Consider the following 435,521-nt stretch of genomic DNA (forward strand, 5'->3'; position numbering starts at 1 on the left):
CCGCTTCAAAATTCATTTCGAAATTGCGCATTTGTCATGAGTCAGGAATTTAGAAACGTATACCATGTATTTATTTATATTCATAACAATATTCATATAGAACTTGTTGCGTTTCGAAAACAATTAGCCCCAAATGCAATTTCGTATAAATTTGAGACTGGCGCATAAATTAAATTGGTTTTTACAGTTCGAAAAATATATGTGGGGTTTATTTAAGAAGAATTGTTTTATTCTAATTTATTATTCACAAAAAAGATGATTTGTTTTTGGGTTTGTTTGTTTCGAGAACTTTGCTGATTAACCTTTTTTATTTCTTTACTTGCACAAAATGACACATGAAAATAAGTTTATGGTCCGAATGTTTTAAGTTTATATCCTCGGGGCGTCAGGTTAAAATTGCAGTATTTTTTTACGGTGCACCCGAAAGGTCGACAGCACATAAAAACGCCGGTGGGTGGGTGTGTGGGGGCCGCGAAAAACCAAAAAATTATAACAACATCATCGGGGAGGTGTCTCTAGTGAGAGCGGGGATTCAGGTTCAATGGCCAAAACACAAACCCAACACCCAAAACACACAAAACAGAAAGCAGAAAGCCAAAACTCAACCGGCCAGATGGGTTGGCAAATGGAACCGAGGTAGACAACAGCCCCAAGTTCAATGTTGTATGCTATATGGCGTCTCTATAGTATATGGATCCGTGTATATATACCATATAGTAGGGGTTGTGCAAAGGCTAAGACGTCACCCAGAGTCATTAACATTGGCCGGAGTTCGGACAACAAATAATTCGTTGAACCCTAAAAAACCCAGATAGAAAGTTGGGGGAGGCACAAGGGCCAGACAGCGTGTTTCCCAAGACAATTGGCTCCCTTTATTCTCCGTTTTTCCTGATATGATGAAACACCCCTCTGAAATCGCTCGACGGGATTACACATTATAATTGCCCAAGGACACGTGTTGTATCTTGCGAACAAAGAGTACGATGTACACATTTAGATAGGCATTATCTCTCAGAAGGCCAGGCAATTACTGAAATGCATTTTTTATCCATATACGGAAAAGAAGTTTCTTCATTTAAGTGAAACTTTAGGTAAATCCTTTGGAAGTTTCCACTGGTTTTAGCTGCATATTCTCAAAAAATAGTGAAATTGGGGAAAATTCTTGCATTCCTTATAATTTATTCTCATGTTCCCTTGTCCTTTCCCATTAATTCCCATTAGATTTAATGAGTTCCAATCTTGTGTAACCCCCGTCAAGCGCCACGTACACTAATCCATCAATAATTCAAGCGTTTCCCAGCGATGACAATGTCAAACTTGTTCAGCTGACGTGGCCTAAAAGTGAAGAGTTATTAGTTTAAGAGGTGGGTGGAAAACTGGGGTCCTGGCGTCGAGGCCTATTCGATAGGATCAGCCAATATTTCGTGGGGGGGGGGGGGGGGGGGGGGGGGCTGGGGCATTTTTCTAATAACGTCAATAAAAATTCGCTGACGTAGTTTATCGATAGTTCGTATGTGGTTAGGGGTAAAGGTTTTTGGGGGCCGTCAAAGGGGTAACTTAGTGGGTGGTGGTGGGGACACAGTTGCGTGGGTAAGGTGCAGACAATAGTACAAGTACGTGCAGTGAGAGCTCTGAAATAGCGCAGTTTATACGTACGTGTTTTTTCAGGGTATTCGACCTACAACCCCCTGTCCACAGCCACTTGGCATTTTTTTTAGCACCATCGAAAGTAATTCTACACACTTTTTGATCGCCAAAGTGGGGCTTAGTCTCGAATTGCACTTGTTTCATCAGCTTTTTTCGAAAGGAACTGCATGTTTTAAAGGAATTCCTGACATGACAAAATGCATATTAAATAATACAACAAATTGGAAACTCACTATTAGAATAAACGAAAAAATATTTGATTTAGCACATACAATCTATTATGCTGCAGGAGATTTAGCATCGGTTGCAGCCGAATAGAAATGCCTCACGTGCTTTGCTAAAGTACAGTGGCCAAAACTCTTATGTAGAATTTTAAATTTTATTTAAACCCTAATTTGGCGTTTTTTAAATGGCCAAGATAAGTAAAGCACCAAAATGCCTGTTAGATGATATTGACAATATTTTATTACCGAGTGAACTGAAGAAAAATAACCAACTTGTGTGGGAAATATATCTTCTGAGATATCTATATTTGTTTAAGCGCTTTTTAACCCCACTGTGCGATCGCGACCGCGTGCTTATTTTTGGGAGAGCGGAAAAGAGAGATTACTCCACTTTCTACACGGAGAGAAATTGTAAAATTTTTGTGATAGAGTCAAAAGGCACAAGAAGAGCAAATAAAAAACAAAAGTAGGGATAAGTATCATTTTAAACACTAAATAAACATTATTTTTTTTAGATTAACAACTTAAAGCATTTGCCTAGAATCTTAAATAAACATTTTGATGTCTTTTGAAATGGGAAAAGAATTATAATTTAAATCAAAATAATTTTTGGTCTTAAATTATATATTAAAATGATTTGAAACGGTTTTTCCGCCGCCCCTTTTCTCCCAGTGCACGAGCTTGGCTCTCTTCTCTCTGCTCTGCTCTGCTCTGCTCTGCTCTGCTCTGCTCTGCTCTGCTCTGCTCTCTGTTCGCTGCGACTTCGACGTCGTTCGCTGGCGTTTCGTTTCATTCATTTTCATTCGACGATTCGCCGTCGCCGCACACGCAGCGAATTTACTGCGCGCTCCGCCGACGAAAAAGAAAGCTGAAAAATAAATCAAACAAAGTGATTTTTTCCCACGACGCGCGTTTTCCTCGAGTGTTTTTTTTGGCAATTCGCTGATTTGACTTTTTTGGATTTTCCCCCCAAACCGTCCACAACACACTGAGCTTTTCCGAGTCCCGAGAGTTCCGAGGCGTTCTTGCGTTTCTGGCCACCGATGCAAATCAATTACGCCAGATTTGCAGTGCAAAACAATGGCGTTATTTGTGCAACAACAACAACAATTACTAACACAAAGGCAGCAACAACAGCAACAGCGACAGCAACAACAAGAGCGAAGAAAAACAACAACAACAAAGGCAAAGGAGCAGACAGCGCAGGACATTCAGTTAGTTCCACAAAAGGAGCCGCCGCAACGAGTTGTGCAAAGTTGTGTATACAACTAAAAAATTTAAACAAAAACAAAAACTAAAAAATAAACGTGTATCTAAATAAAAATAGATAAACAGCTAAACTCGAAACGAAATATATGAATGAAAAATTCAGTTGCGCCTGCGCAGAAAAAGAAAGTTTGAGATATACACATATACCCCCGAACTCCCATATTTTGTGGCTTTTTTGTTCGAGTGCATTTCGAGAGTGTGAAAAATTTAAAAGTTTAAAAATTTAAAATTTAAATTTAAAATCCTAAAAAAATTGAAATTACAAAATGGAGCAAATAACGAACTACTTCGAACACATGGATTACGTGTCCTTCGTGGTGGTGGCACTGCCGTGCGTCGTAATCGCCGCCTACGGATTCCTGCAGGTGGCCAGTGGCCTGGCCAAGTGCAAAAGTAAGTCCCGACCGACAGGTGTGAGTTTTCACCTGAGTCATTATATAAAAAGCGGTGAGCTGACTAAGCCACAAACCGCGAAGAGCCGTCCAGATGTTACGCGAAAATAAGTCCCCCGAAAAAGCTTAGATTGCCGAAAATTATACTTGGGTCACTCAGCAAATAATCTTGGCATTTTGAAACTAGTTTTCTAATTAAGCTGCTACTTGAAATTCCTCATTTACAACCAAATTTGAAATTCACTCGTTACAAAATAAAACCTTTAAGGAGAACCCACACTGAAAACTAAATTATAAAATTATAAAATACGAAAATAAGTCCTCCGAAAAAGCTTAGATTGCCGAATATTATTCTTGGCTCACTCAAAAAATAATCTTGGCATTTTGAAACTAGTTTTCAAATTAAGCTGCTACTTGAAATTCCTCATTTAAAAGAATAAACATGAAATTCACTCGTTACAAAATAAAATAAAGCCTTTAAGGAGAAGCCACACTGAAAACTAAATTAAAAATATACTTTGGCTTTACATTTTACACCAAATGCTTTAATGTTAATTTATCTCATAAGTTGCACAAATTTTAACGAGCCATTTTAAAAATATGGCTATTTGGTTTGTTTTCTTTATGCAAATTTGTTATGAAATTGGCAACTGGTTTTAAGATCTTTTTGTTATAAAAAGAGCTCATGGTCCATGTTTTAACGCTTGAGTTATGCTATGAAGACTTTATGTTTCTGGAAAATAGCTAAAGTGTTTGGCAACATGGAAATTATGGGCCATATTTTTTTCAATTTGGCTACCAAAACTTATTGGCACTTTTATAAATGTATACAATGTTGCAATTTCAAAAAGGGTATTTTTGGGTATTTAGTACCAGGCATATGGGGAAAAAGGATTATGCACTTGGTGTTTTTTCATTGGGCGACTGATTGATCGGCCAAAAGCATTGTTAACCACAAGTAATATCAAATCAATTACGCTATCTTTACGGTTTATGCCCCGTTGTCATTAATCAAATTGCCAGCGGGCTATAAATGGAATTTAAGCGATTTATCAAGATGTGACTATGGAGGGGACTCTCTTCCCTGACAGTTTAAAAAAGTCGATAAAATCAAGGAAACGTTCTGAGGCCCATTTATTGTGGCCAAGTGACCGCAAAGATTTTCCCACATGATGGATCAATTAACTTCAAGTTAAGTACAATTCGCGACACGTGAATTGGGATTTTTAGAACTCAACCTAATCCACTTTTGGCTGTGAAATGGAGCAGCTTTGGCATTTCCAAAAAAAAAAAATTGCTTAACCATATTTACTTTAAAGTAGTATTTGGGGAAGGAACAGCTGCGGGTTTTTCTCACACTCCCCACAACTGACGTATGTGCAAATAACATTCGACCAGCCTTCCCAAAGCTTACGGTTCTCGGAGTGTGTTTATTTATAGCCCCAACTATGGGATCGTATGGTATCGTATGGGAACCGAGCCGGGAACCGGGTAGCGGGAACCGGGAACCCACGGGAAACGTTCGCTACTACTATAGTACTTCCTGACCTACCCCTCGAAATTCAGCGATAAGAACTTCAATTGCAATTAATCAGAGAGTTTCTGGATAGAAATTACGACGTTTCGGGCTTTGATGGGAACTCGAAAGATATCGATGGTGGTGCTGCTCGAGTAGGAAGCAATCGCAATCAAGTTTTTCGTGTCACTCTTGATTTGATTTGGTCTTATATTTTGTGCAAAAAGTGTAAATAAAAACCCGATGTTTACATAATAATCTTCCGATACCAAAAGCCCGCAGGCAACTTTCATTCGACAGACTAATTTGCATGAAGCTGGGTATTAAAAAAATGTCTTTAAGTTGCTTACTTTCTTTTTGGTTGAGAAAGGTCCGCCCTCGGCAATATAAGCATATATGTATGTATCTGCAAAGTACATAATATCTTGGTATATAGTTAACATTTTCCTCTTACTCTGCCTTATTTTCGCACTTTGTTATTGTCTTTTTTTGTATTTTATTTGACTTTTTTGCCAGCTATTTTCGGGTTTTCGGGTTTTCTCATGTGTGTTTATTTCGCCTTGCTCTTGTTATGGCCGCCTGCCTCTTTCAGCAAATCGAGTTCATTTATTTTTACGTGTAGGCAGTAAATGAATTTCAATAAATTAGCAGAGATACGAACTGCAATTGGCCAAATTAATCAGTGGCGGGAAATTGGCTAAAAACTTTCGAATAAGTCGGCCAGATAATGCGGGCATTCTCTATTCGTCAAGTTGACAGGGCCAGCAATTACTTTCTGATTGCTTAAAGGGTGTACCTTTTATATTGATTTTTACGTAAGAAAAATCTTTAAAAATTACTATCAAACTAAATAAAATTAATGTTGATAGTTGATGAATATTCTAAAAAAAAAAAAGTATTGTCCAGCAAAACAAACAAATGTTGTTTATTGTGTTAATAGGCCTTATAAAAACACTCCAATCTTTAGTTTCAAGTACTTGCAATTCAATTTGTGCTGGGTCATTTAACTAGGAAGCACTTTTCGCAGGGTACCGAGTTCGAGTTCAAGTTCAATGCTATTTATCATTTTTAATGAAGAAGTTAAGCCATGGTGGGTGGCGCTGTTTCAAAATGCCTGAAGGTAATTGATTTTATTTTTCACTTAATAGCTTGCCTGGATTTCTAGAACATCTGGAGCAAATTTCACGCGCAATTTCTTCTTATCAGCGGACCTCGTATTATTTGTTAATATGTGTACGGCTTGTTGTTTAATTTGTTTTCCTTATATTTTCTTCTTTTTTTTTCCTGCCCTGTCCATGGCATTCCATTCCCATTTCCATTTGGCATGCATTATGCAGCACCATGCCTAATAACAATTTGCAGTTAATATGGGGCTTTGGCAACTTTGTGTTTTTTTATATTTTGCGGCGCTTGTGAATTTGTTGCAGATTTCTGTTCGAGAATCGAGACTCTCGGATTATAAAATCCCGCCGAGGCGTCATTTATTATTGTTTATATTATTTTTATTGCCAGATGTGGCGATTGAGAGCCAGCCGCAAGTTCAAATCAATCATTTGACGATTAAAGCCCCAGATAAGGCCAGTTCTAGTTGTTAAGTGTTCCTTAAGATTCCGAAATAAAAGTAGAATCATAATCAGTTAAGAACAATTTAGAGCTTGTCTGGATATTTTGCATAGAATTATCATTTAGTGAGAAATAATTATAAAGTTTTAGTTAGAGAGTAGAGCGGGTTCTTAGAAAATCACTATAATAAATTTAGTTTTTCCCTAAATATACAATTAATCTCTAAAACTCCAAGTTCCTAAATATAGTGGAAAACCAATAACTCGTTTGAGATTTATAGATGCACATATACATATGCATAATATATATAATATAATGATATTCTAAGTATTCTAGTTCAAATTCTCCCTAGATTTATTGCAAGCTAATTTAGCTCATGTATTTTCCCCTACGCGCGCGACAGCATTTAATCTACTCGAATTTGTTATACAACAATTTATGTTTATTAATCTATTAAATGGTGTCAGCTGGTGTCTTGCTGTTATTTTTAACATACACTTTTATTACACAATTTGCTGGACAGAATTTCGGTTTCTGGCAGAGTATCATCATATGATTTTGATTATGCTGATGACGGTTCTCTCTGTGTGTGTTTTGCGCCACTATTTACTTAATTTATTGGAACTCTTGTGCTAATTTGCGTTTCGATTTGAGATCACGAATACAGCATGCCGTCTACGTGTGGAATGATTGAGATATTTGAGTTCAAGGGTCGTGACATAATACGGCCGGTCCATGTAGCCGCGGTAAATTTGCATTTTGGTCAAAAGTGAAAAGTCAAGAAATTCGGTTTTGCCTTACTCTGAAGACCAGCGAAGACGTGACATAAGAAAGGTCGTCGCGAAGACCCAGACCCCGGCGATCGCTCTTCCATTTCCATTACCAGTTTTTTTTTCTTTCTTTCTGATGATGGCCAAGTCCAAAGCCAAAGTTAAAGCCAAAGCGAAAGTTTTCGCCTCGCTGGTTTTTTGTATACTTTTTTTTTTTTTTTGGGTTCGAACTTCTTATTTAACAGCTTCGTTTTCACTTTGCCTTGTTGTGCTTAGCTGTTTATTTTTTTCTTGCCGGTTTCTTTTTTCTTGCTCTTTTTTTTTATTTGGATACGTGCGACAATCCAAAATATGAGTCAAAATGTTTTTGGAACTGATTTTGAAATCGCTGAACCAACAAAATTATGAAATTCTCATTCATTATAATTAATTTGATTAATGACCGTACTAGCTGTCGTCGATTCTCTAGATATATATTTGTTTTCAGGTGTTTTAATTAAGAGTGTAGAACTTATTTAACACGATTTTCGATATAAATAGATGTCATTGAATAAGTGATCACTGATCATTGGGGAGTTGTATTATATACGTCTTAAAAGGGGTTTTCCTAAGTATGTGAAAACATCAATGATAACATCTTGATTTACCACACTCTCCTCTTTGAACCAAGATAAACTTTTTTGTTTGGAAAAACTCTTGTTTATTTGGATGAAAAATAGCTCGATGTTTGTTTTGGTCGTTATGCAAGCCAGATTTCCTAATTAACTGTGACCGATTCGCCAAAGAAAACACCAGCTACGCGACTCGAGCCTCTGCCACTTGTTGTCGCTGTCGTTTTCAGGTGATGCAAGCCAAATGGGATTTAGACACAGACATTTGTCAAGGGGCCCGGCAGTGGGCACTATCAATACCCTACCCTACCACCATCCCCAAGTAATAAGCCAAATTGGCCGATGTATTCGGAGTTGTTAGCACTTTGAACAGCTCAGCTGGAAAGGCACATAGTCGTGAACACTTGAAAAATAAATCATATTTTTTAAAGTCTAGATAATGAAAATAACTCATTATTATTATGCTATTATGCGATCCCTACTACAACATTGTCTCTTAAATAATCTTAAAAAGGAATCTAAAGTCTTGCAATAACATTGTCGAATATCTGGCAATTTTTTTCCCCAGTGCAATAATTTATGGTGTGTGATTTTTCATAGTTTTCACAGTAGAAAACGAAACGACACGAGAAATGAAGTTAATTGACAGTGGCAACAGCACTTTTACTCTCACCTGCAACATGTTGCTAGTAACAGGTCCCAAAAGTGTAGAAAACCTTCTATAGGTATTATAGAACCGACAATCATAACAAAACATTTTTTAATAAAATTATATCTTCCAACAAAGATAGCCCAATTGTTTATTGATCCTATCGATAAATATGTGGGTAAACACATATTAAATCACAAGCTAATCAACATTGTCAGTTTTATTGCCCGAATTCCGTATATTTTATATTAAAAACATAAACAAAATGAAACAGTTTTGCGGTAAAGAACACCATGCTGATATCTGCCCCCCCTGGGACTACGCACCTGATTTACATATAAACACATATTTTTATTTATGTATATGAATGAATTTATCTGTTTGGCGGTGAGAGGCGAACAACGATTTCAGCATTTTATTAGGAAATCGTATTTTTAAGAAATCACATTAAGAAATGGGTCTTTATGGTTTTACTTTTAAGGGGTGATTTATGCAGGAAATGTTTAAACTTTTAAAATATCTAGAATAGATATGAAGGGTACTAATGAGTGATTATTCTGCAGATAGAATAGATGGTCACCTGAAGAATAGGTAAACATATTTGTATAAATAAAGTAAATATAAATTCTGTAGGTTCTCTTTCCTTTTCCTTATATATATGTTCTTTGACTATTCGATTTACTTATTAGATAGGATTTCCTAGTACCTAAACAGATTTATATGTGGATATACAATAAAAACACATAGACATATGCAAGCCTGTTGGTGTATCTAGAACAATTTATAGATAAAATCTATTCAATTGTTGATCTTTATTTAGAACAACGAGTGGGTTGTGTGATGCCGTGATTTCCTCTCTATAAACTTATTGTTAGACCCATCACCGCCCCATCTATATGCTCGGATCAAAATATCTCCCCCCGATTTCTGATCGCATTCCAAACAAATTTTCACAGCAAATTTGTACACAAATTTTCCACTTTCGCGTTTTTCTTCTTTTTTTTTTTTTTTTTTTTGGTATTTCAACTCTCTTGCATTCTGTGTTCCTATCGTTTTTATTTTGCTCGTCGTCAACTTGTTGATTTGCATTTGCACATTCAACGCCTCGTATGACAAGCGTGACAAAACCGAAGAAAAAATCGCAAAACCTGCGAAATATTCAAAGTAGTTAAATAATTTGGAGAAATATTACTGTTCAGGATTTTCCGTTTCATTTTGGGCCCTTACACTTACTATATTGTATTATTGTATGAATCATTGGTCATAAAAAGTCATCTCTTAATCCGAGTTTCTGTAAGTCTGGTGATTAATTCTTGACACTCGTTTTGGATTAATTACTCATAATATATTTCTGTTCATTCTGCCTTGAAATTGATAAACTCATGTCACATAACACGATAATATTCCTAAAAGTCTTTATTGGTCTTTGTCTTGTAGGCTTGATATTACTATATAAGGATTAATATTCCTAGAAGTTCTTATTATTTTTGTAGTAGTACTATGGCATGCTACATGAGAAATTAAGTATTCTGTTACTAAAAGACCTCTTAAAATTATAAGAAATTTTCTGCTTTTTAAGTTGCTACCGTTACAGCAATTATTTCCCTCTGTTCTATCATGCAATTCACTTTTTTCCCGCTTCTCACCATTTTACCACATTTTCCCGTCTTTCAGAGCATTTGATTTGTAAGCCGAAGGGCCTTTCACTGCCACAGAGTCTACAAAAATTGGTGGTTCGGCCTTATGTGTGTCTGTATTTACCTGACTTCTCTTTCGTATTTCGTTATGTATTCGATGGCGCTATTTACTTATGTTTTTTACAAGTGCAATTGAGGTTACTTTCTATTTAAAATTAAATAAATAAGTACGTGCATGCAAATGGAGGTTTGGGGCCAGCCAGGCAGGCGATCATTTTGGTTTTCTTCGTTTCTCCACTTCGTCGTTTATTTCTTGGCCAAAATGTCTTTGGCCACTTTCGGGTCACTGAAAGAATTTTTGTTACATTTTTTTATAGGTTTTTTTTGAAGTAATAAAAGCCTATAAAAATAATGTTATTTTATTTTGATGAATGAAATTCCTTTAAGGAATTGCATTTTTCACTTTCACAGTAAATATGATTATTGCTAAAATTTGTATTTCATTGATTCGATTTCGCTCTATATGTACTAATAGGTAAACATTCGTTTGTGTACCCAATTAATATTCACCCCTACTCTCATCATTTGGCCAATAAGCAGCTGTTATCTGTTATATTATATTCTAGAGTCGATATATTGAGCATCTGTCAAAGGGAAAGATGATCAGCTGATCTCAAAGAATCTTAACGAACCATAAAGAAATACTTTCTTATCTTAATTTTAGTTAAAGGCATTAGCTACCAGTGAAAGCTCTAAAATTAAATCCTAAAGAATTTCGTAGAACCCGGAATGCATACGAAATTGCAAAATAACAAACAAATATAGAAAAGTAAATCCATTTTACGCATGAAATTATTGCATTGTTTTGGCCCCTTTCCGTGGGGACAACTCGAGTTTGCTTTGAGATTCTAATTTGTTTCAAAACACTGCTTACTTAACATTTTTTCAATGTTTTGGTCTATTTTCTACCAATTTTGTTGTGCAGGCAGCACAGCTGGCGACGTGCATCAAAATCAAAATTTGCCATCATTTCTCTAGCTGTCGTGCCCTTGTTCACTCAAGATTTTGTTAGTATTTCGGCTTTTTATTTATTTATTTTCCCACTTTTTTTTTTTGGGAGGAGGAGGAGGATGGGTATGGGGATGGTGTTTACTGTTTGTGTTTTCGCTTTATTTTGTCTTGTTCGGTTTGTTTATTTTTATAAAAATGTCCGCTGTGTGCGCCCATTTGTATTACTTTGATTACTTGGCTGGCTTTTGGGCGAAATAAATCATCGAGGTTTGCGGTCGCTCTGCACTTTGTGTGCGTGTTTTAAATAATGATATCCCCCGAAGAGCAATGACAGCGATAACAATAATATATATCATACGTCAGCCGATTCTGCATACGTATGTATATATATAATAATAATAATTACCATAAATATTTTATTTTTATTTTTCGGTTTTCGTTTTTCTCGCCGCGCTTTCTTTGTATGAATGAAGGCGAGAATCTGTCGCGTTTTCGCCCCCAAAGAAAAATGCAAAACATACCAAAACAAAATGCGAAAACATTTTGTCAAAAGTAATTTCTCAACAAGCGATCAAAACAAAATGCTTTGCACTGAAAACAATCAGTATATGATTTATAATTCTAGGTATAAAAACGATTATTATATGATCAGTATGAGGAATGCCTATGGGGATCAAAAAGGATCATTGATATCAGATTATTCCTAACTATCCATAGTTTATGGTTAACAACATATTCTTATTCTTATCTAATCTCAGGATCGTTAATATAAATATGCGAATATTTTCTCTACGTGTATATATATCACCAGAGAGAGCCAAGTTTGTGTGGGCCGTGAAACTGAGAATAAGAGGAAGAGAAAACCGTGGACGTCGAAAGCAATTGCAAATTGTGATAAACTAGAGAAATAGAAAAATATGGGTCATCCTCAATAGATAGAAATCTGTTGAGCCACTTGTTCTCTGGCACGTTACTATAGTGAAGAAATATCTTAAATATAGCGTTTTGAGGGGCGGGACCTGGGTAATTTAACGGGAAAATCTGCTGGAAATTCTAAGTATTCTTAAAAAAAAGCAATTAACATATTAAGCCAAGCATAAAGCATACAAAAATAGCCACAAACAAACGATTGGAAATAAGAAATAAAAGAAAAATAGGAAAAATTATTAAAGAACAAAGTTTAAACTTTTTAAAGCAATGTTATTAAAGTAATATGTATTAAATAATAACAATAATTGTTTAAAGAGAATATTCCCCCTAAGAACTCCTTGAAATGATATTTCCAATACTAAACAACAAAGTAATTTTCAAGTATCTTGAAAAAATGAAATTCTACGTGCTAAAATGCAAAGGCTAAAAATAATTTCACACCACAGATACATGGAAAATGCTTTGATTAAATTGCATTCATCACACTCAATTTAAGTGTGGATGGAAATCCGTATTCATGTTCTTCGCAGAGCCACAAATAAAATTTAAATAAAGACAGCGCTTAATGAAGATGATATGTTTTGACAAGTGTCAGGATTTTTTGGTTCACAATATTATTACGATACGTGGATTGTAGTTGCCTATGGGCTGTTGTTGTTGCTCTTGTTCATTTCGAGTTGTCAGAAAAGTGTCAGAATCGCAAAATTGTGACAGCCAGCACGCGGACTCTCATCTTAAATGAACTCATCCCTCCAATTTAAATTTCGAGACCCCCGAAGACCAGCAAATAAATAAATATAAGTCTAAGGAAAATAAATCAAGAAAGAAGAAAATTTTGTTCAACGAAATTAGTTGATTAGTTTGGTACCGTTTGGGTATTTGAGTAAACAGCAAATTCCATAATGTTTTCAATTAATAACAATTGCCGAATTATGTGGGAAAAATGTTGTAGAATGTTGTATTTGTAGGTACTGCTACTGGTCGATTTCTTTGAAATTACTTTTAATTTTAAAAGGTTGCTTTTTTCTTGATAAGCCTATCAATACCACTTTAGATTGTAATGTACAGGAAAAGTCATCATATTTTTGTTAAAACAATTTTTCCGCCGAAAGGGTAATTGAGTTTTTCATAAACAAGGTGAATCAAGGTTTAATACTAAAATCAAAACATTACGTGTTCAATCAAGTATAAAAAAAGGCTGTCAATAAAATTTTTAAATGTATATATTTTCTATATTATGAACTTAAATACATCCAGTGCCATTTTGATAAGGTCTTAAACTGAATTAAGATACAATTCCGAAAAATAGCGGAAACAGCTTTTTGGACAAACTTTCTTGCGTTCCAGAGAACTTATAGAAAATTGCTTTGTTCACCGATAAGCACAAACATAAATAAAGCAAAAAACCCCTTAAATTCGACAAAAGTTGATACCAACATTGCGCATACGCCATGTGCTCAATGTCGTCATAGGAAGCGATTTGTTTATCGATTCTCGAGTAAGGCCCCACACCCCTTTTCCATTTATATTTTATTGAATGCCACACAGGATACATAAAACACTCACGGGGCCATAAAAAATGTATTAAATAATTAATAAAATTTTTTAACAAGTCATATTAAAGTTATATGTATAACTTTGTTTTAAAATAGTTGATACATTGATTCAATAGCATAATGTGGAGAAAGAGGCCGGGCTTTTGGCATTCCGGCATGACAAACTCAGACATCACGCTCGATCGTCTTCCTTCTTCCATAAATATCAATAAAAAAAAAACACTTTTGATTAGACCAATCCCCGAAATAAAAAGCAAACCCAACGGCACGTCCCAGGCTGATATGTCTTCCTGTTTTTTTGGCACTGCCTTACATCAATCTAATTTACGTTTATGTGGCCACAATACGAAATGGCAAAAAGTTCTAGATGTTCGCGCTTGGGGCACGTAATTGAATGCGAATCGCTTAATTTTCTATGGATTTCTATTCATTTTTATGGCCTGACCGCAATTATACAATGCATTAAGGCGGCATTAACATTTCCGGTCCGCCGAAACGAAACATTGGTTATTACAAGACCCACACACACGTGTTTCTTTCCGAAAGCCGAAAGACGAAACTGAAACTGAACTCAACTTAAAACTGAAAACCGAAAACCCAAAAGCCGGGGGGCTGCGGAGAAAAGTTCGTTAGCACCACAACCCCGCTCGTAACCCCGATGGAGCCATTAAACCCATTAGGGGAACTCGTTTCGTGTATTTGTGCGCCGCACTTTTGGGGTCTTGGGAAAATTTCCACTCAATTTTTGTGTTGGATTTTATTTTTATTTTGATTTTGGAAAACTTTCATGCGAAACTCGTCGCGAGTATCAAGACATTTTGGTGTATTTGTAGCTATGAAAATGTATCCGTATCTGCGCAGCACACACGCATGCGTCGAATGCGCATCGTCATCATCGGTTTAAGTTTAGGTTTACAGCTGTTGCCATGCGCACAAATATATTGGCATTCTTCGCCTTGGTCCCCTTTTCTCAGGATACCCTATAATATAACATAATCGTCGTCAGGACGTGTGACACTTTTCAAGAAAGTACACATTTGGTATAAGAAAATCTGTTTCATTTAACAAAAGTATGAGACTATTATAATCTTTTACATGCGATGATAAGATCTGGTAATTCTTGCTAAAATAAACTGTTAAAATATGAAATTGTACCCCTATACTATACAGATAGGGACCATAGAGTATACCAAGTTTGCTGTGATCTGCGCAAAGTTTCGCTTGAAGTTTCCCCCATTGTTCGGTTCGCTGTGATGGTCTTCCCTTAATGATCCGCTTCAGTTGGCTCCCCTATATACCATGTATATTCGCTCTTAATGTCTCGTTTCCTTGCCTTTTTCCTTTCGCTGGGATCTTTACTTTTTATATATATATATACCAATATATATACCCATATCTGCACACTTATTTATGCTTATATGTGCACATATCTTCGTTGGAACTCATTCAACTTTGGCGCGCTACATTCGCTGTGTTGCTTGCTGCTTACTTGAATGAATATGAATGAATCGTATTTAGCTATTTGATGATTATCATATTGATAGTGATGATGCAGTTGATGAGTTCGGTGGCCACAAAAATAGAATGCATTTCCGTTTTGGCAAGAGGGCAAGAAAATCGGCAAAAAAAAAAGGAAAAAGGGGTATTGAACGAGGGGGTACAGTGGAGCCTGGGGTGATTGCACACACGTGCCCACAACAATCTTAAGAACTTGTCGCCTTTATAAGCCTTTTCCCAAACTGGTTATTCGCAATATTATCATTCCGATTCCGATTCCGATTCGTATGCCGATTCATCGCAATTCAGTGCGGCGCCTCCATAAATCACACGCCCTAATTGACGATGAGCGAGGGGGCGTGACCAGCAGCGAATTTCACGATTTTGCATTCGCCAAATTAATATTACCAAGAAATAACATCAAATTACCCCATAATTTTAAAGAGTTCTCCCACTCTCTTCTTGAAAATGCACTGGGCAAAAATTGGTAGATGAATTTGATTATAATGGAAATTGATAAGAAAAACTCCATAGCTTCTAAAATTGTTCATTGATCATAAAATATACGAAACATGTGAAGATATATTTGCTACTTTTGATATCTTCATATATCTTTATATATCATACGCAATCTTAGTTGTAAAAATTCAAGTTTTCGGCATGCTTTTTTTCCGGTGTGGTGGGTGGTGGTGGCGGGGGCTTAAAAGTGGGCGGGACGGTCGGTTCGGGCGGTACGCACATGGAGCGGCGCTAGGCACGAACTGGTACCTGTTTCGCCCAGTCGTCATTTTGACTGTCTTTTGCTCGTCTTGTGCTTTTTGACAGACTTTTTTGTTTTATTCCTCTATAATTTTTACTTTTTTTGTTTTTTTGTTTTGCTTGTGATTTCTGTATTTGTTGTTTCTGGGACTTATTTCTCGCCATAAGCAACAAATTGCCGAAATTCCAAGATTCATTTATGATCCACCCAGTGAAAGCGAACCAGATGATGAACTTTTCGTTTATGTGCTCGTTGGCTAAAAATACCGGCAAAAGTTCTTATTGAGTGTTAAAATTCACACGCAAACATGAAAGACTTCACGAAAATAACAAAAATAATTTTTATTTTGACCAAAAAGCAAGGAAAAATGGGGAAATACTTGGAAAAACAATTTTTTGGATAGCATTTTTAGGAAGCAATAAATTACAGCCAGTAAATTAGACATTTATAAATTAAGATTGCCAAGAAGTAGATAATGTTTTTTTTATAGTTAACCTTAAACAACAGTAAACATTTAAAATAGAGAAATAAAACTTAAATCAACTTTGTATAAATAAATGCCTGAAATAAGAGACTTCAAAACATAATAAAATGGTCCCCCAAAATCAATTAAGATTTAAAATTATAATGAAACTAAGAACTCGAAAACTAAAACCAAAATGCATACAAGAAACTATAGTCCAAACGAGTTGTTCCACTCACACAGCAAAGATATTTGCCGGTTGCCTTTTGTTTTATATAAAAATATTTAAACTGGATCTAGCCGGTCAAACACCGGCTTCTTTATAATAGCTATGCGTACATCTAAATGCGGCGAGCATGATTTGCCTGCCCTATTAGTCAACTCATTCCGTACCGCGGCAAATTATCAGGAAAGGAGGTTTTTGGGGTTCGGGGAAAAAACATGGGATCACATGGCCCTGTAGATTTCTGTTTTTCGGGCATTGGGCACCTTGGCAGTTGACGTAGTTGCTGTGGAATATTATTATCAACATGTTATCGGAACAGTTCAAGACATTTTCAAAACAAACAAAACATTTGCACAAAAGTATCAAAATTTTTGCCGTTTGTTTCGCTTCGTTTATTCATTAGCAAACACACCCAACACACTACCAAACAAATTCGAATCGAATCGAGCTAAATTTTTCCGAATCCTTGAAAAATCGGGAAAAAGCGCAAAAATTGCATACGTTAATGAAAAGGTTTAGAATCGTCTAAGACTTGCTAACTTCGGCCATTCGAAGAATACGAAAATTATTTTTAAAGCCAGATAATACCAATACAAACGCATGGGTAGCGCAGATAAAAGTGGTCTGATTTTGACAAAGCTGGGTGTTATCTTTATAAAAGTTAACAAACGGTCGTGTGTACCAAGCTGAATAATATTTATCTATGTATATCTAGTTGCGCCGATCTGGTGTGATCTGACTTAAAAACGATCGTGCTTCTGATCGATTTTTTTTCACACTTTCCACATTGTAATAACCCCAAAGCACACTCTTCGATTCCGATGCCCATGCATATGGCTTATACATTATACCACCCACAACCCAAACTATACCTTATCTAAGTAGGAAGCTTGTAGGGGGCACGTGGTCAAAACCTGGTCGAAAAGCCCCATAAAAACACAGTGTGACTTGACTTGGCCTAGGTTTTATTTTCCGACACCCAGCGAAAGAGTCGGCAATAGGAGATATAGAAAGAGACGGGCAGTGGCGATGAATTCGCTGTATTCCCGCTTTATCAGCGGGTGATTCACTGTGTCGTCATCGAAAGGTTGAATTGAACGACTCTGTCTCTCGGGGTTTTTTCACTGTATTATTCTTGGCGCCCAGCTTTTTGTTTATATCGCGAGCGTTCGCTAATCGCGCCATTTAGTTCACTTTCAACTGCAAGTGCAGGCGGTTTGTGCTTAGGGTTACCGCTTTCCCCCCACAAGATATACAAAAAAAAAAAAAAAAAACACAAAAATATAAACAAACAAACAAATAAAGACAAAGTTCTTGTTTTCAAACCAATTGCAATTAATTCGAACGCGTTTATGTCTGCAGCGGTGCCATGCATTTCTTTCTCGAAGATTTCTTGCAAGTACATCTGTTTAAAATTTGTAAGTTGTCTGCCATGAGAAGTACTTCATTATCATTATAGATTTGTTTTTGTAATTGAATAGTTGGTAATGTGAAAAAATAAAAAAGTCTAAAATGTTTCGTCTCCTTCTTCCAGATGATAAAATGCAACGTTGCAACCAGAACAACAGCAACGGCAACATTCAAACGACTAGTAACACCAACGGCAGTGGCAACCACAACAACAAGCGCTGCCCACCGAAGTACACCGGCAACAACTTAGCAGCAAATACAAATGGCATGATGGGCGGCTACCAGCAGCAGCATCCACAAGCTGCGGCATCAACACTGCAGCACGGCGGCAACAAGCATGCCACTCGCAAAAGCCGCTACAATAACAGCAACAAACAACACCAGCAACAGCAATACGCGAATATTCAGAAGCGGAATGGAATCGCTGGGATCAACGGAAGTGAGTCCTCATCCTCGCCCTCGACAGCCACTTCCGGTTCCTGGCTGGATCGGGGCTACGGACATCGTTTGGCCAATTCTTCATGCATCGAAGGTGAGTTCTTACAAACAGTTCTTAAAAACAAATACTATAGAGGTAATACTTAGATAAAAACTATAGTTTATGCTAGAAACATTCGCGGTACCATTCCAACACTATTATTTACAAACAAAGAGCTTAGTAATTTTAACATTCCGCATGTCCAACATATTTTTAGTAAACAATGCAAATCAGCTATTAATCAGCCGAATCGGCGATTAAACCATTCGCTTGAGTCACTTAAGCAGCATTATTTGCTTAAGAATTTCGATATCGATGGTTCTACGGGGTATTAGTTTTAGTCAGTCTTACACCCACATGCATGTATGCATGTTACCCATTTGTACATATCTTGGCTCATGGGTATCGTTATAAAGACGACGGACCCCGGAGACGCTGATTCACGATTTCGGTTTGTTTTTAATAAAATTCCAAGCAAATCGGGGCGGCATCTATGGTGAATCACTACCAGACGCGAATTTAACGTCATCGCCGCTAACGGCAATGAAAACGGGAACGGGAATTCGGATCGGGTCGAATCGGAACGGATCGGGTATGTGGAACGGGAACGGTGAGAACGTCATTGCCGATTCGATCTATTTTTCTGGGTCAGTGGGTGGATGGGCGTTGGACCTGACATTTATTACGGAAATATCTCTGAATTGGAGTGGCCTCCCTGTCGAAAAACACCGTCGGCCATAACTATAGGCACACAGGCGCAAAATTATTTAGAAACCCCTCAACTTTTTTTTAGAAAAAGTATTTTAATGTACACATCAGTTCGTATCGCAAAAAAATTGTATTCATATCTAATTTTTGTGTACAAACGTTGCGATTACTGTACAGGACAGCCCATTGTAATCATAATATTGATAGGGTAGAGCAAATATAAAACTTGAGTGTTTTACCACCCTAAATTTTCCGTATTGCGTTTCGAGGTAGACTTATATAAAGCCCCCCATCACTTCAAACTGGAAAAGTCCACTCGAGCTGAAGCGCGATATCTATTTATGGTGTCAGTGGAAAGTTCTTATCAAAGTGGGTCTATCTATAAGTAGCCATTCGATGGGGGGTAAAACCTCGGTTACTAGCATTTCAATTAACTTGGAGATATCCGAGCACTTCAAGGGTAAATATATATTTTTATGACTGTCACTGTCCACGAGACACCAGCCTTGTTCACAAATAAGAAAATTGCAGGAAATCTTCGCTTAAGCTTAATAGAAACCTTGTATCGGAACTATTCAAATGGGATATTATGGATATGTATGCATAGAGATAGGGAGATGGCCGCCTTTCATTCTATTTTGCCCCTGGCTTTCGCTTTCGCTTTCGATCGCATTAAAAATCAATTAAAAATTGGGCGGATCGACGAAAACAAAAAGGGGAAATTAAATAAACAAACAAAGGCATCTCCCCCCGAGAAAGGCAGGCCGTTTAGGTCATAAAAATATCAGCAAACTATAATAAAAATTCAAATTCTTTGGCCAATTTTATAATTTATGCGCTCGGGGAATTACGTGTGATTTACAAAGGAGCTTTTGCTGGCCAATTCATTGATCGGCAATCATGATTGGGAACAGATTACTGATTAAAATTAGACATAAATCTATTGACCTTCATTTATTTGTTTATTAGAAAAAAATTATTTCTATTTATAAATTGCTTTCTACAAATTTGAACACAGATCTGATCAGATTTAAATCCTTTAAAGGTTATATTTAAATAAAACTAACTAAAAATGTAACATTCAACACATACAGGTAAATTTAATCCTAACTGAATGATCATTAGTGATATTATCTGGGATTCTTGTGCAATTGTTTTGTGTTAGAACTTTCCATAATTCGTTTTTGGCATTGATCAGCAAAACTTTCCAGAATCAGGTTCGAATTTTTGTTGCTATCGTTGGACTAGAATCTAAACGAGAATACGCTTTATAGGGAAAGCTGAGACGCAATAGAGAAGCAGCTGATTAGAGTTCAGATTTTTCAGTTCTCAGTCAGCTGGCGCCTCTTAACCATTTGGTTTTTTCTGCCGTATCAGGTGTATTATTGGTCGTAGTATCAGTCGTCGATCGATTTTGGTCAAACGATGAACTGATAATCGATGTGGACCCGAACTGAACGTACGTATTATGTACATACATACATAAATACATGTGTTTTTGCTGACAATCATTACATAACCGATCGTTTTGTCATTCAGAGGAAAGAGGTGGAAAGAGGTGGTCGAGAACCGATTTCAGAGATGTGGGATCTCTGGGATTGCTCGAAATTTGCACCGCGACGTTAAGTGCCAAAAATAATACGAAACCATCCGTTTGGGTAATTAGAGTAAACATATTGGGAAGGACAATGGGGTGACTTCCTCCTAAAGATATAATTGATAATTAATCCTTAAACTAGTTGAGTAAGATCCCAGTCTTTTGACAACATATCCTTAATTGTTTTTGATACCTCACACAATTTAACATGATATGGTCAAAACTTCCAGGTTTACAACATTGTTCCAATTAAAATGTTATGCCCAAAGTCTGTCATTAAGCCATCTTATATGGCACACACTCATTAGATAATTGTCTTGGCCAAATGGAATGACTTCCCCCAGCGGTTTTTGTGGCCTGGCATTTTGCGAATGCGTTTTTCACGCCCCACTGAATCTCACACGGATTGGATTTGAGGCTATATATGGTATATGTACAATATGTACATGTATCTCTTTCCTCGTCTCTTAGCCTTTCTCTGACGATTGTTTCTCTGTAGGCCAGTTGCAATTCGAGTCCAAAGACAACTTGAACTCATTTTCGCTTGCCATTTTAAGTGGTGCCAACTAACGGTGCAACATGCCACAATAAAAAACACAGTCACCTCGTTGTAATCGGCTAACACCACACACAACTACAGTGCTGTCCATGAGTGTATGCCTTGAAAGTATTTCTTTGGAGGCAAAGAGAAACGAAAAATGTAGTGTTAAATCTATCCATCATCTATACGTTCTTTCTTCTAAAACTTGATATAATATATTTGTATGATCCATACTGTAGTTTGCACACATACTCGGATGCCTGCTCGCATTATTAACCCATTAAAGACCCACTGCCGCCTGAAATCTCTAGCCGCAATACTTGTATAACAATCGTAAAAAGTGCTCGCAATTCCGTTTATTATTGCTTAGCTCGATCATCACATCATCGTGATCACCAACCCCAACCTCATCGTCATTCGCATTTCTTTGCCGATCTTTGGAATAGCTGACAACGCAACGCAACGCTTCTCCACTTAACCCCTCGTTGCCCCAACCCGCTGGCCGTCTGCGACGTCTGTGATTCGCCGCCGCCGCCGGCAATAGTCAAGGTTAACGTGTTCGCCGTTTAAGCACCGGGCGTTTACCCAATGTCTGAGTCCCCGTCCCCCGACTCCAAAAACAATACGATACGATACGATAAAATCCGATCCAAACTTGGGGACCAAAGATCACACCGAGATCTTCGCACCGTGGAAGTGGGTGAGGCCCCCGGGCCAGATTAGGGGTTAAGCGTGGGGAGAAAGTTCAAAAAGGAAAGGGATTTTCACTTCTTATGTCAGCACTATAAAATAGATAAATCAAATGGAAATGATATAATTTAGGATTATATTTTAAATCATTTCCAAATATCATCTTGACGTAACAAAAATAAAATACGAAATGATAAAAATTCTAGTTGTTTTTAGTTATGCTATGTTTTTCCCTTAGTCCTCATTGATATCTTCATCAGTGTTTCTTAACAACAAGCCTTAATTCATTGCCCTTATCCATGGGTAAATATTTTCTACACCTTTTTAGTAGAAGGATTACTTTTGGGACTATTTTGGTAGAACAATTAAAAAGAACCATATGTTTGTAATCTGAAATGTTCTAGGAAACTGTTTTACAATATTTTCTAAGAATATTTCGATCTCATAAAACATAAAATATATTCTTATAGATACTCACTAGTAACGAACAAACAAAGCAGACCCCATAACGCTATACTTAGAACATTTATCGCAGGGTAAATATTGTTGTTCATTGTTTTTTAGAACACACCGAATAAGCACATAAAGATATAAAGATTATTAATCGGACTAATTCGAAATGAGTTCCAGAATAAAGGAACGCCTGATAAAGCAAATTTACGGGCTTGCATTTCAAAGTGAAACCAGCAGATCAGTTGGCAGCTATTATCATTATCCAATGATTCTATTATCATTATCCAATGATTTGATTACAACAAAGTGAAGAGATTGCGTGCACAGGTAGTAAATATGCGACTAAATGTACATAATATCAAAATAGTTTACCCCTAAATACAGTCAGTCATTTTGATGGCTTTTAAACGACTCGCAGTTTTTGTTTTTGGCTTGGAAATTATTAAATCTTTGTGCCCCTTCTGCTGACCTCAATGGCCACGTTTTGCATACGCATATAGCGGCCGTATGTATTATACATATTTGATTAATAAAACTCATATTAGTTTACATTAAAGGCGTCTATTGGACTATACCAAAAAAAAACTTCGGACTGACGACGGGATGTTGTGACATACGTGAGCGTGCTGTGTTCGGTCACAATTAACTATCGCGATGATGTTTTACGAGTATTTTAGTTATATATATTTTTTTTTTAATTTTTCGTTTTGCTCAAAGCCAAGTTTTCGAGCTCATTAAAAATGCACAAACCAATTGCGAGACGAGTAATTTCGTTCGTTGTCTTGGCACAGGAAGCGCCACATAAAGCCGAAGGTCGTTTTTAAGTCGTGGAAAATTATACTCTCAGTACTACCTGGGATGCTGTTTGGATCTGACCAAAACGAAAAAAAAATATGGGTCGCCCAATGACGTGATAGCTGGGTATTATACCATCGATTGCGTCACTCGTGTTTGCTAGAATGGATTGATAAAAACTAATGCATATTTATGGACAGATATCTAGACAGTTGACTGTTGGGCGATAACTAATTAAATATCAAAGTTCCATCGTTTAGTAGTACTTTCCTGGGATGAGTAAATATATACCAGTGACGGGTTAATATATGACCTTCTGGGTTCCTGCGATTCATCATTTTAACAGCTGTTAAATTTATAATTCCCATGCGAATCGATTTGATTTGTTTCTATTTTTTCGGGGTTGCCGCATCAGAGGGCTGATTAGAATGGCGACTTTCGGCACTCGACCAGGCTCATAATCACAATTACAATCAGAATGGGAATGGGAATGGGAGTCACAATCACAGGTGCGGAGACAATCGCGACACTCGAGGGAACTTTTGGACGCTGTTGCCGTAGGTAACTGCAAATTGGGCAGCCGGGAATAGGAATATAGGAATATAATTGTGGGGCCCCTGGACAACACGCACATCTTATCGCTGCCCGGTAACCAAATGTGGGTAGCCTTCAGTTTAGACTCTAGACCGAGAAACTTAAATCTGGCACATGGCGCAGGGGTAGAGTTTCAGATTTTCTTTTTGGGTTTGCTAAATGTTCTGCCTCAATTTTCTATATAGATAGAGATATAATGGGTTTTGAAACAATAGTTGAGCGATCGTTTAAGTGTTCCCAATTATTCAATTTACATTTTCCCTTTGTCAGGTTTGTCTATATAAATCCAGACACTTGCGTGTTTCCATGCCCGTAATATGATGGTTAAATTTAGTATTTAAATAAATTTCTACTCTACTCGTATTTTATATCACGAGCGCTTTATACCATGTATACCTTATGTATGGTGTATACCTATGGATTATCATTTGTCAGCCCGACACGTTTGTCTCACTTATTTAACTAAACTATCTAATCGCCGGCTCTCAAGTGATTTTATGTACGTTCAGTCGTACCCCTTCTAAGGTTAAGGTCTGCTGATGAAGAGAGATTAAATGCCCTTGGAAAACTGCGTGAAAAATGGCCAGTTCTTAGAGTATGACATTAATTTATGAAAGACGTTATAGTATTAATCTCGGTAAATTATACTCACAGATAAGTTTCTACTTGTAGAGGTATTATGTTAAGAATTTCAATGCTAAGGGCAGCAGTGTGACCACCACCGAAAGTAGAATATCCTTAGCTAAAGATCCTTTGCAAGCTAATAAAAAGAACCTCGATCGAACCCCCAACTTGGCTATGTTTACCTTTTAATCGGATGTACATATATTAAAGGCATAAATGTATATTCTTATATGACTTTTCAAGGCTATTTGGAGAGTTTGGCACGTGCGTGGGCCAGCGATAAAGCCATGTTATAGGGCCTGTCGTAAAAGCGTTTAAAAACAAGAGTTGAACAGATGGCAGAAGGCGAAAAGACGAACCGAAACACGCCCAAAACTGGCCACGCCTTATCTAATCGTTGACCACGCACTATGTACCCGTACTAAGCCATACGTGATGGAAATACATATGTACATATCTAAATGTTTCGCACATGTGCTGCGGGTACTATACATATGTAAACAATAACTCGATCCGTCCGATATCATTTCTTCTCCCCCTGATGATCCCATTGGGGCTTTGGGTTTCCAGCTCACGTCTGGGTGCTTAGTGGCCCGGCGTCCTTCGGCTCGGCGAAGTCAACAAACCCACCTCGCCATATGATTTATCTATGTGCGCTTTGAAATTCAATTTCAGAACGAGGGGCCCCAAATCAGGGTATATGTACGTATATACAATATATACTAAATGGGGAGTACACGAGTGTTAAGGAAGTGCTCGCGCGCATTTCACTAAGAGGAAGCGTTTGGCATTTCACAAATCAGCAGGTAGGAAACAGATAAGAAAATGTCGTCGACATTAGAGGGGTCATAAGACCCCCTCTCTGAGTGACGGACGTCACTTGACGTTGTAGGAAGACGCAACATGGTCGAGTTAAGTGTGCTCAAAGTGCGTCAATTTAAGTATCCTCAATAGATAGGTAGATATTTTGACGTTAGGATTGCTAAACAAATGTTCAGGGGTAAGGTTTTCTTGACTTATTAAATTATTTAAGCTATGATTGGACCAACCAGTTGATATATTGCCTCTTATAGTGCAACTCTAGGTGTCATATTAATATTTAATATATTAAGTGTGCTCAAAGTGCGTCAATTTAAATATCCTCAATAGATAGATAGATACTTTGACGTTAGGATTGCTAAACAAATGTTCAGGGGTAAGGTTTTCTTGACTTATTAAATTATTTAAGCTATGATTGGACCAACCAGTTGATATATTGCCTCTAGTAGTGCAACTCTAGGTGTCATATTAATATTTAATATATTAAGTGTGTTCAAAGTGCGTCAATTTAAATATCCTCAATAGATAGATAGATATTTTGACGTTAGGGTTGCTATACAAATGTTCAGGGGTAAGGATTTCTTGTCTTATTTGAGTTATATAAACTATGATTGGACCAACCAGTTGATATATTGCCTCTTATAATGCAACTCTAGGTGACATATTAATATTCATACATTCAGCTTAAGTAGTTCCATTCAATCAAATGGGCTCTTTGTTTATAAAGCGTGATAAATCCTAAGCAAAATGTAAACCCCAAAAAGTTTCAAAGTAATCTTCGACAACAGGTCAAGCCAGCTTAAATCCCTAACCCCCTGCCCCCCTTTATAAGCCCCCCTTTCGGCGCTTGGCAACACCCCTTTGGAACATTAATGATAAGTTGAGAACGAGAATTAAAATGGGAATGGTGAAAATGATGAGCTGAATGCGGAAGCACAGGCATAAACATAAAGCGCTTAATTGGTAGAAGTAATAATAACAGGCGGCACATAATATTCATAATAAAGAGTGTATAATTGTAATGCGTCAACAGGGGCCCCGACCACCACCACACGACCCCCTTTCAGGCACGCCCGTTGGGTGGCAACCAAATAAGCTGTATTAGCAAAAACTCGAGGTAGGAACCCCGCACATGCGTCGATTTCCAGTCATGCGTAGCCTTCCCTAAATCAAAATACACTATCAAAAGTTAAATACGTACAATTGCACTGAAAGGTTTTCTTTTATATATAGAAAAAATATTTGTTAAATGTACTTTAAAAAGATACATATGTAAATAGTTTCATACAAATTCATCTTATATCAAGTAAACAACATATTTTATTCATTACAAAATACATTCTTAAAAATTCTTAAACTTTTTCTCAGTGTAATAACTAATAAAACAGAGAGAGAACAATATAGAAACAGCGGAAAAGAGAGGAAATACTCAAAAGCACGTGGCGTTTGTTGATAAGCGTGTGTGCTGAGTATTTGGGATCTAAGCTTGTGTGCGTGAGTGTGTTCTACGCTGTTATCAGAAATTTGAATTTCTGAAAGAATATTTTATTGTATTGCTAGAAATTCAACAGATGTGCTTCATGAATTGAGTTACGCGGAAATATAAAAAACTAAAACCATTCATGGAAAAGGTTTTTTTTTTTTTGTGAAATAACATTGAGATTCCTCCCAAGATATATAAATATAAGTTTATATAGCATGCCTCAAAATAAATGACACGAAATGAGCCAGCGAGATTCGTATTAAATAAATTGATTCGTTTAAAACTAATAACTTAATTAGCGAAATATAATTGAATAAATTGATGTAAATATTAAATTGGCTTTTCAGTCTGTAAATACTTCTAAATAGGGATTACTATTATATGTACATTTGTACCTTTATAATAGGTATAGGTTTATGAAAATCTCCAAATAACTATCTCAATTAAAATAAAAATGCATCAATCATGGATCATTAGTTTATACAAGACAAAACATACAAAATTGCATACTAATTTTAATTAAATTCCGTTTCTTTCCAATTTTACAGACAAATTCCTTGGGCAGCACAATCCGGGCCATCGCAATAGCACCAGCAGCGAGGCGACCAGCGAGGACATCGACTCCAGCAGGGAGCACCTGAACAAACCCAAGGGCAATTCGGGCGGTGGTAACGGCGGCAACGGTTGCAACAACCATGTTGCAGGCGGCAACAAGGGCCGCCCTAAGCGACAGCAGAAGTCCTCCGGCCAGCATATGCGTAATCCTGACCAGATGGGCCAGAAGGCCGGAGGCCCCACCTCGATTGTGGGCCAAAAGCCCAAGCAGACAAACAATAACAAGTGGCGCCAACAGCAGCCCAATCACAACGGCAACAACCCACACCAGCAGCACCACCAGCAGCAGCACCACCAGCAGCAGCAGCACCACCAGCAGCAGCAGCAACAGAAGCGTGGCAGCAACAAGAAGACAGGAAAGTACAGCAACAACTTTGGACAACATCCCGGCAGCAACAACGCCAAGCACGGCGGCAACAATCAGCGCAAGACCTGCGACAGCAGCTCCTCCTCGGCCCTGAGTTCACCCACCAGCTCGCCCACCAGTTCGCCCCATGCCAACGGCAACCGTAAGCGTATTGAGCGCTCCTTAATGCCGGGAGCCGCTCTGGAATGGCGCCGGGAGCGCGAACGTTATCGTCAGAATGCCAACTTTATGGTCCCACCACTCCGGCAGTACGAGCAATTGGATCTGGACGATAAGACCCTGGTGCAGCAACTCCGGCGTCATGTCATCGATCATCATCTGCTAAGGGTCTATGGGTTTCCGGTGGAGTCTGTGGTCCATGAGGGCGCCATCGAGATTTTCAAGTGCCTGCCGCACATGAGCTTTGCAGCGGCCCTGGCGGAAACTGCACCGGCAGTCACCCTGATTAACTGCCACGACGGACTGACCAACCAGGCTGCTGTGGAGGAGGAGGTGGCCACATCGAGCGACTCCGGGAATAGTTCTCCACGCTCTCTGGACTCCGAGTCCGGCGGTGAGTGGAGTGGCAGCGAATGTGAGTCCTCCAATTCATCATCCTCCGCCTCCTCATCAGGCGATGCCGAGCTGAGTCTGGAGCTAAAGTACTGCCAGTACGTCCAGGTGGAGCGCAGCCTGGCCAAGCCGTGTGCCCGCTGCAAGCGCCACTTCCTGGTGGACGAGCTGACAGGGGAGTATTTGACGCGCGAGGAGTGCCACTACCATTCGGGCAAGTACCAACGCTACTTCGATGGCGTCTGCCACGGCCGCTGGACATGCTGCAACGAGGGTGATGAATGCTCGCCGGGCTGCTGCCTGGGCGACCGCCATGTGTGGACTGGTTCGGTGGTGGGCGTCAATGGGCCCTACTATGACTTTGTGAGGACCCAGCACAGGGAGCGGATGACAGCAGACGACGAACCGGCCGTGTATGCTCTGGACTGTGAGATGAGCTATACTGGCCGTGGCCTAGACGTGACCAAGGTCTCACTGGTTGCCCTCAATGGGCAGCTGGTGTACGAGCACTTTGTGCGTCCCGAATGCGACATCATCGACTACAATACCCAGTATTCGGGCATTACGGAGAGGGATCTACGCTTCGGCGCCAAGAGTCTGGCCGAAGTGCAGCGTGATCTCCTCGAGCTGATTGCGGCTGATACCATACTGATTGGACACGGACTGGACAATGATCTGCGCGCCCTGCGCCTGGTGCACAACACCCTGATCGACACCTCGATTAGTTTCCCGCACTGCAGTGGGTTCCCGTACCGCCGGGCACTGCGCCACCTGACCAAGGTCCATCTGAAGCGGGAGATCCAGTGTGGTGACGGCACCACAGGACACAGCAGCTTCGAGGACTCAAGGGCCTGCATGGAGCTGATGCTGTGGCGCATCAACCGGGAACTGGACCCCACATGGAGCTGGGACGATTAAGGGAGCGGGGCGGGGAAGGATCGAGGATCGAGAATCGATCGATCGATCGGGCGGGGGCGGGGTTTGATCAAAAAAACAATTGGGGCCAGCAAGTACTTTTAGTCGTTAAGCCAGTTAGGATCGCCTAGTTTGTACTGTAATCAAGAAAACACAACTCTAAAATCTCAGCTGGGTCGCTCACCTGGCAATTGGTCTCTATAACACTGGTGTATCCGTTGTATCCGGGTTATACACCCTAGTTATAGGGCCCCATTGCCAGGTGCCAGCCCCAGCGTATACATACATATATCAAGTAAATCGCAAAATTGAAATGACAAAATATGGCAAAAGCAGAGCATGCAAAAAAAAGGAGCATAATCATATATTTATATGCGATACATAAGGTACATTTTGTAAGCGTATATTTATAGAGAAAAATAGAACTTTAATCTACATATGTATATACACTAATTGTTTTTTTTTTTTTCTTAATTAATTTCGAACCATGAGAAAATGTACTGAAGTTTTAGCTGTGATGTTTTTTTCACTTTCTCACATATTTACACGACAAACGAAAATGAAAAGTAAAAGCAAAAAAAAAAAAAAAAGAATAGAAAAATACAAAAAACATATACATACGCGCATACATTATTTTTTTAAGAAGCACAGAAGAAAGGCAATCCAAATACTTTTTAATTTTGACCAAAACTTTCAACTAAAATCACTCCATTTATCATAATTTACCATTAGGTTTCGTTCGTTTCGTTCGTTTCGTCCGTTTTACCCCTATCATTTCTTTTATTATTTCACGAATATAGCATCTCATATACAAATGGAAGCGATGAAAAATTAAAGTTTAACTTTAACTACTTTATACACTATGCATAAACGTAAGTTAGGTTAATCCTATGTTTTTTTCCAAAACTCTTTGATTATTTATTTAACGAATTCACGCGACAAGTTCATTGAAAATTTCTTCAAGTGTATAATTTTTCACATTGAACTCCATTTTAGGATAAGGTTTATTTTTTGTTTTCTCGACGATTAACCATTGTTATTCCTTGATTCTAAATGTCTAAATCAAGAGGGGGAATACTTTATGCGAAAATCGATGTTCCTAGCGGCATACGTTTTATATTGAACGCAAAAAACAAGAAGAATAATGCAAATGCACAACGACAAAATTTGAAGAGAATAAAAGAAACAACGATTTGTTTAAAACTAAATATCACCTCAAAGCAATGGTTATTATTATTGGTATGGGAACTGGTACAAGGGGTTCAAATATGTAAAATAAAAAAGGATCAGAAATGGCAAATTGGAAATCTATTATGATGAGCTCTTATTGAGCAATGTTTCGGAAGTTTTTTGTGCAAAGGTTCTAAACATTACCGAAGGATCCCTAGGTTTTTGGACCCAGCTGTTCGTATCAAGCGAAAAAACATAAATTCATAGCGTAACGAAGGCACATTAACCCGCGGAAAAAGTATAGACGTCATACCAGCGAAAATCTCATCGATCTCAACAAGTGGTAATTCTTTGTTGTTGTATGTAAATAAAAATACAAACTTTAAAAGCTGTTAACAGTGTTAACAAGAATGCCGGCGCATGTCTCTTAATTTAGATGAATTTATTTACCTTGGACAATCGTGTGTTTTTACTGCTTCACTATATAATACTTACAGACCGCGTTAACTTAGTGCGGCGATCAAGATCAAACCGCATATGTTTCTCAGCCGACTGGCGATGCTGGCCCTGCGATGCGAGGTCACTGGATAAGGAGATATAAGCCCGAACAACCAGACAATATACAAGTACCAAAAGGTATATCACTTTTACGTTGCCCCACCCCCACATAACGTGTTGGTCAAAGGGAAACTTTGAAGATGCAGCCAAAAAACGTTCATGAGATCAGGTTATACCAGGTGTATGTGTCTTTTTACAGACTACAGGCGCTGAGATGATCTGTTACATTATTAAACTGGGTAATATAATATATTCCAAAGTATTGCGGTGGATTGTATTTTCTTTCTTCCCGTTAATATCCATTATATCCGAATGTCTGAGGTGTATTTTTTTTACTTTTCCCAAGTACGATTAAGAATCAAAACCAAAATCCAAGGAACTTTTAGCTGGCCCGTGCTGTACTTTATCTGCACCTGCGGTCAACAGCTGTAATGCCAACTTGCGGAAGCACCGATCTGTGTGATCAGCTGAGGGTTCTTAAAAAAAAAAAATATACAAAAAGTGTTTGCCCAACTAAGTAATTAGCAATCAGCGAGTGCCTAAGATCAGGTATTTCAGGCATCTGCGTCGCAGAATCCACTTAAGGTATATGCCATATACAAATATATGTACCGCTTACATCGCAATGTTGGGGATGTGATCGGAAAAGTTAACAATAAACAGCTGCAAGTTTACACACAGAGTATCTGATGGTCTGTTTGGGCCAAAGGGTTACCAGCCTGCTGCTGACGTCAATTTTTGCCAAATTAACGTTCAAGTGCGAAATGAAAATTATGCATTGGTCTGCGTTTCGGTGCGATGGTGTGCGTGTGCAGCAGTGAAAGTAGAAAGTGATTCAAGAGGTGGCGGCATGTTAATGATGATGCTGATCTGATGCTCAGCTGATGACGAAATACCGAGGCACTGAACAAAAAAATTGGATCAATATTTATCATACAAGATGTATAGCTCTTACATATTTCAAACTTCATTATATTTTACTTCTATATCTTCTTTTCATATCATATGTATGTATGTATATTTATTATAATAGCAAGTTAAATTTAAAAAACACATTTTATTTTACTAAGATTAAGATCTTAGTTTTCAGAAAATCGATCAGTACAATGCAAGTCGCACCACGCCCCCAGCGAAACCCAGAAAAAAATGTACTGATCGATTTTTAATCGATTTAATTTCTTTCCATTGGTTCGTGACTGAAAAAAGGGGGGGAAATCGGGGAACTCTTGATGATCATTTGACGGATGAAGGCGATCGACTAAATATAAATTGAACGATCGTGTTTGGCACATTTGTGCGAGAAATCGCATCAATTGTTTTAATTGTCTGGTATATATGTGGGCAAAGTTGGGATGTGTTGGGCGATACAATATATGCGATCTATAGGTAATGCCCCGTGCACGGAACCCAAATCTATAGCAAAACACTCGCCAGACGCGATTATGCAATCGCCGCCCGAGAATCTGAATCGGGAAAGTCAATATAGGAAAGGCAAAGATAACATCGGGGCATTGTGTGTATTTTTTTCTCACTTAAGGCCTTTGGCCAGACAAACAGTCGACTCCCATGAGTCGCATGCTAAATTTCGCTCAAAGTGAAACAATTAATGACCGATACGGAAGATGACACACTTACCGATAACGAATTGCAGTAAAAAATGCACTTAAATTCTACAGATTATAGTGATGTAAAAATGAATATGTTAAAAAATAAGATTATAACTCAGATATAAATTAGATATATTTAAAACTAATGATTGTTTATTGGTACTATATCTAAGCAGATGTCCAGTTAGGCCTTACAAGATGCTGCATACACAAAGATAGCATATGGTCGAGTAAAACACCCATGATTCATGAAGCTTGTGTAATAATCTCAATCAGTGTTGAAATTAACCAAATATGGCGAAGACCCGAAATCGAGTTCCCCAAAACGTCGATGATGATTCACAGGCGTTGGCATTTCTCAAAAGAAGTCGGCGTCACTTAGATATTTTTATTTATTTTTATGCGTTTTGGCGTCACCTGCTGACCCGCCTACCACTTGTTTACGATCAAGATATAGAGTCATAAAAATATGCCCATTAAACTATTTTCACTCTCGATTCTGGCTATATTAAATATCTTAACAATAATACGCATTGCCATTAAAAATCCTAACCAATAAAGTTACATTTATTCCCCTATGCATAAAAATGTTCTCAATTTGAAATCAACCCATTTTAAAAGTTAAAGAACCTACGTTTTTTTCACTTGACCAGTAAAATGCTTTATGTTAAGGCCAAAAATCAAACGAAATGTATTACCAAAACCAATTACTTATTTATTAAGATTGTTCAATTTAGCTGAAACTAAACAAATAATTTAGAACCTGTGACTTAAAATTATTATATTTTATATTATTATTATATATATGTTATTATATTTTTTTAAACAAGTCATAGAACTTTTAATGAACACATTGAGCTCATTTGGATATCAGTTCCAAGCGTTCGATTTATTTATCTGCGTAGCGGCAGAAATGTAAACAAAATCAACATATTCGAAGTCCAAATGTCGTCATTTCGTGGCATGAAGCTTATATATGATATAGTATGCGTATAGCATAAACCGATGACGCGATGACGTGATAGTTGGCATCGGCTAAGGGAATTTCGCGCTGGCGATTAGCCGTACTCCCCATGACATAATTACCCAAAACGGAGCAATATGAGTGGTGAGATGATTGGCGCCCCATATGGACATGTACATATCGTATGGAAACGCTAACGGATTGCGTTTCCGTTCGCCAGCTCCGTTGGTGGGTACACACGGCGAAAATAGATGCCGCAAATGGTATTACCACGAGCATTTAAAGGTTTACTCTTTGAAATACCTGAATAGTATACTCATATACTTCATATTAATTAATTTTAAAGAAAATATCCCTTTTAATATAATACAGAATACAAGCAACTCTGCTGGCGCAGAGAAACTTTCATTTTGTAAGTGATAACAAAAAAACCCTTAAGATTTTCCCTGTGCAGATGTTTTCCACACCCCGAAGTGAAACCAATTACTGGCCTAATCGAATTGCAATCAAGCATGGAATTGATCTATTCACAATCATACGAATCGATTGACTGTAATGCGGACTACACTTTTATTTATCAGCTTGGCTGCACATAAAATTCAAATTCTGTGCTTCGATTGCTAAAAAGATACAACCATTATTAATAGATCACTTAAATACATACAAGGCTAAAATGTGTTGATAGATTTGTCTAAGAGAACCGAACAAATTTGATTTAGAGTTTGGCGTGCAAAAATAATAATAGTAAGTTGCTTTAAAATGTGGCCTTAGATATCAAATTTTAATAGGAATTAAACGAGATATAAAATTCCATTCTGGATCAAGACTTTTGAAACTTAAATGGAATTTGTCAGCACCCTAAGCTAACGATCCAAGCCATTTTAAAGGTATATTATTATAAACAATGAACACAATGTAATTAAGGATTCGGTAATAATGGATAATTTATGATTCTTGTAAGAAAGCTCTATTAGTATCGAATTTTTGATTTCATGGGAATACTTTATTTATTTATCGCATTTTTCCTTCACCCAATTTATGTTGAACGGTCGGTCATAACTCAGGTTATTTTCTGTGGTCTCGAAAGGGGGGAATTTTCATGTCGGACACATATCGTAATTCTTTACGCCCGCCAGCTGTTCGCTTAGTGGTTTTCGATCAGGTCCGGTCGGATCGGATAAAGCTATGTGAAAAATGCAACGGGTCGCCGAGGAATTTGGAATTTCTTCTCGGCTGCACCGTGAATCATCTTGCCTGTGGCACTTTCGCTGGGGGAAAGGTAACCAGTTTTTCTCGTCGTCTTTACAGTTCTTTAAAAGCGAGAGTGTAGACCCCGAATAATGTGGGTTAATGCTCGAAAAATATCACATTTTCTAATTCCTGACGTATGCTTACAATTTTTTTGTAAGCCTCATATCATTTTATTATGATAGCATATGTATATATTATGTGTGTATATCAACGCTGCATATGAGTAATAAAGGGTTTCAACACAGAAAAAGGTTCCGAAAAGTGAAGATACCTAAAGTTCTGACCTATGGAAAAGAAACAGCTAGATAGAACCTCTGTGCTTCCATGGTGGATCCATACAATTGAACGCTTAATTCAAGTTGAAGGCTTTACTGCGGTGGCTAAACAAACGCACCTTGGCTGCCAATTTCGGTGTTCATTTTTTTTGTTTTGTATTTGTCATGTTTTATCAACTTTGTTGTCTCTGTGGTATTTACCTTGCACAGCCGCAGCTTTTCGACACCCACAGAAATGGGGAAAAAGGCAGAAAAAAGAAACGGAGACGGAGGCTAGACGCCACACGTGGGTCGCCAATGGCCCGTGGTGAAAGTTCAAGGCTGTTTGGGTTTAGGGGCTGTGCAACAGGTAAACACGAGGCACAAACAGAGTGGGTATTTTCTTGGCAGATGTGCATGAGTTTTGCAGGTTTTTTTTTTTCTTTTGTTTTCTTTAAATTTCTGGAGTTTTTAAAATTCACACTGCAAGTGATGGGTGGGATTGCATCACATGGCCTGCCGCCCATCTAAGGCACGAAACCAGCCAAGCGAGCTCCTCCTCCTGGCGGTACCACTAGGAACCAGGGACCTGGGTCCCAAGACCGGGACTAACATCAGGTGCCGTCGGAGATTTCCCATAGATTTTAGGCGCCGTTCGTGTTGAACATTTTTGTGTGTTGTCATACTACTTTCGAAATACAGTCAACCCTAACTAAATCAAGTTGATTGTATTTATCTTTTCCTGGGGATGCATTACAAATATTCTCCTAATAAATGATCACCAAAGAGATATTTACTCTATGCTGTTAAATATCTAACAACAAAAAAACAAATTCTATTATTTTTAAATGGTGTAAGCTAATCGAACAATACACCCAAAAAAACAGAGGGGAAGGTTTTAATACCGCTAAAAATAATACCAGCGGTCGTTTTTAAATTAAAGTATAGATTCAAGACTAAATAATATAAAGTATATACTTTGCAGTTTCATTTCCATTTAAAAAGTCTAGAATTTAGATTTTTGTTATTATTTTAAAACCAAATAATTTAAATTGAATATTTGGGAACAATAAAACTTAAGAAAGTTGTCTTTAAATAAAAGTAAACCAACGCTGGAACCCAAACGTTGGGTCTACCAATCGTAAGATATCATACTACTACTTATGTGTCTTTTTAAATTATTAAAAATCTTTTTCGACGATTTTTGATATAAAATATTTGTGTTTCAGCCTCATTTAATGTTTTTAACTGAAGAGGTTCGACTGTATTACAGAAACCATGGCTCGTGGGCTGCGGAATGCGCGGCAATTTGTCTGCTGGCACTACTGATACCGCTGCGATGTTGCTGCCTCGTTGCATGCAGCATGCCATGTCCACGTCCATGCATACGTATATATGTACCACTTCTTCTTACATGACGTGGGCGGCGGCATTTCCTCGATGCGGTGCACCCAACCCAAAATGCAAACCCGGAAAATGTGCAAGAAACTGCAGCACGAACCACACCACTCCACGCCGTTATGATTGAATAATTACGGCTGGAAATCGAGAAAACTGCCAAGTTCAAAAGCTTGTTCGCCGGTTTGCATTTGCTTCGTTGCTATAATTGTAATTGGTTTATGTATGTATGTATATATATGTATATGCTTCGATCACTTTTTGGAGCTTAATCGTACAAAGTCTATATGTACATGGTGATAGCGCTAGGCTGGATTAGACATGGCGATTAACAGCAGTGCTTAATGCGTGATGCATAATGCGTAATCGTAATCGTAATGCTTAATGCTATGCGAGTCGTACAAAACAATGGTTATGGTTATCGATTAGAACGAGAGACAAATGTAACAGGCGCTGCCACCGGGCATCTAAAACGAATCGAGCGAAGCTGGCGCGTCTTGGAAGATATATGTATCTGTATCTGGTATCTGCATCTGCATCTGCATCTGACTTTGTATCCGTATCCTGACTTGCGTATTTGGCCTGAGAGTTGCGCTTGAGGCCCCAGCTTCTGTTAGTTGCTGGCGGCGGTCGCCGACGCAGCCGTCTGCTGCTTGAAGATCACTCCCGTGATCTCGCCATCCTTCTGGATCACACAGCGTCTGCAGGGTTAGAAATGGGCTTTGACTATGGCACTGCCAGAAAAGTAATTAAAAAAAATATGTGGGCCACCTAGCTCTATGCCAACAACAAAAATCCTACTATATTAGAGATGAAAAGAATGCAAATAAAATCTTACTCCATAAAAAAAAAGTACTCAATTACGATTTAAGTGATAATTATTTGAAACTTCTATAATATTTCATAATTAATATATGAAATAATTATGTAATATCAATTTAATTTGAAATACACATGCATAGTTGAATTAAGTAAAGCTAACAAGTAAGTAGCCTACATAAACACTGTGCAACAAATAAAAGATTTCATATTTATAATATGAAATAAATAAAAAAATACTGCCTTCATTGAGAATACAGATGAAATAGTCGAGGGTAGCACTCCTGGGAACTTGAGGTATCACATTCAGTACCAAATAGAAGTACCAACATAAATACGGTTCAACAAATAAAAGATTTTATAATTATCATATGAAATAAAGAGATAATAAGTTAGTTAAAAATACACTCGAAATAGATGAAGCTAACACTCCTTGGAACTTGTTGTGCTAACATAAGTATCAAGTAGAAATACCTATAGCCATAGGCTCCTGGTACGCCTGCCTATAAAAATTACTCCTCTACAAATAGCATAAATAAAAAATCCTTGCAATTTGATTGAAAATCTATAAAATGATGGTACAAAGCTCAAGGTGAACTTGTTGAACCACTGGACGTATCAAATGAACTACCTATGTATAGCCTATGGGCTTTAGGTACGCCTAGTACTAGTACTTCCCTAAAAATAGCATAAACAAAAAACCGATGTAACTTGTTTGAAAAGGTATAAAATGATAAGATTTCAAAGACGTAGTGGAAGGCAAAGCTTCTCCGAATAAGTTCCCAACTCTTTAGCTAGGCACACCCACTCCGGTCCACCCCATCGATAAGGATTCTCCACTTACTTGTTGCCGCTGTACAGGCAGATCGTGGCCGGAACCGTGGTATTCGGCTCCAGTTTGGCCACCTGCTCGGAAATGGCCATTCCGATGCCGGATACGTTGGGGTTTATGTTTCCCTTGGCTGGAATGGAATAGTCCATTGACATTATGCTAACCGATTAGTCAGACTAAAGAACAATGATACTCACTGCCCAGACACAATCCCTGACGATTCGCCAGCAAAGCACCCACCGTGTCCTGTCGCGCGGCGCTGCAATGAGGTAATATTGGTTATTAGCAGAGGTCTTCATGCTCCGCGGGATCCCTACATTTCCGCCAAGACCTCCTCCAGTTGCTGCTCCATGGGCGAGGCTTTTAATTCGCAACGTAGTCCAGTGAAAAGAAACAAAGCAAGAAGAAAATAACCAAAACAATGGCTAGTGTGACCGAACACGAAAAAGGTCAGGAATACCAAAAGGTCCAGCGCAAAAATACGATATACAGTGGGCCTGATGTTAAAAACATCACTCAAATTACAAAATTTAACTTTCATTTATTTATACAAGAACCTTTTATAACTACAATTACTGTTTGGGAAGAAAAATTACCAACCATCTCAGCAAATGAGTAACAACACACCCTCTTCTGTTATCAGTAATTTTGTGTATATTGTATATAGTTTATTCATAGCATTTTACATAAAAAATACTCCAAATGAAGGGGGTGTGACGAAGCGCACGAAACAAAACAATCGCCAATTACAACTAATTGCCTTTCATTTATTATATACCGTTATACGCAGCGCTTGGAGTGCACAAAATTAGTTTAATTAATTGGTTTTTATGATTTTCCGCAATTGTTTTTTTTTTTTTTTTTTTGGAATTACTCGCTTTGAGAAGCTGTTCGCGCCATAAATTTCCAAAGTTTGAAAAATATAAAAATAATCTTTAACATGCTGCAGCAGTTGAATCAATCGTATCGTATCGCATCGCATCGAATCGCCCCGGAAAAATAATGGATTTCTAGGTATATTTATGTACTACTTAGGTGGGCGTGGCCAGCGGCGCGGCCTACACGATCTCGTACTTCTCTACGAACAGAATGGATTCGCTTGAATACTTGACCGCCGCCTCGCTGTCCACTTGCACCACATCCTGGGCGACGACGCCCGCGTACGGCGTTTTCGAGACGAAGGACACCTGCAAGGGGAAGAAATCGCCCGGAATGGAGGCACTGCAGCTGAACTCCATGGAGCCGGACTTGTTGCCGGCATCGATGATGGGGATGTGCCACTGGAGCACATGTTTGCGTGAATCGTAGTTGTAGGTTCCGTCGTACTCGGCCACCGAGGGCTGAACATTCATCCTGTAGTGTAGCGAAACGAATGAGTAATCTTTTTGCGTTCATTAACAACCATCTACTCACGGCAAGGGGATGACAATGGCCACGTCCTGCAGCTCCAGCTGCTGCGCCTCCAGCTCGTACTCGATGTTCACATCGCATCCGCCCTCTCCATTATCCGATGGCCAGCAGTTAACTGGAAAAGAGCGAGAGGCACAAGAACGTGAATGAAGAAGAGCCAAAGTGCGGTCCAGACGCGGACTTACTGGTTAATGGAATGGCCGACTCGTCCTGCGAGACGAAGCGCCACTTGAGCACACCCACGTCGGTGTTGAGGGGGAACGGCTTGCCCAGGTTCTTTAGCCCAATAGTGGTGCGCGACTTGAACAGCTCCTTGTCCACGTTTGGGTGGGTCTGCAGCTGCAGGCCCTGTGTGTGGTTGGGGGACAGCTTCAGCAAAATGCGGCCATAGGCCTCGTCCGTGATGCGCAATGTCAGCAGGCCGGAGTTCTCGAACTGCTGCACACCGCCATCGCGTCCCAAACGCACCACCAACTTGTCCTCTATCTTTAGATGCACACTGGAAGGAGAGGTTCAGCATTAGATAAAGGACTGGCAAATCAAGAGGAAACCACCCACCTCTCCTTGTGAATATCCGCCGAAATAGCTGCCTTGGCTGCTGCACTGGCGCTGGCTGCAGCACTCGAACTTCCTGCGGACGCCGCCGGTGCCAGATTAGCAATCTTCTCACCCTCGCTCTTCAACTGATCCACAAAACTGTCTACGTCCTTGGACTTGCCGCCCAGCTTGAGGGCATTGCGCGATGTTGGTTTACTGCTGATGAAATAGCTACAATTAACCGAGAAACCAGATGAAATTGAATGCGGGACTTACGCAGCCGCCTTGGATTTGGTGTCCACGTCGATGGAGGTTATTCCGATGTTGGCACTGGAGCCGCCGGAACTGCTGCTAACGCCACTGCTGCCGAAGCTGTCGGCGCTGAAACCGCCACTGCGTCCGCCCATGCCGCCCAGTGAGGGACCGCCCCGCTTGCTGGCCTCCATGCGCTGGCGCTGCAGCTCCTTGGCCTTCTCGCGCATCTTCTGGCGCGCCTCTCGCTCTTGCGTCTGCCGCACTGCTTGATAGACCTTCTCCTCGTGCGAGTCCATCTCCACGAAGGTCTTAATCTGGGCCAGATTGACGCTCTCCCTGTAGCCCAGTGCCACGATCTCGTCGAAGGCAAATATCAAATTAAAGGCGTTCTCCACGATCTCTTTTTCGTCCAGGGAGTGGCTGTACTCGGGAATCTGTTTGCGGGTTTTATGAGAGGATGACCAGTTTAAGCACTTGGTTTTGTGGCCACGAGTCCGGAACTCACCACTTTCGAGAAGAGGCGCAGCGTCTCCAAATCCTCCAGAATGTTACTGGCCTTTGTGGTGATGAGCAGCATGTAGAGCTTCTCCATCGGCTGGTAGACATAGCGTACGGAATCCGTCTCCACGTAGGTGTGCTGCTTGCCAGCGGTCATGAGCTTGGGGAAGGCGGCCAGAAGTCCCTCGATGCGTGCCTTCGTCATCTCGACGAACTGACGTGACAGAATCACTGTGCATAGACGTTATTTGTTATTAACATGGATCAGTGTTCACGGATAGATCTGCAAGCCAACTCACCTTTGCCATTCTTCGTGCAGACTGCCGCAGCAATGAGTACCTGCAAGTCGGATATGGATATGTAGGTTTAATGACAATTCCGGAACACAATATACCCCAATCCGATAAGCCCCAAAATCGCCGACGTGTATGTGTGTGCGTGTGTGCGGTTCGGAACTCTTACCATTTTGCTGCTGCGCTTGACGTTTTAGCCCTGGGAGATACTTCGCGGATCGGATGCGGACGGCGCAGGATAGACTGCTGCTACGGATCGGAATTGCGGGGCGCTCGAAAAGTTGTTTTTCAATCAATCCGCGTAGCTGACGTGTTCGGTTCTGCGACAAAATGTTTACGCTGTGTGTGTGCAATGTGGTGTGACCAGAGCATTTGAGATAACTCACCGTAGATACGGCAATTATGAGCCAAGGCAACGGTCGCGGGATACCCTGTAGATTCCTATTTTTACTTGACAAAGTTTTCTTTCAATCAATTCCTTGCGGGCCGTGTCAAAACTTATTTACTCACCTTAGATAATTACACCCATCCAATAAATTAATATAAGTTATGTGAGTTTATGTTATAACATATATATTTTTAATGTTTCGACACATTTATTTTAATAGTTGAGTTACACACATGATGATATGTAATAACCAAAGCTGCTAGTGCTCAAAACTTATTAATTGTCAATACATAAATATTTGAAGTCACTTCAAAACAAGCATACCCTAAACGTTTACAGGGTGTGTTATTGTAGCCTGCACACTCTCCCATTTTCCAACACCGCCAGCAAACACCGGCTATGCAAGAACGTGTTACGCAACACTGAATTTTAAACGTCCGTTGAATTTCAATGCTGCCCTCTAAACTTTAATGGAAACTTTGTTTTTTGGTCAAGTAAACAATATAAACTATAAAATAAAATACATAAAACAAAATATACATCTGTAATCCTTATTTCGGTTTTCAACGAACTGAGTTTTGATCGGATTTTCCGATATTTTAAGGCTCAAAGAGCGCAATGCTTAAAAATTGGTAAAATCTTCAGCTTTTTATCCGTAGTCCAGTTAATTGGACTAGTCGTCTAGTGTCAGCGTTTCCACTTGGCTGGCGATCGACGCCGCTGTCTCCCCCGCCGGCTGACCCTTCTGCTTGGCGTACTCCACGCTGAGGATTCGCATAACCTGAGCGGCAGTCAAGTTCTCCCGCTTGTGCTTCTGAAAGTTGTCCTTGACGAACTTGGCGAATCCTTTGGCCTCACCCGCCGGCGTGGACACAGTATTACCCTGCTTGTCTTTTTTGTTCAGGAAAAGGGTGATGGGACCACGGCAGATCCTGCAGCGCAGGTCCTCCACCTTACGGGAACGGGAGTGCGCATGTGATCTGTGGTGCAAAAAGGAAACTCTCTACACTAATATCCTTTATAATCTCGCTATGAACACTCACGATTTGTCGCAGCTCAGGCACTTGTAGGTGTACTTGAACTCGATATTGTAGCTGTGGCAGACCTTTATCTGCGGCAGATCGGGAAACTTGTCGTTGGCCCGTTGGGCCCACATCTTCCACACCCGCCCGTGGCCGCCCTCGCCATTGAATACCCAGGCCGCCGCATGGCACAGTTCGTGTATCAAGGTGCAACGTAGACGATCCGCCGTTGTCAGAACTTTGACGCTCAGTTCCACCACGCTGCTGCGCTGGTTAAGTCTAAAGATGAAGCAGAATTTTGGTTTTAGTTGGATATTCCAACTATCAGGGTCTAGAATCACTCACTTGCGCTTGTTCATGCATCGTCCTGCTGTGTTGCGCAGCAGTTTGGACCAGGTGATGGGTACATCCAGCTCGTTGTTGAACACCTGGGCGTTGAACATCTTGTAGAGATGATGGGCCAACTGATCCTTATTCTTAGCGAAGTTCTCCCGATAGAAAAAGGCCTCATTGTCCGCCCGATCCCGACTCACTTGTCCCTCCAGCGATTTCAGGAAGCTGCATTTGCCGCTGGTCAGGATTGGTGGAAGTTCCTTTTGCTTCTTGGGCTTGCGGGCAGTGGATTTCGGTGGGGCGGTGGCTTTGGGCGGAGCGAAGGCCTTTGGCGGCGCAGTTTGTGGCGTGAGCAACTTGAGGATTGGGCTCTGCTGGGGCGTTGTTTGTACTTGCTGCCCAATGCCCAGATTCTTCTTTACCTCTTGCAATCGCTTATGGACAGGAGTGCCGGGCAGGTAGTCGTTCTCCAGTTCATCGAGCATGTCCAAGTCTAATGCCTTGTCCACTATCGCTCTAGCCTCGATCTCGTCCTCGAAGCCAGCGTTTGGTGTAAAGAGTTGGCGGCGAGTGGTGGCCTGGGGGGCAGGCGTCGCAGGAAGTTTAGCTTTAACGCTGGCACGACAAGAGCGTAGTATATCGTCCAGTCGACGATGAGTCTTGGGCGCTATAAAAAGTAAACGAATTTCTTGAGCATGGCAAAGAATGGATTCAAATTACACGTTGCTCTTACAATGCGTATCCTCGTCGGGATTGCTAATGACCTCCACCTCGTCTTTGGTCAAGTCTAGGTAGGTAAGGTCACCGCCCTTCTGCTTGCCCTGCTTGCCGGAATCGCTGTCGCTGTCACTGCCGCTTTCGCTGAACGTGGCATCCGCATCCTCGTCGTCAGAGGCATCTGTACCGCTGTCAGAATCTATAAGCTTCCGCCAGCGATCTTCGTCCACGTGATTTGTGCGTGGCCTCGTCACTGGCTTCTGGGTACGCGGACGTCTCTCCGTTTGGACAGCTCGCACAGGAGGCAGGCGAGTGGAGTTCAGAGGAGTTTGAGTTGCGCGCAGGGGTCGGGTAACTGCAAATGAAAGAGCGTGTTTCTTGATGTTTTACAAAAAGCAATCTAAATTCTTACATATGCTAAAATCCTCAAGGACACTTTCGTCTGGCCTAACGGGCGGAGGGCGTGGCTTCTTCTTTTTGGCGGTGGTAGCCGCAGTTGCTGGAGTATTCCTGGGCTTTAGGGGAGCTGTTTTCCCGCCACTGCCACTGGATCGCTTTAGAGTGCGAATTACGTCTGGTGTTTGCCAGGATTTGCCATACAATTGATTCAGCAGCTTCTCGGCGTGGGTGAGGAACTGCTCATCCTCGGAAGCATCGCCCGTGGACAACATGGATTTTTGATGAAGGGAATTCTGAGGCTCCCGCTGCAGCTGCTGCTGTTCCTGGTGCTGCACCTCCTCGGAACTGGGCAGGGACTTTGTTGCCCTGGGCGACGGGTACTGATCATCGTCATCCTCCGCCGAACTTGACCCCAAGGTGGGAATGCTGATCTTGATGTTGATCTTGGCTGATATATTAATGCTGCTCACTTGAACGGATCCAAGCTCGTCCTCGCCCGATGTTGAGGAACCGGAACTGGGTTTCTGCGGCGTGGGCTCGGCCTCGCTGCTGGTCTCTGGTATTTCAATGGATTCCTCTGGAACGGGCTGCTCCTCGTGGAGAGTTGAGTTATGACTACTAGAGTTATCGGAACACAGGGTGTTGAGTTCGGTGTCATTGTCCGCCAGTCGCTTACTACTATCCCTAGGCTCTAGATCCCCTGATCCTAGGGTATTCGCCTCCGTCTCGTCGTCCGCCAGTCGCTTGCTGCTGTCCAAGCGCGACATTTCCGCAGAGCAGATGGTGTCCACCTGCGTCTCGTTGTCCGCAAGTCGTTTGCTGCTGTCAATCGGCCTGGTAACCGGTGGCTGCCAGTCCTCGTCGGGCGGCGACATAGATTCAGTGTCCGCCTCGGCTATCCGAGATTGCCGCTTGGTGCACGAGATGGGGGATGGTGTCAGGGGGCCATTCTGCTCCATCTCGCGCCGCTCAATCGACACATCCCGCAGGAAGGCCTCGATGCGCTGCACTTTGTCTGTGGAGAGCATGGGCGGTGGTATGACCTCCTGGTCGGGATCGGCCGCTTGTGTTCTATCACTCACTGCCATGCTATCGGGGGGCAGCGGCTCATCTTCGTCCTCGCTGGAATCGGAAATGGTGATACAGGAAGCGCCGCCGTCGTCGCCGGAATCTTCCTCTTCCGTAGTGGAGGAAATGCAAATGGAGATCTCTTGCTTGGGCGGCTGCGGTGGCTCCTGCACTGTCAAATTGCTGATGCCAGCGGACAGATGCTCCACATCGCCCACATCCTGGCTGCAGCTCAGCTGCAGGGGGTCCATGTAATCGGAACCATCGAGATCGTGGTGCTCGTTCTCCATATTTTCTACGCCGGGCGGCGCACCCAAATTTCCACGCATGGGATCTGCCGTATGATGATTCTTCTCCCGAGGATTTATCTTCGCCTGCTGTTTCTTTGGCACCAAGGACACCTGCTGTCGATTTTTATGGGAGGATAGCGTCAAATTGGCGAATTTCTGATTGAAAGGAACCTTTACTTTGCTCGGATCGACCGCATTGAAGAGCCTATACTTATGATCCGCCATTTTGGGGGCGTCGTTGAGATTTACGGTAAACTTATCTTTAAGAATGTGTTTTAAACAAATTCGTAAAATTTATATTTTGTGCGCGTCGGTTTGCTATCATCGATATCGATATCGATTGTCATTTGTACTCGCAGGCCAAGATATAGCTATAGCTAGAAGCAACTCAGATTTTTGTCCAGTGAGCAACCTTTAAAACTTTAATGTTTCATTATGGGATTGACAAATGGTTATTAATAATTGGTTCTTAATTTTGTTTGAAACAAAATGATCTTACCTTAATACATTTGTATGAATTTATGAGTAAATTTATTATTTGGACTGTCAAACAAAGGTAGAACTGCAAATAAAATGTCTAAAAGGCCAGCTCTGGGGAAACCAAATGCCAGTGTTGGTAAACCACTAAGTAATATAAACAAAACAAAACAAAGCCGGTATCTGAAAGCCAATTTGAAATACTTTAGTTAATAATCCACGCAAAACCAATTTCATCCATGTCCATGTCAGGTGTATCATCAGCGCGCGAGTCCCTCTCCCACGCGATGAACAACCGCTTCCTTCCCAACCTGGAGTACTTGCTGCAGGGCTCCATCCTGGACTCCGCCGTGGAGCACCTGATGCACAGGTGAATATACCTTTGGATTTAACCCACTTAAACCAATTAAGAATATTATTTAATCGCCATCGCACAGGCTCAAGGGACTCTGCGACAATGTGGACACCTCGCCGGAGCACTTTCACGACCTGGAGGTGTGCATGAGCCTGCGCCAGCCCAACGCCAACCAGCCGCTGCTGCTTCGAGTGCGCCGGGCCCTCGGTCGCGATGCTCCGTTCCAGATGCGCTACTTGGGCAACCCCGAGGTGGACCAGCGGCGGCCCACGCTGGTGCGCAGCTGCATGGACTGCGCCTGCACCAATGGCATCTTGGAGTTTCTCACAGAGATGGGCTTTCGCCTGGAGTTCGAGTACATAGCCAAGGGTGAGAAACAACATCTCAATTATAGCACACTTTTCAACATATCAAAAAATTTCAGGCTACATGTTTCGCAAGGGTCGCATGAAAATCACCGTCTCCAAACTCATTAAAATCGTGCCTGGCAAACAGCAAGATATGGCCAACGAGCCCATCTCGCAGTCTCACATAGTGGAACTCTCGGTGGTGGCGCCCACGGGGCAGGAGAATGTCGGCGAGGAGATGCGCGTGTTCGCCGAACAGCTAAAGCCGCTGGTTCAGCTCGAGAAGATCGACTACAAGCGGCTGGGCGGAATGCCATAGTAAATGTAATAAAGGTACACTTCGTGTTTCTTCAACAGTAATTTTATTGCTTAACGATAAGGACATAGAAAAATATACAGACAACAAAGAATCGAAAAGGAATGGTTTCATTACAATACCGAACTGAAACATATCTCAATTTTATGCTTAGATACCACAGAAATATTAAATTGCTTACAGATTAAACCATAGAAAAATATATATAAGAACAACAAAGGGTTTTCCGAAAGAAAGAAGCTGATGGTTGGTTAGTCCTTGAAGGCCTCGTTAAGGGCCGCCAGATTGCGATCACTCACGTGGCCTTGGAGATCGCTGCGACCCATCAGCGAGATGACCATCTTAACTGTGCTCCAAATGGACTCGGACATTTGGTTCTGACCACCGCTGGTGGCCGCCATCGCCGCATTGGGCAACTCCCGGGCGGCGTTAGTGTGAGCCTGCATGGTGAGCGCCGTTAGCAGATGCTCCACAGCTTCCTTGTAGGCCTTAAGGTTCATGCAACACACTCCCACGTTGTAGCGCACCCGGATGAAGCCCGGTTGGAGCTGTAGCGCACGCTGATAGGCCTCCACCGCTTCCACGGAACGCGAACCGTTGGCCAAGCTGGCGCCCAAACGGTTCCATGTTTTGGCATTCTGCGGATCCACCTGCAATGCGGACTGGTAGCAGTCCACCGCCTTATCAAACTCCCCGGAGAGATTGTATAGCACGCCGAGCGCCTCCTGAACCTCGGCATCCACCTCCGCCGGATGCTGACGTACCGCCTCCAAGTAGATCTGTTGGAGATCGCGCAGCTTACTTGGACCAATCAGCGACGAGGCCAGCGAAGTGCCCTCGTTCAGCAGCTCCGGATAGGCGGCGACCAGGTGCTGGTACTTGGGATGCACTGCAAGCCAGCTGCACAGCATACGCACGGCGTTGTTCTGTAGACCCTCGTTGGTGTAGCAGACGGCCAGGGCCATCAGGACCTGCTGGTTGTCCGGCTGCAGGTCGTAGGCCCGCTTTAGAGCCGCTATGGCCTGAGGATCCATTTCGTTCTCCGCCTGCGAACTGCCCAGCAGCTGCCAGACCTCAGCGCGCTCTGGCTGTTTCTTGGCCGCCACCTCGAAACAGAGAACGGCGCTGGGTATGTCGCCCTTGGCTAGATACTCCTTACCCTTCTCGAACGCGTTCTCCAGCTCGGACATGGGGTTCTCCTCGGCGAACTCGTACTCCTTGTAGGCGTCCATGTTGTCATTGTATTCCGATAGCCACGGATGCTCGTTCTCATCGGCCAGCTTCTGCCACTCGTCCTGCAACCGCTGCCAGAACTTCTCGTTGAAGTTGGAGGCAGTCTGCTCCTTCTGCTCGGCACTGCGCTGATAATCGCTAATCCAATCTTCCAGCGACTCGCCCTGCGGCGCCTGGGGGAGGTTGTCTGTGACGATGGTCTCCATGGCCGAGTCGAAGAAGGGGTCCTGCTGCTGCTGTCCGGCCGTAATGGCCATCAGCGGATGTCGATGCAACGGTCGGAAGTTCTGGCTGCTGATCAAAGGCTCGTCGAAAAACTCCTGGGCGTGCTGTAGGTCCTGCTGTTGCGCCTGCATGTGGATCATCTTGTTGGGCAGTGCAGGCGCTAGACCGCGTGCAAAGTCCTGGCCCCACTGCTCTGCCTGCTGCTGGTGCATCTGCTGTTGTGGATTTCCGTAGATGTTTATATCCCGCATCTCCTGGAGCAATGTGTCCATTTGAAAGGACTGCGGTGGGGCAGCCACCTGGCCCAGGAACTCGTTGATCAACTGGTCCTCGGGACGAGCGCCCCGCTCGAACTGCCGCTGCACATAGCCCTCATCCTTGTGGGCAACATCGCGGGTGAACTGGCCGCCCAGCTGCATCAACGGATTCACGCCGCCGCAGTCGCCCTCGATCAGCGGCCGGAACGACATGGTGCTCGAGGTGGGGGATGCTACGTAACGTAACTGGTGCAACAGGCGATAAGAGGAGAGGCCAAGTCAGGTCCACAACAAAGGTCCAAATGTCCACCAAGATTACCTGAGCATTGTATCGGCGGTTATCGACTTTGTTATCGGCTATGCGCCAGTGTTGCACAACGCCCCGATCCCACTAGGGGCATTCAGTAGTAATTAAAATATCGCCGCGCAAAATCCAATCCTCCAGAGAATTGGTTTCAAAACCTAAATCCCCGCCTGCACCATGGACTACGACCTTTTCCAGTCGGATGACGACGAGGAGATCCTGACCGCCTTCACACAGGCCACCCAGAAGCTTCAGCAGGAAACCGGCAACGGGCAAATGGACGTGGACGATGCCGAAGAGGAGGAATTGGACGAGGGACTGGATTTCCTGCCGGAGTTCTGCTGCAGCGGCCGGGACACGCTGAAGAGTCAGTTTCCGGGCGAGGGCTTCTTGCGGAATGGCTACGCCCAACTGGATCCACGCCGCTGTCGGCTGGAGAATCTATGCTTTGACTTTGACCAGGGACAACTGGTGGTTGCAGCGGTGAGGAACTACCTGCATGGCGAGGCCTGGTGCGTACTCATTTTTTTTCCCAACCTCAAGTCCTAACCTGAATCCTATTCCCAGCAAGAATGTGCAGAAACTATTTGCCGCTGTGGCCGGTCAACAGCAATTGCAGGCCACATCTGCCTTCATGAACTCTGGCTGGTATCAAGTACGCCAGCAGGTCAGCCACTTCTATCACCTGATGCTCCGCCTGCGGGAGAACGACCTGCTAGCAGGGGCACCACAGTTTCTGGAGGATCTTCGTCACTTGCTCAACAATCAGCTGGATACGGATGCCTGGAAGGTTTTGTACTTTGCGGAGCACAGCAAGGGAAACGAGTGCCAGGCACCGGCCTATCACTTGTATCACGGCATCCTGGAGTGGCGCTTCTTGGACCTCCACATGTTGTTTGCCTCTGGGGAGGATCAAGGCTTCCTGGGGCAGCTGGAGCGCACGCTGGACGATCTGATCGTGTGTGCCGGACATCACTACCGGGGCAGGCATCGCCCGGAGCTCATCCATACCTCGCCGTTCGTGTGTCGCTGCACCAAGGAGCTGTGGTTGCTGCTGAAACACCTTATCCCCAAATGGCTGGGTGAGAGGGATCTGGACTTTTGGATGCTCTTCCACAAGGCCATGCAGAGGCATAAGTCAAATTATTTTCAGGGTAAGCGGCGAAGATGACTAGATTTTGTGGCTTTCCGTTTTAAATCTCACCTTTCTTTCTCCTTCAGGTGACAACTATGCGGTTTCTTTGGCGTACCACGAGTTCTATTCCTGGCTAAGACTTGGCCTGGCGCGTTTGGACGAATACAACAGTGAGGGTCAGTACCAGCCGGATCATACGCTCACCTCGCCACCTGGAAGCTTCCAAACCGCCAATCTGCTAAAGCAATTCTTGGCCAGCCAGCCGGACGAGCAGCAGCGACGTGTTTACCTCACGCTACTCGCTCCTCTGCAACTGCAGCTCGGGCATCCGGACACGGATGTACTCTGTCAGCTGTGGGAGTACCTGCATCGATCCCTAAACTGCAACTTTAGTGCGGGAACAGAGCTGGACCAGCTACCGCTTACCTGTACCAGTGGGGCTGCTTACGTGGAGCGCTACAGCAAGCTGCTGGCAAAATCCCAGCTGGAAGATCTAAATCTCAGCAGTTTCACCATGTACGCCTGGATGTTGGGCAGAACCTTGAAGCTTTTGCCTTTGCAGGGACGAAGCAACCAACGCCAGAAGCTGCTCGGTCGTATCTTCAGCAAATTCAGTGCCGCGAAACTTTTGGCTCTTAATGAGCCAGGTATTCACCATGTGATCGAGCTCTTCTTGTGCCTTTTGCTCTGCCATGAGGATCTCGGAGAGCTGGCGCCCAAGCTGCGTGAAATGCTGCTCTGTCTGGCCCTGGATAAGCTACCACCGGTGCGGAGGATTCTAGTGGCCAAGGGCCACATGGCTCTGCTTCTCTTGCATGCCCAGCATCGCCTGCCCATGGATGATTATGTGGGCAAGCTACTCAGCCAGTTGGCCACCATTCGGAACGATACGGAGGTGGCCGCCATCTATGTGAATAGCCTACAGTCTATATTTGATCTGGCGGATGATTTTAAACGCGGCGAACAGCGGCTCCTGGGGCCCTGGCTGGCGCACTACGTGGAGAAGAGTGGCCAGGCATCGCAGGATCGCGTGTGGCAGGCCATTTATCATCTAATTCTGCGTCTTAGCGAACCAAGAGCAGTGACGGGTAATGCCAGTGGCATAAAGGAGGCCCTCCAACAGCATATTTTGCCTGTGCTGAGGACACAGTATGTCAGTGGCCATAGCTCATGGCTTCCGAAGCTGGCAGCCAACTTTGTTGCCCTGGACAAGGATGGGGACAAGCTGCTGCTGGGCTTCCTGCAGGGACCAGAACCAATTAATATGGCCGCTTCGGCTCAGTTGATGCTTCAGGTGCTGGAAGGCGACGGCCGGCCAGCAAGCTCCACGATCCTCCAGGTTTGGGTGAAATCTCTTGTTCTCCTCAACGCGCAGCATGAGTCTGTACTGGCTATGAAACCTTATGTCATCCAGCTGGAGGAGTTCAGACAACTATGCATCGATCCAGCCTCTTTGGAAGGCGGTCGCGAGCCGCTTTGCGCATTTTTCGGAGCTTTGGGAAGGCGTGCCCAACAGGAAGAAGGTGCGGCCCACGTCCGTATGCAGTTGAGCCACAAACTGCACGCCTATGTGAATCATTTCGAGCTGTGGCTGCCGCCGGATCGGCTGCGTTCGGAGCTGGGATCCCGCTTTTACAGCTTCCTGGCAATCGTCATCTACAACTGTCCCACTCTGGCGTACGTCCGCTCCAAACCCACCTGTTTCTTTCACCTGGCAATGGTGCGGTTCCTGCTCACCACGCAACTACAAGCTGGAGTTCCGCCCGAGGGGCGCTTACCGCAGATGGTGCACAAGATCTTCCCTGTGTTGCTGCAGGGGATTGGTCGGCTGCCCTACCGCACTGACGCCTACGTGGCCAAAACACTGGAGCAACTGGTTCAGCACTGGACTCCGCACTTTAGCTTCTCCCCCAACGCTAAGCTGGTGGCTCGACCGTACGCCACGCTCCTCCAATCGGATGTGGATGGAGTGCTGGCGCAATTTGTGCTCCAGCTGCTAATGAGCCAGTTCCTGGTGGTGCAGCGACGGAAGGCGGGCCAGCATGCGGGTCTGGTGATCACCATTGTGCAGCAACTGATCGAGGGCACGGCCATGGAGCAGGAACAGCAACTGCTGACCCTCTTGCGCGGCGTGCACATCCAGCTACTGGAGCACGTGATGTTCGTGGATGAACTGGACATCAGTCGCGGTCAGGTGTTTGGTCTCTATGGAGCGCTGGTCTCTCACGGGGCATACAAGCGCTCGCAGGCTGTCAGGGATTTGTGCTCCAATCACTTGCGATCGCTGGCCGAAAAGCACCTGGCCCACTGCACGTACTTTTACTTCCAGATGCTGATTAAACTGGCGGAGCTAGCACCAGATCTGGTAGCTCCACTGCTGTTTTTTGTGAGGGAGCAGGCCAAACAGGTGGAGCTAAAACGCGGCGCTGGCGAGGATGTGGGCATACGCAAGTGCCTGCAGCGACTCCAGAATGTCTTAAGCAAAGTTTAAAGTTAGTTTATAGCTCTAGGTAGAAAATAACAAATTGGTTTATAGTGTTTTGATTGTGATTTCATTCTATTTTGTCACTGCTAGGGGATTGTTCTGTAAATAAGTTATAGCATTTATACAAAATAATCAACATTGCTTTGCAAAGAATACTTCACTCCCTAGTTTAATTGAGAAACCTTTTTTTAAAGTTTGGCATTCTATAAAATGTTATTATTTCAGTCGGAAGTCTTGATGATCCTCTTTCCATTGGTGATTTACTTTAAGGTGCGATAATAATTTACATGTTCATTTATACAAAAACACCATCTGAGCTTACGGATTTACTTTTAGGCTTGGCAATAAATACACTAATATTGCTTCTCATTCTGGCAGTGTTTGTGTGTGGGCAGGCGACTAAACCACGTTCTTGGCGTCCCGCGGTATGCGGTTGGTGAGCAGTGGGGCAGGCATGAAGCCGGAGTCGCCCAGGTACTTGATGGACACGTTGCCCGACGGGCTGATGGTCAGCCAGGTGATGGAGGCGTGGTTGATGCTGATGCGCAGCCAGCCCTCGGCGGGGAATTGGAGGGCGCGACAGACGAAGTACCGGATCACATTGCCGTGACCCACGATCAGTGTGTAGCTCTCCTTCTCCTGGTCGGGATAAGCGCGGTGGAAATATCGCCGGAAGGCGGCCTCTATGCGCGATCCGTCGCGCAGGAACTGCTGCAGGGAAATGAAATCCGGAAATGAAATGGCGTTCTCATTGGGTTGACCCTCCTAACTTACAGATGCCTCCGGCTTCCAGTGGCCCACTGGCGGCTGGGGCGGAATGGGCGCTCCCTCGCGCAGGAAGGCGCAATTCACCACCTTCTCCTTGTCGTAGTCGATCTGCTTGAGTATGATGTCCGAGGTCTCCTGGGCCCGCACCATTGTGGAGGCCACCACCTTGTCCCACTTGATGCCCAGCTCGCAAAGCCGTTTCCCGGTGAATTCTGCTTGCTTGCGGCCGCGCTCCGTGAGGTGGTGCGTGTCATCTGAGTCGCCCACGTCCAGATACTCGCCGTGCCGCACCAGGATGATGTGACGCGGCTTCTTGGCCTTGGCCTTCTCCAGCTCCGCATTGAAGCGGTTCTCCTCCTCCGGCTGGCTGTTACGCAGGGGACGGACCAGGGCCCGCGGCTCCCGGCAGTCCCAGTTGCTGTCCCAAAGGGCCCACGGATCCACCGGCTTGTCGCTGTGCGTCCACGAGTTCTGCACCGCCGTCTGCGGGTCGCGCAGCCGCTGCAGGTAGTACGCCGCCAATCCGGCTCCTGTGCCGCACACAAAGCTGGTCAACTTTCGCATCTTATTTGGGATCTGTGGCGGCTTTACCTTATTTTCTTTATTCTTATTGTTATTCCGCTGAATAATAAGTGCGGTATTTAAATACTGTGCTTTCGGTATTTCCCTGAGTGAGCATTGTAGCATATAAATACCACACAATGGTATTTAAGCGTGGGAATAAATGGCGGTAAAGCTTTTTCAAACGCTAGCAATAAATATTAAAAAAAATTTGTGATTCATTTGATCAAGCACATATTTAATAAGGCACAAACAGGTATAAAAACAACAAAAATATGAAGTAAATATCCGTTTTATGTATCACTTAAATCCAAATAAATACTGAATTGCAAAAAGTACCAAATCAGGCACTCCTTAAAAACAATCGAATTGACGGCGATGTGGCAACGCCACTGTGTGAAAAATTGCAATTTTTTTCATTTCACACACACATACGCGACACACACGCCAGCAGCGCAACGAAGGACCACAAAAAAGGCCGCAGAAAAACGCCCAATAAAGCCGAGGGTTACGGAAAAGAATATCTAAGGGATACGGGTGACCAGGACCGCCGACCAGGAGCCACAGCGTCGACATTCCAGCGGAGCAGCAAGAAGAAGCAGCCGTAGCAGAGGCGGGGGCAAGTGGAAGAAGAAGCAGCAGCAGAAGAGGAAGAAGCCGATTCGTTTCGACGTTTATCAATTATGAATTTCCTGGGTTTCGGCCAGTCAGCGGACATTGAGATAGTCTTCGATGGAGCTGAGCACAAGACGGCGGAGGTCAAGGGGGAGGACGGCAAGGTGGAGAAGATGCTGCTCTTCTACGACGGAGAGACGGTATCCGGCAAGGTGCGTCCTCTTGTTCACCAGGGGGGAGTTGCCCCGCAATCTACCACAGATAAACCCATATCCACCCCTCATTTTTTTTTGTTATTATTATTATCCAGGTGAACGTGACCCTCAAGAAGCCGGGCAGCAAGTTGGAGCACCAGGGCATCAAGATCGAATTTATCGGCCAGATAGAGCTGTTCTACGACCGCGGAAACCACCACGAGTTCAAGTGCTTGGCGAAGGCTCTGGCCCGTCCGGGCGATCTCATCCAGAACAACAGCTATCCGTTCGATTTCCCCAACGTGGAGAAGCAGTTCGAGGTGTACGCCGGGTCGAATGTGCGGCTACGATACTTCCTGCGCGCCACCATCGTCCGGCGGATCAGCGACATCACCAAGGAGGTGGACATCGCCGTGCACACACTGTGCAGCTACCCGGAAATGAACAACCCCATCAAGATGGAGGTGGGCATCGAGGACTGCCTGCACATCGAATTCGAGTACAACAAGAGCAAGTACCACCTGCGGGACACGATCATCGGTAAGATTTACTTCCTGCTCGTTCGCATCAAGATCAAGCACATGGAGATCGCGATCATTAAGCGGGAGAGCACGGGCACTGGACCCACGATGTTCAACGAAAACGAGACGATCGCCAAGTACGAGATCATGGACGGGGCGCCCGTCAAGGGCGAGAGCATACCCATCCGGGTTTTCCTTGCCGGCTACAATCTCACGCCCACCATGCGGGACATCAACAAGAAGTTCTCGGTCAAGTATTTCCTCAACCTGGTGCTGATGGACACCGAGGACCGGCGCTACTTTAAGCAGCAGGAGATCACGCTGTGGCGCAAGGCGGACATACCGCGCTACCATGGAGCCCAGCAGCAGCAGCAGCAACATCAGCAGCACCAACACGTCCCGCTGCACGCTCCGCCGCACCTGGTCAGTGGTCCCGCTGCGCCCACGGTGGCCCATTCGCTGATCAGCTCCAGCACGGACAGCGGCGAGGCGGGCGGAGCTCCGGCAGCGCCGGGCACTGCGGGATCCGAGTCGAAGATGGGCCTGTTCACCAGGGAGAGCCCCAACCAGGAGTTTAGCCAGCAGCAACTGGACTCGCCGCCACTGTCGCCCACACCGACGACGGCTCCCATTTCAGTTCCAGTTCCAGTTCCCACATCGACGACATCTGCTACAGAACCGGCTCCCGAGCGGGGCATGGGCGATGGAGCCGCAGCGGCCACCACAAGTGCCTCGCCCGTTGCCATGCTCTCCAGTTCGCCGCCGCCATTGCTGCCAGCGTCGCCGCTTTCCCGGTCCGATGGCGATTCGTCGGAGGTGCAGGTGCAGCCGGAGGAGGAGGCCGGGGACGCAATTACGGCCACTGCGAAAAAGGCCAGCGTGACGCCGCTGGTGGCCGATTGAGTGGTTAGCTGGACAGGATCTCCATCTTCACGGGGGGCTAAGCAGCAACAGCAGGCGGAACTATTACGCATATAATCGTATACAGCAGCAGAAGGGCAGAGGAGCAGCAGCATCAGCAGCAGCAGCAACAAATATGCATATATCTATTTTTTTAAAGTTAATTTAAAATTGTTACAAATGTTTTATTGAGGTTATGCGCGTCATTTACCAAAAGCAAGCAAAACGCAAATGATAGTAACGAAACAAAACGAAACTTAGGACAAATGAGAAGAGGCGACCTCGTAGCTATAACCAATCTCTAGGCGTTTCCATTGGTATTATTGCTAAAGAAAAACGGATGGAGATGGTGATGGTCTCTGACTCGGATTCGGATTCGAACCCGAACCCAAATCCAAATCCAAATCCTCCACACCCCCCTAAACTAGTTAAACCCCCTAGTATTCCGATGACCATTCCCTATCCTATTGGGGCGTTTGGAAAATATAATTTTTCAATATGAAAAATGTTGAAATTGCTTTCTAAAAGTGAGAATCCCTGAAATTGAAATCAAACTGTGCATTAAACTAAACCGACTCCAATACAGATAACAGATAAAAGCAACAAGACAAAACACCCATTTAATAATAAAGTTTTAGTCTATAGCGTACTAAAGAATCAAAGCTGGGAAGGTTCTAATCTGATTATGGCGATATGTCCCGGACTCCGGAGGATCGGAAATGGAAGCGACGAAACATGTTACATGCCTTGCATATGTACATAACAGTTCACATACATAATATACACAAAATATTAATATACATATATACACTTAGAAACGCAATTAAACGAATAAAAGCGAAGCGAGCGCCAAACACGAAAGAAACAAAGAGATATATATCAGTTCTGCCAAATACAGTGAGTTTTAGGAGTGTAGTCGGGTCGATCCTATTTAGAACTCTAATAAGTTCAGCTATTTAGTAGTCCGACATATAATATGGGGGAAGTTCTATGCCAAAAGCTCTTGTACTGATAAACATATGAAGATGATTATGGACGTCCGGTGTTGCTGATTATTTATATGGGGCAGAGATTGAAATACCCTACGAAAATTGTATGCTCAACCAGTGGCAAAATTGGCTTAGTAGATCCTTAGCGAAAGACATAACTAAACTGGGTCAGGATATTCAACAAGTGACTGAACGGCAGGCTCTGCTCCAGCAGGCATTACATAATTTCCATAAAATCTATATTTATTTTACAAGTAACGAAGCTTTAACAGGTGTGGCAGCTAATCCCAGGCCTCCTTGATCTTCAGCTGGTTCAGCCGCTCCTCGATGGTCACGTGCGGTTTCATCTTACGCAGAGTCTGCTCGTCCGTCCACTTGGCCACCAGCTTCTCGCGCTTCTGCAGCTCCTTGGCGTGTCCGGATGACTCTTCCTGGGAGGGCCAAGATGGGTGTGGTCAGTGTGGGACAATCCGCGGAGATGGCGGGGCAACTTACCAGGGTCAAATAGGGGTGCCGGAGGAGCAGCATCACCTGCTCCTGGCGCTCGTACTCGCGGGTCAGGGTGTCCATTGCCCGCTGGCTGACCGGCTTCACCAGCCGCCGCTTTCCCCGGAATATGTGACCCGGAACGGTCTTCTTGAACATGTTGATCAGCGTCAGGCGCATTTTTCAGTAATAAATCTCGCTAATTTACTTATTTTATTTAACAAATTTGATAAATACAAAAACAGTATGTAACGAATCCAGTGTGACCAAAGTCTTGGGGGGCGAAATCACCGATTATTTTGAAACCATCGATGGACCATAAGAAATCACGCTCTCTGTGATCGATCACAAAACTGCCGCATTTCCGGTTCGGTTCAATTTGTAAATGAAGTGATCATAAACAACAACCTACAGCGAAAATGGGAGACGCCGTGGAGGCCCTGTTCATCAGCACGGGCAGCGAGGACAACACCACGTGCAGCGTGCAGGATTTGCGAACGGGCACCGACCTCATGCGCTACAAGGGCGGCGGATGTGCCCAGCACCATGGCCTGGAGATGATCCACCTGAACTATGTTTTCGCGGCCAACTCGGCGAAGCCACTGCTTCACGTCTGGCCCATCAACAAGCAGGAGCAAATGGCCGGACTGCGGTTCGTGGTGCCCGGCAAGGTCAATGCGCTGGCACTGACGCCCGATGGCAACTTCCTGGTGGCTGGCATCCAGGAGAACATCTACCTGTGGCACATGAACTCCGGTCGCATGCTGAACACCCTGTCCAAGCACTACCAGGCGGTCACCTGCCTGCGCTTCACAGACAACGGCGAGCATTTCATCAGCGGTGGCAAGGATGGATCCGTGCTCGTCTGGGATCTGACCTTCTCGGCCGCCCCGCTGGACACGGGCGGCGGCAAGGATAGCACTGATCCGTTGTATAGCTTCAACGATCACGGCCTGGCCATCACCGATCTGTACTCGGGCATCGGTGGCATCCGTTCCTATCTGTACACGGTGTCGCTGGATCGCTGCTGCAAGGTGTACGACCTGTGCGGAGGCGTCCTTCTGTTAAGCGTGGTGTTCCCGGTGGCCCTGCACAGCGTGATTGTCAACAAGATGGAGACCACGGTGTATGTGGGCTCCGGCGACGGCAAGGTGTTCGCCTTCCACATGGAAAAGGCTCCGCGCATGAAGGTGTGTTTTTCTGCTCGTGAGTTTTTCCTTTCTTGCCAACTAACTCATTTACTTGCTTAGGAATACCACTTGGAGGAGGAGGAAATTCAGGCCTTTGTGGGCCACACCGCCGGCAAGGCAATCACCTGTCTGGCCTTGAATTTGAGCGCCTCAACGCTGGTCTCCGGCGGCGACGACAACCAAGTGTGCGTCTGGGATGTGGGCAGCAGGCAGCTGATCAAGAGCCTGCCCCAGAACGGCTCGGTGACCAACCTGCGCATCCGCCTGCTTAGCCCCGCCATCTTTCTGCCCGAGCACAAGCAGCCGCAGCTGTTCGCCGACAGTCTGAAGCGGATGATCAGTCCGCCGGACGACAACGATGGCATCGAGCTGTTGATCGATGAGGCCAGCTCCAGGGGACGAAAAACACCAGAGCTGGACTACACCATAAGTTATCCAGGCACGGATGAGGAGATAATACTGAAACTAATAGCGTCCATGAGTACGGGAGGTGATGCGGAAGATGAAGCTGAATCCGAAGTGGAAGCCGAGGAAGTCGAATCCGCAGCGGAGGAAGTGCAATCCGAAAACGAGGAAATGGAATCCGCAGCCGAGGAAGAATCCGGAGCAGAGGAAGTTCAATCTGATGCAGAGGATGAGCCAATTACGTCCGAGACAAGTGACGTGGAGGTGCAGAAGCTGCTGACGGAGAATGCCCGCCTCAAGGAGGAGTCCAAGCGCCTGTTTGACCTCATGTTTAAGTACGTCACCAGCGATCCGCCCGCCCTGGTTGACATCACGGCGGATAAACCAAAGCGCAAGAAGCAGCGTCAAAACTAGTGTACTATAGATTTGCCTTCAAATTACATTTACTTAGGTTAAGAGTCAATAATACATGATAATAGAAGAAAAAAACAAAACAAAACACAGATTGTGTCTAGAAACGATTAGGGTGATCAAAACAATAACTGATTGTAGGTGGTAACTACTTGGATGCACTCTCGCTGGCCGACTGGCCGTCCATGTTGTCGTCGCCCGACTCCGATTCCGGAGCGTTGTCCTTCTCCTCGGCGAGCAGGCGACGGATCTCCCGGTTGGAGTTGAGCAGCTCACGCAACTGGGACATGATGTCGTCCGTGCGCTGCTCCACGGCGTCCAGGGCGCAACTGAGGGCGTCCAGGCTGTTGTTCACGTCCTCCATCTCTGCAGGGGTCATGCCATTAGTGCCAATCCCGACCAGAATCAGGGGGGCCAGCGAGACTCACCTTGGAGATCCGCCTCCTGGACATTGCTGTTGCCGGAGTCGCCGGACGAAGAGGGATCGTGGTTGTTCTTGGGTGACATTTTCCCAGGACTGTTCCCCGAATTTTCCCTGTTTGTATTTTCCAGTGGATTTATTGTCACGGGACGGCTATAAACGCTAGAGATGGTCGATAGTTTTGGAATGGGCAAATCGCTTAGCTTAAAATAACAGGGGGATTCCTGAAATGGAATAGCAAGTACTCAACACCTGTTTGTAGATACATTTAACTTGTGGTAGTAGTTCGTGACACGAATAAAGACACGGTGTTTGCCCATCTCTAGTCCGCATTGGATCCAAACCAACGGTTGTTTTCCATCGAATGGCGACCGGAAGAGCAGCCATCTTTAAATTATAAACGGTTTTCATCCATTGAGCTGGCTTTTTGAAATCTTACAGGTACTACAGATCAGCTTATAACATTTTTCATTGGCATAATTATCAATTTGAACTATTAACAATTTGTCACTTGAAATGGTTAACTTTTTTTTAATTTTAAGCCAAATCTCTGGCATAAATATTACAGATAAAAATATTTTGTAGGTTCCTTTTTCTCGAACAAAACGAAAGCTTGGGGAAAATGTATTGCTCAGAGACCGCCGAATACCCATAATATTCATATTAGACCGTGTCGTACTGCTCAAGCCGGCCACACTGGTGAACTGACATAACATAAACCACAACAATCGAAAGATGAACAAATGCCTTAAGTACCAGCCCCGGATATTGCTTTCCCAACTCGGCGTAAGTCCATTGATCCCTCGGCGGATGTCCAGTACTTCTATTCTTAACTTTCACAGCTGCCACGATGCTATGCCGCCGTACAATCGGAGCCACAGCCTCCACCCGCACAAAAAAAGGCTGTGGTCGGGCTGCCCCACAAACCCGATCCCAAGGCGGTCAAGTGTGACTATATAGGACCACCGGATGCGCAGTCCAACCTGCGGCCGTATGTGCGGCACTACGACGACGACGAGACGCGGCTGGCGAAGAGTCTGCGGCTGAAGAGAATCGAGGTGGAGGCATGGAACACCGACTTCTGGACGAGGCACAATAAGCGCTTCTACGAGGTATGTGCTATAGGATCTCGAGATCTCATCTGCCGTCTCTTTCTGACGCCCTCTAATCCCGTCCCTTTCGATTTCGTTGAGCAGGAGAAGGAGGACTTCATCCGGCTGCACAAGGAGAGCGGAACCAACGAAGTGTCGGCGGACCAGATGAGCCACTTCTATAAGGCCTTCCTCGACAAGAACTGGCGCATTCACATGATGTACAACATCTCGTGGTACCTCAAGAACTTCGACATCCTCACCCTGGCCGGCGCCGTCCAGCTCCAAAGGCTTCTCGCGCTCGCCAAGCGGAGAGCATAGGTCCAAAATTCCTAGTCCTTATTATCCTTATTATTCATTTTGTTTCGCCAGTTTAGTTTCAAATAAAACCATCGTGTGTGTAAAATGGTGGCATAAAATTTACTTAACTATTAAAGGGGGATGAAAAATACACGTTGCTTGGAGTTAGTTAATGTACTTAAAGGTAATTGCAAAACTATTTAAATAAAATAAAATAAAAATAGATATTTATATTCTTATCGGTATATATATATATTCAAAGAAGGTTGTACATGTTGCACACGGGGATACATGTGGGAGAGCAGGGATAGCTCCCCATGTAAAGTATGCGAATATTGAAAGATAACCACTATAATTATGATAATAGTAATGGTAAACAGAGGGGAAAGGCACACACGCATAAAGTCAAGTTTTGGGTCGGCCATCGGGGCGGGGGTCGGGATCGGTCAGTATCCTCACGATTATTGCAATGGTGATGGATGTGGATGTGGATGTGGAAATGGTGCTAAAACAAAAAAAAAAAAAGATGCTCCTGCGGCCGTGGCTGTGTAAGGTAAGGAAAGATGGGGTCAGGTCGGGTCAGGTCAGGTCAGATATACATTACAGGGGCTGTGGTCATGTCCTAGCATTAACATTTATATTAATATTTATATTCTCTCTATATAGAAACGATAGCAATCATTCAATTTAAACTATGAAAACACTCTCCACTTTTCCACTTACGAGCGATATATAGGATACGAATTAGCTACAGTGGGCACATATACATAACTTACAAGGTTCTATGCTCTCCACGAGCATATCTGCACATAGCATATATAATTGTATATATGTACACGGTCTATCGGTCTATACTGCTTAGCAAATCTATCTTGTTGATCAGATATAACAATTCCTGTTCATGTTCACTGGGAGCGACGCGCACGTCGCCGCTTCTTGCGCTTCTTTTGGTCCTCCGGCAGAGGCTCCTCCCGACTCTAGTTCATCCACTTCCGACAGTTGGGCGCTCCGCAGGCACACGGTATCTTGTGCGACTCGTCCTCGATGTCGAACTTGTAGTCGTACGATAGCTAAAGCGGACGATTAAGAAATACCAAGATTAATCAGGTGCACTCGTAGGCGATACCATTCACGAAACCACCCACCTCCTCGCCGCGATAGATCTTTCGCTTGGCGAATATTATGATCCGCACATCGCGATCGACCTCCACGATCTCCGTCACACAATTGGGATTGCACGAGTGGTTGATGTAGCGCGCCAAGCCACCGCTCAGAGTGGCGTCCACCACACGATCCTCATCCAGCCGGAACATGTAGATGCCGCGGTTCTGTGAAAGCAGTCAGGAATTATTTACGGATTACAGAGCAACGAACCGGCTGGCAAAACTCACCTTGGACTCGTACTGCTTCTCGCGTATCTCGGAGACCTCGGTGCGAATGACCTCGCCAATGTACTCTATGATCATGGTGTGTTTCTCAATGTCCCGAGCGGCATACAAGCCCAACCCCTGAATCTTGGACCTGGACAAGGAAAATCGAGAAATTGAGAAATCGTTAAGTATGGTAGAGATCTTGGTAGCTAACCTGGCCAGGTAGACGTTGTTGCGCCACTCCTGCTTCATCTTTTTGTACTGGGAGCTCTTCGAGTGGACGAACTGCTTGCTGTACGGGCAGGCCACCTCGCCGGCAATCGCTGCAGAGTTGGCCATCCGCTGGGTGCTGCAGCTGCCGGCCGTTCGCTGTGTGTGCGGCTTTCGCCAGACGAGCAGCTGGCGTTGCTTGGGCTCTGTGCGTGCCGCTCCGGACGGATTGATAGCCAGCGGGAACTCCAGCAGCGGGTTGCGGCCGTACTTGAAGCGGTAATCGGTTAGGGTCTCAATGCCCGGCAGACTTTCCAGGATACGCACAATGGCCGGTTCCGTTAGGCCAAACAGATCCTCGCCACTGATGTGCTGCGGGAAGAGCTGCAGCCACTTGTGCACCTTGCGCAGCCGCGTGATCGGCTGCAGGATCTGCTGCCACACCGCTGAGGGTGAACTGTCGCGGAACTCGCGCTCCGGCTCCTTGTCGCCGGCGTCCTGCACCAGGATGCGGAACTCGGGCTTGCAGCCGGCCTCCGCGATGCTGCAAATGTATCGGCACCTACGATTTGGTCGCAGCACGCACCAGTAGTAGCGACTCTGTGGGAGAAATGGTATTAACAGATACTCCATGTAGCTTGCTGGTTTTATGAGGATACTTACCACCTTATAGCCAATGGGATAGATGTAGTGGGGCGTATGAAAGGCCTCCAGCTGATGGGGAAGGAGCTGACCCACGTTCAGAAACGTCATGTTGCCTACGCGCAGCAGGTTGCTCAGCTCCGAGTAGTGCATGACGGTGGCCACCTGGCGGTTCTCATCTCGATCGACGAACACCCTGCGATGGACGACCAGCGAACTCAGTTCATTCTCCGCCACAGATCCTGCCGCTCCTCCGCCTGCCGCAGCGCCTGCCCCTGCTCCCATAGCGATGCCGGCATGGGTATGACCATGGGCACTGCAGTGGACGGACTTGTTCTTGTAGAAGACGCACTCTTCGCGAATCGCGCACGGCAGGTGGTACAGGCTGTTGCAGCGCGACTTGAAGCACTTGATGGTGGCGCCCAGTTGGTGGCAGGCGCTGCACGACTGGTTCAGTCCCGCCTGCAGAGCCGTCTGGAAGTTCATCAGCGCACCGGACACCGTCTCGTAGACGCCGTTGGACCAGAGGGCACAGTTAAGGTGAACCTGGATGGTAAATGGATGATGTAAATTAGCCTAGGATGCACAACCCTGTTTCTTGCATTGATTACTCACCCATTTATCGACATCGAAGTTGAGCAGTCGCGAGGGTCCATCCGCCTGGCCGTCGCCCCGCTGATTACAGAACACGCACTGCCGGGTGTCCTCCAGATGCAGTCCACTAGCCTCGGTTTCCCAAACTGTATTATTGGCCGGTCCCGTCCCACCAGTTCCCGTTCCTGCCGATCCATCGAACTCCAGTTTGACGGCCATCGAGTCCGTTGCAAAGCAATCGGCACTGAAGCACTTCACGATGCACTTGCGCTGCACGGGGATATTGGTGGGGGTGCCACCAGTGGGTACACCCTGCGTTTGGTCTGGTGCCTCGTCCTCCGGCTCTTGTTTGACCACTGTTTCCGCCAGGGCCGTGGAGCTGGTGCTGGATCTGCTGGGCGATTCGCCAGTGGAAAAGGTAGCTGTGGACCCACCCGCTGGCTGAAGCAGCAGACTAGCCGCCTCCGCCTGACCCTCCTTTCCGGTCCACTTGAATCTCGCAAAGCAGGCGCGATCGCAGAAGTAAACAAACGGTGGTGGAGCAGATTTCCTGGGCAGCAAATCCATTAGTTGGGCCAGCCGGGGCAACTGCTCCTCCAGCGCAGGAACACTGTGCCGGGGAACTCGCAGCCCAGTTGCATGGACAACGTTCCCACAGCTGCGACACAATTTTCGGCGTCCACTGAGGATCTTCCGCAGATGTCCGTGACTCACGGTCAGCGGTCGCTTGAAGTCGTTCCGGTGCTTCTCATCGTCTTGATCCATAAATTGGTCCTCCAACTTGTCGCCCGTCTTGTCCTCAATGATCTTGCATGTGAGGGCGGGCGCCAGGTGCAGCAGATTGGCCAGATCCCGTAGCACGCCGGCAATGTTCTCAGAGGCCGAGGCGGGCAGTGCGAGTATCACATTCTGGTTCTTCTGCTGGTAGTTATTGTTGTTATTATTGCCCAGGGAGCCCATGCCCAGCTCCAGTTGCTGTGCCTTGCGCAGTTCCTCGCCACAGGATCGAAGTAGCGGCGACACGGGCACCCGCATGGTCACAGGATCCTCCGGCAACGCGACCGGCGACATCCGTCCGTGGCACCGGCTGTTTCCATTAAGCAGTATTAGTCCTGGATAGCGGGTGAGTCGCGGGAAAGCCGCCCACGCAGCCACACCGTCGCTTTCCACCAGGTCTGTGGTCTCCATATTGCTATCCTTAACAGCACCAATGTGTCGTACCAGGCGCTCGCGAGGATTGCGCTCCATATGCGTGGAGAACTCCTGGTCATAAAAATCGTTCTGGATGCTAGACATGGGTAGCATCTTATCAGCTCCCGGAGACGCGGATGGCGACGGTGAACGGTTAGCAGCCGATCCTCCCACCAGGCCTCCACTTCCGCCGAAGCGTTCGCTGTCGTACAACGAAGGAATCCCCGGCAGACTCACTCGTCCAAAGCGGCCTAGGATAGCGCCATCACAGTCCTCCAGACCCTCCAAATGCCTGCTCAGTGGCCAGCCTCGAGTCCCCAGAGATCCTCCCTTCATTTTACCTCCACCAGCTGAAGATGATCCGCTGGCCGATGTCGTGGAACTGTTGGAGGAGGGTGAACCACCAGCAGAGGCCTCGTTGCTTCCGATAAGAAAGTGAAAGTTGCGATTTAAGTGCGGCTCCAGAACTTGGAGCGGGTGCATTTGGCGGATGTGGGTGAGGAGCTTTTCGGTAAATGCATCGTGATCCTCCTCCACCTTGGAAAATTTGCGCACTCGCTTCTTGAGCATGGGCGAGGAGCCGGCTCCGGGAACGGTCCCAAATCCTCCAAGAGTAACTCCTGCTTGTCCGGTGCTGCTGGTGATCACATGACCAGTGCCTGGTGCCGCCCCCTGGATGTACTGTGTTCCCGGCGGCATTCCTGCCAGTTGGACCATTGCACCTGCTGGCAGCGTACCTGTCATATCCTTAACAGTTCCAGCCTGTCCAGCGTTTAAATTCGTGCGCCTTGGCTTCTGAACCTCCCGTTTGCGGCGCTTTCTTTGGTCCCCCGTCTTGGGCTCAATGGTGGGCACGGGGATGGGCACGGCACCTTGTCCAGGAATTGATACTGGGATCGTCGAAGTTTGTTGTTGGTGGTGCTGTTGCTGCTGCTGCTGGGGATGTACCGCCACATGAAGCTGATGCTGCACTTGCAGGTGCATTTGTGCGGGTATTTGGCCAGGGACGTGCCCAGAGATCTGCCCGGGAATCTGCCCAGCCAGCTGACCCTGCATGGCCGCCTGCATTTGCGCCTGCATCTGTACCTGGCCCTGGCTTTGGTTCTGAATCGGTTGCGCCTCGCCAGGTCCGCCGGGTTTCTTAACATAACTGGCAAGCGTCGAGATGAGCTGTACTTTTTCCGGTCCAGTTTGTCCAGTCGGTGTGGCTGGCAGAGAGGCGCCCATGGGAATCTCCACCTGTTGCTGGAGCTGCTTTTCGTCCAGCTGCGGATGCATGGGCAGCTTGCGTTTCTGGGCCTCGCCAGGCTTGAAAGGTATCTTTGTGGCTCCCACACCTCCCTCTATGTGGTTACTATTGCTCCATTGCGCAGACACAACTGTTCCTCCCGTGTGAGATACTCCTCCTGCTACAGTGACTCCCTGCTCTGAATGAGGCGGCGGTTCCGCTTGCTCCGGCAGCGATTCTTCGCCATGCTCCATAGGAAGCGACATGGCTATTGCCTTTGGCTTCATCTGCAGCTCCTTGGGCGCCGCTTGCTTTGTTGATATGGATATGGTCACATTCGATATGGGAGCCGTGGCCAGTTCGTAGGGCGGAGGAGGCAGCAGTTCAGCCGTCTTTGAAGTGGCCTCCGTTACGAGTTTATTGGACGCAACGGGTCCAGAGATAAACGATGTTTCCTTGGACACAATCTGCACTGTCTGCTTGACTTGGTGGGGCATCTGTTGCAGCTGCTGCTGTGATTGCTGAGGTTGTTGCTGCTGCTGCTGCTGCTGTTGCGGAGGAGGTGGTGGTGGTGGCGGATGGTTTTGGTTCTGATTCTGGATAGTTGCAACCACAACAGGCTGATCCGCTTTCTGCTCTAGCTTTGGCTCTCCTCCCAATCCAGGTGTGGTGATGGCGACAGCCGTAACTGGAGTTCCAGTCACTGAGGCGGTGGCCACCTGCTGGCCTCCACTGGCTACCGTTGTAGTTGTCGTTGAAGTGGCCACCGACTTGCCGCTACTACTACTACCCGCCGCTTGCGTAGCAGCTGGCACCGGCGGAATCACCGGTCGTGCCAGTTGCGCCTCCAAGCTACTGACCTTCCCCATGCTAGGCGCTCGCACATTGATCACCTTGCGGGCGGAGAGAGGTGCCGTCGTGGATGCGGAGCCAACGTGGGTCGAGGGGAGACTGAGGGTGTGACTGCTGCTGCTGTTTTGGAGCAGTTGCTTTAGCAGTGCGTTATTCGAATCCTCAGCTCCTGAACGTTGATTGTTGATCGGTGTGGCTGTCGCATTTGCTGGAGGGTTGGGTGTGCTGGGACTCGAAGCGGTTGAGGTAGGAGTGGCCATCTGAATTTGATTTGCCGCCTGATTCTGCATCTGGCTAATAGGCGTCATTGTCGTGTTGGCGTTTAAACGCTTCTCCGGCGTGCTAATCTCCTCGCTGCGCTCCTGTTCGCTCGTCGGAGTAACAGTCGTATCCTTCACGGCGGCCTCCTGTTTGACCAGCAGCTTAGCTTTTGTTTCGCCAGCAATCTCCTCCAGCTTGACCCCTTCAGGGGCCAGACTTACGCTGAGTTTTGCAAGCGTGTTCAGCTGCATTGAAGCTGCAACGGCTGCAGCGGCTGCACCCGAGGTTGCCGATCCAGAGGCTGCAGAAGATCCCGTCTTGTCTGCACTCGAATCCTGAACCAGGGCATGGTGCATCTGCAGCGCCGACTGGCTGGCCAACGTGGTGGTGGTGATCATCTTCGGTTTTTGCTGGGCCATCGTCGTCTTGGACAGCACCAGGGATATGTTCTTGTTCTGAATGGAGATGATGGGCCGAGAACCCATCATCGGACTATTAATGCAGATGGTGCCCGCCGACACGGAGACGGTGGAGGTGGTGGCCAAATCTGAGGCACTCCCTGAAGCCGGCGTCATGGTAAACGTCACGGGTGTACCTGGTCCACTGCCTACAGCGGATATCGTTTGACTTTGGGCAGGCTGCTGCTGTTTGAATATGTTAAAGCTGGGCGGGCAGTTGAGCGTGTTCTTGTCCAGCGGCTTAATCACAACGCTGTTGATGTTGGCGAACTCCTCTGGGCCGACGCTCGCCTCCTGGGACTTGCTCTTGTTGAGGATCTTCTGCAGGTTCTCGGAGTAGGCGCTGATCTTGCGAGGCGCCGACGCATCTTCTTCCGAATGGGATGATGCTCCCAAAGCCGCGGCATCCTGAACCATTGCGTAAGTCTGGCTGGGATTGGTGGTGGTGATGGTCACTATGCTGCCGGTGGGCGGGGCCAAGCCACCGCCGCTGGTCACTTGAAGCTGCTGAAGTTGCTGCTGCTGCAGCTGCAGTGACATCTTCTTGCTCACCACCTTGGTGGCCACAATCTTGGTCGCCTGCTTGATCTGCAGACCCGTGAACGCGACAAGGGTGCCGGGATTCTTTGGCACCCGCTTAATTAGTTTGGTGAAGTGTGATCCGTGATGTACATGCGGAAGGCCGTGCTGGTGCACCTGCTGACCACCGCCCGGCTGCGCGGCACTCATCACAGTGGTCACCTGACCACCTGGCTGCAGCAGCTGCTTGCTCTCCACAATCGTGGCTCCTCCGGCAGTGGCCGCTCCACTGGCGCTCATGCGCGGCTTGAGCAGCGGCACCGATATTGTCTTGTTGCCAATGGACACCTTGGCCGTGGTCTGTGTGACCTCCGACAGCTTCTTGGCGTTGACCACTAGTTGGGTCTTCATCTTGGGGTGCAGATTCACCCGATTCAGCAGCGTTGTGGTGGGTGTTTGGCTGCCAGTGGCCGTGCTATTGAAGATATTATAGTTGGTGTGTCCGGGCTTCTGGGTGAGGATCGTGGTGGTGCCGGCTCCACTGGCTGCGGTGGCCCCATTGTTGGCATTCAAAATGATGGTGGAGGTGGGTCCAATGGGCGTACCCGTTTGGTTGCCCGTCCCCGTGGCATTCCCCACGGTCACAATGTTATCTGCGCCGGTGGCTGGCATCTGCACGTAGTCGAGATCCGCCGCCTTGCCGGGATTGTCTGCATGATCCTGCCCCGAGCCGCTGGGCTCGATGGAGATGACGGAGGCGGTGGAGGAGGAGGACGACGCCGACGAGGAGGCGCCCTCCTTTTTGGTAAAGCTGGCGAAGGCTGGTGTTCGGAAAAGAAATGGGTTAGGTAAACTGCTCATTGGAGGCACTCTGAACTTACTCTGCTTGTCCGCGTCCTCCGCCTTGATGGCACCCATCTCGGTGCCGGGGCCGAGGTTGCACACTATAATCTGCTGGTCGCGGGCGTCCCAGGCGCCGTCCTCCGACTGGGCATCCTGCGGATCTGGGGCGCCTTTCACCTGAGCCTTAACCTGCTGGCCAGCCCGCTGGTAGAGGAGCTGCTGCGGCGGAGCGGTTGACGCTTTGGCGGGCAAACTGGGCGCTGGCACTGGCGTTCCAAAGGCAAGGTCCGTTCTGGCCTTCTTCCGCGAGGGATCCTCCGACGGAGTGGCCGGGTCGTCGGCGCCGCTGCGCTTCTGCAGGCTGACCGCATTGAAGGCAGCAGCAGCGGCCACGGATGCTACACGTTCGGGTTTCGCCTTTTCGGCGGCACCAAGCGATGTTGTCACCTTCGGTATATTCATAACAAACACACAAGTGGAAACGCTGGACGCGGTATGCGATGCGCTGCGTTTCGTGGGACGGGAAGGGCGGCGGTCTAGCTAGCTAGGGCTCGCGCGGCCTGCTTTTTTTTTTAGCGAACGAAAACATGCACGATTTTGTCAAAAAAATTTTTATTTTCGTGTATGCAGTAGAGCTGGTACAACAGCCGATATTTCTCGATACTATCGGTGTTTTCGAAAGTCCGGCCACATTGACACTGTTATAGAGCGTGCACACCACGGCGATCTTCCTATCGATAACGATAGAAGGGGAAAACTCATATTCGGTTTCTACACTGAGCAAAGTTGAGCTTTTGCATCTCGCAATAGCTTTTTTTGGGTGCCTTATCTACACGGCCAAGGGAGCCCACAAAAATATATCTTGAAAACGGTTCATTTACCTATTTTTACAAAGATAACTGAAAATTTAAAGCGTTTATAGCTTAGCTGCTTTATATTCCATCAGACATTTTTTCCATACAATTTTTTTTAGCTTAGAGCATCTGTTTGTTGCGCTAGTGGAGAGGTGCTATTGCCGACCGATAGGACAAAATAATCGAATTTATCCTAATTAATGCCACTATTTTTACCTATCGAATAATTGGTTACAGTAGTAAATAGTGCTATCAAATCCAGGTCTGGCAACGCTGCCCCGTTGATGCAACACATTTTTAGAAAAGGAATTATAAAAATAAATAGATAATCAATTAAAACAAAAACCCGCCATGCTAAGCCTGAAAACAGTCACACAGCTTTTCAAGCACACCCTGTCAGGTGAGTTGCACAGGGGTTTCCCCCAGCAGCACCGAGGATGATGGACTTCTCCCTAACTTTCAGCAGGCAACATAGCAATTGTCAACACAGCCGGCCTCAAGTACTTCGCCCCGCCCATCAAATACCAGAGTAAGTAGCTGCACATGGAGCATTGTATAATGCAAGAAGTTAACCACATGTCCGGGAACGGGAATCCACAGATGTGGAGCAGCCGGAGCGGCCCAAGCTGAGGATCATGGAGCGCCAGCCGCAGCTGCCGCCAAACATCCGTCCGCCCAAGATGCAGAAGCGCCTACGCTACATGCGCGGTCCGGAGACGGTGCACAACACCCTGCTCCACAAGCAGTACGCGATCGTGGCCACCGGCGGCGGACGACTGCGCTGGGGCCATTACGAGATGATGCGCCTGACCATCGGTCGCAAGATGAACGTCAGCACCATGTTCGCAACGTGGCGCGTCCCAGCTCCCTGGCAGCCCATTACCAAGAAGGGCCAAGGACAGCGCATGGGCGGCGGCAAGGGGGCCATCGATCACTATGTGACGCCCATCAAGGCCGGTCGAGTCATCGTCGAGATCGCCGGCAAGTGCGAGTTCGTCGAGGTGAAGTCGTTCCTTCAGCAGGTGGCCAACCAGCTGCCCTTCCAGGCCACCGTCGTCTCCCAGGAGATGCTCGACGAGCAGCGCGCCGCCGAGGAGGAGCACGCCCGCCAGAACCAGAACCCATTTACCATGAAGTACGTGATCCAGAACAACCTGAGCGGCTGCCATCGATGGCTCTCGCCCGTCGACCACAAGTGGTTCGGCAAGCACCTGTAGACGTACGACTCTCCCGCAATAAAGAAAGCTTTGTTAATCTGTTACGACACCAGTTTAAGTTTGGGGCTTCAATACAATTTTTCCGTATTTCCTAGCCTTTTACAATGGGAACCCAAAACTGCTCTTCCAGATTCCATTACTTGGGTAATTTGATCCTGATTTGGAAGCTGGATACCTCTATAAATTTGTGATTGAATTCTCTTATGTTCTACATTAAACCTTATCTTATAAACGAGGGTCGAAATTTTAACCCATTTTCATGGTTGATTTCTTCGAATTTCCAATGGATTTTAGAATGGGTACCCAAAACTGCACTTCCAGATTCCATAACTTGAGTAATTTGATTCCGATTATAAAGTGGGATACCTCTATGAATTTGTGGTTGAATTCTCTTATATTCTACATTACATGTTATCTTATAAACGAGGGTCGTCATTTTAACCCATTTTCATGTTCGATTTCTTCGAATTTCCAATGGCTTTTAGAGTGGGAACCCAAAGCTGCACTTCTAGATTCCATAACTCGAGTTATTGGATCCCTATTTTGAAGTGGGATACCTTTATGAGTTTGTGGTTGAATTTTCTAACGATCTATAATAAAATATTCCTTTTAAGAGAGGATCAAAATTTAAGCCCGTTCTCATGTTCGATTTTTCCGTATTTCTAATAGAATGGGAGCCCAAATCTGAAAAAAACGTATTTGCAATGGCTTTCAGAATGGGAATTTTAAGTGGAATACCTCTATGAGATTGTGGTTGGATTTCCTAATATTCTCCATCCAAATATTGCTTTCAAAAGAGGATCAAGTATTATTCCATTCTCAGTTTCACTTTTCGTATTTCCAATGGTTTTTAGAATGGGAACACTAAACTAAACTTTTACAATACAATACTTAAGTTATTGGATTCCGATTTTGAAGTGATATACTTCTATGAGTTCCATCACTGTTAAACCCCCGATTAAGTAAATAACAAAAAGCATGTAAAGGGAAATGTACGAGTTCTATTGCAAACATTTGTTTAATTTTCCATTTCGTTTATGTGGATAATATGTAATGCCATATAATATGTTCTTGCCGTTGCGTTCGCATTATAATTAATATATAATATGCATGTATGCCAGTGTGTGTATGTTTTGTCGAGGGGTGTGTGAACAATAGCCTTCTTCCACGGGCCTCATAGTTGCCTTCGTCTTCGTCCTGCCGCAGCATCCTCATCCTCCTCCTCCTCCTCGTCTTTGTCAATCAAAATCAACACTTTTCGTTGATCTAGTCAAATACCGGTGATCGGTGATCAGGGATCAGGGATTAGTGATCGCTCCATCTGTACTCCCTAGTCCATGGAGTCACAGCCGGTGGAAGAGGGCTATATTGCTGGGACGGGGGATTCGTGTGTGTGTTGTTGTTTTGTGTTGTTATTTTTTTCTTTTGGGGTCGATTGGATTCTCGACCCTTACCCTTAAGCTCGGCGGCTCGTCTAACAGTCGGTATCGTACCAGGCAGCCAGATTGTTGTTGTCATTGGGGGGCGTCGGCATGGCGTCCAAATCAAAGTTCAATGCACCGGCATCAATCTCGCCGACGTCCATGTCCATGGAGTAGGGCGATGTGGGTGCGCCGCTGGGCGGGATTGGGCCGATGTTGCCACCGCCGCCGCCAGCTCCGCCCACCGCTCCACCATTGCCGGCAGCACCGCCAGCGCCGCCGCCGCCCACTGGGCTGCTGATCTCCAGACCTTGCATCGAATCTATTGGTAGAGTATCATATCCTGCGGACAAACGAGAGTGGTGAAAAAATAATGGGGGAAAATTGTGATCAGTGAACAGTATTCTTAATCAACCAGTCAACCAGCCATCAACTGGCAGTTGGTGTGCCATTCAAAAAGTGGATTCATCATCATTCATTTGATCTATATGTCTATCTCGTTTTAGTCGATTAATTTGCCAAATTACATCAATATTATAACAATCAAGTACTTTAAATAATATTATTTATTTTTTTTAAATCCACAACTTTTTTAATTATTCCAATTCAAACGAAATGAAGATTCCACTTATATACGGCTGCATTTGGCATATTGACCTAAAGTATAAAACAACATAAATCGGTCGCTGAATGCTGCTTAAAATGTCAAAAACTAAAGTACGTCACGACAAAGATCAGTTAAATTCGATTGGAATTCGTCCTCTCAAATCTGCATGCACACGTCTTAGAAACTAGTTATGTATATATACACACGATAAGATATATGAATATAGGTGACTAGTTCTATGCGATTATCGCAGGCTACGTGACATGCAAAATGAATCGAACCGAACTAAAGTTTAGTACTCCTGTTTCTCCGTTGCTGGGAAACTTGAATTGTAAATGCATTCTAATGAAATCAAACGCAAGAGATGTATACAAAAGGATAAATATTTAAAATTATTAGTGTAACGTAAATGTTGTTTCATCTTTCTCGTCCAATTGATGATATATGTAGGTATATCACGGCTATGAGGGGAGTATAATGAAAGATAGAAACAAACTCTTTTGACATTGGTATCCTCCTTTCTTCACAGATTTGCACTTTGTTGTTATTTGTGGGTGATCATTATTTGTGTGTGTTGTGCCAAGATCTTCGAGCTACGTGTCAAAAGTCTAAACTTTGTTCGGTTAAAGTTATAGGGAACTTATATTCTTTTCCATTTGAGGACTGCCCATTATTCTTTAAATTCAAAAATATTGACGCTCAACGTAGCGAAGCAATATTTAATAATTTAATTATGAAGCTTTAAAACAGGCTTTTTGAATGGTGATCGGGTAACATCGGGTCTTTTTTCTTTTTCAGAAAACCGTCTGGCACAAAACATTATAAAGTTCGATAAAACTGCTGATAGGAATAATTGGCGCCCAACGTGGGGCATTAGCTGTATGTATGTACATACATATATGCCTCTCCCGGTTAGTTTCTAATTTCTCCACTAATGGAAACCATAGTTTGAGGAGTTGCTAGTGAAAAAGGGCGGAGCTATGGTAAAATAACCGAACAACACGCACGCAAAACTGAGGACATTTATTTATTTCCTTTGCATGCATCCGTGGAAATTAAGGGGTAACGAAATTAGGGGGATTTCGAGCAGGTAGACAGAGATATATAGAGATCGAGCGAGGGGGCACGGTACAAAAAGGGCAAAGGGGGGGGTTAGGTTTGGCTCACACTGAAGAAATTGAAGTGAGCTTAACGTTTTTAGCTTCGATTAAGTAGTGCTTATTTCAATGATGAACAGACATGATAACGATTAAATGTATGCTGGGTAAAAGGGTCGGGCTCGGAACCCAAAAGGAGTTATCGAATTGTCTGAACCTGTAAACGTTCCCGTTAGTTCATTTTTTCTTTTAATGGGGTGGTTATGCGGGGATTCTTCTTCTTGGGGCGGGCGGGTTTTGGGAGTCGGGGTCTCTTATGCATATGACATACATACCTTGCTGATGGAATGCGCGACCTCCGTGCGAACTGTGCACACTGGGCGGACCTTGTCCGTACAGGCCTTCATATGCTTCTTCTGGTCCAAGCATATCCTGTGATCGATCGATTTCGTGTTTGTTTATCGGTTTATCGGTCGGTGTGCGTGTGTAGTATGTGCGTGATCGTTCGTGTAAGATTGTGTATTGGATGTTTTTTGTTTTGTTTTTTTTTTTTACAGTTTCGTTTTCATTTATTTGTTGTTGGGATGGATCAGAAGTGAAAAGTTGTTAGGAAAGAAGAAGACACGCGCAAACGCCAGTTTGCAAGTGAATGTGAGCGAAAGGGAGGGAGAGAGAGAGTGGGTTGGTTGTGGGAGCGGGCGGGCGGGGCGGTTCGGCGAGAGTGAAACAGAGAGAGTCGTGTTGTTTGATTGTTGTTGTTGGTGAGATTTTGGTGCAGTGATTATCCGTCATTGGTTGTTTCGGTTCATTTACCGTTGCAGTTGTGTTTATAGTGATTTTTTTGTTTTTGGTTTTACACACACAAAGTAAACATAAAGGAAAAAAAGAAAAGAACAAAAAGTAAATAAAAAAGGTGAATTAATTACAAAATCATAATCATAAACATAAACAAAGATTGTGATGTCGCAGCGAATATACAAATTTAAATTCATGTAAGTATGTTTGTGGTGGGGTTGTTTTTACGGGGGCAAGGGGGGGATAAGTGGAATGGGGGTAGAGGTAGGGGATGTGGTTAGAGGAGGGGGTAAAATACGATGAGAACTAATCGGAATCCGTATTCATAGTCGATGTTCATCTACAGCTACCTATGTACTTATCGACTAACATTTACGCTCTATCGATTCGTGGTTTACAAGAAAAGCAAATAACGGAACGTAAAAATCAAAATCATATTGAAATTCAAAAAAAGGGTTATCGAAATCGTAAGCAAGCGATATATAGGTCGATACTTAATATGGAATATTCCATTATATAATGCTTGACTAGAGTAAGTTTTCTACAAATTTACAATTTTATGTACAGAGTTCGCTTTTCGAGCTGGATTTCAAATTATAATAATTATTAGAACACAAGAGGAAGGGCTTAAAAGCCGGAAAACCGGAGACCGCGCATTTTCTTAGCCTACTTGGCACGCACCTGCAGATCGGGACCCATGCCCAGGTCGGCGTTGGCCCAAATGTTGTTGTCCTCGCGCAGCAGCGAGTTGGTCAGCTCGATGGACAGGCGCTTCTTGTAGTCCTGTGGCTTGTCCTCGCTCATGCGGAAGAGCACGGCGGCGGCGTAGGTGGCCACGCCCTCGTTGCGCGAGTGCAGGAGATCGGTCAGCGGACCAGTGGCGCCCTCCTGCTCGATGATCTCGGCGCCCTCCTTGTCGGCGGCCAGCTCACAAAGAACTCCAGCAGCCACGCGCTAGAATCAGAAACCATTTAGTATACTCAAGATACCATCGACAATGTTCTTTAGTCCCACCTGAATATTCTCTATTTCGTTGAACAACAATCGCACAAAGATCGGTATCACCGATTGCTGGCGAATGAGCGCCCGGTTGTGGGACTCACGGGCCAGGATATGTAGTGCCCCCACCGTGCCCTCGACAATCTCCTCCATGCGTACGCCGTCGGCGTAGGCTGACGGCTGCTGCGAGCCCGTTGTGGCAATCGAGGAGCGTTGCTGCAGAGGTACAAGAATATTAAAAATAATGTCACCAATAGTTACAGTCTAACAGACTAACTCACCCTCTCTGTGTCCTGGAAGGCACGCATTAGCAGCCGCACCAGATGGTGAATGGCCCCGTGCTCGCGCAACGGGGCGTGATTGGCCGGACAGAGGGCCAAATTGCGTATAAGCCCAATGACGGCCTTGATCAATGGCCAGCGGGATGGCGGATGCAGTAGCTTCACAATTACCGACAGCCCGTAGTTAAGACGCACGGCATTCTGGGCCAGCTCCGAGTCCACGTGACGCGAGGTCAGGTGACGCAGGGCGCATACGGCTGGCTCGGTAATCTCCTCGCGATCCCCAGCATTGATGATAGTACGGACGAGGGCGTCCACGCCGCCCACCTGGCAAACAGTGGCCTTGTTGCGCTGATTGTTGCACGTCAGATTCGAGAGAATGCCGGCGGCACAGGTGACCACGTTGACATCGGTGGAGCCCAGAACCTGAACGAGCGATTGGAGCAGGGCTTCAAGGCCCTCCACCTTGGTGGCCGCATCAGACAGATTGCGAAGCGTCCACAGACAGTTTTGCACAAGACGCGGCGACATGTTGCCCAAGTGCATGGCCAGCGCCTGCATGCCGCCGGCATCTACGATGGCCGGCTTGTTGCTTGAGCAAACGGACAGCACTTTGAGCACCCGCGAAGTGGTCCATAGTAGCTTCTCGTAGTCGTAGGAGCGCATAATGCGCACCAGTTCGTTTGGCCCGCCGGAGGCGAGGATTATTAGCTTGCTTTCCTGATTGCCGTAGGCCAGAATTTGCAGGCAATCGGTCACGATGGCCAGGAACTTTACGTTGTTCCTTTGCAGCAGCGTAACCATCTTCTGGAGGCCACCGGCCAGGCGGACGGCCATCTTGGAACCATCCTGATGGAGCAGCAGGTTGTGCAGCGTGGTTATTGCATAGAAGAGCACGCTCTCCACCGGCGAGGAGAGCAACTTGACAAGTGCCGGAATTCCACCACTCTTGAAAATGGCCAGCAAACCTTGGCGATGGTGAGACAAGTTGTGCAGCGTTCCCACCGCTGCCTTGGTGCTTTCTAGATCGTTGCTGTTGGAGATGGCGCGCACCAAGGCGGCCACCATCTGGGGGCTGTTCATAATAGCGTGGCGCGAGGCCTCCTTTTTGGACAGCTGGTGAACCATCATGGCGGCCTGAGAAACGACCACCTGATCCTCATCGTTCAGTAGCTTGATTAGCTCCGGAATGGCCCTGGTGGCCAGCTCGGCATCGTCCTGGTAGTTGATCAGATTCACCACCGCGTGCTTTAACATCTGCGACGGTTCCGATAGACGTTGCACCGCCGTCGGCTGCTGGGGATCGAACTGGGTGGAGGGTATCTCAATGCCCTCCTCCAGGGTCTCCGGGAACATGGCAGCACGGACGCGTTGGGAGCGCGTCTGGCTCAGCTGCTGGTTCATGTCGTCCACCTGGTCTTGTGTAAAATTCTGAGGGAAACCGGTGTCCAAATCGAACATCAAAGGATCTCCCTCCATTTCCTCATCCTCCTTGCCGGACAAAGATGGTACCTGAGTCACGGCACCCGAGTGGATGCCGGAGTCGCCCAGATACGAGTTCTGCTGCCACATGAGAGTCTGCTCCTTGGCGGACACCATCGGTGGCAGATCCGGCGGATTGTATTGATTATTATGCGACACTACAAGGAAATGGTTAAAAAGTGTTTAAGAGCGGGTTGCAAAATGTCTAATCTCAATAAGAGGCGATATCATTTAAATTTAAATGTCTACCAAAATAAGAACCAAAGGAGTATTTCCAGCTTCAATATATGTATACAGACAATCATTTATTTTTTGTAAGCCTTTTGAAGCGGAAGAATGGCGCAGGACAACGGAAAACATGGCCATCAGACTGAGTGCAACACAGCATCTACATCTCTGGCGTCTGATTTGGATTTGGGCTTAGGTTTGGGTTTGGTTTCAAAGTCTCCCTCCTCTTTAACCCTCTCCAAACCATTTGCATATTTCCATTTTTTCTTGAAGGATGGCCAAATGGAAAACGACAGCGACTGACAGCAAAGTGGGCAGCATCCCAGGCATGCGGGGCAAAAAAAAATTGCAAAGGGAAAACTTTGAAGCGTGACAAATTGAACGCTGCAGGATATTCCCACAAAGTTTAGAGCGGATGAGGGGCACGGGGAAGGGGGTCACGATGCTCACACATGAGAGGATCCGGCAAAAAGGATTCGTGGGGCGTTTTGTTTGCCACTTCTGTCTTAATTATGCCGTTTCAGGCCCAGCTTTTTGCCTTTGTTGTTTTACTTATGCGTGGACACAGTGCGGCCACGCCCCTTTTGTATGCATTTGCATTCGCAATTTCAAACTCCCACCTTTCATCCGGCCACGCGATTCTTTAATACTACAGTGAAACCTTTATGAATTGAACAATCCATGAGTTTGCATTAACTGGAATCGCGGAACGAAAGACGAAACGGTGAATATCTTTTCCAACAAAGAACGTTTTTCAATTTGTATTGATGTACTTAAGAACTTCAAGCAAAATTTGATTGGGAACTTATTTAGAAAATAAAATAAAATACTTATTTAAGGCTTGTAGCTTAACTTGCATCACAATTGTTATTATTTCCATTTTGTGTCTCGAAATTAAAGGTTCAATCAGCTATTCACAATTCAGTTCGCTACAAGCACGTATGACTGTAATCCCATTTCGTTTCATTTCCCAAATCGATTAAGCGCTTTTTCTTTCGCTTTATTTCTCGAGTGGGCCACACACTCGAAAGGAGTAAGGAGTACGGAGTACGGAGTGCGGCTGGAATGGAACCGGGAATAGGAATGGGATTGGGGGACGGAGCCTTTAAGTGGAAGTTGCCGCTTACTAATTAAATTCTGCACAGCAGCAGCAGCAGCACCACAAAAAAAAAGGAGGAAAATGCTGAAGAAAATGTGCAGCCAAGTCGAAAATGAGATTGGAAGACAGAGAGGGAGGATAAGGTCCCGTGCCGGGAAAGCGGGAGAGTGGGCTGGATGGCCACGTGCAAGTACACGAGTACTGTGTGTGCGTGAGTGGAAGTGGGAATAAAGTTTCAAAGGATAACAAGCAGTGGCGTATGAATAGGGTTTTCACAATTATAGAGACGAATATTTAAATAAAATTTGAAAAAATAAAATACACTCCCCAGTTATACATATTTCAAACTAAATAATTTTAAGATACACATATGAATATTACTTTTACAATGTCCATCCCCCCCTTATTAATTTCTGTCGTACGCCCCTGCACATAGCAAATGAAGTGGTTGAAAGGAGCGCGCGGAAGCAAGAGGGAGGGAAGCATCTTCCTTCCTTCTCCCTTTTAGCTGCGTCGTCATAAAAAAATTGTAAATTGCAAAATCCAAAGGAGCAGGAACAGTTATTTTCGGTGGTTAGGGTAAGGACACAGGATATACCTCTGGTGGTTGCTTCTTGTCACACAGAAAAAAGATCATCCACAACCCAATGGTGTATGCTCAAGCATTAACAAGTATGTAAATGTGGGCAGCTCACAGGACGGACATAAATAATCCATCTGGGGTGGATGGGATCGAGTAGTTAGCCTATATATTTCCGAATGCAAACAAAGGGAGCATCAAAAACAAATGACAAAAGCAAATACTTTATGTCACATTTGGGAAATTTGTCAAAAACAAGCTTCGCATCTCTCAATTATCATGGCAAAGGAGGGGGTTGTTGTTATTGTATTACGTTACAGGAGATAATTACTTCTAGGAAACAATGCAACCCTTCTGTATGGGCTAAGTACTTTTAGGATTTACAAGGTCTGTTGAAAAACCGTAACATTATATCTTATTTATTTATATATTTCTGGAAATCCAAGACTGTTTCTGGCAGAATTCGGATGGGGTTTAACAGGAATAGAAAGTTGACGAGATTTTCCTCAGTGCTTCCGCAATATGGATCCCATTTTCAATACTTTCTTGGAAGTGGAGTTCTATACTATACTATAAACGGTAAAAGCACCGCTCGTTGGAATACTTACTGGTACGATTCTGGGCTGGCATGTAACTCATCTTGGTGATTAAGGCGCTTTACACCACACCTGGAAGAAAGAGACGGGAAATATGTGTATGAGTAATTTGTTTAACAGTTAACGCGGAGTTGGTGTGAGAGTGTGTGTTGGTGTGAGAACAAGAAACTAAAGTGAAGACCGAGAGTTCACGGATTGGCACAAACTCCATGTTTTTCTGCAGACATCTCACAGACGCAATAATCGCCCGCTAGTCACTAATTTTATTTGCTTTTAACTCATTTCCGCTTTGGGATGCCGCAGCATAATACAACAAAATATGCTGCGTATACCAAACAAGCCCACAAACACACAGGTAGAAATTTCCGTGCCCCTGTGTGTGTGTGTGTGTATGTATTGTCTACCTGCCGAAGACTTCGGCCACGAACCTTGAGTTATTTAATTACTATGTTTGGCACTTTTTCAAATCTCATGCACTAAGAAAAAAAACAAAACAGAAAATAATTTATTCTTCACTTGCAGCTTCTGGAAAAAGGCGGAGCGGAAAATGCGACCGACCAGCACGCTCGTTAAAACGGAACAGAATCGGAAAGCGGAGAGCGAAACGCGAAGCACTTGCAACACGGCGAGTGCAAGGGAGAGGGGAGTTGAGAGGGGGAGTGAGAAAGAGTGCGAGGGAGAGAAAGTAAAGGGCCGGGGCCGCAGTGCAGCACACAAATGCAATGCTGCGCAGAGTTGCCACATATCAGCCAGATTGTGAATACACACATACACACACACACGTACGGCACAGGATTCTGGTTCTAATTCCAATTCCAATTACGGACTGGATAGATTAGATAAAATAGCCTGCGATAATGAGCCTTTAATTCGGACAAACACGATTTCCTGTCTGCGGCATTGTTTACATTCCAGCGAGCAGCGCAGCAAAACAAGCGCACGGTTTGCAGGGAGAATACATAAAAATGCCGTTTGTGTGTATCCAGCTCCAACGCTCTCACACACACACAGAGACACTGCCCCTTCCCACCGCCCCCGCGCCTATTGTTTGCCCTTGCTTTTCAGCCTTCCATGCCACATAAATCCTGGCTTTCGAAGCGATTTAATTATCCACCTTCATTACTCACCGCGTCCTAGGGATTTAAGTCTGCTTTAAAGCAGGATTTATTTATTTAAAACGCACTGAAACACAAGTTAACGGAGAACTGCCTCTGCTCGAAAAAAACTGTGTATATGCGACAAAGCAGAGACCCAACTAGAGATGGCACTCTGCTGCTCCGATAACCCGATAGGCGTTAGTCGATAGGTCAGTGGAATGTCTCAAACATTTTGTAATTCCAGGAATTCTAGCGAAATCTCAGACTTTATGCAAACCGATATCGTTCATTAATATTTAGTTATTTTCCCTGAATTTATTATTAATTCCTGTACCAGATTTGTAATCTTTCTCAGCCGTTTATCTTGTATAAACATTTACCCACACAAGCACCTGCGTGTGCGTGTGGGTGTTTGGCAACTCGAATTTATGTGAAAACTACCGCTTTACTGACCCAAACTGCCAAAATGTCTATTACTTCACACTACTTACCACGTCGAAAGTAATTTTGTCTGCTCAAAGGCAGGTTTCTGTTGTTCAAACGCACTAAAATCTTAAAATTCGAAAGATCTCCGAATGAAAACTGTGTACATGGGCGATGAGTTGATAGCCGATTACTTCTCCCCCGCACGAGGCTGCCAACTTGTTTTACAAAAAAAGAAAACAATCTAGGCGCGATTTTTGAACTAGAATGTACTTAAATTTAGGAAACATCCAAGCACTGGTCTTTATTTATTTAATAACTGTTTGTTGGGCAAGCAAAAAGGGCTTATGAAGTCGAAGTGGGTTCCTCGGAAATGGTCACAGGGGCGGGCGGAGGATCGTATATCTTGCGCTGATCCCTGACGAACTTGATCAAAGCGCTCTTCTGGCGCTCCATGCCGTCGTACAGCCCATAGACCTGGGCGAAGCCAAAATAGGCAGCCACAGCGGCGACACCGAACAGAGGAACAACGATGATGAATCCGCCCAGGCAGACGAAGAACACCATGGACACGATAGTGAGAAGTGTGCCTGCAAGGGTAGAACTTTGAAGTAAGACTCTAAGAAATTATATTTCGGAACCCACCTTCTAGTACCAGCAGACCAGTGAAAGTCATCACCATGGTGGCTATTCCGAAGCCAAAGATTATGAGGAAGGGGAGTATGAAGACAAGACCGCCAGCAAGCAGGCAGATGGCAATATGTGGATTCCGGGCGCACCAGGCCGCAATGGCCTCCAGGAAATCATTTCCGCCCAGCTCGGACATCACAAATTCGGCTAGGCGACGCACCTGAAGCCCTGCGCGATAGGTAGAGTATTAGATTAGCTTTAATAACAATCCCTATAAAAATCTTAAATATACTTTCAGCAAATTCAAGTCAATGAATCACTGCCTTATAAACTGAGTTATGGTTTCGACAAATAACGCAAATAAAATGTAAAACAAAAGGTTAACAACCGTAAAGAACTAATTTTGGCTACTCCATAACTTAATTTTTAAGTCAGTTTTGGAAATTTCCTTTTAATTGACGGACATAAGTACATACATGACTTGTAGAGGGTCTGGAGTAAACTTTCCAAAAACTGGTCCGCTGTGGGGGATCCTATACTATGATCGTCTGGGTTTTGTTCCTTTTTGGGCACCGGGTTTTCCTCTGTGTTCGGTTCTGTAGACTTCTGGGCATTCGCATCTCTGGCAGCTTTACGCGCCTTCTTCGAGTGAGCCTGCAAAGCGATCAGATCAGATCAATAATATTTAGTACATGGCGTAGAAATCGAAAGTGATTAAGTGCCGGCTGAGGCCATCGAACGCGACCTTTGACTCGCGATTCCCGGCCATATATTGTGTATTCTATGGACTCCTCCGGAGCTGCCAAGCACCACATACACTCACCATGTTGAGCGGCTGCTGCGAAAATCTCAGGCGGTCGGCGTGTTCATTACCGGTGATAAAACAAGTTTGTTTTCCAAATTATTTCGCCAATTAAATTTTAATAAGTAAACAAAAAAGTATCGACAACTCAACCCTGAAACAAAACTCATCGAGGCGGCGTTGCCACCTTCCCAAGAAATTCAAATTAACCCCCGAATCGGAATTTTTTGAAAAAACATTTAAATTATGGTTTCTAAGTACCTTGAAACTTTTAACAATATTCTTCTGCATTCTATAACCAAAAAGACAATACACATATTCAAAATTAACTGAATAATTATCCCACGGTATATTAGTGGAGCAGGAATCTAAGTCCGTTGAAAGGAGGTCGCGCCGTAATCCTCTCGGCAATCAATCGCTCCCCATGAACAGTCATGCCACAGCGCAATTTTGGGGCATGTAAAAAGTTGAGATTTGCAGCGCGCTCGCCACTTTGAAGCGGCAGCCACCCGTAAACCTGGGACTCCAGGAGAGGAACAGCCTTCGCCAGCTGCTTCTGGCGCTCCAGCTGCTTCTCCGGCCAGGTGTGGCGCAGGTATGCCAACGGATCTGGAGGCTGACGTTGCTCGTACTGGGCGTAGAACTTTCGGGTCAGTGGATGGACTGGAAATCAGGACGGGATCATCATCACAATCATATAGCCCACAAAAGCTTACTAACTAAAGTTACGAATTGAAAAAGGAGGATCCAAGATTCAAAATAATTAAGATATATTTTTTACTTTTTATAGAAACACTAGTTGCACCGCATTATGGAAATTATATGCCCATACCTTGGCTCACAGGAACAAAGGATTCGTAGAGTCGAATGTATCGATTGGATTTTTGGATCAGCTCCTTTTCGAAGTCGTAGGGCAGCGGCCGGGGATCCCCCTCGTGATGATCCTGCCCTTCGCCATCCTCTTCGCCCTCGTCGGTGGTCTCGAGTGCTGGTTTCATGGTGCTCCTTCACCCCGACCCTACTAGCACTTTCACTATTACTCCTGTTCCAGGAGCTCCTCCCCGAAGGAGCTGTCTCTCTATTAGAATCTCCAAGGAATTCGTCCGCAACCCGTGGCGTGCTCGGTTCGTTTGACTTGGCTGCGGACTACGCTACAGCAAGGACACCTGTCCGTCCGACAATCCGCTTGCCTACCGCCTGCCGCCTTCTCTGCCTGGCTGTCTTTCCGTTTTGGCAGCAACTTGTACTCATTAAAGTTTTCCCATTGTTGCCGGATGGCAGGCAATGTTACCAATACTGCACACGCATCCCCACGACGCACCCCACGACACGACTCCCAAGGAGCAGGAGTGGGTCTGCCGGGGTGTCGGTGGTGGTGTGACCCACAATCACAGTTCCGCCAACGTCAGAGGCGCCTGTCGGGCGAATTGCCCCCAGCAGTTGCTGCTTCGGGGTGTCCACAATGTGTGCGATTGGGTCAGGAGAAAGCAAAATGAAGTTGGCCAGTGATGAGAAATAGCTTGGATATCAAAAGAGATGGGTGCCTCGTGATGTCCAAGGTGTAAGGGATAGACATTTTCTGTCCTGAAAATAGTTTTTTTAATTTATTCAATCCACCTATGTACATACCAAATTTCATAGCGATTCTACAACTTCATAGCTTTTTTCAGGCTTAACTTTAACATAAGTTTCTGGTTTTAAATTTAAAAAGGCTTACCATTCCTTTCGCATCACTACTCCCATCCATCCAAATATCGGATCCATTTCATGTCGTTGGCGTAATTTCGTACAAGCCCAAAACCCAAATCCTTGAAGTAAACAGCAATTTCCGAAAATAAACCCCTTCGAGCGATTGCCATTGCGTGTCCAAACAATCGCAGCCGCAATCCACTGAAGGCGAAGGCGGAAGGCGGAGGACGAGGTGGCCACCACATCCGGCACTTGGCTGCCGTAATTCTTTATATCCTTTATATGCCTTTTGGGTTGTGCAACCTGCTCGATGTCGCCTATTTCACCCTAATCGAATCTAATTGAATGCATAAATACGGAAACAAATCAATTTAATTACAATACAGCTAACAACAGTCATTGAAAATATTTTACACGCACACTCAAACTCACGAATCCTAAATACGATTATTACAGATATAATATGTATAGAGCCTTGGTAATGTCTTGAGTAAGCCACGAAAAAAGTTAGTGGGATTTATAGATTAATAAATTAATTGCCGGCACAAGTGGATCCACTTGGCGTTCGGCATGCTAAAGGGGAATTCGCACATGTTTAAGTTATCGTCTTTAATGTAGCAAAACTGTAAGTCAACAGATTTGTAAGAAAAATAGTATGAACTTTATCATTTCTTAATTTTAAGGAAAAGTTGTATAATCTATACATGGTTTTTACATAAAACTGAGTATAACTGCAATAAAAGCGCATGTTCAGTTTTGAAATATAAAAAAAACAGATTTCATATCCAGTTCTAAAACTATAAAGATCGGTAACTTTCTAGGGAACTCTATGAGATGATGGTTCTCTAACAAGGTTGAGGTATATTTGCAGGATCCAAAACTATTTTGCCAAACGCCATTCATTGGAAAAGTTTCCTCAATGGGAATCAAAGCTCAATGAGAGTTATCTATATGGTTGTCCATCCACCACAGAGCGAATACCCCTTAACTACCTAAATACATATCTACAGATCAGTCGTGTTAAGTTGTCGAGGTGGTTGCGAAACTACAGCGCTTCCGGATAGAAGTCCCGATAGGCAAAACCCTCAATGTACTCCGGACGTTGGCAGGCGAACAGGTGGTGGGGCTGCTCCTTGTGGGCGTGCTTCTCCAAGGCCTTCCGCGTCTTTTCCAGCAGCACGGCCTCGTCGAACTTGACCCGCTGCACGGTTGTCTTTCGCAGAATGGTCTGCACAAACTGCGACCACACGGAGCCAGACTCCTCTTGCCCCGATCCCGATCCCGAGCCATCTTCTGTTGGCTTCTCCTTTTGCATTTGGGTTGGCTGCCTCGTTTCCAACTTCTGATCGTGCTGCTGGGCCTTCGCCTCCGCCACTTTGGCTTCGGTTTGAGCGTAAACTGTGGCTGCATCCGCTTTGGTGGCCTGAGAATCGTCAGAGCCCTCTTTACTCTTGTCTGGCGGAATGTCCTGCATGAGCGTCTGCAGACGGCCCACTGTCTCTGCCATGCGCTTTCGAAAGTCCACTATTCGACGGGCGTAGCTGAAGAGAGTGCGCTCCTCCGCCAGCTTATGTGGCTTCATCAGTTCATCCCGACTCAGTTCTGCAGGCTCTAGCAGTGGGTGAATACGTACACCGCCCTCCGATGTGCCACTGAGGTAAATGCGGATGGCAAACTCCTGCATGGCCGTGGTATTTACCAAGGCTATGGCATAGGCATTTCGCGCCTTTACAATAACTTCTCTTATATTACTTAACTGGGGCGAAGAGGCATTGGCTGAAGATTTCGGCTGAAAATCTTGCGGATCCTGCTCCTCCAAGGTAGCCGGCCTATCCAGACTATCCAACACCTCCACCAAGTAACTGCGCATCTGCTCACCGTCGACCTGGAGGGTGAGCAAGCCCAAGCCCTGGATCAGTCGAACATTGGCCACATATTGCTGCTCCAGTTCGTACAGCTGCCAAAGGGACCTCATTCGTGACTCGTACTCCTTTTGGGCACCCGTGCCTAAGACACTACTGATGTTAGCATTGTACAGCTGCAGGCCTCGGATAAATGCCACATCCATGGTGTAGTTACCCATGAAGGCCAGTACATACTTTAGAGCTTCGGAGGCGCTACCGAAATTCTCCCTTCGTTGGGCAAAAAACTCATCCAGATCGCTGACAGTCAACTGGTTACGCGGGACCTCGCTTCTCTGCAGGCTCTCGTTGAGCTCCCGCTCTTCGCGTATCCGCTCAAAGTTGCTCACAAGCAGATCGCCGGCGGGCTGTTGAAACTCGTCGAAAACCTCAATGTCCACAGCCATGGTAGTGGTAGCTCCGGCTTGCTCGCGTCCCTGTTCCCTTCCACTTTCCTTGGCCTGCACATTGTCCTGCTCCTTGTAATAGTACTCGTAGTTCTCCGGATGACACTGCGGCACCCACTGATCCTGCACCGCCACCTGCCGTTCCCTGCTCCTCTCGAATATCGCCCGCGGACTGAAACGCTGCAGATCCAGGGAGGCGTATATGTCCTCCTTGTGGGCATGACAGCAGTGGAGGGCTGACATGTCCATGGGATGGGCCTCTGTGTTAAAAATGTAGGCACCCGCCTGCACCACGCACACATCATCCTCGGTGGACAGTAGCTCGCCTCCGGAGCCATCGTTGTGCAGGAAGTTGTCCTCGTCGAACAGGAGATACAGGTACTTGCTCGTCTCCGCCAGGAAGAACGACTCCATACGATTCTCCTTTTCATGGGTGACAACGTTCCGGATCTGTGAAGAGAGAGTGTTAGGAAAATTGCGGTTCGTATACCTCTGAAAGCATTTTTATTTTTAGAAAACTTCTTACCGTAGCATATCCGCACTTGGTCTTGGCGCTGAACTCCAAGGTCTCCAGCATATGCTCGCCGAGCTCCAGCAAGTACTCATTTCCCGTGGCCCGGTAGAGATACATGGCCGACTCGATCAGCTCCGGCCGCAGGGGATACACCTCCCGATTCGGCGATGCCTCCCCTGCAGCGATGTTATAAAACTCCGGCAGGAAGCCGTACTTCTTCCACACTCCAATGTACCTCGAAATGGTGCGCAAAGCCGGCTCCGTGTCTCCAATTATGCTGAGGATGCCCGGCCAAAAGGCCTCCAGGGACTGAAAAACGGGCAGGGTGACGTGGCCCTTGTTCATGCCCACCCACACGTACCAGTCCTCTTTGCGCATGTACTTATCGATGGCCGCGCGGGCCTCGTGAAATAGATCCAATAGCTCCGGGCGATTTAGCAGAACAGATGCCTTTACCAGATACTCGAAAAGGGAATCCACTCCTGCCCCGATCCCCGAGTCCAGTGCTGTCCAGCGGCCGCTCTGCACGTCGATGTGGTTGCCAAAGAGTCCAATGGGCGAGCGATAGCCCCACAGGGCATATACCGCTTGCATAGCCACCTCCTCGTAAATGCTGTTCCCGGTTAACCGGCTCAGAGTGCCGAATTCGATGAGGAAGGTGCCCACGCCCGCCGTGCAGGTCACGGATGTCTCGCCCTTGGGCACGCCGTAGCGCAGGTTAACCGTGCCATAGGGCATGCCGGTATTCGTGTCGAATGCTGGCAGCAATCGCCGGGCCACATCCTCCGCCAGTCGGAGCAGAGGACCTTTGCAGGGCCAGCCCTGCTCCAGCTCGAGGCCAGCTCGTTTGGAGAGCAGATGCGCGGACAGCAGGCCGCCAACGATGCGGATGTTAGTCTCGAACACGGAAACATTGATGTCGCGGTCGAAGTTCATCTTCTCCTCGAGCAGCCGGGTAACGCGCCGGAATTCCGTGAAGTTGCCCATGGTGGCCAGCGTGTCCAGGGCGTCGATTAGGGTCAGGGAGTAGCTGCCCCAGGTGTCGTGGCCGTCGCAGGTCAGCGGGCGTAGCTCGTCGTAGTTGGAAGCGTGACGCAAGTAGCCCTCGTAGGCGTGCTGGAACATGCGGCGCACGTCCTCCCTAGAAAAGAATCAAGATTAGTATGCCTGTAGCCAAGCGGACGCTATTGACCCACCTCAGCTCCAGCTTCCTTGCCTTGGAGTACTGCTTTTGGCAGCTGGCGCCGGTGGCCAGCAGGAGGAGCACCGCGCAGGTGAGGATTGGGGTCATCTGCTGCTGCATCGTGGGAGTCAATCAATCAGGGCCGCTAATTCAATTATGGGCATGGTCAGTGCCCCATAGCCAGCGTGGATGTGGATATGTGGATGTCGAATGCGGCTACGTTGTCGCAAAATCACAACAACGCGGAATTGAGATGGTTGCATCGGCGCCGTAATACCCTTTACTTGGTTATCCTTAGTCTATTGCCACTTTCATTTTTAGCTGAAAGTATAAAGAATGTTTAGCTTGCCTTTTACATACCATCTGAATGTAAAAATACCTTATTTATAGCAACAGATATAAATAAAATAATGTATTACACATTTTATTTAGAACAATGTATGGCTGTACTAAAGACAAAAACGATATTCAATCGGTTATGCCGCAATGTAAGGTGCAATCAGCTGTTGCTGGCCCAAGAACTATCGGTAGGGTGGTCAAATCACAATCGGTTGCTGGTTAGCGAGCGCCAAAAACCTACTCCAGTTAAAAACAGCCACTAATAAAATACGTAGTAATTAAAATATATTTGCAAAATTAAGAGAACACATTTTCAGGCTGCAACACACAAATATACGTGCTAAAAACAATACCGATTGTTCGTGGTTGCTTTACGCGGCACGCGCGCCCTTTCTTCTTCTTTCCGCGACGAGTTGGCAGCACCGATCTGTGTTTTTTTTTGTGGCCATTCAAAAGTGTGTGTTCGTACGGGCAAAAAGTGTTTTAAATTCAAAATAACCAGTGAAACGGCTGACCACAATAGAAGCAACTGCACTTAGCGGTGAGTACCTGTCTTCCGTACATGTTTTTTAGGCCGGAGAATCTCCGGATGGGCTGGCCCAGAGTTTGCCAGTCTTTGTTGCCTCTGCGATATACAACGAATCACCTTCCTGCGCCCATAGGCAGCGATGGGTTTCGTTTTCAGTTCGCGAAAAAACAAACCCGGATGCGGGATTCATTATTCCCCCGCTCCCGGATGCAGTGCATCGTGGCCAGGTGGCCTTTTGCACCTCCCTGCAACTCATTTCTTCGAATGCAATTGCGTATGGGCTAATTGTCCGTTGGGCGAAAAGTAACAACTTTGTGGCACAGAACCATGTGGGTAGAGCCCCTGACCAGCCAGGAACCCCCTCAAAAGCATCCCCATAACCCCTAGAACTAAGCGTATACCATGTCGCGACCCAATTTCGTGCCTCCCACGAGTTATTTGCGAAATTACAAACAATTGAAGGAAAATATTAAATTTTTGCGACAGGGTTGTCGCCGTTCGCATGGCATCGATAGCAGAGCGCCCGCTGCTGCAACGACGGTGGCAACCCTGTGCGCACACACGCAAAACCTATCGAAAATTTTTACCCCACGGTCGATAAAACACTTTCGTTGCTTTTTTCCACAGTCGTGTACAAAAAAAAAAAGAAAAACAGAACAGAACAGAAGAACGAGTAGGAAAAAAGCAAATAAAACGAAATTACATAGAGCAGAGTGCATCCAGTGGAGTGTCTGGTCTTGTTTCCCGTGGAGTGTGCGATTAGTGTGCGATTGTCGGAAAGTGTGTGCCACAAATATGCCCAGTACGAAAAAGTGGCCAGCAAAAGCAATAACAAAATAGCAAAAGCAACAGCAACAACGTGTGTGCATGTGTGTGTGTGTGCTGTAAGCGTATAAGTACAGCGGAAAAGTGCTCGTGTGTTGGTGTTCTCAAGGGGGTGGTGTGCGTTTCGCCCGTCCCGTGTCCATAAATTAGAATCAAATCGAATCGACATTGGCAATCCGCTACCAGCTCCGCCACCGCGATGTCCCTCGACCAGGATCAATAGCCACCGTCATCATCGCTCATCGCCTACTTCAGCAGCAGCAGCAGCAGCAGCGGACCATTAAGTTTTCCATATCGAGTGGATCGAAATCGGAATCTATATATCGGAGGAGGAATCACGCGCGCCAGCCAACCCCAATACGAAAAACTGCTGAAAAATGTTAGCTAAATGCCAAGTTATCTACAATTATTATGGTTTGTCCCTGTGTGCGTGCCCTGTGCTCATAAGTGTGTGTGCGTGCGATAGCGCAGGCAAAATCCGCTCAAATTGCGATGCCAAATTGTCGCCCAATTAATTGATCTTTCAATTGGCAAGAGCCAGAGTCTCCCCCTATTCATATGCCCCCTTCTCCCGATTCAAACATTCGATATTATTTCCGTGCCTGGAACGCATCTCCGCATTTTGCCACTGCCGCACACCGCACACATATTGTATAACCCTTGTTTATCTTTGGACATTCCAATTTCCAAGTGTAGTTAGGTGTACAGTGTACAGTGTGTACAGTGGAGGCTGCCCAAGGTGGACACGCAGATAAGCTACGGGTTGTCACCTGTTAGACGGCCTTATCTCGAGAGCTTTACGCTTCACTCCTACGGACATATTCACATAAAATTTAGAGTGGGGAAAACCTGACAAGAAATCACAAAACGATAAAGTTTGATTCTTAAAAGATAGATATGTATATCAATAGGTTTAGATATCTTGCAATACAGCAGACAGATAGACAGTCTTCTCAAATGACTAGCTACCCACAAGTTCGTTAAAAAGATCATATATCCTTTTATTATCAACATTCATATTTGGGGTATCCAACCCATATAAGCATAAACAGATGTATCTGTTCTTAAAATGGAAATTACAGCTTTTAATACTTTTCCCTATAAAAAATGGCCTATAAGGTTTATAGTAAACCTTTGTTTATAGATCACTTTACCTTGCCAAGAAATTCGATCTTCCTAGTTTCCAGAGAACTAAGAAAACTAAGCTTTTTCATAACAAATTAGGTAATACTACCTACCAATGTAAACACTTATTAGGTACTTTCAGGCTTTGTTGGCTGTGTAAAGCACCACTACCTGCTTCGAATCCCAATTAATAGAAATAAAATAATCGAAAGACCCGAAAAACCTTGGGTGAGTCACTGATTAGCAGCTTTCACTGTACCACGCTGTACACTGTACCACACACGGACTCCAACCCGATCCCAATCTCGAGTTCTCACGCACACAGGGCCCACCATCCACATCCAACCGTTGGACGTGAGCAAATGTTTACTCAATAACCATTCTTGCAGAGTCCGCAGTAGCAGTCGAATCACCATCACCAGAGAAGCGAGCGAGGAGCAGGAGGAAGGCGGCGGAGGAGGAGAAGAGGCAGAAGAAGGAGGAGGAGAAGGATCCACCGCAGAGATTGGGTAAAGCGAGCCACCATGGTGAGTACCAATCTGGTGGTGCCGGTGGTGCTGTGGGGACCCACAGCGCCCACGCACTGCATCTCGAGCGTGTTCCTCTCCGACGACCAGTTCACCCTGGTCACCGGCTGCTACGATGGACAGATTTGCCTGTGGCAGGTGGAGCCCACCACACTGAAGATGTCGCCGCGCTGCCTGCTGGTTGGCCATTCGGCTCCGGTCTTGTGCTTGGTGCGTGCCTCGCTCCTGCCGGAGAACAACTTCCTGGTCAGCTCGTCCGAGAACGGCGAGATGTGCACCTGGGATCTCACGGACGGCAAGTGCATGGAGGCGGTCAAGCTGCCTCAGGTGCACACCCAAATTCAGAGCTATCACACGGCCAACAGCGAGGATGTGCGCCTCTTCTGCATTGGCTACTACGCCGAGATCATGGTCATGGATCCCTTTAGCCTGGAGGTGATCTACGTGCTCAGCTCAAAGGTCAAACCGGATTGGATTTCCGCCATTCACGTACTGCGTCCCATGCGCCGCAAGGATGACGTAGTGCTGGCCATCACCACCACGGGAACGGTTAAGGTGTGGACCCTGACGGGCAACGAGAACAAGCATGCGGAGCCCATCTACGAGAACGAGTCCAAGGAGATCCGCTGCCTTAATGCCATCACCATGAATTGCTGCGCCCAGAACCAGCGCACCGTTCTTCTCGTTTGTACCAAATACTGGCAGATTTACGATGCCGGCGATTTCACTGTGCTTTGTTCTGTGATTGCTCCGGCGAGAGAGCGTTGGCAGGGCGGGGATTTCATCACCTCGGATCGGGTTATGCTCTGGACGGACGAGGGCAAGGGCTACCTGTATAAGCTGCCCGCCAACTGCATACCGGACAACAAGGAGTTTCACTCGAAGAGCGTGGTCAGAGATGCCCCATATCTGTACTATGTATTGCAGCATGCGGGCGACAAGGTGTTGTCGTGCCCACCAGCCATGAAGCTGCTCCAGGGCACCGGTGGTCAGCACAATCTATTGCGCGGCGACTCCGAGGGATACATCTCCGTGTGGAATGTGCCAGAGGTGCCGCTGGACAATATTAGCATACTGCAGGCCAAGCAAATGCCGCCACGCGTCCTCAAGCCGCATGTGTGCACTTCCCTAGTGGAGGCGTGGTCCATAATGGATCCACCACCCGTGGGCATCCTCGATCAGCTGTCCCGCATCACGGAGTCGCCGGTGAAGCTCACCTCGAGTATCTATCTGCCGCAGCAGAGTCGCCTGGTGATCGGACGCGAGGATGGTAGCATAGTCATTGTACCAGCCACTCAGACGGTGATGATGCAGCTGTTAGTGGGCATCAAGCAGAACTTTAGCGACTGGCCCTCGCATCAGATCCTGTACGGTCATCGTGGCAGGGTCAACTGCCTGCTCTGTCCCTCGATGATTCACGCGAGGTATGAGAAATCCCATCTGCTATCTGGTGGAATCGATTTCGCCGTATGCCTGTGGGATCTGTACAGCGGCAGCTTGCTGCATCGGTTTTGCGTCCATGCCGGAGAGATCACACAGCTGTTGGTGCCGCCGGAGAGCTGTAGTCCACGGATCCTGAAGTGCATATGTTCGGTGGCCTCGGATCATTCGGTTACCCTGGTTTCCCTGCAGGAGCGCAAATGTGTCACCTTGGCCAGCAGGCATCTGTTCCCCGTGGTCACCATAAAGTGGCGTCCGCTGGACGACTTCCTCATCGTGGGCTGCTCCGATGGCAGTGTGTACGTGTGGCAGATGGAAACAGGGCACCTCGATCGAGTGCTCCATGGAATGCTGGCGGAGGAAGTGCTATCGGCTTGCGACGAGCAGGCAGAGGATGGCGGCTCAGGCGGCGGCGGTGGTGGAACCAATGGTGCATCCGCCAGCGAGATGGGCATGGCCAATCCGGCGGTGCACTTCTTCCGAGGCTTAAAATCGCGCAACATGAACGCCATCCGTCATGCTACCCAGCGAGGGATTAATCAACTACAGCAGCTTCAGGGTCATAACCAAGGAAACTTCGATTTCTTGATGAAACACCGCAGCAATCCGCTAGTGATCCAGGGGCTTCGCACCAATCCCAAAGATGCAGAGAGCCACATCCTCTTCTTTGACATTGAGGGACTGATTTTCGAGCTGCACAGCGAGGAGTACGCACAGATGACACCTGCCACGTTGGAATCACTGGGTGTCCACCTGCAGAATCCCAAGGATGGCAAATCCATGCATCTGGATGCCAGCAAGAAGATCGGTGACTTCTTCAGTAAGGTCAAGAACAAGGCGGTGGATGTGGAGAAGATCTTAAAGGACAAGGACAAACATGGACTGGTTCAAAAGTTCAAGGAGAAGACCGAAATTGTGGAGAAGAAGGTGCAGGCTAAGGTGGAGAGCCTTCAGAAGGCAGTGGAGCCGCACGAGGAGCAGCAGGACCTCAAGAGCAAAATCGCTTCCAAGATGGAGGTCACGCACGTGATGGAGGTTGCCCAGTTGCTGCTCTCGCTGCTCCATTCCTGGGGCCTGGATCCGCATCTGGACAAGATGTGCGAGACGCGCCTGGGCCTGCTGAGGCCCATTGTCCCCATCTCGTATGGTGTGCTTTCCAAGGCTGGTTACATGTCTCTGCTGCTGCCCACGTGGCAGAACAACTATGCCATACCGCCGGGCATCCAGCTTCCCTCCAGTTCCAAGAAGCGTCCGCTGCCAGAAGAACTGCAGCGGTTGGAGCATCTCACCGCCGTTTTTACATCACGTCTGCACTGGGAGCTAAGCACCACGCTGACCACTAATCATATTCTCGCCCTGGTGGCCATGTCCAACACGCTGCTCTCGATGAGCGCGGCCTCCTTCCTGCCGGACAGCGAGAAACACAAGAAGCTGCAGCGTCTGGCCCAGCGCACGGACTCCACACTGAGCAACGAGGAGGAGCGCGAGGAGCTTATGGCCCATCACATCTCCCAAATTAAGCACGCCTGGAGTCTGCTGGCCACCCATCATTGCTTCCTCCTGCCGGATAAAATTGAGGCCCTGGAGCCCAAGAAATTCAAGCGTCCGCAGGTGGAGATGATGGTCAAGCGCTGGCAACATCACTGCATAGAGATCAGGGAGGCCGCGCAGCAGATCCTCCTGGGCGAGCTAACCCGGATGGGCAAGAAGGGCAGAAAGCAGCTGGTCGAGAGCTGGGCACAGTACCTTCCACTCTATACGCACACGGAGCCCATTGTGGGTGCCCAGCAGCAGTTGGCTCTAATAAGTCAGCCGGCGGGCGGAGGAGCTGGCTCCGGATCGGGTGGCAATGGTGGTGGGGGCGGCGGAGGCTCAGGAGGCGGCGGAACTGGAAGCGGAGCCGGAGCAGGCAACAACGTATCGGGAGGAGATGCCCACCAAGATGAAGACTATGAGGAGGAGGAGGAGGAGATTATACGCAAACCATCCAGCTTGTCGGAGCTAAAACGCAAGCAAACCACAGCAGTTATACTTTTAGGTGTCATAGGAGCTGAATTCGGCCAGGATATATCCCAGGAGTCGCCGAATCATCGGGGAAGTATTAGTCTGGCCACGGGTGCCAATCTAACCACTGGCGGGGCCGGTGGAGAGCGGAGAAAGTCCAGTGTGGTAGAGGGCTTCGGCATAGCCAACAATCTGGCCCGTCTCACCTCGATGGCCTTGGCCCACCTGCTGTACGCCCCACCATCACCCAAGTTACCACAATATACGCCTCTGCGTCGGGCAGCCATTGATCTGTTGGGACGGGGATTCACCGTCTGGGAGCCGTACCTGGATGTGTCCAAGGTGCTGCTCGGTCTGTTGGAGATCTCGTGCGAGGGCAAGGCAGTGCCCAATTTGAACTACAAACTCCCACTGACACCGCAAGCGGATGCCTGCCGGACGGCCAGGCACGCCCTGCGCCTGATAGCCACCGCCCGGCCGGCGGCGTTCATCACCACGATGGCCCGCGAGGTGGCCAGATACAATACGATGCAGCAGAACGCCCAGTCCATCAATACGCCGCTCACCCAGTCGGTGCTGCACAAGGCCAAGGGAGAGATTCTGCAGTGTGTTGAGATGTTGATCGACAAGATGCAGTCGGAGATCGCCGGGCTGCTGGTGGAGGTGATGGACATCGCCCTACACTGTGTGGACAGCAACGAGCTGAAGAGCCGCGGCTTGGCGGAGCTGTGTCCGGCCATCTGCAAGTTCAACCAGATCTCGCACTGCGCCCAAACGCGCCGCATTGCCGTGGGCGCGAACAGTGGCAACCTGGCCATCTACGAGCTACGCCAGAACAAGTGCCAGATGATCCCGGCCCACACGCACCCGATCACCTCGCTGGCCTTCTCGCCAGACGGCAAGTACCTGGTATCGTATTCCTGCGCGGAGAACCGCCTCTCCTTCTGGCAGACCTCCACGGGGATGTTCGGATTGGGCCAGTCGCAAACGCGCTGCACGAAGGGCTACTCCACTGCCCCCATTCCGGATGTGTCGCGCCTGAATCCCATGCGTCTGGCCAAGCTGGTGTGGATCAACAATCGCACGGTGACCCTAATGCTGGCCGACGGCTCCGAGACGCGGTTCAATGTGTAGGTTGGCCTAGAGGAAGGCGATGATAAAGAGAGTCAGTCCCACGGGATAAATAGCATGTTATTAGGCAATCAGCGCGGGCTTTAAAAGCAGCAGCGAGTTGGAGGAGGATGTGGATAATTCGGAATTGGAGCAGGAGCAGGAGGAGCAGAAGAAACGACAAAACAATAATTATTCAAAAATAAAACAAACAAGAAATAAACACAGAAACGTCTGGCGTTTCGTTAAAAATAATTAAGGCAATGGAAACAAAGAAAAGCTAAGCAACATTAAGTCAAAACGAAAAACAAAACACAATTTAGGCAAGCGAAAAAGCTAAGCAAAATTTATGCAAACAAAAATTCACAACACATTTTGTTATTTATTTATATACTTACCCTATATATCTGTATCTGTATCTTATCTGTATCTGTATGTATTTTAATGTATTACACGATTTTAATATGCCCTTTATTCCCGCTTCTTGCTACGTCCATTTTATTTTTTAGTGCTAAACTTTTACCCCTACTCTTAAAACACGTGTTTCTGTTTGTTGTTAGTTTCCAATGCGGAAAAAACCGAAACAAAAACTAAATCCAAATATTAACAAAGTAAACAACAATTAACCAGATGCAAGCAAACAACCACACGAGAAACAACAAAGGAAATGAGAAAAAAACGATAAAAAACAAAGAATGAAAAGCTGTTATTATTATTACACAACTATTATTATTACTATTGTATGCTACTATTATTATTATTGATATTTGTTATGCCTAATGTATTGTTATATATATATATCTAAAATAAACCTAAACAAATGTATTGAGCAAAGTTACGAAACGAAAACAAATCAAACAAAAGAAGATGAAAAACGAACATTTAATAACTAGAAAAAGCGAAGTTTTTTTTTTTAACATTAACATTATAATTATTGTAATTCCCATATATCTTCTTCTTTCGATGTAATATTTCTGCTAAAGCGTGTGTAAAAAGTCTTTGTTGTTTTGTGAAAATTGAAAATTGTATAGGAAAATCTGTTTATAAAATACAACCCACAATACACACAACACACACACATAATTTATTTGCGGCGTTAATGTGCATCGAGCGAATAGCGGTACTCGGGGGCCTGAGAAGTATACTGTCAAACCTAGAAAAGCCCACAGGTGTACGGGAAAAGAACTATTTATCCTAACTATACATATATACTTACATATATATACCCAACTGAATTTGCAATATGTGTTCGTTTACGTATTCAATACAACACAAGCAAACACACGTGTACTATGTGAGAGAGTTAATTGAATTTGTGCTTAATTTCAATTACGAATTAAATATATATATATATTTACAAGCATATATATGTGAAGATACATGCATACTTATATACGAGATCCTTCAATCAAAGTATTACACAAACAAAACGAAACGAAGCAACTACAACAATTATGTACGGAGTATACAACAAATAAAGTCAACCAAACATGAGCAAATCCTTGTTATTTCAATTTTCCATTGGTAGCGGTTAAAATATGGTGGTAACATAGTGTGACCAGTACTGAGATTGAAGCACATCTGACAGTGTGGCCGCTTTTTTCACATCTGACAGTTTTCATAAACAGTTAAGTACAGTCTGCCTGGTGTAACTATTTTATAATTTGTACTATTTGTATTATCTAGAATCCTTTAGACTCCTCATCACTCTCAACTAACAAACTCTTTGCTCCTCGAATTTCAGCTTTTTGCCCGCCCAGTGAGAATGCCCGTCGCAGAAGCAGCCCACAAAGGACGGGGGAGGAAGGCAGCAGCTTCCGCAACCGCCTCCGCAGCCCGGAGGCAATCGGCTCTCAGCGAGGAGGAGGATGAGCCCAGTAGCGTCCAGCCGATGGACCAGGACGATGAGAACAATCGCGATGATCTTGATCTCGACGAAGGCGACGAGGAGGAGGAGCACGTTGACGAAGAGGACGAGGACGAGGAGCCGGACAGCAACGAGACCAGCGAACCAGAGGAGCAAATAGAGCCACCGGCCTTCAGCCTGGCCACGCTGGGACTCCAGCGCGTGGGCAGCGCCCCGCCGCCCAAGCCCAAGGTCCAGAAAGCCCCGATCCTGACCCTAAACGCCCGCGGGATGCCCGCCCGCATACGCAAGAGGAACCGCCTCTTCTACGACGAGAACATCATCAACGATGACAAGCCGCTGCGCATGAGCTTGGCTCCCAAAAAAATGCCCGGCAGACCACCGCTCTCCGCCGGCGGAGGCTCTGCCCAGAAGACCCCACTCACCCCATCCAAGGTGCTGAAGAAGCGCAAGGGTGTAGTCTCTCGCTACATGCGCTCCAGCGAGCAGGGTTCCAGCTCCAACTCGGCCAGCAGCCAGCCCCAGCAGGTGGGCAAGAGCAAGAAGACGCCATCGAAGAGTCAGTCGGCGGGCAAGCAGACTTCGGCCAGCAAGATGGGCGCCACAGGATCGAAAACGGGCAGGGGTGCCCATTTAATTGGCAAGGGTGCGGCTGCAGCGGCGGCGGCAGCAGCGGCTGCCGAGGAGGAGGCCAGCCAAGCGGAGGCCACGGCACTGGCCAACAAGCGGTTGGGTCAGTCCATCGGCCTGCGGCTCCGCAATCTCCTCAAGCTGCCCAAGGCGCACAAGTGGGCCATAGCCGAGTGGTTCTATTCGTACATCGATAAGCCGCTGTTCGACTGCCGGGATGAGTTCATGAACCATGTGAACGAGCTGGCACCCAGGCTGGGCACCCGGAGCCTCAATCGTCACGAGTGGGTCAATATCAGGCGACGGATGGGAAGACCGCGTCGCTGCTCGGCCAACTTCTTCAGCGAGGAGCGCAAGGAGTTGGACAGAAAACGCCAGCTGATGCGGACCCTGCAGTCGCGCAAGCCGGGCGAATTCAAGGACTCCATGCTGCTGTCGGACATGCCCGAGAAGATACCGATGCCACTGCCGCTGGGCACCAAGGTCACTGCCAGACTGAGAGCCCCTCAGGATGGCATTTTTGCCGGCACAGTGGCCGCCTACGATTCCCTGAACGCCATGTACCGCGTGACCTTCGAGCGACCCGGTCTGGGCACACACGCCATCCCAGACTACGAGATCGTGTCTGAGAACTTTCACGAGATGCTGCCGCTGCACAGTTTCACCAAGGACTTCCGCCCTAATTTAATGAGCATCTATCAAACGAACAACCTGGGCTTCACCACCAATCTGGGCTTCACGGCCAATCTTGCCAACCACTATCTGCAAAAGAAAGACAAGGCGGCTGGCGGCGGAGGAGGAGCGGGCTCGAACTATTCTAAGCCCCAGAAGCATCTGGTTAGCAACAATGCTGCTGCGCGAAATGCGCTAAGCATGAAGCTGAACAAGAGCGATCCCCTGTTGGGACAGGATTCCGTGAGCGAGAGTCCCATACGACAGCAGTTGGCCCGACATCACGCCTACTCCAGCTCGCTGCTGGAGCATCTGGTGCACCTGGAGAAGTACATTGCCGTGAAGGCCGATCGCATCCAGCGGCTGAACAAAATGAATGCCACCGCCGAGCTGGCCATGGGCGAGATGATCAGCCAGGATGAGAACGGAGACCGCCATCGACGACAGATTGCTGACAACTTTCAGCGGCAGTATGCCTACAATATCGTGTCCATCGAGCGCATCAACGTTGATCTGATGTACGAGCTGACCAAGGTGCAGGAAATGTCCACCAGCCTGACACGCAATCCCAATGTGCAGGCCATGATCTCGCCGACATATCTGCGCGAAGAGTGCCGCGCCAAGGCCTCGAAGACTGTGGACGACATCAACAAGGGAATGGTGAAGAATCCGCGGATGATACGGCTGCTGAAGAACCTCACCACGCTGCTGATCGTGACCCAGAATCTCGGCGGCGACTTCGACGTGAGCGAGGTCAACAAGGTGCTGGAGGGCTGTCTCGAGGAGGTGCGCAGCAATCTATTCAGCGGCGACAACAGCGAGGTGTTCCAGAAGAGCGTCCAGGTGCGGTTGGAGTACATAGCCATGGACATCAGCAGGAGTCTGGAGGAGCGCAGTCAGAGTCGCATTGCCGATGGCAACGATGATGTGAAGTCGCTCAAGTCCGAGGAGAACGATGGCGAAGAAGAGACAGGCAAAGATCGGGTGCAGGATCCCAAGCAGGCGGAGGAAACCTCCGAAGACACCTCCAAGGCGAAAACGAAAGGCCGTCCGAAAGTGGCTGAAAAGAAGGAGCCAAGCAAAGCGGACAATAAGGACCAAGGGCAGAAGGACCAGGTTATGGACACCGGGGAGGAGGAAAAGCTGGACTCCGACGAGTCGGACAATCAACAGCACCCGGACGAGGAGCACGACACAGAGGAGCAACACCTGGAGCCGGGGGACCAGTCGCCCAATCCGGCCGCCACCGAGGACACGCAAATCACCATCGAGTCGATGAAGGAGTCCGACGAGGAGTTCCAATCGACCGCCGAAACGGAGGAGGAGGACGACATGGCCGGCTTGGAGCAGCTGAAAATGGAAGGAGACGAGGATGAGGAGTTCGTCTACGAGAAGTAGCCGCCGAGGATGAACCGAGCTCCATATATTCGCTTGTCGAATACCTACATTATTTTTATTTAGATCCCATTTCTTTGGAGGAACCTTTTTGTGGGCACCTGAACGTTAGTTTAAGCGGAAAGTTACGAAGAACGCGTTGCAATAAGAAATGTAACAAAGTGGCTCACAAATCATTGGGATCCTCGAACTTTTTTTTTATGTATAGCACCGACTTTGTAAGAAAGTGTATTTACAAATTTAAAGACTTCAATAAAAAGAAGAGTAAAAATTAAAGGAAATTTTGGAATTTTATTGGAATGGATAGTGTCTGGATAATCATATCGATTCAGTAACACAAGCTTGTAGATATAAAACAGTTAAGACCAGTATAAAAACATTGCAAAGTTCTCGGATTCTTATTTTTATTTAATCATTTCTTGGGACAACCATTTCATGGTCTCAGGCTTTCAAGATTACAAGAGGAAGGGCTTAGGAAAAGGTAAATTACGGCCAAGTCCTTGCTTAGTCGTCCTCCTCCTCGTCGTCGTCGTCATCGTCTTCCTCCTCACTGGACTGATCCAACCAGGCCACGAGCTTTGCCAGGCTCTGCCGCAGGTGTGCGTGCTCCTCCTCGTCCAACTGTTCGAACCAGGCCTGGATGGCATCCTCCGAAACAAAGTCCTTGTCGTACAGGTAGTGCACAATCTGCGATATTTTCTCCCGCACCAGAGGATTCTCTTCGTACACATCCTGCGGGGTATTAGGAAAGTTAAACGGATTTTAGGATATTACAAATAGAGACTCAACCTCCAGCGCCTTGAGGCAGTCCATCATGGCATCCTCGCTTTTAATGTAGTTGGATACCACAGGTCCCAGTTGCTTGAAGGCTGCGTTTATGGCCACCAATACGTTGTCGTTCGCCGGTTCCACGATGCTCTGCATGCCAAATACAGCCTTCACCACATTAAAGTTGACCTCCTTGAGGGACATGTTGTACGCGTAGCGCGAGGAGTTGATTTCGAGGATAAGGAAGTCGGGATTGGACTTTTCCCGAAAGCCCCGCGTCAGCGAATCGATTACCTCGTCCAGGAAAACTAGGAATTGCAAATGGTTAATAATGACTTTAGACCGGCTGCCGACGCTCACTCACTATTTGTGTCATCGGGCAGAGGCGTCACCGCTCGCGAGGCATCCTCGTCGTCGCTGAGATCGCTGCAGTCGCTGATCTCGTCCAGTGGTGCCAGGAGGTCCCCCATTTTCGGTATGGTGAGCGGTTGCTGTGGCAAGAAGTCCTCGCCATCGGAGTCCTCCGGATCACCAGTGGTCAAATCGCTTACAATGAAGGCGTGCGGACCAATTGACTCCAGTTCCACCGCAACGTCCTCCTCACTGCGCTGTGTGCTGGGCGTGCTGGTGATGAGGGTCTTGGCCAGCGTTGTCTTGGCAGGCAGCACGCTTTTCGCCCCCAGCACACAACCCGCGCTCACGTCGCATTCCTCGTTGATGATGGCTCCCGCACCCACCACGCAGTACTCCAGCCGGCAGTTGTCCTTAACGGTGACGTCGGCCATGAGAAACACATTGGTCAGCCGACAGTTCTTGCCAATCCGACAGTTGGCTCCGATCACGCTGTCGCTGATTACCGACCCGCTATCCACATGACTGCCCTCCTGGATGACCACGTTCTGGTGCAGCGCCACCTTCGAGACCTGCGCCTCGTGGCTTTTGTAGATGTTGTCCTTGTGGAAGACGTACTGCTGCTGCAGCTTGTAGACGCCCATTTCCGGAACAAGCGGGTAGGCCCACCGGTTGATAATGTCTCGGCTGACCAGCTGGTAGGCCGGCCAGCTGTTCACCTTGTGTGCGTACTGGGCGGCCGGCAGCAGAGCCACATATATCCGGCTGTCCAGCAGCTCCTCGTTGATCAGCAGGCCCCTCACAAAGTCATCCCGCGTCTGGAAGTCAAAGTTGTCGCTGAACAGGGACAACATGGATGGAGAGCCGATGGCAATCTGGGGATCCAGAATCTTGTGGTGCAGTGCCACACATGAGTTGCCCAGGATGACGTCTAGGGGTATTTGATAGCGCGACTCCTTCTGGTACGTCCGTAGCCGCTGGTGGTAGTGCAGCCGATCGTTGCGCCGGTCCACGGCTATCAGGAGCTCGTTGCCGAGGCGCACATTGTTGGAGCACTCCTTGAACACCAGCGTGGCGGCGGTGCCCTTGTCGAACTTGGCCTGCCGCTTGTGCTGCTCCAACACCGGACGTAGATCGGCATTCGTCACCGTGTCGGCGCCCAGGAGAATGAAGTTGCCGCGGATCAGCGCCTTGGCGTCCAGATCTCGCATGGCGTCGCCGAAGCAGCGGCAGCCCTCGCCGCCGATCACATGGACGGTCATCTTGAAGGACCAGGAGGCGTACGTGGCAATGCCGGCCCTGCAAGAAACGAAAATAGAGAGTGAGCTCTGCAATTGCATCATCTTGGCATCCATGGTCGTCAGACTCACTTGATGTGGTCCCGGATGTCCTGCAGGTACAGGCTGGCGTAGACGAATACCTCCTCCACGCCACTGCGATTGAGGGCGATGAGTGCGTAGTCCAGCATCTTCACATTGACCAGCGGCAGTAGAGCCTACAGAGAAATGGATGATCGGGTGGCAATTCAATAGGCAGATCTACAGATTTTTGAGGTGGACACCCACCGTGGAGCTCTCGTCGGAGAGGGGCTTGAAGTTCCACACATTGTTGTCGGCTATCAGCACCGCCTGCACGATCTCCTTCTCGAATTGGGCCATTTCGTGGTTCCTCTGGTTTACTCTGGGTTTTTGGGGAGCTGTTTCCCTGCCCCACGCGATTGCGATAACTTGCAGTCAATCACAAAAACAAAGCTGTTATCGATTGTTCGGCTTAGCCAAGTTATAAACCACCAACCATCGCTAGCGAAGTTATGCACCACACACTAATATCTGGTATTTATGAGCATTTGCAAACTGGTCTCCGAGCAAATCGCCCGGAAAATAAATCGAAACAAATAATAAAAAATCTATTATTAATTAGAACGCGCCCCCCCATTTTTGTGCTCCCGTGTTGTGTACCCCGCCCCGCCAACTCAGCGGAACAGCCGTTGGAAGTACGCAAAATAAGATTGGGCAATTATTGTCATCGCATTACTTGATGAATAAGTGATGTGTGCTTGTGTGCGATACACCCACCTTGAGGTAGCAAAACAACAACAACAACAACAGCAGCAGCAGAGACAACAATAAATCAAACAAGAAAACAAACACGGGAGCTGCAATCACACATTCCGGGGACCTACGGTTACGCAGCCCAAGAGCAGGGTCACCACTCCAGTGGCTCGCCCTTGCGCCCATTAGAAACCAAAGAGTCAGAGCCAGCCGAGAACCCCAAGAAAACACCCAATATTACCAACCATACACCACATACGAATACCACTTTGCTGGGCGTTCGCGCCAACTATAAATAGAAAAGGCAACAACAACGCAGCACAGCACAGCAAACAACTGTCCATATCCATATCTACATATATTTATCGACTCGACGCAGAAGAAGAAACCCTCAAGTATTACAATTTTCATTCGAGATTAAGGGAGCGAATAGGAGTGGAGTAGGAGCTCTCAAAACCATATCAGTAGGCCAGCCCCGGGAAAATGGACACGGTGGGCTCGGGGGACAATGTTCCCAATGGAGACGCTACTGCGGCCACCAGGACACTTAAAAATATCGTCAAGGAGCGATTCAAGGATGACGAAACCATAGAATTCGTAAGCAATCACAAGTTGAACCCAAGTGGATTATATCCATAGCGTTTCCTTAGAAAAACCGATCATTAATTACATTAAAGGACTCCTAATATGGACTATAAAAAGCCACGCTATATATGTATATGCAAAATGACTAATTTTATTAAGAAAAATATGCACAACTTTAAATATGATTAATTTCATTGCTGCCTGTTCCAATCGACATGAATTAAGTTTCTTTTTTCAATGCGAGTAGTATGACTTTATATTTCTTTGATTTAAGTTTAATGATTAAAAACACGCCACGCTGTTTCTTATATCGTATTTAAAATTGTCCATATCACACTTGGTTTTTTTGATTTGATCAAGCTTGGAGTTTTTCCAGGTCGTGACATCATAGTTAATGGTTTGCAAACACTATAATTTCAGTGGGAAACTATATTCATTTGTGTTCGGATATCCGCACGTACATGTTTATACGTATACAAAATAGTTTCTGGATTTCCCACATTCTTCCAGTATTTGGACTATGACTAACTCTTTAAGCTTAACTTTGATAACAAGCCAAGCATTTATCATACTAAGAATCCTGTCCTTTTGCAGATATTCGAGGCTTATCAGATCAAGGGTCCGGAGTATACCAACCGGCTTTTGGCGCTAGTTTCCTCACAATCGGGCGGAACCTTCGCCATCATCTCCTTCTCCTACCTGCGCACTCCGTTGACCTCCGTAAACGAGCTGATCATCAACAAGGTGTTCGCCATCGACCACAACTTCCAGTTGCGACAGGGTGAGAAGCTGCTACTGATCAAGAAGCTACAAACAAGATTCCAAATCCAATTTCAATATTCATTGATTACTCTGTTGGCTAAACAAATTTAATTTAGGGCTAATTGTATATTTGATCTTTACGTGTAAACGCCTGTTACTTGCAGTTTTAAATGGCTGACAAATATTTAACTCACAAGATTGCAATGAACAGCAGCTATTTGTAAAGTAGACACCTTATCAACAATAGTTCGTTCTTAATTATGGGCAAATAACAGAATAAGTGTGCATTTGCCAAGAGAAAATATGAAATATCAAACGTTAGCAATTGTGAATTGATAGTTCTGAAATTTAAAAGTTAGAAAGACAATGAAGCTATCATGTTTATGTATGCCATTCCATTGCAGATAGCAAGAGCTCGATCACCACACAGCAGTTTGATTTGTGCACAGCCGAAGATGGCCCCATCAAGTTCTACTACTACGCCACAGAGGGCGAGCACTACGAGGAGTTTGTGGCCAAGGTCATCTCCTGCAAGAGCACCATGACCCAGAACGATCCCGAAACGGTGCTCAACTTCAGGTGGCTGAACGACTACCGGCAAATCGGAGAGGTGAAGCAGGAGCTGAAGAAGCGGGAGAGCGAGTACATTGTCTACAAGGACATCATGTGAGTTAGAACCCCTGCCCCTTTGTCAAGCAACAATCCCAATAGAATCTTATTCTTATCTTATTCGATTTGCCTGCAGCATCTACTGCGCCACTTGGAATGTGAACAACAAAACCTGCAGCGACAACAGCAATCCACTGCGTCCCTGGTTGGCCTGCAGTGACCGGCCGCCGGACATATATGCCATTGGACTGCAGGAGCTTGACACGCCCACAAAAGCTATGCTCAACTCCACGCAGGTGCAGGCCCTCGAGAAGCACTGGATGTGAGTGTTGCCCACGAGCCGTATGACCCCGTATATACATATGTAACTCACAATTGTGTTTGCCTTGCCAGCGACAAGATGATGGACAGCGTCCACCCGGACGTGGAGTACGAGATCCTGATGTCGCACCGCCTGGTGGCCACCATGCTGACGGTCATTGTGCGCAAGCAGCTGCGCCAGCACATAATCCGCTGCCGGCCCAAGTCAGTGGCCCGCGGCATCTTCAATACGCTGGGCAACAAGGGGGGCGTGGCCATCAGCCTGCAGCTCAACGAGGGGAACATCTGCTTTGTCAATTCCCACCTGGCCGCCCACATGGGCTACGTGGAGGAGCGGAATCAGGACTACAACGCCATCGTGGACGGCATACGTTTTGACGACGGACGCACGATCAGCGATCACGAGTGAGTTGGGGGAAATTCTAATTCTAATATAATATCTTATTATATCTTATATCTAATAATATCTTATTCAAACGTAAAGCAAACAAAAAATGGGCTCCTAACTTAACTTATAATGCTAACGATCCCCATAGATTCATTTAATACGGCTCTGCTAATTATTGATATTTTGTAGAGCCGAAAAATGGGATTCAGATTTTAGTCAAAAATGCTCTTTATTTTCTGTTCTGAACAGCTTGCTAAATATGCTAACGATCCCCATCATTTTAAGAAAAATTTATTTTTTGACCCATTTTCGCATTTTTTGTAAGGGGTTACATCACTTTTTTTTGAGAAAAATGGCAAAAATTTAAATTTTCTAGGTTTGAATACCAATAGATTGGAAATTTAACGACGAGCTCAACGAGGTATGACATTCCTCATTCTGAGTTATATTTTTATTATGGCAGCCAAAAAACGGAGTTTTTATGGCGAAAAAAATGGTTCACATTTTTGTCAAAAATACGAGATTCAGATTTTTGTCAAAAATGGGACAATTTTTTTCGGTTTATCGATCGTAGTTCAGCCAAATCAAGGCGAACAGCTAAAAGACCGACTGTTTTGAGCAGCTTGCTAAATATGCTAACGATCCTAATCACTTTTAGGAAAATTTATTTTTTGACCAATTTTCGCATATTTTGTAAGGGGTTACATCACTTTTTTTGCGAAAATGGCAAAAATAGAAAATATCCAGGTTTGAATAGCAATCGATTGGAAATTAAACAACGAGCTCAACGAGATATGACATTCCTCATTCTGACTTTTATTTTTGTTATGGCAGCCAAAAAACGGAATTTTTATGGCGAAAAAAGGGTTCAAATTTTGGTCAAAAATATGAAAGTCCGATTTTTGTCAAAAATGCGACATTTCTTTCCAGTATTTTAATTGTAACTTGGCCAAATCAAGGCGTGCAGCTAAAAGACCGACTGTTTTGGACAGATTGCTAAATATGCTAACGATCCTTATCACTTCAAAGAAAATTTATTTTTTGACCAATTTTCGCATTTTCCATGATAAATTGCCAAAATTAAAAAATCGAGTGTTTTTCATGAAAAATTAAAATTATTTCCAAATACGTAGAGACTGAACTAACCTGATTCGCCATCTCTTTCTAATTGCAGTCACATCTTCTGGATGGGCGACCTCAACTATCGCATTCAGGAGCCGCCCGGCCAGCAGCGACCAGGACCGCTGAGCGATGCCCAGACCTACGAGCTGCTGCTGCAGTACGACCAGTTGCGCCAGGAGATGCGGCGCGGCAAGTGCTTCGAGGGCTACACCGAGGGCGAGATCAAGTTCCGGCCGACGTACAAGTACGATCCGGGCACGGACAACTACGACAGCAGCGAGAAGCAGCGGGCGCCGGCCTACTGCGACCGGGTGCTCTGGAAGGGCACACGCATCGAGCAGCTGGCCTACAACAGCATCATGGAGATACGCCAGAGTGATCACAAGCCGGTGTACGCGGTGTTTCGCGTAAAGATCAAGACGCGCGACGAGGTCAAGTACAAGCGGGTCCAGGAGGAGGTACTAAAGGCGGTGGACAAGCGAGAGAACGACAACCAGCCGCAGATCAATGTGGAGAAGACGGTTATCGATTTCGGAACGGTGCGCTTCAACGAGCCGACCACGCGAGACTTTAACGTCTACAACAACTGCCCGCTGCCCGTGGACTTTAGTTTCAAAGAGAAGGACATCCACGCCATCTGCGAGCCTTGGCTGCATGTCGATCCGCGCCAGGACTCGCTGCTGATCGACTCCGCCCGCAGCATTCGGCTGAAGATGCACGCCAATGTCCGCACCATTGCCGGTTTGCTGCGCAAGATCCGCGCCAGCGACAACTTCGATATACTCATCCTGCATGTGGAAAACGGACGGGACATCTTCATCACGGTGACCGGCGACTATCAGCCCAGCTGCTTTGGCCTCTCCATGGAGACGATGTGCCGTACCGATCGGCCCCTCTGCGAGTACTCCCAGGATCAGATCAAGCAGCTGGTGAGCGTGGAAACATGAAATCATGAAATTGCATTTACCTTGGTATATTATTGAGCAGTCAAGGTATATGCAAATCATATGAGCATTCGCTTGTTTCATAGAAATTTCTCTTATTTGGATGTATAATTATTATATATCAATTCAATGTGCCTTGCAGATGAATAACGAATCGCCAGAGTACCGCGTGACCATGCCGCGGGAATTCTTCCTGCTGATCGACTATCTGTATAGGCAGGGCGACAAGCAGGTGGGCGCCTTCCCGTCCTATGACTCGCGCCTCTCCCTCGGCGTCCACTTCAACTCGGTGCGCGACTGGCTGGACACCTGGTCGGATGAGCCGTTCCGTAAGTGGCTTCTGTGAGAGTGTCCCCATTCCCATACAAAACTCTAATTATTCGCCTACGATCTGCAGCTGCCAATGCGGAGACTGCTGCGCAGGCGCTGTTGCTTTTGCTGGATCTGCCGGAGCATGCACTGCTGGAACCGGTTGTGGAGAATCTGCTGGAGTGCACCAACAAGTCGCAGGCCATGGACTACATCTCGCTGCTGAGTCCACCAAAACGGAATGTATTCATGCACCTGTGCATGTTCCTGCGCGCGGGCATCGAGAGTCAGCATTACGAAATGCAGCAAGTCGGTGGGTAGAGATGGCACTTAATGCTATGTATCAGCCATATAACGATGTTTCTCCCGAATAGCCTCCACCTTTGGCCGCATCCTGCTGCGCAGCACCGAGCGCGCCGCCTGGATGGACTACCACAGTCGCTGCATCCAGTTCATGCGGCTCTTCATCGACTCGGACAACGAGACAATGGACAACGGCAATGAGGGCTCCGGCACAGGAACGGGATCCGGATCTGGGACCAGGGCCGGACTGCAGGCATAGGCGCCGGCGCCAAGCGCCAGAATAGAGCGATAGTTGTAGTCTGTTGATAGTTAGCTACCGTACGCGTTAGTTTTAGGGCTATTTATTTTACTTGTTGGTACTTTGTTGGCACTAAGCATTTATATTTTCTTTGTTTTACCTGTTAATTGTTTGTGCCCGCCTTCCGTTCATTCCAACTCGATTGCCCCCGCCTCACATCCCGGTTCACCTGGTTATAATGCATCATACATCACACAAGCAGATGGATATAAACTGACTACTGAAGCCGAACGATTGTGCAGTGGCTAGTGGAGCAGGAGGCCAACGTAAAAATAAATCTATTGTGTAAATAAGTTAAACGAAATGTGCTGCACACCCGTTAAATCAATGTTTAGTTGAGCACGATTGCTTGTTAGTTAAGATTAATGAGGAATTCCGCTGGGAATCTCGTGACCCCTTACATCCCGGTTTCAGTTGCAACTGAAAATAAATAACGCCGTTACATACAGTATCAAAATAGTGACTTTTTGAATCTCCTTTTTAAAACTCCAAATTAGATGGGACTTTTCTGTCATTATTTATGTGGGAGTATAAAAATCAGACCTTACGTTTTAGCAAACTTTCAAAAATTGCGCTTCAGATCGATAACGGTCGATAGCAGCGATCAGCTGATTGAAACGCCTACGCAAAAATACCAAAAAATACCGATAAGTGGAAATCGGGCTTGTCCTCCCTGCTGCTGGCTTTTCCGTGGAATCTGCCTAGTATTTTTATACCAAGAGCTTCATTGCTTTTTTTTTGTGTAAATATGTATGTGTACATTCCCGCTGCTGATGTTTTCGCTCATCTTCCATTCTCCATCTTGCATCTCGCTTTTTTACTGACACTTACGCTGAGGCTATCTCCCTTTTTTACTGACACTTACGTTGGCTTACGTTCTGCCGACACTTACGTTTTTCTGCCTCTGTTTTTACGTAAAAACGTAAAAACACAACACAAAACACAACACACACCTGGGAAGGAACGCGTCGGCGTCGGTTTAAAAATCAAAGTTATTTTTGTCGTGGAAAAACTGATGTTGAAGTGATTCCTGTGCTGGTGGGTGGCTAATATTAAGTTGGTGATATAGTCCAAAGTATTGCTTTTCGCTTAAAAATATAATCCGTGGGAACAATTACACTTCGTTTGGATTGATTATCCCGTCGTGGTTATGGGGTTTGGGGGGGGGTTATGGATAACGTGGATAACTAAGTGAAAGAACAGAACGCCGAGTTTAATGATAATGCGACACTAACGGACTCGAAATCAAGCCAATGGATTGCGCCGCGTTCCCCATGCATCCCAAAATGGACGAGCAGCTGGCCCGGACGTTTGCCGCCAACGAGGAGGAGGAGGAGCGGCACATTCAGAAGGTGCAGAACGCCTTCCTCTACTACGGGTGAGTGTTGTTGTTGGGGCACATGTTGAATGACCGCTTACCGCCTACCGGCTAACGGTGAATGGGGCGGTGGGTGGCTGCCCAAGGGGGGCGGGGCGGCAGCGGGAGAGGCGACATGTGCAGACAAGCTGCTGACAAACTACCGTTTCATTTGGTACCTGTGCCTGCATGTCAGTGATGGTTATGCGGGGGTGTTCACGCCAAATCTGGCTAGCTTTTTAAGGATAATATTTAAAATTATCGCGGTTTCGGTTTGGGGTTCCAATTTATTTTGAGCCCACTCAAACGTTATCTCTACCTTAAAATGTCTAGAAGATATAGTTTATTCAAAACATATTAGTAGATCGGACCATTAACAAGAAATTTTTTATTTTTCAATACGCCCGGTTCCTAAACTAAATTATCTTTTAAAACCCTTCATAATGTTAAAAAAAATTCATAAATCATTTTTTGTGCTAGTTTTTCAACAACAATTAGTCAGGCATAACTTCTAGTGGGAAACCCCGTCATCTCTGGTGATAAGCGTGCTTGTAGGCTTTGAGTACCATTGGCTGATAATGGAAATTAATTAATTTCTCCTATGCAGGCCATATGCGTGTCAGCGGCTAAAGCGCTCTGTGGATTACCTGAACAGCCTGTCTGCGGAGGATCAAATAATGCTGGCCAAGTACCGGGGGCATTTGGAGTGTGTCCGCACGTGCATCGATCGCAATCAGGCGGTTATCCGGGAGATTTTGAGGGAGCGCGTCCTCTATCCACCGGAGGAAACGGGCGAAAATCCTTCGGCGGGCCGCTGGGAGTTCGACGAGCCGCCGCCAAATGTGAGGCACGGTGATATGGACCAGGTAAACGACATTCGGAGCATTCTCCTCATCCTCACCCAAACACCCATCCACGAAACTTTTCATTTCATGTTTAAACAAGCTCTACCCAAAATGACTATTCCATATTTCCTACATTTTTGTAACTAATTTGCTCTATTTTTTTAGTTTTTAAATTTCACAACTATTCGTAATGCTTTAGGAACATTTTTAAATTGCTAACTTAATTTATGTTCAATATGTTTTAGTAGAACACATGATTTTGAGAAAATTAGTTTTGTAGATTGGAAACATTGTGTGCCGTTGGTTTTCATGTTATAACTTTATTTCCTCTATTTTTTTAGTTTTTTAATTTCACAATTATTCGTAATGCTTCAGTGAACATTTTTGAATTGCCAACTTAATTTATGTTTAATATGTTTTAGTAGAACACATGATTTTCAGAAAATTAGTTTTGTAGATTGAAAACATTGTGTGCCGTTGGTTTTCATGTTATATGTAAATAAACAATGCTTACTTTAAATTAGTTATAAACTTGATTAAAAAAAATGGATTCCCAAGGTCTTAGGTTACTATTTGAATAGCGTTGTTTCTAAACTTCAATATGCAATTAAAAACTATAACTATTCGTGTAGATGCTTGTTGATCCTCCATTATATTCGCAAACCAAAATTCTTTTTTTCCTCATTTTAATATCTATCATATTTCTTTTCTTTATGTTTCTCTTCCATATCCGCACCTCGTATCTCGCACCCGCTCTAATCCAACTCGCAGAATGATATTCCATTCGATGAAGCTGACGTTGAACCTCTAAAAATTTTAAAGGCCCAGTCGACGTTGAAGTTGATCGCGCGCGACTGGAGCACCGATGGCGCCCTGGAGCGGGAGCAATCCTACAAGCCGATCATCGACAGCATCGTGGAGTACTACAAGCCCGGCGATTAGTGAGTGATTCCTTCGTTCAATCCAGTTGATCTACTGTTTTTACACTCGCCACCTTAACTTTTTTTTGAACAGCGAGCTGAAGGAGATTAAGATCCTGGTGCCTGGAGCGGGACTGGGACGTCTCACCTACGAGCTGGCCTGCTTGGGATACTCTTGCGAGGGCAACGAGTTTTCCTACTTCATGCTGATCGCCTCCAACTTTGTCCTCAACCTGTGAGTCGAGTTCAGTGTTGGTTCTGCATTTAAAGCTCTCCCTAAAGCTGTTTAATTGACATAGTTTGGTGTTCCTTTCGGCAGGTGCGACTACGAGAACAAGTATGTGCTGTATCCTTGGGTGCACCAGTATGTTAACAATCTGAGGCGCGAGGACCAGGTGACCGCCGTTCGCTTTCCCGACGTCTGCCCACTGAAGAATCCGCCCAAGGGCCACTTTGAGATAGCAGCAGGAGATTTTCTGGAGGTTTATAAGACGCCGAACGCCTACAACTGCGTGGCCACGTGCTTCTTCATTGATTGTGCCAATAACGTTATTGACTTTATACGCACCATTTACAAGTGAGCTAGATAAGATCCATAAAATTTATCTGTGGTCATTTTCCCCCACTTTGCTTTCAGAATTCTTGTGCCTGGTGGCATTTGGGTGAATCTCGGCCCGCTGCTGTATCACTACAGCGACGTTAGCGGACAGAACAGCATTGAGCCAACGTTCGAGGACCTGTGCATCATCATGGAGAGCGTGGGCTTTGTGATCGAGAAGTCGCGCACCGGTATCCGTACCAAATATGCTCAGAACCCATCGTCGATGAAGCAGAGCGAGTACCAGAGCCTCTTTTGGGTTTGTCGCAAGCCGGATCCGTTTGAGGAGCAGCGGGGCAAGCGTAAGGCCTCTCGGGAGCCACATGATCTCATTGTGCGTGAGGACAGCGAGGAGGAGGTGGAGCAACAGCAACAGCAGCAGGAACGGGCAGAGAAGCACCCAGAACAGGAACAGCAGCAGCTGAAACTGCAGGCCACGTCCAACGATGAGACTGAGATGGAGGCCCAGCCAACGTGATAGCCATGGAATCCAAACCCCAAACGCCCCAATCGAACTCAAATCCCAATCCAAACCCACCTACAAATGCCATCACCACCAATACCTTAATCACCGCGTCATAGGCAAGACAGGGAACTCGAATCGCACCAGAATGATTTGAGGTTGATTAACTGCTTTACCTCTCTTCTATTATACACCTTTAGAGTTGCTAGATTTTAAATTTGTTCAAATCTACAAGTTTTAGGAAATTCCTTGCTCTACTATCGTGCCAAGTCAAAAGTGAGAGTATTGAAATATAGGCGAATCAAATATACCAAAACAAATTTTTAGAAAATTCCTTGCTCCAATATCGTTAAAAGTCAAAATGAGCGCATTAAAATAGGCCAACCAAATGTACCAGAACAAAATTTATCATGCAAATTCTAAAGTGAGAGTTTCGAAATAGGCCAACCAAATATACCAAAACAAAACATTAAGTATAAATAAATAATTTTTATTTGTTCATTTAGTGGCTTTAATTTACTAACTCGATTTGATAGGAAACACCAATGTTCTATACTAAACTGAAAATGTGAATTCATTTCGGGAAGTCTTTTATTTAATGATGGATATGTCTAAAAAACAATATGTACATATATCAGTCACGTTCTCAACTTCTGATTCATATGTTAACTTTAAACAACTCTTTCGACAATGGACTTGAGGTCAGAATTTGACAGATCATTTGACCCTAACGCTGTACAAAGGTTTAGTAAAAAGAGAGGTCATCATTGATATTGGAACTTTAATCACTAGCATGGTCCCAGCAATCAATCCTCCCCGTGCGAGTCCTGGCGCACCAAATCGCCCCACCCAATTACATAGTTCTATTCCAGACGCGCAGCCGCTATCTTTGGATCAGCTCTCTGTGCTGGCCGAGAAGGTGCGCCAATTGTCCGACCGCCACTGGCAACGTGTGTCCAGGTGTCGCAGTTTGATCTCCGCGTAAATCTTCTCGAAATGAGGGCCATTCCGGCGAGCACTCTCCGCCAGGATCTCGAACCAGATGGCCTCGCTCAGTTCGGTGCTGCTGTGGCACATGGAGATGCGTGTGGAGCCGAGCACACGTTCTCGGAACTGACGCACCAATTCGCCGAGGCCCGCATGGAAGGCGGTTGCCCCGTTGCCGCTCACCTCGGGCAGCAGAAAGGTGTTCAGACATCGCGCCTCGCCCCTGCCCCGGTAAATGGGCAGTCCGGTGGGCCCGTAGAGGTAGGCCAGCTTCTTGTCCAGTCGCTCACGCTGCTGCGGCTCGAAATCTTGCCGCTGGGCTCGAGTACGCACGAACAGCACCTGCGGCAAATGATCCCGCACGTAGCCCTTGCAGGGAAACGTCGGTCTCAGACGAAGGGCAGCGTTTATCAGACGCAGCTGCTCCACGGCCAAGCCGTCAATGGCCAAAATAAGGACATGACACACGCTCAGGAGTTGCGCCATAGCCGACAGGGAGTGCAGGTCCTGGTGATCGGGCTCCTTGCCCACTGGCAGCAGCGGTGGCGTGTCCAGCAGAATGTGACGCTCCCGCGTGATGAAGAACTGGAGGTTCTCGGTGCGGGGACGCAAAATGCTCTTTTGGCCATTGTTTGGCTTGTTCTTGTGCCGGGTGGCAAAGATGCACTCGTCCGCCTCTGGAGAGAACAAGTGTTGGTAGTAGTCGTAGTCCAGCGACCGCTCAGCAGCCAGAAGATTGAGCAACGTACTCTTCCCGGAGCACTGCCCACCCAGGATGCCGATTACAGTGAAATCTGTGTTGGTCTTATGGAAGAGTTTGCGAGCATTGGCATTGAAAACGCCGTTGGCCACGATGAGGGGTGTGGGTCGGTTCATCCGCGGCGGCTGCAGCTCCTGGAGGGCACTTGGTGCTCCGGCCGTTGTGCCAGTAGTTCCGGGGCCACCGCTGCAGTTGCCCTTGTCGCGGCCATTTGGTGCAGAACTAACCAGTGCAGCACAAACGGAGGTGGATGGCACGGTGGACATGTGGCTGCCCTGGGCAGGAGCTGCATCTCCCACTCCACCTCCTCCGACCATGGCCAACTGACACCTGTCCGCCGGCCGCATGTCACTTGTGCGATTGATGATGATCGTCTTGATGGCCGCCGGTGCATCGGGATAGCAGCTACCGCCACTGGGTGAGGCATCCGCCTCCTTGTCTCGCTCCAGATCTCGATCCCTGTCCCACTCTTTGTCCCGGTCGCGATCCTTTTTCATCAGAATTTTTGGCTGCACCATGCGGGCGTCCTCGCGGCGCGCAATGGTCACGGGGGCCAGGAGGCCGGAGGAGACGTCATCTCGCTTCTTGTTGCGGAAACGGCGACGGGGTTCGGCCATTCGGAAGCCGGTTATTGGGGTTTAACTAAATAAACCCCGTAGTTTGAACACGTTTGTGTGGTCAACGTCAGGTCTGGCGCGTTTTGCAGCACTGGTCGAAACATAAACAGCTGTGCTGTTGTCATGGAAATATTAGCGGTAAAACGCTAAAATAGCTGAAATCTAAATATACATATGTAAGCAAAAAAAATCTGTTACATCAAAAATTTCATGTTATATATATATATATGGACGCCGTAATCAGCGATGCTTTATTAAAAATAATGGTTTCTAAAAAAAAAAAAAAAGAATAACACGTTAAAAATATATAAGTTAAGTTGCAATAAGAATTTGTACAACTATCATAGCTAGATTTAGCTTGAAATAAGGTAAGCTGCCACCATAAGCGCGCACTTTACCAACACTGGTTGCCAGTGCATCGTGGACGTCCGGACCTTATTTGTTTATTTATTGTTTTTATCGAGGAAAGGCATGCCAATTGTGGTGGTCACGGGTCTGCCGGCCAGCGGTAAGTCCACCCGGGCCCGCCAGCTGCGGGATCACTTTGTGGAGCGCGGCAGGAAGGTGCATCTGATCAGCGAAAATGAGGCAGTGCCAAAGGCACTCTTTGGCAAGAATTCGCATGCCGGGGACTCACAAAAGGAGAAGGTGGTGCGCAGCGATCTCAAGTCGGAGGCCTCGCGGCATCTAAATAAGGAGGATCTGGTCATCCTGGACGCCGGCAACTACATCAAGGGTGAGCTCTAATTGAGATTCTACTTCTGGGAAAGTATCTAAGCTAGAGATTTCCTTGCAGGCTACCGCTACGAACTGTACTGCATGACCAAGGCGTCCAGAACCACCCAGTGCACCCTGTTCTGTTGCATTCCCCAGGAGCAGGCGTGGACCTTCAATGGCCAGCGAACGGAGGCGGATGAGTTGCCCGCGGACAGCGAAACGGAGCAGAAGGTGAACAACTCGAATGTTCCCTACACCCGCGAGATATTCGATGCCCTGTGCATGCGCTACGAGGAGCCACAGAGCAATAACCGCTGGGACAGTCCCCTGTTGGTGGTCCTGCCCGAGGACACGCTTGATGTGGAGGCCATCTACAAGGCCCTGTACGAGACGCAGCCCCTGCCGCCCAATCAGAGCACCCAGAATGTAAGCCTGAACAAATCTATACAAGACTAGCAACAAGGCTCAACTAACTAATGGCGTTTCCCATCTTTTGCAGCCACCATTGGGTGCGACCAACTACCTGTTCGAGCTGGACAACATCATGCAGTCGATCATCAAGGAGATTCTCGGCGCTGTCAAGATCAAGGCCTTCGGCCAGCTGCGCATCCCGGGAAGCAGTTGTCCCGTGAAGGTGGCCACCTCGATGAACGCCCTCCAGCTGAACCGCCTGCGCCAGAAGTTCATCACGAGCACGTGTCGTGCCAGCCAGACGGCGCCCACTCCGCTGGAGCAGGTGCCGCAGCTGTTTGTTCAGTTCATTAATGCCAACACGATCGGCTGCTAGCGCTGTGGTTGTGATTGTGGCATGACGAATGCAAGGGAGTCCTCAGGGTGCTTTGGAAAATATATAAAAAAAGTTAAAAAAAAAAACTTTAAAAATACATAGCTTGAATAAAAATGCTTCGTAATTATTTATATTTCTTAATGGTGGTTTGGTATATTTAAATATAGTTTAATGGTATAAAACAAGGGAGAGCCTTATGACCGTTTTCTTAAAATTTCCAAATTTACAATTTATGAACTAAAAGTTGTATTCGATTTGTAAGGAGTGGGTAGGTGTCTCGACTTTTTTCCGTAAGGTGTCCCCGCTTAAGTATTTTGTTGGCCAGATATTTTTTGTTATGCTTATATCAAAAACTCTCAACATTCATGTAATTTTTTTTTAGAAATAATTATCAGCACCAGGTCGAGAAATTCGTTTCCTGTTGTAATTAAATTAATTAAATAAATGTTATGGTAAGGATTGAATTTTTTCTTTGTCTTGTCAGCTTTCATGACACTTCGTACCAAAAAACACTTAAGGAAAAATCTTCAGAAAATGTAATTAATTTTTTAAAATGGTTTAAAACTATTTTTTAAAATTGGTCGACTTTGAAATTAACGGTCGCTTAAGCAAAAACAAAAAACAGAGGCAACGAACTTTTCTCTTTTGAAAGAGAAGCGTGATAGATGATGGATTCGCTCTGGGCGGCTCTCTTAGGGCGCTTAAGAGAGCCGCTAAGAGGGGATTCTGGCTTTCACACGCTCTCGAAGAGAACACCCGCACTTCTCTTCTACCGCCGCGCTGCAGCTCTGTTTTACATTCACCGTTCGACGTTCGCAGCGAGTTAGTCGCGCGCCCGGAAAGCAAACGCTTCGAAGACCAAACGCTGTTTCCGTTGTTGGTTCCTTGGTTCCACTAAAAAATAATAACAACAAAATCAAGAAATAACTTTTTTTTTACGTTTTTTGTTGCCTCAACAGAGTTTTTTTGCACCACCAAAGATTGGATATATCAAATAAATTTAAGGGCCCCATCATCGCCCCCACTCTCTCCATCTCGCTCTAGCAGCAAAGTGCATTGTGTATGTGTGTGTGTGTTTGTGTGCGACAATTTGACAAGTGCAACAACAAGCATTATAAAAAAAATTCATATAAAAAAAGGTCTAGAAAGACAACAACAACAACCTTCAAAGATCCTACAAAAAAAATTGGCTTTGTTTTTGTTTTCTGTGTGTGCGTGTGTGTGTGCGGCTCAAAAATGTAAAATGCATAATGCAACTTTGCAACTGACATTTTTTTAATACTATTTTTTATGTGTGTGCTCTGTTGCAGCTGACGTTTTCCCCATCCAAAAAATAATGCAAATATAACTAAAAAGCCCCCTGAAAAAATCAACAGCTGCCAATCTTGAAATCTTGAATCAACAACCTTAAAACATAACGAATGAAAATACACTAATGTGAAAACATTATCAGCTAAAGTTGGTAATCAAAAGTGGTTTTTGCAAAACCCAAACCAAACCCCAAAAATACAAAAAAGAAGAAGCAGAGCCTGTGTCTTGCTGTGAGTGTGTTGCAAACAAAAAAAAGTGATTTAAACCAACCGCAAATCAACTTCAAACGGTAATCGAAGCATCGCTTGCTGGCAGAGCATGGATATCGCCCCAGTTCCATCACCACCATTATCGATATCCGTATCGCTTTCGGCTCCAGGATCAACGGTATTCGCAAACGCTGGCCATTAAAGAAGCGCCAGCCGAATGCCACAAAGATGCCACCGCTGCAACGGGACCAATTAAAGTGAGTACCCCTTATGTATATCACTGACAGGACACCCTACTAAATAAAAAAAACGCCACAATTTACTTAAAAATAACCCTAAGATACTTACACTTTTGGTATAATGTTTTATTATCTTGCCTAAATTTTGGGTACCAATTAAAGTCAGTACCCCTTATGTATATCACTGACAGGACACCCTACTAAATAAAAAAAACTTGTCACATTTTACTTAAAAATAACCCCAAGATACTTACATTTTAGGGATAATGTTATATTATCTTTCCTAAGTTTTGGGGATCAATTTAAGTGAGTACCCTTTATGTATAGCACTGGACACCCTACTAAATATAAAAAAACCCCTCAATTTATCACATTTCACCTCAAAATATCCCTAAGATACTGACACTATCTTGCCTAAATTTTTGGATCTTATAATTCAGTTTTTTCTGTTTTCTAGAATTTGATAATCCCAAAAGTTTTCCCTGAGTAATGCTTTTGAAAATATGAACATTTGAGATATAAAAGAGCAATATCCTTATAGAATGATATATTCTTGAACAGAACTAAGAGAGATTTAAACGTTTTCTATAGTATGAGAGATATCACTTTTAAAAAATTAAAACCAAACCATTCTTTTAACTTGTGTAGAACTATGAAATTCCTAAAGATAGTCTCTTTTAGTATTTCAACCCAAGGGAATTATGATGCATGTGCTAGGGTGACCAGCATAACTCATAAATACTTAATGCCATAACCGAGGCATTTCACCGAATCGCGCAACACTTTAATTACTAGTCAATAATCCGAATGATGGCATTATAATTGCGGCTTGAGAGTGGGTATCCAGGGGTGGGGTATCCAGCCCTATAGACTGCCATGGCTTAAGTTCAGCAGTTTAAGAGGGCGCGCTTAGTCACCGCGCCTTAAAGTTCACGGAGGGGGTGGTGACCAGGAACAGGGAACGTGGAACAGGGGCGGGGGCAGGGGGAGCGGCAGAAGCACATGTCAGAGCCCGGTTCGTTGGCCTGGCCGAGATAACTCGAAAAAAAAACACCGAGTTCGAGTTCGCCGCTCTCTGTTTATGAATGAAACGCAACGAGGAAGCGCGCGCAAATTCAAAAAAGTAAAGAGAGAGAGAGGCGAAGAGAGTTGAGAGAAATTTTCAGAGAAATGCGGAACAGAAAAAAATTCCAAAAACAAAAAATGTGCGCTCTTACTCTCGGACTCTCTCTCTCTCTCTCTGCCGCTCTCTCTCTCTGGCTCGAGTTCATCGACCTTTGCTATTGAAATTTTTGGGAACGCACACACAGATACGAAATACGAACACGAATACGAAACGTTGCTTATTTACACATTGATAAACAATCGTTGATGCTGAATGTCGATGACTACGATTTTGATGCCACTAAAAATCGAATTATATTAACGACTTAACGGATGCCCTTTCTCCCATTCGTTTCCATTGGTTTCCATTAACTTCAATATGTGAATTCCATAACCCGAATTGATGGTAATCAAAATGCACAAACTTCAAGAAAGGATGCGTTTTTCGGCAGAGATACAAAGATACAAAGATACAAAGACACAAAGATACAAGATACAGATACATGTCAAAGTTGTGTTAATTGTCCTCTTCTTCATTAAGTTGGTCATTTTGTATTTATTTGTTCATTATTAAATGAAAATAGGCTTTATACAGAAATAAAAAAAATAGAAAATCAGTTCTTTTGTTAAAAAGCTCTTTGGAAGTTTACTAAAATAGTCTAGAGAAGGGGATCCAAAGTGCGGCGTTTTCCCCACCACAACTTTATTGGCTGGTTTCTTCTTCCTGATTGCCGATGTTTGTGTGTGTATGTGTTTGTGAGTAGCGGGTGGGTTGGCGAACGCACGATAACAACGCCTGGAACTTGGGGACTCTACACAGGGCGGTGGGTCCAAAGGGGGGTGGATCCAGAAGGAGGGTGCGGAGGGTCTGGGCATTGGTATTGTTTTGTTTTTTCTCCCTGCTTCTTCGCATTACGACTGCCGCTTGTTACCAAGTCCCAAATGGCTCTACATTGGTGTATATGTATGGGGCACAGGGGTGTAGGCGGTAGTTTCTCCAGGGGGTTTTGAGATCCCAAGGGGACTTCCTCGTAGAATACGGCATGAGAATAATTAGATTAATTGCCCAGTATATTGGGAATACTTATTAGTTACCGAGTTCTAACATTTTCGCAATGAAAATCTTTTTCTGAAACCCCCCTCCCAAAAAGCCGATCCCCCTGTGTGCGCCACTGGCGTTTTTTTGTGCAAGTGTGTGCCGTATCTGTGTACGTGCGAGGCCAATGACCAAAAATGTAGTGACAAGGGCGTCAGAGAGATTCCAAAATTTTGTGTATATTTCGCCATTACAGCAAAGAAACAAGCAAGAACCCGTAAAAAAAAGGGGCAACGCTTTATTCTGGTTTTCTGTCTGTCTTTTTTTTGTTGTTTTCTTTTTTCCCGTGATGTTTTTCTTTTCGTAGATATTTCTGGCGAAGCAGTGGAACTTACCCTGTCCAGTGAAACAAAGCGTTGAAACCTTCAAAATCGGTTTCAATGTCATGTAACCCCCGTTTTACATGGCTCACACGTGCGAGAAAGAGACGGGCAGAGAGGGTGGCAAGGTTGGGAGGCAAAGGTTTTGGGCAAACACATGCGAGTTGGGTGGCCGATTAAGGGAAAATTTTGGGAAATGCCCATGCAGCCAATCCTGCATCCTGAATCCTGAATTCTGCCAGCTGTCAAATGTCGAACACAACCTTCGCTGGAACGTTTTCGAAAGCCCAAAACTTGTTTCCTGGCACTGTGCAGTTGGAATAGAGAAGTTATCAAAGTCCGGACTTGAATATTGTTTGGAAAAATGAGGAAGGGTGTGTCGTAATAACAATGGGAAACTTTCAAAAAAAAAAGAAGTTAAAAACAAATAATTCTCGAATCTTTCGTTTTTTTTTGTATCTTTATATTCCAAATCTATCCAATTTTGAAACAGAAATATCTGCCTTAAAACAAGTATTTATATAAATATTTTTATGCATCTCAAAACTTTCTTTTGATTTTGTAATGACTAATTATTGTCTCCGAATAAGATTCTGTATAAGGTTCCATACTTAAATATTATATAAATTTCCAAGCGAAGCTTGTTCTAAGTTTTCCTTTATTAAAGCTTTTGTTGCATACACACATGTGCGTGGCAACTTATTGTGGTTATCGCTTTTGTTTAATTTCATTTTGTTTCGATCCGATTCGTTTGGTTTCATTTTCTTTCGCCTTGCATTTTAATCAATGCCAATGAACTTGAAGTTTATTTAGCGCGTTACAGTATCTCCCCCGGCATAAGGTGCAATATACCCACCTGAGAACTCCCTGCGAAAACCTGAGAACTCCTTGCGTAAACATACTTATCAGTTCCGATCCGTTCCGTTCCGTTTCGTTTCGTTTCGTTCCATTCCCCTGTTCCCCATGGCCTATACCATACCATTTGGCTCACAGTTGCTTGATCCCAATCGAATCTTGGGTTAAGTTGAAAGGAATGAGCAGGAATTTCCCTTATCTTTAGTTTGCCGTTGTACTTTTTTCATTTTGCCATTTGATAGCCGTGACATATGCATAGGGATGGCTGAGAGAAGGGAGAAAGGGGCTAGAGAAAAAGGAGGGGTCTGTGAAGTCGGTACTACCCATGCGTACATACGTAATGTAAAATTGCCCAGGGGTCAGTGCCTCGATAAAGTTCTTATTGTCTCCCTATCGCCCTCCCCCTCTCACACTCTCTCCCTCTTTCTCCCTCTTTGTCACGCGCTTTCTATCCCTTAGTCATGATTACTAATTATGTGCTGTTGGATTGATTGCTTTCTTATTCATCAGCTTCCCTCCCTCATCAAGAAAAAATTGAAAACAATTCGAAATTGCATTAAAAAAGCTTGGGAATTATAACTTCCAATGACGAGAAGAAGACGAGAATTCTGTGTAACGCCAAAATCGTATTACTTTCTAATTTGTCACTTAAATTTATAGATATTTCCGTTTCGTTTTCAGTGTTTCACAAAAGCGATCTAAAATTATCTGTATGTTTTCCGATTCTGCTCGAAGTATACAACCATTTCCAGGAAAGTGATCCATTAACAGGGGGTTTTTTTAAACTGGCGTCATTCGAAAGTTACGAAATGCCATAAGCGTATGTTCTTTGGAATTCAAAATCGACTTCCGCGTGGATTGCACTTTCCAAATACCTCGATGAATCATCTTGTTCGGGGTCACAATTGGACACCTTTTGTTCCAACCAATATGTGTTGGATTGGCCATGTGTACATATGTACTTAAAGCTGGCTTGGCACTTTTCCTCTCAGCTTTGTCTTTTTAGCGACTTTGGCAATTTCGGCCGCTTTCTTTGGCCAACAGAAGAAATGGAATGATCACGTTGCGGCCTTTGGACTCGCGACCTAAAGATCGCATGCTTATGACGATCTGTCAGATAAGTCCTGACTAATGAGTTACGCCGGGGAATGCGTGGTATCTGCCGAGATCGAGTTCTCCAGATCCAATCCCATCCGATCTGATGGCTGCGATCTTTCACTGCTGCCTTTTTTTAGCTTTTGGGCCATTTTACTCCGCCATTTCACTGCCATTTCATTTCTCCAATTTCTCCACTCGGTTGTTGACTTGTTCGAGTGCGGAATACGAAAAGCCATTACTCAGTTTGCCCTTTCCCAGCAAAGAGGTTTATGGGCTGTGGTTGCGGTACGAGTAGAGGTGTTTTGAGTATTTGATTTGAAAAGGTAAATATTTAAATAAATATATTAAAAAATGTTTAGTAAATACAAATTTATTCCGTCAATAAACTTAACTTAACTACTAGTTTGGATTATAAATTTGGATGTTAGTTATAAGTATTTATGGAAATACATTTCCACCTAACATACAAAATAATACATATGATACCTGGCCTTATAAAGTATTTGCAAATATGTTGCTGACTCTTATCGGAAGTTGGGGTTTCTCTTTTAATTTGTTGACTTTGTCTATGTTTTTTTTGTGTAACTGGCGAACAGTAATAACAATTCGCCCACACACACCAACACCCACACACACACTCAAAGAGGCACATCCATGTGGGAATGGCAATGTGTGTGTAAATAGCAGAAATAGGTACAATGTTCGTCCAATGACCTTTTACTTTTACACTACTCCCATTACCATTCCGCCCCCTTGTGTGTTTCTGTGTTTTCGCCCATGCTTTCCCCCTCTTAGCTTGCTGTCTCTTTCACTCGACTCGATTTTCGAGCAGATATGGTTAAATTAGTCGGTTTTTGCGGAATTGCGTAATCCGTTCCAATAATGACGTCAATTCCAGCTCAAATGCAAATTGAACTGCATGCGAATGGAACAAAAAATCATCCCTCTCCCTCTCACACATATTCATAAGGTACAAAAAAAGATATACGAAAAAGATTTGGAAAAAAAGATACGAAAAAAATTCAAAAATGTTAAACGTCAAGTTTAAGTTGAAGTTGCTGCACACAGATACTCTCACGCACACACACACACACACACACACACACACGCGGAAAGCGCGCACAACGAACCAAAAGGAAAACAACAACAAAAAGGGCACGTTCAGTGTGAATGACCGCCAACTAACACACATTTGTGAGCGCGCTAAAACAAAAGCAGAAGCAAAATCAAAAGCAAAAAGCAAAAAGCAAAAAGCAAAGCCAAAAGCAAAAGACATAAAACCTCACAGCTGCGCTGCCGGCGTCGGCAGAGGAAGCAAAGCAGCGTCGCACAGTGGTGCCAATTGACTGTTTTGTGGTAATAAATCATATCTTTCGAATCTATTGAGTAAATTCAAAAAATTATTGCGTAAATGTAGTTATTGAAACAGAGAGTACTCTTTACTGAAATACACTTACAACTCAAAAAAAAAAAAAAATACTAGGAGATATTGGTTTTACAATTTTTAAATATTGTATGTTTTTCAAGTTTATTTTTAAAAATTATTACAGAAAATTGATTTTAAAAAATTTTATTTTTCCACCTTTGCACATATTTAAAATCGCATATAAATTTACTGTCGAATGATGTGCTTTCAAACGTTCTAGGCCAACATCAATAACTTGATTTATTGCACTTTTTCTGGTCAAAGGCGCCACTGTGCGTCGTCGGGGGCAGGCAACAACAACAGAAAAAACAACTAAAAAGTAAAAATACAGCGCAGCAGAAAGTTGCAGCCGTTGCACACCCAACAAATGCGTCAATTGCATTTTTTCCACAAAAATTTGGACAAATAAAAATATTCCATTCGAAATAAGTGGAATTTATAAGGTTTGAAACCTACTTTTAGTTTAACAGGTGGCCTAGAACACTGTCTTAAGTACTAAAAATATTTAGAGGCTTATTAGATTTTTTAAAGCGCGGTTTTATTAATTAATTAACTATATTTTTATGTCCCAGCGCTACAACTGCACACTTATAATAATCGCGCTAGTCACATTGAGTTGATATTTTTAAATTATTGTTAATTTTAGATTATTAAAACAATTTTTTTCACTTACTTAATTAATATTAATGACTAACATCAAATTTTTGTAGTTTCTTAGTTACTATTATTATTCTTTTTAATATTTAAAAAAAATTTTTTTTTAACTAAAATAATAAATATGAAAATCATGGAGCCAACTTATACCGAACTATGTATAAGTTCAAGTTCCCAATCATTAATCAGAACTGGCAAAAAAAAAACGCTGTAGGGTGGACCATTTTCACGGGGAAAGTGTGGCTATTCAGCTTTCCTTCAGTTGCACACTTTGGTCGCCTGGACGGGCCATGGAGGCCATGGGCTGTGTGGAGCTCATTGGAACTGCCTGTTATTGCCACATTTGTGCTCACTGTACAGTCGGCAAAGTGGAGTGTTGCTGTAGTTCTTGTTGCTGTAGTAGTTGTATTTGCCTTGCAAGAATAAATAAACAAGCCGCAAATAACAAGTACAACAACCATAGGGAGTACGAATAAAAATACAAATATAAAGAAAGAGGAGGAAAGAATAAGAACAACAACAACGACGACGGAGAAGAAGAAAAAGAACCGGCAATGTCATTAAACCCTAAACAACAACAAACGCAACAACAAAAGCTGAAACCAGAAGCGTTATGAAATAAAGAGCGAGAGAGCGAAACCGGCCGGTTGAAGAAAAGAAGCAGAAAAAACGAAAACCAAAACCCAAACAATTCTCTCTTACTCTCTCTTTCTCGCTCTCGCGATTCAGGTTGAACGACCGACCTAGCCATTTTGTATCTGTGTGTGCGCGCACTTGCGCCAGTGTTGGTGTGCCGTGGGGATCAAGTGAGTCATTTTTTTTTATTATTACTTTTGATTTGATTTCGTTTGTTTGCCTGCTTTTGGGTCCGCGCTGTTAACCTGCGATTGTTGCCCTTTTTTTTTTTGAGTTTACCTTTCGTTGTTGGCTACTTCGATTTTTGTGTGCACTTCCTTGTTGATCGCTGCCGACGCCGCACCCACACACACACACGCACATTCCTTTGCCTGTGCTTTGCATTCGTGCGAATAAGATATTCTTTGTGCGCTTATCATAGATGGAAAGCAAAGTGAGATGCAAAGTACGTATGCTCCATGGGGTGGACCAATTGATTGATACTAAGTTAATGCTATAATGCGCACCTTTTAATGCAAAAGATACATTTTAAAAATGATTTCCCATGCTCTCATTATAAATACAACATGGCGTATGAGTGATATTATTGGAATACCAACTATAGCACCCAAAACTTATCAATGGTTTTAGATAGCCACCCAGTTCCACCCCAATGTCCCCCCACACACACATTAACAACAAAGATCCGCGGTTCTCTCTCTCTCTCTCTTTCAGCCAGCTATTTCGCCATCTCGCTCCCACTTTGCACGCATGTTGACCTTGACTGTGACTTTCATAAAATTGGTCGTCGCTGTTTTTGCTGTTGTTGCCGCTCTTAAGCTTTGCCATTGATGTTGTTGTTGCTGTTGCTCTTTCTTTAGTCGCTTATGAACTTAATTCGGTTCTTTAAGTACGTATGTATTTGGAGCATATAGAACTAAAGTATAAAAAAAACAAAATGTACACGCACCGATTCCGTTAGTCTGCTACTTATGGCCTTATCTTTTGGCCATTTTCAGCGAAATTTCTCACAAAGCATACTTCCTGCCCAAATATGAAATCTCTCATGATCGTAACTATATAATTAAGACTCTGATTGATGTGTTTGGCAATGAAAAGAGTTGCTAGCTGGATGGGTCATAATTATTTTATTTATAATGTATAAATATATGTGTAAATATAACGCGTTCATCCAAAAAAAAAGTACGAAATGATTTCCTCTTCCTTTTCTGGGGGAAATCATTTTGAATAGATTAGCATTAGTATAGTTAGGTCCCTTGGCCAAATTAGGCCAATCCCCTGTTTAGTGTGCCAGTATCAATATCAATATCAGCATCCAGCGTTGCCAGCGTTTCCTGTAAAGAGAAAGTTTAGGTATTTGAATTAAATACATTTTTATAAAGTGATTAAAATTATAATATTAGAGCTGTATCTAAAATACCAAAAAAATAATAATAAAAAAAATACTAATAGAAAACAATGTGGAATTTGTATATAACATTTTATGGTAACTTAAATTTCCTGATTTTTTACCAGTGGTCAACAAACGATTTATAGCCTTTTTCCACTTGCCAATTGTAAGCACACTCACACGCCTTCGGTCCCCACACTATCTCACAAAACCCATGCAAACACCTAGATTTCGGCAAGCTCGAAAGTCAAAACCTCAAAAAAAAAAAAAAAAACAGATTTCTGCTGCGCGCTTTCTATGCGAAAGTTCACTGAACTTGCCCTCCATAACCAAAAGCCAAATAAAACGGAAAAAGATGGCAAAGCGAAATGGCTAATAAGATGGAGCTGGCTAGAGCGAGACAGGGCTAGCGAGTGGGTGGGTGGTGTTGCCAAAGATAGGGTGGTGGAAGTGGCCAAGAGGGGTGGGGTGGTGGCCAACGCATTTGCTCAGCGGTGCGCATCAATTTCGAGTTCAATGTCAAACCACAAAAACGACAACGCCGCAGTCGCAGTCGCTGCCTCTGCCGGCGTCAAAGACAAAGGCGTAGGGAAAGGGCAGGGGCAGGGGCGGGGTCGGGGGATGTCATGCGTCAAGGAAAGCATTCAATTTTGGCCTCTTCGCAAACACGCACCGCAAAATCACTAGGCTAAACAAATTTAAAACAACCTTTGTGCATCAATTTCCTAATTTGTTGTACAAAATCCCAAGTTATTTCAGTACTAATCACTTTTGTTTAAGATTTAATCAAGAAAATTGGTAGACAAAATTTAGGACATTTAATTGTTGGGTAATAATTAAAAAACAGGTTGGAAAGTGGTAGTGAGACTATAGGAAAGTGGACATTCCAATGCAAATAAATAGAAAAGCTTTTAGCCAAAAACTTGAAAATTTGTATATTTCTAAGAAAATTGTATAAATCATTCAAATTCAATGGGAACTTCAGTTGGAAGTGGAACGCCAAAGGTGGCGCTGTGGAATGTATCTTGCAGATTGTGGATTGTGGACTGACGGCAGCGCTGCCAGCTGCGAAGTCGACGTTAACATTGCCCGGAGGGCGTTAAACTTCACGGTCATGGCTTTTTCCTTCTTGTTCTCCCTGCTCCCCACGCTTTCTCTCTCTCTCCCTCTCCCTCTCTTTCTCTCTGCGTGTGATTGATTGTGACGCATTGCTGACCACTACGCACTCTCCTAGATTCTCCGTCCGCCCACTCCCCCCCCCACTCGGCTATCTTCCTCCTTATCTTCATCTCCCTCTCCCTCTCCCACTCCCATTACCATTACCATTCCCATTCCCATTCCCATTCTCCCCTATTCCCCCACCCCCTTTCACACTTGGTGGAGGAGGCGAATGACCGATAAAAGCTAACCACGCGCCAATCATCCGACTGATAAACCAGGCGACAGCGAAAAGTGAAGAAAATGCCAGGAATGAGCAGAAAGAGAGGGGGGGCGGTTGAAGGGGGCAGGGAGTGCTAAAGGCCTAGAAGAATCAGATACCAAAAGTTACTGTTGCCTCGTGTCAAAATCGAAAGATTGCGAGCAGAAACATTGACTGATTACCAAATTCCTAATTCCAACACAAGCCTTCCAAAACTTATGTAAGGAAATCCTCCAATGAAACAGAATTGCTCTGTAGAAAGTGGAAAAGCTAATATATATGTAATTACTTTGGATTCTAACTATTCTGATTGCTTAGTTATGATTATGACCTCATAGAATTGAATAATTCATTGAAGTTTCTTTTTAAAATCATTTTTATTCTTAATTCCCTCCAATACTTATGTAAGTAAATCCTCCAATAAGACAGAAGTGCTCTGTAGAATGTGGAAAAGCTAATATATATGTAATTACTTTGGATTCTAACTATTCTGATTGCTTAGTTATGATTATGACCTCATAGAATTGAATAAGTCATTGAAGCTTCCTTTTAAAACAACATTGAACCGACAAAATCGAAAGATTACGAACAGCAAAATTAACCGATTACCAATTCTTAATTCCAACACAAGCCATCCAAAACTTATGTAAGTAAACCCCTCCCAAATGAAATACTTGCTCATAAGGTGGTAATAATTGTTCTATAAAACTTGGGAAAACCAATGTTTAAGTTAGTCAACTCTTAAAAATATAGAGTTTGGAAGAAATAAACTCAGCTACTTTGGATCCTAACTATTCTGATTGCTTAGTTATGATTAGGACCTCATAGAATTGAATAATTCATTGAAGTTCTTTTAAAACAACATTGAACTGACAAAATCGAAAGATTACGACCAGCAAAACTAACCGATTACTTATCTTAATTCTAACACAAGCTATCCAAAAGTTATCTAAGTAAACCCTCGCAAATGAAAAACTTACTCATAAGTTAGTGAATCCTTAACAATATAGAGTTTCGATTAAATACACCCAGTTACTTTGGTTACTTTCCTAACTTTTCTAATGGCTTAGTTATTATTATGACCTCACAGAATTGAATAAATCATTAATTTATCCCATCAACGATAGGATAAACTTTGATACACAGAAGGTGCATCAAAGTACAACTTTCGTTGATGCAAAATAACATGAGCAACGTCCACAGACACAAGTGGCTGGAGTATCCCAGGCGCGAATAACTCGATAACTTCACTTTAAAACGTGTCGCAAACTGCAGATTGCAATTAACATTAACTGGGGTTGGCTGGTGCTGGGTTCCGCCGTAATAGGTGGTTTGCATTGGCTCGGGACCAGAAAAGAGCGGAGCAAAGCGGCCCGTGTCCGTGTCCGTCGAGCATTCAACCCTAACCTCAGACAATGTTGAACTATGCACCAACACACGGGCAGAGGCAGAGTGCATCAGCGGCAGCCCTACATTTCGCTTCCCCTAAATACAAAAAAAAAAAGAAAAAAAAAAGCTGAATAAATGGGAATACAAAAAGCAGCGGCAACAATGGGCGGGCTGGGGGTGGGGGGTAGGTGCCCCAAGGGAAGAGGAAGAGCGGCAACGGCAATCGGGAATGCCCTGTTGCCACATTACGTCACGAAGGAGCGACAGAGAGGGGGCGACGAACGAGGAAGGAAAGGAAAGGCCAACGACCAGCACACATTTCAGGCCGCAAAAAGGAGCGATAGGGGGAGGGGGGAGGTGCGAGGGGGAGGGGTTCCCGATGTAGGGAGCGCACTGACGACCCTCGTCAACAGACAAGGGCCGGTCACGAACGGGAGCGAGCGAGACAGACAGCGCGCGCTGCCGAGTTCAACAACCTTCGGCGACCCTGAGAAGAGGTCAGCAACCCCTACGAAGTATTACGAGCCTGTGTGCGTGTGTGTTCGAGTGTGTGTGGGTCCTAAAGAGAGCGCTCTCTCTCTCTCTTTGACAAACACACGGAAGGAATGGAGGGAAGGTGAGCATTAGGGTGGTGCGTGCCTCAGATTCTTCTAATTTAGGTTCCTTGATAAACGTTTTTCCATGTTTTGTAATTTATGCGTACAGGATACGAATTGGGAGAAGCTTCCTAGCAAATAACTTGTTAATCCATAAAATACTCGTTAAATTACTAATTTATTGAAGGCATTTCCAGATAAACGCATTTTTTAAAGAAATTTTAAATTAAAGATAGAATGTAAAGATCATTTCTGAATCATGAAATATTTTATTATTATTTTAATATTATATGGGATTGGCAGGAATTGAATTGAATTGAAGATAGAATGTTATTAAGATCATTTCTGCATCATTAAATATTTTATTATTTTAATAATATTATATTGGATAGGAAGGAATTGAATTGAAGATAGAATGTTATTAAGATCATTTCTGCATCATTAAATATTTTATTATTTTAATAATATTATATTGGATAGGAAGGAATTGAATTGAAGATAGAATGTTATTAAGATCATTTCTGCATCATTAAATATTTTATTATTATTTTAATATTACATGGGATTGGCTGGAATTGAATTGAACTAAAGATAGAATGTTATTAAGATCATTTCTGCATCATAAAACATTTTATCATTATTTTATTATATTGGATTGGCAGGAATTGAAGATATAAAGTTAAGATCATTTCTGCATCATTAAATATTTAATTATTATTTTAATAATATCATATTGGATTGGCAGGACAAGGATATCCACGGCAGTGGTCCACCCTAACGAGCAACATCTAGAGCGAGAGGGCTATAGGGAAGCAGAGAGCGAGAGAGAGAGCGAGCAAGCGGAGGAGCCAACTTCTGCTTCTACGTCTGGGGGTAGGCAAACTTTGGATGCGTTTGCGTTTGTTTTTTGCCGGTCGTTGCCCGAGAACGTTGGCGTCCCATCGTCCCATCGTCCGACGTCACCGTCCGACGTCGGCGTCCCAACTTTGGGGTCGTTGGTGGTCGTTATCCTATATACCGAGAAAAATCTATTTTTATTTGCATTCGCCCGGTTGGCTTTGCCTTTAGTGCTTTGCTGTGTGCTCTCTGTCTAGTTTGCAGGGAGGAGGTGTTTGGGTTTTCCGTCCTTTTTCAAGAGGGAAGCGGGAGGGGGGACAAATCGGGATCAGGGTGGCGGATATGCCCCACAGGATGAACCTGCCCTCGGCCAACTGTTGTTGCACTTGCCTCGGGGTTGGGGTTCGATTGGATTGGCCTGCCTGGAAACAGGTTTTGCAACAGCGCTATTGGGTGCTCGGAAAAAGTCCAGTGACATTAAAGGTTCCATGGTTTGATTTTTAATTAAGTGTTTGTAAATGGGGATTATGTAGTTAATCTGCCGCTTAAAATTAAAATATAAAAATGTATATATCCAAGGAATCATTCAAAGCATCTGTCATATATTGGGATCTAATTCTTTTATTTGGGCATTAATTCATGGACCTTTTTTCTTAAAAAATGTAACTTTACCAAATTTATGATTACTTAAATCCGAAACTATCAACATTCCTTGGTTTCTTCCAAAGGCACCCCCCTTTTCTACTTCGGTTTCTATTTTTCTAGCCGTCTGCGATCGCCAGACTTTGCAGTTCATTTTGTTTTCGTTTTGCAACCGACTCCTCTTCATTTTCTATTTATTTTTTCCCTCTTCTCCGTTTTCCTGGTGATGCCTGGCCCCACTGCATTGCGTTACATATTCTTCCGCATTTTTGCAGTTGCCACAGAGATGAAGTGCATGTTCAATATGGTAGGCCCATATAAAAAAAACCTCTGCTGTTTACTGTGGCAACTGGATCGAAATAGTCGAGACATATTTCTTTTTAATCGCAACTAAGTCAATAATTAATTTGAAATTATGTCAACATATTGGGATATCCGAGTTGGAATCACGATGTGATTCAACTTTCCGGGAATGGCACTGCACTAAGAGGAAGACTGAGGAATAGAATTCCAAGCAATGACCCCGAGTTTGTGGCGAGCGGAGAAAGCAGGTGCCAAGATTGCACAAGTGGGCGTTGTAATAACAATAGGGGACATTCCCCATCTAGGGGAAAATAAACAGAAACATAAAAAAATCAAACAAAATAAAAAAAAATGGGAAAAATTTCATGCTATCTGCAAAACTATAAATTAAATAAAACCATATAACCATAGCTCAACATACTTGCTAGTTTATAATTTTAATTATTTGTTGGTTCTTCATAAAAAATAATTTTAATTTAAAAAAACTTGATCTTCCATATGTTGATATTAAAAGTTTACAATTGTATTTGTAATTTTTAAATTAATATTTAAGCAAAGATACATATACCCTAAATTTAACAAATATCCAAATGTTGAGATTAAAAGTTTACAACCGTATTAATTTTTAAATTAATATTCAAGGAAAGATATACCCTGAAATTTAACAAATATCCCAAGTACAAAAAAAAACTCAAAAAAAAAAGGAAAAAGCAATTTAACAAATCACAACAAATGCATCAAAACGGAAAAGTAGTAAAAAGAGGAGGCCACAAATGCATGTGTGTCCATGAAACGTACTTTGTTGACCTTTCGCTGCCGCTGCGCTGCCTCGGCGCATACAGCCATACAAAAACAACACATACAAATATCGTTGGGGTTAATGAAACCGATTGACACACAAACAACGCAACAACAACTTGCCCTAAGAAAAGAGACTCGCTCTTTGAGTTCAAAGAGAGTAAAGCAAACAACTAAGAGACTGCATTTTAAGAGTTGCTATTTCTTTCTAAGAGAACCATCACAACAAAGGCAGTGCGCCATCTAGCGTAGAAACTCAACTATTAGCTGGCGCCATCTGTGCCGCTGTTATGAAACATAAAGTGCGCTGCTGGTTGGGGTATCGGCTAAAGGCGAAGTCATGACAGCAACCAAAGAAACTAAAGTTTTTTAGTAACTCCCACATATAAAGCATCTAAAATTACAAATATTTTAATTATAACTAAGAAAAACCCTTTCTTTTCCTCTCTTTACAGCCACCAACATTTTGTGCTTTTGCAAAGTCAACCTGTCAATGAGAAAATTGACGGCCTTGATATAAACATTATTAAACCATCTACTATAGATAGACTATATAGATATAGATCGACTATAAATCCAACCACAAATCCAAAAGTTCGAACTAAAGACCGATTTAAGACTAGCAGCAACGCCATAAATAATTTCCAAAGTGGGAGTAACGTGAGGTGAGTTAAAAAAAAGCTATTGCTTCAATTCATTTTTCAAATGGAAAGTTTAACGTAAGTTGATAGATTGAGTTGGAAATCGATGGTGATATTTAGTTAAGATTAGTAATTGGTTTTCCGTTATTAATATTGATATGAAAACATATGAAAATGAATATAAAAAATAAATTATTGTGGCTATATCGATTGATAAATATTATTTTATACTTTTATGACAGTTTTTTCAAGAGTTATATTGTTCTAAAAATTGTTCATACTATTTTTTTTCAACCAACTCACGTGTAATTTGAATTTCCTGCCTTTTGAATTTGGTCAGTGGCAGAACTTGAGCTTGGGGCTCCTTATAGAATCTAGAAGTGTGGGGCGTGCAGCTGCAGATAGGCCCAGGCGCGCTCCCTAAAGGCGTGGTAAACGACAATGGTGTGCCTGCTGGGCTTGAACCAAAAGCTGTTCTTCAGGCCGAACTGTGGAATGGAAATTAATCAATATAAGACGAACCACACAATGTAACCACACAAGCTTACGTCCTCGAACTGCGGCACATGGTAGTTATCCTTGCCGGAGAATTTCTTGAAGATGCGATAGGACTGAATCAAACCGAATAGTCCCTGGATCATGAGGAGCAACAGCTCGAAGGCGTAGACGAGCTGCATAATCTGATTCAGATAGACCAGTATGCGCCAGGTGTTGAACGTCTCGGCGATGGTGAGCACCTGATCGCTATAGGCGATCCAAGTGTCGCCGACGAACAGACAGAATCCGGCCTTCAGGCGGAGTATGTAAGGCAATAGATTGATACAGTAGATATTCAGATTGACGGGCACCTCCATATCTGGTCCCTCCTCGCGGGGAATCCTCATTTTACATTGCTCTGGACTCTCCATGGTCAGCATGCTGATCAGCGGTATAATGGCGCCAATGCAGGAGCGGATTAGAACACGCAACGCGTTGCCAGTGAAGGTCATGGTGAGACGACGGCGCTTCAGAAAGCAGAAGATACCCGTTTGTTCCCAATGAGCCGGAAATTCAATGCGTGGACCCAGCTCCATGATGCTTGGCACCAGGATGAGGGCCAGATAGAGTAGCACAATGCCCTCGTTGGCGGCAATGGTCGATTTGGTGCGTTGGGCCAAATCGTGGAAGAAGCTATTCATCGTCGGCACAGTCAAGCTGTTCAGGCGTCGAGTGCGACGCATTGGGCCCCTCCTGACCGGAACACTGCGGCTGCGGTTGTACCGCTCCCGGTTGACCACCGCCGCCATCGAGCTCGAACGCATGTGCACATTGTCCGGCGCTTGCTGCACCATTTCCATCCAATCCTCCCCCTCCTCGCGGCGGGCCACATCTCCGGCTCCTCCCTCGTCGATCTTGTTGAGGTTGCCAAGGTTGGTGTTGCGATTGTTGTTGTTGTTGCCCTGGCGGGACTGGCGACGTGCGGTCATTATTGGCATCTTCCTGTATTAACCTGTCTTTTCCGAAAGTAGTGACGGCTGCGCAAAAGGTTGTCGAATCTGTACTAAAACAAGCTTTGCTTTTTCGGGGAACACCACAAATTTACAGCGAATTGTATCTGAATCCACGTGTTTCTGAAATGACAGCAAATCAAAAGCACAAAGTTATTACACCTTCAAATGCTGTAAAAGTCTTGCATTGCACGCGATAATATTTAATAATAATATTAATTTTCACTTTACTAAATTGAAGGCGTAAAAAATGCAAGTTGTCGCATGAAAAGCGAGTTGTGGAATGAAAGAATGAAAAAGTTAGAATGACAAGAAGTTTTTAGGGCTGTCAAATGACAGTTGCAGTGTTGCCACCTAGTCTGTAGAAATAGTTCTCGTCATGCAGCAGAAGGAGAATATAAAATGGAATGTAGGAAGAAAAGAAAAAAAGAAAAGAAAGAGCAAAAAGAAGAGGAAGAAAATAGGAAGGATGGAAGAAGATGAAAGAAAAAGGGAAATAAAAGGGGAAATAACAAAAAGGAGGAAAGAGGATTGCCAAATGACAGCTTTAGGGTTGCCTCCAATTCTGTGCAATAAATTTTCTATAACAAAAATCAGCAGCACGTTTTATGAACATACATTTATACAACCTAAGATATAAAATACAAGCCAAATTAAAAATGAGCATTAATTTTGAGAGAGCTTAATTTTAAGTGAAATGTAGGAAGAAAATAGGAAGGCAAGAACGATAAAAAAAGGAAAGAAAGCAAAAAAAAGCAAAGAAAGAAACAAAGAAGGAAAGAAATAAAGGAATGAACGAAAAAAGAAGGAAAGAAAGAAAAAAAGAAGGAAAGAGAAAAAAGAAGGAAAGAATGATAAAGAAAAAAGAAAAAGGAAGGAAATAAAAATGAAAGAAATAAGGGAAGAAAAAAAAGGAAGAAAGATAGAAAAAGGAAAGAAAGAAAGGATTAATAAATGAATGAATTAAAACTGCCACCAAGCCTATGAAAATAGATTTCCTTTTACAGCAGGGTTTTAATTTAAAATGGAATGTGGAAAATAGCAAGAGAGGAGGAAAGGAAAAGGAAGGAAAAGGAAAGAAAAAATGCCAGAAAAGAGCTTTAGCTTTAGTATGGCCAAATTGTAATACAAAACAAAAATTAGCAACAAAATCCAAATGCCAAACAGAACAAAAATTGGCATTCATTTAAAATGGAATATAGGAAGAAAGTAGGAAAAGAGAACAGAAAGGAGGAAAGGAGAACAGAAAGAAGGAAAATGGGAAAGAAAGAAAAGATTGCTAGACGCCATCTTTAGAATTTCCTTATATTGAGCAACCCTGAATAATTTTGCTTCAAACGTCAAAGTTATGAAAAGATTTTCTTTTTCACGTGTAGCCTCATAAATATGCAATGCCAGGAGGCGAGACGCCAGAAGGCGGTGCAATGGGTGGTGCTCTGCCCCTTGTCGCCGCCTCTTGAGGCACACTCTAAAGTCCGTGACTTCGCTGGGTGGCGACGTCATTTCCACATCGTCCCGTCCCCGTTACCCCACTGAACTTTTATGTAAGGCCACCCCAAACCAGGCACAGGAAGCACCACCCATTGCACCGCCACCCACCAGGGGCTGCTGTCCTTCAGTCTGCGAGTGCAACGAACGCTGCCCTTTAACCTACATAGCACACATACCTGAGGGGTTTCCACTTTGTGATTCGGTTGTGTAGTTTTTTTTTTTTTTTCACTCGATTTTGAATTTATTTTTTCACTTGTTTTCCGGAGAAGAGATGTGAACGCTAAGGGTTTTTGGATCGAACTGAACTATGCTACGGACAACTCCACCGTTGTCAAATGAAAGTTAAATATGCCTAATCATGGCCAACATGATTGGTGGGCTAGGACCTAAATCTACAAGCTGGTATTTATTCAAAAACGGAAGACAGCAGTATTAATTAGTGTTGGATTACGTAACACTCAAGAGTTTTAAGGGGAATTCCTTGAAAATGTGATTTTTTTAAGTACTGATCACAGGCATGCAAATTATTTAATTTATATATAAAATGTACTTTGTATATACATAGGTACATTGTACCTGTTATATTTTTTTGACTTTGACATTATTTAATAAATACTCGTATCATAAAGTAAGCTTTCTATTTACGAAAAAGAACAAAACAAATAGGTCGTGTTATTTGTAAATTATTACTTTTTAAATCCCTTTTTTTGCGAATCTTGAATGGTTAAAACTAAACGTATAAAACTATAACTGCATTAGGGCTAAAATAAACTACGGTTTTATGAAAAATTGGGCGCGTTCAGCAGAACAACATGATACCTGATCACTGATGGGATTCTTACGATAGTTCTGCTGAACGCACATGACTACTAATCATGACGCAAAAAGCGTACAAATATTATTATTATTAATATTAACAATGAGTGAAATATCGATAAGAATTAATAGAATTATAATTAAAAAACTATCAATTAATTTAATTTTTTTACCATTGTTCAGGCCTGTTTTAATAAATAAAATTTGTTTATAAAGTGATTGCTAAATAACGTATGACCAATTTAAAAACATGTTAGAGCAGTCTTTGAGCAACATATTTTACTTTTTTGCCGTCGTAATGTATCATGAGCGTTCAGCAGAACTGATCACTGATTACTGATCCAACAATAAGTTAAAAAATTGGTTACACATATTTTCCGACGTCTATTGATGATCGCTTTATTTCAGTTTCAGATTATATGAACATCTAAATGTTATATTTCAATATTTATTCCTTTATAATACGACAAAGTGGAAGAAAACAGCTTGGAGCAATTCATAAGAATTTCTTTATTAGTGATTCTGTGCATTACACACTTCCAAATGAAAGCTATTCTTGGCCCCTAGCGTAAATACACATAATTTATTATTTATTAAGTTTAGTGTCTCAAGTTACTTGGACTTGGGGAAGTTCCAGTGGGGAATTTCGACTATGTATATGCCCATTAATACATCTGCATGCGCCTATTACGCCATCGACAACAACAACAACAGCAATAACAAAAATGGCAGAACAAAAACAACTGCAGCACGGCGGCGACTGAAATATCTTCATGTTCATCGTCGCGTCGCCGTCGCCATATTGAAAGGGGGTGGGGCAGGCGGCGGGCGGTGGGCGGTGGGCGATGGGCGCCAACGACTTTGCCTTAGCTTCTATTTACATTTCGAAGCTCTGCCAGCCGCAGCGCTGCCAGCGTCGCTGCCGACGCCGCAGTCGCCGACGAAAGCGAAAGGCCATTGTCCGGAATTTTGTTGACCTACTAAGGCGGAGGCAGAATGTAAAGTACGGCTACACTGTCATTGCCGTTTCGAAGTCGAGTGCACGCAAAAAAAAGTCTATGCGAAATGAACTATTTTATTTTATTATTATTTTAAAAATTGGTAACACCCACAAAAATAGTAGTTTACCCATGCAATTTGTTGTTTTATAAAATCATTTTTATATCATTTTTATTTGTATTATATTTCTGATACTTATTTACATGGATGTTACTATGAGACACATACTTTTTACAATAAACTAAATAGTTAGAAATAGTTTTGCTATGATTTTAATAGTGATGTCACTAGTAATTTGTCCAAGGAATAAAACAACAATATACATGAAATCTTCATAAGAAGGTTTTAGTATTTTAATTGCTAAATTCTGTTCTATTTAATGATCCACAAAAAAAGCAATACAATACATACAAATCTTGAAAAAATATTTAATTGCATTTTACCTAGGTTAATCTTACATAGTTTTTTCTGTGTGTCGACTGAGAGCGCAAAAAGCTGGAGAGAGGCAAAAAGCTCGCTCTCCTGGTTCTGCATGCTAAAAGTTTCACTATAGTTCGAGCAGCCAAAAATACAGTGGTCCCTGCTAAACACAAAAAAACACTATATTTTAAATGCTTAATTTTTTAGAAAGTTCATTGATGGGCCATCCTTTTATTTTTTATTTATTATTATTATTATTTATTTCTAATATCAATAATTCTTCCCAAAATGAAATAGTTTATTTAAAAAAAATTATTCATGTCTAAACAATAAACTTACGATGATTAATCAATATTAGGAACATTTCTTAAAATTTTGCACATCAAAATCGAGTGCAGTTCTACAAAATATTTCTTTCGCTGAAAAATAGGCTACATTTATTGTTCCTTAAAAACGTAGCATACATCTTGAGGACAAACGTGGGATGGGCCCGAGTTCAACTCTATGAATGATTATTATAAATTTTGCGATTATGTTTTAATTTTGTTTATTTCTGCTTTCAATTTAGAACATTTTATTTTAAATTATTTTTTTACTTAAAATAAAATAATTAATTTTGTGGCCTACTTAACTCGAAAAAATATTATGGTTATAAGGCAAAAGTTGATAATTAAAATCATTAATTTCATATTGTTCACCGTAACAAGTCTTTACTGTACACAAAAAATATAGAAAAGCGAAAAAAACCGAACTAATGCCTTGCATTTTCGGTATCGAAGTGGTAGGATGAAGGGGAAACGTGAAGGGGAGCTAAAGAGGGGGATAAAAAGAGATGGAAAACAAGCTGACTGCGCAACTTTTTTTTTTACCTAAAGTCATTCACCTTTTGTTCGCTCTCTCAAACGTTCTGCTCAGAGTATCTTTTTTATAAATGTTTATTTACCACTCAAGCTCAGCTCAAAAGTCATCTCTCAATTCTCTTTTTTCAACTGCGCCGCTGACTTAACGCCTACACCAAAAAAAAATTGGATAAAAAAAGAGAAAGGGGGGGCTTGTGTGGGAGAGAAGGGTAATAGAGAGAGAGAGAGAGAGAGAGAGAGGGTGAAGCAGCAATAGAAAACGAAGCGTCAAACTTTTTTTTTGATTTTTGGATGGGCAATAAAATGTGTTGACCGTGCGCTTGTGTGTGTGTTAGTGTATCTGAGTGATGAGCGTGAGTTTTTTGTTTTTACTTTCTCTTGGCAAATAGAAAATGAATTACATGCAAGGCAATTAGAAGAGCTGCCAGCTGGTAACTGTATTTGTGTGCAAATGCAAATAAATAAATAATATTGCTTAGTGGTTTTGTTCAAAAAGATACATTTTAATGGGGCATTTAGCCTTTTCAAGGGTCTTCAACAGGTTGAAAATGACACTTGACATAAAGAATGGGTTTTTAGTGTATAATACAATCTTAATACATTTATTTATTTAATATTTATAAATGTTTTGGCTATTACTTATTGCTTGCATTGGAAAATGTTCACTGGCATTCCTTCAGGTGTCGGTTTTTCTTGTTTTTTTTTTGATAAACAAACTTTTGACTGCAATTCTGCCCGGGTGTGTGCAACCTATTCATTGTGCATTCAAAGCGGTTCACTTTTGCATATTCATAGTTGCGTGTGAATGATTCATAAGTTGCATTTAGGCAAACAAACTGCTTCTCTCTTCCGCTCTCTTTCTATCGTACGTATAGCCTTCTCACTCTTCTCCGCTGGCCATGCTCTGTTGCACAGAAAGTTCAATTTAAACCCCCCCCCACCCCTTTTGAGGTAACTTTTGCGAGCTTTAACCCAGTTTAAGGTCATTTCGAGTCAAAGACAAACATCGGCGAATGTGCTGAAAGAGCGAGAATCAGGGGGTGTGTTGGGGAGGGGGGGGGGTATGTTGGGGCTGGGGTTCATTGCAGTTTTTTGTGGGTGGTATGGGGGTAATTGTGGGTGTTTTCTGGGGCTTTCGTGTGCCACTGCTGGCAATCCCTGGTCATCGTTTGGCATTTGTCAAGGACTTTTCGAAAAACGCAATTGCACTGAATCGAATAAGCAAACTGACAGATGGTTTCCTATTTACCCGGGAAATCAACATTTCCTTTAAGGTTATGCTTTTTAAATTGAATAGATTTGATCAATTTTCTTAAGCAGGATGGAATGCTTCCTGTTTTAGCAGCATATCCTATAAAAATTATGGATGTAATTCTTTTTAAATCGAATTTCATACTTTTTGCAATCTACAATTTATATACTTATGCTTGTATTGGTCGAATAAATAAGGTCATCACAGTCTTGACATTGCGAAACCAGCGCTCTGATGACGAAGACATCGGGTCAAATGAAACCCCCTCCCCAAAATCCCATCCCATATGCCATATGGTATATATACTACTTACACTCTTCTTATCAGTCGACATTGTCAACGAATTTTATTCAAGTCTTGTGTGTTTCTTTCTCTTTCGTGCCAACGTCGGCAGCGACGTCGGCATCGGTGATAATGAAATTGAAAATTTCATTGCTAATTGCGTTTAATATTTATAATTGACCTAAATACGATTTTGCGATTGGCATTGCCAAAAACAAACATAAATAAATAAGAAAAGAAGAAAGCCGCGAAACATGCAAAGCGCGGGGTAAAAGAGAAAGGGAGAGAAGGGGTGGAGGGGGGGGGGTGGAAGAGAGAGCGGGGAGCACGACTTGGGGTGAAAGGGTTGGGGTTAGGGGTTCGCTTGTGTCTAGACTGCCAGGGACCTCCAAAGGTATTTCTTGTGAAAATGGGAGTTGCCCCCAAAAATTATAGGGCAGGGGAGTTAAAAATGGATTTTAATTACGTATAACCAAATGTTTGTAAGGGTTGCTCAATAGTTAATAAAAAAGTTAAAGTAAAACTTAATCTTTATAGTATGTTTGACTTAAGGTAAAATTAATCAGCAACCCAATCTCTATTAATGCAATCAGAATTAATGTTACAATGAATATTGAACCAGAATATTTTAGAATGTTTATTTCTTACAGAGTTCACAAAGCCCTAAACAATTTGTATTCTAGGGAATGTTTGTCAATTTAGTTCCTAATTTTGATGTAAAAGCTAAAACAAGCTAGGAACTATATATATCACTATATATCACTTACAATAAACATGATATACCGAAAAGATCTCTCGCTTAAAGCTAAAAATTTCTGATCTGATCTATCTATGTATCTATGTACCTATGCATTTCAACAGCTTAAAGCTAAAGTAAAGATACATTTGTACTTTACTGTACTGTACTGTAAGTTTATTGATAATGTTTTATTGATTAAAATCAAGATATAATATTTTATTTTATATTTTATTTTTGGTATTGAGTGTTAATTGAGAAAATAGAGTGATCATCCTGTTCTCTTCTTATCCTTGCTCTCTCTCAGCTTAGATTCACCTCGCTCTTGCTCCTCTTCTCTTCACAAGTGCAGACTGCGAAAGGCAACAACAAAAAGAAAGCAACAACAGAAATCGAATGAACTGCAAAAAAGTGTTCTAAATATATATGAGAAGTACACTCGCACACACATTTGCAGAGTGACTCAAATGATTCACACATACGTATACGTAATATGAGAGCTCTATCTCCCTCTCCCTCTTCCTCTATCCCCCTATCCCCCTGTCGCTCTGCTTCTTCCGCTAGACATTTACAGTTCTTCTGGCGCTGCATCGCTCCATCTCGCTCGTTGAAATATTTAAAATGCAAACTTTTCTCTTGCCCCAAAAGTACAAAACAAAAAAAAACACAAAACAACAAACACACACACACACACACGCGCGCGAAAAAATAAGAACCAAATCAAAAACGAAACAAAAAATAGCAACAACAAGCGCAGAGCCAACGAAGAAGAGGCAGCACACACAAAAAGTAGGTGAAAGGTCTTCAACCTTTTTGCATGAAAACAAAAATGCTGAATGGGGAGGAAAGGGCTGCGGGGCAGCGGGGGCTGGGGGGCAGTGGGCGGTGGGCGTTACAGTTCTATCTGAAATACAACAACAAAAACAATACAAAAACAGCCAGCAAGGCAATAAAATGTAAAACAAAAGTGAAAGAAAGGGCGCGGGGAGGGGTGAAAACAAGGGGTGCACTGGCAGAAAATCGGTATCGTCTTCAAATGAATGAATTAAAGAAATGATTTGAACTGTAATATTTAAAATTGGTTGTCATTTCGGTTAAATTTTGTATATTTTATCAAATTACAATTAATATTTAAAATTGGTTATCATCTCGGGTACTTATTGTATATTTTTTCAAGTTACAACATAATATTTAAAATGGGTTCTCATCTCGGCTAGTTTTTGTATATTCTATCAAACTACCATATTATATTTTGAAAGTATAGACCTATAGTATTTACTTTTTTATATTATTATTATTGGTTCTCATCTCGGGTACTTTTTGTATATTTTATCAAATTACAATGTTATATTTTGAAAGAATAGACCTATAGTATTTCCTTTTTAATATTATAATATTAACAATGTGATTGTTAGAACTCCGATTGTTAAGTAAAATCGTTTTCTAATTTTTGGCGATCTTTAGTTGTATTAAGATTAGTACGTTTTACGAGTTTGTCCAATCGAAAGATTATAAAATTATATTATATGCCATATATTGAAATATATAATTGTATATCAACAGCTTCCAAATGGTTATAAATTCTTTGTTAAAATGATATTTTGTAAGGAAACAAACTATTTTTGGTGATCTTTGGACGTATTAGGAAAATTAATTAATTCATAATGATTATATTATTTTATGTTAGTCCAATCGGAAAATTATAAAATTATATTATATGCCATATATTGAAATATATAATTGTATATCCACAGCTTTCAAAAGGTTATGAATGCTTTGTTAAAATGATATTTTGTAAGGAAACAAACTATTTTTGGCGATCTTTAGTTGTATTAAGTAAAGTAATTAATTCATTATGATTATATATTTGTTTAATGATGTTAGGCAATAAATGTTTGTACAATCCAAAAATTATTAAATTGTGTTATATGCCATATATTAAAGTATATAAATGAATATCCACTGCTTCCAAAAGGTTAAAAATGCTTTGTTAAAATGATATTTAGTATAGAACGAAAGAAATTATAAGCCGAATATGGAAAAGTATCTTCCGATCTTAGACATATTAGACACAAATCTGAGGACAGTTTTCTATGTGTGATGGTCTGCTTTTGGCTGTTTTTTTCGCGAGGTTAGGACAGGGGAGGGGGTTTGGCAAGTGACCGACAGACCGAGCCACTGCATTTAACTATTTTTAGCCCTCCCAGTCGAGCACTCGCACACACTCACACGCACACACGCACACAGGGGCACAGAGGACTTGGACCTATCCCAATGGCCCAGCTCCGTGGGGCAGGTTCAGTGCGGTTCAGCCGAGTTCAGCTCGTTCTGTGTGCCCCCCTTCGTTCTCGTTCCGCCCCGTTTTGGTTCACTTGAGGTTGAAAATCGCACAGATGTATTTTATTCGCTTTTTGCAACGAGCGAGCTTTTCCGAGAGAGACCGCGCCACAGAGAGAGAGAGAGAGGGAGAGGGAGAGCCAGCTCTCTTTTGGCTAATGGCAAACTAGTGCTAGTGCTAAACTTTGTCCCTCACCGCGACCCTCAAAAGCTTCTTCTTTTGGCGCACAGACAGACAGAGACATTGATTTCGAGGATGGGGATTTCAGGGGTGTGGCTGGGGGGGGGGAGGGGGGTGGCAGCTTTTCCTGGATCGCACAAAGGAGCGGGAAAGCTGCTGCCAAGGCTGCGAATGTTTTGGCCAAAGGACCTAGGACATCTGTAAGCCAGAAGCCCTATAAATGACTACCAATTTTCTCTGGCTTTACGGAACTTTTTGGGTTCCATTCTGGTTCCAAGGAAACTGTAATAGTAGACTGTGCATCTTAATTCATATATGTACAAATATTAAGTTTATATTTAGTGATATCTGAGATCTTTTGAGCGGACCTGGAAAAATCTTAAAAGTAAACTACTTTTGAAAATATTTCTTCCTGGTAATCAAAACATTTTAAATGCATCATTTATGTAAATAAAATTCCCAATTTTCTCGGGCCTTACAGAATTTTAGGGTTCCATTCTGGTTCCAAGGAAAATATAATAGTAGACTGTGTATCTTAATTCATATACAAATATTTAGTTTTTATTTAGTTATACTTGAATAAACGGGAGAGATCTTTTAAAAAGGAACTGGAAAAATCTTAAAAGTTAACCACATTTGAAAATATTTCTTCCTGGTAATCTTATACAACATTTTAAATGCATCATTTATGTAAATAAAACAACCGGAAAGCCAGAAAGTGATGAAAAACTGTTAAGCGCTTACCTCTTATCTCCCCTGCCGCATTCTTGCAACTTCATTATGCAATTAATCTTTATCTCTTTGTTGCAGCCATTTTAATTTGAGTGAAACGCCAGACTCGGTCGCCTCCCCATCGCTGTTGCCGTCAGCATTTGTTGCATCCTCCGCCGCCTTGGTAAATGTGGTAAGTGTCAAGATTGTTTTTAGCCGCAATCAGCAGAAACCCCCCCTTCGTCACGCCTCCCCTGGGAATTATAATTATCCCGCAGCTGAGGACTTGGTTTTCCTCGCTTTTGAGGTTGCTTCAAATATTCATTATTCGGGAATGAAGTACACAGAACATTGTAGTTATTACTATCAATTTAGCTGCCTGATGGGCTCAATTACTCGGTGATTCTGTCAGTTTTTGAATGAATAAACGTTCGGTAACAGCAAATCGATGAACTATATCATAGCCACATAGCCAAGGCTATAATCAAAGCGAAGGACATGGGTTTGTTGTTAGACAAGTGACAGAATAATGGAGAGCTCAAAGGATAAGTTGTCCTTGGGCCTTTTATTGCTAAATATCAATTGGGAGTCAGAATTCGATCTTCCAATTTTTCGTTAATACCAAAGGTTTATTATCAAAACACTGCGTATACGTAATGCAAAGCAGTATATTAAGTATACGTTATTTCGATCGTTATCAAAGCGAAGGACATGGGACTGGGATTGGGATTGGGATTTTGCACAAAAATATCGTTTTTCGTAGCTGTTTTTTGGTCATAACTTAGTCAATCCAGGGCGTACAGAAAAAAGACCGACTGTTCTGAGTAGCTTACAATCTAGGCTCACTATCGCCATCACTTTTCAGGAAATTTATTTTTTTACCAATTATCGCATTTTTTATAAGGGGTTACATCATCCTTTTTTGCGAAAAATGGCAAAAATTAAAAATTTTCAGTTTTGAAAGCCAATGGATTGGAAATTAAACTACGAGTCCAATGAGGTATGGCATTCCTAAGTTAGACCTTTATTTATAATATAGCATCCAAAAAACTAATTTTTTAAGGCGTAAAAATGGGATTCAGATTTTAGTCAAAAATACTCTTTTTTCTTGCGGTTTTTTAATCGTAGTTTGGCCAAATCAAGGCGTACAGCAAAAAGACCGACTGTTCTGAGCAGCTTGCTACATATACATACCAACGATCTGCATCACTTAAAGAAAATTTCATTTTTTGGCCAATTCTCACATTTCTCACTTATTTTTGCGAAAAATGCCAAAATGTAAAAATTTCTAGGTTTGAATGTCCATCGATAGGGAATTTAATTACGAGCTCAACGAGGTATGGCGTTCCTTATTCCGACCTTATTTCGCACAATGGGGGCCAAAAAACTGCTTATTTTTTGTGCAAAAAATAACGATTGGGATTTTGCACAAAAATATCGTTTTTTGTAAATGTTTTTTGGTTATAATTTAGTCAAACCGAGGCGTACAGAAAAAAGACCGACTTCTTCAATTGTTTGTCAATACCAAAGGTTTAATATCAATACACTGCGTATACGTAATGGTCCAAAGCAGTACATTAAGTATACGTTATTTCGATCGTTATAATATTGCCTAAATATTATATGACATTTTGATGACTGAATGCTAAATTGTAGTAGTATTATGAAGAAATATCCTGTAGATATTTGTATGATATCCAGAAAAGATGGATTAATTTTAGGGATATAAACATATGGGCTCTCTTTCAAGTACAGTTTACACCTGCTCACAAGTCCTGTTATCAAGCGAAATCCCGTTACCGATTGCTTAGCTTGTTTATAGATAAAGTGCAAGAGCAGCAAAAACGAGAAAAATCCAAAGGCGAAATAGAAGCAAAGCAAACTACAAAAAAAAAACAGCGAAAAAAAGGAAAACAACAAATGTGCACGGCTCTTGTCGCTGTGTGCGAGAGTACGGGCATGAGTGTGTCTGTGTGTGTGTGTGTGTAGAAACTGTGCCAATGCCCTGACAACGGCACAAGGTGATGATGCAAACTGCAGCCGGCTGCAGTCGCAGTCGCAGCCGGCGTCGCAGCCAGCGTCGCAGCCAGCGTCGCCGCCAGTGAGGCAGTGACGCCAATTGCCATGATGAAAGAGCCAAAGGGGCAGAGAGGCAAAGAGGCAGAGAGGCAAAGAGCCAGTGGCACAGTAGGAGCGACTACTGGTGGCTCCGTGGCTCACTCACTTCGGTGGCTCCCAGGGGGTGGTGGTGGTGGTGCAGTGGAATAGTTGGCGATGCGTTGGTGAACATGCAATGACGCGAATGACACAAACACCGACACAGCTGCGGCCGCACCAATAGCATCTGGATTATTTTAATCAAGTTGCTTAGGATATTATTATCCATATTAAGACCAATCCGTAATAGTGATCCTTGCTAAATTTGTTAGCTAAAGAGATCTTATTTTTTAACGGCAGATCTTAGAACTCACTCACCATTGGTTCCCTTCACAATTTGTTTAAAAATTTATTTTAAATGTTCTCCAAAATAGTTCCCAATTTTAAAAAGTCCTAACATATTTTTGCATATTAATAGAGACTTTTAGAGTTACTCATCCTTCTTTATTCATAGTTTGTAAATAAGTATAATAAATAATATCCTACACAGCTTAAATTCTGACGTTCTCATCTGAGTTGAAAAAGTTCTTGAAAAGAGAACGAAAATCTTCAAGATGAAAATGTTTTCATTGTGCTTAAATCAAGATGAATTAGTCCAGTCAGTAGGGTATACTTATTGAAAAGTTGTTAAATAAACTCCATTCAACTTTTCTCTTCTCACCATTTCGTTCTAGTATTGAAATAATTGCCACCAAAATGTACTGAAACGTTTTTTAAGAACGAATGTTCTCAATTCAAGAACAATTTACTTAAATATTTCCCTCTGTGTGACACCAAAATGTACTTACACGGTTTTTAAGAACGAATGTTCTCAAATCAAGAACAATGTACTTAAATATTTCCCTCTGTATAAGAAATAACAGACCCAAGTATTTGAGTAACCATCACTGCTATTGCATTGGCCGCTGGTGTGTGTACATTTGTGTGTGCCTGCATGTAATCAGCGACTAGGCGAGCAGCGTCGAACGGAGGCGGAGCAGGCAAGTCGGTGGTTACCACCTCCTCCTCCATCTCCGCTCCCGAGTGTTGTGGAGCATACCAGGAAGGCCGGGCCATGTCGAGGTCGGGCTGGGGGGGGGGGGGGGGGGGGATCTGGGGACGGGGCATGGGGGCTTTGTAGTTGCCTTCGCTATTTGAGTCTAGTATGTTGCATGCAAACAAGGAAGTGCAAAAATTTCACGCTTTGCGAAGGAAAACACAAGTCGAAGAAAAATGAGGTGAGGATGGGGAAGGGTGTTTTAGTTGGAGGTGGCTTTGAAGTGTGGGACACACTCGAGTGTCCGTTGGGAAGTGGATTTTAAGTGTTTGACAGACCGACATGTTCAAGACTCCTTGATTGTGTACGTACTACGTATGTACGACATCCCCCCCCCCCCTCCATTCTCTGGAACTCCTTTTTCGTAAGCAATACCTCCTTGGTATGGCAACTTTGACTTATGCAATGGAAAGTGGCTGAAGCCAAAATCAATGTGAAGTCTTACCACAGCCAAAGTAATAAACGAATGGGGTTTCGCGAGAGTCATTGGCAGTAACCTCGGGCATGTTGCAAAAGTTGCCGACAGGAGTTGAACCCCTACAGTCCTCCCGAGTTCTTATGAGCTTGGAGTAGGAAGTAAGGGAAGAACACCTTACAAAATGAAAAAAAAATACAGGAATGGTCATTGCCTGTTCGCTTATAACCGTTTCCTTATTAAGGCAAAGCAGAAGGATTTTGAATAGTTACTAAGGCGTTACATTTTATAGTTTTAAATAGGAATAGTTTTTATAATTATAAATGTTTCCTTCAGTTGGAGGCCTGTTTAAGGGATTTTGAAAATCGATCTAATATGGTTAAGTTTAGGGTAGTCATAGTTCGTGGCAATTCTAATTAAAGCCTCTCCATTTCACCTCACCGATTTCTACATTTTCCCGTAGAGCTGCTTTAGCTATTTTTGTTGCGCATTGGATTTTCTCATGAACTGCATTCGTGATGCGAATTGATTCGGTTTTTGGGGATCGGATCGGTAATATATGTATGTACATACATTTCTTTAGTTTCGGAAACTGTTTGGGCGCCATTGACTCAAATACTAGCACCAATGCATTCTGTGAGCGAAATCGAAAGTTCAATAAACTTTCGCGTAATCTCTATGTGATATGTTTTTAGAAGCTTTTATGATCTCAGCAGATCTTAACCATGGGCAATGCTATGTGTATGTAACGCTGATTATTTTTGCCTCTTTCGCGGGCAAAGAAAGTGAATGGTTAAAAAAAGGGCAAGTACCATAGAGGAAGAAAGAAAGACAGAAATGAAATGAAATGAAAAGAAATTACATAAAAGTAACAACGAACTGTTTGCGCATGAACAAATCCCACAACGACAACTACAGCAACATCAACATGGAATGCCAATCAACAAAAGCAACAACACACGCTGTTAGAAAGAAGCAACGAAAGCGGCAAGGAGCGAGCGGGACAGAGCGATCGCTCAGTGAACTTGCATTATACTGCGTTCTGCTTAGCCGCTCTATAGCCATCTCCCTCTGTTGGCTTTCACAACGCAACACCACACGATTCCCGTTCGTTTTGATGACTCCACTTCTCTCGCTCCCTCCGCCCCGCTCTTCGCCGCCCCCCCTCTCTTTCACGCTTTTGTGCCTGAAAAATTGGGTCAGCCATTGAACCCGTTGCGTTGACGCCGACTTCGACCGCAACTGCGACTGCGCTGCCGTTCTGCCGCCGCTTTTTATCTGCTCTATGCTCTCTGCTTCTGCTTTTGCTTTTGCCTCAGCTTATGTTTCTGTTTCTGTTTCTGCTTCCTCACGTGTTCTTCCTCTTCTTTATCACTCCTCTCTTCCCACTGATCAGCCTCCCAAAAACAGCTGCGATCTCTCTTCGTCCCGCTCTCTCTCTCTCTCTTCTTACCCCCCAGCAAAGCAAAAGAAAAAAACTTAAGGTTATGGTCAACTCGTAATGACCGTCAGATTTTGACCCCTGTCCGAAAAAAACCGAAAAAGAAAAGAGTGAAAAGTAAAGCGACGAACAAAATAAGCCAAAAACAAACCGAACAAAATTTCACTTTCACATCAATTACGTTGAAACTCAGACGGCTGAAAGGCTGTTTTGTAGTACTGGTACTGTACTTACGAAAACGAAATTAATACACATCATCAAACCCTATATAATATATAATACCACCCCGAAAAGGGGGGCTCTCAAACTTATAAGTTGGATAGTAAAATCCATTGAATCTTTGTATTCTAAAAAAAATTGTAGCATTTATTTAATGAACATTAAAAAAAAAACCCTGTGGTATATTCTTTATACACTTTCTTTCCACAACATATGTAATAACCAAGTTAAATGGCCTGTCCTATTTGATTTAAAGTAATTTTTATTGAGGGGCATGGAATAATCACCGTGCAGTTAACGATCTCAGTTAACTCTTTGGCTCTAATCAACGAATCGATTATATGTGCCGCTTTATTACGGCCCTGCAATTGGTGCCAAAAAAAAATCGTTGGAAAGATCTTCCACTTTCAGTTCGAAACGCTTTTTGACCAGTTACGTTCGACGGTGTCAACGAACGTTTAATGGCCCAACAACACAAACTAGTCGCCCTTTTTGCAACAACAACGGGGCAAACATCGAGTTTACCCAAAACTGGTAGACAGCCGAAATGTTAAGGGAAAGAGATGGCGATAAAGAGATGGGCGGCGAATAAGGGGGGCCAGTGAAAGGAGGGGGTCAAGTCAGGCTTTGCATACCCTTTCTGGCTAATTTTAGGATTGTGGTAAAAGTCCTTCTCAAAAACCTATAGTTGGAAATTGATTTATCCTTGCAATCAAGAACACTTTGAGGGAAAACCTAAACGATTATTTTTCAGGAAATACAAATAATTGTAGCGAATTATACATATGTAAGTGCTTTAGATGTATTGGAAAACCGATTCAAGGAAATTGGTTGCCATACTAATACACAGAGAGAATTCTAACATACTTATCTGAGTTCAAAATGTTCTTAAAAATAAAACAACATTTTTGAAGATGAAAATGTTTTCATTGTGCTTAAATCAAGAAGAATTAGGGGTATTTACATTATATATCCCAACAACTAAACTATTAGTCCAATCAGTAGGGTATACGTATTGAAAAGTTGCTAAATAAACTCCATTGAACTTTTCTTTACTCACCATTACGTTCTAAGATTGAAATGTACTTTGACGGTTTTTAAGAACGAATGTTCTCAAATCAAGAACAATGTATTTGAATATTTCTATCTGTGTACCAAAGAAAATAGGCGTTCCCATCATTTCTCGTATACCTGGCTGAACTTAGTGGCTGGTAAATAGAAGTAAAAACTTTTTCCTTAGGGGACTATCAATTATTTAAAGGAAATGTTGGAATTGCTAGTGCTGGATCCTTGTTATTAATCCGTGTCAGCATTTTAATAGTTAAATAGAGTACTCATAAGTTGAGTCGTTGCAGACTGTCTGTTTTATGATAGCTTTCCTCAAAGACAAGAAACCCCCTCCCCCGCCAGCGCACACACACATCTGTTTGCGACTTGTACATGATGGCGGTTCGTAGTACCTCCACCCTAGTATCCCCAGTACCCCGCAGTACCCCCAAGACACAAAAACCGGTTACAGTTACAGTTCAAACATCTTTGGCATCGTCTCGTTTATTTTGTTTTTTCGGGGGTCAAGCCCAAACTTACACACACTCACACACACACACGATCATGACTTGACACACCTTGGGGCTCCCCCTTTTCTCTCGCTTTTTTTTGACCCCCCCTCGACCCATGTTCATCTCTGTTTCTGTCACCCTCTCTCGCTTTCTCCCTTTCTCTTTCTGGCCCCCCTTTTTTTCCGTCATTCTGACGCCCTTTATGTATTTCTTATTTTTTTCGGGTAGCTTAATTTTCGTGCGTTGTTGTTTCTCCAGAAAATAAACTTGAACTTGCCCGTTCACTTTTACTCCAAAAAAACTGGGGGAGTGTGTGTTATTGTTTCCCATCGCAGTTAAATAGCAGCCCCCCCTGCAAAACCAATGCCCCTTCGCAGACGCCGTCCATGCGCTTGCAGATGCTTTAGCTTGATTACTAAATGGATGAGTCTCCTCATTTTGTTGTTTTCTGATTTTTTCGGGGGCCTCATCATGGCCGTGTTGATCATGAAAATTTTCAATTCAAGTTTAGGAGAAATTTAATGCGTCACCACAAGAGCGGAAGACAGCAGACGGAGAAAGACAGAGGGAAGCCGAGATCAGATCTTTTCTTTTGTTGGTGGGAAACATCTGTTACCTAGGTCTGTATTCTGAAATTTCTTACGATTCTTCCACTTTATATATTACTTGTGCTCTAATCATTGACATTTCCCAATTTAGAGATCTTACAACTCTTCTGAGGAGTTGCAATATGGTATACATTTTACTTAAGGGCTCTTTAAGTAGTATTGCCTCCACATGGTGCCCCTTAATTCCGCACTATTGCAATATGTTCTATTACAGTTGGAAAGATAAAAGTGAAAATCTCATTTGCCCCGATATTAGTTTCCTTTTGGGCAGTAAGGCATGATGAACTTTGCATTGAAATTGAAATAGTAATTGCAAATGGCCCACCACATGGGGGTTAGGTTACAGTTAAAGTGCTTTATAGGGTTGCCACCTGCATACAAGTCATTGGTTCTCTTTGTCTGGCAGAAGAAAGTGGAGTTGTCCATTGCCTATTTATTACTTTTTCTGCCCAAATGAGCGGTAGCCATATTTGGCTGTGAGCAAACATTGCTTTTGCTTTGACCCACTGAAGTTAAAACAACTATGAAGTTGTGAGGCAAGTTGCCAGTGTTGCCAGTCCTTGCCCCCAGAGTTACCACCCACATGTGGTAGACATTAGGCCCAGTGGGTTGCCATACCCCATCAGCATGTGTGTATATATGCTTTATAGAGTTGCCACCACATGGTATCTGCATATTTAGCATTTGTAGCAATTTATTGGGTTTCTGTTTGCTCATTGCGGCACTGCTTCACTCCAACCCCCCCCCCCCCCCCCCCCTCCCCCCCCCCACTTTCATCCCCTCCCTGAATATGTAGCCAGCGAAAGTTTACTGGGACTATGACCGCTTAGAATGTCTACACAAATACACCCACGTCCGCACAAACACAGACATGTGTGGGGGCACACACACATATGTAGAAATACATATATGTATGTATGGTTACTGGTGTGCAGGAACCAGAGTCTGGAACTTGAAAGCACTATTTTTTTTGTCCGTATATTTGTGCTTTGCCCCCAACATTTGGATCCCCCACCAGAAGTGTCTGCCAGTTGAATGGCAGTGGCAGTTGCGTTGCAACACCCACCCACCCACTGCCTGCTGCCCCACCCCCCGGGCACATGTGTGTGTGTGCGAGTGTGTGTGCTTATCTCAGAGTCGTTGCCTTGAATATAGGGCAGTAGTCGGCACTCGACAGTTGCAGTTGCTGCAGTTGTTGCCAGTGGCTTGTGTTGTTGCAGTTGCAGACGGAGGGCAATGCAACGCAATGCAATGCAATGCAGGCCCCAGACACACATGCACACAAAACAAATACCAACAGCACGCAACCCCCACCCCTAATCGTATAAAGAATGCATTATTTGCCGAACCTAATGATACCCTGCAGTCGCAGAACCCACAATTACATTGCACGATAGTCAGTAGTTAGTCGCCACCACGAAACATGAATATTTTAACATTGAAATGTGAAGGAAGAATTACGATTGCCTCGTAAAGGCAATACTTAACTCTTTATAAGGTCTGTTATAAGGTTAACATGATCAAATTTGTTGATCCCAAATCCCGAAGCGATATAAACTTCAGATATTAGTTAAAAATGTAAATAGCTTACCATAGCTTAGTTATATAGATATAATGGCTAACAGTAGAGAAAAGATATCCCAAGACACATTTTAAGAACTCTAAGTTAGTTGGGAACCTATATTCAGAGATAGTATTCCTTGTAAAAGTTGTTGTCCCAATAAGAACTACCATGTTTTTAGGGTATCATGGTGGGCTTAGTTATGTTTGTGCACTTCAGCTTTACGATTTTTCTGTAGAATTTTAAAAACGATATGAAAGCCGATAAAGGAGGGAAGGGCATATGACTAGGCGAAGAATAACGAAGAAGTGGGCAATGGAAAGGGAGTTTGAGATAAAGTTGAAGTGCAATGGCGCGATTATTACAGTATATGTACATATACCCAGTAACACCCAGTAATATTTTAACATTTTGAACAGAATAAAGTTTTTTTTTAAGAACAATTATGTATATCGATCAAATTGTTGGTCTCAAATATCTTGCTAGCTCGTTTTCCAGTTGCGTATCTAGGTCTTGTTAATTAATTCTTTTATTTTCCATTTCTCTTTGATAAGCACTCCAAGGAACTTGACATATGGGCTTATATCTAAAATGATTTATTGAGTTTTCTATGTTTGCCATTGGAGGATTTTGCTATACATATGTATTAAAAAGACGTTAAGGAGCTTACATTTTCCCAATGGTTTTTATTTCCTTTGCCATTTTTAAGCTCTTTTTCTCTTTCATAATTTTTCATCCGCAAAATGTCAGTTCTTCTGCCTCTGGTTTCTATTCCCTTGGCCATACAGATCTGCTTCTGCTTCTTGTTCTTTGCTCGTTTGGGCTGCAGTTAAAAATACAAAATTAATGGAGAAAGAAAAGCACTTCGAACTGCATCGGGCCACATAAATAACAAGCGCCAAAACTATTTTCAGAAAGGGGGGGAAAACGGAGCGGAAAAGCGGAAAATGAGGAAGGGGGGGGTGCCTACGAAGTAGCCACAAGAAAGAGGAGGGCATAAAAATAAAGTCATCGCCGTCTGTGTAAATAAGGCACAAGAATTGGGTTAAAAGTTTATAGAGCAATGCGGTGATTTGTCGCTATAGCTATATAGCTATCTCTATCTCTATCTCTATCCCCGTCTCTGTCTCCAGTCCAATGGCTCCCTCAGGCTGTCTCTTTCTGCTCTTCTGCCTCCAAAGAGCGTGTGTGTCATATCAGTTGAAGTGGTTACATGGTCGAAGGCTGCGCCAGTTTCAAATGGCCGAGACAAGTCAACGTGCTTCACCTGCTCCTTCACCTGACACCCACGACCGGCGCTTAACCCGCTCCAAAGAGGGGGTTGTGACCCACCTGGCCATTTACCCCATTGAGGGAAGGGGAGGGGGTACGGGGTTAAACCAACAACGATGAGGCAAACAGGCAACCAGGAAGAATGCGGCACTGCTTTATGCTCACCTGGGGGGGGAGGGGGCTAATTCAGAAATGCAAACAGGCCAAAGAAAGCGGAAGAAAGGGGAAGAAAGGCGGTCTGAACAAAGCAGGAGCGACCAGAAGACGGAAGAAGGAAGCTGGCTGTGCAAACTAACCCAGATCCTGACACGACAATAAATAAAAAACAGGATTTAGTATTAAAGAAATTAAAAGGACAAATAAGAATCTCAAAAGAAAAGGGTTCTGATTAATAAGGAAAAAGTTTACATAGCTGTTTTTAAGAATATCTTTAAGGAGGGGACTAAAAAAAGTTTAAATAAATATACTTAAATAGAGTATTACTAGCCTCAAAATAAATTATAATAAGTTCTGATTATGAAAGAAAAGCTATGGGTATTTACAGAAAAGCTTAAATTAGGATTATACCAACAAAAATGATATGAAGGAACTGCATAGTTAAACAAAAAATGCTCTTATGCATAACTGCCTTGAAAACAACAAACAAGAACGATTCTTAAAGGTTAAAATATTTAAGAAACAAAGTTTTTTTATAAACAACATACGTAAAAAACTTTTTAGCCCAAAAAAATACCAAATACCAAGTAAGAAATCCAAGAATGGACCACACTGCGTATGATAGATATGATTATTTAATATTTGGAAAACCATGTTCTTTTGATAACCCAATTCAGAGAACTGACTATAAGTCCAAGGTTGGGACTTATCCAAAATTGTTCTTTATAGCTTTACCATTTCATAGGAAATCCAAGCAGATTCTGCCTTCCCACATATCATTTTCGATTCTTAAGTTTAAGAATATTTAAGAAATAAAGTTTTTTCATACAGAAAAACTTTTACACATAGACTTAGAAAAAGGGAGAGATAAGCGTTATTAACCCAAGAAAATACCATGTAAAAAGAGCCTCAAAAGAAGCCAGAAATAGGGGAAAACCGGAAGTGGGAACACCCCCACATCTGCGGAAACCGGAGAAGCCCGAAGATCACACAGATGGCCAGTGGACCACCCAACAACTTGGCCAAAAAGCCATTTTCCACACATGGAAAACCGAAAATCCCAGGAATTTGTGTCTGAAAAGCGAAGAAACCCCCAAAAAAGACACATCAATAGAAAATGCAAGTGGAGAGTAGGCATGCCATGGATATATGTATGGATAATAAATGAAATGAGAGAGGAGAGGAGATAGGAGAGAGGAGGAAGAGAGGAGGAGAGCCAATAGCATGGCAATAAAAAGCAACAACAGCTGAGGGAAATAATAACAACGTGCAAATGAAAAGCTGAACGCCAGAAAGGGATGGGGCCACAAGGGGGGTGCGGGGGGTTGGGGTGGCTGCGAGAGCAGAGAGGGAGCGAGATGGAGAGAGCGCGCTCAGCAGTGGGTCAAAGACCTGTAGGAGGTCGTTTCAGCCGTTGCAGTGGCAATAGGCAACGTACAATACCATGGCAAAAGCCCCATGTGCTTGCTGTTTGTTGTTCTTGTTTTTGTTTTTGTTGCGATGGCGGCAGATATCACACACACACACACTCACACACAACTCTATTGAATAACTCAAGCGACGTCAGCAGCGCTGCATTTGCAGAGCTTTTACAGTTTGTCACTCTCTCACTCTCTCGCCCTCTCGCCCTCTCTCCCTCTCCCTCTCAATTGCTCTCCCATTGCAATGCAAGCCAGCTGTCGCTGCTTCTTCTTCCTGCACGAAAAACGAAATCAAGAGTGAAATGCAATTCTAGAAAAAAAAGAGAAAAAAAATGGTGGAAGAGTGGGAGGCGGTGTGGGGGGGGGGGGGGATTAACTGCATATGGCACGTAAACATGCATTTCAATACAGCTGTACATCTCTTTCGCTCTCGTTGCAGACATGCCAGGCGGAGGAAGGACAAAGTTCAGCAGGATCACACTATACAGGTGAGTCTATGAAGGACATTTTCGTGCAGACTATCAAATATTTTTCAATTTTACAATATATACAATACAATATATATTATTTTACCTACTAGTCAAAATAGTCTTGAAAATGGTTTTATTTATATTCGAAAAAGTTCTAAAAGAAAAAAATTGTATTTATCTACCTCTATAATTATTTTAACATTCATGAAAACCATAACTTTTAATTAAAAGTTCTATCAGACATAAACACCTCTTAATGAGGCTAAAAATCTAGTGACGATCGCACCTTCAACAAACAAAAGTTCTGATATTAACTTTGGTGACGAAAACGTATTATACGTTCTACTAAATAAATACACTTTCTGAATTTTTTCTCATTTTCTTCTACATTTTCAACGCTCTTTCTCCAAAACTTATTGAATTTTGTAGTTTTAGTTTTTGCGATACCTTTCGGTTGATGTATCACTTGGATTTTCATTTTTTCGTGTATATATAGTAGTCGCCTTCGCACACTCTCCTAGTGCGCTTCGTCACTACGTGGACTGCCGTCCACAGGTTTTTAAGCCGAAATTACTCATACGACACGTTGCATTTTAAGCTAACCACTTCCAAGGAAACTTCTAGCGGTCCGCTCGCAGTGAATACCTAACCTTACATACATAAACAACTTTTTAACCCAGAGAAAAGTACGAAGTCTTTCAAATACCAAGAAACAAATCAAAGAATGGACCACACTGCGTATGATTGATATGATTTTTTAATATTTGTATTTAGAAGTCCAAAGTTGGGACTTAGCCCAAATTTTTCTTCATAGCCTTACCATTTCATAGGAAATCCAGGAAATCCAAGCAGAATCTGCCTGCCCACATATCGTTTTCCTTTCGGTAACCTCCTCCACTCGAATGCTCGTGGGTTTTTCGTCTCTTTTTCCTCTTCTCTGTCGGCATATCATTTTCCTTTCGCGTCGAATGTTTTATGTGCCACAAGAGCTGATGCAAAACTTTTCCGCTTTTCACGTTCAACGACGACGATCGCCGTCACCCAATGCCCTCCCCCCTTTGTGCCGCCCCCCCGCCTCCTGCCACCACACCCCTGCTATCTTGTCGTCGATGTTGTTTTCCTTGTTTTTCCCGCCGCAGTCGTTTTTCCACAGCTCGTTTTCTTGCCTGACTCCATTTGCGCAACACATTTTGCGGTGTGGCAGTGGGCAGGGGGTGCCGGGGGGTTGGCGGGGGGTTGGCTTCCCCCCCCCCTCCCAGGGGGGGTGCATCATATGATTTGCAATTTCCATTGCATTGCCGCATGGGCTGGTTGCGTAACCCAAAAGTTAATGCCACATAATCATGGCTGAAGTTGCAACAAACGTTGGCCGCAATGGGAAATGGGGAAATTGTTACGTGGGGTGTGCAGGGGGGGGAGGTTGCGACTAACACGCCATCTTGCCGATCGTCGCTTGCAGTTTTTCTTTTTTAACGAATGCAACGTTTTTCCTGCCACTTTCTCTCTATTCGTGGCGATGAAGTAATCGACTGCCCCAGCTCCCTCCTTGCGATTCCAGTTGCACTTTGCTTTTGCTTTAGCCAGCCTTTTTTTCTTTTGCCGGTGACTTAATTTTTGTTTTGCCTTGCTTTCGGTGGAAAACGGGTTTCGCATTTTCCTCCTTGCCATGCCAAATGTTAACGATGCTCGTTGTCTGGTGCAGTTTTTGCAGTTTTCTCAGTTTTTCACTTTTTTTCGGCCACAGATCGGCCCGGGACTCTTGGCCAAACTTGGCTCACAAGGTGATTACGTCGGCAGGCAGCTGCCTGGTTACGATCCGGGCCTAATGGTCATGATTAGCGTCGACTTTGGGAGCCCTAGACCTCTGGGGGGTTTGCAAGGCAATTGATGGGGTGTCGGTTTCACTGGAGATGATACAAGGGTTAAAACTACATTTAAAGTATTGTGTTTGTATGATAAATATTGACTACACAGAGATAATTACTCAAGTATAATGTTCTTGAATTGAGAACATTCGTTCTTAAAAACCATGTAAGTACAATGTTCTCAATAGTGGAATGAAATGGTGAGAAGAGAAAGTTAAATTGAGTTTATTTAACAACTTTTTGATAAGTACTGGCTGGACTAATAGTTTAGTAATTGAGATAAGCAATGTGAATACCGTCACTTCAACTTGATTCAAGAACAATGAAAACATTTTCAACTTCAAAAAGTTTGTTCTATTTTTAAGAACATTTTCAACTCAGATGAGAACGTTAGAATTCTATCTGTGCAGTATTATTGACAAGTGTGCAACATTAATAATTGGTTGCACTTTTAACAAAATCCTTTAACATTAACTACCTTTGAATACATTTAATTACCCAGTAAGACTAAATTTTTAAGAAATGATTCAATTTTCGTTAATTTTATGATCATTCATGATAACAAAGGTGAAGCCTAGTGTACAGGTGTATTTTCCATAAATCCCTTTAGCCTCAAAAACTTTATACTTTAAATACAAATTGGTAATATTACAAATGTGGGAATTAAGCTATTCCTTAAATAGTTCTTGTTATTAGAAGAGCTGTGTTGTAAAGAGCAATAAGATATAATAAAAAATTAATTAAAAAAAAAACTTAAAAGCCTTAATATTTGATAAAATTCTTAAGGTACCGTTTTCTTGCTTTTATTATTAATAAAATACATTCTTTTTGTTAAATTCGTAGATATCACATGTGTAGTAGATGCCAATTTTCGGATATTTATCAATGTTTAAGAACATTTTCTTGCAGAGCGATTGTGTTTCTACCATATTCTCTTCAAAAATGTTGCTTTTTCTTAGGGGGCTTAGCTAAAATTACCAAATATTTTAAGAGGCTTTCGGCAGTCCAAGTGCTTTTAAGAGTATTTAAATAATGAAAGATTACCCATAAACAACTTTGGGATGTTCGTCGATGGTAATATCATTTTAATTGGCCTAGCACGATTGAGGAAATGCGAAAATGCGATTGCAGCGAGCGATCTTCAATTCATGGCATCAATTTACGTATTTGTGACTGTGTCTGTTTGTGCCCCTCATGGAGTTCCCTCTTTCCACTCTTTTCCCCATTTTCCGCTACCTTTTGTGGCAAGGAAAAGCCAGGGGGGAGGTAGGTTGCAGAGGGGGAAAGCTGATCGTGGCGCTTCCTGCTTCGCTGGCTTGCAAGCATTCGAATTTGATCGCCATGCAACAGTTGCAACTCCTGCTTTTCCGCCGCTTTTCCCCCGCATTTCCCCCCGCTTTTCCCCTGGCTTTTCTATTGGCTTGTAACGGTAACATTGCCTGCTAACACCATTTTCCTTTTGCTGCTGTTACGTGAGGAAAAACGAAAGTAAAACTCGCAATTTGCAGTTGCCGTTGCCGTTGCCGCCAACGATGACGATGACTTTGGTGCAACGTTGCAATGGGCTTTTGCTTTTGCTTTTGCAATTGCAGTTGGCATTGTTAGTTTGCTAGTTTTCATTTTCACATTATACTCTTTGCCAGACGGCGCAAAAAAAAAGCGAAGCCCACTCGACCAATTGTTGACTTGGTCATGGTTCGGAAATAGTTTTGTATTGAATTAATCATGGGATGTGGGATCATTAAAACGGCATCATCGCTTAGCGATCTCAGAAAAAGCCATGGATAAGTTTAGATACCAAGGGGTGCATAGTGAAAATTGAAGAAAAATCCTATATTCTGTTTTTTTTTAAATCGCATATAAGAATATGATAATAATAATAGCAAACTGTTATTATAAACTTCTGAAAGATGGTATACTGGATTATAGATGGACAACATTTTTAATCGTATATAAGAATAAAATAAGTATTATCCTTTTAATATCGAAAGAAATATCTTAATATTAAGATTGAAAAGATGGTGTACTGTATTATAGATTGACACAATTTTTAATCGCATATAAGAATAAAATAAGTATTATCCTTTTAATAGAAAGAAAGAAATATCATTTGAAAGAAATATCATAATATAAAGTTTGGAAAGATGGTGTGCTGAATTTAAGATCGACACATTTAAAATATAAGAAGTATTTATCTTATAACCCTTGACAGCTCCTTTATTTTTCTGTTTTTTTTATTCAACATTTCTAGTATTACTTTTACCTACGATCCTTAGAGTGTACAGGTTTTCGGCCTTAATCCATCGCCCATTCCATAACCCCCCCCCTAGAGTTTCTTTGTCTTTCCTTTTAGTTTTTTTCATTTTCATTACGCCGCCTGATCGAATCAGTGAATGGGAAAAACGGGATTTTCCAGCCAAAAGCTAGCAAAAAAACTGGAATGTGGCACAAACACTGGCCCAGTCGGTGGGGGCTAAGGGGAGGGGGGAATAGTGGGGCGGTGGGGTGGTGGGTTACACCTTCTCTATTCGTGGAGGTAAAGATCGCCTTCGTTTCTACGTCCCGCCGTCTGCGAGACTCCCCGCTTTTCAGCCCACCAGTTGGCTTGGGTTAGGCGATTGTTATGTCATACAAGGAAGCGAATGATGGCCAACAATGGGCGGCGAGGGGCGGTGGGGAATGGGAGGGGAGGGGGCTGTCAGGGGGTTGCCTTAACGTTGGACATTGGGAAATCGCTGTAGCAGCTGGAGTTTGGGTCTTGAGACTGGAGTCTTGTTGAGGACTTGCAATTGACACTTGAAGAAAGTGGAAGATATAGGTATTATATCTATCTTATCATTATATACTAAATATTATTATAATAAATATTATTAGATAATTTGTATTCGTGAATAAATACTGAAATATTATTATATTTTTGTATTTTTTATTCAGTTTTGAATGTTTACCTATCCATTATGATATTTTTGTCAATTAACACTTGAAGAAAGTCAGAAATAGGTCTTATATCTATCATATCATTATATACTAAATATTATTAGATAATTAGTATTTGTGAATAAATACTGTAATATTATTATATTTTTGCATTATTAATTATCCCTTATGATTTTTTTGTCATTGACAAATAGGTCTTATATCATTATATATCATATCATTATATAGGAATAACCAAAGAACATAAACTAAATATTATTAGATAATTGGGATACATGAATAAATACTGTAATACTATTTTATTTTTGTATATAATATTCATTTTTGATTTTTTGAATTATCCATTATGATTTTTTTGAGTGAATCAATTTTTCCCCCTCTCTGGTTGTCCTCTCATCGATGCAGCATAAACTTCGTGATGTTTTCCCATTTTCATTTCGTTTTCGTTTCGCTGGCTTCGTTTTTCTAGGTTTCCTGCTGCTTTTAGCGTTAGTGGGTAAATGTTACATAATCTCAGCTGGCTCCAAAAAGAGCGAAAAAAAGAGGAGGACCAAAAAAAAGAGCCGGGCCCATGTGACAACCCATCACCCCCGGTATTATTTTGCTCTCCCTGCGAGTCAATGAACTTTGCTCGAGGTGAAACGATTTTTTGTTAGAAATTGCTGTGATATTCAATTCGATTTTCGGTTGTTTTTTTGTTTTTTGAGGGGGAGTTTTCGGGAGTGTTGCCATTTTTTTTTTGTTTTTTACTTTTTACCAGGAGGTTGGGCTGGGGCCTTTGTCTTCGGGGGATCTCTTTGAATTTTGTTGCTGTACTTGTAAGCCCAGTACAGAAAACCCTCCCCTCTCCCTTTGTCCGGATAATGGGCAAAAAGCAATTAAAATGTCAAAAGCGTGCACAAAAGGAGAAAGTGAGAAAAAAGTGCAAAAAAAACGATGTGCTGAGCGTAAGTTTTATTATTTTTGCTGTTTGCATTTTAACAATTACATTTTTAAAATGCGAGACAGCCGAGCAGAGGGCAACAAAAAAGGCAGCAAATAAAAATAAAGTTATACACAAAGTGACCATGGCAATGGGTAAAAAACACCAACAACAAGCAAGTAGGGATTTGATTCCTTTCCGCCTCTCAAATGAATTATATGGCCAATAATGAGTGCGCCCATCATCGCTACACACACACACACCCTGGCCCATGTGTAATAGCAAAAACAAAATACATAAGTTGGAAAAAATAAACTAAAACGAATTGCAACAATGGCAACAACACCAACGGCAAGTACAACAATAATCATAATAAACATTTGAACAACTTTCACTTGGCGCTTGAATTCAACGCACGACAAATTCAAACGACAACGATCAAAGCCCATTGTACATGTGTGAGTGTGTGGGTGGGGTGTCGGTGTGTGTGTGTGTGTGTCCATGTCTGTGTGCCGCACACATTCACACTCACACCTACACCCCCACAAAATAAGAGTCGAAAATGCGAAAATCGGAAAGACTCCGAAATTCGCCCAAGCAAACAGTTTAAAACGGCGATGAATCGAAATTGAATAATGATTCAATTCATAGAATAGTTAATCGATTCGTTCGATAAGTCCAATATCATTTAAGGGATAAAACAAGGGTGTTTTATGGGATTTTTCCGAGGGTTAGGCTTAGCCCACTTTTATATTAACTCAGGTTGCTTGAAATCTTAAAAATATATCTAGATCTTTACACTTTTGGGATATCAAAATGCTGTAAATGGTTGTAAGAGGAAAAAAAGTTAGGAACCAATCTTAATTTCGTAATGATTTTTAAAATTTAACATTTTCTTAAGGCTACATATTATTTGTAATACAGAATAATCTTAAAAAGTTATAATATTCTGCAGTCTCTGTAGTTTGAAATTAGATACCCCAGACTGGTGGGTAATTCGAAACCTTTCTTTTGGATGTCTTCCAACTGGTGGGGAGTTCAACAAAAGTAGATTTGATCACGATTCCCATCCTCGCCCACGAGGAAACAGATATGCAGGCTGGATTTTCTGTAATCCGCGGCAGCCTCCTCTTTGGATCGTGGATGGTGGATGGCGACGTGGATGTGGATGTGGATGTGGACGTGGATGTGAACGTGGATGTGAACGTGGATGTGAACGTGGATGTGAACATGGATGTGGATGTGGACGTGGATGGTGGACGTGGATGTGGATGGTGGACCGGTCCGGGCCAGACTTCCTTTCACCTGGAGATGGGAGACTGGAAACTGGAGACTGGCTATTGGATACTGGAGATTGGCAACTGGAGCTGCGACTTCCGCCTCCAAGTGGGAGGCAGGATTGGGTGGGCAGATGTATTTATCTTGGCACTTCCACAGAGCAGGGGTGATTTTGTTGTAGTTGTTGTAGTTGGATTTGGAGACCTGGGGCCTGTCAATGCCAGTGACACACTTACGCCAGCAACGTAATCACATGTGCAGCCTTTTTGGCATATGGCACAGCACAGCACAGCACAGCACATATATGTATTCATATGCGGTGGTATAAATGGCATATACGAGTTTATCCAGGACCAACCGACTCGGCTGGGGCTGTCATGTGCAGCAGGCATTGTCGGAGCGTATCGATGTCCTTGGCGGTGCGTTGAACCTTTTGCTTACGTGTTGCCTTGGAATGGCCTGCACAAGAAGGGGAGTGGGGCCAATGGGGTGGTGCTAGTGTTTTCTGCGGCACCTGCGCAGTGGCAAATACAGCCGAAATCTTGGACAACGCTCGAATCGTTGAGGCAGGTCAGTTGGCAGCGAGCTTTTCCTGGCCTGACCTACCCCAGTTGGTTTTTTGCTTGTGCAGGCGCTGCAAAGTCGCGTCACCTTGCCAGCGAGCCACCCGAAATCACCCCAAAACCACCCCCTTTTTTGCCCACTCCCACCCCCTTTTGGCGACTGCCGCTGCTGCATCTGCAACTGCGTGTATGTGTGTGTGTTTGTTTTGCGCCCAAGTGCAAGTTCAATCTATAAATTTGAACGGATTCTGCTCTCGGCCCCGACCCTGCCCTCCCGCCCAACCAGCTGCTGCTGCAGCCTCCCAGCCTCTCAGCCTCCCAGCCACCCAGCCACCCTGCCACCCCCTTTTCAACCCCCCCTCCCCCTGGCAGCAGCGTGTCCTTGCCAAATTGTAAAGTTCATGCTACGCAGAGAGGAGGAGCAAGCATAGCCTGTATATATGTACATATATGCCCCATGTGAACCGATTATATTTCATTAGCTCATGCTAAGTGGCTTTCTCCACATTATGTATTATTTAGAACCGAAATAAATAAATCAGATAATTATCGAGCAAATCTGGTTAATAGCAAATCTGGTTATGAGTTAATCAGTTAGCGAGTCCATTTAAATTGATTAATTTCCTACTATACTTGCTAATCATATTAAAAAAAAACAGCAGGAGGCTGGCATATTTTATCTTAATTGCATATCCATTGAAAACAGTTCCATTTCATTTACATCTCATTTAATTACAAAACAAAAAACTGAAGCGAAATTTTAAGCCAAACACAATTACGGAAATGAACTGAATGTATTTCGCCTACTTAAAAGTTGGAAAATACTTTTTGCGACACACACGGCGTGTGTGAGTAATAAACTGCAGGCAACATTTTTAACGAAATTAAAACCAATCAGGAAAATTAAATAGGAATTTGCGAGAAATACAGTCATATCATAGATAAAGATATTATTCCTTAAAAGGTCGCGAGATATCGTTAATAAAACCATTATGTTGCATTTAACGATTTCCACTTTTCATTGGGGTGCAAAATGCGTAAGGTTCTTAAATGGTAGAACGTAAATAAGGCAGTAAAAAAAATGCCAAGGATACGATAGCATAATACAGCCATTAAAATTTAGAGTGCTTTAAGGGGGAAAAAAAAGCAGAGAACAAATCTCAGGTGATCATTTTGGGAAAGCGAACAAAGTTATGGAAAACTCTTCTCTCCGCTGACCTTTCACTTGGTAGTATCCCCACTTTTAACGTACTCCCTCCCCGTTTTGACCCCATTCACCAGCCGAAGGCCAAAAGCACAGCAGCCAAACACAAAAAAGGGAACATATAAATAGGAACCAGATCAAGATCAAGATTCGAAGCGAATCAAGTTGAAATTCTTGCGGGGATTTGTCTGGCTAGGTCTAGGCCATAGTTACTACACAACCGTACCCATAGAGCCATAATTGCAGCCACGATCGTACACTGGCAGAAAATCTATATTATATTATATTATATATCATATCATATCATATTATATCATTCAATCCCTTTCATATAAAGGCATAGTTATGATGCGATGGGTGTTTAATGTATGTTATATTATATTATATATCATATCATATCATATCATTTCATATTATACCATTCAATTCCTTTCATCTAAAGGTATAGTTTATTGTTGAAGATGATTCAGTTATAGAACTGGTAGACATTTTTTTACTGTGCATCCAGAGGCTTGCCTTTCGCTAGCTGTTCTTGTTGCTCATGGGCGACTTTTGTCTACCTGTCTGGCATTCCCGCCGTAAATATCAGTTTCCCACTCCGATGGAAATACCCCCTCCCCACTCGATCTTGCACCTCTCCGGTTCGATGTTAAGTTCAATGTTGAAATTAGCATAAACTACCGTTAATTGCATTAGCATTAGTCTGGCCCGGAATCGCCCCCGACGTCTCCGGCGATCAGGTATTTATATAGCCCCCCATACATATATATCTACTCCCCCGATCCGATCCGATACGAAACCGATCCAATACGATCGCCGGCTGTTCTCGGCAGTCGATTGCACTTTTTATGGCGCATTCTTGGCGCATATGTCACGGCAGCAGTTATCCTTGAGCAGCAGCAACCGACATTGCATTGCGCATACGCTCCGTTGGCCGTCGGATCACTTGCAGTTTCCAGGTATTCACCAAGTATCTACCTGCCACGCGGTGAAATCCATAAAAATTCAAGTAAAAATGCATACGGAAAGAAGCGAATCTAAATTGAGGTTTTCCCATTAGAATATGGTTTGGGTTATACGCTCGAACGAAAGATACTCTTGAATAAAAAAAAACATTATGATCTGTAAATTTAAAGAAAAAATCAAATTAAAATGTGTTATTTAAAAGAAATGAAACCAGATTCAGAAACCCTAATTGGTATACAGTCTTATTAGTGATTTATCATTCATATAAAACATATAAGATACATTATCCACAATAAAAATACACTGATGTGGGTCCTACAATTCCTTTTTCTTCATTCAGTATCCGCCCGATATACCCCGACTAGCTCTTCGAAAGCTCTATAAACTATCGATCGGCTATCATAAAATATGGTTATGGTTCCCGTTCTTTTAGTGGTTGTCGCTGCGAGCAGTGCCGTTATGCGCAGTTCAAGATATAAATAACAACGCAGATCGGAGTGCGTCTAAGTATGTCTGGGTATATAGCATATGTGTAATCTATACTATAGAACCCAGAACCCGGCGATATATCCAAGCAGAGTTTGCTTAACATTGACTCTGCTGTTTCGAGGCGTTTTAGCCCTCGTCCAAAGAACAATAATATCTAAATGTTAGCAAGGATTATATGATATAGGGGATAATAAAATAATAGAACCCAAAGTTCAAGTTGTAGCTATCGGGAATTTCATAGATGCAAGTACCTGGAGCTGCGAGAAAACATTTGAAGTGAAGTTCTCTTTGGAATTGGAAAGACTCTCGAGCAATTATAGTTAATAATAGCGGGGAGTAGACGCAAACTGTAGACCGAAGAGCGAAGAACGCGTAGAGATAGCTACGCAAATACACGTAAAAAAGTTTGACCCAGATTCCGAGCGCGGTGTGTGTGTGTGTGTTGGTACTTATTTGTCTATAAGTATACTTTTTGTTATTTCCCTCTATCGCTGAAAATATGTATTATTATTTGGTGCGTGCGGGTGTTCGTCTGTGTGGGGGATATACTGTAGAGATATAGACGCACGCACACTCTGCACCGATCGGGAATACTGGCTAGTGGTAGCAAATGGATCATTATATTATAATATACCATTTTATCATGTACCATTACCAATATTATTTTATTATATAATAGATTTAATTTAGAAGTATGGTTGTATTAAGCATTAAGTTTCGTTTGTGATGCTGTGTTTTGAAACCATTTAAAGAATTTTCTTAAGTTCTAATACCATAAAAGTGTATTATAGGTAATTTCCTATTCGTCTTTCTGCTCCTTTCTTTATTTTCTTCTTTCTCTGTTGATGTTTTATGCCGGGTGCGAAGAATATGAACAAACACACACAGAAAAAACGAAGAAATAATTTTTTGTTTAAACATTGTTAGTTTTTTTTTTTTTTTGGGGGGGGGAGGGAGGTGTTTGTGGATAGAACTCAAAAACCGATGACTACCGATAAGATAAAGCCAAAAGAACCAAATTTTTCAGCGGTGGCTGGGGGAGGAGGAGAAAGAAGAAAAGTGGAAACAACTTTTTTCCTCTATTTCGAAATGCTGGCGACCTACTTGTTGGATGTGCGGGCGTAGATCAAGGGGGTTGGCAGGCAGGGCAGGGGCGCAGGCGGGCAGGGGGCGGTGCGGGGGCGGTAAAATAGCTACAACAGCCGTGTGCTGCTTTCGTTTGTGTTGTTTTTGTGCTCCGCTCATTGTTAGAAAAAGCAGCAACAACAAAATAAACCGAAAAAAATGATTGTAAACAAAAATAAACCTTCAACTTGATACGCGTCCAGGGATGTGTTGAAGGTGTCGCCCCATAGAGATAGTGGGGTGCTCAAGTGGGGTTAGGGGGGGGGGAGCGTTTTTTGGTAAGTAGCTGTATGTGTGTTTGTGCCCAGAACCAAAAAGCAGGGCTAACAAGCATAGAAACTGACGCAGGCATTAAGATCTTTCAATGCCTCATATGTACACATATATGCACATACCTGTACGCAATTAAGGGAGCGGTACGGGGCCTCGAGAATATATAGGGGTCTTCAGTGGTCCCCCGGGGGGGTGGGGTGTTTGGGGGGCTAGAGCAGATATAGGTCACCAGCTAAACATAAATAGAGCCGGCCGAAAGCATGACGAATATTGCCACAGTCTCCCAGGCGAAAGATCGATGGGCCTTATCTCTCTGGGGGAAAATTCGGGATCAAGGGGATACGGATTATTGGTTTTCGGAAAAAGCTTAAAATAGAAACATTACAAACAGCTTTGGACCATTAATGGGCCATTTAAATGTATCTATAATAAATGGCAGAGTTTTAATAGACTTAAGAGCTAGCGAAATATGAACATATCGATTATATTGATTGTTTTTGTGATTACTTTTTGTACAGGAGTTATATTAACTATAATACTTAGATAATATAATTTGTAACCAGAGCTTTGGTTTCCCAACTAACTTGAAAACCTTTTATTTTTAAATCCCTTTTTCAAAGAGGTAAATTTTCCTTTAAAATCATCTTGGAATATAGAATTTAAATGTGGACCAGATAGAATCATCCCGGCCCACACGGGTTTTCAAGTTCTTGGCCCAGCGCCCGTCGTCCATCAAATCCAATGGATGTTCTAGGGGGTGGGGTCGCCAGAAGTAAGGAAAACCAAATGCTGGGGAGTGGAAAATCATCGATGCTCAGTCAAATCGTGACCGCCCAAAATCGATCCCAGGCCAACTGCAGTTGTTGTTGCCTGCCTGTCACTTAATGTAGCGCAACTGTCAAAATTGACCTAAAAAACAAAACCAAAAGAACAAAAAAAAGTAAAATATAATAAATACCCAAAGAAGAAGCATAAGAAAATCTAAAACGAAATGAGAATTTGACAAGTGGTCGGAGAAAAAGGGGGTTACTGGGAGGGGTAATTTGATACACCCCACGCCCCACTGCAGCCCCCTTTTTTGGGGGAAATCCGAGATAATGGGTATCGCTATATGGCTGTGGTTCCATATAGAACACTTCACTTGACCGACAAACGCTCACCCAGTTTGCCTGACAGTCTATATAGAATATCTGCATTATGCAAGACTATCGGTCTCAAAAGAAAAAGAATCGAAAATGGAACCATCTATTGAACGTATCTTGAGATATGTATACCCATGGTTTCAATATTTACAATGTTTCGATTTATTAGGATCACTTTTATTTGTAAAACCCTAGTTATAATTAATAAATATTAAAACATATTTTATTTATTGTATTTTCTATTAATACTGATTCTCTATCTTATTTCTAATTGCAGTTCTTAGAGGGAATGACGCAGGCATTTCTTTTGCAGCGTTGGACTTTCGTTTTATAAGGTGAGTGCAGTTAATGGAGAGCAGCCTGATTTATGGTTTCCATAGGATGGCTTAGATTTATGGCCAAAATGGGGGAATACGGGGTTCGTAGCCCGGCCAACAGGTGAATTCGATGGGTCTCTTTCGAGTCGCTTCTCTGCCCTACACACCGAAAATGTATAACTAGAGATACGATGACGACGGGTACATATAGAAAAAAAAATATGTGTGTGACCCAGAAACATTATGCGAGTAAAACAGAAGCAAACAAACAACAACAGCGAAAATATTGTCAGCATTTTGCACTTTTCCAGACAGACTTTTCTCACTAGCCCCCTCTCTTTCTATCCCTCTATCTCTATCTCTATCCCCCACTCTGCGCTTGGCTTCTCATGAACTCTGTGTTCACTTGACATTCGTTGCCACAATATATGTACGTATGTCCAATTAGATCGGTACAAATAAATGGAATAAACTATAGAAGTTTCTATAAATAATATAAATGCACATCATCATATGTGATAAACAAATTCACATAGATGGTAATAAAATAAAGGAACTTCTTTATAGATAATATCAATAATAATGCATAACGCGCACAGGTAAATACTAAAGAGCCATTAACTTTGCCCTCAATAGTTAAAAAAAAAAGAATCATAAAAGTAAATAAACTTTTGTTGCTGCCCAAGTCCTCGTCCCCTCTCTTTTCCACGCTCTCTTTCTATCTCTCTCTTCTGTTGCAATGGTGGCGTATACGTAATCTCGTTGTTTGCTTCGCGCCTCCGTTTGCATTGTTGTTCTTGCTGCTATTATTATTATTATTATTATTATTTATATTTCTCTTGCTGTTTTTGTTGTTCAGCTTGCAGTTGGGGTTTTCATGCAATGGCGTTCAAGGATTTTTGTGTGAAAGTTGTTGAACCTCATGACTGGCAATTAGAGTATAGCACTCTATATAGCTCTATATAGGCGCTAGCTTACAGATACAGATAGTTAGTTATGCCATATATGGCATAGTGCCCCGATCTTAAGAGAGCATACACAAGGAAGTGGGTCTCGTATGATAATAAGTTTGCTATAATCAATTGATCGATATGTAGAACCAGCTCCTGATAAAACTCTCTATACTTTATTATATATTCTCTATAAGTCTAAAAAATTTAATGTTAGAAAAGATTAGTATTAAATTAATACTTTCCAAAGTAATAATTGATAATTCTATACTCTTTATTATAGAAGTGAAACTGTAAGGTATAGGCTTTATATTATTTAGTTTACTTTAACCTATACTTTTATGATATACTTTTAATACAGCTGGCATTAGATCCTAAAGTTCTGTTTTTTTTTTTGGCATACCTACAAAACAATAGAACTGTAACTGTAATTAAAACAAATAGTTCACTATTTGCTGCTGCCAAAGGCTTTAATTTTTAACAATCTCGGTTCTACTGAAGCAATATAAATACATGAAATTCCTGGCTAATTGGCAAAGGAACTGCAGTCGAGCATGTGTGTACATCATTAGAGGGGAACAGCCAGGATAGCTGGGATAACCAGGATAACCAGGATATTGTTGGGACAACTAGTGTATTGTGTGTATGATGACCTCCCAGGCATTCCTGCAGCACCAGGTTCTGGTAAATGGTATCTGTTATCTGGCCATTCCAGTTCTGCTTATATATGACATGGTATCATGGCATCATGGTATCTATGACGACGCTAACAAGGTGTGCCCCCCCCCCCCCTTTACCACCCAAAAAGTGGACAATTGGCCCAAGTCGATTCCTGTAAATAAACTGCATAGAAAGTGCACGCAATTCACGAATGCCAAACAAATAAACAAACGAACAGAGCGCTTAGTTTGTACATATATAAGCTATATGCATTTCCAATATCAGCCAAGGATATTCGGCTGCGCTAAGTCCACATGACCTTCTAAAGTTGGTTGACTCTAGATGCCATGCAGGCGCGTCTGCAAAAGGGGGTGTGCTTTTTCGGGGGGGTGGGGGTGTGAAAACGCGGGGGGGGTGGCATATTATTTTCTGTTTTTTTTTTAACTTTTTTTTTTGATTAAGCAACTGCGAACTGCAGAAATTGTGCAGTGCAAATTGTGAAGAGCCTATGGGGCTATGATGCAAGCATTTTCGCAGAGCAGAGACACCGAGAGAATCGCCGAGAGAAAATGAGACAGGGAGAGACAGGCAGAGAGAGAGAGAGAGAGGGAGAGCAAAGCTCTGAGCCATGTGCACTTGATGCACAAGTGTTAGATGCCATTCGTGGGCCAAGAGCAGCAACAACAGCCAAAGCTGCCCCAGCAGCAACACTAGTAAAAACGGCAGCAACATAACCCATAGCCGATGTCACAGTAGCTGCAACACCCGGAAAAAAAGCAGCAACATTGGCCCAAACAAGAGCATTAACACTTTAGTACTGGTCCCAAAACCAAAGCAGCATTATAAAACTTTAATTTAAATTAAACTTCAAATTTTGAAATACTTTTCCTCCTTTTTTCTATAGCTTATAGCATACCAAATATTTTTTTTTAGTTGTTACACAGATAAAATTCTGACGTTCTCATTTGAGTTGAAAATGTTCTTAAAAATAGAACAATATTTTTGAAGTTGAAAATATTTTTATTTTGCTCGAATCAAGTTGAATTGGCGGTAATTACCTTGTATATCTCAACAAATAAGCTAATGGTCCAGTCAGTAGGGTATACTTTTCAAAAAGTTGTTAAATAAACTCAATTAATCTTTACTCTTCTCACCATTTCGTTCTAATATTGAGAACAAAATGTACTTAGACGGTTTTTAAGAACGAATGTTCTTAATTCAAGAACAATGTACTTGAATAATTCTCTCTTTGTAGGTTAAAAAATCTTTTAACTGATAAATTATAAGTTAACATATATCATAGACATTTTAAAGATTGATTAATATAAAAAAGCATATTGCACTGCTTTCAAGTGTTTTTCCCAGTGTGCCAGCAAGCTTTTAAAGGCAGCCAGGAAAACCCACATAACAATCTATATGTTGCCGATGTTGCTGCTGTTTTGCAGAGCTCGTGGGCTCTTGTTTTCGATTTCTGTTGCTGTTTCGGTTTCGATTAGTGTGTTAGTTGGGTTTCTTGAGCAGTGTCTCTCTTTCAAGCTCTCCGCTGTTCCCAGTTCTCAGTTCTCAGGGTCTCAGTTCTCAGTTCTCGATTCTCAGTTCTCTGGGTCTCTGGGGCTGTGGGGCTCTGGGTCTGCTTGACAATTTCGCTACGCGGCTGTTTTGGTGGCTGCCAGTTGCACATTTCCGTTATATCCGTCAGCCAGCAGTGGCAGTCGCAGCCAAGGCGCACACACACTGCGTATGAGTAATATTCGCACAACGAAACCAAACAACCAAGCCAAATACAACAAAAAATATATTGCAAAAAAAAATCCCCCAATTAATCACGCAACAATAATCAAAGAAAAGTCAAAGCCAATAAATGAAATGAAATAAAATAAATTCGAAAAAAATAAGAAAGAAAAAAAAAAAAAAAAAAGAGTAAGGTGAGAGGGGAGCAAGTGCAGCGCTGCCAACGGCGACGGCGACGCGGCAGCGGTACGGGCTTTGTTTTGGCTTCAGTTTTGGCCCAGCAGCTTCGACTTCAGTTCGATTCGTGATTCGTGGTTCGTAGCTCTTAAGGCGCGCAAAGAAAATCTCGAGAAAAACTGCAGAACTCTATCAAACCCATATATTTATTTTTTTGGAGTGAGTTCTAGACTTGCAAGCAAGTGCGGCAAGCAATGTGGTTACCACGTAGATTACCACCCGCAGTAGTGGGCCAATGAAAAGCGAAAAACCAAAAAAAAATAATACAAAAAAAAAGAGTTCAAAATCGGGCTGAGAAGAAAGAAGTTGGCAAGCCAAAAAACAAACAACAAAAAAACAGGAGCCCCCAAGACGTCACGCAAACAACAACAACAACAACCAGCTATGCCTGGCCCGGCTTTGTGGTCCGGTGAGTGTTTTTCATTTTGTTTTTTTTTTGTTTGCCCCTTGCAAAAAATAAAATCTCAAAGTTGCTCTCTCTCTCTCCAAGCGATCACTTGCTGTCTCTTTTGGGAGAGCGATCGCAGCAAAAGAGAGAGAGCCGAGTCACTCTGCAATTGCAAGTTGCAGCATTGCATTTCCGCATGCCGTCTCTCTTTGGCCTGCGATCCATGATTCAAGAACCCAGCGGCAGCAACAACTATAAACTTTCACTTTAGCAGAGCGCGAGAAGAAAGAAAGAGAGGGGGCGAGGCGAGAAGAAAGAGACGGGGTTACAAGCTGTTGGCCAAAGGCTTCCTGGCATTGCAACTTGCAGCAGCAGCAGCAGCAGCAACAGCAATTGCAATCAGGTCTTAACACATTTGTTGCTGCTGCTGCTGCTGCTGCTGCTGGGTTGCTCATTATAAAGTCGTAAGCCATTTGCGTTGTGTGAGTGCGAAGCAAAATGTCAGTGAGCAATAAGGAAATGAAATGTGCGCCAAACAATTATTGTATGTTGCTGCTGCTGCTGTCGTTGCTGCTGCTGCCGTTGCTGCTGCTGCTGGCAGCAGTTGAAATCGAAAGTGCTTTCAGACAATGGTCAACGAACGTATGGAAAGGGCATTTGAGAAGTGCTGGTGTGGGTGCAATGCGAAAAATAAGTGAAGAGTAAATAATACGGGTAATACGAAGCATAGGCCACATTTCCTTTTGGGCATTTTGGAATTCATGACATTGCTTCTGGTGTGAAGCTAAGCTTTGTCCGAGAAACTCTTGTCCGTAATTTCATTGTCCGTATGTTCGTTGTCCGTTTGTTCGTTGTCCGTTTTCCGTATGTTCGTTGTCCGTATGTTCGTTGTCCGTATGTTCGTTGTCCGTATGTTCGTTATCCGTTTCTTCGTTGTCCGTTTGTTCGTTATCCGTTTGTCCGTTGTCCGTTTGTTCGTTGTCCGTTTGTTCGTTGTCCGTTGTCCGTATGTTCGTTGTCCGTATGTTCGTTATCCGTTTGTTCGTTGTCCGTTTGTTCGTTGCCGTATGTTTGTTATCCGTTTGTTCGTTATCCGTTTGTTCGTTGTCCATTTGTTCGTTGTCCGTTTGTTCGTTGTCCGTTTGTTCGTTGTCCGTTTGTTCGTAAAACCCTGCTTCGTTTGTCCGCCGAAATATTTATTTCTTTTTACCACTCAACTTTGAACTTGTCCGCTTATTCTTTTGTCCGTTCAACCCTTGTCCGTTAGTCCTTTGTCCGTTCAACGCCGTGCTTCTTGTCCGTTTGACCACTTTGGTGCAACACTAATTGATCCTCATGTTGCTGTTGCTGTTGCTGCCGATGTTGTTGCCATTACTGCCGATTTCTGCTTTGCTTTTCCTTTGCTTTGCCGTGTTGCTGTGCTTTTTGCTCTCGACGTTGCGCAATCGCCTGTCATTGTCCATTGTTGAGTTGCTGCCGCCGCTGTGGTTGTCGCTGCTGTTGCTCTAATTCAAATTAACTTTTACCTTTCCACACACATTTTCATTGCCCCCCTCTGCCGCCCGCCCCTGTCCGGCTCTCTCTCTCTGATTGTTTCTGCCCGCTGATCGTAGAACTCCATTGTCAGAGAAAGATGGAGAGAGAGAGAGGGAGAGGGAGAGAGGGAGAGGGAGAGGGAGAGGGAGAGAGAGAGCAAGCAGGAAGCAACAATCTATGCTGCAACTGCAACGGCTGCTCGCTCTTTTTTGGCGGCAGGGAAAGAGCTTTTGCTCAGCAACCCCCCTCTGCACCACCCATGACCCCCAATCCCCCCTCCACCCCCAGTTGTGGAAAGTGCAATGGCACAGTTTTGCTTAAAAAGAAAAGAAGAAGAAGGGTGGCCGCCACGCCTCTTCACCAAATGGGAGTTGAAAGTTTGGGAGCTTTTTTGGGGGAACCGAGAAAGCTTTTCACTAATGGTGCCCCCAGCCTCTCCTTCCACCCCCCCTCCCCCTCATAGAAACCCTCCCTTAAGCTCGCCGGTCAACGTCCACACCAATACACCCACACACCCACAACATATGCAACTTGTGTGTGAATTCTAATTTAAATGCAGTGCTTAGATAAGGGAGCAAGAGAGATGGAGCTACAAAAAAGGGAAAGAGAGAGAGAGGGAGTTTAGTTGCAGCTAGAAGTTAGTTGCAGTTGCATTGCAATTGCAATGAACTCCAGGCGGTGGGTGGTGAAAGGGGCGTGAGTGAGTGAGAGGGAGAGGGAAAGAAAGAGAGATGGAGGCAAAAAAAACGAGCCTAGTGGCTCTGCTGCAGTCGACGTCGCTGCCAAAGCATAACTATGACGTCGCTGCTCGTCGCTGGTGAGTGTATGTGTGTGTGTGTGTGTGTGAGTGTGCTTTTAGTGTTGCTTTTTTTTGTACGTTTTGTCTATTGGTTTTCATTTTCGTTCGCTGCCGACGTCGACGCTTCTAATGCCCGATCGCGATAGACAGACAGAGCGAAAGAGAGAGAGGGAGAGGGAGAGGGAGAGGGCGAGAGAGAGCGAGCGGTGGAGCATTAGAGGGGGGTGGATGGGGGGAGGGGGGAGTCCACGCCTGCGCCGACAGCGACGCCGGCAGCAACAGCAGCAGCGTTTCGTGGCTGCTGCTTTCTTTCGCTCGCTTACTCCTTTCATTTCACTTTATTTCGTTCGCATGTACGCACGTTGGCCGCGGAGCAACATCTCCCCGAAACAAACAAAAAACAAAAAAAAAAAAAAACAAAAAACAAAAAAAAAAACCAAAAATTAAACAACAGCAACAACAACAAAACAGCGGCAGCAGCCGTCGCTCAGACGCGGAACTTGGCTCGAACTTTAGTTTAGTTTCAGTGGCCAATGGATAGTGGCTAAGTGCGGCGGTATCGGGCGAATCGGTTGAATCGGCTAAGCGGTTGTCACCTAACGGTTAAGCACGCGCCAATCCTTTTTTTTGAAGTTTCTAAAAGAGTTAGTGGTACTGAAAAATAAAAAAAAAAACAAATAAGAAACAGCATACATAATATATATGTATATGTAAAGTATAGGCAAGAATCGAAAGCCAAGAGTGGTATGTGCCCTTAGTTTTGACCCAAGACAAAGACCCAAGATCTTAAAATAAAGACCCCTGACACACACTTTACACACACACCACACACACACACACACCCATCCACCCACACACACACACACACCGTCTCATTCTCTCAATCTCAATCTCATTTCGAGGATCAGAAAAGGAGCAACATCAATCCGATTCATTATGTTCACATATTTTTTTGGAGTGACCTAACTTTTTGGCAATGGACGCAGACTTCTTCTTCTTGTAATCCCTGAAATCCCTTCAAAAAAAAAAAAGATTTGGAAGAAGAAGTCCAAAGAAAACTCAAATGGTTGTTGTGATCGAAAGTGTTCTGTTTATATTTTTTTTTGTTTGTTTGAAATGTGTTTGATTGAAATCGGTGTTTGCCCAGCCAAAATGGCCCAGCATCGTTCGCTTGTCCGACTGTATCTGCCCACCTAGAGGAGATCGCCGTTGCCCAAATGAATGCCCAGCAGCCGCTGATCCTGGAGCAGCCCACCAAGGCCAGCAATGTTGTTGTTGTTGCCCCAGCAGTTGCGGCAGCAGCGGAAATAGAGGCAACAACGCGAACGGAAGCGGTAACGGAGGCAAGTTCGGCCACCAACTCGGAAACCAACTCGAACTCGAACTCCAACTCCCAGCTGAATGGTGGCTCCCATGAGGAGCAGCGGATCATCAATGGCAACCATGGCTGTCGGCGTATTAGCCAGGCGGATCAGCAGGATCAGCTGGAACGGGATGATGAGGACGAGCAGCAGGTCAAGGATGTGGTGGCCAATAAGCTGACCATCATCAAGACGCCGCTGAACAAGACGCTGCTCAAGAAGTGCAACACCACCAATGGCAGCCTGCAACTGCCACATAGTGGCAACAATGGCAACAGCAACAGCAACAATAATAGTAGCCGCAACAGCAACAACAGCAGCAACAACAGCAGCAACAGCAACAACAACAACAGTGCGGCCAGCGATGACGTAGACGGCGCCTGCGATTCCGGTTTGCAAAGCGGAAATAGCAATGAACAAGAAGCATTTGCCAACAACGATCGCCACCATCACATTTACCACCACCATCACCATCACTATCATCATCACCATGGCGGCGATAAGGGCGAGGCTGGTGGCGATGTTGCATCCTCCTCCTCCGCGGATCTGAGCACGCAGGTCAAGGAGGAGCCCAGCGTACTGGAGAGTGACAATCATCTGAAGGCAGGAGCAGCGGGAGCAGCAGGAGCAGCAGTAGCAGTTGCAGCAGCCACACCTGCCACAGAAGGAGGAGGAACAGGAGCTGCCACAGCTGCCACTTGCAATCCCAGCAAGTGCAACAAGTGCAATTCGCACAACAACAACAGCAGCTGCAACAATAACAATAATACCATCAGCAACAACAACAACAGCAACAGCAACAGCAACAATAATAATAACAATAATACAAGCAACAATACCAACAACAACAACAACAACAATAACCATTACAACAACTACAATAACTATTATAAGAAAAAGTCTCGAATGCCGCCCATTTGCCGTTAGTATTGCATCCATCTATATACTCTATACCCCCCTCTAAAATCATACTTAATCATAAATGCGTAAGAACACCACCACCCACCCAAGCCACCCAAACCACCACCCACCCCTGCTACCCTCTTGGTAATCCAAGGCCCCACCCCTTACTTATGAATTACCCCCCCTTTCTTCTTACCAACAAAAATTTCAGTCAACTAAAAAGAAACAAGAAACAAAAAGTGCACTAAACTGGAGCAACCCACAATTGGCCAAGAAAACAAGACACTGTATTTGAAAAAAAAGACAGACCATAACTAAACCCAACCCCCAAAAGCACCCAACCAACCCAACCAAAAACCCAAAAACCACCCACTGGAATGCATTCTGTATCTGCATCTCTGCTCTGCAGCTCAAAAGGCAGTCTAGATGCTTCCCGAACGAGTCACAACAATACCAAAAATCCAAAAACATACAAAATCCAAATTCAAATCAAATAAAAAAACAAAAAAAAAACCACAATCAAACAAAGTACACACAAACAAATGCAAAATAAGAAAAACAACAACAGCAACAGCAAAGGCAAAAACAAAAACAACGATCGGCAAAAAAGAGAATTTTTTGTTTTTATCAAAATTTGAGCAATCGGCAAAGACAAGAAAAAACGAAATTATGACATCCATAGGTAAATTTGTGACTATATCCCAAAAATCAAAATTTTAAACCACAAAACACTAACTTTAGACACTTAAAAAAAAAATCACGCACACACATCATATTTTTAAGGGTCAATTTGGAGTTCCAAAATTTGGGGAGATTATCCCCAGATTTTGTGCTCCAAGTTGTCCCAACGAAAACCGCTTTCCCCACTCCCCAAAGCACCAGAATCGAATAATATTAAACATTACACCTATCTGACTAACCACTAACCAAAATAGTCTGCTAACGAATAATACCAATCTTAAATATAAATATTTCTAAGTATTTCGAATACCATCTCGAAACTTTCAAAGGAATATCAAATATTTTTATCGGTTTTAATAACTATTTTGGGCGTAATTAGAACTTATCAAAACTTTTTGTTCCAATTTTGGTTTATTTGTCTTAATTAAATTACATTTTTTTAAATATAAATTAAGGTCTGAAGAGTTTCTCAGATTATCAAAGTATTTGTTTACACTTACCAAGTATTTGTTTTATATGAAATCTTAAGATTATTGAAGGTTAATCAAATGTTAAAGCTTTAGATAAGTTTTTAAAATTATCAAGTACTGGGCGAGAGCATTGATAGCTTACTGGATTCTGAAGATTCTTCTACTTAAATCTTCTCAAGCTCCACAATTTCATTACCTTCTTTTAGTCTTCATAGAAGTCACATTTAAAACCTATCAATCATATTGAAATTGAACAAATGTTGTATTTAGGTTATCCTTATTAGCAACTCTTCGGAATTCCAGTTGATACCAGATAAAAAACTTTCCGAACTATTTACGCACACACCTTTCCACCGTTCTTGACTCTTCGATGACTCTTTCCCAAACTTTCTCTCCCCCGCTCATACTGCTGTTTTTTTTTTTGTTCATATATCGCCCATTCGATCATGATTTAATCGCCATATAACCAGAGTTAAGATTAGATGGGGAATCTGATAGAAAACTATCGTAAATTCTGGCTTGTTTTTGTTTGCCACGAATGCAGTTGCAGTCTCCGTATGATTATGATTCTGTTGATCTGGGGAACAGCAGGTACCTCCACCTGGGTATATCTTCTCTCCACATATGCCTGCGCGTATCTGAACTCTAGTATGTATACAGTTGCGCGTAGAAGTCGGCTCCACGCGCCCACACACACACCCATACACCCACACATGGGGCGAAAAGATATAGACGCAGAGAGGCACGCATGGTTTTATTGTTTAGAATAATCTTGCGCTTGATAATGAAAATAGGTCAAATTTTAAAAATACTCACACAAACGACATTGTCGTCGGTGGTGCCGAGTGAGTCGCCCGACGAGAGAACTTTTTCCCCCAAGCCCCGAACACCGAACCCCGAAGCTATATAGTTTATCTCTCGGCGGCAGTGTGTGTGTGTGTGTGAGTGCGTAAAGAGATCGCCATTGGATAGATAGAGAAAAAGGGGGAGTTCGAATGGGCCAGGGAAAGGGGATTGATCGGGGGTACGAGAATGGGTATGGGAATGGGAATCGGAATAGGAATCGGAATGGGAGATGGAAAAGTCGTTGCTGGGCCAACGCACCAAGTGACCGAATCGGTCAGATAGAGACGGAGATAGCGAAAGGGACCGAGTTATAGAATAGAATGGCCGATCGAAAGTTCAACTATTACAACTGAACTGAAAGAAAAATCTTGGTTTTCCAAGTATTATTCGACAATATTTATGGCACTATCAAATAATAACAATGAAGATATAACCGATTAAATAAGCCCTAACAGAAATAATATAATCAAATGATTAGCATTTTAAAGTTATTCTGTAGAACTTGTAAAAAGTAAACCTCTTAAGTTTTTCAAATTGCAGATTTAATTTGTTTGGGAAAGTAGCATAAAAATGTTGGATTTCAAATTGAATGATCAGAATACATTCAAAAAATTCCAATAAAATCATGGCTTTATGAAATGATTGCAGCTCATACCTTAACAAAACATTTGGAGACAGTTAACTTAATTTGAGGAGTATTGACCTTCAAATGAGCTATACCATACTTATGTTTGTTTCTATGTATATTTTAGTTAGAACTACCATGTGACAATGTTTTCGATACCAAATCAACTGAATTTTCGGCATGTTTTAAAAACTAATAAATGATCTATTAAAATAGTAGCTTGGTATAGAGATATCAGATTGGTATACAGATCCAGGATCCAGTAAAAAATTTTGTAGCATACTTAAGGGAACCCCCTAATTGAGCATTAGGATCTTTATTTTTTGTCCTAATAACAAATACCCCCCACCAGATATATATATATATATATATTCAATGCATTGCAAGCTGTTGATCGTAAGGCGGAAAGAGCAACATCTACAAAAAGCGGCAGCAGAGAGAGTGAAAGAGAAAGAGCAACTAAGAAGCTTTGACCCATTTCGGTGAAAGAATCGACCATATTTCATAGCGCTCAGATCTGAGAGTGCTGATCGATCAAGCTCATGTAATTAACCGAATCCTCATATCTTGGCTATGTTTTCGACCAAATCTTTGTGTTTTTGCTCGCTTTAACCAGTTATTCGATGGCTTCTTGGTTGTTTTTTTCTTCTGTTGGCAGCTGTTGCTCAGTGGGGAAGTAAATGCAAATTGATCGGTTATTTGTTTATACTCCATCAGCAAATCAATGCAAAAACAAAATTCGGAAAGAAAAGAAACTTCCGCAACAAATTTATGCGAACTTATGTATATATGCATGGTATTCACCCATGCGGCCTCTGAGAATTTCTCAAGCTTAAGCCGTGGATCTAAGAGTTTATTATATTATTATGATGATTATCATGATTTGGAACATCTATTTTTTTGTCGTTTAAAGTTACTTGTTCCCTTTGGGGGGAAAAAGGTGTACTCAAGATCATAATGGGTAGCAAAACTTATCAATTTTCAGTTCTATGATAGTTATAAGACTGACAAAAAATTGGTCTACATTAAAGTACAGCTCACGAAACATATTTTTGATGCTGATGACATAAATATTTATTATAACTTTATATTAACAAAATTAATGAATGATGTACAGGGTATGGTTTATCGTATGAAAATCGTTGATTCGAAGATTAAAAGTGAGTTTTTAGTTATTTTATTATTCCGAGAGATTAGAAAAATGATATTAACGGAATAATGACGAATGAAAACTTTTAGTGTTATGCTCTATTTTGGGATGTATTACTGGGATCTTAGTTGCGATTGCAGGCAGACGATCCCCGATATAAATTGACCAACAACCTAACCAGATCCCTGGGATCTTCTCCCCTCCTCTTATCACCCCCTAGGAATTATGACACTGAGCCGTGGCCCGTACAGCGAGCTCGATAAAATGAGCCTTTTTCAAGACCTCAAACTCAAACGGCGTAAAATCGATTCGCGATGCAGCAGTGACGGCGAGTCCATTGCGGACACGTCCACCTCATCACCGGATCTGCTGGCGCCCATGTCGCCGAAGCTCTGCGACAGCGGTTCGGCAGGGGCGGCGTCGGCAGGGGCGTCGTCCCTGCCCCTACCGCTGGCCCTGCCCCTGCCCATGGCCCTGCCCCTGCCCCTGCCCATGTCGCTGCCCCTGCCCCTAACGGCGGCATCGTCGTCGGTCACAGTTTCGCTGGCAGCGGTCGTGGCGGCGGTGGCCGAAACGGGTGGAGGCGGAGGAGGAGCTGGCGGTACAGCAGTCACAGCCTCGGTAGCGGGACCCTGCGTCTCCACATCGTCAACGACGGCGGCAGCGGCCACATCCTCGACCTCCTCGCTATCGTCCTCCTCCTCCTTGTCATCGTCCTCCTCCACATCATCCAGCACCTCCTCCACCTCGCCGACGGCTGGTGCCTCCTCCACCTCGGCCACCTGCCCCGCCAGCAGCAGCAGCAGCAGCAGCACTGGTGACAGCGGAGGAGGAAAGACTGGCAACATCAAGCAGGAGCACAACACGGAGATCCACTCGTCGAGCAGTGCGATCTCGGCGGCCGCCGCCTCTACGGTAATGTCACCGCCGCCCGCTGAGCCGGCGAGATCCAGTCCAGCCACGCCCGATGTGGGCGGACCAGCTAGCGCCGCAGGAGGAGGAGGAGCAACAGTCGGCGGCGGTGGAGGAGGAGGAGGATCCGCAAGTGGTGGAGCAACGTCCGGAGTGGCAATCAATGAACACCAAAACAATGGCAATGGCAGCGGTGGAAGCAGTCGAGCCTCGCCCGATTCGCTGGAGGAGAAGCCCTCGACCACGACGCAAACGGGTCGTCCAACGGTCACGCCCACAAATGGAGTGCTGTCCTCCGCCACGCCGGGCACGGGAATGGCCGGGATAACGGGTAGCAGCGCCAAGCTGAGCGAGGCGGGCATGAGTGTAATCCGCTCCGTCAAGGAGGAGCGTTTGCTCAGCGTGTCCAGCAAGATGCTGGCATTCCATCAGCAGCGGGAGCAGGAGACTAAGGCAGCGGCGGCAGCAGCAGCAGCAGCAGCAGCAGCGGCGGCGGGTCATGTGACGGTTCTAGTGACGCCATCGCGGATCAAATCGGAGCCACCACCGCCGGCCTCACCCTCCTCCACATCCAGTACACAAAGGGAACGAGAAAGGGAGCGTGAGCGTGAACGAGAACGGGAAAGAGATCGGGAACGGGAACGGGAAAGGGATCGGGAGCGGGATCGAGAGCGAGAACAGTCCATCAGCTCCTCACAGCAGCACCTGAGCCGGGTCTCCGCCAGTCCACCCACTCAGCTTTCCCACAGCAGTTTGGGACCCACCATCGTCCAGACGCACCATCTCCACCAGCAACTCACCCAGCCGCTGACGCTGCGCAAGAGCAGCCCTCCCACGGAGCACCTGCTCAGCCAGTCGATGCAGCATCTCACCCAGCAGCAGGCCATCCATCTGCACCACTTGCTTGGCCAGCAGCAGCAGCAGCAGCAGGCGTCGCATCCCCAGCAGCAGCAACAGCAACAGCAGCAGCAGCAACACTCGCCCCACTCCTTGGTGCGGGTGAAGAAGGAGCCGAATGTCGGCCAGCGACACCTGTCGCCGCACCACCAGCAACAGTCGCCGCACCTGCAACACCACCAGCAGCAACAGCAGCAGCAGCAGCAACATCTACACCAGCAACAACAGCAACAGCAGCAGCAGCAGCAACATCACCAGCAGCAACCACAGGCTCTGGCCCTGATGCATCCCGCCTCGCTGGCGCTGAGGAACAGCAATCGGGACGCGGCCATTCTGTTCCGGGTGAAGAGCGAGGTGCACCAGCAGGTGGCCGCCGGACTGCCCCATCTGATGCAATCCGCTGGCGGGGCAGCGGCAGCTGCAGCAGCCGCAGTGGCCGCCCAGCGGATGGTCTGCTTCAGCAATGCCCGTATTAATGGTGTGAAGCCGGAGGTGATTGGCGGACCGCTGGGCAACTTGCGGCCCGTGGGCGGCAATGGAGGTGGCTCCGTGCAATGCCCCTCGCCGCATCCCTCCTCCTCGTCGTCATCCTCGCAACTGTCGCCGCAGACGCCCTCGCAGACGCCGCCCCGCGGCACGCCCACCGTCATCATGGGCGAGAGTTGCGGGGTGCGCACCATGGTATGGGGCTATGAGCCACCGCCGCCCTCGGTGGGCCAGTCACATGGCCAGCATCCGCAGCAGCAGTCGCCCCATCACCAGCCACAACAGCAGCAGCAGCAGCAGCAACAGCAGCAGCAGCAGCAGCAACAGCAGTCACAGCAGCAACAGCAGCAGCAGCAGTCGCTGGGCCAGCAGCAGCACTGCCTGTCCTCGCCATCGGCCGGTTCCCTAACGCCCTCCTCCTCCGGCGGGGGTTCGGTGTCGGGCGGCGGCGGCGGCGTGGGCGGACCACTGACACCCTCCTCGGTGACGCCGCAGAACAACGAGGAGGCCGCCCAGCTGCTGCTCTCCCTGGGCCAGACGCGCATCCAGGACATGAGGGCACGGCCGCATCCCTTCCGCACCCCGCACGCCCTCAACATGGAGCGCCTGTGGGCGGGCGACTACTCGCAACTGCCACCCGGCCAGCTGCAGGCCCTCAATCTCAGCGCCCAGCAGCAGCAGTGGGGCAGCAGCAACTCGACGGGCCTGGGCGGCGTGGGCGGCGGCCTGGGCGGACGGAGCGGACTGGAGGCGCCGCACGAGCCGACCGACGAGGACGAGCAGCCACTGGTGTGCATGATCTGCGAGGACAAGGCCACCGGCCTGCACTACGGCATCATCACGTGCGAGGGGTGAGTTGTCAGTTATCAAATAAAGTACCCTTATCAAATCCTTCTTTTCAAGAATATCATTTACTTAATTTCGAAATATTTCAAAGTTAACTGAAAATATAAAAAAGAAAACGATTTTAAAACTGCAATTTTTAACATAGAATCAGGAACTATATCTACACATTTCCAAGGATATTATAGAAATTCATATTTATTTTATAGTTATAGATTAGTGAAGGTTTGATTCTAACCTAATATTAGTTCTAAGAAAATGTTAAAGAAACATTAGAAACCTTTTAGCAGTACATTACTAAACATAAAACTAGGAACTACTTTGGACTACAAAAGAAAAAGGAAAAGAGGAGAAGAGCTGTGAAACGAAGTCCTTTGCTAGGATTATTAAGGGGTCATATAGATCACGGGAAGATTTAAAAAAATTACTATTACTATATATAACTAAATAATTACTATTGTTATCTAATGCTACTTTATAGTTAAAACTTCAAAATAAGAGAGGGTATATTGTGACACAATAGAAGTAAAAGGCCTTAAGTTCGCCAAGATAGATTTAAGATTATTTAACCACCATGGATTACAGAGAGAATCTGAAGTGAGAAAATGGATTTGAAAATAATAATATCACTGTCCACATATCGAATTCAGGGCATGCACTTGACAAGGTGTTTTAGGGTTTCATAACCTCCCACTTCCCAAGTACAACCAATCCTAATCCCTGACTCTTCCACTCCGCCAGGTGCAAGGGCTTCTTCAAGCGGACGGTGCAGAACCGACGCGTCTACACCTGCGTTGCGGATGGCACCTGCGAGATAACCAAAGCACAGCGCAACCGTTGTCAGTATTGTCGATTTAAGAAGTGCATCGAGCAGGGCATGGTGCTGCAGGGTGAGTACCCACCACTTGGTGATCCCTTCCAGATTCGGCCGTTTCCTAACCAGGACATATCTCCTTGCAGCCGTTCGCGAGGATCGCATGCCGGGCGGTCGCAACAGCGGCGCCGTCTACAATCTGTACAAGGTGAAGTACAAGAAGCACAAGAAGACCAACCAGAAGCAGCAGCAGGCCGCCCAGCAGCAACAGCAGCAGGCGGCGCAGCAGCAGCAGCACCAGCAGCAGCAACACCAGCAGCAACAGCACCAGCAACACCAGCAGCAGCAGCAGTTGCACTCGCCGCTGCATCACCACCATCACCAGGGTCACCAGGCGCACCACGGGCAGCAGCAGCACCACCCACAGCTGTCGCCGCACCACCTGTTGTCGCCGCAGCAGCAGCAACTTGCCGCCGCCGTGGCAGCAGCCGCCCAGCACCAACAGCAACAGCAGCAGCAGCAGCAGCAACAACAGCAGCAGGCCAAGCTCATGGGCGGCGGGGTGGAGATGAAGCCCATGTTCCTGGGTCCCGTGCTCAAGCCGGAACTGCTCCAGGCACCGCCCATGCACAGTCCGGCCCAGCAGCAGCAGCAGCAACAGCAACAGCAGGCCTCGCCGCACCTCTCCCTTAGCTCGCCGCACCAGCAACAGCAGCAGGGTCAGCACCAGAACCACCACCAGCAATCAGGCGGCGGAGGAGGAGGCGGCGGCGGCGGCGGAGGAGGTGGAGGAGGAGCCCAACTGCCACCACATCTGGTGAACGGCACCATACTAAAAACGGCCCTGACCAATCCCAGCGAGATTGTGCATCTGCGCCACCGCCTCGACTCGGCGGTCAGCTCGTCCAAGGACAGGCAGATCTCGTACGAGCACGCCCTGGCCATGATCCAGACCCTGATCGACTGCGATGCCATGGAGGACATTGCCACGCTGCCGCACTTCAGCGAGTTCCTCGAGGACAAGTCGGAGATTAGCGAGAAGCTGTGCAACATCGGTGACTCGATTGTCCACAAGCTGGTGTCGTGGACCAAGAAGCTGCCCTTCTACCTGGAGATCCCAGTGGAGATACACACCAAGCTGCTGACGGACAAGTGGCACGAGATTCTGATCCTGACCACGGCCGCCTACCAGGCGTTGCACGGCAAGCGGCGTGGCGAGGGTGCGGGATCGGGTAGCAGGCACAATTCGCCGGCATCAACGCCACTGGCCACGCCCACTGGTACGCCGCTGAGCACGCCCATACCATCGCCCGCCCAGCCGCTGCACAAGGACGATCCGGAGTTTGTCAGCGAGGTGAACTCGCATCTGAGCACACTGCAGACCTGCCTGACTACGCTGATGGGCCAGCCGATTGCCATGGAGCAACTGAAGCTGGACGTTGGCCATATGGTGGACAAGATGACCCAGATCACGATCATGTTCCGGCGCATCAAGCTGAAGATGGAGGAGTACGTCTGCCTGAAGGTTTACATACTGCTGAACAAAGGTACGTGGTTCGATTTACGCTTGCGCATGCATACAGTGCTCATGTTACCCGTTTTCGTTTCGTTTTGTAACTTCAGCAGAAGTGGAACTGGAGAGCATCCAGGAGCGGTACGTCCAGGTGCTGCGCTCCTACCTGCAGAACTCCTCGCCGCAGAATCCGCAGGCGAGGCTCAGCGAGCTGCTCTCCCACATACCAGAGGTAAGTGCCGCCACACTAACAGTGTACCACATCGATTGGCTGCCCTGCAAACTACTCACTTCTCTAAAGCCATATATATATGATCATTTTGGAGATCCTCGTTGCCGAGGAGTATCCTTGTATCCTCTATGATTCACCACCCCCTCTCCCTTACCTCACTTGCAGATCCAGGCTGCGGCCAGTCTGCTGCTCGAGAGCAAGATGTTCTATGTGCCCTTCGTGCTCAACTCGGCGAGCATAAGGTAGCAGATGCTTGAGCACGGCCTGCTGCCCACCGCCAACCACCAGCCGGCGCCGCTGGGACCAGGTCCTGATCCGGTCCTCCAGGAGCGGCAGCAGCAGCAGCAACAGGAGCGGCGCCGGAGCAGGCAGCAGCAGCATCAGTTGCTGCGCGACCTGCCCAAGATCAAGATCGAGATCGGGGCCCAGCGGGAAGCGGATCAGGAACAGCAGGAGCAGCAGGAGGAGCCGGAACAGGGGGAGCAGCTGGAACAGCTGGAGCAGGAGGAGCGGTCCCGATCCACGTCCATTTTGAAGACTTCGCTGCTGAGCGGAGCGGCGGCCACGTTGGCCACCCTGACGGCGGCTGCCGAGCAAATAGCCCGCTCCTCGGCCAGCAGCGACACTGCCAGGGACTATTCCCACAGCAGCAGCAACAGCAGCAGCAGCAACAGCATCTGCAACAGCGGCAGGACGGGCAGCAGCAGCAAGAACAGTTTAGAAGAGAGCAAAAGACTTGAGCATCAACAACAACAACAACAGCAACCACAACAGCATCAGCAGCAACAACAACAACAATATACATCAATACTACACACGGCCTTAATGTCACAGCGTTCCATGCCAGCAGCAACATCGGCTACAGCAGCAACAACAACGACGGCGACGACATCAGCAACCACATCGCCCACGCCTGCGCATGTACTGAAAACAGCGGTGACCTTAGCCAGTCTAAGTGAAATAGCCACTGCACGCCAGAAGCAGCAGCAACAGCAGCAGCAGCAGCAACTACTGGCGTTGCAGCAGCAGCAACAGCAACAGAAACTGCCCAGAAGGATAATCAACTTTGGCAGCAACTATGCTGCCAACACTGCCACCAAAGGATTGGGAGCGGGAGCAGGAGCAGCAGAAGGAGTGGGCATGGCCACAGCAACAGCAGCAGCAGCAGCAGCAGCAGCAACGGCAACAGCAACACTTGGACGCAATCGCCAACTGGGCCTGAGTCAGGGCCAAGTGGCGAATGGTAAGCAGAAAGAATTGTGAGCCTTGTGTTTGCGATAACGTTTGTGTACCCCCCTCCCCCTCAATTAACGCTGCCAGCGAGGACAGCGCGTCTGCTCAACGGCAACTGTTGCGGCCGACTGTTGCAGGCGACAGCAGCAACAGCAGCCAGTAGGGGCACCAATACGGGTGCTGCCGGCAGCAACACGGTTAATATGGAGACCCAGACTAGCGATGAGTTGCTGCCGCTGCTAGCCATGCCCCCACAAGCAGCTCCCACAACAACAACATCATCATCAACAACAACAACAGCAGCAGCAGCAGCATCATTATCATTATCAGCCACATCAACATCATCATCATCCTCATCATCACTATCAACGATTTCATTAGCAACACGTGCAGCAGCAGCAGCAGCAATGCAGCAGCAGCAGCAGCAACAATGGACTGCCGTGTCGACGACGCCAGCAACAGGAGTGATGATGACGACGACGACGACACAATCACAAGCAACATTAGCACCACAACAACAGCAACAACCACTGCCACAACAACAAATAAACAGAAAAACAACAGCAACCACCACAACAGCACCAACAACAACAACAGCAACAACACACAACAGCAACAGCAACAGCAACATCAACTTCAACAGCAACAATAACTATATGAATAACAATAATATTAACGCCAACACTGCCAGAGTCTCTGCCTCTGCCTTCGCCTCCGCCCCTGCCTCTGCAACAGCCACGCCCACTGCCAGAATACCGCGCCAGCGGCCGATCCCGCCCCCGGCCCCGCGCACACCCACAGCCACCTCAGCTTCTGTTACTGTAGTTGTGTTCAAAACAATGTTACCTGATGACTGAATTATTTTAGAATCGTACACGTAGAGCATGTTTTATTATGATTACCACTATGATTACCACTTACGAATTACAATTACGATTATGATTACGATTATGAATATGAGTATGTCTGGATATCATTACCTATTAACTATTCATTAGTTATGGCTTATCGATTATTACTATTATTACTATTACTATTGCTACATGCATAATGTAGAGCCTAATTGATCTATCGTGTATTTTAGTTTGTCTAATTGTTGGATCCCTGTACTATATCCCACACACACATAAACACACACTCGCCCATATTTGATCCTCACCCCCAAACACACACACACACACACACACACACACATTATCATTACTAAGGAAGGATATGCATATGCAAAGTTGAAACATTTTAATCTTGTAATCCTTTTGTGTTTTTTGCTGAAAGGATATGAACGATAAGGAGGAAAAGCTGCAGCAATTCGGAGTGTTAAATGAATAGGATTATGTAGAGAGTATGTAGCGAGTATGTAACGAGTATGTAATGAGTATGTAAAGTTTACGTAGCCACAATGCCACTTACAGCTATAGCAAGCATTTAGGATGCGTGCATATGTCAGTTATCTATTTTTTTTTTTTATTAAAATCTATATAATGTAACGAGGAAGGAGGAGAGCGAAGCAGGGCGGGAGATTCAACCACATAAAGTATAAATAGTAGAGTCCAAGTAGCTAGTTTAGTGTACATCCGTTTTGGGGCAGAGGAGTAGAGCAATTTTGTCACTGAGAGGGGGTGGTGGGGTGAGCGGAAACGTAAACGGAAACGGAAGTTGGGACAAAACGGAAACGGAAACGGAAATGGAAGCGGAAACTGGACTGCCAGATCGGAATCACGCATCAACCATTAAGAAAACTTCGCTCGCAACTATTGCAGAATTATACTGTTAGATACTGTTAATTATCGAACCCAAAACCCCCAAAAACCCCCAAACCCCAACCCCGACCCCCACACACACACACACACACACTATACCTAAGTTAAGAACGCATAATCACATACTACACATAAATTACGCATAGTACATACAAGAAACAGAAATAAGGAAAAGAAAAAAACAAAGATAAGAAATGAAACGAAAGGATTATTTTTTTTTTGTGTAAGCCCGATTGCGCAATTGTATATCGTAATCGTGTTGTCGTCGCAACCCCAAACGCCTATCGCCCATGGCGGTATTGATGCCCGGATTGTTATCGATATCGTCGTACTACGTTTTATTTTGTAAATGTATTAATTTTGTTGATTTTTTTGCTGTCTGTATACATTTTTTTTAACAACATTTTTGAATAAATGTAATTCTTGAATATGCTTTATGTTTCTTATTTATTTTTGTACCCCACCTTGTGCTCCAGAACTTTTCAGTTTCAATTGGTTTGTATATAGAGAAGTCCTTTCATTTGTTTAAGGTCACAAAAGAATACTGATAGATTTTGTTTCGATACCAAAAACGTTTAGTTGTTAATGGCTTTAGTAGTTCAACTTTTTTTTTTTAAGAACTTAATATAGATGTGAATATAAACTCGCCCCGAACTATATTTCTACACAAATTTTACGCGGTTCTGTTTTTCTACTTGGAAATTCCTCAGTGGCGCCACCTGCATTTAGAGGCCCGAAAATGTGTGCACCGGAAATGGCAAATTGGTTTTTAAATCGGCTTGAAAGGAAATCGAAGGGGTCACTTGTGAATTGGGGAAACCCGATCACAAGGACCCCAATCCCCAATCCTGTAACTCAAACCCTCCCGATTCAAGCTCTTTCAAATAATTAACGCAACCTAGAGCTAAGAGCGGAAAACGGAAATAGAGTAAAGTAAGCTAAACAAAAAAAAAAACAAAATCAACACGAAAACAATGTTTTTCGAATAAAAGCGAAGAACAGAAGATGAGAAATAAGCAAGAGTCTGACATCAAATTGCCTTCAAAGCGTTATTTTCGATTTTTTTTCCGTAGAGTTTTTTTACGAGAGAGAACGATGCAAAAATCAATACGAAATACCAAATAGCAAGCAAATATTTAAAGTACGTATATATGTGGATTTATATAAGCGATGACATAATAATCATATGAATATGGAAAAAGAAAAAGAAAAAAGGAAAACGGCAACGGACGGACGGCAAAAAGATTAACATTTTTTGTAGAGTAAAAGCGGGATAAACAGCATCTGGAGGGAAAGAGTCAAAATAAAATATTTTTGCACAGCGTGTTATCGAATAAGTGTTAGACTTTAAACGTAACTGTAATCGAGATTCAAATCAATCAATCCCCAAGCCTCCCTCCTTCCCTTCCCTCCCTTCCCAGGCCATCCTTGGTAGCCATCATCGTTCCAGCCCTTTAAACCCGCCCATTTGATTATAAAGGCTGGGGTCAGATGGAGGATTGCTCCCGCAGGAAAAAACAAGAAGTGTCTTTGTAAATACATACATGAGAATACAGAGTGGGATTGAGGGGGGTTTCTTGCAAGCCCCCAACCCAACCCAACCATCTGGCGTCTCGAGATATAACATTAGTTAGCTAATTTTAACGACTTACACTCCCGGATCAACCAAATGCCGTCACCTAACCAGCTACGCCTTGCCGTAGTTAAAACTGTTGTACCCCCCACAAATCACTTAAATGCTCAACTCCATCACTTGACCCATGACCACTCACCCACACCCACAACCGCATCCAACTCACTCCGCTTGCCTAGATCCATTTGCATCCCGGGCAGAACCAGAAACCCGTGTCCACCATGTCCCCATAGTGTATAGCGGGGATGCAATATGAACTTCTTATGGTGCTTAATCTGGATCTTGATCTTGAGGACAACCCAAGCCTACAACTCAAATTATGGGACTGATGCAATGAAACAAAAAAGAAAATGAAAACAAATAACAAACAAAAAATTAGAAAAAAAAAACAAGGGAGGAAATCTTAACCCATATATGTATACTAGGTGTATATGTGTATTGATTAAACGATTCAATAATTAAAATCGAAGTAGATCCTTCCATATGATAAAAACCAAAACAAAAAAAATGAAAAAACAAGAGTAAACTCTAGGGAAGAGATCTCGCTTCTGAGGCCATTGTTATACTCTTTGAATTTGTGTATGACCCAAATTAGAAAATTGTGAAACCAAATCCAAAGAAAGCCGCAGAGACACATAACGAAACGCCGTGGAAATTATAGAAATACTGTTTTTTTGTGCATTTCTAATTCTACATAGCGGTCGCCAGCGACTTTTACCTTTTATATAAGTATATACAATATGGTTTTCGTTTCGTTTTGGATTTGATATGAATGTTACGCGATGGATTGATATTGATATTGATTGATTGATTAGTGAACGTTTGATGTAGTGGTAACCAAAAAGTATAATTTAACTGATACATTGATGTAATGCATAAGAGAAGGAAACACAAACGGCAACAGAACCGCTAAATGATAATGAAATGAAAATGAAATGACATGTTAGCAAATATAAAACAGATAACTAAGACGAACTAAGCCCATAATTGAGAATTTTTAAAGCACGATTCGAGATCACATATAAATTTAATAAATTACACATGTATTAATAATGAAATGATGTATTTACGAATAAAATTAATATTATCACATGAATTATAAATGGCCGACCAGTCTATTTAAAAAGATCGGACGGAAACTGGGACTCCATCACGATTTTGAAGGGCTTTCTGGCCACCAATTCGTCCTTGTCGACCTGTATGAAATCGCTGCAAGAGTCGAGCATTAGAAAAGGGTCTGAAAGGGGGTTTTTCCGAGCAAAGTACTCACTCCTCGTTGGCCAGGGTCACGTTGATGCGATCGGTGGAAACCCGTGTGGGTCGGATGGCCCCAAAGAAGTCTGTGATGGGCACCTTGTGCGGGTCTCGGCGGTACAGATCCTTGCGCACTCCCACTGTCGAGATGCACACCCGCTTGGGGCAAACTTGCAGCTGTTTGGATAAAGTGTATTATCAGAAATATGTTCGTAAATCTCAGGAGGAGACCTACAAATTCCCCAATGGTCCGCTTGCTGAACGGCTGCACCTTCTCTAGGAACTCCAAAGCGTAGTATGTGTAGCGGTCGATCATGTAGACGCCAATCGAGGGATCCACATGGTGCTGGATTGGAAATGGAAGTGTAGTATGTAGGTAGGTATACATTGCAGACTTCAGAGCGTCTTACCGATAGGGAATCCTCGCCCACTAGGCTACTGGCCACCGCCAGGACATTCGGTGAGGTGAATTTCTCGTATAACGAAGCCGCTTGGCAAGTGTCCACCATGAAGAACAGCTCATTGTAACTACAAAAGTAGACGAACTATTAGGACCAGAACAGGGATTAGCATAGGTAAGTGTCGCACCGCTTCTTCTCCCACATCTGCTGGATGCCGTCGGCCAGCTCCTGGCTGGTAATCTCCTCCGAGTCCTGGAACTTAAGGAATCCATCGCCGCCGTGGCCGGTGAGGTAGATGAGCACATTGCTGCCCGCGTCCGAAAGCAGCTTCTTGGACCGCGCAGTGCCGTTCTGGGTTCGTCCGGTCAGCAGTCGCACAAAGTTCTCCACGGTCACCTCGTAGCCCCGGTAGTCCACCTCCACATCGTCCCCGTACACATTGATGTGCTGGTTGGCGTTGTTGTAGACCTGGCCAGGACGCGGATTGCGGGGGTTGCAGGCCATGTCGTCGGCTATCATCAGTATGATCTGGGAGTCGGGAATGCCCAGTCGCTTGACAGATCGGTAGATGGACAGCACATTGGCCACATGCCGGTAGTTGAACCAGAATCTTGAGGCGTCCACCAGCACCGCCCAGTTGTTCGTATGCGTTGACCGCTGGCTGGCGTCCACGAAGCCCTCTGGCAGCACCGAGGTGTCCTCCGCCTCCGCCTCAGCCCGACAGCTGGCAAGGAGCAGGACCAGGATGACCACGAATTTAATAAACATCTCGCAGCCGAATATTAATCACCTATGTATATCGATAGGCCCATAACAACTCCTCCCGATATCGACTGCACGGCTCGATAGACCGAAAACAGCTGTGAGGTGTGACCGCGCTTAAAAATATACTACGTATACCATTTCCAAGCATACCATGCTAATAATATGAAAAAATTATAAAATAAAAACGTATTATAGTTTTAAAAACAAGGACATATAGTTAATTGGTTCAAGTCACTAATTGTCAATGGCCTAATCCTTTTTTTTTACACTTCCAATTATAAATTCACTCAAGTCTTTAGATCTATATGTATATATAATGATTCATATTATTTATGTATTTTAAATATTTATTTGTGAATTAAATAAAATAAGTTTTCAGAAAAGTAAAAAAAAAAATTATAGCGTTAAAAACTATTAAACTATTGCAAAAATCTTTCAATAAATAGGCATTGTAGCCATGAAATGGAGTGATTGAATTTCATATTACCCAAAATATACCAAAAGTATACTAAACGGTCATACATACTGCGAGGCATGAGTAGACAGGGTGGATACAATGATGGGGTGTAGGAGAGGGAGAGGGGGCATGCCAATGCTAATGGGCCAATTTTCCACCTCGATTTTCTCCCCCTAAAAGCCACGAAACGCCGCATTTCGAACATAAAACAGTTAGTACGCAGCGAGTACGATCGAATGCAGGCGAAAAGTTAGGGGTTAAAGGGCGCCCTGTGGGTAAAAAAAGCGTCAGAAAATGCCTACAAAAGCAATATGGCGGCTGTCGTTCGTAACAAAAACGAATGACATGACGCTGCAATGATGAAAAGAGAGGAGGCCGATGAAGAGCGAGGCACAGGCGGACAGCGCAAAATGTTTGCGCGTGTGTGTGTGTGTGTGTGCGGGGCCGTAAAAGCCTTGTTTGCGTGTGGAATTTAACTGTTTTCTCGCCGTCTGCCAATTGGGGGGCACTCACACAGACGCACACGCACAGCTGCACACCTGGGAAAATGGGGAAAATCGTGGCAAGACAACCACAAATGCAGGGCTTCTGCTTCAGAAAACTCTGCCAATTCGCCGCGATCTTTTTCTCTCTCTTTTGCTCTCTGCCGCCGCTCTCTGATTCACGTGGGTTTTCATATTCATATGTGTATGTGTGTACATCGTGCTTCAATTTTTTACTGTAGTCGTTGTTGGTCGTTCTTTTTTGTGGAGCTTTGGATCTGCCTGCCGGAAGTTTTCTTTTATCCATATATCGCCGATTGCGCTTTGCGCACTTCGCCTATCGCTGCTTCTGCTTTGCTGCGTGGCGTTTTCGTTTTGTGTGTCGGCCATTACGTTTTCCAATTGCCTTTGGCGCAGACACACACACACACACAAAACAAAACACACAAAGCGTGTGTGTGTGTGGGCAAGTAAATGTGAGGCCGCACAGAAAAAAAACGTTTTCTAGGTGAATTTAATCGAGTGGGCGTAATGCGAAAGCGTTTTCCTGGCCCAAAACTGGTTTGGCAATGTGAAAATGCTAGCCGCTAGCCGCCAGGATCAAGGGGAAAGGCCAAGAAAAGGCCGAGAAAGCACAATTAACCAGGATAATCGATCGCAGTGGCCTTCGCATCAAATTGAATGATGTCAGTGGCGTTGGGAATGAAAATCCTGGCCACTCTCTTGACCCAGTTCGGAAAAATCGCCTTTTTAGCCCCCCACTCCCCTCAAGAAGCAGTGGAACGGAAGACGAGCAGAGAAACGATGCAAAAAGCTATTGATTTTCCCTCATTTCCATTTTCACAGCAATTAAGCCTTTTTTTTTTGCCTTTAACCCAGTTACACGTAATCGCAATGGTCCTTGGGCGGGTGGGAAAGCGGCGGGAAAACTGTGATTGGGTTGGGTATTGGGCTAAGGACGCCGCCTGACACTTGCAGGATTCAGCCTCCCTTCCACCCCTTTTCCCAGTGGGGGGGGTTGGGTTAAACGGGGAAAACATGCAACAACCTACGGCACAGCATCGCAAGTTGAGGAAAAACTGGAAAATCCGCAGGACCACCGAAAAGGAGTTGTTGTTTTTACTCGTTTCTCTCTCTCTGTGCCCCCTCACCTTCCCTTTTCCCAACTACCACCCCCGATACGACATGTTATTCCCGAGTCCTTTTTCGCTTTTCGCCGACGCAACAAAAGACGCATCAGCAGCAGCAACAACAACTACCGACGTCGCGGCGAAAAGAGCGAACAAACATTTGCCAAAAACAACACGTACACCGGGCCCAAAACGCACGTCGACATGTGAGATGCCCTATCTTTAAGGTAGGGAACAGATGTTCCAAGTGGAATATCAAATTTAACAGGGGTTTTCAGGGAATCTCTTTTATTTTGGTCGTATACTTGTTTTAATTTTTTTCATTTAACGAAAATAAAAATGAATTTATTCATAATCAGATCAAATTTAACAAGGGTTTTTCAGGGGTTCTCATTAACTTTGGTCGTATACATTTTGATATTTTTATTTAACGTAAGCATTTTCAATGAAATTGTTAAGTATTTACAATTGGTCAAAATATTTTAACAAAATATGTCATCTATAATCTTTTTTTAACTTAGGGGCTATCCATATATTACGAAATAACAGTTTTGCCAGTTTTTTGATCCCACCATGTAATCAATTATGCAAACAAAACAAACAAATAACTTGTTTGGAGTAATAATTTGTTTAACCCATCGTCCACCTATATGATTTGGTAGTATATGGACAGACCCTTTTAAAATTTTGTTTATCGTCTGGTCGTAACTGAAGTGAGGTAGATTTGTAAAAATAATATTTTAAACGGTACCATATTATTTTGGCAAAACTCGCAACAAGACTTTGATAATCAATATTATCCATGTTAAAATATAAACTTTAACACTTTAAATTGTGCCAATAAAAAAAAGAATTTTCCTTAAAGTGTATGTAAATAATATAATATCTTGAAAATGAAAAAGTGTACATCTCTGTCAACGACAACGGGACCCATCTGAATATTAAAAAAATCATTCTGTAGTGTACTTATACCACCCATAAAGAACACATCGATAAGGACGGATAAATCCTAGCAGCAGGCGCAGGACTGCCACCCCTCCCGGGCGCCCACAAGCAGGGTTGCACCCAGACCAATAACAAAAGCAAAAACAAACCGGGTGCGATAGTGCAGTATATCGGGCGGCGAAGAGTCGCGGCGAGTGGCGGCGAATTCAACGTTTTCGCCGTCGTGCCGAGCGTCGCTCTTTTGCTCTCCATTTTGGCTCGTTATTTCGCTTCGCACCGTGTTTGCGTTCACAACTCTTGTTCGGGTTCTGCATTTTATTTTATTATTATTATTTTTTTTTGTTTGTTGCTATTCGGTGAGTACCTGCGGAAAGGAAAGGCGAGTAATGGAAAGGAAAGGAAAAGAAAAGGGATTTCCTCGCCCATTTGTGTGTGTGTGTGTGCAAGTGCCTGGGTGAAAAGCTGTACTCGTTGTACTGCCAAATGGAAAAGAAGACAGGCATTCGTTTATTAATGCTCGCGTTCGTATTTTTTGCGAAAACCTAGTGAAAAAGAAATTTTCTGCGCTCGCTGCTGCCAGCCTGTATGTGTGTGTGTGTTCGTTTGTGTGTAGCTGTGCGTGTGCGCTGGCCGAGTCTGTGTGTGCGCTCGCTTTGGGTGTGCTTGTACGTCACTGCCACCCATTTTTGTGTGTGTGCCCCACTGTTCTGGTTCTTCGTCTCGGCTCGCTTTTCCCCCCTGCCCCTCCCCACAGCCCCCCTTTCGGTTTTTGTTGCAAGCAAACGCTGCCGAAGATTGTAGTTTCCACGGATTTTCCTTTTTGCCGAAGCGAGCGGACGAGAACGGGCTATGTTGGCAACTCTGCCAATTCTTTGGCAACTTTTCCGCTTTATGAAAATTGTGCGGCCAGTTTCCGTTCGCTTCTGCTTCCTCCGCTCCATCCGTGTTTACAATCGCGGCGTTTTTGCACACTGTGCCGCGTGAGTGTGTGCGTGCGTGTGTGTGTGCGTTCTACTTGGTGGTGTATATACAGCGGGGTCTTCATTTTGTTATTTGCCATTCTCTTTCACTTCCTTTATTCGTCTGTTTTGTTGCCGTCGCTGTGACAGTTGTGTTTGCTGGTGTGCGTGTCCGTGTGAGTTTTCCGCTTTTCTTTGCCGGTGCAAACTGCAATTTCAAATCTCGCTGCTCTGCCCTCGCTCTGGTCACACTAAAATGGCGCCTGTCAAAAAGCAAAAGCAACTGGGATCAGGCCAAAAAGAAGTGGCAGCATAAGCAAAAGCAGGATACTTATATACTTAACTAAACCAATTTGAGGATTATTCAACATCACACACCATTCTCTTCTCTCCTCTCCTATCCGCTTCTGCTTGCGCTCTTCTCTCCCGTCCTCTCACTTCTCTTCTCGTTTCGCTTTCCTCGCATTCTCGCAGCTCCCAGCTGCTGCCAAAACTTGTTTTTCGAAATCGATAGAAAAGGGGGGGCCAGGGGCTGGAATGGTGAGGGGCAGAGGGGGAGAATGGGTTTTCTGGCAACCGCAAAAGCATGTTTAATGTTCTAGCCGCATTTTACTGGAGTCGAGTGGACGGATTGTCCTGGGGATTGGATTAGCCGAAAGGGGCTAAGAAAGCGGCTTGTGCGTTCGTTCGGCCAGGTGAAAGCCAGGCCCATAAAACTACGGTTACCAGATAGATGTAGATATTCGTTTGGAGTTTTCGCTTTAATTCGGAATGAGCAGGGGAAAAATATCCATCAATCCGTCGCAAAAAGTCCTTATTTGGTAAATCTGTTGCTTTGTTGTTAGTAATGCTTAGGTAAACAAACCAAAACATTTATTCCAACTTCAACTTTATGTTGTCTTTATAAAATTCCAAACAGAATAATTGACAATCTAAATTAGCATTTATCAGAACGAGCATAATCTCTTTAGATTCACTTATGACATGGCTATCTAAATGCTTATCAATGTTTTTAATAAGTGAATTTCCAAACGCTTATCAGCGATTTCAAAATGGGTGGGAAATTCCTGAATTTCAACTTAGAAGATAGCAAAAGCATTTCTCTTTTTCAGAAAGATTTTTCGGAATATTTTCCATTTGTGTTGGGTTTTTTTTTCCAGTCGAATGCAATTGTTTACTCTTTTCCCTCATATAATAATACTCCCACATGGCGGATTAGTAATGTGACTTGTTAACTTACCCCCTTCCTCTCCGCCTCTCCACTTTCAGGTAATCCTTCACATCACAGTCAACCAATGGGACCAAATCACTGCGACTCGAACTGGACACAATCAGCATCGGATCGCAGGGAGCAACAGGAGGTGGTGGTGGTGGAGCAGCAGCACCAGAAGGCGACGGGGGAGCGGCCAACATAGGAGCAGCAACGTCGGCAGCAGCTGCCCAGGGCCCCTCGAGGATGTCTAGCCGGAAGCTGCCAGGAGGCTCTGGAGGAGCTGACGAAGTCACAACAATAACAACAACAACAGCTGCCCCCCTGGACGACAATGCCAATGCCAGCGTGGAGATTCCGGCCAGCAGCGAGGAGCCATCTACGGGCGTCGGCGAAGAGCTGGCCATCATTAACAAAGCAAGCACTCCAACGCCGCCAGTGGAGGCGACTGAGGAGCCACCATCAGCATCAGAGGTGGATGGTGAAAAGGAGGAGGATGCCAAGGAATCGAATCCAGGATCCAAAACGCCTAGGTCAACGCCAACGCTCACGCCGGCCGTCACGCCCAGCAGCAGCAGTGATGGTGTGGCGGCCAAGAGCGTGAGGATTACCCGGCACTCGTCGCCACTGCTCCTACTCAGCTCGCCCACGACCAGTAGGCGTGAGGCCGGCGACGGAGCACTGGACACCACCGAGGAGCCAACGGGATCGGGCGGCCAAAGGAAGAGCTCTGTGGAGCGATCCATGGCGCCGGTCATACGCGGACGCAAGTCCATTAAAGATATGAAAGAAGCCAAAGAAGTCAAGTCCGAGGAGACGCCAGCAGTGGCAGCAGATTTAGCAGCTGCAGCTGCAACTGGAGCAACGCCTGGCCAGGTCAAGGAGGAGCAGGTCGGCGAGGGAAACGAACTAGAATCCCTGACAGCTACGGACAAAAAAGACCACAAAGATATAAAAGACAAGGAGGAAGAGCGCCAAAAGGATATCCATGAGGATACACAGAAAAAAATAACTGCTGAGTCAGAAGTAATTGCAGAGAAAGAAAAATCCGTAGAGAAAGAAAAAGATACGGAGAAACAAATAGCTGCAGAGAAAGAAAAAGAAAGCGCTGCCAACAAGGATGCAGATAAAGATAAGGATAAGGAAAAGGCCAAGGAGGCACTGACTCCAGTGGTGCCGATAGCGCCGGTGACACCAACTTGTAACCGCGTCACCCGCAAATCGCATGCCCAGGAGCAAGTGGTCAACACGCGGGTCACACGCAATCGTCGCCAGTCCTCCACCGTTGGAGCCATTCTCGCCTCTGCGTCCCTGGCAGCCACAAATTCCTCAGTCACAGAGCAGCCACTACCTTCTCGCGGCCGCCGGAAGAAGCCAGTGGCGGCGGCGGCTCCACCGTTGGAGCCTGCGGTGAAGCGAAAGCGATCCCTAGATGCTGAAGCCGACCCGGAGGCCACCAGCAGTGCGAAATTCAGCAAGGTGGAAGTGGTTAAGATCGAGGAGGTGGAGACACCAGGTGATGAGGAATCAACTACTGTGTCCATCAAACAGGAACCTGTTGATGCCAGCGAGGTCAGCTCCATTTCTCCATCAGTCACACCCACTCCCACACCCACGCCAACGCCTGCTCCGATATCGGGCAGCCGGCGGGGACGTGGCCGCCCGCAGAACAGAAACTCCTCGTCACCGGCGGCAGCCACCACGCGAGCCACGCGACTGAGCAAGGCGGGATCACCGGGCATCCTGACGCCAGTGTCCCAGGAACCGGCGCCACCAAAGCGGCGGCGAGTCGGTTCCACTACACGGAAGACTGCCTCGGCCAATTCACTGGCTCCCAGTTCGCAGGGCGGCGCCGGCGATGAGGACTCCAAGGACAGCATGGCCTCGTCCATGGACGACCTGCTGATGGCCGCCTCGGACATCAAGCAAGAGAAGCTGACGCCGGACTTCGACGACAGCCTGCTTCCAGAGAGCCTGCCTTCCACTTCTGGTGTCTCGAGTGCCAATGGTCATTCCTGCATCGAACCGCTCACTGTGGACACAGAGAGCATCAACAAGCCCGCCGATCCCGAGGTAAAACCAAAGGAGTTGCCGGCGGCAACAGCCGAGGAATCCACATCGCAATCCGCCACTCAATCTGCCACTGTGTCTGCAGCAGCGGGGAAGGCTCCATCGCTTAGTCCTGAGATGATCAGCGAGGGCGTGAGTGCGGTCAGCGTGCGGAAGTTCTACAAGAAGCCCGAGTTCTTGGAAAACAACCTGGGCATTGAAAAAGATCCGGAGCTGGGTGAGATCGTCCAGACGGTGAGCAGCAATGACACGGAAGCGGATGTGAAAATGCTTGTTGACGGCGAGGCGAATCAGGTGGAATCTCCGAAGCCGCAAACCAAAGGGCACCATGAAAAGGAAGAGAAGAAATTGGAGCCTGGGACGGAGAAAGAGCTCGCTGCTCAACCGGAACCAATAACCGAAGATGTTTCTGAAATTCTGGCTGAAGTTCCTGTTGAAATTCCAGCTGACATCACAGTCGAAATTATTGCCGAGGCAGAAGAAGACACCTGTTCCAACAGCTCTTTGAAGGCAGGTGATCTCCGACTGGACGAGAGCAATGATGAGCCCGAGCTTGTGCTGGACGATGGCCTTATAATCAATGGCGAAGAGGCACAAGATCAACCGGAGGAAGAGTTCTTCCGTTCAGAAGAATACGACGTCCTCGAGCACGAGATCATGGAGGAGCTGACCAAGGAGGGTGTGTTAGATGCTAGTGGCAATGCGTTGAGCCAGCAAAAGGTACTAATCGAGCAACCCGAAGATGACACACTCGCCCAAGATCCTCAAAGCTCTGCCGGTGCGGAAACGGTGGAATGTTCGCCTTCCAAGGACCCCTCCCCCGCGGACGAAATGGTGGCCATGGAGGTGGATGAATCCTATATCGACATTAAGCAGCAGACGGATCAACTGTTAGCAAACCACTTGGCGGAAGGATCCGCCACGGATGCGGACTGCGGCCCCGAGGACAACAAGGAGAACCTGTCCACGTCTGCTGCTAGCACAGCTGCCGAGGGTCTGGACATTCAGTTTGACCTTAAGGAGGATGATGACGAGGAGAAACCGCTTGCAGCGATAGCTGCTGAACAGAAACCGGAGCTGCTCTTGGCCAAGGAGATGGAGGAGGAGGATGAGAAACCCAATGGCAAGCAGGAATCGATCTGCGATGAGCACCTGCAGCTACTGCAGCAGGAGCAGGAGAACCATCTGCAGAATCTGCGGCAGGAGCAAGAAATTCACCTGCAGAACCTGGGCCTACTCACACACCAGGCCGCCGAACAAAGGCGGAAATTTCTGCTCGAGGCACAAGCCCGCCAGGCCCAAATGCAGCTCCAGCAACATCACCACAATCAGCACAAGCGGCATGGAGCGCGGGGAGGGGGCAGTGCCACGCATGTGGAATCCAGTGGTACTCTGAAGACGGTCATCAAGCTGAACAGGAGCAGCAATGGAGGTGTGGGCGGCAGTGGTGGCCTGCCTACGGGGACAGTTATCCATGGCGGCAGTGGCTCCTCTTCCGCCTCTTCCACGTCCTCCTCATCGGTGGGCAGTGCCACACGTAAATCAAGCGGTGCTTTGTCCTCGGGAGCGGGAGCAGGTGCTGGAGTCCGCCGGCAATCGCTCAAGATGACATTCCAGAAGGGTCGGGCTCGTGGTCACGGCGCTGCGGACCGATCCGCCGATCAGTATGGGGCCCACGCCGAGGACTCCTACTACACAATTCAGAACGAGGTGGGCTTGCAATATACTATGGGCTCGTCTCCTGAACAGATGACTAACGCTAGCTGTTTACCCATCTTTTCATTCCAGAACGAAGGTGCGAGAAAGATAATTGTAGCCACTACTGGTAATCCCGGCCGCAAGACCAATAACCGTTTCAGCTCGACTAACAACCACCACTCCACGGTAGCCATGCACGGTAGCAACTCTGCGGTCCAGTACTGTGCGTATAGTTCAGATACCTCATTCGGAATATTGTGCTCCAATTAGCCTTGCTGGCTGATTTCATTCTAGAAAATCAAACCGAACGAATGGAGCCGAGTTGCAATGGACTTAATATCATCTGGATATTTTCCAGAACATTGCAACTCATTCTTAAAAGTTTATTTATTACTTTAAAATTTGTTTGATTTTTAAAATCATATTGTTTCTAAAGTTAATGTGATTTTACTTTGCACATTCAAATGATTTTTCTTTACTATAGCTTGTAGTAGCTTTATCAGCTTCCTTATCGGAAAAGAGGTTCGGTTTGATTTCCCCCCTCACATTTCGTGCACGTTCATTTCAATTTCTCCATCCGGGAGTAATCGTCTTCTCCATTATCCGACACTGTACATATGGCACCGTCACTTGCATCCCCCTTAACCATTTCCCCATTCCCACTGTACATTGAAAGACACTAACGCACTGACCGAGAAAAGCGGCTGAACAGGCTGATTGACGAAGAATGTATTGCCTTAACTAGCCATGTTTTTCTCCAGATTCGTCACACTCGGAGAGTCAGGGGCAGGCGGAGCACGGCTTCTATCAGATGGTGAAGAAGGACGAAAAGGAGAAGATCCTTATTCCGGAGAAGGCCTCTTCGTTCAAGTTTCACCCAGGGCGGCTGTGCGAGGACCAGTGTTACTACTGCAGCGGAAAGTTCGGACTCTATGACACCCCCTGCCACGTGGGTCAGATCAAGTCCGTGGAGCGCCAGCAGAAGATCCTAGCCAGTAAGTACACAGCCAGACTGAATACACTATACGTATACATTGCCTATACTCTGAATATTAGCCTTAACTTATTGACCTTGCTGATCTCTTTCTCTACCTCCTCTGATGTTCGCTAGTTTCCTTATCATTTGCAGACGAAGAGAAGCTGACGGTGGATAACTGCCTGTGCGACGCCTGTTTCAGACACGTCGATCGGCGAGCGAATGCGCCATCCTACAAAAAGCGTCTGTCGGCTCCAGGTCACCTGGAAACGGGCGTAGGCAGCTCCGCGGCGGCAGCTGCCCTGGAAAAGCACTTCGCTGGCGACAGTGGTGGTGTTATTCCGGAAGTGGCCGGAGGAGAGGCGGGCTCTTCGGCAACGGGAGCCGCGCAGCATCGCTCCTGTGCCGTTAAGGACTGCGTTGAGGCGGCAGGACACTCGCTGCGGCGCAAGTGCATCCGCAAGAGCGTGAAGAAGTTCCAGCTCAGTCTAGAGATCCCCGCGGGCTCCTCGATCGTGTGGCTGTGCGAGGCGCACTACAACACGGTCATCCAATTCTCCGGCTGCGTACTCTGCAAGCGGCGGTTGGGCAAGAACCATATGTACAACATAACCACGGTGAGTCTACTTGCAGCCGTCCTCATGCGCAAAGAGTGCTAATTCAGATTATTTAGCAGGACACAGATCGGCTGGAGAAGGCGCTGTCTGAGATGGGCATCCCGGTCCAGCTTGGCATGGGTACTGCCGTCTGCAAACTGTGCCGCTACTTTGCCAATCTGTTGATGAAGCCTCCGGATAGCACCAAGTCCCAAAAGGCGGAGTTCGTCAAGAACTACAGGAAGAGGTGTGTTTGAGTTGTAAAAATTTGTATCGAATTGTGACTCATCCAACGTTTTTCCATTCCTTTTAAATTAATAGGCTCCTAAAGGTGCATAATCTGCAGGATGGCAGTCACGAGGTGTCCGAGGCGGATGAAGAAGGGGCCCCCAATGCGACGGAGTCGGAGAGGGCAACCGCAGACGGCCAGGAGGATGCCGAGATGCCCATGGTCGTGGACTATGATGGTCCAACCGACTCCAATTCCAGTAGCTCTTCGACCGCAGCCCTGGACAGCAGCAAGCAAATGTCGAAACTGCAGGCAATCCTGCAGCAGAATCTTGGCGCAGATCCAGCAGGAGTACCAGGAGCAGCAGCAGCTCCAGCTGGTGCCGGAGGAAGCGGATCTGGTGCAGATATTTCGAACGTGCTTCGCGGAAATCCGAACATTTCGATGCGTGAACTGTTCCATGGCGAGGAGGAGCTGGGTGTGCAGTTTAAGGTGCCGTTCGGCTGCAGTAGCAGCCAGCGGACGCCGGAGGGCTGGACTCGGGTGCAGACCTTCCTACAGTACGACGAGCCGACGCGCCGCCTCTGGGAGGAGTTGCAAAAGCCGTACGGCAACCAAAGCTCCTTCCTGCGTCATTTGATCCTGCTGGAGAAGTACTACCGCAACGGAGATCTCGTCCTGGCACCGCACGCCTCCTCCAACGCCACGGTATATACGGAGACTGTCCGCCAGCGTCTAAACTCCTTCGATCACGGTCACTGCGGAGGATTGAGCAGCACAGGCAGCCCTTCTTCCTCAGGTTCCAGCAAGCGCAGCGGTATACCCCAGCCCGCGGGCGCTAGTGTGCTGGCCACCGCCCTCACAACGCCCATGACTAGCCACTCGTCCTCCTCTGCGTGCATTTCAGCCGAGCAGCATGCATCAGCTGATCCCGTCATTCCTTTGGTGGAGCTAAACGATGATGATGATGGCGAGGAGCTGGCAGGAGGACCGGTCGATGGAGCGTCGAGTGCTAGGCAGGAAGAATCACTTTTGGAAAGCCTTAGCACAGTCTCGGTGCACAAGTTGACCAAGCAGCTCAGCTCGAATGCGGTGACGATCATCGCCCGGCCCAAGGACAAGTCGCATCTCTCGTCCAACAGCGGATCATCGACGTCCATTTCCAGCTCTTCGTCTGCGGTTTCCTCGCCAGAGGAAGTCGCCGTCACCAAGGTCACCGTAGCCGCGCCCGCACAGTCCAAGGATGCACCGCCACTGGTGCCCGCCGGTGGCAACAGTCGCAGTATCCTGAAGACCAATCTCCTGGGCATGAACAACAAAGCCGTGGAAATTGTGCCGCTGACCCCCGCCTCGCACGCATCCGCCTCAACGTCCTCTGCTGCATCATCTAAAAACTTCCTTACATCCATCGCCTCCCTGGCCAACAAGTCAACGTCAAGCCATATACCTGAGAAGCAGCAAAAGATTCTCGACGTGGCCAACAAGTTGCTAAGCAGCCAGGGCGAACCGGTTTCCACAGCCTTGCTCAATCTGCAGTCAAAGCTGAAGCCTCCAATGCATCAGCAGCAGGGCGTTGGATCAGGATCAGAAGCGAGAACTAGTGGCACCCAGAAGCCTCCTAATGTGGCCCAATTGCTAAGCTCTCCACCAGAGCTAATCAGCCTCCATCGCCGACGGATTAGCGGAGCAGCAGCAGCAACAGCAGCAGCAGGAGCGGCGCCCAACAGCCTACTTGGCAATCTTCCGGGCAAGAGGCTGCAACTTCCACGAACTGGAGCAGGGCCTTCAGCAGGAGCAGGAGCAGGAACGGGAGCTGGAGCGGCGGGAAGCCGAGCTGCGGGTGCATCAGCGCCGCCTAATGTGGTCATACTGCCGGACACCCTAACAGCCCAGGAGCGGCACGAGAGCAAGAGCTGGAAGCCTACGCTGATACCGCTGGATGATCAGCAGAAGGTGCCAAACAAATCGCACGCTCTCTATCAGACCGCCGACGGTCGCAGGCTACCGGCTCTGGTTCAGGTGCAGTCCGGTGGCAAGCCATACCTCATCTCCATCTTCGACTACAACCGTATGTGCATCCTGCGTAGGGAGAAGCTGCTGCGCGACCAGATGCTCAAGGCCAACGCCAAGCAGAAGCCGCAGAACCAGCAACAGGCACAAGGACAGGCGCATCATCAACAGCAGCAGAACTCCGCCGCATCGGCGACGGCCTTCTCCAATATGGTGAAGCTTGCCCAGCAGCATACGGCGCGTCAACAACACACAGCACGTCAACAGCTCCAGCAGCTGCAGCAGAAGCAGCAACAGCAACAGCAGCTGCCCACTTTGCAGCCAGGCGGTGCAGCGGCAGCGGCAGCGGGAGCGGCTATAAGACTTGCCCGACTCGCGCCCAAACCAATGCCACCGCTGACTAATCCGCAGATTGGCAGCCAGGCGCCCAGCTTTCAACCGTTGCTGCCCAGCCCTCTGGACAACAGCAACAACTCCTGGCTGTGGAAGAACTTTCCCGATCCCAATCAGTACCTGCTCAATGGGAATGGAGGAGGTGCCGGGAGTTCCGCCAGCAAGTTGCCACATCTCACGGCCAAACCGGCCACGGCAACGAGTAGCGGCGGAGCGGGCAACAAATCGGCTGGAAGTCTGTTCACCCTCAGGCAGCAGCAACAGCAGCAACACCAGCAGAAGCTCATCGAGAACGCCATCATGTCGAAAATACCCAAGAGTCTGACGGTGATCCCGCAGCAGATGGGCGGAAACGCCGGTGGCGACATGGGTGGCAGCAGCTCCTCCGGCAAGGACTGATGACGGCGAAGGAGGCCACCATGGCCAGGAGGAGGAGGAGGAGGAGCAGCTGCTTCGGTTGGCACCCGGCGCAGCAGTAGGATCAACAAGCAGGCGGCCAGCAGTTCAAGCGGCGGCGAGCTGCAGAGCACGAGGTGACCAGCGGCGGCTCCATGGATATCACAAACTCCACAATTCCATGGCTGCAGTAGAATAAGTGATACACTAAAAAACACAATGGACGGTCAGACAGATGAATCAGATGAGAAATCAAGATATTTGTAAGATTACATAACGTTGTTTGTGTATAAACGAGATACGGTTACGAATACGATTACACTATAAGTAAACCCCACTAGTTAGGCACTTGCGCCGATGCCACAGATGCATGAAATGATTGAACAGATAAGGATGCAGATGCCGATGCGAATGAGGATACGGATACGGATAGTTAGAGATACCGATACACCTTATTCTAAACTACGCTACTCTATTATTGTAGACTTATACTATATTTTTTTAATTAGATTTACGGGCATAATAACTTGCGATTCGTGTATTATAGATACCAAAATTGCTAGAGCTAAAAACGGTTTATAAATTTATAAGCGACCCTAAAAACACACACTCACACATACACACCTACTGCTGCTACACAAACACACTCACACCACACAGACACGCTACTTTAAGAGAGAGTGCAGCACAAAATAAAATTGTGGCCAAGAAGATGTACCAACTTTAGGCCGCTGCTGATCCCAGGACAGGAAACTAGAACTGGTACCAGGATATCCCGAAGCCCCAGTTTTTTTTTTTTTTCTTTACATAAGTCCCAATCCATCCTAGGAGCATTTTCAGCACACTACTCACGTGGCAGATGGCAATCCAATCCCGCACATAGAATACGATACGTTTGATGTAGACTCCTAATTTATAACCATTTTGTATTTCCATTTATACATCAATACACAATACGCCCCCGACCTCTCTCACTCAGCTACAGAAACATAATTTTATGGACCTCTAACATTAACTCCCCAAACTGTAAATATTTTAATGGAAACAACAGATAAATACAAAAACTGCAAAATACGAATACTAAAATGCTAATTGAACCCCGTAAACCCAAAATGCGATTGTGAACCACAATCACAAATTGATCGGTGTTCTCGGTGCCTCCGGTGGCCTCTGTTCCATTCCAAGGAATTCTAAAATTGTAGCTGCCTAAAGCAAAGCAAGATCGTTGGTAGTGAAGCGAAATTAATTTGCAAACTTTAATGACAAATTGAAAAGCTTTCTCGACAAATATATACCAATAAAAAGATATACTTAACACCCAGCATACATATACACACATATATGGAATTATATATATATACACACACGATATAGATATTTTAGAGCGATGGCGAGAGATACAATTGTAAATTAGTCCGTTAAGCATAGATATATTTATACACATATGAGAATTCAATTGTTGTTGTTAAACATTGAAAATGTATTTATAAAGCGGAAGTTGATTGATATCAAACAAACCATACAAGAAACGCGAAAGGAAACCAACTTTGGCCTGCCAAAGTTAATATACCCTTGCAGTTATATAACCAGATGTTTAGGAAATAGTCGAAAGTACAAAACTAAATAGAAACGACAATCTTTTGTTTCATGTTAAATCTGAAAATCACAAAGAAGTAAGTTCAAGTGAATTAGTCTTCCTACTTTGACACCACGCATATGATCTCCCAATAACCGTTATAAACGACAACCTATCAAGTTTCATGTGATTATCTTTAAAAGTTGCTGTAGTTTTAGGGTAGAGTTGTCCGATATTAACAAAACTTTACAGATCTCCGTACAACCGCAAATACAATAAGCTTCCCAAGTTCCTGTAGGTATCTTTAAAGCAGATCAGGAAAAAGGATTGGTTGATGTTCAAATCGATAGATAGCTGAGATATTGATATTATAAATGCCTCTGCAAGGGTATATTAAAAGAATGCTTAGTCCTACGTCGCTGCTTTGGTGCGGATGCGAATAGGACCTGGAAAGTGGAGAAGAGCAGTTCCCAGGACTTCTCTCTGATGACCATGATGAACATAGATTGCCTTGATCGAACCTGGTTTTGTAAAGCCGCATGGAGAATCGTGTGCCTGTGGGTGATTTGGCGCGTGCGTGTGTTTGTGCTGTGTTTATGTAGTACTTTGTAGCTGATAGATCATTCGATCCAAACACATCTTATAATTACAACTTATTTATGCAATTATTTTTAAAAGATTAACAAAAATCAAAATTTCAACGAATCAAGAAATAAATTTCCCCATGTCCAGCTAAGAAATCCGTTGGTTTTATTTAATCCTTCTCCCGGGGCCGCAAAGTGGGGATGGATAAGGGATAAGGGACCCCAAACTAGACAAACTGGCGGCAGTGGCTGTACGAAAACACAGTATCACCAAAAAATCGCTTTATTCATCAATAGATATCTGAGTTGTGTATGTGAAATTGTAGTTTAAGTTCCGAAAACGTGGATATATTCGAGATAAGCAGAAACTTGGGGTTCTGAAATTGTTGATAAATAAATAGCTACAGTATTTGTGTGAATATAATGGTCTCTCTCGCTGTATCGCCGTCTCTGTCTATCTGGTGGAACACAAGGTTTGTAAACGGAAGCGGAAGTTGTCAAGTTTCCCCCTTTTTGGTTCGCTATCTCCCTCCCTCTGTACCTACATTTTAGTTTCGAAGAAAGAAATCTCTTTCGGATTTGGCGATTTCATTTGTTTTTTTTGGTTTTTATGTATGGATTTTGTTTTATTAACATAAATTTCAAAAAATAATGTTTTTAGCGTTTTGTTGATGTTTTTGTTTTGTTTTGGACTTGGTTTTTAGAATTAGATTTAAATATTCGATATGCACTTGATGGTTGCCTTGCTGTTTTACAAATGTATTTAATGTGTGTGTTTCATTTTATAAATTTGTTTTCCTTTTTTTTGTTTTGTTGTTTGTATGTTTTTGTATGTGTGGTCGCATACATCGGCTCGAGACGGAAATTAATAAATATATATTCATCCTCACATGATGCTCTGAAGTTCTTCTGCAGCTACCGTTACGAGTGTAGGTATAATAAATCTATGTTTATTAATATTATTATTATTAAAGGTTATCATTATTATATGATCTGGCTCTGCTCGGATCCGCCGACGCAGTCCGTCGGATGCGGGTAGTGCGCCTGGCCGCTCTTACAAGTCGGTCTCGCCGTAGAGAGCTGTGCTGAAGGACATGTAGTCCAGGGCGCCGGGCACTCCGTTGGGTCCCTTGTAGGGGGGCATGCGCTGGATGCAGTACTCGGCCTGGTCTGGGGGCAACTCGCGGCGCAGTTCGTCGGGCAAAATGTATGGCTAGAGGGGGGATTACAAAGGAAAAACGATTAGAGACTGCAGGTCATCAAAGTTCGAGGTGTTGGGTGCTTTCACAAGCCCTGAATCGCAGTTATAGACTTGATAAGAGGTCAATTGCCACCATAGTGGCCCTTCAACTATCAAGATTTTTACTATTTAACAATAAGAAATCAAGTTCAATTTCTTGATCCTACAGTTATCCATATGCTTAGCGATTTAGCTCTTGTGTTTTAGAACTCAGAACCCACCTTATCGGCTGCCAGGATTCGGAAGGAGTCGATGACTTGTTCGGCAGTGTCGGTATCGGTGCTCTCGCGGGTCATGAAGTCGAGGAAGGCGTCGAAGTGCACGTAGCCAGTGTTGTTGGGATCGACGACGGCGAGGATTCGCTGGAAGTCCAAGTCACCCTGGCGGTCCTTGCCGATCGAATAGCCCAGCGAGACCAGGCACGACTTGAACTCCTCGGGCGACAGGCGGCCGGTGCGGTTCTTGTCGAAGTGGTTGAAGCTGCTACGGAACTCGTTCAGCTGCTCCTGGCTAATGCCCTTGGAGTCGCGGGTGAGGATCTGGTTCTCCACCTCGTTGATGTTGCGGTTGATCGAGGTGAGCAGCTGCTCCCAGCCGACGCGCAGCGTCTCCATCGTGTAGTTGGTGTATCGGTTCTCGAAGATCATCGATTCCTGCACCGCCTGATGGATCTTCTCCAGCTCCTCAATGTTCGGCTTGTAGGCGTAAACGGCCTGCTCGTACTCCTTGAGCCGGTGCAGTTGATCCTCCAGCGAGCCCTGCAGTCCCATGCCAATGGCTGTGACCGCGTCCATTTGCCTCTCGATCCAGGGGCCGACAATGTTGGCCTTCTCGGCGAACTGGCGGCGCAGCATCTCGTTGTTCTGCTGCTTGCGCAGCTCGTTGGCCAGCGTCTGGTCGCGCTGGGGCACCAGCTGGCGGACGTCGCTCCACTTGCGCGTCATATCGTTGGCGGTCAGGGTGGTGTAGGGGTTCTCCAGGCCGCCGGGGATCTGGTGCTGCTTCACAATCGACTCCACCTCGCGAACCAGGTTCACGATCAGGTTGAACTCCTTGTCGGCCTCGCCCAGTGTCGCCTTGAACTGGTCGTGCGCCTGGATCAGGCCCTGGATCTCCTCCATGGTGTGCACGATGAACATGTCCACCAGATCCTCGCGTGTACCATCCAGCCAGTTGTTGAACGGCGCCGCCCGCTTCGCGAACTCCAAATGCAAGATGTCGATCTTCTCCAGGATGCGCTCGGCCTCGTCCAAAGCGGTACGCCTGCGCTGGGTGAGGGCGCCCAAGCGGTCCCACTGGTCGCAGATGCGCTGGCACCTGGCGTTCACCGACACGCAGTCATGGTACTCCAGGGTGCTGTGGATTGGAATGATCACGAATTAGTTGGGGATCTCTGTGGGGGAATGGGCGGCGGAAATGAGCGCTGCATGAGTGGATGGGATGGTCGGATGGACGATGTTGCCAGGTAACCTCTCCTATCCTCAGTTTAAGAATGAAATGTCCCCAGGTTGAAAGTTATTGCAATCTTAAAGCTTGAGACTATGGAGCCCCACAGGTGTCTAGATGGATGACTGATCGAGGAGGTGGAGTGCTACCTAACCTCACGCTGGACGCAGATCAAGGATCACCATCGGCCATCGGTGGCAGCAGGCGGGGATAAATCGAGATTAGCTAATGGGCTCGCTCGGGGCGGACACTTACTTCAGCTCCTGGGCGATGGCGGCGATCTGCTCCACGCGATCCTGGTGGGCGGCCAGGTCAGACTCAAAGGCTTCGTGCTTCTTCTTCAGGGCCTTCAGCTCGTTGAGCTTGCACTGGCGGAAGTCCTGCGACTGCAGCATCTCCTCCTTGCCGCGCGTCCAGTCCTCGTGGGCATCGGCCTGTGGATTTTCGGATTCAGCGGATTAGTTTCGAGTGTCGAATGATCAAGTAGTAATAACTAGAGCTTACCTTGTGCTTGAACTTCTGGGCCAGATGCTCGAGACGTTCCAGGCGCATGGTCTCGGCCAGCAGCCACTCCTCGAAGGCCTTCTCGGCCAGCTCCAGGCCCTTCCACGAGTTGGAGATGTCGGACACGGTCTTGCCCTCGGTGGGCAGGTAGGCGGGCCGGTTGGACAGGCGCAGCTTGGTCTGCAGCGTGTTGAAGTTCGTCTCCAGCTTGGCCTTCTGCTCCACGCGTGGTGGCTTGTGCTTGCGCCGGTAGGTGCGGTACTCCTCCAGCTTCTTCTGGACACCAGCCAATGAGTTGTCCGCCTGGCGGGAGTTCAGCCACGGCATGGTGCGACGGATCCACTCCAGCAACTGTTTTTTGGGATGAGAGCAGGGCAGGAATTGAGGAACTATCCTCATATATATACGGAGATTAGATGAGGCTACTCACATCACTGGCCAGACGCTCGTACTCCTCCATGAGGCGCTCGTTCTCCTGGTTGACCTTGAGCACCTTGCAGATGCGGTTGGCAGCGGTTTCCGCCTGTTGTTCGTTGTTCGGTGTTGTTCGGATTGGTGTTGCAGAATGGCACATGGACACATGGTTGGGTGGGTGGAAAAGGTGGTTGCACATTAGAAGGCTTCAATCGTTTCGCTCTGAGTGTGCGTGTGTGTGTGGGCACGGAACGAACTCAGATTTTGGAAAAGCGAAAACAAGACGAACAGGAAACAGGAACAGGAACACTGGGCGCCGCGGCTCAGCTCAACTCAGCTCCATGCCACCGATCGCTCCGATTCGAATTGAACTGAACTGAACTGAACTGTGTGCCCTATATACATACGTATATATATATATATATATATAGAGAGAACGTTGCGGAAACTAAAGAACGGAACGGAAAAAGAAGCAACAGAGAACAGGGCAAACAAAGGCAATAATGGCCAGGGAATCCAGAGCAGGACAATCCCCCCATTTCGGTCAAGCGGTCTAGGGATTAGGATGCTCTGGCAAATCTGCAGTTAGCATAGCGATTCGTGTTTTCCGTGTGTATGGTGTGAATTAGATGTAAGACGGCTAGGATGATCTTCAGTCAGTATATGTCCTTATGCATTTCAATTGAAGAAGTTAAAGGATTGTAACGGATCTCACATGACATTTAATCAATATGTATTTCAGAGAAATTGGTTATAAATTTGAGAGACTGAAAGTTTGGATTGAAAGGACAAAGAAAAAAGAAGTAATATCAATGGCGCCCTTCAGCAGGAGCAAATTTTGTAGTCTCTCAAAAATTCCTATTTGGGCGCCAATTAAATGGGTGTAGTGTTCTGCTTGTGGTTGTTTCTTTTCTTAGGGTGACTGTGGATGGGTTGGGTGTTTTTTTTTTTTTTTTTTTTTTTTTTTTGTATAACAGACCTTTTGGGCGCCACTGAAGCAGTGATAGTACGAGGACACATAGGTCATCACCGCCCGCTCATCGGGCAAAGCTGTATTCTGCAGATCTGTGATCGAGTGTGTGTGTTTGGTTTGGTTTTTTTATTTTTTATTTTTCAGGAGGGTTGTTGTTGTAGTTGTTGTTGTGGCGATTGCAGTTTCAGATTGGTTAATGGCAGTTGTTGGTTTTGTTTTTTGTTGATGAGCGGAGCGAGCGCGCACACAGAGAGATAATAAAAAGAGAGAAAGAGAAAGAAAGCAACAAACATACAAATAATGGTTAGTATCAACAGGCATCTAACAATATTACAATTATTTTGGGCTTATGATAAGTTAGTGTACATCATCATCTCAAAACATGCCGGCGCCCAAAACTCGATCACTTGATTTGGGATCGGTTTTCGATTTTTGGTTTATAACATTTCAGGGATCGAGTTTTGGTTTCAAGGCGCCCAATTAAACACCTTTAAATATGGCAAGCTTAACGCATTGCGGATTATCGGTAGCATGCGTTGCGCACGGTTCGGAGATATGAAACCAACCAACTGGAAACCTGAGATTAACCTGAGGTTAGAAACTTGGTTGTTAAACGTAATGGTTGTCGAAGGATCAAAGATACTTTCTTCTGAATAATCGAGATCTAATGAGAGATCATATATCTCCAATGCATTTTCAATGCCAATGGCTATATCTGAGAAACCCAGCATCCTAAGTCGACCAAGATGGAATAAGTCAACAGAGCTGTTGGGACCACCATTTTATATGGGGTTTGGTCATAATCTCCGATATCATTTCGAGCGCAGTTAGTAGGGCGATTGTTAGCATCTGGCAGATGCGGATGCAATTGCGGATACGAATGCGGATGCGGGAACGAACAAAATGCGAGAGGCCAATGCAAATCGAATCAAGACAAATCCAGGCGATTCAAATTTCATATAGGAGAGGGCGCGATTTCGTGGCGATTCCCGCTGCCCTTCTGGTTGCTGTGGACTCTGATTTTTGGTTTGACCTTGGCTCGACCTTGGCCCCGTACCGCTGCGACCTTGGAATTTGGACCTTGAAATCAAGGTCCGCGGCGCTGGGGGAAGAAAAGGAAGCGACAGCAGCAGCAGCAGCGGCAACATCGCAAAATCGCATAAAAAATATACTTAGAACGAGGAAGGCATATGATGCTCATATATAGATATTGATATATATGTATATCGATATGCCGCGCTAGAGCTAGATATTTAAGTGTATCGTGGTGAAGTTTAGTCACATTGTAATTATTCGGGACGTAGGTGTATTGTCTTGTGGGTTCGGGTACATGCGTCACATTTCCAACCTGTTGGGCTCCCTGGAAGGCGTGGTAGTAGCAGGAGACGTACGTCATGATGGCACGTTCATCCGGTTTCGGAGTGTTGATCAAATCTGTCGTTGTTCAGCAATCGCAATGATTAGAACTAGTGAAACCCAGCTAAAGGCTTACGTCTAATTGTCGAACCCCCAATAAAAGAAACTCCCTATCCTATTTTCGGCAGTAATGGGAGGAGGAGTTTGTGGGTCATATTTTATATGCTTTTCTCCTCTCATTACTGAACTTTAACCACCTTAAGATAATCAGTCCCAAAAACACTTACCATCTGGATCCAACATGCGCGGAATATCCAAATACTTCTCGGCCACGTCGAAGGCAGTGTTAAGATTCTCCAGAGGATTGTCTTTGGACAGCTTGGCGTAGTCGATCAGATCTGGACGATGGCGATGGATAAGGGCACAGAAGGCCAGACCATCCTACAGAAGACACACCGATATATTTCGGCATTTGAAATTGAAATTGATTTGAAGAAGCAAAGTTGCCACCACTCACCTTGAACGACAGATGGAAGTTCTGTACGTTGACGTTCTTGTAGGGAGCCGTCTTGCGCTGGCACCACAGCAGCAGACCCTCCTTGGCGGTCATCTCCTCCACGGAGATGTCCTGGATGGCGAAACGCAGGATGATCGTCCAGATCATGCCCAGGGTCATCTTCAGGTTACCATCCACGATCTCCTCGGCGCCAATGGACACCAGGTGGACGCCCTTGGAGGCGATGAAGTCGAGAGCCTTGTTCACGTTGGCGATCTTGTGGAAACGCATCTTGCCGCGATCGGGCTTGGGCAGCGTCTCGCCGGAGATCACCTCCAGCAGCAGCATCAGCTTGAGGCCGTTGCGGAAGTCCTCCTCGATGTTGTCGATGGCGGTGCCGGCTTTGCGTAGATGACTGTTACACCAGGCGGTAAATGTCTGGGGGATAAGATTGGGAACAAGGTTATTCCTCAAGCAGGGGTTTGGTTTTTTTCGAAGGCAAATAGAGGTATTATTGGTTCTTTCAGAGGAAAGATTGGATGGTGATTAATGAACAGTACCAAAATACTAACAATATCATTTACCTAACAAGATATGGTGAATCTAACGTTTCCTTAGTAACGTATTTAACATTTTGTTTATGCCTGTACAGAACTCACTCGAAATTGAATTGAGATATACAAATTTGGGAACTTTTGGGGGCGTAACACCCTGTATGCGGGACAGCTGATCGCTGATCGCCGCCAGCTGTCCCAGAATCTTGGTTCCTGTTTTTTTTCGCCACCCATTTAGGGCAGTCCCAGCCCAGAGATCTTTGTTGTTGGCTTTCGGTCCGAACACCGATCACCATCCACCCTCCCCACTCCGCCCCTGTGGTTCGCGCGACCCACTGTTGTTGCAACTGCGGCTGACAGTTGCAGTTATTTTTCACCGAATGGGGACAGACGACGTTGGAGCAGCCAGAACAAAGAGAAAACAAGAAAAGACAGCGGGCACACATGTGCATGTGTAGTATATATGTATAAACCAGTTCTTTTTTGCACACACTTCATTATTTTGGAGACCCCCTCCCACCCACCATGGGTGTTGTTGCCTTGGCTCATGTAAGCTTACAACTCGGAACTGTTATGGAGATTTGGTAAGCCCCACCACTGCACGACCCTGGGAATATGCAAATTCATCCCGGCATCCATCCATCCATCCCATTCACGAATCCGGAAACTATGGGCCTTATTGATTGGAAAGTCCGGAACAATCGAAATGGAAAGGAAGGGACGGAGTAGAGGTGGTGGGCCTAATCGATTGACAAATGAGCTGCATTTACGACCATATGTATGTGCATCACAATGGATCACCGCTAGAACGGGATCAAACAGAGCTTGTGTAGAGTGGAGAGCAGGGGGTCTCCACTTTATTGGCCATTAGCTTACAGTTAGGTGCGTGAGACCAGAGAGAGAGAGAGAGATGAAGAGAGAGCATCTAAGCTGAGAACAAGAAATGCAACTGTTAATGCAAATGCCCCTCTCACGTAACGATCAAAACGGTTGCTGGGGACAGATTACACATAGCCCATTCGGAACAATAACAACTTGAACTAGGCCAGCGGAGAGCGCCAAAACAAGTCGCTCCGGCTTACCGCTAGGCTTCATCTCCGACTCCATCTCCATCCACATCCATTCACGTTGCCAATGCAACGCAGGTATTTTCCCGTTCCCGTTAAATCTAGCTATTTTCTTATAATAATAATAATACCCATTTCAATACACAGATTTTACTTGTTTTTGAAAATCGTTTGATGCCGGGAAACTTACAAAACATTTGACAGCGGAAATGGTTGCTATTTTTGACATTCATCGTTTTTCTCACACTTAAATGTCATTTAATTTGTCTGCCTTTAAAAGGACGTATTTATGTGGGTCATCAAAAGGCAGAACAGAACCATAAAAGTACATGCCAAATGTAAATGTCAAATATATGCCATGGAAAATTGAGTAAAGGTGATTTTTCTACAGCTTGATCTATTCTTGAAATATTTTCCAAACTGTTTACATTTTGAAGTTTCCCAAGCGATTTGTTCCCCCCTTTTAAAATCTGGCAGCTCTGTTCGTCGCAGCCTCTCTCTCTCTCTTTCTTCTCTCATCTCTCGAACTGTTGCATTCCGGTAACCCGTTTTCGCCTCTGATCAATTACCGTTATTGGACAGCGGCGGCAGAGGCCAGTGGCCTGCGCCTGCGTCGATTGCAGCGGAGCGCCATAGTTGCCAGCATCCAGCTTCTAGCCTCCAGATCTATGATTGAGCAATATTTTTGGCCGGCTGAGGCGCACGCGCCAAAATCGCGAAGAAAGCCAAACGACGTCCGCCTGCCTGCCTTCCTTCAGTTTAGTTTAAAAAAAAAGCTTTTTTGGGGAAAGCTCTCTATTGGCCGAGCAGCAGCTGAACGGCTGAAAAAGCAACGCACTCGCTCTTGCACAACCATTTTTAGCCGAGTGTAATTTGAGCGGCCCCATAGCATGGACTCATTCGCACATGGCCAGGCCAGGCGGCCGAGAATGGAGGAGGGTGGCAACCCTGGCCGCTGATCCTCCTCATTCATTCACACCTTTCGCACACATGACTCACGGGCCCCACCACCCACACCCTCCTCTCACACCCTTCACACCCACGCCCATCCCATCCCCCTCCCCCTCCCTCTTTACACCTTTTGTTGCGTTGTTGCGATCAATGTAAACACAAAACAGAAACAATTTCGGTGGCTGTTTTCTTTCTTTTTTCGGCACTCATTATTCAGCAGCTGACGAATTCCGTTCGGTAATTTACGGTTACGAAATACATATAAAGAGAGAGATGGAAAGAGAGGGGGAGAGAGAGAGAGAGAGAGAGGTAGACGTGCCACGCATACATGTCCGATCATGTCAAGCTCAAGTCATCTGGCGACCGCCAAAAATCTTCATATTTTCGCTTTATTTCGCATTTTTGTATCTTTTGACGTTTTTTTTTCGATCTTCGTTAATTATTTTCAGTTTCGTTTGTGCGCCAGCGATTTGTCATTGCATTTTCGCCATGCTTTATGAGTGTGGGTGGCTGATGAATCTCGGATACAGATACAGATACAGATACAGACACCGAAGATACATTCTGAATCCGAATCGCGTGGAAATGTGGTGCATAGGAATGCTGTCTATTTATAATTGTCAATTTCATTTCACCACCTAGGCGGCGTGTCAAAAACACAGCCTTGCACTAAATTTTGGCTGGCAATTTATAGAATTATGTATATAAATAATATATCTGGTGTGGTTGCAGGTCTCTAGGTTAGAGCTCTTGGGAAAGGGATGGGATGTGATGGAATGGATGGCTTGTCTTGGTGGTTCTGCTCCGGTCCTCTATGCATTTTCACTATCTTTCGTTCTATTTGGCCTTCTTGCTCTTATCGAGTTGTACGACCTTCAGGTTTTTCTAGTTGTCCCCACCTCAATTGCCACCTACTTATGGATCGATGTTTCTAGCTTTATCTAAACAGTGGCAATTAGTTGCTGTTCTTCTTTTGACGCCACAGGTATAACGGTATGCTTCCGATGGCAAACGACGACGAACAACAAACAAACAAACAAACTAAACGATGAAAAAATGAAGATCAAAGGGATGCCAGGGGGTAATTGATTGGAAACTGTATGGAAAATGGTAATGGTTGGTAATTTTCGGTTGGGTCTCGTTTGCGATGATCAGATCAACCTGTTGGGGTGGTTGGGGGAAACAAACAATTGAAATCAAACAAGATCTTCGATTTTCATAATCATAAGAGATCGAAGGCTCTTGGATATACGTTCTATATGTGCTATCCTATATGTATAGTTCCTGAACAGCAACAAACTATTTTCGTGCTATCTTCAAACATTGCTCGAACAACAAGAGCCATGAAAATCAAGAAAGAAGAATTCTATTTTTAAAACGGGCCGCTGAGCTTTTTTTTGTAGTTGTTCTAGCTTTTTTTTGTGTTAGTCCTATGTTGTTGTTGCGGTGGTGGTGGTGCTGGCTCGGTAAAATATTGAAACATAATCGAAAAATATAGAACCTAGCCAGACCAAAGAGCATATATCCAACACATACGAACTACGGATACAGTGGATATTCAAATAATTGACCAGTGAAATGGGACTTCAGATGATTTTCTTCTCAAAATATTCGAGAAACTAAAAAATATATATCACAAGGTTACACCTTCCAATTGGTTTTTTCGATTGGTAAAATACGCTGTTTCGGACCTTACTTTGCAAATTTGTATTAAACCCCTTTGAACTCAATGGAAATATCTGTTTACGTTTAGGTTAATCCTAGATCTCTAGGAAAATAATAGTTAAGTCTTTAGGAAGATTTATATCTATTCAATAATAGGGTTTTAACTTGTTTTGACCTAGAGGAGTGCCATACAATACACAGATCTATTATGTTATGTGTCGAAGATTTCTAGATTTTAACTAATCTGGACCAAGGTAGAACCCCAAATAAGTAGAAGTTTCATCTAAATTGATTTATAGCTAATGGCATCTATTCCAGAGTGTTTAGATTTGATTTAGGATATAATTTAACTTTGGTCTAAAGGGGTTCTGATATACGGTTTTAGCAGGGAGGTAGTGGTAATCTATATAGAAGGTAGTGAGATTTGAAGTTTGAGTCAAGATTTGGAATTTGTTAGTAAAAAGGTAATACAAAATATAAGCTAGTATGGATCATAACTCCAGGGCTTTAGGAATATTGGGATCAAAGGGATTCCTAAGTTTGGGAGGTGGGCGTTGTCTTCCCTCTCACTCACCTTCTTCTGTTGCTTCTCCCACGCAGGATCGAGGAGGCCCTCACGCTCCCACTCCTCCTCCTGCTCCATGTAGCCATCTCCGTACTCCATGGAGAGTCCGTTCTCCATCATCATCTTGTGGCGCTGTCAGAAGTCCCGCTCGCTAGTTATATATCTATATCGTTCCCTGTCCCGCTGCACACTCTCTCGCTCGCTCTCGCTGCTGCTGTCGCTGTTGGTGATCCAGTTGCTGCTGCTGCCGAAGGAAAACGGAGGTTGTAGGTTGGAGGTTGCTACTTTGATGGCCGGTTGTTCTTGTTGCCGCGGCTGGCACACTTTATGGCCAAGTCGTTCGAATTGGTTTGGTTGGGTTTGCTTTTGCTATTTGCTATTTGCTATTTGCTATTCGTTCTGATTCCGATTCTGGTTCGGACTCAGATTCTGATTCTGATTCTGATTCTGGACAGTCTCTTTATAACTGTGCCTGGCTGTGCGGTGCGTGTGTGTGTGACTACTGAGTGCTGACTGACTGACAGACTGATTGATTGATTGAACGTACGATCGATGGCGCAAAGCGCAAAGCTTGCCCCAATCCTGAAAGCTCTCTTGAGGAGAGACACAATTACAACAACCTGCCACAACAGGTGGTTGCGCCGCTCTACCCGTTAAACCGATAGCCCGATAGCCCGCCAATCCCCTTTAACCGTTTCCCGCTAATATTTCGAGTTCGAGAAATGTGAAAAAAGTAAGAATTGAATCATGAATTTGGACTGGCAAAATCGTTGTATAACACGTTAATTTGCTGCTTAATTATTTTCGCGTTTGCTTTGCTCGTTCTTTTGTGTGTTTTCCGCGCTCGTTCCGTTTCGTATCGTATCGTATCGGTTAAAAATAGTATGTTTTGAAAAAGTTTTATTTTCGGCGTCAACGTCAACGCAGCGAAGGGAAGTAGGCGGGGCCGGGGGCGGTGAAGGAGAAGGACGGTTCGGGATTGGTACATATTTGAAATAATTTTGAGAAATAGCGCGAATTCGGATCGGAAATCGGAACTGATCCGGTAAATATAGATCGATATACTCGCGGTGGGTTGCTCTCGTTCCTTTTTTTTGTGTCTTATTTTTTATTGGTAGCACTTTGACTCTCTATATAGATCATATATATGCACATATAGTTCGGGTATATATATATAAAGAGATATATGTGGTTAGGCATATATAACCATCGCACGCACACACACACACACACACACATGCACAGTTTTCGTTATTTATATAGCTTTTTTGCTTTGCTCATTTTTTTTTTAAATTTTTTTTTTTTATTTATATTTATTTTTCAAGTACCAAAAAAAAATAAAAAACCAAAAAAAAAAGAAAATAGAGTATAACGAAAGCAAGTGAGTCGGTTAGCCAGATATATATACACATATATATCTATATATCTATATCTATTCGTGTGTGTGTATTGGAACCAAACAAAAACAAAAACAACAAAACAATCTGTGTGGACAGCAATTGGAGCAATATCTACGTGTGTCGCTTGCGAAGAGAAAGACCCGCTCGCGTTGATAGCCAACTCAAAACTGATGTCGCGCCAGCCAGCTGCCAACTCTGAATACCGTCGCAGTCGCCGCCGCAGTCTCAGTCGGCGCAAGACCAGCACCACCCCCACCCCTCATCCAACCCAACCAATATAGCCGATCCACCGCCCCACCTGCCCCACATCGCCCACCGCACCACACACCACATCCACAGCCACACATCCACAGCAGCCGTGGAAGAGGAAGAAGAAAAGTCTGCCGTGCAGCGGGAGCATCGGATCGAATCGGATCGTATGGGATCGGTTGCTTTGGTTTTGGATACCCGAAGATCCCAACATCCGAAGACCCCCGAACACTCGAAGACCCGCAGAGTGGCAAGAAAGCGGGGGGAGTGGCGGCAGAGTGGGAGTGGGTGGCAAAAGAAAGTATGAATTCGGCCAGCATAAGCGTTCGAATCGTGGGACCCTATAGTTGGGTGATTATATGGGGTATGCTGTCTCTACAAATGCACGGTTCCTTAACAATTATCTATTGTTTTTCGTTTAACCAATAAATGGGTTTGCATTTCCATTAGTGGTTCTTAATCATATTAACTAATGTAAACTAGGTTTAAAGAATACAACTTGTTTATTCCATACATTTATGTTTTTTGTTTGCAAGGCAATAAAGTTGAATTATCGTAAATATATCATATCATATCATCATAATATAATATTATATCTTGACGACTGATAACCACACTATAATATCTCTTAGATCTGATAGTTACATTGAAATAAGATGATGTACAGACTAATATATGTTCAAATTTATCTATAAATGGTTTAGCATCGTATCCCTAATGGGTATCGCAAGTTCCCAACTCTTTCGCGAGCATATTTCTTGTTTTTCCTCATTTGCAGCTGCGGATGCTGCCTGCTCCCCTGTTTTTTGGTCGGTCTGTGCCGAAGAGAGCTCTTGGACCCCCATTAGTGAAATTGGTAGGAAAATGCAGTTGCACAGGCGACACACGAAGAAAGTAAGAGAGGTCATGGAAGGGGACCCTATATGCTATATGCTATATGTTGTATGCGATATATGCGAATGCGAGACGGCAGCAACTTGTTGGCCCCCACGTCAGCTTGTCTGTCTCTCCGCCTCCCGGTTCTTCGCCTCGTCTGTCAGCGAGTCTCCGCGGTTCAGACAGCATCCACCCATCCACCCATAGCCCCCCTTCCTGGGTACTGGGTCTTCGGAAAACGCCCCCGCATAACTACGAAAATAGCAAATTGTTAATTTCGCTTCGAAAACTCTTTTCCAATACACACACGCAAATCGCAAATCGGAGAATCGTAGGATCGCAGAGGGAGAAGCGGTTTTAGGGGGGGAGCACATGATTTTATTGGCATGCTTTCATGGTTTTTCCGTGCGAAACATTTCATTTTTCATTTCACATTTTTCAACACGCTGCTACATAGCATTATTTGTGTGGGTCTTTAGTTTTTTTTTTTTTTTTTATGTCGAGGGAGAGAGAAATGATATTTATGAATTTTATTAAATATGCTTGCAAGCCACAAAATCAAGGATAGCGATTAGCTAGACCAATAAAAACCACCCACAATAAGTGTGGACACTCGGCGGTCTCGTTCTGACATCCTACCCGTCTCTTTCGCTCTGTCTGGGAGCTTTCAAAAGCTTTCTAGATCTCAAAATTGTATGTGAATGGAGAATCTTCGAAAACGTTTATTCTAAAAAGAAAACCACTCTACAAACAGCAAGGATTCCCGAGTAGAGAGTATTATATCCGTCGCTTTGTCCCAATTTTAAGCTATTCCTTTCGAGTGAGATATAGAGATAAGATAGAAATATATACAGACTGAGATAGAACCTAAATTTGGCTATTTATAGATCATAATGTGCGTCGTCAGCGGCGAGTTTTGTTCTTTTTTCGAAAACAATATCTATTCTTAGTCGCTGCTTGTGCGTTAATACCATATTTTTGTAAATACATACTAACATACATTCCCGCTGAGACATAAATTTTATAAAAATTGACCGAATGCCATATGAAAGGCAGCCACATCAAGGTGAGGAGTGGGGGCCAGGAGGTGGCCCACAAAAATCATTCGGTAAGCACGGCACACAAATACTCATGCAACAGGTACAGTGCGGTTCGAAAAGAATGGGCGATCCTCGCAATGATCACCTAGTTCCAGATGGTAAACTAGCAAACTATTCAAGATTTCAACAAATATATTCCAGACATCACAAGACATTCAAAATTGTTGCTATCAAATAAAATAATGGTAAGACCTGAACACCTTTTAAATTTAAAAACTTTTAAAAATTTCACTATTGGTGGAAAAGTTCTCGAATTTTTATTGTATTGCGCAGTTGTGGGTTGATTTAATAATTCCTATCTTACCGATTGAAGTTCTAATAAATTCGTTCTATTTCCCCAAACGGTTTTTAAATAGAGGGTCTATTTTTGAACAGTTTCCACTGTGAAATTTATTTATTACCTCCATCTAATTATATCACACATATATTTGGAAGGACGCCAACTATTGAATGGCCTTTAGAATAAATCAATTAACTATTAATAAAAAATGCGACTACTTTGTGTATGTGCAGTGGTAGGAAATTGAAAACTGTATAAACCCTTAGACTTTTCCAACTTAAAGAACATCGCATGATTTCGCCTTACAGTCGCGAAACGCACCGCTCATATATGCAAACAAAGTCATACATTCGTGTGGACAATTGGATTAATCGCAGATCCGTAGATAAAACGACAATATATCTTGTTATGCAGTTTATATTTTATACATAGATAATTTTTGTTGGTTTTCGTCTGTGTGTTTTTGTATCTCGCATGTAATTGATAACGCTTGGGTACAATTATGTTAAAAAGTAATTACAATTGATTTAGAACGGGGCCAGCACCGCAGATATGCGCCTGCCGACATATATATATGTATACTGAACTTGTATGTTTACATACGTCTGTAGATCATAACTATTCATTAATTTTAACCATTATATATTATTTTTACTCTTTTAGCTTTAGTTTAACTTTTACTTTTACTTTGCTTGTGTGCTTTTTTGTTTTCGTGTTTTGTGTTCTTTTCAAGTTTTGGATTTTGTTTGTTTTTCGTTTACTGGGACATAAACGTCGAGGAGGCTAATCTTCATCTTAAGGAAAACATTTTCTATATCAATATAATAATAATATTAGGTAATAAAAAAAAATAAACAATTACATACACATTTAGCGTAATATTAGAGGGGCCTTTGAAGGACATGGGGGGAAGGGGGGTTCAGAGAGGAGAAATGCAAACAAACGCAATCACAATGAAACATTCTTCGGGCGGAGAACGGGGTCGACATCAGAGTCTGACCCCTACTCCAGTTTCATCGCCAGGCCGGGCGGCGGCGGCGCCTCCAGCTGTTCGAGGAAGAGCTCCTCCAGCGGCCGGTCGCTGGTGATGCGGAAGAGGAACAGGTGGTCCTGGCACTTCAGGCTGATCGATCGCAGCGCGGGCAGGCGCAGCAACAGTTGCGCGAAGCGTCCATCATCGCCCGGATGCTCCAGGCGACAGTGCTCGTCCAGGCAGGCGTACACCTTTTCGCGGCACATCTCGATCTCCGCCCGGTTCTTGATCCCGCGTATGTCCGGATTGTACAGTATGATCGCCTTCAGGCAGGCCAGCTCGCGTCGGTCCAGACTCAGTCGCTTCATCTTAACGCTCAGTTCGGACAGGATGCGATCGAAGATGGCCGACACGCCGGCCTTGATCGCACTGTTGCGATGGTACGAGAAGCTCTGGTTGAGGAACAGCTGCTGTGGCTGCAGCCCCGGCGAACGTCGCTCGAAGGAGCCGTCGTGGCCGAGGCCACCGCCCCCGCCGCCACCGGCACCGCCGTCATCCAGCGACACGATGCTGCACCAGGCCACGTTCGCGATGAGAAGCTCAATCCAGGCGGCCTTCAGCAGGATCACCTGGTCGTCGAGCGGCACCTGGGCAAAATGCGGCATCATGCGCGCGTATTCGACCATCTGGAAGAGCTGCTTGTTGACCACCTGGCACAATGCGGACACGGCGCCCTTGTAGTCCGGCTGCACTGTGGAATAGGGGCCGACGCGCAGGAAGGTCAGCGCCCGATCACCGCTCTGGGTCTCCGCGCGCTGTTCAGCCTCCAGGATCCGCTCGATCGAGAAGTCCCTGGACACGCTGTTGGTCGTGTAGTCCTCGGAGCCATTGCCGCTGCCCAAGCCGCCGGATCCTCCACCCAGTCCACCACCTCCTCCTCCGCCGCCAGAGCTGGAGCCGCCCACCGAGCCTGGACCGCTGCTGCCGCCACCGCTGGCGCTCAGCCTGCCCGCATTGCGGGCGCCGCGTTGACGCTCCTCCTGGACCGCCTCGCGCTTCATGCCGCAGGTGAGGCACTTCTGGTAGCGGCAGTACTGGCAGCGATTCCTCTGCCGCTTGTCGATGATGCAGTTGCGGTTCTCGCGGCACGCGTATGTGAGATCCTTGCGCACCGTGCGCTTGAAGAAACCCTTGCAGCCCTCACAGCTATACACGCCGTAGTGCTTGCCGCTGGCCCGGTCCCCGCAGATGGAGCACAGGTGCTTGCTGCCGCTCAGCGGATGGTTCGGCGGATATTGCTGCTGTTGGACGGCAGCGGCGGCGGCTGCTGCGGCCGAATTGGGCGCCTGCGCCATCTGGGCGTCCCCGCCGCTGTTGTTGTTGTTGGAGCTGGCGGAGTTGGAGCCGGGCAGCACATGGACCATGGACATGGCCTGCATGAAGGGCCCGGGACTCTCGGCCTTGGGCGAGAAGCTGCTGTTGTTGCTGTCGTTCAATTGCGAGATGTCCGGCTTGACCTCCTCCTTGATGTGGCTCAGCCGGAAGCTTGCGTCCTGGTCGCAGTTGTCCATCCTGTGGATGTTGTGGTGCCTTCTCGTGGATAGGATGCTGGGGCAGCTCTACCTCCTCCTTCTCCTCCTCCTTGCGGTTTCTCTTTTCCTAGTTCTCTTCGTGTGTGTGTGTGTGTGTGTGTCTTCGCTCGCTTTCGCCTCTCTCTCTTGGGGTTTCACTTTGCCAACGCCACCGTGTCCGTCCGTTCGTCCGTCCGCTTTTTCGTCCGTGGGGCCAAGTGGAGCAGCTCGCTTCGCTTGCAGATTCGTTGCCGCTGGGGCCGTTGCTGCATTTACATAATCTTGGGCCGCTTGAGCCGCGCACTTTTCACGCTCGCCGCCAAACAATTGCGCTTTTTACCAACAAACAAAGAATGCCAGACTTTCTGACTAATGGATTAAAACCTTTTTTCGCGTCGACATTTTTTCTCAACAAAGACAATCTCACCACGGCGGCCCAACTCACCATCGTAGAGATGGGCCGTGACACAGGTTGCGCAGACACGAGTCACGGTCACGACTCGTTGCAACTGTGATAAGATAAGACAAAACTGGCTGAGATGCCAATTGGAACTTGAGTTGGACTTATAAAAAATAATAATATCTACACACCTGATTATCTAAAAATATACAAATGCAATATGGTTAATTCAAGACGGGTAAAAATGAGTCCATTTAATACATTTCATACTATTAACTTTCTGCCATTTAAAATGGAGACATTCGTGACTTGCGACTTGCTCATCTCTAATTCACCACACAGTGGACAGGGTTGTCCTCCGTACCAACACAGACCGATTTCAGTGGGCGTTTGTGGCCCAATTAAGGCTCTAATGGCTATCGCAGCTGCCTCACAATTAATTGCCTCGGCTTTGTTGGCCAGCGTACAATGACGGCCAATATCAATCAATCTAGTTTAAAAACATGAGAGCGACAGCTCTGGCAGCGCCATTCCACAACTCACCTCACGAATGCAACACTGCGTCTGTCTGGCTCCCCACACCCCTGCCCCGCACACCCTCCCCACCACCCACACGATGCCACAGTGCAAATAATTTTTGCGCCGCTGCAATTATGTGGAAATGCGAAAAGGAAACGTGAATGTGCGCCAGTTTCACCGCTGCCGGCGGCAACCTCGACCTCAAATCGCAATCGCCGAGAATCGAGCGGTTTGCCCAATGAGCTGGAAGCGCGCAGCCCATAGCAAACCAAACCAAAGGCGTCCGAATCCGAATCCGAATTAGGCGAAATGCAAATGCAACTTACTTGCAGCCAGGGGCTTTGGATGCGCCGCAAAGTGACGCTCTTGCGCTCACGGTTGTTTATTTACTTTTCTCCCGTTGGCGTTGGCTATCGGTTATCAGTGCTAGCGGGCACACACACATACACGGGCGCGGACACGGACACACGACGCTGATTTAATTTGTTGCAATCTTTATTGTAATTGTAGTAATTGAGTCCATCATCACAAAGAGACGCGGTAATTGGCATTCGCAGCGAGTGCGCGCAAGAAGAAGCATTTCGCGAAACAACAGCTGACGCGTGGTGAGTAAGTCTGCTCGCGTGGGGGCGGGGAAATGGTTTGGCCGTGGTGAGCATGGCCGCGAAGAAGAAGATGCGCTGCGAAAACAGAATAGAGGTGGGAGTCTCCGCTATGTCAGGAAGTTGTACTCGCTACGTGTGGTGAGTTTGGCACGGGAAGGGGGTTGTGAGCTCGGCTAGAGGTTTAAACTGCGCGCCAAACTCGGTGTGAATGGCAAATCGGTCTTATTTTTTTCCGGGGATTTCCCATTGTTATCATTTCTTGACACTTAGTTTTTTGTATGATAATCGAATCACCACCATATTTATAACCGCAAAACTGGTTAATGAATTATAACGAACGGAAAATTCGATTTTTTCATTTAGTATTTAAATATTGTTATTTAGTTTTCCGGTGTTTTCTTAACTTTTCTTAAAACTTTTAAAAAGGGGCTTCCACGGTTTTGGTCGAGTCTATAAATGCAGTTTTCAAAACTAGTTTTTTCTTATCATTTTATTTAGTTTACTATATATTGTTATGGTGTATTTACTAGCTTTCTTCCTGTATCTCACTTTATTATGCGATTTATAGCATATGAATTGGCTCTATGGTTCTTTCGCCTCTTTTGTTTACATCAGCCTTCTGAGTCTTGCTTATCTGTATCTGGTCCCAATAGTTTGCGACTTGGGTTCGATCGGCTGTCGCCTGGGTATGCGATAACCAATGTTTACAGCGGACCTCTTGTTTGTTTGTGGGCCGTGGCTATGCCGCTTTTAATCAACATCCGAATCCAATTCCCCTTGCAACCCGCTGAGCTGGGAATTGCGGAGGGTGAGTGCTCCGATCCGCTCGTTAAGATATTCGATCTCATCCTGGTACACCCCCGTCTCGTAGAGCAGATTTTCGTACTCCCTCATAATCCCCGCATATTCGCTGGTACTGCTGACGGTGCTGTTGTTGCTGCTGTTGTTGCCGCTGCTGTTGTTGCTGCTGCTGTTGTTGCTGCTGCTGCTGCGACTGCTGTCGCTGTGACCTTGGCTCCGATTTCGCCCGCTCCCACTCTCGCTGCCACCCTGCGGCGATCGGCTTTCAGGCGCCACCTCAAAGTCCAGATAAAGCTGAAAGTATCTGGGATCTTCGCGGCGGCAAATGGGGCAAGTTCTTGATCTGCAAAGCGGATGGCGATAAATGTATGTATGTAAGTTTGAAACATTTCCGATGTCTCTGATAAAAGTCTAATCAAGTATGGGGATTTCCCCAAAACAAAGAGCCATAACAAATTCGTTTCGATAAGCTTTGATTTATATTACCTTAAAACGGAAAGTAAAAGTACTTTGATATGTTTCTATATCTATTTATAATGTATAAATTTTGATTTTCGCTCTTTATCAGTTGGCATTTTCGCATTGGCTTTGGCAAGATCACTTCGGAATAGGGATCACTTACTGCTCCCGCCAGCGGTCCAGGCACTCCTCGTGGAAAGCGTGCCCACAGAAGCCGGCGAATATGTTGTCTGAACCGCGATACCGCTCCGAACAGATTGTGCAGATCACGTTGTTATAGCTCATTCCGATCCAATTTTCGCTAATTTGATTCGATCCGATCCGTGTTACTGCTCGGCCGGTGGAAGCGGACTGAATGCAACTCGCTGGAACGAGCGTATCGCTGATAAGCCTGTCCACCCCTCGGCGTCACTCCCACCCCCACCCCCCCACATTCCCGTACTCTCGCTTTCCTGCTGACCAGTGCCAGCCCACCTTTGCGTACCGCCCCATAAAAGCGGGAAATATGAGCCGCTGAATTGGGTCAGCGAGGGCCTACGCCCAGCTTATACATATATATGTATAAATGTATGTGTATGGATATAAAGCTATATACTCGTATATAACTCAAGATAAAAATAGAATGCAATGCATTTGGAGTTAGAACAAAACTCTTTGCAATATTGGATAATATCATCCGAGTTTTGGAACCCACTTGAGTATTTTTCCGGAAATTGGAATTCATTTCGCCCATTTTGCTCATTTCAAGAATACCAATTAAACTGCGGTAATAAACTATATGTGTTTTGTTTATTTATGTAATCATTTATGTTTATATTCGTATTCGATTTGCTTCTATCGTCTTTCGAATGGAGTGCTCATGGTGGACTAACAATAGGTTCATTTACAAAGGCCTACGTTGGAATGGAATGTGTACGATGAAAGTAGTGAACAAAATTAAAGGAAAGTAGAAGAATAGTAGTATAAGTGTTTTAGTTTAGATAGTAAGGGGTTAATACTAAGCGTGAGCGACCATAAATATCTAGAATCTATAACTATTACTAATTAGTGTCAGGTGTGATGGGATTTCGAAAATGTGATTGATCCAGTGTGTAGTAAAGTGATATTGGCTGGCATAACAATATAACATTTTTTGTGTACTTCTAGATTAGTTATTCTGAAAAAAACTTAGATTTAGTTGAGTTCGATCTTCCAAAGTTTGAATTTTATGTTTGTTTTACTGTTTATAATTGGGTGTCTCCGTTTGCCCTTGCTTGGTATACAATAAAGTTTGAAATAGGAAATACAGCAGAATCTAAGAGGGTGACCTATGGCACAATTCAATCAACGCCTACTTTTCGCTATTTGGCAAATACTAAGTATTAAATTACAATATCCATAGAACAAATTGCTTACGATATGGGAAATGCGATATTGAACTATAACACCATCTGGGGTTCGGGGTTCTGGGTTCTGGGAAGAAGCCTAAGCTTTTTTTTCGAAAGGGGTACAAACAATTTACGATATTCGCCACCCATTTACGATATACCGATCTATAATGCCTGGCATATTGTTTTGTTTATAACGAAAGTAGCACAATAACTACGTCTTTTTTTGTTTTGTTTGGTTTTTGGGATTAAAGCATTTCGTTAGTCTTTTGGAAATTTCATCTTGGCCGTCAGCTTGGAGCCGGAAATGGAAACGGCTGCGGATGTGTTGGCCTGACCGGAGCTACTATCCGGTGCAGCAGCGTTTGTATTACGCTCCGCGTAGGATTGGTTTCTCTTCGGGCTGTCCACGTTCATGTAGATGTGCGGCTTCGCCGGGCTGCGGCTGCTCCCCGCTGCCACTGCTCCTCCTCCGGTGGCTGTTGACGAGGACGATGTCATGGAGAGCGGATGGATTTGGGCTGATGGCGGTGGAGGAGCCGGCGTTGTGGGCGCCGAGGTAGCTGGGCTCACCGGCGGCGGTGTGGGTGGCAGCTCCTCCTCCTCCAGTATTATATCGTCGCCCACCATCGTTATGCGCCTGATCGAGGCCGCTCCGCTCCCCAGTGAGCCAACTCCGGGACGGTAAATGGAGCTGCTGCTGATCCCGGGGGGACTGCTGCTGTTGCTGCTGCTGCTGCTGCTGTTGAAGCCGCTGTTGGTGTAGGAGTGATTGTTCTTCTTGAGCGGCAGTCGCAGGTTGAGGCTGTTGTTGCTTCCGTTGGGCGTCGCCGTAAGAACTGAGGGCGGCGGAGGTGTAGCGCCCGGCAGCGGAAGGTTCGACTTGCTGATCAGATCCGGTTGTCCTCTTGATAGCATCTCCAAGGCCTGGGCTGGCTGGCTTTCCGGTGTTGGACTCTGCACCGTTGGCGTTCCCGCTGACGATGGAGTTGCCGTTCCCGTTGCCGCTCCCGTTCCCGTTCCCGTACCCCCCGACATCTGGGATACGATGGTGCGGCTGTGGTTGTTGCTCAACCCGGTATCTTTCCATTTCTCTGAAACGAAGAATGACCGTGACTTAGTGCATGTGGTTCGGCGAGGCGGCGACCGAGGTGGCACGTACCTGCAGCGCTGCTGGCGCCGCCATTGGCCTTCCCAAAGGGCAGGAGAAGGCGGGCGGGCTGGCAGAAGACCACCGTCTTGTAGGCCTTGCGATACTGCTTGTTCATGATCACATAGATGATCGGATTGATGCAGGCCGAGAGATAGAGCAGGATGTAGCTGCAGATATGCAGGCTGGGGTGCTCCACATTCTTGTCAGCCACCTTGACAATGGTGATGGGCAGATAGCAGATGACGAAGGACAGGAAGATGGCCAGCACCATTTTGGTGATGCGCCACTCGTTCCGCTTGGCCCGCACCTCGCGCTGATCCTTGACCCGCGTGGGCTGCTGTTTGCCACTGGGCGCCGTCTCGGGCACATCGACGGAGAAGCTGCTGCTGCTGTCCGAGGAGACGCGATTGCTTGGCTGGCATTCCGCCACCGAGGGCAGTGCTCCCGAGCCCGTGCTGGCCAAGGGACGCAGGTTGTTGGGTATCGAGTTCTGCTTGGTGGCATGCCGCTTCAGACGCTGCTCTGACTTGTGGACCACCCAGAAGATCTTGGCATAGCAGGCGATGATCACCAGGCACGGGATGACGAAGGCGGTGATGAACAGGGTCGTCTTGCTGCTGTGCCCATGCTCGTCGGTCATGATGGAGCAGGTCTGCAGGCGTTGGTCGTAGCCAAAGCGACCCCATTCCCCCAGCAGCGTGGGCAGCTGCATGCCGTAGGAGAAGAGCCAGCAGGCGGCTATCATCACGGCAATCCAGTGGCGCTTATAGATCCTGGCGTACAGCCCATGGTGGGTGATCATCACGTACCGATTGATCGTGATCATGGCGATACACAACAGGGACACCCCTATGTTTCCGTACTGGATGAAGGGAATTAGGCGGCACAGCACCTGGCCGTGGCGCCAGGTTCCCTGGACGAAGCGCAGACCCTGGAAGGGTAGAACCAGGGCGCAGAAGAGCAGATCGGCAATACAGAGGCTAGAGTGGCGGAGGCGGTCAAGAGGTTAGCTAGTTCTTTGGTAGGGGCTAGGACCAAACTCACCTGATGATAAAGGCGGCGGCCACATTGCGCACCTTGGGACATTTCAGCAGGGCAACCACGGTCAACAGGTTGCCGCAAATGCCAACGATCATTATGAGGAAGGTCATGACTGCGGCAAAGGTCAGGAGCGACTGCGAGAAGCTGGAAAAATAAATTGAATATGGAAAATGTGCTAGGAATATCTTTTTCAGGCCCATAACATGATATAACATTTCCATAAGCTGGATCCTTGGATACTATAAATGTAAATATTTGACCTCCAGTTGATAGTATTTCCGCCGTCTATCTTAATGCTCTCACAGAATGGGTCCCCCCCGTCTAAGATCTCGCGACCTTTGGCGCCCACGTGGCCCTGTGGCTATCGCCATATCGGACTGGCTTCCGCTGGCCACTTACAAGAACAAGAATCGCCCGTCTTTGTCAGTCGGCCGGCTCCGGCACTGCCCAGCGATCACCACTGGTGCAATGGAGCGCGTAATATTAACGATCTCTTATCGGACCTCCTCCCAGCCGGGGTCTATAATTACCCAGTGGCCGCTGATAGCTTCATCTCACTTGGCACCCACTTGACGCATCGTCAACATGCCCATGCCCATGCCCAACTTACCCGCTTGCATCAGCCGGCGGAGCCATGGTCGTCAGCGGCTCCAGGGGGGGAAAGCCGTCCAGGCTAATAGTTGTCTCGTCACTCATGGTTCTGCGAGGGAGAGATGGAGAGAAAAGAGGGTTCCATTAGAGAGCTATCCAATTAACGATGAGAGATAGAAAGATAGACCTGGGAAAGTTGGATCCCACTTGCAACTACCACATCGTAAAGATCATGATATAGTGCCCTGAGATCATGATCTTTCAGATTGTCCAAGGCAAAGGATCGCCTTTATTAAGATTGATGCTCTCTACAAGCAAGTGACTTCCCTATACATGATTCATTTTCTTTTCCCAGAATAAACATTCGCAATAGAATGAATTACTTTCTTCTGAAATACAGGGGCAATTGTAAAGGAGACGATGACAGGGTTTCATAAAAAACAATATTAATCACTGGTTTAAAGCCTTAACCAAATATTCCCTTGATTTCTTAATTATGTTTGAGGTACACTTTCTTCTCGAGTGCGATGAACTTGAACGCTATCAACGTTGACAAAATCACGACCATCAAGGTTATCAGTTGGTTGGCAAATGTTTGGGGATTGTTATGGAATCAGTTCCGGTTTCTGAGGTCTGGTAAGCCAATAAAAAATTGATGGATGATTGAATTTGTATTGCCTTATCCAGAGTTCTTGAGCACTTGCTCAGAAAACACTTGCTCAAGATTTTGCTTTTTGGTGATTCATTGTATGTTGCAAAACAGGGATACACTTAAAAAAGGTTCAGGCAATGAAGATAACAAGGAGCTACAAGTAACTCAACTTATTCTTTTGAAGGTTACATTTATGATTCACTTAATAGGGCTGTCCGAAATTGGAAAGCCTGCGACATTTAAGATCACGGCTAATTAAAGTTTGAGATCTTAGCCCAATCACTTCACTTAACTCAATTACTTTAGATAGTTAGGATCTTAAGGTTAGGACACTTGAAAAAAATATGATCTAGCTACTAGATAATGGCATACTGGAGGTTCAAGATAGTCTTGAGGGTGTGGGTTTCTAACTCCTTGCTCGGTGGACGACCACGTTTGCCACTGACCGATCGCCAAACACTGAACACCGATCGCCACCGCCGACAATTGCCAACTGGCAGTGGCACTTGAGTGGCTCAGGCTCGGTTGCTTGGTTGCTCGGTTAAAAAAACAAACTGCCGCTGACTGCATTTTGCGCCGACGCAACACCCTTAACCCGTAAACTGAAAACAGTAAACCGTAACCCGCCACCCGCCACCCGCCACCCGGAGTGGGCGTGGCACCCCTTCTGCTTCTTGGGGACTATGATAAATTAGTGTCAATTAAATAATTTAAAGAGGTCACACTCGTCTCTGTTTCGGTTTAGGTTTCGGTTGCTCGGCGGCAGTAGTTTCAGTGGCTGCCACTGCCACAGAAGCCGTTCTACACCACTTGGGGTGCAAAGATCAGCGTCGAACCTTAATTAATTGAGTGACTGTTCGGCGGAGACGGGTGACTCTGGACGTCTCCGGGCGTCTCTAATGGGTGATGCGATGAGAAGTGCCCTGTTCTCCGCTCGAGTGGTCGCTAATCGAGACAAGTGTTATGTTCTTGTACCGCTCTCTTCACTGAACGTTGAGTTCACAGTGCAAAAAGGGGGTGCTTCGATCTTGAAGAGGTTCCATTATATTGAAAACGATTTGTGACAATTACGTACTACTTAAAAATAAAGGTTGTCTTGGATATTAAGAGGTTCCTTGAAATATTCAGAGCATTCATATCTACACAAAGAGAAATATCCAAGAACATTGTTCTTGAATTGAGAACATTCGTTCTTAAAAACCGTGTAAGTACATTTTGGTGACGATGTTCTCAATATTATAACGAAATGGTGAGAAGAGAAAAGTTACATTGAGTTTATTTAACAACTTTTAAGTATACACTACGGACTGAACTAATAGTTTATTTGTTGAGATATATAGTGTACATAAATACCGCCAATTCAACTTGATTCGAGCAAAATAAGAACATTTTCAACTTAAAAATGTCGTTCTCTTTTTAAGAACATTTTCTACTCAAATGAGAACGTCTGAATTTTCTCTGTGTAGATTATCGTTATCTGAAACCGTATCCTTTTGGCGAGGACTAGACAAGTATGATATGAATCTGTTCAACCACCCTTATTCAACTTGGCTGGCCAAATCTATTAAGAATTCGCAGTATACGTTATTTTACAACAACTTAAACTTTTGATTTACAATATGGGAAAAAGTATTCTTGATTAAAACCCTTGGCATCGCTGCTCGCAACTCAGCCGTGCGAATCTTGATTGTGTAACGTAATTGTTTTCTGTGTACGCTGCCATGCCCCCCGCCCCCCCTCTCCTAACCCTGTGCAGGTCATGGCTGCCATTTGGCATGGCGCAATGGGGCGTATACGCAATCTGTCTGGCCCGCTTTCTTCTACGAGTTTAGAATATTCCTATTGCCTTATCTTATCGGCTCAAAACGGTACTTACCTGGTTCTGGTTGAATTTGGTGTTGCTATTTGGTAATACTCTGCGATTCTAGCGATCGCGCTCTCCTTTCTCTCTACTGGCTTTCTCCGCTCGCCTCTCTCCCTCTCCCACCGATGCGTCGCTGTGTGCGTCCGTTCCGTTATCAGTGGTCAGGAGGGGAGACTTTCCACAGTGGTGGAAAGTGGGGATGAGTATGGGTATGGGTATGGGGAAATCGAAATCGAAATCGCTTGTTTATTTAATTTCTGCTCACGTAATCGAAACTAGTGCAGCTGCGATCTCCACTGCTCTGCCTCCCTTCCTTCCTTCTTATTCCACTCTCCAATCCTCTCCAACTCCAACTCCGCTCCTCCAACTCTCCCTCTCCGCTCAGGTTGAGCGAGGTGAGTGAGTAATGCTGTGAGCAATGTAAACAGTTTACGGCATTCGGCATTCGCTGGGGTTATTCATTAATCGTTGGGCTTTTTGTTTTTGTTTTTGATTTTGATGTCGTTGTTGTTGTTGCTGCTGTGGGGACGCCAATGAAGCTGCTGTTATTATTGTTATTGCTATTGCCGTTGGTGATTCAAAAGCCGCCCCGGCTTTCATGACTAATACTTTTGACTCGCGAGATCAGGTAGAGAAGAAAAGGGTTACAGGTTGTCCCAACTCAGCACTCGACATTATCACAGCAAAGAAAAGAAAATACAACAACAAAAAATATACAAAAAAAAAGGGCACACGATCGCGATATTGAATGTCACTGAAATCGGAGTTACTTTTTTGTTTATCACTCGAATTGCGTGGTCGAACGTAACGGACAAATTGCGTGGCGCCTGCGTTCTCGGTTTCGATTGGATCGCTGCGGGATGGGATCGGATCGTCTATAACAATAACATAACTGCCGGATCGAGTGCAGTTCGTCGAGTGCGGGCCAAGCAGCGCGAGTCGCGATATTTTCAGTTGACAAATAGGAGCCCCTCTCACTCTCACTCTCGCCCTCTGTGTCTAATTGTCTCTCTGCTGGCGCCAGAGGCGTAGGCTTCCTCAGTTATAAGGGGGGCGTACTTAGACCCTGGCTTTCAGCTTTTGTAAATATGCAAGACACTCCTCCTTGACTGTTTCAGAATCAGAATAAATAGATTATTAGATCATATTTAAGATTTTAGTTCCAAACCCCCCTTAGCCACGCCCCTGAGCTGCCCCCATGACTTGGCGCTCTCCGCTGCTCTCTCGCTCGCTCACACTCCCGCACTTTTGCCCCCCGGCCGGAGACAGTGCGACAGACAGGGACGGACAGACGGACTCTGTGACGAGAGAGGGGCGGGTGTGGAAGTTAGAGCAGTTCGAACGCTCAATGATTGCCGATCCGATGCATATCGCACATATGCCGCCTCTCTCCTTCTTCCCCTGCCCCTCCCCCTCCTGCTTCTTCTTGTGCCTCACAAAAACAAATGTGCAACAGCAGCAGCAACACGAGGAACAACAACGCGTTGCAGCAACAACTGATAAGACTTCGTGTGTCTGCATTCTAATATTTACACAAATGGACATTCGACATCGATCGAGGCGATCCAAGATACACTGGGAAAAAGTGGGCTCTTCGGTCTCTTACACTGAAAAAAAAAACACAAGAGCTGAGTTGTCTTCGAAATATAAGCAAATCCTAACATCTTTAAATATTGTTTAATTAAAAAGCTAACATACTTGATAGCATAATCTGAAGACCTGACTCAGATCATATCATATCATAATCTAATCTCATTAGTTCCATTAAAAAGTTAACATTATTGATATCTGAAGACCTTACTCGGAACCACAATAATTGATCTGCAACTAACACTTACAGCTTCATAATAATGCTGATAATATTTATTTTGTAAAAATAACATATGCAACATTTAATAATGAACTTTAACATTTAACACTTCTATATAGAACAGCACCTAGGATTCGGTCATATTTTTTCCCGTGCAGATATCGAACTGAAGACGTAGCGATTTGTGTGCACTCGCTTTGTTTGTTGTTTGCTGCGGATTGTGTGAAGAACATGATAGTTTATGGTTTATAGCTATCTAAACATAGGCCCGTGCGTGTGCGTATGCGTTTAAGTACCCCGGAGAAGTTTACATTACTCTGGATCTGAACCGGGATCGCAGCGACAGGGGGGCGGACGTCGATTGGCGTTCGATTCGTATTCACAATCACATCCACAATAGAGGCTTCAGTTTCCACTTTGGTACCCATTCCGTAAGCATTTCCACGTACAGCATGGGACGGTACAATAGCAGGGTAAACACCATTTTTCAGAACTCAGTTAAACAGAGGTATTTAGTTTGCCAAATAGAGTTTCAGGTTTAAAAGCACACGTAGTCTTCTAAATAAAAATCAGATGTATTCTCAAGAACTTTATACTATAAGAAGTATAATGAATATAAATTAATTTTTGAACAGTTCTCACTATTGTTCTTCATTTTTTGAGTTCTAGTCCCCAACATCCTAATAATATTACTATTGTGATTTGCAAGTGCAAAGGTTTGGTGAGTTTGTTTATTGGGGATTGCATTTCCTACTAAGGATTTGAAACTTACAAATTACTTGTAAGTAAGGTGAAGGCGATATGGCGCTATAGTTTTCTCCGAAACTGTATGTTTTCTGTGTAGACGACTGCAATTCCCGGACTACTGGCCGGCATGAAAACAAACAACGAATTCGTATTCGTGCCGTTGCCAAAGAGTTTTCCCCGAACCGTTTATTTTTCCTTTTCATAAAGCAAACGATACTCAATTTTCTCCAACAACAGACGACCCGCACTCTGACCCTCGGCGAACTAGAGAGGCATTCAGAAAATAGACTTGATTAATTAAGACTACGTCCGATCGAAACTGTGACGTCGTGTGACCCTAGTTCACCGGGGTTTGACTCATTTTCCCTAACGGGTTATGGGGGCGAGGTTATGGGGGCGCGGAGCATTCTAGTAATGATTCAGGGTCCGTGGCCCATGAGTGTGTTTTTATTGTACGCATAGATTCGATCTATGTACATTTTTATACACAATATTCTCGAGTGAGTCTCGCATAAGTTGTGCGCTTTTTTTTTTGTTGCTACTCGCAGTTTCCCGATTCGAATGGATGCTGCCCATTTATTATCCAGAAAATTGCCAGAGGAAACTATGCACCCACACACACGCACGGCCCAAGAACCGAAAAATTTTCAGTTTCGAAAATGCCCGGAGAGGTGCGTACGTCCCGAAATCAGGGCTGCGAATAGGAACTATTTTGTACCAGACCCAAGTCATGAAATATTTTAGCATCATATCATCAATTCCCTATGCTCTCTGATTAAAGATTAACTTAAAGTTTTGTATGAATATTAATTGGGGTATCAATTGGAAACAGAAAACGGAAAGTGGTATGAAAATAGAATTATAAATATAAACGGACTTTACAAAAGCACGTTCCCGATTCTGTTTGTTCAACTGACAAACGTGACTATATTAGCAATTAAACTTGAACTTCCCTTGTAATGAATGACTGTTTCAGTTGGGAGATCAGAATTGCTTCGTTTTGAGTGTTATTTTTAATACAAAAGGAAATGCGTAACTGATAAGGAATGCAATGGGACAGATCCCCATTGGCATTTCAAGGTTGAGTTTGACTTATATTTTATAACTTAACTAATAAAAAACCTTACATTTCAAAATTTTAAAAACGAAGCATTTTAAAGCACTGGTAGCCCTGGTTTAAGTATTTGGAAATTCCAAAAAACAGCAACAACAGCATCATGACCCCGTCAGAATATCGGGGGGCGGAATGGGGGGATGGGTGGCATAGAAGGGGGGAGGGGGGCGGCGAAAGAAACAACACCGAATAGGAACAATGTAAACAAAGCGCCCATTCCACAGGCAAATTACCAAATTACCCGATGATGAAGTCAATTGTTGTATACAATAAAAATGTGTGTTGTTGCTGCTGCTGCTGCTCTGATATTCTTTTGTTTTCCTTTTTTCGAAAGTTTTTCTAGTTCGCCTGCTGTTTTTTTCGGTTTTTTTTTTTTTTTTTGGTTTTCTCAATATTTTGTACGCTTGGCTGGCGGCGGCTGCCTTCGGACCCACTTTTTGGGTGGGAACAATGTGGATGTGTGAACGGGGAGAATTCAGTTTTAGTACAAATTCGGCGCAGGAACGAGCAACGCGCCCTCTTGCCGACCGACCACAAAGTGCCACGCCACGCCACGCGATGTTCCCACCCGGCCGGAGTCCGCTTCCGATCTCGCTGCCGCTGCCAGTTCCGGATGCCCTTGCGATCAGCCAGGACGACCCGGGAGTTCCTCTCTCGGAGGAGGAGACTCTGGACCTAGACGGGGATCTGGCTTTGAATCTAAATCTGAATCTGAATCTCGGTGGGGGGCGGCAGGAGCTCTTCGAGGGCTACTCGGACGAGCTGCTGACCATCGCCTGGGTGGCCTGCATCGTGTTCATCATCGTTGGGGTGCCCGGCAACCTGCTGACCATCGTGGCCCTCTCGAGGGGTCGCCAGACCCGCAACTCCACGGCCATATTCATCATCAACCTGTCCTGCTCGGACCTGCTCTTCGGCTGCTTCAATCTTCCGCTGGCCGCCTCCACCTTCATGGAGCGGGCATGGACCCACAGTGATCTGCTGTGCCGGTTGTTCCCGATGCTGCGATATGGCCTGCTGGCGGTATCCCTGCTCTCCGTGTCGCTGATCACCATCAATCGGTACATCATAATCGCCCATCCAAGGCAGTATCCAAGGTGAGATTGGCTGTACGATGGTATACGATCAGTAATGGAACTAAAATAGGTTAAGTTACCGCGAATTTCTCCTACATTCCCTAGAGGGTTATCTATTAATCATAAGTTTCCATAAAATAGTATTCTATACGATTTGTAATACAACTAAAATGGGTTTATTTACAACCGGTACATCATTATCGCCCATCCAAGGCACGATGGTATAATGGATCTGGAATGGAACTAAAAGAGGTTTATTTACCGCGAATTTCTACTACATTCCCTAGAGGTTTATCTATTAGTTATAAGTTTCCATACAATAGTATTCTATACGATTTATAATACAACTAAAATGATTTTCTTTTCCATCGAATTCCTCCTAGACTCTCTAGTTCTATTTATTAATTATACATTTTCATAAAATAGTATTCTATTCCGACTAACTTACTTATGGTAACCTTATTTACCTCGAATTCCTCCTACATTCTCTAGAGGGTTATCTGTTAGTTATACATCACCATAAAATAGTATTCTTTTCCTACTTGCTTACTTGTGGTAACCTCCCACTTAATCTGTTTAGACCCACACATTTCCAATTGATTTTCCGAATTAAGATAAACATTGGTTTTGGTGTTTATAAAAAAAAGCCAATGGGTTTCGTTTTAAATGTTTTTTCGAATTAAGTAAAAACGTGAAGATAATTAACTAAGGTCAAATGCAAAAAAATGTCGGGTCAACAGCCTCAAATTATTAGTTTTATGAAGGCAATAAAAGAACAAGCTGGAAAGTCATATAATTACTGAAGAAATAATGCAGTATGTACACGTTATATGAAGTAATCCATAGCTATTAAAAAGTATTCGTTGCTTCAGAAGAAGTAACTGAGGTATACTCATAGATTAAGTCGGTAAAACACTTTTTAATACTTTTCACATGTATACTTTAACCTTGTTCTAACCCTATCCCACAGGATCTACCAGCGACGATATTTGGCAATGATGGTGGCCGGCACCTGGGTGATGACCTTCTCCATAATGATACCCACCTGGCGGGGCGTGTGGGGCATCTTTGGCCTGGACGCCAGCATCGGATCCTGCTCCATCCTGCACGACCAGTACGGCAGGTCGCCCAAGGAGTTCCTCTTCATTGCCGCCTTCATGGTGCCGTGCATCTGCATTGTGATCTGCTACGCCCGGATCTTTCTGCTGGTGCGACAGGCGGCCATTCGGGCGGGAACCGCTGGCAAGAGCAATGTCAGTGATGTGACCCCCAGTTCAACCACCCAGCAACAGCACCCGGTCCAAGCTCAAGTCCAAGCAATGACCATGCAGAAGAGGCCGGAGAAGGCGAGCACGTCCAGCAGCGAGCCCCAGGAGGCGATCCAAGGACGACCCTTTGCGGTGGACGAGCAGCTGGCGTACATCGATGACAATGCCTCGGCGGACAGTCTGCCCATCTCGTACAGCATCAGGAGAAGGGACCAGGAGCAGCAGCAGCAGCAGCAGCCCCCTGTTGATGCCAATGTGGTGCTCAAGGAGCGGGAACGGGAGCGGGAGCAGGAGAAGATCAGCCTAGGACGCAGTCAAACGCAACTGGAGATGGCCAAGATGTCTGGGTGAGTGGCTTCTAGAGGTCCTAGATATCTCTCTCAACCTCCCGTGTCTGCCATTCTTTCCAGAAAGAACCCCATCACCACCTCGCTACGCACCTCCTTCACGCGATTCAGTCCGCGGAAATCGCACTATGCCTCCATGGCCAACACCTCGAATGCGTCCTACATTTACCCGGGCAGGATGAGTGCCAAGGATCGGAGGCTGCTCAAAATGATACTGGTGATCTTCGTGTGGTTCGTCATCTGCTACCTGCCGATCACGGTGGCCAAAATATGGAAGAGCGCCACCGAGGTGCACTGGTTCAATATCGCCGGCTACCTGCTCATCTATCTGACGACCTGCATCAATCCGCTGATCTATGTCCTGATGAGCTCCGAGTACCGGAGGGCCTACCGGAACCTGCTGCGCTGCCGTGGATCTTCCGATCCGCACACCCAGCGGAATAATGCCCACCCCGCCAATGCCAAGCGGAAGCACCTGGAGTCCAATCGCCAGGTGAAGGCCAATACGTGATTCCCCATCCTTAACATCTACGCCATTGCCTTCTTCGTCCTCCGTCCTAGCAGGATATGATATATATGTGTGCCATTCTGATGATGAGTACCCCGAATTTCATGTTTAATGATCTGTGGTAAGAAACTATGCACATATAATACGATCCCAAGATCCCCTGGTGATCGCCGTGCCTACAAACACGATTTCTAGTCAGATCGTCCCTTCCATGCACAAACACACACACACGAAAACACAGATCACCCATCTATATCCAAGTCTATATAATGTAGGAACTCCAGAAGTATATTGCATTTTATACCAAATGACTTTAATATCTGGTTTACATTTGAATTCCATGTTTAAGAACAATCGATGTTTTAGTTTTTTTTTGTTTTGCTTGTCGCTAATTATTGTACCAATACATAATAGATATATCCATATATGGATACACCCTATCTATGCCCCCAATAAATGCTTCGAATAATTGATATATGTAGTTACGTTGTTCTCATCCACCCAACTCCGAATTTTGAACTCCGAGGACGAACTCCGAATCCGAATCGGAACTGGGGGCAATACAATAGTGTATAGTGTAATCATAAGTATAGCTATAGCTTAACGCTATTATTATCAATATACATATTGTATATGTCTGCGTGTATGCGTACGAAACTTGGACTACTTAAGGCTAGTAACACAACTAAATCATCCAATATTGCGGCATCGCTCGGTTCGGCATTGATTCCATCAGCTCCAATCGAGGTAAGTCCGAATCCTAGTCCCAATCCGATACCGATTCCGATTCTGATTCCGCATCCATATCTGTATAGGTATACGAACTTGTATAGGCTATGTATATGTATGTATGTGGGTGTATATCGTATATGGATCAAATAATTCGTAATTGCGATTGCGAGCTTAATAAAAAGGTGGCCTCATTCCGGCCCTCATTAGTTCGATGCACCACCATCCCCATTCCCATCCCGATGATATCCCTCCTCCTCCTCCGCCTCAGACGGACTCCAGGTGCTCCGATATCTCCAGTATGGGACTTTCGCTGAGCGGCTTCACCAGCGACTGCCAGTTAGGTGAAAACAGGCTGAGCACGGGCGTCGAAGTCTGGGGAAGAGTGGAAATGTTTCTTGATTCTTGATTTACTGGTTTTGGGCTTGAGGATCTGGGATGCTCTCATGGTAGTCTGACTCCAGACTGTGCCCGTGGGGCGTGGCCGGCTTGCATTTGACCGTGGGCGTGCCCGGCGCTGTGGACGGTGGCGCTGAGCAAGAAACCCCAGCCGCAGCTCCTCCTCCTCCACTGCAGTTGCTCTTGGAGGAGCCCGAATCCGAGCCCGGATCGTTGCTCTGGTCAGTCTCGCAGTCCTCGTCAGTGCTGGAGCGGCTGGTGGGACACAAGGTGGTCGGTCAGGTTATCAGGACAGGCATTCGATCCGAAAGACTCACCTGTCGCCATTCGATTTCGGCTCGTTCATCCAGCGGTGGCCCTTGATCTGCTCGATGGTGTAGCGCCTCGTGGGCTCCAGCACCAGTATGTGGCGTATGAGGTGCTCGCACTCGGAGCTCATGAAGAACGGAGTGCGGAAGCGGCCGGACAGCACTCGATCCCGCAGGCTCTGTATCGTGGGCCCGTCAAAGGGCAGGGCACCGGAGACCAGCACATAGAGCACCACGCCGAGTGTCTGGGGGAAGGAGAGGAATGTGTGGATCTTAGGGTCAGATTGGGCAGTTGTCAGGACTGGGCAGCACTTACCCAGATATCAAACTCCGGACCCGAGTACTGCTTCCTCTCGAAAGACTCGGGAGCGGCGTACGGCGCCGATCCGCACCAGGTGGCCAGCAGTTCGCCCGGCTCGAAGTGATTCGAGAGGCCGAAGTCGGCTATCTTGATGTTCATGTTGCGGTCCAAGAGCAGGTTCTCCGCCTTCAGATCGCGATGGACGATGCCCTTATTGTGGAGGTACTCCACCGCTGAAATGATTTGCCAGAATTTGTGGCGGGCCGTCGACTCGGGCATCCGTCCGTACTTTATCATGTAATCTGGAAATATCCAACAGATTAGTTTTGGATTGTTAAATGGAAAAGAATACCTCTTATTTCTTAGCTTAATTGTATCGCTTTGAACAACTAAATAAAGATTCTCTAGTGTTATATCATGCGCGGTTCCACGGGGGGATATAGGGGATAGATCCCCCCACTTGGGTTAAAAACTATATGTAATATGTATTTTATTCCAAATTTTTGATTTCTACTCAACACATTTTTTTTATATTCCCTCCTCAACCAAGTTCTGGATTCGCCAATGTGTTACAAAAGTTTCAGGCTTAATTCTATATCGAGGAGATAAGATGAGAAAATACAACTTTCGGTTACCTAACTACACAGAACAACAGTTTCAGAATCAATTTGACATTTAAGGAATATTGGTTAAATATATATATATACTTGCTAGCACTACATCCCCTATGTTAGTATTAGTTTTGTAAACTTTACTATCATCTTAAATAAATAAATAGATATATATATATTGGATATTGTGTTTTTCCATAAGAATAAATCAAGCAAAAACACCTCTTAACGAGGTAAAAAGTAGTGGCGAACACGCCTTTAACAAAAATTTCTGATATCAACAATTGTGACGAAAAATGATATTACATTCGATAAAATAAATAAACTTTATTAAATTTATGATTTCGGCCCGCAACAGTAAATATTTATTTACATACACGTAAATTTTCTGTTGTAGCGTGCCAAATACATAAATTTAATATAGTTTATTTATTTTATCGAATGTAATATCATTATTCGTCACAATTGTTGATATCAGAAATTTTTGTTAAAGGCGCGTTCACCACTACTTTTTACCTCGTTAAGAGGTGTTTTTGTTTGATATCAGAAGTTTTTTTGCTCATGAGTTTAAGAACCCCAATACCATGACTAGGAGACGTCCCCATATGGCTTGGCTATTGAAAAATCAAACACACAGATTCGACCCCTAATCTTAGCTGAACGTCACCTTAAATTAGGCACAAGTTTTATCGCTTCAATTACCTATTTTAATAGCACAAGTTTGGAATCTCAAGGGCTGTATAATTTCAGATTCCTAGAGAAATCTGTCGTTTCTTACATTTCCCGCCGAACTAGCGGGTTTTTCCAATGTGGTAGAACAAATAGATCAAGTTTCCTATTTCGATTAGCTTCATGCAAGTAAAGGACCCTAAAACCATAACAGATTTTCCGTTTGAAAAAATCTAATAAGAATATTTTTCATCAAATTGGTTTTTTCTTGTTTATTCCAATAAGTATGAAATATTTCGTATACGGAGCTGAAACGAGTTGCACTTTTTATCGCTTAATATCTTCCAAACGGTAATTTTTAGGGCAAAAAGTGTTATATATCAAAAGTTGAGGAATCTCAAGGGCTATATGATTTAAAATTAAAAAAGAAATCGTTTGACTCAATTTTGAGAAAATAGTCAAAAAGTGGTTTTAAAAAATAACTTCTTGTCATAACTCTAAATCTATTAAATTCAGACAATTTTTCAATATGAAAAGTATTTCGCAAATTAAATTATCTTTTCAGAGATATATAGCACGTTTCTGTAGCATTAGTTGTTTAGATACTATAAGCATTTTAAATCTGGCTTTTTTTTTCAAAAGTCGTAGAACAAACGTTTTCTACTTCAAGCTACTTTATACACCCCCATAGGGTTTCCAAAACCCAAAAAAAAGATGGGATGCATACAAACCCACAAACAAGGGACAAACATTTTCATTTTGGGAAGAAGAAAATCTTGTTTTTTGAATTACTTTTGAACGGGACATCGGATTTCAACAAATGAGGCGTCATTCGACGCGTATTCTCAGTAAGAATAAAACTAGCTAAACAGACGGGGGCTTTTATCCCCACCGTATCCAGCAGCTCCAATTTTCTAAATTTTTACTTTTACACTTTCACCGATTTTTCTCCCAAACAAATCTTTATTTCGAAAGTCTTGGTATGCAATCTTCTTAGTTACCTAACCATAATGGCAGATTTTCAATTCTGCAGCTATATATAGTAGTTGTCTTCGCACGCTCTCTTGCGCGCTTCGCCACTACGTGTACTGCCGTCCACAGTGATACTACATTGATCCGAGCTTTATATAGCGACCATGTTTAATGGCAGTGGCGGATCCAGAGACGATTCTTGGGGGGGGAAATTGAACTTATTCTTCGATTTGGGGTTCAAACTTATTATTGCGAGAGAAATACAGTACAAATTATAAAACAAAAATTATCCATCCCAATTTTTAGGTAAACAAAGTGGTTGAAAAGTCAACCATATGCATACATTAAAATTTTCAGGTTCTGTGGTTCCAAGGGGGGGGAAATTTCCCTAATTTCCCCCCCCGTGGATCCGCCACTGTTAATGGCGACCGTATTTAAGTAATGATTAAGTTATGTAATATATAAGTTATGTATTCTAGATCTTTTAAACCAAGAGTACCGATCTCAAAACAAATAATATTAAAGACAAATAATAGACAGTTAAGGCTTTTACCCACCAAAGATATCGCCCTGGCTGGCATACTCCGTCACTATGTAGATCATCTTCTTGGTCTCCATAGCCTGTGGGGTGAGTACAATTTAAATGTAGACCACGATTCTGGTGAGGATTTGGCCAACGGGAAGAGCTGCTCACCTGGTAGAGCTTAATGATGTGGGGATGCTTCAAGTCCTTCATGATCTCCACCTCGAGGTAGACGTTCTGCAGGTCCGTCTGATCCAGCTGAGACTTGTCGATGATCTTGATGGCCACCTCGATCCTGGCGATTCGGTGCCAGGCCAGCTTGACCACGGCGAAGCTGCCCTTGCCAATGGTGCGTTCGATGTCGTAGAGGCCCACGCGCATGGGCTCCTTGAGTTTGAGCAGGTCCTTGCCAGTGACGCCCCCAGGTCCCACCGCCGTGGACGTGGGACTGGGTCCGGGCGTGGAGCCTCCACCGCTGGCAAAGAGCTTCTGGGCCAGTAGAAGCTGCTCCTGGTGCTGCTGCTTGTCCAGCTGCTTCTCGTGCTTCTCCAGCTGCTGCTTCTTCGGATCCTCCGGCGGCTGGCTCTCCTCAGACTTGGCCTTGGACGGGAGCTCATCCTCGCCAGCGGCCGCCGCCTCGCACGTGCTCATTTTCGAACTGCGCCACCCTGGGCGGGTAGCCGGAGACTCACACGGAGAGCCAGTGCCCGGGAGAGTCGGAGATTGCGATCGACAGCGAGATGATGATGATGCACATGCTCCCGCGGCAGCACTCCTGCACGGACAGAAAAACAAGCCCAAATGTTAGTTTAAAGGTAAAGTGAAAATGTGTTCACTAAAAAAATGTTATTAAATTGTAATATTAGAAATACGAAGTAGTTTCGTACATTTTACTATTCTTTTCAAATTAGAATGCTTGGTAAACCCGAAATATATGAAGAAACCAAGCGTATTTAAGAACCACAGAATGATTAAAACAAACTTTTGCTCTAGACTAACTGAATTCTGAAAATATATAGAATATTTTCTTGGTTTTGCGTTTGAGATTTGACAAGAATCTCAAAGTCTTTGACTTATATTGTGTTTTTTTTTTCCCATGTAAGTGCAACGAATAGAGAGGTAGTTTTGAAAGGAGGGGAAAGGGACAGTCGTCCCTTGATAAGAGATTAGCTCAGCTATCTGTTTTTTTCGGTTTAAAAAATGTTATTAAATTGTAATATTAGAAATACAAAGTAGTTTCGTACATTTTACTATTCTTTTCAAATTAGATTGCTTGGCAAACCCGAAATATATGAAGAAACCAAGCGTATTTAAGAACCACAGAATGATAAAAACAAACTTTTGCTCTAGACTAACTGAATTCTGAAAATATATAAAATATTTTCATGGTTTTGCGTTTGAGATTTGACAAGAATCTCAAAGTCTTTGACTTATATTGTGTTTTTTTTCCCATGTAAGTGCAACGAATAGAGAGGTAGTTTTGAAAGGAGGGGAAAGGGACAGTCGTCCCTTCATAAGAGATTTTTTTCGGTTTAAAAAATGTTATTAAATTGTAATATTAGAAATACAAAGTAGTTTCGTACATTTTACTATTCTTTTCAAATTAGATTGCTTGGTAAACCCGAAATATATGAAGAAACCAAGCGTATTTAAGAACCACAGAATGATAAAAACAAAGCGGGAGCAGGAGAAGATCAGCCTAGGACGCAGTCAAACGCAACTGGAGATGGCCAAGATGTCTGGGTGAGTGGCTCCTAGAGGTCCTAGATATCTCTCTCAACCTCCCGTGTCTGCCATTTTTTCCAGAAAGAACCCCATCACCACCTCGCTACGCACCTCCTTCACGCGGTTCAGTCCGCGGAAATCGCACTATGCCTCCATGGCCAACACCTCGAATGCGTCCTCCATTTACCCGGGCAGGATGAGTGCCAAAATATGGAAGAGCGCCACCGAGGTGCACTGGTTCAATATCGCCGGCTACCTGCTCATCTATCTGACGACCTGCATCAATCCGCTGATCTATGTCCTGATGAGCTCCGAGTACCGAAGGGCCTACCGGAACCTGCTGCGCTGCCGTGGATCTTCCGATCCGCACACCCAGCGGAATAATGCCCACCCCGCCAATGCCAAGCGGAAGCACCTGGAGTCCAATCGCCAGGTGAAGGCCAATACGTGATTCCCCATCCTTAACATCTACGCCATTGCCTTCTTCGTCCTCCGTCCTAGCAGGATATGATATATATGTGTGCCATTCTGATGATGAGTACCCCGAATTTCATGTTTAATGATCTGTGGTAAGAAACTATGCACATATAATACGATCCCAAGATCCCCTGGTGATCGCCGTGCCTACAAACACGATTTCTAGTCAGATCGTCCCTTCCATGCACAAACACACACACAAACACACACACACGAAAACACAGATCACCCATCTATATCCAAGTCTATATAATGTAGGAACTCCAGAAGTATATTGCATTTTATACCAAATGACTTTAATATCTGGTTTACATTTGAATTCCATGTTTAAGAACAATCGATGTTTTAGTTTTTTTTTGTTTTGCTTGTCGCTAATTATTGTACCAATACATAATAGATATATCCATATATGGATACACCCTATCTATGCCCCCAATAAATGCTTCGAATAATTGATATATGTAGTTACGTTGTTCTCATCCACCCAACTCCGAATTTTGAACTCCGAGGACGAACTCCGAATCCGAATCGGAACTGGGGGCAATACAATAGTGTATAGTGTAATCATAAGTATAGCTATAGCTTAACGCTATTATTATCAATATACATATTGTATATGTCTGCGTGTATGCGTACGAAACTTGGACTACTTAAGGCTAGTAACACAACTAAATCATCCAATATTGCGGCATCGCTCGGTTCGGCATTGATTCCATCAGCTCCAATCGAGGTAAGTCCGAATCCAAGTCCCAATCCGATACCGATTCCGATTCTGATTCCGCATCCATATCTGTATAGGTATACGAACTTGTATAGGCTATGTATATGTATGTATGTGGGTGTATATCGTATATGGATCAAATAATTCGTAATTGCGATTGCGAGCTTAATAAAAAGGTGGCCTCATTCCGGCCCTCATTAGTTCGATGCACCACCATCCCCATTCCCATCCCCATGATATCCATCCTCCTCCTCCGCCTTAGACGGACTCCAGGTGCTCCGATATCTCCAGTATGGGACTTTCGCTGAGCGGCTTCACCAGCGACTGCCAGTTAGGTGCAAACAGGCTGAGCACGGGCGTCGAAGTCTGGGAAAGAGTGGAAATGTTTCTTGATTCTTGATTCACTGGTTTTGGGCTTGAGGATCTGGGATGCTCACATGGTAGTCTGACTCCAGGCTGTGCCCGTGGGGCGTGCCCGGCTTGCATTTGACCGTGGGCGTGCCCGGCGCTATGGACGGTGGCGCTGAGCAAGAAACCCCAGCCGCAGCTCCTCCTCCTCCGGAAGCTCCTCCATTTGACGCCGGACCCGAGACCTGATCGGATTGACTGATATAGGAGGTCTTGAGGTTCATCTGGCTGAAAGCATGGGCTCCGGGCATGGTCATGGAGTGCTGAAGCCGTGGAGTTCCGCTCCTGGGTCGATCGAGCAGGGCCAGCTCGTACAGCTCGTCGGTCAGGTGGTGTTCTGGAGCCGGAGCCGGCGGCGGTGGATGACCCAGGGTGTGGCCAAAGTGGTGGTGCTGCTGCTGGTGCTGCAGCTGCTGCTGATGATGGTGATGACGACCGGCCAGTTGGGCCTCCAAGGCGTACTGCTTCTGGAAGAGCTGGCGTTTTTGCTGCAGCAGACGGTGCTGCAGGAGTTGCTGCTGCAGCGGTGGCTTCTGCATCGGCGACATGGGAACGGCCACGCCCACTCCAACGCCCACGCCCAGCGGATGGTGAGGATATAGTCCTGGTGGGGGCGGCGGCGGAGCATAGCATCCATGGCCATACACATCCCCACCGGCCACCGTTTCCAGAAGCAGCGGCGTGGCCTGGTGACCCGGATGGAATAGCGGATGGTGGCCATGGTGATGCTGGGCAGGATGTCCATGGTGATTGGGCAACGTCAGCAGCGGATGATGCTTGCCGGGCAGAGCGTAGAATTGACCATTTGGAAATTGACAGAGTTCCTCCAAGCCGTAGGCCTGGCCATGTGGATGAGGATGCTGATGCTGATGGGGATGGGGATGCTGATGAGGATGCTGATGAGGATGCGGATGGTGATGGGCATGTGGGTGGGGATGCCCCACAGACGCCTCCTGCTGCAGCTGCTGGATCTCCAGCCAGCCATGACGCTTGGCCTGCTCGTAGCGATAGCTGCCGTAAACCCGACTGGTGCCCAGCAAGGAGCCGGAACTCAGGAGACCCTGGGCAACCAGGCCATCACTGGCCCGTCGGCCCTCGCGAAAGTGTATGGGCGATCGCTTGTCCAGGAACGGTACAACGCTACCATTTGGCGGCGGCGGCGGCGTGGGATTCGGAGTGGGCGTGGAGGCCGAACTCTGCGGGAGACCCAGCCCGAGGGCCAGGGCACCTGGCATATGGATGCACGAGTTGTGGCTTCCGTACAGCGATCTTTCCGACGAATGCTCCGAGGAGATGGCAGCCGGCGAGGCAGAGGCCGGGGTGGGCGTGGCCAGCATCGAGCTGGAGCCCATGCACGAGGGCAGACTACCCTTGCCGGAGGGCAGGGCGAAGTCCAGGCTGTCGTAGGGACCGCTGCAGTTGCTCTTGGAGGAGCCGCGACTCAGGTTCTGGCTCAGACTCTTGGAGTAACTGCCAGCGCTGCCGGCAAGGACGCCGCTGGAGGAGCTGCTACTGGCATACGAACGCATCCGGTGGCTCTGGCCGGAGGCGGCGGTTCCACCGAGGTGGGTCAGATCGCTGCTGGAATGCGAGGTGGGTCCACTGCCGTTGGCGGCATTCCCACTACTGCTGCCCTTCGACTCCTGCGAGGCCGAGCCCGGATCGTTGCCCTGGTCAGTCTCGCAGCCCTCGTCAGTGCTGGAGCTCCCCTGAGCCAGCACCTTCTTCTCGGAGCGGCTGGTGGGACACAAGGTGGTCGGTCAGGTTATCAGGACAGGCATTCGATCCGAAAGACTCACCTGTCGCCATTCGATTTCGGCTCATTCATCTCCTGGCCGGAATCGCCGCCGCTGCCATTGGTGCTGCCCACGTGCCCACGACGCTTGGCCCGTTGCTGGAGAGGATTGGGATTAAGAGATTAGAGTTCAACGTCGTTGCCTTTATCCTGTTCACCATCACTCACCTCCACGGGCAATGGGCTCTCCTGGAGGGTCTGGAACAGCTTGCTGGCCTCGGCGGACATCTTGTAGCGAAAGCTTTGGCCGAGATTTGCCTTGGAGTCGAAGCTGCTCGAGCTGGACATGGTCTTTATCGACTTTCCGTTCATGTCTCCGGGGCAGGAGCCCGATGTGGGTCCCGGTGCCGCTGCACTGGATGTGGGCGTGGTGGAGGCGGGCGGAGGAGCGGCTGCTGCGCCGGGTTCCACCTTTGACGCCTCATCCTTGCCCTCCGCCACCGCTGTGGACTGCAGATGAAATGGTTGAGGCGATAAGCTAGAAAGTGAATCCAAGGGATTGAAACTCACCTGCTGCAGCAGCGCCCGGCAGTCTTCGGTGCTCTGTTTGATGATGTACTCGCTGATGGTCTGATGGAGCTGCTTGGACACCAGAGGCACACCTACTCCTCCTCCAGATGCGCCAGGTCCTGGCTCCATCATCTCCCGGCAGCGCAGATTGGCCAGCGAGGGATTGTTGTCGATGCTCAACGAAATGGCCACTGGCCGATGGCTCCTCGGCGAGCTGGAGCTCAGGCTGTGCCGCCCGACCCTCGAGGATGTGGATGAGCAGTTGGAGGGAGCCGGCGAGGCGGCCGATGGCAGGGGGGTGTACCGCAGGGGCAGAGGTATCCCGGCGGCATCCACCTCGGCGACGGCGGCGGTGGCGGCTCCTCCTCCATTGAGATACCCGGCCAGGTGGGCATGGCCGGGCAGGGGAAGTGGCAGTTGCAGGGGGCCGTACTTGGCATAGTACCCTGATCCTTGTCCAGGATCCGGGACAGTGGGCGTGGCACCGGCGTGGGCTGTTCGCTCACTCATGAGCACCGTCTGATGGCGGCTAAGTCTTTTGTGGCCCTGATCCTTGGCCAGGATCGAGCTGGTGGATATTGTCTTGGACTGCTGCTGCTGCTGTTGCAGCTGCTGCGGCGGCGGCTGCTGCTGCTCGATCTTGGTGCTCTTGTAAAGCATCCGACTGGCGGCCGCGGCGGAGGAGGATGAGGATGAAACGGAGCTGGATCCTGAGCCATTACTCTGCTCCTTTTTGTGGCTGACGCGATCCTGCAGGAGCAGGTAGATGGCCGCCACATGGTCGTAAGTATTCTTCTTGAGACTGGCCCGCGTCTTGTCCGGCCCAATGCCGACATACTCGGCCATGATGCGCAGGATGTCCTCGCTGGGCTCCAGACCCGCCTGCCGCTCGGCGCCCAGGTTGTACTTGGCAATCACGACGTGCTCCAGGAGCTCGGGGCACATCCAGCGGTGGCGCTTGATCTGCTCGATGGTGTAGCGCCTCGTGGGCTCCAGCACCAGCATGCGGCGTATGAGGTGCTCGCACTCGGAGCTCATGAAGAACGGAATGCGGAAGCGGCCGGACAGCACCCGATCCCGTAGGCTTTGCAGCGTGGATCCGTCAAAGGGCAGGGCACCGCAGACCAGCACATAGAGCACCACGCCGAGTGACTGGGAGAAGAAGGGGATTGGATGGATTTTAGGGTCAGATTGGGCAGTTGTCAGGACTGGGACAGGACACTTACCCAGATATCAATCTCCGGACCCGTGTACTGCTTCCCCTCGAACACCTCGGGAGCGGCGTACGGCGGCGATCCGCACCAGGTGGCCAGCAGTTCGCCCGGCTTGAAGTGATTCGAGAAGCCGAAGTCGGCTATCTTGATGTTCATGTTGAGGTCCATGAGCAGGTTCTCCGCCTTCAGATCGCGATGCACGATGCCCTTCTTGTGGCAGTACTCCACCGCTGATATGATTTGCCAGAATTTGTAGCGGGCCGCCGACTCGGACATCCGTCCGTACTTTGCTATGTAATCTGGAAATATCCAACAGATCAGTTTTGGATTGTTAAATGGAAAAGAATACCTCTTATTTCTTAGCTTAATTTTATCGCTTTGAACAACTAAATAAAGATTCTCTAGTGTTATATCATGCGCGGTTCCAGGGGGGGATATAGGGGATAGATCCCCCCACTTGGGTTAAAAAGTATATGTAATATGTATTCTATTCCAAATTTTTGATTTCTACTCAACACATTTTTTTTATATTCCCTCCTCAACCAAGTTCTGGATCCACCAATGTGTTACAAAAGTTTCAGGCTTAATTCTATATCGAGGAGGTAAGATGAGAAAATACAACTTTCGGTTACCTAACTACACAGAACAACAGTTTCAGAATCAATTTGACATTTAAGGAATATTGGTTAAATATATATATATATTGGAAATTGTGTTTTTCCATAAGAATAAATACTACACGGAACCGGGTTTTATATAGCGTCCATGTTTAATGGCGACCGTATTTAAGTAATAATTAAGTTATGTTATATATGAGTTATGTGTTCTAGATCTTTTAAACCAAGAGTACCGACCTCAAAACATATAATATTAAAGACAAATAATAGACTGTTAAGGCATTTACCCACCAAAGATCTCGCCCTGGCTGGCATACTCCGACACTATGTAGATCATATTCTTGGTCTCCATAACCTGTGGGGTGAGTACAATTTAAATGTAGACCACGATTCTGGTGAGGATTTGGCCAACGGGAAAAGCTGCTCACCTGGTACAGCTTAATGATGTGGGGGTGCTTCAGACGCTTCATGATCTCCACCTCGCGATAGACCTTCTGCAGGTTCGTCTGATCCAGCTGAGACTTGTCGATGATCTTGATGGCCACCTCGTTCTTGGTGATTCGGTGCCGGGCCAGCTTGACCACGGCGAAGTTGCCCTTGCCAATGGTGCGTTCGATGTCGTAGAAGCCCACGCGCATGGGCTCCTTGAGTTTGAGCAGGTCCTTGCCAGTGACGCCGCCAGGACCCACCGCCGTGGACGTGGGACTGGGTCCGGGCGTGGAGCCTCCACCGCTGGCAAAGAGCTTCTGGGCCAGCAGGGCATCCTTGCAGGCCACCAGTGCGTCTATCGAGGGAGCACCGGCACTGACGTCCAGGAGAACAGAGCTCCGGATGCCCTCCATTTGGGGTTGGTGTTGACATTGCTTCTCCTGGGCTTCCGCTTCGCCCTTGCCATTCTGAGGAAGCTGCTCCTGCTGCTGCTGCTTCTCCAGCTGCTTCTCGTGCTTCTCCAGCGGCTGCTTCTTCGGATCCTCCGGCGGCTGGCTCTCCTCAGACTTGGCCTTGGACGGGAGCTCATCCTCGCCAGCGGCCGCCGCCTCGCACGTGCTCATTTTCGAACTGCGCCACCCTGGGCGGGTAGCCGGAGACTCACACGGAGAGCCAGTGCCCGGGAGAGTCGGAGATTGCGATCGACAGCGAGATGATGATGATGCACATGCTCCCGCGGCAGCGCTCCTGCACGGACAGAAAAAACAAACCAAAATGTAAGTTTAAAGGTAAAGTGAAATGTGTTCACTAAAAAAATGTTATTAAATTGTAATATTATAAATACAAAGTAGTTTCGTACATATTACTATTCTTTTCAAATTAGATTGCTTGGTAAACCCGAATTATATGAAGAATCCAAGCGTATTTAAGAACCACAGAATGATAAAAACAAACTTTTGCTCTAGACTAACTGAATTCTGAAAATATATAGAATATTTTCATGGTTTTGCGTTTGAGATTTAACTAAAAATTTCAAAATCTTTGACTTATATTGTTTTTTTCCTATGTAAGTGCAACGGATAGAGAGGTAGTTTTGAGAGGAGGGGAAAGGGACAGTCGTCCCTTGATAAGAGATTAGCTCAGCTATCTGCCTGTGTATGTGTATGGCTTTCGGACGTTACAAGCCAGCAAAGCCACACTCTCTCTTTTTACCCCTCTCTTTCTCCGGCAGTGTTGCCTCAATTCCAGAGGGAAATTTGTTTATAACGGAATCAAGTTTTGTATATACACTTGCCAAAGTTCTTGGTAAATCTACTTCAATAATAACAAGGTAAATTCACACCATACAGCACAAAAAGGCGCGTATTGAATAGCAAATACTCCACAGAACTAGGAAAAGTTTTAAATTCGCTAGTATTGCACATTAAACAAAAAGCACTCGACAAAAATGGCTGTTGTTGCACTTCCGCCTTCAAAATGGCTGGAAAATCCAGCCCCAAAATGGCCTAACTGCCAGCACTGCTGTTGTGTGTGTGTGTGTGTGGGTGCTAGTGTGTGGGTGCCAGTGTGCGGGTGTTTGTGTGCGTGAGTGTTGGTGAAAAATCAATAAGCAGAGCAGCCGCATCGCATCGCGGAAATCACGGATATCCCTCGCCTTGGCCATGTCCCCTGCAGGATTCAGTGCAGCAGGACCTGCTGGTCAGGCACCAGGTGGCAGTGCCACAATCAGGAGATCCAGCTGCCCTCCTCGAAACCGCTCTCCCGAATTACCGTTAGAGGTGCAGGCGTGGAAAACACAAGCGTCGCCGGTTGTCAAAGAAGGAGTTTCGAGCAGGAGCTGAGCGGAGTTCAAGCTCCTGGACACACTGGAGCAGCTGAATCCGGTTATGGGCAATGAGAGGATGAACGTTGGCGAGGATCCCAATCACATCCCGTTCGCGAAACGCCACAGATGCGGCACGGAACGGCACAAACAGCACACACACAGTCGCTGCGACACACACGGCGGATGGCTGGGAAACGTGGCTGCCTCCAATCCCGAGCTGCGTCCAACTGGCGTCCGCATTTGACGCAAGCTCGGCGCTCGTCTGCCCCACTCCGCCCACACGCCACTCGCCCCTCGTTTTCCGACCGCATCCATCAGCAAGGGTTGCCAAGTGAGCGCCAAGTGCCAAGTGCCGAGCACCGAGCATGCGCCAACTTTTCCGAGGGGTTGGGTAGTTCGTCGGTTTTCCCGGCCAGCAGCTCATTCAAATTGCCCGCCATTGGTCGGTAGCTAGTTTTCCAGTTTTACTCATTCAACGCAAAATCAACCGATATATTTTAAACATATGCAGGTATATTCAAAAATAATGCTTCAAAACCTTTATTTTTATATTTATGTATGTATTATTTATTATATCTTTATATTATATTATATATTTCTTTTTATATTAACTTTCTTGTCCAACTAGAGAGTCATTATAACCAAGTACTGAGTACTGACATCCAAACTATCAGCTAAATATCCAGCATATTCTATAGAAATCAAAAGTTCATCGCTTTGGATATGACCACACATATTTATTTCTTACATTCATATTCGCTGGAGGTCTTACAATACGTATTTTGTACAGTGGAACGGCTGCCAACGGGTTCTGGTCGGTCCACTCTCTACCTCTCTGTCTCTTTCTTCGAAACGTGTCACCTCGCTCGCTTTCAAGTGTGTGGGCGGGCGGGCGGTTGGACCGACGGGACCTGGGATCCGGTATCCGAATTGCTGGCGCCCGCCCCAAATGAAGTCGGTTAGTATATACACGGACCGAAGCAACTTATGTACACGGAACAGATTTCACAAAAACACGCTAAAAGCATTCTTAAATTACGGGCTTGTTCCACCCCAGCGATGCAGGGTCCAGATCGCCAGGAGTTTTACTCCGCAAGGCGATGGCTCCGCGTCTGCATTTGCTGGGGATTGGTCTCGTTTTGATTAATATATCGCTATCTCATTTATCGTTCTGAGTCTGGCCAGGATCGAGCTGCTCCTTCTCCCCGTAGCAGCGCCGCTTGAAATCGCCGAAGAGATCGGGACGCGGCTGAAGACCCTGCTGCAGGTGATCTACGCTCACCGTCTGTGTGGTGTTCCTAGAAGATTGAAGTTCGTTAGAAATGTATCGCATTTGAGAACACCTTATTCCCATTCATCCTCACCTGGTTTTGGTGAGCACCGTGCAACCGTGCTCCACCGCCATGGTCAACGAGTAGAGCGTGGCCAGGTTGCATATGCTGTCGGGCTCATGGAGCTCGATGTCGGCTGCCAGCCGGATCTGCGTCTGTTGCGGATCCTGCAGAAATCGGGCGATGCGCTCATTAACGCTCATCTTGATGCTGAATCCCGGTCGCTCCCCGTTGATGCGGCGACAGCCGGCACGGATTTCGCGCACCTCCTGCCCGTGAGCCTGGCCTGGCGGCGATGAGGAAAGGAAGGGATTCGAAGTTTCGCCGGACATCTCGCTCTCGATTTGACGGGAAACGGGCATGGTACCATCGGCGTTCGTTTCCATCTCCGAACCGGCATTCAAAATCTCGATGGGTTCAGAGACACTGGCCGGTTGGAAGCGGGATAGATCCTGCAAAGATTCTGGCAGCTGGGCTGGAGACTTCGGTGTCGGTTCCATTCCCACCGCACCCGCCTCGGTCCCGGACATCAGAGTGTCGTCTTCGCCAATTGTATCATCTGAGCGAATTTGAGGCAGTAGTGACTTCTTGGTGAGCTTCCTCTTCGGATCGTACCTGGCACCGGGTCCGAATTCGTTGCCCGGCCAGTCGGTGAGTTCGTCGTCGCCCTCGCGGTCGGTGTCGTGCCGGCGATGGCCACCGACCTCCGCCTCGCTGTCTGAGGAGGAGCTCAGGGAACTGGAGCTCAGGAAGTCGTAGAGTTCGCTGCAGTCCATGGACTGAGCCTGGAACTGGAGTGGCGGCTGTGGAAGCGTTTGGAAGCGGCGACGGCGGTGCGCCTTGGAGGAGCTGCTATGTACGGGCACCTGCCCGTGGGTCTTCTTGCGCATCGGCGGAGCTGCTGGTAGTGTGCTCAGCAGCAAGGCATCAATATCCGTCACAGGCACTATGGTATCCATCCTGAAGGAGTTCAGGTTGGCGGAAGTGGCCTCGCCACTTGGCGGGGGCAGTTTCTTGGCCACATTCGTCTGATCGGGCAGCTCCTCCATCTCCTGGCCCGCGCCACCTGTCCCCCCTGGCTGGTGGCTTTTCAAGTCCATGTCCTTGTTCTCAGTCTTTTGGGTGGGCGTGGCCTGCTGTCCCTGGGCAGCCATGCGGTTGATCTTCGAGAGCAGCCCCTTGTTTAGCGGCAGCAGGCGGTCGCTGAGTGGCTTCGATGTGGAGGAGTAGCTGCGCGGGCGCATCCTCTGCTGGTGATGGTGCTGCTGCTGCAGGTGCGGCTCGTCCAGTTGCGAGTGTGGCGAGGCGTACAGCTTGACCGAATCCTGCTCGTGGTAGCGATCGCGGTTGGAGCGCTTGCGTTTGCCGCAGAAGAACAAATGTGAACGGTGTCCAGTGGGGTCCGCCTTGAGCAATCGCTTGCGTATGGTTCCGGTGGCGGTGCCGCTGCCACTCAGCAGGCCGGGCTGCAGCGGCGACTCAGTGAATGTGTGCGGCGTGTCCTTGCTGAACTCGAACTCCATGGACATGCGCTTGATCTTGCGCTTCCTCCGCGAGTTGGGCTTGTAGAATCTGTGGGTTGGCCAGAAGGTTTAGGGACGGACTCTCGCGCGAAGAGGACGGGCAATCTCACCTGGCTGGACTGAAGGTGGTCTCGTTAAGCGAGTCCGACTCCAGGGCGCCCATGCGTCCGGGCAAAGCCAGTGGCAGACGCAGAGGCAGCATCGCCTCCGCCTTCTCGTCCGAGTCGCTGGCAGGCAACTTCATGTTGTGCGTGTCCAATCCGTCCACGTTGGCACTTGGGTTGTTGTGTTGGTGGTGGTGGTGGTGGTGGCCATGATGACCGTGGTGGTGGTGACCCTGGTTCAGCGCGTCCGTGGGACTGCTCGAAGAGTCTTCCGTGGGCTGGGGGGCGCAGGCTAAGCAGATGGGGGGGTTACCTCGCGGCAGGGGCCGGCTACAATCGCACTACTTACGCAGATTGCCCGTGGAACGTGTCCTGCGACGGGAGCCCCACCTACCGACGCCACTCGCCCTGTCCATCAGCGTCAGGTCCAGAGCCAACGTCAGGTCGTGCGAGAATTGATCCATGGCCGCCCGCTATCCGCTGTCCACTGTCCCAGTCCTCTGTCCTCCGGTCCGCTCGCCTCGACTCAGGCGCGGCGCATTTATTCGCGTTGAGTTTCGCACGTGCAAACAAGAAACAAAAATGCATAAAAAAAAAACCTATCGAGCCGTATCGCAGTTCGATATTGGGAGGCGTTATTTGGCAAAGCCTATCGGCCCCTATCGCTCTCCGATTTGTTGTTTGTCTGCCTATCGGTGTAACCATATTGTCACGTTTTCCCCTAAAAAATCCACATTTCCCCCAAATTCAAATTGTGGACACCAAAACCATCGCCAGAAACTATTGCAGTTAACATGTTCTTTAAATTGTTGTTTAAATTAAAGTACATTTTTTATTGATTAATTGCACTTTTTAAAAAAAAGAACAGTAGTAACAGCCGTTTTAAAATTTACCAGGAACCATTTGGGGTCGGTCCCTCAATTGCAGAAATTTTTTATTGGACTTTAAACAATTCAGCAGTTGAGGGAATCCCCAGGACAACTTTTCTGATTTTAAAATCGTCGCCAATGTCAGTTTTGTAATTACTGTATTAAGCTTTCATATTTGGTAATTCAAGTAAAACAAAAAGTTTTCAAAATAATAGCATGTAACATAAAACCAGCCTCAATAATTGAAACATATTCTATTCAATTCTATTGAATTCAAATATAATCTGAGAGGGTATCCGTTAGAATATAACAAAAAAGTGATTGAATCGATAGTTAATAGCTATCGATAACCACGGCTACGAATAGTAAATCTCCAGTAAGACAAAACAGGACATGCTAAAAGCCCGCCACGAACAAATTGAGGGCGTCCATCGTGCTCTTCGCCTTGCGGGGAGGACGGGCTACTTGGGACACCGACACCTGCGCCAGGCACTCCACACAGCTCCACAAGGAGCGAAGGCACTGCCAGAGGCGCCCCAGGATGGAGGGCACCGGGTGCTCCTGCGCCTGCCGCAGTATCTGCATCTCGTGGCAGAGACGCCGTCGACGTTGGACGCGTCGCAACTTCAGCTCTAGGATGCGCCTACGGAAGAAGAGCCTCCCATGAGTTGTCAAGACGTCTTCAATCCGTACGGAAACATTACCTTCGCAGCTGCGTGCAGGCGTTCTCGAAGTCGTTGATCCGCATCCTGGTCACGATCAGCTCCTGACTAAGGTCAAAGACCCTGGAGCACAGCATGACGCCCCGCGACTCGAAGAGATCCGATTTGTCCATTGCCTGAGGTGCTATTGCTATTACTACCAGAAGGCAGCTGATCTAAATACCAACCAGATCTCTCAGCTTGCGGTTGCGCTCCTCCAGCACTTGGGTGCGCTCCTGGGCGGCCGCCAGTCTCTGGGACATTCCGTTCGAGATGGTCATTTGATGGAAGACCTCTACACTGTTCGGCGAGGCCATGTCAGCGATGCACTCGCCTAGCGACTCGGTGAAGTCCCTGCGCTCCTCCTCCCAGCTGAGTCCTTGCCCATCCCTTGGCGGGAGCTGTGCGCACACAAGGGCTAAGTTAATTACTAACCATCCAATTACTAACCACCCAAACCATACCATATGCTGCTGTTTCCTGGCCAGCCGCGTGGCGAACAATTTGAAGCCCTCGCTGAGCAGACGCCATGATTGCAGGGATCGCTGGGGATTCCGACCTGGAGAGGCCATCGGTCGGATATGTTAGGCGCTTACTTTGGAATTTCGATTGCCAACGCGAATGGATCAGTAAAGTTGGGTATAAAAAAATAGGAGCAAGTGGGGCTGTGGGGTTGTGGGGGAGTTAAAATGAATGAACGATGAGAAAAGCAGTTTGTAAATGAACAGGTGGAGCAAAGCTGTTCCCTTCCCTTTTTATTGTAAACAAGTGTGCTCATAATGAAGTTCCAAGGAACCAAATCATTGCATAAGAAAGGCATAAATGCGAGGCATTTCCCAATTAAAAATCCAATATTTTAACTGGAATTACGACATCGTTAAAACACTTTATTTAGCAAAAATAAACCAATATGACTCAAAAAAATACATTGTGTGGCAAGGGAATAAAAAGCTTACAACTTTGATCTCTGGGGGGCCAAAAGTGGCAACTGTGGCAGGAACTCAAGGAAGTTCCTCGGACTACAATTATAAATATACACAGATAAAATGACACTTCTTAAGTGCTTTGCATAGTAGGAGTATATAATGAATACTCAACGATTTCATTAATATATACACATAACAACAAATCTCAGTGGTAATACACACATATAGTTGATTATTTAACGAACTAGGGGCACCGGTTCGCCGAGCTTCTTAGTCCAGTCCTCGCGGGTGGCTGGGTCGGCGATTTGGCCACGTCCGAGGCATTTGCCCTGCGAGATGAGCTCGGCAAACTGGGCCACGATCGGATCACGGCCGCAGGAAGCCACCGCGGTCACCGTATCCGCCTCGTTGATGAAGTAGGCGACGAACTTGAAGTCCTCCATGCTGCCGTCGATGATGACATCCTTGTAGGATCCGTGGCCGGCATACCGAATGCCCTTGCCGAAGATCAGGGTGAAGAAGAAGGGCACGGCCTCTAGCTTCTTTACCCCGCCGCACATGTTGATGGCCGCCACCCGTCCGTGGTATTGGGCCAGCTGGTAATGTCCGATGTTTACGCGATCGTGGGCCAGTCCGTGGATGTGGGCGTTGGCTATGTCGCCGCCCACATACACATCGGGCACATTCGACTCCAGGAAATCGGTGACGTCTACGGACCCGTTGCGATTAACCTTCACGCCCGACTTGGCCAGGAATTGAGTATTAAGCTTGGAGCCAGTGCCCAGAATGAGCAGATCGCAGGGAAGACGTGTGCCGTCGACCAGCACCACCTCAGTCACCTTGCCCTCCGCGTCGCCAACGATCTCGGTGATGCCACTTTCCATGCGCATGACCACCTTGTTGTCCTCAAACAGCTGGAGCACCCGCTGACCAATCTCCGCGCCAAAGGCGGCCTTCAGTGGGACATTCTCGCGGCCCACCACCGTGACGCTTTGCACCTTGGAGATCAGCCCAGCAGCAGCCTCCAAAGCAATGAAGCTGGATCCCAAACAGACGACGCGGGACTCGAGGGTAATCGATGACAATATGGCCTTGGTGTCGGCCAACTCACGGACAGTGCGCACGTTCTGCAAATTGACACCAGGGATGGGCGGACGGAAGGCGGAGCAGCCTGTGGCCAGGTAGATCTTGTCGTACTTAACCACATAGCCATTGCTGCAGTGCAGCTCCTTCTGGGCCGAATCCAGTTTCTCGGCGGCCACTCCCAGCCACACTTCGATGTCATACTCTTTGTAGAAGTCCTCGTCGCGGAACCGCAGCTGCTCGATCTCCAGGTTCATGGCCTTGGAGATCTTGACGCGATCGTAGGGCAGGTAGTCCTCGCGGCACACGAAGATCAGACGGCCGGTGAAGCCCTCCTGTCGTATGGTCTCCACCGCCACAGCCCCCGAAGGACCACCGCCGACCACGATGAACACTCGCTGATCGTCCGGCTTGCGTCGGACCATGTTCTTGAGTCGCTTGTTGTTGGCCAGATCCGATCGCTTGGCCCGGAGGAGCACCTGTCCCTTGTTGCTCACCTCCACGCGATAGCAGGGAAGGGAATCGAGTCCGGGGAAATCCTCAATGTCGCCATTCTCCAGATTGAAGCAGGCGCCGTGCCAGGGACAGCGGATGCGACCCAAGCCCAGGGCTCCAGTCTGAAGCGGAGCTCCATAATGGGTGCATTTGGCTCCCACCGCCAGCAGGCGATCGTTCTGCTTCACCACCAGCACGCGAGTGTCCTCATCGAAGTCCACCTGCTTCATCTCGTTCTCCTTTAGTTCCGCGACATTGCAGTTCACGGGCACCGCACTGGTGTACTCCGAATCCGGCGAGGAGGCATCCGTCGACATGGTTGTACTGGGACTCTGGTTGCTGCACTTGGACTGGTAGGAACCCACGGCACCACCTGGCGAGGCCATCATGCAAATAGAGTAAGAAAGAGAAACGGTGATAACGATATAGATAACAGGAATGTGTAGATGTGTGGGGCACATAAAAATTTTCCAGTTTTTCTTTAGGGTTCAAGGGAAAGTCTGTCGCCGCTTGCTGCTCAGGTAGAAACCAAGATCTGTGATCAGTCAAGAAAATGCCTCGTTCGTGTTCAGAAGTCTTTCTGGGATTGATCATGATCCTGGGTTCGGTTCTGGCCCGCTCGCATCTCAGCAGTCTGCAGGAACTGGAGCTGAGTTCGCTGCGCACCCACAAGCAGCTATTGCAGGCGGAGATCGCCCGTCTTTTTTTGGAGCAACCTGCTCGAGCGGAAACCGAGCTTCTGCTGGACGATCTTCAGCAGAGGGACCATCAAATAGGTCTTCAGATAGACAACCTAGAGGGAATCGCCAAGGGCCAGACCACCCAAAGGCTGGCCATCAATCTGACCGCCGACTTTGAGCATCTCCAGCACAAACTGGATGATTTGAAGCGCCAACTTGAGTTGCTAGATGGACGTTTTGCCTCCCAAGGAAAACAACTGGAGGGACACTCGTCGGAAACAGCACCGCCGCCTGCGTCCGGATTGGGCTCCTTCCTGTGGGGACCCCTGCTGACCATGCCGGAGTTTGCACAGGGAAGTGTGGCCAGTGACCAGCAACATAACCACAACCACAACCTTCATCAGCAGGATCACCAGCAGGAGCAGCGGCCGGGAACCAGTCCCTCCATCATCAAACGGGTGCTGGATATGCTTAGACCATCCGTGGGAGTAGCAGGACTACGGAGTCGATGGGCTGAGTCGGATAAATCAGCTGGAACAGGATTGCAAGCGGCTAAGCCTGCCCGCCCACTCAACGCCGAGGAGCTCCTCTCACAGCTGCAGGAGCAGCGAAGGTTCTTGGACGATGCCATCACGCGTCTTGAGCGCCTGGCGGTCAGGAAGAGCTCGAAAAAAAATTAAAATCGCTAAGGTTTTGAATAGAGATATAAGAAAACAACGAATCCTTGGAAAGAAAATATTTAAACACAATATAATACAACTATCTGATTGAACACGGGATCAATATTAATTAACTTATATTGCCAGAGATAAGAGGCTGCAGTAAAGTGATATCACTTTAGTAAAGTTGCCCCCATAAATATAATGTACAAACTAAGTCGAGTACATACGTCAGGCTGAATACTTCTAGTTCTGAAATAAATTTAACTAAACTAAAAATAATATCGAATATTCATATTCTATATCCTTAAGGTATCCTTAAAATGTTTAACAGAAACCTAATTCTCTTCAGAATTAAATATGTAATTCTGAAAATTGTATTTGCAGGGCAATTATTTTGACAAATATTGATGGATGGGAAACAGCTGCATAATTACCATCGATGGTTACCTGACCACAACAAAGCGGATCTTAGCGACAGGCCCCGATCGATTGACTCATCCGACCTACTTCGATGTCATAACAACTCAGCAGAACACGAAACCCAACCTTGCTACGTCATCAAGAAAAGCCAGACGGTGAGGAAAACATCTATAAACCTTAAGCGTAACACCTGTAAACGTGTGTTCCACTCTGTTCCAGTCGATTCTGATATGGTTATAATGTCCACACGCCCCTATCTCAAGTGTCTGACTTTATGATGTATGCATAATTTGGTATCGCCGGTATATCATATCGCTGATATGGCCCATGATAGAGCTTCGATGATGGTGCTTTTTACGGAGGAAACGGAAACTAATCGGGAATCAAACATTTTAGGCCAGCAAACAACCAGAAAAGCAAGTCATCTCAAATTCACATTCAGTGGGAGGTAAAAATACAATGCTTTCGAAAGGAGAAGGTTGGTAACTACTTTATTTTTCCAAAAAAAAAAGCTGTAATAAACAAGGGTATCGTTTACAAATACTTGTAGCGTTTTTCTAGGATACATTGAGATGTTCAATCTTAGGTCCTTTAGAGGACATTTCTGAATTATTAATTGTCGACTATAATAACATGGCTTTTGATAACTAAACCTAGGCCCTGCACTGTACATTTCTAACCCTCTTTCGACTCTTGTGTGTAATTAGCAATGATTCGCCATGTTAATACCGCAGTTGGTTGGGGTTTCTCACACACACACTCGGCCGAACATGAGAACAAACCGGTTGGCCTTGTCCAACTCAAGTGAGTCAAGAGCCAGACCAAATAATAATAATAACAATTGCATGAGAACAAGTTTCACCAAAATAATACAACTCACAAAAATCAGGTATCACTGCAAAGGATTGGGTAGGTCGAAGCTAAGAGAATGTGTGTCGATTTCGACTTAAATAAGAGCTTTTTTAACGCGTTGGCACCGGCAGTTGACGGACAAATGAATCGGATACCGCCAATTTAAGCGAACGGGGGTCTCCACTGAAAGAGACCAAGAGAACGTAAAACAGAGGCAATGGCAATAGGCAGAGCACAAGGCACAGCGAAATTCCGATAGCGGTGACTAACAACATCTGCGCGTACAGTGGATATCGATTAGTGGGAAATCACGGAGAACATAAACCAATATCTTTCCAAATCTATAGATGAGTTTGGGTAATAAATAGAGTCTGTAAACTGTAGTTTTCCCTTGATCACATAGATCGGATTGTGATTGGTACCTAATTAAAAGAAGAGAAGAAGGCATTTCATATTCAGCTTTATCTCTACACCATTCTCTTAAGTATATCCTAGATCATATTTTTTCCAAGAGTGCAAAATAATAATACTGTCGCTATACCACAATATGTTGATTTATCCCAACCTTTAGGTTTAGGTATTAAAAAGAGTGTTCTAACTAAAGTTCTCCCTTGATCATATAAATCGGAATGTGATAAGTAGCTTATTTAAAGAAGAGAAAAGGGTATTTTAGACTAGCAATAATATAATATAATATATAATAATACTATTACCATACCACAATATGTAAATTGATCCCAACCAGACCATAGACCATAGACCTAGTAACTACTGTGGCAATGACGCAGCGGCAAAGCCAACAAGTTGCGCGCTCCCGCTGACCATATCTCTTTCTCAATCTTGGACTTATGCCGCTGAGACAATTATCTGAGCCCCCTTCACGGTAACACCCTCCACAAGCGGGTCATTCCCATTCTCCTAATCACAATTCCTAGCCATTTGGCCTCGTTCGATTGGTAAAAGGAACACAGCAATGTTGGCTATCAGATCATCTACGACATGACCATACACTTTTTAAATTATAGTCGAAAAGTCATGGGATTGAGATTGGTAGAGGGTAAACTTTTATAAGAAAGAACTTAAGATGGGCACAAGGAGATTCCTAGTTGCTTTTACATTTTTTAAGAACAATTTCTCACTATGCAAATATCAAAAAAAAAAAAAAAAAAAAAAATCCCTTCAATAACAAGAGCACTGCGTAATGCGTATTATAGTAGTTTGACCTTCACATGAAAAAAAATTACAATGCGAAGGTTTCTGTAACTACAAATGTATGATTTGAAAGTAAACCCTCTGGAAATCGTATAGTTACCTGTAGATTTTTCTTTTTTGGGGGTGCTGCCCGTGGTCTTGTACTCCTTGCAATTGATGGAACCCATTGTGTGTAGGCGGCTGTTGTGCAAAGGATTCGAAAACGGCTGTGCGTTGAGTGTTCTCAAGGAGTTTCTGTTTTCAAATGTGTGTTCAGAATGCGTTTATGAAAATTTTCAGATCCGAAAAATGCAACAGGAGCAAGCTTTTACCTGGATTTAAGCTCCAAAATTCCAAGAAGGTTTTTGACGCCTACGTGCGTTTTGGCCAAGTTTAGAGCTGCTCGATAGGGTTGCCACCTGAAAGTTGAGTTTGCAGTTTGAGAGCTTTGTTTTTCCACTTAATTGCAATCAATCAATGTACTAAAACTCGTTATCAGTTTGTTGTTTTCACAAGTGTTAATCACTTCTTTAAATATGTATATTCCTCAGCTAGATGAATCATCAACCTCAGATGGATTTTCCCGGATTCCTAAACGTTTTCGAGATGCTGTTTTCAGCAGCAGACGCACATCATTGTTTATCTGCGAGTAATTCGTCGTCACTCACCACTCTCACCAGAACTATAACAAAAACAAAACAACTGGAATCGCGTGGAAGGAGAGAACGTGAGAGCGTGCAACAGGTCTGTGCCCGAGGAGACGAGATTAATGGAAATGGAGTGGATGATGCGGATTTGCAACTGGAATATGGACCAGGAACGCTGCGCGGGGAGAGAGCGAGAGCCAGAGAGGGAGCAGGAGCGAGGCACGTCTGGCGCGCGTGAACTGCGAACCGCGTATGGCGCTCAACTCCAGCACTGGACTCGACTGGAACTGGAAGCTCTGTGCCTCCCCAGCACACACGCACATCTGTGCAGTGTGTGTGCGCACAGGGGCGGTCAAGATAGTAGTATCCCACTGTGCCGTCCCAACAAGAAACTTGCACTATTTATTTATATTTTTTCCACACCTATTCAAATCCAATCTAACCCGTCAATGTTCGGTTAAATAATCAGTTAAAATGAAATGTAGACGGAAAGCTTTTATAATTCTCAAAGATTAGGATTAGTTGAGATAGGCAAACAGTCATACCCCTGTAGGCAGACATGGATTTTTTTGCTTTCGAAAAATTTTTTCAGTTCAATTTTAATTTTGGAAAACTTTTAGTCAGTACTTGCATATTATCTGAACCGTTATAGGTATACTTTTTTTTAGTTAAATAATTTCCTCTAAGAACAACACATTTAAACCGACTGAATATTAACATTTGTGAAAAACAAATTCGAGTAAAATACTCGAATTTAAAAAAAAGAACAGGCCTGAAAAAGATTTTCTTTTAAATTCTTCAAGAATTCTTCAATTTCTTAGGCACAAACCTTGCTGAATTCAAGTCTAAAACTTTGGTGTATGAAATGATCTTAAAAACACTAGAAATTAGAGTTTTGACCGCAGTTGTCTGCTCAGACTTTCCGACCACATTAGCTTGAGTGCTCCACTCCCCAAGACAAACGTCTGTGTGTTAAGCCAACAAAAAACGTCGCGACCTTGCCGCCGTCGCTCTTCACTCCCAAGCAATCTCTTCCACCTTCTTTACAACCAACCACGCCTCCTTCCCCAGCACCACTTAGCCCACCCCTTACCGGCAATAATATGGAATGGCCAGCAACAAGAAGTCATAAAGAGAGTAACACCTAACATGGCCTTCGTCACGATACAGACCAATGCACTCGGCGCCCAATCCACCTGTTGTTAGGGCCTACTGTGGCACAGTCAATGCCGACTAGAATAAGAAGAAATCAGCGTTTTGCTTGTGGTTTCATAACTCTTGGAGTGGAATAACAGCGCTGAGTAACCCCCCTTTTGCTAATTTGCAGTCACCTCTTTCATAATTAATTAGAAAATGCCTGTTAGCACCTTTTAAAGACCTGTTGATAAATGTTTGGCCTACAGATACGGGCAAAATTGTAGAACTGTACCAAAGAAATGGTTGATGTCTTGTTATCTACAAGGTACACAGTGTATCTTTGTATACTTTTGATACTTGATTATTATAAACAGTATTTGTTGTTTATGTCTGTAGTTTGAAAATGAATATAGAGCTTAACCTTGACCACTTCAAATTTAAATGAGTCTTCGGGTAGCAAAAAAGCTATTTTAATATTTTGAACTCAAACCCCTTTTTACAAACCATGCCAGGTAGTATCTCCACCATGGTTTTAAGCCCATTTCGTCAATGTCCGTCTGAGGTTAATGTTGACATTCTCCCGTGAAGGGGCTCGACTTATTTTTATCAGACTCTGAGAATTACAAATGGATCTTGCTGAACTTAATGAGGACTTCGTCGAGGTTAATTTAAAACCCATGCCGGGCAAATAAACTACAGTCGAATATCCAGAAAAATAACAAAATATTTTATATTTTTTTGAAAATCATATTAAAAATTAGAGAAAAAAGTAATATTTTGTTTATTAACAATATAATGTATACATTTTCGAGCCAACTAACAATGATTTTTATCCCACTGTGCAGGAAGGAGGGAGAACATTCCAGTGGAAGAGACCCAAACTTGGACGCCTACGATTGCGATTGCTCAATTGCCAAGTGATTCGCCTTCGATGCGGGGAATCCTCGCTAATGTCGGTTAAACCACTGATTGGACTAGATAATTGCCCTCACGATGGCACGTCGCAGATAAACAAAGCAGCTAAACGCGGCACGTACTGGCACTATTTGCATATATATACGTACATATGAAAAATAAACGTATATGTATGAATGAAGGCAGTACTACTTACTACTCTACTACTTACACAAGCATTGTTAGTAATTGTAATTTATTTTAAAGAAATGTAAAATGATTTGCTTCTGCGAAGCCCTTGCTTACATTTGGCCAGTGCTGCCGGACCAGTTCGAAGTTCGCGCGCTTTTAGTAGGACCGCAGGAGCCTGGTATTTCAAGGGAAACCAGCAACGGGCACACTGCGACCAATGGAAAACGCCGGTCGAAATTCAATATGATGAAGCTTTTGATTCTGATTTTCACAACTGAAGGAAATTCTTAAAGAAAAACTTCTGACATTCAAGATCTCGGCGGAAAATGGACGCGAAGGGCTTTGTGGAGATAGACGGCTCCTTTTTGGAGGGCGGCGGACAGGCGCTGCGCAACGCTCTGAGCCTCAGCTGCATTTTGGGCAAACCGGTACGTGTGGTCAAGATCCGGGCCAATCGTCCCAAGCCGGGACTCTCGCACCAGCACCTGCACGGGGTGAACTTGCTGCGGGACATCTGCAATGCGGATGTGGTGGGCAACAGCCTGCTCTCCACCGAACTGGAGTTCTCGCCACGCGCCATCCTGGGGAACACGTACCGCGTCGAGACACACACGGCGGCCAGCATCACCCTGATCTACCAAATGGCCCTGCCGGTCCTGCTCTTCGCCGGACGTCCGTCCCGCCTCTTCGTGTCCGGGGGCACGAACGTCGCCTTCGCCCCCCAGGTGGAGTACATGCAGCAGGTGCTGCTGCCCAACCTGAAGCCCTTTGGCGCTAGCTTCGACCTGAAGGTCCAGCAGTACGGATTCTATCCGCGCGGCAAGGGAAGCTGCCAGTTGGACGTGCAGCCGGTTGCCAAGCTGGACGCCGGACAGTTCCTGGACTTTGGCCACCTCCAGTCGGTCAGCGGAGTGGCCTTTACGGCTGGCCGTCTGCCCATGAGCATCGCGATAGACATGCAGCGGACGGCGCAGCGCGAGATCCATCGCCACTGGCCGGACGAGAAGTGCAGCATCCAGGCGGTAAAGCATTCGCAGGAGAAGGCCCATGACAACGGAGCCGGCATCCTTATGACCGCCATCACGTCCGGCGGCTGCGTCCTGGGCGCCGCATCGTTGGGTGAGAAGAGGGTCGACGGACATGTGCTTGGCTCTGAGACCTCCGGCCAGCTAGCCGAGTACTTGCGCAAGGAAATCTGCGTGGATGACCACATGCAGGACCAGCTCATCATCTACATGGCCCTGGCCGTCGGCCTCTCCAGGATGCGCACTGGACCGCTAAGCAAGCACACACGCACCGCCATCCATGTGGCCGAGCAACTGACAGGCGTCAAGTTCGACGTGGCGGTGGAGTCTGGCGGCCAAACGATAGTCACCTGCGAGGGTCTGGGACAACGCAACGAGATGCTTTAACAATCGATCTTTACTCTACGGTAATCTTAAATTAATGTCTACATATATGGAGAATATACGTGGTCCTAGAGGCGCCGGAAAATGGCCAGGAAATGATCGCCCTTGTTGCGCACCACCTTGGCGCCCTCCTCGCTGCTCTGGTACAGCTTCGGGGTGATGGGATCGGATTTCTGTGGGTTGGAACGGGGGGATTAGTGTTTGACAAGCTGCAGAATTGTATCTCCTAACGTACCGCCTCCTCTTCTGAGAGACGCTCGTACAGCGGGTGCTCCTCCATGTGCGCCACAATCCACTTGTGCAGGTCCTCCACGTCCGTCATAGTGTACACCAGACCCTGGATAAAGAGTGTTTATGCTGTAGTTGGAACCCTTTCAATGACTCGGACTCGGACTCACCCCTTTCCTTAGGACATAGGCGTACTCGGAGAGCAGGGCCTGGTTGATGATGCGCCACTTGTGCTTGGCGCGCTTGAAGTGCGGATCAGGGTAGAGGAAGAACATCTTTTCCAGCTGGCCCTTGGCGAAATAGTTGGGTAGATACTTCATGGCGTTGGTGCGCAGGCAGGCGACGTTCTGGTACGCACTCGTTCCAGCGGTCATGCTCTTGCGCCGCAGCGCCGTTATCCGGTCCACCACATAGTCAGACACCTTGACGCGGATTTCCATGCCGATGGAGAGCTTCTCGGGGAACATCTCCCCCAGGGTTATCAGGAAGCCGCCGTAGCCGCAGCCAATGTCCGCAAAGCTGACCTGCTGGCCCGGTTGGATGCTCGGGTACAGCGAGCGCCAGTCCACATCCTCCGGGCGGGCAGGACTGCGAGATAGAAGCATTAATGGAGTTCCAACCTGGGGTGGGGGCTATTTCATCAGCTACTCACTAGTCGAAGCTGTGGTCCGCGATGGGATTCGAGTGGGCCCGCTGGCGGTAGAAGCGCTTCTGCGGCAGTCCCGTCACCGCCGACGTGGGGCTCAGCACACACGGCTCCTGGTTCTGGTCCTGATCCTCTGCACCGGTGGCTACCATGGTCTGAAGGCAGTAGGCGAGCACGCACGATGCGTCCGCTTTTGAAACGAACGAAATATACTAAAATATACCGAAACTTACTTTTTGGTAATGGTAAGGGCATTCAATAAATACCAATTACGAGCTAAAAATGCAGTCATTTTTTCTTGGCCAACGAGGGTTTTAATATAAGTTTCAAAATCATAAATCAAATATTGGCAAATATAAAAAACAGTCGGTACGCCTCGATTTGTCTAAACTAAGATTGAAAAATAATCTGTCGAATGATTAAAAACTAAAATAAAACAACTAAGATTGAAAACCCGCACAGAAAACAGTCGGTCTTTTAGCTGTACGCCTTGATTTGGCTGAACTACGGTGGAAAAATAGAAAAAAATATCTCATTTTTGAAAAAAATCTGAATCTCGTATTTTTGACAACAATTTGAAGCCTTTTTTCGCCATAAAAATGCAGTTATTTGGCTGCCAAAATAAAAATAAATGTCAGAATGAGGAATGCCATACCTCGTTGAGCTCGTTTTTTAATTTCCAATCGATTGGCATTCAAACCTGAAAATTTTCAATTTTTTCAATTTTCGCAAAAATAAGTGATGTAACCCCTTACAAAAAATGCGAAAATTGATAAAAAAAATAAATTTTCCTAAACTTGTTGGGGATCGTTAGCATATTTAGCAAGCTGCTCAAAACAGTCGGACTTTTAGCTGTACGCCTTGATTTGGCTGAACTACGATGTAAAAACCGAAAAAAAATATCGCATTTTTGACAAAAATCTGAATCTCGTATTTTTGACAACAATTTGAAGCCTTTTTTCGCCATAAAAATTCAGTTTTTTGGCTGCCAAAATAAAAATAAATGTCAGAATGAGGAATGTCATACCTCGTTGAGCTCGTTGTTTAATTTCCAATCGATTGGCATTCAAACCTGAAAACTTTCAATTTTTGCAAAAATAAGTGATGTAACCCCTTACAAAAAATGCGAAAATTGATAAAAAAATAAATTTTCCTAAAATTGATGGGGATCGTTAGCACATTTTGCAAGCTGCTCAAAACAGTCGGTCTTTTAGCCGTACGCCTTGATTTGGCTGAACTACGATGGAAAAACCGAAAAAAAATATCGCAATTTTGACAAAAATCTGAATCTCGTTTTTTTGACAACAATGTCAGAATGAGGAATGTCATACCTCGTTGAGCTCGTTGTTTAATTTCCAATCGATTGGCATTCAAACCTGAAAACTTTCAATTTTCGCAAAAATAAGTGATGTAACCCCTTACAAAAAATGCGAAAATTGATAAAAAAATAAATTTTCCTAAAATTGATGTGGATCGTTAGCATATTTAGCAAGCTGCTCAAAACAGTCGGTCTTTTAGCTGTACGCCTTGATTTGGCTGAACTACGATGGAAAAACCGAAAAAAATATCGCATTTTTGACAAAAATCTGAATCTCGTATTTTTGACAACAATTTGAACCCTTTTTTTCGCCATAAAAATGCAGTTTTTTGGCCGCCAAAATAAAAGTAAATGTCAGAATGAGGAATGCCATACCTCGTTGAGCTCGTTTTTTAATATCCAATCGATTGGCATTCAAACCTGAAAATTTTCAATTTTTTCAATTTTCGCAAAAATAAGTGATGTAACCCCTTACAAAAAATGCGAAAATTGATAAAAAAAATAAATTTTCCTAAACTTGTTGGGGATCGTTAGCATATTTAGCAAGCTGCTCAAAACAGTCGGACTTTTAGCTGTACGCCTTGATTTGGCTGAACTACGATGTAAAAACCGAAAAAAAATATCGCATTTTTGACAAAAATCTGAATCTCGTATTTTTGACAACAATTTGAAGCCTTTTTTCGCCATAAAAATGCAGTTTTTTTGGCTGCCAAAATTAAAATAAATGTCAGAATGAGGAATGTCATACCTCGTTGAGCTCGTTGATTAATTTCCAATCGATTGGCATTCAAACCTGAAAATTTTTAATTTTCGCAAAAATAAGTGATGTAACCCCTTACAAAAAATGCGAAAATTGATAAAAAATTAGATTTTCCTAAAATTTATGGGGATCGTTAGCATATTTAGCAAACTGCTCATAACAGTCGGTCTTTTAGCTGTACGCCTTGATTTGGCTGAACTACGATGTAAAAACCGAAAAATATATCGCATTTTTGACAAAAATCTGAATCTCGTATTTTTGACAACAATTTGAAGCCTTTTTTCGCCATAAAAATTTCGTTATTTTTGATGAAATGAAAAAATTTTTAACATATTTTCAGCCAAAGTGCTGGGCTTACAGGTCTCAGACACCAGGCGAACAGAAAACTTAGCAAGTGACAGCTGGTTGCCAAAAGTAAACTTAAACAGCTGTTTATTTTCAAGATGGCGGCCCTTTCCATATTTCCCCACCCCCTTTTGACCAATAGGAGTTGATCTCCATGGGAAAGAACCGTTAGTTGAAAGCCAAACGCAGACCAGAGATGAGCAACCATGGCCGTGTCACAAGCTCTTCACGAGCATGTCACGATCTTGTCACGCTCTTGTCACGAGATTGTCACGTTATGCCGAAAGGAAGCAGTCACGAGGGCATCTCTAATTAGCTTCAATTTAACAAATCATCTGATCGTTCCTCCACCTGCTAAACGTTTATGTTCGCCTGGTGATTGAAATTAAAAAATCGTCAATTCACTTCAACATGTTGAAGGGCTTGGTTACGTTTTTTCAGTCAAAGTGCTGGATTTATGGATCTCAGACACCAGGCAAACAGAAAGCTTAGCAAGTGACAGCTGGTTGCCAAAAGTAATCTTAAACAGCTGTTTATTTTCAAGATGGCGGCCCCTTCCATATTTCCCCTCCCCCCACTGACCAATAGGATTTGATCTCCATGGGAAACAACCGTTAGTTGAGAGCCAAACGCAGACTAGAGATGAGCAACCATGGCTGTTTCACGAGCTTATCACGATTTTGTCACGAGTTTGTCACGATAAGCAAGAAATAACTGTCAAGTCCTATGTACTTGCTTAGGCCGTGACAAAGGGGAACAGTCACGAGGGCATCTCTAATGAAGGTCAGATTAAACTAATCAGGTGATCGATTCTCCACCTGCTAAACGTTTATGTTCGCCTGGTGTTTGAAATTAAGAAATCTACCAAGTTTCGTCTGCCAGAAGACAATTTACAGCGAAGAGAGCTCGCCAAAGTGCTGGATTTATCGTCTCAGACACCAGGCAAACAGAAAACTTAGCAAGTGACAGCTGACAGCTAAGTAATCTTATTTTTCAAAATGGCTGCCCTTTCAATATTTTCCCTCCCCCATCTGACCAATTGAAATCCTTCTCCTTGAAAAATAACCGTTACTTGAGAACCAAGCGGCGACTAGAGATGAGCAACCATGGCCGTTTCACGAGTTTATCACGATATGCACGAAATAGCAGTTAAGTCCCAGGTATTTGCTTAGGCCATGCCTAAATATTGAAATCACGATGCCATCTCCAAATAAGCTCATATTAAACGAATCAGCTGTTCGTTTTTCACCTGCTAAACGTATACGTTCGCCCTAGTGTTTAAAATTACCACCAGAACACAATTTAGAGCGAAGAGAGGGTATTTTACACGTCGGATTTGAAAAATTAGAAACAGTAAAAGGATTAAATTACACAGGTTGTAAGCTATTTTTAAAAGAAAAACTAAAATCACATAGAGTATTGTATTTATTTTAAATTTTATATTAAATTTTTCCATATTCAATATTCCATGAATCCCCCGTCTGGTTTAAAAAAATTTTGTTGGTATATTTGAAAAAACAAAAATGGTATTTTTGTAATTGCTGGTATAGTCTATCGATAAGTAAAACTGTCCACCATCTTTGTCGATTTGTTGCGCCCGTGTGGTATTCGAAAATTCTGTGATCAAAAACCGACTAATTACGCATAGAAAATGGTAAATTTAAGACAAACAACTAAGTAATTCTCATGGTTTACGGTGCGGCCGAGCGGCGTGGAGTGAAGTCGGGGAGTTTTCATTGATGATTCCGGGCAATTCGGCGTTTTCATTTGCCGGGTGTGTGAGGCGCACAAGCACAAGCCATTTTGACAGGCGGCTTGCACGTGAGCTGCGACTTGGATTCGAGAAGGTTCTGCTCCTGACCACGGGTTGCGCAGATTCCAGTGCTGCTGCCCGATTTCTGGCCGGGATCGAGTCTCGAACCGGACAGAAGCTTCCAGATGCATTCCACGCCGTTTTTGCGACGATGATGAATCACTCGGCGCCGCTCTCTCGCCTTCCGTTTTGGGGGTTAGGTCGAGCCGATATGGCTGCACGGAGAGAAAAACCATAACAATATATATATTCTAAATATTTTCGAGCCCAACAGTCATCTGGCCAGCAGGCGTTTCTACTTTTTCCGTCCTAGCAGCCAATCTTTCTCAGAAATCGCAGCATGTTGCCTCGCCATCTGAATCCGACTAATACAGTCTTGATCGTATTTTAAATATAGTAATAATCGTGTTTTGAATTGTCCATCTGGCAGAGATAAGAGTCAAGTAAAGCCAAAAACTATTACTTCTTAAAAATAATGGTAATGAGATTTTTAAACTGATGTCATCTTTAGAGAATTACTTTTTCCAAAATCTGTTTCTTACAGACTCACATTTTTGAACTGTTTCGGTGACTAAGAATAATGAAATATCTCAGATTTTTTGGCTTAAATTATTATTATTAAAGAAAATCTCACATTAGGATTCTTTGCAATTAAGAAGTACCCTTTTCATAAAGTTTTAATGGGCCATACTTTGTAGACTACTGTGAAAGCTTGTATGTAATTTAAACAAAACTAACCAAATGATCGCGTTCTCTTGCAGGAGATGTCCTTGAATCCCGTGCGCGTGCTCAAGAATGAGGCGCAGGAGGAGAAGGCCGAGATGGCCCGCCTGTCCTCGTTCATTGGCGCCATCGCCATCGGGGATCTGGTGAAGAGCACCCTGGGCCCCAAGGGCATGGACAAGATCCTGGTGGCCACCGGCCGCAACGCCGGCCAGGTGGAGGTGACCAACGATGGGGCCACCATTCTGCGTGCTGTCGGTGTCGACAACCCGGCCGCCAAGATCCTGGTCGATATGTCGCGTGTCCAGGATGAGGAAGTGGGCGATGGCACCACCTCGGTCACCGTTCTGGCCTCGGAGTTGCTCCGCGAGGCGGAGAAACTAGTCGAACAGAAGCTGCACCCACAGATCATCGTCTCTGGCTGGCGTCAGGCTACCCAGGTGGCTCTGGAGGCGCTCACCGCCGCCGCCCAGGACAACTCGGCCAACGACGAGAAGTTCCGCAACGATCTGCTGAACATTTCCCGCACCACGCTCTCCTCGAAGATCCTCCACCAGCACAAGGACTTCTTTGCCAATCTGGCTGTGGATGCCGTCATGCGCCTGAAGGGCTCTGGCGAACTGAGGTCCATCCAGATCATCAAGAAGTCGGGCGGCACTCTGGAGGATTCCTTCCTGGACGAGGGCTTCCTGCTGGACAAGAAGCCCGGCGTGCACCAGCCACAGCGTGTAAGTGATCACTTAGTTTGTATAGTTTCTTTACCCCTTACCGCTGCTGTCTATTAACGCGTCAAAATGACTGTGAGCTATGTGCATTTGACTTCATATCACAGCCATTTTGACGAGTTTGTTGGGCATGCACATCGTCAACGGGGAAGGTCCAAGTGCATGTTTATGTATCAATCTCCGAACATAACCTCATACAAATTCATGGCTCTTCTCCACCGCAGATTGAGAATGCCAAAATCCTGATTGCCAACACGCCCATGGACACCGACAAGATCAAGGTGTTCGGCAGCAGTATCAAGGTCGATTCGCTGGCCAAGATCGCCGACCTGGAAATGGCCGAGAAGGAGAAGATGAAGGAAAAGGTGGACAAGATCCTGAAGCACCAATGCAACGTGTTTATCAACCGCCAGCTGATCTACAACTATCCGGAGCAGCTGTTCGCCGACGCCCAGGTGATGTCCATCGAGCATGCCGATTTCGATGGCATCGAGCGTCTGGCCTACTGCACCGGCGGTGAGATCGTCTCCACCTTCGAGAATCCCTCGCTGGTGAAGCTGGGCGAGTGCGATGTCATCGAGCAGGTGATGATTGGCGAGGACACGCTGCTGCGTTTCAGTGGCGTCAAGCTGGGCGAGGCCTGCACCATCGTGATCCGCGGTGCCACCCAACAGATCCTGGACGAGGCTGATCGCTCCCTGCACGACGCCCTTTGCGTGCTGGCGGCCACCGTCAAGGAGTCGCGCATCATCTTCGGTGGCGGCTGCTCCGAGGCGCTGATGGCCAATGCCGTGCTGAAGAAGGCGGCCGAGACACCCGGCAAGGAGGCCATCGCCATCGAGGCCTTTGCCCGTAAGTTGGATTTAATTATTGCTGTCAACTTCTTATTGATTCTCTTTCCCATCCGCGTTACAGGTGCCCTGCTGTCGCTGCCCACGGCCATTGCCGACAACGCTGGCTACGATTCCGCCCAGCTGATCTCGGAGCTGCGTGCCGGCCACGCCCAGGGCAAACAGACTCTGGGTCTGGACATGGAGCTGGGCAAGGTGGCCGATGTCCGCGAGCTGGGCATCACCGAGTCCTTCGCCGTGAAGCGCCAGGTGCTGATGTCCGCCTCCGAGGCCGCTGAGATGATTCTGCGCGTGGACAACATCATCCGGTGCGCTCCACGCCGACGCGTTCCCGACAGGGGCTACTGCTAGGCGCTTAAGTATTCTTGTTCTAGGATCCTATTTTTTTTAATTACGAACTCTCGTTTAACATCATCGCTAATCTTATACGTTTTGTTTACACTAATAACCCCCACACACAACACATTAGCATCTATATTACACGCCCATTACACCAAATCGCACACTTTCTCGCTAAATTTGTCTCTTTCGTGTAATTCTCCTACTTAATTGTGAAACAAATTGATATGTTGCAAGCCGAGCTTTTGATTCGATGAGTGGATGATTGCCTTCAAACGAAACAAAAACATTTAAAAAATGTCTAAAGCATCAACAAACCAATACAAAAACCAACTTGTGAATGAATACAATTGTTGTAAACATTTGATGTGCGCAAATTGAAGACCATTAAACAGAACAAACAAAAAAAAAATGGAATAAATGATATATATTTATGCTTAACAAAACTAAACGAAATGTGTTTTTATTTTAGTTATTTAAAGATTACTTTCAAAAGTACTTATAAACCAATAAATTATTTTTTTTAACTTTAATCCATAAAGATTTCTTTAAAACACTCGACGAACATTGCAAACACATTTTTATTGTAAATCTTGCTGCGCGTTCAACTTTACAATTCAAACGTCTAATATAAAATAAGGTCATTTAAAAATATAAAAGTTAAAACAATCAAAAGTGTAGTCGCTGTAAAACAGCCGCAAGTACAAAAAACAAATCTGTATCGAGCAGCGCGAGTTGGCTTTCTAAATGGATTTGGATTAGGATTAGGATCGGTTTTTGGGGTATGGTTTTGGTCTATCCAAGGGGTCAACACTTACATGCGTGGGTTAATACCATACTAAGCTGGCTTCTCTTTCTTCCCTTTCTTTTTCGGTCAGAGCAAAACGAACATGTTAACCAAGTGTTTTTGGGTAGAGGTCGGGCAAAAAATATATACATGGCGCCCTCTGACTGAAATGATCGTTGGGCTGGGGTCAGAGGGAAAGAGACAAAAAAAAAGAGGGGCAGTCTCGAGAGAGAGAGAGACGGGAAGAGGGTGCTAAAGTGCGAGTGAGCGAGAACGAGAACGGACGTATCCAGAGTTGCAGAGATTTTGGCATTATATTAAGTGAACGCCCGCTTCAGGAGATGGCGCACTCCATCTCGCCGTGCTTGGGCACACAGTCCAGCACCAGGGCCACCGCCCGGGACATGTAGGTCATAGTTCCATAACTGCCGCTGGGAGCACTGCAATAGATGGCCAAAAGTCAGTAAAGGGGAACTAGGATATCGTATGCAAATCAAGAATTTATCCTTCAAGGAGGCATACAAGGATTCTAAACTCTTTCCTATATTCAACCCTTCTTGGCCATGCAATAAGCGATCCTTACCTGTCGTAGAGGTGCTGACATATGTAGGCGGCCCCTCCGCAGAGAAGCATTCCTGAGGCGGCCTGCTGCTGCTCCTTGCCGTCCTTGATCTTCGCGCAGCACAGAGTGGCATCGCCCTGAACCTTGCGCTGGTCCTCGAGGAACAGCTGGTTGGCCTTGTGCACCAGGTGCTCCACGTAAATGATGCCACCAAGAGTGGGCACCATGTTGTGCTCGGTGACAAGGGTGAGCACCATGAGGGCCTCGACCACCAGCTGCCTGTACTCGGGCTGTGGTATCTGGTTGAGGGCCGTCTCCACCTCCAGGGCAAACTTCAGTTCACCGGGGGTCATCTCCTGGGTGAGACTTTGCTGCAGGACACGTCCCTCGATGGCCAGACCCTGGCACTTCTCCAAAACGGTCCAGACGCGCGAATAGAAGTCGCGGGGCACCCGATTCAGCGCTCCGTCCAATCGCCGGCGGCGCAGCCACTGGCCCTGCCTGTCGTCAATGGTGGCTATCAGGGCGTCCTCGCCCTCCGGATCGCCCAGACCGATTTGGCTCTTCTTGCTGACGCGGCTGCTCTTGCAGCTCACAATGGACAGATTGCCACGGGCCACTGAAATATGATATAGATTAATATATGATATATGTATGATATGATCCCGGCAGATCTTGGCAGACTTACCGCTGCTGACGGCAAACTCCTTGCCGCTGAGTATGTGGTACAGGAGATTCTTCATCTCGAAGGGCGAGAGGTTAAGTAAATGCTCCGACGCCGCCTCGCCGTCGCAGTTGAGGGTGCGGGACAGCTCCTTGGCCATCACCTGGATAATCAGGCCCACGCGCAGGCGCAGCATCTCGTGGAAGAGCTGCGGCTCGGTGCGGATGAACATGGCCAGGTAGACCATCAGCTCCTGCGTCAGCATCGCTGTGCTCTCATCGTCGCCATAGGCCTGTATTAGAAAAGGATACACGAATAAGTGGATTGTTCCCTCTGTGTGACAACCTTGAATATTATGAATTGCTCACATCGTGGATGAGCTGTCGCAGCTCGACTTCCGGCAGTGGTGCCGTGATGGTGTGCTCGTTGTTGGGCGGCATTCCCACGGTGACCTGCTTCTGCCGGACGAGCAGATCGGTGACCGCCTTGGCCAGATCCTCGACCCGTTTGCCCAGCATGCCGGCCGTGTGGCGGACGAGTCCCCAGAGCTTCTGCTGGCAGGCCTTCTCGTAGAGTCCCTTCAGTAGATCCCGCACAGTGACCACGCGTCCCTCCTCCAGCATTCCTTCGGATTGGGAAGAATCGTTATTCTCATGTGGGCTCATGTTGTTGTGGTTGCTAGTGTTGCTGCCGATGCTGCTGCTGCTTATGTTGCTAGTGTTGCTCGTGTTGCCGATGCAATGGACATTGCTGTTGCCGGCGGCGGTGGCGGAGCCCGGATTGGCATTGCCATCCGCATCGGTGCTAGTGGCGGCTGGAATTGTAACAGCATCGATGATCACCGTTGGCAGCACAATCGTTGGGCTCTTTTTGGCCCCATCACCAGAACCACCTGCACCAGCAGCTCCTGCTGCGCCTCCTGCACCACCACCAGCCAGTTCCAGCACCACCTCATTCCCAAACGTTTGCTCGAGCTCTTTTGTTTTCGTTTGGTTTCATTATGGGTTAGTTGGGGTTAGGATTGGATTATGGTTTTTGGTTTCGGATTGAATCGCAATTCGTCGCATTTTGGGTTATTGTGAAAATGGTGAGCGAACGGGACATGCGGGATGTGTTTGTGTGTTTTTGCATGTGGGGTTAAATGCGTGGTCGGGCGAAGAAAGTAAAATAAAATGTTAAAAAATTAATTTACGTTTGAAAAACATGGCCAAAAAGAAATAATTCAAATGTGGTTAATAATGCTAATTAGACATAACTTAAAGCAAAGCCATTTCATTTGATATTTAATTTAATTTGTGGTATATGTAGACTACCGAACTTCTCTGAACACAAACTTTTTTAAATACTTCAAGTTTTGTAAATATTTCAACATATTTTAAACTCCATTTTGGATACGGTTAAAATTGCTTTTAACCTAAAAAATGTAAATTAAGTTACAATTCATTTAAATTTACCAAAATCTAAAGGAACTATAATTTTAAATTAAATACTAAGTCATATAAGACGATCTTGGAAATTATATCTTGAATAATTAATAAGCCAGAGAAGTTCAAATGTAATAAAACTAGTTGTATTAAAATCATATATGTATGTATTCAAAAAACAAAACCCAAAGCAAAGCTATGATGCATTTTTAGATGGAGCATACGACATGAAAGTTTTGAAAATAGCACATATCACACCAAAGATACACCAAACAAAAGATATGATACAGAGGATGGAAACCATATGTGTGAGACTAGTAAGAAGGATTACACGAATCGAAGTTTTGGCCAATCAGTGGAAGTGTACATGGAGAGGGGGATTTAGGATATAGGATATAGGAAAACGGGTATTTCCAATGGATGTGTGTACATATGTACATATGTAGGTACGTCTAGAAAGCCCGCACAACAACAACAACAATCAACACAAGACGGATGGACGGACTTACCGGCGGCTGCATTATTGGCATTTGGGGTCGCATTGTCATCCGATTTATTCTTGAATCCCAGGCCAGCTGTATTGTACGCCGTCGAGGAGTACGGTACGATTACGGCACGGAGGACGAGGTACGGGACAAAACGACAGGAGTACGAGGTAAAACAACAGAATGAGAACAGGATATGCTAAATAAATGGCTCTTTTCCAAGAGACACTACCTATTCTAACTGTTCTTCAAGAGCCAATTTAACCAAAAAAAATAATACAAAGATTGTTAAATCCGGCAGGTTTCGAATCAACTCCTAACTTAAATTTTTGTTTATCCACGACTCTTATAAATTTAATAGATCTTTTTGTTAAAAATTGTTCCCTTGTTTAAATTGTGTAATAAATAGTGTAAGTTATGGGAACTAAAATGTTAATAGCAAGATCTGTTTCTTCATCATTATACCAACAATCTCTAGCCTAAAACATATTAAACATAGTTCAATTTTAACCGAATGTGTAAAAGTGTGAGCGGTTATCGGCGTGTATTAATCGCAGGTGGGTGTTTTTTTTTATTTGGCTGTGGATTTTAAAGAAGGTGTGTGTATAATGTACATTTTTCCGGGTGTTCTCTCAGCCCGTTGTAAGAAACCTCCAATTGAAAAGCATTAAGCTGCCCCGAAACCTAGTTTAACGTAGAAAATTTGAGCATTGGTTATTTATCTGGGCTTACCTGTATTGAAGTCCAGTCCCTGAGTGTCCACCAGGTACTGCAGGATGTCGCCCTGCTCCTCGAGATTCTCCGTTTCGCGCAGCATCGCAATCAGCTCCTCCACCTCTGTGTCCGCGAAATTGGTTTCGGCACGATGGCGTTGTATGAGAATTTTGGGCACTGTTACTATCAACATCGCAGTTCGTAGCGAAGGTGGGCCAATCGAAATTATACGTAAGAAATGAATGAAAACAGAAGGCAAGAAGCAGAACGTAAAATTAACAAAAGTATAGAAATTAAAAGGTAGGAGATATCACAAAAAAATAAAAAGTTTATAATTAAATGGATGTGCTGAAGTTGAGCTTTTAAAATAAACTTATTGCATTTAACTGGACTTTACGATTATATCAACATAACTTTTGAAATATTTTATAACAGTTATTTGACATTTACACAGATTACATTTACATTAGATTATCCCTAATACTCTAATCACTTATAAAGTACATAGTTTTAGTTTAGTTTACTAGCTCCCTCCAGCAACTCGAAGAACTTAAAATTAGTTAATAAACTGTAAGATGAAAACCAAATGGCAGACTAACTCTCTTGCTGGCGGACAAACTCGCTGCGTCTGTCGATCGCCGAGCGGCTGTGGTGCTGCGGATCCACCGGATAGATGTTCTCCCGAATGGACAGCTCGTTGCCCAGATGCAGTGGCGAGTTGGCGGGTCCCTCCTCCGGTGTGGTGGCGAAGACACTGACATGGCTCTGCTTGTTCGCCTGCAGCCAAGGAGGTGGCACAATCGAGGAGAGGCGGCGTTCGGTGAGCGGAGAAGGTCCCTCCATGCCCAGGTTGTCAGCTGAAAAGCAGAAGGAAGTTATTATAATGTCAAGGAGTAATATTCCACCTAGGGAAAGCCATCACTCACAATCCACATTGATGGAGCGCGTCTTCTTGATCGCTCCCTTGCAGGACATGCGGCGCCTCAGGGTCCGCGGACGCAGCTGTCCGCCGCGCAGACTCATGGTGCTGCGGTTGCTGAACGAGCGCAGCAGGTGCTCATCCAGGTAGGTCTGCACATCCGGATGCAGGCGGTCCGGATAGCCGTCCTCCGTGCTGCCCAGGAAGCTCAGGTCCGTGATGGCCGAGGTGTTGAGGAAGTCCTTCAGGCTGCCCAACATCACGCGGGTGCCGTTGATGTAGCCCGATTTCAGTTTCCTCATCGTCTGGATCATGGCCAGCGGAATCTTGTCCTGATCTGTGGATTCCGCACCGCATCCGTTTGGAATTCGTTAGATTTTTCATTGTCTTTATCTCTCGGTCAACTGGTATGAGTATGTGGATCATGATCTGGTTGGGATGCTGGGCAGTGGGTTGGGTTAGAAGCGACGCTTAAAAACTACGGGTTAGTCACACAAAAGTACAACAACGGTTACCGATATATATAAGCACAGGATTCCAGCACCATCGGCAATTAGTCTGAGTTTTGGGTGCAAGCCAAATGCAGTGGGAAAATTGATTAGCAGCAACAGCCACAGGGATTAGCAAATACTTAATTATATTTAATCACAGGTTTTTGCGTGGATTTTTGTTTTTATTATTCATAAGATGCTTTAGCTTTATGTATGTTTGTATTTCTCTGAGGTCATGTAACTTTGTAATACCGCAAGCTTGACTTTGGTTGGGATGGTCTACATTTTGTGGATTGTTTTGAAACGAGTTTGGTCTAAAAGTGTTTTATTTTATGTTATGAACGTGTAAATAGAGATAGTTAAGAAGTCCGAATATTCAAAGAAAGCATGGGATATAGAGCACACAAAAGTACCTTATCCATAAACTGTACACCTATATCTTGAAGAAAGTACTCGGAATAAAAGATAAACCTTTAATGAAAACGGTTTTTTGGTTCTGAAAAAATAAATCAAATTGTATAGTCAAATGTTTTCAGATTCCCTATAAGAAATAACTAATTTTGAAAATATCTTTCACAAGATATTGGTGTATGCAGGGTCACAACAAGAACAAGGATTTGGATTTGGGTTCAAAGGTAGTAGAAAGAGCAGAAGCAATCAGGCCATTTACTAAGCTGACACAAGCAGGGTTCAAAGGTCACGGATCACAGATCGTTTGCATATAGTTAAATCAATTGGTTGTTGGCTTTTGTGTGTAAATAGGGGTATATATTATATAGTATATCGCATATATGCAGTGGTTTTTGGAATCAAGTGTTTTTGCCATTGGGTGCAGTGGGGATCGGATTTGGATTTGGATTGGAGGTGGCAATGCAGAATCGAGCTGGGTGGGTTTTTTTGCTTATTGTTTTTTTTGGATTTTTTATTTCGGGTAGTTACCTAGCATATAGTGGGTTGCCATTAGTGTGATTGTCGGCCTGCCCAACATGTGACGCCAATTGTTGGTCAAGAATGCTAAATTTGTGGTAAAATTGCTGGCAAGCAAGTCGGGATCGCGTGTTGTATAATATTCTTCATAGTCGATATGCTGTGTAAGTGTAGTTGTTGTTGCAGTTGTTGTTGTGTATATATTTATTAAATTTATTTGGGATAAAATAAAGAAGAGAAAGGATTTGTTTTGGTTTCGATTTTCATTTTTTTTGTTGTATTCGATATTTTATTGGCCAATTTTCAAGGGTTTTGGGGATGGAAAATATGGGAGTAAGGGTGTAAAAGTTCATAAAAGTCCAGAGCAGAGCGTTGAGAAATAAAATAAATAAACTAAGGCTACATTAAACTAAAAATAATATATTTGCGGTCAAAATATCAGTAGTATTTGCTTATAAATGTCGTATAAAAAGGGATATTAAAATTATTTTTAACATATTTGAGTTTCAATTCATTCCTTCTAAAATTAGGTAAATTTAATTGACAGACAAATTTATTTCATACTATTATTTTAACCGCAGCTGTATGTATAAAGTATATAAGGTGAAGTGTGTGTGTGTGTGATTGTTCTTTAAACCTATAAGTAGTCTATGTCATTTATGGTCGAGTGTGTGGGTATTACCATAACCAAACTAAAGCTAACTAAAAGCATAAACCAACTAAAAGCTCAAAGGAAATTCAACAAAATTCAGAACCAGCTGCCCAATGTTCGGAATAAGCAAAAAGGTCAAGATCATTTACTCTTCAATATGGAATTTATTTTTGGACAAAGACAAGACAAAGCATTCAATAGACCGCAAATTTCCGGACCTTGAGCAACCGATTCAATTCTAGAGTTAACGAGTCAAGTGGGTGCATTTGTGTGGTTCGAGTGTGCGTGTCAATTAATTGATAAACAATACCAATACCAAAAGCAAACCCTTGCAAATTAATCAAATCAACAGAGCAATTCACAAAAGATATGGGGAAAACAGTCGGGGGGAGCATAAAAAACCCGCGCACAAATAAACATTAGAATAAGAAAATAATAAAAAAAGACATGGAGTGAAATAAACGTTAAACGTCGACTCTTCTCTCTCCGTTGACCGACCTAGGTGGATGCGCTTCAGCACCAGGGTGACCAGCGGACGACCCAGCAGATCCCAAGCGGACTTGAGGAAATTTATCTCGCCCTTGAGGATGTCGATCATGAGTTCGTTATCGGAGGCGATATAGAAGCGCGACAGGTCGGCGAACTGATGCGTGATAAACGGTAGAAATCATAAGTCAATCATCGATTACAGGGATGCAAACCGATCGGCCCTAGATGAACTTAAGATGATGATCAGATTAAATTCAATTCATTTTTTTTTGCCTTAAAATAATTTCAATGAAAAATACTACCCAAAGTGTCAATTCCAACAATTAAAATACAAAATTTAAGTTAAATTAATAGAAATTATTACTAAGTGTAGGAAAATAAATAATAATTGTTTAATAAGCAAATTTTCCATGATATAATTGTTAGTATTAGTCTCAAAGATTTTGCATTATTTTAAGAAAATAGGAAATAAAAACGCCACGACCGGTTTGCATCGCTGACCAAAAATACAATAGAAAGTGTAAAAACAGAGCAATGGGGCATTGGGTATTTTCGGGAGTCTGGGAAGAGGTGGCCGGTTTTCTTGGATAATTCGAGAAGGCTAACTGGACTCCATTGTCACTCACCTGCGGGGTGAAAGCGAATATGCGATCCTTCAGCGAGTACAGCTTGCTGGTGCTGAGGATGCCCACGTCCCGGGATTTTCTGCCACTCAACCCCAGCTTCCGGTTGCGGCCCAGGTAAGTGTACAGGTGGCTCAAAACACGTGCTGGCTGCACCTCTATGGGAGCCACCTCGGCGATCGTCTGCACGTGTAGATCGTGTTCGGCCAGCTTGTCACGGATCTCGTTGTCCTCGGCAATGATGACCACCTGGACGACCACGTCTGGTTTCTTTTGAGCTCCCAGGCGACGATTCAGTGGATCCAACTCACCCACGGCAAGGAAACCCTAAAAAGGTTTTAAGAAAAACAACATTAGAAGCAGTCGTTGATAAGAAAATAAATCTTTTAAAAATTTCTACAAATTATGAGTGCAATTTTTGACCTAACCAAGTGCCCGCAAATGTACGTAGCCAGATCGATATAAATACTTTACAGGGTCGCCAAGGCTTTCATCTATCTTTAGCAGCCAAAAACGTCTAAAACAAAAGCTCACCTCCTGCAGCAACCTTCCGAGGATGAACAGAGACTGGCCCCACAAGAAGGGACACCGGCCGACCACTTCGCGGACCTGGGATCCTGGCTTCTGGTACTCGAAGCCCACCAGATCCTGTGGCACCGCATAGCTCTCCGGCACGAGGAGGATGCCATCCTCCGAACGCACCATGATCTTCTCCAGCCGGCTGGCATACTCCTCCACCGAACGTTTGTCGTTCTGAAAGGCGTGGAACAGGATCAGGTAGCAGTAGAACAGCGGCCACTCGCACTCGATGTTCTCGAACATGCGCAGTTCCCAGCGCTCGTAGTAGAGCCTGGAGGGATCCTCCTTGGGGGTGCGGTAGCCATCGCGCAGGAATCTCTTGCAGCCGTACTTGCCCTGCAGTCGGGACAGAATCGCATCCTTGGTATTGTGGATCAGTTGGGCATCGTCCACGGCAAAGGCGGGAAAGCCGATGACGCACAGCAGTCCGGAATCCAATTCCTTGCTGTTGGACTCACGGGGCAGCATCGACTGGAGCACTGCCTGGCACTTGTGGGCCTCGTCGGCCAGCACATGGATCACACTGGCTGGCCCGCCGCGGGCGCCGAACAGATCCAGCTCGTTCATGGCCTCCAGCGCCGCCTTGGCCATGCCAATTGAGCTGGCATTCAACTCCGGTTCACCTGGAAAATATAAATATATCAATATTGGACTGCTCACATAACACATTATAAAGCTGAATATTTTTTGAATAAGAACCAAACATATTATTATAATCAAGCAATTATGATTTTGGAGATAAGATAATGCACAATTACGCCTAATAATACTCGGTTATAAAATGTAAACAAAATATTACCGATCTATCAATCAATTAAATAATGATACAATTAATAATACTCCTGTTTTCTGTATCTAAAAATACGTTTTTTTATAAAATGATAGTGTACATATATGAAAGATAGAAGGATTTACATAAATACTTTGAAATCATAACCAACTTTTTCAACACATTTTGATCATTAAGTTCGTAAGCTCTTTATTATGGCTATTATTTCTATTGTACCATCTACTCACCATGATTGGTCTTGTCGCCACGCTCCCATATCCCGTAGTCAGGAATGGAGTAGGCCGACTCAATGTAGAAGACCAGATTCTGGATGAACGACACCTCGTCCAGGGAGAAGACGATCTGCAGACCCGAAGCCGTCATCTGGGCCAGGATCAGCAGGTACAGGGAGACGGCATCGATCTGGAGATGGCCCCACTCATTGTCCCCGACCACGGGCAAGCCGTTCTTGCTGGAGTACTTGGCGTGCAGGGAATCGTAGGGACTCTGGGTCATCTTGAACTTCTCCACCTTGTCCTTCTGGTTCATCATGGCCATGAGCAGGCCGCGCATCAGCTTCACACAGCTCTGCTCCAGCTCATAGCACTTGGCCCGATCCTCGTCCTGGTCGGCAATCTTCTTGTACGCCATGGACAGGCCCCAGACGGCCAGGATGCAGTAGACATTGTCCCTGATCCAGGCGTGAGAGTTTACATTGGAGGCGGGGAAGAGGCCGGTGACCGGCTCCTGGTGGGCCAGGATCAGTCGGTGCACGATGCGCTGGTAGTAGTCCAAGCGGACGCCCGAATTGCTGCGGGAACGCATCGTCGATTTGGAAGTGGTTTCCTTTCCGGTCAGTTCTGTTAAAAACGGGGATTTAGTTAGCCTTTATTCACTACTTATATTTCGATTAATAAAATCGTGTTATTGTTATCCTGTTCCTATTCCGACTATATATTTGATATTGTGCATACAGCTGACATATACATATGTAATATATGAACTTGTTGTTTTCAGACATACATGGACATTTGTTTATTTTGGTTCTGGGAAGGTCAGCTAAGTAAGGTCTAGTTCCGAACCTCACACATAATGTATTTATATAGGGATCAATCGGAACGGTATTCCGTATTGACCTGCGGTGATGCGGTTGTTGTTTACCCTCGACGACGCGGGCACGCTCAACTTACATAATGTCGGGTCGGATCGGATGGGATCGCCTCAGATCGTTTGTTGTGGTTCGGCGGAGTGGAGGAGGAGGAATCCCAGTGCTCCCCGGAACAACCCGCGACCGCTAGAACCCGTAGAATGCGTTGATTTCGCCGCGAGGACAGCGCATTCTCTCCGGGATTCGGCGGGTGGAGTGGCGCACAGCTGCCGTGCGAGTTTCAAAGCCTGGCTAGCCACTTATTTGCGAATAATTCGAATTATATTGTGATTAAACTAATGCACTAAAGTCAACTCAATGTCATACAGCGTGACCGCGGCCGGACCAAACGAGAAATACCAATTTGGTCTCAAAAATATACTATAAAATACTATTTCATATTTTACAAAATACCACCATAAATACCATAACAAATAAATCGCCTGGAAATTCAAATTATAATATGTAATATGTAAAAATAATAATTGACTTATTATATATAGAAAAAATAAGGTTTTTCCCATTGCAAAAAATGTTTGTTTTTATTTCATTTTACAAGATTAATAATATTTCAGTCCAACATAAAACTAAAACAATTTGCATTCGTATTCAATTCCATATTCCAATATTTTAAGTCTTTAAGGTCTTAAAATAATACCAAAAAGTATTTAAAACACCATATTCGGTCACGCTGATGTCATAGATAGAGCTGCAAAAAAATCGATGGTCCTATCGATAATATCGATGGTCGGGCCCGATCACAGGTATCGATATTGTTCACACTATCATCGCTAGCTTAGCCGTGTCACCCACCGCAGACCGTTTGCTGAATAGCGCATACACAAACCATTTCTTGTTGTCAATTGGATTCTGATTGGCAATAGCGGTAATTCAAATTCAAAAATAATGGGAAAATAATTTGAAATAACTTGATATTGAATAGTTTAAGATATATAAGTATTATAGATGGTTTTAATTTTTTCAAATGGATAACTAAAATGCTCTGGTTTCTATGGCGCCAAAAACAATATGATACCCAAATGTTTGATAGCTTTAAAAGCTACCAGTATGCAAATATAAACATACAAACACAAAACAATATAAATAAAACATATGCTGCGTGTGAAAATCCCGAAGCCTACGTTCATAATGAAAATGGTTCTCACTATCTATGGATATCGGAGACACTAGAAAATCCGGTCTGAGCTCCAGTTCTGAGCGAGCTTAAATATCGCACTTGGAAAAAGTGCTCTCAGTGGCGAGTGGGAAAATATACGAAGTTTGTATACACTTTAGCTCTAATTACAATTTAATACGAAGTAAAAGACGTAAAATAAAAAATAGGAATGGACTATGGTTATATCGGATGGACATTCTGAACCTTTAACACCTTTAATTAAACTTAAAAATAGCTTCTCATTTTTAAAGTTCCAAAAGGAAAAAATATGGTCATGTTAACATGACATGTCATATGAACCATGGCAAGTTGTGTGTAGGTTACCCATTACTTTGCAGCGAAAAGTAATCCCCTTTTTACTAGACCCCATGGCGTTGAGTGATTCAGAACCAAAGCTACGGCTCTCTGATCTTTCACTTTAAGTAGTGTGCTAGGCTTGTGAAAGGCATCAGTTTCAGAAAAGCCATTGCATTGATTCAGACTAAAAGCTATGGCTCTCCGATCTTCTATAGCATTGTATCTCTGCGGGGTGTTATTATCCAGCTGCTGTGCAAGTAAGTTATGTTTCAATCGAAATTACAGTTTTTTAATAAAGTAACTATGGTTTACAAAACAAATATAATTATATTTTGGATAGTGCTAACAACTTTACACGCGAATCTTTTAGGAAAACGATATATTAACATATCGGGAAAAGCAAAAACTGGTTTTCGATGTCGTTTATTACAATCGAGTTTTCATGGCATTAACATGTGTACGGATAAAACCCAGCTTTTATTTTCATTTTTCAAAACTAGTCTTGGGATTTTTGTTCAAAACTGATTTAAAATACAAGAACTATTTCCTTGTGTGTTATATTCCTTATACCTTATCACTGGTTTTTTTGATAGCTGATATTTGAATTGGGAACTAGTTCCTTATGTATGATTCCTAAGCGGATCGTCCCTTGGCGGATCTTTACTATAAGCATTCTTTTTTTTAAGTATTATATTCCTTATTACCTATGCCTCGTATTTTATATTTATTTTAGAGCCCAAGCTGCACTTTGGCAGCTGTCGAGGATCGGGCCAGTGCCGCCTCGTTGAGGACTGCCTGGCGGAGCCGGGTTTTGTCCAGGACGAGGACTCCTCCGAGTGCTCCTACACGGTGTGCTGCGTGAGGCGCCAGTCGGAGTACTCGCAATCGGTGGAGAACTACTGCCGCCACGACCTGAAGCCCCACATTTCGAATGGCGAGATCACCAAGGTGCGGGAATTCCCCTGGATGGCCATGTTGCTGTACGGCGATAGGCTGCAGCCAAAGTGCGGGGGCTCGCTGGTGAGCCAAAGATGGGTCCTGACCGCCGCCCATTGTGTGCCCCGGCATGGTTACGATGAGCAACTGCGTCTCGTTCGCCTGGGAGTGTGGGATGTGCGGATTGGCGGGAAGGATTGCCGGGGCATGGCGGACTGCGCACCACCTTTCCAGGACTTTCCCATTGCGAGATCCATCGTTCACGAGCTGTACCGTCCCGCCGACACATCGGGTACCAGTCTGGAGAAGCACACCCACGACATTGCCCTGCTGCTACTCAGCCGCAGCGTCACCTACTCGGAGTTCATCCAGCCAATCTGCCTGCCCTCGCTGTACACTCCCTCCCGCGGCGATGACTATGTGGACTACAGCCTGACCATCGCCGGTTGGGGTCGCACCAGTGAGCTGACCACGGACACCAGTCCCGTGAAGATCAAGGCCCAGGTGAGTGGCTGGTCGCGGGACAGCTGCAAGAAGCTCTACGAGGACGTGGGCGAGGGCCAGATGTGCGCCGGTGGCGGTGCCTCCAGGAAGGGCAGCTGCTTCGGCGACTCCGGCGGCCCGGTGATGGATGGCAACCAGCTGGTGGGCATCGTCTCGCTGGGCGAGTCCAAGTGTGGATCCGACCGGGGACCCATGGTGGTCACGCGGGTGGAATCCTACGTGGCCTGGCTGGAGCGCCACCTGTTCACGCGGCCTAACGCGACGAACAAGCACTCGCAATTATTCAACATTTTCGTTAGGAAAGTTTTTAGCTAGTGTGTAAAACTGGAAAGGTTCCGCAACAAGTCAAAATCTGTGCCAAAATAATGCTCTCTCTCTCTGTAAATAATTAATTGTAACTTGTATTTCTTAGAATTTTTTATAGATGTATTTTTTTTTTAAATTGTAGCCAATTTTGAACAATAAATGTAGTCTAAAAGTTACCAAAAACCCAATTGATTGTATGGAGACACCGTGTAAACAAAAGATTTTATGATATTATAACGTCTCAAAGTTTTGTAATCAAAAAAATGTTAACTGCACAGAGAGAAATATTCAAGTTCATTGTTCTTGATTTGAGAACATTCGTTCTTAAAAACCGTGTAAGCCCATTTTGGTATCAATTATCTCAATATTAGAACGAAATGGTGAGAAGAGAAAACTTAAATTGAGTTTACTTAACATCTTTTTAATAAGTAATAGTTTAGTTTCTGAGATATACATCTTTCAAAAATTTCGTTCTATTTTTAAGAACATTATGAACTCAGATTAGAACGTCAGAAATCTCTCTGTGTGGAAATTACAGTGTGACGTACCTTGTATAGAAAATCAATATAGTAAAATCAATACGTTTATGGCAATATTAAATTGATGGTGACATTTTGGTTTTTATCTTTTAACAGTAACATTTGAAATCATATTTCTGCCCAGAGTGGCCCGCTCAAAATCAATCCATTTGAAATGCCAGCTTAAAGGTAACGCTTTTATTGTCCACATGAGGGGTAACTTTTTGGGTCTCGCAAAGGACTATGTAAGTCTAGGCCACGGAACTGCACAGTCCGCAGTTGCTCACCGGGCACATCTTCATCTCGACATCCTCGCCCACCCGGACGACGGCGGCCATGCCGTTCTCCGAGTGCGGGGAGATGTGGCAGTGGAACATCCAGTAGCCGGGACTGTTGGAGTAGAACCGGAATATCGTGTAGCCGAAGGCGGGCACCTGGACGGAGTCCTTTAGCGGAGCACCCTTTCCGCGTCGCGGCAACGGAGTCTTCTTGTCGATCTGCTCGATCTGGCCGATCTTCTGCTCGCCCAGCACCCCCATCCCGACCACCCGGAATGTGTAGCCATGCAGGTGTATCGGATGCGGCGTCTGCGAGAGGCTGGAGACGACGAACTCCACCTGCTGATTGGCCGGCACCTGGATGACATTGGAGCACTGGCAGTGGCGCTGCCGGCAATTGAATCCGAGATCCGCCTGCTGGGAGCGATTGCAAAAGAACTGGCCGACGCCCAGGTTGCGTGTCTGCAGCAGGGACATCTTGGGCATGTTGAAGCTAATGTCGTCCATTTGGAAGCGGAAGCCCTCGCCCTGGCGCACTTCGAAGGCGTTCATGCTGGTGTAGAAGGTCACCGCGGGCGGCACTTCCGGTTCCGGTCGCTGGGCGTTGAGGCTGGCCAGGGATATGCTATTGCCACCGCCCGCCTCGTCGCCCAGCTCATTCAGGGTCTTCCCGGGCGCATCGTAGGCATAGCTCAGGGTGTGCGCGTCCAGCTTCCGGGGATCCGCATCGCGGTAGTGCAGCACCGCCTCCTGGTGCAACTGGTTCCTGGCGCAGAAGCTGTAGCCCTTCACCCGAATCCAGTAGTTGGCCACCTCCTGGTTGGCGTGCAGCACAAAGTCGAAGCGCTCCGCGCCATGGAACATGATCCGCTGGACCTCCACGGGCTCGATGTCGTTGCCATCGCTGGCGATCACCACCAGGTCGTGGTTGTCGATGCTCAGGCTGATGGGGCAGTTGGAGACGCCTGCAGGGGTAAAGGAAGGTTTATAAGTAAGTATGTATTTAGGTGTCTAAAAGTATGCAACATATTTTACTTTTTTTTTAATTCTTGTCATTTTTGTGCCACAATTCTTGGTAGAATACTCATTTCAATTTTTGTTTCACAAAGGAGTTTTAAATTTTTACATTGTGCCTGCCCTCCATTAACTATAAATTTTGTATAAATATAAAAGGTTCGGGAGTTAAAATCACTTGTATAGGTGCTTGAAAGTAAGCAACTTAATGGGTTAAGCCCGAAAGTAAATCTTCCTTTGATCTCTGCCTACTTTTAGAAACCTTTACAAGCTTTTTTTTAAATTCTAGGAATTTATCTGAACCATATTTGGAAAACAACACTTTGAACTTCTTACAATTTCCCATCTGCTGTCAGAAAAACGGCTTTGAAAGGACCTCTTTCTTCACAGCAAAGCTCTCCTTTTGACTCACCATTGAAGATCACCCGGAAGCGGTAGCGCCCGCCCCTGACCACCGGAAAGTGGGCGTAGAGCGTCGGCTTGGCGGCCTTAACGCCCTTCTTGAGGTTCCTGCCCCGGCCGTTGATCAGGATATTCTCGGCCACGCTCTCCACGAAGTTGTGCACCCAGTCCTGGATCATGATCACATGCTCCGACATATCAAAGTCGTAGAGATGGGCATGGGGATTCCGTTTGGGTGGCATGCGCACCACCAGTGGACCCGCCAGCCCAAATGCCCTCTGGTGCTCCGTGTGGCTGTGCCACCAATTGGTGCCCCCATGATCCACCTCGAAGCGGTAGCGGAAGGCCTGACCGGCCTCGATGGGGTACTGGGTCACATGGGGCACCCCGTCCATGAACGGCGTCAGCCGCTGATGCATCCCGTGCCAGTGAATGGTCGTCGTCTCGTGCATGCTGTTGATCACGTCCGCCACCACGGTGTCGCCGTGGCACACCTCGATGCTCATCCCGGGCAGCTGGCCATTGACCACCATCACCTCGCTCTCCAGTCCATCGGCGTACTTGCAGTCGTCGTTCGCCGCCAGCTGATCCGCCAGGGTGATGCCGTCCACATACTCCTTGCCATTCAGCTTGAAGCGGAACTTTGTCTGCAAAGTGGGGGAAATGATATGAAATCTTGAGTATCAGAATGCGGAAATATCACTAGAATTTCCAAAAACCTTTTCAAAGGTGCCTAAAAGTATGCAATACTATATTTTAAATTCAAAAGTTCAACGTTATATTTCACTGCATACTTTTAGGTAACTTAATAAGAGTATTGAAATGTTTTTCTTTGGAAAAGGGTGAAATACTATATTTTAAATTCAAAAGTTCAACGTTATTTTTTCACTACATACTTTTAGGCACCTTAATAAAAGGATTGATATGTTTTTCTTTGGAAAAGGGTTCTTTCGAGACCGGTACCTGGAGGTATCGCTTGCAGGTCTCCGCCATCGTATCGTCATAGTGCACCACCATGTAGTAGTAGCAGGTCATCGGCTGGTTATCCGCACAGTCGCGTCTGCAAGGATGCCGCTTGTTATCCTTCTCGGCCGCCCGCCACTGCGAGGACTCGCCTGCGCCTGAGGACAGCTGGGGATACATCTGCATTATCCGCTCATACTTGCTCACGATCCGCTTCCCACTGGCATCTATCGGTTTTGTTAGAAAATTGATACGATTTGATCACATTTGTTGATTTATTAACTTGGTTCTTGTATTCGAAAAAAAAAAAAAATATTTCAAAGTTCCAAGAGGAAATTTAAATTCCATCGAATCTGATTATAAATAATATTGTTTATTTTTTTTGTTAAAAAAAGGTTTTGTATTAGATCAAGATAGCAGGGTCTGTAAATAATGATTATTGATCTGTTTTTTGATTAAAAGAATCAACCACTTAGGATCGACACACGCGGAATAGGAAAATACCATAGTGTTTCTCTTTGGATTGATTATTTTTTGAGTTTTAAAATAAAACTCATAATGATTACGGTCCCTGCAAGATAGTCGTTATAAATAGTTATGGTTGAGAAACCACCATGAAGAAGACATCATATATTTTTATTATTTTCAACGTTGAAAGATTTGATTCCGTTTCCAGGGACACTTATTTAAACAAAAAAACCGTTGCAAAATATTTTCAAAAATCTTTTTTTAACTTGAATAGAGTGTTAATTCGTTATTTATCGAATTTCCGGAAGTATAGTTTTTCCATTTCAGTTAAGCACCTTGAATGCCGTATATTTGCACGCTTATGAGGCACAAAGTGAAGACCAGTGTCTGCACCAAATTGAATTTCATGCTCGCATCAAATCGAATTCGAAAAAACAGAGGCACTATTATATTTTGAATACAAAATTTTTCCCCGCCTATGTGGCTGTGGCTGAGGGCCAAATGAGACTGTCAAGGGGCATCCGTCATCGGTTACCTTTTTGTACGCGACTCCGATCTGAAAAATTACCCGGAATCGGTTGCTTGTCGCCCGGTGTCGAACAACTCGTAGTGTTTAATTGAAGATTGTGGGGCTGACAAGCCGCTGAAGAACAGAAGATGCCGATTACTGACGTAAATACACGAATAATTTCCCATGTTCCGGCAGCTACTGATGGGGAAAATGGTTTGGAGATGGAATTGGCCAAGTTTTTGCAAGGAAATAGTTATGAAATAAAGGTATTAATAATATTTAAATTAAAAAAAAAACTGATTTACCTTAAAAACCAACTAAGAAATATATTAAAAACCAAATATGTGGCTTACATTCTTACACACTCCTAATTTTAAAATAAAGAAACCTCTTAGAGCGCGTGTAAATTTTGAAATTCGAATTTGGCAGTGTTGCACAACGCGTTAAATGCAGGGTTGACAACTGACCGCTGGGCAACTGTTAAATTTTAATTGCGTTGAGTTTAAATCCAGTTCCTTTTTAGAAATAAGCAAAACTTGTCTTGGCAAGTGGCAAAGGCATCCCAACCAGTATCAGCGGCTATCAGCCGTACTTTAGGCCCCCATTTGCAAATAGCATTTATATTTATATTGGTTTTTGATAGGGCAATGGGGGAATGGGACGAAAAACAAGCAGCAAGAGTTGTCAACGTAGATTAAACATTTTAATTTCTGTGCTGACGCTAATCAGAAAGGCGATTGCCCACCAGCCGAGAATTCAGAACTTTTGCCATTGTCATAAATGGGGGCCCCCAGCCCCCCCACAGCCCCCTCATTAACATAGTATATAATGTATTTCGAATTTCGTCTTCATTCGCTTTTATCGCATTGGCAATACTGGCCGTTTATGTGTGTGTGTTTGTGTGTGAGTTTGTGGGTGGTGGGGGGTTTGATTATGCATAAAAACAAACAACAAGTAGCTGCAGCACAACATATAGCGGTAAACGAACCCACACTTGGGCAAAGTGTACGTATGAAAACAAGTTTCAACGCCGCAAAAATCGTACAATTGGCCGCCATGGAGTTCATTAGCCAGTTCATACGACTGGCGAGCAGACGCGCCACCGGATTCAGTCCAATCCTGCAGAGAAATCGGACCACCGTCGTCCAAAAACAGTAAGGTTTTCTCGTTTTGTGGCAGCCACAACGGATGTCTATGTGTGCGGGTGGCTGGCGAGGCAGGGTTGCCACCCACATGCACAGTGATAACGTTGTTTTACACCCAGTCATATTTCAATTGGTAAAAATTTCACAACTGGCCAAGATTTGTAACCCATCGACAGGCACACAGCACCATGGACACCACAATCCACTCCGCGGGCATTGGAGAGATCCATATGGTTCCGATGAGCGTCATCCAGAGACCCATACCCTCCGTTCTGGACGAGAAGAAGGTGCAATCCCTGATGGAGACCATTAAGGTGGGTGCCAGTACCTCGAATAAGATAGGGTACAGGGTACACGGAATGTACCAAGATAAGGTGAAAGGTGCAAAATAAGTCTGTAAGCAAAGAATTGGGATCTTGACTTTCGAATTTGTAATGCAAGGATCATAGCTGATGTTATTATGGATAATCAAAAAATCAAAGAGATATGAAACCTATTTTTGAGAAAGTTCTAAATAGATATATGTTTTACATTTTAAACTCATTTCAAGTTTAATTCGTGAACCTATGAAGCTTTGATAAAGTTCTTTAAAAAATAAGAGATAGACATTTTAAGCTAGTATAATAGAATTGATTAACTTTTCCTCTAAGAACAAGTATTAATCTAGCATAAAATGGTTTTAATTATAAGATTTTCAAAAAAATGTAAATTCTTATCTTAGTAGGAGAAAAGATACATACACTTATCGCACGCAAATAAGGTCGAGGCCACTAAAAATAGGTTCTTGGTTGTTTACCCGGCTACTTACTCCACTGGTTAGTCAACTGACGTTCATCTATCCTTTCCCGCAGGGCGAATCCAGCGAGGACGAGGTACCCCCCATCGATCTGCTGTGGATCTCGGGCAGCGAGGGCGGCGACTACTACTTCAGCTTCGGCGGATGCCACCGGTTCGAGGCCTACAAACGGCTCCAGCGGGAAGCGATCAAGGCGAAGCTGGTGAAGTCCACTTTGGGGGACCTGTACCACTACATGGGCTCCAGTGCACCCAAGTACCTGGCCTGATCTTTGTACTCGAACGTCTGTTTTCTGTGTTCTATTTTTTATAGCAAATGCATTTTTCGTTAATTTTTTTTGATAAGAAAGTCGTGTTTTACTTATCGCCGGATAAAGTGCGAATTTCACGGCCAAAGCAATGACTTTAGCTTTATTCTTTGTTTTGTTTTCTTTTTTTGGCAATCGTTAAATTTGCGTATATACTGCGCTTATCGTTGGACTCTAAATTTGTTTACTTCCAAGTATACATATTTAATTCCAAATATACAAACGAGCTCAACAAAAACAGGCTCAGAGGCCCGTTTTTGTATTGCGTATTTTGTTAAAGTGCCTTAAAATAAACATATACTACTTTTAATGACATGAACCTTAGGTTTTCTTGAGGACAATCGCTTGTTATAGACGTCACTGCTTTGGTCGGCACTTGCCCTACTGCTGGGGTCCTACAAACCTCGTACTTTTTCGACTAAACGCTATTACTAACAATTACAAATTCCCTAAACATATTCGAAATGCAATGGGGTGGGGTGGTGGCATCTCACCAGAGGAAGGGCGATCTCTCGCGTAGTATCCGTAGTCCATAACGCTGCCAGTCGTTCTGCGATATCCATAGCTCACGGGCACTCTCCAGCACGGACATAATGGCCGCTCCCTTCCACGCCACCATGCCCGCGTCCATGCCCTTAGTGAAGACGTTCACCTCAATGTCGGTGGGCTGCATCTGCTGGCTAATCTTATGCTCCAGCCAAGCGGCCAGGCCCGGCAGCTTGGCACTGCTGCCCACGAGCAGAATGGAGCCGAACATCTTGCGCTTCGTCTCGTAGCTGGACAGCCGGTTGATGGCTCGGATTACGGCCTGGTCGAGGGGCAACACCTGTCCCTGGCCGTTGTGGTAGTAGCCATTCGTATTTGGGTGCCCTCCAGCTGCGTGCGATGCCTGCGGTGGCTGGCAGTTGCTATTGGCTTCGTCCTGATCCACCACAATCAGCTCATCGTCGTCAGCGGTCACGGGCAGCTGGGGGCGTGGCTGGGATCCTGTGCCCATGGGCATGTTATCGGCACCCTTTATCCCATTTTTCCGGCCCGTCTCCTTCAGATACTCCGCATCGAAACAGTCTTCGCAGTCGTACTGCTCCTGCGCCGCCAGTTGAGTGCATACCGCTCTCGTGCGGCCCGTGATGTTTAGGAGCTCGGTGTGGAAGAGGGCAAGTGGTGCCATGATGGCTTCATCGCCCACCTGGATGGTGTAGCGCAGCCACTGGCCGTTCTGCTTGCGCAGGTTAAAGTGCTTCTCCTGGGCCCCACAAACGCTGGCATTGAGATGGCAAAACTTCTCCTTAAGCTCATCCAGCAGATGGGCATCCACATAACTGTCCTGGACATTGCACTCGCGATAGGGAAAACCGCATTTGCGCAGCAGTAGGAGGAGCACCTGATCAAGGTCGCCGCCGCCATAGGGCAGTCTCACCCTCGCATCCAGCTGGGAAATTCCGTCCTCAATGCAGGCGATGGAGGTCTTCTGGGCGCCAATGTCCACCACACAGCCGTAGCCAACGCCGGCGCCATATGTGGAGGCCACGCTGTCCTGGACGAGGAAGCAGCGCCGGAAGCCCAAGCGCTGCAGCAGCAGGGTCATGAACTCGCGCAGATGCCGCCGCACATAAACATCGTTGACCACCAAAACAGCGCAGTGGGTTCCCAGTTCACGCAACGGGATCTTCAGACGGGCCTCCAGGGCGTAAGACCAGATGCGCTCCAAATGCTGAAGGCTGGCCTGCAAGAAGTGGGATTTTTAGTAAAGGACTAGCCTAAAGGGTGGTTACATGGGTTTCTCTGCAAGGTCTCACCTGTAGCGAGCCACCCTTCGCCTTGTGCACATTCAGCTCGCCCCTTTGCATGGGAAAATGGATATCGTAGTCGCGGGCATCGAGGGCGCTGAGTCGCAGGATCCTGTCATCGAACAGGACGGGTGCCTGGCGATCCAGCCAGGGCTCCTCCGCAGGCTGGCCACTTGGCGGCGGCACCTTCTCGGCTTGGCTGCTGCGGTTGAAGTGGGCCAGCTGCTGCGGCGGCGTGGCCACCCGCAGGCGTTTCTTCTCATCGACGACGCAACAATGCTGCAGGATGCGCGACACGGCCAGGCGCTGCTCCTCGAACTCCACCATCAGGGCGGTATTGACGTTGTCCAGCGGCGGCAGGAGGGGATCATGGTGCGGATGGTCGCCAGACGTGTTCCGCTGTCGCCGCCTGTATGCCACCGCATGGAGCAGGGTGAGCGGATTCAAGTCGGCCGCCCTGCCGATCCTCAGGTGCTGCGACCCCGGATGGATCACGATGATTTTGGGCGCCTCCAGGGGATGTGCCTGCGGCTGGGGAAGTCCCATGGGCGGAGGAGCCGGCAGGCGGCCACTGCTGGTGCTGCTGGCACGGGATCGCCTAGGGGAGGGAGAGCACTGTAGCCAAGGCGTTCTTCGATGTGCAATTTTACCCACTGCATCATTCGCTGTCCGAATTACGGATAGGATCCTTTTCCTGGGACATGAAAACACCGGGAAACCGGAACAAGCAACAACAACAGCAGTGTGTGACCGTTTCAAGCCAACACAAAGACACCGAAAAATGTTAGTTTTGAATAGTATTTGTAGCATTTCGCATGCAAAGCTGGTCACACTACCGAGAACGTGGTTTACTCGTTAATGATCATTACCTTCTTCATCATCAGACCGATCAGAGACTACTTGTGAAATACGCCATTCCATTCCAGTTGAAACAAAATCCAATAGCGAAAACACACAGGAATGTCGCACTTCACCTGCCTGAACTGCGATGCCCGCTTCGCCAGCGCGGATGTGCAGCGGGATCACTACAAGACCGACTGGCACCGCTACAACCTGAAGCGCAGGGTGGCCCAGCTGCCCCCGGTTACCGCCGAGGAGTTCCAGCAGCGCGTGCTGAGCGCCCGCAGTGCCACGGACGCCGCCCTCGAGGAGCAGAACCTGAGTGTCTACTGCCACGCCTGCAGGCGGCAGTTCGGTAGCCAGAAGGCCCACGACAATCACCTGAACAGCCGGAAGCACAAGGAGTTGCTGGCTCGCTACGAGCGGGATCAGATGGCCGCCAGTGGCGGCAGCGCCAGCACCACCACCTCCGTCTGCACACGCAGCGTCGTCGAGCCACGCCCCCATCCCGCCCTGGTCGCCGCTGCCGCTGGCAAGGGTCGACTGGCTTTCGCAGAGCGTGTGGCCAAGGCGGATGCGGATGAGGACGAGGAGATGGAAGACGTTGACGACGACGAATTTGAGGATATCGAGGAGGAGGAGGTAGGGGCACTGCATCCCGCTTACAGGGAGCTTCATTTGGGTTTTAGCTTGGCAGTGATTACAGACTATCCTTGGGATCTAAGACTCTATTAAGCACATATCATCTGGTCTCCAAGGGATCTAAGAGTCCGTTTCTATTATATCTTAAATAATGTTCTCACTTACTACTAAAATTCCCTATATCAGATTTCTTGAATAACCAAGAGGTTACTTACTTATCAAAGTGGCTTTATTATAATAGAGTTGCATCAGTTTTCCCTTACACAAAATATCTTAAAATGTTAGCAACAAGAAGGTTGTTAGATCCTGCCTCTTAAATATGATCCTATCTTCCAATAATATTTAAAACTACAGCTAAACCATATTTGAACTTTAACCATTTAGCTATGCACATGCAGTATATATCACTTAACGATTAAATGAAATTTTCCCGTTACAGGTGGACTCCGATGAGTGGGACAAGATACCCGAGAATCCGCTGACAGAGCGCGACTGCCTGTTCTGCACACACGCCAGCGAGGATCTCGTCGAGAACCTGAAGCACATGTCCGTGGCCCACTCGTTCTTCATCCCGGACACCGAGTACTGCACCGATCTCGAGGGCCTGCTCTACTACCTGGGCGAGAAGGTGGCCAACTACTTCATCTGCCTGTTCTGCAATGATCGCGGCAAGACCTTCTACTCCTTGGACGCGGTGCGCAAGCACATGGTCGACAAGGGCCACTGCCAGATGCTGCACGAGGGCGTGGCCCTGGCCGAATACGCGGAGTACTACGACTACAGCAGCAGTTACCCGGACAATGTGAGTGATCCGCTGACACTATGTACTCCCAAAGATGACTCATCCATCCTTTAACCTTTCCCCTCTTGACCCACACAGAAAGAAGGCATGGATATTGACGACGAGGTGGTACCGGAACTGCTCGACGGCGATGAGTACCAGTTGGTGCTGCCCTCCGGCGCAGTCATTGGCCATCGATCCCTGCTCCGCTACTACCGGCAGCATCTCCGGCCGGAACGTGCCGTGGTTATCCAGAAGTCCGACCGCAAGCTGCATCGCGTACTCAGCGAATACCGGGCTCTGGGATGGACGCATACCCAGCAGCTGTCCGCCGCTCGCAAGGCTCGGGACATCCATCTGATGAAGCGCGTCCAGTCCAAGTGGCAGATGAAGCTGGGCTGCAAGGCCAACAAGCTGCAGAAGCACTATCGTGCCCAAGTTCTGATGTAGACATCAAGCTAAACGCCCCCGTGTACAATAAAAACAATTTGAGTTTTGCTTAAATTAAGCATATTTGTTTGCTTTCTCTATTACTAGCGATTTCTCGTCAAATAAAATTACATAATTTAAATTAACAATTAAATAAAGTTTAATTTTGATTTGTTTATATAAAGTAAAGTTATGTCGTTACGGTTACAGCATACAATTAAACATTATAATTAGGCCAAAAAAAAAAAAAATAGGATCTAGCATGTAAAAAAAATAAACTCTGCAAAATCCTTCAAGCCGCCCACCCGGCATCTCCGCCTCAATCAATGGGGGCGTGGCCGGTGATGTGGGCGCGGCGGTGAGAGCGCGAAGTGACTATTCAATAAAAACCGCAGGTGAGTGAGTTTTCTGTGTGTTTCGTGGGTGCTTGAGGGTCAATTTCAGCTAGTTAATGTTAATGTATTTATAGTTTCGGTATGCTTCAGTGGTTCAAATCGGATGCCTTATCTCTCAGGAAAAGCTCCCAAGGCCCGATTTTCTGTCCTTATGATAGATCGAAAGTGGGTTTTGAACTGCACTCATTTCACAGTTTGAAACCTACTTTAAGCCTACCATAAAATGGAAAAGAAGGGGCCTATTTGTGCTAGCTTTTGCTAACGAAATGGTTTTATAAGTAGCTAGTCTTCTTTAATTTCTCCCCCGAAAAAATTAGTTTTAAAGGTGTTTACAATTTTCTTAGTCCATCAAAATGTGATTTTCAAACTTAATGTCAAGTTAAATTTCGCTTAAATCAATTTTTTCGTAATAAACTATATTTTCAATCGTTTAATAATACGTATACGTTTAATATACGTATGACAATAAAAACCTATTCTTTACAACCGTATACATGTGTAATAATTAAATTTTTAAAAGAACTCTGAAACCAAAATTGAGAAAGTAGATTTGTTTTTAACTTTGGTAAAACAAATAGGACACATAAGCCAAACATTTCTAACACGTTGGAATACAGTGAACAACTTCGACGATCTGCAAATAGTGCAAATTGCACACAAAAATGATTTTAAAGGAATCACTATTAGTGATCAACATATTTTAGACATTCAAACAATCCTAACAATTCAATGAATGCCTGTAAGACAAATCTATTCATAAATAAATACAAAAAAGGAAACTCCTACTTATGATGTGCCTGGCATTACCCCTGAAATAAGACTCCCGATTTGAGACCACCTAGAGCACTGCTGCGCTGGTGATTTTGTGGTTCCTGGTTTGGGCGGTGGTGGTGGCGGTGCAATAAATAGCAGCAGAGAGCGGCATAGGGTGTGAAAATAAAAGTATGTTAAGCGGGCAAACAAACGTTTTGTCGCTTTTCCAGTTTACGCTAATGTATAACTACAGGATTCTGTTGAACACAAACGCCCACCATGGGCGACGACGAGGAGGCATCGCTGCTGCTGGCACCGGTGGCCGAGTTGCTGCCACCGCCGGCATTTTGAGAGATGCCCACCTGGGAGGCGGGTCCGCTGATGTGCCGTCTTTGTCCAACGACGCCGACTCCTCCAGATCCTCCTCCTCCTCCTCCACCGGATGCCGATGAGGATGACGACGACGACGAGGGCGGCAGTTGCAGGGGCATTGACATGGGCAGTGGCAGCGGCAGCGGCAGTGGCGGCAATGGCAGCGGCAGCTCGCTCAGCGAGGCGGGCGCCGTTCCATAAAGCGTTCCGGCGGGCTGAGATGGAAAGAGAAAGGCGGCAGCCGATGGCGGCACCGGATTCGTTCCGGGATTGCCACCGCCCTGACCGCCGCCCGCCGCCGAGGCGCTGATCACACTCGAATCGGTCATCATGAGGTGCGAGGCCGCAGCAGCAGCAGCCGCCGCAGCCGCAGCCACCGACGAGGATGACATGTTGCCGTAGTAGGGCCCCGACATGGGCGCATAGCTGTTCGGCTGCAGCTGCAAGATCGCCGGCACCCGCATCCTTCCCCCATGGCCGTTCGGCGGCGGTGGCGGCATCTGTGGCATCTGCGGCGGATCACATTCCATGGCGTGCGGATAGCTGATGCTGTTGTGGTTGCTGCTGCTGCTGCTGCTGTTGTGGTGACCCACCGTGCCCACCATGTTGCCGCCGTAGAGGCGGTTGTGAAGCGTACTTTTGCTGCTGCTGCCGGGACTGATGTGATTCAGGCTGCCCAGACTGTTGCTGCTGTGATGGCTGTTGGCCAGCGATGGCGGCGGATGGGCGGTGGGCTGCAGGCTCAGAGCGGAGAAGTTGTTCATCGCCGCCGAATGCATTAGCAGGCCTGTAAGATCAACAAGGATTCAGTTTTGGATGCATTTTATATTCTTAAATTGTCTTTTTTTTTTTTAGAAAAACCCATAGCCGTCCTTGGAAAATGCTAAGCTTCTTTGCCTTTTTACTCAGAAATCTCAAAAAATTTTACATTCAGTTGGTTTGAAAATCTGTACATTTTTTGCTGACACCCAAATATTTGGTATACATTTGAAAATAGCAAAAACATGTACATAAAATATGTATTAAAGTAATTGTTTTAAAAAAATACAAATCTTCTTATATGTTTACATTTTTTTTTAAATCTTATATAGCATTATTAAAAGCAAACAAGCTCAAATTTTCCAAGGATTATAAATAAGGACCAGCAATTCCGTCCCCGACATACATTAAAGTTTCTCTAACCCATGCTTTTTGTTGATTATATCATAAGTTTTTATTGAAGATTTTTTTTTCACTTTTTTTGTAAGTTTTGTCTTTTGCTTTAGTTTTTTTTATGAATTCCTTTTTCTGGTTTGGTTTTGGTAAAGTTTCCATTTCGGTTTCATTAATCATTAATAAATTATCTCGTACTTATTCAACTTAAACCATCAGCTGTTGTACGTTTATATTATATAAATGCCACATATGTTGCATGTCCATATGTGTGTCGGTTTGTCGGTTGTGTATGTGTGAGTGCTTTTCGTGTTTTTTTTTTTTAATTTGGTTTAAATTTGAATTTTCATATTTGTTTTTCATATTTTTGCAATACTGTTTTGTAAAAAAAAATGCATTATGGTTCCCCGACTTTCCCCACCACCTTTTCTGCTTTCGTTACCGCTTTCATTCCAAAATGCAACTCTGCTTAAATAACAATTGGTTATCGTTATCATTGCAGTTATCGTCACTATTGCATATTTTCGCCATCTTATGTGTTTGTGGTGTACGAGTGTGCATGTATGGTTTGGTGACATTTAATCTTATTCGACCTATAACACTCGCTTTTCGGGCTTTAGTATTTTACACAAGTTTCGTTAAGTGTCTCTCCGGTTGCTGTTAAATTCATGGATCAAGGATCATTTTCTTTTGGGGCTAACCTCTAATTTTAATAAATATTTACTTTATATGTATTTCGTATCCGTTTGTCTGTCTGCGTTTTGGTTTGTGTCTAATAAAATTAATTGAGTTTTCCGCATAATTACTTGTAAGTGTTTATATATAGATGTATGTTAATTTATTAAATGCTAAAGTTCTTCTCTTTAGTACGTACTGATTTAATTTGTTATGCTTGCTATACGATTTCATTAGTTTTCTTATTTACTTTTTGTGGTTTACTAAACGCATCATTTCTTTACCAATTCTTTGTTTTTTCTGCTATTTTTACATGCCTACGACTTTATACTTTTTACAAACTATGATTTGTGTTTGGTTTTTTTTACTCGTATTTCGCATATTTGTCGCACTATCGATACTTATCGCATTTTGTTTATCGGTTATCGCTTATCAATCATTCCAATTAAAACTGTTATGTATATATTTATATATTTACCGCTGCTTTATTTCTGAGAGTGTGTTTGTATTACCTTTGTTATTTAACATTTCTGCCTGTTTTCTTTTTTATTTTTAACAAGGCCCGAACTTTTTGAAGATATAGGCATGCTAAGATTTTAGAAAGTTAAATATTCTTAGCGGTTTTGTATCACAAAAGAAAGCGGCTATCGCTTGCTTCCTCGCTCTCCTTCTTCTCCGAGGTTTCGTTACACGAAATCCCTGTAAATTCCCAAAAGATTGAGAAAGAGAGCGGGAAAGCTCGGTTCAGTTAACCCTTAATGCCAATAAAGTGTTTTACCACTACCATAGAAGTGATCGTAAAAGCAAACATAATGCATTATAAATCGGGGCTATATACTACTTATATGGGTACTAAAAATTAATTTTTGACAGTGGAAAATTCTGCATTAATTTCAAGTTTTAAGAGAAGGTTTCGCAACCAGATCCCTTAATGACTATTCATTTTCGAGACTCTTTTAATGTATAAAATAAGAGAATCACATGTTCTTTAAATAACATTTGAAAATAACCATTATTATTTGCTTTTACCCCACTTTAAGCAAAGGATCCAACTTAGGGGACAAAAAAAAAGATGTTTCTATGTCTATGTTACAAACTGGGTTTTTTCCATTAAGTTCACTTTTAATTACTTGACTCTTGCTTATGTACTTTGGTTTACTAAACGTCTTCATTTCTTCGTGTGAATTTTGTTTCGTTTTTACATGTCTACGATTTTCATTTTGGATTTATACTTTTTACAAACTATGATTTGTGTTTCGTATTTCGCATATTTCACTGAGATCCATTATCGCTTTTTCAAATGTTTAATTTTCGTTTTTAGCACTTAATCTTGTTTTTCAATTGCAAACAGCAGGGTCGTGTATTTCTATTACGGAAACTGTAAAGGAATGTGTACAAATTTGGTTTTAAGAAAGATCACTTTCTGTTCCTTATAATAATGACTGTAACTACCCAATTAAAAATATGTTCTGTGAAATGTAATCATTGAAATTAACATACATATATCATTGCCTACTTTTTGACACCTTAAGTGGCGAGTTCATATCAGTAACAAATTTCCATGAAACCCTTAATCATTTTAGGTGCATTCCAAATGACACAAAAATCTTTAGATAGTTTTAAAATATTTGTAGAATACTTACAAAATCAATAATTAAAAATAAATTCAAATAACTCGAATAAGAATCAGTGCATTCTAATATTTAAAGAAAAGACAATTTATACATACATATTCCTACCAGATCCCCTGCTGCTGTCCGCTGATTTCTCTCAGTGTCGTTTTACTCGAATGTACCTGTACTTACTTATGCATATATGTATGTTTATTAAGATGTATGTATATATGTATGGCAGTCATTAAGAAAGTCGTTAAGGATTCCTCTTATTATTACTCTTATGAATTCGCAAACTCTTCGTTCAATTCTATGACACTAAATGCCTAAACTTAAGTTATTAATTCTTAGACATTTTCTGCGTAATTTAAGTTGACAAAAAAACATCAAACACTTAACACACGATTGTATCTTCATCCGAGCGCTTAAAATGCGTGAGCATAATACAAATTACATATTAAATTCTAAAAAAAAAAATGTATGGTTTATGGAAATCAGTGAAGGCGCCACATTAATTCTTATAGGAAAAACAAATATCTTTAGTGTTTTCTAGTGGCGTTTGAGACAGAGATAGACAGAGACGGAGATAGACGGGAAAGAGATAGACAGTGAATGAACGGTGAAATGTTTATTTACAAAACGCCGGATCTGTTAGATAATGGATATTTAGATAGATAACATGACCAGCGGATCTGTTGTTAATGTTGCTCGTTGCACGTTGCATATTGCGTGTTGCTGGTTGCTGGTTGCTGGTTGCTGGTTACTGGTTACTGTTGTGGCATCCTTGAAGTTGCCGCTGCAGTTGATGATGTTGCTGCTGCTGCTGCTGCTGTTGCTGCCGCAGATGTTGCTGCTGCTGCTGTTGCTGTTGCCGGTCATCGGCGATCATCTGCTGGCATCGTTTGTATTTGCATTGGTTTTATTTGATTTATATTTGTGTGGTCGAGTTCAAAATATCGAGGAGTTCGAATAGAAAAAGAAAGGAATTTATCTTTATATTGTTGGGACCACAATCATTGCTCGTTCTTGCATTGCTACTTTTCACAAACTTTAGTTTCGTACAACTAATTGATTTTGCACTAAGCGCCGAACTAAAAATAAAACAAAACACTTCTTACATTTAAGGGTGACTAGTGCAACTAAATGGTAATTATTAAATATTAGATACAAAATCATAATTGCCTAATACAAACATATAACCAAGTACAAATTTCTTCACATAATAATATTCTAATATCTAAATTATAAATGCTTTTCGATTGCAGACACACACACGAAACACACACGAAATTCAACAAATGACGATTGCGATCATGCCTCAAGCATGTGCACAGTCATCACTCGCTGCGAACTACAACACATAACTGGGAGCTTTTACATCAAATCAGCTCACGCAAAAATTATAAACATAATCAACAAACACAAAATTCTATGGGACAGCGGCTACAAACTCTGAGCGGTTAATCGTATCGATTTCAAAAACCAAGGTTCCTATGTAATCTTTAGACTATGCCAACTTTTCAGTGAAGTTATTTAAAACATAATCACAGAATGAATTTGACTAAAAGAAGAGGTTCTTTCTTAATTCTAAATAAATATATAATGTTCCAAAAGTAGACCTCAGATTGCATAGAAACCTTTGGATGCCTTAAAACCGAACCGCTAACCAAGCTTTTGGGGATTGGTTCTAGGTGTGGCGTTCAACTACTACTTACCGTGACACTGGGCATCTGAAGCACCGCCAGGACCCGCGAGTGGTGGCAACGGCAGTGGCAGCGGCAGGGGCAAGGGCAGTGGCATCGCCTGCTGTTGCTGCGCTGCGGAGGATCCGCCGCCGACACCCGACCCCGAGCCGGATGATCCGGCGGCCGTGGCCGCTGCTGTCGCCGCCGTCGGTGCCGCTGCGTTGGATGAGGAGACCGCACCGCTACTGCTGCTGCTCGTTCCCAGGCCACCACCGCCTCCGCCACTGGATCCTCCTGCTCCGCTGGATCCGGAGCCACCGGCTCCTGCGTTCGCTGTGGCGCCTGCGCCGCTCGTGTTGGTCGCCTCATCGGCCGTGCGCTTAAAGAAATTGTGCTGCAGGGCATAGTAGGGCGTGACCCGTGTCTTGGGGTCAAAGTCGAGCATGCGCAGTATCAGATCCTTGAACTTTAGATAATCCGAGACAGAGTGACCCGGTTCATCGAGACGCCTGCCACCCGGACCGCCTGTTTCCACACCGAGGATGTCGTGCAGCTTGCGGGATCCCGGCGGCTTGTACTTTCTACCATTCTGATTCTTCTTAAGCACATAGGAGCCATCGGCCACGATCTTATCAAAGAATTTGCGGGTCTTGTGCGCCTGGTCGAGTAGATATTTCGGCGGCATGCCCAGCACCTCGACGATCTTGTTCATCTGATCAACCTCGTTGCAGCCGGAGAAGAGCGGCTCGCCGGTGTGCATCTCGACTAGGATGCAGCCCAGAGACCACATGTCGATGGCCAGGTCATATTGGATGCCCAGGAGCACCTCCGGCGAGCGGTAAAAGCGCGACTGGATGTAGTGGTAGATCTATGGGGGGTATTGAATGGTTAATTTGTCTAGTTCTCTTCTAGTCAATCCAACCAACTTACCCGCTGTCCCAGCTGGCAGGAGCTGCCAAAGTCAACGATCTTGATCGCCGAACGCTTCGGGTTACACAGCAGGATGTTCTCAGGCTTCAAATCACAGTGAATAATGTTCAGTTCGGGGGTGCTGAGGAAGAGCAGTGCGGTGCACAGCTGCTGGGCGAACTTGCGCGTGAGGTTCAGCGAAACGCCCCGGAAGTTGGTGTTCCGCAGCAGATCGTACAAGTTGTATGAGAGCAGCTCGAACACCAGGCACAGGTGATTGCGCCACATAAAGTGCCGCTTGAGCTTAACTGCAATGGATTATATTATATATATATATATATATATATATATATTATTATTTTTGGGTATACGAACCGATGTAGTATTTGTTTTCGGCATCCGCCCGGTTCATCATCTCGAGTAGCTTAACCTCGATCTGTGCCTGGTTTAGGAACGGTTTCTTATTTTTAATTATCTTGATCGCCACGTGGCACTGCTCCTCGTGGTCGTAAGCCTTCACCACCTGGCCAAAACTGCCTTTGCCTGTGCGGGGGATTAAAGAAATAACTCAATGAGTATATGACGTTTCTTATGATATATGTAATTTTCCCACTCACCGATCAGCGAGTCTATCTCGTAGCGATCCAAAAACTTTTCGCCATTCTTGATTATATAGTCGTGATTATCGTCGTCATAGCCATCGTTATACAGCTTTCGCTCCTTTTTGTTGGAGGAGTCGTCGTCTCCTTGCGTCTGCTGGGCACGGCGTTTCTTTTTCGCATAGTAAACCTAAAATTATGAGATTTCGAAGTTAGTTTTCGACCATACATTGATTATTTTACAAGGTTTATACCCATTCATAACGAGCTTTTAGACAAATCGTATGCTTTAATATTCAAAACCTATCATTATACACTGCCCTTCCTTATCCCAACCCAGATCAGAATCCTTCCATTCACTTAACCCCATCAACACCATCTCAAACCCATCCACCGACATGAAAATCATCACATTCCTTGAAAAAGCCCAAATAAAGTTTAAAATTTAAATGTAAATAAAAATGTAGTTAATTCCACACCTCAGACGAGCTGAAGGCCTTAGCTGCTAGAGCTCTTAATTAGTTAGCCTATAGTTTTAACTTTAAGCTAGCTTTATATAAATAAAAAAAATAAAATAAACTTTCAAAACAAAAGTACAAAAATGTTTATCGAATAACTATAAATATATAATTTTCTGTTTTTGTTTACTATAGATATCAAAACGTTTGTAAAAACAGACAAATATTTTTGGCCCATTATAATGTAGGACCATTATGTAATTTACTGTAACATAAATATTTTAGCTAAAAAATAAAAATAATAAAATGAACAAGTGATAAAATTTTTAAATTATTTCTCTAGAGCATCGCCACCTGACTGGAGATAAGAGAAACTACATATGTATGCTAAAAAAATCGATCAATGTCGATCGATAATATTCAAAAATGCATATATGTATATACATATGTATGCAGGATATATTTTCCAACCCTACATCTACATATACTGAGTAACAAGAAAATATTATATTGCATCAAATTGCAGGTGCTAAGATAATTGAATTTTATTGGCCAGCTGAAAGTTATCCCGTTACTTCCACTTCATCAACGACAAATGTAAACATAAAATGGGAAAATGAGAAAATAGCGAAAATGCGATGAGAGACAAGACCGGCAAAAAAAAAAAAAAACGAAAGAGGGCGGACGCCGAGCAGGAAAAAATGAGAAAATTCTCTCTCCATTTTATTCGCTCTCTCTCACACTCCACTCACTCCACTCTCTCTCTTACGCTCCCCTATCTTTTTGGGGAAGGGGGGAAAAGGTTGCAGCTTGGCGAAAAAAGTTGTTGCTAACGCGGCAAGTTGGCGGTGGAGCGAGCGAGATAGCGCCACATAACGAGAGAAAGAGAGAGAGTGCCCCAACTCTCTGGAAAACGAAAACTGTAGCATACAAAACGGCAGCGAAAAAGGCATTTGCAATATTACGGCATCTCTAACGGCACAAAATGACAACTGCAAATGTAACTGTAACGTCTGTCAAAAACACTCCAACTGCTCGAGAGCACCTGTCAAACTCAAATACCTGCACCTGCAACCAACCGCATCCGCATCCGCAACGCCAGCTGTCAAATCAGTTAACTGCAAAACTCTTATTTACCAACATCAATATGTTCGGCTTTAAGTCGCCAATAAGGCTGGAATATTGCAATTTTCAAATATCCAATAATGTTTTTGCCACATATTATGGGTTTAAATTTTAAAACTTTGTATTCTGAACAGAAAGGTTCAATTTCAAAATGTCTAGAAAAAACATTTTTAAAGAGCATTTTATATCATACAAAAAGTTTCATGTTCTTTCCCCCATTAGAAGTTGTTTCGTTTCTTGACTTGCCCTTCATATTATATCGATTAAGACAAAAAGTTAGGATTGTGACTTATGTACAATGTACATATGTTGTATTTCCAGAATATCCAACTAGAACAACTAGAATTCTTCGGGCCGCGTGAAATATTAACATTCTAATGTGGGCATAGGACAATCACCCCGCTACTCATGGCGTATAATCACCGATTTAGGTCGGCGGCATTTCGTCATAACGTCATTTGACAGTCTCCAAGAGAGCCAAAAGTATTAAGTTATTCGGGGACGCTTGCTTAGGAACTTAGGAACTTGGCAGGAGCACCGAGTCAGTTGCGTGCCCGGCTTTCATTGCTTATTTGTCCTCTTTATATTTTTGGTCGACTGTTGTCAACCGAGGCGGCAACGACGTCAATCGAAGTCAACTGCGAATGGGCTAGGGCGGTGTGGGAATTGACCCCCCAAGCGGGTCAAGGACAAACGTATCTTTAGCTCAGCTCAACGCCACAAATATCCGCTGTCAGCAGATAGTCACACAACAACAACAAAAAAAGAAAACCACAAGACAAGAAAAAACCCCCACGAAATTCCGATCGTCATAAGAGCGTGAAAAAAAAAAGAAAAGCGGGATGGATGCCAAGGTTCTACGGTAGTTTCGCAGCAAAAACAATGGTATCTGTTCGATTGCTATCCTATTTCGTATGCACTGTATATTTACTATCTCCATAAAATATCTTAATACAATTCGTAAAAAAAATATAAATTAATTTGGTTATGATGAGATATATCGAATTCCATATTACATATGTCTTTGCATGCGCGGATCCACGGCGGATACGGGGGATAGATACCATCTCGGGAAAAAAAATATATGTATTTTATTCCAAATTTGTTATCTCTACTCAACAATTTTTTTTTATATATACCCCCACAACCAAATTCTGGATCCGTCACTGTGTGTATATGTGTATGATTGATATTAAGCAGTATAATATCAACTTGTACATTAAACCATTAGGTTATTAGTTGCTGATAAAAGGTATTACGCCTAAGGAAAACCCCTTCTATTACATTGAAAATGTCATCTTGATATGCCCTTAGATAACGACCCGTTTTGATTCGTTAAAAGAAAGGTTAAAACTTAGGATGGATAACTAAATATGTTAATATTTTTTTTAGGGGTGGGTTATTATAAGTTTTTGGGAAGGTAACACCCACCTCGTTGATGTGCTTGTAGGTTTTTATCAGTTCGACACTCAGCTTGCGCAAAGGTCCCAAGGAGGGGTCCCGAAAGTGGGTGGGAATACGGGCCTGCATGGCGCGCACCTCCGACGAAGACGAGGGACTAGAGTGCTGTGAATGAAATGTAAAAATCATTATTGTAAATAATAATTTGTATTATTAAATTATTTAGGGTGAGATCTATATTCAATGTGCAGTATAACTACCTGAAACCCAACTTTTCTAACTTAGAGGATTTTTAAATCAAGCCAATTTTATTAAAACTGGGGACTACTATAACGTGAAATTGAAGCCTTGTTAAATTGAATGCTCAAAATATATAAAGCTATCTCTTTTTTAGACCATCCAAAGAATTCTTCATTTTTAAATTTCAATGTCTATGGTGTCATGTAAAGCACATTCTTCTATTTGGATGTATATAAATTCATTTTGAACTTAATATATATTAAACATTAATATATTAAACATTATATATTAAACATTAAATCAAACATTCCGTTTCTAAAACCTTATAAACCTTATAATAAATACACCCAAAAAATCGTCATCAATATGCCCCTAATAAGGCGTCAGTGTGACTCTATTGAGTGTCAAAAAATCTCTGATACGAACGATGATTTTTTTTTGGGTACATACATATGAGGCGTTTAAATTTCCCTACTTGCTGAAGGTAAAACCAGTTGTTAAGAAACCTTTCTTTTGCTTGTTCTTCAAAAGGCTGAGCTTACTTACATTTTGGCCATTAACCTTTCTAATTGCAACTTATAATTTAACTGGAGCATGGGAAAACATACATTCACCATTTACATTTCTTTAATGTTTCTTAAACCTTTTACTTTTCACGATTGTTGGTAATATTTTTAGTTTGCACAAACTTTACTTTCTCAAACCTATTTTGGATGTTCTCTTAAATGAGATTGTTTTCAGATTTAGTTGCTATATGATATAGTACTCACATGGTGCATAACATCCCGGTGTGTGGCAGGCAGGTCCTCCTCGACGACGAAGCGTCCATAGAGGGGGGCGTGGCGCTGTCTTCCGCCCCCACTTCCGCTGCCCTGAGCTGCGTCGACGGCGACGCTGCCCCCGCCGGACCCATAGGCGGATACTAGAGTGAAAGAGAGAGGAGAGAGAGATATTATCAGATCTTGGCGGAAATAATATATGAACTTGGGTAGATGATGATATGTGGTTTCTGTATTTGTTTGGTAGTGCTGGTTTCTTTTTGTGCTGGTTCATTGACCGGATCGCTCGGACACCGCTCTTCTGCAAAAATGCACCTGTTTCTCGCACACCTGACTACGTCAGTGCCGAGAGTTGCCAAAACGATGATAAACAGAAAGGGAAGAGAGGAGAACAGATACACGGAGGGAAAAACCATGACAATTTCCATTCACAATATGATTTGTTAAAGAATCATTCAATCTTTATGTTTTTACATAAATAGCTTAAAGATACCTAAGCTCTGGTAATAAACAGATCTTTAAAATGTACCATTAAGACAGCCAATACATTTTAATAACCCAATCTGTAAATTAATCTTTATAACATTTATTCTATTTAATTTTAAGGCAATTTCAACTGAAATTAAACCGTTTTCCCTGTGCAGAAGAGATAGTCAGATGAAGAGTCACCAATGAAGAAAGAAGCTCTACCTTAATTTTAGAACCAGACGGAACTGAAATTATTACACAATATGCAGGCGCGGATACATAATTCTGCCGTTTCTTGGTTCTATTTCCCATGCTTCTATGACCATTTCACTTGCTCACTTTTTTGTTTTGCTTTTTCTTAACTTGTGCAACGAAAATAGCACCAACGATATAAACAAGACACCACAAAAATAAAACGGCAAAGGGGTTGTGAGGGGTGGATAAGGGGTCTTAAGGGGAAAAACCTGCAAGAGGCAGCAGCTGTGTTTAATGTTAAACCCAAGCTAAAAGATATTCTATTACATCAACATTTCCGAAAAACAGGTGATGACAGAAACTCGAGAAGAAAAAATCGTTTTGAGAACTAAGATTGATTGATCAAGGTTACAACAAAAAAAAAAAACTTGTTTAAGTATCAGTTAGAAAACGTATCATTTCATTGTTCATACAATCGTGAAAAGGGTTCCATTTAAGAGGAAATGGGTGGCAACCAAAATATGGGTGTTATTCAAGATGAACAGCTGCTGTTGTTTATGATATTGGGTTTTCATAAACATTACCTGGTGGATAATTTAACAAATACAACATAATAAAAATACAATTTTAGCTAAACTCGTCGGTTTTTTATACATACCAAAATAATATAACTTGATTAAAGGTTTACTCTTGGAAGAAAGTTTTTGTACAGAACCTATCTAAACTATTTTGGAAAATTATGATAGAGGAGTCAAATAAACGGTGACAGAAGATTTATAACCACAGTCCTACGGTTTATATCATTAGTGACGTTGGGTCTTAAGCCCTATACCTCTATAGGTCCCTTTTTTGTGACTTACTAGCAGCGACCTGATCCGCAGTCATAACCACAGTGCTCCAAGCACTTTTGGGCTGGAATTTTGAGATGATTTGATGGCCATCGCCAGCGCCATCGCCGTTCGCCTCCTGATTGCCATTTGTTGGCCAATTTCTGACACGATGCTGGCAGTCAATTTGCGCCGAATAATTGATGTAATGAGGCGGCTGATGGTGATTGTAATGGCTACTGCCATTGCCGTTGTTCAAGATGTTGGTGGTGGTGCTGGTGCCACTGAAGCCACTGCGACCAGGTGGCACAGACATGGGATCCATGTAAAATGGTTGCCAATCCTCGGTGGCCTTGTCTTTCGCATGGCCACCGTTTGTCGGCTGCCAAGGAACGGGAGCCGGCGACATATTCAGCAACTATTTTCACTCGCACTTTCTCTCTTTACTTGCTTTGTAATATATAGGTGATTTATTAATTTATTTAAGATCCGGATGAGTTAGCACTTTAGGAAGCGTGCGACCTGCGTCGAGTGAAAATTCAGCGCAAACTGACAGGGGTTTTTTATTTCCCTGTCACCAACCAATGTTGCCACCTCTCCTCGTGTTTGTCGTCTGTTTTATTTATACGGAACTGTGTTTTCTGGCTCTGCTCTTTTAGTTTATTTTATGTGTGCTTTTGCACTTTTTTTTGCTGCAATTCGGCGGTTGCAACGATGATCACGCTTTCGGGGTGATAATGATAATGAAGATGCAGGGGGTTGCCCGGCGAGGTCTTTCAGAGGAATGTGTTCTGTTTGCACTGGGCACATTCAATGTTGTACAATCTAGCGTGAAATTTTACAACATCCAAACATACCGATTATAATCGTATTGGTTCTGTTCACACTAGGCATTTTCAGTGTTGTACAATCCCGAATAGAATTGCCAACATTAAGGCACGTTCACAGTTGTACAATCTTGAGTGCAAATTTACATTTTCCAATAATTTTTATATTAATTGTATATTTTCACGATAAACACAATTTATCATGCATCGGAATTTGTTCTGCTTACACTAGGCACGTTCAGAGTTGTACAATCTTCAGGGAAATTTTACAACATTATCCAACAATTCCAATAATACTCGTATATTGTCACCAAATTCATCTCTCATCGAAAATTGTTCCGTTCACACTAGGCATTTTCAGTGTTGTACGATCTTGAGTAAAATTTTACAACATTATCCTATCATTTCGATGTTAATCGTATATTGTCAGGCTAAACACAATTTATACGGGTTCGGAATTCGTTCTGTTTACACTAGGCATTTTAGTGTTGTACAATATCGAGTTAAACCAAATATCATATTCTCACGGTGAACACATTTCATATTGTAGATTATTATACAGTGATACAGTAATACAGTGTAATAAAAGGTACAATTGTTCAGAAGTTAAAAGTACGGATAAAATCATTCTACAACTTTAATATTGGGTTACTAATGGAAAATCCGTGGCAATTATTTGTTTTCTTAGGTGTTTCCTATACCATTGCTGATCAAAAGCGCACCACTGCCTGGCCTTTTGTTTTTAATCGAAACTGTTTTTCTGAGTGAAAGGGGGAGTTCCGCTTTTCGTAGATAATGGAATTTCAATAATGACATGTAGCGGAGTGAAGTAGAACAGGGTGGGGAATATGCGGGGACAGTGGGTGGTTGTAGGTGGGAAAGTGTTCGCACTTGTCTCGTGCACGTTGAGATACAGATACAGATATATTCATTTCTTTGTTTCGGCTTTTGCGTCTTCGACAAGTCAAGGAAATCAAAACAAAGCAAACGAAATGTGAAATTAAAATAAAATGTAATTAACCCCAGGCAAAAAGTGTGTGCAAAATGCAGTGCGTTACAAAATTGTATAACTGGTTGAGCTGTCTCTTAAAGAATAAGAGGTAAAATTGTTGTATAGTTTCAGAAACTAAAAAGGGTTCACAAGTGAGGACGTTTTCTCAAAAATAAGTATGAAATATAGTATATATCTACAAGAATGCACAAAAAAAAAATAGTATTCTTTAAAGTTATGTAAAATACTGCCCACACACGTCAATACTAGTTTTTGTCTTACCATTTCTCCGAACCAATTATAAAATTATTTGCTTTTATAAATAAATTGAACGCTTGCCAATCGATGGAAGAGTTGAATGATAAATGAGTTTGGGGCCCCTCAAAAATTCGGTGGAGAGCGAACAGCAGCCCCTCTATTTATAGAGATCCACCGATCCTCCGTCTCTAATGTAGGATTTCCCCCTGGTTCCGATGTTCGGCTGTCTGACGCGTCTCGTACGAAAATAAAAATAGTTGACGACATTTTGCGTTCGTTCCTCGTCTTTTGGCCACTTGCATTTTGGCCCAGGGATGGGGGATCGGGGGCATTATAAACAACGTCCATCGATAATTACATATGGAAAGGGGGACGGACAAGGAATGGCGATAGCGAGGGCATCCAGGGCAGGTGAGTCACGGACCCGTTGAAAAAGGTAATGTCATGAATTGCACTTACTTCTGGCCATCCACTTGACAAGTTAATAAACAGATGGCGCCAGGCTAATCAGATACCAAAGTCCCGGTTCCCCGTAACCCAACATATTTGACAAATAGTGGGGAAGTCCCCATACGGAGTCACGGGTTTTCGAAATACTACGGATTGGGGCAAGTACAGACGGAGGACAGTTGAGTGATAAGCAAACAGTTGACACAATATTTGCTGGATGAATGAAGTGACATTGTTGCATTTCCCGCGGACAGGAAATACCGGAAAATGGGTGGGTGCTGTTTGCACCTCCTAAAGTACTTCAATCTTAAAATTTTCACCTGATATTGGCTAATCTTAGTCATTAGTAAACAAAGTAATATTTGACTTGGTTATTTGAAACGTTAATAAAACAGTATCATTCTTGTAACCACTCGTTGACAGGAATGAAAAATGATAAGACAGGCATGTTCTCGATAAAATGATCAAAAATTCTCCGAAGAATTATAAATCGTAAGTTTGGAATTTATATATGTAGTTAAAAACTACTCGTTACGGCATAAAGTTTTAAACCAAGAAATAAATTGGTTAGCGGTTGTCTGAACTTATGTAACAAAAGTTTAAAATATGATATAACTCTTATAAACCTCGTAACTTTATAAGAATGAAATATTATATATAAATTAAGAGCTTGCTCAAATAGTAAGTAAAAGTAAAATTAATGCTTCAGAACGATTAAAAAAACATTTTGAGGGGTTCGAGCGATTCGATCTTCTGTTTCTAAAAGTGATATCATGTTTACATCCGAAGCAGATACTCACGTTTCTGTTTATTCTTATCCATAACGCCGCCGCTATTCGTATCCTCTAATCTATACATGGGGCTGATGTTTGTTGGTTTCGCGCTGAATAATGAATCGTTACTTGGGTTGGTTTACTCCTATATTTAAGTCTATATGTACTTGACATATATATACTTGTGTTTATATAAATATATATAAATGTATATATATATTGCGTTATTTGTTCATGCGATTTGGTTAGATTGTTGAAATTGTATTTTTTATGTATCTTTACGTCTGATTTTGGTAACTTGTGATTTTGTTTTCTATAAATTAAGTAGTTTCTTTTTTGTGTGTATTTTGTATTCTTTTCGTTATCCTTTGTGTCGTTGTTTTTGCATTTTATTTTATTTAATTTTTTTCGTGTGTACCAGTTAATATTTATATTTATGTGATTTTGTATAATATATATATTTTGTCGTATATATTTTTATGGGTCGAATACTTTTTGTTGTTTTTGTTTAAGATTATGAACACAAGTTTTAAGTCTTTTGTTGAATTTGCTTTACCGTTTATTTGCGTTTATGAATTATGGATACATTATTTGTTGCAGTGTAAAATGTCAAACATTTATGAAACAAACAAAACAAAAACACGTTTCTCCTTCTCCTCTTGTTGTTGTTGTTGCTGTTGTTGTTGTTATTGCTCTTTCCGTTTATTTACCGTTTAGCATTGCAATTACACACACTCCCACACAACGGGAGCGTGTGTGTGTGCTCTAATGAAAACAAAACACACACACACACACACACAGACGCACGCGGGAAATCTGAGAAGAAAGCAAAAGCTATTGCGATCTGGCTTTCTTCTGCGTTTTTTATTTTTTGGTTGATTTATATACCCCGGCAGAGAGGGTACAATTTTATGTTGTATTTTATCGATTTCTTTTCTATATACCTTATCGATTTTCTCAAGTTAGTGAAGTTTTGGTTTTATGGTAATTTTTGGCCACCGCTATTATCAACATTTTGCTTAAGCATTTCTTCAGCACTTATTTTCTCTTCTCTTCGTTTTGTTTTGTTTTACATTTACAATTTACATCACTGAGAGGAAGCGCGCGATTTGATATTAATCGTCGCCACGCTTTGTTTACAAAACTGTACTGCGGCTGCTGTTGTTGTTGTGGATTCTTGCTGGAAAGAGAGGGAGAATACGTTTGTTTAATTAGCTAATTGAATTATAATTATTTATGGATAAATATATATTATACATATACATATATACAGATATGGGGGAGAGAGCCGGAAAAGGTTTGAAGCGTACGGCGCAAATAAAAATAATAAATAATAACAATAAAGCGCTCTCTGCCGCTGTTAACTCGCTGTTAACCCGCTGTTAACAGGCTCTCTCTCTCTCTGCTGCCGCTCACTCTCTCTCTCTCTCTCTTTGGCAGGTGAACGAACGACACGCGACGCAAAAAGCATGCGTCTGTGTGCGAGCGAGAGAGCGCGCAAGTTCAACGTGTGGCTTGGCTTTTTTTGTCGTATTTTCTTTTTCTGCCGGGGCGCCGCCTCTAATACATACACACACACAGACACACACACACGCCCACCTCTGACATTGCACTCACACACACACCCATGCACGCCGAGTGACAGCTGTTTCAAGTTCGATTTCGATTTCGATTACTCTTTTTCGACTCTGTTGTCAAGGCGAAAAATTTGGTGTGCATTTTAATTACAAATGTTGATTAACCCCACAACACACGATACATGTTCATATGTACAACCTACGTGAGCAAATATTTTAATTAGCTAAACAAAACACACAGGCACATTGTTTTTGTTATTGTTGCTGTTGTTGTTGTTGCGGTGAAAGTGGCGTTTATTAGCGTTTAGAGGTGCGCTGCTTGCTTTCTTGTTGCCATTGTTGTTGTTGTTGTTGTGGCTGCTTTTCTGCGGCACATGTCGGCATTTCGCGATTTTGTTGCCAAGCAAATGGAATTGACCAGCAGACGACCAGGGTTGCCACCCCTCTTTCATTTTTGGCTCTGCCTCTCGGAGGGATAAAAGAAGGGATAAAAGAAGGGTTAACAAAACAAAAAAAAAATACTCCCAACTTTACAGCTTCCTTCACAATTATACAACAAAAAGTTCTATCTACCATAGCAAAGAATTCCAAGAATTGATTTGAAATTAACACTTTAATCATTTTTAATAAATACAAAATTTATGTTGTGTTATAGGTTCGCTCTTTCAAGCAAAAAATATTTTTATATACTGATATGTTTTATACCGTGGGATTATTTAAATATAAACTAACAGAATTGCCATTCTAAACAGACCTTTTAAAAAATAAGTCCTCATTTTTTAAAGACAAGTTTTTCAACAGCCACTGTACAGTAAAGTCCCGACCCGTCTGTTTTTCTGCAGAAAATTATTCACACATTTTACCGGCAAAACAGAAGGAAACCAGTTCCTAAACCAACAAAAAAAGAAAAGTGCAGCCTGTGAATGATTCTCCTGCCGTGAATCAGAAGTGTATGAAAAAGAAACAAATGCGTCACACTGCTCTCTGCACTTTGTGACTAATAAATAAGTAATTCCCAGCGCGCGGATCTTTGCAGATCATGCGGCCAACGAGTGTTAACCCGTTGTTGTCAACTGATCGGCGATCGACCGCTTATCACTATCAGTTCATTTGACTTTTCACACTTTTCTGCAATGTCCGGGGTTCGTTACTTATTTATGTATTTTCTTTTTTTTGCATTTATTTTTACCGCAGGCGGCAGAAGCATGTTTCATCATTTATTTTTGGCCCAACACGAAGGCGGCAAAAGGCAGCAATAAATAGCTGCAACAAAGACACATACCCACGCACTCCCACACAAAAACAACGAAAAAAATGCAAAACAAATAAGGCGCACTGAAAGAAACGCGAGCTGATTGGTTTTTTATGTTTTGCAGCAGCTGGCAACCCTGTTCTACGGATAGGTGGTCTACAAATATCTCCGAGATCGTATCTCAGTCGACTCCCCCAACTCTGGTAAAAATACTAAAAAAAATTCCACATTAAGATTCCTACAGATACAGTGATCATTCGCAAATGGGTTTTAGGGTTAACGTCGATTTTATTAATGTTTTAGTTCTGTTAAAAAAAACGAACTGCAAATAAAGGGGCTGTACAAAACACTCACAAATATAAGATTGTTGTTTATAGTTATGATCCGAATTTTTATATTTTTATATATATTTTAAAATGTCTTTACTTTAAGATTGTAAATTAAATGTACTCTGTAAAGTTTACAACCCTTGTTGGCTGTAACGAATGCCCACAGAAAATTAATTGATAACGGAAGCGGAAGTAATATGTGGGAAATACGGTCTTACTATTTTCCAGCCCAACTTAGCGAGTTAGTACTGTATTGGGGGCATAAAAAAGAATAAAACTTTATGATCAGCGTTTGACGTCAGAATAGGTTTGTCTGTCTGTCAGATTGTGGGCTATATACGTATAGTGAACACACGTATGTATGTATGCTTGCCTGGCTGCTCGTGCTCTCTTTCTTCTTTCTTTCCCAGCACCCAGTACCCAGTTCCGCTCGCCCCTTTCCCCTTTCTCCTTTCCCCGCCAGCCACCCACATCCACCCACCGCATAAAAAGAAGACGACGGAGCACGTCATGTGGTGACCCAAATCGTTCGTGTGACTTTTTCCATTTGCGCTCGTTTTGTTTAATTTAATTTGCGTGCCCATTAAATGCTGTTACTAAACTAATAAATTAAATAAATCATATTTGCACTACACAGTCTTGTTATTTTATTTTTGTTTGGTTTGTATTTTTTTGCTCAACGAAATGTGGCGAAATTGTTTGTTATTAACATTGCGTACCCACACCATTTTACCCAGTGTGTATATGCGCACATATATTTGACTATGTGCGTGCTCCAGATTTTCTAGGTGTCTACTAAAAATACCTTGTAGGCGTTTTCCACTTCTTCTGTATTCATTAGTATCGCTGATTAGCCCAAAAAATAACTCAAGGAACTTGGCCAAAGAAGAGGCAAGAGGTAGTACGGCACAACTTCGATATATTGGACCTGACAATTAACTCTTAAAATAAGTTTGTCTGAATGTAGTCTTAAATTATAATTTATGAAGTGTATTATAAAATTATCAATTTTGAAGTTTCTCAAATTTTTACAATACAATATCATGTCTAAAATATAAAAAAACAAAAGAAAAAAGGCCTTGAAACTAATTTTTATTATAAGGATTCAAATATATCTACATAAATGTTTAACAATTAAATAATCTAACATAATAATAAATAATAAAGTTGGATTAGGGGCAGTTCTAGTTTAATAACTCCCTTGTCTATAACCCCCTTTTGGAAGCATTTAAGGAAGTCTAAAATATAAAAAACAAAAGAAAATAAGGCCTTGAAACTAATTTTCATTATAAGGATTCAAATATATCTACACAAATTGTTAACAATTAAATAATCTAATGGCTAAATAAAGTTGGATTAGGGACAGTTCTAGTTGAATAACTCCCTTGTCTATAACCCCCTTTTGGAAGCATTTAAGGAAGTCTAAAATATAAAAAACAAAAGAAAATAAAGCTTCGAAACTAATTTTCTTTATAAGGATTCAAATATATCTACACAAATGTTTAACAATTAAATAATCTAACATAATAATAAATAATAAAGTTGGATTGGGGGAAGTTCTAGTTTAATAACTCCTTTGTCTACAAACCCCTTTTGGAACCATTTAGGAAAGTACAACTGTAGTAACAAAAAAAAAACGACAACAAAACGGTTTTTGCGCTTTTGAAAGCACTTTTTCAATGGAAGATCGGGCAAAAAAGCGAAGAATTTATGCTTTCTTTCTCCGCAGTCCCCGATGATCCCCTGTCACGCTCACTCCCCCTGGGCTAAGTGCGTAGTAGAATGCGAGAGGGAGAGGAGAGATAGAGAAGAATCGAAAGCGGCGAGGAGAAGAGAGTGTTGGAGAGAGAAAAATGCAAATGCCGCTGGCTGGCTAAGTTTATTATATTTATTTCTGCCGTTGTTGTTGCTCGTTCTTTTTTGTTTTTGTTTTGTTTTTTTTTTTTGCTTAGCTTGTCTTGGTTCAAAGTTCAATGACCGATTTTGCCTTTGCCGAAACTGAAGCGAAATGAACTGAAAAAAAATAATCAAGTGAACTTAAGTGAGCGGCGCAGTCGCAGACCATTGTTTCCATCTCCCTCCCACAAAGGCACACACACACACACTCACACACATGGCCACACACAAGGTCAGTTAATAAAGTTGATTTTTGCTCAATACGCAATAGCGCAAAAATGTGCAAATAAAAAATATAAACACTAACAAGTGGCATGCAAAAGTACAAAAGAAAAAGCGGCAATTAAAAGCCAACCTTTCATATCTGTAAATTGAAGTTATTTTTGGTGATGGTGGGATCTGCAATTTGATAATTACTAGATCATTTCATACAGTTTGCCATAATCATATCATATCATATTGGGAGAACCCAGACACTTGTTTTGATTATCGAAAATAACTATTCAATAGTTTGCTTTAAATACTATTTAATAAATTTGTGTTTTATTTTACTTATGAAGATTTGATTTGATGAGATATTGATCTGTTTTATCTACTGATCATATCGGGAAAACCCAGAAACTTGTTTTGATTATCGAAAATAACTATTCATTAGTTTGCATAAAATATTATTTAATAAATTTGTGTTTTATTTTACTTATGAAGATTTGATTTGATGCGATTTTGTTCTGTTTTATCTATAGATCATATTAGGAAAACCCCAGAAACTTGTTTGGATTACCGAAAAGCAGTGTTCAATAGTTTACGTTAAATATTATTTAATACATTTGTGTTTTATTTTACTCATATATATTTGATACATGTATGATATATGCGAATTTGAACTGTTTTATTTACAGATCATATTGGGAAAACCCCAGAAACTCGTTTGTATTATCGTAAAGGACTATTCAATAGTTTACCTTCAATGTTATTTAATAAATTTGTGTTTTATTTTACCTATGAAGATTTGATTTCCAAAAAAGAATCCCCATTTAATTCCTCATTTAGCCCAGTGTAGCTGTGTGTTTTGTATGGTAATTCAAAACTGCGCATTCATTGATGACGGATGACGTCGCAGCTTTGACAGTGGCATTGAAAATTTAAATTTCGCAAGCAGACTGCAAGCAGCAACAACAATAATAATAAATACAGAACCAGAATAAGAAGACGCTCCATTACTATATACCTACTAAATAACAAAGGAATGGATTGGCAGGAATGGATTTAAATTGAATAAATATTTTCTCATTCGAAAATGTTTACTAAATGCACCTTAAAGGGTAACAGATATTTGTGATCGTTTTTATAGCCTTTTCTGAACAACATAAAATCATATTTTAAATAAACAAAGCATAAATAATTTTAAAGATATTAAAAAAAAAAACATGATGCACATAAATTTCCTTAAAGTCGAGCGGGTAATAATACCTTTCCAAGAACTGTCATCTAAAAAGTTAATTCATCTTTCTTAGAAAGCATTAAATGTATATCTTTCTCTGAATGAACAAGTATTTTAGTCTTTTTGTGTGGCTAAATAAAATATTTCTCTTATATGAAATGATATCGCATTAAAAAAATAAATTCAAATGCTTTTTACTGGATTTACAGATGGATACTATGTACTTTCGCTAGGGGTTTTTCCCACATCTGCTTGTTCTGTTTTCTGAATTTGTATTTATTTTGCTGCACTGATTAGGGAATAAAGTAATAATAATGATAATAATAATAACCAAAACAAATGGCAGCACGTGTATGGCATCTGGTTTGTTGTGATTAAGCGACACTCACTTTCCCCCCTCGGCACACGAGTTAAGTAGTTAGTTAGTAAGTTAGTTAGTCAGCCAGTCAGTTAGTTAGTTACTTAGCTAGTTAGTTGCGCTGCGTCAGCGTCGCAATTGCGCCGCAATCGGGCACTAATGAAATATTCTTGATACGCATTTAACCCGCGACGGGGGAGAATGAAGGAGAAAGGTGTGAAAGCTACCAGCTAAGGTGTTAATTACCCATCGCTATGACAGCCATTAATCCTGCAGGAAAATAGAAAATGGAGAAAGCGGCGAGGGAAAATATAAGCAGGTTGCTTCTTCGTTTTACACTCAATTAAAAATTCGTTAAAGGGAAACCAGACGCTTAAAGACCAGTAAATCAGGGGGATGATTTTCACACAAATAAACTTTGCAATTTATGAGGAAATTTAATGTATGTTCCTTGAATTAATGTTTGTTATAAATAGTGATACTTCTTACAAAATCTAGTTCTCACTGAAGAACAACGTTAACCCGGTATTACTTATATTTCTGGTCACATTCTAAAACTAAGTAATATTCTAAAACCATAACTTACTTACTACTACATAATTGATCCTTTCATAATATTATCGCAATTTTAGGAACCCTTACAATATTTATCTAATTTGTATAGTATCTTTTTTTTTTTTTTTATTAATTACCTTACGAAGGATGAATCCTTAGATCCTTAACAACAGAACTATAGCTTTTGGGGTTCTACTAACAAGCAGCCCCAGTCAGATCCCTCAAATTCCGAAAATGAACATATTTCTACCGTATATCGTACTACTGATGATTCTCCGCATAACGAATGCACGCTCGATGAGCTTTGACCTGCCTTATTATGGATACGACTCCTACCTGGACACCTATTTGGACAACACCAGCGATGGTGATGAGGTAAAATGCGATCGTGATGGCAATGCTCCGGGTACAGTGGAGCCCTCGCCTTATCAGGGATATCAAACCCATTCGCCCTACCAGTACAATCCATCATCATGCGGAAATAATAGGGATAGGGATAGGGATAGGGATCGAGGTAGGGATCGAGAAAGAGATCGGGATAACAGCGATTCCAGTGAGAGCGATACGAGCATATCCCGGATGAAGGCCACCCACATTGCCCAGAATGCCGCCCAGGTGGCCAAGGCCGCCAATGATGCACAGGCGGGGGCCGCCCAAGATGCCTCCCGCCAGGTGAAAATGCAATTGGCCGACAAGGCCATCTCGGCCGCTCGGGCCGCCGATGCCGTCCTAGAGGGTAAGCAAACCATTGTCGAGAACTTTGGACGGGAGGTACGGGAGGCCGAGGCCGTTGTGGAGCAGGTGAACGCTTCTCTGGAGACCAGTGAATCGAATGTGGATGACGCCTGTGCTGCAGCCAAGACGGCGGAGGCTCAAGCCCTCGCATTCAGGTATTTATTGAAAATATGATCATGATCATGTGGTCTTCATAAACTTCGATATACTTAAAGCTTTGTATCGTTATATTACATTTAAAATTTCGTTAGAATTGATTAGTAACACGTCTTATTTGGATATAATAACATGTTTTGAATAGACCAGTTGTGGAAAATTAATGTGTCTACGTTTCTATTGAACCATAATCGACTATCGATAAGTTTTTATTTGCAAATAAGCCGGACTTAAATGGCTTTCATATTTTAAAATGTATATACCCTACACGTATCTCACAAATACCTATTTTATTGTAAAAAATATATAGATTTTTGGCTATTTCAATATATACATTTTATTGATATAATTCCCTACTTTTAGTATTTTTAGAATTATTTGGATATAACATGTATTTAATAGACCAGTTGTGGAAAAATAATCTGAGTAAGTTTCTGTTGAACCATAATCGACTATCGATAAGTTTTTATTTGCAAATAAGCCGGGCTTAAATTGTATTCATATTTTAAAATGTATATACCCTACACGTATCTCACAAATACCTATTTTATTGTGAAAAATATATAGATTTTTGGCTATTTCAATATATACATTTTATTGATATCATTCCCTACTTTTAGTATTTTTAGTATTATTTGGATATAACATGTATTTAATAGACCAGTTGTGGAAAAATAATCTGAGTACGTTTCTATTGAACCATAATCGACTATCGATAAGTTTTTATTTGCAAATAAGCCGGTCTTAAATTGCTTTCATATTTTAAAATGTAAATACTCCACGCGTATCTTACAAATGCCTATTTTAATGTGAAAAATATCTATATATTTTTGGCTAATTCAATATATATTTTATCGATATCATTTATCGATATCAATCCCTACTTTTAGGGCTATGGTGGAGCAGATGAGGGCCACCTTGACGGATGTGGACGGCCTGATCGAGCAGGCCAACGCGGATGTGGAGGAGAAGACCCAGATGCTGACGGCCGCCAAGGCGCGTGGTGACCGGTTGGCCCGCCAGATGGCGCAGGCGAGGTCGGAATACGAGCAGGTGAAGGACGCGGCCTGTCGAGCAGCCTCCGCCGCCGTGGAGGCCAAGCAGAAGGTCTCTTCCAGCAATTTCCTGCCGTTGGGCGGTGGAGGAGGAGGAGGAGGTGCTGGTGGAGGAGGAGGTGCTGGTGGGGGAGGAGGTCCTGGTGGTATTGGGGGTGGTCTGCCGCCGCCCCAAAAGACGGGTGGGTGTGGCAACTATGGCCACGATAGTGTCACCTGCCAAGCCCTCTTGGAACTCTACAGGCAGCGACGCCGGCAACAACAGCGAATGCGTCGAGAGAAGCTCCGGAGTCGGGCGACTCGAGGTCGAGAAGAGTCCATCTACGAGGATCACTCCTTCGATTGATGCGACCTATGTATATTTTGATAGGGACTACCAGTCCGTTTTATTTTTATAATCGTTATTATGGAAGATTAAATTTCCCTTTTAAATGAAGCTTTCGGTTTTTATGGGATTGGGCTCTACGGTAATCTATTCTCTCCCGATTTGCATAATGCATTTATAACTTATTACCGTTTCTTAGAATTCTGCGTTTTATATTTCAAGAACGAACCAGGAGAATCACTCCTTCGATCTGATGCGACCTATATTTTGATAGCGACTATCAATCCAACGTCTTATTTTTATGGAAGATTAAATTTCCCTTTTAAATGAAGCTTTCGGTTTTTATGGGACTGGGATATACGGTAATCTATTCTCTCTCGATTTGCATATTGCATTTATAACTTATTACCGTTTCGTAGAATTCTGCGTTTTGTATTTCAAGAACGAATCTTTTTCTTTTTTATATTTGTAAACATCATAGTGAGTCCCTTCCAATGAATGCATTGTATACATAGTTTGATAGAGGTTCCAAAGTTTACGTTCTATTTTTATAGTGGCTGCAGATTACATTTTCTATTTTCGCAAAGGCAATAGATTAAATGATCTATTTTTAGAATGGTTTCAGATAATACTAGGTGTGCAACACAATCGATTAGAGATATTGAAAATGATTTTGCAAAAATAGTAGACTATTGTTAATGCTTGCGGGTTACCACTGTAGCTGTGTGAATATGCAATTGTTTACCAACAAATTCGCTTTGCAGTGCCGTAATTCTTGCGAAATAAACAAAAACAATGGATCGGTGTGTTGTTGGTGGTGGTGGGCGAATGGAATGGGCAGAGGAAAACGAGTGCAAGGCCAAAAATCACCGAAGCAAGATCGCAAAGAGAAGAAAGATGGAGATGGAGAAGGAGAGTGAGCGGGAGTGGCAGAGCGAGTGGGAGTAAAGTGGAAAACCCATCTTTATCCAGAAAAAAAAACAGCTGTTTGGGTTTTCCTGCTTTCTTTTGTATTTGATTTCGGTGAAAACGGTGGGCGGTTGGGTGTTAGAAGTGCAACGGCAGCAGGGTTGCCACCTTTCGCGGCGCTGTTGCGTCGTTGTTGTTTTTATTGCTATTTTGGCGTCGCTTCTTGAAACTCGAAACGGAAGAGAGAGAGAAGGAGAGCAGGAGAAAGAGAGGGCGCGCGCATTTCGCACCGAGCGAGAGAGAGAGAGAGAGCGGAAAAGAGAGCGCACTCATAGAATAAGAATAAATTGAATTATAATTTTAAAATCGTCAATTAACACTTCAAGTATATTGAATTAAGTGATTACACAAACGACAAAGCCAAAACAAAGAAGAGAAATGTGTAAATAGCACACGTAAACACACGGAGTGCAAAAGTTTCCTGGCAATTCAATTAAGGAACTTTTGACTTAACCTGCATGGATTTCTCAATGGATGACACTTTCCTCAGTGAAATATAAAATGGAATTAAAAACTTGAATATTAGTTAGCTGTAGAAATTTTTGCTGCACGCTTCTTTTAAAAATAAGGCAATCAACTCAAATACAAACAAAACCGAATGGTTTAATAAAGGATAAAAGCTGGCCATTTCATTTGTTCGGTGTTCAATATATATTTATACTTGTCTACAACTTGATTTATAATAGAAACATGAAAGAAATGTATAAATGTTCGCAGTCCAATTGGACTTTAAAATGCCGGCTAGTCCAATTGGCTTGTCTTTGGGCGCCCAACAGCAACACTGTTACCGCTTAACAGCACGCTGTATAATGTTAGCGCTGGACGCTTGAATTTCGGCTCTCTCTGCTCTCTTTTTTTCAACCTAACCAAACAGAAAAACAGAAGCATAAAAAGGCTAACTTACATTTATTTGATGTTCGCCGTTGTTTTTCTGTTTTTGGTCGATTATTTAGGCCTGCAGCTTTTTTAAGCCCGCTGCGATGCAGTTAACCCGCACATGACTGTAGTTGTTGTTGTTGATGGCTGCAGCTGCCGCCGTTGTTGTTGTTGTTGCCAATGATGCTGCTCCTTTTCCTATGTTTCCACTTCGTACTGGTGCTGCTTAATTAACTGCTTAACTTTTCACATTTTCTTTTTTTATTTCCTGCAGCTCTCTCTTCGGTTTTTCTCCTTTTCCGCCCGTCTGGCCACAAAAAGAGCGCAGTGTACAAAAAAAAAAAAGGCACACACACACACCAAATGAGGGAAAAAAAAACACACTTACACTCACGCACCCACACGCATACACAGACACGAGCGAATCGGGGGAAACGAGATGCTAACTGAAAGCGTTGAATTTTCGACTTTCCCGTTTTCCGCACGGCCGGAATTATTCAACTTGCCTCACCGGACCTCTATTTATGTATTTATTTAACATTTATTTGATTCAGCAGCTCGCTTAACCGCTTGTTATTTACTTTTTCACACCGTGCTTTCGCGCTGCATTTTCGTTGCTAGTTTGCTAGTTTGCTAGTCTCAAAAGTGAGCAAACCAGCGCAGACTAGAGATGGGCAGCAATGGCCGTGTCACGAGTCTGTCACGATATGGTATTTGTTTAGGCCGTGCCTTAAAAAATTCATCACAATGCCATCTCTAAGTAAGCTTAGTTTAAACTATTCAGCTGTTCGTTTTTCACCTGCCAAACGATTAGGTTCGCCTGGAGTCTAAAATTACAACCAAAAAACAATTTGGAGCGAAGAGAGGATATCTTACATGTCGGATTTGGAAAATTGGATACAGTAGTTGGATTAAATTACACAGGTCTTGAACTATTTTTAAAAGAAAAACTAAAATCAAATGGAGTATTGTATTTATTTTAAATTTTATATCCAATATTTCATGAATCCCCCGTCTGGCTTTAAAATATTGTTGGTATATTTGAAAAAACAAAAATGGTATTTTTCTAAGCTGGTATTGTCTATCGATAACTTTACAGCATTTTCTTTGTCGCAATTTGTCGTCATTATTCGTATTTTGCATCTCCCTTTTTTACTGACACTTACGTTGGCTTACGTTTTGCTGACACTTACGTTCGCATCTTCCATCTTCTTTTTGTGGTTCGTCGCATTTTGTATAAAAATTAAATTCGTACGCGCGACTTTTTTTAAAATAAAAACTAAAATCAAATAGAGTATTTTATTTAGTATTCAATTTTCCGTATTCATTATTCCATGAATCCCCCGTCTGGTTTTAAAATATTGTTGGTATATTTGAAAAAACCAAAATGGTATTTTTCTACGCTGGTATAGTCTATCGATAACTGTCCACCATCCTTGTCGAATTTGTTGCGCCCGTGTGGTAATCGAAAATTCTATGATCAAAAACCAATTACGCATAGAAAATGGAACATTTAAGACAAACAACTAAGTAATTGGCATGGCTTACGGCTCGGCCAAGCGGCGTGGAGTGAATTTGCGGAGTTTTCATTGATGATTCCGGGCAAATTGCGCGTTTTCATTTGCCCGGTGTGTGAGGCGCACAAGCACAAGCCATTTTGACAGGCTGATGCGGATTCGAGAAGATTCTGCTCCTGACCACGGGTCGGGACGATTCCAGTGCTGCTGCCCGATTTCTGGCCGGCCAGGTGGAGGTGACCAACGATGGGGCCACCATTCTGCGTGCTGTCGGTGTCGAAAACCCGGCCGCCAAGATCCTGGTCGATATGTCGCGTGTCCAGGATGAGGAAGTCTGCGATGGCACCACCTCGGTCACCGTTCTGGCCTCGGAGCTGCTCCGCGAGGCTGAGAAACTAGTCGAACAGAAGCTGCACCCACAGATCATCGTCTCTGGCTGGCGTCAGGCGACCCATTTGGCTCTACAGGCGCTCACCGCCGCCGTCCAGGACAACTCGGCCAACCACGAGAAGTTCCGCGATATTAGGTGCATTTGAGCAATCCTGTTGTTTGTGTTCATCCAAACCCGGCACTGGAACACCCACAGAAGACGGAATTCTTAAGAGAGTACTCACCAAAGTGGGCTTCACACCGAATACAAAGGCGGTATGGTTACTATACTTGACTTAAATATGGATCAAATTTATCAGAATTATCCGTTTTTTGCGCCTCAAGGTCACCAGTCATCTGTTGTACGAAAGTGTGGCCGATAAGATCAACTAAGTGGTCTTCTTCCGCGACTTCAATCTGCCAAACACGTTCAACTCTTGGTTTTTGGTCACCGAACTGCACGTCTGGCTTCTGCTGATGCGCTCCATGGTGGAGAACTCCGAGGCGGACGAGGACGGACGCTTCCTGCGGAACTGCATCGTGGAGGCCGCTTCTTCGAGATGAACTGCAATGACTACGCGCAGATTGAGCGGCTGATGAAGTGCGTCCGCCAGCAGGCCGCCATGCTGGACAGTTTTCCGCGCGATCAGTTCATTATAAAGCCCAAGGTGGCCTGGCTGGATCTGGACAAGTGCAAGGTGTAATCTAGGTTTATTCTGTTTTTTTAATAAAGTTGAGAGTATGTAAAGTAAGAGCTATATGATTAGGTCCTTGACGGACTGATAACTCAAGGCATGCAGCTGGCACTTGAGCAGGAAGGTTGTTCAGGCTACACCAACTGTATTAGAGACCTCAGATTAATAGCTCCCTGTACATCCTGTATACCCTCTATACCATGGCCTTTTCATAGCATATGGATTCAACGGTAATTAAATTAACTCGTCACCTAAAACCGGTTTTAGTTAGAAGTCCAGTCATCTTTTATGGCAAAGAAGCTGTTAAATTGTGACCCGATTATTCAAACTTGATCTGTAAACAAACATTAATGAGGACCGTAAAAGTGTGATTAAATGAATTCCGTATTGGCTCGCAGAGTATAATAAAATCCCTCAAGACTGTAAAACAACAAGTTGCTAAAATCTTGAAGCATACCAAGTATTTATAAAAATGCATACCAAATATTAAGAAATTCAGTTAACTTTTCAGTCGCAAACCACGCAGTTCGCATTTCCAACATAATGAAAGCGCTGTTGATCATTCTGTTTCCGTCGATTTTCGTATCCTTGGCATCCTCAAATCTTGTAAATGCTGTTCAACAGAGGTCTTCCAATCCAATTGCGGAAAATCCATGCAGTTCATATCGTGTCTGGGTTTTACGGCCCATCCTCGATCGATTTGTAAAGGTGAATTCCAGTGAGGAACTGAAAGTCCAAGTAAATGCTATGGCAGAAACTATTAAGGATTTGCAGAGTCAAATCAACTGCAAGGAAGAGCAATTAGTTGGAAAAACCAGGGAAATCAAGGATCAAAGGGGTAAGGTTAATGTTTTGGCGGCAAACATTAAACACTTGCGGAGTGAGCTGGTAACAGCTAAGGCTGAAATCAAAAACAAGGATAAACAGATACAATTTAATTTTGAAAAAATATCTGAGATAACCGAAGAACTTTTGGAATGCAAGCCAAAGGGCTTTTGTCCCAGCGAAGGACCAAGTGGAATTTACAATATTACAATGAGGGGAATCCAAACTTTCGAGGTACCCTGCAATTCAAAAGGTTGGTTAACCATTCAAAAACGTTTCGACGGTTCCGAGAACTTCGATCGTCCCTGGAAGGACTATAAGGATGGATTCGGGAATACAACAGGGGAGTTTTTTATTGGGTTGGAAAAAATGCACCTTATGACCCACGAGCAACCACATGAACTTTACATAGCACTGAGAAAGATCGATGGATCCACTAGCTATGCTCATTATAAGGATTTCAAAATTGGAAGTGAAGAAGAATCGTATGCGCTTAATGCGCTGGGTACATACAAAGGTACGGCCGGGGACTCCCTGAGGGTCCATGAGAACAAAAAGTTCACCACCCTCGACAGGGATAATGATTCCTACAAACATAATTGCGCTTCCGATGAATATGGTGGCTGGTGGTACTACAACTGTGCCCAGAGGTAAGCATATTCAAATAGCAGGCATTAATAACGACAATTCAACTTACAGCATGCTCAATGGAAAGTACTATAAAGAGGGGCACTCAAGAAATAACAAGACAAATGGCATTTTGTGGGGTTCTTGGCACAACAACGACTGGACCTACTCGCTCACCTTTGTGGAAATGATGATTAGGCCTAAAACGTTATGATCTAAAATTGTAAATACTATTATTATTTAGGTGAAAATAATAAATAAATACTGTTTTTTAATAACATCTTGTTATCTATTCGAACACGATCAGATTTACATTGTATTTTTGATCTGAAATTCTGTTCTTCTGTGCAGCTCCAGGAATAAACCGCAATCAACGAATAACTAAAAATTGGCTGTTTACATTATATACTATTTAGTAAAAACTAAAAAACTAACATCTAAAAGAAAAAGGATTGAAATTCTGGTATGGCTACTAAGGAACTTAATATTAGCATTTTGCCTTCTGTCGAAGAATAAGGCAAATAAATATATGACATGGATGCTTGTATTGTATTTATTATATTAATGAAACGTGTATTTCAACTAATGTAAAATAATTTCATTTGAATTTTAATTTTTTTGAATTTTTAAAAGCTTTCAAAAGAGTGTGCGCAAACACAGAATTTCAGTGTTTGAAAACACCACCTTTGGTGGTATTTTAGTTAGTATGTAAATACTGCCATGTTCCAGCCGGAACGATAGTATCGACTAAAGTCTCATTATTTCTACCATCTCCAAAAACTTGTTGTTTTTTAATTTCGGGAAGAAAATGTTAGTCAAAAGTGTGTGTAAATAAATCGAACTATTTGCTTAGAATTATCAAATCGACGCCAGGCACGCCACCGAGTACTATCTGCCCCCCCACCCACAACCACAGCCAACCCGTGCCCGCGGATATCCGCTATCAGCAGTTCCCCAGTTCCGCAGTTCCAGTGGTGAGTAGAGCAGCAGTACCAGTACCATCCAGTACTTAGTGCACAGTTCTGAGTGCTCAGTGCCCAGCAAGCAGTTCCGGCGAGCAGACCCGTGAGATATAGCCGCGGATCGCGGGGCTCGAAACCACCACTCATACTGGCCCCATTCCTATCTGCTTTCAGACGCAGCTGATCCGAAGATCCCTAGCTCCAGCTCCAGCTCCCCAACGAGTCCGATCATGTCCAGCGACGCCAATACGCCAGTGCTGCGCAACTGCATCCGGCTGCCGCTGCCGGAGGAGGAGCTCCTGGAGGTGACGGCCAAGGCCAAGGACTATGCCATCATGCACGGCGCCGCCATGCGATCGAAGACCGCCTTCAGCCAGGACTCCCTGAACGTAGGTGGTACAGTGGAACCTCGCTAGTGGCAACTCTACCCCTGCTAGGGTTTTTAATTCTTTTGACATCTCAGTTGGTTTTCCATTTAATTGCAATAGTTATTTACTGCGGTTTTGTAGTCTAAAGAGCTAGTTTCCGTAGAGTGCTGTAAAAAAATATCGTTTCCAGTACATTTGTTGCCAATTTTCTTAATCAAACTTAGGTAGTTACTTATTTATTTGTCTTATCACTGATTAAGAAAATTTTTAAGGCAGAAGAGTTTATTTTTTGCAAACCGTAATGTAATATTCTTACAAATATCGAATTGTTTATTTAAAAATTTGTTTTTAGAATGCCTTTAAAACATTATTTTGTATATTTTATGATTTGTTTTTTACAAATTTGTGTAGGAAGACGATTTATTATACCCTTGTAGCTTTTGGAAAAGGTAGTTTTTCAATTGGATTGATGAGGTTGTTGACGTTTCATAGTTTACTTTAGGTTTTACAAACATAACTTTAATACAAAATGTTTCAATAATAAACTAGAGTAATTTAAGTGAATTCTGGGAGTTAAGACACTTGAGCGAGATCCACTGTTGTGGAATGCCAGTATACTAAACCAAGTCAATTGCAGTTCGCCCCCTTTGTCCTGGTGCCATCCTCGTTTCCGCGCAAGGAGTTCGAGAAGGCGGTGGCCCTGCAGCCGATCATCAACCGGCTGATGCACAACGTGGCCCATGACGAGGAGTTCATCACCACAACGCTGGCGGAGACGATCAAGGTGGACGAGTTCACGGCCAATCTGTTCAACATCTACCGCAAGGTGCTGGCGCACGGGTTCACCCAGGTGAGATTCCGTCAGCCGGCGTCCATCCATCTCCGATCCTCCTGCACACATCACTATCGTATCCACCTCATCCCCATCGGGAGCACATCTATCTACAGGCAGCCAGTGGGTTTCTCGCTAGAATTTATTGGGCCCCTCCACCCCCGGTCGCAATCTAATCGCCCCTCCATAAATCCATAGCCAAGAGCTCGGTTGTAGTCGCTAATCTCGCGTGATTTATGCGAGCATCCTGGTCTCCCGGTATCGATGGTTCGCCCAGTTAAATCGACGTAGGACAGGCCATCCCTGACATCTAAAACGCTAGCCCTTTGCCATTGCTCTCCCCCTTTTGGTTTACTTTAATTTCCCCTAACGAAACCAGCACAGAGGCGAATTTCATGAACTTTTCCATGTCAAAAAATAAAAACCTAATCTTTGCATATCATATATTTGATCATATCAGAAAGGTGACAAGTTGTGATTATTTTTAATAATTATATTGGCTCGGTTGCCGCCAGAGATTATCTATATATATAAAGCTATCCACTCAAAACTAGAATCAACGCACAGTCAAATTCACTTAAATAAGACTAGTAATTTATAAATTTATATAGAAAATTTACATTTTTCTACCTATAATTAAATACTTTTCTTTCAATCTTGTTGCCTTTAGCAATGATTTGTATGTATATATATGGTATTTTGTTTTTGAGCTATGATAATTTACTTGGAATTTAAAAAAAACAAGTTGGTCAGTTAAAAAGTATCAGCAGTTTATGATTTGCTCAGCCACTTATATCCACTTAAATCTGTAAATATCAAGATCAATTGCGAAACTAGTTTTCTGTGCAAAATTTATTTCACAATTTGTGCTTTTCACATCACCGCTCCCTCGAAAAAAGAAACCTTAACCACGCAATTGTACAAACTCTCGATCTCAACCACAATCTGTTGCTCCATTATCCGTCACTCATTGCATCGCTATGCTACGAAAAATGATCGAATTGAATCAAATGAATCCGAAACCGAAACCAAAACCAAAACAAATCGGATCGAATCGAAGAAAATATCGCTGGGGATGCTGCGCAGCGATCTGATGCTGGAGTCCGGCTGTCCGGAGTTGTCGCCCCGGGCGCTACGGACGACGGCTGGCGAGGATGCGGCTGCTGATGTGGGAAAAGGAGCCGGAACTGCTGCTGCTGCTGCTGGCACGGGCAGAAAGGAGGAGGAGAAGGAGAAGGAGAAGGAGGAGCAGAAGGAGCACAGGGAGAATCAACTGAGCCGGGCCACCAAAGAGCGGGAACGGAGGGCGACCGGCATTCAATCCGCATACTGCTGCTGGAAACAAGTCGAGATCAATACAATAGCTTCGGGCTTTGGCCATTTGGGACCAGCAAGTAAAACCATACAAAGGTGCTGTCCACACCCACAGTCCATCAATGCAGCCACTGCAACACCACACCACACCACACCACCATTAGCAACACTCCACCCTGATTAAAACCCAGTCCTCTTGCCACCCGATCATCCCATCGCATATCTGCATTCCTGCACCGCTTGCATCCTTTGCCTAACCACACGAAACCACACACACTAACACCAGATACAGAAACAATCTAAAGAAACAATCTCTAATCGAATTTCAAAATTTTGAATTGGATTCGAATAGAAGACTATGGCTTATTCAGTATTGCTAGCCCGGATTTCTCATTTTGTAAACATAGACAATTCTGTATTACTTAAAGATCAGTATAAATCATTTAACTTTGCTTAGCTTGCCTAAAATGTTAAATACAATAAATCAATTACAAACAATTTAGAGAGATAATCAAAATAAGGTTGTTTCTCAGAGCAAAAGAAACAATTTTTAGTTGAATATAAAGTAGTAATCGAAAGTAATAAATATTTAATGAACATAAATTAGAAAGGAAATTCGAAATCCAACTTGATATATGAATTGTTATGGTATATTGCGTGTGCTTTTGTGTGTGTTGCTTTGTAAAGTCCTTTGTTCTTTAGTTGAAGTTGATTTTGTTCCGCCGTTTCTTAGACATGTATTTATGTATAAACATAGCTACATATTTTGCTGACAATATGCTTAAACGCCTTTTTTTGGTTGAGTCCTTGAGATCGTTGAGTAGATTTTTGATTTACTGCCGCTGCCTGTCGCCTGTTGCCTCCTGCCAGCTCTGTACCCGATTTGATCCGATCTGATCTGCTCTGCTCTTGCCTTCTGGCTCCTGCATCCTGCCTCCTGCCTCCTGCATCTTGCCACCTGCTCCTTCCAATCTAACTGTAGCAGCTTACCCGCTTATTAATCTTCAACTTTCCAAGTGATTGTCCGTACCGCTGTCCCCTACTTATCCAACTTTTCGCAAAGTATGACAGACACTGATTTGCCGAATTTTTTGGGTGTATATGGCATACAGGGTTTAGATACATATCAAGGGTGTACAAGGTATTATTTATATATATATTAAGTGTTCAGCTTAGACATTATTTGAATTAGTTTTTATCATTCCCCTTTGATAGCCACAATAATATATTTCACAACCTTGAATTATTCAATCTCTAGAAGTTTCTGGAACGTGCCCACAAATGTCAGCACTGAAATGGTCGAATCAATCAAAAAACCATTTCAAGCCTTATAAACATAGTTTTTCATAGATATTAAACTCATAGTGTGAAGGCCAGAATTTAGCGATTATTCGATATACTTTGTAGTCCAAACAAAGGCCCCACATGGAGACCTCACAGCTGGGCTTGATAGGGTTACAGATAGGGATACGGGCCCAACTGATATAGATACGCCTGGTAATTGGTGGCATTTAAAGTTGAGACGGGCGATAACAGGGAAACAAAAACAAAACAATGGATGGCAAACCTAGTGGTTCGTGTTCAACTTCAAATTTTATCCAGTCATGCAGTTTTAGCCTTAAAAACTGAACCACAGCACATGCTTACCTCAACCTATGAAATGTTGGGATTAAAAACACCTGTTTGTGGGTTTCGTGCCAGCTTTTTGTCTGTTTATTGATTTAACAGCAGCGGTGACGTAAACATAATTAAACAGATTAGATCAGAATATGTTTATTAAACAGTAAAAGTAACAGTTGTTAATGTGGACGGTAAAAAACCCGATTTTGCTACGCAATACTTAGTTACACTTTCCATGATATGGAAATAAAATGAATGAATCATAATCAAGTTCGAGGTGAACTAAAAATATGATTCTGCTTAACTTTATTTATAAGTCGTGAGCTATTAGAATATTATAAATTCAACTGTACAATCATAGACCTGACTTAAATAAACACCACCCACTTAGGAAATAGGGCGATTAACACTTTACAATCTACAATTGAAAGATAAGTTAAGATTATAATGGAAACTTTCTTTCCCCTAACCTGTGGAAGATCTTTAATAATAGAAATAGAAGGCAGTGCTTTTGGGCTAAGTAGTTTAAATAGTATTGGGGGTATGCATCGTTTCACTTTACCATCCTGCACCATTTCTCGCCTATCTGTCTTCGAATATATAAATATATATCCGCACCTTACTCATCCTATACTTTAAAGACCTATGGACGAGGATCACACCATACCTAGATATATGAACAATATTTTTTTAATCGCTTTTATCGGCTAAGAAGCTACTTTAAGGGACGCACCTAATGTATATATATTGTATAATGATCATAATTGCAGGCATATAGCATCGGTCTGTTGCGATCCGACTATATGGCACACGTGTCCGAGGGCTGTGCGATAAAGCAGGTCGAGATCAACACGGTGGCCTCCAGTTTCGCTGGCATTGCCACCCAATTGGTGCCGCAGCAGAAGTATTAAGCGCTCTTCTCTCTCTCTCTATCAAACGCACGAATGCACAAACACACACCTAAAAAAAAAGCACCTGTCTTTCTATACCCCCCCCATCCAACTCCCAACTCCCACTTACTCACGCACGCAATGATCACTAATCACTGATCACTGATCACACCTTTAAGGTCCCATCGTTTGCTGTCTCGTTTTTGCATGTGGTTTAGTTGGTTCTCGCTTTATCCGTCACTTTCTCACGCTGTAGCATATAACATTATTGTCATTCACACGTAAACCCAACCCTCTCCAATAATTTTCCCACCCCCCACTTGCGGTTCTGGTCTCGATAATTAACCCCCATCTGCCCCAAACATTTGTTGTTGTTTGTTGCTGTTGTTGGTCATCCAGTGATTACCGGATTATGCTAATCTATATCTTTCCGTTCCGGCTCTTCCCGTCTCCTTCATACCCGCAGATTTGTACTTAGCGAACTGGGACATGCGGATAAGCTGCACAATGTGAGTATTCCGGGGGGAGTACCATCTAAAATTGAATTCTTTGATAATGTACAATGTGTACAATGCTTGGAAAATATGTGCATATGTGTTAACCAGAATTGATTGTCTTCTAGTGTTATAATATAAAGATAGTGGTTTAATATTTTGGCTGTAGGGATCAGAAATATATTTTTTTTACCATCAGAGTTTCGAATTTTCCTTCGGAGCTTCAGACCTTTGGAAGTTTTGTAGTCTCGATCTTTTTTTTCGAATTTCTGGACTTTTATTCTCAATAATCCCAAAAATAAACCTTTAGAGGTAATTAGAAAATGTATAAAAATGTATTTCTTATATAAAATAACATAAAAAATGCAAGCTTATCATATTAAGATTGTGTGAAACAAAACATTTTTGGTAAAACCTTTTAAAATATATATTTTCTTGAAAATCCTAAAAGAAAAAAAATAATATGATTGTAATCCCGCTCCAGATGCCCAACAATAACGCCCTGGCTGGACTCTGCGATGGCATGGTCAAGGCCTGGGACATCTATGCCAAGCCAAAGGCTGTGATCCTGTTCATCATCGAGGATGTGTCGTACAACATCTGCGACCAGCGGTTCCACGAGTTCTACATTCGCGAGACCTATCCGCACATCAAGGTGCTGCGTCGCACCCTCACCGACGTCCATCGGGAGGGCAAACTGGGCCTGGCCAAGGAGCTCTTACTGTAGGTGGACCATGACTCATGAGCTCACATACGATACGATCCTATAAACCATACATTTTTCGCTTTGCAGGGGAACCCAGGAGGTGGCCGTGATCTATTTCCGAGCTGGCTACGAGCCCGGACATTATCACTCGCAGGCGGAGTGGGATGCCCGCTATCTGATGGAGACCTCGCTGGCCATCAAGTGCCCCTCGATCCACTACCATCTGGCGGGCACCAAGAAGGTGCAGCAGGCACTGGCCCAGCCGGCGGTACTCGAGCGGTTCATCAACGATCCCGAGGAGATCAAGGCGGTGGGCAAGATCTTTACGGGTCTCTATTCGCTGGACGACAACGAGGCGGGCAATGCCAGCTACGAGATGGCGCTGCGCACTCCGGAGAGATTCGTGCTGAAGCCGCAGCGCGAAGGAGGTGGCAATAATGTTTACGGCGTGGACATACCCGATGCCCTAAAGGTGAGTCATCCCACTTTATAGGGAATTTTAAACCTTGATCCGTAACTTTGATTAATTTAACCATTTGAGGTCAGATTTCTCAATGTCATGTTAAGGTTCTGGCTTCTCGGAATCTGTTATCTGTTTTCTTTCCCAGTTTTCAGTTAGATAAAACCTAACAAAGTATATTTCGTCCGATACAGCAAAAGTTAACATGATTTTGAGAAATTGGCCCTTAGTCAATTTTTTTTTAAATAGCCCGTAACTGTCTTTAAACCTTTTTGGGTATAGAAATCCTAAACAAGTATTGTCAAAGCTTTAAATTTAAATGTAATATTTTTTAAGTCCCCCGTAACTATCATTAAACACTTTTTAAATACAATAATATAAGTTTTGTCAGGGCATTATTGATAAGTTATATTTTTAATGAATAACCAACATATTTTATGATAGTTTTTATTGTCATATATTTAAAATACCAAGTGTTACATGTTTCTCGAAAACTTTTAATGGCAGTGAATATATAGCTTATTAATCAAACTCTATCGACTTCTTTTACAGCGCATGTCGCGCGTGGAGCGCTCTGCCTGGATCCTGATGGACCTGATCCACCCGCCGCTGACCAAGGGCTATATGGTGCGACCCGGTGGCGATATGCCGCCCCAGATCGTCGACATGGTCTCCGAGCTGGGCATCTTTGGCGTGGTGATCGGGGATGCCGAGCACATAGTGCACAACTACCAGGCGGGACACATGCTGCGCACGAAGCTATCGACCGCCAACGAAGGAGGCGTGGCCGCCGGATTGGGCGCCCTGGACAGTCCCTATCTGATCGACAGCGATGACGATGACGAACAGAATTAGGCTAGGATCCCTAAAGCGAATGGTCCATACGCCGGCATTCCACCTGTTGCCTCAGTCTTGTATAAATGATTATTTTTGTAAAGCGTGTTGTAAATTTTTCACTATATCCTCCACCCAAATTGCAATAAACCAAAATGTATAGTTAGAAATACTCGTCAAGACTGGATTTTGGGGTTTAAAGCTTTGCAACAGTTAATACGAACTCTTAGCATCTATGAACTATCACCGGGGAGTAGAATATACGAATACGAATGGGGGTAGTAGAAGGATCGCAGCGTTCACTACCTTACCGTCTTGCGGTAGGTGGCGTCCATCAGGCGGTCCACCATGGTGTCGATCGGGTGAATGATCAGTGGGATGCTGGCCAGGCCCACCAGAGTGGGAACCGTCTTCAGCACGGCCACCGGAGCTCGACTGAGCAGTGTTTTGGTAGCCCAGGTGATCCTGAAAGATAATATGTGTATGTATAACTTACTTAGAAGTACCATGCCATTTATATTTAGTTGGGTTACTTAATATACTTAAGTCCGTGCAACAAAAATGATATAAAAATTCAAATTAAGTGATTTACCAATTGAAAAAACGAAACCTACATTGCTATGTGGCCCACTTACTGAACAATTGCGTCAATTGAACAAAGAACATGGAAATATTAAAGTGATGAAATCATCACCATCATCATCACGTTTAGAACATTAAACCAGTTTGGCTACATAGCTTATAGTAAGCCTATTCTATGCATATACAATGTGTACGACCGAACTACCTCACTATTTAAGCTAACCATTACATAACCGATTAACTAAACGGAACCCCCGATACGTAAACGCTGTATCTTATTCCCTACTCCTAGCCATAGCAGGACTTGGGTGTTGGTCCTTCGAGAACGGATGAACCCACCTATTGATGACCAGACCGGGAATGGCCACGGAGGCCAGCATCTGCCAGCCGAAGACGTCGCCGCCCTTGATGGCCACCTCTCTGGAGGATGCCCCGTCCATTTGGAGGCGCAGCGCCTTATCGAAGGTGTCGGTGCAGACATAACCGATGGCCATGCCATAGGATGCAGCCACAAAGGATTTGGGCACCAGTGGGCGGAAGGACTCGCCGATCTCGTTGCTGTAGCCTGGAAAGTGGGCGAAGGGAATTAGATGATTATATCAGAGCTATCCGGATCAGAACTCACCCATATAGCGAATGAAAGTGTCGCGATAGATGTCCACATCCCTAGTGGGCTGTTTGAAGGCGGTTTCCACAGCTGCCTTCTCTTCCCGGTTAAAGTCCTTGTCCTCCGGCATGGTCTTCACTGTAGTCAATCGCTCTTTATGTGGAATGTGTTTTCAGTTTCTCGAATTAAGTAATCTCTTATGGGGTATCTGTTCCCACTGACGGCAAACAGCTGGAAACTCGGTTCCGGCCCCCTAAAAATCCATTGCTTATTTAAATTTTTAAAACAGCTGTTTGATAGTAGGACCATCTATTTTAGGTGAACTTTTAAAAGTCTACAAAAAAAATACTAAACAGTGTGGTATATTTTTTTAGTATATATCAAACGAGATTCGAGTATTTTGCAACACGCTTTTGTCGCCGCCAGCCCTGGTCTGCAGAAAGACAACCCTGTCTTTTCGTGTTGCTGATTCCAATCCGCTTAACTCGTGGCGAAATTTGCATTTCCCATCTCGCAGAGAATTCGCATCCCATAACAGAGTGAGTGCATCGCCAGCCGTGCCCAGTGCAGCCCCACTCACTTGACATTCGAACATTTCCAGATGCCGGGCGTTGAAACGATCAAATCCTCTTGGGCGGATGAGGTGGAGCTGGACTACGGCGGACTGCCTCCGACGACAGAGACCGTGGAGAACGGGCACAAGTATGTGACCGAATACAAGTACAACAAGGATGACAAGAAGACCAAGGTGGTGCGCACCTACAAGATCTCCAAGCAGGTGGTACCGAAAACGGTGGCCAAGCGACGCACCTGGACAAAGTTTGGCGAGTCGAAGAACGACAAGCCGGGCCCCAACTCCCAGACGACCATGGTTTCCGAGGAGATCATCATGCAGTTCCTCAATTCCAAGGAGGACGAGAAGGCCAACGATCCGCTGCTGGATCCCACCAAGAACATTGCCAAGTGCCGTATTTGCAACGGTGAGCATTGGTCGGTCAACTGTCCGTACAAGGGCACTGCGATGGACACCAATATGATGGAGAAGAAGGCATCGGCCGCCGCGGCAGCCGCTGTGGATGCCCCCAAGTCCGGAAAGTATGTGCCGCCGTTCCTGAAGGATAGCCAAAAGGGCGGCTTGGGAATGCGGGGACGCGACGATACGGCTGCGATCAGGATATCCAATCTTTCGGAGTCGATGACCGAGGCGGATCTCGAGGAGCTGGTGAAGAAGATCGGGCCGCAGAGCAAGATGTATTTGGCCCGCGACAAGAACACCGGCCTCTGCAAGGGATTCGCCTATGTGCACTTCAAGCAGCGCAAGGACGCGGCCGCCGCCATCGAAATCCTCAATGGCCACGGCTACGACCATCTCATCCTCAGTGTGGAGTGGTCCAAGCCGCAGAACAATTAGTTCGCCCGCGTCCCGTTCCCAGTCAATACCCGCGTTTACTGCTCATAGGAGTTCGTACGGATCGATCACACAATTTGTCCCTATGCTATATAAGTTTGCTACAAATAAAACGTAAAAACTGCCTTCAGGGGCACCGAATTCGAAATTCTTTGGCCCTCATCGTCCAGACAAAGCTTTTATCTAGATTTATGTGACTTTTAAATGTCAAGCACATAGATATAGTAGAACAACTAAATTCTAAACTAATTTTACAAACTTTCCCTTTGAGTGGCAGGAATATAGCTATCTCCCTCATTATTAAACTAACAATGGTACAGACTCTGAAATTGTTCTTATCTCAGGTATTTATTATTTATCAAATTTTTTTTAATAGTTAGTCGGCTCTAAAAAAAAAAATGAGTATTTTTTCAGTATATTCAAATAAATTGTATTCCAATAAACATTTCAACTAAATGCAATAAATATATTTATTATTATTATTCAATAGAGATTCAGATTTTTGTCAAAAATACTCTTTTCCCTTGGGGTTTTTCAATCGTAGTTCAGCCAAATCAAGGCGCACAGCTAAAAGACCGACTGTTTTGAGCAGCTTGCTAAATATGCTAACGATCCTTATCACTTTTAGAAAAATGTATTTTTTGATCAATTTTCGAATTTTTTGTAGGGGTTACATCATCTATTTTTGCAAAAAATGGCAAAAATTAAAAATTTCCAGGTTTGAATGCCAATGGATTGGAAATTAAACTACTAGTCCAACGAGGTATGGCATTCGTCAGTTGGACCTATATTTATAAAATAGCATAAATAAAACAAATTTTTTAGGGCGTAAAAATGGGATTCAGATTTTAGTTAAAAATACTCTTTTTCCTTGCGGTTACATTAGGTTGATCTTTTTGAATTAAAGTTAAACATTTTTTTTCTCCCAACTTTCAGACCATCCCAACTTCTCCATACTTTTTATATTTCATATGGTCCGTTACGCCTCAATACAGGGTATGAAAATATCGATAGCCCAACGAACTATCGTCGATTGGTGTCGTCGAAAAAGACTCATCTCTACAAGCGTGGCAGGAGAACTCAAATATAAAATATAACTCTGACTAAAAATGCCGAGAGTAAAAAAGAGTAAGAAGCCAAGGCAAGATCCTGCACCCATGGAAGTGGAGGAGTCTGAGCCGGAGGAGGCACTTTCGAGTGAGCCGGAGCCGGATGAACAGGACGATGAGCAGCCCCTTTCCTCGGACGACGACGGTGATATGGACCTGGCCAACTTTAAAAAAGGAACCAAATCCGCTCCCACCAAGCCAGAGTCGAAAGAACAGGACGCTTCCTCGGAAGACGACAATAAAGGAAAAGGGCCGAAGGAACAGGACGCTGTTCCCTCGGATGACGAAGATGAAATGGACCTGGCCAACTTCAAAAACGGCTCCACATCCGCTAGCACCAAGAGCACCAAGAAAGCCAAGAAGGGCATTATCTACATATCAAATATTCCCAAGCACATGAACGTGACGCGCCTGCGTGAAATCCTAGGGGAGTATGGTAAAATCGGAAGAGTTTACCTGCAGCCGGAGAAGCTGTCAAGTGAGTGCAACCAAAAAGGTATTTTAATATAGAGCGTCTCCGTTTAATCTCGACTATGTGTTTTTTCGCAGGTGCCAAGGCCAAGAAGAACAAGCGTAAGCGCTACAACATCCACTTCACCGAGGGCTGGGTGGAGTTCGAGTCGAAGGGGATCGCCAAGTACCTCGTCACCGTGCTGAACAACTCCAAGATCTCCACGCGTAAGAAGTCGCAATTCTACGACTCGCTGTGGAGCATGAAATACCTGCCGCGCTTCAAGTGGGTACACCTCACCGAGCGCATGAACTACGAGCAGGCGGTGCACAAGCAGCGCCTCCACACAGAGGTCTCCCAGGCCCGCAAGGAGACCACCTTCTTCCAGAACAATCTCGACAAGAGCGAGTTCCTCAAGAAGCAGGCCAAGAAGGCCAAGAAATCTGAGAAGGCTGCCAAGAAGAAGGCCACGAGCGAGAGCGAGGACTGAGCCCCAGTTAGACTGACACTTTAATGTATACCTGATTAACTAAGCATCTGTAATTTAAACCAATTCAATAAATGGCTTTAAATAGACCGCTCGCCGATGTCATAATATCGATAAGCCATCGTTTGTTTATAAATGTTTGGTGGTGACATTCTTCTGGTATTTTAAAACCAAAAGATTTCAGTCGAAAAATACTCTTTTTAGCAGTTTTTCAATCGTAGTTTGGCCAAATCAGGGCGTACAGCTAAAAGACAGACTGTTTTGAGCAGCTGACAACCTATGCTAACAGTCCCTATCACTTACCGGGAAATTTATTTTTGATCGATTTTTCCATTTTTTGTAAGGGGTTACATCACTTATTTTTGCGAAAATTGAAAACATTGAAAATTTTCAGGCTTGAATGCCAATCGATTGGAAATTAAAAAACGAGCTCAACGAGGTATGGCAATCCTCATTCTGACATTTATTTTTATTTTGGCAGCCAAAAAACTGAATTTTAATGGCGAAAAAAAGGGTTCAAATTGTTGTCAAAAATACGAGATTCAGATTTTTGTCAAAAATTCGATATTTTTTTTCGGTTTTTCCATCGTAATTCAGCCAAATCAAGGCGTACAGCTAAAAGACCGACTGTTTTGAGCAGCTTGCTAAATATGCTAACGATCCCCATCAATTTAAGGAAAATGTATTTTTTAATAAATTTTCGCATTTTTTGTAAGGGGTTACATCACTTATTTTTGCGAAAAATGGGAAAAATAAAAAATTTCTAGATTTAAATGCCAGTCGATTGGAATTTTAATTACGAGCTCAACGAGGTATAACATTCCTTATTCGGACTAGTGGTTGCATTATGCCAGCCAAAAGAGTGATTTTTTATGGCTGAAAATAAAAATTCGGAATTCTGTCAAAAAAACTAATTTTTTTTCAGTTTTTCCATCGTATTTTTGCCAAATTAAGGCGTACAGCTAAAAGACCGACTGTTTTGAGCAGAGGACAACCTATGCTAGCAATTTCCACCACTGATCGACATAAGCAAAGCATATCCGAAGAGGATGTGCAATTTGAACGCCTAAAACTCGTGCAAGCACCTAAACTCGTAAAAAATACTAAATAAAAACACTAAAATACTGAATTGATTTACATGTGCCGTCCCATTTTCCGCTGAAGCTGTTGTAGCGACTTTCTTCTGTCTCTTTCTAGCACGTGCCTTTCTTGCGGAAGAATAAGCCCTCTGTGTGAATAGGGTATAACGGGTATCTGATAGTCGAGACTCGATTATAGCTTTTTCTTTTGTTGTTTACTTTTGTGTGCTTTTGCGATTTGCGTAAATTGTTTGTTTTTGTTTTATTTTGTGGCTAAAAATAGAGATTCGATGCCGCAAAATATTCAAAAAGCATTCGAAACGAAACAATATTTTTGATCTTCAGGTGTGCGCTCATTTTCAGTCGTCAGCGAGACGGGCCCCCAGGCGAAAGTCGAAATGGCCAGCAGTTCATCCAAAATCGCATCCGCGTCCTTGCCAAAATCCAAAACCGTAAAGAATCCGGCTCCGCAAATAAAGAGGGGTCAGCGGATTCTCACGGAGAAGCCCTTTGCTTTCGTATTGAAGTCCCAGTATCGTCGCGAGCGGTGCGACAATTGCCTGGAGGCGTGAGTCTAGCCATGTGAAGCCATTTCCGGGGTATCCAATTTAATTCGTTATCCCCCCCCCCCCATGCAGGACCAAGGTGCTCAAGTGCTCCAACTGCCGGTATGTGTCCTACTGCCATCGCTCCTGCCAGATGCAAGCTTGGGCCCAGCACAAGCACGAGTGTCCCTTCCTGAAGAAGGTGCATCCCCGGATTGTGCCCGATGCCGCCCGAATGCTCTGCCGTTTGATCCTTCGCTTGGAGCATGGAGGCGATCTAATACGAGGCTATTACACCGAGCATGGTTCCCGCAAGTTTCGTGATCTCATGTCCCGTGGGTGGACGCCACACCTGTTCCTGGCACAATCCCTGCTAATTCCCGGTTAATCCTTTACAGACTACGCCGAAATCAAGAACGATCCCATGCGACTGGAACACTTGGACTCTCTGCATGCAGTACTCAGCGATATGATGGCCGACAGTCCCAGCACGGTGCCAAACAAGACGGAACTGATGAGCATTTACGGTCGTGTAAGTGGCCAGGCACCTGCACGAGAATGCAGGAGCGGCTTGGGGTAGATCCACGGCTCCCTCAAGGTGATGGGACCCATCTTGGCTAAATTTAATTTACCTGCAGCCGCTCCTGGTCGCTCAAATTAGATAGCAATCGATGCTGTTCGCCTCTGGCGCTCTGCCAGGCAGTTGATCATCTAAGAAGGGCTATGGTTCACATTCCCCGGCGCACAGATATGCGGGTGTTCATGCCGTTCTCTTCTTTTCCCCACCTTGCTCTTGCAGCTCATCACCAATGGCTTCAATATTTTGGACGCCGAGATGAACTCGATTGCCACGGCCATATATTTGGGCGTCTCGATTACGGACCACAGCTGCCAGCCAAATGCGGTGGCCACCTTCGAGGGCAACGAGCTGCACATCCATGCGATTGAGGATATGGAGTGCCTGGACTGGTCAAAGATCTTCATCAGCTACATCGATCTGCTCAATACGCCGGAACAGAGGCGTCTGGACCTTAAGGAGCACTACTATTTCCTTTGCGTGTGCACCAAGTGCACGGATGCCAAGGAGTCAAAGGAAATGCTGGCTGCCCTTTGTCCCAATCGCAACTGTGGCGTGGGCATCAGTGTGGATCGCACGAATTGCCCGCGTTGCGACGCAGGGATCAGTCCCAAGCTGAGGAATGCCTTCAACGAGGCAATGACCTTGACCCAGCACAATCTGCCGAACATGAAGGACGTGGCCTGTGGGTTTATGGGACCGACTATCTATTGGTTTGATATAATTCAACTCCATTTACTCCGCAGATCTCGATGTGTGCAAGGTGTGCCTGGATAAACAGACTGGCGTGCTCCATCCATTGAACGTTTGGTATGTGAAGACCTTGGACGCGGCATTTGAGGCAGCCATTGAAGTGGGCAAATGGACCGACGCCTTGGATTACGGGCAACGCTTGTTGCCAGGATTCCGGAAGTACCACGGCCCTTGGAATCCGCTGCTTGGCCTGCTTCATATGAAGCTTGGCAAGATCCAGCTGTACGAGGGTCATGCCAAGGAGGCACTGCACCATTTGGAGGAGGCCCAGCGCATTCTCACCGTCACCCATGGCCGGGATCATAGACTACTTACCGAGCAGTTGTATTTGCTCATTCTCCAAGCCCGACAAGAGGCACACTAATGGGTTATTCAATGTTTTTATTAATTTAAATAAAACTTAAGATAGAAAATATGTTGTGGATCGGAACAACTTTTGTCGTTAAAATGAGTAATCGGAAATTGAAAGCAATCTATTCTATAACTTAATTATTTACAATTCAAAAATTAAGAAACTATCAAGGTGATTGCCTAGAAACCATCGTGCAAATTCAAGATTCAAAATATATTTCTTTTGGCAATTGTGGTGAAAACTCTTCACGGGGTTAAAATAAGGACACATGATGCTAATCTGTAAGAGTGGTATTTCTAAGATTTAGATTCCATTTTGCACGCAAACTATAAGGGAACTTATCCAATCCATAAACCTATCCAATCTGCGTAATGGCCTTTGCCCGGCGATCAGTGTCCTGGAAGAGCGCCCGGATGAGGTGCCTTACCTCGTCCGACTTGTAATTAGCGGTCAGCGGACCGGCACCGTCGCACCACAGCTCCGTGATCTCCTTGAGGGAGGCGTTCATCATGGCCTTCAGCTGTTGCAACTTTTGCCAGGAGACGACTTGGACCACTTCATTCGGCTCGCCAAAGAGGCTGGGCGCCCGCTGCAGTACCACGTCGATGAGGTCGCTCAGCTCGCAGGCCATCGTGGCGGATATGTCGCGCAGCGTGAACACGCGACGGATCAGCTCGGCGACAAAGGTGTTAATCAGCTCGCAAAAGGTGTCATTGTACACCTTTTCCGGTAGCACATTGGCCCACACGTTCTTCAGCAGCTCCAGCTGACGGAGGCACTGGCGGACCAGTTTCAATGGACCGGAACCCAGAGTGTGCGGGCTTTCAAACTCGAAGTCCTTCATGATCTCCATTAAAATGGAAGACTGGTAGTTGACCTGCACCCGGAAATGTTGACGGCCGGTTGACTGCAGCGTCTTGGACAGCGCCGCCAAACTTTCGATGCCCTTGTTGGCATGCTGAGCTATCCAGTGGGTGAAGTACATGCAGTTGTTGTGAAACAGCACCGCCTGCTGTGGTATGCTGTCGAGGAGCTTGCGGTGCACCTTTGGCACTTCATTGATGTAGGTGTGCAGCATTACGGAAATGACGCCGACCAGAGGATCAGTATCGCCTTCGGCTACTTTTTCTGAGGGTTGACGCAGGATGCGGTCCATCAGCTTGACAAAGTCCTGCCAAGGAATACCAATTATACAATTAGGAACATTTTTTATTTAGTTAGGACCCTGGCTTACCTGTGCACTTTTTGAAATCATGCAGCGTGGAAAGAGGAAGGGATCGCTGGCCACTTCGGTGGAGCCATTGTTGGGAGCCACCAGCACCATGTCCTGCAAATCCCGCTGGATGATCTCGCGAGCCGTCTCTAGAACTCGGCGAAACAGTCGATTGCGGTAGAAGGTGTCGTACTGCTCGACGAACTGGCCCAGCGCTCGATCTTGCTCTGGATTGATGATGAACGAGTCTGCCAGCAGCTGCTCAAACTGTGTAACATCTTCGCACAGCGTGGAGGACTGGTACTCCTCCATGGTTTCAGGCACAGCTGGTATCAGGCACTCATTCACCAGCAGCTGCAGCATCTTATCCTTCACATGATCGCCAATGATGCTGAATACGTGCTGCCCGTTGGATACACTGCTGTTGATCCCAGAGAGCGTTTGCAGCAGCAACCGGAAGTTCTCCAAAACCTGCTTATAGCTCGGACGCAGCTGCGCGGAACTGGGCTTATTGGTGGCGTAGGACAGGGAGAGACGGATGTAGGAACCACCGTCGGCATCTTCGCTGTACTCTGCCATTACTGGCTGGAGGATCAGCGGTTCAATGCAGTTGTCCAGCAGAAATTCGCAGAGGCGCACGGGATTGTAGGTCTCCTGAAAGAGGGCATGTACGATTTCCTGCAGCTGCGCCTCATCCCGGCTGACCTGCAGTGTGACGCTTCGCGATGTGGGAAAGGATTTACTCTGAAGCTGGACCAGTCGATCGAAGCGCTCCTGTAGGCTCTGCTGCAGCAGGTGCGCCTGGACGTGGTACTTTACCCTGATGGTTTCGTAGCACTCGAGGACCTGGAAGACACGTCGCACCTCCTGCGAGGCCACCGGCGAGCCCCCGTCTCGTTCTCTAGCATCGTCGCCATAGATGAAGGCCCTCAAACGACTCACTAGGTCCAAGATAACAAGGTAATCTTTGATGGCCTTGGCATCCTCCACGCACTGGAACAGCTCGTCGATTCTGAGCACATGCTCGCTGACCGCCAGGCCCAAAAGGATCTCCCGCAGCTGCTTTTCGCTCTTGGCCAACTTGTTATTCGCCTCCTCCAAGGAGCCCAGTCCTTCTGTGCCCACCGTCTCGAGAAGATCGAGGATCTCCCGGGTCAGGGAGGCCGACTCCTCCAGGAAAATGTCCGGCGAGGTGTGGTTGGGCATGAACTCCGTGTAGTTGTCATCGATGTGCTTCTGGACACGCACCTGGAAGCGAGTCACCCGCGTCAGCACTTTTAAAATGGCCGATTGGATGGCCTCCACGCCGTCGCATCCGTTCCCATTGCCATGGAACGCATCCTGCAGCACCACGGAATGCGTCGCATCGTCCACCATGTCCTGCAGCCTGATTCTTTCCTCCTTTTGCCAATTATTGCGAAAGAAATTGAACTTGTTGTGTGGCGAACCAATTTGCAGGCGCGTTCAAAAAAGCGATAACACTTTAGTGATGTGCGGTTATCTTTAAAAGTGGCGGGAAATTCTAGATGCATTAGGCAATTTGGCTATTTTAACAGACGCTAGTGCTTTAATATAAGTTAGCTAATGGGTTTTTAACTTTAAGTTAACTTTATACAAATAAATAAATAATTGAATAAAATAAAATTGACCATTTATTTTAATCGCAAGTATCTGTGAAACGTTTTTTGTTTAAATTGAAAAGTGTAACACAGCCAAAAACAGTAATTTTTGGTGAAGGGGAATGGCTTTTTTCTTGGCCAGCATAATATGTCTTAATCATAAATAAATACATTTTGACCCTCAAGCGTTTACATAATGCGAAAGTATAATCAGATTCTTATTTCCAAATTTTACCATCAGTTGGCCTTGATAAAACGTACAACCTTTCGAACAGAGAAATCAAACTAGTTTTATTTCCAGTGATGCGTTGAGAGATTGCCTTAAAAAAAGTTAGCCTGAAACTAGCCACATCGACACCTCTACGGCCTATCGACACATCGACTGTCACTAATCGATTACTCCGCCATTTTTGAAAAATACTGGCAGCTATGTGTTCGTTTTAGCGTCGCAATCCTTAGCCTAGGCTCTAAAAACCGAAATTGCCAAAAGTAGCCTACGTACCGGGTTTCCCCGTTGAGGACCCACGTTCCATCGAGCTCTAGATCAATCCAAAATTGTCAGTTGTCCAGGGCAATCGCGTTGCTTCAAGTTCCTATTTTCTTCAGCTTCTCAACGAAAAAAAAAAGGTGAGTGAGCGCCTAATGGCGCCAAAGACGGTCAGCAGATGGTTAACCCCTTGCGACCCCGCAGATGTCCAGCGAGGATCCCAGTTCCGTGGCCGTGGCCCTGCGCGTGCGCCCCATGGTGCAATCCGAGCTGGATCGCGGCTGTCGGATAGCTGTGGAGCGCTCGTCGGACGGAGCACCACAGGTCACGGTCAACCGGACCGAGGCGTACACATACAACCATGTCTTCGACATTGGAGACACCCAGAAGGAGCTCTTCGAGACCTGCGTGAAGGCAAAGGTGAAGAAGCTGCTGCACGGCTACAACGTCACCATCCTTGCGTATGGACAAACGGGCTCTGGCAAGACCTATACCATGGGCACGGCCTTCAATGGAGTACTGGATGATCATGTGGGCGTCATACCACGCGCCGTTCATGATATATTCCAGGCCATCGAGGAAATGCGGGAGGAATTCCGTTTTGAGGTCACCTGTTCCTTTGTGGAGCTTTACCAGGAGCAGTTCTATGACCTGTTCTCATCGCAAAAACGCGAAAAGGCGACCGTAGACATTAGGGAGGTGAAGAGCCGGGTGGTCATGCCCGGTCTCACAGAACTGGAGGTCAAATCCGCTCAGGAGGTGACCGATCATCTGATGCGCGGCTCCTCTGGAAGGGCTGTGGCCGCCACGGCCATGAATGAGACATCTTCGAGATCTCATGCCATCTTCACATTGACCCTGGTGGCCACCAAACTGGACGGCAAGTATGTCGCGGAATTTCGTTGCAAGGATCCTTAATCACTTAATCTCTGCCCTTTATTACCGGCAGACAATCGGTCACCACTTCTAGGTTCAATCTGGTGGATCTGGCTGGCTCAGAACGCTGCTCGAAGACCCTGGCCAGTGGGGATCGCTTCAAGGAGGGCGTCAATATTAACAAGGGTCTTCTGGCCTTGGGTAATGTGATCAATGCCCTGGGATGTGAGTATTTAGGTCCGCCTGTCCTGCTCCCTCAAATTAATTCTTCATATTTCAGCTGGCCAGGCCGCCGGCTATATACCCTACCGCCAGTCCAAGCTGACACGCCTGTTGCAGGACTCGCTGGGCGGCAATTCAATCACCCTGATGATTGCCTGCGTCAGCCCGGCTGACTATAATGTGGCAGAGACCCTAAGCACCTTGCGCTATGCGGATCGGGCTTTGCAAATCAAGAACAAACCAGTTGTGAATCTCGATCCGCATGCAGCGGAGGTCAACATGCTAAAGGACATTATCCAGAAGCTGCGTGTGGAACTACTGGCTGGCGGCAAGATGACCAGCTCCATAACCAGCGCCGTGGGAGCAGCCGGTTTGGGTCCCATCTCCAGTGAGGAGACCTTAGCTGGATCCATGGCCAGTGCTGCGGAGAATCAGCGTCTCAAGGAGCAGGTGCGCAGCCTGCTGGACAGGAATAGGAAACTGCAGCAGGAGCTTCATCACGCCCTGGTCGATCTCACCGAGAAGGAAATGCGTGCCCACATCGCAGAGCAGGCTCACGACAAACTCCGCGGTCATGTGTCGCAACTTAAAAGCAAACTGGATTCGCAGAAACCAGGGGCAGCGGGATCGGAAGCCGGATCTGAGGATCCAGCTGCTAACGACCAACTGCGCGAAATCACCCAACTGGTGGGCCTAGTAGACGATGAGTTGCAGCGCACTCAGGTGGAGCTGGAAACCCAGGGCCAGGAGACACGCCAACGGCTCAGCAGTCGCTCCCATTCCGAAATGGAGGAGAACGGCGGCTCGAGCGGTGGTGATGAAGTCCACGAAATGCTACAATCCCACTCGGAGGAGTTTACCAACAAGCAACTGAACTTCGCTGGCGAACTGCGAAACATCAATCGCCAGCTGGATCTCAAACAGGAGCTGCACGAGCGCATCATTCGCAACTTTAGCAGGCTGGAGGCCGAGGACGAAGATGCCAAGTTGCGCCAGTGCAACCAGAAGATCGATGACCTGGAGGCGGAGCGACGAGATCTCATGGACCAGCTGCGTAACATCAAGAACAAGGATACTTCGGCAAAAATTGCCGAGGAGCGTCGCAAGCGCCTGCAGCTCTTGGAGCAGGAGATCTCCGACCTGCGCCGCAAGCTGGTTACCCAGGCCAACATGCTGAAGATGCGGGAAAAGGAGCGCGAGAAGATTCAGAATCTGAGTGGTGAGATCAGGGTCATGAAGGAATCCAAGGTGAAGCTCATACGCGCAATGCGCGGCGAGTCAGAGAAGTTCCGCCAATGGAAGATGGTGCGCGAGAAGGAGCTTACCCAGTTGAAGAGCAAGGACCGCAAAATGCAGTCGGAGATTGTGCGCCAGCAGACGTTACACTCCAAGCAAAGGCAGGTTTTGAAACGCAAGTGCGAGGAGGCTTTGGCTGCCAATAAGCGGCTAAAGGACGCCCTCGAACGGCAGGCCTCGGCGCAGGCCCAGCGTCAGAAGTACGCCAAGGATCACGGAGGCTCCGCCGCAGGCTCCAACTCCCACGCGAAGACCGATTGCTGGGTTGACCGTGAACTGGAGATCATTCTCTCGATCATCGATGCTGAGCACAGTTTGGAGCAACTGATGGAGGACCGGGCGGTGATCAACAATCACTATCATCTTCTGCAGCAGGAAAAGACAAATGATCCTGCCGAGGCCAAGGAGCAGGCTCGTCTGCTGGCCAATCTCGAGGAGGAGCTGGAAATGCGCAATGCCCAGATCGCCGATCTCCAGCAGAAGGTCTGTCCCACCGATCTGGATAGTCGAATTCGTTCCTTGGCCGAGGGTGTCCAAAGCATTGGCGAATCCCGGGCTGTAAGCAAGCAGCTCCTAAAGACATTGGTGCAGCAACGACGCCAGCATGCGGCCAGCTTGACTGAGCAGCGCACGGCGTTGGATGAGCAGCGCACACAGCTCCTGGAGGCCCAACAGCAAGGGGAGGCTGTAAGCAAACGCCTGCGTTTGGTCCAAACCGAACATGAAGAGAAAATGCTGGCCCTACAGCGTGCCTACGAGGAAAAAGTGGCCGTTTTGATCAGGACGGCCAACCAGAGATCGGCTGAAATTCAACCACCGGCGGAGCAGGAGCAGCAACGCCAGCAGATTCTCGAAGAACTGCTTAGCAGCCGAGAGGCACTGCAGCAAGAGCTGGACAAACTTAGGGCCAATACGAAGGCGAAAGCCAAGGTGCCAAAGGTTGATCTCCAAGATCTCGATGATAGTGTGGAGGTAGTGGAGGTCAACGAAACCATACTACTGAGCGATGTCAGCGACGATCCCGACTGGGTGCCCTCAAAATCAAGAGCCAGGGTAAGTTTAAAGCTATGCATACATTTGGTTCTCTAAAGTTCTAAATATTAGTAGTCCTACACTAATGGTTTTCATCTTGAATTCACCGCAGAGACATCAGTCGAACTCCAGCCGCAATGTGACCTCTAGCCAGGATACCAATGCGACGACAAGCGTCAATGGCAATGCATCCATCCAGTCGCTGAATTCCACAACCACCACTGAGGATGGCAAGCGTTGCAAGAGCTGCAAGTGTCGGACCAAGTGTAACACCAAACGATGCGGCTGCCTTGTGGGTAACAATGGATGCACCGAGAGCTGCATTTGTAAGAGCCACTGCCTCAATCCCATGAATGTCAAGGGGCAGCCACCGCTAAACGGCGAGGGTGATGGTCAGACAGCCATGGAGATCAAGGAGGACCCAGGGGAGGACGACGAAGGGTCCTACAATGCTGACGATGAGGAACAGACCACCAAGGAGAATCCCGTGAACTGCTCCACCCCGAATACGCCCGTCAAAGTGGCGGTCTCGCCGAAGCGTTCGATTCAGGAGCATCCGATGGCCCCACCCACGCCGCTGAGCAATTTGAACGGTATGGAGGACATCAATGGACCCAAGTTGGCAAGGTGGGCAAGAATCCTTAATGTTGTTCGTTCGCAATGCAAGTCTCTGTTTTCAATTTGCAGAATGTCTGGACTGGCATTTGCCACACCCAAGCGGAAGTTCTTCTGAAGTTGGAAGGAAGCGTAATACAAACATGGATATGGATGTGGTCTATCGGGAAACGGAACTGGAACAGGAAGCGAGGAGCAGAGAAGAGTCCGCAGATGCCTGCCAGCACGTTTTGTAGTAGCTAGATTAGTCTCGTTAATAATATGTTATGTTATCGTTTAGGAAATGCTCAATAAGGAATCCATTTCATCCAAGACTGTATTACCCATCCAAGTTTTATAATGTACCAATATAGTATCCAATAATTTGCACTAATCTATTTTTGGGTGATCTGAACTCATTTTGAAATGAAGCGAAGACAACTTTTTTGACTATTTTTTTTATAGTATCCTATATCATTTTATTTACATGCCCATTAAATATTTATATCGTTTTAGGAGATTAAGGACTGTACTTTGCTGGATAGGCATGATTACGAGGGAGATAGGTATATTGAATACCTACCTTGAATATTTATAACTTACAAGGAGTTAAGTACTCGTAATCAATTAGAGTCCATGCCCACATATAAATGTGAACCGCCAGATCATAGTGTAACAATAAATATAAGAGAGTGATAATACTGTTCTTTTGAGTGGAACATTATGCTTTTACTATGGGAACGGAAAGGTTCTAACCCTTATATATATAGATTAATCAGAAAGAATGTCTTTTTTTCATTTTTCAATGCATTTTCAAATTGGTCCCCTATATGAGAACTTGAGCATACTGGATAAGTGTGTTATTGCCGAATAAACGAATCATATTTGTAATACACTTTCCGTCTCGTTTTATTCCTTTATCTGGCTAATGACCCCAAAACCCCCCAACAAAATTACGTATAATTATATTTTTGACATTTTATTATTGTTTTTGTATTTGGTTCTTTTTTCATAACAGTTTAATGTGTGTGTGCGCTCATTTTGGGATTTACGAGGTGATTGCAATGCACGTGTTCCATATTTTCGGGAGGTGTATTTTGGGCGTGGGTTTCAAAGCACCGATAACAGTTAAACAGAATGACATAAAAAGAGAAACAAGGAAAAGTGGAATAATACAGAGTACTACAAAAATAAAGAACAGAGAAATTCGACGGGGGTCCTGTAAGGACCTCTTTCACTAATCACGATCATATCATTCACACCCCAATCATTTTTCACAATAGATACCGAAAAACGTCGATCCTGGGTGCTATGTATCCTGGGGTGAATGCCATGTTAACATAGGCCAAACAATACACAAAGTACATCCAACATTTGCACATGTAAGTACGTACATAAGTCTAAACATTTAAGTTCGCTTCGCTTTTTATCCTTGGTTTCGGTGTGAATGATATTTAACAGATTATCAATTTACAATACATCAATGTACACATTTTTTAAATAATCGTAATAATAATAATAAATCTACAATATACATACAATATTTATGTTTATATAAATATAGCGCATTCTTTCACTACAGACTATACAAAAAAAAATATTTATAATGAAATTACACTTAATGGAGAGTTTTTGTGTGTGGTTTTCTCGGATTTTAATAATTCCCCTAATTGTTGTTTGCTGGTGAGTGGTGCATTTGCATAGATCTCGTTAAAAGACGTTGTCTGTAACATTTGTTCTGTTGGGTCAAATAACCTTCTATTCTCCGATTTCTTTCCTTTTTATTTGGCAATATTATGAATGATAATGACTTTAGAACGAAACAACAATTATATGCGTGTGTGCGGGTGTGTGTGTGTGCTGTGCAGGTGTGTGTGTGTGTGTTGTGGGTGGGTGAGACTTATGCTTAGAAAATGTACAAATCAAGTAAATCAGGATATCAGGATAACACACTGAATCTGGCCTAATTTTGCGAAATTTATCTTGCTTTTTGCATTGTTTCATTTGGTTTTTTTTTTTGAGGGGCGATATGATGACCATGAGGCTACTTGATGACTCCCTTCTCCAGTTCCGCAATATCCTAGACAGTCTCCAGTACGCGCACATCCTTCTGGACCACATAGAACTTGTGCTTTTTGCCAACCAAGCCCCAAATGACGGCCACATTCTCGATGACCACATTCACGGGTATCGTGCACACCGCACCCAGCACGCAGGCCAGGAATCGAAACAATCCGAAGCGGTATAGCGAAAAGGATTTGATGACGCCAAATACATACATGTAGATATTGATGGCCGCAATGAAAGCGCACACGAAATCCACCAGATTTGGACAGGGAATGGGATACAGTGCCGCGAAGATGATGTTCGACGTGGACAACGGCATGGTGACCCACGAATAGACACTGATGCCCAGCAGCAGCTTGTGCTTGAAGGGTATCATCTTGGAGTGCACCACCAGTAGGATGCCCTGGAGCCATCGCTTCCTTTGCTGCAAAAAGTCCAGCAGCGTGAACGGCGACTTTTCGTACATCTCGCCCTCGATGAAGTTGAACGTGTATCCCTGGCTGAAGGCCCGCATCGCGAAAAAGCAATCCTCGGCCACCGATCCATCGATTCCGTTGTCAAAGGACACCGAACGCTCCGCGCCGACCTATGAAAAGTACAGGATAATCAGTAAGTTTTTCATTTAAATGCGAAAAATGGTTGGGTTCGAATTGTGGACATGAAAAACCTTAATAATTTGTCTAATATTTATTATTATGTACAAAATTTGTATCATTTTACATTTTAATATTCCCAATCAAAAATATTTAAAAAAAAGTAAATTGGAAATCAAATGACATTCATGGGTCATGAGAACGTTTAAAGTGTGCTGTTAAACTTTAATCGATTCTCAGAATAGATTGTAGCATAAAACAGTTTTTTATAATAGGGCTCTAAAAGTATATTGATAGCAGAATTTTGACGATTAACAATGACTTGAACTTGTGGAATATTATGTAATTACAAGAGGGAAATACTGCTGCAATTAAATTATTAATTCAAAAATTATAAAATTAACAAAAAATGTACTACTTTTACTGTACAGTAGTACCCCCTTTAAAGAGCTAACAATTTTTTCTATACTACGTTAAGCGCTAGAATTATATCGTTTTTTTGGGGCTTAAAGAGCTGTCAAACTTGATAAAAGACCTCTGGGAAAGTTCGTAGAATTCCCCCAAGAGCCCACTCATTTCCCCGAAATTCGAACCAGCCACGCAACGTATGGAATTACCCACCTGGGTGACCACATAGCTGCCCTTCCAGCTAAACAGCGGCTTGTGGAAGAGCTTAAACTGCAGACGCAGCTTGCCCATGTCATCGGACACCCGAAAGCTGTCCGCCAGTGTTGTCAGCCAGTTGACCACATTCTCATTGGCATAGGTGATCAGTCCCTGGCCAAACGGATGCTTGCCATCCAGCACAAAATTAATGATGCCACGCACCGAATTCTCGGTAAGGAGCGTCTCCTCATCCAGATGGACAATCCAATCGCTGTCGTTCAGCACGTTTACATTATCCTCCAGACAGTATTGCAGAGCCCGGGACTTGAACAGTGCTCCGGTTCTCGTCTTGTACTCCTTGGGCACCACAATCTCCCGGATGCGACGATGTTGCGCCAAATTGACCGCCTTATCGGTGACCACCTCGATCAGAAAGTTCTCCAATCCGGTGTCCAGGCATGTGTTCATATTCCGCAGCACATTGGTCTTGACCAAGTCAGCGAAATCGCCGCGCGTTACCACACGGATGCAAATGAAGGGGGCCAACAGGGGGCTGCCCTTGAGGACAACCTTCTCGGGGAAGGCATTGTAGAAGACCAGGCCGCAAAAGTTAAACAACACCTGGGGCAGCGTGAGGAACGTGAGGAAGCGGAGTAAGTACAGCAGAACCGTGGCAAACTGGCCGTATTCAGTCCATGGATCCACGAGGGTGAACGAGTTCTCGTCAATCTTAATACCGCCGGAGAATACTTCGAAGGTAACTATCACAGTGATGAGCAGTGTGCAGTGCAGCAGATGCTTTGTGGTGGAGTTCATCTTGGTTTGCGGGATGTGTGATGACTTTTTTGTTTTTGTGTCTAATATATTATATATTATATATAATATATATTTTATCTTAAATGGCTATAGTCCTCCTGCCTTAAGTAGACTTGTGCTCCGCTTTCCGGCGTATCCGTTAATCCGTATCTGCCTCGTTTTTGTTTGTTTGTTCGATCGTTTATTCGTTTCGCGGACTCAAACTGAATGAGTCAGTGGCTACCAGACTGTATTAACTATGGTTCTTGTAAGTTGTTTGTGCCTTGAGCTCAGCGATTACGGCTGAGCGGAAAGGAAGTGGATTCAGGCACCCAAAGTAGATAAGTAGTGCTCCGAATCCTCTATCAGCTCCTGCGCGTGCTTCTCGGCGGTGACGGCACCTTGGCCTTCTCTTCAGCTATTGGTAAACTTGGACTTGGTTTTTCCCGCTGGCGTTGGCTTGCTTGCATTTGAGACTCTCAGCTCTGTTTCCTGTTCAGACATTTCTGTAAAGAAAACGAAAACCAGAAGAATGTTTAGCCATGTGCTGTCGAAATTGAAATCTGGTGAATGTTATCCTTATCTTAAAATATAAAAACCAATTAGAGAGCAATTTCGTATTGATTTCAAGAACCGTTCTTCTCGAATAAGTATGGAGACTGTTTTTCGAAATTGAAATCTGGTGAGTGTTAAAAATATATATGTAAGTATTTGAAATGTACAGAATGTTATCCTTATCTTAAAATATAAAATCAAATTAGAGAGCCATTTCGTCTTGATTTCAAGAACGGTTATTCTCGAATAAGTAAGAAGACTGTTTCTCAAACTGAAGTGGGTGTACTTCTAAAGCATTTTATGGTCGTATATACAAAAACATATTGCATTTTTAAGCTGAAAGCTCGTAGTGATTGTGTATAACCGAAACCAAACCCGAACTTTCCGCTGTTATTAAACAGATTTCGCTCTATAATACGTCGAAAACAAACCAAATATGCCACACAATTGGCGCCTCCTCTCTCTGTTGTGAGTCGTAATCTGGCATTAAAAATTAATTAGTGCCGGCCAGGCGGAAAACTTAATTTTTTTAACCTTTCACATCGACCACATTTTTTGTAATATGATTGAATTAGAACCGAGTGAGAATGGGCGTTTCCTGTAACTGCCATGGAAAGATGTTAATCATGAGCATCGCGTGCCTGGCAGCCCATAACTATTGATCATATAACCGAGCCCTAGGCAAGCTTCTTCCATATTTTCCCCAACATTCTCGTATTTATTCATTCTCCTCCATAAAGCCCGTATTAATTTTAGAGCAATTGGCGAGTTCAAAAGCCAACGAATTGATTACAATTGGTACACTTTTTTGAATTCGTATTCGTTTTATTGCTGATGGCCTCGAAATGGTTTTTAGTTTTCGGTTGGCCACGCAGATAACGTCTGATCAGCTTACATACTTATATATATCATCATAAATAAGTCCGTGTAGGTATGCATAAGTGCCCATCAATATCCGAATGATATTGTGTTTTGCAAATGTTTCCATTTGTCGCTGGCTGCTTGCTCTTTTCATAGTGACTAATCGTGATATGATTAGATGTATTTAAAAAAAGAAATAATGAGCAAGCAAATGAGCAACGAAACTGGGGATACCAGGAAATGTTTTGATTAAATCAGCAAACCTTTCAATGGCACTTTCGAGTGCATTTAAGATAGCTATAAATTAAATTAGCGATAAGAAGTCTCCTCCACATTAATCATCAATCATTAGCCAATAAACAGTCATCATGATTGCCTTGCTTTCTTGCCCCATAAAACATTAAAATGTTCCCCCATCTCATTGGGTATGCAATCTTCAGGCTAGTGAGGCACTAAAATAATATTTGGGATCATAGAAATTCAATTGAAATCAATTCCAATTAAAAAGAACTAAACTTTTGGAGAAATAAAATATTCCTTATAAAATCGAATTATCAATAAACCAATATATATTGCCATCCTCAAGTATTTAAAAAATGTATGTTAATTCCCAGAAAACAATCAAATAAAATCTTTTCACAAATCAATTCATATATATTATACTACGTATGTATGTATATATAGGGGTTCTGCAATCAACGCCCCATAAAGAAGACTGTGCGAGGAAGTTGAACAATAGGGAATCGACAAAGAGTCCGAACTTTATACACACATTTGATATGTGTGATTCATGGTAGTTCGGTTGGGAAGTAAAACTAACTAACTGCACCAAGGAAGAATAAAGAAAATCGCTGACCAGGGTGTCAGAAATGCCGGCGAAATTTTCCATCGAGTCGAATCCCACGGGACGCGACGGAAGTGTCCACCAGAAGTCTGGGGCGTTTTTCCATACAAGGGTGGGCACATAAAGATTACACACGCCCCATATCGATTTATCTAAATACACACACACACATCTGTTCAGGGAACCACCCAGGAACTCGGAACTCGGGAAGCTAGTAACTTTGTAGGTTGGGCAATGATAAAAAAAACTATCGGGGGCTGGCCAGCAATCGAAGGTCTATAGGAAATTCTAGTTCTTGGAATATTATATCTTATTTATTCATATAAAGTGTAAAACTATGATTAGAGCGCCAGCAACTATCGGCTTTCGGCTTGTCTGGGTTCGAACGTTTGTTTAGTTCTTGGAATAGCTTATGCTCATATGAATAGTTCTATATTTATTGGAACCCCTATATCAAGTGGTCACAGTAAGTACTTGGGTATCGCTGAACATTGACCCAAGTTTTACAGTGCTTATCGGTTAAAACCCATTCGTATATGCCGTATGCCTTCGAAAATAAAAGCTGTAGCTATCTTGTTTACACATTTAAGCTCTGGCAAAAATACTTCATCTTAAGTTCCTTGGAAGAGATAATATACAAAATCTTGAAAAACTTGGAAGTATCATATGAACACTCTTTAGGTTTCCTTTTAATTCCCTGATCTTTAATAGTCAATTCCTGGGATTTTCACTGTATTTGGCCCGGCTATTGTGGCACTTCAGTAATCCAGATAAGAAACTCTTCACCCGAAGAATGTGGCATTCGGACCCGCGTTCGAGTACACTATTTACAATCCGCCTACGATAAATGACGGCCTTGGGCAATGGCGAAATCCTAGATACACGCGTTCGTACGTCAGAGCGGTTCAATACCAGCTAGATTGGTGTGACATGGGACATGGCACATGAGGCATTCCAATCCCAATCCCCATCTGGTTGGGGTATGACGAACCCAATCCCCAACCGATGCCAGTGACTCCGGGGGCTTATCACCGACTGCTCCATTCATTCGTTAATGAATCATACGGTCGCAGGAAAAGGAGGTGCTTCAACCACAATTCCGGTGAGACCCAGTCTCAGTCTCCGTCTCCGTCTGAGACTCAGCCTCAGATAACCCGGACCTTTGTTGTTGGGGGCGTAATGAACTTGGATCGCTCGCGATAACCGGTCCGCTCTTATATAAACAACAAAATCGGACAGACTGACTAACTAACTAACTGACTGACTGACTGGCTGGCTCGGTGCAATAATTTTAACAATTGTACTACTACTATAAGGTGCTTTTCATTTGCTGGCTTTGTTTGTTTTCTTCTTTTTTTTCGCAACTAACTGCGAGAAAATGAAAATGAATGCAACGCTCCAACGATTGCAGGGCAGTGCACAAAAATTGAATACAGTGGATATATGGGTTAAGGGAAAAATCGAAAGTGCAAATAGTTAATTAAGTATGAAACGAAAATAAAGCTGCTTTCGTTATTATTGACCATAATGTTGAGTATTTGCCAAAAGATTCTCTGTGTAATGCCAATTTCATCACTTTTAATCATTATTTACTTTCTTTATTTACCTTACTTCATTAATAGCTAAAAGTTGTCCTTAATATTTAAATTTTCGTCATTATTTTTATTAATGCCTTGACCGACAGTTAATATTTTTCAAATACATATTAATCGCCAGAAGACTACCTTAAAAATACAATTCAATCAGCTTTAATTTCTTGATATTTCTCAGAAATCTGATAAGTCGCCAGAGGATTATCTATGTAGTGGCGATTTCCCTTAATATATAACAAAATATCGCTGATTTACCAACTATTCGCAAGCGATAACTACTGTAGTATGCGATGCCATTGCTGATATACTGGTTAATTGTCGCGGCACATTGTTCCCGGGGACAAATCCACAAATCCACTTAAAAAGCGAGCGATGAGAAGCTCCAAGTGCAGGTAGGGTAGGCTAAGGTAAATCTAATCGTGAGCACCTGCCCTGAGTCACATCATCGCACTTGGCACTCGGGAACTCGGGCACTCGAGAAGCGTTTCCATTAGCCAAGTTAATAGTTAATAGTTCATGTTCTGTTCTGTTCGGTTCGGATCTGTTGGGTTCTCAGTGCCCTTACTCGGCAGCGGCCCATTAATTAGCACGTCTGTAGACTGGCCTAGAAGTCAATTAAAGTAACTACACCAACCACACAGAAACAAACTTTGTAATATCCATATGGCTTAGATAATATAGTGGTAAATATTGGTACTAAATATTAACCAAATGTTTAGTAAACCTCGGATATTCATGATTCTTCAAAATCAGTTTTTCAGGATCGTCTCTTAATTAAATAGTATCACATATGGACAAGGACTAAGAATTTATAGCTGATACGGATCCCATACATATGTTGTATCTGTATTCAAATCAGATGATAAGTTATCGATTTCGTTGTCACTGCAAACATTTTTCCATGTGCACATTATATGTCAAAGTCCACTGGAGAGGTCTATGAATGGGAAATCCCCAGTTCACAGGGGATCGTTCCAGGTGTTTGGCTTTGATTTTTTTCCCCGAACCACCCTGCTCACCAGTCCATAATCGCGCGTTTTTGTTTTTTGTATTATTTATTATTCGTATATAGCTTTTATTTTTTTTTCGTATATTTCGCTTTGATTCGGTGCACGTTTTCGACTCGATTCGATTCGTTTCGTACGCGCGGTTCTCTGACTTTTCCTCTCGTTTTCTCGTGCTTCGAGCTCCGAAGACGGTCGCCGGTACACTAAGCTCCATGGAAATCGGTCAGGTACACCTGCCCATGCTATATCGTATACGAGGTGGGCCCTGTGTGTGTGCCCCGTCATAATAATAAATTAAATACGTTATCAAGCGCAGAACACAATCAGCAGAGGGGCAGAGCGCCCGCTAACCATTGTTGGTAGTATGTACTTGGTACACGTAGAAGAATCAGCCTTCCGCAATAATCGTCAAATATTTCGAATTGCCCAGGACTTATCGGCATTGCGGAAATCTAAGCCAACTCATTCCAGATGCATTATACGTCACTTCAGTGATTAACCAAAACAATTGGGGGGTTTTTCGGTGATTTATGATTTACTCGATGCGGTTCCAACCTGATTACTTTTGATAACACTTAGATCTTTTTTGCATAGTATTTTGGGGAGTGTTTATAGTATAGCGATTTTATGATTTGCACACCTATTATATTTCACATTTCCTACCTTATAGTTGGTTTATTACTTTTTTCCTTATAAGATATAAAACCACATAATATTTAATAACATAAATATTCATCTAGCAACTTTGCCTTATGTGATATGATAAACTATATAAACTAATGGAAAAATTAAGGCCACCCTTTTTTCTGTGTGTAGAGCTCGATTACGTCGTAATCGTAGTGCGCCTGCCGGCCACTTCTTGAATCATTTGAATCACACAAAGAGTTCAGATAATGGGTATAGTGAGTGTCTGCCACAGTGGGTGACTAATTAAAGAGTTTGCACTCGGTTTTCAGTGGGACAGTAGTGCCTGCTATTTATTACTCCTCCAGAAATATCGTCATGAAGAGGATTCCATGAAGAGGAGCCCCCCAGATGTGGTCTTAAAATGAATATGCAAAAGCCAATTGGGGACGTTGGCAAGAAAAACTGTAAAAAGACACGTACTGAAAGCACAGATTACCAGTACAGCCAAATAAATATCAGTTGATAGGGATAGGGTTGGTCTTTCCCCCCCCCAATGACATCATGGGTCAGGAAATTAGGTAACATGCCAGTTGGTTGTAAACCCAGTTCAGTGGCATCGATGGAACTGGCGCTGATAGCCATATAGATAGGATAATTGCATGCCCGAAAACCAGATAGGGACATTTGCCAAAAGTAAGGTGCGATTTCTGTTGTTGTACAGTGGTTATGTAGGTAGCAGTTGTGTCGTTGCTTTTCGCGACATGACATCATATATAGGTCAGGAAGTTGGGCGACAATGGGGAATAGCATCCCGAACTGGGGACAATGGAATGCCACCTTATAGGGGCTGCTCTTTTTTTTCTGTTCTTTGTCACGCGCCTCGAGTGGAGGAGGAGTAGTGGACGGTAGTGCCGGCTAGTTTTGGAGACTATACGGGTTCCAAGGGCCGGGAGAAAAGAGAGCGGGCTTATCGCGGGGGTCTGAGCAAACACACACGGGGCGTGTGCGTCTGTATCTGTGTGTAGATAAGCGTCGACAGAGCCCACAATCAGCAATCGTTAATTGTGGCCACACCACAAAGGCAGCCCGAGTGCAAGTCGCACTGCAAATGCACTTCTACCCGGGATTAAGTCAATACAAAATGGTGGGGCAATCTGCCGCAGACGGCGATAAGGGTTACTGAAAATATTTCGTAAAAAAATACAAGTTCCAGTTGAAGTAATCCCTTCACAAGTGTTAAACAAACCAAAAAATATATGTTATGTAAAGAAAGGCCCACTAGAATGTTCAAATTCACTTTTACTGAATTTTACTTATAATTTTTTTTAATTAAGAAGCATAAGGTGGGCTAAGCTATATAATATATAGCCTGTTTATAATGGAAATTGTTTACAATCTAAAGCCTACATTTGTTCTTATCTGTATCAGCAATTCAAAAAGTGCATTGTATTCTTTTTTACATTGTGTCATTACTCTAAATGAAAAAAAACTCTACTAAAGGGAATTTGTGTTTTCTGGGAAACGTACACTTAAGCTTTTCGATTAAGATCTTAGCTTTTATAATGATTAACTCAGAAAAGTAGTACAGCAATCGATTATATTTAGATCTTATGTACCGAATCGATGGATCTTATTCCAAATATTTGGTTAACCTAACGTTTCCGGCAAACGGAAACGGTTCTCGTTTTGGGAATACCCGAACCCCATTCATATCTTTAAAAAAAACTCTACTAAAGGGAATTTGTGTTTTCTAGGAAACGTACACTTAAGCTTTTCGATTAAGATCTTAGCTTTTATAATGATTAACTCAGAAAAGCAGAACAGCAATCGATTATATTTAGATCTTATGTACCGAATCGATGGATCTTATTCCAAATATTTGGTTAACCTAACGTTTCCGGCAAACGGAAACGGTTCTCGTTTTGGGAATACCCGATTCCCATTCAGTGTTTACATCGCGCAATTGTCAATTCTTCTTTGCTGCCTTCTTCCACAATTAACCCATTCATTTGTAGTTTGTAAGATGTTTACTCGGACTCAAATTAACACACAAATAAATGCATGCAAATAAACATCCTGTAATGAGAGGTTTTTTTCTTCTTATTTTTTGTTGTTGCATGGTGACTGTACATTGAGGGAGTGCTGGCTGGCGGCACAAGGGTTAAACACACCCTGCTGCGCCCCCGTCGGGGGGTTAAAGGGGGGCCCTTGCTCAAGGACATTCCCCGATGGCTATGAATATTGAATGCAGACGAAAGTCACGAGATCCCAAGTAACTTTCCAAGTTAACAGGTCACAATGCCACACGGAAAAAAACCCAACAACACGCGAGATCTCCACAGACACACAATGGTGGTCAAAATAATAAGACTTTCTGTTGCCGAATTGTCGATTAGTTGCTCATTGAGATGTCGGTTTAAGCTAAATATAATTCTTTGCTTTAGATGTTTTTTTTCCCCAAGCTTCATATTTAAATAATAACTGAGTAATGCCTATTAATAATCTTATTGGATGACCAAAATGACCACTATCAAGTTTTGCGAAATATCAAATTTAACTTATGTGTAAGCCATTATTTAATGATCTCTAATTATTCCTCTGCATAATTCATACCCACATTTTTCGTAAAATCTATATTTATACTTATTCTTTTGCCCGCAGCTGTGCACATATAAAATAAACAACAACTAACCACTAACCAAAATGTGCTAATAGGCGGCCCAAGGGCGGCGAAAAGGGGTGGTCAAGGGGGGGCGAAGGCGGTACGTGAGCGGGTGGCTAACCAAGGGCGTAGACAGTTATGTCCAAGGGGGGGTCAAATGTTTGATCGACTCTTTTAAATTTTTTAAAATATTTGTATTGATTTTATGACACCTCCCCACCCTCTGCAACAAAATCCTGACTACGCCCTGAGGGCTAACGGGATTAGTTTTACTAACCATGTTTTCCATGCAGGTTGCCTGTGTTTTTTGTTGTTGTTATTTGTTTGTTGGCGGGCGGAAGGGGGCGCGGCAAGGATGCTCGGGGGTTTTCCGCGTTTTTTTGGGTGTGCCGCGCCGCGAAAATAATATACTTTTTTTTTTGGCGTCTCTCCTCTCCCTTCTTTCGCACGCTCTCCCTCTCTCTCTCTCCCTCTTTTGCCCCGCGATTTGTTTGGTTTATTTTCGTATTAGAATTCCTTGTTGCTGGGTTTTTGCTGTTGTTGTTGCTGCTGCTGCTCTTGTTGTTGCTGCTGTTGATCTTTTCTTGTCATTAATATTTGCAAATGGTATATTGGAATATGTATTTATAAACGTCGGTTGCCTTGCTAATTTTCTTCCCTCTCTCAGTTCACCGGTTCACGCCGCTCTCGCTTTCTCAGCGCACTTTGCACAGGAAAAAAATGTATTATTGTTGTGGGGGAAAGCCCAAACAATCGACGAGCCTTAACAATTCGCTTAAGTTAAGGGAAAATCGATTTTCCCACGAGCACGGCGGTTTTTTTTTGTTTTATTGCCACTTGATTTTTTTTCTTCACTATGCGTGTCGCGGTGTGTGTGTGTGTGTGCGCTGTGCGGGTGTTTCGTGTGTGTATTTGTGTGTGTGCGACGGGCGGCGGAGCGGTATTATTTGCGAATCGCAAAATTCACTGGGCGACTGTTCTGCAGATTGGCGCGCACATTGCGGGGGATCGGATTCGTATTCTCCGGATTCGGTTTGTTCAGCAGCCGAGTTTTTTTTCGATTCGATTTCGGTTGCTAGAGGTGGCTGGGCGCCGACGGAAACATCGATGGCTCGATTTAAAAAACTTCTGAAATATCGATATATTGATTGCGACTATCGGTGTGCAGCTCATCACTAATGGGGCTGGTGCAGGGTCACACTCGAATTGGCGCCAGAAATTTAAAATATTGATTATTTTTATAATTAGATATTTAAGTTATAAGTTTAAAATTACAATTTAATAATTGATCGGAAAAAACTTAGGATTTTGACCATAAAAAACCCCGTTTAACTAAGTTAGTAATAACTCTTATAATACCTATGCGATTGGTAGGATTTTTAGCATTTAGATAGACATGCATTATTAATCTATAAAATCAATTTCAATTTACACTGAAACTAATCTTTAAAAATTTTGCGCGCCAGACAGACTTTAGCGTTATGGGTCTCTAAGATTGTTGAGTCCCTACAGACGTTCCATATAGTCATTGCTAAATCGACTCAGCCAGTGATCTGATAACGAATATATATACTTTATAGGGTCGGAAACGCTATAAGATTTAATACCCCAATATCCCAAAAAAAAGCGAACCAAATTCAACTATTACAAATAAGTGACTCGCCTCGAAAAGCGCTCAAGATGCGAGAGCATTTAAGCGCCATGAGGACGTGCTTTCTTTTATTCAAAATTTACATTTCGTATTTTATATATATTCTTTCCGGCGCTCGGGTGTTGGGCCCAAGCACCTGTTTATGCTTAAATTTAGTTTTCTCGTCACCGAAAGATCATCATAAGTTTTTGTGGGGGTGTATGTGGCTGTGTCAAGGGTTACAAACATTTTTGGGGGAATATTCTCGCTTGTTTGGTGGCCAATACAATAGGCTAATAAATATTTATACATTAATTTGTTTTTTCCGATTTTTTTTTTTGTGTGTTTTCCGTACTGCCTTAGAATGTGAGTTAAAAATTGTGATTTAAAAGTAGAAGTTAAAGGTTCCTCCTTTAAATTATGTGTACAAAAAAAAGGGTATTAAATTAAAATTAGACTTGATCCTTTAACATAAGATTATCCAAGAAATGAATGTGTGGAGGCAGTCAAAGCTGCTGATCGCCCGATCCTCCAGCTGGATACCAGCCACTCTATGTGTCCGACTTCCACAGCTTGATGGTCTTGTCGTTCTCGAGCGCCGCGGAGGCGATGATGTTTTCCGTGGGATGGCAGGCAGTGCACAGCACGGTGTCGGTGTGTCCCTGCAGCTTCTGCACCACCTCCTTGCTCTGCAGATTCCAGATGTAGACCATGTTGTCCTCGCTGCCGCTCACGATCCACTAAAAGGCGAGAATATACGTATTAAGTTTGGAAAAAATAAACTACAACAGATCGATAACATCTGATTAACGGTAAAAAGGCCAATATTTGAACTAATTAACATATTATTTCATCTCACCTTTCCTCCCGTCACCGAGAAGTTGGCGAATATGCAGTATTTCTCGTTCTTGTGGCCCGTATACGTCTTCAGGCACTTGCCCTTTGAGTAGTCCCACAACTTGAGCGTATTGTCCAGCGTGGCGGCCAGGATGTACTTGCCGTTGGGCGAGAACTTGACAAAGCTGACGGGCGGATTGTCGTCGTCGATCAAGGTCTTCAGGCACTGCCCACTGGCCGTGTCCCAGATGCGGCACAAGCCATCGTAGCTGCTGCTCACAATCAGCGAGCCATCCCGATTGAAATGCACTGCCGAAACGGGATCCGAGTGGGCGGGCAGGGTCTTCAGGCACTTGCCAGTGCGCACATCCCAAATGCGAACGCTCTCATCGAAGCTGCCGGAGACAATCAGATTGGACTGCGGATTGAAGTTGCAGCAGAACACGTAGTTGCTGTGCCCCTTCAGGGTCTTCAGGCTCTTCCCGGTGCTCAGTTCCCAGACCTTGAGGGTCTTGTCATCGCTGCCGCTGACCAGGAGTCGGGAGTCCGAGCTCCAGGCCACATCGCTGATGCCCAACTTGTGGCCCGAAATGGTCTTCTCGAACTTGCCATCGTAGGCTCCCCAGATTTTGATGAGTTTATCAGCGGCTAAGGAATGAAAGTGGGGATTTAGCAAGCAGTGGTATGCATACTATAGCAAACTTAAAAATAAAGTCTAATACTACTATGAAATAAAGAGACATTGTGGTATACATTGCGGTTTACTATGTCAAAGACCAGACGGTCGATAAATTTCGATTTAAAAGCGATCTGTGTATCTTGCAAATGTAACTTGTGTATATTATGTAGAATTTACAACTGATTCTTTATAAACACTACAATTTCTTTGAACTGAAGTGGCAACTGAGGTACCATCAACAAATAACTCATAATACCAGATGGATTTCGTCAGATGGCCTAATAATGCACTTCAAATGAAGATTTTTAAAAATAAATACTAATTTATGATGAAGTACCTAAAAGATTCATTTTACTTGGTCTTTAGGTGGGAAACCTTTTTGCAAATAGTCTCATGATTGAAAATATGAAAAGTTCTGTAGATTAAGTACTAATGAAATATAGATGAGGTAGACAATCCCTTAATTGCAGTTTAAGAACAACCCCTTTTTGCAGGCCATAACTACGGTAATTACTGCAAGACTGCATTTACAATGGGCAAATGGCCACCCCATTTGGAGGTGGGTATGCTCATGAATTGCAATTTAAAGGACATCCCCTATTCGGGAGCTACATTAGCTCCCGCCCACTATTATTTCCCTGGCCTCGGACTAGTCCCATGTGCCCGGGTTCCCAGGGATGTGATCTACTCGGTTTACGGATATAATACTCACAGGAGCTGGCCAGCCACTCGCCATTCGGACTGAACTTTACCGCCGACACCGCCTTGGTATGCCCGGCCAGGGTGAACTTGAGCGTGTAGTTGGGCTTCACGGAGAGCGAGCTCTTGTTGGAGGCGCTGCTGTTCGAGGAGGTGGTGGCTCCCGGCTGGCCCACCGAGTTCGGTTGCAGCGAGTTTGGGCCACTGGGCGCCGTGGGCAGGGATTGCTGCGGCGGATGCACTACGCCGGGATGGCCGCCGTGCACGGCTCCGATGGGCACCATGTCGTCCTCCTCCGGATTGGGGTTCTGCCGATCTGCCTGTCCCTGTCCTCCTTGTTTACCTTGCCCCCTTTTTTCGGCACGCCGCACACGTGCTTCTTCTTCCTGTTGTTCCGGCTACGGGGAACGCCGCCGAACTTGCGGGCGAATCCTCGGGAGACTTTGGTTTATCTGGCGCTCCTGCTGTGTCCGGTGGCGACCGGCTGCTCCCTGCTGGGCTGGTGGCTTGTTTGTTTAGCGGGCGCTTGGTTTTTGGCTCGTTTGGGAGCCACACGTGAAAATAATAACAGTGATGGTCACTCTAATAAATAAAAAATTGCAGTGCGACAGTGGGACCGTAAAGCGAAATGGCCGCGATCTTTTCGCGATGATAGCACCCCGCCATTCAGTTTTGGGGCTGTTTTGGGGATTTTCGAGGAATTTAGGGGCTTGGAGGCTGTTGGGAAATTAAGCCCTAGCCACAGGCTGAGTTTCCCGCCAAAAATGCCTGGGAAAACCAACAAAAACTAGAGGATTGCAAAATCGCATGCCGCCCGCTTGGCGTTGCCTGATCGGCGAGAAAATTCTCGTTCAGTTATATTTAAATTTATTGATTTATTTGTATAATTTTATATATGAGAAATGGATTGAAACCCCGTGACAGAGTAGAACGAACTATTCAATACTTGGATTTCTTTGGTATAGGGATTTTTGAAGTAATGTTCATTGTATGGTATAATTATTTTTAATTTTTGAGAGTTGACTACTGCAATTCTATTTTCTTTTAGGCTTATTTTAAGACACTAAATAGAGTTTAGTTTGCTTTTCTTTTTTTCTAATTTGCTTACATTTGGCTGTGTAGCCATGGTAGTCCTTAAAACACACAAATAACTTAATTATTTTGGATCCTAAAGAGGTTCTTAACATTTTGAAGATATGGTATTTTCGCTAACACAGCACACGGCCACACTGCACAACAGCCGAAAAGGGGGAGGGGCAAAATAACCCTGAAAAAACAAAACATTCCCTTTAAATTCGCCAGGAGCAGCGCAGCCGAAGACTCAGGGCACCACAGGACCAGGACCACGACCACGACCAGAATGAACGGACTGCCGCCCAGCAAGCACTATAACCTCACGCACTACCAGCAGCGCTACAACTGGGACTGCGGCCTGTCCTGCATCATCATGATCCTGTCCGCCCAGCAGAGGGAACAGCTCCTGGGAAATTTCGAGGCAGTTTGCGGCGAGGAGGGCTTCGGATCCAGTACCTGGACCATCGACCTGTGCTACCTACTATTGCGCTACCAGGTATGTGATATGGGTCACACGATTGATTGCTCCATGTACATGTATCTTCCATCATTTGCATGGACAGGTGCGCCACGAGTACTTCACCCAAACGCTGGGCATCGATCCCAACTACGCCCAGCACACCTACTACTCCAAGATCATAGACAAGGACGAACGACGAGTGACGCGCAAGTTCAAGGACGCCCGTGCCCATGGACTGCGCGTGGAGCAGCGCACTGTGGACATGGAGGTCATCCTGCGCCACTTGGCCCGCCACGGACCCGTCATCCTGCTGACCAACGCCTCGCTGCTCACCTGTGAGGTGTGCAAACGCAATGTCCTGGAGAAGTTCGGGTAAGTAATGCCCCATCCCAACCCAAGGGCTCAACCTAATCCGCTACCCTCCACGCGGAAATTTCCCATGAAAAGATGGTTTGATATACCATATATCGTTCGAAATACACGCTCACGTGGATCCATAAGGTATGCCGGGCACTATGTGGTGCTCTGTGGCTACGACATGGCTGCTCAAAAGCTTTTTTATCACAATCCCGAGGTCCACGACGGCCGTAAGTATATCCAGAAACCGAGACTAGCTGGCACTGCACTTGAATTACCCAAATCCTTGAACTAATTTGAGTCGTGCCACCCTAGTGTCCTCCAATTACGCTGTCAACTCATTGATTTTAATTTTTGGCTGCGTTCCATAGACATTTGTCGGTGCCTCATCGATTCCATGGACACTGCCCGTCGCGCCTACGGCACCGACGAGGACATCATCTTCATCTACGAGAAGAAAGCCACCAGGGAGTAATCGGATGACCACGCCTGAACAAGGAATAGGCAAAGGAACAGCAGTACCTGCAGTTGCCCAGGTTGCCAGCGGCTAAAAAAAAGGAGCATTGGAATCTGCGCTTGTGATATTAGGACTTTAGGGGGCGAATGTCGGGGAGCACGTCTGGGGAGACTTGAAGAAAAAGGCTTAGAGAAAGAGCTGCTTGGTTAACTTTGGCACAACAGTGTACTTTATTTAGGTATTGTTAGCAGTTGGTCCCCATATAAAACAACAACAATTACACACGCGTTTACGTAAACTAGCCAGGCAGCTATCCACATTATAGAGTTATTAACCGTCAGCGGAAAGTTATCTAAGGCTATATCTTTGACTCGGACAGTGGCGTAGCCAGGAATTGTTTGAGTACGGGGTTTTCAGAACAAATATTGTGTAGCATGCTTTTTATACCTTTGCAGAGGGTATATTGATTTCAGTCGAAGCTTGCAACGCAGTGAAGGAGACGTTTCCGACCCCATAAAGTATATATATTCTCGATCAGCATGACTAGACGAGTCGATCTAGCCATGTCCGTCTGTCCGTCCGTTTCTACGCAAACTAGTCTCTCAGTTTTAAAGCTATCGGGCTGAAACTTTCCCAAAAGTCTTATATCTTTTGCAGGTAGTATATAAGTCGGAACCAGCCGGATCGGACAACTATATCTTATAGCTCCCATAGGAATAATCGGAAAAAAAAATTTTAAAAAAATTATATATTTGGTGTTAGTTTTGAATTTCAAATTAAATTTTATCAAAATCATACGACTATATCATATAGCTGCCATAGGAACGATCGGAAAATTGGTGGGAAAATAAAATGAAACAAATTATAGCTTCGGTGTTTTTTAACATATTATCTTAAACTATTGGGAATATCATTTTTTGTATTTTTAAATTTAATAATTATAGCTGCAAGGGTATACAAACTTCGGCTTCCCGAAGTAAACTTCCTTTCTTGTTAACACAATGTTTTGCATAGGATTTCAAGTAAAAAGTGAGAGGGGGCTAACCCCTAAAGCCCCCTGGCTACGCCCCTGGTCTCAGAGCATCCTTTGGTGGGATAATAGCCCTTGGAAAGTCAAAACTTAAATATGCAGGGGTGCCACAGAAATCACTTCCACGCCAAGTCGTATAAAATTTATATTGATGCACCTGCCAAACTTACGCCAAATGGGCGCCCTGCGATTTCAGTGGCACTCCCGATAAAAAAAGTTCTAAATTTCAAGTGAATGTAGTTATTGGGATTAAACTTCCCCTATCCTTAGATTACTTTCCGTGTGTCGAACCCAAATAATTTATATATTTCTTTTAAGAATACATTCCAATAAAAAGATTATTGTTCCAATTCCGAGACAACGAGTCGCCTCCTTAATGCGTCTGCGCATTATCATCCTGTTCATCGCCACAGATCGCTTTGTAGAGGAGCTGCATCTTGATGTGCGGCGCCTCAACAGGCAAGATCACCTTGCCGTTCTCATCTGTATATTTGCAGTAAGGTTGCTCCGAGAAGACCTCGAATCCATTGGAGCGGAAAATCTTCTGGGAGAAGATGCCAGTGGCATCGGCTTTCATCAGACGGAAGCCGTTCTTTCTGGCCACTGCCACAGATCGCTTCACCAGCTCATTGGCAATGCCCTGGCCACGATAGCAAGAGTCCACCGATAGTATGCGCACATCAAACATGGACTCCACATCGAAATGCTCGAAGAGATTGTGCTTGAGATTGTGCTTGTGCAGCATCTCGAAGATCTTCCGGAAATATGCATCGCCAGATGAGTCGAGTTTTTCCAGCGCTTTGGCCGTGTCGTCCGGTTTCAAGATGCCATTTAGGACAACGCCTGCTATTTTGCAGGCTCCCGCATCTTTTACGTCCACAGCCATCACGCTCATCCGATCCTGTATGGCCTCCGCGCAGTGATCTTCAAGTGCAGCGCAACTGCTACCATTTTGGCACAGGCCAGCGGCCTTGTTCAGTGGCTCATCGGCAAAGAAGTTGTGACGAAGGTGCTCGATCACCTGGTCACAGTGCTCCGGTCCTATCATTTTGTACTCCATAGTATCGCTGTCGGCGGGGCTGGTAAACCTGAGGGTGTGAACCAAGTTCTGAGCAGGAAATATTTACGTTTTTAAAAAAATTTAACTGATATTATTATAAATCAAATTTTAGGTGGTTTGTTTTAAGCACTATAATGTAGAATATTCCGATTTGTACAGAATCAAGTATGTTTTTCATAAATATATTTTCATAGCACACCTGTAGGTTAAAGGAGTACTATAAATAATGAGCCAAACCGATAGCTAAGACAAATTATATTGATATTAACAGAGACTTTAATTTTTGGTAGCTCTTCAACAAGATAAAACGCTATCTAAATGTATAGAAAACTTTCTTTTAATAAGATTTATTTCTTGGCAAATGCAAATGTGTATATGGTACATATGGAACTTTTTTTCTATAACTCAATTAGTGGCAACACCCTGGCTACCCTTTCAACTTTCAAACTTTTGTCTCTCACTCGCTCCAATTGCACTTTCCCTAACCTTTGCGATGCTCTAATGACACACCCCCATTGAAAGTCGCCCCCAATGACACTCCACCCACTAAACACCCCATCATCATGTCCATTTAATCTTGGAATGCCTGACAGAGGTCTTATCACTTGTGGTTAACCGATGTCGAGTTGGATTCCTTGGAAATTAGAAGTTAGTTCCACTTACTTTGCACTTTTGTGGCGGATTTGTTCGGATTGAAGGAACTGGACGGTATCGAAGGTATCGAGACTTGTTGTTTGTTTTCCTCGGAGGAAAAAGCTATGAAAAAATGTGTAACCTACTTGCGGGCGCTTTCAGATGCGAAATGCGACTGGAGCAGCTGGAGCAGCCGACAAAAGCGAACCACCAGCAACAGCATCCCATTTATACACTTCTAGAAAATATCTCTAAATATATTTGTCAAAAAAAAAATGATTTTTGTACTATTTTTCAAGACAAAATGAACAAAACTCAAGTTGAACATAAAGCATAGTTTATATTTTACACTTATAAGAAAAATATCTAAGTCCTTACATGTTTATAAAAAATATTTTTACTTTTTTATAATAAAATGTTCTTGATTTCAGAATTCAAAATATACATTAAGCAAGGGTTTATATTTGCTATTTAAGGATATGAAAACATAATTAAATAGCAATCCTAATAAATTAGAAAATATATTTCGATCTGCTTTAAATTAAACCTTAAATTTACGCCCCCTTTTTGCTCAGTGTACGCCCTCGTGTTTGCCTCATTGCCGAAGCATGAGAAAAATTCAGTTCCTTGGGATGGGGTTCAAATAGAAGGTAGGGAGCCGCTTTGCCGCCCAACAAATGCCCTGTTGTCCTTGTTGTTGTCGTATCCTTCGAGTGACAGCCATGCGTATACGCAACATGTGCGTATATACATATATCAACAGGAGCGATGGCCTGCTCGTGACTTATGCCAAAATACAAATGCTGGCCCAGTAAAATCGAGAGTTGTCCCCCCATCGCCACCCCAAAGTTTCCCGGAAAATTCATCCGAAATCGCCCTGTTGTTGTTCGTATACGCGCCAACTGTTGATTCCGTCTTTGTGAGGTTATATACGCCGCACAATGTACGCCCGTATTCGCACTTATATACAGATTTTGACTTCCCCAACGACTAGGACGTGCCCCATTAAGTACAAAAGGGACGAGTTCTCTGGTAAACGTTTTATGCAAATGCTTTATGCTTTCTTGGAGCGGACTGAGAGGCAGGACAAATAAACTGGAGCTCTTATCAGATCGCTTTTGTCATAGAAAGTGAAGTTGAAATAGCAAAACCGAATTATAAGATAGTTGAAAAGTTGATAGACTCTAGTCCTAACAAAAAAATAAATATGAAACAGCCAAGAAACAGCTAAAATGTAATAATTATTAAAGTTTTTCAATATCAAGAATGTGTAAGTTCTACTATATTTAACACGGTGAAAAATAACGGCTTTACGTATATGGTCTGCATGACCTTGGCTCGTTTTGGGGTCTAGACAACGCCCCTTGGACAACTGTTGCTTGACCAAAAATTTTACCACATTCTGACCTTTTCTCACCTCGTAACTCCCTGCTGTGCATATTCATTGCGTTAATTAATACCCCTACTACGACAAGAGTCCATTGTCACGTAATGGTTAAAGTGCATTTAAAAAAATTCGACTTTCAAAATTTTTAAAATATAAATAAGGAATATTAACGGAGAGAAAATGTAAATGAAAATGAAAGATAAACATTTTCAAATGGTATTTTCTATTCAAAATTACCTTAATAATGGAACGTTTTTATGATATATAAGTGTCTGTATTGCACAGTATTTTTATATATTTTAGCAATTCGAATTCAAATATCAGGTTTTGAAATTATAAGAACCATAATTTCTCTGTCTGCATTATAGTGCTTAATAGACATATGTACACACGTCGGCACAAGACGCATATTCAAATTGCGTGACTCTGATCCGGATGGACGTAGTCATAACCGTAACCGGAGACCTGGAGACATCCAAATAGCCGGAGTACAAAGGTATTTCAATGACAGTGCCGCTGTGCGTTTATCTGCGTGTGGCAGCTTTTTATTTGTTTGCCGTTTTTTCAGGGCCCCCGAAAATTTTTGTGCGTTATTGAATGACAATCAGTTTCAATTGAAATCAATCTGCGCTAACGGTAATAATAATGGCATCACTGCCGTACCAATCTATCAAAATGACAATCGGCCTATCGAGTGACTATCGAACGGGGAGAATCACTAACTGACCTTGAAATGGTGCATCCTTTTGGCGCTCCATTGGAATCTGTGAGGTATCAGGATCTCCGTAATCTTATGTCTCAAAAGCTTTACTGTCAAACTTTGAAAGTCCATTGGCTAAATGCGACACATTTAGGAGCTATACATTTTTACAATTTGTTAGAAATATGTGTACCAAATTTTTATTTGAAAGCCTACTAAGTGACTGCTTTTTAAAATATCACAACATCTTGACAGCATAATTTCATTTAAAGTTTGGTACTCTTTGTTCTATATCATTCATGCATATAAATAATTAATTCGTTAAAGTAATGTTTAAGCAAATTATTACCGCCGACAATTTTTAATTGCTTGTTGGCATAGCAATACTGAGATCACTAGCATTTTTGTTCAACACTAACGACCAAAAGATACCCACTATCTGAAGGTCCCATAAAAATAGTTTTCAAAAACTTTTGATTATTTTTAAATATTTGTAATATTTTGTATGCTAAACAAAGAAAGGCTGACTTCTTAAAATCATAAAACATATCACATACCAAATTGCATATACCGAACTCAAAGATCCACCGAGTTGCAGGTGTTTCGGTTCGCATAGGCCCTTTATCAACGCATACTGTACTTTTAAATATTTGTAATATTTTGTATGCTAAACAAAGATGTGCTGAATTCTTAAGATCATAAAACATATCACATACCAAATTGCATATACCGAACTCAAAGAACCACCGGGTTACAGGTGTTTCGGTTCGGACATGCCTTTTATCAACGCATACTGTGCCATTAAGTGTGACAGCTGTTCCGGAACAGCTGAGGGGCCCGAATCTAATTCCGAGCCCCCATGGTGGCCCCTCCGATCCGATGCGATTCGATTCCATCCCCAAGATCGTCACTCTCTCGCCAGGTCGCTCGATGAGTCTTCATTCGCTGGCCCAGTTTGTTGTCGTGCTGTTCTGTTCGCTGTTCCCTCATTTTAGTAGTCTATTTTATTTTCGTAGAGTCGCATATATTTAGTAAATATTTTGTTGTTGTTATTTATAGTTAGGACTTGGTTGGCGTGGTGCGTGTTGTATTTTTCTTCTTTTTTTGTTTTTTGTTTGTGTTTGAGTGGCATATTTTTGTTTGATTTTTGATGGCAGCCAAAGATCGCCTGCCCATATTTCCCTCTCGTGGGTAAGTAGTTCGAGTCCTGGCCGGGTGTTATCCTTGCTCAATCTGTAGATATATATACCTCGTTGTAGTGCCCAAACGCTGATGAAATCGCGCTTGGCTGGCGCCACCAAGGGACATGGCTTGCTTAAGAAGAAAGCAGATGCCCTGCAGATGCGCTTTCGTTTGATTCTGGGCAAAATAATTGAGGTAAGGTATTGGGTTTTTTAAATCAGAGGAAAGATTCTGAAATTTTGATTTTTTTTTTCAGACCAAAACCCTGATGGGTCAGGTGATGAAGGAGGCCGCCTTCTCTTTGGCCGAGGTCAAGTTCACCACCGGTGATATCAACCAGATTGTCCTGCAGAATGTGACCAAGGCCCAGATTAAGATACGCACCAAAAAGGATAATGTGGCCGGGGTTACGTTGCCCGTCTTTGAACCCTATACGGATGGGGTGGACACCTATGAGCTGGCCGGATTGGCACGCGGTGGCCAGCAGTTGGCCAAGCTGAAGAAGAACTACCAGAGTGCAGTGCGCCTGCTCGTGGAATTGGCCTCGTTGCAGACCTCCTTTGTGACCCTCGACGATGTGATCAAGGTCACCAACCGAAGGGTCAATGCCATCGAGCACGGTGGGTGGAAGCACAATATCACTTAAGTCTTGATATTTCCCTTTTACAGTATCCCTTAAAAAGATATGTTCTTAGTTTCGAGTGGATTCTTTATAAATATATTTATTCAATGACTTTTCTATTATCCAGTGATCATCCCCCGCATCAACCGAACCATAGAGTACATAATCAGCGAGCTGGATGAACTGGAGCGCGAGGAATTCTACCGATTAAAGAAAATTCAGGATAAAAAGAGGGAGGCACGCAAGGCATCTGATAAGAAACGCGAGGAACAGCGTCGTCTGGGCCAATTGGCCGAGTCCAAGGAGGCGCAGAATATCCTCGATGAGGATGGGGACGAGGATCTGCTCTTCTAGATCGATATTATATCTAATGCATCATTATATCCAAATACCCACCACCTGTCTATCCAAACAACACCCAATCACTCAACTCTGCTACCTCACTTCCCATCAAAAGACCAACACCTCTCGTTTTTGTTGTCGTTCATTGTGATCCGGATGTTGTACCACTTGTCGTTCTTGGAAATACAATCCGTAATCGTAACCTTTGTGATCGCTATGTTTTGTGGTTTCAATTGCCAATTGGCTGTCCGTGTATCTAAGTGTATTTGCACAGTGGAAAATAGTCAGCTAATATCAAGTATACGCAAGAAATACCGGGAGAAATTCCAATATCAAACGTATATAATGTTTGAGCTACACCATTTCTAGGTAAAATATATGTTTTTTATATATAATATTAGGTATACGTCTTTCAAAACGGAATGCGAAAAATGAACAGGAAAACAAAAGCCAAGTATCAGAGTTAATATTAAGTATACGTAGCAAAAAATAACAAACAAAATAAATAAAGTAGCAACGAACAGTATTACGTTTATATAAAATGAAAAAGCTCTCGAATGCGACACCTAAAATACATTGCGAAATATGGAAGCTGAATTCCTAAATCACTCAAGAATACGCAGCATTAAAATAAGATTTATGTTGAAAATTACGTACCCTATTTTAAGAATTGCCTTTGTCTTTTATTAAGGTTAGTAAGCTTGCAGCTAAAAAAGCTTTGAATATTTGGGATTAAATTATTTGGCATGTAAAGAAAAAATTACTTTATACATATATCATTCTTATGTGTCTCCTTAAAAATACTTTCCACATATGTACACATATCAATTTTTTTTAATTATGTTTTTTTTTGTTGTGCTTGTTTATTTTTGTTCCCTTGTGGGGAAAGATATTCTGATGCATTTCTATACAATTTAAATAGGTTATCAATATGCAAGTCGACTTATCGATCACCGGCAATTAGTGGCCTAATTTGGATGCCATAGAGACAATTTATAATAGTCTGAGCTTTGAAAGTCACAATTTTTGCCAATTAAAATAGTGGTTGATATATGTGAATACCTATAAACCCATTGAATTACAAAAGTTTATTAGTATTTTTAAAGATATTAAGGGACCCCCATAAGAACGGAATGCTTAAGATTTACCTAGGGTAGGGTATCCCAGACTTAAATTCTTTTTTTGCTAAACAGAGAGAAATATCCAAGAACATTGTTCTTGAATTGAGAACATTCGTTCTTAAAAACCGTAATGGTGAGAAGAGAAAAGTTTTATTGAGTTTATTTAACAACTTTTTGATAAGTATACACTACTGACTGGACTAATAGCTTATTTGTTGAGGTATACTAGGCAAATACCCCAAAATCAACTTGATTCGAGCAAAATAAAAACATTTTCAATTTAAAAATGTCGTTCTATTTTTAAAAACATTTTCAACTCAGTTGAGAACGTTACAATTTTCTCTGTGTACATACATTCCACACAAGCTTCACTTTAATATTCATTTGATGGCTCATCAAATTGTCAGATTAAGATGCTTATGGACTAAAATTGCCAATTTAACTATGCCAATTTGTGGATTCACGAGCGGCACGTGCCGATCAAAGAGCGCATACCTAATAATCTTGAACCTGATCCAAAATAAAGACGAAGAAAGTAGACAACCGATTTTGGTTTATAGTATATGTATGCATATAAAATCATGTTTATTCATTTTCCATTTAGCCTTATACACGTAATAGTTTGCCATTGACCACTGGGTGTTCTGGTTTAAAGGTTCCCTCTCTTAAATTCGGCTTAAGTTCTTAGTTTTGAAAATTGCGTGAAGCGAAAAGGTAACCGAAAAGAAATAAAAAACTAACGCGATTTCACACACAAAAAATTCCATTTAAAATGCATAGTAAGCTTAAAGTTAAAGGTGAATATTGAATATTCGCCCTGATCAGAGATCAGATGATGTGACATAATGATACGTTCAATTTCCGTTTTTTTTTTTTCGTTTTGTTCCTCTTTACCGTTCCAAGTGCTTTGTACTCTCTTTGCGCGTGTATACATAATATATATGTATATTCAATATACGATCTATGCTCCGACATTTCTATCATTTTTTTTTCTGCATGCGACAGTGTAAATACCAAGTATGTAAATATGTTTTCTATATGCTTTATGTAAATACCGTTACATATGTGTATATTGAGCTTATTCAAAAAAAAAAAAATAGATTAACAATTACATTCATCAATACACTCATTACACATTTTCTTTATATGTATATGCAAAAAAATTTGGATCCAACATTTTGTTGGTAAATATACAAAAATATTGGATATATTTGAATTATGTGTATTGATCGATATTTATCGTATGTATATCGAAACTTATCGCGGTATAATCGAAGCCGCTGCATACAAAAAACGTGCAATTTTTTCAGCTTATTAGTTTAGTTTAGTACAGTTGCGCCTGCAAATGCTAAGCTAGGCTCCTTCTTTCTCTCTTATTCATTTTAATGATATCCTTAGGAAACAGAAAGAGAGAGAGCGAGATGGAGTGCCATGAGGGAGGGATAGAGAGATCGATACGCCTTAGGCTTTCGGCATTTGATGACTTTTTGCAATCGCTTTGGCTTTTGCCTTCGATTTTGTTATCGTTGCGATTGTTGCAATTGTTGCTATTGTGGTTTTTGCTGCTGCTGCGGTTGTTGTTGTTGATGTAGTTATTGTTGTTGCTACCGCTGCCAGCGTCGACGTCGGCGGCAATTGTGACGTCATAAATATTTGTTGCGTCTTTTGCGAACCTGGCATCACACATTTGTCCTGCAAACGATAAAAGAAATCCAAAGTCCGAAAGGAGAGCCGCATTTTGAGTGGAGGAGATAAGCCGGAAAATGGTTTATTTAATTTGTGCCTTCGATTGCGGACCCCATTAGTTTAATATTGATCGTGGCAAAGTTTTTCGTTGCAAAACAAAGCGCAGCTAGCAAAATTGAAGGCAGTGACAGAGAACGTGATCGATCGTGACTGGCAGTGTGACCAGCTCAAAAGCATAAAGTACAGTCTGTCAAAAGCATAAGGCATCTTACAACGTTGCTTGAGTTTTTTGAAATTTAATAAGCAAATTAAAAGAATGCACATAAAATATGAAGTCATACAAATAAATAATTTAAATACATATATTTATTTAAAAAAAACAGGATTTGAATAACATTTTTAAAACTTAATTCCAACCATTAAACATAAAAACTTTTAATAAAATAAAAGTAGTGGTAAAATTAGTTAAAATAGGAAATAATAAATTAAGCATACAATATTTTGTCCGTCAGATCGTTTTCAAAATTAAGTAGTTCACAAGTATAAAAATTCAATTATAAATTTTAATATTCTTCGTGATTTGATCACACTGCCCAGTAACGAATATTTCAATCTAGCATTTTAAAATGAATAGAAGTAAAGAACATGCCGCTCAAGTTTTGCTGAAAAATTGATCATTCATAATAACCGTGTGCGAGTGTTTTTGAGTGTATTTGCGTGTCCAGAACAGAATGTGGCGCTATTAGAAATATATTGTCATCAAGTATATTAAGTAGAAATGTTAAGGTAAGTTTAATTTTTCACAAGATTTGCCGAATTTGGGCTTGGGGTTCAAAGCTATCGAGGAGGGAACGGTTCTGTCCTACATGAATGATTGTATATACATAAAAGCAAGTCAAAATTAAGATAGGAAAAATAAGGTTAATTTTAGAACCGAAAATTATGGATGTGAAGCCTCTAACGATTTTTTACACGTTTTTTTTATAAACAGTTTAATGCTTTAGATTGTAAAACTTAAATTTATTACTTATCTAAATATTAAAGAGCTTGGAAAAATTTGTTCTTGTCATTTTAAAAGCTAAATGTAAAAAAAAAAATATATAAAAAATTGATGTTGATTTAATTTTTTGGCTTGCATGTCTTGTGAAATGAAGGGAAGAAAGTCATAATGATGCAGAAAGAATAAGGTTATGGGGAATTCCTTTAAGGGGAAGGCTTTTTAGGGTAATATTTTTTTTTGAGAATTCCCGTTTCAATGGGTGTGTGCTCACTACTGTGGTTGTGGCTTTATGGCGTTGGCAACTTCTACGGCTATTTGGCTACTGCTATAAGGCTACATCTACGGCTAGTTTTTTGGGCTACTGCTCTGACAACTCAAATACAACTGACTCGGGTGGCACGGATGACGCTGACGGTACTCTCAGTACCTTTTGACCCCGAAAGCAGATGCCCATGATCCACTTGGAGCCGCGAGTCCGTGATCCTGTGCTTCCCGCGATCCCCGATTCCTTGCTGTGAATGCGCGAAATGGCCGGATCCAGATTGGTATCCGTTTCCGCAGCATCCGCCTTCTCCACCCGATCCTTGCTCTTTTCCCGCTCCTTGTTTTGCAACCGGGGAATCAGACGATGGCGCTGCTGGGGCTCATGGATCATCACAATGCTGGCGCTGCTCGGTTTTCTTCCATTAAGCCTTTTATGCGGCGGTGATATTCTGCAGATTTGGGGTTTATTTGCAGGTGGAATCCAAGGTGAGGTGGCATACAGCCTTATGTTGGCTTACCGCTTCCCGGTGGCCGATGGATCGCCCGCCGGCTGCACTGCATCCGTATCCGGTGCCGTGTTGTAGGCACCCGAGTACATGGACGCCCTCTTTGGCGCCCACTCCGGATGACCGCGAACCGACAGCTGGGTGGCCAGACTCTTCAGCAGCACTGCGCGGACCTTTAGTAAAATGCATAAGATATTTCTGGGTTAGTGTTTATTTAATATTAAATTTTATTTTAAGAAAGCATTTATATCACAAGGGTTTTTTAATGATTTCTAAAACTGTCTAAAAGTACCCAGAGTGAAATATTCAAGAACATTGTTCTTGAATTGAGAACATTCGTTCTTAAAAAGCATGTATTTTTGGTATCAATGAAATACGAAATTGTGAGAAGAGAAAAGTTATATTAAGTTTATTTTTACAACTTTTTGATAAGTATACACTACTGGCTGGACTAATAGTTTAAATACCGCCAATTCAACTTGATTTGAGAAAACTAAAACATTTTCAACTTCAAAAATGTCATTATATTTTTAAGAACATTTTCAACTCAGATGAAAACGTCAGAATTTTCTCTGTGTATGATTCTTTATAAAATACTACTATTTTAATGGCATACTTTTAGACAACTTTATATTTTTTTTAATTACATGTAATTGTAAAGAATTCATTTAAATCATTCAATAATGTCACAGAAGTCACTAGGGTTCTAAAATCATTTCCAAATCATATTTTTATTCCAAAAGTTTGGTGGATCAATTTTAAAATGCAACATTATTTTTTCCATTGCATACTTTTAGACAGCTTTGTAAGTGATTTCTGCGGCATTACTTTTTCCCTTTACATTTAAACTATGAACTTACCTCGCCATTCAGAAAACAGTAAATGAGTGCTATAAAAAAACCCTGGAACGAGGTGAGAAAGTGGGTGCCATACGACCAGACCGCAAAATTCGTAGCCGTTTTCAGGGGAGCCAGCTGGTGCAGTAGATTGGTAATACCCAAAAGTGGTAGTAGGACTATCGCTGCTCTGACGGCCTTTCGGGTCTGTTCTATATCGCTGGCTTGAGATTGGCGCAACTTCATAACCAGCACACGTATAATATTCACCAGGAAACAAAAATTCAGCTGCAGGTAGATAGGATTCTTAAAAGATTTCGCATTATAAGATTTGAAAAGAACTCACCAGTATAACCGCTAGTCGAGGTCCCTCCAGGATCCAATAGTAGGGTGTGAGATTATAGTTCCACAAGCACTCGCCCAGCGATGTGTCCATATACATCACCGTACATCTCGCCCAAACGGTGGTCATCAAAATGGGGAAACCCCAGCCAAGTCGCGAGAAAAACTTGAGGGGAAAACTGCCCTGGAAAACGGCCACCGTCACCATATTGTGCAGGTATAGACCCTCGATGAACATCCACATAAACATGGCGGTACGAGCGTACTCCAAAAGCACATAGGAGGCCTCACACAAATAGGGCTGTGGATCAAAAACGGAAATTAATCATCATTCATTTCAGTAATCAATATGACTATTTATAATTTTGTATAAATCAAAGATTCCTACATAGAGATAATATTCTTATAAAACCTCTTGATGTTCTGCATGATTGTTAATCACAGTCGAATCTATTTTAAACGTTTCTTACTAATCTTTTATTTTTTGGGATAATTTAATTTAAATCATAAAAATATGGTTTTATATTATTGACCAATACTTGTATAAGACACTAAATATTAAAGATAAATATAATTATTGTAAACCAAAAATTATTGCTTTTTAAACTTAAAGGGTTTGCAGAATTCCTAGATTTAGACTAAGATGTTTATTACTATCTTTAATATATTTATTTTATTTACTTCCTAATCTTGTTTAACTTATTACATTTAAATATCTTTGCCGTATCCTACCGTGTTTTCAATGACGGAGAGACTTGTGTTGGTGGCCGCCTCCTTGTTTCCCCGCCGGAACTGATCCAGATATAAGGTCAGTCGAATGATCACCTGTAGCACCATGGCGACGAAGAGATTCTTGTGGATCTTGGTGCGATTATTCCGCAGGGAGCGGAATGTGCAGAAGATCAGCAGGGAAACGATCAGGGCGAACAGGGAGAGGCAGAGGCCCACGATCTCCAACGTTCTAGTCTTTCTGGCTATGTCTATGTAGAGCTAAGGGAGATAACAACAAATGGGAAAAATGGAAGACTTTTAAAAATTAAAGTTCACTGTTTGTGTGGCGGCAGAGAATGGGAAGAACTACCTGCTGTGCCCATTATATATAATATACAAATTAAATCAAAATCATTTAAAATGTATAGAATAGTTTTAACCTTATTATAGTTATAGTTTCCGGATAGAATTCAACTCACATCAAAGTCCTTGCTGCCCATTTGCTGCATGAGGCGGATAATCTCCGGCTTGTAGCACGGCCCGTAGTCCGTCCAACCCGGCGGACTCACCTCCGTGGCATTTGGCCTGCTGCCCCATCGGCCATCCAGCTCGCACTTTCTGATGGCAAATTCTGCGAATCGAAAAGGGAGCCGGATTAATAGCTGTAATCGAGCTTTGACACACTGACTGACAAGTGCAATTATGCCGATCGAATGGGCGACCTCGTTCAGCTGAAAAGATTGGGGCTACAAATCTAGACACGCCCGGCAAAATGAGGCCAGGGAAATTGGACACTGGGAGAAAATAAGAAACTTTTGTTGTGACCAGTTTATTTGAAAAAAAAAGTGTTATAAAAAAATATGTATTACAGTTTTGTGTAAATTTTTGTTGCAAAAGTTTTGTTTTTATAGTGTTTAAAATTATAATAAATAGATTTTCTTTTAAATATTTTCCCTTTGCCCATACTTTTCTCATGAAATAAAAAGGGTTTTTTAAAAATGGTCTTCTTTTTATTAAAAAACAGAAATCACTAGCATTTTTTTGCAGTGCAAATTGCCTATGGTTATTAAATACCAATTCCCCTTTGCAAAGCGTTCAATTTAGCGGTCTTGCATATCAGAGGGGTGGGTACCATTTTGGATCGTAATTAAGCAATCGATTGGCTAGTGTTTTAAACCTTGTTAAACGGGCGAAGCTTAAGTGGAGGTATGAACTGAAACACCTGGACAACGCCCCTACCACCCTAGAACTGGCCACACCCACGGCCCAGTTTCGTGGTGACCTCGTCGTTCTATGTAGGATATAAAGGGTTAAACGGGGGGTACGTAGGTAGGACCGATTGGCAGTGCGGTTGAATGGACGCGTCAGTCATGCATGTAAATATTGACATCCTTTCGATGAATACGAAATCAAGTAATTGTTTGCCGTGCAGCACTTGAACGGATTCCCAGCTAATGATCCGTATAATTGTGACCGCCAGATATGGAATTTGAATGGAATAATGACCGCAGGTTGTGTTGCGTTTGACTTATGACTTTTAATCAGTTGACAAAAGTGGGTAAGACGATTTGGTTGTGTAACAGGCCTTACAAAGATCTTATTTAGCTGTTAATAAACGGTCATTTAATTCCGTTTTAAAGCTATTTGATTGAAATTTCCCAGTTAATTGAACATTTTTGTGGTGCTTTTATTGCATTTGTAAGTAAGATTCAAATTACTCACTGCGCGTATCAACGCCATGAAAGCCGCCAGGACAATTCATCCGTGCTAGGACTCCGGCCGGAGTGGGTGGCCAGCAGAGCAGTGTGTCCCAGGTCCAATTGCAGTAGAGTCCTGTCCAGAAAGTGAAGGAAATATATAAAAAGATGTATCTTATTTATGGAAATAAAAATGTATGTTTTTGGAATTTATTAAAACATTTTCTTATGTTAAAGCGAATAAAACCCTTAACAGTTCCTGAAGTTTTAAATACATTGGTGCTATAGAATTCACTAGGCTTTTTAAATCACTAACAAAGGTGTCTAAAAGTGTGCTATAAAATAGAGCCCTGTTTCTAAATTTATTTTTGCATACTTCTTCACACCTTTACATAATATTTCAAACGATTTCATTAGGATTCGAAAATATCTTATAAAGGTGTTTAAAAGTATGCAGTGCAAAAAATGGTCACCTTTGCAGTGAATACACCGAAATAAATTTAGTGTTCTATACTTTTCAACACCTTTTTTAGAGATATATAAATATATATATTATCTATATATAGATTTAGATTCTCACCCGTTTGTGGTAGGGTGTAATTGACAAAAAGCGACGAGCAGTTCTCAAAATTGGTGGCCGCCGCTGATGCGAGCGTTATATTCCATGGTGCGCTGATGTTGAGATTACTGAGGACCTGATTCGTATCCAAATCGGGCAGTACCGCGTCCATGACCGTGGGCTCCAGGGCCATCTTGGCCACACTGGCAACTCCATCGAGGACATGGCTTCCGGACGATTCCGTTGTCAAGGAATCGAAACCAAAATCGTGCAGGATTGGAACTCGTCCGGTCGGCAGAATGTGTGATGATGTCGGCTCCAGCATGGATTTCGATTCAAATGTTGTTCCAGATGAAGAAGAGGAGGGGGATCCCGATGAGCTGGACTGGCGCAGCAGGCGGGTGAAGCGCTGGGCGGAAATTCCACCTCCGCAGTCGAGGATGTTCGACAGGAGGGTCATTTTGCCATCGACCACATATTGAAAATGCTGCAATAAAAACAAAAAGGATCATCAGAAATTAAGGTTATTATTTTTGTTGAGTTTTCAATTGTTGAATATTATAGTTAAGCCACAAACTCATAGAGGTACTCCACGTCTAAATCGGAATCCTATAACTCAAGTTATGGAATCAGGAAGTGCAGTTTTGGGTTCCCATACTGAAACCCATTCGAAATACGGAAAAAAGTAACATGAAAACAGGCTAAAAGTTTGACCCTCCTTTAAAGGTAATATTTTAATGTAGATCGTTAGAAAATTCAACCACAAACTCATAGAGGTATCCCACGTCAAAATCGGAATTCAATAACTCAAGTTATGGAATCTTGAAGTGCAGTTTTGGGTCACCATTCTAAAAACCATTGGAAATACGGAAAAATCGAACATGAAAATGGGTTCAAGTTTCGACCCTCTTGGAAAATAATTATTTATATGTAGATTATTAGAGAATCTAAACACAAACTCATAGAGGTATTCCACTTCAAAATCGGAGTTCAATAACTCAAGTTATGGAATCTTGAAGTGCAGTTTTGGGTCACCATTCTAAAAACCATTGGAAATATGGAAATATCTAACATGAAAATGGGTTCAAATTTCGACCCTCTTAGAAAATAAATATTTTAATGTAGATTATTAGAGAATCTAAACACAAACTCATAGAGGTATCCCACTTTAAAATCGGAGTCCAATAACTGAAGTTATGGAATCTTTAAGTGCAGTTTTGGGTCACCATTCTGAAAACCATTGGAAATACGGAAAAATCGAACATGAAAATGGGTTCAAATTTCGACCCTCTTAGAAAATAATTATTTAAATGTAGATTATTAGAGAACCTAAACACAAACTCATAGAGGTATCCCACTTTGCAATCGGAGTCCAATAACTTATGTTATGGAATCTAGAAGTGCAGTTTTAGGTTCCCATTTTAAATGCAATTGCAAATACGGAAAAGTCGTATTATATATATTGAGATTATAGAGAAAAATACAATTTATTGAAACGCTTTGCTTGGATAAGTTTCTAATGTTTAAAGAAAAAGACTGTGGTTATAAAGGAAACCCTTAAATTTTTTATTTAAGTTATAAAATTGTTATGAATCTAATATAGGGTTTTCCTGGAGAGCGGCAACTCGGATTATTTTACAAGTTAATTTCGAGGTATTGCCCCACTCAGTTTGCCTTCCTTAAGCCTTCTTTTGTTTGTGTTTAGGTTATTAGCATATACGAGTACATATGGTCCATATATATGCACCGGATGCAATTGGAAATTGATCTCTTCCCAGTTCCGTTGCCTTTTCCGTTTCCGTTTCCCTTTCCCAATGCCACGCCATCCGGGGCAGATTTAATTGAAAGCTTATCGAACAATGAGACGTCGACGGACTCCTTTGTTTACCGGATCTTATTCTCGTTGGCAGAGTGCCGCTGTTAACGCAGTTTATGATTGCCCCCTAATAAATACCCGGCTTATTTATAGCACCGCTGCACCGGAGTGCAAACATCACGGCCCTGCCCACACATCTCAGTATATTCCGTAGTCGCACTCTATGCCACATATATGTACAGTGTACGGTGTACACATATCATTGGCATCGGTATACCCATCATTCGAATTCGCATTCGTATCACCCACATCGCACCGACTGTCGGGATTATGCCTGGTGAAATGGCAAATGGCCAGGAGCAAATGCACGCAGAAAAAATATCCCAATGTGAATTTGATTTCCCCATGTTTACCATGCTTACATATTATCAATTGTGTAGTTTTACAAAAAAATTAATGCATTTACGAGTGTTTTTAAAATCGTAAAAAATATGTTGTTCATCATACACCGATTTCTTTCTGTGTTTGGGTCGTGCGATGGATTTCAGTGAGTTGTGTTTGCCTTTTTTGCAATTCAATGCGGCACATCTGCCTGTCTCTGTACTTTTCGCTGTAAAGTAATCTTTGAAAAGCAACAGATTATAAAAACTGCAAACACCCTTTGTTGAGGACTAAAGAGCCATTAAAATAACCCATTATTGAAAAATCAAAAGAAATTTGTGTAACCATGTATCTTATTGATACAACTAACTCAGAACTTTAAAAATAATTCAAATAAATGGCATGGGGAATATTTTATAATATTTTCCCATAATCTAAAAATGGCAACTGAGCCATCTTTACTTGTTTATCATCAGCGTCTCATGTTCTCAAAACAAAGATATCTTGCTGAAATAAAAATAAATCTATTTCAATGGTGGAATTATATTTCTTCCTCCTGCGCCATTTTTCGCCAAGGCTAAATGGAATGTAAATTACTTTAATGATAATGACATAACAAATTGTAATTTCTTCCTGTCTTGGTTTCCTTGCAGAAGCTTTTGCTTTCGTCAACCAGAACAAAAATGACACTTTGTATTTTTTGTTCGTGGTCTTTTTTTTTCCCTTCCGGAATTGCGTAAACAAGCCATCCGAAAGGACGGTCGCCCAAAGTGCCCAAAGTTGTTGTGATGTTGCTAAGCTGCCCCGAAAATGCCTTTGAGTGCATTTTATATAATTTCATAAGAATTTCAATTTTGCCAGTAGTCGCTGCTCACATATGCATGCCGGATATATATATATAATATATATATACACATATAAAATATGACTACAGCCCACATTCTACATCCCTGGAGGCATTCCTTGGGCTTTGTTCTGCTCAATATTTGGCTTGCATAAGACCGGAGCCCAGACATAATGCACCAGCAAATGGGGAAATAAAGGAATACACTTTTAAACATTTGCAGCTCCTAACTAAGTGATCAATTAGAATTATTAAATATAATCATATAATACAAAAAACAAATTTTCAAAATATTTTTAAAAACCTCTGGTGCATATTGCTTGATTTTTACCCTCTGTAGGACCTTAATTACTCTGTTTATTCGGAAAACTCATACTTAGTACTCGCTTTGGCGATACTAATCGATACTTATCGCTGCAGCCGACCGATTCTGGGCGTGTTCGTAATTAAGCCAACTAAGCGCAAAAGCCTCTCCAAAGCCTTCTGAAAAGTACCAAAGGATTGGTATTGGATAACTAACTGGATGCTGGAACCTGCGCCTCCGCAAATCCACATTTTCACATTTTCACATTTCCAAGCAGACGAGAGCACCGCAGACGGCAGACTCTGATTTGGGTCACTTGGCAGCAGTTGCAGCGGGTTAAAGTGCGGCGCCCAGGGGTAGCCAAGGGTTAAGGGGTGCTTGGTTGCTCAAGGGACCCGATTAAACACTTGTGTAATTTAAAGTTGGCCCCAGCAAGGGGAGATGCTGTCAAAAGGACTTCATTTAATTAGATAGTATTTTAAAATTAATTAAGTTCAAGTACTTAAAGTAGGGCTTAAGAATAACAGATCGAAGAAATAAAAAACTTGGAAAAATATAACTTTAAATATATTTATAAATATTCTTAAACTTAATTTATGGAAAATACAAAATCAGGCATGTTTGTTATTAAAGTTAAGAAAGGAAGAATTAAAAAACTTGGAAAAATTATAACTTACTAGCTTTAAATATGTTTATAAATATTATTAAGTTTAATTTATGGAAAATTCAAAATCAGACATGTTTATTATTAAAGTTAAGAGAAGAAGAATTAAAAACTTGGCAAAATTATAACTTACAAACTTTAAATATATTTATAAATATTCTTAAGCTTAATTAATGGAAAATTCAAAATCAGGCATGTTTATTTTTAAAGTTAAGAGAAGAAGAATTATAAAACTTGGAAAAATTATAACCTACTAGCTTTAAATATATTTAAAAATATTCTTAAACTTAATATATGGAAAATACAAAAGAATTCAAAAACTTGAAAAAATTATAACTTACTAGCTTTAAATATATTTATAAATATTCTTAAACTTAATTGATGGAAAATGCAAAATCAGGCATGTTTATTATTAAAGTTAAGAGAAGAAGAATTAAAAAACTTGGAAATATTATAACTTACTAGCTTTAAGTATATTTATAAATATTCATAAACTTAATTTATGGATAATACAAAATCAGGAAGGAAGAATTAAGAAACTTGGAAAAAATATAACCTACTAGCTTTAAATATATTTATAAATATTCTTAAGCTTAATTTATGCAAAAAGTACAAAATCAGTCATGTTTATTATTAAAGTTCCCCACATCTCATAATCATATTCACGCCCTTGGCATATTTTTCTTTTCCTAACCAATCCAATTTCAGCCCCTTAATTTAACGATGTGAATTCAATTGTTTACAATTTCGTGCCCAACGTGCTGGTTCTTTTCAATAATTAATCAACTTTCTTATTGAACACTCAGCAATTCAATTATTTAACACGCATTGCAATGCTCCAAATAAGTTGTCAATGCCATTTGGATAGGCAGAAGCAATCAAGGATTTATGTGGACTTCAATTCGTTATGCGATGGAGCTTTAAAAGTGCAATCGACAATCAACAGTCAACAACATTAAAAAGTAATCTTAACTGACGTGTCCCGACTTGAAAATTGGGTTGATGATTGAGCCCTAAATAATGGGCGTACCCCATTCGCCGATCGATTGTTTTAACATTTTCATCGCCCAAAGTGCAGCTGAAGTTTTTTGTTTTTTTTTTTGCACTGCCAAGACTTGGTGTTTTTCTTTTTCGTAGGCTCGGAAAAATCGGAGAACCCAGGGAAACCCCATCTGCAGGCGTTGGGGCGTGTTTTTCGTATATTCCTTTGCCATAATTATGGAGAAAAAATGAAAGAAAATGAATCTCAAGAGATCCCATTCAGAGAGACGAAATGCATTGAATGGGCCAATGCTCGCCAACAAAAGGCTAGTGGGAAATGTGGGAAAAGTGGTAAAACGTGGGTGGAAAACGGGTGAAAAGTGGTTCGGAAAACAGATGGAAAGTGGTGGGGAAATGCTGGGAAAATTTTGTGGGCTTGGTTAGGCGAGTAGCGAAGCTATTTGAAAAGTTTTTCGCGCTATTTGACAAGCCGAAAGACTTTTCACTGCAGGGTTTCTTTAGCCCAGTGTTGCCATGGCGAGTACAGTGCGGTTGAAGAGTATAAAGCCAATTTAATTATTATTGATGAAATTAAAATTATTTTAACCCACTTAAAAAGAAAAAAAAAAATTTATCTTTTAATTGTGGTATGATATATATTTAATATTTAAAAAAACATCCTTTATTATAATACTTATTATTTAGGTATGACCATTAAAAAAAGAAATTAAAATTTTTTAACATTCCAAGCTATTAAGTAAACTAAATTATTTGGAAAAAAGCAGTTCAGGTAACACTTTCATTAAGTTGTTTGCTATATAACACGCATTAAATGCATTTTCCCCCAAAAAAACAAGACATTGCAAATATGATAACAATTGAATGTGCATCCAAATAAAAAGCCGGATATTTTTAAATTAATTTTTTTTGGCAGCTCATTAAGGTTGGCTTGCTTTTGTTTGTTTCAATTAAGGTGCCACAAAGGATTCTCTAATTGCCAGTGCGGCCAATCTAAATGACCTATCTTGCAACATTGTACAAATATATTTGCATCGCTTTTTTTGCGAAACGCACTGTAGTCTGTGGATCCAGGCCAATTAAGTCGCAACAAAGGATTTTTCAATTGAAAGTTTGGGCAAATGTTTAAACAGTAGAAAAATTAATCTTAAATTTAAGGGATTTCCCATGGAAAAACGAGGCCAGACAAGTGGCCACATTAAAAGACGATTCCATTTTGGTGGAGGTGGGGGGTGGGTGGTTTTTTGGGGGGTCACTGTTACATCACCTTTTGGCCAGAATCTTTCTTGCAGGAACCAAAAGTGGGTGGTGCTTTGCTTTTGTCACCGCAGGACATTTGCCGCTTGGCTGAGCTACTGCAGCTGCTTATACAATTTGGCATTGAAACTGCCACTGTTTGCAGTTGGCCACACAGAGAGAAAATAGTTAGGGTCTTTGCAAGAAATAGTGGATGGCCTTAGTGGATGGTCATGGCAACTTGGCTAAATACAAATGGATCTTAAATACTAAAAATCAATCTTCGAATTGGCGTTCATTGTAACTAGCACTCAATATTTATTATATAATGAAAAAAGCTAAAATTTAATATCCCTTTTTGAAAACTGGTTAACAAAACATTCATTAAATCAAAAAATTTTATTAAAATCCCAAGAGAACTAAGTAACAAACCTCAAGGTTTAAATATTCCTTATTGAAAACTCGTTTACAAAACGTTCATTAAAACATTAAAATGTTATTAAAATTCCAAGAGAACTAAATAACAAACCTCAAGGCCTAATTTACTTATATGTTTTCAATCATCGGAAACTTGTGTACAACTTTTCTTTCAGTGCAACCAGCTGGTCTAGCAGTTTTTGTTCTCCACAGTTTTGTTTTTCCTTCACATCTTGGATCGATGCAAGTGTCTTGGTCACGGGCTTGTAATTGAATAACTAAAGAAAACTCACCAAAAAAGGGAACATTCAAAGGGGCGCAATTCTAATGAATGGGGGGGCAATACCGATTTCGCCTCGCCGATTTCAATGTTGATATTTTATATTGAAATCCATTTGACAGGCCGAACAGATTTTGACAGCTCGTCAAGTTCTGTTGTGCGGCCTTAGATTGAATGCCATTGAGTTTCCTGCCCCCCCACAGATTTTCCATTTCCATTTGCCCCCGGAAAATTCCGGAAAGTGCGGATGAATGTGTGCAACTGTTGCATTACTGATTACGCTATTGCTGTGCAATTTGCCAGATTGACACTCTATAAATCAATATCATTGGGACAGATATATAGAGAACGTGCCGGCCTAGCAGCACTTACTGTCATTTTTGTCCATTTGTTGGCACTGCCAGTTACAGTCGCAATAATAAATGAAGTAAATGCGTTGGATAGCAGTAGCTGGGCCAGTGCCAGGGTGTTCACTGTACCATTTGATCCAGTGGCAGGTTCAGTGTCAATGCCGCACAGAGAAATCCATAGCATGTACTTCTTTAAAATAACACAAACTGGGGTATTATTCCGAAATACACTGATACAAAATGATGAGAAATTATATTCGTTTTTTAAGAGATTTATAAAATTACTAATAAAAATAATTATAAAATTGGTATCAAAGTATCAGTTAGGACCTTGACTAGGGCTTTTTTGAAGAGCAATTGAGAAATTGCATTTTTCAATATCAATTTAATATTGTTTATTTGAAAAATTGATATGTTTAAAAAATTGCATTGGGTTCCTTAAACCAATTCCTAAAAGCCCCATGACCTTTTCAAATATTGCTTATTCAAAAACTATTCGATTTTCTTCGTGTGTAAATTCCCAACAAAAGACGTTCGAATGGCTCTCAATGAATTAAACATATTCAATGGATCCCTGTCTTTGAAATGGACAACCATGCGATGCAATTTCGTGGCGGCTTTTTCAAAAGGGGAATATCAGGGCCACAAAAGAGTTTACCGCTTTGTTTAAACGGTGCTCCATTTTGCTATCAATTTGTGTTTGTTCTCAAATCATTAAAGGGACAATTGAATTTAAGTGGCTGACAATGCAAGAAATTCTCTTTTACAAGCAGCTGACATTTCATACACCATTTGGTCTAAATGATGTCCATGAAATTGTAAAGGGCAGTTGGTTTAATTGAAGGTTTCGTAATCCGTTTGTATCGGCATTCACTTGCATATTTATTAACTTTCTTATAAAACCAACCTTTGTTATAGGTTTCATAACATTAAATACCTCACTTTTGCGTCACTCGTTTAGATTTCCCTAAAAATATATGTTGTATTTATATCTTTAATGACATAGACATGTTACGCAATTTGTTCTGTACCCAAAAGTTCAGTGACCAATCCAAATAAGGTGGAGACTTACGCAAACAGATTACGTACAACACCAAGCTCAAACATTCGTTACAACGTTACTCAATAATCAGCTAGTTACATAATGTTTATTAAAATTTGCACAGCTTTAACGGGCACTTGTTGATAGCCCAACCTCTGAACCTGTGAACCCCAGAAAGCCCAGGACCGCAACACCCACCCAAAAAACCCCTCCAATCATCGAAATGGTTAGGGAATGAACTGTATATTGCACAAAGAAAAATAAATTAATTAGGGAGATGTTTTAAAGACAAATATTTTTTAACACAAAAATATTATCAGCGTAAATTATAGCTGTCGAACTAATTACTGAAAAAGATTTAACATGAAAAACTAGAATTTCATAAACTACGTATATATTTTGGAAGAGTTTTTACTTGAAAACGATGTATTAAAAGGTGATTTTCTTATCATGTCTACTTAGAAGTTAATTAAGCAATTAAATAAGACAACTATTTCGATGAGTGTAGGGACATCCAAGGTTCGTTGCTTGTTTGCTCTCGTTCACCTCGACGTTTTGTGGCCCAGGGTGCTGGCAGATTGGCAGCGCGGCAGTGGCCCCAAATTGGCTGGCTGGCATCCCACAGGCCCACCCATCCCGTTTAACCCACCCACGCCCGCTTAACCCACCCCCCTTAGCCCTGGCCACGAAGGAAATTCTTTACTCGTTAGCCCGGCACAAGTCGCAGCCAGACCTTGACGACGGGGCAACAGGATCTCAGCGGCTTTGGCGCTTTTTTGTCCCCCCAAAAACCCTACACATAGGCATGCACACTCAAGGAAAAGTAAGACTTCGAGTTTCTATAATTTTTATGAATTTCCTATTGATTCAAGTTAAATTTTCACTAATTTCTGTAAAGGAAAATACATTACTAAGACTTGTAAGGTCACACTGCACTTTTATATAATATGCAAATAAACCTGGTAACACTATTTGGGCAGCCACGAGAGAATTATTATTATTATTATTTGAGAATTTGTAGAATCAAAATTCAAACAATTTTATTGATTTTAATATTTTTCTTTAATTTAAACTTAAATGTTCTCTTATTTCTGTAAAGGAAAATACATTACCAGTACTAAGAAATGCAAGGTCACACTGCACTTGTTTATGATATGCAAATAAACCTGGTAACACTATTTGGTAACCCATGAGAATTTATTTATTGGAGAATTTGTAAATCAATTTAAATTTTAATATTTTTCTTTAATTTTTTTCTCGGTGCACCTTTGTTGTATTTTTATATATTTGGCAGACTGCCAGAATAATTCTCGTAACTCTCGTTTTGGTTCGTTGGCTGATTGTTGTGGTCGCTTGCTTTTCTGCTTTCCTGCTTCTCCGCTTTTCAGCTTTCCTGCACCGCCGACAATCCGTGAATCTGATTCTATATATCTGTAGCTGTGTCAGCAGATGTATCTTTTGCCGCTCGTTTATTTGCCCCAGCGGTTTTGATTTGCGTTTCGAATGACATCAAAATAATGATTTGCTCCTAATTGTTCCAAATACAATTATGCATAATTATGTTGTTAATAATTCCAATAAATTTTGGACCCTCTGTTATTGTCATATAATTTTGTAAGGTTATTGTTCGATGGCCCCGGCTCTTTTATCTATCTGTTTTCACAAATATAAAAGAGGTTTGAAGGGTTTGTTCATTTGCAATACAGCCGAATGGAGTGGTTCCCAGACGTTTTTGTTGTATTGATTTAGGGTAAGTAAAGTGATTTCCAAAGGTAATGTTGTTAGAGCTTTTGCTGCACTCACAAAATAGCTGATAATTCAATACTTTTTCGTCAGCTTTTGATTGTTTTTTTTTCCGAGGAAAATGCATTGCATTTTCTAATTTCCAACAGCATCAAAAGCAAGAAGCGATTTCTTGCTTTTAATAACAGGCTGTCAAAACTGAAGGATATGATAGAAGCGAATGGTATATTCTTGTGTGTGGGCACTGGAAAAATGGACTAGTTATTTGTATAAAACTACTAAAAAAGTTGAAGTTCAAATGGGTATTAGAAAGATTTTAAAAATATATATAAACCATTTTGTTAAAGCCTTGCGAGAAAGTGATAATTTTATATACATATATAGATTGTTAAGCAAGTGAAATTGGTATTTTTCCATTTATTGTGGGTCCCAAAAGACTCACACTGTTTTTTCTCCAGTGATATTCTGCAGTTCGAATTCAATCAGTGCAGATGGCATACAAAATAACCATGGCTGCAGTTGCAACTGCAACTGAATGTTAATGGCCAAGTCGGAGCTGAGCTGCCGTCAATAACCGGAAAGGAAAAATGGAGAAAGGAGAAAGGCAGGAAGTGAAAGCCGGAGAGCGAGCGAGTGAGTCTGGGAGAAAAAAAGAAATGCTCAAAGCTGGCAGCTGCATATTGTTTAACTTTTTCGGTGGACTTAACCCACTGACAGCCGCTGTCAAAGTGCACAGCGAGGTTAACCCACCAGTACAACCCGCTCCACAGCCACAGCTGCCGCTCAGGATTGTCATGTAAAATTGTAATGGAATCCGGAATCCGGATTATGGATCAAAAGGACTCGACTTTGCTGTCAGGTGGGGATTAAGCCAATTGAGTGGAGTGTCCAGAAAGGCGGGCAGCGTGGGTGGGCTTTTTAATTGAGGGTCGTTGATGAGGCGGCAAGGTCAAGGGTTATCCGCTAACAGCTGACTGCGGTTGGCTAATTGCCCGCCCACCTACCGATACCTTATGCCTGCATTTTTCCGCCTCACATTTCGCTACTTGCATTTTGCATTTCGCATTTTCGCATTTTGCATTCTGCATTTTGCATTCTGCATTTTCGCATTTCGCATATATGTGGCAGGCACTAAGTGGCCACGCCCTCTTATAACCGCCGCCTTCTTGGGCATTCCCTTTGTGAGCCGTGCAAGTCGGCCAAGCAGCTTATAGCCACTATATGCCCTCCGCATCCACATGCCCATCCACATCCTCATCCACATCCACCATTTACGCCATATATCCGGCATGTATCCTGATGCAAAAAATTATGTAGCATACTTTGCTGCGCTTTGCAGTTCTGTGTGTTCTGCGTTCTGTTTTTGGGGGTTTTTGGGGTTTCCGTTTGACTGCCCCGCCCTTTTTGGCCACTCGTCTTTTGTGTTTTCCACACTTGGGGAAAATGCATTATTCCACCGTCTTTTTTTTATTAACACTGATAAAAATAGTGTAGTAATTCCAGTTATTTCACAATCTATTTTAATATTTTGGCTTTGAATTTCATTTATAATATGGAACTTTAAATTTAAATTTAAGAATTGAGATTTTAAGTATTGATTTTTATATGTAACACTTTTTCCTATCCACTCAATAAATGTATAAAATGACTTCTTTTGTTCAACTATTTATTATGTTTTATATTTAATATATGTTTTTGTATTTTTTTTTAAATATTAAAAATGTATTTTCAAATTGAATAAAGGTATTCCTTATAGAAATTTAAAAACCCTTTGGTTGATTTTAAAAATTTAAAATTTTCAAAATTTTGCAAGACCAACGATTTCTTACAGTGCACTCTGGATTAGCATAACTTTGAAGCTGTGCTGGGCTTTGGCAAAACCACAGACAAGATGGAAGCACTTTTTTCGTTAGCAAACAAACATATATATATGGCGGTACAAGAAGAATATTTCTGGATTAAAGTGCTGTGTTCTTATTGCGTCAAGACCAAGGTGATAGTTGATTCTTAAAAGTAAGTTGTGTGAAATATGAGAATTGTGTGAAATTAAATCAATTAACACGCATTTGATTAGCTCTGATCGAAACCAAACTCTTTATGGGAAAAGTGCGGCCATGAATTTCAAAGAATAGATTTAAGCAGGAATGCAATCAGGCTTTCCACGAAGACCTTGGATGGTGCGGCAGCCAGGAAGAAAAGTGGCAGAAGGGTAAAAAGGATGCTGGAAAGGATGACCCTGAAAGCCGGGAAACAGTCAGGGCTGGCTGTCTGATTAGATAACAAGCATCCGCTGGCGACAATGTCAAAGGGCTTGGCCTGGACGACTCTTTCGACTCTTCCGGGCTAATTGGACTTGGCTGGAGTCCAGTAATTCGCGCTTCGATTAATTTCGCATACTAATTGAATCGATTGCAGTTAGTGCACAACAACAAGAGCAACAAGAGGAATAATAGCAATAGCCCGCACACATGGCGTATGATTAATATGGATCATAAAATTCATTACGCATACGCAACGGCGACCGCAAAACAATGCGGGCGCCACAACCAATCGATTGCTCACAGACACACACACACAAATAAATACAATAAAATTCAATAAAATTAAATAAAACGCTATAATATACCAGTTAACCAAATAATTTCTATCGCTTGTTTTGTGTTTTTTCACGGTAAAACGGTTCTAAATGAGACGCCATATCGCTTTCATCAATCAGATTATCAATTACACCAGAATATTGGCAGAATCTCTGCGCTGCTTTAACTTAAAAAGATGTGGTCCTCTGCTCGTTTAAATGATATCGGTTTTTATGATTGAGGGGGGTGTTTTTCTGGTATTTAATTTATTTCACACATGTTACCGCATACCCATTATTTATATGAAGGTTAATTGCTTTTTCATATTCGTAAATTCTTTGGGTTTTTTGTGAATTCCATTTTTTAAGGGGTGAAATTTACATAGAACAATTAATATTCTATTTTTCTGGGGAGCCATATTTCGCTGGTAAATTTGCAAGATATTTTTAGAATTATATTTGATTCATTATGATATAGTCAAGTATCAACCTATATTAACTTTATTTGTGCAAGTTCAAATCCTGCCCTGTAACCCTCAATTAAGCTGTCAGTTGACTTTCCTATCGCTAATCACCCAGTGGGCGTGGGATGCTTAAATTTTTCGCTTTTCTGCTGCGCTCTGCACTTTCCACATTCTTCGTTGGCCAAAGACAAAAGACCCCGAAATATCAGACAACGCCAAGAGGTTGTTCTATGTGAAGGGGGAGGCTTTCTTCTTATTATGTATTATGTGTATTATTGTTGTTATTATTATTATGGCTGGGCTTTGTTTGCCAGACTTGGTTGGCCAGGCCAAAAACTGTTGCATTGTTCCGGCTACGCAATCCACACAAAACACGAATGAAAAAAAAAAAACAAAAAACGAGGAAAAAAAAATGAAACAAAACAAAAGCTGAGGCACATGCCACGTTTTTTTTTCACTGCCCACAGCTCGCGAAAGGGGGGGGGGGTTGTGGGGCAAAAGGGCAGAGAGGGCGTGGCAGGGACTGGGGCAAGACAATGCGGCAATGAAATGTTATACCCAGAGTCCACTGTAATCGCAATATCTCAAGTCTTGTGGCGGAACAGTGGATCAAAAACTGGTTTCGAGCTATAAAATATATTACCAAAAAAAAAATTATAAATAGGATAACAAATTTGGAACCATACAACATATGTTTGAAATGTTGTATAGATAAATATAAAATTAATTTTTATAGGAAACCATAACCAGAGAAGTACAAAAAATTAAACAATAATGATAAATGGAAGACAAGTTGGTTAAGAATAAATAAAAGTTTGGACCATTTAAAGAATAATTTGAAATATTATAATAAAACATATTTTTGGAAAACAAAATTTAAATATTTACCTTTAAAGGGAACATTTGTCATCGTATACAAATATTGATTTCGATTCGATGACATTATTTTTGCCCCTAGTTTTGAGTTTTTTCCCCGCAGCTTGGCCTGCCATTTATGTTAATCAGCAAAGCAGGACTAAAAAAGCGGAGGGGTAAGGGCTCAAACACGATACGATGTTTTTTGTGTGTGTTTGCAGATGCTTAAAATGTTCCACTTGCCGGGGGGGAAAGAGACAGCTGGTGGGGGACAGGGATAGGGATAGTGGGGTTGCAAAGATTTGCATATAAAGCTGCGGCGACTGCCATGCATCACTTGTTCTACTTATAAATGCGTTGTTGTAACAAGAAGAACGTGCCATGTGTGCGTTTGAGTGTGGCCATGTGTGTGTTTGAGTGCGGCGAGAAAGCAGTGTGACCTTGATCTTGATAGCTATCTTTTTTTTCTCGGGCCAGAAAGAGAGGTTGAATGACATATTTTTGTTGAGGAAGATTAATTATGTAGAACAAACAGAATTAATCAATTTCTATTTCCCTAACAACAGTTTATTATTTACAAGTAATTTAAACGGAATAAAAAACCAAATAAACGATAGTTTTAAAAATAGCTGTGAAGAAAAGTTGAGCTGCGTAATAATTGCATTCCATAGATTCCATTTTATTTGCATTCTTTTCGCCCGCTGCCATTTTTTATGCTCTAGCTTTTTCACATTTTCCTGGGCTTGGCTGCGATGGTTGGAAACAAATTGAATCGCCTTTATTGGATCCTATTACTTTCCATTTATTTTCAAATATACCTTATTTCCAAGTCCACTTGGCCATCGATGGGTATTCAGCTGTGAGTCTCGGCCAATTGAGAAGTTGGCCAGAAGTGGCGAAAGTTTTGCATACTGAACTCGAAAGGATGCATTCCTCTTAGCGGCTACTTTGGTGGTTTTTTTTTCTCTATTTTTATGCTGATAACGTTTTTAATTATTGTTTGCATTTTTTTTTTCTTCTCGAACGCCGGCGAATGGCCGCCAAAATGACCAATGGCGCTGGCCGAGTTTTCTTGTTGTCCTTGCCAGGATTTTGCCTCCTTTTTTCTGCTCTCGCATTTTTCTATTTCACCCTTTTTTAGGTTTTCTCCTCTCGTTTTGCAACAGCCGACGACCACGACGACTAGGCCTGCCATCAAAATTCACGGCTGACCTTGCCACTTGCTTTGTGAGGAGAAGAAAAAAACTATAAATCCTGCACACACAGATATGGACACACGCACACATAGACAGTTGACCGCGTCGTGTAATGGTGTGTGTGTGTGTGTCTGTGGTGTGTCCTTAAAGCCATTCGCCTTTTGGCATTTAATTAACTTTCTCGGTTTGCGCGGAATTTCTCCCCCCACTTTTTTCCTCCATTCCCTTTATTCCAGATTATAAATATTTGAAAAGTACATCCTTTTTAATGTAAGTATAAATTAAGGATAATTCTTCGCGAGCTCTTTAACTTTTTCCCCACGTCATGTGTGGATAAAGGAAAGCTCATACATTTTTTGAAATTTTCTAAGGACTAGATAATCGCCTTTAATATTCTTGTATTTAAGAAGCTAATTTTTTATTGCTTGCAAATTTTAATTTAAAATTATTTGTTCAGTTAACATAATATTTTTCTTTCATTTAAGAAACAGATTTTTTATTGCTTTGCAAAATTTTAAAATAATTATTTATTTATTTAACAGCATATTTGATATGTTTGAACACGTGTTCTCACGCATTTTACTTTATTTTTTCACCCATCACTACGAAAGACCTTATTTTTTCTTACTTAACATGAATTATTCTTCAGTTCGTTGAACCTTTTTATACTTATAAGTGGTTGACATGTTATAAAAAATTAAAAACGATTTCTGAACCCTTTTCGTTATTTAATTTTGAGCACAAAGAGCTATGTAAAGTCAAGGAGTTTACAAGAGTCTTGGCTACGCAATTCAACTGAAACGCACATACATACGAATATGAACAAAAAAAAACCCAACATATGGAACATTTTTGGCATTTTTCCTTTTGCCTCCAGCTGGGTTGGCTTAGGCCCTTAAATACTTACATATGTTGCCAAATTAAGTTGAAAAGTCAGCTTATAGTTGCGGGCCAAAGGGAATTGGTTATGAGTGGCCCAAAGTGCCTTGCAGTTGTATAAGTGTTTCATGTGGCACCTGCCGTATGCAAATTTTGCAGCAAGTTAAGTGAAATTAGCGGCTTGTGACGCCCAGGAGACAAGTCCTTCGCCTCCCCCTTTTTTTGAGTACCTAAAACTCTTTGGTTTTTCTTCCGTTCTCCATTCAAAATATTACATTTGCCTTTCAAAATATTTCAAAACAATAAGTGACTTTCAAAACAACATTTTTTATTAAACATGTATTTTTAAAAAGTATGTATCTACAAATATAATTACTGTTCTTGTACAAATTATAAATCTAAAATAAATATCGTATTTTTAAAAATATAGCTTTTCTTAACGATAAACATTTTTGAAAGTCTTGTTGTATAAAACTTAATTATTTCTAAATCGGCTTTTCAAATTACAATATTATTTTCTATAATATTTATGTCTGTATGAATGCCGCATTAACCCTTATGCAGTGAACTAGGTGCGTAAATTGTTGATTCCCAGAATCTGCAACTTTTTAGTTTTGCTGGCAATGCAATGGGTGACTAATTGCCTTCTTAGCCTATTTTACGCAGAGAAAATATCATTGGGGGGAATTTCCAAAAGGGGTGGTGAGACCAGGACCAGGAAAAGGACCAGGACCAGAACCATAACCAGGAAAAGGGGAAGGAGCAGGAGAAGGACTAGTGGTCGTGACAGCAACTTTCATTTGACATTAGTCAGTCGCCGTCTTTGTGGTCCTGGCAATTGCAATTTGCCAATTATGTTCTGCATGCCTTGTGCAAGGACAACTGAGATGTGCATAAATTAAGGATCACAAATGGGGTTGCAAGTGGGCGGAAGTCGGCGAAAGTGGGGGACACTGGCTGCTCTAATGGCGTCGATTCAATTAGAAAGTCTCGGGGTATAATTGCCATGGCAGCCAAATGAAATTGACAACAAGTCGGCGTTGGGGGATGTTAGACACAAAAGGGACAAAGTGGGGGGACATGGTTAGTTTCTTGATTTTTCCGATCGGGTTTTCAGGCTCCTTTAAAATTCTGCTTAATCATGGTTTTAGACTGCTAGTTAATTGCACTGTCACAAATGGAATATTATGCACTAAATAAATACATTTTTTTATTTTACTTCAAAACCATTATTAATAGATCAATGATAAAACTAAACGATTCAGTTAACAATAAGAAAAACAGCTGTGTTTTTAGTTTTGTTTGTGAATCAATCTCAGATGATATTCCCATAATGTCCTATTTCGCGGCAGTTTAACTTAAGCAGGGTCACACTGCGTGACTTTTCTCCATTTTTGCCAGTGCAGCCACACTAGTGGTGGTGTGTATTTGACTGTATTTATATGCCCACAGGCGTACACAAAACCAAGCAATGTAATGTCACATAAGGATGCGATGCCGAACAAGAAGGAGAAAGGCGCTCCCTTGGCTTCTCCTTCTTCATCTTTTGCTTTCACTGCATCTTGCTCTTCATCTTCTTCCCACTCATTGTTAGCCTACGGCAAATGCAGTTGTTGAGCCAAAAAAAAAGAAAAAAATAAACGAAAAAAAAGAAAAATAAAAGTATGGCATAATAATGTGTTACATGTCATGTGGGTGTACGTGGGTGAAAATCAATAACAAAATCTTCGAAAAAGTGTAAAAAAAAATAACGTGTAAAGCGACAGACTTTATCACAGTTTGACAAGCACTGGCCGAGAAACTGGATATTTTACATTTTAATCAACACGGAATTCCTTATAAATACGAATTGTCCTTTAATTACTTATATAGAAACCGTGCTTGCCTTAATTGACAGTAACTGAAATTGATTTGGCAAATGAAAGGCATTTGTGGCTTGTGGTTATTTAAATATAATTTGAGCAACAACAAGAGTTGTGGTTAACATTTAAATTAAGACAAATCTGGTATTTTAGAAACTGCTAGAAACATTTCAATTTGAACTTGTAAAATTATATATACATGAATATACACATGTAGCTTTACAAGATGAACTAAAATTGTATATAGTTTGTTTTGTAAAACATTTTAATCTCAATTTAAAAATTAAATAAGCAGATATGTAGATAGATATTTTGTTGGCAATGTCTGTAAATAATGTGTGTTTCTCTCAGTGCATTGCAAGTGCAAGGATTTTGGAAGTCACGTAGACAATATGAACTTAAATTGTATATAGATTGTTTTATAAAACATTTTAATGTCAATTTGTTTATAATTATAAAGCAGATATCTATCTACAATATTTTGGTGGCAATTCCAGTAAACAGCGTGGATTTCTCTCAGTGCATTGCAAGTGCAAGGATTATGAAAGTCACGTAGACTAGTCATAGGTGCAAGGATCTCCCGCACACACACTCACAATTGCCTAGGGCGTCGAATTCCGTTTTAAATGCGCTCAAATGCGCAAATAAATTTAAGAGGCGACGCCCCATTGCCACGCCCACTTTATCCCAATGGAATCTTTCGTGTGTTAGTGTGCCTGAGTGTTAGTGTGTGTGTGTGTGAATTTCCACTAAGCCGATTTAGCTGAGAATTCTGCCACAACAACAACGAGAACACGTCCTGAGTCCCACACAAATAAAGGAGGCAGCACACACAGATACACCCATTCTGACATCCATTGGGTTACAGCCCATTGACAGTTAACTCTTGCAACTCGCACTTGAAGGTTTTCCGAATTTCAGAATTTTGGCAGTATTTCGGGCAGGACGAAGTCGCGTTTTTCATTGTCCAATCTCCACACACAAATGGACTTTAATCCGCTGGACATAATTCCTTTAAATGCTTTTAGTGGCAGCTTAGCCCCAAAAAAGTATGCGCTTGCCAAAAAAAAAATATAAAAGATGGCCAAATTTAGGTTTTCCTCTTCCTGTCAGTTAAACTACCATCAAACGTAGGCGTAAATCACTTTTGGAGGCTTTCCTATAAACAAATCATGAAATATTGTGATGATGACTGTACCATCTATAAAAATCTGCCTTGAACAAAAATAATCTCTTATGTAAACAACAATAATAAATCGTTCTTGGACTTCATGTTATGTTTAAAATATTTTTAAGTTTATAAAACCTTAATGGAAACGTGTTTTAAATTATATTTATAGAACAGGAAAGGTATAGACACATACTCAACTTCTCTTCAAAATGCTTCTAAATTTAATTGATGGTCAGACGTAAATCAATTTTAGAGGCGAATTTTTGAATTTGTTGAAACTCGAAGGTATTGTACAAAATGTATTCTAAACAAAAATGAACTTTAAGGCAAGCAGCCAATTAAATTTCGTTGTTTATTACATTAACCCATATTTTCTGTAAATATTTGTACACCACAGAATATATTTTTGGGAGTCCAATTTAAGAACCAATAATTATACGATGTGTAAACTATTTCCAATTTTCAAACTTTAATATGTTGATTTGGTGTATCTTGAGCAGAAAGATATTTTTTGGGCATTTTACAGCGCTTTAAAAGACCACAAATCAATTGGAAGAAATATCACAATTGATTTCCAAATTTCTGAACTGAAATGAAATTTTTGCCAAGACGATTAAATTACTTAATAATATTTATTTGCTGAACTATCTCCGCGCGATTCCCCAGTTAAGATTTAAGGTTCCTGGTTAATATTTTATGGCCGCCGGCTTCCGCTGGAAAAGCATCCGGTTGAAGTGTATTTTTTGTACTTTTTGTATGGTGTTTTCCAGGGCGATTGCCGATTTCCGATTATCAGGCTGCAACGTCGTCAACCATTTGAAACGTTTCCCAACTGACGTCAATCGATGGCTCCCTTCCCTTTCGTTTGATTAAAAATAAACTTTGCATCGTTTCGGGCTCTGTTTTCACTTACTTCCCATATTTTTTTTAAAATAAAAAATGCCAAAAAAATAACTATATAATTGATTTATTGTTTCAACAACATTTCTTTTGTTTCCCCGTAATTCCCCCGTCGGTTGGTTTTATGCGATTTTCGTTTACTGATGCCAACAAATTGTTTTTCGTATATATCAAATTCAGCGTTAAATGCACGCGGCAACAAAAAAAAAAAACAAACAGACAGGATGTTCTAGGAATCAAGGGCCAAACAACATTATCGCAGGTTCATGGTGGATATTATTCCCTTGAAAAAGGGGTAGACTGGCCATTCGAATGAATGAATTATATAAAATGAAGTTATAAATGTTGTAAAGGCTTAAAATTCTTTAAAAATCGATGATTGCTTTTTGAAATTCCCAATAGTGGTTGCGATAGCCTCGTTAATTATAGGAGTATATAAGTCTTAAACCAAATTATTTCATATAATTTATAAAATAAAACGTATGGGTATATTTACTTTGGTTTCAAAGGGGTATCAAAGCGTCAATAAAAAAATACTTTAGGCCAAGCATTTTAGTGAAAAACTGGAGTGCAATTTGATTTCAATTTGTAGGTCAGCGGGCAAATGCGTAACAAAGGATAAAAACTAAATAAAATTACAGAGTGAATGAATGAATAAATGTATATTTTTAGAATCCTTCAACGCTTTTTATCCTTTGCAAAAAGGGTGGACATTAATTGATTTCCCCCCTGTTACCCAGAGTTACATTTCAATCACATTTTGTGCTAATAAATTGTAAAATGTTCCCCTCTCAACCTGCTTTTTTTACCGCCCACACACCGGCCCGGTAATAAACATCAGAAAAACATCAGAAAAGCTCAGCTGAGCTAAATGGGAAGCCAAGAGTGATTAATTAGTTACGCTGGAAACGGATTCACTTGCTTTATGTAACAATTGATATTTGAGCACTCGCAACAATTATGACCCGTGGAACTACGAGTAGATGTTTGACATTTTAGCACACAGCCAATACTTAAAAACGATTGAAAAAACCCACTCTAATATGAGTGATTTTACAAAAGTTCAGCACGCAGAGCGGATTTATTTTAAAATTCACCTAGCCCTCGAAAATCAATTTAAGACCATGTGAATTTTCTTTGAAGTCCCCTTCAACCCACTCCATTTTCAAAGCCCAGCCCTAATAAATGCCATACCAAACTTGCTTTCTCTAGTTGTCTTGCAAAATGCCCAGTAATATAAACTCAAAGCCACGAGAGTATGGGAAATATGACACGATGGAATTTTTCAATTTACGAAAAACCAAAATAAACGCAAATTGAGAAACTATTTGGAAATACAATTAAATCAGGCAGTATGCATATATGTATTTTTTTATTTGCACCAGAAAAATAAATTAACAAGGGCATAAATGATTTGGATATCTTTTTGTTGGGAGCAAACATGTTGGATTTTTAGCTGGATCGTTCTTGATTCAAGATGTTTTTAATTCAAGAAATAGTAATATGAAGGCCTTCAAAAAGTTACTTAATTATTTACTAATTACTTCAATAAATAATGTTATAAAAAATGTAAATAAAAATTGAGTTTTCAAACTTTGAAATTGGAAATTAGATAGTTAATGAATGCTTTTAATTTAATAAATAGTGTTATGGAGGCCTTCAAAAGGTTATTTAATTATTTTTTACTTCAATAAATAATGTTATAAAATAAGTAAATTAAAACTAAATTTTTAAACTTCGAAATGGGAAATTAATTAAGTGATTGATGTTTTTAATTCAATAAATAGTGTTATGAAGGTCGAAAAATTTAATTTGACAATTATTTAATAAAATAAACAGTATTATTCAAGCACAAACAAATTCAATAGAATTATTGAAATAAAAATAAACTCTTTAAAAATAGCGATAAAAAAAGCATATAATGAGCTTTACCCTGAATATATTTCCGCCTACCATCCAGCATTATTTTGAATGTTGGTGTGTGAGTGGCTTATGGCTCAGACGAAACGACAAGGACTTATAATTAGATGAAGGGCCCTTGGCATGGTTCCATTTTCGGTTTCCCTGGGCCACTGTCCACCCAAAAGGGGGCTTCACTGTGCCCCATTTAATGCGGTTGCGACTCGCTCTCCGAAATAGACCCATTTTGTTTACGCTTGGCTCTTTTGTTTAGACACTTGCTCGCAAACTCGCAGCTGATAAACAAATTTTCGGCGCTGCCACTATTTGCACATTACGCATACGCCACCGAGCCGTGCAGCCGAGCTCCATGCCCAAATTCGAAAATCTTAAATCTAAAATCTAAAATCCAATCCGGAATTCGCCTCTGCATCCGCAATTCAAACATTTTATTTGTGCTCCCACACATTCCGCACTTGTCCCTCTCGAAAAAAGCATTTGACACAGTTCGAGCGGGGGAACTTTTGTTATTCGAAAGGCGGTGGAAAATGGGCGAAACACTTGACAGGCGAAGGAAAAGGTTTTCGGCTATGTCGATGCACTGCGAAAATTCCAGCCCTAATAATGTTATATTAATTAGGTATTTAAAAAAAATGGATTTATTATACATTTGACTTTTCAAGTTAGTTTAGCGTTATTCACTTTCAATTTAACAAAGGTATACAAAAGGTATGCACTGCGAAAGTCCCAGCAATAATATTGTTATATTAATTAGGTATTTTATAAAAATTGATTTCTTGTAAATTTGACTTTCCAAGTTAATTTTGCGTTATTCACTTTCAATTTAACAAGGGTATACAACAAATACTTAAAGATAAAATATTTATCAAATTAAATCATTTTGTACTGGTACATGTATTTTTTTTTGTTATTTATTTAGTTACACCACATGCATTCCTTTTACTTTTGGCTTTCAAAATCAAATATGATTATGATATAAACCCAATTATATAGATTTCGCAGAAACCTTAAAATATTTGAAAAACAAAATTATAAGATAGTTTCAAAAACAGTTACCAAAAGCGTTTTAGTTTCGCCGAGCTCAAAAGGTGGCCAACTATCTAACTTTTCCTGCGGCTTATGAGCCATACTATATATACGACCCTGAGAAGTTGGGCCTAAGAAGGGACCTTAACTTTAGTTAATTGACTCAACAATTTGGAAACTTTTGCCTCCGCTTTTCCCGAAGTGCAAACGAATGGAAACGGTGAAGTGGACAGATGTGGTCGAGATGGGATTGCAGTTTCGCAAGTGGCACAATTTGATTACAAGAACGTTTAAGTTGGCCGCAGGATTCTGGTTCCGATAATGAGGTGGGCAGGTTGCAAGTTGCAAGTTGCAGTTTCCACATGGCCAGGTGGTCGGCGGTGGGATTCTGGCGGGGATTCGCCACCTCAATTTTCCCAGTTCATTAGAGAGCGAGTCAAGGACATTTAAAGTCTCCTCCACGGCACACAAAAACACTTCACGCGGCACTTTGGACAATGCTAACGAGCTCCCACATCGTCCTCATATGTACACATATGTCCATATATATACATATATGCTGTACTATATGGCAGTGCACCCTCTTGAAATATAAATACTAAATGTCGTTTTCTCTCCAGTTCATGTGTCAGTTGAAAAGATGCATAGCTCAAAGATGCAAAGATGCTAGGATTGCATCCCCAAGTTTTTCGGGGGGAAATGAGAAAATATGAAAATGTGAAAATGGAGTGGCGGACAGCTTGTTTATCATACAATAAAGAAGTTATACACCGAGTATGACATGTGTAAACATTCGAACCGCAAATGATTTCATATAGATGTCAGTTTGAAGAGTGGGATCTGCCCCGCTTGGGTTCATAAATATTTATACCAGAATATTGCATCTGCTAGTGCATATTTTTCATTTGCGCAACGCATTTACAGACTGCGCAACAAGTTTGAAAATAGTTGCGGAAAATTATTAAACATTTTTACGCACAATAAGAACAATTTATTTTAGCTCTGTATAAAGGGTTTTCTTTTTTAGCTGAATTCGATTTTTTAAAATTAATTATTTATTATTTATTATTAAGACCAAAAAGGTTTAAAAGTAAAAAAGTTATTATACTGAACTTCTTAATATTTTATTTATATATTAAAGTCAATTTTTTCATAAATTTAGGCTAGAACATCGAATTTTGAACAATAACAATAATATTAAAACTTTATGTTCTAATTTATTTGAGCTGATCAAATTTTAACATAGTTTTGAACTAAATTTAAATATTGCAAGGCACTAAACTTGTTTAACAAATATTTTTCACTTTTATTAATATTGCTGTAAGAAACTTAAGAAATAGAACAGATTACTATGCAAAAATAATTTTCAAACTGTGATCTTTAGCCCCCAAATTTGTTTCAATTAAGTATAGCCCAATTTATTCCAGAACGCATAAGTTCCCTCGATTAGAATGCAAATTGTAAACGCAATACGATGGCAATACTGGTAATAAATAAATAAATTACAGAAACTCCCGCCGCTAACTGATATGATAATTTTCCACAATTATATCATTTGGCTTTATGATTTCGTAATGAAGCCGTTTGGCCAAGATTAAAGCAAACAATCCGGCAAAATAATGAATAAACACAAAAAGGCGGGCAAACAACACACACGAATAGAAGAAGTTTTTTTCTATTATCACCAGAATGGTATTTAACCCGCTAAAAGTTTGTTTGTTAACCAATTAACACTCACCCGCCGGTTTTGCTGCTGCTACTGCTGGTGTTTTTTTCTTTTTTCTTATGTTTTGGGTTCCGGGCTCGATTCAAATATTTGTAGGTAATTCTTTTTGGATTTTTCAAGTGTTTTTGTATTATTTCTGTTTTTTTCTTCAAGCAAAACTCGCGTTGAAAGCACAGCAAAAAAAATGTGTGATAACTTGAACTTGAAAAACGTTTTCGAAAGCGGGTTTTTTGTAAATTAATTGGGAGTTTGCTCTGCTAATTTCTGCTGGGAAAGCGAAACGAACGCCACGAGTGCCGAAGCCGTTATGACAGAATCTGGCTAGCAGCCGAGTAACTTATCCTTAGCGGAAAAGCGGAAAAAGCCGAGCGGAAAAGCCACGGCCCGAATGCCATTCGGCGCTCGGCCATTTTCCCCAGCGTGGCCGCTTTGCAACTGCACTGTGCGTACCGTTTGGAAAAATCGGAAAATGGGGAAAATCTCTCGCTCTTGCCTCTCTTCTTGCATTGCAAGTTTCACTGTTGTTTGTTTGCCTGTTTGTTTACTGTTTACTGCTGCTTCTGCCGCCTTTCCTAGCCGTAAAATAAAAGTGAAAATGAATTTCCGCTGCCGGCAACAACACACACAACAAGCACTCTCGAAACACCCATCAAAATAACTAGACAGAAAAACCAAACAACTAAAACAGAGACTGGGACACATTTAGACCATTAACACGCATTTCCAAAAAATTAATTGGCTTTTATAGGCTATATATGGAATTATTTTAAAGTGAATTGCAACCATAACAATTCGAAAAACTGAAACTATTTTCGGCCAAATTTGATTAGTTTCCATTTAAATATAACGTATACGCCCTGTTGGGCTTAGCTGTGTCATGAAAGTCATTTAAAAAGATTTTAAAATATAGAAATAAATAAATAAATATTTATTAGTAAATAAAAAATTGTAAAAATTATATTAAAGTAAATTGCAACCACAACAATACGAAAAACTGAAACTATTTTCGTGCAAATTTGATTAATTTCCATTTAAATATAAAGTATACGCCCTGTAGGGCTTAGCTATGTCATGAAAGTCATTCAAAAAGATTTTAAAAATATAGAAATAAATAAATTAATATTTGTTAGTAAATAAAAAAAATGTAAAACATTATTTTAAAGCAAATTGCAACCATAACAATACGAAAAACGGAAACTATTTTCGTCCAAATTTGATTAATTTCCATTTAAATATAACGTATACGCCCTGTTGGGCTTAGCAGTACCATGGAAGTCTTTCAAAAAGATTTTAAAAATATATAGAAATAATTAAATAAATATTTATTAGTAAATAAAAAATTTAAAAAAAATTTTACAATATATTTACTTTAATAATATTTTTTTAAATGTTTTTATTATAATATAAGTCACCCAAAACGTTTATTACGTTGCACTCATCATATTTGCAAGCTCCAAAACTGCATTCACACTTATTATTAAATGTCAAACATTAATGAAAAACATTTTGAAACACTTCCCAGATGGCCTTTTCATTTTAAAACAGGCAGTGTGACCACAGTTGTCATACATTTCGATCTATTTTTGTTGGCAATGAATTCCGAATTCCCTTGACAGTCGTTCACCGGACAATTTCTGCTCCGTAATGATGATTGACGTGGCAAACAAGCCGGGTGGAAAGAGTGACAACGAATGATGGATGCCCTGAAAAGGATTTATGGTGCTCAGCGTGATGCGAAAGGGATTTATTGGGCGCCAAAATGTAGGCAACACTTGCCAACTGGCCCTAAGAAGTAGGCAACACTTGGTGATGACTAACAGTTGTGGGCAAAATACTAGCTATTGTTTACTAAATAAATAATAAGAAATAGCAATCAAGGTAAAATTAACATATGAATACAAAAATTACACTTAAAAAAATTTAAAAAAAAAATTAAATTTAAAAATTAACAAATGATAATACATTAACACTGAAAAAAAATATTGAAATTTAATTTAGGGACTATTATCTTTTCTTCCTGCTAGCATATTGCATCCAAGGTGAATCCCCACCTGCTGGCGGGCACATGGGGCCTTGAGCTATTGCGCCGGAGGTTGCAACGCCTATTGTTGCTGCAGCTGCAGCTGCAGCATGCAACTGATGTTCTTCGGCGGAGCACGTGACCACCTAAGTGGGAATGGGGCCCAAACGCTATATATAGGCATATGTGCGCCTCGAATTGCTGTCACTGGCAAAATGGGATATGGGATATATGCGCCCACGTCAACGCACGGCAGCAGCAGCAACAACTGTTGCAGGCACGACAGCAACATCGCAGCAGCACAGCAGCAACAGCAACAGCACAGCAGCAACATCGGCAGCAACAGCAACAGCAACAGCAACAGCAACGACGTCAACATTGGCCTAGTCACGTTTTGATTCGTTTCTCATTCGTTTATTCCCGCTCCTTTCATTTCCTGTCATTTGGTTGGTTTTGCCTTTGTACATTTGCCCGCCAAAGACTACAAAATATGGGGTATTCTTGACTATAGGCTTGGAATTTCAAGTTCATGGAAACCTAGAAAATTTCTAGGGGCTTGAAATCTTTTTAAAAGTTTTCTAAAAGTATGCTACGATAAGTTTTTGATCCTGCAAACTGAAATATATCATCTATATGATGTAATATAAATTGAAATGATCAATATGAACTCATAAATAGGTGTTTTTGTTAGTCTTAAGCCCACTTTAGTAAGCAAAAAAATGAAATAACATAGTATGTATGCTCAGATACTTTTTGGATCCTAAAGTCTTATCAAGAATGTTTTCTTCTGCCTTTGTAAAGACTTCTTTCGCCAAATTTGTATGTTAATAATTTAATATGATTTAAAGTTGACCATTGTAATACACAATAAATTAAAACGAATCACTCGTTTGGGAGTATTTTCCAGGGTATTCGACATACGACTCCTGCCATTGGAGCTCAAATACTTGCTTTTCAATTTGAACTGGCAAAAACGAAAAGAACAAAAAGTTGGAGAAAAAAATGTAGGAAAACTGTGCCAACATCGGCCTGCAGTGTTTAATTATAGTCACTGACTAGCGGGATGAAACTGGCAGGCTGGCAAACTGACTGAATGACTGATTGTCTGACTTACTGACCCATTTTGCATGTAATGCGGTCAAATGCCTCGCTTGTGCTCCACACGTTCATAAATCAAATGCCGACTCACACACAGAGATGCTAGGCATATGGACATTGCTGTTTGTTTTGACCAAACAAAATGGCTGCAGAATTCATAAATCAGGTAAAAGCACTCGAAGGGCTCGTATGTTTGGATGTTAGGATGTTTGGATGTTTGTTTACCGGGTCCAGTTGAAGTTTATTACCGAGATCGTTAGTAAGAACGAAAATTATGGGGATGGGGGAATGTTTGGTCAAAAATTTGAAAACATCACACAGTTTTTGCCCAAGAAATACTGAGGCCTATTGTCCCTGAACCCCTGCACCTATAATTCCGATTAGGCGTCTAATCTTTGTTATTGTTTTGGTTTGCTAAACTATAATCTTGCTCCACCGATTTTGTTACGGAATTGGATTTAGCACGTCCGACGATCAAGCGGCGTTGACAGGCGACCGGCAACTGGGGGCGAAATCGAAACTGCAACTTAGCTCAAGTATCAGCTATATGCTAGTCTATATGATATATATATATATATATGCTATATGCAGCCATAATGAGCAGGAAAAACAGTGTGTCATCAAAGGCGGAAAACATGGGGAAATTTAAGATACAGAGCAACAAGTAAGTGGAAAGCGGAAACAATGCTAATGAGAACAAAAGCTGCTACAAAGACAGAATTTAAAACAACAGCGGCAACACCTGTAAGTGCAATATAAATTTAAATGTGCAGCAGCAACACCGGGAGAAAAAGTTGGAAGTGCCACACACAGCAATAGCAATAGTTTCAGGAAAATTAGGAATAATTTATGGATGTTTACTCAGTTCAAAGAAATATGCGAAACTAAAGGATGCAACATGGTCAAGTCAATAGAAGCTAACAAAATTTTTGGCAATATAATAAATATATTTAAATATTTATTTAAATTAGGGAATAGCAATTAAAAAATATGCAACATTTAAGGAAGCCACAAAGACACTGTTAGTATTTTTAGAAAAATATATAAAGTGAGCAGTAATGGTGCAAGTGCAATGCAAATGTACTTAAGCTAACAACATGAACAGCAGCAATATACCCAGAAAAATAAAAAAATCAACATCAGCAGCACCTGCAACTAAAATATCTCAACAAAAAACAGTGCCAACAGGTTGAAAATACAGCAAAAAAAATAAAGCAGGCAACCTCGAAAACATTTTGACTTGCAACACCCAGGGGAAAGACAAGAGTAATTGGTTTTATGACTAACCAATTTGAGGCAAAAACATAAGCTGCACAAAACATTTATATATATACATTTATATATATAAAACCGACAAAATGCCACCGCAACTGCACAGTATCAAATACATTGTATATATTTATATTTATATTAAAGAGAAAAAACAACATTGCGACTTTGCAATCGCAATCGCAACTGCAACTTGTGTCCTCTTCAGAATTCCGCTGAATGTAGGGGCATAAATTACAGTAAATGAGAAAAGCGAATAAGTAAAAATTAAATAAACATCAGGAGAAATGTGGAAATGTCAAAGGGAAATTGCCGCAATCTGGGCGATAAGAGAGCTGAACTGGAAAATACCCTAGGCGAAAGATACAAGTGAATTACAGGGAATTTTAATTATTTCACTAAATTCTTAATAATTTAAATATTGAATATTTTTACTAGGATGTGTGAGTTAATTTAATGAGGTGCTCAGAATTTGACACTTAGAGTGATTTCGCGTAGTTTTCGTAATCTGGGTGATGGATTTCTGCCTAAGATGAAGTGCGCCTTCTGGAGAACAGCTAAGACTCAACGGGAAAATGGTAATGGTGGGTGGTAAATGGAGGTACATGGAAACAAAAGGCAAAAGCGCAGCTGATGACATCCGCCCACTTTCTCCACTTTCTTCAATCCCCCCCCTGCTAGTCGACTGGAAAACTAAAGTATCTTTTTGTTGTTATTTTGAATGGCGCAAAACGCTTGCGTGCATTATAATAATCAGAATCTCTTGTCTTTCTCTGGCCTGTCAACGCAGTTATCATCTTCATTGCACACTGACAAAAATAAATACTATAATAATATTTGTTAATTAAAAAGTATTATAGACGACCTGTCAACGCAGCTATCATCTTCATCGCACACTGACAAAAACAATATTTAAATAATATGTGTTAGATAATAGGTATTCTAATAGGTATTTTAAGCATCTTCATTGCACACTGACAGAAATAAATATTTAAGTTATATTTATAAATTAATTAGAATTTTATACGATCAATTGCTATTAATTTTCATATGATCGAGTTTTTTTGCCAGTAAGCAACTGATTTTTTTTGCCATTGCAACTTACAATTTCTTTTATCACTAAGCGGATGCGATTTATTTCGACTCTTTTTTGGCAGAGCTCTATGAAGATTTTAATTTTTAAGTGCCACTCGCCGTCACCTTTACGAGTGGATTTTCCAGGGGGGACTTTTCCGGGGGAAATGGTAAAATGCTGCAGGTGGTAAAATGCCCCTATTTCGGTTCCCTGCCCTTTCCGCCTGTTTTCCACGTTTTGTTTGCCTCGAATGCTTCCCTTTTGTCCATTTGAAAAGGAAAATAAATGGAAGAAATAACGAAAATAAGAGAAAATATCAAGAAAGAAAAACTTGTGCAAATGAAGCGTTAAATTGACTGAGTGCTGAAGAGAAAAAAAGGAGGAAAAATTCGTCTTTCAACTAGTTGGGCAAAAGGAAACTTGGTGTTGAACTTGATATTGACGTCTTTAATTGATCGAAACAACCGGACTTCAAGGGACCTGAATGCTAAATGCAATTACTTGCAGTTATCAAAAAAAAAAATCACAAAATCCATCTTACTAATATTATTTCATTCTGTTTGCATAAGTTCTTTGTTCTGACATGTGTCAGGGCCATATGGCCATTTTAGTTAAATAAATTCGATCATATTTAATTTCCGAAAGCCCCGTTTTTGTTGTCCCGGAATTCTCGAACCCCTTTCCTATTTCCTCAGTTCAGAGCAATTTGCCCAATTTTTATGCTTCACGAGTGTTCACTTCTTTGAGGTACCCATCTATTTGTTTTGCAAGGGAGTATTTGGGTGTTCAAGTTGCTGGGGTTATGAGACATGGGATATTTAGCTTTGTAATGTTTTTAGAATGATGGTATTTATACCTTTTGTATTTGTTTTTTAAAAAATGTGTAAAAGAAGTGTTGGAATTAATTTATATAATTACTTACCTTATACTTATACGTACTATAAATGAATAAAAAAAATAATAATTGCTTTGATAATCATATTTTTAATAAATGTTTTAATTTATATGTTAATCTTTCAGTTTTTTTTACCATTGCATTTTTACAGGGTATCGAAAATACTCAATATTTGCCCGAATCTCTTCCCCTTTCAGACATGCAGGCCATATATATTTTTTATGACTGTCAGTTGTGCTGCGTTTGGCAACAAAATTTGTTTAAACGAAGCGCCGGCAGGGAGAAAAATCAATTTTTTATTGCTCAGTTGCTGTTGCTTTAGTTTGCTGCTGCGTTGCTTTTGTTTAGATTTCATCCAAATTTATTAGCAGGCAGCGAGTGAAGCGCTTTTCCTCAGCATTTTATTACTGCTTTTGGGCCAAGCAGTTGACAAGTCTCAAGATTTTCACACAGAAAAATAATATTTAAAGTTAAAAAAGTGATTTACTTACAAAAATGTGTCGAGTTTATAGAGTATTTTTACTTAAAATAGCAACAAAATAGCTTCTAAAGTTTCAATTTTAATTTCTAGTACAGCAAAAGGGCTCAATCTATATTATAAAAAATTTTACAGTAAACACTGTTAATAAATGCAAATACTTATCAATTTTTTAAAATTAACTTATCATCATTATAAAGAATATTATGTCTTCAAATTCACTTTTTTCAGTGCCATAAAACAATAAAAAGTGGGTGGTTTTCGTGTATTTGGAGGCGTGTCCGAGGTGCCCAGTTCGCTAATCTATTTGCCTTTTGATTGCCTTTTAATTACTGAGCGGCAAATAAACATAAACAATGGCGTTTAGCGGAAAATAGGGGATCTGTATTTAGCTAACGTGAAAAAGCGAAAAGCACATGCAATATAAGGCGAAACAAAAGCAGAACCCAAAAATATTAATGATTAAGCTTGGCCAGCAATCTGAAAAAAAAAAGCAACGGGCCCTCTTTGTCTTTTTGCCGGCTGTTTATCTTATATTCTATCGTTTTTATCTTGTATCTTTCAGTGCGCTCCACGGCAGTTGTAGGTCATTTTACAATGGCCTTTGCCTGAGGTTGGGGAATTAATTAAAGTCAATTAAAATGTTTTTAATCAGTGTTATTTCGTTTGGCAAGTTGGAAAAAGAGGAACAATCGAAAATATATGTATATCATTGAAACGAAATTGGCAAATAAAAAGAAGTTGTTTTTCCTCAATTTGTGAACACAGAGAAATATTCAAGAACATTGTTCTTGAAATGAGAACATTCGTTCTTAAAAAAATAAGTTGTTTTTCTTCAATTTGTGAACACAGAGAATGCACACAGAGAAATATTTAAGAAGCTTGTTCTTGAATTGAGAACATTCGTTCTTAAAAACTGTGTAAGTACCGTTTGGTATCGTTGTTCTCAATACAAGAACAAAATGATGAGAAGAGAAAAGTTAAATTGACATAATTTAACAACGTTTTGATAATTATACACTACTGACTGTATTTTCAACTGTAAAAACGTGTTTCTATTTTTAAGAACATTTTCAACTCAAATGAGAACGTGTAGAATTCTCTCTGTGTGGGAACACACGAAGAATCCAAATTCAAGGAACATAATTTATTTGGCAGTGCTGTTCTATTTTGAACTCCTTTGATGATTAATCCACCGTCTCCAGTTATTTATTATTAGTTCGCGGATTTCAAAGTGGCCAACTGCAAAGCACAGAGCACGCGCTATCATCAAAAGTAATCTGGGCTTAAGGGGAGTAAGTGCATCTGGGGATCAAAGCTGAGGATTATGGCCGTCTTATGAAAGGTGGCAAGTTAAGATAAGAAGGAGGCAAATTTTTAAATTTATCCAGGTGATGCTTATACGAAAACTATTGCTACCGATTTTAGGAAATTACAGAAAAAGATTAAAAATGGATAACAACTTAAATCCAGTTTAATGGCAACTTCTAAGGTACCTTATTTTTCATGCTTTCACAAAAGTTTTTGATTTGATTCTTAGTAACCCTAAGAATCTTTTCCAGACAATGTTTAATCGCTGAATAGACCTTGCCCCCACTAGAATTACAATTTTTTGTATTATCTGCAAATCCACCCTTGGCTTTTAACTTTTGCCGTTGACATTTTGGCAGTTTTCCACGCCCCCCAAATTCGCACAGAAGGAGGTCAATTTAATTAATGTGAATTGCGAAATTCGAAATGAAACGAAATTAAATTTCAATGCCACAAAATGCCCTCAGATGCGTATTGATGAGCGGGTAGCGGAGACACAAAAGCCGGCACGCTGGCCTTAATTAAGCTAAAAGCCCTAGGCAAAGGTCTTGCCAAAAAAAAAAAATAAGAAAGTGAAAATATAAATGAAAGAAAGCCAGCTAAACAATTAGCAAACGCTTTGGCAACACAAGAAAACGAGTCCTTTTCCCTAACAGCACAGTTTCCCCGACAATTGCACAACAATCTGGGGCAGGTAAATATTTTTTGGGAGGATTGGGGGTGAAAAAGTCAACATCTTTTCCCCCCATTTTTACACCGAAGGTTAGAGCTTCTCCTTATGCAAACTGCAGTTTTTCAACTTGTTACCCTCCACTTGTTGGGTTTTTCAGGGGAAAAACTGTTCTTGGGGTTACCACGTAACCGACATTCCTTGAAATTGGTTTAAGTACATCTTCGTCTGTCAATTTGAAGAACAGGAACTCGGTTGATTGGAAAAGATAGCGCTACAATTGCCCTAGAACTTGGCCTGTATGTCAGTTGCAGGTGAATTTTACTCATAGAAATACAAAGTAAATAAGAAAAAATTACTGTCTCATAGCTATTACTCATACCCAAAGCTCTGTACATTTTATTCATCGGAAATTTAAGCGGTTCTTGTAAAGCAATAAGTAAATATATATAAACTAACTCATTTAATTTGATAGATAAAAGGTCATCCCAACCCAATTTTTCAAATTTTTGAATACTAAAATATTTTAATAGCTGCGTGACGTTTGAAATGATTATTACTTTTACGTGATGTTGACTTTTAGATTGTGATTTATTGCAAGCAGCTGATGAAATTAAATTGTTGCCCAGCATACTTGTCGTATGAGTAATTTTTTGGGCTACAGTAATATTTGGTATAAATTTAAGCTTTTAATTTTAATAAATAAATCTTTCATTAATTGTGAAAAAAATATTGAAATTATTCGTTTGAATAATTCGCTTGTTGCATAGATAATCTAGCTATAATTGGATTTGGTAAGTCCCTTGTGCATTTTAATACCCATTTTTCAGTTTATTAGCTGCTTAAATTTTTTTATATTTCCCGTATTTGACTAAGAATATTTTTGCAGCCATTTAACGGCTACCAGACGTGGTTTTTATTTTTTTCCCAAGGATACGTGCAGCAAGGATACGTGCAATGCAAATAGACTTGATTTTAAATTACTTACAGCATCAATTAGTATTCAATTACAAAATGACGTGCGAACGTAAATCACTCCCTCTTTTTACCACACTTTTTACAAGGGCCAACAAGTTGCCGTTGCGAAACACGTGACTTGGCCAGAAAAAGGGGGAGGAAAATATTTAGCGTAAAACTCGTAACGAAAGCCAAAAAAGTGCTCGGAAAATGTAAAAGTGAGTGCAAAAATGAGGGGGTTGGAAATGGGGATGGAAAATTCACATCCTTGTCCACGGGATAAATGCTAACATCACCCTTAAGTTTATTATTATGCTCTTTAGAAACGGTTTACTTATACGAATTATTCTTATCAGATATTTCACATCATTTGACCTTGAAAATAAACACGATATTTCTTAAGGATTATAAAAGTTCTAAATATAGTTTACAGTCTATTAATGATAGTATTCATCATAACAATCATTTTAAATGTTCTTATCTCAGAAAATGTACCTTTGTGATTAGTTATAAAAAAAAAAAAACGCTAAAGTCGATGGCCTCGACTATTAAATACCCGTTACTCAGCTAAAATCTTATTATTAAAATTAAATATTTTTATGTACATAAGTTAAAAAAGGTTCTTAAGTTCACATTTTTCATCTTAATCTTGTGTAAGTAGTACAAAACAAGAACTATAAAATATGTTTCAGTGCCTTAACCTATTGGAACCTATTTGTTAATACCTGCAAGGCTTAAAGTCGCCAACTAATCTATACATAAATAGATTTAAGATCCGATCTC

At 43.6% G+C, this 435,521-nt stretch overlaps 68 protein-coding genes and 2 long non-coding RNA genes across 129 annotated transcripts; 33 read left to right on the forward strand and 37 right to left on the reverse strand.

Moving 5' to 3' along the window:
• The first annotated feature begins 2,686 nt into the window (after nt 1-2,686).
• Nucleotides 2,687-30,582, forward strand: LOC119556657. Of its 3 annotated transcripts, none has more exons than XM_037869000.1 (4): nt 2,687-3,533; nt 18,256-18,663; nt 27,462-28,448; nt 28,509-30,582. In XM_037869000.1, the coding sequence occupies exons 1-4, from the start codon at nt 3,407-3,409 to the stop codon at nt 29,363-29,365; spliced, it is 2,379 nt and encodes a 792-aa protein (XP_037724928.1). In that variant the 5' UTR covers nt 2,687-3,406; the 3' UTR covers nt 29,366-30,582. The 3 variants fall into 3 exon arrangements, with proteins under 3 accessions (XP_037724928.1, XP_037724927.1, XP_037724929.1); XM_037869001.1 differs by lacking the exon at nt 2,687-3,533 and adding exons at nt 17,027-17,234; nt 18,084-18,139 and having other exon boundaries at nt 27,462-30,582; XM_037868999.1 differs by having other exon boundaries at nt 27,462-30,582.
• Nucleotides 30,583-36,744: 6,162 nt separating this feature from the next.
• On the reverse strand, nt 36,745-38,663 carry LOC119557899. Its single transcript, XM_037870905.1, has 4 exons — nt 38,533-38,663; nt 38,413-38,474; nt 38,228-38,345; nt 36,745-37,265 (listed from the first exon to the last, which is right to left on the reverse strand). The coding sequence occupies exons 1-4, from the start codon at nt 38,565-38,567 to the stop codon at nt 37,178-37,180; spliced, it is 303 nt and encodes a 100-aa protein (XP_037726833.1). The 5' UTR covers nt 38,568-38,663; the 3' UTR covers nt 36,745-37,177.
• Nucleotides 38,664-38,961: 298 nt separating this feature from the next.
• Nucleotides 38,962-41,564, reverse strand: LOC119557665 (coatomer subunit delta). Of its 2 annotated transcripts, none has more exons than XM_037870527.1 (8): nt 41,378-41,564; nt 41,215-41,254; nt 40,923-41,146; nt 40,439-40,851; nt 40,184-40,378; nt 39,811-40,124; nt 39,629-39,740; nt 38,962-39,568 (listed from the first exon to the last, which is right to left on the reverse strand). In XM_037870527.1, exons 1-8 carry the CDS (start codon nt 41,378-41,380, stop codon nt 39,274-39,276), a joined length of 1,596 nt encoding a protein of 531 aa, XP_037726455.1. In that variant the 5' UTR covers nt 41,381-41,564; the 3' UTR covers nt 38,962-39,273. The 2 variants fall into 2 exon arrangements, with proteins under 2 accessions (XP_037726455.1, XP_037726454.1); XM_037870526.1 differs by having other exon boundaries at nt 40,184-40,381; nt 41,378-41,563.
• A 477-nt stretch (nt 41,565-42,041) lies between these two features.
• LOC119557512 lies at nt 42,042-45,674 on the reverse strand. Its single transcript, XM_037870284.1, has 5 exons — nt 44,081-45,674; nt 43,685-44,023; nt 42,964-43,618; nt 42,640-42,897; nt 42,042-42,576 (listed from the first exon to the last, which is right to left on the reverse strand). The coding sequence occupies exons 1-5, from the start codon at nt 45,648-45,650 to the stop codon at nt 42,270-42,272; spliced, it is 3,129 nt and encodes a 1,042-aa protein (XP_037726212.1). The 5' UTR covers nt 45,651-45,674; the 3' UTR covers nt 42,042-42,269.
• A 371-nt stretch (nt 45,675-46,045) lies between these two features.
• LOC119556028 (mediator of RNA polymerase II transcription subunit 18) lies at nt 46,046-47,011 on the forward strand. Of its 2 annotated transcripts, XM_037867809.1 has the most exons (4): nt 46,061-46,081; nt 46,155-46,272; nt 46,340-46,626; nt 46,682-47,011. In XM_037867809.1, exons 2-4 carry the CDS (start codon nt 46,190-46,192, stop codon nt 46,921-46,923), a joined length of 612 nt encoding a protein of 203 aa, XP_037723737.1. In that variant the 5' UTR covers nt 46,061-46,081; nt 46,155-46,189; the 3' UTR covers nt 46,924-47,011. The 2 variants fall into 2 exon arrangements, with proteins under 2 accessions (XP_037723735.1, XP_037723737.1); XM_037867807.1 differs by having other exon boundaries at nt 46,046-46,272.
• LOC119556022 (peroxisomal targeting signal 1 receptor) lies at nt 46,950-48,975 on the reverse strand. The gene has a single exon (XM_037867802.1). The coding sequence runs from the start codon at nt 48,846-48,848 to the stop codon at nt 47,172-47,174; it is 1,677 nt and encodes a 558-aa protein (XP_037723730.1). The 5' UTR covers nt 48,849-48,975; the 3' UTR covers nt 46,950-47,171.
• A 36-nt stretch (nt 48,976-49,011) lies between these two features.
• LOC119556021 (protein MMS22-like) lies at nt 49,012-52,587 on the forward strand. The gene is made up of 3 exons (XM_037867801.1): nt 49,012-49,451; nt 49,507-50,093; nt 50,161-52,587. Exons 1-3 carry the CDS (start codon nt 49,117-49,119, stop codon nt 52,563-52,565), a joined length of 3,327 nt encoding a protein of 1,108 aa, XP_037723729.1. The 5' UTR covers nt 49,012-49,116; the 3' UTR covers nt 52,566-52,587.
• Nucleotides 52,588-52,603: 16 nt separating this feature from the next.
• Nucleotides 52,604-53,981, reverse strand: LOC119556027 (serine/threonine-protein phosphatase Pgam5, mitochondrial). 2 transcript variants are annotated; one of them, XM_037867806.1, is made up of 2 exons: nt 53,334-53,981; nt 52,604-53,267 (listed from the first exon to the last, which is right to left on the reverse strand). In XM_037867806.1, exons 1-2 carry the CDS (start codon nt 53,889-53,891, stop codon nt 52,959-52,961), a joined length of 867 nt encoding a protein of 288 aa, XP_037723734.1. In that variant the 5' UTR covers nt 53,892-53,981; the 3' UTR covers nt 52,604-52,958. The 2 variants fall into 2 exon arrangements, with proteins under 2 accessions (XP_037723734.1, XP_037723733.1); XM_037867805.1 differs by having other exon boundaries at nt 52,743-53,270; nt 53,334-53,978.
• A 314-nt stretch (nt 53,982-54,295) lies between these two features.
• Nucleotides 54,296-56,767, forward strand: LOC119556024 (vacuolar protein sorting-associated protein 26). Its single transcript, XM_037867804.1, has 2 exons — nt 54,296-54,715; nt 54,814-56,767. The coding sequence occupies exons 1-2, from the start codon at nt 54,572-54,574 to the stop codon at nt 56,119-56,121; spliced, it is 1,452 nt and encodes a 483-aa protein (XP_037723732.1). The 5' UTR covers nt 54,296-54,571; the 3' UTR covers nt 56,122-56,767.
• Nucleotides 56,768-57,324: 557 nt separating this feature from the next.
• Nucleotides 57,325-57,874, reverse strand: LOC119556030 (ribosomal protein 63, mitochondrial). Its single transcript, XM_037867811.1, has 2 exons — nt 57,603-57,874; nt 57,325-57,538 (listed from the first exon to the last, which is right to left on the reverse strand). The coding sequence occupies exons 1-2, from the start codon at nt 57,771-57,773 to the stop codon at nt 57,389-57,391; spliced, it is 321 nt and encodes a 106-aa protein (XP_037723739.1). The 5' UTR covers nt 57,774-57,874; the 3' UTR covers nt 57,325-57,388.
• A 58-nt stretch (nt 57,875-57,932) lies between these two features.
• On the forward strand, nt 57,933-59,687 carry LOC119556023 (WD repeat-containing protein 18). Its single transcript, XM_037867803.1, has 2 exons — nt 57,933-58,783; nt 58,844-59,687. Exons 1-2 carry the CDS (start codon nt 58,013-58,015, stop codon nt 59,600-59,602), a joined length of 1,530 nt encoding a protein of 509 aa, XP_037723731.1. The 5' UTR covers nt 57,933-58,012; the 3' UTR covers nt 59,603-59,687.
• LOC119556031 (UPF0184 protein CG14818) lies at nt 59,614-60,205 on the reverse strand. Its single transcript, XM_037867812.1, has 2 exons — nt 60,028-60,205; nt 59,614-59,965 (listed from the first exon to the last, which is right to left on the reverse strand). The coding sequence occupies exons 1-2, from the start codon at nt 60,104-60,106 to the stop codon at nt 59,748-59,750; spliced, it is 297 nt and encodes a 98-aa protein (XP_037723740.1). The 5' UTR covers nt 60,107-60,205; the 3' UTR covers nt 59,614-59,747.
• A 455-nt stretch (nt 60,206-60,660) lies between these two features.
• Nucleotides 60,661-61,517, forward strand: LOC119556029 (COA8 family protein CG14806, mitochondrial). Its single transcript, XM_037867810.1, has 3 exons — nt 60,661-60,806; nt 60,863-61,132; nt 61,217-61,517. Exons 1-3 carry the CDS (start codon nt 60,756-60,758, stop codon nt 61,430-61,432), a joined length of 537 nt encoding a protein of 178 aa, XP_037723738.1. The 5' UTR covers nt 60,661-60,755; the 3' UTR covers nt 61,433-61,517.
• On the reverse strand, nt 61,496-70,193 carry LOC119556020 (histone-lysine N-methyltransferase trr). Of its 2 annotated transcripts, XM_037867800.1 has the most exons (7): nt 69,618-70,193; nt 64,249-69,557; nt 63,655-64,179; nt 62,996-63,591; nt 62,803-62,932; nt 62,557-62,739; nt 61,496-62,481 (listed from the first exon to the last, which is right to left on the reverse strand). In XM_037867800.1, exons 1-7 carry the CDS (start codon nt 70,039-70,041, stop codon nt 62,389-62,391), a joined length of 7,260 nt encoding a protein of 2,419 aa, XP_037723728.1. In that variant the 5' UTR covers nt 70,042-70,193; the 3' UTR covers nt 61,496-62,388. The 2 variants fall into 2 exon arrangements, with proteins under 2 accessions (XP_037723728.1, XP_037723727.1); XM_037867799.1 differs by having other exon boundaries at nt 64,249-70,193.
• Nucleotides 70,194-70,678: 485 nt separating this feature from the next.
• Nucleotides 70,679-71,694, forward strand: LOC119556614 (39S ribosomal protein L16, mitochondrial). 2 transcript variants are annotated; one of them, XM_037868929.1, is made up of 3 exons: nt 70,679-70,833; nt 70,897-70,962; nt 71,034-71,694. In XM_037868929.1, the coding sequence occupies exons 1-3, from the start codon at nt 70,785-70,787 to the stop codon at nt 71,648-71,650; spliced, it is 732 nt and encodes a 243-aa protein (XP_037724857.1). In that variant the 5' UTR covers nt 70,679-70,784; the 3' UTR covers nt 71,651-71,694. The 2 variants fall into 2 exon arrangements, with proteins under 2 accessions (XP_037724857.1, XP_037724858.1); XM_037868930.1 differs by having other exon boundaries at nt 70,682-70,833; nt 70,900-70,962.
• Nucleotides 71,695-72,631: 937 nt separating this feature from the next.
• LOC119558013 (armadillo segment polarity protein) lies at nt 72,632-82,550 on the reverse strand. Of its 4 annotated transcripts, none has more exons than XM_037871123.1 (7): nt 82,424-82,550; nt 80,848-80,907; nt 76,851-78,490; nt 76,585-76,785; nt 76,252-76,524; nt 75,111-75,207; nt 72,632-73,414 (listed from the first exon to the last, which is right to left on the reverse strand). In XM_037871123.1, the coding sequence occupies exons 2-7, from the start codon at nt 80,876-80,878 to the stop codon at nt 73,125-73,127; spliced, it is 2,532 nt and encodes an 843-aa protein (XP_037727051.1). In that variant the 5' UTR covers nt 80,879-80,907; nt 82,424-82,550; the 3' UTR covers nt 72,632-73,124. The 4 variants fall into 4 exon arrangements, with proteins under 4 accessions (XP_037727051.1, XP_037727050.1, XP_037727052.1 ...); XM_037871122.1 differs by lacking the exon at nt 82,424-82,550 and adding an exon at nt 81,963-82,102; XM_037871124.1 differs by lacking the exon at nt 82,424-82,550 and adding an exon at nt 81,264-81,357.
• Nucleotides 82,551-82,608: 58 nt separating this feature from the next.
• LOC119558016 lies at nt 82,609-83,960 on the reverse strand. Its single transcript, XM_037871127.1, has 4 exons — nt 83,809-83,960; nt 83,462-83,639; nt 83,001-83,213; nt 82,609-82,945 (listed from the first exon to the last, which is right to left on the reverse strand). The coding sequence occupies exons 1-4, from the start codon at nt 83,809-83,811 to the stop codon at nt 82,701-82,703; spliced, it is 639 nt and encodes a 212-aa protein (XP_037727055.1). The 5' UTR covers nt 83,812-83,960; the 3' UTR covers nt 82,609-82,700.
• Nucleotides 83,961-84,115: 155 nt separating this feature from the next.
• LOC119558017 lies at nt 84,116-84,807 on the reverse strand. Its single transcript, XM_037871129.1, has 2 exons — nt 84,620-84,807; nt 84,116-84,450 (listed from the first exon to the last, which is right to left on the reverse strand). Exons 1-2 carry the CDS (start codon nt 84,783-84,785, stop codon nt 84,140-84,142), a joined length of 477 nt encoding a protein of 158 aa, XP_037727057.1. The 5' UTR covers nt 84,786-84,807; the 3' UTR covers nt 84,116-84,139.
• Nucleotides 84,808-85,745: 938 nt separating this feature from the next.
• LOC119558011 (ER degradation-enhancing alpha-mannosidase-like protein 2) lies at nt 85,746-89,785 on the reverse strand. Its single transcript, XM_037871120.1, has 3 exons — nt 89,495-89,785; nt 88,311-89,439; nt 85,746-88,234 (listed from the first exon to the last, which is right to left on the reverse strand). The coding sequence occupies exons 1-3, from the start codon at nt 89,599-89,601 to the stop codon at nt 86,522-86,524; spliced, it is 2,949 nt and encodes a 982-aa protein (XP_037727048.1). The 5' UTR covers nt 89,602-89,785; the 3' UTR covers nt 85,746-86,521.
• A 1,127-nt stretch (nt 89,786-90,912) lies between these two features.
• Nucleotides 90,913-98,879, forward strand: LOC119558010 (WD repeat-containing protein 7). The gene is made up of 2 exons (XM_037871119.1): nt 90,913-91,553; nt 92,689-98,879. The coding sequence occupies exon 2, from the start codon at nt 92,824-92,826 to the stop codon at nt 97,402-97,404; it is 4,581 nt and encodes a 1,526-aa protein (XP_037727047.1). The 5' UTR covers nt 90,913-91,553; nt 92,689-92,823; the 3' UTR covers nt 97,405-98,879.
• A 39-nt stretch (nt 98,880-98,918) lies between these two features.
• Nucleotides 98,919-102,220, forward strand: LOC119555909. Its single transcript, XM_037867601.1, has 2 exons — nt 98,919-98,924; nt 99,125-102,220. Exons 1-2 carry the CDS (start codon nt 98,919-98,921, stop codon nt 101,945-101,947), a joined length of 2,829 nt encoding a protein of 942 aa, XP_037723529.1. The 3' UTR covers nt 101,948-102,220.
• Nucleotides 102,221-102,330: 110 nt separating this feature from the next.
• On the reverse strand, nt 102,331-104,796 carry LOC119558015 (translation initiation factor eIF-2B subunit epsilon). Its single transcript, XM_037871126.1, has 5 exons — nt 104,629-104,796; nt 104,434-104,558; nt 103,077-104,362; nt 102,734-103,020; nt 102,331-102,676 (listed from the first exon to the last, which is right to left on the reverse strand). Exons 1-5 carry the CDS (start codon nt 104,719-104,721, stop codon nt 102,449-102,451), a joined length of 2,019 nt encoding a protein of 672 aa, XP_037727054.1. The 5' UTR covers nt 104,722-104,796; the 3' UTR covers nt 102,331-102,448.
• Nucleotides 104,797-104,909: 113 nt separating this feature from the next.
• Nucleotides 104,910-111,192, forward strand: LOC119558012 (type II inositol 1,4,5-trisphosphate 5-phosphatase). The gene is made up of 9 exons (XM_037871121.1): nt 104,910-105,711; nt 106,294-106,480; nt 106,866-107,127; nt 107,207-107,392; nt 107,464-107,796; nt 108,954-109,830; nt 109,988-110,174; nt 110,243-110,467; nt 110,529-111,192. Exons 1-9 carry the CDS (start codon nt 105,598-105,600, stop codon nt 110,714-110,716), a joined length of 2,559 nt encoding a protein of 852 aa, XP_037727049.1. The 5' UTR covers nt 104,910-105,597; the 3' UTR covers nt 110,717-111,192.
• A 505-nt stretch (nt 111,193-111,697) lies between these two features.
• LOC119556932 (carnosine N-methyltransferase) lies at nt 111,698-115,437 on the forward strand. 2 transcript variants are annotated; one of them, XM_037869423.1, is made up of 6 exons: nt 111,698-112,133; nt 112,720-112,978; nt 113,780-113,898; nt 113,972-114,112; nt 114,197-114,454; nt 114,515-115,437. In XM_037869423.1, exons 1-6 carry the CDS (start codon nt 112,009-112,011, stop codon nt 114,951-114,953), a joined length of 1,341 nt encoding a protein of 446 aa, XP_037725351.1. In that variant the 5' UTR covers nt 111,698-112,008; the 3' UTR covers nt 114,954-115,437. The 2 variants fall into 2 exon arrangements, with proteins under 2 accessions (XP_037725351.1, XP_037725350.1); XM_037869422.1 differs by having other exon boundaries at nt 111,699-112,133; nt 113,729-113,898; nt 114,515-115,405.
• LOC119556930 (protein SMG9) lies at nt 115,408-117,380 on the reverse strand. Its single transcript, XM_037869421.1, has one exon. The coding sequence runs from the start codon at nt 117,300-117,302 to the stop codon at nt 115,833-115,835; it is 1,470 nt and encodes a 489-aa protein (XP_037725349.1). The 5' UTR covers nt 117,303-117,380; the 3' UTR covers nt 115,408-115,832.
• Nucleotides 117,381-117,709: 329 nt separating this feature from the next.
• LOC119556656 (protein KTI12 homolog) lies at nt 117,710-118,920 on the forward strand. Its single transcript, XM_037868998.1, has 3 exons — nt 117,710-118,038; nt 118,099-118,445; nt 118,519-118,920. The coding sequence occupies exons 1-3, from the start codon at nt 117,774-117,776 to the stop codon at nt 118,804-118,806; spliced, it is 900 nt and encodes a 299-aa protein (XP_037724926.1). The 5' UTR covers nt 117,710-117,773; the 3' UTR covers nt 118,807-118,920.
• Nucleotides 118,921-128,864: 9,944 nt separating this feature from the next.
• Nucleotides 128,865-139,077, reverse strand: LOC119557047. The gene is made up of 4 exons (XM_037869593.1): nt 138,925-139,077; nt 136,319-137,380; nt 136,074-136,258; nt 128,865-129,088 (listed from the first exon to the last, which is right to left on the reverse strand). The coding sequence occupies exons 2-3, from the start codon at nt 137,243-137,245 to the stop codon at nt 136,145-136,147; spliced, it is 1,041 nt and encodes a 346-aa protein (XP_037725521.1). The 5' UTR covers nt 137,246-137,380; nt 138,925-139,077; the 3' UTR covers nt 128,865-129,088; nt 136,074-136,144.
• Nucleotides 139,078-180,135: 41,058 nt separating this feature from the next.
• Nucleotides 180,136-181,084, forward strand: LOC119557048 (myb-like protein F; the record flags this gene model as incomplete). Its single annotated transcript, XM_037869594.1, has 1 exon — nt 180,136-181,084. A coding segment is annotated over exon 1 (828 nt), but the record flags the coding sequence as incomplete, so codon positions are not given.
• An 821-nt stretch (nt 181,085-181,905) lies between these two features.
• Nucleotides 181,906-194,133, forward strand: LOC119557046 (hormone receptor 4-like). The gene is given in 7 exon segments (XM_037869591.1): nt 181,906-181,985; nt 185,296-188,221; nt 188,955-189,103; nt 189,174-190,574; nt 190,651-190,772; nt 190,938-192,015; nt 192,093-194,133. Coding segments are annotated over 7 exon segments (6,459 nt in total). The 5' UTR covers nt 181,906-181,972; the 3' UTR covers nt 192,863-194,133.
• A 2,287-nt stretch (nt 194,134-196,420) lies between these two features.
• Nucleotides 196,421-197,878, reverse strand: LOC119557966 (putative GPI-anchor transamidase). Its single transcript, XM_037871011.1, has 5 exons — nt 197,241-197,878; nt 197,063-197,180; nt 196,888-196,998; nt 196,669-196,829; nt 196,421-196,607 (listed from the first exon to the last, which is right to left on the reverse strand). Exons 1-5 carry the CDS (start codon nt 197,819-197,821, stop codon nt 196,514-196,516), a joined length of 1,065 nt encoding a protein of 354 aa, XP_037726939.1. The 5' UTR covers nt 197,822-197,878; the 3' UTR covers nt 196,421-196,513.
• A 3,205-nt stretch (nt 197,879-201,083) lies between these two features.
• Nucleotides 201,084-213,685, forward strand: LOC119556968. The gene is given in 8 exon segments (XM_037869478.1): nt 201,084-201,188; nt 203,061-206,781; nt 206,860-206,992; nt 207,531-207,764; nt 207,899-208,362; nt 208,419-208,588; nt 208,663-211,357; nt 211,359-213,685. Coding segments are annotated over 7 exon segments (7,440 nt in total). The 5' UTR covers nt 201,084-201,188; nt 203,061-203,247; the 3' UTR covers nt 211,569-213,685.
• A 455-nt stretch (nt 213,686-214,140) lies between these two features.
• On the reverse strand, nt 214,141-232,593 carry LOC119556970 (alpha-actinin, sarcomeric). Of its 5 annotated transcripts, none has more exons than XM_037869483.1 (10): nt 226,276-226,372; nt 224,770-225,004; nt 219,980-220,396; nt 219,750-219,903; nt 218,113-218,198; nt 217,150-217,242; nt 216,720-217,070; nt 216,471-216,649; nt 214,991-216,125; nt 214,141-214,742 (listed from the first exon to the last, which is right to left on the reverse strand). In XM_037869483.1, the coding sequence occupies exons 2-10, from the start codon at nt 224,881-224,883 to the stop codon at nt 214,584-214,586; spliced, it is 2,688 nt and encodes an 895-aa protein (XP_037725411.1). In that variant the 5' UTR covers nt 224,884-225,004; nt 226,276-226,372; the 3' UTR covers nt 214,141-214,583. The 5 variants fall into 5 exon arrangements, with proteins under 5 accessions (XP_037725411.1, XP_037725410.1, XP_037725408.1 ...); XM_037869482.1 differs by lacking the exon at nt 218,113-218,198 and adding an exon at nt 219,455-219,540; XM_037869480.1 differs by lacking the exon at nt 218,113-218,198 and adding an exon at nt 219,389-219,540.
• Nucleotides 229,067-231,652, reverse strand: LOC119556974 (protein ultraspiracle). The gene has a single exon (XM_037869491.1). The coding sequence runs from the start codon at nt 231,207-231,209 to the stop codon at nt 229,668-229,670; it is 1,542 nt and encodes a 513-aa protein (XP_037725419.1). The 5' UTR covers nt 231,210-231,652; the 3' UTR covers nt 229,067-229,667.
• Nucleotides 232,594-232,645: 52 nt separating the features above from the next.
• On the forward strand, nt 232,646-247,875 carry LOC119556973 (G-protein coupled receptor moody). 2 transcript variants are annotated; one of them, XM_037869490.1, is made up of 3 exons: nt 232,646-232,733; nt 246,379-247,023; nt 247,087-247,875. In XM_037869490.1, exons 2-3 carry the CDS (start codon nt 246,404-246,406, stop codon nt 247,532-247,534), a joined length of 1,068 nt encoding a protein of 355 aa, XP_037725418.1. In that variant the 5' UTR covers nt 232,646-232,733; nt 246,379-246,403; the 3' UTR covers nt 247,535-247,875. The 2 variants fall into 2 exon arrangements, with proteins under 2 accessions (XP_037725418.1, XP_037725417.1); XM_037869489.1 differs by lacking the exon at nt 232,646-232,733 and adding an exon at nt 244,822-245,429.
• Nucleotides 233,206-234,330, reverse strand: LOC119556977 (E3 ubiquitin-protein ligase RNF149). Its single transcript, XM_037869495.1, has 2 exons — nt 234,157-234,330; nt 233,206-233,877 (listed from the first exon to the last, which is right to left on the reverse strand). The coding sequence occupies exons 1-2, from the start codon at nt 234,276-234,278 to the stop codon at nt 233,484-233,486; spliced, it is 516 nt and encodes a 171-aa protein (XP_037725423.1). The 5' UTR covers nt 234,279-234,330; the 3' UTR covers nt 233,206-233,483.
• LOC119556972 (G-protein coupled receptor moody) lies at nt 234,764-241,579 on the reverse strand. 3 transcript variants are annotated; one of them, XM_037869487.1, is made up of 5 exons: nt 240,674-241,579; nt 238,165-238,254; nt 237,558-237,698; nt 236,523-237,493; nt 234,764-236,454 (listed from the first exon to the last, which is right to left on the reverse strand). In XM_037869487.1, the coding sequence occupies exons 2-5, from the start codon at nt 238,248-238,250 to the stop codon at nt 235,622-235,624; spliced, it is 2,031 nt and encodes a 676-aa protein (XP_037725415.1). In that variant the 5' UTR covers nt 238,251-238,254; nt 240,674-241,579; the 3' UTR covers nt 234,764-235,621. The 3 variants fall into 3 exon arrangements, with proteins under 3 accessions (XP_037725415.1, XP_037725414.1, XP_037725416.1); XM_037869486.1 differs by lacking the exon at nt 240,674-241,579 and adding an exon at nt 239,170-239,303; XM_037869488.1 differs by lacking the exon at nt 240,674-241,579 and adding an exon at nt 239,244-239,262.
• A 125-nt stretch (nt 247,876-248,000) lies between the features above and the next one.
• LOC119556975 (serine/threonine-protein kinase SIK2-like) lies at nt 248,001-253,633 on the reverse strand. 3 transcript variants are annotated; one of them, XM_037869494.1, is made up of 6 exons: nt 253,627-253,633; nt 252,215-252,818; nt 252,078-252,141; nt 249,284-249,570; nt 248,977-249,212; nt 248,001-248,914 (listed from the first exon to the last, which is right to left on the reverse strand). In XM_037869494.1, coding segments are annotated over exons 1-6 (1,437 nt in total). In that variant the 5' UTR covers nt 253,629-253,633; the 3' UTR covers nt 248,001-248,670. The 3 variants fall into 3 exon arrangements, with proteins under 3 accessions (XP_037725422.1, XP_037725421.1, XP_037725420.1); XM_037869493.1 differs by lacking the exon at nt 253,627-253,633 and adding an exon at nt 253,288-253,349; XM_037869492.1 differs by lacking the exon at nt 253,627-253,633 and adding an exon at nt 252,931-253,043.
• Nucleotides 253,634-254,697: 1,064 nt separating this feature from the next.
• LOC119556969 (serine/threonine-protein kinase par-1-like) lies at nt 254,698-262,017 on the reverse strand. Its single transcript, XM_037869479.1, has 9 exons — nt 261,710-262,017; nt 259,939-260,686; nt 259,802-259,865; nt 258,906-259,192; nt 257,680-258,831; nt 257,338-257,619; nt 257,174-257,268; nt 255,404-257,111; nt 254,698-255,332 (listed from the first exon to the last, which is right to left on the reverse strand). The coding sequence occupies exons 2-9, from the start codon at nt 260,560-260,562 to the stop codon at nt 255,225-255,227; spliced, it is 4,320 nt and encodes a 1,439-aa protein (XP_037725407.1). The 5' UTR covers nt 260,563-260,686; nt 261,710-262,017; the 3' UTR covers nt 254,698-255,224.
• Nucleotides 262,018-262,483: 466 nt separating this feature from the next.
• On the reverse strand, nt 262,484-265,365 carry LOC119557485. The gene is made up of 4 exons (XM_037870254.1): nt 265,072-265,365; nt 264,729-265,014; nt 263,129-264,667; nt 262,484-263,062 (listed from the first exon to the last, which is right to left on the reverse strand). The coding sequence occupies exons 1-4, from the start codon at nt 265,184-265,186 to the stop codon at nt 262,924-262,926; spliced, it is 2,079 nt and encodes a 692-aa protein (XP_037726182.1). The 5' UTR covers nt 265,187-265,365; the 3' UTR covers nt 262,484-262,923.
• Nucleotides 265,366-265,754: 389 nt separating this feature from the next.
• LOC119555979 lies at nt 265,755-266,889 on the reverse strand. The gene is made up of 4 exons (XM_037867709.1): nt 266,757-266,889; nt 266,481-266,693; nt 266,296-266,429; nt 265,755-266,234 (listed from the first exon to the last, which is right to left on the reverse strand). The coding sequence occupies exons 1-4, from the start codon at nt 266,862-266,864 to the stop codon at nt 265,988-265,990; spliced, it is 702 nt and encodes a 233-aa protein (XP_037723637.1). The 5' UTR covers nt 266,865-266,889; the 3' UTR covers nt 265,755-265,987.
• Nucleotides 266,317-267,216, forward strand: LOC119555981. The gene is made up of 2 exons (XR_005219949.1): nt 266,317-266,434; nt 266,484-267,216. It is a non-coding gene; the product is annotated as an uncharacterized LOC119555981 (long non-coding RNA).
• Nucleotides 267,147-273,410, reverse strand: LOC119555975 (apoptosis-inducing factor 3). Its single transcript, XM_037867702.1, has 4 exons — nt 273,270-273,410; nt 272,934-273,020; nt 272,723-272,856; nt 267,147-269,169 (listed from the first exon to the last, which is right to left on the reverse strand). Exons 3-4 carry the CDS (start codon nt 272,787-272,789, stop codon nt 267,455-267,457), a joined length of 1,782 nt encoding a protein of 593 aa, XP_037723630.1. The 5' UTR covers nt 272,790-272,856; nt 272,934-273,020; nt 273,270-273,410; the 3' UTR covers nt 267,147-267,454.
• LOC119555977 lies at nt 269,166-273,273 on the forward strand. Of its 3 annotated transcripts, XM_037867706.1 has the most exons (4): nt 269,166-270,447; nt 270,523-270,713; nt 270,778-271,036; nt 273,153-273,273. In XM_037867706.1, exon 1 carries the CDS (start codon nt 269,350-269,352, stop codon nt 270,154-270,156), a length of 807 nt encoding a protein of 268 aa, XP_037723634.1. In that variant the 5' UTR covers nt 269,166-269,349; the 3' UTR covers nt 270,157-270,447; nt 270,523-270,713; nt 270,778-271,036; nt 273,153-273,273. The 3 variants fall into 3 exon arrangements, with proteins under 3 accessions (XP_037723634.1, XP_037723633.1, XP_037723635.1); XM_037867705.1 differs by having other exon boundaries at nt 269,166-270,713; XM_037867707.1 differs by having other exon boundaries at nt 269,166-270,713; nt 270,778-271,006.
• Nucleotides 273,411-275,142: 1,732 nt separating the features above from the next.
• Nucleotides 275,143-275,599, reverse strand: LOC119555980. Its single transcript, XR_005219948.1, has 2 exons — nt 275,512-275,599; nt 275,143-275,427 (listed from the first exon to the last, which is right to left on the reverse strand). It is a non-coding gene; the product is annotated as an uncharacterized LOC119555980 (long non-coding RNA).
• Nucleotides 275,600-275,670: 71 nt separating this feature from the next.
• LOC119555976 (RNA 3'-terminal phosphate cyclase) lies at nt 275,671-276,976 on the forward strand. The gene has a single exon (XM_037867703.1). It carries the CDS (start codon nt 275,798-275,800, stop codon nt 276,881-276,883), a length of 1,086 nt encoding a protein of 361 aa, XP_037723631.1. The 5' UTR covers nt 275,671-275,797; the 3' UTR covers nt 276,884-276,976.
• LOC119555978 (tRNA (guanine-N(7)-)-methyltransferase) lies at nt 276,876-277,957 on the reverse strand. Its single transcript, XM_037867708.1, has 4 exons — nt 277,761-277,957; nt 277,279-277,696; nt 277,116-277,217; nt 276,876-277,053 (listed from the first exon to the last, which is right to left on the reverse strand). The coding sequence occupies exons 1-4, from the start codon at nt 277,904-277,906 to the stop codon at nt 276,949-276,951; spliced, it is 771 nt and encodes a 256-aa protein (XP_037723636.1). The 5' UTR covers nt 277,907-277,957; the 3' UTR covers nt 276,876-276,948.
• Nucleotides 277,958-281,733: 3,776 nt separating this feature from the next.
• Nucleotides 281,734-285,040, forward strand: LOC119557951 (T-complex protein 1 subunit beta-like). The gene is made up of 4 exons (XM_037870986.1): nt 281,734-281,831; nt 282,752-283,441; nt 283,663-284,290; nt 284,354-285,040. The coding sequence occupies exons 1-4, from the start codon at nt 281,829-281,831 to the stop codon at nt 284,638-284,640; spliced, it is 1,608 nt and encodes a 535-aa protein (XP_037726914.1). The 5' UTR covers nt 281,734-281,828; the 3' UTR covers nt 284,641-285,040.
• Nucleotides 285,041-285,191: 151 nt separating this feature from the next.
• On the reverse strand, nt 285,192-296,200 carry LOC119557949 (probable phosphorylase b kinase regulatory subunit alpha). Of its 16 annotated transcripts, none has more exons than XM_037870973.1 (13): nt 295,904-296,200; nt 294,962-295,573; nt 293,900-294,567; nt 293,369-293,692; nt 291,614-291,761; nt 290,191-290,520; nt 289,864-290,121; nt 289,283-289,387; nt 288,575-288,640; nt 287,010-287,617; nt 286,666-286,933; nt 285,999-286,596; nt 285,192-285,855 (listed from the first exon to the last, which is right to left on the reverse strand). In XM_037870973.1, exons 2-13 carry the CDS (start codon nt 295,536-295,538, stop codon nt 285,750-285,752), a joined length of 4,056 nt encoding a protein of 1,351 aa, XP_037726901.1. In that variant the 5' UTR covers nt 295,539-295,573; nt 295,904-296,200; the 3' UTR covers nt 285,192-285,749. The 16 variants fall into 16 exon arrangements, with proteins under 16 accessions (XP_037726901.1, XP_037726899.1, XP_037726904.1 ...); XM_037870971.1 differs by having other exon boundaries at nt 289,283-289,441; XM_037870976.1 differs by having other exon boundaries at nt 287,010-287,455; nt 289,283-289,447.
• Nucleotides 296,201-297,483: 1,283 nt separating this feature from the next.
• On the forward strand, nt 297,484-299,522 carry LOC119556597 (serine protease easter-like). The gene is made up of 2 exons (XM_037868907.1): nt 297,484-297,591; nt 298,068-299,522. Exons 1-2 carry the CDS (start codon nt 297,528-297,530, stop codon nt 299,087-299,089), a joined length of 1,086 nt encoding a protein of 361 aa, XP_037724835.1. The 5' UTR covers nt 297,484-297,527; the 3' UTR covers nt 299,090-299,522.
• Nucleotides 299,523-299,650: 128 nt separating this feature from the next.
• On the reverse strand, nt 299,651-305,301 carry LOC119556592 (laccase). Of its 2 annotated transcripts, none has more exons than XM_037868900.1 (4): nt 305,188-305,301; nt 302,256-302,482; nt 301,303-301,939; nt 299,651-300,841 (listed from the first exon to the last, which is right to left on the reverse strand). In XM_037868900.1, the coding sequence occupies exons 2-4, from the start codon at nt 302,439-302,441 to the stop codon at nt 299,850-299,852; spliced, it is 1,815 nt and encodes a 604-aa protein (XP_037724828.1). In that variant the 5' UTR covers nt 302,442-302,482; nt 305,188-305,301; the 3' UTR covers nt 299,651-299,849. The 2 variants fall into 2 exon arrangements, with proteins under 2 accessions (XP_037724828.1, XP_037724827.1); XM_037868899.1 differs by lacking the exon at nt 305,188-305,301 and adding an exon at nt 303,059-304,108.
• On the forward strand, nt 304,151-305,519 carry LOC119556598 (putative sulfiredoxin). Of its 2 annotated transcripts, none has more exons than XM_037868909.1 (3): nt 304,151-304,388; nt 304,537-304,693; nt 305,231-305,519. In XM_037868909.1, the coding sequence occupies exons 1-3, from the start codon at nt 304,168-304,170 to the stop codon at nt 305,441-305,443; spliced, it is 591 nt and encodes a 196-aa protein (XP_037724837.1). In that variant the 5' UTR covers nt 304,151-304,167; the 3' UTR covers nt 305,444-305,519. The 2 variants fall into 2 exon arrangements, with proteins under 2 accessions (XP_037724837.1, XP_037724838.1); XM_037868910.1 differs by having other exon boundaries at nt 304,247-304,388; nt 304,556-304,693.
• On the reverse strand, nt 304,667-308,056 carry LOC119556593 (actin-related protein 8). Of its 3 annotated transcripts, none has more exons than XM_037868903.1 (4): nt 307,927-308,056; nt 307,282-307,870; nt 305,977-307,208; nt 304,667-304,773 (listed from the first exon to the last, which is right to left on the reverse strand). In XM_037868903.1, coding segments are annotated over exons 1-4 (1,830 nt in total). In that variant the 5' UTR covers nt 307,935-308,056; the 3' UTR covers nt 304,667-304,772. The 3 variants fall into 3 exon arrangements, with proteins under 3 accessions (XP_037724831.1, XP_037724829.1, XP_037724830.1); XM_037868902.1 differs by lacking the exon at nt 304,667-304,773 and adding an exon at nt 305,352-305,474; XM_037868901.1 differs by lacking the exon at nt 304,667-304,773 and having other exon boundaries at nt 304,905-307,208.
• Nucleotides 308,057-308,136: 80 nt separating this feature from the next.
• LOC119556595 (zinc finger protein 622) lies at nt 308,137-310,048 on the forward strand. The gene is made up of 3 exons (XM_037868904.1): nt 308,137-308,754; nt 309,194-309,556; nt 309,635-310,048. The coding sequence occupies exons 1-3, from the start codon at nt 308,233-308,235 to the stop codon at nt 309,983-309,985; spliced, it is 1,236 nt and encodes a 411-aa protein (XP_037724832.1). The 5' UTR covers nt 308,137-308,232; the 3' UTR covers nt 309,986-310,048.
• A 400-nt stretch (nt 310,049-310,448) lies between these two features.
• Nucleotides 310,449-339,080, reverse strand: LOC119556591 (serine/threonine-protein kinase minibrain). Of its 6 annotated transcripts, none has more exons than XM_037868893.1 (9): nt 338,462-339,080; nt 326,937-328,089; nt 322,112-322,263; nt 321,132-321,266; nt 318,136-318,307; nt 317,894-318,061; nt 317,540-317,826; nt 316,640-317,477; nt 311,349-312,271 (listed from the first exon to the last, which is right to left on the reverse strand). In XM_037868893.1, the coding sequence occupies exons 2-9, from the start codon at nt 326,992-326,994 to the stop codon at nt 311,349-311,351; spliced, it is 2,733 nt and encodes a 910-aa protein (XP_037724821.1). In that variant the 5' UTR covers nt 326,995-328,089; nt 338,462-339,080. The 6 variants fall into 6 exon arrangements, with proteins under 6 accessions (XP_037724820.1, XP_037724821.1, XP_037724825.1 ...); XM_037868898.1 differs by lacking the exon at nt 311,349-312,271 and adding an exon at nt 315,860-316,015 and having other exon boundaries at nt 338,462-339,078; XM_037868892.1 differs by lacking the exons at nt 326,937-328,089; nt 338,462-339,080 and adding an exon at nt 323,644-324,152 and having other exon boundaries at nt 310,449-312,271.
• On the forward strand, nt 333,962-336,649 carry LOC119556596 (glycine, alanine and asparagine-rich protein). Of its 2 annotated transcripts, none has more exons than XM_037868906.1 (2): nt 333,962-335,207; nt 335,572-335,632. In XM_037868906.1, exons 1-2 carry the CDS (start codon nt 334,552-334,554, stop codon nt 335,594-335,596), a joined length of 681 nt encoding a protein of 226 aa, XP_037724834.1. In that variant the 5' UTR covers nt 333,962-334,551; the 3' UTR covers nt 335,597-335,632. The 2 variants fall into 2 exon arrangements, with proteins under 2 accessions (XP_037724834.1, XP_037724833.1); XM_037868905.1 differs by lacking the exon at nt 335,572-335,632 and adding an exon at nt 336,099-336,649 and having other exon boundaries at nt 333,963-335,207.
• A 790-nt stretch (nt 339,081-339,870) lies between the features above and the next one.
• On the forward strand, nt 339,871-341,412 carry LOC119556696 (T-complex protein 1 subunit beta-like). Its single transcript, XM_037869093.1, has 2 exons — nt 339,871-340,595; nt 340,665-341,412. Exon 1 carries the CDS (start codon nt 340,259-340,261, stop codon nt 340,484-340,486), a length of 228 nt encoding a protein of 75 aa, XP_037725021.1. The 5' UTR covers nt 339,871-340,258; the 3' UTR covers nt 340,487-340,595; nt 340,665-341,412.
• LOC119555913 (fibrinogen-like protein 1) lies at nt 340,880-342,680 on the forward strand. The gene is made up of 3 exons (XM_037867606.1): nt 340,880-341,017; nt 341,639-342,489; nt 342,539-342,680. Exons 1-3 carry the CDS (start codon nt 340,880-340,882, stop codon nt 342,678-342,680), a joined length of 1,131 nt encoding a protein of 376 aa, XP_037723534.1.
• Nucleotides 342,681-343,236: 556 nt separating this feature from the next.
• On the forward strand, nt 343,237-351,049 carry LOC119556378 (glutathione synthetase). 5 transcript variants are annotated; one of them, XM_037868546.1, is made up of 8 exons: nt 343,244-343,440; nt 343,603-343,817; nt 344,434-344,646; nt 345,689-346,038; nt 348,919-348,961; nt 349,431-349,669; nt 349,740-350,124; nt 350,665-351,049. In XM_037868546.1, exons 2-8 carry the CDS (start codon nt 343,659-343,661, stop codon nt 350,965-350,967), a joined length of 1,692 nt encoding a protein of 563 aa, XP_037724474.1. In that variant the 5' UTR covers nt 343,244-343,440; nt 343,603-343,658; the 3' UTR covers nt 350,968-351,049. The 5 variants fall into 5 exon arrangements, 4 of the variants coding, with proteins under 4 accessions (XP_037724474.1, XP_037724477.1, XP_037724476.1 ...); XM_037868549.1 differs by lacking the exon at nt 345,689-346,038 and adding an exon at nt 348,333-348,466 and having other exon boundaries at nt 343,249-343,440; XM_037868548.1 differs by having other exon boundaries at nt 343,428-343,531.
• A 55-nt stretch (nt 351,050-351,104) lies between these two features.
• Nucleotides 351,105-352,412, reverse strand: LOC119556379 (mitochondrial fission process protein 1). The gene is made up of 3 exons (XM_037868551.1): nt 352,154-352,412; nt 351,868-352,093; nt 351,105-351,411 (listed from the first exon to the last, which is right to left on the reverse strand). Exons 1-3 carry the CDS (start codon nt 352,263-352,265, stop codon nt 351,249-351,251), a joined length of 501 nt encoding a protein of 166 aa, XP_037724479.1. The 5' UTR covers nt 352,266-352,412; the 3' UTR covers nt 351,105-351,248.
• A 146-nt stretch (nt 352,413-352,558) lies between these two features.
• Nucleotides 352,559-353,691, forward strand: LOC119556062 (eukaryotic translation initiation factor 3 subunit G-1). The gene is made up of 2 exons (XM_037867870.1): nt 352,559-352,674; nt 352,737-353,691. Exon 2 carries the CDS (start codon nt 352,737-352,739, stop codon nt 353,544-353,546), a length of 810 nt encoding a protein of 269 aa, XP_037723798.1. The 5' UTR covers nt 352,559-352,674; the 3' UTR covers nt 353,547-353,691.
• Nucleotides 353,692-354,590: 899 nt separating this feature from the next.
• On the forward strand, nt 354,591-355,707 carry LOC119556061 (pre-rRNA-processing protein esf2-like). The gene is made up of 2 exons (XM_037867868.1): nt 354,591-355,130; nt 355,202-355,707. Exons 1-2 carry the CDS (start codon nt 354,653-354,655, stop codon nt 355,591-355,593), a joined length of 870 nt encoding a protein of 289 aa, XP_037723796.1. The 5' UTR covers nt 354,591-354,652; the 3' UTR covers nt 355,594-355,707.
• Nucleotides 355,708-356,888: 1,181 nt separating this feature from the next.
• LOC119556060 (histone-lysine N-methyltransferase SMYD3) lies at nt 356,889-358,957 on the forward strand. The gene is made up of 5 exons (XM_037867867.1): nt 356,889-357,237; nt 357,308-357,549; nt 357,613-357,746; nt 358,014-358,476; nt 358,538-358,957. Exons 1-5 carry the CDS (start codon nt 357,068-357,070, stop codon nt 358,906-358,908), a joined length of 1,380 nt encoding a protein of 459 aa, XP_037723795.1. The 5' UTR covers nt 356,889-357,067; the 3' UTR covers nt 358,909-358,957.
• Nucleotides 358,909-361,589, reverse strand: LOC119556059 (centromere/kinetochore protein zw10). The gene is made up of 2 exons (XM_037867866.1): nt 360,131-361,589; nt 358,909-360,067 (listed from the first exon to the last, which is right to left on the reverse strand). The coding sequence occupies exons 1-2, from the start codon at nt 361,484-361,486 to the stop codon at nt 359,252-359,254; spliced, it is 2,172 nt and encodes a 723-aa protein (XP_037723794.1). The 5' UTR covers nt 361,487-361,589; the 3' UTR covers nt 358,909-359,251.
• Nucleotides 361,590-362,060: 471 nt separating this feature from the next.
• Nucleotides 362,061-366,629, forward strand: LOC119557181 (chromosome-associated kinesin KIF4). The gene is made up of 6 exons (XM_037869795.1): nt 362,061-362,354; nt 362,418-363,099; nt 363,165-363,316; nt 363,372-365,662; nt 365,754-366,268; nt 366,329-366,629. The coding sequence occupies exons 2-6, from the start codon at nt 362,420-362,422 to the stop codon at nt 366,372-366,374; spliced, it is 3,684 nt and encodes a 1,227-aa protein (XP_037725723.1). The 5' UTR covers nt 362,061-362,354; nt 362,418-362,419; the 3' UTR covers nt 366,375-366,629.
• Nucleotides 366,630-367,212: 583 nt separating this feature from the next.
• On the reverse strand, nt 367,213-379,519 carry LOC119556559 (beta-1,4-mannosyltransferase egh). Of its 2 annotated transcripts, none has more exons than XM_037868853.1 (3): nt 378,722-379,519; nt 369,517-370,802; nt 367,213-368,888 (listed from the first exon to the last, which is right to left on the reverse strand). In XM_037868853.1, the coding sequence occupies exons 2-3, from the start codon at nt 370,315-370,317 to the stop codon at nt 368,316-368,318; spliced, it is 1,374 nt and encodes a 457-aa protein (XP_037724781.1). In that variant the 5' UTR covers nt 370,318-370,802; nt 378,722-379,519; the 3' UTR covers nt 367,213-368,315. The 2 variants fall into 2 exon arrangements, with proteins under 2 accessions (XP_037724781.1, XP_037724782.1); XM_037868854.1 differs by lacking the exon at nt 378,722-379,519 and adding an exon at nt 375,168-375,334.
• A 561-nt stretch (nt 379,520-380,080) lies between these two features.
• Nucleotides 380,081-382,939, reverse strand: LOC119557684 (protein will die slowly). The gene is made up of 3 exons (XM_037870555.1): nt 382,303-382,939; nt 380,934-381,559; nt 380,081-380,814 (listed from the first exon to the last, which is right to left on the reverse strand). Exons 1-3 carry the CDS (start codon nt 382,571-382,573, stop codon nt 380,626-380,628), a joined length of 1,086 nt encoding a protein of 361 aa, XP_037726483.1. The 5' UTR covers nt 382,574-382,939; the 3' UTR covers nt 380,081-380,625.
• Nucleotides 382,940-383,511: 572 nt separating this feature from the next.
• Nucleotides 383,512-385,211, forward strand: LOC119556441 (protein GUCD1). Of its 2 annotated transcripts, none has more exons than XM_037868675.1 (4): nt 383,512-383,859; nt 383,927-384,195; nt 384,271-384,410; nt 384,552-385,211. In XM_037868675.1, exons 1-4 carry the CDS (start codon nt 383,650-383,652, stop codon nt 384,653-384,655), a joined length of 723 nt encoding a protein of 240 aa, XP_037724603.1. In that variant the 5' UTR covers nt 383,512-383,649; the 3' UTR covers nt 384,656-385,211. The 2 variants fall into 2 exon arrangements, with proteins under 2 accessions (XP_037724603.1, XP_037724604.1); XM_037868676.1 differs by having other exon boundaries at nt 383,513-383,859; nt 384,325-384,410.
• Nucleotides 385,212-385,508: 297 nt separating this feature from the next.
• Nucleotides 385,509-389,698, reverse strand: LOC119557923 (dopamine N-acetyltransferase). 4 transcript variants are annotated; one of them, XM_037870930.1, is made up of 2 exons: nt 389,475-389,698; nt 385,509-386,775 (listed from the first exon to the last, which is right to left on the reverse strand). In XM_037870930.1, exons 1-2 carry the CDS (start codon nt 389,577-389,579, stop codon nt 386,041-386,043), a joined length of 840 nt encoding a protein of 279 aa, XP_037726858.1. In that variant the 5' UTR covers nt 389,580-389,698; the 3' UTR covers nt 385,509-386,040. The 4 variants fall into 4 exon arrangements, with proteins under 4 accessions (XP_037726858.1, XP_037726861.1, XP_037726859.1 ...); XM_037870933.1 differs by having other exon boundaries at nt 385,509-386,755; nt 389,475-389,602; XM_037870931.1 differs by lacking the exon at nt 389,475-389,698 and adding an exon at nt 387,391-387,541 and having other exon boundaries at nt 385,509-386,755.
• Nucleotides 389,699-390,381: 683 nt separating this feature from the next.
• LOC119555971 (probable V-type proton ATPase subunit D 2) lies at nt 390,382-391,810 on the forward strand. 2 transcript variants are annotated; one of them, XM_037867699.1, is made up of 5 exons: nt 390,393-390,525; nt 390,605-390,638; nt 390,707-390,824; nt 390,886-391,249; nt 391,379-391,810. In XM_037867699.1, exons 3-5 carry the CDS (start codon nt 390,720-390,722, stop codon nt 391,603-391,605), a joined length of 696 nt encoding a protein of 231 aa, XP_037723627.1. In that variant the 5' UTR covers nt 390,393-390,525; nt 390,605-390,638; nt 390,707-390,719; the 3' UTR covers nt 391,606-391,810. The 2 variants fall into 2 exon arrangements, with proteins under 2 accessions (XP_037723626.1, XP_037723627.1); XM_037867698.1 differs by having other exon boundaries at nt 390,382-390,638.
• Nucleotides 391,811-393,269: 1,459 nt separating this feature from the next.
• On the reverse strand, nt 393,270-425,518 carry LOC119555970 (PDF receptor). Of its 3 annotated transcripts, none has more exons than XM_037867695.1 (10): nt 424,978-425,518; nt 400,337-400,802; nt 399,782-399,892; nt 398,539-398,690; nt 398,081-398,338; nt 397,353-397,649; nt 397,031-397,294; nt 396,183-396,343; nt 395,828-396,113; nt 393,270-394,406 (listed from the first exon to the last, which is right to left on the reverse strand). In XM_037867695.1, the coding sequence occupies exons 2-10, from the start codon at nt 400,773-400,775 to the stop codon at nt 394,176-394,178; spliced, it is 2,199 nt and encodes a 732-aa protein (XP_037723623.1). In that variant the 5' UTR covers nt 400,776-400,802; nt 424,978-425,518; the 3' UTR covers nt 393,270-394,175. The 3 variants fall into 3 exon arrangements, with proteins under 3 accessions (XP_037723623.1, XP_037723625.1, XP_037723624.1); XM_037867697.1 differs by having other exon boundaries at nt 394,248-394,406; nt 395,790-396,113; nt 424,978-425,516; XM_037867696.1 differs by lacking the exon at nt 393,270-394,406 and having other exon boundaries at nt 395,093-396,113; nt 424,978-425,516.
• Nucleotides 425,519-435,521: the final 10,003 nt, after the last annotated feature.

This window comes from Drosophila subpulchrella, chromosome X, assembly GCF_014743375.2.
Source record: "Drosophila subpulchrella strain 33 F10 #4 breed RU33 chromosome X, RU_Dsub_v1.1 Primary Assembly, whole genome shotgun sequence".
NCBI lineage: Eukaryota > Metazoa > Arthropoda > Insecta > Diptera > Drosophilidae > Drosophila > Drosophila subpulchrella.

Coding starts and splice junctions, on each gene's coding strand:
- LOC119556031 (XM_037867812.1), bottom strand. CDS start 60,106: ATGTCACCCAAGAACAACCACGATCCCTCTTCGTCCGGCGACTCCGGC. Junction 59,966..60,027: donor CCAGGAGGCGGATCTCCAAG/GTGAGTCTCGCT, acceptor TGACCCCTGCAG/AGATGGAGGACGTGAACAAC.
- LOC119556969 (XM_037869479.1), bottom strand. CDS start 260,562: ATGAGCACGTGCGAGGCGGCGGCCGCTGGCGAGGATGAGCTCCCGTCC. Junction 259,866..259,938: donor ACATCATTAAGCTGTACCAG/GTGAGCAGCTTT, acceptor CTCACCCCACAG/GTTATGGAGACCAAGAATAT. Junction 257,269..257,337: donor AGAGCCCATTGCCCGTGGAG/GTGAGTGATGGT, acceptor AATCCTCTCCAG/CAACGGGCCAAGCGTCGTGG.
- LOC119558010 (XM_037871119.1), top strand. CDS start 92,824: ATGGTGAGTACCAATCTGGTGGTGCCGGTGGTGCTGTGGGGACCCACA.
- LOC119556061 (XM_037867868.1), top strand. CDS start 354,653: ATGCCGAGAGTAAAAAAGAGTAAGAAGCCAAGGCAAGATCCTGCACCC. Junction 355,131..355,201: donor GCAGCCGGAGAAGCTGTCAA/GTGAGTGCAACC, acceptor GTTTTTTCGCAG/GTGCCAAGGCCAAGAAGAAC.
- LOC119556657 (XM_037868999.1), top strand. CDS start 3,407: ATGGAGCAAATAACGAACTACTTCGAACACATGGATTACGTGTCCTTC. Junction 3,534..18,255: donor TGGCCTGGCCAAGTGCAAAA/GTAAGTCCCGAC, acceptor TCCTTCTTCCAG/ATGATAAAATGCAACGTTGC. Junction 18,664..27,461: donor CAATTCTTCATGCATCGAAG/GTGAGTTCTTAC, acceptor CCAATTTTACAG/ACAAATTCCTTGGGCAGCAC.
- LOC119556593 (XM_037868901.1), bottom strand. Junction 307,209..307,281: donor CGAAGGGTGGCTCGCTACAG/GTGAGACCTTGC, acceptor CACTTCTTGCAG/GCCAGCCTTCAGCATTTGGA.
- LOC119558013 (XM_037871123.1), bottom strand. CDS start 80,878: ATGAGTTACATGCCAGCCCAGAATCGTACCA. Junction 78,491..80,847: donor GCCAGCCCAGAATCGTACCA/GTAAGTATTCCA, acceptor ATTTCCTTGTAG/TGTCGCATAATAATCAATAC. Junction 76,786..76,850: donor CCTTCCAGGACACAGAGAGG/GTGAGTTAGTCT, acceptor GTACCTCTGCAG/CAACGCTCCTCGATTGCCAC.
- LOC119557512 (XM_037870284.1), bottom strand. CDS start 45,650: ATGGCGGATCATAAGTATAGGCTCTTCAATGCGGTCGATCCGAGCAAA. Junction 43,619..43,684: donor TCCCGACGAGGATACGCATT/GTAAGAGCAACG, acceptor TACTTTTTATAG/CGCCCAAGACTCATCGTCGA. Junction 42,577..42,639: donor TGCCTGAGCTGCGACAAATC/GTGAGTGTTCAT, acceptor TTTGCACCACAG/ATCACATGCGCACTCCCGTT.
- LOC119558011 (XM_037871120.1), bottom strand. CDS start 89,601: ATGCAGCAGCAGATGACCCCAATCCTCACCTGCGCGGTGCTCCTCCTG. Junction 89,440..89,494: donor GCAAGGAAGCTGGAGCTGAG/GTGGGTCAATAG, acceptor ATTCTTTTCTAG/GGAGGACGTGCGCCGCATGT. Junction 88,235..88,310: donor CCAAGTGCGGATATGCTACG/GTAAGAAGTTTT, acceptor CTCTCTTCACAG/ATCCGGAACGTTGTCACCCA.
- LOC119558015 (XM_037871126.1), bottom strand. CDS start 104,721: ATGGCCCAATTCGAGAAGGAGATCGTGCAGGCGGTGCTGATAGCCGAC. Junction 103,021..103,076: donor TCTGCCCGATGACACAAATA/GTGAGTGAGCGT, acceptor TGCAATTCCTAG/TTTTCCTGGACGAGGTAATC. Junction 102,677..102,733: donor ACTGCCTCAAGGCGCTGGAG/GTTGAGTCTCTA, acceptor AATACCCCGCAG/GATGTGTACGAAGAGAATCC.
- LOC119556977 (XM_037869495.1), bottom strand. CDS start 234,278: ATGAGCTATAACAACGTGATCTGCACAATCTGTTCGGAGCGGTATCGC. Junction 233,878..234,156: donor CTGGACCGCTGGCGGGAGCA/GTAAGTGATCCC, acceptor TCCGCTTTGCAG/ATCAAGAACTTGCCCCATTT.
- LOC119557966 (XM_037871011.1), bottom strand. CDS start 197,821: ATGTTTATTAAATTCGTGGTCATCCTGGTCCTGCTCCTTGCCAGCTGT. Junction 197,181..197,240: donor CAGATGTGGGAGAAGAAGCG/GTGCGACACTTA, acceptor CTACTTTTGTAG/TTACAATGAGCTGTTCTTCA. Junction 196,999..197,062: donor TGGGCGAGGATTCCCTATCG/GTAAGACGCTCT, acceptor TTTCCAATCCAG/CACCATGTGGATCCCTCGAT.
- LOC119556379 (XM_037868551.1), bottom strand. CDS start 352,265: ATGCCGGAGGACAAGGACTTTAACCGGGAAGAGAAGGCAGCTGTGGAA. Junction 352,094..352,153: donor CACTTTCATTCGCTATATGG/GTGAGTTCTGAT, acceptor CCCACTTTCCAG/GCTACAGCAACGAGATCGGC. Junction 351,412..351,867: donor CCCGGTCTGGTCATCAATAG/GTGGGTTCATCC, acceptor ATTATCTTTCAG/GATCACCTGGGCTACCAAAA.
- LOC119556975 (XM_037869494.1), bottom strand. Junction 249,571..252,077: donor CAGCCAGGGCGATATCTTTG/GTGGGTAAAAGC, acceptor GGATATTTCCAG/ATTACATGATAAAGTACGGA. Junction 249,213..249,283: donor GTCCGGAGTTTGATATCTGG/GTAAGTGCTGCC, acceptor TCCTTCCCCCAG/ACACTCGGCGTGGTGCTCTA.
- LOC119557949 (XM_037870969.1), bottom strand. CDS start 295,538: ATGCGTTCCCGCAGCAATTCGGGCGTCCGCTTGGACTACTACCAGCGC. Junction 293,693..293,899: donor TCGGAAGGTTGCTGCAGGAG/GTGAGCTTTTGT, acceptor AAACCTTTTTAG/GGTTTCCTTGCCGTGGGTGA. Junction 289,448..289,863: donor GTTTGTCCGCCAGCAAGAGA/GTTAGTCTGCCA, acceptor CGATGTTGATAG/TAACAGTGCCCAAAATTCTC.
- LOC119557951 (XM_037870986.1), top strand. Junction 283,442..283,662: donor GCGTGCACCAGCCACAGCGT/GTAAGTGATCAC, acceptor TCTCCACCGCAG/ATTGAGAATGCCAAAATCCT. Junction 284,291..284,353: donor CGCCATCGAGGCCTTTGCCC/GTAAGTTGGATT, acceptor TCCGCGTTACAG/GTGCCCTGCTGTCGCTGCCC.
- LOC119555975 (XM_037867702.1), bottom strand. CDS start 272,789: ATGGGTTCCATCAATTGCAAGGAGTACAAGACCACGGGCAGCACCCCC. Junction 269,170..272,722: donor CAAAAAAGAAAAATCTACAG/GTAACTATACGA, acceptor TGGCCTCGCCAG/GTGGTGCCGTGGGTTCCTAC.
- LOC119555976 (XM_037867703.1), top strand. CDS start 275,798: ATGGACGCGAAGGGCTTTGTGGAGATAGACGGCTCCTTTTTGGAGGGC.
- LOC119556930 (XM_037869421.1), bottom strand. CDS start 117,302: ATGGCCGAACCCCGTCGCCGTTTCCGCAACAAGAAGCGAGATGACGTC.
- LOC119556656 (XM_037868998.1), top strand. CDS start 117,774: ATGCCAATTGTGGTGGTCACGGGTCTGCCGGCCAGCGGTAAGTCCACC. Junction 118,039..118,098: donor CGCCGGCAACTACATCAAGG/GTGAGCTCTAAT, acceptor ATTTCCTTGCAG/GCTACCGCTACGAACTGTAC. Junction 118,446..118,518: donor CCAATCAGAGCACCCAGAAT/GTAAGCCTGAAC, acceptor CATCTTTTGCAG/CCACCATTGGGTGCGACCAA.
- LOC119556030 (XM_037867811.1), bottom strand. CDS start 57,773: ATGCGCCTGACGCTGATCAACATGTTCAAGAAGACCGTTCCGGGTCAC. Junction 57,539..57,602: donor GGCACCCCTATTTGACCCTG/GTAAGTTGCCCC, acceptor TGGCCCTCCCAG/GAAGAGTCATCCGGACACGC.
- LOC119555970 (XM_037867695.1), bottom strand. CDS start 400,775: ATGACCCTCCTGTCGAACATCCTCGACTGCGGAGGTGGAATTTCCGCC. Junction 396,344..397,030: donor ACTGTTTTCTGAATGGCGAG/GTAAGTTCATAG, acceptor ATTTTACTAAAG/GTCCGCGCAGTGCTGCTGAA. Junction 394,407..395,827: donor TCTGCTTTCGGGGTCAAAAG/GTACTGAGAGTA, acceptor TATCGTTTGCAG/GACAAATGTGTGATGCCAGG.
- LOC119556932 (XM_037869422.1), top strand. CDS start 112,009: ATGGATTGCGCCGCGTTCCCCATGCATCCCAAAATGGACGAGCAGCTG. Junction 112,134..112,719: donor AACGCCTTCCTCTACTACGG/GTGAGTGTTGTT, acceptor TCTCCTATGCAG/GCCATATGCGTGTCAGCGGC. Junction 112,979..113,728: donor GGCACGGTGATATGGACCAG/GTAAACGACATT, acceptor TCCAACTCGCAG/AATGATATTCCATTCGATGA.
- LOC119558016 (XM_037871127.1), bottom strand. Junction 83,214..83,461: donor CCAGACCCTCTACAAGTCAT/GTATGTACTTAT, acceptor CCTATCGCGCAG/GGCTTCAGGTGCGTCGCCTA. Junction 82,946..83,000: donor TGGTCTGCTGGTACTAGAAG/GTGGGTTCCGAA, acceptor CTACCCTTGCAG/GCACACTTCTCACTATCGTG.
- LOC119556596 (XM_037868905.1), top strand. CDS start 334,552: ATGAACATATTTCTACCGTATATCGTACTACTGATGATTCTCCGCATA. Junction 335,208..336,098: donor GCTCAAGCCCTCGCATTCAG/GTATTTATTGAA, acceptor CCCTACTTTTAG/GGCTATGGTGGAGCAGATGA.
- LOC119556597 (XM_037868907.1), top strand. CDS start 297,528: ATGGCTCTCCGATCTTCTATAGCATTGTATCTCTGCGGGGTGTTATTA. Junction 297,592..298,067: donor ATTATCCAGCTGCTGTGCAA/GTAAGTTATGTT, acceptor TATTTATTTTAG/AGCCCAAGCTGCACTTTGGC.
- LOC119556027 (XM_037867805.1), bottom strand. CDS start 53,891: ATGCGAAAGTTGACCAGCTTTGTGTGCGGCACAGGAGCCGGATTGGCG. Junction 53,271..53,333: donor ACTGGAAGCCGGAGGCATCT/GTAAGTTAGGAG, acceptor ATTTCCCTGCAG/CAGTTCCTGCGCGACGGATC.
- LOC119556972 (XM_037869487.1), bottom strand. CDS start 238,250: ATGAGTGACGAGACAACTATTAGCCTGGACGGCTTTCCCCCCCTGGAG. Junction 237,699..238,164: donor CCGCCGGCTGATGCAAGCGG/GTAAGTTGGGCA, acceptor TTATTTTTCCAG/CTTCTCGCAGTCGCTCCTGA. Junction 237,494..237,557: donor GCCGCCGCCTTTATCATCAG/GTGAGTTTGGTC, acceptor CCGCCACTCTAG/CCTCTGTATTGCCGATCTGC.
- LOC119555979 (XM_037867709.1), bottom strand. CDS start 266,864: ATGGCCTCTCCAGGTCGGAATCCCCAGCGATCCCTGCAATCATGGCGT. Junction 266,430..266,480: donor ACCGCAAGCTGAGAGATCTG/GTTGGTATTTAG, acceptor ATAGCACCTCAG/GCAATGGACAAATCGGATCT. Junction 266,235..266,295: donor GCCTGCACGCAGCTGCGAAG/GTAATGTTTCCG, acceptor CTTCTTCCGTAG/GCGCATCCTAGAGCTGAAGT.
- LOC119556059 (XM_037867866.1), bottom strand. CDS start 361,486: ATGGTGGACGATGCGACGCATTCCGTGGTGCTGCAGGATGCGTTCCAT. Junction 360,068..360,130: donor TGATTTCAAAAAGTGCACAG/GTAAGCCAGGGT, acceptor ATTCCTTGGCAG/GACTTTGTCAAGCTGATGGA.
- LOC119557899 (XM_037870905.1), bottom strand. CDS start 38,567: ATGGAGCAGCAACTGGAGGAGGTCTTGGCGGAAAT. Junction 38,475..38,532: donor GAGGAGGTCTTGGCGGAAAT/GTAGGGATCCCG, acceptor ACCTCATTGCAG/CGCCGCGCGACAGGACACGG. Junction 38,346..38,412: donor TCAGGGATTGTGTCTGGGCA/GTGAGTATCATT, acceptor ATTCCATTCCAG/CCAAGGGAAACATAAACCCC.
- LOC119557485 (XM_037870254.1), bottom strand. CDS start 265,186: ATGGATCAATTCTCGCACGACCTGACGTTGGCTCTGGACCTGACGCTG. Junction 265,015..265,071: donor ACGTTCCACGGGCAATCTGC/GTAAGTAGTGCG, acceptor CCATCTGCTTAG/CCTGCGCCCCCCAGCCCACG. Junction 264,668..264,728: donor ACCACCTTCAGTCCAGCCAG/GTGAGATTGCCC, acceptor GCCAACCCACAG/ATTCTACAAGCCCAACTCGC.
- LOC119556028 (XM_037867807.1), top strand. CDS start 46,142: ATGTCCATGTCAGGTGTATCATCAGCGCGCGAGTCCCTCTCCCACGCG. Junction 46,273..46,339: donor GTGGAGCACCTGATGCACAG/GTGAATATACCT, acceptor GCCATCGCACAG/GCTCAAGGGACTCTGCGACA. Junction 46,627..46,681: donor GTTCGAGTACATAGCCAAGG/GTGAGAAACAAC, acceptor AAAAAATTTCAG/GCTACATGTTTCGCAAGGGT.
- LOC119557665 (XM_037870526.1), bottom strand. Junction 40,382..40,438: donor ACCAAATCCAAGGCGGCTGC/GTAAGTCCCGCA, acceptor CTATTTCATCAG/CAGTAAACCAACATCGCGCA. Junction 39,741..39,810: donor GTCGGCCATTCCATTAACCA/GTAAGTCCGCGT, acceptor GCTCTTTTCCAG/TTAACTGCTGGCCATCGGAT.
- LOC119558017 (XM_037871129.1), bottom strand. CDS start 84,785: ATGAAACCAGCACTCGAGACCACCGACGAGGGCGAAGAGGATGGCGAA. Junction 84,451..84,619: donor CTTTGTTCCTGTGAGCCAAG/GTATGGGCATAT, acceptor CCTGATTTCCAG/TCCATCCACTGACCCGAAAG.
- LOC119556973 (XM_037869489.1), top strand. CDS start 244,891: ATGTTCCCACCCGGCCGGAGTCCGCTTCCGATCTCGCTGCCGCTGCCA. Junction 245,430..246,378: donor CATCCAAGGCAGTATCCAAG/GTGAGATTGGCT, acceptor CCTATCCCACAG/GATCTACCAGCGACGATATT. Junction 247,024..247,086: donor GAGATGGCCAAGATGTCTGG/GTGAGTGGCTTC, acceptor CATTCTTTCCAG/AAAGAACCCCATCACCACCT.
- LOC119556591 (XM_037868892.1), bottom strand. CDS start 324,019: ATGTCGCCGGCTCCCGTTCCTTGGCAGCCGACAAACGGTGGCCATGCG. Junction 321,267..322,111: donor ACCGGGATGTTATGCACCAT/GTGAGTACTATA, acceptor TTTCATTCACAG/CACTCTAGTCCCTCGTCTTC. Junction 317,478..317,539: donor CCTGCCAGCTGGGACAGCGG/GTAAGTTGGTTG, acceptor TACCCCCCATAG/ATCTACCACTACATCCAGTC.
- LOC119557684 (XM_037870555.1), bottom strand. CDS start 382,573: ATGGTGCCCATCGGAGCCGTGCACGGCGGCCATCCCGGCGTAGTGCAT. Junction 381,560..382,302: donor CGAGTGGCTGGCCAGCTCCT/GTGAGTATTATA, acceptor TTCATTCCTTAG/CCGCTGATAAACTCATCAAA. Junction 380,815..380,933: donor TCTCGGTGACGGGAGGAAAG/GTGAGATGAAAT, acceptor CTCGCCTTTTAG/TGGATCGTGAGCGGCAGCGA.
- LOC119556022 (XM_037867802.1), bottom strand. CDS start 48,848: ATGTCGTTCCGGCCGCTGATCGAGGGCGACTGCGGCGGCGTGAATCCG.
- LOC119556592 (XM_037868899.1), bottom strand. CDS start 303,131: ATGAAATTCAATTTGGTGCAGACACTGGTCTTCACTTTGTGCCTCATA. Junction 302,483..303,058: donor GCAAATATACGGCATTCAAG/GTGCTTAACTGA, acceptor CAAAACCGATAG/ATGCCAGTGGGAAGCGGATC. Junction 300,842..301,302: donor CTTCCGGGTGATCTTCAATG/GTGAGTCAAAAG, acceptor TTACCCCTGCAG/GCGTCTCCAACTGCCCCATC.
- LOC119556024 (XM_037867804.1), top strand. CDS start 54,572: ATGAATTTCCTGGGTTTCGGCCAGTCAGCGGACATTGAGATAGTCTTC. Junction 54,716..54,813: donor GAGAGACGGTATCCGGCAAG/GTGCGTCCTCTT, acceptor ATTATTATCCAG/GTGAACGTGACCCTCAAGAA.
- LOC119556595 (XM_037868904.1), top strand. CDS start 308,233: ATGTCGCACTTCACCTGCCTGAACTGCGATGCCCGCTTCGCCAGCGCG. Junction 308,755..309,193: donor AGGATATCGAGGAGGAGGAG/GTAGGGGCACTG, acceptor TTCCCGTTACAG/GTGGACTCCGATGAGTGGGA. Junction 309,557..309,634: donor GCAGCAGTTACCCGGACAAT/GTGAGTGATCCG, acceptor TGACCCACACAG/AAAGAAGGCATGGATATTGA.
- LOC119556970 (XM_037869480.1), bottom strand. CDS start 224,883: ATGATGATGGAGAACGGACTCTCCATGGAGTACGGAGATGGCTACATG. Junction 219,904..219,979: donor ACTTCCATCTGTCGTTCAAG/GTGAGTGGTGGC, acceptor TGTCTTCTGTAG/GATGGTCTGGCCTTCTGTGC. Junction 216,126..216,470: donor GCCATCGCCCAGGAGCTGAA/GTAAGTGTCCGC, acceptor TCCAATCCACAG/CACCCTGGAGTACCATGACT.
- LOC119556020 (XM_037867799.1), bottom strand. CDS start 70,041: ATGAATATACCGAAGGTGACAACATCGCTTGGTGCCGCCGAAAAGGCG. Junction 64,180..64,248: donor ACTTCGATGTCGATAAATGG/GTGAGTAATCAA, acceptor TTTACCATCCAG/GTTCACCTTAACTGTGCCCT. Junction 63,592..63,654: donor ATCCCATTGGCTATAAGGTG/GTAAGTATCCTC, acceptor TTTCTCCCACAG/AGTCGCTACTACTGGTGCGT.
- LOC119555978 (XM_037867708.1), bottom strand. CDS start 277,906: ATGGTAGCCACCGGTGCAGAGGATCAGGACCAGAACCAGGAGCCGTGT. Junction 277,218..277,278: donor CCTATGTCCTAAGGAAAGGG/GTGAGTCCGAGT, acceptor CTCTTTATCCAG/GGTCTGGTGTACACTATGAC. Junction 277,054..277,115: donor GTCTCTCAGAAGAGGAGGCG/GTACGTTAGGAG, acceptor TCCAACCCACAG/AAATCCGATCCCATCACCCC.
- LOC119556614 (XM_037868929.1), top strand. CDS start 70,785: ATGCTAAGCCTGAAAACAGTCACACAGCTTTTCAAGCACACCCTGTCA. Junction 70,834..70,896: donor TTTCAAGCACACCCTGTCAG/GTGAGTTGCACA, acceptor CCTAACTTTCAG/CAGGCAACATAGCAATTGTC. Junction 70,963..71,033: donor CCCGCCCATCAAATACCAGA/GTAAGTAGCTGC, acceptor GGGAATCCACAG/ATGTGGAGCAGCCGGAGCGG.
- LOC119556023 (XM_037867803.1), top strand. CDS start 58,013: ATGGGAGACGCCGTGGAGGCCCTGTTCATCAGCACGGGCAGCGAGGAC. Junction 58,784..58,843: donor AAAAGGCTCCGCGCATGAAG/GTGTGTTTTTCT, acceptor TTACTTGCTTAG/GAATACCACTTGGAGGAGGA.
- LOC119558012 (XM_037871121.1), top strand. CDS start 105,598: ATGGACACGGTGGGCTCGGGGGACAATGTTCCCAATGGAGACGCTACT. Junction 109,831..109,987: donor AGGATCAGATCAAGCAGCTG/GTGAGCGTGGAA, acceptor TGTGCCTTGCAG/ATGAATAACGAATCGCCAGA. Junction 110,175..110,242: donor CTGGTCGGATGAGCCGTTCC/GTAAGTGGCTTC, acceptor TACGATCTGCAG/CTGCCAATGCGGAGACTGCT.
- LOC119556378 (XM_037868546.1), top strand. CDS start 343,659: ATGTCCAGCGACGCCAATACGCCAGTGCTGCGCAACTGCATCCGGCTG. Junction 344,647..345,688: donor TGGCGCACGGGTTCACCCAG/GTGAGATTCCGT, acceptor ATCGAATCGAAG/AAAATATCGCTGGGGATGCT. Junction 348,962..349,430: donor ATGCGGATAAGCTGCACAAT/GTGAGTATTCCG, acceptor ATCCCGCTCCAG/ATGCCCAACAATAACGCCCT.
- LOC119555913 (XM_037867606.1), top strand. CDS start 340,880: ATGAACTGCAATGACTACGCGCAGATTGAGCGGCTGATGAAGTGCGTC. Junction 341,018..341,638: donor TGGATCTGGACAAGTGCAAG/GTGTAATCTAGG, acceptor GCTGTTCAACAG/AGGTCTTCCAATCCAATTGC. Junction 342,490..342,538: donor TACTACAACTGTGCCCAGAG/GTAAGCATATTC, acceptor TTCAACTTACAG/CATGCTCAATGGAAAGTACT.
- LOC119557181 (XM_037869795.1), top strand. CDS start 362,420: ATGTCCAGCGAGGATCCCAGTTCCGTGGCCGTGGCCCTGCGCGTGCGC. Junction 365,663..365,753: donor CCTCAAAATCAAGAGCCAGG/GTAAGTTTAAAG, acceptor AATTCACCGCAG/AGACATCAGTCGAACTCCAG. Junction 366,269..366,328: donor AATGGACCCAAGTTGGCAAG/GTGGGCAAGAAT, acceptor TTCAATTTGCAG/AATGTCTGGACTGGCATTTG.
- LOC119555971 (XM_037867698.1), top strand. CDS start 390,598: ATGGCAGCCAAAGATCGCCTGCCCATATTTCCCTCTCGTGG. Junction 390,639..390,706: donor CCCATATTTCCCTCTCGTGG/GTAAGTAGTTCG, acceptor ACCTCGTTGTAG/TGCCCAAACGCTGATGAAAT. Junction 390,825..390,885: donor TTCTGGGCAAAATAATTGAG/GTAAGGTATTGG, acceptor TTTTTTTTTCAG/ACCAAAACCCTGATGGGTCA.
- LOC119556559 (XM_037868853.1), bottom strand. CDS start 370,317: ATGAACTCCACCACAAAGCATCTGCTGCACTGCACACTGCTCATCACT. Junction 368,889..369,516: donor GCAGCTATGTGGTCACCCAG/GTGGGTAATTCC, acceptor TACTTTTCATAG/GTCGGCGCGGAGCGTTCGGT.
- LOC119555977 (XM_037867705.1), top strand. CDS start 269,350: ATGCCTCGTTCGTGTTCAGAAGTCTTTCTGGGATTGATCATGATCCTG.
- LOC119556021 (XM_037867801.1), top strand. CDS start 49,117: ATGGACTACGACCTTTTCCAGTCGGATGACGACGAGGAGATCCTGACC. Junction 49,452..49,506: donor TACCTGCATGGCGAGGCCTG/GTGCGTACTCAT, acceptor TCCTATTCCCAG/CAAGAATGTGCAGAAACTAT. Junction 50,094..50,160: donor TAAGTCAAATTATTTTCAGG/GTAAGCGGCGAA, acceptor TTTCTCCTTCAG/GTGACAACTATGCGGTTTCT.
- LOC119556029 (XM_037867810.1), top strand. CDS start 60,756: ATGAACAAATGCCTTAAGTACCAGCCCCGGATATTGCTTTCCCAACTC. Junction 60,807..60,862: donor TATTGCTTTCCCAACTCGGC/GTAAGTCCATTG, acceptor TAACTTTCACAG/CTGCCACGATGCTATGCCGC. Junction 61,133..61,216: donor ACAATAAGCGCTTCTACGAG/GTATGTGCTATA, acceptor TTCGTTGAGCAG/GAGAAGGAGGACTTCATCCG.
- LOC119557923 (XM_037870930.1), bottom strand. CDS start 389,579: ATGGACTTTCAAAGTTTGACAGTAAAGCTTTTGAGACATAAGATTACG. Junction 386,776..389,474: donor AAAGGATGCACCATTTCAAG/GTCAGTTAGTGA, acceptor TTTCCTGCTCAG/AACTTGGTTCACACCCTCAG.
- LOC119557047 (XM_037869593.1), bottom strand. CDS start 137,245: ATGCCAATAATGACCGCACGTCGCCAGTCCCGCCAGGGCAACAACAAC. Junction 136,259..136,318: donor ATGTGCCGCAGTTCGAGGAC/GTAAGCTTGTGT, acceptor TCCATTCCACAG/TTCGGCCTGAAGAACAGCTT.
- LOC119556441 (XM_037868675.1), top strand. CDS start 383,650: ATGAACGGACTGCCGCCCAGCAAGCACTATAACCTCACGCACTACCAG. Junction 384,196..384,270: donor AATGTCCTGGAGAAGTTCGG/GTAAGTAATGCC, acceptor TCCCATGAAAAG/ATGGTTTGATATACCATATA. Junction 384,411..384,551: donor TCCCGAGGTCCACGACGGCC/GTAAGTATATCC, acceptor TGCGTTCCATAG/ACATTTGTCGGTGCCTCATC.
- LOC119556060 (XM_037867867.1), top strand. CDS start 357,068: ATGGCCAGCAGTTCATCCAAAATCGCATCCGCGTCCTTGCCAAAATCC. Junction 357,238..357,307: donor TGCGACAATTGCCTGGAGGC/GTGAGTCTAGCC, acceptor CCCCCCATGCAG/GACCAAGGTGCTCAAGTGCT. Junction 358,477..358,537: donor GAACATGAAGGACGTGGCCT/GTGGGTTTATGG, acceptor TTTACTCCGCAG/ATCTCGATGTGTGCAAGGTG.
- LOC119556974 (XM_037869491.1), bottom strand. CDS start 231,209: ATGGACAACTGCGACCAGGACGCAAGCTTCCGGCTGAGCCACATCAAG.
- LOC119556696 (XM_037869093.1), top strand. CDS start 340,259: ATGTCGCGTGTCCAGGATGAGGAAGTCTGCGATGGCACCACCTCGGTC.
- LOC119556062 (XM_037867870.1), top strand. CDS start 352,737: ATGCCGGGCGTTGAAACGATCAAATCCTCTTGGGCGGATGAGGTGGAG.
- LOC119556598 (XM_037868909.1), top strand. CDS start 304,168: ATGCATAAAAACAAACAACAAGTAGCTGCAGCACAACATATAGCGGTA. Junction 304,389..304,536: donor ACCACCGTCGTCCAAAAACA/GTAAGGTTTTCT, acceptor CAACTGGCCAAG/ATTTGTAACCCATCGACAGG. Junction 304,694..305,230: donor CCCTGATGGAGACCATTAAG/GTGGGTGCCAGT, acceptor CCTTTCCCGCAG/GGCGAATCCAGCGAGGACGA.